The sequence below is a fragment of the Pelophylax lessonae genome (assembly GCF_965119305.1).
Source record: "Pelophylax lessonae genome assembly, chromosome: 7".
NCBI lineage: Eukaryota > Metazoa > Chordata > Amphibia > Anura > Ranidae > Pelophylax > Pelophylax lessonae.
In genome coordinates, this window is record NC_138774.1 from 268,995,513 (window position 1) to 269,449,301 (window position 453,789).

General features: G+C 44.4%; 5 protein-coding genes across 8 annotated transcripts; 3 read left to right on the forward strand and 2 right to left on the reverse strand.

Annotated features, from left to right (window-relative positions):
- The first annotated feature begins 1,007 nt into the window (after positions 1-1,007).
- Positions 1,008-237,001, forward strand: DPM2 (dolichyl-phosphate mannosyltransferase subunit 2, regulatory). Its single transcript, XM_082262790.1, has 4 exons — positions 1,008-1,011; positions 223,968-224,057; positions 228,092-228,194; positions 236,598-237,001. The coding sequence occupies exons 1-4, from the start codon at positions 1,009-1,011 to the stop codon at positions 236,651-236,653; spliced, it is 252 nt and encodes an 83-aa protein (XP_082118916.1). The 5' UTR covers position 1,008; the 3' UTR covers positions 236,654-237,001.
- EEIG1 (estrogen-induced osteoclastogenesis regulator 1) lies at positions 5,860-104,002 on the forward strand. The gene is made up of 11 exons (XM_082264712.1): positions 5,860-6,329; positions 68,059-68,179; positions 73,591-73,620; positions 75,856-75,972; positions 79,506-79,552; positions 81,218-81,357; positions 82,601-82,705; positions 84,875-85,061; positions 87,970-88,091; positions 95,115-95,184; positions 103,214-104,002. Exons 1-11 carry the CDS (start codon positions 6,184-6,186, stop codon positions 103,257-103,259), a joined length of 1,131 nt encoding a protein of 376 aa, XP_082120838.1. The 5' UTR covers positions 5,860-6,183; the 3' UTR covers positions 103,260-104,002.
- LOC309560395 (uncharacterized protein) lies at positions 130,059-151,639 on the reverse strand (the record flags this gene model as incomplete). Its single annotated transcript, XM_082264032.1, has 4 exons — positions 130,059-130,222; positions 138,734-138,940; positions 142,284-142,393; positions 151,350-151,639. The coding sequence occupies 4 exons, from the start codon at positions 151,637-151,639 to the stop codon at positions 130,059-130,061; spliced, it is 771 nt and encodes a 256-aa protein (XP_082120158.1).
- A 19,231-nt stretch (positions 237,002-256,232) lies between the features above and the next one.
- PIP5KL1 (phosphatidylinositol-4-phosphate 5-kinase like 1) lies at positions 256,233-306,298 on the forward strand. Of its 3 annotated transcripts, none has more exons than XM_082264510.1 (10): positions 256,233-256,350; positions 276,544-276,717; positions 279,242-279,292; positions 281,762-281,916; positions 284,007-284,131; positions 290,485-290,519; positions 296,273-296,328; positions 296,412-296,524; positions 302,022-302,184; positions 305,608-306,298. In XM_082264510.1, exons 1-10 carry the CDS (start codon positions 256,306-256,308, stop codon positions 306,038-306,040), a joined length of 1,350 nt encoding a protein of 449 aa, XP_082120636.1. In that variant the 5' UTR covers positions 256,233-256,305; the 3' UTR covers positions 306,041-306,298. The 3 variants fall into 3 exon arrangements, with proteins under 3 accessions (XP_082120636.1, XP_082120635.1, XP_082120637.1); XM_082264509.1 differs by lacking the exon at positions 256,233-256,350 and adding an exon at positions 266,899-267,501; XM_082264511.1 differs by lacking the exon at positions 256,233-256,350 and adding an exon at positions 276,309-276,413.
- A 10,243-nt stretch (positions 306,299-316,541) lies between these two features.
- On the reverse strand, positions 316,542-380,344 carry CIZ1 (CDKN1A interacting zinc finger protein 1). Of its 2 annotated transcripts, none has more exons than XM_082263679.1 (16): positions 380,218-380,344; positions 360,356-360,525; positions 360,164-360,285; positions 358,031-358,194; positions 357,573-357,705; positions 341,445-341,511; positions 339,651-339,691; positions 337,319-337,359; positions 337,061-337,231; positions 334,174-334,307; positions 331,091-331,178; positions 329,354-329,467; positions 327,863-328,018; positions 323,197-323,260; positions 322,699-322,820; positions 316,542-317,130 (listed from the first exon to the last, which is right to left on the reverse strand). In XM_082263679.1, exons 2-16 carry the CDS (start codon positions 360,514-360,516, stop codon positions 316,756-316,758), a joined length of 1,953 nt encoding a protein of 650 aa, XP_082119805.1. In that variant the 5' UTR covers positions 360,517-360,525; positions 380,218-380,344; the 3' UTR covers positions 316,542-316,755. The 2 variants fall into 2 exon arrangements, with proteins under 2 accessions (XP_082119805.1, XP_082119804.1); XM_082263678.1 differs by having other exon boundaries at positions 358,031-358,197.
- Between the last annotated feature and the right edge of the window lie 73,445 nt (positions 380,345-453,789).

Here is a 453,789-nt window from a genome sequence, read left to right on the forward strand (position 1 = left end):
GCAAGTTCGCACAGAATCGGATTGCACTAGTGTGAACCACCATGCGATCCGATTCTGCTGCGGATAAAAAAAAAGCCTCATGTGCGAGTGCAATTGTGGTGCGAATTCAGCCATACAAACTGTATGGCTGAAATTTGCACAGCACATGAGATCGCATGTAATTTAGGAGCAGTAATTTAGTGCGATCTCCAAGATCGCACTAATGTGAACTGGGGCTTTCTCACGAGTGGTGTGCCCGGCGGACTCCATTTTGCTCAGTGGGGATTGATCCACTGATCCCCCCCCCACTGAGCAGGCGTATGACAGCTCCGTCTCCGCTTACTTTGCATAGACAGATCTATCAGATCCCCGCTCTCCTCTATAGGAGATTGAATGAAAATGTACCGCCTGTCCATTTTCATCCGATCCGATCCTCCAGACGGATGGAAAATAGGGTCTCCATCCATCTGGATTTCACGGACAGGATCAGAGAGCAGTGGGTGTGAGCGGAGATGTCACCACTGATACCCACCGCTCCATAGGGCTACATGGAGCATCCGATCAGGTCCACCTGAAAAACTGACAAGCGGACGGGATTGGAAAGCCCGTGTGAAAGGGACCTTAAATTTGCCTACATTTTTGGTCTCAGGAGATAATAAAAGAAGACAAATAAAATAAAATTGTGTAAGTTAAAGTGAGTAAAGTGTAAATGTTCACTGTCCCCTTTTCTGTGGTAGAAAGTGAGTGACCATAAAGTAAAAAAAATGTTAACTTGCACTAAATGCTCAAAACATTATATAATTCAAGGATAAGATCACCTTTGGGAACACCACATGTTCCCAATGCTCCCCCCCCCCTTTCTGCAGCACAGGGAGAAGTTCCCCATACTAGCTGTCACTGTTTGAAAACGGCGTGGCTCCGCCCACACAGCCGTGTCATTCATACACACAGCTCTGTGTGTCTGAACTACAGGCCCTGTCATCCTTAGCGGTGGTTGGCTTGTAGTTCACAATGAACTACGACGGCGCTATGGTAGTTCATTGAGTCTTCCTGCCAGGGAGTATCGGCTTCCCCATATGGGATGTACGGGCACACAGATAATCTGACAGTGTGCAGGAGATCTGCATGGCATCAGCAATCTGCTGAACGCTGGTGCAGTGCTTTACAGGCTCCTTCTACAAAAAAACAATAAATTTTACATTTTTTTTTTTTTAGCTGCAAAAAAATATGCATCTATCTATCTATCTATCTATCTATCTATCTATCTATCTATCTATCTATCTATCTATCTATCTATCTATCTATCTATCTATCTATCTATCTATCTATCTATCTATCTATCTATCTATCTATCTATCTATCTATCTATCTATCTATCTATCTATCTATCTATCTATCTATCTATCTATCTATCTATCTATCTATCTATCTATCTATCTATCTATCTATCTACTGTATATATATTTTTTTAAGTGAACTTATTTTTTAAATGCAAACCAACAGCAGCACTCACCAATATTAAAACATCCCAAGAACTACTAAAAAATGTGTTTAGCAGCCCATAAAGTAGATCTGAATTCTAACTGGATGCTATTTAGTTTGTTTAATGCGGTAGTAAACTGCAGGTTTAAAAAAAAAAAAAAAAACCCTGAACAAAGCCCTCCAGCGGTGTGCTGTCACCACTGACAGGGCTTCTTTCCGCGTTCACAGGCTCTGACTGTATGAGTGGCTGTTGCTGTGATGACGTCACTCCCGTGAATATGCGCAGGAGCCCTCAGCTACGGCACGGAGCTCTAAAGGTCCGGCATACATCACGGGGGCATCCAGTGTAAATATCTCCCAAACACCGCAAGTTTAGGAGTTATTTTCTATACCTACAGGTAAGCCTCATTATAGGCTTACCTGTAGGTACAAGATTAAAAAAAAGTGAGTTTACTACCACTTTAAGTACTGCGAATTATACACAATCGCCATATTTGACTGTTTTTATGTTCCCTTATAACTTGGATATACCTGTGTAGCAGCTCAGTGCTGCTGATCTCTTGCAGTCTCTTTGCAGTCACACCCACACCAGTAGCAGCTGCATGTCACTGGTTCCAGACTGGCTTCCTGATGGTGGCTATAGAACATGTCTGCAATTGTGAGTTGGCATAGCCACTGATAGTCTCTACAAAGCAGCTTATATGACAGGATGACAACGCAGGAAGGAAATTTTGAGATGGCACACAGCGTTGTCACCCCATTAAAAATGGTGCCTTCATGGCAGAATCACCCCAGGTATTATTTTGATGAAAAATGTAGACTTAAAAATATTGAACTGACTTTTGAAATGACGTTACGTTGAAGTCTATATGTGATGTTAATGATTGGGTTAAGCTGGCAGTACAATTTTTAGATTTTTTTTTTTTCCTCAGTCTGCAGCCTGAGCAAAAAAAAGCTAACCGATTCTTCCATCCACACTATGCAGCATTGATAGACAGTGGTCAGAATACTTGAACAACAGCTGCATCTGATTGGATGCTTCTGCTGTTTGACTGAAAATTTTCCATCCAGCTTCTTTGATCTTTCATTTAAAGGATGACGGATGGGATGGTGGTGACAGGGCCACCTACAAAGCAAATGTGCGGTCAGTTCGTCAGAAGGCAGACAACATTCACATAGTGGATGGCCAGCTTTACATCTGACATAAGCCCGCCATACTTTCTAATTTTCAGGTTGTTTTAACAACTGTCAACAAACATAGGACCTGTAAAAACGATTGAACAGATCAAGGTAACCTACCCCCAAATTTGCCTGAAAATTGCTGTGTGTATGGCTGGCAGTCAGAGGTCTTGCTGCTAACAAAGACTTAGACCCACTGTGATGTCCTCCCCATTTGGCCAATAAATAAATGCTATGCATGAACAGTAAAAACTTCCTCCTCTTCTATTTGTAAACTTGGCCAATAAATAAATGCCATGCATTAACAGTAAGAGTCAGTTCACACTAATCCGACTCAAAGTCGCCTCGACTTCGGGCCACTAATGAAGTCGCCCGTGCAGCGCGACTTCAGCGCAGCTTGCAACTACTTCTCATAATAGAAGTCAATGCAGGTCGCTCCAACTTCGCCAAAAAATAGTGCAGGAAACTTTTTCTAAGTCGGAGCGACTTGAGTCGCTCTGATTAGAACGGTTCCATTGCACAGCATTGGAAGCTACTTGTCAGGCGACCAAGTCGCCTGACAAGTCGGATTAGTGTGAACCGGCTCTAAAAACCTCCTCCTCTTCTATTTGTGAACTTGGCCAATAAATTAAATGCTATGCATGAACAGTAAAAACCTCCTCCTGCATGAACAGTAAAAACCTCCTCCTCTTCTATTTGTAATTTTTGCTAATGTCATGCATGAACAGTAAAAACCACCTTCTCTTCTATTTGTATTTTTTGCTAATAAATGCCATGCATGAATAGTAAAAACCTCCATCTCTTCTATTTGTAAATTTGGCCAATAAATGCCATGTATGAACAGGAAAAACCTCCTCTTCTATTTTTTTAAACTTGGCCAAAAAATAAATGCCATGCATGAACAATTAAAACCTCCTCCTCTTCTATTTGTAAATTTGGCAACATATAAATAACATGCATGAACAGTGAAAACCTCCTCTGCTTCTATTTTAAATTTTTGCTAATAAATGCCATGCATGAACAGTAAAAACCTCCTCCTGTATTTGCAATTTTTGCCTATAAATGCCATGCATGAACAGTAAAAACCTCCTCCTCTTCTATTTTTTAAACTTGGCCAATAAATAAATGCCATGCATGAACAGTAAAAACCTCCTTCTCTTCTATTTTTTTAAACTTGGCCAATAAATAAATGCCATGCATGAACAGTAAAAACCTCCTCCTCTTTTATTTGTAATTTTTGCTAATAAATGTCATGCATGAACAGTAAAATCCCCCCTCCTCTTCTATTTGTAAACTTGGCCAATAAATAAATGCCATGCATGAACAGTAAGAGCCGGTTCACACTACTCCGAATTGTCAGGCGACTTGGTCCCCTGACAAGTAGCGCTCCACGCTGTGCAATGGGAACCGTTCTAATCAGAGCAACTCAAGTCGCTCCGACTTAGAAAAAGGTTCCTGCACTACTTTTTGGCGAAGTCGGGGCGACTTGCATTGACTTCTATTATAAGAAGTCGTTTGCAAGCCGCGATGAAGTCGTGTTGCACGGGCGACTTCAAAGTCGGGGCGACTTTTAGAGTCGCCGCGGTGTGAACTGACTCTTACAACCCTCCTCTTCTATTTTTTAAACTTGGCCAATAAATAAATGCCATGCATGAACAGTAAAAACCTCTTCATCTTCTATTTGTAAATTTGCATGCATGAACAGTAAAAACCTTCTCCTCTTCTATTTGTAATTTTTGCTAATAAATTCCATGCATGAACAGTAAAATCCCCCCCTCTTCTATTTGTAAACTTGGCCAATAAATAAATTCCATGCATGAACAGTAAAAACCTCCTCCTCTTCTATTTGTAAACTTGACCAATAAATAAATTCCATGCATGAACAAAATCCCCCTCCTCTTCTATTTGTAAACTTGACCAATAAATAAATGCCATGCATGAACAGTAAAAACCTCCTCCTCTTCTATTTGTAAACTTGGCCAATAAATAAATTCCATGCATGAACAAAATCCCCCTCCTCTTCTATTTGTAAACTTGACCAATAAATAAATGCCATGCATGAACAGTAAAAACCTCCTCCTCTTCTATTTGTAAACTTGACCAATAAATAAATTCCATGCATGAACAGTAAACACCTCCTCTTCTATTTGTAAAATAATAATGAGGATTTAATGAGGATCTCTTGGTATTGCCCCCTCGGGGGAATATAAACGCCACCTGATCCTCGCCCTGATTTTTTTTTTTCTTGTGAATTAAAGCTTATCCCTTTATACAGCCACCCATAGACATTGATGTGCCTGTGTCAGTCCTAAATAAAAGTCCCCATTATGGGGAACATTGTAAAGATAATTGAGGTTTTGCAGATACAGAGCTGGGTGCTGATTTTGGCTGTAGCTGGACTCGGCTCTGTACAGTGCACAGCGTCAGATGGATGTCAGAATAGGACTAATGCTTTCTCTTCCAGCAAATTGTTTTTCTTTCCCCAGCTCTTTCTCAGACAGTGATGTGTTTGTTTTGTTGCAGTGCTGGTGATGATCAGGGCGATGATGTGCCTATGAGAAGAGTGCTGGATACAGAGAGAGAAGAGTCGCTCCTCTCCTCCCCCTCCACCTCCCACAGAGCCGGTAGAGGAGGAGTCTTTAGCAGCCCAGTGCTGAGTTCAGATTCCTGCAATTCACTGGCTGAAACCTCCACAGCCTGAGGAGGAAGAAGCAGCAGAGCCGCTCTCCCAGCCTGAACGAGATCACAAGTCCTATCGGAGGTAAGAAAGCCACATACAGACTTTGTACCCTCAGGAGATCCCTATCCCTCCAAGAGAGGGACAACCCAGAAGAGAGAGAACCTTCAGGAGATACCTATCCCTCCAAGAGGGACAACCCAGAAGAGCCTTCAGGAGATACCTATCCCTCCAAGAGAGGGACAACACGGGAGAGCCTTCAGGAGATACCTATCCCTCCAAGAGAGGGACAACCCGGGAGAGCCTTCAGGAGATCCCTATCCCTCCAAGAGAGGGGACAACCCAGAAGAGAGGGAGAGCCTTCAGGAGATACCTATCCCTCCAATAGAGGGACAACCGAGAAGAGAGCCTTCAGGAGATACCTATCCCTCCAATAGAGGGCAACCGAGAAGAGAGCCTTCAGGAGATACCTATCCCTCCAAGAGAGGGACAACCGAGAAGAGAGCCTTCAGGAGATCCCTATCCATCCAAAAGAGGGGACAACCCAGAAGAGAGAGAGAGCCAGGGACCCGTCCTCTGCTGGTTTGGAGCTTGCGGGTCTTCTCCTCCTACCCCTGGAGATGCTCCAAAGACTATTCCTCTCTTTGGTAAATTCTTGGGGCATCCATTCCCAAAGGAGGGCCGGACACCCCAATCGCAGGTACATAGAAGTTGACGGGCGATAAAACCACTTGGAAGGTTGAGTTTTCTTCGAAAGAAGAGAGAGAATTCCTTCCTTCCCTCCTCCTCTGTAATCCTTAACATCCCATCTGCTTTCTGTTATCCCAAAAAACGCTTGGAGAAATTCCTGCCTTGTGGGATCACTCATGGCTTTCTTGACCAAGAAAAAGAAGTTTAAGTTCCAGACCACCTTTACCCTGGAGGAGCTGACAGCCGTCCCCTTTGTGAACGGGGTTCTGTTTTGTAAAGTCAGGCTGCTGGATGGAGGAGATTTTGTCAGCCAGTCTAGCAGGTAAGCGAGAGAATATGGAATGTATTGTAAAGCCTGTCTGTGAAACACTGGAGCGCTGCATAAATATGCCGCAAAAGCAGGACTGTTTCCCATAGCAACCAGTCTTCTTCTGTATTGCATTTAAAAGGCAAATGTGGTTGCCATGGCCAACCGCTCTGCATTTGCTGTCATTTTCTCGGTTACTGTTTTCTAGTCAGTGCCTTGGCAGCTCTGTCTGAATAGCTGGCCTGTTTGCTCACAGCACAATGCGAATAGTATCAATCGGGCCTTTTGTTGTGTACATATTTAGCATTTTTATTGCTCTATTTTCCATTGTAAGCTAAAAATAAATAGAGGCTTGGCAAACTAATTGAAGTGCAATTTAGGAGTGAACACGCTGTGCAGACTTTAATAACGTACCTGACAGCTCAGGGTCTCGTTGGCTTGATAATGTTTGTGCTCTGTGGGAGCCAACACTGTCATTTCAGTCTGAAGTTTGGGAAGATTTGTACCTTTTGCATGGGCGCCCACATGAGGGGGCAGGGGGGGGGGGGCAATTGCCCCCCCCCCCCCCGGAATCTCAACTTCCCCTTTTTAAAGTGGTTGTTAAGCCACTTTATACTATCCTGTCTGGTCTGTTTAATAATCCTGTGGGCCGTGCCCCTGTGTCTGTGTTTTAAAAAAATAAGCTGTTCTTTACCAGTTTTCAGAGCGCCGATCACCGCTCACGTGACCCACCAGCTCTCTCCTCTCCCTGTCTAAAGCGAGCGGGGCCGAGGATTCCCCGCTGGCGTCAGTCGGAAGGGGGGGAGGAGGAGAAAGGCGGCGGGTCACGTGAGCGGCGATCAGCGCTAGAGAGGCTTAATTTTCCCCTTTAAAAATAAATACTTGCGAGTCGCGGCTTGTGCAGTGACTGACTTCAGTAGCCCCGTGGACCACCGCCCTCAGCCCCATATCATTCCAGGAGCCTGGGGCAAAACCCAAAACAGAGAGGGTAAGCTCAGGTTTCTAAAACCTTTGAGCTTTACGTGATAATGACTAAGCCCCTCCCCTTCTTGACATTGTTGAAAAGAGGCGGAGCATGGCTGACCTTAAAATGATGCCCCCCCCCCCCCCCCCCCCCGGAGAAAGGTCTGTGGGCGCCCATGACCTTTTGAGAAGTGTAACTGTGGACAGAAGATAATGGTTACCTGAAATAGACCTTAACAATTGGAATGGAAAATCGCAATACGTGCGTCCACAATGCAACCTTTGCAGACACCTCTTACCTGACTAATTTATTTGGGGGGAGGAAAAAATTAATCTTCCTGGATGATTAATGTTTTACCAAAACTCATGCAACCTTTGCAGACACCCCTTACCGGACCAATTTATTTGGGGGGAGGAGGAGGAAAAAATTAATCTTCCTGGATGATTAATGTTTTACCAGAACTCATAAACATGCCGTGTTTGGCCTAAGTAGGAGGAAAGACTAGATTGCTCTGCAGAAAAATCTTTCAGCAGTCAGTCTATCTTCCGAATGCCATTTCATGCCTACAAAGGATTTGGCACTATAAAACCAGTATATGACATTAGAAGGCAGGTGGGTTTACAGCAGGGATCCTCAAACTACGGCCCTACAGCTGTTGTGGAACTACACATCCCATGAGGCATTGTAAAACTCTGACATTCACAGACATGACTAGGCATGATGGGAATTGTAGTTCCTGAACAACTGGAGGGCCATAGTTTGAAGACCTCCTGTGTACAGGAACATTCTGCCCACCATAACAATCTGATCATCCATAAACATACATGCTCGCATTGGGCAGGTCTGAATGTTTATGTTGTGAAGGCACTAGGTTACCTTGGGGTAAAATCATTCATTATTTCAGCATGAACTATCTCCATCTCCCCCTCATTACCGAGATGTGTTGGCCAGGAGCAAATGGCACTTCCCACAGGCATGACGTTGTGGCCCGATCCGGCTACATCGCCTAGTTTTGTGGGTAGCTGAAGAAAATCATTGTAGAGCTCTGTGGTTTTCTTAACTCCCATCTGTCACACTATGGACAACTTGATGTCTTAACCCATACCTCCAGAATACTAAGTGGCCTCACTTCACCCAGGCACACGCGCCTGAATACACATACATCAATGCGTCCTAATTATCTTGCTGCTTTGATAAGCCAGTAAGCATCCAAAGTATGTCTATTGCCCGAAACGCATTAGTGATCCTGCCAGCTCAAGCATCTTCACTGACAGGCAGTACAGGTTTGGGGAGCAGCAATTACAGGGAATGGAAATCTCCAGGAAGTTTAAATCTCGGTAAGGGCTCATTCACCCTTCTAGAAACACATGTCAAACACATGTTTTGAGGCATGTTGACATACAATGTAAAGCACTTTGTAATGAATTATTAAAAGTGCACGTCGGTACCGACTTTCTTGGGTTTTCATTTGTTTGAATGGAAAACATCTGGGTCTAAAAACAGAAAAGTGTGAATGCGGCCTTGAGAAGCATTAATGTTTTGATGTCAGACCTAATAAATAACTTAATACACAAAGAAAGCTGCGCTTGTTCAGTCCGAACAAACAGACCTATCAAGGTAAAAAATAATCCGTTTTGCAGTGCTAAAATCAAAGGTGTCAGTCCAAAACAGTCCATCTATGAGGTCCAGCTGATTGGGCCAAAAAAGCGCCACCACCACCACCACCAAATGTCGCCAACCACACTGCCTCTTACCGTCCGGCTGGCAACAATCGAGCATTATATCCAAGCGCACGCTCATCCAGGTCTCCGCAGCACCAACCGACACTCATGTGGACCAGGTGGATAAATCCAAATAGGTTGCCAAAAGAGGATAATCAAAGAAAGGCCCCAAGGATAAAAGAAAGGCTTATAGTGCAGTATATTAATTCCAAGATGAAATGTATTATAAGTAGGGTTGAGCGGACACCTAGATGTCCGTGTTCGACGGGTTCGGCCGAACTTTAAAAAAAAGTCCGGGTCCGTGTCCCGGACTTTTACCGAACTTTTCCCGGACACCGAACCCCATTGAAGTCAATGGGGACCCGAACTTTAAGGCACTAAAATGGCTCTAAAACACCAAAGGAAAGGGCTAGAGTGCTGCAAATGGCAGCAAAACGTAATTAAGAGCATGGCAAGTGCTCTGCAAACAAATGTGGATAGGGAAATAACTTAAAACAACAAAAAAAAACAGAAAAATAAAACTATGTTCTTCTTCATCTCTGAAGGACGAGGCCCATATGGAGTAGGAGGGAGGTTGAGGTGGTGGTGGATGTGGCGGTGACATAGGCGTGCGCACAGGGTGTGCTGGGTGTGCCTGGGCACACCCTAATCACCTAGGGCACATAGCATTGCCAGTGAGGAGATGGGAAAGATCTCCCTGGGACCTGCTCTGCTCTATTTCTCCTTGCCTACAGGTACATGGCCCCGATACATTACTCTCCCTGCTGGCAAACACATGCATGTGTATTTCAACTTTGGGGTGCACACCTTAATGCAATAGGCTGCGCACACCTATGGGCGGTGTAGGTGGAAGCGGCGGTGGAGGAGGACCAGGGCCGGATTAACAGCATCATGGGCTTGGTGCTGAGGATTTTGAAGGGCCTTAGGGCCGTGCCTTGCCATGCACCCAGAGGAGGAAGGGTGCAGCCATGCATGCCTAATTCAACATGGGATGCTGTCTCTGAAGCCCATAAACACATCCATGCATCGCCAACTGTCCCTCCTTGTCCGGCCTTCACGCTGTGTGGGGAGGTTCTGAGGGTGCTGCCTGGGGAAGCGAGCATAGAAGCCAGACTTCTGTGTTTACAAGTGACAGAAGAGCGGTAACAGTGAATATGGCCAACCCGGGGCCTATATAAAAGGTAGGGGCCTGGAGCTGCAGCTCCAATAGCCCCTACATTAATCTGGCCCTGAGGAGGAGGACGAGGTAGCCAACACTGCTTCTTTTCACAAATTTTAAATGAGGGTACACCCCAAAAGAGTGAGAAAGAGCAAAAATGGAACAATGGGTGGGTAAGGTCGGTATCCATTGCTATTCTGCATAAGGTACGGAAAAGTCCCGTGGGATCCATGCCTGGTTCATTTTAATGAACGTGAGCTTGTCCACATTGTCTCTGGACAGGCGGCTGCGCTTGTCTGTTATAACGCCCCCAGCCGTGCTAAATACCCGTTCAGATAATACACTGGCTGCAGGGCACGCCAGCACCTCCAAGGCGTAAAGGGCAAGCTCAGGCCATGTGCCCAATTTGGAGACCCAGAAGTTGAAGGGGGCAGACCCGTCATTCACTACATGTAGGCGTGTGCACACATACTGCTCCACCATGTTGGTAAAATGCTGCCTCCTGCTAAGACGTTCCATCTGAGCTGCTGGTGCTGCTGTTTGTTGTGGCGTGCTGACAAAGCTTTTCCACATTTCGGCCATGCTAACCCTGCCTTCTGAGGTGCTGGCGGTGCCCTGGTTGCGTTGGCGACCTCCTCCTCCTCCTCCTCTGCCTTGTGCTTCCACTGTGGCCCCGCTGTCAGATGGGAATGCCAGCAGCATGGCGTCTACCAGCGTGCGCTTGTACTCGCGCATCTTGCGATCGCGCTCCAGTGAGTGAATTAAGGACGGTACGTTGTCCTTGTAACGGGGATCCAGCAGCGTGGCCACCCAGTAATCAGCACAAGTTAGAATGTGGGCAACTCGGCGGTCGTTGTGGAGACACTGCAGCATGTAATCGCTCATGTGTGCCAGGCTGCCCAGAGGCAACGAAAGGCTGTCCTCTGTGGGAGGTGTATGGTCCGTGTCCTCTGTATCCCCCCAGCCACGCACCAGTGATGGCCATGAGCTGGCCTGGGTGCCACCCTGCTGTGAACATGGTTCCATCTCCTCCTCCAGCTCCTCCTCCTCCTCATCCTCCTCATCCTCCAGAACTGTGCCCCTGCTGGACAATTGCGTCCCTGGCGTTTGCGTGTGCAGGAACCCACCCTCGGAGCCCCTTGCGAATGACTGCCCTGAAAGCCTTGGAAATGTTACCTCTTCATCCTCCTCCTCCTCCTCATCCTGTGCCACATCCTCTTCCATCATCGCCCGAATTGTTTTTTCAAGGAGGCATAGAAGTGGGATAGTTAAGCTGAGAACGGCGTCATTGCCACTGGCCATGTTGGTGGAGTACTCAAAACAGCGCAACAAGGCACACAGGTCTCGCATGGAGGCCCAGTTAAATTAAATAGCGGAATAGAAAATATGATCCAAAAAAAGTGTATGTATATCACACGTACACAACCACACTGGGCCCCAATTACTATTGTTTGTACCCCTAAAAGGCTAGATGAGGAGTAGGGGGAGTATGGAACAGGCAGCACCCTCAAACCTTCAGAAGTATGAGATGAACCCCAACAACTTGGAAAGGTGGATCTCTCTCACACGTACCGACACAGACTATCCCGCAATTCAATTGATCCTCAAAGGTTTTTATTGAATAGCGGAATAGGAAATATGATCAAAAAAAGTGTATGTATCTCGCACGTACACAACCACACTGGGCCCCAATTACTATTGTTTGTACCCCTAAAAGGCTAGATGAGGAGTAGGGGGAGTATGGAACAGGCAGCACCCTCAAACCTTCAGAAGTATGAGATGAACCCCAACAACTTGGAAAGGTGGATCTCTCTCACACGTACCGACACAGACTATCCCGCAATTCAATTGATCCTCAAAGGTTTTTATTGAATAGCGGAATAGGAAATATGATCAAAAAAAGTGTATGTATCTCGCACGTACACAACCACACTAGGCCCCAATTACTATTGTTTGTACCCCTAAAAGGCTAGATGAGGAGTAGGGGGGGTATGGAACAGGCAGCACCCTCAAACCTTCAGAAGTATGAGATGAACCCCAACAACTTGGAAAGGTGGATCTCTCTCACACGTACCGACACAGACTATCCCGCAATTCAATTGATCCTCAAAGGTTTTTATTGAATAGCGGAATAGGAAATATGATCAAAAAAAGTGTATGTATCTCGCACGTACACAACCACACTAGGCCCCAATTACTATTGTTTGTACCCCTAAAAGGCTAGATGAGGAGTAGGGGGGGTATGGAACAGGCAGCACCCTCAAACCTTCAGAAGTATGAGATGAACCCCAACAACTTGGAAAGGTGGATCTCTCTCACACGTACCGACACAGACTATCCCGCAATTCAATTGATCCTCAAAGGTTTTTATTGAATAGCGGAATAGGAAATATGATCAAAAAAAGTGTATGTATCTCGCACGTACACAACCACACTAGGCCCCAATTACTATTGTTTGTACCCCTAAAAGGCTAGATGAGGAGTAGGGGGGGTATGGAACAGGCAGCACCCTCAAACCTTCAGAAGTATGAGATGAACCCCAACAACTTGGAAAGGTGGATCTCTCTCACACGTACCGACACAGACTATCCCGCAATTCAATTGATCCTCAAAGGTTTTTATTGAATAGCGGAATAGGAAATATGATCAAAAAAAGTGTATGTATCTCGCACGTACACAACCACACTAGGCCCCAATTACTATTGTTTGTACCCCTAAAAGGCTAGATGAGGAGTAGGGGGGGTATGGAACAGGCAGCACCCTCAAACCTTCAGAAGTATGAGATGAACCCCAACAACTTGGAAAGGTGGATCTCTCTCACACGTACCGACACAGACTATCCCGCAATTCAATTGATCCTCAAAGGTTTTTATTGAATAGCGGAATAGGAAATATGATCAAAAAAAGTGTATGTATCTCGCACGTACACAACCACACTAGGCCCCAATTACTATTGTTTGTACCCCTAAAAGGCTAGATGAGGAGTAGGGGGGGTATGGAACAGGCAGCACCCTCAAACCTTCAGAAGTATGAGATGAACCCCAACAACTTGGAAAGGTGGATCTCTCTCACACGTACCGACACAGACTATCCCGCAATTCAATTGATCCTCAAAGGTTTTTATTGAATAGCGGAATAGGAAATATGATCAAAAAAAGTGTATGTATCTCGCACGTACACAACCACACTAGGCCCCAATTACTATTGTTTGTACCCCTAAAAGGCTAGATGAGGAGTAGGGGGGGTATGGAACAGGCAGCACCCTCAAACCTTCAGAAGTATGAGATGAACCCCAACAACTTGGAAAGGTGGATCTCTCTCACACGTACCAACACAGACTATCCCCCAATTTAACTGATCCCCAAAGGTTTTTGATTAAATAGCGGAATAGAAAATATGATCCCAAAAAAGTGTATGTATATCACACGTACACAACCACACTAGGCCCCAATTACTATTGTTTGTACCCCTAAAAGGCTAGGAGTAGGGGGAGTATGGAACAGGCAGCACCCTCAAACCTTCAGAAGTATGAGATGAACCCCAACAACTTGGAAAGGTGGATCTCTCTCACACGTACCAACACAGACTATCCCCCAATTTAACTGATCCCCAAAGGTTTTTGATTAAATAGCGGAATAGAAAATATGATCCCAAAAAAGTGTATGTATATCACACGTACACAACCACACTAGGCCCCAATTACTATTGTTTGTACCCCTAAAAGGCTAGGAGTAGGGGGAGTATGGAACAGGCAGCACCCTCAAACCTTCAGAAGTATGAGATGAACCCCAACAACTTGGAAAGGTGGATCTCTCTCACACGTACCAACACAGACTATCCCCCAATTTAACTGATCCCCAAAGGTTTTTGATTAAATAGCGGAATAGAAAATATGATCCCAAAAAAGTGTATGTATATCACACGTACACAACCACACTAGGCCCCAATTACTATTGTTTGTACCCCTAAAAGGCTAGGAGTAGGGGGAGTATGGAACAGGCAGCACCCTCAAACCTTCAGAAGTATGAGATGAACCCCAACAACTTGGAAAGGTGGATCTCTCTCACACGTACCAACACAGACTATCCCCCAATTTAACTGATCCCCAAAGGTTTTTGATTAAATAGCGGAATAGAAAATATGATCCCAAAAAAGTGTATGTATATCACACGTACACAACCACACTAGGCCCCAATTACTATTGTTTGTACCCCTAAAAGGCTAGGAGTAGGGGGAGTATGGAACAGGCAGCACCCTCAAACCTTCAGAAGTATGAGATGAACCCCAACAACTTGGAAAGGTGGATCTCTCTCACACGTACCAACACAGACTATCCCCCAATTTAACTGATCCCCAAAGGTTTTTGATTAAATAGCGGAATAGAAAATATGATCCCAAAAAAGTGTATGTATATCACACGTACACAACCACACTAGGCCCCAATTACTATTGTTTGTACCCCTAAAAGGCTAGGAGTAGGGGGAGTATGGAACAGGCAGCACCCTCAAACCTTCAGAAGTATGAGATGAACCCCAACAACTTGGAAAGGTGGATCTCTCTCACACGTACCAACACAGACTATCCCCCAATTTAACTGATCCCCAAAGGTTTTTGATTAAATAGCGGAATAGAAAATATGATCCCAAAAAAGTGTATGTATATCACACGTACACAACCACACTAGGCCCCAATTACTATTGTTTGTACCCCTAAAAGGCTAGGAGTAGGGGGAGTATGGAACAGGCAGCACCCTCAAACCTTCAGAAGTATGAGATGAACCTCAACAACTTGGAAAGGTGGATCTCTCTCACACGTACCAACACAGACTATCCCCCAATTTAACTGATCCCCAAAGGTTTTTGATTAAATAGCGGAATAGAAAATATGATCCCAAAAAAGTGTATGTATATCACACGTACACAACCACACTAGGCCCCAATTACTATTGTTTGTACCCCTAAAAGGCTAGGAGTAGGGGGAGTATGGAACAGGCAGCACCCTCAAACCTTCAGAAGTATGAGATGAACCTCAACAACTTGGAAAGGTGGATCTCTCTCACACGTACCAACACAGACTATCCCCCAATTTAACTGATCCCCAAAGGTTTTTGATTAAATAGCGGAATAGAAAATATGATCCCAAAAAAGTGTATGTATATCACACGTACACAACCACACTAGGCCCCAATTACTATTGTTTGTACCCCTAAAAGGCTAGGAGTAGGGGGAGTATGGAACAGGCAGCACCCTCAAACCTTCAGAAGTATGAGATGAACCCCAACAACTTGGAAAGGTGGATCTCTCTCACACGTACCAACACAGACTATCCCCCAATTTAACTGATCCCCAAAGGTTTTTGATTAAATAGCGGAATAGAAAATATGATCCCAAAAAAGTGTATGTATATCACACGTACACAACCACACTAGGCCCCAATTACTATTGTTTGTACCCCTAAAAGGCTAGGAGTAGGGGGAGTATGGAACAGGCAGCACCCTCAAACCTTCAGAAGTATGAGATGAACCCCAACAACTTGGAAAGGTGGATCTCTCTCACACGTACCAACACAGACTATCCCCCAATTTAACTGATCCCCAAAGGTTTTTGATTAAATAGCGGAATAGAAAATATGATCCCAAAAAAGTGTATGTATATCACACGTACACAACCACACTAGGCCCCAATTACTATTGTTTGTACCCCTAAAAGGCTAGGAGTAGGGGGAGTATGGAACAGGCAGCACCCTCAAACCTTCAGAAGTATGAGATGAACCCCAACAACTTGGAAAGGTGGATCTCTCTCACACGTACCAACACAGACTATCCCCCAATTTAACTGATCCCCAAAGGTTTTTGATTAAATAGCGGAATAGAAAATATGATCCCAAAAAAGTGTATGTATATCACACGTACACAACCACACTAGGCCCCAATTACTATTGTTTGTACCCCTAAAAGGCTAGATGAGGAGTAGGGGGAGTATGGAACAGGCAGCACCCTCAAACCTTCAGTATGAGATTGTGTTCACTGTACCCCACAAAGATTGAGTTCACTGCACCCCACAATGATTGTGTTCACTGCACCCCACAAAGATTGTGTTCACTGCACCTCACAAAGATTGTGTTCACTGTACCCCCCAAAGATTGTGTTCACTGCACCCCACAAAGATTCTGTTCACTGTACCCCACAAAGATTGTGTTCACTGCACCCCAAAAAGATTGTGTTCACTGCACCCCAAAAAGGATGTTGTTCACTGCACCCCAAAAAGGATGTTGTTCACTCCACCCCAAAAAGGATGTTGTTCACTGCACCCCACAAAGATTGTGTTCACTGCACCCCAAAAAGATTGTGTTCACTGCACCCCAAAAATGATTTTGTTCACTGCACCCCAAAAAGGATTTTGTTCACTGCACCCCAAAAAGGATGTTGTTCACTCCACCCCAAAAAGATTGTGTTCACTGCACCCCAAAAAGATTGTGTTCACTGCACCCCACAAAGGATTTTGTTCACTGCACCCCAAAAAGATTGTGTTCACTGCACCCCAAAAAGGATGTTGTTCACTGCACCCCAAAAAGGATTTTGTTCACTGCACCCCAAAAAGATTGTGTTCACTGCACCCCACAAAGGATTTTGTTCACTGCACCCCACAAAGATTGTGTTCACTGCACACCAAAAAGGATTGTGTTCACTGCACACCAAAAAGATTTTGTTCACTGCACCCCAAAAAGATTGTGTTCACTGCAGCCCAAAAAGATTGTGTTCACTGCAGCCCAAAAAGATTGTGTTCACTGCAGCCCAAAAAGATTGTGTTCACTGCAGCCCAAAAAGATTGTGTTCACTGCAGCCCAAAAAGATTGTGTTCACTGCAGCTCACACACAGAAAAATGGATGTGGATCACTGACACCTGCCTATCTCCAATCCCACACCACACAGCAATATCGATTGTAGTTTGTAGAACACAGTTTCCCTAAAATTCAGCAGACTCTGTCCCTAACAGGATTGAGAAGAGATCGTAGATCAGGATTGAGTGCAGACCCCACCCCCCACACAGCAATATCGATTGTAGTTTGTAGAAGACACTGACCCTATATAATTCAGCAGACTCTATCCCTAAAATGCCTACAACTCGCCCTGCCTAAACACTCCGACCTGTCCCTCAATTCTATCCGGACACAAATGGTTTTTTCCTGCCTATCTTTCCCTAATCAGCAGCCAGCACGTTGATGTGTGCTCTGTCCCTGAATCTAAGCAGCATAATGACGCCGCTGCGGCTGCCTCGAACTTATAAAGACTTGGTCACATGCTTCAGACGGCCAATCACAGCTACTGAGACATTTGCAGGCATGGCTGGGATGGCTTAAGGCACACCAGTTAAACGATTGTTGATTGGCTGTTGAAAGCCCGCCATGAAAAGAGCGCCAAAGCATGCAAAACCCGGAAATAAAACGACCGAACACGGATTTTTACCCGAACATACAGTAAAGTGTCCGTGTCCGTGTTCGGGTACAAAAAATCCAATTATTCGGTACGAACACGAATAATACAGTCCGTGTTCGCTCAACACTAATTATAAGTAAAGCAAATACACTCACATAATGAGACAGCATCAGCATGTGTGTACAAACGGCTTGCAACCAGAAAGATGGCCGCTGCGTCCTTCAGTGCGATGATGTCACACATCCCAGTACCCGCCCAATGCGGCGTTTCGTCAGCAAATGACGTCAGGGGCGTCACACGCTGATGCTGTCTTATCATTATGTGAGTGTATTTGCTTTAATTATAATAAATTTCATCTTGGAATTAATTGACTATTTTAATTTATCCACCTGGTCCATATGAGTGTCGGTTGGTGCTGAGGAGACCTGGATGAGCCTGTGCTTGGATATATGAATGCTCTAATGTTGTCAGCCGGACGGTAAGAGGCAGTGTGGTTGGTGAAATTTGGTGGTGGTGGCACTTTTTGGACCTCATAGATGGACTGTTTTGGACTGACACACCTTTGATTTTAGCGCTGCGCTTCCCTTTTTAATAATAAATAACTTACTTTCCATTTATGCTGTACATGCTTCTAACAAGTAGCCTCAAATTTTAGATCCTTTTGTAATGATCAGGGAAATCCACTCACTGGAAGACATCCTAATGAACCCCAACGTTTTCCATTTATGATATTCACCACGGCATGAACGACAGTCTGCTGCTGCAGTTCCTAAAGGAAACCTTTCCATAGAGAAACATAGAGGCTGCCAGGATTACTGATGTTATGCTACGTCTTATTCTGCAAATGCTAGTTTCCTGGGCGTCATGTTTACCCTCTTTCTTCAGTACATTACATAGCTACATAGTTAGCGAGGTTGAAAAAAGACAACAGTCCATCCAGTTCAACTTATGATGAGTGTGTGTGTTTTCTGTCAATAGCACATTGTATACCCCTGTATGTTGTGGTCTTTAAGGTGCCCATCTAATAGTTTTTTTGAAATTATCGATGCTCCCTGCTGATACCACTGCTTGTGGAAGAGAATTCCACATCCTTACTGCTCTGACAGTAAAGAAAATTGTGTCCCTTACCCAGGGCTTTTTTTCTCAGAAAATGGGTGCGGGAACCCGAACCCCAACCATGACCCCGAATAGTGGGTGTGGTCAAATTTCACTAACAATGGAAGAGTCCTAAAGAGGTATTAAATACCAGGAACGCATTACCTACAGAGTGCAGTGCTTGGGGGGGGGGGGGGGGTGTTACACATAGAGTGCAGATTTCAGGGTGCTAGGTGCAAAGTTCGGGGGTATGCTACATACATAGTGAAGAGTTCGAAGGTGCGCTGCAAACAGAGTGCAGAATTCAAGAGTTTACTACTCATAATTCAGCCTTCTTCCACAGCTGCTTACCTTTGCATCCCCTAGCCTCATCTGACTTTCATCCCGCTTCAGCTCTGACCTCTACATGCAACCCCCCTCTCCACTGCACCCATCTTCTCCCTCCTTAAAAGCTCCACCATCTTCCACATGTCTTCCTTGTGTTACTGTGTTAAGCTGAAGCACCCAGCTGTCTCTAGTACCTTCCTTCACACTGTAGGTGGCTCTGCCTCTCTCATTGCAGGGGGATCATCTAGTGGGGGTGTCGGGTTCTGCACTGCACTGCAGTCACCTGCACCTCCCTTGTCCCCATCCTGCACTCAGAGCGGGGGCGTTCAGGAGATCAGATCTGTGGGAGCCGTTGGGAGGTGAGCTGTCACATGTAAACCTAGAAGCCAGACTTCTGTGTTTACAAGTGACAGTGGTTCCCCCATGGGCAAGCTGCTTGCTGTCAGGGCACTTAACCGGAGGGAGGGGTCTGGAGCTCCAGCCAGGGACCGGAGAAGAGGGGGATCTGGGCTGCTCTGTGCAACACCACTTCAGAGAGGAGGGAAGTATAAATGACTTTACAATTCCTTTAAAAGCTGGCCCATGGACTAAATGATAGTTACTGAATTCTCCTAACAATACTAAAAAGCACAGATGGACAAATTCCCTGCCAGCCATTGTATTTTGAAAGCCAGCCCCTGCGGCTGTCAGAATACCTAAACAGTGACTGCAGCTGATTGGATGTGACTGTTGTGCGGCTGAAAAGTTCCCACCAACCTACTTCAATTTTCAAATCCAAAGGATGCAGACAGGACCACCTACAGCAACGACAATTCATCAACAATGCTGTTGGTGTACAACAGGGTTATTAATTATGCACAAACTGAGAGTGCTTCTCTTTGCAGTGCTGTGTGATTGGGAAAATGCAGAAGCAACCAAATTTAATTGTACGTTGCCAGCATTGTTAAATTACCACCTGTCAGAAGGTAAAAGGTAATGCGATTTGTAGCCGGTTGTCAGTTGCCAAAGTTTGAGATGAGCACACAGAAGAGGAGCCGTGAGGCTCCTAGGTTAAAATTCTCAGCCTCCTCAGCAAGTAATTACTTCAACCCTGTGTCATAAATCTAAAATCTCTCTGCTTCTTCCTGGTAACTGCTGTAATGCTGTACATTTCCATGCAGGCGTGTGTAGGTTTCCGTGACAAAGCACTTTCCAGGTAAAAGTTACACTGTGGGCTGTCTGTGTTTGCACAGGCGAGGATGGTACCTGCTGGTCCCAACCTGCCCTTTGCACTGCTATTTCTTCATTCCCCGCCTGCATAAGTAAGTAGAAACACTGATATGTTCTACAACCTTCCATTGGTGTCTGCACATTGGTTTATCCCTCTCCCTTTGTTTAATTGCGTTAAAGTATCTCTAAACTTAAGAGCACAGTTGAAATACATGGCAGCTTTCCAGTCCTTGGATGTAAATTTGCTGTCCCCTCAAATGAACTCAACACACAGCCATTAATGTCTAAACAGCTGGCAACAAACATGAGTACACCCCTAAGTGAAAATGTCCAAATTGGACCCAATTAGCCATTTTCCCTCCCCGGTGTTATGCGACTCATTAGTGTTACACGGTCTCAGGTGTGTAAAATTTGGGGTTATCACTCTCACTCTCTTTCATACTGGTCACTGGAAGTTCAACATGGCACCTCATGGCAAAGAACTCTCTGAGGATCTGAAAAAAAGAAAAAAAGAGTTGTTCTACATAAAGATGGTCTAGGCTATAGGAAGATTGCCAAGACCCTGACACTAAGCTGCAGCGTGGTGGCCAAGACCATACAGCGTTTTAACAGGACAGGTTCCACTCAGAACAGGCCTCGGTCGACCAAAAGAGTTAAGTGCATGTGCTTCGCATCATATCCAGAGGTTTTCTTTGAAAAATAGACGTATGAGTGCTGGCAGCATTGCTGCAGAGGTTGAAGGGGTGGGGGGTCAGCCTGTCAGTGCTCAGACCATACGCCGCACACTGCATCAAATTGGCCTGCATAGCTGTTGTCCCAGAAGGAAGCCTCTTCTAAACATCATGAACAAGAAAACCTGCAAACAGTTTGCTGAAGACAAGTAGACTAAGGACATGGATTACTGGAACCATGTCTTGTAGTCTGATGAGACTAAGAAAGATAAACTTATTTGGTTCTGATGGTGTCAAGCTTGTGTGGCGGAAACCAGGTGAGGAGTACAAAGGCAAGTGTGTGTTGCCTACAGTCAAGCATGGTGTTGGGAGTGTTATGGTCTGGGGCTGCATGAGTGCTGCCGGCACTGGGGAGCTACAGTTCATTGAGGGAACCATGAATGCCAACATGTACTGTGACCTACTGAAGCAGAGCATGATCCCTTCCCTTTGGAGACTGGACCACAGGGCAGTTTTCCAACATAACGACCCCAAACACACCTCCAAGACAACCACTACCTTGGTAAAGGTGATGGACTGGCCAAGCATGTCTCCAGACCTAAACCCTATTGAGCATCTGTGGGGCATCCTCAAGCGGAAGGTGGAGAAACGCAAGGTCTCTAACATCCGCCATTTCTGTGATGTTGTCATGGAGGAGTTGAAGAGGACTTCAATGGCAACCTGTGAAGCTCTGGTGAACTTCATGCCAAGGAGGGTTAAGGCAGTGCTGGAAAATAATGGTGGTCACACAAAATATTGACACTTTTGGCCCAATTTGGACATTTTTCACTTAGAGGTGTACTCACTTTTGTTGCCAGTGGTTTAGACATTAATAGCTGTGTGTTGAGTTATTTTGAGGGGACAGCAAATTTACACTGTTATACAAGCTGTACACTCACTATTTTGGTATAACTCTCTCCCCTTCTCCCATTGTTGGGATAGCTCTCTCCCATTGTTGGGATAGCTCTCTCCCATTGTTGGGATAGCTCTCTCCCATTGTTGGGATAGCCCTCTCCCATTGTTGAGATAGCTCTCTCCCATTGTTGGGATAGCTCTCTCCCATTGTTGGGGATAGCTCTCTCCCATTGTTGGGGATAGCTCTCTCCCATTGTTGGGGATAGCTCTCTCCCATTGTTGGGGATAACTCTCTCCCATTGTTGGGGATAGCTCTCTCCCATTGTGGGGATAGCTCTTTCCCATTGTTGGGATAGCTCTCTCCCATTGTCGGGATAGCCCTCTCCCATTGTCGGGATAGCCCTCTCCCATTGTCGGGATAGCCCTCTCCCATTGTCGGGATAGCCCTCTCCCATTGTCGGGATAGCCCTCTCCCATTGTCGGGATAGCTCTCTCCCATTGTCGGGATAGCTCTCTCCCATTGTCGGGATAGCTCTCTCCCATTGTCGGGATAGCCCTCTCCCATTGTCGGGATAGCCCTCTCCCATTGTCGGGATAGCTCTCTCCCATTGTCGGGATAGCTCTCTCCCATTGTCGGGATAGCTCTCTCCCATTGTCGGGATAGCTCTCTCCCATTGTCGGGATAGCTCTCTCCCATTGTCGGGATAGCTCTCTCCCATTGTCGGGATAGCTCTCTTCCCCTCTCCCATTGTTCGTATTGCTCTCTACCCAATCTCCTTTTGTGTTTGTTTGGCTTTCTCTTTTTCTCTACCCTTGTGGTTGTGTGGTTCTCCCCCCCCTTTCTTTGTGTGTGTTTGGTTCTATCTCCCCCCTCCCTTTGTGGTTGGCTCTCCCGTTCTTCTTCTCCCATTGTGGTTGTGTGTCCCCCTTTGTGTTTATGTCCTTATCTTGCATATGATTGTGTGTCTCTCTCTCTCCCCTCCTGTACATGTGTGGCTCTGTCTCTCCTCCCTCTCATTTTGTGTAGCTGTCTCTCTTACTCTCTCTGTTTTGGATGACTTGTTCTCCTTTGTTGCCTTTCCCCAAGACACAGCAGCACATCAGTGTATATCTGGCACGGTGTCTGCTATAAGCACATTGATCCAGCGGTGTGCTGCTCTGTGGAGCCTGACCTGCCAGTTAGCAGCACACTGTGCCATGTTGTTGCAGCACATGACCTGGAATGCGACTTTCGTACTCTTGTGTTTCTTAAATGATTGATAGACCTGTCACTCTACATTCAAGATCATTTTTTATCTCCCCAAACACTTTATAATCCATTTACTGCATAAAGCCACTTCAGTCTAATTTTGCTCTATCTATAATTCATCACTTTGTGTGTTCCTACTAGGCAGGGCATTGTAACTGCATGCACCATTTAGTTAGTAAAATACACTAAAAGGTTACATAACTTGGGATCGCGCTTTCTGGTGGCACAAGCTGTGCCCAGCTCTATAATAAATATAATGCCTGTGTCGGTTAAAGGGCCAGTTTACGTATGATATCCCCAATACATTTCTTTTCCTTGCTTTTTTTAACGTAATTAACAAAGGGACTTGTAGGCAGGACAGGGTGGCTGAGCGTTGGCACATTGATGTTCTAGACCAAGGATTCTCAAACTACGGCCCTCCAGCTGTTGCAGAACTACACATCCCATGAGGCATTGTAAAACTCTGACATTCACGGACGTGACTAGGCATGATGGGAATTGTAGTTCCAGAACAATTGAAGGGCCATAGTTTGAAGACCCCTGTTCTAGACAGACATGATGTAATGTGACAGTTAGTAGTTTTCTTTATTTCGACTGCTGGACGAGAAGTCCGCTGTGTATTGGAAAATTATGCGTCCTACTTTACCAGCTTTATTTTAAATAAATGTGTTTTGTATACGTTCCTGAAATCTTAACAATTGTACTGTATCTATGCGCTTTTTTTACCTATGTATCTATTCCTAATATTGCTACTACCTAAATTTAAAGCGGAGTTCCACCCTAATTTGCATTAAATCTGCATGTGCTGCTGATCACTCCGCCATTCCCTTTTGGATAGTGTCTTTTTATATACAGTGGGTACGTAAAGTATTCAGACCCTCTTAAATTTTTCACTCTTTGTTATATTGCAGCCATTTGCTAAAATCATTTAGGTTCATTCTTCTTCCTCATGAATGTACACACAGCACCCCATACTGACAGAAAAACACAGAATTGTTGACATTGTTGCAGATTTATTAAAAAAGAAAAACTGAAATATCACATGGTCCTAAGTATTCAGACCCTTTGCTGTGACACTCATATATTTAACTCAGGTGCTTTCCATTTCTTCTGATCATCCTTGAGATGGTTCTACACCTTCATTTGAGTCCAGCTGTGTTTGATTATACTGATTGGAATTGATTAGGAAAGCCACACACCTGTCTATATAAGACCTTCCAGATCACAATGCATGTCAGAGCAAATGAGAATCATGAGGTCAAAGGAACTGCCTGAAGAGCTCAGAGACAGAATTGTGGCAAGGCACAGATCTGGCCAAGGTTACAAAAAGATTTCTGCTGCACTTAAGGTTCCTAAGAGCACAGTGGCCTCCATAATCCTCAAATGGAAGACGTTTGGGACGACCAGAACCCTTCCTAGAGCTGGCCGTACGGCCAAACTGAGCTATCGGGGGAGAAGAGCCTTGGTGAGAGAGGTAAAGAAGAACCCAAAGATCACTGTGGCTGAGCTCCAGAGATGCAGTCAGGAGATGGGAGAAAGTTGTAGAAAGTCAACCATCACTGCAGCCCTCCACCAGTCGGGGCTTTATGGCAGAGTGGCCCGACGGAAGCCTCTCCTCAGTGTAAGACACATGAAAGCCCGCATGGAGTTTGCTAAAAAAAAACACCTGAAGGACTCCAAGATGGTGAGAAATAAGATTCTCTGGTCTGATGAGACCAAAATAGAACTTTTTGGCCTTAATTCTAAGCGGTATGTGTGGAGAAAACCAGGCACTGCTCCTCACCTGTCCAATACAGTCCCAACAGTGAAGCATGGTGGTGGCAGCATCATGCTGTGGGGGTGTTTTTTTCCGCTGCAGGGACAGGACGACTGGCTGCAATCGAGGGAAAGATGAATGCGGCCAAGTACAGGGATATCCTGGACAAAAACCTTCTCCAGAGTGCTCTGGACCTCAGACTGGGCCGAAGGTTTACCTTCCAACAAGACAATGACCCTAAGCACACAGCTAAAATAACGAAGGAGTGGCTTCACAACAACTCCGTGACTGTTCTTGAATGGCCCAGCCAGAGCCCTGACTTAAACCCAATTGAGCATCTCTGGAGAGACCTAAAAATGGCTGTCCACCAACGTTTACCATCCAACCTGACAGAACTGGAGAGGATCTGCAAGGAGGAATGGCAGAGGATCCCCAAATCCAGGTGTGAAAGACTTGTTGCATCTTTCCCAAAAAGACTCCTGGCTGTATTAGATCAAAAGGGGGCTTCTACTAAATACTGAGCAAAGGGTCTGAATACTTAGGACCATGTGATATTTCAGTTTTTCTTTTTTAATAAATCTGCAACAATGTCAACAATTCTTTGTTTTTCTGTCAGTATGGGGTGCTATGTGTACATTCATGAGGAAGAAGAATGAACCTAAATGATTTTAGCAAATGGCTGCAATATAACAAAGAGTGAAAAATTTAAGAGGGTCTGAATACTTTCCGTACCCACTGTATATATATATATATATATATAATATATATTACCTTTTCTTCTAAAAAAGATCCACTTCTGTCCAAAGCAGGCTGCGGCAAAGTACGTCCTATCCTCTTTCGCAATGGCTCCTGGGATACCAGTGTAATCAATCCCAGGAGCCAATGGGCATTCTCCTTGGCTAGCATTGCGTTACACCTAAACCAGAAATGACGCGATGCTAGGCTCCATTGCTACGGCCATGATAGTCCCACTGCACATGCGCGAGGTCGGGAGGTGCTTGCTGGGTAGCCAGCAGCACCTTATCCCGGAAGAGACTCCTAGTGGGCTTCAGATGCCCACACTCAGGATGGACACTTGCTGGATCAGAAGGCTACAGTGAGTACTAACACTTTAATGACACAGAAAACATTGACATATGCAGCATATGCTGATTTCCAATACATATTTGGGGGTGATTTAAAAAAAAAAAAAAAAGTCCGCTTTCACATGAACTTTACATAAATAGATACTTGCCGTGAGCAGCGGCACAGCTGTAGTTTCGCCACGCGGTGCAATGTCTGCACTATGCATGATCTATGGGGGTGCTCATTTCACAGGGTGCTAGTTAGAGCTCTGACTGCGGAGATTGAAGTCATAAGTTTGTATAATGAGCACCCCTGTGGCACTTTGATAGATGAAAAAGATAGCACAGCCTCCTCATTGTTGTGTTTTTCATAGAGCGGGGAAAGCGTAGAACTTCCAAAGTGTTTTGACCCCACTAGAGAGATTTCCTCTCACTTCCTGTTCTGGCATGTGGACATAGGCCTGTAATGTATTGGGTGATATGTGTCTCCTGAAAACCTTTTCCACTGCCATAGAGAAATTAAAAAAATATCATAGACCTTGATTTCATGACTGGTATAGTGTTTGTGTTGGTGAGGAAAGCATTTTTCGTAACTCATTATAGGGGTAATACTTTTGGACTACTGGAATATATAGAACATTTTGCTGGTTGTTTAGAACATTGATTGTGTTGTGCAGTATAGATGTATTTATGATCTATTAAAAAAATATATATATTTCTCTTTCGTTCATTGACGGACACAGCTCCTGATCTTCTTAACCATTGGGTTATACTGCCCCCTATAGGAGTAGAACACTAGGCAGAAAAATAACTATTGGCAGTCCCAGGGGGTATACTCCTCCCCCTCCTGCTATAGGTACTCAGTTTTTCTGCCTAGTCAGGAGTAAGGACCTAGTTCCTTGCTGGGATCTCTGGTCCTGGCAATTTTTTCTTTTTTAGATAGATTTTTCTTTTTTTCTCCTGGTCTTTTCCTGCGTTATCTATAATCAACTGCCGGACTGGGCGATGGGTTGGATAATCTAGATCCAGTGGTCGACCCAGTCAGGCCAGCGAGCGCGCAGACCTCTGCAGCCCTGCGCTAGGTTGGTCGCGACATAGCATCACCAGATGGGGGCTGGCCTGTGAGTCGCGTACAAGGTTGCATACGACCAGGTCTCCGCCTGCATCACAGCGTTCCTCCTGGCCGACAGCCCCCCATTTCGATGGTGAGGAGGTTCTGTCTGAAGCAGTGCCTGCCTGGTTCCTGTTATGGTGCAGAGAGGGGGAGTATACCTCCTAGGACTGCCTATAGACGTAGTAAAGTTCTTTTTGTGCCCAGTGTACTACTCCTGTAGGGGGCAATATAACCCAATGGTTAAGAAGATCAGGAGCTGTGTCCTTCAAAAGGAAATCAGAGAAATGGATTTTACAGCAATTCAAAAATTCTATTATTTATATATTGTCAAAAGTATTGGGACACCTGCCATTACACACTTGAGTTCATGTGTGTGTAAAGGCAGACGTCCCAATACTGTTCTTAATATTTTGTGTATGTATGTGTGTATATATACAGTGCCTTGCGAAAGTATTCGGCCCCCTTGAACTTTGCGACCTTTTGCCACATTTCAGGCTTCAAACATAAAGATATAAAACTGTAATTTTTTGTGAAGAATCAACAACAAGTGGGACACAATCATGAAGTGGAACAAAATTTATTGGATATTTCAAACTTTTTTAACAAATAAAAAAACAGAAAAATTGGGTGAGCAAAATTATTCAGCCCCCTTAAGTTAATACTTTGTAGCGCCACCTTTTGCTGCGATTACAGCTGTAAGTCGCTTGGGGTATGTCTCTATCAGTTTTGCACATCCTCCTTGCAAAACAGCTCGAGCTCAGTGAGGTTGGATGGAGAGCGTTTGTGAACAGCAGTTTTCAGTTCTTTCCACAGATTCTCAATTGGATTCAGGTCTGGACTTTGACTTGGACATTCTAACACCTGGATATGTTTATTTGTGAACCATTCCATTGTAAATTTTGCTTTATGTTTTGGATCATTGTCTTGTTGGAAGACAAATCTCCGTCCCAGTCTCAGGTCTTTTGCAGACTCCCATCAGGTTTTCTTCCAGAATGGTCCTGTATTTGGCTCCATCCATCTTCCCATCAATTTTAACCATCTTCCCTGTCCCTGCTGAAGAAAAGTAGGCCCAAACCATGATGCTGCCACCACCATGTTTGACAGTGGGGATGGTGGGTTCAGGGTGATGAGCTGTGTTGCTTTTACGCCAAACATAATGTTTTGCATTGTTGCCAAAAAGTTTGATTTTGGTTTCATCTGACCAGAGCACCTTCTTCCACATGTTTGGTGTGTCTCCCAGGTGGCTTGTGGCAAACTTTAAACGACACTTTTTATGGATATCTTTAGGAAATGGCTTTCTTCTTGCCACTCTTCCATAAAGGCCAGATTTGTGCAGTATACGACTGATTGTTGTCCTATGGACAGAGTCTCCCACCTCATCTGTTGATCTCTGCAGTTCATCCAGAGTGATCATGGGCCTCTTGGCTGCATCTCTGATCAGTCTTCTCCTTGTATGAGCTGAAAGTTTAGAGGGACGGCCAGGTCTTCGTAGATTTGCAGTGGTCTGATACTCCTTCCATTTCAATATTATCACTTGCACGGTGCTCCTTGGGGTGGTTAAAGCTTGGGAAATCTTTTTGTATCCAAATCCGGCTTTAAACTTCTCCACAACAGTATCTCGGACCTGCCTGGTGTGTTCCTTGTTCTTCATGATGCTCTCTGCGCTTTAAACGGACCTCTGAGACAATCACAGTGCAGGTGCATTTATACGGAGACTTGATTACACACAGGTGGATTCTGTTTATAATCATTAGTCATTTAGGTCAACATTGGATCATTCAGAGATCCTCACTGAACTTCTGGAGAGAGTTTGCTGCACTGAAAGTAAAGGGGCTGAATAATTTTGCACGCCCAATTTTTCAGTTTTTTATTTGTTAGCAAAGTTTGAAATATCCAATAAATTTTGTTCCACTTCATGATTGTGTCCCACTTGTTGTTGATTCTTCACAAAAAATTACAGTTTTATATCTTTATGTTTGAAGCCTGAAATGTGGCAAAAGGTTGCAAAGTTCAAGGGGGCCGATTACTTTCGCAAGGCACTATATATATATATATATATATATATATATATATATATATATATATATATATATATACATGCCCCTTGTTTCATTCACAACCTGTTCCAAATTGTAAGAGAGCAGCCAATGAGCTCTAGGGTTACCACTGCTCAGAGCTTCAGCTTGCTGCTTTTCAGTGGCTTTCCAAGTCTGCGCTGACCCTAAGCCATTGCCCCTATTGGAAACTGGCAGATTTCCAAAGGCAAGTTGTGCTTCTCAAAAAATGCTTGTAAGCTGGAATTGCTCAGTTAAGACCAGTGTAGTAAATCCCTGCTGATAAGTAGCATGAGGGAACTGTAAAGGTTTTCCGTTTGCTCTGTGAGATCTAATAACGTAGATCTCAAGAAGACTGTATAGCATAGTTATGTTTAGTATCAGCAGAGACCTTCTCTCTTCCTTTGTGGTTACTTATACATACATACATGTCTGGGTAGTATAAATTACCCCGGGTCAACGCTTCTTTCGGTTAGAATTGCTCTTCCACCCTATTTGCATTTTGCCACTTAAGCATCAAGTATCTGCGTCACAAGGATGTTGGGTAGTAATTTGCAAACAGTGATACGGCTTTATGAGATAAAGTTCCATTTACACAGTTATCAGAGCAGGACTGGGGAAGGTCAGAAAATTCATGATGCAAGACATCTGTTAGAGCATGGGAAACAAGCTGGATATATGCAGTGCTTGAGCAATCCACGAGAAGATGCTTTATACAAACTGAAATAAAGGGGCAGTTTATGTATTCCCCATAGAAACCAACTTTAGCCTCTTTTTCTCTCTCTGCGGGGTCCCCCCCTAATGCTGCTCACAAACAATTGACAGATCCTTTGACAGTTTAAGCCAATCTTTCAATTAAAGTGATACTAAACACACACTGTTTATTTACATTGTCCCTTCTTTCTGTATGTGGGTGATGGCACTGTAATTACTTTAATAAAAAATAAATAAAAAAATGTAAGTAATTTTTCCTAATCAATATACAGCTGTCACATGACCCAGCTCTTTCCCAGCATGTCTGCAAGGAAACATAAGCAGGAAGAGCTTCTAGTCCTCTGCTGCTGGTCACATGTTCAAAATAAAATAAAATAAAAACAGCAAAACGGAATCTGCCGAGTGCACCGCTTGTGTGAAAGGGCCCAAAGAGAGGAATGGACACCTACCAAGAGTGAATGAATATACACATTTTGCACAGGCCTTTGCAGGGGTACTATTGGAGGGTGCAATGGGGGCAACATGTTTGGGTACCTGAGCATGCCTAATGTACAACAGCAGAGGAGATGTTTTACAAGCCAGTGGGATGATTCAGCCCATCATATTTCACATATTTTGTAGACTAATCCTTTACTGTATGTTATTTGCACTCTACAATCTAGCAGCATGAATGTATCATATAATCATGTGCTTGATTTTATCTTGCTGAGCTAGAGTTCAGATGAACTGCATATTTCAGATAAAGTGCATATTTTTCATACCATGATGTGTTGATTTGCCCCTTCCCAGGCACTCGGAGAGAGGTTATCTCCTCCCGTATACATTTAGGTAAATATTTTTGTCAGTCGGTTGCTAGGTCTTCTCTATGCACAGTTCACAAGGTGTATTGGCAACCGGACAAGACAGCACAATAGGCTATGTGCTATGCTCTCCATGGCTCAGATGCCAGCATTGAATACCTGACGTTCCTCCTGACGTTGTTTTGTCACTCACCTTGAAATAGTTTTGTTGTAAGGTACATCAGGTCCTTGGAAAAAAACGAAATCAGATATCTTTGTTTTTTAAACCTTAATGCTCCTAGCATTGCACTGAAGGGCGTAGAAGGAAGATTGTGTTCAGCTCTTTTATGTAATTCCACTGTATTCACAGCAACCATTGTGTTCTTCTGTGCGTTCTGTCACTGTGTCTGAATTCATTCAGCCGTGTGTCTGATTTTAGGTATGTAGGTAGAGTTGTCACGACTGTCTTTTGGAAAATATGACACTTAATAAAAGTATTATTATGCTGGTCATAAGTGTTTAGTACTGGAATAAGGGATGCACCGATCCGACTTTTTTGGACCCGATACCGATATCTGGCGTTGTGAAACCGCCAATACCGGAACCGATCCGGAGCTACACACAAAGCAAGCGGCTGCAGTACAGAGCAAAGCCGCTGCTTCCTGTGTACGGCTCCTCCATTCACAGGCGGAGTGCATCTGGTATCACTCCGCCTGTGAGCCGGACCTATACAGGAAGTAGCGGCTCCCATCCCATACTACTACTGCACCCAGTAAGGGTTGGCTGACCTGTTAACAAGCAAAAACCGGATCGACCAGTGGATCGGTCAATGTTACCAATCCCCCGATCCATCTAAAATGGCCATATCGGCGCCGATATCCGATCGGTGCATCCCTAACTGGAATAAGCACCATGATACAGGAGGTCCCCGGGTTGCAAACAAGATAGGGACTGTAGTAGAGATCGACCGATTATCGGCAAAGCCGATATATCGAGGGCCAATATGCACTTTCCCCCGATATATTCGGAATCTGCCCCTGAGGTTACTGAAATTTCGGAAAGTGCTTTTACCGGAGTGATGCCTGCAGCTAGAGGTATCACCCCCACCGATGTCCATAGCCGACGGTCGGCTGTCTTGTAATGATAACCAATGCGGCTGAGAAGCCGCTCGGCTGTCATTACAAGGAGTCCGAGGGGACGCCCCCCCCCCTCCCGCTGCCTTCTGCAGCTCGCCCGGGTCTCCTGTCCCACCGGGAGACCCGGGCAACCAGCCTGCACAGCCACCGAAGACCCAATCAAAGCCACATTCGGCTCTGGTCGGGTCTCCATACAAAAACACGGAAGTGATGTCATAACATCACTTCCGGGTACTGGCGCCAGAATCCAAAAAATGACGGCTTTCAAAAGAGCCAAACTTGGCGTTTTGAGTGCTTTTAAGTGCAGAGGAGTGGTTTGGGGTCCCCCAGATCCCTCCACAAGAGTATCAGTCAAATAAAAAAAAAAATTACCAAAATATCGGTATTGGCAATGAAAAAACTATATCGGTCCATCCCTAGATTGTAGGTTTATTCTTAAGTCAAATTTGTTTGTACGTCGGAACAGGTACATTTTTTAGGTGTAGCTCCAGGGAAAAGAAAAATGTTTACGTTTTGGATAGCATAGGGATGGGTTAACACCCCTGTACCATTTGGTTTGCTGTCTGTGCCCCTGTTCAGAACATTTCACCTCACTTTCTTTCCCTATGACAACTGGATTTTGAAAATGTTGGGTTGTTGTGGAAACAAGGATTGGTGATAAAGCTTCAGTGGAGACACCTTTTTACAGAAGCGAATTTCCCTTCCTAGGGGGAGATTTCTCCTCACTTCCTGTTGTCTCCCTCCGTCTGTAAGTAGGAGTCGTTTGTAACCCGGCACCGCCTCTAGTTGGAGAGTAGTCAGCACTCTTGGCTTGTAGCACAGGGGTCCTGTGTTTCCGAGATGCTGTGTATCTTCTGTTTATTTTTTCAAGGGTTCCCAGCGGATGCTCCATTTTGCTCCCACAATCCAAAAGATTCTTGTAGGTTTAGTGTCATCTGACTAAACTGACTTTGTATGGAGCTTCTTACCCTGACAGGGCCGGTTCCTTCTTGTCCTGGGTATCAAGCTAGTAAATTCAGCAACATAACAGGCATCTGCTACAGAAACGGCTAAAGCTGGCCAATGATGGTTTCTAATCTTGGCCGATTTCAGCAAGGACCAACTGTGATTCTAGCCATCTATGGGTAGGCTGAATGTACCCAAATTGATCCATCAATCAAGTTTGGTACAACCAGCATGCCGGATTTTAGCCACTAACAATAATCACTGTGTTCTCTTCAGGGATGGCTCCCCGTGGTTACAGGAAAGAAAATTGCATTTTCTATAGCATGTTTAAGACTTTATTCATAAGGTGAACTCTTGTAAAATAAGTAAAAGGAGCTGGAGCACCCCTGACCTGCTTTTCTGTCACTTTGATCCCTGCCACTGTTCTGTCGAATAGTGCATCTAGTCAGACAATGCCTCTGACGATCTGCACAAGCGCAGTACGTAACGTCACTCCAGCTGATCTGTTGATCAGCTGGCGTGATGTCAACACTGCGTATGCGCTGGTCGTCCAAGGCATTATCCGATGATCTGCAAGGCGCAGAGGGGGGAATCTAACTGTTAGATTCTGCCTCACACTCTCTGCACATGTGCGAGACTTGAGCGACGTCATAGGCAGAGTCACGGGCAACACACCCAAATCTGCCCAACAATAATAGTCTTCCATATGTGATTCCGCTTATGATGTCGCTCAAGTCTCGCGCATACGTAGAGAGCGCGAAGCAGAATCTGACAATTAGATTTTCCCTCCGTGCTTTGCAGATAATTACATAGTCAGGTAGAAAAAAAAAAAACACAAGTCCATCTGGCTCAACCAATAAACAAAAAACAGTAATGAAAACCAAACCATACAATCCCATATACACAATCCTATACCCACAGTTGAAGGCGAAAAACCCCAGCTTCCAACAATCTGCGCATGCGCAGTGTTGATGTCACGCCGGCAGATCAACTGTAATGACATTACCTACTGTGCATGAGCAGATCATCGGAGGCATTTTCCGACGATCTGCACTAATCAACAGAACACCACCACTCAATAAAATCCTGGTACTTCCGGATGTGGGGGAGCATGTGGGTAACCCCTTACCTCCCCATGATGCAGTATATGATTGGCTAATCTCCTAACCCCCATTACTGTCTTGAAGTGTTGGGATACTGAAATATATGTGGCCGAGGCTCTGATTGGAAGAAAAGCCTCCAGGAAAGTGGGGCTAGAACTATGAAATTTTAGCAAGAAGCATCTGACATGACATTCTGACAATGGAAGAACCACAACACCCATCTGTGAGCACCTGAGCTGGCTAAGTTAAAGATTGACAGGATGAGATGGAGCTGAAATAGTGTGTGATTATGGCAGATGGAAACATGGTTTCTGAAAGGTTGGAGAATTTGCAGCGTATATTTGTTGTGTATGTAACTGTGATTAGCTGATGGTGGCACTAGGAGGAAAGCAGACACACATTTATAAAGATGCCAGTGTCCTGGGACTCCTCATTTCCTTTTGTCTGGAACATTTCTGTAATGGTTTAATGCCATCTGGTAAATCGATACGCCATCCGTACAGCTAAAACTGCAGTTCCTGAAAGTGTATTGATGATGTTATACCTGTAATTCTCTCCTGTACAGTCCTGATCCTGGCTGGAGAATGAATTAGCTGTCCTCTTCTAATGCTCTTATCTCCCATCACAGATCCCCGCTGTAGCCTAGATGTACTTTTGTGCAGACGTCTAGTCGTCTATACTTACAGCATGTACTTCCAGCTAATACAATCCACCAAAAATCATTTCAGTGTTGGGTTAGTGCTAGAGGATGGAATTACTCACCTTCTACAGAGTTCTGTACTTTCCATCAGCAATCGGTTTGATATTGACTTTGGTTTTCTAATGTGCAGTGAAAAACCCTAAAATTGGAATTCCAATACAAAGAATTGACTGTTTTCTCCAAAAGTGATCATCTGCCATCAGAGACCTGCCAGTACACACCGATTTAATAGAAGCAGATGTAAGATTTGCTGCATTCTCCACCAAAAAGTGTAGCTAACCTTTACCTAAACTATGACTGTAATGTGATGGAAATTGGTGGGGTTTGGAACATAGAAATTGTCTTAGTGCACTGAAAACTTCACTGCGCTAAAAAGCTCACTTGTGGATAATAATACGCGCCAAGCGCCATTAATCCCGTGGTGTACTGAAAAGTACAATGTACAGCTCTTTTGTATAAAGAAATTCCAGCGTGCTCAGGGACAAAGAAGGAAACGGGCGCACGCTGTGTCAAATCGATGCCAACTGAAGAGTCTCTGCTTCAGAGCAGAGCCCTGGTTTATTATATAGTCAGAAAAAAGGGGTTTACAGTGGGAGGGGACAAATGTACCGCACAACCAATCACACACGTATACATTCAAAGTATCAATAGAAAGGGAAGTGTATGTTCATGCACTAGAGGAGCCGCGTGCCTGAGTTACCCGCCATTGGGTGCACGAGCGACCATGCACTATTACTAACAATGAAACCCACGTGTAGGAAAAATGCTCGCCAAACACTATACAATGGAACAAGCGTGTATCTCATGAACGTTGCCCCACTAACACGTGTGCATGCACTCCCATCATAACCTGTTAGAGTAAATCCTATATAATATAGTTCATAAAAACCATATTTGATAGTGTTCAAGTGAATGAGACGTTATCTGCATAGTACAATAGCAGCAGTATTTCAATCATGCGGATCAAGCATAACAGAAAGCTACCAGCCATTATTTCCGCAAAAGGCAGATATTATCAAAACGATAAGAATTCCACATCACAAACCTATCTCCATCAGTGAATACCGGGGCCCCGGCTGGCTGATATACATTTGCTCGGTGGAGTTCGCCTCGCAATGCCATAGACCTGGACCAGCACTTGCTTGTTTGCATAGCCACTCAGAGCACCCGCCGATAGGGATGATCAGGCTACAAGTAGTGTGCAGTCTCCATTTAATGGAAGGTTTCCACAACTACAGGTCTTTCCTCAATGCCAGTTAAAGCCATATTCGCTGTGCATAGCGATTACCGGGGGGGTCCCCCTGTCGGAACATAAAGGCACAGCATGGGAGATGGCTGTTGAATGAAAAAAACTGAGCGTGTGTACTAGGGATCGACCGATTATCGGCAACACCGATATTTTGGGGGCCGGTATGCACTTTGCCCGATATATCGGAATCAGCCCCTGAGTTTACCGATATTGCCGATATTTCGGGAAAGTGCTTGTACCGGAGTGATACCTTCAGCTAGAGGCATCACCCCGGTACCGGCGTCCATAGCCGACGGTCGGCTGTCTTGTAACGACAACCGATTCGGCTGAGAAGCCGCTCGGCTGTCATTACAAGGAGCGGGAGGGGACGTCCCTCCTGCCGCCTTCCGCGGCTCACCCGGGTCTACCATCCCACAGGGAGACCCGGGCATCCTACCTACACGGCCACTGAAGACCTGATCAAAGCGTCATTCGGCTCTGATCGGGTCTCCATGTAAAAAAACCTGACGCCAAATTAGAAAAATGACAGCATTCAAAAAAGCCAAACTTGGCGTTTTGAATGCTTTTAAGTGCAGAGGAGGGGGTTTGGGGTCTTTTAGACCCCCAGATCCCTCCACAACAGTACCTGTGAAAAAATATATATATATCGGTATCGGCAATAAAAAAACGATATCGGTCTATCACTAGTGTGTTCCCAACTTTACAGGATTGGACATGCAAACACGTTTGTATCAGGGAAGGTTTGTAAGTTGAATGTTGGTATCTAGGGGACTTACTGTATAAGATATCAGGATTATTCAGTAAAACGAAGAATAATAATTGTAAATAATAATCATTATGGTAAACCACCAAGAAACACATTTTCATGATCTACAGAAATCCAAACCAACTGCAGGTTTCATACCACCGCTGCCCTTTGCAGTGTCAAATGAATCCCAAAAATGTATATTTTGGTGGAGGCTGCTATAGAGAAGACTTGCACAGTTGGGATGTGTTTTTTTTTCTTGGACTAATCTAGCGACATTCTAGGATCCAGTCTATGGTGTACCGTTCATCCTGCATACAGTGAACAAGGTGTCATGACCCACTAGGAAATTGTCCATAACATTTATCTGTCCCTGTGGCCTTCCTCTCCGGATTCCTGTTGTTTAGGAAGTTGCTAGTTTATCATGAAAAATCCTTCCTTTTGCTCTGCCCTAGGGCCTGCTGCAGCTCATTTCAGGAATGCAGTGATCCTATCAGCTCAGTTCCCCTATTAACCCCTAACATTCCTTGAATCTGACAGCTTTTCCTATTAGCAGTTGTGTGATATCTGTGTCTGAAATAACAAACCTCGGCAGAGAGCAGTTGGAAAACTGAAGCTGGGTTTTTGCTACTGCATACCATTGCTGATTGAAAAGGAGCTAATGTATGGAAAGTGGAGGCAATGTGTACGATAGAAATCTGCATTGTTTCGCTCTGCTGCATGGACCTTTTTAGCATCTGTTTGAATTTAACATTGGATTGATTGACCCGCGAAAGATTGTGGCTTAGCTAGGGGGCTAATAAAGTCATCAGTTACCGTATTTCCACGAAAGTAAGACCTACCCAGAAAATAAGACCTATCTCCATTTTCTAGGATGGCTGCAATATAAGCCCTACCTCGAAAGTAAGTCCTAGTTTGAAATCCTAGTAAAATCATGTAATTTGCGCCTCTTAAAGTATTATATAATGTCCAGTGTGTGTCTGTATGTAACATGATTGTAGAAAATACCTTATTTACAGCGCCGCTGGGCGCTCATGTGACCCGTCGGAGCTCTCCTCCTCCTCCCGGCTGTATGTAACATAATACCTTATTTACAGCGCCGCTGGGCGCTCATGTGACCTGCCGGAGCTCTCCTCCTCCCGGCTGTATGTAACATAATACCTTTTACAGCGCCGCTGGGCGCTCATGTGACCCGCCGGAGCTCTCCTCCTGGCTGTATGTAACTTAATACCTTAGTTACAGCGCTCATGTGACCCGCCGGAGCTCTCCTCCTCTTCCCGGCTGTATGTAACATAATACCTTAGTTACAGCGCCGCTGGGCGCTCATGTGACCCGCCGGAGCTCTACTCCTCCTCCTGGCTGCTGTATGTAACATAATACCTTATTTACAGCGCTGCTGGGCGCTCATGTGACCCGCCGGAGTTCTCCTCCTCTTCACAGCTGTATGTAACATAATACCTTTACAGCGCCGCTGGGTGCTCATGTGACCTGCCGGAGCTCTCCTCCTCCTCCTCCCAGCTGATGTCAATGGCCCCCCCCCCCCTGCAGTGCTCGGAGCAGAGGCTGACGTCAGCGGGGATCCCGGCATCTCCCTCGGCAGTGCTCAGAGCGGGAAAGAAGAGCTCCGGTGGGTCATGTGAGCGCCCAGCAATGCTGTAAATAAGGTATTTTCTAGAACATTACATAAAGACACACACTGGACATTATATAATCCATTTATAGAGCGGATTAAATGATTTTACAAGGACTTTACCTAGAGTTTATTTTGGAGATTACAGGGATGTTGACTCCTGAGCTGAGAGAGGGAGAGAAGAAAGGGGACAAATAAGACATCCCCCGAAAATAAGCCCTAATGCATTTTTTGTACCTAAAATAATATAATAAGGGTTATTTTCAGGGAAACACAGTAGCATTTAGGAATGTACCTTTTTTTATATTTTTATTTTTTTGTGAGCGACTAGTAGGGTCACCTTAAAGGAAACATGTACTGAGGCAGCCAATCCTGAACACTCCTTCTACTAGTTCTCTGGCTGTCATGTTGATCCAATGACTTTGGTATATTTTAAAGAAGAAACTGAACACTGGAGGCTGTACCCAAGAAAGACAGGCACAGAGTAAATTTCTGATCACCATTATTGGCTGTGGTCTCCCTACATCTGATCATTTCCCCTCTACTGACTTACCATACCTTTTTTCTGCACTCTTTGTGTGGAGGCGGCCATCTTGGTAGAGGCAGGGCTTTGCTTCCTCCTATCAGAGCCAGCAGGGGGAAAAGTGAGCAGCGTGATAGTGACATCACCAAATTTTACACTAGAGTAGCAGTCAGAGGCCGTGGTGTCTTATATCTCACCCTGCAGATACACCGCTAGGAGGCTGAAGGTACAGGAGTTCCTAATAGAGTTGCCACCTCATCCCTTTAAACCTGAACATGTAATAATTACACAGGTTCTGTGGCTGATAAGGTTGCTAAATAAAGTGATTGTAAAGTCTTGTTTTTTTTTTAAATAACTAACATGTTATACTTACATGTTAGAGGAAAACAGATTTTGTCTCCAAATACGGAAAGGTTTCTTCACAGTAAGAGCTGTGAAAATGTGGAATAGACTCCCTCCAGAGGTGGTTCTGGCCAGCTCACGAGATTGCTTTAAAAAAAGGCCTGGATTCTTTCCTAGGTGTACATAATATAAGTGGGTACTAATATTTATAGGTAAAGTTGATCCAGGAAATATCCGATTGCCTCTCGGGGGATCAGGAAGGAATTTTTTTCCCTGCTGTAGTTAATTGGATCATGTTTTGCTGGGGTTTTTTTTGCCTTCCTCTGGATCAACTGCGGGTATAGGATTGTGTATATGGGATTGTATGGTTGGGTTTTCATTACTGTTTTTTTTTATTGGTTGAGCCAGATGGACTTGTCTTTAACTATGTAACTATGTAACTTACCTCCCGAGCTGTGCAGTTGGTTTTGCACAGGGAAGCCCAGATCCTCCTCTTCTCAGGTCCCTCTTCTGTGCTCCTGGCCCCTCCCTCCTGTTGAGTGCCCCCATAGTGAGCAGCTTGCTGTGGGGGCATCGAGCCCAGTCACAGCTCCCTGAATCCATTCAGACACGGAGCTGTAACCCGGCCTGCCCGCTCTCTCCTGATTGGCTGGTTGACAACAGCGGGAGCGTTGTCACGCTGCACTGCTGTCTCAGCCAATAAAGATAGGGGTCCTAGGAAGCTGAGAAACTCTTGCTACATTGCTCGATTAGGATGGGCTGAGGGGGGACTGCTGCACACAGGTTTTTTTTTTATCTTCATGCATGCATGAAGATAAAAAAACCTTCTGCCTTTACAATCCCTTTAAACTCACTTAGTGCTTATCTACATTAAATTAGCCTCAAAACCGGTGTAATAAATATGTGTTTGAGTTTAAATGGATGCGGTGACAACCCTAGTTCCTAAGCATACTTGCATGCCAGGAAATGCACTGTGATTTTTCAGGAGAAATTCCAGACAAATACTGCTTAGACGCAAATAACATTTCTGGGTGTTCCATAGAACAGTGTTTCCCAACTCCGGTCCTCAGGGCACACTAACAGGCCAGATTTGAAGTATTACCTTGGGGAGATGCAAACTAGAATACTGCAATCACTGAGCGGCAAATTATATCACTTGAGATGGATTTCAGTTTTCTTGCAAACCTGGCCTGTTAGGGTCCTTTCACATGAACGATCCGATCCGCCTGTCAGTTTTTTAGGTGGATCTGATCGGGTCCTCCATGCATCCCTATGGGGTAGCGGATGTCAGCAGAGACATCTCCGCTGACACCCACTGCTATCCGATTCTGATCCTGTCCATGAAATCCGGACAGATGGGATCGGATGAGAACGTACAGGCGGTCCGTTCTCATCTGATTCCCCCATAGAGAACAGCGGGGATCTGACAGCTCCGTCTCCGCACACAAAGCAGAGAGGGAGTTGTCATCCGCCTGCTCAGCTCTGACTTTCCTGGTGTGCATGATTGTTCCTGATCAGCGTCTCAAAACCGCATTGACAGTCCCTGGATCTTTTTCATAAAGGTTCTCATCAAATGCCTCCATTAGTCCCGGTTCACACATATGCGATGCGGGAACCCTGCAAATCCACTACGGGTTCCCGCATCGCATTCAACTCACAGGCAGTTCACACTGCCATATGCGAATCACTGGAGGTTTCAATACAAAGTTAATGACACCCCCAGATCAGTTCACATGTCACAGTGCGAACTGACAGTTCGGACATGGATCGGATCGCATAGGTGTGAACACCCATGCGATCCAATTCTGGTGCGGACCCGAAAAGGGTACTGTGCGAGTTGTGTCCGAATCTGATGCGAATTCAGCCACACAATCTGTATGGCTGAATTGGGATGGCACAGACATCACGTGTGATTTGCAGAGCAGTGCGCTCCGAATCGCATGCGATGTCTTTCATCGTATATATGTGAACCGGCACTTAGTCTTGCAAATCAGTCATCTGCAGGTACCTTGGTCACTGCAAAGACTTGTCTCAGCTGGTTGTGGTTTAGGTTGTCACAACATGCCCTCTGGCACCGCAAGGTGTCATTTGGCAGAGGTTTCTCAGCACATGGCCTCAGATAGCTCCTAGCATGAGGAATCCTTCCAGTGTCACCATTAACCCAAACACTTGTGGGCGTGGAAGCTAGCTTGCGGTTGATGTGAAAATTCCTAGCTCCAATAATGAACAACCTAAGTGTGTGAGCAAAGATAAATTCCTGATGGCCACAAGCCCGCTGGATGTGGTGGGGATTTATACTGTTCATTAAGTATGTGGCACATCAGAAAAAAAAATTGGGGAACTATTGTGTTGGCAGAGCTGGTCTCAAGCAACCACACGTGCATGTTCTGCATTTCAGTCACCTTTCATGTCAGTGTCTGGTGTGGTTACAATGTCTGGTCATTGTAATGCAGTCCTACAATGAATGTTTCGTAAATAGATTGCTTTTTTTATACTCTCTTAGTCCTATTTCACGCCTGCTTCAGCTTGTATAAAAGCAGTGTTCACTGCAAGCTTTGACAAAGCTATTAAAAGAGAAGTATGCCTTTTGGTGTTTTTCCACAATTCTACTTCTACTAAGTGGATGCAGCATCGGTCCCATACTGCATTTATCCCCCGGTGCCTCTGCACTGAGAACTGAGCGATCAAACCCCGCCCATCGCTCGGTTCTGACAGCTCCCCGAGCAGAGAGCTGCTGACTGTCAGTCCCTGCTCCCTCCTCACTCACTGGAACGCTGGGCTGTGGAGGAGGGGGAGAGGCCGGCTCAGGCTCTCAGTGGCTCGCGTGTCAGTCCAGGCACCTGGCGGATCCCGACTTCCATTGTCAAGTGACACGGTGCCTGGGCTGACTTCTGTGACGCCAGCAGAGAGCGGACTTCAGACTGCTCTCTGCTGAAAACGGGTCACAAGGGTGCAAAAAGAATTGCACTCCTGGTATCCATAGGAGAAGTACAGCCAAATGAGCTTTAGCTATACTTCTTTTCCTTTAATTTTAAAGCGGTAGTATCCTGCTTTTTGACACTTTTATCTACAGGTAAGCCTATAATAAGGCTTACCTGTAGGTACAATTAATATCTCCTAAACCGGCACTGTTTAGGAGATATTTGCAGTGCATGCAGCCGCTCACGCGAGCGGCGCATGCGCTCTGAAGGTCCGGGGGGACCTTCAGTTTTCCTTGCCGGGAGCTTGCCGGAAAATCCCTCCCGCGCGCATGCGCGGGATTGACGTCATCGCAGCTCCGGCCAATCACAGTGCCTGAGCCGCCTAACCCGGAAGAGACGCTGAGGGATCATGGCAGCGCCCGCAGCGGTGTCGGGGCTTCGTTCTAAGGTAAGTAATACATAATGAGCTAGTATGCGATGCATACTAGCTCATTATGCCTTTGTCTTGCAGGTTTTTTTTTTTTTCGGGTTTACAACCGCTTTAAATACCATACAGCTCAAGTTTGTAAATGTTGTGGAACACAGATCCTAATGGGGGTAGCTGATTGCCACTTTAAAGCGTAACTCCACTTTTGTTGAGATAAACCATTCCCCTCTGGGCGATCTCTGTACATTACAAGGATTGTAACAAACTTTGTTGCAGATCCCTACCTTTTGTTATTCTGAAGAAATCATTGTTCTCTGTGCGGAGTGGGTCAAATGGGAGTGGTTTCATAATTATCTGTCAGCTATGGAAGCTGCAGGGCTCTAGTGAGGAAAGCTGCTGAGCCTGCATCCCTTTAGATGTGTTCCTATTTCGGAGTATCTCACTAAACATGACGTTTTGGTTGCAGGGGATGCCAGAAATCTGACTTGTATCTTAGGCAGACTTCTGGGAAAATTGGTGAGCCAATCACACAAGCAGGAAGTGTTTCTGGGGTGTGGTCAGTATACATTCTGTGTACAGAACACCTGCAGGTAGCCATATTCTATTGCATTTTCAGAAAATTACGACAGCTGCAGATTGAAAAGGAAAAGTCATTTTTAATAACATTCAATTACAATATGATTTGTGTAACAATTGCATACGCTTTATTGTTTTTCTTTTTATTTGCTATTTTTTTTCCCCACGAAAGTGGAGTTACCCTTTAAATTGGCCCAAGCCTGACTAATAAAACTGTGCTATAACATTCATACCTTAAGTTCAGCTGTAAGGTTGGGATGGGCAGCCTTCAGTTGTTCAGTAACATCTGTATTTGTCAAAGGTTACCCATCCCATAGCAAGTATGCATACAGCTAATATAAATCCACCTGGAATTTACAATATCTCACTTAAATATAAAATAGACAAAGCCATGGAAACATTGGAAAGGCGAGTTGGCTGGGAGCACAGCAAAGTCATTATTGTATAAAAGGTTGGTCATCCACTGCGGGTAAATGGAAAATGAACTCAGAGTCTCCATTGTTGTCTCCATATTACACCCACATTGTACATTATTTCTACGCGGCATGGATTTGTGTGAAAGTACGTGGATATCTGTTCAGAATACAGCTTCCATTATAGGGGCGCATTGAATGTTTTTTAAGATGAAGCAGATTGTCAGAAATCCAGTAACCAGCGACTTCTCATTGTTTTTCATTGCCTTGCATCTTAAAGAAGAAATACAGCAAAAGCAAATTGGCCTAAAATGTAAAAAAAAAATTGATTTTTACTTTTTTTTTTTTTGAGAATTTCATATAAACAAATGTGAAAAATATTATTTTTTCAAAATTGTCGCTCTTTTTTTGTTTATATCGCAAAAAATAAAAATCGCACAGGTGATCAAATACCACCAAAAGAAAGCTCTGTTTGTGTGGGAAAAAAAGGACGTCAATTCCATTTGGGTACAGCATCGCACGGCCGCGCAATTGTCCGTTAAAGTCACGCAGTGCCGAATCGCAAAATTGGACCTGGTCTTTGAGCAGCCAAATCCTCCGGGGCTTAAGTGGTTAACAAAGAACCTGCATTCTATATTCTTACAGCTCCGCCTTATTTTCACTTTTCATAATTCCGACTGCCATGAAATGAAAACCCATTTCGGCATTGCTGTGAAAACAGGAACAATCCATAGACAGGTACTCAGGGAGACCTTTGTTACAAAAGGGGAACTTGAGCCTGTTTATAGAAAGAGCCCTTTGTCCGTACCGCGCACAGTGTGCAGGGAATCCAGGCCACCCTTTCACTTCTTCTACATGGGAAAGGTACGGCTTATGAATAGACAAACGTGATAACCATTCATGTCATGTCTGCAAGCAGAACAGCGAGAAAAGTGACTAAACAAACAGGCCTAGGCCTGGCCGGGAGCGTGGTGGGCGCTCACCCCCTCTCTGTCTGGGCAAAGGAGAGCAATAGCACTAAACGTTTGCTACATTCCTCTATTGTGTCCAAAATATCGGAGTGAAATTTGACGCCGGCGTTGGGGGGCTTGTAGGGGAAATTTGGGCAGGAGGCAAAGCAGAACATCTGAATGCAATTAAATCGAGCCAGCCCTGCACCTTGTAAGAGAGCGATCCCTGCCCAAACCTTTCCATATGAACATTATCGGACAACTCTCTGGTCTCATTTAAAAGCTGAATATTATTTTAAAGGAATGCCGCACTGAGACAAGGATGTAGGTTGCCATTGCTGACCTCCTGGTTCCGAAAATGTTAGTCGCTTGGCTGTCATACAGATAGAATCTCTTCTGTGTTTCCAGAGCCACTGAGCTAGAACAAGTATGCAGGTCAGGAGTTGAGGGCTCAGCAGCTGCATGCTTGTTCCTGGTCAGTGACTTAGGAAGTACTGAAGTCAATTTATTAGCATAATAGCTGAGATCCTTTTACAGTGGCTCTAATGTATAGATAATGTAGAATAATAATCATTTGCTATGGTAAACAAAACATTATGTAATGGTAAAGTGTTACTACACCCATAACACTAAAATTAGTCTGTAAATGCTGTAAAGCATGCTTGTTATACTCACTATGGAACCCAAGGGGTTAATCCTCTGCATTGTGTAAAAAGGCTGTTTGATCCTGTATGCACAGATCCTCCTCTTCTTCTGCTGTCTCCAGAACATGTCAGGATGGGACAGAATTACTGGAGTCAGGCTGCACATGCTCAGTTTGGTGTGTATTGCTAGAGAGTTTTTTTTTTCTTGGGAGAGTGCATGTGATGAGCACAGGGCCAATCAGCACTGTCCAGACAGAGGGTCAGGGGTCCTGGATCCCGATAGGACAGCTCAGTGCAGTATAAGAACTCCTCCTACAATCAGCACTGTCCAGACAGAGGGTCAGGGGTCCTGGCTCCTGATAGGACAGCTCAGTGCAGTATGAAAACTCCTCCTACAATCAGCACTGTCCAGACAGAGGGTCAGGGGTCCTGGATCCTGATAGGAGAGCTTAGTGCAGTATGAGAACTCCTCCTACAATCAGCACTGTCCAGACAGAGGGTCAGGGGTCCTGGATCCTGATAGGACAGCTCAGTGCAGTATGAGAACTCCTCCTACAATCAGCACTGTCCAGACAGAGGGTCAGTGGTCCTGGATCCTGATAGGACAGCTCAGTGCAGTATGATAACTCCTCCTACAATCAGCACTGTCCAGACAGAGGGTCAGGGGTCCTGGATCCTGATAGGAGAGCTCAGTACAGTGTGAGAGCTCCTCCTACAATCAGCACTGTCCAGACAGAGGGTCAGGGGTCCTGGATCCTGATAGGAGAGCTTAGTGCAGTATGAGAACTCCTCCTACAATCAGCACTGTCCAGACAGAGGGTCAGGGGTCCTGGATCCTGATAGGACAGCTCAGTGCAGTATGAGAACTCCTCCTACAATCAGCACTGTCCAGACAGAGGGTCAGTGGTCCTGGATCCTGATAGGACAGCTCAGTGCAGTATGATAACTCCTCCTACAATCAGCACTGTCCAGACAGAGGGTCAGGGGTCCTGGATCCTGATAGGAGAGCTCAGTACAGTGTGAGAGCTCCTCCTACAATCAGCACTGTCCAGACAGAGGGTCAGGGGTCCTGGATCCTGATAGGAGAGCTTAGTGCAGTATGAGAACTCCTCCTACAATCAGCACTGTCCAGACAGAGGGTCAGGGGTCCTGGATCCTGATAGGACAGCTCAGTGCAGTATGAGAACTCCTCCTACAATCAGCACTGTCCAGACAGAGGGTCAGGGGTTCTGGCTCCTGATAGGACAGCTCAGTGCAGTATGAAAACTCCTATAATCAGCACTTTCAAATTGATCGCACAATAATCTGATCGTTAGTACACAGCTTTCGACAGCCGATCACGTCGTTTCGTCCAACAAAGTCCGAAGGGACTAACACGAAAACTTTTGTTGTACGATAGCCTAGCGAACGACAATCGTTTAATCAGTACAGTATGCGTCCGCTAAAAATTGATAGACAAAGACCATGCATGATCAAAAACACGAAAATAACCCGGAAAAGGCCTGGCTGGTATTGTTTTAGTTTTGCACTATCCGATACGTAGCTACGCAACCAGGAAGCTTTTCCAGAATTGTACTGGAAAAAAAAAAAAATCATACTCTTAGTACGCATTGTTGAATTCGATATTAGTATCATGCCTCAAAATGCGAACGATAAGTCGTCCCATTATCTGATTGTGTGTATGAGGCATTGAGAAAGGTATTACAGGACCTTTTTTAATAAGACAATATAGGTATATATTAGGAAAACCTGGAGGCTGACATTTTGCTTTTTTTTTTTTTTTTTTTTTATTCTTCTAAAATGTCCCTTGGCTGTCTTCGCAATCTAATAGTTTAATTTTCGTTCTGAGTCACTGGCCTGGATGAAGTACACAAATCAGGTGTGTCAACTTCATTTGCTGCATGCTTATTCCAGCTCAGTGCTTCAGTGTACAAGTCTCCCCTGCACAGTTCTCCATTATATATAATGTATAGCCTTTCTATTCTGTGAAAGAAAAACACATTGCATAAGGCCCCTTTCACACGGGCAGCTTCTGTTCGATCAGCAGGGCATCTGTCTGCTGATCTCCTGCTTATCAGAGCAGAGCGGGCGGATGACAGGTCCATGTCAGCTCAGTTTATGCAGAACAGATACAGACACAGCCCACTCTGCTCTGTGGGCTGTCAGTTTTATACTCGACTACCTTCGATCTGATCTGCCTACAAGGAGGAGGATGGATCCCCTTCCATCCTGACAGGCAGACCTGTTTGGAACATAGTTACATAGTAGGTGAGGTTGAATAAAGACAATAGTCCATCCAGTTCAACCTGTGTAGGTGTGTGTGGCCGTAATCATCTCACATACCCCTGAATGTTCTGATCCTTGAGATGTACGTCTAAGAGTCTTTTGAAAGCCACCATACTTCCCGCAGACATCACCTCTACCCCTGGTAGAGAATTCCACAATCTTGTAGCCCTAACAGTAAAGAACCCCCCACGTTGCCTGAGGTTAAAACGCTTCTCCTCTAATCGCATTGTATGCCCTCGAGTCCTCATGCAATCCCTTCGACTGAATAGCTGTTTTTCTATGCCGAGATCACCATTGAGATATTTATAAATTGCTATCATGTCCCCTCTCAGGCGTCTCTTCTCCAGGGAGAATAAATCAAGCGATTGCAGACGCTCTTCAAAATTAAGGTCCTCCAATCCCCTAATTAGTTTAGTTGCCCTTCTCTGGACTCTCTCCAGCTCCAACACATCCGAAAACACATCCGGAACAGTTGTGTGAAAAGGGCCTGTGGTGTTTTAGGCCCCTTTCACATGGGCTTTCTGATCCGGTCTGCCTGTCAGTTTTTCAGGCAGACCTGATCAGCTGCTCTGTGCAGCCCTATGGAGCAGCGGATGTCAGCGGAGACATCTCTGCTGACACCCGCTGCTATCCGATTCGATCCTGTCTGTGAAATCCAGATGGATGTAAACCTTTTTTCCAGCCGTCTGGAGGAGCGGATTGGATGAAAACGGACAGTCGGTCCTTTCTCATCTTATCTCCCATAGAGGAGAGCGGGGATCTGACAGAGTGAGCGGAGACAGAGCTGTTACCCGGATCCCCGGATCGATCCCGCTGAGCAAAACGGAGTCCGTCGGGCGCACCGCCCGTGTGAAAGGGGCCTTAGGTTTTACCTTCTGAGCACCTGCGGAGAAAAGCACAATTGTTCCTGTGTATGGTCACTCCTGCCCAACATGACATCGCTTATCACACCGGTGCCAGGAAAGGAAAATCTGCTTCCCCTGATATGATGGAAACAATTGAGTACTGTCTGTGATACTTTTTATTATTTGCACGAACATACAATTTTTTTAGGACAGGCTTTCGGGGTACGTCCTCTTCATCAAGGTCCAAGCAGTTCTGATTGATCAGTACTGCTTGGACCTTGATGAAGGGGACATGCAATGTTTCAGGACAAGCTTTTAGTGTCCATTCACATTGATGCGACTTGTCAGCCTGACAAGTCACGGTCCTCACGCTCCCACTGTGTAGTACAGGAGCCATTCTAATAGGAGCGACACAAGTCGCTCCGACTTAGAAAAAGGGTCCTGTACTACTTTGGAGTGACCTGGAGGCGACTTGCCTTAGACATTCATGTTATGAAGTCCGTGCAAGTCGCGCCGAAGTCACGCTGCACGCGACTTCACAGGTCGCCCCCTAAGTCGGAGCGACCTAATGTGAACGGGGGCTTAGGGTATGTCCCCTTCATCAAGGTCCAAGCAGTACTGATCAATCAGAACTGCTTGGACCTTGATGAAGGGGGACATACCCAAAAAGCTTGTCCTGGAAAATTGTATGTTAGTGCAAATAAAAAAAGTATCACAGACAGTAATCAATTACTGTTATCCGTTTCTGTCACAAGTGCACTAATACAGCTACAATCACCTCAAGGATGATATGATGGGAACCATTTATCTGCTGTCCTGAGTTCCAGTAATTGCACGGAGTTTGTGACTGTATAAGGTACTGGACTGTAAAATAACTACCTCCCCTCTGCTAGTGAAGTAGGTAAAGCAATATAGTGATATAAAACAATTCCGAGGAAGAAATTGATAAATGGGGAACGGGACGTTGCGACACCAAGAAAAGTAATGGAAGGTATGGATGCAAATTCAATAAAACTTCTCTTTTATTAAATTCTGACTTTTTCTGTATTCAATTTGGGGATAGACACCACAGTTATAAGATATAGAGTAGAACTAACCATCATTTTACAATATAGTGATATATTCTGCTCCTTATTTTACATCTGCACATGTTTTAATTAGACCAGAGATCTTTAATTAAACAAGCCTGCATGTGAAAATCCATCAAACCCTCCCGTTGTATAGAGTGGGCCTTGTACATTGTTATTTACAGCTATTTTGGTTCCAGTCGCTCAAAAAAGGTTAAATCGCAGTGCAAGCCCAGCATCGTATCGCCATGGAAACCAGAAATCATTGGTGCTTTAACCCATTCGGAAGTCGTCACAGGGCATAGTAGCATAGCAATAGCCGATACTCGAGAAGCAGCATGCAGGAATAGGTTAAGCTGATCCAATCCTTTGCTTTTGCTATTGTATTACAGTTCGCTAATCCCTAGTTCTTGAAATGTAAGAACATTCAGCATTCCTCGGTGCCCATCTGTCACCTCTTAGTGATTACAGCCATGCCCCCTCAGGCTTGAGTCCTGGTAAGGAACGTGTCCTGCAGTGACAAGTTCTTGCTATGGTGACACACATGTTCTAACCACATTGCGATAGTGCAATAGACATGTCAAACGTTCGACTCACATTGTGCAAAAGACACGCCGGGCATTGAACTTAGATGGAGCTGGAAAGGCCCCAGGGTCTCAGGTAATCACAGCCAAACGCCAGATTTCAGGCAACAGGTTAAGTGACAATTCCGCCCGCTGTGTCAACATTAACTTGGCCTTCTGGCTTAGTAATCCCTGACCTGGTCCTTTTGGCGTGGCACAATCACCTGTCATTCTGTCCATGCCTTTGTCATTAGTCACCTGCTGCTGTATTCCCGTCACGTTGTCTCCTTCGGGCTGTGTGACAATGGAAAATTATGGTGTTTCTTCTTGACTTAATGCTTTTTTTTTTTTAGTCCTTTGATTATACTGCAGCCTTAGGCTGACCATCGTATAAGGATTAGAAAGGGAACATTGTATTGTGTTACTGCATGCAGAGCCTTTTATAAATTCTACAGAGTATCGAATATTCATTCGACGTCCGGATACTGAACATCCTGAATCGCACTCGGCTTCCAAGGAGATTTTTTTAACCATAGAATGCCTAGCTGGTTGCAAATGTATTCTATAAAGCAGACATTGTTCACGATCTTCGGAGATATTTGCAGATGATGCTGGCACTTTTTGTCACTTGAAAAATCTTGCTGCCTATTGTAAATACTATCTGATAACCAAGAACAACAACAACATCATATCGGGATTGATATTGGTCGATATACATAATTAGAACATGATAGAGGTTAAGTCTCTGCCGCCACTGGAGGCGGCCATTCCTGACTTCTGAAAGTGATAAAGGAGGTCGTCATGTACTGTGATCTGTTATCAAAACTAGTTAGAAGGACCAGTAGGATGGCAGTGTCTGGTGTTGGTTATGTTCCCCTAAGGCCCTGTTCACACCTGAGCGTTTTCCAGCTCGTAAAACGCTCATCTCTGAAGTCTCGAAACACCCAACAAGAAAAATCCTATTAATTTCAATGGCCCCTGTTCACATATGAGCATTTTGTCACCTGAAGCCCAAAAAAGTACATGAGCCTCTTTTTTGGCAGATTAGATTACAAGCTTTTTGTTAAATGCCTGCCTCCAAACACCTGCAAAAATGCCTGAAAAACACCCCAAAAAATGCCTGAAAACGATACATGGGAAGAATTTCGAAAGAATATTCTTTCAAAAATATGAAATTTCATGCATTTTGTGATTCGATGGTGCCATCATTGATTTCAAAATTGACCCAACCAAGCCTTCAATTTCACTTCATATTGCTACAGAAAAGAATTTTCGTGTCTGGGAATCTTCTTTTCTTTCCGGAAACTTTCTTTTCTTGCAGTCATGCGCATTTCTTTCTTGATTTTCTATTTCTCGCACGATTCTCCCATCATTGATAATAAAATTGTTCATTTTTCAAAAAATTTCCAACATGCCCCATCACTCAAATTCCATGATTGCACGAAAATCAGCCGTTGCTGCGGCCCACTAATGGTGCGAAATTCGAAAGAAAATTCTTTCGAAATTTGACCCATGTATGGCCAGCCTTAGTGTGTTTTTCTTTTCTCAAATTCTGATGAGTTTAGCCTGTGTGTCGTCAGTCTTACATTTTCAACATGCCAAATTATTACAGCTACATCAAGAGGGATCAGAGGATATGAAACTCTTGGTGGGAGATATGATCACAAATGCAGTCTATAGTATTGGGCCAATATGCATTATTTTTATGTCTCTCAGGAAAGAAAATAGCCATCATCCAAAAGAATACCCAAGCAATTGTTGGAGGTTGGGAGGTTCCTACTCTGTAAAAAAACAAAAAAGAGAGCTTTGGCTGGAGTTGGGCTTTAGCAATGCCTGCTAGTTCCTAGGATCAAATTGACGTCATCTAAACCTTTTCAACATAGTGGAACCCTTGAAATAAATTTCTGGTCTCCCCTGCTAAAAATACTATATATACAACTCATGACACATTAGTGTGACGGTCAGTAGGAAGAATGCTCCTTACACTGGGAACATTGGGAAGAATTACCCCCTTACAGATAGCTAAAAAGATCAATGGTGTCAGTGGAAATTTATGTAAGAGGCAAAAATTGCTCATTGCTCAAGGAACCCCTAGCAACCTCTGGAGGAACCCAAGGCTTCCATGGAACCCTGGTTAAGAAACCCTGATCTAAACTGTATGTTTATTTGTCCATCCCATCAAAGATGTCGAAGTACTTATTAGGTACCACCAGCTCGTTTTTGTAGGCGTTGGTGACAACATTGAGGAATGGAATGGCTGCCTTTGCTGTGCGTAGGCATTGTGTGTTGTGTAAATGATGTTTGTGTATGTGCCTGAATGTTTATAAACCTGTTTATGAGTCATCCCTATTTATTTATACTGTGGAATGTATGGAGCACAGTTACCAAGATGTAGATATTGAACCATTCTCATTGTTCTCTGCGGAGCTTACAGTTTGTAAAGGAACCTGATAGAAAATGCGTGATATGCCATTGCTGACTTGTGCAAGCTCTGGATCTGTCATACCCATCCTTTATTTTCTTGATTCCCCACTTAGTAAGTCATTGATGCTTCGCTTGCATACAGGCAGTCCGGTGTCAGGACACCTGACCTGCATATTCATTCCAATTCAGTGACAATCAAGGATAGGAATGGCATCCCAGAGGCTTTCACCTGTCAGGATAAAACCATGCCAATGATGGTGGCAGTGCTGCCATTCTCCATTCTTAACTGCTTGGTGAATAACCAGCCTTGGACAAGCAACGGCATATTGGATTTCAGGGCGTTTGGTATGTGCATGCTTGTTCTTGGTCTGTGATAGGGTAATTATTGAAGCCAAAGAGAGCTAGGCAATTGGCAGTTTAGTGCAGCAGTGATAGACCCCATATTTCACTAATGACAGCTTTATTTTAAAAAGAAGTCAATGTCCATATTTCTACAATGGGTGCCCTCCTTCTAGACTCGGTCGCGTGCCCCCAACCTCCTCATACTTGCCTTGTATGCTGCCAACCTTCTTATGTTTGCACTCCTCCACTGATCATTGCCTAGCAGTTTTTGTAACGGAACAACATGTTATCTCCTGTGACAGTACTGAGGCCACCAATTGCTTTGCCCATACATTCACATGACTGGGGGAGTGGCGTTACTGCTCCCTCCAATCATTGACTTTAGTGGTGGCTCCAGCAGAGGAAGGATTAGCAGGGGAAGGCCAGTTAAGGTCATTATGAGGGGTTGGGAATGGTCCTTTTCAGAGACACTGTCACTTTTCCCATCCGTCTCCCACTACAGCCATTTTACAACCAGTAGGGCCAGTTTGAGCAGAATACATTTAACTTATCGGTATGCTTTTGGATCGTGGGAGGTAACCTGAACTCCCTGAGGAAACTCAGGGTGTAGATCAGCCTTTCTCACCCTTTTCAACACAGAGGAACCCTTGAAATAAATTTCTGGTCTCGGAACCCTTGAAATAAATTTCTGGTCTCGGGAACCCTTGAAATAAATTTCTGGTCTCGGGGAACCCCTGCTAAAAATTTTAAATCTACAACTCCTGATACATTAGTGTGACAGTCAGTGGGAAAAATGCTCCTTACTCTTGTCATCATTGGGAAGAATTACTCCCTTACATATAGCTAAAAGGAACAATGGTGTCATTGGGAACTTATCTGAGAGGCAGAAATTTCCCATTGCTCAAGGAACCCCTAGCAACCTCAGGAGGAACCCTGGTGTATATAATGCAAGTAGACTTGGGACTTCACAGTTTGAAAGCAACAGTGCTAACCACCGGGCCAGCATGTCAGCAGATTAGATGTACGGTAACTGTAAAGTATACATAGGATCCATCCTATAAGCCTATTATCTGTGACAGAACGAAGACCTGCTGTGTGCTTTCCCATGGCCATCTGCCTTGTTCTATGTGCAGGTGTTCTGATCTCTCCCATAGGTCCAATCCCAGGCAGCTGCTACGCAGGTCCATTGCATTATACAGAAGGAACTGTGGCATCCTTGTTATTGTCCTTTTGTGTCCTCAGGCCCTAGGCCTGGGGAGGAGACTGCGGCCATTGTTATGGCAGAGTTTGGAGAAATTCCATCCCTGCCTCTCCATAATGTGTCTTTGTTTTCACAAACAAGCCGAGTGGTAACCCCTGTGTGGGCAGGGGAGGAGATGAAACCTCCAACATGGGCTGTTCAGTTGCAGAGATTTCTACTGAAAACTGCTATTGTTGTGGAAAGTGTCATTTCTAATCCCTTGTAGACCGTGGTTGCACATTTTCCATTAAATGGAATAACAAGTACTTGCAGCTCAGTTGTGAATAGACATCTAGGGAGTGCACAAGCAACTAGTGGCATCACTAAATTAAGAAAATAAACAGTAATTTTGGGTAAAAACACGTCAGCCGTAATACAACCGTAAGCGATTAATGCTTTTTCTGTTTCTGGATGCAGTGTTTGTAAGAATGTTCCATGAATTATGGCCTATCAGTAAGGATGCCTGATTGGAATACCCTATAGCTTTAGGTTCCAAGTAATTTACCATATGATTTTAGGCAGTAGGAAACCCTTTAGGCCTGTACACACGATCAGAATATTGTACGAAAAAAAACGCTAGTACACCGCCTTCGAGAGCCGATCATGACCGGTCATCTGATATTATTCGATGGGACAAGCATGAAAATTTTTCTCATACGATAACGGATCATGCGATTTTCATTTAAAGAGATTGTGAATCATCGTAAGCACCCTTGTCAGTGGTAAATGGTTTGTCTCAACCCTCTAACTGCTGCATATGCAGGACAGCTTGGTGGTAAAATAATAGACTTGCTGGCTGGATCACCAGGTGAAAAAAAGAGAGCCTAAAAAATAATGCAGCCATCACCTCTAATAATTGGAAAGGTACAGTATAATTGTTTGCTTTTGGGTTTAATTCCACTTTAAGATGTAGAGGTGTTCGCGTCCTTTCACAAGAGCGGTGCGACCGACGGACTCAGTTTTTGCTCAGCGGGGATCGATCCAACGATCCCTGCTGAGCAAAAACGGAGTCCGTCATTTTTGTCAGATCCCCACTCTCCTCTATTGGAGATTGGATGATAATGGACCGCCTATCCAGTTTCATCCGATCCTCCAGACCAGTTGTTCAGGAACTACAATTCCCATCATGCCTAGTCACGTCTGTGAATGTCAGAGTTTTACAATGCATCATGGGACGTGTAGTTCTGCAACAGCTGGAGGGCCGCAGTTTGAGGATCCCTGCTCCAGACGGATGGAAAATAGGGTTTCCATCCGTCCGGATTTCAACGAAAGGATCGGATCGGATAGCAGCGGGTGTCAGCGGACATGTCACCACTGACATCTGCTGCCCCATAGGGATGCATGGAACATCCAATTAGGTCCATCTGAAAAACTGACAGGCAGACCGGATCGGAAAGCCCGTGTAAAAGGGGCCTTAAAACATTTATTTGTATGAGTTTCATTTTCAGTTGAGAAATGGGAATGAAGCTTTCATTTCATGCTCCCTGTTATCCTTTAGCTGCTATGGGAAGAAGATAGCAGCGGGTCCCAGTAGCACGTGACCTGGCAGTTGTGGGGGATATCTGCTGGAGTATGCCCACCTTTGCTGTGAGAAGACTCTAGTCTAAGTGAGAGTAGTGACTTGTCCTAACATATCCATTCCTCTCCCTCTTTCCGAGCTTGGACTTTGACCTTCTCTGATCCCTGAAGAATTTTAGGAATGTGCTCATGGGAAACTTGTTGCTACCAGCAGGCCCAGGAATCTGGTTATTCCACCTTGAGGTTATATCCCAGGAGCTGCCTCTGTGTCTATTATCACTCCCCATAAGCAACCAATCTGGTTATCTGTCAGTAGAGGTGTACCCTTGTAAATCTCTTCTGTTGACAGTGTTCCTTATCTCGGGGGTTACCCACCCTTGATAAGTACGTGGACCTTGACTTAAGTCATTTGTCTATAAATTGGCACTGAAAAGGAAAGTAAGCAAGCCCAGAGGTAGAGTACAGTATCACACTATTTTTGTCCACAATTATTTCACTTCGACCTTCAAGCTTCATGAGACAAAATTGATTAAAGTCATTCATCTGTATGGGGGCTTTTATTAATAAAATGCTGAATTCAGCTGCTTAGAGAGATCTAAATGTAAGAGAAAAACAGATGCTAGAAACTGCTTAACTGGTTTTTACATTTTGCTGTCTGTGTAATCTCTCTATATATCTCATTGCCACCAGAGTTTCTACATGAGTGGTGAGGCTGCCAAAAGTTGTATGTGTCTGTACAAGTACTATGATCAATATTGGTATCATTTAGTTGCCAAGGTACAGTACCACTCCGGTCTGATGGGGCAGCGTAGCAATAATCTCTGCAAACAATTTGTTTTGTCCAAAGCCATCCACCAAGCCATCCACCAAGCCATCCACCAAGCCACCCACCAAGCCACCCTCCAAGCCACCCTCCAAGCCACCCTCCAAGCCACCCTCCAAGCCATCCACCAAGCCATCCACCAAGCCATCCTCCAAGCCACCCACCAAGCCATCCTCCAAGCCACCCACCAAGCCACCCACCAAGCCATCCTCCAAGCCACCCACCAAGCCACCCTCCAAGCCATCCACCAAGCCATCCACCAAGCCATCCTCCAAGCCACCCACCAAGCCATCCTCCAAGCCACCCACCAAGCCACCCACCAAGCCATCCTCCAAGCCATCCTCCAAGCCACCCACCAAGCCACCCTCCAAGCCACCCACCAAGCCATCCACAACATTCTAAGAGCAGCCTTCTGAACCTTACTTTGAGACATTTCTTCAGTTCCTGGTTTCCAGGCCTAGGCAAATGATGTCATACATCCCAGGGGTCTTCAGGAGGGGAGCAGGGGCTTTCTCTGCTAAGAACACCCTCCTGCCTGTTTTCTATCAGATTGCTGCTACCCATCAGATTGTGTAACAGAAGTGACGTTCCGACTAAAAAATACTTACTTCGAATGCACTATGTGTTCCTACATAGTTTCCACGGTGTTATGCGTTCCAAACACTTCATGATCTACACCCATGCGGACATCTTACTACACCCAGCTATGTCTTGAATTTCAGAGTAATTTTACAAGTAAAGTGAGCGTATATAAATATAGTATATTGATATCTGTGATGCTGTTTGGATGTTTTATTTTGAAAACCTAAGACCCTGTTCACACCTGAGCGTATTTCAGCTCATAAAACGCTCATCACTGAAGTCTCAAAACGCCCAACAAGCAAAATCCCATTAATTTTAATGGCCCCTGTTCACATATGAGCGTTTTGTCGCCTGAAGCTCAAAAAAGTACATGAGCTTCTTGGCAGATTATAAGCGTTTTTGTTAGATGTCAATGCCTGCCTCCAAATACCTGCAAAAAAAGCCAGAAAAAACGCCTGAAAAAAGCCAGAAAAAATGCCTGAAAACTATACGCTCAGGTGTGAATGGAGCCTTAAGGTTTAGCGCTGAGCAGTGTGGGGTGTACCAACATGGCCTCCGCCACCTTCCTACTGCTGGCATACTGCTTGTTACAAAATGTAACATTAAAACAGCATCACAGATGTCAATATAAAATATTTATTTATATACGCTCACTGTATTGCTAAAATTACCCATTCAAAACGTAGCTGAGTGTAGTAAGATGTCCTCATGGGTGTTCTATCAGATTACCGCTACACGGTAAGTGTTTTATGTCGCAACGTCACTTCCGCTACACAATCTGATGGGTAGCGGTGATCTGACAGAACACCTGCATGCCTGGGCTAGGGGCAGATAGATTCCAGGAAGTAAATGCTGCATGAATCATCTGCCCTTTCTCAAGATGGCCATGACCAGAGATGCTAGGGGTGTTTTTCTAAATTATTTCTCAGCAAAATAAAGCTTGGAGACATGGATGGATGTGTGAGTTTGCTTTGACTATTAAAATTGAATTAAATATTTTGTGTTTTGTGGTGCTCAGATGCAGTGTAGTTCTGCTTTAATAAGAACCTTACTCTAAGTATTTAGATCTGACTTTCTCAGGTCTGTATGTTGTTTGGCCACGTTTGGATTAAAGTAGAAAATCCATATTAATGTTTTATAGACTATTTTAAGATCATGTCAGTGGTGATATCTTGCATTCCCCTGCCTCCCGTACAAGCAAATGGATTTAATGGGTCCCCAGAGGCCTTTCTACCTTGCTGTGCCATGCCTTAATGCTGTGCCCTAGGCATCTATCCACCAGGCAGGGCACATTGGAATTGCTTTGCAGTAGAAGAGGTGCAGGATACTAGACAACCCCGGGTCCATATAAAAAATATACAGATTGCCTAAGTCAGAAACTTAATACAGCTGATGGACTGAGAAAGTCTGTAAAGAAATAATATTTCATCGTCACTGAATCTTAAGAGTAATTTGACGAGAATGTTGCTGCACTGTAGATGCCGGTCTAGTGAGTAGTAGCTCAGTGACATGGATGGTGGAAACTGGCTTTGCTTACAGAAATGGAAACATATTACTACTTGTCCTTTTTCTGTTATTTAGGTAATGTATGGGTGTTTTGTGCCATTATTTTTTTTTTTTACAGTGCTGTCATTTAAGGATGTAGTAAATGTGGCGGGGGCTTTGCAGTGTAAGGTGACAAGTACACTTGTGATGCAGTGGCCGTTGGTGCTCCATGGGCCGGGGGGGGGGGAGACAGACTACACCATACCCCCCGACCACACCTTCTACAGCCCGCACAACTGCTAACACCCCCCCCCCCCCAGTCTCCGGCTCACTCACCCTGGGCAGGCAGCGGCGGCGGAGGCTTAGCCTCTGGCTCTAATCACATGCTTCAAAAATAAAAAAAAAAACCCCATTGGAAACCAGGCGTCCGGAGCCCTGCATGTAGATTAGGGGGCCGGACGCATGGATGGATGGGGCCGTCACTGTTGTGATGTTTGGACAAACCCCTCAAGTGCCGGCACACATTGACAGTTCACAGTGAGTGACAGTGTAATGTTCTGGTACCTCTGGTACCCTTATTCCACTTTCCAATTCAGTGTATGCGTCCCACCATTCTCTTCTGGTGAGTGCGCATACACCTTTAAGACCGATGCTGTCATCACTGAGCGCCGCAGAGCGGCTATTTCAACCGCCGGCGTTCTCACTCACATGTTCGTTCAACCTGCCTTGAAGCTCATATGCTTACAAGCGTACCTCGCTGTCGGAACCTCGCTGCTGATCCCTGTATCCCGCTACCGGATCACTCGCTCATACCGAACCTCTCTACTACTGCTTGCTATTAGTGATAAGTACCCCGCAGGGGAATCCTCCATAACCTTCCTACTAAGCTTACACTATCTAGCTCTGCATATTAAGGACTGTAACTATCATCTGCACTGTTGTTTAGATTGCTATCTCTTGAGCCTACTAACATCTATCCTTGCACTGGGTTAGTCTCTCCTGTATGTCATCTGCTGTCCTACCACCTACTACCATACATGATTGCTAACCTATCTGCATCCTACCTGTTACCATCTATACTCTCATGAACATTTCTCTCAAGTGCTGTTCACCTATTGTCACTGTTCATACCTGTCTCTTCAGCTCATCACCACTATACTGCTATATACATCTATCACTCCAGGAACATCTTATTGAGTGTGTATATTTGTATGCTGAATCAGACAGACCACAGTGATGAGTCTTGGGAGTTGGAATTGGTATTTCAACGTATCTCTACATGACTGCTGAGTGGAGTTTTTCTGCAGCTGCAAATCCATCTTGTTTCAGAAAACGCAGGAGCGTTACAGACAGCCATGAAATACACCATAGTTGTGTAAAGCCTGATACAGGCGGTCCCCCGGGTTACAAACAAGATAGGGACTGTAGGTTTGTTCTTAAGTCAAATTTGTTTGTAGGTCGTAACAGGTATATTTTTTTAAGTGTAGCTCCAGCCAAAAGAATAATTTTTACGTTTTTTTTGGATAGCATAGGGAAGCGTTAACACCCCTGTACAATTTTTTTTTTTTGCTGTTTGTACCCCTGTTCAGAAGATTTTACCTACTTTCGGTCCCTATGACAACTGGATTTTGAAAATTTTGGGTTGTTGTGGAAACAATCATTGGTGATAAAGCTTCAGTGGAGACACCTTTTTCCCATGAGAACTCTTACAGGAGTGAATTTCCCTTCCTCGGGGGAGATTTCTCCTCACTTTCTGTTGTCTCCCTCCGTTTGTAAGTAGGGGTCGTTTGGGAAAATTGGGATCTTCGCTGGTTTACAGTGTAGACTTTAGGTGTGGGGAGCAGTTCTAGAAAAGGCAGGTAATGGTGGGGGTTGGGTTGCTACCTAGGTAAGGTTGTCATCTTCTTGGGGTGCTACCTAGGTAAGGTTGTCATCTTCTCTGGAAAAAGCAGTGGCCTGAAGATTTCTTTTTTTCTAGTGAGGTGGACAGACTAAATGTAGGTCAATGTAGGTGGTGGAGACAGAGTATTTTCTGTTTTTCTCGTGGTGTTTTGCTGTGGAGATGTAGTCAGTTACTCTATCACAGCCCGTTGACTTCCAGACAGTATTATGCAAAACCTTACTTCTCTGTCTGTTGTTGAGCTGTGGTCCACAGTACACATCTGTACTTCTCTTGTTGCCTATTATTGAGATATTCCCAGCCCTCAATCTTTTTGCTATTGTCAAGACTTGATTGGTGTTGCATCCTCCCTCCATCTCTGTTGCATGTCTTTGAACCTCAGTGTTAAACATCTTAATACCCCAGCTCCCCTGTTGTCTAGATATGCAATTAGTTTTACACCTCCCCACTATTCAGTATTCACTATCAGTATTAGTATTGCACTTCCCCACTAGTCAGTATTGTGCATCTCTACTCCTTCCCTGGTGCCTTTTGTTGGTCAATGGTCAGTGTTACGCATCTCTACTCCTTCCCTGTTGCCTCTTGTTGGTCAATGGTCAGTATTGCACATCTCTACTCTTTCCCTGGTGCCTTTTGTTGGTCAGTATTGCGCATCTCTACTGCTTCCCTGTGCCTCTTGTTTGTCATTGGTCAGTATTGCGCATCTCTACTCCTTCCCTGGTGCCTGTTGTTGGTCAATGGTCAGTATTGCGCATCTCTACTCCTTCCCTGGTGCCTGTTGTTGGTCAATGGTCAGTATTGTGCATCTCTACTCCTTCCCTGGTGCCTGTTGTTGGTCAATGGTCAGTATTGCACATCTCTACTCCTTCCCTGGTGGTTCTTGTTGGTCAATGGTCAGTATTGCACATCTCTACTCCTTCCCTGGTGCTTCTTGTTGGTCAATGGTCAGTATTGTGCATCTCTACATCTTCCCTGGTGCTTCTTGTTGGTCAATGGTCAGTATTGTGCATCTCTACTCCTTCCCTGTTGCCTCTTCTTGGTGATTGGTCAGTATTGCGCATCTCTACTCCTTCCCTGTTAACTCTTGTTGGTGATTGGTCAGTATTGCGCATCCCTACTCCTTCCCTGTTGCCTCCTGTTGGTCATTGGTCAGAATTGCGCATCTCTTCTTCCCTGTTGCCTCTTGTTGGTCATTGGTCAGCATTGTGCATCTCTACTCCTTCCTTGTTGCCTCTTGTTGGTCAGTGGTCAGTATTGTGCATCTCTACATCTTCCCTGGTGCTTCTTGTTGGTCAATGGTCAGTATTGCGCATCTCTATTCCTTCCCTGGTGCCTCTTGTTGGTCAGTATTGCACAGTTTCGCTGAATAGGAAGCTCATTACAGTATTTGAAGCTGATAATTGTGCTTGTGATTCCCCCGACTCGAGAAGGAGTCTGTGTGCCTAATGTAAACGCGTGTTTACAGTTCAGTGTGTCCCCAGCTGCCGCTTACATCAGTTTATCTTCTCTTATAATCTGGGCCAGATGCTTTCTCCCCAGTGTCTGATAAGGCAGTCAGAACGACAAGAGGAACCAGATTATTGCTAGTTATGTTTAGGCTGTTAGCAGTTTACGAGATATGGAAAGACCAATGGACAGTCCCCGTATTTCTATTGTTTGCATTGCTATTAATGAGCTGTGTTGTGTATAATACATTCTAGCCATGTCATACTATGGAAGAATCCGCCTTTCCACCTTTTATCTCTCTGGCTGTGGGGAAATGTCAGCGATGTAAAGGGAATCTGTTAAATCAGAGAAGTGGTGTTTGGTGATGGTGTATAGTAAAGGGTTACAGTTGAGTTTTTAGCACAGCCTTTCTTAACCTTTTCAACACAGAGGAACCCTTGAAATAATTTTCAGGTCTCAGGGAACCCCTGCTAAAAATGACTATATTTACAACTCATGATACATTAGTGTGATGGTCAGTGGGATGAATGCTCCTTAGGCCCCATGCACACAGGGTGTCAGAAAAAATGAGCTGCAAAGCTATTTCTGACGCCAGGAAAAAGCAGCATCAAAAAATGCACCTTTAGCAGCATTTAACATTGGCGTCAATGCGCGTTTAGCCGCGTCGGCGCTCAGCAGTGTTTTTAAATAAACATAACCCTCTTCTGTTTGTGGCCAATCACATTTTTCACATTATAAAAAACACCTGACGCTGCTAAAAAAACGATATACAGCGTTAAGCCGCGTTTAGGTGCGTTTAGCAGCGTTGGGCGTTTTTACAGCTTAATGCTGCTGCTCCTGAATGCACTGGCCCTGGGTTTTTTTTGCAGTTTTAAAATACCTATGCCACTTGGAGCTCCTAAAAGCCCTGTGTGTGCATGAGGCAATAGAATAACACGGAGGGGCATTTTTAAGCTGCAAAAAAAAAAATGTCTGATGCTCCTAACAGCAGCTGTGTGCATGGGGCCTTACACCTGTGGACATTGGCAAGAATTATCTTCTTCCAGATAGGTAAAAATATCAATGATGTCAGGAAAACTTATCTGAGAGGCAGAAATTGCCCATTGCTCAAGGAACATCTAGCAAACTCAGGAGGAACCCTAGGATTCCACGGAACCCTGGTTGAGAAACCCTGATTTAGAGGGTTGAGAATAGGTTTTAGGCCCCATGCGACACAGGGCGTTTTTGCAGCTGCTGTTAGGAGCATCAGACTTTTTTTTATTTTTTTTTGCAAGTAAACTTCAATAAAGGACTCAATTTAAATGATGGTAGTTGGGCTTAAAGTCTGGGTGGGGAGGTCTCCACCTGTCCTGCTCTACCCAGAAGATCCAGTCTCCTTTCTGAAGTCTATACTCCACACAGTCCTAGCCAATCATAATGACCTCTCTGTTTACAGTGCTGCCAATTACATAGCAGGCCTATATTTTACCTGAAATTGCAAGTCACCTGAGGATTTCAGTGAGGGTTACAGTTTCCTGATGGGGTAAAAGCAATTAATGTGGAACACGAAAGCACTGTGGTATACAGAGAGCTTCAGCATTTCGTCCCCCCTCCCTTCTCTGTCTGCTCTTAGCTTCTGGGCTCATTCAGATGGGATGCATTGGTTTTATCTCAGCTCTGTGCATTCATCTGTGAACCATAGGAAGTCCTGCCTACATGTGACAGTCCGGCTCCTGTCAGCTGCAATCACACTTCACTGACTTGCAGCACTGCCACCGGGTCCATCAGAATAATTGCTGCAAATGTTTTTTGGTCTCTATGCGTATGTCAGATTTCCTGCTAAGATCGCAGTCTGGAAACACTGCTAATTCATCAGATCCATATATGCAGCTACTTATACCAACTAACAGTAAATTAATTGACAGCTAGTAGAAAAGGGATGCTGTATCTCCTTAATTTTTTTGTTTTGGATGGACACCAGTGCGCAAATTTGCATTCCCAGCCGTGGCAAAATTTGCCTATTGTAGCTGCACTACTAAACTAGACATGCAGCATGTCTTTACGTATATAACAAAATATTTTTTCAAATCTTGAAGCGCTTTAGATAATCATGACCCCCCATTTGGCATGTCATTTTTTTGGGGGGGAGTGGGTACCTATTTTTGACATGTACCTGCTCCCACTTTGGCTCGGGCCACCTAGGTGGCTCGGGTGGAAGTTCTCCTCTTCCCCTCCCTCTCTGCAATCTTCTGGGACACGTCACAGGACCCAGATGATTGCCCATCCATTCAGGGCGCGCAACACGACTCGCGCATGCGCAGTGCGCACCCGGCTGTGAAGCCGCAAGCTGTAACAGCTGGGTGCCCATACTAGAGATGCCAGCGCCACGGGGAGAAGACTGAGAGAACCGAGGCTCCCGCCGGCCGCATCGCTGGATCATGGGACAGGGGATTGTGTTTATTAAAAGTCAGCAGCTACACTTTTTGTAGCTGCTGACTTTCAATAAACACAAAAAAACAGGTGGAACTCCGCTTTAATATAAATGTGAAATGGATAGATCAGATGTTGCATCTGTCCCCCACCAGATCTGCACTGAGAGATCAATGATTGCTGATCGCTCTGTTCTCTTCTCCACTCTGAGCAGAGAGCTTTGACTGTCACCGGCTCTCAGCTCTGCCCCTCCAGCGCTCACTGAGATGCTGAGCCAGCTGCCACTCTAGGCATCTGGATGGATCCCGACTGTGAAGTCGGGATCATTCCCCAGCTTGGACCGGCAGAGTGCCCACTGTCAGCTGAAAACAGATTACAGGAGTGTCTCTTCGCTGCTCCTAGCCCCTCCCTCTTGTTGAGTGCCCCCACAGCAGGCAGCTTACTATGGGGGAACCCGAGCCGAGCTGCAGCTCTGTGTGTCCATTCAGACATGGAGCTGCCGTTCGGCCCCGCCCCACTCTTTCCTGATTGGCTAACTGACTTTGACTGACCGCAGTGGGAGTCAATGGCGCCGCTGCTGTGTCTCAGCCAATCAGGAGGGAGGGTCCTGGACAGCCGAGGGACTCGTAGACATCGCTGGATAGAGACAGGGCTCAGGTAAGTATGAGGGGGTTCTGGGGCAGCTGCTACACACAGAAGGCTTTTTATCTTAATGCATAGAATGTATTAAAATAAAAAACCTTCTGTCTTTACAACTCCTTTTAAGGCCCCTTTCACACGATCAGACACCCATTCTCCTCTATGGGAAGGTGGATGTCAGCTGACACCCGTCTGGCATCATATCCGACAAGACCCACTGAAAACAGACGGGTGGTGATACGTTCGCCATCTGTCCAGCGGGTCGGATCGGATAAAAATGGACATGCTGTCCGTTTTCATTCGATCTCCCCATAGCGGAGAGCAGGACTCTGACAGGTCCGTCTCTGCCTTGTGAGCAGAGACAGACCTGTCATTCGTCTGCTCGGCGGGGATCAACCGAGCAATCCCTGCTAATCTAGCGGCGTTCACCAAGTGGATCCGCCCGTGAGAAAGCGGCCCTAGGCTCTGTTCACATATATGTGAATCGGGTGTTTTGAACCACATCCAATTTGCATAACATGTGAACAGGCAGCCTTCTCACCGCAGCTGGTTCACACATGTGCGGGGCGACCACAGTGTAGTTTTAAAAAGAGGCCTGTGCGTTTTTCAGTCCGGTTCAGGTGCATTTTCAGAAAAAAAATTTGCACCTGAGCGGGTGAACAGAACCGTACCGGACTCCCGCGCTAAAACCGCCATCGCATATAACTGAACGGAGCCTTAAAGTAAGCTCATACCAGCAGATTGTTCATAACCTCTTGCCTTGAATTGTAACCGTACTCTCTCTGTAATGTGATGCACAAACTTAGTTCTATACAAATCCTGTATAATAATAATCTAAACCCAAGAACAAACTGAAACACAGGTAAGGACTGGTCAGCTGCAATATATTATATTTGTTCTTGGGTTTACATATTCGTTAATATAATACGTCTCAAAAAATCTAACAAAAATAGTAGTTGCGTTTTCTGGAACATAGATCACAGTGCATGATTGGTAATTTTCTACAGAATAGTTTCTAAAAGGAAAACCACATCAGGTGTTGTGTAGGGCCCCCCCCCCCCCCCCCGGTAGATAGAGGAAGCCGTACCTCCCCAGGATATTGTCACAGATCTGTGGCTTCAGTCGTTTCCTTTCCAAATCAGCTGCACGCTACACCAAGCCGAAGCTACTGCAGGCTCCAGCATGCACTGTAGATCATATTTGCAACATACTTTCTGCCTTTTAATAATAGGATAGATCAGTATTTCTCAACCCTTTTGCAGTCGAGGCACCCTTTAAAAGTGTAGACACATCCTTGTGCGCTGTTATATCTTTTTCTTACAAAAAATCGAATAAAAAACATTGAAACATAAAAGTGTAGACACAATCAAGGCACCCTTTAAAAGTATAGACAATATCAAGGCACCCTTTACAAGTATAGACACACTCAAGGCACCCTTTAAAAGTATAGACAATCTCAAGGCACCCTGTAAAAGTATAGACAACCTCAAGGCACCCTTTAAAGGTATAGACAATTTCAAGGCACCCTTTAAAAGTATAGACAATCTCAAGGCACCCTTTAAAGGTATAGACACACTCAAGGCACCCTTTGAGCACTTGCCGACTGCCGCACGACTATTTACTGCGGCAGTCAACCTCTCCTGGGCAAAGTGACGTAGTACTACGTCGCTAGCCCACGAGCCTGTAGGGGGCGAGCGCGCGCCGGCGGAGGCGTGCTCCTGCCCCCGCTCGTTCCCTGCCTAGCCAGCGTGTGTGACCGGCGGCTCCGATGTCCACCGGCCACTCGCGATCTCCCACAAGAGTGGGAGAAAGACAGACGGCTGATGTACACACAGCCGTCTGTCATTCTCACTACAGTAATGAACGAGGCTATGCGATCCTGCTATGTAGGATCGTATGTCTCTGTGATTACTTCACTAGCCACGCCCCCTAGCAGTTAGAATCAAGGCACTCAGGGTGCCTTGAGATTGTCTATACTTTTAAAGGGTGCCTTGAAAACTTAACCCCTTGATCACCAATAAAGTTAACCCCTTCCCTGCCAGTGTCATTTTTACAGTAACAGTGCATATTTATAGCACTGATTACTGTAGTAATGTCACTGGTACCCCCAAAAGTGTCAAAAATGTCAGTCAGGGGTCCGATCTGTCCGCCGCAATGTCGCAGTCCCGCAAAAACAATCGCAGATTGCCGCCATTACTAGTTAAAAAAAAAACAATAAAAATGACCTAAATCTTTCCCGTAGTAATAACTTTTGCGCAAACCAATCAAAATACGCTTATTGCGATTTTTTTTTTTTTACCAAAAATATCTAGCAGAAAACAAATTGCCTTAAAATGTTAAAAAATTTTGATTTTTACTTTTTTTTTTGAGAATTTCATATAAAAAATGTGAATAATATTGTTATTTTTTAAAAATTGTCGCATTTTTTTGTTTATAGCGCAAAAAATAAAAATCGCACAGGTGATCAAATACCACCAAAAGAAAGCTCTGTTTGTGGGGAAAAAAAAGGACATAAATTTAACTTGGGTACAGCGTCGCACGACCGCGCAATTGTCTGTTAAAGTCATGCAGTGCCGAATCGCAAACTAGGGCCTGGTCTTTGAGCAGCCAAATCCTCCGGGGCTTAGGTGGTTAAAAGTATAGACAATCTCAAGGCACCCTTTAAACGTATAGACAATCTCAAGGCACCCTTTAAAATTATGGACAGTATTGAGGCACCCCATTCAAAAATGTAAAAAAACTTTTATAATAGTTTTTTACATAATGCAGCAACATCCACACATGTAGGACATCCGATGTTAGAGGTGATTTTTTTCTTCCAAAGCAAAAACACCCTTACACACTGGTACTGACTAGTATTCCAATGTTTCTCTTCCCCCCTCAATTTATCTCCATCAGTCAACTAATGTGACCCCAGGGCTGAGGGAGAGAGGCAAAGGAGGGTCAGACAAGCATGCTGTGGAGGCGACAGACATCCTCCTTATCAACTGATGACATCATTGGTTGTTAGGATGTCAGTGACTAGAAAGTCGTAATGGTGCACAATGAAATGTAATGTAACTAAAGACAGGCTTCATCCATCTGCTGGCCTGTATACAATTTTTGATCAATTTTAGGCATCTTGCCAAGGCGCCCCTGTACAATAGTTTTGCACATAGCGGCTCTGTTCCTTCTCTTCTCGGGTGGCTGGCGATCCATAGCTGCTTGCTATGAAGGAGTGCGTGCGACCTCGCTCCCAAGCCCTGCTTTCCTCCATTGATGCTTAGATCATGGCTTGGCCCTGCCCCCCCTCTTCCTCCTCTCTACTGGTGATTTCTTTGAGCCAATGAGGAAGGAGAGAGACACAGCTCTTGTGCATATCGCTGGATTGAGATTGGGTTCAGGTGTGTATAAGTGGGGACCTTAGGGGTGGAGGAGAGAACTGTATGCAGAGACTTCATTAAGGTAAAAAAAAAAAAAAACTTCTTTCTTTAAAAAAAAAACCCTTTAAAATTGCAGACTCCGCCCCTTTTTATGTATTGTCCTGCAGCAGGACTTCTTGTGAAATGAATGTGATGTATGTAAGAATGTTTATTCTCTGCAGTATTGACATTGTTGTATGATAAGTATAATCTGTTTTCGTGTTTGATGAGACTAAACTTGTCCCCTTGTTTCCCCGCAATCAGGGAGGAGGTTCAGGAAAACTGTGTTCGCTGGGCGAAGAAACTGAACTTTGTCTGTAAAATGAGTGCCAACCCTGCCACTGGCGTGCTGGACCCCTGCATCTGTAGAGTCTCCGTCCGGAAGGTGAGCAGATGACAACTGTGACACACGGGGGGGGGGGGGGGCGTCATGTGGTGCGTGCTTGAAGAGGCCATTATGTCTGCTAAGCTGTATAATCTCCGCGTATGGTCCAAGGATTTAGTATGATGCTGAGACCAAGTAATTGTTCACTGAGGGGTTATACAACTAAAATGACAAGATGACATCATGGGCAGGGAGGGAGCTGTGCCAGCAGGCCTGTGGGATCTCGCTTCAATTATATTATAGAGTGGCCGTGTTGTCACTTGTTCCTCGGGAACACGGACTGCAGAGTGCTGGATCAGCCCCTCTCTGCCTCTTAGTGGATTAATAGAAAGTGCCATTAATGTGAGCCTGTCTCCTGTGCTGAGGCCAGGCAAACATTTTGGGGGCACACCATTATTTAAAGGTGTCACCAAAAAAATGTAGCAGGTTAATTTCTCTCAGCTATACTGAATGTACTGTACAGTAGTATACTCCGCTTTTTAACTTTTACCTACAGGTAAGCCTATAATAAGGCCTATAATAAGGCTTACCTGTTGGTAAAATTAATATCTCCTAAACCTGCACGGTTTAGGAGATATTCACCCTGCATGCAGCGGCGCATGCGCTCTGAATGTCCCGGCGTATCTTGCTGGACCTTCAGAGCTCCTTGCCGGAAAGTGAACTCCCACGCGCATGTGCAGGAGTGGTGTCATCGCGGCTCCGGCCACTCACAGCGCCGGAGCCTCCGAACCCGGAAGAGACGCAGAGGGAACATGTCCGCTCCCTCAGCGGTGTCCGGGCGACTGTGTTGGGCTTCGTTCTAAGGGAAGTATTTCATAATGTGCTAGTATGCTACGCATACTAAAATGCAAATTTTTTCTATTTTGTTTTTACTGAAGAATGCACGGCACTTGTTTTACGGCACATTACAATGAATGGGCTGTATTTTAGCTCAGTAGAAAAAAAAAAAGCCGTACTGCGCTTTTTCAAGCTGCAGTGTGCAAGAGGCCTAATGCATTCTGTTCATTAAGGTAAAAAATGTTTTGCCATTTGCTGTGCCCCCCCCCCCCCCAAATATTTACCTGAATCCTGTATCGTTTCAGCACTGTGCCCGTCTGCTGATCTTCTCTCCTCTCTCCCGGCTCTCACAAGCTTTGCTCAGAGCTTCAGAAACCATTGGCTCCCACTGCTGTCAGTCAAATCCTGTGAGCAGAGAGTGAGGGGTGGGGCCCAGCTGCACCGTGTGTCCCAACAGACACACATAGTCCTGCTTAAGATCCAACCCACACATCTGTCCCTGTAGCAAGCCACTTGTTATTGGGACAGACACAGAAGAGGAAGGGTTGTCATTGGGGTAACCCAGAAAAAGAGGTTCTGGGCTGCTCTGTGCAATAGCATTGCACAGAGCAGGTGAGCACAACATGTTTATTTTAATTTAGAAAAAATGTCATTAACAATCCGCTCCTGATTGCAGTACATAGTGGTGGCAGCATGTTTTTTTTTTTTTAAAACAGATTTTCTTTTAACAAGATCCACTTAAACAAAAACACATTTCTTCCGAATGAGTTAGAAGCATCACATAATCATCAAATATCTACAATCTTTCAGTCTGCTTGGCAGATTATATTTACATCTCAACAAATACTTAATTTATACATATACTATAAATAACACTTACATGGCTTTGAAGTGTTTGTGCAGGCTTCCAGGTTACTCTTTCCCTCATTAAACCTGCACTAAGAAATCATAAAGGGTGTCATTGCTGACATCTGGCTGTCACACCGATCACTTCAATACTTCTCACTGACAGAACAAGTATGCAGATTAGGAGCTCAGACATCACTCTGACATTTCTGGGTTATACTTGTTTGTTCCAAGTAAATGACTCAGAAAGTATTGAAGCCATTGGATCAGCACAAACAGCAACTCACTAAAGAAAGTCCGCAATGGCTGCTACCTAACACCACTACAGGTTTTCTCTTAACCACTTCCATACCGGGCACTTTCACCCACTTCCTGCCCAGGCCAATTTTCAGCTTTTAGCGCTGTTGCATTTAGACCCCGTTCACACTGGGGCGACGCTACTTGCCGGGGCGACCTCACAGGTCACGGTGCGCAGCTCGCACCGCGACCTCGGAGCGGCTGGCACGGACTTCATATCATTGAAGTCAATGCAGGTCGCTCCGGGTCGCCCCAAAGAAGCTCCGGACCCTTTTTCTAAGTCGGAGCGACTTGTGTCGCTCCTATTAGAACGGGTCCACAGCTTCTCTATGGCAGGCGACCTATGGCGACCAGTGTGAACGGGGTCTAAGAATGACAATTGCGCGGTCATGCAATGCTGTACCTAAACCAAATTGATGTCATTTTTTCCCCATAAATAGAGCTTTCTTTTGGTGGTATTTTGATCACCGCAAGGTTTTTTCTTTTTCGCTAAACAAATAAAAAAAAGACCGAAATGTTTGAAAAAAAAAAAAAAGTTTTTTTGTTTGTTATAAAATTTTGTAAATAAATACGTTTTTTTTTCCTGCACTGATGAGCACTGATGAGACTGCACTGAGAGGCACTGATGAGGTGGCACTGATGATGAGGCACTGATATGCAGCACTGATTGGCACTGATAGGTAGCACTGATATGCAGCATTTTATGGGCACTGATAGATGGCACTGATTGGCAATGATGGGCACTGGTGGGTGGCACTGATGGCAATGATGGGCACTGGTGGGTGGCACTGATAGATGGCAATGACATGCTGGTAGGTTAATTGGATCCTGTATAAAATTGGCCCTACTGTATATGTATGAATGTGAGTTAGGGACCTTATATTGTAAGCTCCATGAGGGCAGGGACTGATGTGAATGTGAAATGTATATGTAAAGCGCTGCGTAAATTGACAGCGCTATATAAGTACCTGAAATAAATAATAATAATAAGGATGGGCAGCACTGATGAGGAGGGCACTGACAGGCTCCCTGAGCACTGATTGGCATCCTTGGTGGCACGGGTGGGCATCCCTGGTGGCCATGGGTGGGCAATCCCTGGTGGCTCCAGTGGCATTACCCAAGGGTTTGCACTGTTAATCAATGCTCTGATTACCAGCACAGACCCCCCCACTGTCAGGAGAGCCGCCGATCGGCTCTCCTCTACTTGCGCCTGTCAGGCGCGAACTGAGGAAAGACGATCAACAGCACTTCCTATTTACTATGTGACCAGCTGTGATTGGACACAGCTGATGACATGGTAAAGAGCCTACGTCATAGCCTCTTTACCGGGATCGGAGATGCAGTGTGTCAGAGTGACCCCTGGGGGTTCTGTCCTGCTGGATGTCATATGACGCCTAGCCAGGATACCATTCAGGCAACCATTTTGCGGCCATCAATTTGCTATATGACGGGCGGGAAGTGGTTAAAGTGAACCTTTTCTTTTCCTAAACATGTTGGAGAAAAGGATTTTACCTGTCTCCGTAGCAGGGCTGCTGATAATGCAGTACAACTAGTCCTGTTGTACTGGGCCCCGGCCTCATCAGCTAAATGGGGGGGGGGGCCTGGGGCATTTTTAATGTTCATTTCTGCCTAAATGAACACATTGATTTTACTAGACCACACCCTCCGCTTCTACTTGCTTACCAGGGCTTAAATTACATTTCAAAAATAGTATCTCTCCTGCGCTCAAGTGGTATGCGGAAAGGTAAATGTTCTAAATGGTCTCTGTAGCACAAAAATAGGTGGTCTTGCTGCCCCCTCAGGACCAAGGCTATCCGAAAAACACTGAAAGACAACAGGAGAAGGGCGCACTGACCTTGTGCATTACCACTAAAAAAGTTTATTAAAATCCAAATAGGTAGCATACATTATACTCACAAACATAAGATGTGTAAATGCATGTAGGAATTGGGAACAAGTCGCCTCCAGACCACTTCTATACTGCTGGATGGCGTGATGGCATCCACAATGACCTGGCTTACGCGTTTCGAGGGAGAACTCTCTTCCTCAGAGCCAAAATTATCACTGACGCCATCCAGCAGTATAGAAGTGGTCTGGAGGCGACTTGTTCCCAATTCCTACTGCATGTATACATCTTATGTATGTGAGTATAAAGTATGCTACCTATTTGGATTTTAATAAACTTTTTAGTGGAAATGCACAAGGTCGGTGCGCCCCTCTCTTGTTGTTGTCCTAAATTACATTTCACTGGGACCCATCATGTCAACAGAGGACCAGGTGGGAGCAGAGGAGCGACTTTTTCCTTAATTTGTGGGCCGTAGGCGGATAAAGTTACATAGGTATATAGTAGGTGAAGTTGAATAAAGACAATAGTCCATCCAGTTCAACCTGTGTAGGTGTGTGTAACGGTAATCATCTCTCATACCCCTGAATGTTCTGATCCTTGAGATGTAAGTCTAAGAGTCTTTTGAAAGCCACCATACTTCCCGCAGAAACCACCTCTTGTGGTAGAGAATTCCACAATCTTGTAGCCCTAACAGTAAAGAACCCCCTGCGTTGCCTGAGGTTAAAACGCTTCTCCTCTAATCGCATTGTATGCCTTCGAGTCCTCATGCAATCTTTTCGACTGAATAGCTTTTTTTCTATGCTGAGATCACCATTGAGGTATTTATAAATTGCTATCATGTCCCCTCTCAGGCGTCTCTTCTCCAGGGAGAATAAATCAAGCGATTGCAGATGCTCTTCATAATTAAGGTCCTCCAATCCCCTAAGTCAGTGGCGTTGTTCCGCTGCATCTTGGAGGGGTGGGGGCAGGGTTTGGGGGGCCCCGCCAGGAACGGTGTATAAATTCTAACAGCAGCCCTGCTCCATAGCACTGGGGGAGGTGTTCTGTAGTCTGCATAGAGAACTGGGAACAATGCCTAACAGTAGAGGTAGCGAACATAGGAATGATGTAGCTCACTGGCAAGTTTTTTAGTTTTGTTTGCCTTCATCAACATATCACATAAAAGGTATATTTTAGCAAATTGAAATAGAGGAAATAAGAGAAGTTCAGTACACTTTAATTTTTTCACAATCATATGACCATATTATTTTCCCTGGTGAGGTTACACCTGTTGTATGATAGAAGATGCGGCACGCTCTGATAATTGTGCGAGGGCTATTAATGAAGTATTGTGTCTGCAGACTATATGTGGGGCTTGCGGTGTGTTCAGTGATGTGGGATGAGATGAGTAGGAGGCATTGTAGAAGATGCTGTGCGTGTGAGATGTGGGTTGAGTCGGTGTGATGCAGGATGTGCAATGTGGGCCGCAGTGCGCACAGATAATACTAGTCTTAACCCTTTAATGGCCACAGTGATCTCTGATAATTGTTGGGGATGAAGAGATTAGGGGGGGAGCTGACTGCACAGATCTCTGTCACTAATTGTTGCTGTTTGTCTGCTCGATGGCGTCAGAATGGAAATAACAATCTATCTCTTCCTGTTGCAGGAACTGAAGGGTGGAAAAGCGTTTTCAAAGGTAAGATAGGGGAAATAAATCTTTCATCAAACTCTAGTGTTTTTTCCCCTCCATCCTGACTGTACGCAAACATATCCAGGTCAAGCCAACTGGTTCAATTTCATGCTCCCTTCCATAGCAGCCTATAGGCTGATGACACAAGGGTGACTCTGCTGCTACCGTGTTTCCTCAAAAATAAGCCCGGGTCTTATATTAATTTTAGGTACACAAAATGCTTTAGGGCTTATTTTCGGGGGATGTCTTATTTGCCCCCTGTCTTCTCTCCCCCTCTCCCTAAAGGTCCTTATAAAATCATTTAATCCGCTCTGTAAATGTATTATATAATGTCTAGTGTGTGTCTTTATGTAATGTTATAGAAAATACCATATTTACAGCGTTGCTGGGCGCTCACATGACCCGCCAGAGCTCTTCTTTCCTTCTCTGAGCACTGCCGAGGGAGATGCCGGGATCCCCGCTGACGTCAGCCTCTGCTCCGAGCACTGCCGAGGGAGATGCCGGGATCCCCGCTGACGTCAGCCTCTGCTCCAAGCACTGCAGGGGGAGATGCCGGGATCCCTGCTGACTTCAGCCTCTGCTCCAAGCACTGCAGGGGGAGATGCCGAGATCCCCGCTGACATCCGCCTCTGCTCCGAGCATTGCCGAGGGAGATGCCACGATCCCCGCTGACGTCAGCCTCTGCCCTGAGCACTGCAGGGGGAGATGCCGGGATCCCGCTGACATCAGCCTCTGCTCCGAGCACTGCATGGGGAGATGCCAGGATCCCCGCTGACGTCAGCCTCCGCTCCGAGCACTGCATGGGGAGATGCCGGGATCCCCGCTGACGTCAGCCTCTGCTCCGAGCACTGCCGAGGGAGATGCCGGGATCCCCGCTGACGTCAGCCGAGCACTGGAGGGGGAGGGGCCATTGACGTCAGCTGGGAGGAGGAGAGCTCCGGTGGGTCACATGAGCGCCCAGCGGTGCTGTAAATAAGGTATTTTCTACAATTATGTTACATACAGACACACGCTGGACATTATATAATACTTTTACAGCGCAGATTACATGATTTTACAAGGATTTCAACCAGGGCTTAAATTGCAGCCATCCTAGAAAACTGAGATCGGTCTTCTTTTCGGGGAAGCACGGTAGCCATCCTGCACTGATAGTTTGTCAGAAACAGCAATGGCAGGATTGCTAAGAGGTTGCCTGTTTGTCCCTATGTAATTGCTCCCATCAGATTCAGCAGCGTTTTATTCAGCGACAGAGCGACCTATAACGGGAGCAATTCCATGGGATACACAGGCGGCCATTTTTTAAGCTCTCTTTCAGCTGGTGATTTGTCACTAGCCCATGTGTCATCAGCCATGCTTGCTTTTCCTTAGCCCCACCACTTCTCCATTAATCCACCAGAACTGAGGAAGCCCTGTGTAAACTACTCCAGTGACATGAATGCACCCACAATGCCCCTGGTCAGCAGAGACCATGTGATCTCTTATACCTAGGCTTTAGGTCACAAGAGGGGACTTGGGGACATCAGGTTTTATATTTATGGGAAAACAGGGGTTTTCTTTGTTGTTTTTTTTATGTTTACACTCATAATAATGCAATTGGTAAATGTTCACAAATGCCCAGGCTAAATCCTGTGGAATGTTATGGGTCCAGTTCAGGAGATGCTTTACATATAAACACAGCAGCCTGACAACTCAGGAAGGTATTTGTTGATTCATACCCATGTATTAGGTTACAGATTTTCAGGTAGGCAGTCAGAGCTTCTTTGGAATCGTGACATGGCAGAAGAGCTGTAAAGAATCTACAATACATCACATGACGGACATCAGCCCAGTAGTATCACACGGTCATTGGTAGAGTGTGAGAATAGCCAGGTCAGCACACGGCAGAGGAAGCCGCCTTAAGGACACTGTGGGCTGAGCATCCTTCCATGTTAGGCCCCTTCCTCTCTGGGTTTCCTGACACTGTGATGGTATGTACGGACCCCCTGCCAACACCACCATGTGACGCAGGCAAACACTGCAATAAAAGTGCTTATTTGTTTCCTTTCTTTTAAGATGCAGAACTTGTGGCACTGGCAGGGAGCGAACAGTGGAAAATAGTTGTGGCGCTATCCTCTCCCTATCTATATAACAATACAAAGTGTGTGCATTGCAGTCATTTTCCCATCATTCCTTATTCTTAGCCTGTGTGCCTCCATCTTGGCTGTGTGTCTCTCTCTGAAATCATTATGGTTTCCTTTACAGCTGGGCTTTGCTGACCTGAACCTGGCTGAGTTTGCGGGTTCTGGATCCACAGTACGCTGCTGCCTTCTGGAAGGATATGACACACGGAATACCAGACAGGACAACTCTATCCTAAAGGTATCGTATGCTACTTTGAGTCATCACCATTCACTCTAGTCTTCTTCCTGTTTTACTTACCTAGTCATCTTTATTTTTATCCAGCTTCTGTCAAATTATATTAGAGACAACAATTTTCTTAAAAATAGAAGGGATAGTGCCACTGCCTAGGGCAGTGATGGCAAACCTTGGCACCCCAGATGTTTTGGAGCTACATTTCCCATGATGCTCATCTACACTGCAGAGTGCATGAGCATCATGGGAAATATAGTTCCAAAACATCTGGGGCGCCAAGGTTCCCCATCCCTGGCCTAGGGAGATATGAGCTAATAAATATATAGAAGGTGTTTAAATTGGGATAGAGCAAAAAAATGAAGGTGTCTATAGGCATAGCTAAATAATTGAAATGTTTGGATTATTTAGCTATGCCTATAGACACCTTAATTTTTTTGCTCTATCCCAATTTAAACACCTTCTATATATTTATTAGCGCATATCTCCCTAGGCAGCGCCACTATCCCTTCTATTTTTATCAATATTCCATATAACCTGTGGTTATATTTTTAGGGAGTCTGCAGCCGTTCTATCACCCTTAGCGTGGAAATTTGCTTTCTTCAACAATTTTCTTTAAGGCCCCTTTCACACACTCCGTCCGTCTTTCTCAGCGGGGGGATCGATCTGCCGATCCCCGCTGAGCAAAAGGATGACAGCTGTATCTCCGCGCTGTGTGCGGAGACACAGCTGTCAGTTCCCCATGCATCTCTATGGGGGAATCGGATGGGAACGGACCATCGATACGTTCTCATCCGATCCCAACTGATCCGCTGGACAGATGGAAAAATAGGGTTTCCATCCGTCTAGATTTGACGGATCAGATCGGATGTCAGCGGACATGTCTCCCCTGACATTCGATGCCCCATAGGGATGCATGGAGGGACCGTTCAGATCCGCCAAAAAAACGGACAGGCGGATCTGAACGGTCCGCCTGTGTGAAAGAGCCCTAAGGCTAAGTTAACTTTTAGAAACATGTTGCATGTTACACCCGTATCTAGGGTGTAACATGTTCCTAAGCACCCACTTCCCACCCCCACAGTCCTCTTTCTGTGACAGCGTGCAGGGGTCCTCTCCCCTGCGGCTGCTGTTCATTTTAAAATGGGCGCAGCTGTGTAGGGCTCTGCCTGCACAGCCACGTCATTCATTCACAGAGATCTGTGAATGAATAAACTACAAGTCCCTTCTTCCACTGCAGCAGACAGACATGTAGTTGAACTTAACCTTTAGGGACCAACCATTCACACTAGAATGCAGTTAGGTAAACCCGCATTCCCGTGCGGTTTCCTGCACAACATTCCAATTGCACTATCCTTGCGATCTGAAGCGGGTGTCAATGCATAGTTAGCAAAACCCCAAACGCAGGTCACAAACACAGTGCGATTGCCTGTACCAGATCGCATGGTACAAAAGTACTATTCGATCCGGTTGCAGTGTGTTTCACCAAATGTAGTGCAGGCCTGTGCCATTCCAATGCAGCTTCTGGGGTGAATTGGCCATTAAGCTTTTCGTATTTCTCTCTGTTTTTAGCTGATAAATGGCAGTGCCAGTTCTTGGACCTAATTATATGCCAATGAGTGTGTACTACGTATTGGCGGACACAGAGCTAGTTAGGCTGCAGTCGCATTATTAGCCCAGTCATGCCACCATAATTTGTTACTGATTAGCCAATAAAGTTGTTGATACCTTATTACATTTTTACCCTATTACATTTTTTTATTCAGCCTGCATGCTGTATAGAAAAAACAAACTCCTACAACCACACTATATAGTGCAGATGGACGAATCTCCCACTTTAGCCATTGTATTCTGACAGTCGGCACCAACGCCCGTCCGAATATCTGAATAACAACTGCATCTGATTGGATGCAGTCATGTTTTGGTGACAATTTGTCATCAATTTTTTAATCTAAGGATGTCAGGCAGGATGGGGGGAGGGGGGTGTTGGGTGATGACAGGGCCACCACCAGAGCAAATTCACATAGTTCATGACCAGCTTGATAATAGCAAATGGTCACTAAGCAGATGAAAATAATGACTCCCGAATGTTGTGAACTACTTGGGTAGCATGAAGTTACAATAATACTGGATGCTGGTTGCTCTGTGCTTCAATTGATCACTACTACATGATATGTGTGTAGCGTACTCCATGGGGAACCATTTGTCAACCTGTTTAGCAAGCAATTGCTGCTCTTAGTAATTAGGTAATATCAATTCTAGTAACCCAATTAAGCTTGCTCTTTTAGGGCTTGTTCAAGCCACAATTTTAGCATTCCATTTTTGCATATGTATTTACACATGTTTTTGATGTGACACTTTTTCAATGTGCTCCAGACTCCAGTGCATTGTGCATTCCAGTACGTTTTTTCCACTCATTTTGATGTGTTCAGGCAAAATAAATTCAGCAGTGCTATACAACTATTATAACTCCTCTATTCACACTGTCCCATGGGTACACTCCCTTATACTCTCAAGTTATTGTTCCAAAACGTATGATTTCACATATATGACCTTAATATATGTGATTGTTTAATACGTGCTTTGATTAACATACAATAAAGATATTTGAATCTGTATCAATGTTAACTGTCATTGATCTTGTTTTCGTTATCTGTAATCACACTGTTCAAAACTTCAATAAAAACATTTTGGAAAAAGAAAAAATAAATAAATGCAGCAGGTTACACTTTTGGTGAAAGCACTTGAACTGGCCGCACTGGTGTGAACTAGGGCTATTGGAATACATGGCAAACATTGTGCATGCATTCTGGATGCAGTTTAAAAACGCACTGGTCTGATCTGATGTGAACCAGCCCTTAGTTGTAGACTTTTGATCTTTTTATCTGTGCCTGCCTGTGCTACAGCTACACGTGTTAAATAATATCAGTGCATTTGACTTCTAGTATAGTAATGAGACCTTGTCAACTTAACAAATTGCAGGTAAAAGCCCAGAAGATTCAAATATTTTAAATAGTTACTTGCTTTGCACAGTATTTTTTTTACTTGCAATGTGCTTTTAAACTTGCTTGCTAAAAAGAAAAGTTAAGAATCCGTTCCCTAGCATGGCCTCTTCCCTCCTTGCATGTCATAGCCTTGTCTTTTTCTGTGTCTGTGCTGGCCCAGTTCCTCTGCCCCTCCTCCATCACCCTGCATAACCCTTTATGTAGCTGTCATGGGAAAATGAAGGGGAATACACTAGAATATTCTTGAGTGACAGCTCTGGGTCTGCTGGGACTTCTGACATCACAAACAAGATAGTGGCACCTAGCAGCAGTCTCAGGGCTTTTGGATGTCTACCAAAGGAAGGCTTTTACAGGTAAGCCTAAATACATTAAATTCACACATCTTATGGGAAATTTTTTGTTGAAGTAAATATTCTGAGAACAGGGTCTCTTTATTAATGGCTCATCCCTGGAATGTTTTGATTGCTGTCTGATTAGATTTGTCAACTATTGCTGTTAGTGTAATCAGTTGTGTAATTATTATTCCTTTATCCTTTACAGGTAGCCATTGGAATGTCTCTCTTGTCTGGAGACCCCTGCTTCAAAACGTAAGTTTGGTTACAGCTGCAGTAATAAATCAGTATTTATCTTTGGTTGCTAGAAATGTAATATAAGGCCCTTTACATATTGGACAAACTCCGCCAGGAGTCCACTTGCTCAGCGTGGGACCTGTCCTCTAATCCCCACCGAGCAGGCGGATGACTGGCCCATGTCCATTCCGCTTATGCAGAGCAGACACAGCCGTTCTCCTCTATGGACAGTCGGATGTAAACAAACTGCTGTCTGTTTTTATCAGATTGGATGTAAGCGGGTATAATTGGACACAAGTCCGCTTTCACCCGCCGCTCCATAGAGTAGAATGAGAAACGGTCAGACGGACCCGTTTGGATTGCTATGTGAAAGGGGCCTTAATCTCTTTGGATTGATTGTTTACTGAATCACTTCTGTTTCTCTTACGTCCTCCGACAGTCGCCGCCACCTCAAAGTCATCACTGTTGGGTATTGACTTCGGCTCCGCAGGAGTAGCTAGGCATATAGACTTAGTCAAAAACAAAAGGCATTTGCATATACACACCCATGGGGGCTGTCCCATCTGGTCAATACCCCCCTGCAGTGACCACTCCCAACTCAGTTTTAATCTGCCTAGCGTCAGGAGTGAGTTGGGAGTGGTCACTGCAGGGGGGTATTGACCAGATGGGACAGCCCCCATGGGTGTGTATATGCAAATGCCTTTTGTTTTTGACTAAGTCTATATGCCTAGCTACTCCTGCGTAGCAGAAGTCAATACCCAACAGTGATGACTTAAAGGTAGTGGCGACTGTCGGAGGACTCAGAGAAAGGAATTTTACAGGTAAGATTTTACAAAAATTCAGTTTTTTTAAAACCAGTCCTGTCACAAAGCTAAAATGTTACTGGTTCGAGTTAATATTAATAGAGGCGGCCATTTTGTTGGCTCTTCAGATGTTTTGGAGAGTGCAGTATGGTCCATGGGTGTCTCAGGGCTAAATTAAAATGCTATTTCGAATAGGCTGAGTATTAACTCAGTTTAAAAAGGGGCGGACTCAGTTGAGTATTAGGTTCCTTTCACACGGGCAGTGCGCCCGACGGACTCCGTTTTGCTCAGCGGGGATCAATTCACTGATCCCCACTGAGCAGGTGGATGACAGCTCCGTCTCCGCTTACTTTGCAGAGACAGAGCTGTCAGATCCCTTCTGTCCTCTATGAGGAGATCGGATGAGAACGGACTGCCTGTCCGTTTTAATCCAATTTTATCCGATCTGATCCTCCAGACAGATGGAAAATAGGGTTTCCATCCGTCCGGATTTCATGGACAGGATCGGATCTGATAGCAGCGGGTGTCAGCGGACATCTCACCGCTGACATCCGCTGCTCCATAGGGCTGCATGGAGCATCCGATCAGGTCCACCTGAAAAACTGACAGGCGGATCAGATTGGAAAGCCCATGTGAAAGGGGCTTTAGGGACAGGTGCTCGTTAAGGCTGAAGTGAACACATAGAAACCGTCTGGTGGCCTAGAAACCGACATCCAATTGTCAATCTCTCCTCTGCTAGCCCTGCTCAAAAAATGACCTGCACTAAATTCAGTTTTTATTTAGTGAGAAATGTTGCAGCATTTCAGAGAGATAATTGGAAAAACTGTTTCTGCAGTATATCATCCAGTCTACATAACGGTTTTGTCTTTTTTTATTGTAGACCTCTATCGACCGCCAAATCTGTCTCTACTCCTGGGCAGGATTCCTCACTTCAGATGACATGTAAGGGTGAGGGGACAGTGCGTTCTGCAAGCGGCACAATGCGTCAGAACAAGAGCCGGCAAGCTTTGCTCAGTTCAGGTACAATAGCACAGCAGCCATTTTGTCGAAACGGTTGGATTAGAGTAGGCATGTCAAGCTCACATTAAGCTTTAGGCCCCCTTGGGTAAAATATATCTTCAGGGGCCACATTTTGAAAACTGAGGGCCACCCCTGTACAGCCTAATCTAAGTTCACCTCAACTTGTGTTTGAACAATAGAGGAACTGCAGCACATTGATCAAGTCCTGCCTGTCCTGCCTGTGCTCTCTACTCCTATTAGTATGTTTTGAATAAACCCCATAGAAAGCACTTAGAGCCCTGATTGGCTCAGACTACTTCCCATTTCACTTCCAGCTGCTGCTACACAGAGGACCGTATGACAGGAGATTCATGTACTCATATTAGTTTACTACTGTAAAATATACAGAATTTATAAATGGAATAAATAGCGTTGTATTACCTAGCTAGGATTCTTATTTAGGATAAAGCTTACCTATACCCTTCAGAAAACATTTGCAAGCTGAAACCTCTTTTTGTTTTCTAAAATATTAGGAAATATTTTAATTTGGTTTCTTTTGCTGGCTTCAAGGGCCCAAGTGCCGGGACACTTTGTTTTATTGAGGTGAACAATCATTGACCTTAGTAATAAAAAAAAAAGACTTTAGACTTTAAGGGCTCTTTCAGACGGGCGTTCCGTATGTCCGTTTTTCATCCCATCCGTTTGCGGATGAAAAACGGACATAATGTATCTCTATGTAAATACGGATGTCAGCGGATAACCAAGTGTCATCCGTGTCCGTTTCAAAAAAAAAAAATAAAGGAACTGATCGGGCTTAAAAAACTGAACGCCCGTGTGAAAGAGCCCTGAGGTAGGGGAATAAAGTTAGAGCCCTCCAATCATCTGCTTGACCAGGATCACATGTTCCCCTGCTCAGGTGGTCACTTTATTGGCACTAAAGAAAAATAGAAGGACTAAAAGACTAAAGAAGTATTTCAGATCTACCCTTTTTGGTTTTATAGGTTAGTGCAGACAAAAAATCCAGGGGGGTATAAGGTGTGCTTTAACCGACATCTCTTAGGAACATGCACATGGTTACTATGAAGGAGCGCTATCATCAGGCAGAAGGTAGTTTTACTAGCAGCAGAGAATGTGGGGATCTGCATTGTTTCCCATGAGAACAGACAGCAATGGATGGAAGCCAAATCCAACAGTTGTGTTCTAACTACAAGGATAAACCATACCCAATCCTCCGCTAAGTCTCTCTTCTTTCTAAACATCATAGGGGTCTTTGAAGAAGCTGACCAGAATCTCTCAAGCCCGGAGGAGACGTCTCATTCAGGTCACTCGCGGAACTCCAGCCAGGCCAGCCAGCAGTCCAAAGTGTCCGGTAAACAATACTTTTATATTTGTTTCACAAAAAAAAAAAAAAAATGCTCTTAAGATTTCCTATACTTTTTCCTGAGCATACTATCTATGTGTATGTGTGTGTATGTGTGTATGTATATGTGTGTATATATATATATATATATATATATATATATATATATACTGTATATGTATATGTGTATATATATATAGATAGATAGATAGATAGATATAGGGCTTTTTTTCTCAGAAAATAGGTGCAGGAACCCAACCACGACCCCCCCCCAAAATCCCCTCTCCCTCGACACATACACTCTCCAAACTGCATCAAATAGTGGGTATGGTCAAATTTTCAATAACAGTCGGAGGGTCTTAAAGTGGCATTAAATACCAGCAGTGCATTATGTACAGAGTGCAGAGTTTGGTGGGGTTATACACAGAGTGCAGATTTGAAGGGTGCTCCATGTGCAGAATTCGGGAGTGCACTACACACAGAGTGCAGAGTTCAGGGGTGCGCTACACATAGAGTGCAGAGCTCAGCCTTCTTCCACAGCTGCTTACCTCTGCATCCCCATCCACATCTCACTTTCACCCCTCTTCTTCTCTAGTACCTCTCCGCACACAGTGTGGGTGGCTCTGCCTCTCTCGCTTGCAGGGAGATCTAGTAGGAGTGTCGGCATCCCCACTGCACCCCGGGCACCTGCATCTCTCTTGTCTTCATCCTGCACTCAGTGGGAGCCACTCAGGAGATCAGATCTATGGAAGCCATTGCGAGATAAGCTGTCACTTGTAAATACAGAAGCCAGATCTCTGTGTTTACAAGTGATAGTGGGGAGCAGGGAGCGAGGGCCTAAGTCAAAGGTGGTGGAATGGAGTTCCACCAAGTTCCTGCTGAAAAAAAGCTATATATATATATATAATATATATATATATATATATATATATATATATATATATATATATATATATATATATATATATATATATATATATATATATATATTTCACTAGAAAAGATAAATGGTGTTGGGTAAATGGAAGAGGCATTTTGTAGGGTTGCACTGATGCTGGTTTTTTATCGGCGAGTACGAGTACCGATACTTTCGGTCAAGTACTCGCCGATACTGAGTACCGATACTTTGCAGTGAGACTTGTGTCCATACAAAATGGATGGGTGCAAATCGCACTGAAAAGAATCACTTGCGATTTGAACAGGAATGCTGTGTGAGTCCTGTCCGAATTGCATGCGATTTCCCCCACTGCTCCTGTGTGTGTGTGAACCCAGTAAAGAAAGTGAAGCGCTATGTAGTGCAGCAATAGGCAGTTTATTAAAATGTTATAACCACTCACAAAGTAAATATCTAGTAAAATCCATATCTGTAGTGTCCCCGTCCCTCCAATGATAGCAAACCATGGCCGCTGGATGAGAAGTTCTGGGACTCCTGTGGGTATAGGGCGGAAGTAATGTCAGCCTGGGGGCGGACCACCGGACATCCCCTACAGCCTTATGAGCACCTCCAGCGGCCATGGTTTGCTATCATCGGAGGGACGGGGACACTGCAGATATGGATTTGACTAGATATTTACTTTGTGAGTTCTTATAACATTTTATTAAACTGTCTATTGCATCACGTCCATGTACTCGGGACAAGATTAAGAAAAAATGACAGCATTCAAAACAGCCAAACTTGGTGTTTTGAATGCTTTTAAGTGCAGAGGAGGGGTTTGGGGTCTTTCAGAACCCCAGATCCCTCCACAACAGTACCTGTCAAGTGCTAAAAAAAAGAAAATTTAAAATGTACGAAAATATCGGCCGATACCGATATTCAATGGCCAAAATATCGGTATCGGCAACGAAAAACCAATATCGGTCGATCACTAATTCATACACAGTGAAGGATGTTACATGCATGGATATTTGCAGACATAAAATGTTTGGGAATGTAGATATGGGAACACCAATGACTGCCCTGTAATCATCCCGGCACACAGATTCTCTGATGCAGCAGATATGCAGGATGGTGAGCTGCGTCTGCAAGGTGCAAATGTCTTATGAACAAATGCTTTAAAGACAAAGAGTCGAGCAACAAAGGCTTTATGCTTTTAGGCTCCAGCCTTGCGGGCTGTGCTACATACAGCACTGTGAATCAGCCAGTCTGCTCTCATATGACCAGTATTTTTACCTGTACAGGACACAGCTCTGAACACTCCCGCTGCTCCAGTATGTCAGACCTGACTCACCGACGCAACACATCCACCAGCAGCAGCGCCTCCGGGGGGATCTTCATTACGGCAGACTTACCTGAAGGAGACAAGGAAACCAAACCAGAGAAGCCTCCAAGACCAATCAGACCACCCCTCCTAGACAGACAGTCCAGGTAATGATCGTACAGTATAACGAGAAGCTGGTTTATGATCTGATGCATCTTAGTAGCTTTCTGTTGTTTTCCACATTAAGATAGTCTTAGTTCTCTACAGATGGTCTTATTCAATACAAGCAGAAACAAAAAGTTGTCTGTTTTGGAAATGTCAAGTTAGTGACGGGGCCATGAGAGTTGTCTGTAGTCTGAGCATGGAATATGTGATGTGACTCAGCTGGGACTTAGTCAGTGTGGAGTGTTGGCTCTGATATCTGTGCATTCTGTAGCCAGCGCCTGTGACACACTCAGCTCGTGATCTGCCCACTTGGCTTCTGCCATGGATTTTATTGTTAATCTACTCTTGTGCCGAGAATCCCCTTTTTCCTAATTGTTTTGACTGTACTGATCCCTGTTGAGGGGCCTTTTATTCCATTTGGCTCATCTGGTGAATGGAACAAAGTTCTCATAAAAGCTTTCTTATTTTAATTTTTTGTAATAAATTTAAGGAGAACACCAGCTGAGTAGTTACAGTGTATCTAAAATAAAACCTAATTTTAGAGATTGGTCTTTTATTTCCTGTTTGTGTCCCATTTCCTGTTCTAGAAGGACAACAGAAAGTGAGGGGAAATCCTATGTTGAGCTGACCATACACTGCTAGTTTTTTAGGTTTATTTTATTTTAATTTTTTTCAAAAATAAAAAAATAGATTCTTTCATCTACATAAACAAGGTGTTTAGAAAAATTCACCAACACACTGATCAGTAGCTGCAATAGCTGACCAACAAAAGTTTTCCAACTTTTCCCTTTGGCAGAAGTCTATTAAACAATGGAATTCTGCTAATCCGGGAAGCGCACACACTTCGGCCGGTCCCTGCTGAACCAGTTGCATTTCCATCAGCATATGACCAGCTTTAGGCAGTTGTTTGCAGAACAGGTGTCCCCATTGAAAGATTGGCCATCACTTGTACTGGTGACAGTTGTCACAAGGACAAATCAAGAGGGCGAAGCTTCCTATTAGAGACCTCAATAAAACCTGTCATAGGTTCTAATGGAATTCTGCTAATCGGGGAAGCGCACACACTTCGGCCGGTCCCTGCTGAACCGGTTGCATTTCCATCAGCATATGACCAGCTTTAGGCAGTTGTTTGCAGAACAGGTGTCCCCATTGAAAGATTGGCCATCACTTGTACTGGTGACAGTTGTCACAAGGACAAATCAAGAGGGCGAAGCTTCCTATTAGAGACCTCAATAAAACCTGTCATAGGTTCTAACTAGGGATCGACCGATTATCGGCAAAGCCGATATTTCGGGGGCCGATATGCACTTTTCCCGATATATATCGGAATCGCCCAACGGAGGTTACCAATATTGCCGATATTTATGTTGTACCGGAGTGATTCCTGCAGCTAGAGGCATCACCCTGGTACCAGCGTCCATAGCTGACGGTCGGTAGTCTTGTAATGACAACCTATGCGCCTGAGAAGTCATTACAAGGAGTGGGAGGGGACTTCCCACCCCCCTCCCGCCACCTTCCGCGGCTCGCCCGGGTCTCCCGTCCCAACGGGAGACCCGGGCAACCAGCCTGCATGGCCGCCGAAGACCCGATCAAAGCTGCATTCGGCTCTGATCGGATCTTCATGCAAAAACCCGGAATTGATGTCATGACATCACTTCCGGGTACTGGCGCCAAATTCAAAAAATTACAGCATTCAAAACAGCCAAACTTGGCGTTTTGAATGCTTTTAAGTGCAGAGGAGGGGTTTAGGGTCTTTTAGACCCCCAGATCCCTCCACAACAGTGTCTAAATAAAAAAAATTAAAAAAAAATACATTTTTTAAATGCACAAAAATACCGGCCGATACCAATATGCGATGACCAAAATATCAGTGTCGGCAATAAAAAAACGAGATTGGTCATCACTAGTTCTAACGCCCCACTACTCTATCCATATGGATAGAATTCAAAGCTGAAGCACATCAAGAACCCTTTTTACCTGCCAAAAAGATTTATAATGCACATATATGTGTTCCAGCCTTCTTTGCTCTATGCCATGTTGCTGCACAGTGTAATGTGGATTACACCACTTTCCAACTTCCTACATTCTCTTTGAACGTCTGGTGAACATACTATGTGATTACACCCACCAACACCCCTCCCCCTATGCATAAACCACACATGTAATATTCAGTGTACTCCGGCGTGCTGTGCCACACTGAAGGTGACTGTAACTTGGAACATAGTATGTAGGTTTCTGCAATGATCCAGAACCCCAACGTAACTATTTGTGGTGCAGGCACCATCACTTCCACTTCTTCATACCCACAGATGATCACAGACGTGACATTGATCCTGTAGGGTCATAATCTAGAATTTCTGTATAGTTCTTAGGGTGGCAGACAGGGAGATATGTAATGATTCTCACTGGAATCACTCTTCTAGGGCCAGCCACAGTTTTATCTGCAGTTTAGATGTAGGTACAGTGCAAATCATGATTGATTAAAAGATTTGTACTCCTCTGTTGTAGAAAAGGGAAGAAATTGGCAGTCCAAAACAGGCTCCAGCATGTTATGCAAATGTTTTTAGGGCTCTGTCGATAGGCAAATGAAGCTTGCTTATGGCACCAGTTTGAGACATGTCTAAGATCATTTGAAATAATTGGCAGGTGCATTTGACCCACATTTGATATGCTTCAAAATGCTTTCCAAGTGTTGCATCAGACTTTGTCTTTTAACATAAGAGAAGCAGTTCTAATGCAAAGAAATGTCCTTCAGCGTGTAAAGGCCCTTACTTTGGAGGTGAACCAACAAATGACCTAAGCAATTCAAATAATGGTCAGATTGCTGCATTCCTTGCTGTATGTGGCTGCTTGTACTGATGTCTGCTGAGTATAATTCCCATCCTTACTTGTAATATGTCCCCCACACAGGAGAAAGAAGGACTCTGTAGAGAGTCACCCCACGTGGGTGGATGACACCAGAATTGATGCTGATGCCATTGTGGAGAAGATCATGCAGAGTCAGGACTTCACAGACGTCAGTAACAATGAAGGTAAGTGTGAGGAATGTATATTAGGGAGTTGTACAAGTGTGCACTAGTCTGTGAACTCTAGGAATTCAGCTTATAAGACTCTCCTCTCGCCGCCATCCTCTGCTTTCACCTGCTTGTTCCCCCTTACTGGGAATGGCTGCATGCAATATAATCAGGAGATGTGTTTAGTTCTATCTTAGATTGTAAGCTCTAACGAGCAGGGCCCTCTGATTACCGTATTTTTCGGACCATAAGGCGCACTTAAAATCCTTAAATTTTCTCACATATCGACAGTGCGCCTTATAATGCGGTGCGCCTAATGTATGGCTGTGTTTTCCCCTTCTCATCCCAGTTACCTAGAACTGATTTATGTGGTACACGGCGCTCAAAAATCTGTCAATGTTTTAGCATGGCCTTGGTAAGCTACGAAGCTGCACTGCTTTGATTGAGCATTACGGCCATCGTAGTCAGGAGGTGTGTGCATACCCGCTGCCCCAAAAATGGCTCCTGTAAAGAGACATGCTTACGAAGCGGATTTCAAACTCAATGCTATCAGTCACGCAATACAACATGGAAATAGAGCAGCTGCGAGAGAATTCAACATTAATGAATCAATGGTACGGAAGTGGAGGAAGCAAGAAGACGCCCTGCGCCAAGTAAAGAAGACCAAACTGAGTTTCCGAGGAAACAAAGCAAGATGGCCACAGTTGGAGGACAAAATTGAACAGTGGGTTATTGAACAGAGAACCGCAGGTAGAAGCGTCTCCACTGTCTCTATTCGACTCAAAGCAACAGCTATAGCACGTGAAATGGAGATAAACGACTTTCGAGGAGGTCCCTCTTGGTGCTTCCGTTTTATGAAAAGGCGTAATCTCTCCATCCGCACAAGAACTACCATCTCGCAGCAACTGCCAAAGGATTACCAAGAAAAGCTGACCATTTTCCGCACCTACTGCAAGAACAAGATCAATGAACAGAAGATCCAGCCAGAACACATCACCAACATGGACGAGGTCCCCCTTACCTTTGATATCCCCGTAAACCGTACTGTCGAGAAAACAGGGACCAGTACGGTATCTATACGCACTACGGGAAACGAGAAGTCATCCTTCACTGTAGTTCTCGGTTGCCAGGCTAATGGCCAGAAACTACCACCCATGGTAATTTTTAAGCGGAAGACTTTGCCGAAAGAAAAGTTTCCGGTTGGCGTCATCATCAAGGTTAACCCGAAGGGCTGGATGGACGAGGAGACGATGAGTGAGTGGCTGAGAGAGGTTTACGTCAAGAGACCGGATGGCTTTTTCCACAAATCTCCGTCCCTATTGATCTGCGACTCCATGCGCGCCCATCTGACCGATACTGTCAAAACCCAAGTGAAGAAAACTAATTCAGTGCTTGCCATCATTCCGGGTGGATTAACCAAAGAACTCCAGCCGCTAGATATTGGTGTCAACAGATCATTTAAAGTTAAATTGCGAGCTGCGTGGGAGCATTGGATGACAGAAGGCGAACACACGTTCACCAAGACAGGGAGGCAACGCCGAACAAGTTACGCCACTATCTGCCAGTGGATCGTGGATGCCTGGGCGAAGGTATCAGTCTCCAGTGTCATCCGAGCTTTCAGGAAGGCCGGAATTATCACTGAACAGCTAAGTAACAGCAACGAGACTGACTCCGATAGTGATGATAATGATGAGAGGGATCCGGACGTGCTTGATGCCGAGATCGCCCAACTGTTAAACTCAGACACTGAAGATGAAGACTTTGATGGATTTGCGGTAGAGGAATAAGCTGAAACAGTGAGTGTATTGTTTTGTATTGTATTTCACTGAACAATGTTGAGAGTTATTGTTAAAAACCATTTTATGGTTATTGTGAAAGAGTTGAATAAAGTTTGACTTATCAGAGTTTTGTGTCATTTAATGCGCCTTATAACCCGGTGCGCCTTATGTATGGAAAAAAACACGTTAGCGGTCGATCAGTGATACTGCGCCTTATAATCCGGTGCGCCTTATAGTCGCGAAAATACGGTACTAAATTACATACTGTATTACCTACATACCTACTGTATTAAAGTGTATTGTATTTGTGCTGTCTACCCTCAAGTTGTAAAGCGCTGAGTAAACTGTCGGCGCTATATAAATCCTATATAATAATAATAATATTATAAAAATAATATGAACTTTACATAGTAGAGGTAATTTGACTGGCTTCTATACACAAAATGCTCAACAGCCTGTCATTAATGCTTGCATACCTAAGAGGAGACCAAGTGTATGTCTAGGACTTACCCAACTTCACCTCCAAAACTCCCTCTCGTCCTCTAGATCATGTCACTGCATTAAATTTTTTACCTTGTTCCTGTAGCAGGAAACTGCTTGTATTGCTCCCAATGACATAATCACCAACCTGGTCAAAGGTTTGGGGCTGCTGACAGTTTTTTTATATAAGCACCCCCCCCCCCAGAATTACACCCACCTCTCAGGAGCCCTTTTCCCACACCATGTATAGACAGGCTCTTGGGAGTCAGCACAGCAGTATTGTTTTACTAGGAAACAGTCCATGTATGTACATGGGGAGGGCCTGAGGCAGTAGGATAGATGGAGTTCTGTGGTCCAGCCGGCATTGCTGACTACGCTGGATGGGATTTCAATGCAGCAGAGGTACTGTGTTGTCAACGCAAAGATGAGGAGCACACGGGATTTCTTGCAAATCCACAGCTATTGTCCTGTTCTTGCAGCTTTCAAGTTTTACTGAAGGGATCTCTGGAGTTTGGCTTCTTATTGGATGCTTAAGTTTGCAGTGTGGTATAGCATACACACAAAGTATGTACAAACAAGCGCTTAGGATTGGCTGTAATTAGTTCAATGTCTCTCACGTATGGTAAACCTTATTAGGATGAAATGCAAGGTAAAAGCAGCTTGAGAGATGTTAAAGGATAAGTTCAACTTTTGTAACATATCACTTTACACTAGGCAACACCGATATATCGAGGGCCGGTATGAACTTTTCCCGATATATCGAAATCGGCCCCTGAGATTACCAATATTGCCGATATTTCGGGAAAGTGCTTGTACCGGGGTGATGTACCGGCTGTCATTACAAGGAGCGGAAGGGGACGTCTCCCCCCTCCCGCGGCTTGCCTGGGTCTCCCGTCCCACTGGGAGACCCGGGCATCCTACCTGCATGGCCGCCAAAGAGAAGACCCGATCAAAGCCGCATTCGGCTCTGATTGGGTCTCCATGTAAAAAACTTGGCGCCAAATTTAAAAAAATGCGAGCATTCAAAACAGCCAAACTTGGTGTTTTGAATGCTTTTAAGTGCAGAGGAGGGGTTTGGGGTCTTTTAGATGCCTCCACAAGAGTACCTGTGGAAAAAAAAAAAAATGTTTTTTTAAATGTCCAAAAATATCAGCCAATATCGATATCTGATGACCAAAATATCGGTATCGGCAATAAAAAAACGATATCGGTCGATCACTACTTTACACCCATATTCAGGGTGTTACATGTTACAGATGCACCAGCCCTCGTTCCCCTATTCTGACAGCTAGTGGGGGGTCTCCTCCCCCCCCCCCCCAGCTAGCTGTCACAATATACAAAAAGCGCAGCCACATGGAGCACCAGCTGTGTCATCCATTCACAGTGTTGTGTGAATGGGAAAACCACGAGCTCCGACAGCCTTTGCGGCTGTTAGCTTGTTGTTCCCAATGAACTACCATGGCGTTGTTGAGCACTGTGGTAGTTCATTCTATGACTTCTATCACAATGTCACAATGTAACTGCCTGGCCATATCAGAGGAATGTCCAGACAGTATGCAGGACCGTGGCATTACACCCTTGATCTGCGTGCAATGCTTTACAGGTCCATTAAAAAATAAATAAATAAATGCATTGTTTTTTACCTGCAAAAAAAGCAAATTTTTTTTTTATAAATGTGAACTTATCCTTGAGTGCCGGTTCACATTAGTGCGATCAAAGAGATTGCATGTAATTTGGCGCGCACTGCTCCTAAAATTACATGCGATCTCTGTGCAGTGCAAATTCAGCCATACAGTTTGGCTGAATTCGCACCGCAATCGCATCTAACACGTACAGGACCCTTTTTTTGGTCTGCAGCAGAATCGGATTGCATGGTGGTTCACACTAGTGCGATCCGATTCTGTGTGAACTTTCAGATCGCACTGCGGTATGCGATCTGATCTTGGGGTGTCGTTAACATTTAATTGACACCCCCAGCGTATCGCATATGGCAGTGTGAACCGCCAGGGGTGCGGATGCAATGCGGGAACACGCTGTATATTCGCAGCGTTCCCGCATCACAGAAATGTGAACCGGGACTTAAAGAATGGGAGAGTTTTTGTTATTAAACGCTTGTTTGGATATAGATAAAAGGATGTGAATAGCCTCAAAGTCAAAGACAAGGAAGTACCACATAAGCAGCGCTTAAATGAGTGCATACATAAACCATATGTGCAAAATACAGCAATCAAGTGAGATGGATGTCCTAGTAATAAATACAAAAGTCCATCTTGACCAATCGGAAAGGGGATGACCCGTCACCATGAAGTGAAAAGATAATGGATGGCAAACTTCCACCACACCGCGTGACCCCTTAGGCAGTCAACACTCACCGAATGCCTGAAACAACTGAGCCTTCAGAGTACCAATATAAATCCCGGATCACTCCTCAGGATAATCAACACTGGCAGGTGAATCTCTCTCAGGAAAGCTCACAGAAGACTGGAACACTCAGAACGGCATCACATGTGTATGAAAGGGAAAACTCATAGGGCAGTAGTTCTAAAACTTTATTGTAAAAAACCCAAGCCCCGTCCCCCTCACATAAAACTCACATGTAAATAGTAACAATCAGGCATATAAACGAGAGGAGATGGCCAGAAGGTTCAGCGACCGATGGCTCACCAGTATCATACCGTCCCCAGGGTACCGGATCAAGACACCGCCGCTGCTCCCCAGACAGTCCTGCTATCACGTTCGCCTATCTCCGCTCCGCCGTGTTCCCGACAATTGGTAGCACTCGTCAGCGTTCGGCGATTTCCGCCTACAGCTCGCCGACAGCACGTAGTGGTTGGGGTGGTAGCGTGCTCACGCCCTGACGCGTTTCGTCTGATTGGCTGACTTCAACTGACGCCCTCAGTTGAAGTCAGCCAATCAGACGAAACGCGTCAGGGCGTGAGCACGCTACCACCCCAACCACTACGTGCTGTCGGCGAGCTGTAGGCGGAAATCGCCGAACGCTGACGAGTGCTACCAATTGTCGGGAACACGGCGGAGCGGAGATAGGCGAACGTGATAGCAGGACTGTCTGGGGAGCAGCGGCGGTGTCTTGATCCGGTACCCTGGGGACGGTATGATACTGGTGAGCCATCGGTCGCTGAACCTTCTGGCCATCTCCTCTCGTTTATATGCCTGATTGTTACTATTTACATGTGAGTTTTATGTGAGGGGGACGGGGCTTGGGTTTTTTACAATAAAGTTTTAGAACTACTGCCCTATGAGTTTTCCCTTTCATACACATGTGATGCCGTTCTGAGTGTTCCAGTCTTCTGTGAGCTTTCCTGAGAGAGATTCACCTGCCAGTGTTGATTATCCTGAGGAGTGATCCGGGATTTATATTGGTACTCTGAAGGCTCAGTTGTTTCAGGCATTCGGTGAGTGTTGACTGCCTAAGGGGTCACGCGGTGTGGTGGAAGTTTGCCATCCATTATCTTTTCACTTCATGGTGACGGGTCATCCCCTTTCCGATTGGTCAAGATGGACTTTTGTATTTATTACTAGGACATCCATCTCACTTGATTGCTGTATTTTGCACATATGGTTTATGTATGCACTCATTTAAGCGCTGCTTATGTGGTACTTCCTTGTCTTTGACTTTGAGGCTATTCACATCCTTTTATCAGTTTTATTTATTAAAGCAGCTGCTAGACACTGCTATTTACTGTATTATACAGTTTAGCAAGTTCACATCCTCCTACCAGCGCAGGGTGATAGAGAAATTGGGCTTAGGTTTATATTCTCTGTCTTTATGTTTTGCTTGTTTGGATATACTTTGTATGATTTTTTTCTTGGTGATTATATCTGTAGCAGCTATGGCCATTTGACTTGTTAATATTGGAAGTCTGGAGCTGCGAACCCATACACAGAACTTAGCGCCAGATCCTTAATGAAGTGTGATATAGCATATGGAAGGCAGAGATTTCTAAAGTAGTTGTGACTTACTGCAATATGTTCCTCACTCCTTGCCATAGTTTAATAAACCAGGCTGTGCTACAGTGTCGATGTACTAGTGAATACGTCAAAGGCTTCTGTGCTGTTGTCTTGCAAAACATTCATTGGTTACACGTTACATAAAATAGGATCAGTAATAGAGCAGCCCATCTTTATTTAGCTACAGGAAAAAGCTTTACTGGAAGGGACTGTGGCTGCACAATAGTGCTTTTATTTAAAGGAGAACTCCATGCAATACACAAAAAGAATTCCTCTTTATAGTGAAAAGCAGTACTGTTTGGGTACTTGGGTACTGTTTGGGGGGGGGGGGGTCTCATTTTGTGCCTTGCTGTCCGTTCTGGACTGTTCAGCCGTAACACTGTTTGATTTAACACAGATTAATCCCCCAACCCCTTTATTATGATTTAACACGGATTAATCCCCCACCCCCTTTATTAAAGGACATTTTTTTTATTTGCTGTATACTACTATAGGACACAATGGGAAAAGAAGCACGTGCACACCACCTGAGATTGTAAATCTTCTGAGGATTTTTATCCTGATGTATGTTCTCCTTAAATACATGTAACATGTCACAACAGAAATTGTCAGAGCAAATATTGTAGATAATGTGTTTGCCTGAGGAGTAAAAAGAAGGCCTGCATTGCCATTTTCCACACCTAATTACCTGTATATTCCCCGGGCTGTTCAGAGACGCACGCACTGTGCATGTTTTCTCATTATGTGCTGTTAGCTATGACGATGGTGCATAGACGTCACCTCAGCTCACTCTCTCCCCTGTCTTTCTTTTCAGACAGTCACCTGAGGCTGTTTGTCAGCAGAGACGGATCAACCACACTCAGTGGAATCCAAATGGCTAACCGGTACGTGGAACTTTCCTTCTATTCTATAGATTGTATCTCCTACCTTGTAATTATTATACTGTTGTTGATTTTGAAGTTATGACTGGGACCTTGCAGAACTGACTTCCTGGTTTCAGTCCAACAGGGACACAGTCTGTGTATTGTTTGTAATACTTTTTTTTTTTTTTTTACACAAAATCCAAAGGCGTACTAGCAGATTATAGGGAATGTGTAGAGGTCATATATATTTTCTTTAATTCTGGTCAGGAATATATATACAGTATCTCACAAAAGTGAGTACACCCCTCCCATTTTTGTAAATATTTTATTATATCTTTTCACGTGACATCACTAAAATGACACTTTGCTACAATGTAAAGTAGTGAGTGTACAGCTTGTATAACAGTGTATATTTGCTGTCCCCTCAAAATAACTCAACACACAGCCATTAATGTCTAAACCGCTGGAAACAAAAGTGAGCACACCCCTAAGGGAAAATGTCCAAATTAGGCCCAAAGTGTCAATATTTTGTGTGGCCACCATTATTTTCCAGCACTGCCTTAACCCTCTTGGGCATGAAGTTCACCAGAGCTTCACAGGTTGCCATTGGAGTCCTCTTCCACTCCTCCATGGCGATATTATGGAGCTGGTGGATGTTAGAGACCTTGTGCTCCTCCACATTTTCCAGCACTGCCCTAACCTTCTTGGACATGGAGTTCACCAGACCTTCACAGGTTGCCACTGGAGTAATTTTGCACTTCTCCATGACGACATCATGAAGCTGGTGGATGTTAGAGACCTTGCGCTCCTCCACCTTCTATTTGAGGATGCCCCACAGATGCTCAATAGGTCTGGAGACATGCTTGGCCAGTCCATCATCTTTACCCTCAGCTTCTTTAGCAAGGCAGCGGTCATCTTGGAGATGTGTTTTTGGTCAGTATCATGTTGGAATTCTGCCCTGCAGCCCAGTCTCCGAAGGAAGGGGATCATGCTCTGCTTCAGTATGTCACAGTACATGTTGGCATTCAGGCTTCCCTCAATGAACTGTAGCTCCCCAGTGCCGGCAGCACTCATAAGGGGAGAGAACCACAAGGGCCAATCTAAGTGTAGCATAAAAACACTTTAATACAAGGTAAGAGCAATGTTACTCACAAGAGTAGCGTAAAAACAGGCATCAAACCTGAATAGGGAGGTCCTGGGCATCAGGCATCTGGGAGGTCACTCTGGTACTGGACGCAGCTTATGCAGAGGAGCGAAAGTCTCCTGTGTGCTTGCAGGAGCCTGTCCTGATCCGTGGGCTGCTGTAGCTCTGATCGTCCGCACGTCCGAGGGCCGTGACCTCACTTCCTGGATGCCGAGCTGCAGACAAACGGTGACGCGTTGCGGAGCATGCGCTCCTTCTTCAGACCTTTATTTTGGTCTCATCAGACCATATATATATATATATATATATATATATATATATATATATATATATATATATATATATATATATATATATATATATATATATAAAATGTGTGTGTGTTTTGGGGAATTTTTTGTAAAAAGGCATTTGCACTTAGCGAACACATGCGGCCAAGGAAAAATTTGACAGGGTCTCCTTTACTGGACTTTTATCATTTTTATCTTATAATGCCTTATTCATGTTATCGGTTTTCGGCAGCACCTATGTTTGTAAGAAACTATGTTCAAGGATGAAGCACACGAAGGGCAAAAATTAGAACCAAAATATCTGATGAGCACCTTGAGAATTCATTGAGAATTGCTACTCCATCCACCAGATTTTGATGTGTAAAGCTGGCCATACACTAGCTGAAAAATCGTTCGTACTAATTTCCGAAAAACAAAAAATCGGCTGTTAGAGCAGACGATCATGCCATCATGTAATGACCGAATTTCGAACGATAAATCGTTCAATGGACATAATCGTTCAATGGACATGAATCAGTTTTTCGTTCAGTTTGTCACATATGCCTAGTGCAAACAGTTTGGGCAAGATACACATTAACCTTTCAATTTATCGTTCACTAGGCAGAATTTTCCAAACTGTTCCTTCGATTTTTCGGCTATGAAAAGTTAAAACCGATTTTCTATTTGTGCCCATTAACTGGATCAAAAACGAACGAACGGACCAAATCAACCAAACCAACAATTTTTTTGCTAGTGTATGGCCAGCATTAGTTTATCAAAAACAGTATCAGATATTGCACTTGTTTTATGTTGCCCTCTTTTACTTTTATAATAAAAAATATTACAAGAAAAATTACGTTTTATTACTCAGATAGGTACATTATCTATATTGGTGATCATTGCCTTGTGATCTGCCTGACTTTTTCTGCTCATCAGTGATCCTCATTAGCGTATTTTATGTGTAGCCAGAAACAATACTTCTTCCAATGTGACCCAGGAAGGTCAAAAGGTTGGACACCCCTGGAGTATAGAGAATGTTAGCACTGTGTAAATGAGTTGAATAAATAAAGGATAAGCTTCCCCACACTCATTAGAGTGCACACATGTTCATTCAAAAACACAAGCTGCCATCTGGTTGGTTAAAAGGCCAGTAAAGTTATTGTAAACTATTATCCTGTAAAACAATCCATTTAGAGCCGGTTCACATAGGCGCGACCCGACTTGCTGGGGCGACCTGTGAAGTCGAGGTGCACAGCTCGCACCGCGACCTCGGAGCGGCATGCACGGACTTCATATCATTGAAGTCAATGCACGTCGCTCTAGGTCGCCCCAAAGAAGCTCAGGACCCTTTTTCTAAGTCGGAGCAAATTGTGTCACTCCTATTAGAACGGGTCCTGTGCTACTCTATGGCAGGCAACCCACGGCGACTTGTCAGGCGACCAAGGTCGCCTGACAAGTCGCCCCAGTGTGAACGGGGTCTTAGTTTACAACTGAAACGAAAGGCAAAACATTTGTGTAGAGATGTAAAACAAAATATATAAATACCTTTTTTTTTCTCTCTTTTTTATAAGTGATCACATTCCCTCTTTTCTCAGCTGCATAAAAACTAGGGGGAGAAGAGAGAGCAGGTCAGAAGGATGGTTACATTCTTACACTCACAATTATTACCCTCTCGCTCTGTGTTTAGTGGCATTGCACTTTTCAGTAAACCACATGCTTTTTAATTGCAGGAAAACACACCCTTATTGCATGTCCTTGCTCTTTGAACACCATAAACAATAACGGCTGTAGTAAGCTGGTGGTTAGATCTGAACACAAGGCTCTAAAATGAATGGGATATGTATAAGTACATAGTATACAAAGGCACAGCATCCCCCCGGTTTCTTGTAACCAAAACTAGCAGTGCGGGAATAGGATCCCCTGTGTAACCAGAGAAGCAAAGCGAAAAGGCTTCTGACATACCGTATTGTGAAAGTTTTTCTCTGAAACTCTTTGACCCCTTGTGGCCACAGCATACAATTCACTTCCACTCTTCCAGAGATCTGGATTGTATCACCTCTTGCATTCCTCTGGGCTCTGCATAACATGGGAACACTGCTTAGTGTTACTTCCCTCACATCTCAATACCGACCAGCTACACTTTTACTATGTTGAAGTATTATACACAAAATGAAGAGACAAATACGCATATACTACCTTTTGATGGAATGCAGAGTGTAGCTGCCTTTCCATCTGATCCTGTGGTGAACTTTTATCCTGTGTAGTAAATTCTGAAAGTTTAACCACTTAAAGCGGTGTTCCAGCCTCCCCCTCCAAAAATTACAAGTCAGCAGCTACACATACTGTACACATACTGTAGCTGCTGACTTTTAATATTAGGACACTTACCTGTCCTGGAGTCCAGCGATGTCGGCACTGCAGCCGATGTTTCCATCAGCTGTCGGGTGCTGCAGCCGCCATTGCCGGTGAGGGAACCCAGCAGTGAAGCCTTACGGCTTCACGGGCGGGTCCCTAATGCGCATGCACGAAGTGCACTGCGCATACGGATTGGTTCGGCGGCGAGGGGGAAGCAGGAGGGGGCCAAACATCATAGGGACAGCGCCGCGGCACCATCTCCCGGAAGTGGGGAACGGGTACCTGTCAAAAATAGATACCCGCCCCCCCCCCTCCCCCCTGAAAGGTGCCAAATGTGGCACCGGAGGGGGGGAGGAAGCAAATGAGCGGAAATTCCACTTTTGGGTGGAACTCCGCTTTAAGGACCAGGCCTTGTCTGGCACTAGTTGTTTACAAGTAAAAATCTGTATTTTTTTGCTAGAAAATTAGAGAACCCCCAAACACTATATATTTTTTTTTAGCAGAGGCCCTAGAGAATAAAATGGCATTAATTGCAATTTCTTGTCATGCGTTTTTTGCGCATCGGTTTTTCAAATGCAACTTTAAAAAATATACACTTTAATGAATTAAAAAAAAAAATAATAATATTTTTTTTTGTATAATGAGAAAGATGATGTTATGCTGAGTAAGTAGATACCTAAAGTCATGCTTTACCACCTAAGCACCAAGCCTATATCTATATCTATATCTGACACTTGTTGTTTACAAGTCAGTATCAGTATTTTTTGCTAGAAAATTACTTTGAAAACCCCAAACATTATACATATTTTTAGCAAAGACTCTGGAGAATAAAATGGCGGCCATTGCAATATTTTTTGTCACACAGTATTTGGGCAGCTGTCTTTCAAACGCAATTTGTTTTTGGAAAAAATACACTTCACGGAATTAAAAAAAAAATAAACCGTAAAATTAGCACAATCTTTTTGTATATTGTGAAAGATGATGTCACGCCCAGTAAATAGATACCTAACATGTTACGGTTTAAAATTGAGCACACTTGTGGAATGGCGCCAAACTACAGTACCTAAAAATCTCCATAGGCAACACTTTAAAAAAATGGAACGGTTACCAGTTTAGAGTTACAGAGGGAGTCCTGTGCTAAAGTTATTGCTCTCGATGAGAGAATTGCGGCGATACCTCACATGTGTGATTTGAAAACCGCTTACATTTGCAGGCGTGACTTACGTATGCGTTTTTATTTTTTCATAGTTACTTAATTACATAGTGAGTTTAAAAAAGACACCATTCCATCCAGTTCAACCTATGATGAGTGTGTGTGTATTTGGTGTGCGAGCACGCAGGGGAAAAAAAAAAAAAAAAATCCTGTTTTAATTTATTTTATTCTTTTTACTGTCCCTTTAAATAATCAACATCCCTTGTTAGTAATAGGCAGTTACAGGTACTCTTTATGGAGGGATCTGGGGTCTTAAAAAAAAAAAAAAGCAGATTTTTGGCATTTTGAATACTTTTAATGCTTTTTTTTTTTTTTTAAATCGGCGCTGTTTGCAGCCATTTAGATTTACAAAGGAAGTCTAATGTCAGAATGATTTTTCTCGCTGTAAATTTCACGGCGATACCCCACGTGACTGGTGTGAACACCATTTACATATATGACTGGTGTGAACACCATTTACATATATGGGCACCACCTACGTATGCACGCGGGGACGGAGATGCTTTAAAAAAAAAAAAATGTTTTTTATTTTATTACTGGTTTTTCGTTTTTACACTGTCCTGTTAAAACAAAATCCCTTGCGATAACAATACAGCATGGAAGGTCCTCTTTATGGAGAGATCTAAAAGACCCCAAATCTCTCCTCCTACGCTTAAAAGCAAAAGATCAAAAAACAAATGTTTTTGATCTTTTGTTTAAAAAAAAAAAAGAAAAAAGGCTTTGTTTACATTGACACCATGATGTCGCGCCAGTCCTCCTAGGGCATAGAGATGAGCAGAGGCCATCTTTCCTTTGCTCATCTCTGTGTCTAGCCACCGCCAGCACCAGATCGGTTTTTCGGCTTCCCAATCCGCCAGGTAAAGTCATGATGTATTTTCTCAGTTAGGGGGTTGATTAGTGCGAGCAAAGTTTTTTTTTTTTTTTTTACAGAGTTAGGGCTCTTTCACACGGGGGGTCCGATCAGATCCGCCTGTCAGTTTTTTAGGCGGATCTGATCGGATCCTCCATGCAGCTCTATGGGGCAGCGGATGTCAGCAGAGACACCTCCGCTGCCATCCGTATCCGATCCTGTCTGTGAAATCCAGACGGATGGAAACCCTATTTTTCCATCCGTTCAGGGATCGGATCGGATGAGAGCAGACAGGCGGTCCGCTCTCATCCGATCTCCCATAGAGTGCAGCGGGGGCTGTGACACCTCCCTCTCCGCACTGCAAGCGGAGACGGAGCTGTCATCCGTCGGCTCAGCGGGGATCGGCGAATCGATCCTCGCTGAGCAGCACGGATCCGCCTACGGAGGCGGACCGTGTGAAAGAGCCCTTAAGGAAGGTTAAACCCGTTATCAGTTTTTTTTTGCCATCTCTGTCCTATTGAGGATGTTTTCCTTCACTTCCCAACCTATAGACACAACAAGAAGTAAGAGGAAATCGTAATTCTGAGAACTATCCCCCAATGGAAAATTCCCCTCTATTTCTGTTCCGGTGACAACTCACATTTTGGGATTTTTTTTCTCTCATTTTCAAAGATTGTGGTCACCAGAACAACTAGAGAGGGTAAATCCAACTAATGGGGGTCACAGACAGCAATAAATACCTGACAAAAACAGAAAATGTGTATTTAGTAACATGGTTCCACATTCTCTGAAAACACAACCACTAAAAATCCAGTTTTTGAAGTCATTTTTCTCTGAGCAATATTATGCCAAATAGAAACCTTCCAGGAGTGCTACTAATTTATGTGATTCCAAAACGTTCAGTTTAAGCCCTGGTTCACACTGGTGCAGCTTTGAAATCTCGCTGAAGTAATAATACATCAGCACGATTACAAAGCTGCAAATCAGTGCGATTTGCACGCCCAATTTCGTTGCGGCTTGCAACAGATATCTATGCAAGTCGCAATGAAATCAGAAAAAAAGTAGTGCAGGAACCGTTTTCATAATCGCAGCGACATGAGTCTTGTCGGCAATGGGTTGCGATTTGGGCATGCAATTTGAAACTGTCAAATCGCACCAGTGTGAACCAGGGCTAAATCGGCTTAATAAGTTCCAGGTGCATCAAAACAAAAGGTCACAGCTTGAGGAGAAAAGTCTTTCCCCTGCCAGAAGCTATAGAGTAGAACCCTTGATCTGTGTGGAAGCAGTGGTCTCTCTGAAGAAGTTCGGAATGCTTTATACTGAGTCAGACTTGTAGCTCTGCAATCATGCTCCCCACTAATTGGAGAGTTCTGGCTCAACAAGGGGTGTGTTGGACCTCTGTAAAGATCTCTCTGCTTTTCTATACAAAGTAGGGGTCTTTCTCTCTAGCATGCTGGCAGAGGGCAGGACTTTCTGCACAGACTGCTGGCTACTTTAGAATGAAAGTGAACCGTAGGGGCCCTTTCACATGGGCGGTGCGCTCGGCGGACTCAATTTTTCTCAGCGGGGATCGATCCACTGATCTCCGCTGAGTAGGTGGATGGCAGCTCCGTCTCTGCTTACTTTGCAGAGACAGAGCTGTCAAATCCCCGCTCCCCTCTATGGGAGATTGGATGAAAACTGACCGCCTGTCCGTTTTCATCTGATCTTATCCGATCCTCCAGACGGATGGAAAATAGGGTTTCCATCCGTCCGGATTTGACGGAGAGGATCGGATCGGATCGGATAGGATAGCAGCGGGTGTCAGCGGAGATGTCTCCACTGCCCCATAGGGGTGCATGGATCATCCAATCAGGTCCGCCTAAAAAACTGACAGGCGGACCGGATCGGAAAGCCCGAGTGAAAGTGGCCTTAGTCTTTGCACTACTTCGTTTAGATACATTTGGAATAGAATTGGAATGTATTTAGCTCATTTAAACTGAAGGTTCAGTTGGGCTTTGTGCCAGCAGTTTTGGAACCGCAAGTCCCAGCAGGCAGTGTGTTGACCCGCAGGGCTTCTAGCTCAGCAGCAGCTGGTGAGACTCTAAATTGGTTGATGGATTTTAAGTAAAGCTTTAAATGAACTCCATTCTGGAAATACAAGTCTACAGTTTTCAAGCCTGTGCATGTTTTGACATTACATAATTCTCAGTAACGATTTTCCTTTTCTTTTTTTCCAGAGTCTCTGCTGGGGTGTTTGAGCCCGTTGTGATTGAGATTCATTAAATCCATGAGAGGCTGCATGTCCAAGTCAGATCTCCCAGGCTCCAAGCCAAGCTCTGCATTCCAAGTTGAAAAGCTGGGATCTTCCCCTTATGAGGGGTGGGTGAGACACTCGGGGCTGGAAGCCCTCATCGGACTCTCTTGATCTCCCCCCCTCTTCTATTCCTGTTCCATCCTGGCACTTGTCCAGTTGTCGTGTGCACATATCCAGCGTGTTTGAGCTCCTCAATGTGTGACCGTGTTTTCGTCTGCTTCTAATCAGAGAGGATCGGACAAGGCATCTGGCCAGAAGAGCCCAGACTCTCGGCAACTCCAGCTTCTGCTCACAGCTCTTTGGTAGAACAGACCAATTGTTCCAGCAGGACAAAGGCAGAGACAAAGCATTGCCTTACTGAGTGACAACTGCAGCCATTTTTTTTCTGTTCCCTCTTTAGCTATCTTTTCCAGCCTTTGCATGCTCAGTAGGCCATCTTGGCTCTGTTAAGCTCTCACCTTGAGCAGTATAAGGCTCTACATATGACGTTAGGTTGCAGTTCAGCAAAGTACAGTAAATGCCCAAATGTAACGTCACTATGACCACAAAACATTCTGTCATTTTCAGATCCCTCACATCTTAAACTTATGGAAGCTGTCTTATGGTTGGTTGCTACAGACTGTAACACGTGTGTACTAACTGATATTGATGCAGAAATGTAGAAATCAGAAATGATGCAAATATGTGAGGGAGGGGTACTGAGGACTTTATACGGATACTTTGTTTTCCATGTAAAGCCAACTGTTGCAACTTGCACAGGTCACCTATTGACACCCCTTTCCCAGTGCCGGGACAAGGTCATCCAGTGCCCAGGGCAAGGATGCCAAACTGCGCCCCCCCTTCCCTTAGGGTTAGGATCAAGGTGCCCCCCATCCCTGCAATAAACCATTGCACCCAGGGCAGCCGGCACTGCCCTTTCCACAATGCAGTCCACAGAACTATACTCTTGCTGTTTTATAATCGGTTCTCTCAGTTTTTAAGTGATTTAAAGGCCTCTTGCAAACGATACTCCAATTTGAGCATCTACTTTTTCATCTGGTTTTTTCTTTTTCTTTTATGTATTTGCGTGTATTTTTGCACATGTGCGTTTGCACAACTTCGCACACATTTTTGCGCAAATGCACGAAAACGTATTCTCATGTTTTTGTTTTGTGTATTATGTAAATGGCCATTTGCGCGCATTTGCGTGCATGAGGCGTAAATTACTGACCAAAAATGCAGATTTTTCTATTTTACTGAAGAATGCACGGCGCTCATTTACGCGCCTGTGCGCCTAGGCACATTACAATGATTGGACCAGGGGAGGGCTGGCAGCCTTAAGCCTGGGGGGCAAGTCCAGTCAAGTGGTCCGTTGAACCATCGAATCAGCTCGCCATCCATGCCCACCTGGTTTTTTAATGGATATTGATGTTATGAAGCAAGACAAACATGATGCAATGTGGTAACATAATTTAATGTTAATTGCAACAAAGGAGGTTTAACAGAAATACATGACATCAAGCCAGGCGGGGCCTAGGAAGCTCCTGTCGGGTGGAGATCACTCTGCCTGACAGGGAAGTGACTATGTTAGTATTGTGCCAGGTGGGTGCAGGAGCGACTCTGCACACTCATACAGCTCCGCTGCAGCTCTGCAAATATATACATTGTGTAGCAACAACCGGCAGCTGTATACAGCGTCTAGCCCCTACATTAATCCAGCCCCGAGGGTGGCCTTTTCACCCGGCATCAGAGCAGCCCGGGGGGCGATTGCCACCCTGCCCCCCTTCCCAGGCCTCCCCTGGATTGGACTGTATTTTAAATTACTGACCAAAAATGCAGATTTTTCTATTTTACTGAAGATTGCAAGGCGCTCACTTACACGCCTGTGCGCCTAGGAACATTACAATGATTGGGCTGTATTTTAGCTCTGTAAAATAAAAAAAAAATGCTGTTCTGAGCTTTTTTAAGCTGCAGTGTGCAAGAGGCCTAAAACATCTGATGTAACCAATCACAGCACTATATAAAAATACAAATTCGGCCACTGCAACCATGAACACATTTTTCACTGGATGACTTACACCTGAGTTACCTGAACAGGAAGGCAGATAAATCTGCAGCTGTTGACACCAATTATAATATGCTGAATTGCAGCCTGATGGCAGATGCAGTTTGCCTTGTATACTAATGGTTTGATTGCCTTTTTTACTCAATTTGTTCCTCCTCCTCATACGGTACCATTCTTGTTTCCTGTAACATGACTTTGGGTTATTCTCCAAGCTTCCATAAAGGAAGACGTCAGTGCAGAACAGAGGCTTGTCCCTATACAAGGTCATGAAAGCAGCTGGACTGTTACAATAGTGCCCCCTGGCTGGGGCCATAAGATGCAGCAGGACTGTAGACACCCGCTGGAAGGGGTCACGTGACACAGCAGGTCTGTATTGAACCCTTAAGGACTCCTCAGGTAGGAGTCACAAAGCACAGCTGAGCTGTGGAAATCCTTAAGGAAATACATGTTACACAGCAGGACTGTGACATAATGTTTTAGGGAAGCACCTCATGGGAGGCACAGCTGGACGGTGCATCCCAGAAGCGTGGCCTTCAGACGTCTGGTCAGATAGTGAAGGTCCACTTTTTTTCTGTACTGGAGTCTTTCTTTAAGACATTCCATGAAACGAGAAGCCCAAGAGACAGTTGTCACCAGGGGGGTTAGCTGTGCTGGCCACAACTCCTGTCTCTAAGCCTGGATCCAGCCCTGTCCAGTACCGGCTCCCAACGCACTCACTGTCGCACGCCAAAGTCTGCACAACAATTTCAAAAAGCCAGCAGGCTGGTGTTTTCATTTCATTCCTGTGTCTAATCTAGATTGTCAATGTGAATTTCTTTTTTTCTGTGGAGTCATCTGGTGCTCAGGGCTGTTTATGTTTTAGTTTTATACTTTTGTTCATGGAGAGCTGCAGGGAGTTTTCTGATTTGGGTTAAGGCCGTGTACACAACAGTTCTTTCTGTCATGGTGGTGTCCAACATCTAGCTGTACTCCGCTCATACTGTAACTTTCAGCCTGGGTTTACACTATTGCGAACACAGACATCGCATTTGAATCACACAGCATTGCTCTGCAGGTCATATGCAGTGTCTGTGCGGTGCAAATTCAGACATGCATTTTGGATTCGCATGAACCTTTTTTTTTCCTACACTGGAATCGGATTCACACCCAAGCGATCTGATTCCTGTTCAAATTTACAGTTCGCACTGTGATTCGCGAACCGATCTGGGGGTGTCATTACCTTTTTGTATTGACACCCGCAGCGGTTCGCAGAGGGCAGTGTGGACTGCCTGCGGGGGAGATGCGATGCGAGAATCCACACTAAAATCGCACTGGTTCCCGCATCGCAGTAGTGTGAACCCAGGCTAGGGGATGATAGATCCTATCATGGTGCACCTTTTCAGCAGCAGTTAAATTTTTCGTTACAAGATTATATTGCTGTATATTCATGCTTAAGGCCCAATTCCAGCCAAAGCTTTCTTGTTGTTTTGGATAGATTAGAAAGAACCATTGTCAAGTTTTTTTTTTTATTGCTGTCTGTGTCACCATATACAAGTTTCCCCTCAATTCAGTGTCCCCATGACAGGGTGTCACAGCTGCAGGGAGGGCTGGGAATTCTCCCACAGGTAAGAAGTAACAGAAACTTTTTTTTAAGTATTTGTTGCCTAGTTACACCCGTTTCCTGATTGGGTGTACCAGTGTCACAGGGACAGGAAATGAAGGAAATCATTATAATGGTGTCAGGCAGCAATGAAAAAAGCCCTTTCCTCACTATACAAAACTGAAACCAGGTTTTGGCAGGAGTTGGTCTTTAACTTGTAAGTATACAACAAGAGGTAAATCTTCCCTTTTGGATAATATGGTATGAGCTGAGTTCACTAAATGCTGTACAAACCTCATGCTTTAGCTGGCCATACACAGGACCCCATTTCTGGTTGATCCGTAGTAGATTTGATCATCTTTTAAAATAATCTTTATATGTTTAATTAGCAAGTGATTCCAACTGGAACCTAAAGTGTTACTAAACCCAGGAGCCTGCATTCACTATATCTGGTCTCCCCAGGAGCCTGCATTCACTATATCTGGTCTCCCCAGGAGCCTGTATTCACTATATATGGTCTCCCCAGGAGCATGCAGTCACTATATCTGGTCTCCCACAGTACAGATAACATGGAAATGCAATGGTTTTAGTAAATATAAACTGCTAAACACCTTTTTCTCATCAGCAGTATATAGCAGTCTTGTGACTTCTATCAGTGTCGAGCCAAGCACTGGTTAAAGCTTGTAGAAGGAGTTTTCATTCTCCTCTGACTGACTGTCCTATTAGGCTGCATGACCCCCGACCCTCTGTCTGGACAGTGCTGATTGGCCTTGTGCTGATCACATGCAGTGTTTCTCAACTCCGGTCCTCGGGACCCACTAACAGGCCAGGTTTGCAAGATAGCTAAATTACATCACAGGTGATCTCATTTGCTGCTCAGTGATTGCAGTATTCTAGTCTGCATCCCCCCAAGGTAATACTTAAAATCTGACCTGTTAGTGGGTCCCAAGAACCACTGCTCTAGAGAAAAAAAAAACTCTAGCATTACACACCAAAACTGAGCATGTGCAGAGTGCCCCCAAGGCTCTGTATTATTAGGAGATGGTTTGGGGACAGTAAAAAAAAGGGGGAGGATCAGAGAAGACAGAATCAAACAGCATTTTTACACAATGCAGAGGATTAACCCCTTAAGTTCCACAGCGAGTATAACAAACATGCTTTACTGCATATACAGACGGATTTTACTGTTGTGGGTTTAGTAACACTTTAAGCTGGCCATGCGCATTTTTCTTTCCATTGAGCCTGCGGGTTGGGCAGAGTCTTCCATCCATACTAGAGAGGAGTAACACCGCTCAGGTGAGTCTGTGTCTACAATCCAAGGAGGGTGCTGGACTTCGGCTCGCCACAGCAAACCACATATATGAAGAAATTGGTCGCACACCACCAGGAGATTGAGTAAAGAATAAAGGCCTGTACACACGCACCGATTGTTGGTAAATTTTCGGCCAACGTCCGATCGGCCGATTATCGGCTTGTTAGTATGATGCTTCCAACAACCAACTACGACTTTTCGGCCGAACAAAATCTGGTGTGCAGGCTATATAATTTTTGTTGGCCAACAACAGAACGGCCGATTGTTCGTCAGTCAGTACAGATTTCGGCCGACAAAAATCAGATGAGCAAGACTGGGCATGCTCAGAGAAGAAAAAACACACAAAAAGTAGACCAGAACATGACATCACTTCTGCAGTTGGTTGTTGTTGGCCGACAAAATTCGTGTGCAGTCTAGAGCACATTTCAACCAACACAACAACACTGGACAAAAGACGGCCGATCGGTCGGCCAACAATCGGTGCGTGTGTACGGGGCTTTAGATCTTTATTGTACATGCAAAGGTAGAAGGTACAGCAGGATGGATATGGTAGATCATCTTCACTCAGTCTTCTGGTGGTGTGCGACTAATTTCTTCATGTATTCCATCAATACTACACAGTGCGGATGGGTGGATATTGTTCGGCTCTCGTTATTGTCTGTGGTAGTCATTTCTGTGAAACCTCAAATGGAAAGAAAAGTGATAATCAAGGTCACTAGACTGAAGGCCTTACAGGGTTTAATCTCAAAGCTTAAACTGATCCTTCTTCCCGTGTATGGCCAGCATGGGTGTATCGAAAACTGCAAAAACTGTTCTACATAAAGCTTTATCAAACTCCGCAAGGAGGTGTTGCCTATCACCCCATTCGTCTTTGGAATATCCCTCCAAACCAGCCACCTATACCACTACCTGCTTACTTGTGAATGAGTTCTCTCTTCGTAATATAATAAAAAAGGAACTTTGTACAGCCGCTGTACTGCTGTTACAGTTCCAACTAAATGACCACTTTTCTTTGGGGCACTTTATTGATCGATGGAGTTGGTGCAGGGAATTTAAATGTTTGTATTGTTAAAGTTGTTTTTTTTTTTTTTTTTTTCTTCAGAGCATCGAAAAATTCTTCAAAATAACTTTACAAAATAATTCTATGTAAATGTAAGAAGCATGTAATATGTATCTTCTGTTTTCCTAACAATTGCAATACCTCTGTTTAATTGAATCCTAAGCACTTGAGGGGGTGAATCGACTAACCACCATTTTCCCATACTACTAAAGTCCTTTGCGTTTGACAAGAGATGAATGCTCAGATCTTCATCTTTGGATTATGTACTGAAGTACAAGAGTAATTAGTCAAACTCATTGGCATTAAAAATAGCATAATTACCTGGGTGCGGTAAAGGTTACTGCATTCTGGGAGTTTTCTTGGTGACGGAGAGGTTGCACGATAGCTAATCTTTGGGATAGCCAGTTTATGGCTTTACACGTAGATTATGCTGCTATTGGACTACATTTCCCAGCATTCTCTTTGGAGGGGGTGTTGTTTTTAGCTCTATCATTGACAGCACACTTTGGTTGGTGGAGATGTAGGTCAGCAGCAGCTGAGGTGCCAAAGGTTTTCTGTATTTATTTGTTGTGGGCGCTTCTTACAAGTGCCCCAGGTAGTGCAACTAAGGCCCCTTTCACACTTGTGCGATTTGTCATGCAACTTTCGAAATCAGAGTTGCAGGACATGTTGTTCGCCATGTTTTCCAATGATACCCATTCATATATGCACAACTTAAAGTTGCAGCAACTTCAAAGTAGTCCCTGCACTACTTTGGCCTGATTTTAATGCGTTTTGAGGTCCAAAGACATAGGCATTGATTCAAGCCCAGTCAAAATCGTGGTAAAATCGCGCAACTTTCAAGTCGCACAAGTATGAAAGGGGCCTAAACTGCTTTTCAGCATGAAAACATGAATGCATCACTGAGGTATGAAGGGAAAAGTGTTTTACGACCTCAGTGGTGTCAGTTTTTCTCAGCACATTTGTAGGCTGGGGAGGAATATTCATTCAGAACATAGTGACCACCTTTTTGAAGGTGACAGGCCCACGTTACAACCGATCAGATTAGCGCTGTTGCGGCTGTAATAGTCTCAGGACTTTCCAACCAGATCACAAGTCTTAAGCCAGAACCAAAATTTGCACAAAGTGGATGTTTCAGAATTCATACAGTAAAGAGGTGTACTGTACAACGTTCTAGAAGAATACATTCAGGGGTATAGAGCATTAAGTGTACAAGGATTTTTTTTTTTTTTTATTCCTTTCCTTGCTTTAAAAAAATGCTTTCTCTTCAAGAACCTGCCACTGTTTCCTTGTTTGAGCCCTCAAAAACATTATTAATCTTTTTTGTTACCTTGATTCTGACAGACTAAGCCTCGTTTTATGTACATTCAGCTTTTTGGCCTGTCCAAGGTTTAGAAAGTTGTATGCCTGAGGGTGGTGAGCAGTGCTGGCACAGTCTGACCACCCTCCAGCATCTGTTCTGGCCTCCATATCATGACAATTGTCATGGCCTGTGAAGCCGGACAGTAGAGGTGCACTCCTGATCAAGGGGAAAACAATAGCAATCAGAAAAGATGTTCTAATCCGTCCAAACGGTGTTACTCCTCAGCCAGTGGTGTCTGAAGATAACTTACAGATATGACATTGTTTTCTGGAACTAGCCAGATTAGGAAACCCATTTAACATCTATGAGAACCTTAAAAGAGAAGTTATGAATTTAAAAAAACAAATATTTGTTCTCACCTAGGTGGATACGGCATTGAAGTGATGCTGCATCTGTCCCCCACCGGCTCTGCAGTGAGAACTGAGCGATAAAACACCACTGATCACTCAGTTCTCCCCCTCTGCTCTGAGCAGAGAGCTGTGACTGTTAGTCACTGGCTTTCTGCTCTCCCCTCCAGTGCTCACTGGAGTGCTGGGCTGTAGAGGGGGCGGGAGGGGCTGGCTCAGGCTCTTGACAGAACGTTTGGAGGCTGAGCCAGGTGCTGGTCTAGGATAACATATTCAAGATCTTTTCCAAGCATTTACCGGCTGATTAATGTCAGCCGATAAGGTCTTTAGCCTGCTGTCGGCTGAAAATGGATCACAGGAGTGAAGAATGACTGTACTCCTGTTATCCATAGTAGAAATGTGGCCAAAAAAAGCTTTGTCTATACTTCTTCTTTAAGGCAGGACAAAGATATTTGAGGACAGATGGACATACAAACCTGACCACACAGGGCGCTAAACGTGTAAATCATTGGATCACTTGAGTGTGCATGGTAGGCACTGTTAGATATCTCTAGAGAAGGACTAGTCATTGTTTTTCCTTAGATCTAATGGCCAGGATAGGATGGCATTGCCTATAGACATGTCTGTGGGTAGCTAAAATGTACACTTGAAGATCTTCCTTCCACAACTGTACAACTCCTCCTTGGTATTGTCTGGTTTGCTCCCAAGAAAGACCATGACAACATAGAATAAGGAGAGGAGTCAACTGCAGCATAGAAAGGTTAGTCAACAAGGGATAAAATCCTCCTGCTACAGGAAGCACCTTAGTCAGAAATCAGCTAACTGAAGGATCCCTCTAAAAATATGTTCTATATACTGTAAAGAAACCAATCAGAAAAGCAAGATCTCTTCAGGTAAAGCTAAAAGCTATATTCAAGCAGGGAAAACAATGACCGTTTTATTCTGGGGTAGAATCTAGTAAAGGGGTTCTCATTCGTTTTAAAACCACTTTAAAATGTGTTATTGGCCATACCAACGTTATTTACCACCATGTGACTTACTTTCAGTTCTCATTGGCTATCATTGCTGAAAATAATATTTGGTTATTGCAGATAAATATTATAATTTAATGAAGTCTAATGTATTTCTAGAACGTTTCACTTACAGAACGTTTCACTCAGAAACAGAGCCTCTGCTGGAACTGTCCAAAAAGATATTCCCTTCAAAACTTAAGACGTATTTTGAGTCCCACAGATTTTATGCGCATTATTGCACAAAATACTAGATTATATTTTCTTAATGTGATAAACTTAATTTTTACACTTTGTTTACATATATGTATATAAATATATTTCCTATAAATGATATAACTGACATTTGAGCACTTCTGTAACTGCCCTCCTTTTTCCCCCAAGAAAAGTGTAAAAATTCTCTTGTGCAAATTTTGGCTTGGCTTAAACTGTGCCTGGGTGGTTCTTTAAAATTAGATTTAAATACCACTATTTTTGTGCTGCTTATTACTAAATTTAAATGAGTTCCCATAAAAAAAAAAAATCTGTTTTCTACTTTATAAAGTATATGGAGAGATATATTATACAACATATAAAAAGCTATTTTTGCAAGAGGATTGGTCCAAAGGTGCACATACTGCAGAAGCCATCAGCATTGTGAAGTGTATAGTTTTCATAAGTCAAAATGTTTAAATAAAAAAGGATTCTGCTTCTATATTTTAATTCTCTGGAGTTTAAGATAAGCTTGAGACATTTCATTGTTTCCTCCGTCTCGCCTGTTTCAATTCCTACATTGTAATGGCAATTCTGATTCCAATTGTTATCAGAGGTCTTCGGGAGAGATTTGGGCAAAATAAAGTTTTCTTTGGTTAACACAATTGTCGTTTGGTTGTCTTTCTTCCACAGTTCATTTGATATGGTCTTTGTTAAAGGGAACCTGTAACAATGGAAACATGGGACTTCCCATTGCGAAAATGCGCCAGGCCTGAGAAGTGGACTTTAAAGCGGAGTTCCAGTCCCTAAAACTTTTTTGTTTTTTTAAACACTCTGCCGTATTTGTTTGCGCATATAAAGTTACATTTAGATAATGTTAATTGTGTGTTCCTTGTAGTTTCTTTGAAAATAGTGGAATACTAACCAGATCTCGGAAGCAGGCAGGTTCCATGTCGGGTGTGGGCATCTGAAGCCCTCTACTCTTCATTTCTGGAATCCGGTGCAGCTGGCTACCCAGCATGCACCTCCCGATCTCACGAGTGCCCGCATGAGACTGTCAATGTCATGATGCCTGATTTAGATGGACAGTGCCCGTATTAATTGCTTTACGACTGCCCACCGCAGATGTACTGTGGCAGGCAGCCGCTCCCAGGCAAATCGCTGTACATGTACAGCGCTCGCTCTAGGGAGGCTAGAGGGGAGCTCCCGCCCGCTCGTCACTGGGGAAGCTGATGCAGCGGGCAGGCGACTCCGATTGCCGCCTGACACCCGTGATCGTTCCCTGCTGAGAGAGAAGAACAGTCGGCTGTTGTAAACACAGCTGACCGTTCTTCTCCCTGAAAGTATCATAGAGCCCATGTGATCCTTCTATATAGGATCCCATGTCTCTATGGTAATTTCAGAAGCCACGCCCCCCCCCCCACAGTTAGAATTACTCCCCTAGGCTCACATTTAACCCCTTGATCACCTATAATGTTAACCCCTTCCCTGCCCATGTCCTTATTACAGTAACAGTGCATATTGTTAGCACTGATTACTGTAGTAATGTCACTGGTCCCCCCAAAAGTGTCAAAAATGTCAGTCAGGGTTCCGATCTGTCCGCCGCAATGTCGCAGCCCTGCAAAAAATTGCAGATTGCCGCCATTACTAGTAAAACAATAAAAATGACATAAATCTTTCCCGTAGTTAGTAGACGCGATAACTTTTGCGCAAACCAATCTATATACGTTTATTGCGATTTTATTTTTTTTTATTTATTTTTTTACCAAAAATATGTAGCAGAAAACAAATTGGCCAAAATATTACATTTTGATTTTTAAATTTTTTGTTTTTTGAGAATGTGAAAAATATTGTTATTTTTTCAAAATTGTCGCTCTTTTTTTGTTTATAGTGCAAAAAAATAAAAATCGCACAGGTGATCAAATACCACCAAAAGAAAGCTCTGTTTGTGGGAAAAAAAGGATGTCAAATTTGTTTTGGTACAGCTTCGAACGACTGCACAATTGTCCATTAAATGAAGGCAGTGCTGAATCGCAAAATAGGGCCTGGTCTTTGAGCAGCCAAATCCTCCCGGGCTAAAGTGGTTAATAAAGGGCTTTCTAGACACCTATTAGTGGGTTGGACCACCTGTAAAGATGGGAAGCTTCCAGCTAAACCCACAAAAGAATACTAGAGCGCATCCTCAGCAAAACCAAACCTAAGTCCATAAAAAAATAAAAAGTGAACCCAACACTCCTCTTTGTACTATTACTAAAGTATACTTGTACAGGGTCAGCCAGTCACCAAGTAGTAAACTAGGGATGCAGCTGCATTTTTCAACAATCCAGGCGGCAATGCAGCTCGCATATTTCTGCCCCGATATGTTCTGGTTAAAATTGAGCTCCAGGTAAGCAGGGAACATATATGGACTTTCGAAGGCCTCCAAAACTTAACTGTTACAGCAAAATAAGGGGCTGACAGCTCTGTTGCAAGGGTAGTGTTGGAGTTTGTCTCTAGTCCTGCCACATACTTTCTTACTGAATTATGACTAGATTAGGCTGCCTCACTGGCCAGAAATGTACAGGGAGGGGGGAAAGGTGAAGAAAAGCGGGACCCTCACCCAAAAAGGAAGTGAAGCTCACACTCTTTCGCCCTCCAACCTCTTAACACATTTGCAGCTTTTTTTTTTTTTCTTCAGGGAGCAGGCCCTTTATTTCCCCCTCACAGAAAGCCACTTCCAATCTTGGCCTAGGTGACAATGACCTATGTTTGACTTGCCACCCACACCTTCTGAGATGCATGCCTCCTGCATGCGCAGTGTAGAGCCAGCTGTGAGACATCCAGAGGTCACAGCCAGCTCCGAAATCCATAATGGCAGCATCAGAGATCAGAAGAATAAGCTGCAGGGAAAACTGCAATGGACTGCATAGACTGGTGAAGATCTCGTTCTTAAAGTGATACAAAAGTCTCGTGTTTTTTTTTTGTGTCTTAAATAAAATATTAAGCATATCACCTGCTCTGTAGTGGTTTTGCACAGAAAAAAAAGGTTTTTTTTTTTTAAGCACGTGATTAGAGCCAAAGGGTGGGCTCGGGACGCAGAGCACTGCGCCCTGAACCCACCCAGTTGTGTGACAATAGCGAATGAATATTCGCTATTGTTACATGGATCCTCCTCCTGGCCAATCAGGAAGTGGGTCCTGAGACCCGTTTCCCGATTGGCCGAAAGGAGAAGCCATGCCATTGGCCAAGGAGGAGGAGGGAGGAAACGTAGGAGACCGAGGGGAAGCCACCGCCGCCTGCCCTCCACATGGTGAGTGAGCCGGCGACCCCCCGGCCCATGGAGCACCAGCCGCTACTGGAATCCCCTACACTCATCCTACTAAGGTAGATTTTAGGAAAACCCTAGTATGAGATCTCCATTCTGTAGTGTTTTAACATTCCTACATTATTCCAGTTATACACTGTAAAACTTTTTCAAGATAAAAAGATAAATGAAAGCGAAAGAGCCATTGGAAATCTGGAACCTGCAGATTCTGCCTGTGCACAATTCACTGCACATAAAATTTCCACTGTACCTGCTCAGTATTGTTTGTTGGGATAACGCTTGAACTGGCCTTTGTTTAATATCCTCAATTATGTGTAAATCACACTGAAGGAATCAGCAGAACAGTAAGCACAATATGAATGGCGTGCAGTGTTTATAAAGGCCAGTTTTCGCTTATACAAAAGTCACTTTTTCTTTTGCCTCACAATAGTATGCTTGTTATAATTATTATTTATCTTCTGTATAATCTATGCAAAATATGATGTAGGAAGAACAAGCTTTGGCCAATCAAATCAACCAAATGTTGACGGCATAACCATATCACTTGCGGGAGGTGTGCTGGGAAAGAAGCCTGAAAGCACTTATATGGACAGAAACCACAATACTCAATAAAGTACTTGTACCAAGCCAGCCTTTCTCAACCTTTTCAACATAAAGGAACCCTTAAAATAAATTTCTGGTCTCGGGGGAACCCCTGCTAAAAATTAAAAATCTACAACTCATGATACGTTAGTGTGACAGTCAGTGGGAAGAATGCTCCTTACTCGTATCATCATTGGGAAGAATTACCCCCTTACAGATAGCTAAAAGGAACAATGGTGGCATTGGGAACTTATCTGAGAGGTAAAAATTGCCCATTGCTCAAGGAACCCCTAGCAACCTCAGGAGGAACCCTGGTAGAGAAACCCTGTACCAAGCTATGAAAGGAAGAGCAAAGCCAGATTATGGACATTACAGAGTGATCTAGTGCTGTCTGTGATACCAATGAGACCCATTGAACAAATGGGTAATAACTGCGCCTTCCCTATTAATGTACCACTGTGCACTGGAGTAATTTCCCAAACTCACCAATGAGATCCAAGCTTTCAGGGTAGTTTGGGATGTTCCGATTGGAGATGGCAGTAATTCCAATTCTTGGTGGCGCAACATTGTTTCTTAGAAGCCTATAATTTGCCATTTAGATGTATAAAAGCCTTTCATCAGGGAAATAAGGAAGGGAACCATACCAGTAGCCCATACTTACAGCCTCTACCTGCTGCTCTATTCTGTGGAAGGGAGAGAAGAGCTTTGCCTCCCCCAGTGTAACAGTGCTGGGTGCATGAACAGACAATAATTACCAGCACTGAAGAAGTGAGTCACATGATCCCCCATACCCAGAAGGTAAGTACAGTGTGTTGAAAAAATATTCATACCCCTTGAAATTTTCCACATTGGTTATGTTGCAACCAAAACTGTAAATTTATTTTTATTGGGATTTTATGTGATAGACAACACAAGTGGCACATAATTGTGAAGTAGAAAGAAATCAATAAATTGTTTTCAAAATTTGAATGTCTCTACCAGCTTTGCACATCTAGAGAGTGAGATTTTTGCCAATTCTTCTTTGCAAAAAAGCTCAAGCTCTGTCAGATTAGATGGAGAGCGTCTGTGAACAGCAATTTTCAGGTTTTGCCACGGGTTCTCAATTGGATTTAGGTCTGGACTTTGACTGCGCCATTCTAACACATGAATATGCTTTGATCCAAGCCATTCCATTGTAGCTCTGGCTGTATGTTAGGGTTGTTGTCCTGCTGGAAGATGAACCTCTGCCCCAGTCTCAAGTCTTTTGCAGACAGGTTTTCTTCTGATTGAAAGGAGATTGAAGATTGCCCTGTTTTTGGCTCTATCCATATTCCCATCAACTCTGACCAGCTTCCCTGTCCCTGATGAAGAAAATCATCCCTACAACATGATGCTGCCACCACTATGTTTCACAGTGTGGATGGTGTGTTGAGGGTGATGTGCCGTGTTAGTTTTCCACCACACATAGCGTTTTGCTTTCAGGCCAAACAGGTACATTTTGGTCTCATCTGACCAGAGCACCTTCTTCCACGTGTGTGCGGTGTCCCCCACATGGCTTCTCTCAAACTGCAAACTGGACTTCTTATGGCTTTCTTTCAACAATGGCTTTCTTCTTGCCTCTCTTCCATAAAGGCCAGAATTGTGGAGTGCACGATTAATAGTTGTCCTGTGGACAGATTCTCCCACCTGAGCTGTGGATCTCTGCAGCTTCCCCAGAGTTACCATGGGCCTCTTGGCTGCTTCTCTAATTAATGCTCTCCTTGCCCGGCCTGTCAGTTTAGATGGACGGCCATGTCTTGGTAGGTTTGCAGTTGTGCCATACTCTTTCCATTTTCGGATGATGGATTGAACAGTGCTGCATGTGATGTTTGGGATACTTTTTTATAACCTAACCCTGCGTTAAACTTCTCCACAACTTTATCCCTGACCTGTCTGGTGTGTTTCTTGGCCTTCATGATGTTGTTTGTTCACTAAGATTCTCTAACAAACCTCTGAGGGCTTCACAGAACAGCTGTATTTATACTGAGATTAAATTACACACAGGTGGACTCTATTTACTAATTAGGTGACTTCTAAAAGGCTATTGGTTCCACTAGATTTTAGTTAGGGGTATCAGAGTAAAGGGGGCTGAATACAAATGCACGCCACACTTTTCAGATATTTATTTGGAAAACATTTTGAAAACCATTTTTCATCTTCCTTCCACTTCACAATTATGTGCCACTTTAAAATCCCAATAAAATACATTTATGTTTTTGGTTGTAACATGAAAAAATGTGGAAAGTGTCGAGGGGTATGAATACTTTTTCAAGGCACTATATAAGCAGATACTGGGACCAGCAAACAATGAACTTGTTTCTTTGCCCTGTGTGAGTTGTAAAGTTGGGTTAAAGTCTAGAGGGAAGATAACATGGTATTTTCAAGGAAACCATTTAAGGTAGGGTAAAGTTTAGGAGTGTCAGAGATCACTGTCTGTTTTACTATTTTTTTATGGGTGCCGAAAACCCCATCCTAGGTAATACCTTTCTTGGTTTTAAAGTGACATTGTATATTTTTTTCATAAAACAATAATTTAATTTATATGTGCTTCATTTGCTATTTTTCTAAAAAGTTCCTCCTCTGCGTTTACCCAGCTGTTCTATATATTCCCCCCGTACCACCGAGACCTATGGAGTCCTGAAGGGTCCCCTATATGTGTGCACTCCAATTGTGTACTACATATGTAATGCAGCGTTCCAAACGTCGCACACACAGGCACTGCAGAAGCTACACCTCTCCTCCTTCACAGTGGGACACTTTTAAAAGTAAATGTAGAAAAAAACAGCAAATATTGCACATGTAAGTTATATTACTATTATGTTTTGTTTTGTTTTTTTAATAGACTTTATTGTTACCTTAAGCCTCTGTACTCCTGTTTTATAGGTGTAATAGAGACCAAAGCTGATGGCATGTTTGTGTTTAGGGACCCACCAAAAAATGCCAATGTTTTATGGCGATCTGATTGTGCCTGTGGTCTGATGGCCCCTACTGTCTAAGGCACAAATTTTTAAATATTTTTCTCAGTATGTATTTGTGTACACCAAATGCTTTTGCAAACCCATTTATCTTAATTGCACAGTACAGGACACAGGTTAGATATTCATAGACCCTGGGTTAAAGGCTGCTACCTTCAGGTGATTGGAAAAGCCCCCATTGGGTGTACCCCAGTGGTGTACCTAGCATATATGGCACCCGGGGAAGATCATTTTTTTTCTGGTACAATGGTTTTTATTGTGGTAAGCATAACAACTGATCACCCATACAGGGGGTACACTACACAAATCATGGCATAAAGGCATGGGCAAAAAGCACATTCAACTAAATATTTTTTAAAAGTGAAAAATGTTCACTGAACGACCTAACGGTATGCGCTGGAGGTCCACATTAGCCCAAGGGCCTATAGGGGAGGAACCCATGTGTCAGGTGCACTAATATGCATTGAAAAATTTACATAAGCAGATCAACTGAACACCCACGCAGGGGGATCAGAGTGAGAAGGTAAAAATTTAGGATATTGATAAGTACATTTATGGTGTGTCAACTTTGTGGGGTAAATGCCAAAAATGATGATCTTGCGGCACTAGCCGCATGTTAGCAAAAGTGCCACAAGTCCGAGGACTTAGGGGCATACTGTGGGGAGGTAAGGGTGAGGGCGGACGTATGCCCAGTATGGCTGGGGTAATTATATAAAATCAATTAAGATAGGCCCAGGCTGTTTGGATGCAGGGTGGGGAGAGCATAAGACCACCAGAGTGACCAAACTTTGTGGAATTTGGAATGAGTCATGTAGGATACTAGACATTTTTTCATTGACCATGAGGTCAGTCAAAATGCTCTTCACCACAGAAAAACAAAACAGAGGGTTTCTTTCAGGCTCTTGCATGTTCAGCAGCAATAAACAAATAGGTCTCCAACTTTTGCTGGTATGAGAACAGGCCCTTGATCAGACAATGCAGAAAGGCCACTTTAGCATCCTTGCAAATTGGCATATGAAACAAGGAATAGAGGAACCCGAACACCCCAGACCAGAACCCATTCGACGGGGGATGACCACCAAGTATGAACTACATACCCTCGACCGCAGCCCCTGAAACACCTGTCACTATAGGATGGGTTTGAACTCGCTATCTGGACTGGGACCCAGGACCATCTTAGGAGGACCTTGTATGCAGCCTCTAAGGTTGCAGTGTTGAAGGAGCACTTTACAATGGAGGACCAGGCTTTGCTCCACTCCTCTGGGTCAATGGAGATCACCAGGCAAAGATCATTTTTTTTAACCAACCGCAAAAAAAAATTGCAGCATTTAGGGGAGCTGTGGTCATGGTGCAGTGCTACACAAAAAAATATATTTCAAGCAGCCAAAGTTGGCACCTAGTAAATACCACTCCCCCCCTCCCTTAATATGCCCATTACACAAGACCAAGTGTTTTGCTAGTGACCTATAGATGATGGACCTCTTCTACCTTATGAAGATGTTTCTATGCCTAACTAGTTCTTATTTACTTCAAATTCTTCAATCAGCTTTTTCACAGGGAAGCAGTACATCCGTTTCAGTACAACCCTAGGAACTGAACCTGGACTTTATGCTTTGGGGACAACCTGTAATTTTGTTTTGAGCACTGGATCCCGATTGTGTGCTCATCTCTGCACTTGCAACACATGTAGTTAGCTGCAGGGCGCTATATAGGGCCTGGACCCGAAGACCAATCTGGATGTATGTCCACCATGATGGGTGAAACTTGGACCTATAGAGGGACCAGTGAAGTGGAAAGGTAGGACAGGTTCAACCTCTTCTCTGAAAGTACCCTAGAGCATGTCATGATACAAAAAGCCCTCTATAAAATAAAGGGGTCCAAAGAGTGGGGGGGGGTGTCTTGTCTGTCACAGTTTGCATTCCTCTGGGTCACAGACATCCAGATCTAAATCAGTGGTTTCAAAAGGGAACAAAATAGAGTTCAAAACTCCCCTCATAATTTGTGCCTCTTAAACCAAAACCCAGCGGGTATATTCGTCCTATCCTGAACCTAAAATCCCTAAACAAGTACCCCCCCTTCTCCAGGAACACACAATCAGGGTGAAATTAGACAATGTCACATATGTGGCCTAAATCAATCATCAAGGGGGAACCAGGAGCCTGGAAACCTTGAAGTAAGGCTCGGTTCACACCAGTGCGAGCTGTGCGGCCCATGTTTGGTCGGGCACTGCAAAAACCAATATCAATACGATCAGGCGCCAGAAGAATATTGTGTATATCTTGTTACAGGAAGCTACCAGTAAAAGGCCAATAATCTGTAGCAGCTAGAGTGTATCCTTGGGAAGGAAAACCACAAAAAACTTGAGAGTTCTCTCAGAGACAGCGCTTTAGGACATATTATTATTATTATTATACAGGATTTATATAGCGCCAACAGTTTACCCAGCGCTTTACAATATACACATTGCTGCGCTTGTGGCTTAAAACATAAGAAGTCAGTCATGTCTTCGAGACCAGCTTGCTTAAAAAAAGAAGACAAAAAATTGATAAAAACTGAGCAATGTCCAAAACCTTATTACTTGTGGATAAAATGGCAAATTCCTAGAGTCACCTCTCTTTTAACAACAACAGCCACTGGACAGTCTACTTTCCTCTATATAAGATGTATCTGACAATCCTGAGGCTGATGAGCTGTAGCCTGCGGCCGTGCTACTCACTGCAGACTTGAACAGAGCCTTTGGATGGGGTAGCTCGAGGTGTCATAGGCAGCCCAACCCTAGGTGAGTGCCAGTGTCATACGGCTGAGAAGACGTCTCTGCTTCACGCCGGGCTGGCTGAGCGCAGAGAAGGATGGAGATCCAGGAAGCCGATTCGCTTGGCAGCCGTCACCAGGAGATGACATCACGGGCGGGGCTGCGGCTGCTGCTCAGAGCTGTGTGATGTGGAGGAGGGGGATTCCACACAGAAGCCTGTAAGGCAGTCAACAAGACGCGTTTCGCTCAATAAAGCCTTGTCAATTGTGTGACCCAGAGTTGAAGGAAAACTATTTAAAAAGAAATTCAAAGGACAAGGGAGGAGCCCAAAGGAAGAGGGAGGAGGCAGTGGGGAAATGTAAACCTGATAAACGCCTCAGGGTTGTCTACTCCCATCTCCATTCCTAATAATTACCTCTTTATGTTACCTCCTTATTACATCCTTATTGCTAAAACTAATCTCAGGCAATGTATTTTTACAATGAAAGTTCCCTAAGGCAATTTGCAATTTTTCCCCACTGCCTACCATTTTTTTCCCCACTATCTCTTCTCACGTTTATTCAAAGTGCGTCACATATCAGGCTGCCATTATTGCAATGCATGTTCCTTTGGGTTTGCAATCTGGTCCTCTCTGTGGGCTATCATGTCTATCGGATGTGATTCAGAGTCAGTGGCCCCCTCTTTTAAGGAGCCATTCTTAATCCTTCACAGGGACAAAGTAATCCTATGCCAAAAACCCTCCTTTCTCCTGAAAGCAATATCGGCCTTCCACTTTAATGAAGACATTGTCTTTCCTTTCTTGTGTCCTGCTCCCAAACATTCCAAGGAAATTGCCATCCATTGTTTGGATGTAGTCAAAATTGTCGGAGTCTATCTGAAAGCCCCAGCCTCTATACAAAAAAACAGACTCTTTTTGTCCTGCCATATCTCATAAACTTCAACCTGTCTCCATGCTCTGCCATGTTAGCTGAAAGAGAGCAATAGCCCACTATCAGCTGACTCTGGATCACAGGAGAGCAAAAGTTGGTTGAACTAGATGGACTGTCAATACGACAGCTCATTGTCAGAGCCTATACTGAAAAATGTAAAAAAAATGTATGGTAATTCCTGTACCTTTACATGCCCATTCCACCAGATCAGTGTGGTTTGTCTGAGCATTTTGCAATCAGCGTTGCTTTACTTTGTAAGGCCACCATCTGCTCTTCAATTCATACCTTCTCCAAGTTCTACCAGGTGGTTGTCCAGGCCTCTGTGGATTCAGCTTTTGGCCGCAAGTTTCTGAGTTTTTTAACCCTTTTCTGTTTTGTTGGGCCCGTTGACACAATTATGTTTGTGCCCACTCTTGGGTGTCCCAGGATTTGTGAATACTCAGCCTGCATCCTGTACCCTATGATTAAAATAAAAGGAATATTCACTTACCTGTAAAATCCATATCATGGAGTACAGTACAGGACACAACACAGGCCACCATTCCCTCTGTTTCTGTGCTTGCTAAAATACGATCTCTCAGAGTGGGGTAGGATTATCGGGTTAAGTCCAAGGGTGCATGTCCAAAAGTTTTCCAGTGTCCCAGGGTCTAGAAATATACAGCCTAGGTCCTGGATTGTATTTCAAAATATGGAATTTACAGGTAAGTCACAATTACTTTAATTACTTTGAAAAAGTAGCAGTGACATCATCACAGTGTTGTACATAGACTTTGCAGAGCTGTAGGAGGAACCCAGCAGGCTCCACCCACTACAGGCTGCCTGCAGAAAACCAGAGGGGGGGGGGGGGCAGATACAAGACCAGTCACCCCGCACAAGGAGGGAGCAGCAATTTCTCTTTTTTTATTACAAGGAGCTCTTCCACAAAGGCATGCCAGAGTATAACACAGATCTGGAGAAACGATACAAAGCACAACCAAGGTTCAAGTACAAATACACATGCCTCTTCTATTTAGATAATATTTGCTTATCCCACAGTTCAGCTTTTAAAGTGCACTTGAGCTTTTTGGAAGGCAAAGCCACTGGTTCACTAAAAAGATGGCACCGCCAAGCACCTTATACTCCCATTCCTTTCGCTTTCTACAACTCCCTTCAGTTACTGGAACTGAAAAAAAAAACGAATAATCCTGTCTATGGGGAAGAATATAACTCTCTCCCCTTTCTGAAGCACTGTCACCTGAATGGGGATACAGCTAGGAAAATTGGGTCTTATGGTGTGAATACACGATTAGAATATCGCCCGATCATTCGACCACCGACTTTTGAAAAAGTATTTGTCGGTCGAAAACGTTGCCAACATACACGGTCCAAATATCGCCCGACCGTTGCCCGCCGACCATCGAAACAGTGTTCGTGAGTGATGAGGTTATACAGATTTAAACTGAACGACCTCAACACCAACGTATAGAATATCGTTCTTTCGCAAACGAGACGATGAATTTTTCGTGTTTTTCAAACAGTATTTTTCGTTCTCAATATCGATATCGCTCATTGATGGCTGGACATTAACGAGTAGAATATCGGCCGATTCTTATCGTGTATTCCAGCCGTTAGGCTACGTTCACATCTTGGCGTTGCTATTTACAGGCTTTTTTAGGCGTTTTTTCAGGTGTTTTTAATGGCGTTTTTCAGGCGTTTTACAGGTGTTTTGCAGGCATTTTTACAGGCATTTTTGTGCAGGCGTTTTTAGGTTGACTAGTAACCAATGGAAAAAAAAAAAAACGCCTGTAATCTGCCCATTTTTTGAGCGTTGGGCATTTTGCTTAAAACGTCAAAACGCTCAGATGTGAACAGGGGCCATTGAAATGAATAGGATTTGTCTTGTTGGGCGTTTTTTGAGCCGATCCTAGATCAGAAAAACTTCCCAAAAGCGCCCCAAAACGCCTACATGTGAACTTAGCCTTAAATGTTGCTTTTTAAAAAAAATAAAATAAACAACCATATTTACCTAGATGGCTGCGGAACCAATCCCAGCTGCAGCTGTCCCCCGCTGCCACTAAGATTGAGAACTAAGCAATCAAACACCACTGATCACTCAGCTCTCGTGCTTCAGTCTGCAGAGAGTTATTACTATCAGTCACTGGTTCTCTGCTCTCCCCTCCAGTGCTCAGCTGCCGGTCAGGCATCTAAATGGATCCCAACTGTAAAGTCAGGAGCTTTCTGAGCCTAGACTGGCTAAGTGACATCAGCCGACAGCAGGCTTTAGCTCACTGTGAGGTGAAAATGGGTCACAGGAGTGCAGAAGGAACTCTACTCCCGTGATCCAGTGGGGAGGCATAACCAAAATAGCTTTGGCTATACTTCTCCTTTAAAGATTATTTGATGGATACATGCATTCTATCTTTTATCAACTGCTGTCTGGTGAGTAGAGTGGATCAGAGTACTAGGAGTGCGTGACCCTTCACCAATTCTCAGCTGTCTGTCCGTGTTCCAGAGTGGCGCCCTCAATGTAAACCTGTGCTGTTTGTTGTGCTAACACTAAAGGATAGGCGGCATTCACCTGTTTTTAGACTGACCTGCCTGTGTCATGTCTTCGTGTTGTTAGCAACTGAAAACAAGAGCCTTGATAGCATACTGATTACACACCCCACCCATGGGCGAACATGTACACAGTGAGCCGAAATAGCTTCCAGCATTGAGCAGCTTGCCTCCTTGCAACTCACGCTATGTGAACATACACACCGTTCCCTAGGGGCACCAGTGATGATGGTTCATCCCATTGCAGCAAGGACCCTGCAGCACATATTCTATTAATAATTATACAACCACTAGATTTGAAATGAAAGCAATTTGGTCAAATAGGTTAATTTAATAACTGCATAGATGATGTAAGAACTAAGTGCAGTAAACCATAGCAACTAAGTGTTTGTGTAGCTGTTTGGGAGATTTCTTGTCACTTCCTGTCTATCTGGAGGCAGATATTAGCGGTTGTATCCTCAAAAAAAAAACAAACCCTGCAGGACAAAGGCATAATGAGCTAGTATGCATCGCATTCTAGCACATTATGAAATACCTTAGAACGAAGCCCCGACACGGTCGCCCGGACACCACTGAGGTAGCCGACATCTTCGCTCGGTGTCTCTTCCGAGTTCGGCGGCTCTGGCGCTGTGACTGGCTGGAGCCGCGATGACGCAGGAGTTCACTTTCCGGCAATGTGCCGGCAAGAAGCTCTGAAGGTCCGCTGGACCTTGAGAGCGCATGCGCCGCTGGTGTCAGCGGCTACATGCAGGGCGAATATCTCCTAAACCGTGCAGGTTTAGGAGATATTAGTATTCAATAGTTTTTTATTGATTTTTAAACAATATATTGCAGTAGTACAACATAAAATAGAAAATGTAGAAAACATAGGCAAGAGAAAAGGGGGTGGCCTGCGAAAAGGCACTCTGTACCCGGACAATACATAACAAAACATGACTCCAAACAGTATTAGCATAAAAGTGATAAAAATAAACAGCAAAATACATTAAATCGCAACAGCTGTAGTCCCCTCCATAGGAGATACATCAAGAGTCCAGAGGACTCACCAAACTCCAATAAGATATCAGCCAGCAGAGGGCTCCCCCCACCCCCCAGATACCCCCAAAGGGCACAAACTGTGTCCACGAAAGGGTGAAGCCCCCCCCCCCCAGCCTCCCGCCCCAAAAGGGGAAACCAACCGGCTCCCACCAACGGTCAAATAGTAGAAAGCATCCTTGGCCCATAGCAGAAAACCCAAACCAGAGTTCCGGAGCCTGAGTCAAGAACGCCCTTCCAGCAGCCAGACCCCCAAGAGAGTAAATAAACGGAAAAGCAGAAGACCAGAAAGAAAAGGAAGAGAAGAACAGCCCACATCTCAATGGGTAGAGAAAGAAAAAACCATGCAAGAAAACAGAAAAGAGAAGGAAAGAGCCAGAAAAGAAAGGAAACCAAGAGAAGAATAGATAGAAGACAAAGGCAAACAGCCACCCATCCCATGTCCCCCCGCAACGGACTCCAATCCACCCAGCCGCAACTACGGAGCCTGTAAATACTCTACCCAGGGGCTCCACACTCGGTCAAATCTACGCTGCCTATCCATACGGATGCTGGCCAACTTTTCGTTAAGCATAATCCACGACATTTTGGTTTTTACATGCACTATATTCAGCACGGGTGTTTTCCAAGCCCGTGCCACAGTAATTTTTGCTGCCAGGAGAAAGGTTTAGGAGATATTAATTTTTCCTACAGGTAAGCCTTATTAAAGGCTTACCTGTAGGTAAAAGTTAAAAAGCAGAGTATACTACCGCTTTAAGGAGAAGAAGTGTGTTTTAAAAAAAGATAAACACTCATACCCACCTCTATGCTGCAGCATCATTGTGATACTCTAAGGCCTCTTTCACACGGAGCGGACCGTATTGCGATCCGCTCCGGCACTTTTTTTTTTTTTTACGGACACGGATGACACTTGTGTCATCCGGTCCGTATGTCCACATATCATCCCATCCGTTTGCGGATGATATACGGACATAATGTATGTCTATGGCATTGCGGATGTCAGCGGATGACACCGCTGACATCCGATTTTGTGTCCTTTCCTTTTTTTAAACGGAAGAAAAAATAGGGTTCTGTTCCGTTCTAAAAAACAGAACAGAACTGAAAGGACGCAAATCGGATGTCAGCGGATGGTCATCACCAAGAAGTACCCCGCACCTGGCCATGAAACAGCTTTTTATTCAATTGTCCATTTACTTTTGGTCCCTTGGAATAAAAAAGGGGGGGGGGGTTATTCTTAAGAGCTGGAATCTCTAAACCCTTCCTCAGATTTGGATGTACAGACCTTCAAATTAAACCAGAATGTATGCATTTTCAGCCCATGTCCATTATATAACTAAGCTTTTTTTAACAGAAGTGCATGTACAAACATACGATTCCAATACAATATATGAAATTGAATGCATGTATAAATCACATGTTGTCTCCACTCCACCCGATGCGTTACAGGAAAACCTTTATCAGGAGTGCAATGGGGGAGATGTATGTGTATAAGCGATTCTATGAATAAAAGACATTAAATAAAAAAAATATATTCAATAATACAATTGGTTAATTAAAAGGTTTTGCAATTATGATCTTTTTTCTTTAGCGTATGAAGAACACCTGCCACATCTATTAATTGTGGTGGGATAGATCGTATGTGACTAATGGGCCATACACACTATAAGATTTTCTGAAGACTTTTTCCTTTAGATTTACCAAAACCATATAATATGAGGTCAAACCTAAACACTTTCAATTTGTATGCAATCTGGCAGGCCCTTGTACTACAAAGAAAAGGTAAATCTGAAGGAAAAAGTCTTCAGAAAATCTTATAGTGTGTATGGCCGTTAAGTGTCCATTTTGTCTACAGTAATATGGCAGTGCCGCTATAAGTCGCCAGTCGTCACCATAGCTAGTCAAAATAAAAAGTCCATAAATATATCTCATAGTTTGTAGACAGTATACTTTTTGTGCAAACCAATCAATATACACTTATTGAATTTTTTTTTTTACCAAAAATATGTAGCAGAATACATATTGGCCTAAATTGAGGAAAACATTTAATTTTTTACATTTTTTATTGGATATGTTTTACAGCAAAAAGTAAAAATATTTTTTCAAATTTTTTTTTCAAAATTAAAGTTTTTTTTTTTTTCAAAATTGTTGGTCTTTTTTTGTTTATATCACAAAAAATAAAACCGTAGAGGTGATCAAATACCACCAAAAGAAAGCTCTATATGTGGGGAAAAAAGACATCAATTTTATTTGGGTACAGCTTCGCATGGCCACGCAATTGTCAGTTAAAGTAACCCAGTGCTGTTTTGCAAAAAATGGCCTGGTCATGAAGGGAGGTAAACCTTACAGTGGTGAAGTGGTTAAACAGTCAAACTTCGGTCGAGCAGGGGAGCCCACACACTGATCGAAAGTCATCTGGTCTCCGCTGGACCGGCCAAATTTCAATCAATGTATAGCCAGCATTCATTTCTCAATTTAAATTTGTTAATTCATGTGGTGTCAGCAAGAATAAACAGAAGACTGAGCCCTGTATGGCCAGCTTTGTCCTATTGTGACCTGTTATCTCAGTTGCTTGTCAGGCCAGATCTGACAAACAATGAAACTTGTTGCCCGGTAAAGACCTGGAATTTGTGTCAAGAGTCAATTTAACTGGGAAAAAAAGAATTAGCTGTGTTTAGAAAATATTTAATTGCATAAACAGTATATGTATATATTATATGTATATATACTGTTTATGCAAAAAAAAAAAAATATATATATATATATATATATACATACTGTTTATGCAAAATTAAATTATCTATGCTTTTTGGAAAAGTAGTGTGTGTACAGAAGAGTCACCCACTTCAATTCAATTTTATATAATAGTCCACAAGTAGGGTTGCAGCATACAGTACTTCAGTGATTTATTTCATCCATAAAGAAACAAGTAACAGAAGTAACAGAGCTCAGATTTTTGTTTCTTTATGTATGTTGCAACCCTACATACATATATATATATATATATATATATATATATATATATATATATATATATGTGATCGACCAATATCAGTTTTTCGTTGCCAATATCGATATTTTGGTCAATGCATATCGGTATGGGCTGATATTTTCGTACATTAAAAAAAAAATGTTTTCCTTTTTTTTCTTGACAGGTACTCTTGTGGAGGGATCTGGGGGTCTAAAAGACCCCAAACCCCTCCTCTGCACTTAAAAGCATTCAAAACGCCAAGTTTGGCTGTTTTGAATGCTGTCATTTTTTTAATCTGGCGCCGAGTACCCGTAAGTGATGTCATGACAACACTTCTGGGCTTTTGCATGAAGATCCGATCAGAGCCGAATGCGGCTTTGATCGGGTCTTCGGCGGCCATGCAGGCTGGTTGCCCGGGTCTCCCGGTGGGACGGGAGACCCAGACGAGCCGCGGAAGGCGGCGGGAGGGGGGGATGTCACCCCTCCCACTCCTTGTTATGACAGCCGAGCGGTTTCTTAGCCGCATCGGTTGTCATTACAAGACAGCCAACCGTCGGCTATGGACGCCGGTACCGGGGTGATGCCTCTAGCTGCAGGCATCACTCCGGTACAAGCACTTTCCCGAACTATCGGCAATATCGGTCACCTTGGTGGCTGATTCCGCTATATCGGGGAAAGTGCAGATTGGCCCTCGATATATCGGCTTTTCTGATAATCGGTTGATCCCTAGTATATATATAAATATAATCGCTGTCTTATCAAGCTACACCTTGAAGTAGTCTGTAGTGTCCAGGTCACTGTAACTGTCTGCCAAGTTGGCTTCTTCTGGCTTCTTCTTGATTGGGCAGCAAACAGAGAACCAGATTCTGGGTTCTGGGTTGACCTGACTTCCCTCCAGATTCTGCATGGAGTGCAGGGAGCGTGCTCCTAGAAAACAAAAAAGATACAATGTGGTCAGAACAAGCATATTATCATATGACATTGTGTTTGATTGAAGCTGCAATAGCGCTTAGCGAACCCAGACTCTCAGCAGTACCTAGTGCTCCCCCACTTGCCTGCTACGCAATCATACACTGCGCGACCTAAAATGCTATGTGTACCTATGTGGCTTGCCTGGTCCGGCTGCGGCCCGAGGACGCCATGTTACAGCTGTCACTATCCAAGAAGTGTACAAAGCCAGCCAACCAGTGGCTCTGCTTGAAGATACTGCATTGAAGGTAATAGCATTCACATGACCATCCAGCAGATGGGCCAAGTCTGATGTTAGGTAACTGCACGGAATTGTTTCATTGCAAAGTGTAATAAAGTTCAGTGGGGAGGGTGTAAAACACTGCACATTGCTAAGAGTTTTGTTCTGCTTTAAAGGATACTAAAGTGGATTTCAGGTATTTACATATAGAATTATAGTGCTTCACAGGTCACTTTGGCATGCCTTAAAGCCCGATTATAACCAAACTTTTTCTTTAGTTTTAGATAGAGTTGAAAGGGACAAGCTTTTGCCTCTAAATCCTGGTACACAACAATGAGATTATTGGAGGAATGATTGTCCTTTTTTTTTTTTTCATGCTAATTGTAACGCTGAGCGCTCCGGTCCCTGCTTCTGCACCGGAGCGCTCGCAGCGTTCGTTCCAGATCCACTCACCTGTGCCCGCTCCGGCTCCCTCCTCCGCTCCCCGCTCACATGGTTCCCGGAGCGCGCGCCCCAGCACCATAGGGCGCGCGCGCGCAGGTCGTTTGAAATTTAAGAGGCCTGCGCACCAGTAATTGGTGCCTGGTCCAAACCTCCCTTCCTGTTTCCTGTGACCTGTTTCCTGTTTCCTGTGACCTGTTTCCTGTGACCTGTTTCCTGTTTCCTGTTTCCTATATAAGTGACCTGCCCCTTCCAGCCATTGCCGGATCTTTGTTGCCTTGTTGCCTTAGTGAAAGCGTTATTTGTGTAATCCTTTGCCTGTTGCCGAACCCTTTGCTAACGACTATCGCCTCTGAACCTGTGCTGCCTGCCCTGACCTTTGCTACGTCTGACTACGCCTCTGCCTGTCCCTTTTGTACTACGCCTATATCAGCAGTCGGTGAGGTTGAGCCGCTACCAGAGGACACGACCTGGTAGTTACCGCCGCAGCAAGCCCATCCCGCCTTGCGGCGGGCTCTGGTGAAAACCAGTAACTACTTAGAACCGATCCTCCGGTACGGTCCACGCCAATCCCTCACTGACACAGCGGATCCACTCCCTGCACCGCTCCTGCTACCAGTCCGGACCCTGACAGTAAGATCCGGCCATGGATCCCGCTGATGTGCCTCTGCCTAGTATCGCGGACCTTACTACAGTTGTGGCCCAGCAGTCGCAGCAGATCGCTCAGCAAGGTCAACAGCTGGCACAGTTGACCGCCATGCTGCAGCAGCTTCTTCCAGCACAGCAGCAGCCGCCTCCACCGCCTGCATCTGCTTCACCACCGCAGCCTGTGGCCGCCGCCACTTCTAGAGTCCGTCTGTCCATGCCGGCCAAGTACGACGGTGATCCCAAGTTGTGCCGCGGATTCTTATCCCAATGCTCCCTTCACCTGGAGATGTCGGCTGACCAGTTCCCCTCGGAGCGAGCCAAGGTGGCATTTGTCGTTAGCCTGCTTTCGGGGAAGGCCCTGGCCTGGGCTACACCACTTTGGGACCGCAACGATCCTGCCACTGCCAGTGTCCAGAGTTTCTTTGAGAATTTCGGAGTGTTTTTGAGGAGCCAGCCCAGGCTGCCTCAGCAGAGACTGCGTTATTGAACTTGTCCCAGGGGAGTTCATCGGTCGGAGACTATGCTATCCGTTTCCGCACCCTGGCTTCGGAACTCTCCTGGAATAACGAGGCGCTCTGTGCTACCTTTAACAAAGGCTTGTCCAGCGCCATAAAGGACGTCCTGGCCGCACGAGAAGTCCCTACCAACCTGAGTGACCTCATCCATTTGGCCACCAGGATTGACCTGCGTTTTGCTGAGCGACGAGAGGAACTGCTACAGGAAAAGGGAAGTGCTCGTCCCAGGCGCTTTCCTCGTCTGGCGCCTATCTTCCAGCCTCCACCGCAACCCTCTTCTGGGCCTCCCGCCGAGGAAGCCATGCAGGTGGATCGGTCTCGCCTGACCACGCAAGAAAGGAACCGCCGTAGAGACGAGAACCTCTGTTTGTACTGTGCCAGTACTGAGCACTTTCTAAAGGACTGTCCTCTCCGTCCACCGCGTCAGGGAAACGCTCGCACCTAGTCAACGTGGGAGAGGCATTGCTAGGTGTGAATACCTCCTCTCCACGCATTACGGTACCCGTGCGGATTTCCGTGTCCGCCAAGATCTCCTTTGCTGCCTCTGCCTTTCTGGATTCCGGTTCAGCCGGTAACTTCATCGACGCCTCGCTGGTGAACAAGTTCCACATCCCTGTGGTTCGTTTACTGAAGCCCATCTTCATCTCCACAGTTAATGGAGAGAGACTCGACGGTATGGTGCAGTTCCGTACAGAACCCCTCCAGATGGACATTGGAGTCCTGCATTCTGAGCGATTGGAGTTTTTTGTGTTACCCCATTGCACCTCAGAACTCCTCTTGGGTCTGCCCTGGCTCCAGCGCCATTGTCCCGTTCTGGATTGGACCTCCGGAGAGGTTCGAAGCTGGGGTTCGGCTTGTTTCGGCAGATGTCTCAAGTCGGTACGAGTCAAGTCTGCACCTGTTATTTCTCCTCCTCCCGGTCTGCCTGAACCATATGCGGATTTTCCAGACATTTTTTGCAAGAAACAGGCGGAGGTGTTGCCTCCACATAGGCCATATGACTGCCCCATTGACTTGCAACCTGGCACTACGCCGCCTAGGGGAAGAATCTATCCTCTCTCCCCTCCAGAGACTCTAGCCATGTCAGAGTATATGCAGGAGAACCTGCAGAGAGGGTTTATCAGGAAATCCTCTTCTCCTGCCGGAGCAGGATTCTTCTTTGTTGCGAAGAAGGACGGTACCCTTAGGCCTTGCATAGACTTTCGGGGTCTCAACAGCATTACTGTAAAGAACCGTTACCCTCTTCCCCTGATTACGGAACTCTTTGACCGGTTACAAGGCGCCAAGTACTTCACCAAGTTGGATCTCAGAGGGGCCTATAACCTTATTCGCATCCGAGAGGGTGACGAGTGGAAGACGGCTTTTAACACCCGAGATGGGCATTTTGAGTACTAGTCATGCCTTTCGGGCTCTGTAATGCTCCAGCGGTCTTCCAGGAGTTCGTTAACGACATTTTCCGAGACCTGCTCTATACCTGTGTCGTGGTCTATTTGGATGACATCCTCATCTTCTCTACTAACTTGGATCAACACCGTGCTCATGTCCGCTTAGTACTCTCCCGTCTCAGAAAGAACCGTCTCTACGCTAAATTTGAAAAGTGTTTGTTCGACCGTACCAGCCTTCCCTTCCTGGGCTACATCATTTCTGCCAAGGGACTACAAATGGATCCTGCCAAACTGTCTGCCATCCTGGACTGGCCTCGTCCCTCTGGCCTTAAGGCCATCCAGCGATTCCTCGGATTCGCAAACTATTATAGACAGTTCATCCCGCATTACTCCACCCTTGTGGCACCAATTGTAGCCCTAACCAAGAAGGGGGCTAACCCGAAATCTTGGCCGCCCCAGGCCGAGAAGGCCTTCAGCGCTCTTAAGTCTGCCTTTGCCACCGCCCCAGTTCTGTCCAGACCGGATCCTACTAAGCCGTTCTACCTGGAAGTAGACGCTTCCTCTGTTGGTGCTGGTGCTTTGCTCATGCAAAAGACTACGAGAGGCAAGTCGGTTACTTGCCGGTTTTTCTCTAAGACTTTCTCTCCCGCTGAAAGAAATTATTCTATTGGGGATAGAGAATTACTCGCCATCAAGCTGGCCTTGGAAGAGTGGCGGCATTTACTGGAAGGATCGGTACATCCCGTGAACATCTACACGGATCATAAAAATTTATCTTACCTCCAGTCTGCTCAGAGACTAAATCCCCGCCAAGCTCGCTGGTCTCTATTTTTTGCCAGATTTAACTTCCGGATCCACTTTCGTCCAGCGAGCAAGAACCTCAGGGCCGATGCCCTCTCTCGTTCGTCTGATGTCACAGGAGAGGAAGTCAAGCCACAGCACATTGTGCCCCCGGAATGTCTGGTCACCGTGGCACCTATAGACTTGCATAACCTCCCTCCCGGAAAGACCTATGTTTCTCCCCGTCTTTGCCTAAAGGTTCTTAAGTGGGGACATTCTTCTCTTCTCGCAGGACATCCTGGCGTCCGAAAGACTCTACAACTTATCTCCAGGAGATAATTTGTACAGTCCTGCTCTGTATGTGCCAGAGACAAAACCCCTCGCCAAAGACCCGCCGGCTTTCTCCAGCCACTTCCCATACCAGAGACCCCTTGGTCCAATATCGCGATGGACTTTGTTACGGACCTACCACCATCTCACAGGAAAACGATAATTTGGGTCGTCGTAGATCGCTTCTCGAAGATGGCGCACTTCATCCCGTTGCCACCCTTACCATCCGCACCTCAGTTGGCCAAGCATTTCCTCCGACACATCTTCCGGTTACACGGCCTGCCTTCACATATTGTCTCCGATAGAGGAGTCCAGTTTGTGTCCAAGTTCTGGAGGGCTCTCTGTGGACGGCTTAAAATCAAGCTGGATTTCTCTTCTTCATACCACCCCCAAACCAACGGACAAGTAGAGCGGGTCAATCAAATCTTGGGCGACTACCTTCGCCACTTCGTTTCCTCCCGTCAAGACGATTGGGTCGACCTCCTCCCGTGGGCGGAGTTCTCCTATAACCACAAAGACTCTTCCGCCACCAACAAGTCTCCCTTCTTTGTGGTTTACGGTCGTCATCCTCTGCCTCCTCTGCCGTTATCCTCCTCCTCCGGTGTACCTGCAGTGGATGACCTGGTGCAAGACTTTTCTGCCATCTGGCGTGAGACGCGCCTGTCCCTCTTACAGGCCTCATCCCGCATGAAAATCCAAGCGGACAAGAAACGTCGGTCTCCTCCTGTCCTGGTTCCTGGGGACAGAGTTTGGCTCTCCTCCAAGTACGTCCGCTTCAGGGTTCCTAGTTACAAGCTTGGTCCTCGTTATTTGGGACCCTACAAGGTCAAGAAGAGGATCAATCCTGTGTGTTACCAACTCCATCTCCCTCCCTCCCTTAAAATTCCCAACTGTTTTCATGTCTCCCTCCTCAAGCCTGCGGTCTTTAATCGCTTTTCCCCCAAGAATCTTCCTCCCACGCCTGTATCCGGTACCTCGGATGTCTTCTCCGTTCAGGAGATATTGACCTCTAAATTGGTCAGGGGGAGAAGATATTTTTTGGTGGACTGGGAGGGCTGCGGTCCTGAAGAGAGATCCTGGGAGCCAGAGGAAAATATTTTGGACCGTAACCTCATCCTCAGGTTTCTGGGTACCAAAAAGAGGGGGAGACCAAAGGGGGGGGGGTACTGTAACGCTGAGCGCTCCGGTCCCTGCTTCTGGACCGGAGCGCTCGCAGCGTTCGTTCCAGATCCACTCACCTGTGCCCGCTCCGGCTCCCTCCTCCGCTCCCCGCTCACATGGTTCCCGGAGCGCGCGCCCCTGCACCATAGGGCGCGCGCGCGCAGGTCGTTTGAAATTTAAGGGGCCTGTGCACCAGTAATTGGTGCCTGGTCCAAACCTCCCTTCCTGTTTCCTGTGACCTGTTTCCTGTTTCCTGTGACCTGTTTCCTGTGACCTGTTTCCTGTTTCCTGTTTCCTATATAAGTGACCTGCCCCTTCCAGCCATTGCCGGATCTTTGTTGCCTTGTTGCCTTAGTGAAAGCGTTATTTGTGTAATCCTTTGCCTGTTGCCGAACCCTTTGCTAACGACTATCGCCTCTGAACCTGTGCTGCCTGCCCTGACCTTTGCTACGTCTGACTACGCCTCTGCCTGTCCCTTTTGTACTACGCCTATATCAGCAGTCGGTGAGGTTGAGCCGCTACCAGAGGACACAACCTGGTAGTTACCGCCGCATGGTGTTTCACCACAGGCCATATTACAAGATTCCCCAGCTTGAGAATCAATCTCCAGGATCTGCGCAGGGACTGGTAATGTGTGTTTTCTCACCGCCGCAGCAAGCCCATCCCGCCTTGTGGCGGGCTCTGGTGAAAACCAGTAACTACTTAGAACCGATCCTCCGGTACGGTCCACGCCAATCCCTCACTGACACAGCGGATCCACTCCCTGCACCGCTCCTGCTACCAGTCCGGACCCTGACACTAATCCTATATCACAAATGAAGAGGTTACTAAAGTTGCAAAAATTCTCGTACAACAACAAAAACTTGGAAGTGAGGTAATGTATTGTATTGCATTTGTATTATATTTTTAGACGAAAAATTCTACGATCTTGTATTGTACAAGAAACATTTTCATGCTTGTCCCATCAGTTAACATCAGATGAACTGTCGTGATCAGCTCCCGAAAGCTGTGTACTAACAATCAGACTATCCTACGATCGCTTCGAATTAGATATTTTTCGTACGATTTTCTGATTGTGTGTACAGGCAATTACTTTCTGCCAAGGAGGTTTGGACAGAACAGAAAGAGAAGAGAAGTTTGCGAGGGTTCATGTAGACTTGTGGTTGGAGAGCGGGGATGTAAAACCGGACAGTTTTGCCTCCTTTAACCTGCCCTCTCCTTTCTTAAAGTGTCTGTAAACCCTTAAATATATCCAGTGAAGTGACTAGCCTTGAGTGATATACAGAGATTAAACAAATCCTCATATATACGTTATACCTGTTTATCTGCAGCCCTCTCTCTTCTATAGTCTCCCAAAGCACATATTTTACACAGCATCTCTGAGTCCTAGAAGGCAGGGGGTAGGGAGCTGTGTGTAATCCGAGACCTGAGTGAAGGTAATGGACACACCTCCATCCCCCCAAGATTCGCAGGGTTGGCTTTGCCTGTCACAAGTGACCCATGCAGAAGATAGCAAAGGGAAGACACAGCAAATAGGTGCTTTGGATTGAGGCTGGTACACACTATAGTGGAGTAGATTGCTTTAGGCTGTCTTTGTTTCACAGGCTGCATGTTTGATTGTTTTCCCCTGTATTCTAGAGGATTCTGGAATCATAGTGAGCTGGAAAGTCAAATAAGCACTCTGCTTTAGCCAATCTGAACAGCACATGGTGACTGAACAGCACATAAATAGTCTAAGGCTTGGAACGATCATTGTCTAGTCCTGGGTCTAATCCTGTGGGGAGATTCCCCAGTTTGAGGGGCTCTGCTCCTCTGGGCAGACTGCATTTTTTTGCAGCATTTTCATCGAGGTCCCAGCTGTGGCATAGTTGGGGGGGGCCTACTTTCTAAAGATCCTTTTTCTGAAGCTACTTAAAGGGAACTCTTGCCGAAGGACCTGGTCTGGAGAGCTTACTGAAGAGTGCCCAGTGGAAGTTGAAAAGGGTCTGGCTGTCCTGTAACATTGTGAGCATTAACCTCTCCCTCACTGAAGAGTGTCCAGTGGAAGTTGGAAAGGGTCTGGCTTGGAACAATCATGGTCTAGTCCTGGGTCTAATCCTGTGGGGAGATTCCCCAGTTTGAGGGGCTCTGCTCCTCTGGGCAGACTGCATTTTTTTGATGCAGTTTCTTGGAGGTCCCAGCTGTGGCATACGTGGGGGGCCTACTTTCTAAAGATCCTTTTTCTGAAGCTACTCAAAGGGAACTCTTGCCTAAGGACCTGGTCTGGAAAGCTTACTATTGGAAGTTGGAAAGGGTCTGGCTGTCCTGTGACATTGTGAGCATTAACCTCTCCCTTACTGAAGAGTGTCCAGTGGATACTGGATGGAGTCATTTGATGATCCTGTGACATTGTGAGTTCACAGTCCTAGTGACTGTGTGCTGTTTTCCTTTACACGGAAGAGTCAGTGGCAGTTCTGACTGGGATAGCTTTTAAAAAGGACTCAGTTCTGCCATCAGTGATTGCTCCTGTATAAAGACTGTTCAGGCTTAGCAAAGTGTGTATCCCATATCACCCTACACCCCATCCAAATACTTCTGCGATAAAAATCATAAAAAGACATCCCCTAGACCAGTGACGACGAACCTTGGCACCCAAGATGTTTTGGAACTACATTTCCCATGATGTTCATGCACTCTGCAATGTATTTGAGCATCATGGGAAATGTAGTTCCAAAACATCTGGGGTGCCATGGTTCGCCATCACTGCCATAGACCTATTATATTGAATGGACTGTTGACGTGTGCCTGGCCACTGCTGCACTTGTCTTGTGGAAGAACTAGTTCAAGTATAACAGCTCCTATGGGGGTAGCACTACATTAAAATAGAATTTCTGTATTAAAATGTTAAACAGAACCAACCACACCATTGCCACTATTCTTTTTGTTAAGCCCCATCATACATGTACAGTCCTTTACAACCTACATGACCATCTTCATCACAATTACTCACCAAATACAAGGTAAGCCGTCAGGGACACAGCAAACATGAGAAGAATGATGTTCCCGGGGCCCACATCCTCAGCCTGGCAGCTGCTGGGGCAGACACAGGGGCTGTGCACAGTGATCTCCAGAACCTCACTACTGTCTGAAATGGCTGGAAAGGTAACCAATGTGGTTGAACTGCAATTAAAGTGGACAATGGTTCTGAAAGGGCTCCCTGATGGAGAAAGAAAGAAAGAGTCTATGACTGACATAGTTACTTAGTTGGCCACACACACATTGCAGTCGAATCTGTACAGTCTCCATTAGGTTTAACCACAAGTGTACAATACAAGGGCCTGCCTTTCTCTCCCTCATGCTGAAATCTTGTATATCAAAGTGTCAGAAGGTTCTCATATACACCACCTGAACTAAAAGCTGCACTGGGAGTCTGAAGACTAGCCATGCAACGAGCAGCGAGTAGAAGTTACACATCACAGATTCAGGAAGCACACCCATCCACAACACCTGTGATGAGCTCTGTAAAATCGGATTATGGGGGATCACATAGAATTTAGATTTGGGTAATCAGCGTGAAATGTGATTTTAGAACAGCTACATTGTTTGCTGAATAGAATTAGTAATGAAAATCTTTAAGCTGCACACACCAGTCTAATATACCAATGTGCTAATTAGGAGATGTGCGAGTTTACAAAAACACATATACTCACCTAGATGGCTGCAGCATTGATCCGATGCTGATAATGTATTTAAAAGCGCTGGCCCTTTAGTTGTGACTCATGTAAATGTGAAGCTACCCTCCTTAAAGTGAAAATTACACCTTCAATAATTATACAAAAAAAAAAAAACGAAAAAGCACCAACACAATCAAATGTACATGCAAATATTGATGTCCATAAATTAGGCACCTGGAACACCACCACATCAGACCAGCCAAGAAATATAATGGACCCGGAAGTGATGGGCATACGTGGAGCCTCGGCATATGACGTCCCTTCCAGCCCGAACTTATTGTGCGTTCCTCACATTCGGAGATAAGGTGGTGCTAGCTTCTTTCAAGGCTGTTTATATTGGTGCAGAGGTTGGGCACTTTTAAAAGTGAGTGGAATATCTTTTTTATGCTTTTATCTGTTTAATAAAATACTACGCTTCATTTCATATTTCTCTGGTGGTCTGATGGTGTGGTGTTCCCGGAAAAATTATAAGGATAGGATTGATAGGATAGGATGATGTCTAAGAAGATCTACTAAGGAATGGTGTGATCGATTTGGAGGTGTATTTGGCTTATCCCAGAGCACTTATTGACCTTTATTAATTTAGAGGTCACTGGATTGGCGGTGAGTGGGCATCCTTGGTTGTGGTGGTGGTGTTGTAAATTGATGCACTCATGGGCGTCCACAGAACTTCTTTCTGGGGGGGGGGGGGAATCATTTTAAGGTCACCCATGCTCTGCCCCTTTTCAACAATGTCATGAAGGCGACGTCAGTCACCATGCGAGCAACGAGTATTTATTTTTAAAGGGGAAACGGCACAATTTATTTTTAAAACCTTTGTTAAACTAAAAAAAATGTATCCTGTTCCCTTACAGCATGTTATACAGCACAGTGCTTGTGCTGTGTAATTTGGTCCCTTCTATCTCCTAAAATACCTGGCTGATCGTATCTGGCTATGTCCTCCCCTCTGTAAACTGACCACGGTATACCATGGCTGCTGAGCCCTGACACCGTGGTCAGTCTAGGTGCCCCTGTCATCCACAGCCCTCCTCTGTCCTCCTCTGTCCTCTCTCTCCCCTCCCTCCCTGTCTGTCTGCTTCGGTGTCAGTGCTCCTCCCCCTCCCCTCCTTGTGCTGAAGTTTCATTTAAAGTTTAATATCCTGTCTACAGTCTGTTTATCAATCCTGTGAGCCCCTGTGTCTGTGTTTTATAAAAAATAAGCCGTCCTTTACCAGTTTTCAGAGTGCTTATCGCCGCTCACGTGACCCACTGCCGGGGAGAGGAGAGAGGCGGCGGGTCACGTGAGAGGCGATCGGCGCTTTGAAAACTGGTAAAGAACGGTTTATTTTTTTTAAATACAGACACAAACACAGGGGCACGGGCAGACAGGATTATTAAACAGACCAGACAGAATGGTCTAAAGTGGCTTAACAACTATATTAAAAGGGAAGTTAAGATTCTGGGGGGGGCACATGCCCCCCCTTGCCCTGCCTTCCGGACACCCATGGATGCACTACTGGAAGAACATCAGTCACATATAGAAGATTTCTTCACTTGGTGTGGGGATTGTTAAGCATAATTTAGGGACAACAACATTTGCATGGACATTTGGTTGTGCTAGCTCTTTTTTCCTTTTTTCTGTATAATTATTAATCCGATGCTGCAGCTGTCCCCCACCAGCTCTACACCAAGAAGTGAGAGAGATACAGCCCCATGGGATTACCACAGACTGCTGTCTTGGCGCATTGTAGGGTGTAGTATTGAAAGCCAGGGGCACATGTGCTCAAGGTCTTTGGCTGGTGAGCAGAGTCCCGGAAGGAGGGTGGCGGCTGCCTCCTCTTCTGCAGCAGATGGTGTATGGTCACAGGCAGTCGGCCTGGTGAGCCAGAAGTCTGGAGCTGAACCCAGAAGTCCAGGAGAGCTTACTGGAGGAGTTGAGGCATTTTAGAACCTGGAAAGCAGTATCGTGAGTACAGCGGATCGTGTCTAAGGGCCTGACCAGGAAGGGGGCCACTCCGGAGTAGAGTAGTCAGTGGACGGGTGACAGCTGGTGGAGAGAAAGGGGGTACTAGGTGTGTGCCCCGAAGATAAGTACTAAAAGGAACATTTACCTCAGATTCATCTAGTGGCAGGATGAGGCCTCGGCCTTGCTGCATTCTCAGTCACAAGTCCTCAGCATTGTGAATAGTTCAGTTGTTGGGAGTATCCCACTCATCCCTTTTCCCATCCCAACATTAAATAAAACCACAAAAACAACAACCCCTAGACTGTTCATTGACTGAGCCAAGGAAGTAAAGTGCTAAGATCTTGCATGCAGTTGCTATGGGTAACCCAGGGGATTCCAAAAGTGTGAAAAACCAGCAGCCCTTAAGGGGACAGTGCTACATATATATATATATATATATACTGTGTATAAGTATATAAATATATATTTATTATGTTTAATATACATAAAATAGGATTCCAATTTTTGATCATCTAGCAAAGCACAGCAGCAAATGCTTGCCTTTTGGCTCACTTTGACTCTCGGACAGAGCAGCAGAGCCAATAGGGGTAAGAAATTGCTCTGACTCATTCACTTTTGTGTATAAATTTAGCTTCTGAGCTCTGTGAACGGCAGTCTTTTATAAATGAAGGCAATGCAAGAAACCATGAAAAGCAGCCTAAAACCCCACGTACTGGAATAAGAATACACAACAAAAATCTGCAATATTTTACACCTACCTGACTAGGAAAACTACTATATATATATATATATATATATATATATATATATATATATATATATATATATATACATATTTATCCCGATATAACTTGTTTATCCCTATATTAAGTTTTACTTACCTTTGTATGTAACTGTCAGAATTTTACTTTCATTGCTGTAACTGAATTCATTGCCCTCATGTTGTCCATAGCCTACATACTGGAGGAGACTCCCCTTTGTCTGTGACCCTCTGAAGGGAAAAAAAAACAATAAAGGTTTTATTCTGTTTGTTACCTATTTAAAGCAGTATTAAACCCAAAACCAAAAATGTTATTTATTATGTAATATACATTTGCAACAGAGCATGTTCTTTTGAAAAACCACAGACTTACTGGCCAGATCACCAGATAAACACCGCTTTAACAGATTTAATACTGCATTTCTCCTTTTTTTATAGTTCTCATGGCTGCAGCTGGCAACTGTTTACCTCTGGGTCCAACTCAGTTGACATCGGCCTCATGCACACTGGGTGTTTTTACAGCTACTGTTTTGGGCATCAGACATTTTATTTTAACTGCCTCTAAGCTCCCCAGCATGTTATCCTATGTAGGTTTTTAGCAGAGTTTTGTAACCGGAGAGTTTAGTGGCAGAAAAAAAAAAACCCCTCTACCAGCACATTCTGGAAAAGCAGCTTTTTGGTAGAAAAAAACGCTGACAGCTCCTAAACTCTGCTAAACACCGGTGCCCAGCGATTTTGGGTTTATTTTGTATGTGGAGGCCACTGGCATCCTTAACAACCAGTAAATAGCTGTTTGAAAAGGAGCGGGCCGGGAAGTCAGCCGCTGCGTCCTTAGCAATAGTTGAGTTATCAGCTGTCAGCGGGTTTTCTGAATGTAAAAAAATACACTTCTATCTATTCGGGAAACAGCACCATAGATACAATAAAGAGTCTTACTATTAATATAATGGACCCTTGCTGCCCTAAATAATTGAGACTAATTTAAAAAAAAAAACAATTGCTGGCAATTCGGGTCTGGTATGGATTTTAAGGGGAACAGGGTTCCCTGCTGACAGCTGAATGTAAACAGAACAATTGCCAGAAATTCGGGTCTGGTATGGATTTTAAGGGGAACGGGGTTCCCTGCTGACAGCTGAATGTAAACAGAACAATTGCCAGAAATTCGGGTCTGGTATGGATTTTAAGAGGATCAGATTTCCCTGCTGACAGCTGAATGTAAACAGAATAATTGCAGGAAGTTCAGGTAAGGTATGGTTTTTAAGGGGAACCCAATAGCAAAATGTAAAAAAAACGCTGTGAGTCCCTCCCAAAATCTACACCAGATCCTTATCTGCTCATGCAGCTTGGCAGGCTGAAGGGTTTATATAATCTCATATTTTCCATGCATTTTCCCTGTGGGCCCCAATTTTACCTAATAACCCCAAAAACATAGTGTTTTGCTGGCCATATACATGGCAAGTTTGGTGTTTTAATCAGCTTTCCACTGTAAGGATTATCAAGTGACCAATTGAGGGATCGATTTACCATTGGGATGTGATTGCCATCAGCCAGTCCTGATAATTTTCTATACAAAAATCTAGCTACTGGAAATAATTATTTTTGAAAGCTGCCTGAAAGCCATTACACTTTTACACAATTGCCACTGTATGGCCAGTATTAGCTGTTATAATACCTGTCATTTGAACAATCTGAGCACAATATACAATATGTGTGACTACAATAGGAACATTAGAGGGACTGATGTGCATGGTGCTATGTACTCTGTAAAGGAATGCGTAACCCGTTGGAGCTAAGTATATACATATTGGAAATACAATATGATTGGTTGTTATGATCAGCAGTTTTCCCTTCCTCCAGTTTTCTTTGAAAAATGTTATGATTCTGTAAGCAGTATATAAAAAAACAGCAATCATCATTTGATCCAAAAGAAGCTACTAAAGCAGACCGCAATAAAGGAAATGTTGCATTGGAGTAATAACTAGTGACCATGATGTTAGGATCTGATTGTTCAAACTCATTTACATTTACCAAAAACTACCGTAAGTAATGCAACAAGGGCTTTCCTGACTAGTTACAAATTAAAAACATTTGTAGGGATCTGCTGCCCTCTAGGGTCAGCTGCTAGTAACATACTGTAATGGAAAATTATGTATGTCACTTCCTGACTCTGGAGTTGTTGGGAAAAGATCCTGGAAGGAGGAAGAGAGAGAAAGTCTCAGCCAGATCAGAAGAGACCATTATGCAAGTATTTCTATGTTCTAATAGTTTAAATGCAGCTGCCCATAGCTTCTTGAGTCTGTTGCTGAATCTGCATGACAAACAGAGTATATCTGTTCTATTACTATCTCACATGCACAGTGCCAGATAACTAGGACTGTGTTCCAGACTGGTTAGGTAACTGCAGATCTTGTCTTGTGTTTTTTCTTTTTTTTTTTTGTGTTGATTGAACTGGATGAATGTGTCCTTTTTCAACCAGATTACCTAAGTATATCTCTGACAAAAGCATAGTGCTGCATCCTCAGTCAGTCCTGCAACAGGGCTTCCAGGACTGGAACAGGAATGCTGCATCATTCAACTGAATGTATCTCTATAACTAACTATATATACAGTGCCTTGAAAAAAAAAGTATTCAAACCCCTTGAAATTTTCCACATTTGATCATGTTACAAACAAAAACGTAAATATTTTTTAGTGGCACATAATTGTGAAATGTGAAGGGATAAATCGTTTTTAATTTTTTTTACAAATATCTGAAAAGTGTGGCATGCATTTGTATTCACCCCCCCCCCCCCCTCCTGAGTCAATACTTTGTAGAGCCACTTTTCCCTGCAATTACAGCTGAAAGTCTTTTGGGGATGTCTCTACCAGCTTTGCACATCTAGAGGGTGACATTTTTGCCAATTCTTCTTTGCAAAATAGCTCAAACTCTGTCAGATAAAATGGAGAGCGTCTGTGAGCAGAAATTTTCAAGTTTTGCCTCAATTGGATTTAGGTCTGGACTTTGACTGGGCCATTCCAACACATGAATATGCTTTGATCGAAACCATTCCATTGTAGCTCTGGCTGTATATTTAGGGTCTTTGTCCTGCTGGAAGGTGAACCACTGCCCCAGTCTCAAGTCTTTTGGAGACTCCAACAGGTTTTCCCTGTATTTGGCTCCATCCATCTTCATTTGGCTCCATCCATCTTCCCATCAACTCTGTCCAGTTTCCCTGTCCCTGCTGAAGAAAAGCATCCCCACAACATGATGCTGCCACCACTATGTTTCACAGTGGGGATGGTGTGTTCAGGGTGATGTGCAGTGTTAGTTTTCCGCCACACATAGTGTTTTGCTTTTAGGCCAAAAAGTTTATTTTGATCTCATCTAACCAGAGCACCTTCTTCCACATGTTTGCTGTGTCCCCCACATGGCTTCTCACAAACTGCAAATGGGACTGCTTATGACTTTCGTTCAATAATGGCTTTCTACTTGCCATTCTTCCATAAAGGTCAGATTTGTGGAGTGTGTGACTAATAGTTGTCCTCTGGACAGATTTTCCCACCTGAGCTGTGGATCTATGGAGCTCCTCCAGAGTTAACATGGGCCTCTTGGTTGCTTCTCTGATTTATGCTTTCCATGCCCGGCCTGTGAGTTTAGGTGGACGGCCATGTCTTGGTAGGTTTACAGTTGTGCCATACTCTTTCTCTTTTCGGATGATGGATTAAACAGGTCTTCGTGAGATGTTCAAAGCTTGGGATATTTTTTTATAACCTAACCCTGCTTTAAACTTTTCCACAAATGTATCCCTAAGCTGTCTGTTGTGTTCCTTGGTCTTCATAATGCTGTTTGTTTACTAAGGTTCTCTAACAAACCTCTGAGGGCTTCACAGAACAGCTGTATTTATACTGAGATTAAATTATATACAGGTGGACTCTATTTACTAATTAGGTGACTTCTGAAGGCATTTGGTTCCACTAGATTTTAGTTAGCGGTATCAGAGTTAAGGGGGCTGAATACAAATGCACACCACACTTTTCAGATATTTATTTGAAAAAGTTTTCCTTCCACTTCACAATTATGTGTCACTTTGTGTTGTTCTATTATATAAAATCTCAATAAAATACATTTACGTTTTGGTTGTAACATGACAAAATGTGGAACATTTCAAGGAGTATGAATACTTTTTTAAGGCACTGTACCTGGGTATATGTACAAAATTCCGCCAAGACTCTTGGCTGATAATATCTATTTTGATTCGATTCTTGGTTAATTTCCCAAGAAAAAATCCCTCTGTTCACAGAGGCTCTGTCCTGGGTGGAGGCACTGACAACTTTATTTATTATCAATCCAACCCTTCTACAAAGCGAAGGTTCTGGTTCTCTTATTTACCTATAGGTTTTGGCGCAATATCCTGTTTGGGGAGGGCCATTTCTCATAGCCCCGCGCAAAAAAGGCTACACTTTAATTATGGGAAAGCTACAGGAAGATGCTGATCTCTCTTTGGACCCATGATACTGCTGCTGAGTTCTGCCCTGGAATCATTGCAAACCTCTAGGGCTTGACAAGCCTTAACCTGATCGCCACCGACTAGGAACTGTTCTTTTTATGATGCTCATTCTCCTTGTCCCCACCTCAATGGAGAAGTGAGTTTTCGATTGATAGTTAAGATACGTAATTTCTGATCATAATCTCATAATCCAATCGATCGAAATACAGTCATAGTCATTAACAAAGCATCCCAGTGCTACTGACTGATCCAAAACGCTTAATATTATTTTGCTCTAGCTGATTGACTTAGTTTGATATAATCCGATCGAAATGGAATCTAAATCAATCAGAAGGGAAGTTATAGCTATTCATTTGTTTGCAGATTCTATTGTTTTGATCGAACCACATATTGATAGTAAAATATGAAGCGTGTATGGACACCAAAAAGAAAGGGTGTACAGAGATTGGCCAATCAGACTGTAATAAGTTTCTTCTGTACATATACTGTGTGTATATATATATATATATATATATATATATATACTGCTCAAAAAAATTAATTGAACACTTTGAAAACACATCAGGTCTCAATGGGGAAAAATCTCATGCTGGATATCTATACTGGTATGGACTGGGTAATGTGTTAGGAATGAAAGGATGCCACATTGTTTGATGGAAATGAAAATGATCACCCTACAGAGGGCTGAACTCAGACACCCCAAAAATCAAAGTGAAAAAATGATGCAGCAGGCTAGTCCATTTTCCTGAAATTTTATTGCAGAAACTCAAAATGGTACTCAGTAGTTTGTATGGCCCCCACGTGCTTGTATGCATGCCTGACAACATTGGGGCATGCTTCTAATGAGACGACGGATGGTGTCCTGGGTTTTTTCCTCCCAGATCTGGACCGGGGCATCACTGAGCTCCTGAACAGACTGTGCAACCTTGTAGCGTCGGATGGACCGAAACATAATGTCCCAGAGGTGTTCTATTATATTTAGCTCAGGCGAGCATGGGGGCAATTCAATGGTATCAATTCCTATATCCTCCAGGAACTGGCTGTATACTTTTGCCACATGAGGCCAGGCATTGTCATGCACCAGGAGGAACCCAAGACCCACTGCACCAGTGTAGGGTTTGACAATGGGTCCAAGGATTTCATCCCGATACCTAATGGCAGTCAGGGTGCCATTGTCTAGCCTGTAGAGGTCTGTGTGTCCCTCCATGGATATGCCTCCCCATCACTGACCCACCACCCAACTGGTCATGCTGAACAATGTTACAGGCAGCATAACATGCTACACGGCTTCTGCAGACCCTTTCACGTCTGTCACATGTGCTCAGGGTGAACCTGCTCTCATCTGTGAAATCACAGGGCGCCAGTGGTGGACCTTCCAATTCTGGTGTTCAATGGCAAATGCCAATCGAGCTCCACTTTGCTGGGCAGTGAGCACAGATCCCACTAAAGGATGTCGGGCCCTCACGCCACCCTCATAAAGTCTGTTTCTGATTGTTTGGTTGGAGACATTATCAGTGGTCTGCTGGAGGTAATTTTGTAGGGCTCTGGCAGTGCTCATCTTGTCCCTCTTTGCACAAAGGAGCAGATACCAGTCCTGCTGATGGGTTGAGGACCTTCTACGGCCCTGTCCAGCTCTCCTAGAGTAACTATCTGTCTCCTGGAATTTCCTCCATGTTCTTGAGACTGTGCTTGGAGGCACAGCAAACCTTCTGGATTGCCTGTGCATCCTCTATGGGGGCCAGGTATCGCTCCATGCTACCAGTAGTGACACTGACCCTAGCCAAATGCAAAACTAGTGAAAAACTGTCAGAAAAGATGAGTAGGGAAAAAAAATTAATTTGCCTCAATCTGTAAAAACATTCCTGTTTTGGAGGTTGCCTCATTGTTGCTCATCTAGTGCACCTTGTTAATGTCATTACCACCAAAGTAGCTGAAACTAAATAACAAACCCCTCTGATTCATAACTGACCAGATCAATATCCCAGGAGTTTAATTGACTTGATGCTATACTCTGATTAAAAACTGTTCTTTTACATTTTTTGAGCATACGTCCTCGGCCTGGAGAGTGGTGATATCACAATCATGGCTCCATGATGGTGGTATCATTTTTTTTAGAGCCGGCAATAAGATTTCATGTAAAAGTGATCTGAACAGCTATATAGGCAACTGATTACTTATACAGGCGGTGGAAGGGGTTGCCCCTGCCACCGTCCGCCACCTTTACTTGGCTCTTCCATCCCACAGGGGAGCCCGGTACTGATGGGACCTGTTGTTGCACTAGCAAGAGTATGAGAAACGTCTGTGGTTTCTCCCCTGATGTCAGAAACTGGAAGCAATGAGGATTTGGTCACTTCTAGTTTCGGTTTGTTTTTTTTACAAGCCACTACCGGCTTATAAAGCGCCTGACCAAACCTATCTTAGTTTGATTAGATGCTTTGAAGGGCAGATAGACTTCATGTAAAGGACTTGTCACAGTTCATGCTATCAAAAAGGATGTTGTTCATCCTTTGTGATAGCAATAACGTTCAATTAAGAAAAGAAAATTTAAAGTAGAGTATCAAACAAAAAAAAAAAAATAATAATAATAATAAAAAAAAAATGTTATTGTTCCCGTGCTCACACGCCCTTATGTCCCACGCGCATATGTAGACAATGATTGCAACACACATGTTAGGTATCACCACGAACATCAGAGGGAGAACAATAATTCTAGTGCCAGACCTCCTGTGAAACTCTAAACGGTTATCCTGTAAAGGCTTTTAAAGCGTTGCCTATGGAATTTGGTTTAGGTACAGTAGTTTGTTGGTGTTCCACAGGCATAGGCAATTTTAAAGCAATATAAAAGATGATGTTAGGCCAAGTAAATAGGTATGTTAGTTACCTATTTACTTGGCCTAACATCATCTTTTATATTTGTACCAAAAAATTGAGTATTATATTGTGTTTGTGTGCACTGAAACTTATTAAAGTGTATTTTTTCCTGAAAATTTGCATTTGATAAACTGCCACGCAAATATCGTGCAACATAAAAAATTGCAACAACAACCATATTATTCTCCAGGGCCTCTACTTAAAAAAATATATATATATATTGTTTGGGATTTTAAGTAATTTTCTAGCAAAAATGCACATTTTTACATGTATGAGTGAGAAAAGTCATAAGTGATCCGGACTGGAGTTGGTTAAGTTGGTCACACTCTATTCAATCTGTTTGAACAGGCTACATTAAAGCGGAGTTCCGGCCTCGGGGATCAAATTTAGATAAAAATACCCCTGGGACAGTCAGGGCTATTACATTCCACAATGGATAGCCTCTGAACTGTCCCGGGTCGCACTTACCTGTAAGAAGAAATACTTACCTTGAAAAGTTCCAGTGCTGCCATCTCAGGTGTGGGAAGCTGAAGCCAGCGCATCCTCTTCTGCAGCCTCTTCAGTGACGTCGGAGTCCCACAATGCACTGCACTGGCCCCGCTCGTCCAGAAGCTGTTTAGCAGGGAATGCCACACCTGCACCGGAAGTGACGAGCGGGGCCAGTGCAGACGCATTGATTCCTGGGAGCGATGACGTTCAGCTCCCAGGAGTCATCGCAAGCCGGAAGTGAGGGGAGCGGGCCGTGGCCGCAGAGGGAGGAAGTAGAAGGAAGGTGAGTATATTTTCTTCAATATCAAGGTAAGTGACCAAAAAAATTAAAAATTGGGAGCATCCATTTCTTTTTCAGGTGGCCCATAGGAAGCGGATGGCCCAAAATCGATTTTTTCGATTTTGAGGCCGGAACTCCGCTTTAAATCTGCCAACAACTGAAAAGTGAAAAGGCCTTAATAACCAGATATACTGTATATGTTAGTATATCTATCGGCAACCATACACAGTGCAATATAACTATAAGATCAATGTCCAATGTGACATAACAATTGAATCTGACATTGACAGAGTGAGACACATATGGCATGGCTGAGTGAAAAGTAACAGTTTTCATTGTTTCAAGTGGATCCATTATGGTGGGAAAAAAAATTGATCATATAGGGTCAATCGAAGGCATGTTTCCAATCGATCATCCCTTTTTTTAGCACCACGTATGGCCACCATAAAGGAGATTGTACAATCAGATTGAAATGTATCTACCCATTTCAAAGCTACACAAGGTCTTCCAATCACATAGTGACCAGACCTACAGTGATATACTGTATCTATACCTAGCAGAAATTTGCAATGGAACACCTGTAAAAAAAAAGGCTTGTTCTTTCATGTAGAAAAAAAAAAAAAACAATGGGGTTGATTTACTAAAGGGGAAAAGACTGTGCACCATGCAGTTGCACTCTGCAAGTGCAGTTGCACCAGAGCTTACTAAATGAGCAGAAGCTCTGCTGACCTCCATCATCCAATCATGTGCAAGTATAAAAATGCTGTTTTTTTTTTTTATTTTCCCTGCATGTGATTGGGTACTCTTTGCAAAGTGAAGCCTTACCTCATTTACTAAGCCCTGGAGCAACTGCACTTGCAGAGGGCAACTGCAATTTGCAAAGTGCACAGTCTATTTGCCTTAAGTAAATCAACCCAAATGTCTCACAAGTCATTGACATTTTCCAGCATGTTGAAATCTTCATGCAAGGAATAAAAATAGCTTTCTCAAGCTTGTGCTTGCCACCGATTAAACATTAAACTTAACACTTCCCAATGATTACACAAAGCCTTAAGGTTACCTGGTGACAACGCACACAGCAACCCGGGAACAGTTGACAAGAGCCATGGGTTCGCTGAAAGGAAGGCAAGGGCTGAAGGTGACAGTCTGGTCCACTCTGGTCCCGTCCACTTTACGCTCCACTTTCCTGTCCCTGATCAGGAAGCCTTCCATATCCCCCAAGGCTGACAAGTTAATGACACCAGATCCATCCTTCATTAGGCACTTGCAGGGGTTCACTTTCATACAGTCATTGAGGTCACCCATCACCAGTCTCATACAACAGAGCAGAAGAACGTGTCTTACCCCCATCACTGAACATCAATACTGCAGCATTTCCCAACTTGTAGCACCAGAGTGACAAATAGTACAAGGGAGCCCAGCCCAGAGTAGCAGTACACTGTCAGAGGGGACATCTGCTATATATACGGCCTCTGTGTTATAAACTCATTTAATAGGGATTCTGTAAAAAATAAAAAATACGCAAAGGCACCAACTGAAACTTTACAGGTCTCTTGAACTCCAACTTCACTTATCTGACCGGTCATTAAAGCTGAACTCAAAGCAACCAGCAAATACACAGATAAAATACATAGGGAAATGTTTTACTTGCCATTCTGTGCTAAGATTCACACAGCTCTGCCACACAGCACAAACCTGGCTTTTTCCTGCTCTGGTAAGTAATACAAACGGGTCTTGTCTCTTCCCCAGCCTGTGACTGGACAGTGAAAGGAGAAACAGCAGATTGATAAACTCATCTCTTTGTTACTCTGCTCTCTCCTCTCATCAGCATGCTAATTATTACACTGCTGCACAACTGATTGGCTGCTTGTGCTGCTTCTTCCTCTCCCAATCTGAGCTCTGTTGTACAGGGAATGCAGGAAGCTGGTACCGGGTTAAATTCAGGTACTTACACTGCTTACAATATATTAGATACAATGCAATATATTAGATATATACAATATATTATATAAATATATATATACAGGTCCCTCTCAAAAAATTAGCATATTGTGATAAAGTTCATTATTTTCTGTAATGTACTGATAAACATTAGACTTTCATATATTTTAGATTCATTACACACAACTGAAGTAGTATAAGCCTTTTATTGTTTTAATATTGATGATTTTGGCATACAGCTCATGAAAACCCAAAATTCCTATCTCAAAAAATTAGCATATTTCATCCGACCAATAAAAAAAAAAGTGTTTTTAATACAAAAAAAGTCAACCTTCAAAAAATGATGTTCAGTTATGCACTCAATACTTGGGCGGGAATCCTTTTGCAGAAATGACTGCTTCAATGCGGCGTGGCATGGAGGCAATCAGCCTGTGGCACTGCTGAGGTGTTATGGAGGCCCAGGATGCTTCGATAGCGGGTCTTGCGTCTCTCAACTTTCTCTTCACAACATCCCACAGATTCTTTATGGGGTTCAGGTCAGGAGAGTTGGCAGGCCAATTGATCACAGTAATGCCATGGTCAGTAAACCATTTACCAGTGGTTTTGGCACTGTGAGCAGGTGCCAGGTCGTGCTGAAAAATGAAATCTTCATCTCCATAAAGCTTTTCAGCAGATGGAAGCATGAAGTGCTCCAAAATCTCCTGATAGCTAGCTGCATTGACCCTGCCCTTGATAAAACACAGTGGACCAGCAGCTGACATGGCACCCCAGACCTTCACTGACTGTGGGTACTTGACACTGGACTTCAGGCATTTTGGCATTTCCCTCTCCCCAGTCTTCCTCAGGGTCCGGTCACCTCTTCTCGTTGTGCAGCGTTTTCTGCCACACTTTTTCCTTCCCACAGACTTCCTACTGAGGTGCCTTGATACAGCACTCTGGGAACAGCCTATTCGTTCAGAAATGACTTTCTGTGTCTTACCCTCTTGCTTGAGGGTGTCAATGATGGCCTTCTGGACAGCAGTCAGGTCGGCAGTCTTACCCATGATTGCGGTTTTGAGTAATGAACCAGGCTGGGAGTTTTTAAAAGCCTCAGTAATCTTTTGCAGGTGTTTAGAGTTAATTAGTTGATTCAGATGATTAGGTTAATAGCTTGTTTAGAGAACCTTTTCATGATATGCTAATTTTTTGAGATAGGAATTTTGGGTTTTCATGAGCTGTATGCCAAAATCATCAATATTAAAACAATAAAAGGCTTGCACTACTTCAGTTGTGTGTAATGAATCTAAAATATATGAAAGTCTAATGTTTATCAGTACATTACAGAAAATAATGAACTTTATCACAATATGCTAATTTTTTGAGAGGGACCTGTATATATATATATATATATATATACAGTATATACACAGTATCTCACCAAAGTAAGTACACACACTATTTTATTATATCTTTTCATGTGACAACACTGAAGAGGCTGAAAGGCTGAGTGAAGTTCCTCTTTAATAATGTACAGGCGGTCCCCGGGTTACGAACACGATAGGGGCTGTAGGTTTGTTCTTAAGTCGAATTTGTTTGTAAGTCGAAACAGTGCATTTTTAAGTGTAACTTAACACTTAAGGTAAGTAAAACCTTGGACAGAGGGGTGGCTGTGGACGTAATATACTTGGATTTTACAAAAGCGTTTGACACAGTTCCCCATACACGGCTAATGTGTAAGGTAAAGTCTACTGGCTTGGAAAGATCAGTTTGTAAACGGATAGAAAATTGGTTAAAAGATAGAATTCAGAGTAGTGGTTAATGGATCTTACTCTGAATGGACTAAGGTTATCAGTGGTGTACCCCAAGGTTCAGTATTGGGACCCTTACTTTTTAGGCCTCTTGCACACTGCAGCTTGAAAAAGCTTAGTACAGCTATTTTTTGAATGAGCTTAAATACTGCCCATTAAATGTAATGTGCCTATGCACACCGGCGCGTAAACAAACAAACTAGAAAAACAAAATAGAAAAATCTGCATTTTTGGTCAGTAATTTACGCCTCATGCACAGTGGTGTATTTTGGTTTTGTGCTGCCCTAGGCAAGACTAAAATTGGGCGCCCCCGCCCCCTCATGTAAAATGTAAATTTGCCCCACTCCTTATTTTTAAACAGATGTGGCTCCCTCCAAAATTGAAGGACCAATTGAACCCCTGAGATCTCATAAGGGGGGGGGGGTGAGGGGGGGTGAGAGAGAGCGGGGGGATGAGAGAGAGAGGAGGAATGAGAGAGAGAGAGTGAGAGGGGGGGGGGTGAGAGAGAAAGAGAGAGAGAGAGAAGGAGTGAGAGAGAGAGGAGGGGTAAGAGAGAGAGAGAGGGGGGGTGAGAGAGGGGGGATGAGAGCGAGAGAGGGGGGAATGAGAGAGGCGGCTCTAGCAACCAGTGGCCAATAGAGTCTCAGGTGGAGGGGGGCTTTTTTGCTGCCCCCCTGCAAAGTGCCGCCCTAGGCCTGGGCCTTGTTGGCCTAGGCCAAAATACAGCACTGCTCATGCATGCCAATGCGCGCAAATACGTGCGATTGCGCACAAATATGCGCAAATGCATTTACATATAGTACTGAACAAGAACGCGAGAAAAAGTTTTTACTCGAAAATGTGCGAATGCATTTGCGCTAAAATACGCGCAAATACATGAAAAAAAAAAAAGGCTGAAAAAGTAGATGTTCAAACAGGAGTATCGTGTGCAAGAGGCCAAAATATATTTTATAAATGATATAGGGTCTGGGATTAAAAGTACCATTTCAGTCTTAGTGTCTGCAGATGACACCAAGGGTGGATTAACTTCCTTAGGGTCCTTTCAAACGGGCTTTCTGCCCTGCGGACTCTGATCTGCCGATCCCCCACTGAGCCGATCCCCCACCGATGACAGCTCCGTCTCTGCTTACTTTGGAGAGACAGACCTGTCAGATCCCCACTCTCCTCTATGGGAGATCAGATGATAGCGGGCCGCCTCTCCATTTTCATCTGATCCTATCCGATCCTCCAGACGGATGTAAAATAGGGACGGATGTCACCGGACATGTCACATAGGGGTGCATGGAGCATCCGATCAGGTTTGCCTGAAAAACTGACAGGCGGAACTGTTTGGAAAGCTTGTGTGAAAGGGGCCTTACAGAATATCTAAAATCTAAAAGCTGACCTCAATGCACTGTTTCATTGGGCAACTATGTGGCAAATGAGGTTTAATGTTGATGAATGTAAAGTTATGCACTTGGGGGCTAAGAATATGCATGCATCATACATACTAGGGGGGAGTACAACTGGGGGAATCCATAGTGGAAAAGGATGTGGGTGTTCTGGTAGATCATAAGCTTAAAGGGTAACTCCACTTTTGTGGGGGAAAAAAATAGCAAATAAAGAAAAAACAATAGAGCGTATAAAATTGTGACACAAATCATATTGTAATTGAATGTTATTAAAAATTACTTTTCCTTTTCAATTTGCAGCTGTTGTAATTTTCTGCAAATGCAATGCAATGTGGCTACCTGGAGCTGTTCTGTATACAGAATGTGTACTGACCACACCCCCAGAAACATAATTTCCTGCTTGTGTGATTGGCTCACCAATTTTCCCAGAAGTCAGCCTAAGATATAAGTCAGATTTCTGGCATCACACCAATGCAGCTCTGTATTCATAAAAAAAAATAATAAAGTGGGCGCTACCTTCAACAAATAAAATAGATGCGTTAAAAATTCAAAAAAATAATAAGTGCACATGTGTTAATTATACACCTTTTGCTGCGATTACAGCTGTAAGTCGCTTGGGGAATGTCTCTATCAGTTTTGCACATCGAGAGACTGAAATTTTTGCCCATTCCTCCTTGCAAAACAGCTCGAGCTCAGTGAGGTTGGATGGAGAGCGTTTGTGAACAGCAGTTTTCAGTTCTTTCCACAGATTCTCGATTGGATTCAGGTCTGGACTTTGACTTGGCCATTCTAACACCTGGATATGTTTATTTGTGAACCATTCCATTGTAGATTTTGCTTTATGTTTTGGATCATTGTCTTGTTGGAAGACAAATCTCCGTCCCAGTCTCAGGTCTTTTGCAGACTCCATCAGGTTTTCTTCCAGAATGGTCCTGTATTTGGCTCCATCCATCTTCCCATCAATTTTAACCATCTTCCCTGTCCCTGCTGAAGAAAAGCAGGCCCAAACCATGATGCTGCCACCACCATGTTTGACAGTGGGGATGGTGTGTTCAGGGTGATGAGCTGTGTTGCTTTTACGCCAAAACATAACGCTTTGCATTGTTGCCAAAAAGTTTGATTTTGGTTTCATCTGACCAGAGCACCTTCTTCCACATGTTTGGTGTCTCCCAGGTGGCTTGTGGCAAACTTTAAACCACACTTTTTATGGATATCTTTAAGAAATGGCTTTCTTCTTGCCACTCTGTGAAAACGACTGATTGTTGTCCTATGGACAGAGTCTCCCACCTCATCTGTTGATCTCTGCAGTTCATCCAGAGTGATCATGGGCCTCTTGGCTGCATCTCTGATCAGTCTTCTCCTTGTATGAGCTGAAAGTTTAGAGGGACGGCCAGGTCTTCGTAGATTTGCAGTGGTCTGATACTCCTTCCATTTCAATATTATCGCTTGCACAGTGCTCCTTGGGATGTTTAAAGCTTGGGAAATCTTTTTGTATCCAAATCCGGCTTTAAACTTCTCCACAACAGTATCTCGGACCTGTCTGGTGTGTTACTTGTTCTTCTTGATGCTTTCTGCACTTTAAACGGACCTCTGAGACTATCACAGTGCAGGTGCATTTATACGGAGACTTGATTACACACAGGTGGATTCTATTTATCATCATTAGTCATTTAGGTGAACATTGGATCATTCAGAGATCCTCACTGAACTTCTGGAGAGAGTTTGCTGCACTGAAAGTAAAGGGGCTGAATAATTGTGCAAGCCCAATTTTTCAGTTTTTTATTTATTAACAAAGTTTGAAATATCCAATAAATTTCGTTCCACTTCATGATTGTGTTCCACTTGTTGTTGATTCTTCACAAAAAAATTACAGTTTTATATCTTTATTTTTGAAGCCTGAAATGTGGCAAAAGGTCGCAAAGTTCAAGGGGGCCGAATACTTTCGCAAGGCACTGTATATATAGCCTGTGTATAATACATTATATATACATCTTTGGAAGATGACACGAATGAGATATGCTTCTTGAGTAGGGAATACTTATCTATACTTCACTGGGATTGTTCACCCCATATACACGCGTGTGACGGAGGTGAAAATTCCATCATTAGGTTTTGAGAGGATATACAGTATATTATTTCTCTAGTATACCTCCTCTAGACCATGAATGCAGGTGAATTTAAAGGGACAGAGCAATTGATTTCAATTCTTTCTTTGATCTCCAGAAGCACTAAAATCATTGAACATTATTTTCCAAGGCATGATTATTATCCAAAAATAGGGAGCCTTCGCTCCAAATTTCCCCAGTATGTAAGAAGCCAATACATCAAACATCAATAAAACCCATGGGAGAACATGCACAAAGGAGATATCCTGAGAGCCACAGCGTCTAAGTTATGAACTTTTATATATTCTATAGGCCATTGGGTGATCACCTACCTGCTATATATGTTTAAAATCTAGTGTAGCATGCTAGATACTGTATATTGCATACAGGTGCACATGCAGATATAGGTAAACCAGTGAGGAGCAGTTTCTTTTTATGTGTCTTGTCGTTTGCATATATGTGGATTTTACAATTGATTTCAAATAAAGGTGACTATTTTTTAAATGCTGATGAGAGTAACCGCACATTATTTACCATCCACTCTCCTTTAATTTCAAGGTCAACTGGTTTGATGACGCACATAGACAAATAAGAACCCATATGTTTTTGATTATATAGGAGAAGGTAGAGCTTGGATCACAAGAAGCAGAGGCGAGACCAAAAGGTAATGCCACAAACTGATAATGCTCCTATGCTACGGCAAAGCGAAGGAAGCGCTGGAGACCAACACATATTGGAATGTGACGGTAAGTGTCCTTGAAGTCGATGGAGGCAAGAAAATCCCCCTGATGCAGGGAAGCCACCACCTTGTGAACGAACTCCATTCTGAACTTCTGCACCCGCACAAAGCAGTTTAGCACCTTGAGGTCCAGAATTGGACGCACCTTGCCTTCCTTCCGGGGGACTGTAAACAGGTTTGAGTAAAACCCCTGAAAACGTCCTGAAGTCAGAACTGGGACCATCACCCGTAAAGTAAAAGGTCTTGCATCGCCCCAAAAAGAGCCTGTAAGCAGACCGGGGACAGACACACGGTGGAATGGTCCACTTCTTAAGAAGGGACTCCTCATAGCAGTATCGCCTAGCAACTCGCTTAGGGACCCCAAGGGGACACTTTGGTTGTCCCCACTCTTCAGTGACAATTCTGTCTAAATAGGAGGGGAAAGGGAACTGCTTTGCCGCTCTGGATGGCTTGTGAGTGCCAAAGGGAACCTGCGCCTCTGTTGCAGCAGTAAGCTGTGTCCTCCAACTTTAAGTCTCAAGCACAGATAACAATCAGTGCGTCCACCAGCGCTTTTTCATGCGCGGTTGCAGAAGGAGAGGAATCATCCTCACTATCTGAGGACTCAGGGCGCGTGGTCGCAAACCCAGCAGGGTGACCCACGTCTGCGGCGGCAGAATCAGATTCAGGATCTGATCTGATGAGACAGATGAGGCAGGGGAAGATGGGGGCACTCTATGCCAGCCGTTGCCCAAAAGCCACACCCACCCAGGACACAAGGGACTCCAGGACTGCTGTCAGTGCATCGATTAATGGATGGGACCCGGGGGGTCCCGCAACCCCAGAGAGGGGATCAGGTGGGGAGATGTGCTTCAAAGACTCCATGAGTCACCAGGGGGACCCCACAAAAAAGTGTAAAACACTGCTAAGGGAAACCCCCCACTGCTCTGGCAGCACCACCCGGTTGCCAGTCACAGAGCACAAATCGAGGGAGAGGACCCCACCAGACTCACCACCCCGCAGAAACCAGGTACCGCAGCCACTAGGAGAATCTGCACTGCACAAGCAGCGATCAGGAAATAAAAGATCCAGGAGTCAGCACCAGGGGATGAGGAGGGGTTCCCACCGCCAAAATTATCACCCAGAGGGCTCCATTGTCATGGCTGCCACTATTTTCAAAGGCAAACCACCACAAAATGGCCGCCGGACTACACTAACATGGCCGCTGTACATTGAGTACACAGGCTACAATAAAATGACGGCCCTGTGCGGCACCACAATGCGCCTCAAGAACAGGCCCAGGCAGGACAGGGGGCCCTGGCAGGAGCCCTCACCAGGTACAACCGCCCCCCCCCCACACACACACACAGCCAATCGTCCGGTTACCAGCAGTGCACACCCACCCCCATCGTACGCATAGCGCCCTGCCCCCACCACAGGAGGTGGACCAGACCACTCACATAGCCCCAGCATAAGTGTGGGGGGGGGCTAGAATGGGGGCACAGGTGATGGGGGGTGCCTGACGGGAAGGAGAGGAACCTTTGGGTTCCGACTGTCCCAAGGAGGGGCTTCTGTCCACCCCAAAACCCTCCAGAGGGAGAGGGGGGACAGCTACTCACCATACCAGGAACCAGACGGGCACCGCTCCAGACAGAACCCATCGCCATCGAAATGGGGGGCTGTCAGCCAAGAGGAACGCTGCGACTCCGGCCCAGACCGGGGGGCCATGTCGCGGCCAACCAAGTGCAGAGCTGAGGACTGCGCTCGCGTGCTGGCCAGACTAGGGTGACCACTGGATCTAGATTATCCAGCCTAGTCGTCCAGTCCGGCAGTTAATTGTAGATCTCACAGGAAAAAAACAGGAGAAAAAATTCTACCAAAAAAATAAAAATTGCCAGGACCAGAGATCCTAGCAAGGAACTAGATCCTTACTCCTGGCTAGGCAGAAAAAAAAAGTACCTATAGCAGAGAGAGGGAGTATACCCCCTGGGACTGCCCATAGGCGTAGCCAGAGTTTTTCTGCCTAGTGTCCTACTCCTGTAGGGGGCAGTATAACCCAATGGTTAAGAAGATCAGAAGCTCTGTCTGTCAATGAACAAAAGAGAAAAGTATTTTCTGCACCTCTACAACTTGTAAAATATTTAGCTTTTGTTATGACTTTGACTCCCCGTGTATACTTAGCTTTGGAAAATAAAGCCAGCCATAGATGGATCAAAATTCAGCTGGTTCAGCAGGAACCAGCCGAATTTAGATCTATCTATGGGTTATATCCATCTATGGATTATAGCCACCAGCAGTGATCATTGTATTCTAAAGGTTGGGAAACGTTCTTCTGCCACAATACAATATGGCCTGCCTAAGTTCCAGGGGGTACTCAGAAAAACAAAGGCTGCTCTGTTAATGCTACTGACAGACTGAATCGTATACACTATATTACCAAAAGTATTGGGACACCTGCCTTTACACGCACATGAACTTGTCCATAGGGTTTAATATTGAGTTGGCCCACTGAATGATTGGAGTTATAAACAATTATCACATTTTGTAAGATCACTGCCACAACCCATAAGATCATGAAAGGAATTATTCCCTATGGAAAAATGATGCGCTTCACAAAAGAAGGTAAGACGTGATTTGTCTCAGGTATAAAAGATACTTACTGATCTGGTGGGACTGAGGAGGCCTCCATTTATTGAAAAAGGGGAAAGAGAAATTGGAGTTAGTTTGGAGGCCTCAGGGAGAGAAAAACCACGCTGAGAGCTGTCCACTGTACTGCTAGAGACCTAAATACCATAGAGACATAAATGCCTCGTGAGATGGTATATAACGCCAGTTATTGCGCATCAATATCAACCAGAGAAGTCAGAACTGTGTTGGAGGGGGTGTCAGGTTGAGGCTACAATGATACATATTTGGTGGGAATGCCCTAAGATACATACATACAAAGTTGGGGGCATGAAATCAACCATAATGTCTTGGTATGCTGACGCCTTAGAGGTCCCTTCACTGGAACTAAGGCGCCAAGCCCAACCCCTGAAAAACAACCCCACACCATAATCCCCCCTCCACCAAATGATCTGGACCAGTGCACAAAGCAAGGTCCATAAAGACATAGATGAGTGAGTTTAGGGCGAAGGAACTTGACTGGCCTGACCTCATCCTGATAGAACACCTTTGGGATGATTTAGAGTGCAGACTGCGAGCCAGGCCTTCTCTCCCCAACATCAGTGCCTGACCTCACAACTGTACTTCTGGAAGAATGGTCAAACATTTGCATAGACACACTCCTAAACCTTGTGGACAGCCTTCCCAGTTAAAGCTCTTATAGCTGCAAAGGGTTGACCAACTCAATATTGAACCCTACAGACTAAGACTGGGATGCCATTAAAGCTCATGTGTGCGTAAAGGCAGGCATCCCAATACTTTTGGTAATATAGTTTATGTCATTTTTTATTTTGCCTTCAGTACCACTACCATTAAATAATCGAAATACGAAACAGCAAATAAAATATAAACGCGATATAGAGAATTACTTCTAAACTAAATGGTGCAATAATAACTGAGTTTCCCTTTAATTTAAACGGTATGTATAAATGTGTGTCTATATACATATATATATATATATATATATGTAATGACTGTTGTAAGTAGTCTTTTCTGTGGAGACTCCTGGGCGGCTGGAGACAAATGTACACAGGGCTATTCTTTCATGTTTATTTTCCTCTGTACTCATAAAAGCAGGGACTTGTCAGAAATGTACAGAAATTACAGAGAATGAAATGAATAGGTGCCTGTGTGACAAGAACTATAGCCTATCCACGGCTCTGCTTTAAATAACAGGCAAAACCTAAAATAAACATAATTATCAGGTTGTGACTGTACAGCCCGTGTTGAAGCCTTCTGGAAGCTAGAAAAGTACTGAATCAACACAAGATTTTTCAAATTAATTTGCAAAGAGGGTTTTTGAACAGAAATATCTTCCTATTGCATGTGTTTTATATGTTATTTATGGTTTTGGAAGCAGTGTTATTATGGGAGACCGTTTATAGCTGTGTTTGAATCAGGAGAATGAAAAGAATGACAACCGAAACCTAAAAATGTAAAACAAAAGCCTAAATAAAACTGACTGAATGTCTACCAACTTGGCAAGTAGGACCGAGAGTCGTTTCTGAGAATGCAAATGAGTTTTTCCGTTTGATGTACCAATCTATGTGTTTGTGCACATATGCAAATATGTCCCACATTTCCTCGAATATTAAAATTTTGCAGATTTCAGGCAGGCTTGGATTCCTTCAATAAATGCCATTGTAGCATTGTGATTTTAGGTGGCAATGTCACAGCTCAGCAACATAGCTGACCCGTTAGGCTGGGTTCACACTATTGCGAATTGGATGTGGGTTTCTCTGCATCCAATTTGCATGTCAGGAGATAGTACAGCCCGCAGCAAAAGAATACAAGAATACAAGAAGTAGGCATAGGGCTAGCATGACTGGGCAGACAGGGGAAGCAGGGAGAGCTAGGGTTAACTAATTATTTGTGTTTTGGGTCTCATCTAATTGGTGGTTCCAGCAGGAAGGAGGGGCTGCAAGGGGGGTCATCGAAGAGTTTTTCCCATCTTCCCAGCAGTCGGCAGAACACGTGGGGGAAGATCGTTCCCGCCTATCCGCCCCTACATTGGATTTGTTCACTTGTACGTGTCTTCCCGTTGGCGGTTGGGGTCTTTGGAGGCGTTTGAAAAAATAACCTGCTGTGCTAATCTGTTTAGGGACCCATCTAAAGTATGGAGTCACCTGTGGAATGCCAGTTAATGGTGGGTTAACTGGTAGGTTAAAAATTGTGAGGTATCTGCAGAATGTGGAGGTCGTCCCCGAGCCGATGTGGTGCGGCTGGGGACCGTGTAAGCAGTTACGCAGATACTAAGTGGATAATTGATCCTTGGTGCCTCCAAAGATCGGCAACCTTATGTTTATTGTTATTGTATTATTATTTTGGTTCCTATTTTAAGGAAAGTTATATTTTGTTAATGTTTTTAATAAATGGTCATTACGGCCAATTTTACTCCACCAATTGAGTTTTTTTTGCAGGCAGTTGGGGTAAAAGGGGTGGGGGTTGGTTTTGAGGTTATATGAGGTTGAGGTTTACATCTGGGGTGCCTTAGTCATGTGACCAGCTCTCTATGGAGCCGGTGTAACGTTAGAATTCCATACCTGGTTAGACTTCCATACCCTCGTCACTTCCATGTCCGAAACAGCTGAGCAGCGTAACAGTGCGCATGCTCAGAGCCCCGAAAACACCATTGAACAGCTGTGAAGTTGAGGAGTGCGCATGCTCGGAGGGAATGAAATAATCACGGTATTGTGTGTAATGTTATACTTGCGGCGGTTACATAAAAACAGTTCGGCTGCAACATCAATCATCTCCTCTGCTATCCCTGTCACCTCCCTGATGTCGGCTAGTAAATATAAAAGCGGCGGCGGGTGTATGAATTCGAAATGACGGAGATCTCGGCTCCATGATGCGCTTTTATATTTATTAGCCGAGAGCAGGGAAGTGAGAGGGGAAGGAGCGGAGATGATTTATGTTGCAGAGGAGCTGTTTTAATGTAATCGCGGCAAGTGTAAGTACCGTGAGAAATCCATACCCTCCGTAGGTGCACCGGAAGTGACGAGGGTATGGTTTTCTCACGGGTATGGTTTTTTCACGGAACACCGGTTCACATATCTCCAGAGAACAGCTCTGGTGCAAATTGCACAGGAGTCCTGTGCGTCTTCTGGTCCATTTCAGGTTTGAATTCAGCCAAAAATTCAGATTTAAATCTGACCTAAAATGGTCAACGGGGTGCACCGAACCCCTGCTGTGAGCTGCTCTGTGCGGCAGTGTGAACCTAGCCTTACTTGTAGTTCCACAGATTGGTTACAAAGCTGACCTGTTACTTGTAGTTCTACAAACATGTGGTTTTCTCCTACCTTGCTGCTGCATTGGACTGGAAGCTATAGGAATCACCGGATTGCATCTGCTTATTGATATAGCTATCTATATGGCCAGTCCCTGTACAGCCTGTCAATCAGCTTTAATATTCTGCCATGCTCAGATAAACACTCCTGGCTGGAACTATAGGGTTTATTCCATAGACGTGTGCAGGGGGTGTGCTGGGTGAGCCTGGGCACACCCTAATTACCCCTGCTGTCCAGCTTTGGGGTGCACACCCTAATGCAATAGGCTGCACACACCTATGGTTTATGCCCTGTCTCAGGCTCTACTCTGTTAGTTCCCGAATCCCTACGCTCATTTGTTCCCATGTTCCAGAGTTACTGTGCCTGTTGTGGTCCCTGCACTCCTGTGCCTCCAGAGACTCCGTCACCAAGTGCACTCCTCCTGTGATCCCTGTGTCACCGAGGGTTCTCTTCTTGTTATCGATCTCAGCTTTGTATCTGACTTCACTCGTTTGCTGCCTGCCCTGACCTTTAGCCTTTCCCCATTTCTGGACCTGTCAATTTTTTACTACATTCTGGTTCATTTTCAGGTCATCTGCCATCTGCACAAATGTGTCTGAGGATCGCAACCTGGGAGCTGTTCATCACCCCTTGGAGACTGGGCTGGTGAATACCAAGCGGGTCCTTGGACCTTATGCTTTGGCCCTTCTTAGGCTTTACACCCCCACCAATTGTACAGACTGCAAACAACATCCACAATCACAGCCATAAACGACAGGAAGATTTTAACTACATCTGCATCCCCACCTCCCCACATGCCACATGGATTATTACTCCAAAGACATGCTGGTAGGTTAATTGGATCCTGTATAAAAAATTGGCCCTACTGTGTATGTATGTGAGTTAGGGACCTTAGATTGTAAGCTCCTTGAGGGCAGGGACTGATGTGAATGTGCAATGTATATGTAAAGCGCTGCGTAAAATTGACAGCGATATATAAGAACCTGAAATAAATAAATAAAAATTATTCAGCCAGTTATGACTTCAGATCATTGAGGGTTGCACAGTACACCTAAAATATTAGAAATAAATGCATTCTGCATTGGTGAATTATTAAAGCAGAGCTGCATTCAGTAATCGGCTAATCTGACTATTGAAAAAAGCATTGTGAAGGCCGGGAAAGGCTGTTGTTTGCACCGGAGGAATTGGAGTAATCCAGAGGAACTTTACCGCAGTTGTGATTGCCCTTAATAGAAGAGGAAGCTGCTTTCATCAGGGTCTCTCAAACATCCACAAACTTTGGGAAACCCAGAGCATGTTGCTCTAGAGAGAGAAGCTGTGTGGTGGCAGTTTTGAAAGTTGGACTTACGTTTTGAAAGTGGGACTTACGCTTTTGGTGGGGAAATTTAGACACAGGAGGCCATAAAACCAAGGAGACAGATAATGCAAGACTGCTTTCATTACATATTGTCATACAGGCATACCTACCCCATGAATCCACATTATATGCTCAAGCGATATAGAGTGCATATAGATTTTTTGTAGAAGATATACCTGAAATCAGTAGCCAAGTTCCAGATCTCTTAGGGTCCTTTCACATGGGCTTTCCGCCCGGCGGACTCAGTTTTGCTCAGCGGGGATCGATCCGCCGATCCCTGCTAAGCAGGCGGATGACGAGTCAATCTCCGCTTACTTTGCAGAGACAGACCTGTCAGAGCTCCGCTCTCCTCTATGGAAGATCGGATGAAAACGGACCTGTTTTTATCCGATCCGATCCTCCTGACGGATGTAAAATAGGATTTCAATTTATCTGGATTTCACAGACCGGATCGGATAGCAGTGGGTGTCAGTGGACATGTCCCCGCTGACATTCGCTGCCCCATAGGGGTGCACGGAGCATCTGATCAGCTCCGCCTGAAAAAACTGACAGGCGAACCGGATCGGAAAGCCCGTGTAAAAGGGGTCTTAAAGGTTTTTTTTTTTTTTTAAGAAGGCTTTTGTATTGCTAGAGACATGGATTCCACAGTCCACGAAGGGGATTATGGGCAGGGCAAAACCACCCTTCAGTACTAGCAGTTTTAGATACACTAACAAATTGAAACCAGACTCCAGCTAACACTTTGTAAGCAGTTACGACAACAGTTTATTTTTCCTTTCAAGATAAAGGTTTTACATAAATAAAAGTTATGTAAAAAGCTGACCATTGTACATCTTGTTCTGTTGAAAAACAGCAGACTTACTGTCAGGATCACCAGGTAAAATAAAGGAAAGAAAGCCTAAAAAAGAAAATGAATTCAGGTAAAACATCTAAAAACTGGTAGGCTGCAATGTAGCAAATGTTTGTTTTTGGGTTTACAGTCGCTTTAAGCTGTCCATAGATGATTCTTTTTTTTTCAATCAGTCAGCCCGCTGAATGAAAAAAAGTTGAACAGATTCTTCCATCCACACAAACAAAATTGGTGGAAGAATCCCCCCTGGGACATGGTATTCTGACAGTGGGACTCTCCGCTGTCTGAATTCACTGATCAGTGGCAGCTGCTGATCGACAAAATGTTTTCCAACATACTCATTCAACAGAAGTCGATCTAACGATCACCTTCTGTCAGACAGGGACAGCCACGCATAGATCAAAACTCAGCCAGGTTCATACTTAACCAGCCCAATTTCAAACTACCTATGGCTAGCCTGTGGGCAGAGAAATAGAGATATATTAAAAGGTAATTTTAATATACTGTATTGAAATAGACCTCATCTCCGAGTGGCAGGCTCTGGCTCATGAGGCAGGCCATACACGGTGCAAATTTCTTTCCTGCAACCTCAGACAGTGTTGACAGGGGACTCCCTTCTACTGAGCAGTTGTCTGCCCCCTGGCGGCAGGAGACAGTGATTATTGCTAGTGGCTGCCAGATTCTCGTACGAGAATCTGGCAGGCTGGTTGTACCCAAGTTGATCGATCAATCAACTTGGTACATTCAGCCTGCCCATTACCAGTTCAAAGAGATTAGAACTGTGTATGGCTGGCCTTGGGCTTCTAAATCTGTTATCAATAGCTTATGAATTCATTATAATTGAAGCCAACTATAAAGTTTTATTATGCTGGTATATGGTACCTATAATAACAGGTGCCTCCCCAAAATGTTTTAGATGATGCAGACATAAGGGTACGGACTACATATATATTGGTCATGCTCGAAGGTCAAGAGATTCTGGATCCGAGTTTATACCTTTACCTACTCTTTGACCCAGACAAATCCAAAAAATTCCACATGGCACGCCTTACTGGGCCACCCACCAGAGGAGGTACCAAAACATACTACCAATTTGATTTTATTCATATTCTTAGCAGCCAGGATAGCAATTTCTAGATCACGGTCCTCGACTATCCAGTTCTCACTGAAATCAAAGCTATCATGGATGATGATAAACAAAACATTGTCTGCTACATTACAAGGTAAATTACCTTTATTTGAAAAAACATGGCATCCGTCCATACATTATATTTTAGAGGACATAGTATAGAGTAGGAAAAAAAAGAAAAAAAAATGGGAATGCTAATAAATTAGGATGTAGTGAACACCCTCTAGTAACCTACCCACTCACTCTTAAATATACAGCAGATTAAAGAGTGGGGCTCAATGGCAAAAAAAAACAGCATACAAGAAAAATTAGGCAAAGAGAAATAGTAGCCTTATGCCCAGTACACACAATCCAAAAATCGGACGACTCTCCGTCCGTTTTTGTTTGGTTGCTAGGAACTCTCAATTATATTCGCAATTGGGAGAGGTTACTTACGATACGATTTTTCTCGGACGATGATTCAAAAGCTTCCGGTATGCGTAACCACGCTATAGCTTGTGAGGGGAAAATGATGTCTACTGCTCATGCGCTGTCTACTGCTCACCATTTTTTTCGGACGAACAACATACTGATAATACGATTATCGTACGATGTGTTATAATACGATCAAAATTTTTATGCTTGCACGATCGGATAATATCGGGCGAACTGTCGTGATCGCCTCTCGTAAGCTGTGTACTAACGATCCGATTATCGTCCGATCCTTTCACAAGCGTTAATTTCCGTCCGATTTTCGGATCGTGTGTACGGGCCATAAAGCACCATATCTGATGAGCCAACGGGAAATGGCTACATATCAACCTACAATAGGTGTAGCAAAAAGTATCAAATGTTATTGTAAATACAATCTAAGCAAATGCAACATGTAGAGAAATTGTGTAAAACAAAACACCTTCCCACCATCACCATTTAAAAAAAACAACATTGCCTTAAAAACAAAAGACCATACGGTGCACCAGACGCCACATACGTCACATACACAGGAAAGTTAAATCATAAATGTTGGTACAGCAATAAGCAATAATCCAATAAAAAGTGCATGGAATTCACCGAAAATGACTCCATGAATGGTGCAGCAAGTATAGATCAAATACAGATCAATGAGTATGGCCACCTAAAATATAGGTAATCAGTGTTCTAAAGATGCTGCGACATTGAATAGAGTCAGTGAATGCGCGCCAAACAATAGTATATCATAAGCCTGCTGAATATATATAGTGAAGCAGTAATTCAGGCATAGCCCAGAGAAGTGAAAGTCTACCAGGGGTCTTCAAACTATGGCCCTCCGGTTGTTCAGGAACTACAATTCCCATCATGCCTAGTCATGTCTGTGAATGTCAGAGTTTTACAATGCCTTATGGGATGTGTAGTTCCGCAACAGCTGGAGGGCCGTAGTTTGATGAATACTGGATGAACTGGGCTGCTAGACAACAGGTGTCCATCTGATAAGAGGTAATTGACAAGACAGATTGCTAAATACGGCAGCTGTAGCATGAAATAGCAGGTAAGCGGCAGTGGAAAATCAGCAGCGAATGACAATGCAGCAGCTTTAACCATAGACCGGGGCGTCATAAACTCATCATATGTAGTAACAGCATAAGTGGCCAATGAGCAGTATACGTATATCAGTCAGAGCAGCAGGGACAAAGAGAGCAGCAGATGGAGCAAAGGAGGATATGTGTCACAGCAATTGAATAGTTGCAGCAGGGTACGGCACTGATAGGCAAAATACGGAGAATTCAGCAGGATGACCACTTAGATTGATAGGCTAAAGCAGTGGTTCTTAACCTTGTTGGAGGTACTGAACCCCACCAGTTTCATATGCGCATTCACCGAACCCTTCTTAATTGGAAAAATAAAATATGATTTTTTCAAATTCAAAACATAGGTATATATTATTTTAGGTATATATTTATACATAGGTGCACAAAATGAACAAAACTATTAAAACATGATTTTCACACAAAAACAAAAACATAGTAATGAATATTTACTGCAAATTAGTGTGACTTCTGCTGTTGTCTTTCAGAGACCACTTCAGAAATGCGTGGCTTTATCTTGGCAAGTGCCACTCTCATGTCATTATCATGTCTCATGTCACCTCAACCTGGCCTGCTGTAAGGGGGGATCTATTTTGGGGACGGGACCTCACCTCACCCTGGCCTGCTGTAAGGGGGGAGATCTATATGGGGGATGGGACCTCACCCTCGCCTGCTGTAAGGGGGTATCTATATGGGGGACCCCCCCCCCCAACCACTCCACAGTGGGCGACGCCGGCTCCGGCTGGATCGGATTCGGCCGGGAGCCGAGCTGCACAGCCAGCAGTGAGAGTGAGCCAGGGGCAGAGAGAGCTGCGAGTGCGAGTGGAGCGGGAGCGGAAGTACATGCCCGAAACTTTAGAAATAGTTCCTGACAGCGAAGTGGTACTAGCGGAGGGTGTGCCGAACCCTCGAGACTGACCAACCGAACCCCTGGGGTTCGATCGAACCCAGGTTAAGAATCACTGGGCTAAAGCCTGTAGTGTATGGGTCTGGATTCAAAGTCTATATTCCATCATAAACCCAACAGTCCGAGTGTAAAGAGCCAATCCTATAGCTCAGTCTGAGTGGGAATAGTCACAGACAAATCAAACCTGGTTCCTGGTCCCTGGTATATCCGAGTCTCCTTCTTTCATATGCCTTCAGTATGTCACCGCCATCTCCATCAGAATATATCATGAATGCAAACCCACAATGCCTTAAACCTGATGTGTAGTCACTGCTCTACATTGCATCTCCTACTGATCCTATCGAGGCTGCTCCTGTAGCACGCTCCCAAATTGGTAAAAATAATGATCCGCGTGATCATTGGCATCTGGAGCAGTAGAACAAAGCGTCTACGTGTTTCGCTGATAGACCAGCTTTTTCAGGACATAGTATAGAGTGATGACTACAAACGGGACAGATGGAGAGATGGGATACATCTCTTCGCATTCCCCCTCTTGTCTTTTCCTTCTTCCCTCTTCCTCCCTGTTTCCACCCAGTTTATCCCCTTTATTCATGTTTATGATATCTGTTTATGTGTGTAGCAGCTTACATTAGCATTGTCATGGTAGTTGCAAACCCTTTTGATTTATGGGTTTCCATTTTCATGATTGTCATTCTTTTTCGCCATTTCATTTTGAGTACAGAAGAAATGATTACTTCTAATGATGCTGCTTGGGAATAAGTTCCAGGCAAACATTTAGGAAACTTTGTGTCACTTTAGCCTCGTTTCCACTGAGCGGTACCGTTCGGTACACTTCAGTATGGTTCAGAACAGTACACCTTGATCAGGCTTGCATTTCCACCGCCAACAGTACCCTTACATGATAGGCGTGGCGTAGCCGGAAAGTAGTGATCGACGTCACTTGATAGGCGTGGTGTATGCTGGAAAGTAGAGAATTCTCGTGCGAAAAAGAAAGCTACACAGCGAACAACAAAGGAGGAAGTAATGCAGATTTTGTTCTTGCTTCTTGGCATGTGGCGGAAGTGACGATTCTCTGTCAACCAATCAACGTTCTGCAGAGTGTAGCTCCACCCTGTTGGTACGGTACGATTGTGCTTGGTACGGGTCCCAAAAAAGTGGTACGGTGAGGTTCGGAATTAGGGTACCATTCACAACTTTTGACAATGGAAACGGCAAAAAGTGCGTACCGTACCGAACCGAACCATACCGCTCAGTGGAAACGAGGCATTTTTTTTTAAAATGAACTGGGTAAAAGCACATGACATGTTTTGTATGTTGTACACCCATTTTAAAACTAATAAAAAAAATTTCCAAAGCAATAGAGCTCCTCTGAGCATTTTTTTCTCTGTGTAGCTGCTGTACATACTCATACATTTATACTACAGATACTGTACAGAGATGAAGCTGAGTGCAGTGCTCAGTGAAGAGGAGTTTGTTTGGTATCATTGCATATGTAGTCATGTGTCCTCCACACGTCAGGCTCACTTTTTGAGTTTACACAGCTGGGAAAATTATGAATACAAGTATTCCCCAGTGGATTTGTCATCCTTAGGGATTTTGCATACAATGGAGTTTTTGATTAACACTGTAAACCCCCCTAATGAAAAGTTCACATTCTAATGGTAAAACCGAGGCAGTCTGTACAGTGAGTCAGGCTTTCTGTGAACAAGGGTCATGAGTAACTTGAAGACACCACTTCCCAAAAAAGCTCAGTTAACTTATCTTTATGAGAAGAAGAAAAGTAAACAAATATGAAAGCTCTGTTACATGGCCAACAGTAAATGGAAAATTAATTCCAGTGGAAGTTGAGCTATGATGCAGGAAATACCCAATTATATAAATGATCATGAAATAAAACATAAGGAGCATTGCACGCACAAGCTGATGTTTGTCTTCTTTACTAACATCTAATGTTCCACTTTTTCTTTGTTATCAGTAGCACAGTCTATGGTGGATCGCTTTTTGGAATGCATTTGACAGGCGGCTGGGAGGCAATACATCATCACCTGGTTTAGCCCTGTAGACCAGCACCACCATGTCACAACTGTGCACATTGCAAAGCAGTTGCAATGCGGCCCCTATTCACTTGACACGACGGGGGTATCATTCTTGTCGCAGCATGTGTATAACCTCTTCTGGCCTCTGTGTTGGGTGAAAGGGGTGGTCAGTGGGTGGCAAAACCATGGTTCAACCACCTACTTTACAGCCCCCCAGGCTGGAAGTGTAAACTAGCACTATACTGAATCTGTGCTGAGAGGAATGCAAAGGTTATCATTAGGGAGCGACTGATTATCTGCAAAGCCGATATATTGAGGGCCGATATGCACTTTCCCCGATATATCGGAATCGGCCACCAAGGTGGGCGATATTACCGATATTTCGGAAAGTGCTTGTACTGGAGTGATGCCTGTAGCTAGAGGCATCACCCCGGTACCGGCGTCCATAGCCGACGGTCGGCTGTCTTGTAGTGACAACCAATGCGGCTGAGAAGCCGCTCGGCTGCCATTACAAGGAGCGGAAGGGGGGGCGCCTTCCGCGGCTCGCCCAGGTCTCCCCTCCCACCGGGAGACACAGGCAACCAGCCTGCATGGCCACCTGATCGGGTCTCCATGCAAAAACCCAGAAGTGATGTCATGACATCACTTCCGGGTACTCGGCACCAGATTTAAAAAAATTACAGCTTTCAAAACAGACAAACTTGGCGTTTTGAGTGCTTTTAAGTGCAGAGGAGGGGTTTGGGGTCTTTTAGAATCCCAGATCCCTCCACAAGAGTACCTGTCAAGTAAAAAAAAAAAATGTTTTTAAATGTACAAAAATATCAGCCGATACCGATTTGCAATGGCCAAAATATCCGTATCGGTATCGGGAACGAAAAACCAATATTGGTCGATCACTAGTTATCATTCCTGACTTGCTTCTGAAAATGCTAGCTGCCCCGGTAGTCATGGTGGAGCAAAAGTTGTTTTGTTTTGTTTTAATCAAAGAAGTTGTTTAATGAACTAAAACACAAGGCATTACAATGTACAGATAATTAGGCACTTAGTCTTTGAGAGTAGGGAATTAACAAATCAATGCAACATAGTTCCTTAACAACTGTATAGCCATTCAGGTACATTATAATAAGTATATGCAATGTGTAAGGCAACCTTTCTAAACCCCTTCAACACAGAGGAACCATTGAAATAATTTTCAGGTCTCAGGGAACCCTTGCTAAAAATGACTATATTAACAACTCATAATACATTAGTGTGATGGTCAGTGGGATGAATGCTCCTTACACTTGTGGATATTGGGAAGAATCACCTTCTTCCAGATAACTAAAAAGATCAATGGTGTCAGGAGAACTTATCTGAGAGGCAGAAATTGCTCATTGCTCAAGGAACCCCCAGCAACCTCTGGAAGAACCCTAGGATTCCACGGAACCCTGGTTGAGAACCACTGGTGTAATGCCACATGATTGTAACTCCAGACAATAAAACAAAACAACAATAAAAAGCAAATAAATAAAACAAAACCAACTTGTACCAAACGTTCGAACAACCTGGAATAAGGTACTTCTGATATTTCTATTTTGTAGGTTGACAGCCCTTAACGGTTAACTTTTTGTCTTGTTTGTAATGGGTCTCATGAGATTGCAGAACTAAAGCCCCGTACACACGTACCGATCGTCGGCCGACAGAACGTCCTACAAATGTTCGCGGCTGGTGTGTTTGTTGTTTGTCTGTTGAAAAGTGCTCTAAACTTGCCCAGGACATTTGTCTTCCGACAGAAAATGACGTCACTACGTTCCACGCACGTTCGCCGCTACAAAAGCGGAAGTGAGTGTTTGGCCGTGACCCTTCTGGGCATCTCGCGCTGATTTCGGTAGCATTTGTTTGGTTGACGACATTTCGCTATTTTCCGAGACATCGTTCGAGAATTTATTATGGCGACCGTGAATTCGTCCGTTGCTGTCGTTAGTGTTGGAGTTTTGGCTCTGAGACGACGTACGAGCAATAGGAAGAAGAAGCGGACCTCCTGGACGAAAAATTGGTTGCTTAACCGTGATCAATTTTCTCATATGTCCTTGCTGAGGGAGCTCCAGGAAAATAATCCTGATGACTTCAGGAATTATTTGAGGATGACGGATCCCATCTTTTACCGTCTTCTTGCCCTGGTGTCCCCCTATATTCTGAAGCAGGATACTTGTATGCGGCTTGCAATTACTCCTGAGCAAAGGTTAATTGCGACGTTGAGGTATCTTGCAACAGGGAGAAGCCTGCAGGATCTGAAGTTCACCACAGGCATCTCCCCCCAAGCACTTGGTATCATCATCCCTGAGACCTGCTCTGCCATCATCAAGGTCTTGCAGAAGGACTATATCAAGGTATGTTTGATTTTTTACATTACATTACATGTATTACTAGTTTCACCCGAATTATGATGTTTTTGGATGTACAGCAATTGATACAGGCCATTATTTGTAAACTACCCTCTGTCCGCATGCACATAGTAGTAAAGATGTAGATTATCTTTAACCATTTGTAAAATTACCCACTAACCACCCCACCATTCTCTCCTATGTGTCCCTAAACGCATTGCCTGTTAACAGTATTTTGAATTTGGGTCATTTTATTGCTTTCCCTCAAACAATTATTCCTTGGCCAATGTTTTAGTACCTAGTTAATGATTTATCTAAAATACATCAGTCCATCCATTCCCACCTATGATTCTGTATGTTTATGTAATGATGTTAAAACCTTCACTGACCACAAGCCCTTATTGATGTATAAATGCCCAGTTTTACTTACCCATCCCCCACCCACATGCTAAATCTCAAAGTCAGCATATACCAAAGCTCAAGTTCAGAGGTCTTCAAACTATGGCCCACCAGTTGTTCACGAACTTCAATTTCCATCATGCCTAGTCATGTCTGTGAATGTCAGAGAATTACAAGGCCTCATGGGATGTGTAGTTCTGCAACAGCTGGAGGGCCGTAGTTTGTAAATCTCAGCTCTAGCTGGTGAGTATAATGGGCCATACACACTAGAAGATTGTCAGAACAATTTATCCTTCCGATTTACCAAAACCAAATAATATGAGGTCCAACAAACACTTTCAAATCCTATGCAATCTGGTAGGCCCTTGCACTACATAGAAAAGGTAAATCTGCACGAAAAAGTCTTCAGAGAATCTTCTAGTGTGTATGGCCCTTTACAATATAAGAACAATAGGAGGTTGAAAATAAATGTATGTAGATGTTACATCCCCATATCCAAACCTTTGCCTTCCTGTTGTATATTTTTTTAGCAAGTTGCATAAGCATTTAACAGACAACTGTGTGTGTAATTAATAATGTGATGTGCTCAAGCACTAATTTTATTTTTTTTATTTTTTTTTATTTTTTCCCCACAGTTTCCTTCAAACGCAGAGCAATGGCTGGAGATTTCTGATCAATTTCTGGAGAAGTGGAATTTTCCCAATTGTGGGGGTGCTATTGATGGGAAGCACGTCCGCATTGTCCCCCCTCCGAATTCCGGCACATTTTATTATAATTATAAAGGTTTTTTTAGTATAGTCATGCTAGCCATAGTTAATGCAAACTATGAGTTTATTTTTTTGGATATTGGCAAAAATGGCCGCAATTCGGATGGGGGAGTTATTGATCAGACGGAGTTCGCTCGTCGTCTAAAGAACGGCACTCTGAACCTGCCATCCAGGGAGCAAACTGTTGAGGGTATGAGCTTTGTGTTTATCGCAGATGAGGCTTTTGCGCTTGGGGAGCATCTCATGAAGCCCTACCCTCAGAGGAACCTCACCCCAGACCAAAGGATTTACAACTACCGGTTGTCCAGAGCTCGCAGAGTTGTGGAGAATGCCTTCGGGATAATGGCCAACCGGTTCCGGATATTCCTGACGTCCATAAACCTGGCACTGTACAAAGTGGATAATGTGGTCTTGTGTTGCTGCATTTTGCACAACTTCCTACGCAGGAATGCACAAAATTATGTATTGCAGCAACTGGATACTGACCCTGCTATGCCAGGTACAAGTGGAGAGGCCCAACCTTCTAACCAAGTGGAGTCCATGCCGTCAATGGAAGTTGGACGGTCAGCATTGGCATCACACAGGGCCCGTCAGATCCGCCAGGAATATCTGGACTATTTTGTGGGGAGAGGAGCTGTGTCCTGGCAGCAATCACTGTCACAAACACATTAATCTTGTTAAAGATTGGACACACAAGATAAATGTCAGAGATATATTATTTTTCAACACATTAAACAAAAATTGCAATGATTCTGTATTGTGGATTATAATCATTTGGGCACATATGCCAAACACAATTATTTGGGTTAATCATGTGTTATATATGTGTGACTTTGGAAGGGTTAATACATTCATCAGTGTGTTTCTTGACTGTAGTCTCTCACCAGCTGATCCAAAGTGATGATGGCCATGTGTTATTTTTTAGCCAGTGGTGTAAATACAAGGGCCTTCTGCACCCCACAAAATGTACACAAACCCTGTCACATTGAGAACTAGGTCACACCCAAGGTTCATCTAATGTCACCTTATATTGGTGTTCATTGTCCAGAAGTTGCCCATACTATATATTTCAGATAATACATTAGGGTATTAACAAAGTACCTACACCTGTTATGTTGTGTTCATTTATGACATCCTTCTCACTGCCCACCAATGTTAGGATATGTCAGTGTTATGTGAAACTTGATCATTGTTCATCTCAAAGTGTTATATATATATAGGTAATGGAAAGTGAACTAGAGCAACGAACAAGCAATACACTATAGATTACACTGATCTCCCTACACTGATTGCTACTGGCAATATCAATGCCATATTGAATCCTAGGACTGCTAGTACCTTGAGTGTTGAGTCACACTTATGCGATGCGGGAAGTCTGCGACTTTGCAGCCTTCCAGCATTGCATAAGGGTGACCCGCCACTTACTTTTTCCACAGGATTGTATTCCACAAGTGTTAAGCACTGTGCGATCCAATCCAGATACATCAGAAATAAAGGGTCATGTGCGACTTGTATGCGTGTTCAGTGCGAATGTAGCCATACAAAGTGTATGTCTCAATTCACACTGCACATCTGATGGCATGTAATATCGTAGCGCACTGCTCCTTTATTACATGCGATCAGATGTTCATGCGAAAATCAGCTATACAGTTTGTATGGCTCAATTTGCACTGCACTCGCACAAAAGTCGCACATGATGCATTTATTCAGCCGCATCAGGATAGGATCGCACAGTCGTTCAAACTTGTGTGATCCGATCCTGTGTGAAATGTCAGATCGCACTGTGATATGCGTTAAAACTGGGGGTATCTTTAACATTTCATTGACACCTCCAGCAACTTGCATATGGCAGTGTCCCAAATGCTTTCATTAACATGTAAATATGTGAATAGGACAGCCATCATACATTTAGTGCTTCTTTACACAGCTTTAGACCTCGACCCCCCAACGAAAGTCTAATAAAGAATTGAACACACATTGTTGAATGTAAAAATGTTTTAGTATCAAACATTCACAGGGTTAGGGTTAGGGTTAGGGTTAGGGTGTTGGAAAGTGCTTTTCCCAAACTTGGGTACACTCTTTAACATCTGAGTGTCATAAAACTGGCATAAAATATTATATAAAAATAGGAACATCCCAAAACAAACAGTAAAAAATTTTAAATTAATTTTTTTTAAAATTTGGCAAGCATGTCCACAAAATCACGCATCTTTCCTTGCAATGCCGTTGCAGTCTCTTTTATTTGCTCGAGGTCTGAGCAGCATTGAAGAGCCTCACGGGTCAATTTGGCCAATGTGCAACTATGTAATACATGATCTGGAAAATAAAATACAACGGAGTCAATGTGAATCACCTACATGAGGTCATAATATAGAAACATTTGGTGTGCAGGTAATCTTTAAATTCCTCTCGAGTTAATACCTACCCTGTTCTTATGCTCTTTTGCCCTAGGCTCTTCATCTTCCTCCTGACCTCCTCCAATGCTGTTGCTGATGATTCTGCCGGTCTCCTGAGCTTACTATATATTCATTAGGGGTGTGAACACATGATGACGTCATTGTGAGGGCATGGTTGTAATGTATATATATTAAGATGCAGAGACCAGAGACGGGCAGAATGCACGGCAACAGCATTGGAGGAGGACAGGAGGAAGAAGAAGAGCCTAGGGCAAAAGAGCAGACAACATAAGAGCAGAAGATTGGACAGCAGAAGATTGGAGAGGAGAAGATCCAAAGAGCAGAGTGGAGAAGACCGGACGAAGATCTTTAAGAACATTTCATAAACGTCTCCTGTCGTTATTCACATACACTTCCATTTATGTGGTTAATGTGTAGGGGTACTATGTACCCCATACCCATTCACATAGTGATTGGGGTCTGGGATCTGGGGGCCACCCTTTGTTAAAGGTTGCTTCCAAAGTCCTAGGAACCCCCTGGCCGCATGACCCCCCAAAACCACCAGACAGGGTTGTGGGGATGAGGCTCTTGTCCTCCTCTACATGGGAGTAAGGTGCTTTTGGGTGTGCGGTGCAGAGGCCCCCTGGCCCAAAGCAACAAAACCCCCCCATGTTGAGGGCATGTGTCCTGCTGTGGTCCAGGGGGTGTTTGGTCCGCTTGCTCGTTCTCTTTCCTGGCCTGACAAGCTGCATGCTTGTATAAGGGTCTGGTAGGGGTTTTGGGGGTAACCCACGCTGTCTTTTTGTTGTGGGCATACCCTCAAACTCAATACCACACACAAAAGGCCTGGTTGTGAACTTGGGGGGACACCCACGGTGGGTTCTTCAATTTTTTGGTGTAGTTCCCCCTCAAAAATCTTCACAACGCAAGTGGCCCCGCAAGTCAGAGCATCCTGATCCGACTTACGGTGCGACTTCCATTCAAATAAAGAGGCTCCCATAGGGAACTAGTGTTGTAAATTGGAGGCTAAAAATAACACTGATAAAAATCATTCTGAAAAAACCTACGTGGGCACACAATTGGCTCTTGGACACTTGGTCCTAGTTCCTCCACAGTTTCGGAAGTGGCTTCCATGCTGCTTGGCAAGTTGCCAGGAGATATTGGTTCAGACCTGGCTGGGGATGCCACATCCTGGCATGACGCAACATCTGCAATGTAAATTTGTAAGGGAATACAAGAATATAAGGTTAAACAATCATTGCAAATACACATATTTCTATGATCCCACTACACAAAAATCTGTGACTACCAACCTTCTTGTTGCTCTGGTGTCTGGTCACTTGTAGGCTCCACCAGAATCACCTCAGGCATAATGTCTTCATCTACATAATACAAAAAATTGGCCATATCATAAAAGTCACAAGAGGTACATTTGTTAGGACATGGTGCCCTGCTTGATAGCTCTTTTAGTAACAAATATGAAGACATGTACATGGTTATCTACGAAAAATATGGTACATTAATGTTTGACAGTGCATAGGAACCAATTACCTTTAGTGGAATCTGTGCCACCATCTGGGCCCATGTCCTCCTCTTCTTCCACAACTGCCGATGGAGCTGCCAAACCTCTCCTCCTCCTTTCCCATAGTTTGGCACGGAGTTTACGTTTTTCTCCTATTTAAAGGTTTGAATAATAATCTGTGATTAATAGGAATGTTTGCTGAGAAGATTCGTGCAGGAAAGAACGTTCGTTGCAACACAATACATATATTTTTAACTATGGCTTCCTGACTTTTAATGTCATATACTAAAACATCAACAATAGATCGATCAAATCACGACATGACAACTAAAATGAGTAATCTAACTTTTTACATAGACATTATAATCTAGACATGTTAATACAACATACACCAAATTATAAAAAACATATTGCATGATTAAAAAAAAAAAAAAAAAAAAAAACTTACTTTTTTTCAAAATCCGATGGATTTGGGAAAGCTGATCCTGCTCACGGTGTTTGAGGTCAGACCACCGTTTCCGAATCTGATCTTTCGATCGCTCGACACCGAATTTTTTGACCAAACAGGCCACCACCTTGTCCATGATGCCATCTTTCCTGGCATTGGGCCGATCGTAATTTGCCAACTTTCCATCGTAATCCATTTTTTCTAAAATGGAGACCATCTCCACCATTTCTGGCTTTGACATGGGTGTAGCCCTTGATTTTCGGGTGGCCCAATCACTTCGGCCCCCACTAATTGAGCTCCCAGATTGTTGAGACATGGTTCGTAATTAAACAATGATTATTCCACTGCCTCAGGTGTGAGTGCCGCATGTAGGCCTGATCTTCGGCACGTACACACCCCTGCACAAGCCCGCCACTGGAGGAGGAGTTGACGCCTGCGCTGTATTTAAAGGACGCCAGATCGTTCGGCCGACGATTCGCTAGCGGACATATCGAGAGTTGGAGCACGATCGAGCGGCGAATCACGACTTTTCCCCACAAACAAAGGTACGACTCTTTTAATAGAAAGTGTGTGTTTTGGGCCCTATACAGCTTTTATTAGGAATATCTTTATTATGTGCCAAAATACATGCTATTTTAATATGTTTTGTGTTGTTTTGTGTCTTGCAGGCATATACTGTCCTGCAATATGGTGGACAATTTCACCACCCACAACTTTCTCATCAGTTTCATTGATGAATTCAGGCAACTGCCGTGTTTGTGGCAAGTCAAGTCCGCAGATTATAAAAATAGAAAACTCAGAAAACAGGCCATGGAACATTTGGTGGCCTTCTACAAGCCCGTCTGTCCTGGGGCAAATTTTGAGTATATCCGCAAAAAAATAAACAGTATTCGCACTGCCTACAGGCGGGAGTTAAAAAAAATAGAGGAGTCCACCCAGTCTGGAGCAGGTGCACGGAATGTATATGTACCACGGCTGTGGTACTATGATAACATGCGATTCCTGGCAGACACCATGGAATCCAGGCCGTCAATTTCAACACTGCCTTCTACATCGGCAGAGGGCTCAGTGTCGGTTGATCCAAGCCAGGATGAGGATTTCCTGGAGGAGAGTTTTACTCAGGTATGGCATTTCACAATATATTGTCTGCTAAAATGTAATCATGTAACAAAATTATAAGCTAAACCATAATTGACCCTTTATGTAAACGGGCATAGCAAGGGGTTGGCATGACAGGCAACCGCCAGGGGCGCAGGCCAAGGGGGGTGGGTCACAAAAACATTGGCATTGTTTTATTGTTTATTTTAACAATCCACTCAGCCTGCACACCCCAGAACCCCCAGTTTGCAGGCGGATTCATGCAGGTGTAAAACATTGAGAGCTGCTTCATGCAGGTGTAAAACATTGAGAGCAGCTGAGCCAAAAGACCAGGAGACTGAGACTGCCTCTCACTGCATCCCCAGCACCCCTCCGGTCTTACAAACACTGCTGCATCCCCAGCACACCTCTGGTCCTAACAAACACTGCTGTAGCCTCAGCATTCCTCTGGCTCAACCTTTTTTAATACAAAACTAACAGCTCCTGCAAATGATACATCCATCCTTGCTTCCATGTCTCTGGTCTCTCACTCTGGGTCAGCAAGGCAGGTGGCTTCCTTATTCCTGTTTCCCTGCACTGCTTCACCCTCAATGCCCTACATCAAGCCCTCTGCAAGTTCAGGCCCCTCTCTCTCTCTGCAACCCCCTCCTCTCTCTCACACCCCCTCTTTCTCTCCCTCTCTCTATCTCTCAACCCTCTCTTTCTTTTTCACACCTGAGACAATGATTGCCCACTAGAGAGCTCTACACTGGGCAAACAAGGGGCAAATTAGAAACTTTTAATGCCCTTAAATTTTTTTTGGGGGGGGTGGGTTACAGTTTTACATTGATCTTGGGGGGGGGGGGGGGGTTGTTGCCAAATACAGCTCCTCAACAAGGGCACTGGAGACCCTAGATACGCCACTGTATGTAAAGTCTGCTATTTGTTCACAATAATATAACAAACATGCATTTTTATATACACTATAACATTCTAATCAATTGTTCATTTCATCAACAGGGAAGTGTCACTGAGGAGGAGCCAGGTTGCAGCCAGGAGCCTGGGGAGCCTGCGGAGCCTGAGGAGCCTGTGGAACTATTTCCACCACCACCTCCTCCTGCCAAACGGAGGCAAAAGAGGAAGCACGTGGATGACATCACCGACGAGTTTATCCAGGAGGCCACCATAGCCCTACGTCGGAAACCGGAGGCCAATGAGTCCTTCGGCAACATGACGGCAAAAATTTTGGATAAGGTGGACCTCAGGCAGTGTCAGTATGCCAGAAAAATCATCCTCGATGTGCTGCAAAAGGCTGAAAACGGCGTCCTTACTGAGCACAGCCATGCATGCCAGGAGCACCCGTGCCCTCCACCTCCACAACACCCACCACCTCGCCAAATGCCACATGGCCAGTGGCAATATGGCCAGCAGGATCCAAACCTGCCCTCATGGCAACCTGATTTCAGTTACCAGCAACTTTAATTTTTGCAACCCCCTATTATTTATTTTACCCCTGTTTGCCAGTTTCTAGTTTAATTTTGTCCAAATGGACCTTTTTTATGTTTAGTTTATTATACGGAAAGTATTGATGTTTGCTTTGTTTTTTTTTTGCTGAGATCCAAAAAATAAAGAAAATTAAAATAAAAAATGGCCTATCAGAATTTGTTAACATGTTTAATATTGTGCATAACCTGAAAAATATGTTTTAGACATTAATTCATACAAGAATAAAGGGTCATATCAATAGTTAGATCTTTGGTGTGAAAATACAAAAATAATGGTGAAGAGTTCAAATTATTTAATTCTAAAATTTGATAGAACAGATAGAATAGACAAACATTATCTTCATCATAACAGAACACATGCCTTTTTATTAGAAAAGTATGGCATTATGAGCAGCATCTTCCTTCTTCTCACATTTATCAAGATGAGCATGTGCTCCGCATTTCACCTATTTCTTGGACTTCCGCGAGCCGAAAGTTCTTTCTGAATAAAATGTTGAGTTTACTAGAGAAAATTCTTCCGGGAACTCATTTGGTTTGATCATGCGTGTTGGGATTTGTAGCTGTGTGTCGGCCGAATTGTGTACTGACAGGCGAACAATCGTCCGTTCTGGTGTCGGCATACAAAAATTTTCATGTTTGCAAGAAAGACTTTTGTCCGCGGATTGTGCGCAGACATCTGTCGGAGGCACCATACTAACACGCGTACAATCGGCAGATCCTTCGTCCACCGACGTTTGTATGCCGACGATCGGTACGTGTGTACGGGCCTTAAGTCTGAGGTATTTATCCAACTATCTCGGCAACAGTCTATTAAAACCAATCGTGGGGGTGCTACTCCTAGGGTATTTAACCAAACTTGCCAAATATTTACAAATTTATTTGGAGAATTCCTATGGTAATAGGTGTTTCTTTCTCAAACAAGTATGTTATTAACCACCTGGATCCACTGTGCAATCAGAGGTTGTGTGGAGAGCCAAAACCGAGCAATCAGCTTTCTGGCTAAGTACAAAATTTTGGAAGAGCCATATAAACAGGAGGAAGATATTGCTCCATGTTAACCACTTAAGCCCCGGAAGATTTTACCCCCATTCCGACCAGGGGGTATTTTGCGATTCGGCACTGCGTGACTTTAACGGACAATTGCGCGGTCGTGCGACGCTGTACCTAAACGAATTTGGCGTCCTTTTTTTCCCACAAACAGAGCTTTCTTTTGGTGGTATTTGATCACCTGTGCGATTTTTTGATCACGCGCTATAAACAAAAAAAGAGCGTCAATTTTGCAAAAATAGCAATATTTTTCACATTTTTTTATATGAAATTCCCCAAAAAAAAAATTTAAAAATCAAAATTTTTTTACTTTTTCGGCCAATTTGTTTTATGCTACCTATGTTTGGTAAAAAAAATCGCAAAAAGCGTATTTTGATTGGTTTGCGCAAAAGTTATCGCGTTTACTAACAAAGGGAAAGATTTCTGTCATTTTTGTTGTTTTTTTTTTTAACGTGTAATGGCGGTGATCTGCGATTTTTTTTGCGGTACTGCGACATTGGGGCGGACAGATCGGACCCTTGACTGACATTTTTGACACTTTTGGGGTTACCAGTGACATTTCTACAGTAATCAGTGCTATATATATGCACTGTTACTGTAAAAATACACTGGTAGTGAAGGGGTTAACTTTATTTGGGAGGGAGGGGCTGTGTGTATCCCTAGGGGCGTGCTTTCTACTGTGATTGGCTGGGGCTTGAGCTGTATGGACACTGATCAACGGATCTACATACTAGATCCGAGTGATCAGTATCCTAACAGCAAGGAGAATGACAGGTGGCTTGTTTACACAAGCTGCCTGACATTCTCCTTCTCCCCCGCCGATCGCCGAGTGACCGGCGGACATCGGGTCCGCCGGTCACACGCGCGGGGGAGTCCGTGACCACGCGGGAGCGCGCCTCCGGGGGCGCGCGCTCGCTCCCTAGACCCTCACAAGCTAGTGACGTAGCCCTACGTCACTTTGCCTGTGAGGGGCTGACTGCCGACGTAGATCGGCGTTAGGCAGTCGGCAAGTGGTTAAGGCTACCCAACAAGCACATCAGCGGACCCACAGCCAGTTGAACCTGATATGCACTGTTGAATATCGAAATAACATGATGCCAGTATTTCACAAGCTTGGGACATCGCCATAGCATCTGAATGAGGTCTTCAGCGTGGGCTTTGACATTTAGGGCAAATAGGGGACTCTCTCCTGCCCCATTCATTAAGCTGTACTGGTGTGCATTATACACAATGCAAAATAAACAGGTGTGACAACTTTTGTGTTGCCGTCACCGACACCAGAGGGTCCGCTTAAAGAACCTGTTTCCTTTTTTCTTATCAATAGGGCCAACATCTCTCTCCAAGTTTTCTCGGCAGGGCAAAAGATCAGGGGCCTTTATGTAAGACAAGAGATGTGCATAAATCCAAGAGATAATACCCTTCTTTTCACTGTCAGTGTATATTGATTCAAGGAAAAGGGATTCTACTAATCTCATGGTGGAGAATCTACCTTGCACCACCAGTTGTGCATATGATTTCAAACCAGAGTTATTTAATACTTAAGAAACATAGCTAACTCCAGATTTTAGCCCCGTACACACGCACAGATTGTTGGCCGTAAATTGTGGGCCAACATCCGATCTGCCGATTGTAGGCTTGTTAGTATGATGCTTCCGACAACCAACTGCGAATTTTCGGCCGAAAAAAATCTGGTGTGCATGCTATAAAATTTTTGTTGGCCGTCAACAGAACGGCCGATTGTTCCTCAGTCAGTACAGATTTCGGCAGACAAAAATCAGATGAGCAAGACTGGGCATGCTCAGAGAAGAAAAAACACACTGAAAGTCAACCAGAACATGACATCACTTCTGAAGTTGGTTTTTGTTGGCCAACAAAAGTCCAGTGCAAGTCTAGAGCACATTTCAACCAAAAAACAACACTGGACAAAAGTTGGCCGATCAGTTGGCCAACAATCTGTGCTTGTGTACGGGGCTTTAATCCTGAAACAGAGGTTTTAATGAGTGTGCAATCCAGGAGCTCTGAATTCACTGGCTGCATGCTTATTTCAGGTCAGTGACTCTGAGTATTAGAACCAGAGAAAGCAAGGTAACCCATATTTTCAGAAAGCTGTTAACAGTGGCAGCATCTGCATTTTCTCTGCACAGATTTCTTTTAAGCAAAGCTCTACTATCCCTACCCTAGATGATCCACAGCATATATTTTATACTTCCCTATTTTCAAACGTTTTCTCACCTTTATGTGCCAGAGTGGGTCCTTCTCCTCTCTTCTCTTCTTGTGATGAATGTTGTTCATAGCATCATTGCAGAGGCGTAACTAGAACCTTCAGGGCCCCGGTGCAAGAAACCATGAAGGGCCCCCCGGACCCCTGGCTGGGGCCCTTGCCTTCAAGCCTGGGGCTCTTCCCACTGATCCTGGGGCCCTTTACTGTCATTGCGGGGCCCTTTATTATGGTCCTGCAGTGGGACCCTTTCACAAATTCTGCAGTGGGCCCCCTTCCTGCCATCTTGGGGCCTCCCCACGGTGGTGAAATGCCAGGGCCCGGTTGCAAGTGTGACCTTTGCTCCTGGAAGTTCACCCACTGGTGTCAGTAGTTTTTATTTTTTGGTATTTTAATTGTATTATTTTTCATCATTTTATTTTATTTTTTCACAATGTCACTGACTATGACTCTGTCCATTCAGAAAAGGAAGGAGCTGGTAAATTACATATTTACCGACCCCCTTCCTGGTTCTCTATTGTGATACAACCCCTGCAGCAGCCGGCAGGAGAGGGAAGGGAGCACAGTGTGGGGGGGGGGGAGACGGGGGGGGGGGGAGACGACCAGGGTAGCACACAGGGGCCCAGAGACAGCAGAACACAAGTGAACTGGATAGGAGGAGTGGCGGGGGCAGCATACAGAGGAACCAATCTCCTCCATTTTCCTCTTGCAGCTACAGGAAGGAAAAGGAGGACAATGATTTCTCTACATGCTGCCCCCGCCGCCCCTCCTATCCAGGTGTACAGGGGAGCCACACAGGCCCCCTGGAGCATGGGGCGCGGTTGCAATTGCAACCCTGTAATTCCGCCTCTACATCATTGTGTAGTGAGTGTGGGGTGCTGTGATGACATTGGTCAAGTGACCTATGACTTATTGCACGTTTAAAGTATACGAAAATAGTGCATGTGGCCACTAAATGGCGCTAAGTATCATAAGAAATGTCTATGATACATATCACCCTCTAAAGGCAAAATGCAGTATTTTTTGTTTTAAATCATATTTTCTGAGATAATTTTTTTTTTTATACTAAAAACAGTAGTAACATACTGAACGATGAAAAACAATCCAAATTTAAAGACATAATGATACAATGATACATAATGATCTATGAATGACCTTTATATGCAAAAAGTGAGTTGAAAACTCATACTGAAGGATGAGAGGATAAGAAACGAATCAAGCTTTCCCCAGTAACTAATATTTATAATGAATGCAATCTGATATTAAAAGCCAACTTGGAGGTTCCATGGGAGGGAGGCATGTGCATTGCTAACCTGTAGAGGTCATCACACAATTTTCTTTCTGTCCCTCCACAGCAGCACACACACATTGATCCAATTTGTCCACCACCGTGTTTAGGAAGATCTATAACAGATGGGGCCACCTGCCGCTGAACAGGAGAGTCATACCTTTTGCCCAGCCTTTGTATTAATAGCTACGTATATACAGTATATGCACTAAATAGTGTTTTGTACGACTAGGCAGGAAGCGCAGAATGTATATGGAATAAGCCAACATGCACATATAAATTCAATGTACACATGATACAAAATTAGAGCAAGAATCAACACTTTTATAACAGTAAGAGGTTGTTTTTGATTATTTTAGTTTTGGGGCATGAACTGAGATTTTTGGGACATTATTGCAATGTGTTGATGTATACAAATATAGCTAAAATAATACATTTGTCTGATTTGGAGGCAAAAGGACAACATGCAAACTGCAATAGCTGATGAATTAGCATAAGCAGTAATACACAGGTTATCATTGCGACTCAGGTAGTACTTCTCTTCTATGCTGGTCTTCAGCATTTCTTATCCCCATCATCTTTCAATATGAGTTTTAAACTCACTTTTTGCATATAAAGATCATTATGTATCATTGTATCATTATGTCTTTAAATTTGGAGTTTTTCATCGTTCAGTATGTTACTACTGTTTTTAGTAAAAAAAAAAGCATCTAAAAAAATATGATTTAAAACAAAAAATACTACATTTTGCTTTTAGAGGGTGATGTGTATCATAGACATTTCCTATGATACTTAGCGCCATTTAATGGCCAAATGCACTGTTTTTTTTATACTTTAAACCTGCAATAAGTCATAGGTCTTTTAACCAATGTCATCACAGCACTTCACACTCACAACGCATTGAACAGCACTCATCACGAGAGGAGAGGAGAGGAGGAGGACCCACTCTGGCACTTAACCACTTAAGCCCCGGAAGATTTTACCCCCTTCCTGACCAGGGCTTTTTTTGCAATTCGGCACTGCGTGACTTTAACGGACAATTGCGCGGTCGTGCGACGCTGTACCTAAACGAATTTGACGTCCTTTTTTTCCCACAAACAGAGCTTTCTTTTGGTGGTATTTGATCACCTGTGCGATTTTTACTTTTTACGCTATGAAAAAAAAAAAGCGTAAATTTTGCAAAAATAACAATATTTTTCACATTTTTTTATATGAAATTCCCCCAAAAAAATGTAAAAATCAAAATTTTTTTACATTTTTAGCCAATTTGTTTTATGCTACCTATGTTTGGTAAAAAAAATCGCAAAAAGCGTATTTTGATTGGTTTGCGCAAAAGTTATTGCGTTTACTAAGGAAAAGATTTTTGTCATTTTTGTTGTTTTTTTTTTTAACGCGTAATGGCGGCGATCTGCGATTTTTTTTGCTGTACTGCGACATTGCGGCGGACAGATCAGACCCTTGACTGACATTTTTGACACTTTTGGGGTTACCAGTGACATTACTGCAGTAATCAGTGCTATACATATGCAATGTTACTGCAAAATGACACTGGCAGGGAAGGGGTTAACTTTATTGGGGAAGGAGGGGTTAAGTGCGTCCCTAGGGGCGTGATTCTAACTGTGATTGGACATGGCTACTGGTGTAGGAACAATGATCAACGGTTCTACATAGTAGAACCGTATGATCACCATTCCTATACAGGGGAGAATGACAGGCGGCTTGTTTACATCAGCCGCCTGCCTTTCTCCCTCTGCACCGACAATCACCGAGTGACCGGCGGACACCGGGTCCACCGGTCACACGCACGGACTTGCTAGGGAACGAGCCGGGGCGGGAGCACGCCTCCGCGGACGCGCGCTCGCCCGCTATTGGCTCACAAGCAAGTGACAGGCTAGTGACGTATATATATGTCACTTTGCCTGGCCGGGGTTGACCGCCGCCGTATATAGTCGTGCGGCGGTCGGCAACCGGTTAAAGGTCAGAAACTTTTGAAAATAGGGAAGTTAAAAAAAAAATATATGGAAAAAAAAAAAGAAAGAGAGACCCCTGCGCTATCCTGTTTAAAAGAATTTGCAGAGTATGGAGAGTTGTCCAATCTCAAAATAAACCTAGAGAAATCAGAGGCAATGGGGGTGGGTTTAGGACAAGAACTGCAACGACAGCTAAGTTTAAACTTTAAGTTAAGGTGGACAGGCAGAGCCCTGAAATATCTGGGCATCCAAATAACACCGAAATTCTCCCAGTTGTATGATGAAAATTTTCCTGCCCTGCTGAAATCTATTAGAACCCTCCTGCAAAAATGGGGTAAGGGATTGCTATCATGGTGGGCTAGATGTAACATTGTAAAAATGTCTATTTTACCAAAATTTTTATATTTCTTCCAAACCCTACCAATAGGTATACCTCAGAACTATTTTAAACAAATAGACAGTACATTAAAGGAATTTATATGGTCAGCTAAACATTCAAGACTGAGCAAGAGAGTAATGTCATTACGAAAAGAAGGAGGATTGTCCGTCCCAGACATGAGGAGGTACTACCAGACCATACATCTAAGCAGATTTGTGGACTGGTGCCGTCATAGAAAGACAAAATTATGGCCAAATATGGAACAGGCACAATTTGAAATCCCATTGGAAAGAGCACCGTTTTGTAGTAGATACCTACCAATCCACATGAGAACACATCTGCCTCACAATTAGGACATGTGCAAAAAATTTTCAGCAATATAAATTGACAAAAAAATATTCCGCCATATTTCCGGTTCTGGGTAACCCTAGATTCACTCCGGGTTTCCAAGATAAAAAATTTAGGGACCTAAAGGAAAAAGGAATATATCAGGTGGACCATTATATGAAATCGGAGGGATGGATAACAGAGAAGGAGATGATGGATCCCCTTGGGGAATTCCAACTGGATCGCTGGAGAGCGACCCAACTTGGCCATTTCCTGAGGACTCTGCCAAAACTTAGGGAGGGGGACTTACAATATACAAAATTCGAAGAGATCTGCGTACGAAAGGGGCCGTTATTACACCCCATATCCAAACTATATTCACTGTTAGGGGAAAATGGGGACAATAACCAATTAGTATATATAAAGGAATGGGAGAAAGAATTAAATCAGACTTTCTCGATAGAAGAGAAGAGACAGATATACCAGATGGCCCACACTACATCCATTAATACAAAAATACAAGAAATTAATTTTAAAATACTGTCGAGATGGTATCAAACTCCGGTAAAAATGCACAAAATATCATCAGTGAATACGGACAGATGTTGGAGATGTGGAGAAGGTGAGGGGACATTACTCCATATCTTTTGGTCGTGTCCCAAGATGGAAAAATTTTGGAAACAGATCTATGAAATAACACAAAATTTGACAGAACACCAATTGATAATGGATCCGGCCCTCTTCCTTCTCCACAAAACTAATATCCCAAGAAAACAATATAAAAATTCAATATTACCTCATTTATTGAATGCAGCCAAAATATGCATCCCCCTAAAGTGGAAAAAGGAGGAACCACCAGACTTAAATATGTGGATCAACAAGATAGAAGAGGTCAATAAATTAGAGAACCTAGTACTAAATGCCAATCACAAACTAGATAAATATAAATTAATTTGGAATAGATGGAACGAATTTATAACCTCAAGAAGGCAGAATTCTGTATGAGGGAATAGGAGATAGAGGAAACTCCCGATTCCCCCCCCAGGCCAACCAGACCTTTTGAGTTACCCCCCCCCTTTTTTTTTTTCTCTCATTCTTCTTTCTCCTTTTTTCTTTTTTAAAGTGGGTTGTTTTTCTTTAGGGGATGTAGTATGGCAGAGGTTAGATTATGAAAAGGGTATAAATGAAACTGACAACTAAGGAATATCAGTGTTATGACTGTAATACACTGGTGGTGTTATTCATCCCCTATGCGGGAAGGATATTGAAGCAAAAAAATCGTAACCTCTGCTACAATTGTAAATACTGTTTGATATTATAAATGTATGTAAAGGTATAATGGAAAAATTGATAAATAAATAAAATTTAGTAAAAAAAAAAAAAATATATATATGGAAAAAAAAAGAAAGAGAGACCCCTGCGCTATCCTGTGAAACAATATAAAGCAAGTGATAGCTGCAGCAGCCCAGTCAGCCTTGCCAAACCTGAGTGAAATGTAATAGAAATATAGATATGTAGCTGCGGTAAACAAATGAAAGTGATGTCTTCAAAAAATAACCAAAAATATACAAGGTGTGTCAATAATGTTATATAGCAGAATATTGTTTTTCTTTCAGAATTGTCGTTCCTTTTTTGTGTAAAGCACATAAAAAAAAAAATCGCACAGGTGATCAAATACCACCAAAAGAAAGCTCTATTTGTGGGAAAAAAGGACATCAATTTTATTTCAGTAAAGCGTCACATGACCGCGCAATTTTCCATTAAATAACACAGTGCCGAAAAAATGTCCTGGTCATTAAGGGGGCAAATCCTTCCCAGTCCAGAATTGGTTAACAAGGGCCAACTTGTAATGGCTAGAGGACTGGGTCAGAGCAAGTCCACAACTGCAGCTCTTGTGGGATGTTCCAGGTCTACAGTGGTCAGGACCTTCCAAAAGTGATCCAAGGAAGGAAAAGCGGTGAACTGGTGACAGGGTCATAGGCAGCCAATACTTTTTGATGCACGTCGGGAGCGAAGGCAGGCCTGTGTAGTCTGATCCAATAGAAGAGCTGCTGTAGCTCAAATTGCTGAAAAAGTTAACCACTTTCGAAAGCTACAGCACGAGTGGTGTGCTCTGTGGTCATCAAGTCCTTTGGACTGATCACAGAACAGGGTAAAAAGGCCAATCACAGCGGGCCTTTATCACGTGATCAGCTGTTAGCCAATGACAACTATTCACGGAAGTAAATAGAAGCAGGATATTGGCTTTTTGTCTCCTCACAATCAGCATGAGGAGAAAAGAAGAAAGACGGTAACCGGCTTCTGTTACAGGGGCATCAGTCCCAATCTGTGCCCTCCAGTGCTGCTAATCAGTGCCCACCAATACCACATATCAGTGCCGCCTATCAGTGCCGACCAATGCCTCCAATCAGTGCCCACCAGTGCCACATATCAGTGCCCCCTATCAGTGCTGACCAGTGCTGCCAATTAGTGCCCACCAGTGCCACCTCTTAGTGCCCATCAGTGCTGCCAATCACTGCCCATCAGTACCTCATCATCAGTGTCACCTATCAATGTTGCCTTTCAGTGCCAACAACCAGTGCCTATCAGTCCAGCCTATGAGTGCCCATCAGTGCCATCTATCAGTGCCACAGCTCAGTGTCCTTCAGTGCCGCCTATTAGAGCCCATCAGTGCCATCTATCTGTTCTCCTTAGAGCCACCTATCAGTGCCAATAAGCGCCACCTATCAGTGCAGCCTCCTCAGTGCCCATCAGTGAAGGAGAAATATTGCCTGTCTGCAAAACTTTATAACAAATTATGAAAAATTATTTTTTTTTTCAACATTTTTGGTATTGTTTTGTTTTTTAAGCAAAAAAAAAAAAAAAGAAAACTCAGTGGTGATTAAATACCACCAAAAGAAAGCTTTATTTGTGTATTCTTTTCATTTTTTCTGTAAAGGCAAAATAACACTTTAAAGCACAACACTTTGTACCTAGATTACCAAATTCTCCTATGTACTGTATATACACTCATTCACTTACATGTAATATTAAATATTGTTTCCTCGCCATCTTGTGGCGTTTTTTCCCTATTACACTTCTAGAGAGCAGAGTTTAGATCTTTAGGCTTACAATAAGGATTTATGGTTGGAGATTTACTGTATATTCTCTGCCCTTTTCCTATTAATTTAATCATTCTTGCCAAATTGAATACCCACAGAGTTTACATGCGAACATGATTCCCCCCAAACTTTACAAAAAAGGCAACAGCCCCAGCTGATAACTAGCTTTTAGAGTAAGGTGTAGATGGAAGGTTTTGGACAGAACAAACAAAACAAAGGTGTACCCGGCACACTTACCAGCTAGGTCTCCTGCAGAAGGGCGCTGGCACCCTGTGATTGAGCGTCTTGTTTATGCCTCTCTATTAGAGGGCTGCATTGGGTTTGGACTCCCACGGGACCCAACACAAATCTTGGACCGGGCGGTTTTGGAACGGGCGGTTTTAACTCTGCTGCGGGCGAGAGTGGGCGGTCAAAAACTTTTGCGGAGACCCGCGGGTATGGGGAACGATGCAATTTGGTGTAATGTAGCCAAGGCTCCATTCAGCCAAGGCTCGGCAGTTCCTAAATGTTTTGCAGGACAATTTCATGGGTCAGATGGTGAATGCACCGACAAGAAACAATGCGGTACTTGACCTACTGATTACCAACAATACAGACCTGCTCACGGATATAGAAATACGGGACAACTTAGGAAACAGTGACCATAGGTCAATTGGTTTCAGTATTAATTACAGTAATAGGAAACACAAGGGCAATATAAGGGATGTTTACATTGCTTGTGACAGCAATAAAAGTGATCATATTTTTTTTTTTTTTTTAAAAAAACCTGTAATAAAGTTGAAAAAAAATAAGAAATAAATAGGAAAAAAAAAATAAAAATGTAGCTGCCCCCGTCACCGTTAGCTCGCGCACACAAAAAAAACGTATATGCAAGTCGAGCCGCGAATGAAATCGCTATTCAAACCCCACATGTGAGGTATCGCCGCGATCGCCAGAGCGTGGGCAATAATTTAAAAAAAAGAGCTACACTCTACCTCTAAACTGGTAACCGTTAAATAAATAAAGCGTCGCAGATTGAGATCTCTATTGACCGTAGTTTGTCGCCATCCCACGGGGGGCGCAATTTTAAACCGTAACATGTTGGGTATCTATTTACTCGGCGTGACATCATCTTTCACAATATACAAAAAAAATGGGCTAACTTTACTGTTTAGTATTTTTTAAATGCAGTGAAATGTGATTTTTCAAATTTTTCCCCAAAAAATGGCGTTTTAAAGACCGCTGCGCAAATACCGCGTGACAAACAATTTTGCAATGACCGACATTTTATTCTCCAGAGTCTTTGCTAAAAAAATATATATATATATAATGTTTGGGGGTTCTAAGTAGTTTTCTAGGAAAAAATACTGGTTTTAACTTGTAAACAAAAAGTGTCCGAAATAGGGCTGGGGCTTAAGTGGTTAAAGAGCTCAGCCAGATGATTGCCAGACCATTATTCTTGATCTTTAAGGATAGTTTACAGACGGGTATGGTGCCAGCTGATTGGAAAAACGCCAACGTGGTACCAATATTTAAAAAGGGGCCGAGATATATCCCGGGTAACTATAGGCCGGTCAGCCTAACATCAGTAGTCTGCAAGATTTTGGAGGGGATGTTAAGGGACCACATACAAGACTTTAGTAATGAAAACGGTATTATAAGTAGTAATCAGCATGGATTCATGAAAAATCGTTCTTGCCAAACCAATCTATTAACCTTCTATGATGAAGTGAGCTGCCACCTAGATAAAGGTAAGCCTGTGGATGTGGTGTACCTGGACTTCGCAAAGGCCTTTGACACCGTTCCCCACAAACACTTACTGTTCAAACTAAGGAAGGTAGGTATGGACCATAAGGTGAGTACCTGGATAGAGAACTGGCTCCAAGGGAGGTTGCAAAGGGTGGTGATTAATGGGGACTCAGATTGGGCGGGTGTGGAATGCGGGGTCCCCCAGGGTTCTGTCCTAGGGCCAATCCTGTTTAATTTATTCATAAATGATCTAGAGGTGGGGATATCGTGTAAAATCTTAGTATTTGCGGATGATACTAAACTAAGCATGCCAATATCTTCTGGGCAGGATGTGGAAACCTTACAAGCGGACCTGAACAAAATTATGGGGTGGGCAACTACATTAAGGATGAGGTTTAATGTTGAAAAATGTAAAGTAATGCACTTGGGTGCCAGAAACCAGAAAGCAAGCTACTCACTAGGGGGGGGGGGGGGGACCTCTGGGTGAGTCTAGGATGGAAAAGGACCTGGGGGTACTGGTAGACAACAGGCTTGGCAGTGGCATGCAATACCAAGCCGCTGCAAGCAAAGCCAACAGAATACTGGGATGTATAAAAAAGAGATTATTCTCCCACTCTACAAAACTCTGGTCTGGCCACATCTGGAGTATGCTGTCCAGTTCTGGGCACCGGTCCTCAGGAAGGATGTGCTGGAACTGGAGAGAGTCCAGAGAAGGGAAACAAAAATAATTAGGGGAATGGAGGGCATCAGCTATGACTACAAGCACTGAACTTATTCTCTCTGGAGAAGAGACGATTGAGGGGAGATATGATATCAATGTACAAATATTGTACTGGCAACCCTAGCATAAGGAAAAACCTATTCAGAGAAAGGGAATACAATAAGACACGTGGCCACTCACTAAAACTAGAGGAAAGGCGGTTTAACCCTAAAATACGCAGGGGGTTCTTCACTGTGAGAGCGTTAAGGATGTGGAATTCTCTTCCGCAAACAGTGGTATCAACAGGGAGCATTGATAGCTTCAAAAAACTATTAGATGGGCACCGTAAAGACCACAACATGGAGGGGTATACAATGTACGGTTAACAGCAAACACACACACACATCATAGGTTGAACTGGATGGACTGGTGTCTTTTTTCAACCTCACTAACTATGTAACTATGTATTTTCCGGCGTATAAGACAAATTTTTTTTATAATAAAAAAGATACCCCAAAAATCGGGGGTCGTCTTATATGCCAGGTACCGTAGCTTCAGCTAGTTACAGAACATCCCTAATAAAAATGTTAGCCCGCTGGATGTGTATACAGTATCTTTGGCAACTTACAGAATGTCCCTGTGCTGTAATACTCTATGTACCATGCTGAGCCAATCACAGCAAGCGGTGTATTCTATTAATGCATACACAGCCTGCTCGGATTGGCTGAGTCAGAGTGACGGGCTTATACAACCTTTGCCAATCCGAGCAGGCTTTGTATGCAATAATAGAATACACAGCTTGCCGTGATTGGCTCAGCGCGGTACATAGAGTATTACAGCACAGGGACGTTCTGTAAGTAGCCAAAGCTTACTGTATACACATCCAGCGGGCTAAACTATTAATAATAGAGACGTTCTGTATGTAGCAGAAGCTACAGTACATATTAGGGCACATCCAGCGGGCTAAAATATTTAATAGGGACGTGATGGCTCCACTGATGTTATGAAATGGTGTTGCCTCAGAAGAGGGGATAGTCTTATACGGCGAGTATAGGGCAAAACCGCAGGAGTGGACACAAACATTGCGGGTGCGGGCGGGAGTGGACACAAACATTGCGGGTGCGGGCGGGAGTGGAACACAAACATTGCGGGTGTGGGCGGGAGTGGAACACAAACATTGCGGGTGCGGGCGGGAGTGGAACAGAAACATTGCGGGTGCGGGCGGGAGTGGAACACAAACATTGCGGGTGCGGGCGGGAATGGACACAAACATTGCGGGTGCGGGCGGGAGTGGAACACAAACATTGCGGGTGCGGGCGGCAGTGGACACAAACATTGCGGGTGTGGGCGAGAGTGAACACAAACGTTGCGGGTGCGGGCGGGAGTGAACACAAACATTGCGGGTGCGGGCGGGAATGGACACAAACATTGCGGGTGTGGGCGGGAGTGAACACAAACATTGCGGGTGCGGGCAGGAATGGACACAAACATTGCGGGTGCGGGCGGGAGTGGAACACAAACATTGCGGGTGCAGGCGGAAGTGGAACACAAACATTGCGGGTGTGGGCAGTTCTGGTCATACATTCAGTGGGTGCGGGCGGGTGCGGGTTTAATAAAACAGTCCCAGGCAGGGCTCTACTCTCTATGCACCAGATGCTGTCATAAATGTTTGACAGTCCTGACAATGCTATATAATATATAGTAAGTTTGTCAGCACAAGCTTGTATGCAACATTGTATTTATCTTCAAGCTGAAAACTTACATATTGTTACTTATGTAGCAATGAGCTGAACTTCAACAAAAATTGACATATTTAGGCAAAGCACATATAAAGCCTCGTACACGCGATCAGATTATCAGACACATTTTCTTTAGTTTTTTGTTGCATGCTAGTCTCATATGGAAAGTGAAGAGGTTACTTTAGAAAGATTTTTAGAATATCATGTATGAATAATTCTTAATATTGACAATCAAATAAATCCAATGAAATTTTAAAAGAAAAATTATCCAAGCAAACTTATTGTTACCGATAAAGTCCCACCCACCTTAGGGGTTTTTTTTTTTTTGCACAGTGAAGAGGTTACTTTCATACGAAAATTCTCGTACAACAGAATTTAACTTTAGAAGTGATGTCATGTGTTGAATTGTTTTGTATGGATTATTTCCTTTCTGAGCATGCCTAGTCTTCCTCTTACGCTTTTTTCAAACGAAAACTGTACTAATTAAACGAAAATCGGACGTTGTGTTCACATACGATAACAATTTTATAGCCTGCACATCCAGTTTTTTATCGTACGAAAAATCGTAATCGGCTGTTCGAAAGCACTATACTAACAATCCGAAAATCGGCAGAACGTTCGTCTGGCGAAATTTTCCTTCCGATTTTCTTATCGTGTGTACGGGCCTTAACAGATCCAAGATAATGATCTGATTATTTGTATTTCCCTGGCTGGAATATATAACTGTTGAAAAAATAGGTGCGCTAAACAATATAAACAAATGACCAAAGTGACACAAATGCACAATGTAAATAAATGAACATATACAATAATGAACATATATGAATAATAAATCAAGGTGCTGGTGATCCAGTGATACTGCAAAACTCAAATGAGTGCAACAACTGATATAAGTCCACAAAGTCCAAATATCTTCACCAAGTGATACATGAAATAGTGAAAGAACTTAAAGTGATATTTCCAGTGCTGTGAAATGAAGATCCCACCACCAACAGGCTTTCCTCCTTACCAGCAGGGGCAGACTGGCAACTTCTGGCCCAGGGGGAAAGTATAAACCAGAGGCCCATGGTGCAGCGACTCTGCCCCCCTGCCACCCTCCCTCTTCCCGGCCTCCTCCTGACCCCCATTCCAGGATGAAGCTCCACTCGAGGTACTCTCTACTCACCGGCCGAATCCGGGTTTTCCTGAACTGGTCAGCAGGGGGCAGTTGGGGGGAGCTGGGATAGCTCGGTCAGGGCTGCCAGGGGGAGAAGAGTCTCCAGTGGGGCATAGAAATGGCCTCTGTTCAGACACAGATGACACCATCCATGCTGGGGGGGGGGGGGGGGGCTGTGCTCTGTCCTTGTCTTCATCCCACATTCAGTATGGGGACTTTTTACTTCTCTTCACAAGGGAACCCTGTAGGCATGTTTGTGGCAGAAGAGGTGCAGCCTTATTAAGGAGCATCAGAGCGGCTCAGGGGGCAATTGCCCCCCTGCCCCCTGGCCCAGTCCTCCCCTGCTTACCAGATAGGATAAGGCTAGGCGCAGAGTAAAACTCTAATCAATCGGTTGGAAAGGAGGAAACTTCACTGCAATTCCACCCTGTGGTAGGATGCAAAATGGCCTCTTACCGAATGGCATATAAAACAAAGCACAGGAGATTCTCTTATACAGATGTCCTTTCAGTTGATCGGATACCAATGACTTTCTTCCGCTACCAATGTGCGTCCGTGTTCTTTTTAACTCCCCAAGGTATCATGTGAGGGACAAGGAATAAGCGGACAATAGTGTAATACCCCCGAGATAAGTTTATTAAATGAGGTTATGCACTTACATGGATTAGCGGGAATACAAGCGACAGTAACCGATGAGTCCGCCTATGCCCGGCTGCAGATCGGGCAGTGCGTGACGTCTGTGGCGGCGCGACACGCCTCCTCTCTAGGACTCTCTCGCACATTGGTAGCGGAAGAAAGTCATTGTCCACACCAATGCTGTCCCGCTAAAAATCGCAGACGCCGCCATTACTAGTAAAAAAAAATAATAAAATTACATAAATCTTTCCTGTAGTTAGTAAACACAATAACTTTTACGCAAACCAATCAAAATACGCTTATTGCAATTTTTTTTACCAAAAATATGCAGCAGAAAATAAATTGGCCTAAAATGTTAGTTTTTTTTGCAATTTTGATTTTTACATATTTTTTTTTTGGGGGGGGGGGGAATGTTATATAACAGAATGTGAAAAATATTGTGATTTTTTCAAAATTGTCGCTCTTTTTTGTTTATAGCGCGAAAAATAAAAGTCGCACAGGTGATCAAATACCACCAAAAGAAAGCTCAATTTTTGTGGGAAAACAGGACTTCAATTTTATTTGGGTACAGTGTCGCACGACCGCGCAATTGTCCGTTAAAGTAACGCAGTGCAGAATCGCAAAATAGGGCCTGGTCATTAATCAGATGCCGCCCGCCCGCTGTCATATTACGGCGGAGCGGTGCGACCATTGTTCTGGGCCGCCGTCATGTGACGGCGGCACTTTAAGCAGGGCAGGCGCGCGATCGCGTGCGCGCCGCCCTGCACTGCCGGTGTCGGGGTGTCCCCGGGACACCCCCCATCACCAGCAGGGGGGAAACAGCCAATGGGTGTGGCTGTTTCCCACGTGATCGGCTGTGTTCCAATGACACGGCCAATCACAATGGAGGCGCCCACAAGATGACCGCGCATGCGCGATCGGGAGCGCGCAGCGCGGTCATGTCGGTGGCACTGTGTTCCGTAGGAACACAGCTAGTCACCGGCGGTAGTAAACAGTCACTGACAGTGACTGTTTACTAAGTGATCGGCTGTGAATCCATTCACAGCCGATCACAAAATGTAAACAAAGAGCAGTAACTCTCTCTGTTACTAGCTCTTCTCTCCTCATACAGTTTCCAAAGTGAGGAGAGCAGAGCTAGAAATAGTGAGTTACTGCTCTGTGTACCTGTAAAATGTAAAATCACAAAAATAAAGGTCCCCACACAGTCCTCAGCCCCCCCCAATGTCACCTGTCACCCAACAGTCACCTCATCAGTGCCCAGAAATTGACACCCATAACGTTCACATGTGAGCGTAGCGATCGCAGGCAGAATCACAGCGATTCTGCCCACGATCTGGAAATCATTGCAAATCGCGGGACGCCTGTGCGTTGCCCGTGATTTGCAATAGCACCCCAAACGCTGTGCGATGTTGCCGCCATTTCCGCCTGCCGAATCGCGGTAACATCGCGCAAACATCGCATGACGCCCAAAAAAGGTACAAGAGTTTCTTTGGAGTGTCATGCGTTGTTTGCGCGATGTTACCGCGATTCGGCAGGCGGAAATGGCGGCAACATCGCACAGCGTTTGGGGTGCTATTGCAAATCACGGGCAACGCACAGGCGCCCCGCAATTTGCAATGATTTCTGGATCACGGGCAGAATCGCAGTGATTCTGCCCGCGATCGCTACGCTCACATGTGAACGTAGCCTAAAGTTCACCGGTCACCAGAGACTGCCATCAGTACCGCCGTGCACCATCGCCCGTCACCTGTCACCCATCAGTGACCATCGCCCGTCACCTGTCACCCCATCAATCACCGTCACCTGTCACCCCATCAGTCATCGTCACCTGTCACCCCATCAGTCATCGTCATCTGTCACCCTATCAATCATCGTCACTTGTCACCCCATCAGTGATTGTCATCTGTCACCCCATCAATCATCGTCACTTGTCACCTCATCAATCATCGTCATCTGTCACCTCATCAATCATCGTCACCTGTCACCCCATCAGTCATTGTCACCCCATCAGTCATTGTCACCTGTCACCCCATCAGTCATCGTCACCTGTCACCCCATCAGTCATCGTCACCTGTCACCCCATCAGTCACCTGTCACCCCATCAGTCATCGTTACCTGTTTGCCATGTACATGCAACCACTTACCGACCGCCTAACGACTATATGCGTCGGCCATTAAAAGCTAAAACTGGGGTTATGGCAGCAGATAGCTGCCATAACCCCGGTATTTTTTTAAACGGCGGGCGGTCGGCTTTCAGATAACGGTGGTCCCAGTGGCGGATTCGCCACGGAATTACCCTTACGGTGCAGGGGAAGAGGTGCCCCCCCCCCCTACCGCCGCGTCCAAGACGTTTTCCCAGCTTACCGTACCCGCCGGCAGCAGGGAAAACTATCCGGTCCCGGATCCGCAGAGACAGGAAGTCGAGTGAGGGCAAGATGGCCGACTCTATGGTCGACTCTATGGTCTTGGAGGACCGGAGCTACGTCAAAAGTCGTTGCCTAGCAACCGGTTTAAAGGGCCGTTTTTTTTTTTTCTTCTTTCCTTTTTCAACAATTTTTATTTTTTTTATTTTTTAGTGTAGTTGTGAGGTGTGAGGTCTTTTTGACCCCAGATCTCACAATAAAGAGGACCTGTCATGCCTATTTCTATTACAAGGGATGTTTACATTCCTTGTAATAGGAAAAAAAATGATCAAACATTTTTTTTTTTTTTAAACTGTGTAAAAATAAAAAAATAATAAATAAAATAAATAGGAAAAAAATAAAAAATTAAAGCGCCCTGTCCCCGTTAGCTCACGCGCAGAAGCAAACGCATACGCAAGTCCCGCCCACATATGTAAACGGTGTTCAAACCATACATGTGAGGTATCTCCGCGATCGTTAGAGCGAGAGCAATAATTTGAGCCCTAGACCTCCTCTGTAACTCTAAGCTAGTAACCTGCAGAAATTTTTAAAATGTTGCCTATGGGGATTTTTAAGTACCAATGTTTGGCGCCATTCTGTGAGCATGCGCAATTTTGAAGCATGACATGTTGGGTATCTAATTACTCGGCGTAACATTATCTTTCACATTATGGAAAAAAATTGGGCTAGGGTCTCTGCTAAAAAAATATATATAATGTTTGGGGGTTCTAAGTAGTTTTCTAGCAAGAAAAATGATTTTAGCTTGTAAACACCAAGTGTCAAAAATAGGCCCAGTCTTAAAGTGGATAAATGGACAACTTTGTGAAAAGGGCTACTTGGATGTTAGGCGTCTGTATGTGGCTAGGCTGTGCAAAAGTGTCACACATGTGGTATCACCATACTCAGGAGAAATAGCAGAATGTATTTTGGGGTGCAATTTTTGCTATGTACATGCTATGTGTTAGAAATATTGCATAAATGGACAGCTTTGTGTAAAAAAAATGTGTTTTCATTTTCTTTCCACAGTTTCCAAAAACTTGTGGAAAAAAATGACAAGTTCAAAAGACTCATTATGCCTCAAAAATTATACGTTGGGCTGTTTGCTTTCCAAAATGGGGTCATTTTATGGGGGTTTCCATTGTCCTGGTGCTCCAGGGCCTTCAAAATTTCGATAGGTTGTCAGGAAATGATATGTGTAATTTGTGCTCCTAGAATGCCGGACGGTACTACTTGGATGTTAGGCCTCTGTATGTGGCCAGGCTGTGAAAAAGTCTCACACATGTGGTATCGCCATACTCAGGAGGAGTAGTAGAATGTGTTTTGGGGTGTAGTTGCAAGTATACATATGCTGTGTGAGAGAAATAACCTGTTAATACGTCAATTTGTAAAAAAAAAGAAAAAAAAAAAACATCTTCATTTTGCAAAGAGTTATCGGAAAAAGTTACAACTTAAAAAAACTCACCATGCCCCTTATTAAATACCTTGGAATGTCTACTTTCCAAAAAGGGGTCATTTGGGGGGATTTGTACTTTCCTGACTTTTTAGTGTCTCAGGAAATGAGATAGGCCTTCAGTACATCAGGTGTGGTCAAGTGTGATCAATTTTCAATGATTCGCACCATAGCTTGTGGACTCTATAACTTTCACAAAGACCAAATAATATACACTTATTTGGGTTATTTTTACCAAAGATAAGTAGCAGTATAAATTTTGGCCAAAATTTGTGAAGAAAAATTACTCATTTGCTAAATTTTATGACAGAAACAAAGAAAAATGCGTTTTTTCACAATATTTTCAGTCTTTTTTTATTTATAGCACAAAAAATAAAAAACCCAGTAGTGATCAAATACCATCAAAAGAAAGCTCTGTTTGTGTGAAAAAAAGAACACTAATTTTTTTATGGGTACAGTGTTGCATGACTGAGTAATTGTCAAGAAGTACAAGAGCTTCTTTGGAGCGTATTGCGTCCCGCGATTTTGTTTGCGCGATGTTGCCGCAATTCGGCAGGCGGAAATCGCAGCAACATCGCTCGGCGTTTGGGGGGCTATTGCAAATCAACGGTCAACGCTAGGCGTCCCGCGATTTGCAATAAATCTCCGGATCGCGGGCAGAACCGCGGCGGTTCTGCCCGTGATCCATACGCTCACATGTGAACGGAGCCTAAAGTGGACAACTGACGAACAAAATCCCCCCAAAAACTTTACCTAGTAGTGGAACACCTCCAAAACTTTACCTGATAAACTAAATCCCCCCAAAAAAGTTTACCTGATTAACAGAATCCCTCCAAAATTTTACCTGATAAAAAGGGAATGTTTTTGGAGGGGTTCTATTATCAGGTAAGGTTTTTGGAGGGATTCTGTTTATCAGATAACGTTTTTGGGAATTCCCTTTATCAAGTAAAACTTTTGGGGGGATTCTGTTTATTAGGTAAATATTTTGGAGGAAATTTGTTTATCAGACAAAATTTATGTAGTGATTCTGTTTATCAGGTAAAGTTTTTTGGGGATTCCATTTATCAGGTTTTGTTTTTGGGGGGGATTCTGTTTATCACGTAAAGATTTTGGAGGGATTCTGTTTATTAGGTAAAGTTTTGGGGGGATTCCTTTTATCAGGTAAAGTTTTGGGGGGATTCCGTTTATCAGGTAACATTTTTGGAGAAATTCTGTTTATCAGGTAAAATTTTGGAGGTATTCTGTTTATCAGGTAAAGTTTTTAGAGGGGTTCCATTTATCAGGTTAAGTTTTGGGGGATTCTGTTAATCAGATAAAGATTTTGGAGGGATTCTTTTTATCAGGTAAATGTTTGGGGGGATTCCGTTTATCAGGTAATGTTTTTGGAGTTTAAATGGAATCCCTCTAAAAACTTTACCTGATAATTTGAATCCTTCCAAAAACTTTACCTGATAAACTGAATCCCCCCAAAAAAGTTTACCTGATAAACAGAATCCTTCCAAAATTTTACTTGATAAACAGGTAAAGTTTTTGGAGGGGTTCTATTTATCAGGTAAGGTTTTTGTAGTGACTTTGTTTATAAGCTAAAGGTTGGGGGGGGGGGTATTTCATTTATCAGGAAAAGTTTTTGGAAGGATTCTAATTATCAGGTAAAGTTTTTAGAGGGATTCCATTTAAACTCCAGAAACATTACCTGATAAACGGAATCCCCCCAAACCTTTACCTGATAAAAAGAATCACTCCAAAATTTTTATCTGATTAACAGAATCCCCCCAAAAACTTTACCTGATAAATGGAACCCCTCTAAAAACGTTACCTGATAAACAAAATCCTTCTAAAATATTACCTGATAAACAGAATCGATCCAAAATTTTACCTGATAAACAGAATTTCTCCAAAAATTTTACCTGATAAACGGAATCACCCCCAAAACTGTACCTGATAAACTGAACCCCCCCTAACCTTTACCTGATAAACAAAGTCACTACAAAAACTTTACCTGATAAACAGAATTCCCCCAAAAACTGATTAGGCCCCTTTCACACTTGTGCGACTTCAAAGTCGCACGATTTTACTACGACTGTGTTGCCGTGAATTTGATGCGATTTTGACTGGGCTTGAATGTCTTTGGCCTTAAAACGCTTCAAAATTGTGCCAAAGTAGTGCAGGGACTACTATGAAGTCGGTGCGACTTCAAGTCGCACAGATATGAATGGTACTCATTGGAAATAATGGAGAACGACTTGTCATGCGATTTTGCAGTCCCAAATCGCATGACAAGTCGCACAAGTGTGAAAGGGGCCTAAATGTAATGCCTCCAAAATTTTACCTGATAAACAAAATCCCTCCAAAAACATTACCTGATAAACAGAATCCCTCCAAAAACATTACCTGATAAACAGAATCCGCTCATAAACGTTCCCTGATAAATGGAATCCCCCCAAAACTTTACCTGATAAGTGGAATCCCCAAGAACTTTACCTGACAAACAGAATTACTCCAAACACTTTACCTATTGAATGGAATCCCCCAAAAACTTTTCCTGATAAATAGTCACTACATAAATTTTACCTGATAAACAAATTTCCTCCAAAGTATTTACCTGACGGAATCCCCCCAAAAACTTTACTTGATAAATAGAACCCCTTTTTATCAGGTGAAATTTTTGGGGGGATTCAGTTTATCAGGTAAAGATTTTGGAAGGATTCTTATTATCAGGTAAAGTTTTTAGAGGGATTCCATTTAAACTCCAAAAACATTACCTGATAAATAGAATCCCTCCAAAATCTTTATCTAAATAACAGAATCCCCCCAAAACTTTACCTGATAAATGGAATCCGTCTAAAAGCTTTACCTGATAAGCAAAATCCTTCTAAAACATTACCTGATAAACAGAATTTCTCCAAAAATTTTACCTGATAAACGGAACCCCCCCCCCCAAAAACTGTACCTGATAAACTGAACCCCCCCCCCCAACCTTTACATGATAAACAAAGTCACTACAAAAACTTTACCTGATAAACAGAATCCCCCCAAAAACTGATAAATGTAATGCCTCCAAAATTTTACCTGATAAACGGAATCTGCTCACAAACGTTCCCTGATAAATTGAATCCCCCCAAAAACTTTTCCTGATAAATAGAATCTCTCCAAAATCTTTACCTGATAAACAGAATTCCCCCCAAAAAAAAAACCTGATAAACGTAATCCCCAAAAAACTTTACCTGATAAACAGAATTCCGCCAAACACTTTACCTAATGAATTTGAATCCCTCTAAAAACTTTACCTGATAAACAGAATCCCCCCAAAAACAATCCATGATAAATGGAATCCCCCCCAAAACTTTACCTGATAAACAGAATCACTACATCAATTTTACCTGATAAATGGAATCTCTCCAGAATTTTACCTGATAAACAGATTCCCTCCAAAATATTTACCTGACAAACTGAATCCCCCTAAAAACGTTATATGATAAATAGAACCCCTCTAAAAACTGTATCTGTTCATCAGGTAAAATTTTGTAGCGATTCAGTTTCTCAGGTAAAGATTTGGAAGGATTCTATTTATCAGGTAAAGTTTTTAGAGGGATTCAATTTAAAATCCAAAAACATTACCTGATAAATAGAATCCCTCCAAAATATTTATCTGATTAACACAGGGCTTGACAAATGTTCCTGAAATCTAGGAGCCAGCTAAAAAAGTGTTTTAAGGCCAAAGACATTCAAGCCCAGTCAAACTCGCATCAAAATCGCATCAAAATCGCGGCAACACAGTCGCGGTAAAATCGCGTGACTTTGAAGTCGCACAAGTGTGAAAGGGGCCTAATCAGTTTTTAGGGGAATTCGGTTTATCAGGTAAAGTTTTTGTAGTGACTTTGTTTATCAGGTAAAGGTTAGGGGAGTCAGTTTATCAGGTAAAGTTTTTGGGGGGATTCTGTTTATCAGGTAAAAATTTTGGAGAAATTCTGTTTATCAGGTAAAATTTTGGATCGATTCTGTTTATCGGGTAATGTTCTAGAAGGATTTTGTTTATCAGGTAATGTTTTTAGAGGGGTTCCATTTATCAGGTAAAGTTTTTTGGGGGATTCTGTTAATCAGATAAAGATTTTGGAGGGATCCTTTTTATCAGGTAAAGGTTTGGGGGGATTCCATTTATCAGGTAAAGGTTTTGGGGGATTCTGTTTATCAGGTAATGTTGCTGGAGTTTAAATGGAATCCCTCTAAAAACTTTACCTGATAATTAGAATCCTTCCAAAAACTTTTCCTGATAAACTGATTCCCCCCAAAAAGTTTACCTGATAAACAGAATCCTTCCAAAATTTTACTTGATAAACAGGTAAAGTTTTTTGGAGGGGTTCTATTTATCAGGTAATTTTTTGTAGTGGCTTTGTTTATAAGCTAAAGGTTGGGGGGGGGGGGGGGGGTCAGTTTATCAGGTACAGTTGTTGGGGGTATTCCATTTATCAGGTAAATTTTTTGGAGAAATTCTGTTTATCAGGTAATGTTTTAGAAGGATTTTGTTTATCAGGTAATGTTTTCAGAGGGGTTCCATTTATTAGGTAAAGTTTTTAGTCGGATTCCAACTATCATGTAAAGTTTTTGGGGGGATTTTGTTAATCAGATAAAGATTTTGGAGGGATTCTATTTATCAGGTAAATGTTTGGGGGGATTCTGTTTATCGGGTAATGTTTTTGGATTTTAAATTGAATCCCTCTAAAAACCTTACCTGAAAATTAGAATCCTTCCAAAAACTTTGCCTGATAAACAGAATCACTACAAATCACTACGCATTACATTTATCAGTTTTTGGAGGGATTCTGTTTATCATGTAAAGGTTGGGGGGGAGGGGTTCAGTTTATCAGGTACAGTTTTGGGGGGGATTCCGTTTATCAGGTAACATTTTTGGAGAAATTCTGTTTATCAGGTAAAATTTTGGAGAAATTCTGTTTATCAGGTAATGTTTTAGAAGGATTTTGTTTATCAGGTATAGCTTTTAGACGGATTCCATTTATCAGGTAACATTTTGGGGGGGATTCTGTTAATCGGATAAGGATTTTAGAGGGATTCTTTTTATCAGGTAAATGTTTGGGGGGATTCCCTTTATAACGTAATGTTTTTGGAGTTTAAATGGAATGCTTCTAAAAAATTTACCTGATAATTAGAATCCTTCCAAAAACGTTACCTAATAAACTGAATCCCCCCAAAAATTTCACCTGATAAACAGAATCCTTTCAAAACATTACCTGATAAACAGAATCACTACAAAAACTATACCTGATAAACAGAATCCCTCCAAAATTTTACCTGATAAACAGGTAAGGTTCTTGGAGGGGTTCTATTTATCAGATATATATTTTTTGGGGGGATTCCATTTATCAGGTAAAGTTTTTTGGGGGTTTCTGTTTATCAGGTAAACTTTTTGAGGGGATTCAGTTTGTCAGGTAAATATTTTGGAGGGAATTTGTTTGTCAGGTAAAATTTTGAAAAGATTCCATTTAACAGGTAAAGTTTATGGAGTGATTCTGTTTATCAGGTAACATTTTTGGGGGATTCCAAGTATCAGGGATTGTTTTTTGGGGGATACTGTTTATCAGGTAAAGTTTTTAGAGAGATTCCATTCACTAAGTAAAGTGTTTGTAGGAATTCTGTCTATCAGGTAAAGTTTTTTGGGGATTACGTTTATCCGGTTTTGATTTTGGGGGGATTCTGTTTATCAGGTAAAGATTTTGGAGGGATTCTATTTATTAGGTAAAGTTTTGGGGGGAATTCTGTTTATCAGGTAAAGTTTTTAGAGGGATTCCATTCACTAGGTAAAGTGTTTGTAGGAATTCTGTTTATCAGGTAAAGTGTTTTTGGGATTATGTTCATCAGGTTTTGATTTTGGGGGGGATTCTGTTTATCAGGTAAAGTTTTTGGGGAGATTCCATTTATCAGGGAACGTTTATGAGCAGATTTGGTTTATCAGGTAAGGTTTTGAAGGCATAACATTTATCAGTTTTTGGGGGGATTCTGTTTATCAGGTAAAGTTTTTGTAGTGACTTTGTTTATCAGGTAAAGGTTAGGGGGGGTTCAGTTTACCAGGTCCAGTTTTGGGGGGGATTCAGTTTATCAGGTAAAGTTTTTGGAGAAATTCCGTTTATCAAGGTAAAGTTTTTTGGGGGGGTTCTGTTATTCAGATAAAGATTTTGGAGGGATTCTTTTTTTATCAGGTAAAGGTTTGGGGGGATTCTGTTTATCAGGTAATGTTTTTGGAGTTTAAATGGAATCCCTCTAAAAACTTTACCTGATAATTAGAATCCTTCCAAAAACTTTACCTGATAAACTGAATCCCCCCAAAAAAGTTTACCTGATAAAGAGAATCACTACAAAAACTATACCTGATAAACATAATCCCTCCATAAATTTACTTGATAAACAGGTAAAGTTTTTGGAGGGGTTTTATTTATCAGGTAAGGTTTTCGGAGGGATTCTGTTTATCAGATAAAGTTTTTGGGGATTCCATTTATCAGGTAAAGTTTTTGGGGGGATTCCGTTTATCAGGTACATTTTTTGAGGGGATTCAGATTGTCAGGCAAATATTTTTGAGGGGTTCTATTTATCAGGTAAGGTTTATGTAGTGATTCTGTTTATCAGGTAAAGTTTTTGGGGGATTCAATTTAGTAGGGATTGTTTTTCGGGGGGATTCTTTTTATCAGGTAAAGTTTTTAGAGGGATTTATTCATGAGGTAAAATGTTTGGAGGAATTCTGTTTATCGGGTGAAGTTTTTTGGGGATTACATTTATCAGGTAAAGATTTGTAGTGACTTTGTTTATAAGGTAAAGGTTGGGGGGGGGGGGGTATTCCGTTTATCAGGTAATGTTTTTGGAGTTTAAATGGAATCCCTCTAAAAACTTTACCTGATAATTTGAATCCTTCCAAAAACATTACCTGGTAAACAGAATCCCTCCAAAATTTTACCTGATAAACAGGTAAAGTTTTTGGAGGGGTTCTATTTATCATGTAAGGTTTTTGAGGGGATTCAGTTTGTCAGGTAAATATTTTGGCGGGAATCTGTTTATCAGGTAAAATTCTGGAGAGATTACATTTATCAGGTAAAGTTTATGTAGTGATTCTGTTTATCAGGTAAAGTTTTTATAGGGATTCCACTCATTAGGTAAAGTGTTTGGAGGAATTCTCTTTATCAGGTAAAGTCTTTTGGGGATTATGTTTATCAGATTTTGTTTTTGGGGGGAATTCTGTTTGTCAGGTAAAGATTTTGGAGAGAGTCTATTTATTAGGTAAAGTTTTGGGGGGATTCCATTTATCAGGGAACGTTTGTGAGCAGATTCCATTTATCAGGTAATGTTTTTGGAAGGATTATGTTTATGAGGTAAAATTTGGGAGGCATTACATTTATCAGTTTTTGGGGGAATTCTGTGTATCAGGTAAAGTTTTTGTAGTGACTTTGTTTATCACGTAAAGGTTGGGGGGTTCAGTGTGTCAGGTACAGTTTTGGGGGGGATTCTGTTTATCAGGTAAAATTTTGGAGGGATTCTGTTTATCAGGTAATGTTTTAGAAGGATTATGTATATCAGGTAATGTTTTTAGTGGGATTCCATTTATCAGGTAAAGTTTTTGGGGGGATTCTGTTGATCAGGTATTGCTTATGGAGTTTAAATGGAATCCCTCTAAAAACTTTACCTGATAATTAGAATCCTTCCAAAATTTTACCTGATAAAAAGGGAAAGTTTTTAGAGGGGTTCTATTAATCAGGTAAGGTTTTTGGAGGGATTCTGTTTATCAGATTACATTTTTGGGGATTCCCTTGATCAGGTAAAGTTTTTGGCGGGATTCCGTTTATCAGGTAATGTTTTTGTAGGGATTCTGTTTATCAGGTAAAATTTTGGAGGCATTACATTTATCAGTTTTTGGGGTGATTCTGTTTATCAGGTAACGTTTTTGTAGTGACTTTGTTTATCAGGTAAAGGTTGGGGTCAGGGGTTCAGTTTATCAGGTACAGTTTTTGGGGGGATTCCGTTTATCTGGTAACATTTTTGGAGAAATTCTGTTTATTAGGTAACATTTTGGAGGTATTCTGTTTATCAGGTAATGTTTTAGAAGGATTTTGTTTATCAGGTAAAGTTTTTAGAGGGGTTCCATTTATCAGGTAAAGGTTTGGGGGGATTCCGTTTATCAGGTAATGTTTTTGGAGTTTAAATGGAATCCCTCTAAAAACTTTACCTGATAATTAGAATCCTTCCAAAAACTTTACCTGATAAACAGAATATTTCCAAAACATTACCTGATAAACAGAATCTCTACTAAAACTATACCTGATAAACAGGTAAGGTTTTTGGAGGGTTCTATTTATCAGGTAAGGTTTTTGGAGGGATTCTGTTTATTAGATAAAGTTTTTGGGGATTCCATTTATCAGGTAAAGTTTTTTGGGGGATTCCATTTATCAGGTAAAATTTTTGAGGGGATTCAGTTTGTCAGGTAAATATTTTGGCGGGAATCTGTTTATCAGGTAAAATTCTGGAGAGATTCCATTTATCAGGTAAAGTATATGTAGCAATTCTGTTTATCAGGTAAAGTTTTGGGGGGATTCCTTTTATCAAGGATTGTGTTTGGGGGGGGGATTCTGTTTATCAGGTAAAGATTTTGGAGAGATTCTATTTATTAGGTAAAGTTTTGGGGGGATTCTGTTTATCAGGTAAGGTTTTTGGGGGGATTCCATTAATCAGGGAACGTTTATGAACGGATTCCGTTTATCAGGTAATGTTTTTGGAGTTTAAATGAAATCCCTCTAAAAACTTTACCTGATAATTAGAATCCTTCCAAACAGTTTACCTGATAAACAGAATCCCTCCAAAATGTTACCTGATAAAAAGGGAAAGTTTTTAGAGGGGTCCTATTTATCAGATAAGGTTTTTGGAGGGATTCTGTTTATCAGATAAAGTTTTTGGGGATTCCATTGATCAGGTAAACTTTTTGGGGGGATTCTGTTTCTCAGGTAATGTTTTTGGAAGGATTCTGTTTATGAGGTAAAATTTGGGGGCATAACATTTATCAGTTTTTGGGGGAATTCTGTTTATCAGGTAAAGTTTTTGTAGTGACTTTGTTTATCATGTAAAGGTTGGGGGGTTCAGTTTATTAGGTACAATTTTGGAGGGATTCTGCTTAGAAGGTAATGTTTTAGAAGGATTTTGTATATCAGGTAACGTTTTTAGTGGGATTCCATTTATCAGGCAAAGTTTTGGGGGGGGGGGGGGTTTGTTGATCAGATAAAGATTTTGGAGGGATTCCTTTTATCAGGTAAAGGTTTGGGGGGATCCTGTTTATCAGGTAATGTTTTTGGAGTTTAAAATGAATCCCTCTAAAAAGTTTACCTGATAAACAGAATCCTTCCAAAACATTACCTGATAAACACAATCACTACAAAAACTATACCTGATGTACAGAATCTCTCCAAAATGTTACCTGATAAAAAGGGAAAGTTTTTGGAGGGGTTCTATTTATCACATAACGTTTTTGGGGATTCCTTTGATCAGGTCAACTTTTTGGGGGGATTCCGTTTATCAGGTAAACTTTTTGAGGGGATTCAGTTTGTCAGGTAAATATTTTGGAGGGAATTTGTTTATCAGGAAAAATTGATGTAGTGATTCTGTTTATCAGGTAAAGTTTTTTGGGGATTCCATTTATCAGGGATTGTTTTTTGGGGGATTATGTTTATCAGATTTTGTTTTTGGAGGGATTCTATTTATCAGGGAACTCTTTATGAGCGAATTCTGTTTATCAGGTAAAGTTTTTGTAGTGACTTTGTTTATCAGGTAAAGGTTGTGGGGGGGGGGCAGTTTATCAGGTAACATTTTTGGAGACATTCTGTTTACCAGGTAACATTTTGGAGGTATTGTGTTTATCAGGTAATGTTTTAGAAGGATTTTGTTTATCAGGTAAAGTTTTTAGAGGGGTTCCATTTATCAGTTAATTTTTTTAGAGTTTAAATGGAATCCCTCTAAAACCTTTACCTGATAATTAGAATCCTTCCAAAAACTTTACCTGATAAACTGAATCCCCCAAAAAAGTTTACCTGATAAACAGAATCTCTACTAAAACTATATCTGATAAACAGGTAAGGTTTTTGGAGGGTTCTATTTATCAGGTAAGGTTTTTGGAGGGATTCTGTTTATCAGGTAAAGTTTTTGGGGGGATTCTGTTTATCAGGTAAACTTTTTGAGGGGATTCAGTTTGTCAGGTAAATATTTTGGCGGGAATCTGTTTATCAGGTAAAATTCTGGAGAGATTCCATTTATCAGGTAAAGTTTATGTAGTGATTCTGTTTATCAGGTAAAGTTTTGGAGGGATTCCTTTTTATCAAGGATTGTGTTTGGGGGGATTCTGTTTATCAGGTAAAGATTTTGGAGAGATTCTATTGAATAGGTAAAGATTTTGGAGGGATTCTATTTATTAGGTAAAGTTTTTGGGGGGATTCCATTTATCAGGGAACTCTTTATGAGCAGATTCTGTTTATCAGGTAATTTTTTTGGAGGGATTCTTTTCATCAGGTACAATTTTGGAGGCATTACATTTATCAGTTTTTGGGGGGATTCTGTTTATCAGGTAATGTTTTTGTAGTGACTTTGTTTATCAGGTAAAGGTTGAGGGGGGGGCAGTTTATCAGGTAACATTTTGGAGGGATTCTGTTTATCAGGTAATGTTTTAGAAGGATTTTGTTTATCAGGTAAAGTTTTTAGAGGGGTTCCATTTATCAGGTAATTGTTTTGGAGTTTAAATGGAATCCCTCTAAAACCTTTACCTGATAATTAGAATCCTTCCAAAAACTTTACCTGATAAACTGAATCCCCCCAAAAAGTTTACCTGATAAACAGAATCTCTACTAAAACTATACCTGATAAACAGGTAAGGTTTTTGGAGGGGTTCTATTTATCAGGTAAGGTTTTTGGAGGGATTCTGTTTATCAGATACATTTTTGGGGATTCCATTTATCAGGTAAAGTTTTTGGGGGGATTCCTTTTATCAGGTAAACTTTTTGATGGGATACAGTTTGTCAGGTAAATATTTTGGCGGGAATCTCTTTTTCAGGTAAAATTATGGAGAGATTCAATTTAACAGGTAAAGTTTATGTAGTGATTCTGTTTATCAGGTAAGGTTTTGGGGGGATTTCTTTTTATCAAGGATTGTGTTTGTGGGGATTCTGTTTATCAGGTAAGGATTTTGGAGAGATTATATTTATTAGGTAAAGTTTTGGGGGGATTCCATTTATCAGGGAATGTTTATGAACGGATTCTGTTTATCAGGTAATGTTTTTGGAGGGATTCTGTTTATCAGGTAAAGTTTTTGAGGCATTGCATTTATCAGTTTTTGGGGGGATTCTGTTTATAAGGTGACTTTGTTTATCAGGTAAAGGTTGGGTGGGGGGGGGGGGTTCAGTTTATCAGGTAACATTTTGGAGGTATTCTGTTTATCAGGTAATGTTTTAGAAGGATTTTGTTTATCAGGTAAAGTTTTTAGAGGGGTTCCATTTATTAGGTAAAGTTTTAGACGGATTCCAACTATCATGTAAAGTTTTTGGGGGGATTCTTTTAATCAGATAAAGATTTTGGAGGGATTCTATTTATCAGGTAAAGGTTTGGGGGGGATTCCATTTATCAGGTAATGTTTTTGGAGTTTCAATTGAATCCCTCTAAAAACTTTACCTGATAATTTGAATCCTTCTACAAACATTACCTGATAAACAGAATCGCTACAAAAACTATACCTGGTAAACAGAATCCCTCCAAAATTTTACCTGATAAACAGGTAAGGTTTTTGTAGGGATTCTGTTTATCAGATAAAGTTTTTGGGGATTCCCTTTCTCAGGTAAACATTTTGGGGGGATTCCATTTATCAGGTTAACTTTTTGAGGGGTTTAAGTTTGTCAGGTAAATATTTTGGAGGGAATCTGTTTATCAGGTAAAATTCTGGAGAGATTCCATTGATCAGGTAAAGTTTATGTAGTGATTCTGTTTATCAGGTAAAGTTTTTGGGGGAATCCATTTATCAGGGATTGTTTTTGGGGGGATTCTGTTTATAAGGTAAAGTTTTTAGAGGGATTCCATTCATTGGGTAAAGGGTTTGGATGAATTCTGTTTATCAGGTGATGTTTTTGGGGGATTACGTTTATCAGGTCTTATTTGGGGGGGGGGGGGTTGTGTTTATCAGGTAAAGATTTTGGAGGGATTCTATTTATTAGGTAAAGTTTGGGGGGGGGATTCCGTTTATCAGGTAAAGTTTTTGGGGGATTCCATTTATCAGGGAACGTTTATGAGCGGATTCTGTTTATCAGGTAAAATATTGGAGGCATTACATGTATCAGTTTTTGGGGGGATTCCTGTTTATCAGGTAAAGTTTTTGTAGTGACTTTGTTTTAATAAAGGTAAAGGTTAGGGGGGTTCAGTTTGTAAGGTCCAGTTGTTCGGGGGATTCCGTTTATCAGTTAAAAGTTTTGGAGGAATTCTGTTTATCAGGTAAAATTTTGGGGGGATTCTGTTTATCAGGTGAAAGTTTTGGAGGGATTCTGTTTATCAGGTAATGTTTTAGAAGGATTTTGTTTATCGGGCAAAGTTTTTAGAGAGGTTCCATTTATCAGGTAAAGGTTTTGGGGGGATTCTGTTAATCAGATAAAAACTTTGGAGTGATTCTATTTTTTAGGTAAAGGTTTGGGGGCATTCCGTTTATCAGGTAATGTTTTTGGAGTTTAAATGGAATCCCTCTAAAACATTTACCTGATAATTAGAATCCTTCCAAAAACTTTACCTGATAAACAGAATCACTACAAAAACTATACCTGGTAAACAGAATCCCTCCAAAATTTTACCTGATAAACAGGTAAAGTTTTTGGAGGGATTCTGTTTATCAGATAAAGTTTTTGGGGATTCCCTTGATCAGGTAAACTTTTTGGGGGGATTCCGTTTATCAGGTAAATATTTTGGAGGGAATTTGTTTATCAGGTAAAATTGATGTAGTGATTCTGTTTATCAGGTAAAGTTTTTGGGGGATTCCATTTATCAGGGATTGTTTTCGGGGGATTCTGCTTATCATGTAGATATTTTAGAGGGATTCCATTCATTAGGTAAAGTGTTTGGAGGAATTCTGTTTATCAGGTAAAGTTTATGAGGGATTAGGTTTATCAGATTTTGTTTTTGGGGGGGATTCTGTTTCTCAGGTAAAGATTTTGGAGGGATTCTATTTATTAGGTAAAGTTTTTTGGGGGGATTCCATTTATCAGGGAACTCTTTATGAGCGGATTCTGCTTATCAGGTAATGTTTTTGGGGTGATTCTGTTTATCAGGTAAAGTTTTTGTAGTGACTTTGTTTATCAGGTAAAGGTTGTGGGGGGGGGGGGCAGTTTATCAGGTAACATTTTGGAGCGATTCTGTTTATCAGGTAATGTTTTAGAAGAATTTTGTTTATCAGGTAAAGCTTTTAGAGCGGTTCCATTTATCAGGTAATTTTTTTGGAGTTTAAATGGAATCCCTCTAAAACCTTTACCTGATCATTAGAATCCCCCCCAAAACTTTACCTGATAAGCAGAATCTCTACTAAAACTATACCTGATAAACAGGTAAGGTTTTTGGAGGGGTTCTATTTATCAGGTAAGGTTTTTGGAGGGATTCTGTTTATCAGATACATTTATGGAGATTCCATTTATCAGGTAAAGTTTTTGGGGGGATTCCTTTTATCAGGTAAACTTTTTGCGGGGATTCAGTTTGTCAGGTAAATATTTTGGCGGGAATCTCTTTATCAGGTAAGATTATGGAGAGATTCCATTTAACAGGTAAAGCTTATGTAGTGATTCTGTTTATCAGGTAAGGTTTTGGGGGGGATTCCTTTTTATCAAGGATTGTGTTTGGGGGGATTCTGTTTATCAGGTAAAGATTTTGGAGAGATTATATTTATTAGGTAAAGTTTTGGGGGGATTCCATTTATCAGGGAATGTTTATGAACGGATTCCATTTATCAGGGAATGTTTTTGGAGGGATTCTGTTTATCAGGTGAAGTTTTTGAGGCATTACATTTATCAGTTTTTGAGTAGATTCTGTTTGTAAGGTGACTTTGTTTATCAGGTAAAGGTTGGGTGGGGGGTTCAGTTTATCAGGTAACATTTTGGAGGTATTCTGTTTATCAGGTAATGTTTTAGAAGGATTTTGTTTATCAGGTAAAGTTTTTAGAGGGGTTCCATTTATCAGGTAAAGGTTTGGTGTAATTCCGTTTATCAGGTAATGTTTTTGGAGTTTAAATGGAATCCCTCTAAAACCTTTACCTGATAATTAGAATCCTTCCAAAAACTTTACCTGATAAACTGAATCCCCCAAAAAGGTTTACCTGATAAACAGAATCTCTACTAAAACTATACCTGATAAACAGGTAAGGTTTTTGGAGGGGTTCTATTTATCAGGTAAGGTTTTTGGAGGGATTCTGTTTATCAGATAAAGTTTTTGGGGATTCTATTTCTCAGATAAAGTTTTTGGGGGGATTCTGTTTATCAGGTAAACTTTTTGAGGGGATTCAGTTTGTCAGGTAAATATTTTGGCGGGAATCTGTTTATCAGGTAAAATTATGGAGAGATTCCATTTAACAGGTAACGTTTATGTAGTGATTCTGTTTATCAGGTAAGGTTTTGGGGGTATTCCTTTTTATCAAGGATTGTGTTTGGGGGATTCTGTTTATCAGGTAAAGATTTTGGAGAGATTCTATTTAATAGGTAAAGATTTTGGAGGGATTCTATTTATTGGGTAAAGTTTTTGGGGGGATTCCATTTATCAGGGAACTCTTTATGAGCAGATTCTGTTTATCAGGTATTTTTTTTGGAGGGAGATTCTGTTTATCAGGTAAAGTTTTGGAGGCATTACATTTATCAGTTTTTGGGGGGATTCTGTTTGTCAGGTGACTTTGTTTATCAGGTAAAGGTGTGGGGGGGGTCAGTTTATCAGGTACAGTTTTTGGAGAAATTTTGTTTACCAGGTAACATTTTGGAGGGATTCTGTTTATCAGGTAATGTTTTAGAAGGATTTTGTTTATCAGGTAACGTTTTTAGATGGGTTCCATTTATCAGCTAAAGTTTTTTGGGGGATTCTGTTAATCAGATAAAGATTTTGGAGGGATTCTTTTTATCAGGTAAACGTTTGGGGGGATTCTGTTTATCAGGTAATGTTTTTGGGGTTTAAATGGAATCCTTCCAAAAACTTAACCTGATAAACTGAATCCCCCCAGAAAAGTTTACCTGATAAACAGAATCCTTCCAAAACTTTACCTCATAAACAGATTCACTACAAAAACTATGCCTGATAAACAGAATTCCTCCAAAATTGTAACTGATCAACAGGTAATGTTTTTGGAGGGATTCTGTTTATCGGATAAAGTTTTTTGGGGGATTCCATTTATCAGGTAAAGTTTTTGGGGGGATTCTGTTTATCAGGTAAACTTTTTGAGGGGATTCCGTTTGTCAGGTAAATATTTTGGCGGGAATCTGTTTATCAGGTAAAATTCTGGAGAGATTCCAGAATTGTGTTTGGGGGGGATTCTGTTTATCAGGTATAGATTTTGAAGAGATTCTATTTATCAGGTAAAGTTTTTGGGGGGATTCTATTTATCAGGGAACGTTTATGAACGGATTCCGTTTTTCAGGTAATGTTTTTGGAGGGATTCTGTTTATCATGTAAAGTTTTGGAGGAATTACATGTATCAGTTTTTGGGGGGATTCTGTTTGTCAGGTGACTTCGTTTATCAGGTAAAGGTTGGGGGGGTTCAGTTTATCAGGTACAGTTTTTGGAGAAATTCTGTTTATCAGGGAAAATTTTGGAGGGATTTTGTTTATCAGGTAAAGTTTTTAGACGGGTTCCATTGATCAGGTAAAGCTTTTGGGGGGGGATTCTGTTAATCAGATAAAAATGTTGGAGGGATTATTTTTATCAGGTAAAGGTTTGGGGGGATTCCGTTTATCAGGTAATGTTTTTTGAGTTTAAATGGAATCCCTCTAAAAACTTTACCTGGTAATTAGAATCCTTCCAAAAACTTTACCTGATAAACTGAATCCCCCCAAAAAAGTTTACCTGATAAACAGAATCCTTCTAAAACTTTATCTGATAAACAGAATCACTACAAAAACTATACCTGATAAACAGAATCCCTCCAAAATTTTACCTGATAAACAGGTAAGGTTCTTGGAGGGGTTCTATTTATCAGGTAAGGTTTTTGGAGGGATTCTGTTTATCAGATAAAGTTTTTGGGGGGATTCCGTTTATCGGGTAAATTTTTGAGGGGATTTAGTTTGTCAGGTAAATATTTTGGAGGGAATTTGTTTATCAGATAAAATTCAGGAGAAATTCCATTTATCAGGTAAAGTTTTATGGAGTGATTCTGTTTATCAGGTAAAGTTTTTGGGGGATTCCATGTATCAGGGATTGTATTTTGGGGGGATTATGTTTATCAGGTAAAGTTTTTAGAGAGATTCCATTCACTAGGTAAAGTGCTCGGAGGAATTCTGTCTATCAGGTAAAGTTTTTTGGGGATTACGTTTATCAGGTTTTGATTTTGGGGGGGGGGGATTCTGTTTATCAAGTAAAGATTTTGGAGGGATTCTATTTATTAGGTAAAGTTTTGGGGGGAATTCCGTTTATCAGGTAAAGGTTTTGGGGGGATTCCATTTATCAGGGAACGTTTATGAGCGGATTCTGTTTATCAGGTAATGTTTATGGAAGGATTCTTTTTTATCAGGTAATGTTTTTGGAGGGATTCTTTTTTATCAGGTAATGTTTTTGGAGGGATTCTTTTTATCAGGTAATGTTTTTGTAGTGACTTTGTTTATCAGGTAAAGGTTGGTGGCCGGCACTGATGGGTGACAAGTGATGATAACTGATAGGTGACAAGTGATGGTGACTGATGGGTGACAGGTGATGATAACTGATAGGTGACAAGTGATGGTGACTGATGGGTGACAGGTGATGATCACTGATAGGTGACAAGTGATGGTGACTGATGGGTGACAGGTGACGGTCACTGATTGGTGACTGATGGGTGACAAGTGATGGTGACTGATGGGTGACAGGTGATGATCGCTGATAGGTTACTGATGGGTGACAGCCTCAGGTGACGGTGAATGATGGGTTACAGGCGACAGTCACTAATGGGTGACAGGTGCAACACTGACTGTCACTGATGGCAGTCTGTAATAGTGACAGGTGCACTTTTTGGGCACTGATGGGTGACTGATAGGTACTGATGGGTGACAGGTGCACTGGGGGGGGGTGACAGTAACACTGCAGGGCACTGATAAGGACTGTTACACTGCTGATGGGGTGATGTGACAGGTTCTCTTTATTTCAGGTGTTTGGTGCAGTACAAAATATACACAGATCGGTAATTCATTAATCCTGGCTCTTCTCTCCTCACACTGGAAATGGTGTGTGAGGAGAGAAGAGTCGGTAACAGCCAGATGATCTTTGTTTTAATTTGTGATTGGCTGTGACATCATATGACGTCGGCCCAGAACGAGAGCCTCTGCACTATACGGTGAGCGGCCACACAGAATCCCCCATACATAAAAAGGAAAGGAGGTGACAACTGGCGATGTACAGCCAAATCTGTGTAACACAGCCAGCACTGGGATGCTCTAAGGTGCAGAAAACGATAATTCTTTAAGTCATTATTCGCTATTAAATCCCATTTTATCATTACCTCAAGGTAAATCCCTGCACTGTACCCACACTTGGCCACCAGGGGCCGCTGTCCTATGCTGAAGAAGATCGTCCTTCTCAGGCGCCTATCGCCTCTGCAACCCTGTGCAGACGTTCGACTTTAAGCCCCGCCTTCCCAACCCGGTCACACGACTTGCCTCATCCAATTGGGAATCTTTGCCTCGTTTAAACTACATCATCCAGAATGCATAGCGCGGAACGCGGGTTTCTAATTGGTCAGCAGTGTAAGCAGGAAGTGTGCTGGCGCTATGGTGAGTTGGATGTCAGGGGCTTGTGTATGAAGAGTGTGATAAACTGAATGTTTCCCCATTACGCAGAGTAACCAATCAGGTTCCAGCTGTCATTTCTGTAGTCCAAGGATGAGAATGACAGAATGACTCTGATTGGCTGTTCTGGGTAACAGGAGATGTTCTCATGATCCTAGCTTGTATGTATGTGTGATGGAGGGGAGGGGTGATCCTGTGTTCTCATATCCCATCATATGTCTTGTAGTTATCCCCATAGTCCATTATACACCGATCAGCCATATCTTTATGACCACCCAGCTAAGGATTGGACCCTCTATAGACCTCAGAAGTTATTCTGTGGTTTCTGGTCCCAAGCTATCAGTAGAGATCCTATAGGTCCTGTAAGTTGTAAGGTGGGGCCTCCATGGATAGGACTTGTTTTTCCAACACATCCCACAGATGCTCAATGGATTGAGATCTGGAGAATTTGGAGGCCAAGTCAACACTTCAAACACGTTGTGTCCCTCAAACCATTTTTGTAGTGTGCTGGACAGCACCCCCTTTCCTGCGCTCGGAACCTGGTCCTCAGGCTGTTTCAATCCTGGAACTCGTACTGGTATTAGGCATCCATGATGGCTAGGCTTTGCTGCCCCTTACGACCAGGGTGGTCGACCAGACACTGAAAATACAAAGCAAAAGAAGGGCGCACCAGCCTAGCGCATTATCCTCAGCAAGTTTATTTGGATAAAATTGTTTAAAATCAAATACTCACAAACAAACAAGAAGTTTCAGGCACATCAATTCCATACACCTGCCTCCTACCAGAGGATCAACGTCTTTACTGGAAGCAGAGGGCTGACGCGTTTTGAGGCCGTGCCTCTTCCTCAGAGCCTGGAGGCCATCCAGGCTCTGAGGAAGAGGCACGGCCTCGAAACGCGTCAGCCCTCTGCTTCCAGTAAAGACGTTGATCCTCTGGTAGGAGGCAGGTGTATGGAATTGATGTGCCTGAAACTTCTTGTTTGTTTGTGAGTATTTGATTTTAAACAATTTTATCCAAATAAACTTGCTGAGGATAATGCGCTAGGCTGGTGCGCCCTTCTTTTGCTTTGTATTTTCAATTTTTGGAGTGTGGCAGGGTGCGTTATCCTGCTGAATGAGGCCACTGCCATCAGGGAATACGGTTTCCATGAAGGGGTGCGCTTGGTCACCAACAATGTCAAAGTAAGTGGTACGTGTCACCTACATCAATGGCAGGATCCAAGGTTTCCCAGCAACACCTTGCCCAAAGCATCACACTGCCGCCTCCGGCTTGCCTTCTTCTCATACTGCATCCTGCTGCCATCTCTTCTCCCAGGTAAGCAATGCACCCGGCCATTCACATGATGTAAAAGAAAACGTGATTCATCAACCCAGGTCAGCTTCTGCCATTGCTCTGTGGTCCAGTTTTGATGCTAAGTGCCGGTTCACACTAGTACGACTTATCAGCCTGACAAGTCGGGGTCCATTGTGTGGTACGGGAACCGTTCTAACACACAAGTCGCTCCGACTTAGAAAAAGGGTCCTGTACTACTTCGGGGCGACCTGGAGCGACTTGCATAGACATTCATTATATGAGGTCCATGCAAGTCGCGCTGCACGCGACTTCACAAGTCGCCCCCGAAGTCGTGCCGCTTCAGTGTGAACCAGCACTTATGTGTCCACTGTTTGTGCTTTTGTCTGTGGTAACGCATGGGCACCCTTATTGAGCTGAGGTTACACCCCTCCATACATAGCAAACTGCGATGCCCATTCATTCTGCTTTCAACACATCAACTTCAGGGACAACGTGTTTACTTGTTGCTAATCATATCCCACCAAATGTCAGATGCTATTGGAACAAGATAATCACTGTTATCCTTTTTAACCTGTCAATGGCCATAAAGTTATGGCTGATCTGTGTATGTCTTGTAGTTGTCCTCACGGCCCATCATATATGTCTTGTAGTTGTCCTTATGACCCATCCTGTCTTGTAGGTATTCTCATATCCCGTCATATGTCTTGTAGTTGTCCTTATGGTCTGTCATGTCTTGTAGGATGTCCTCACGGCCCAGTCCTATGTCTTGTAGGATGTCCTCACGGCCCCCGTCCTATGTCTTGTAGGATGTCCTCACGGCCCCGACCTATGTCTTGTAGGATGTCCTCACGGCCCCGACCTATGTCTTGTAGGATTTCCTCACGGCCCCGTCCTATGTCTTGTAGGATTTCCTCACGGCCCGACCTATGTCTTGTAGGATGTCCTCACGGCCCCGTCCTATGTCTTGTAGGATGTCCTCACGGCCCCGTCCTATGTCTTGTAGGATGTCCTCACGGCCCCGTCCTATGTCTTGTAGGATGTCCTCACGGCCCCGTCCTATGTCTTGTAGGATGTCCTCCCGGCCCCGTCCTATGTCTTGTAGGATGTCCTCCCGGCCCCATCCTATGTCTTGTAGGATGTCCTCACGGCCCCCGTCCTATGTCTTGTAGGATGTCCTCACGGCCCCCGTCCTATGTCTTGTAGGATGTCCTCACGGCCCCCGTCCTATGTCTTGTAGGATGTCCTCACGGCCCCCGTCTTATGTCTTGTAGGATGTCCTCACGGCCCCCGTCCTATGTCTTGTAGGATGTCCTCACGGCCCCCGTCCTATGTCTTGTAGGATGTCCTCACGGCCCCCGTCCTATGTCTTGTAGGATGTCCTCACGGCCCCCGTCCTATGTCTTGTAGGATGTCCTCACGGCCCCCGTCCTATGTCTTGTAGGATGTCCTCACGGCCCCCGTCCTATGTCTTGTAGGATGTCCTCACGGCCCCCGTCCTATGTCTTGTAGGATGTCCTCACGGCCCCCGTCCTATGTCTTGTAGGATGTCCTCACGGCCCCCGTCCTATGTCTTGTAGGATGTCCTCACGGCCCCCGTCCTATGTCTTGTAGGATGTCCTCACGGCCCCCGTCCTATGTCTTGTAGGATGTCCTCACGGCCCTGTCCTATGTCTTGTAGGATGTCCTCACGGCCCAGTCCTATGTCTTGTAGGATGTCCTCACGGCCCCCGTCCTATGTCTTGTAGGTGTACCTCACTGTCCCTCATATGTCCTGTAGTTGACCTCACTGTCCCTCATATGTCTTGTAGTTGTACTCATGGCCCATACATATGTCTTGTAGTTGAGAGAAAAATTACAATGGAAAGAGGGAACCCCCCCCCCCCCCCAATATTAGGATGTGGATGTGGGATGTTGGTCAACTTTAACCTAATCTGATATGTCTTGTAGTTATCCTCATATCCCATCATATGCCTTGTAGTTGTCCTCCTTGCCCCTCATACGTCTTGTAGGTATCCTCACGGGCCATCATATGTCTTGTCTTGCAGGCTACAGGAAGTGATCAGCTGGCTGGAGCGGGTCTGGTTGCGTTCAGTACGGTTCTCTTCATCTATTACACAGTGTGGGTCATCTGCCTGGTAGGTGACACATCTCATTGGCATAGCTGAGACCTTTTATAACTCCATGAGCCTGAGATTTGGGGAGAAAGAAGGCGGGGGGAGGGGCTAAAGAGCAACTGTCCAGCGGCTTCTCCTCTGACCTGCAGTTGACTCACCGTCAGCCCCATTCACTTTAATGGGACGGCTGGTGATGTGGCAGTGACAACAAGGTGAGGGACGTGGCGGCAGCAGGTGAGTGAATGCCCGCTAACAGGCACTGCTATGATGGATCTGAAGTGACAGGGGCTCTTTAAATGTAAGGACTCATTCTTGCTGGTATTCTTATTATTATTATTATTCTTATTATACCTATTCTTTCTAAGATTTACTTAGATCCACAGCAGCTGCACTCAACAAATTGTTGTAACACAGATAGACAATTTTATTAGTAGCGCAGGTTTTAATTTAATTTATTACACATTCTTGCTGGTAGTTAGTGTGAAATTGTGTGAATACATCAATGCAGTGCATGTTATCTCAGCTTGCAGAGCTCGGATTCATTGAATGAGATTACCACAAATGTAAATATTGCAGAATATACAGCCTCATGCTACATAAGTAAGCTCCATTTCATGCTGAATAGACTCAATTATCAATGTCACAGAATGGTAGGGGTTAAGTTCCACGTAATGAAACGGGAATAATTAAGGAAAAGCTAAAATAAGTTGCTGCCTACCCAATTACTAATCCTGGGGGGGAATAGTAAGGTAAAGATGAAGATGAATGCTGGGTATGGCGCTGCTAAATATTGGACCTTAGCGAGACAAAATTCTAGTGCTAACTGGTTTGTAGTGGGATCACCATGTGTACACGAAAAAAAAATATGTGCGAGTATCTGGATAAAACAAAATAAAAGTTAAAAAAGTGTGAATATACAAATTAAAGCGGAGTTCCGGCCTCGGAAACTATTTTTCAATAAAAATACCCCCGGGACAGTCAGGGCTAGTACATTTCATAATATCCCATGTTGCACTTACCTTTTAGACGAAATACTTACCTTGAAAATGTCTTGTCCAGCGCTGCCATCTCAGCGCTGGACAAGACATTGGGCAGCTGAAGCCAGCGCGTCCTGTTCTGCGTCCTCTTTTGTGTCCTCTTCGGTCCCACAATGCCCTGCAGCGGCCCCGCTCATCACTTCCGGGGCAGGCGCGTCATCCCTGCACAGCTTCTGGGCATTCCCAGAAGCTGTTTAGCAGGGAATGATGTGCCTGCACCGGAACGGACGAGCGGGGCCAGTGCAGGCGCATTGATTCCTGGGAGCGATGACGTTCAGCTCCCAGGAATCAATGCAAGCAGGAAGTGACAGCGCGGGCCGCGGCCGCAGAGGGAGGAAGTGGAAGAAAGGTGAGTATATTTTCTTCAATATCAAGGTAAGTAATTGAAAAAAAAAATCGGGACTATCCATTTCTTTTTTAGGTGACACTGAGCAAGCGGATGGCCCAAAGAGCCGGAACTCCGGCTTTAATATATGTAACCCCCAAAGGAGGCCTACATTTGACCAAGCACAAAACACAATATCAGCAGTACCATATGTAAAACATATTAAGTGTCTTGTGCTATGATCAAGTGCTAAGTGCTCCACAACATTACTGTATATACAAATCCAAATAGGCGTGTCTGGGAATCCTTTGAATGACATAGGCTATGTAAAGTGACAAGTGCTATTAAGTGCTCCAAAGCACTTGTCACTTTACAGTCTATGAGGAAAGGGTATCAGATTAAGCCTGCAACCGCAACCTCAGCACCCAGCTGTCAAACCAGGAAGGAGATGTTGGAGGTGCGCAGGCAGCGAGAGCAGGCAAGGGTGAATGGATGGGGAGTGTGAGGGGGGACATGTACACAAATAATGATTATTAGTGCCTCCTCCTCAGTGCAGCCTCATCAGCGCCCCTCAGTGCAGCCTCATCAGCGCACATAAGTGAAGGAGAAAAATTACTTATTTTCAAAGTCTTATAACAGAAACTTTTTTTGAATTTTTGTTCTTTTTCGTTTGGCCCTAGGTATGAGCAATTCCTATAGCTCAACGACCTGGACATGCAGTTTTGGGTGACGGGCAGCTGATTTAAAAAACTGGCTCCCAACTTTTTTAGCTGGCTCCTAGATTCAAAGCAAATTTTTAAAGCGCTGTCTTAAAGTCTAAACATTTGTTACCTTAATGCATTCCTTGCATTAGGGTAAAAAATGTTTAGGTAGTAGTATCCTACCTACCCCCCCCCCTCCCCTCCTTATATTTACCTGAGCCGTTATTCGATCCAGCGCTGTGCCTGTCTGCAGCTCTCCTCTTCCGGGTCTCACAGATTTACCTGAGGCAGCAGAAGCCATTGGCTCTCACTGCTGTCAAATAAAGCCAGTGACGAATGGGTGGGCCCAAGCCTCGCTGTCATTGTCTATAGATGCAGGCAGCACATCTCGGGAACAAGCCTGCATGGGTGCCCCCACAAGAAGCCGCTTCCTATGGGGGCACTAGCTAGAGAGGAGTCAGAAGCCCTGGCGCGGGGACCAGAGAAGAGGAGGATCAGGGCCACTCTGTGCATTGCACAAAGCAGCATAAACCTATTTGTTGTTATTATTTATTTTTGTTTTTTGTCATTTTCACATTTGCAATCACTTCAACTTCCTGTTAGGTAAAAAGATTATCCATAGAACAGGAAATCTCTCTGACAGACCCCTGTATAGTAGTAAAACCTAAAAGGGGTTCTAACTTTTACCTATTCTACCCAAAACAAAAAATGGGTGTAAATACACTTTAATGCGGTTTACAGTGAGTGTTCATATGGTTTAGAAAATGTCTATGGACATCAAACTCGGACCAAGTAGTGCAGGGACTACTTTGAAGTTGTTGAGACTTGAAGTCACACAGCTATGAATGATACTCATTGGAAATCATGGAGTATGACTTTTAATGCGATTTTTTTTTTTTGCAGTCCCAAAGGGGCCTAAGGGTGGAGTTTAGCTTTAAATTTATTGTAGGCTGTAACCACTTCCCGCCTGTCATATAGCAAAATGACGGCCGCAAAGTGGTTGCTCTCTCCTGACTGGGCGTCATATGATGTCCAGCAGGATAGGTCGCTCTGCGTGCCCCACGGGGGGCACGCAAAGCGGCGATCGGTGGTGTGGCGTGTCACTCTGACACACCACATCTCCAATCCCGGTAAAGAGTCTATGACGTAGGCTCTTTACCATGTGACCAGTTGTGTCCAATCACAGCTGGTCACATAATAAATAGGAAGTGCCATTGATTGGCTTTCCTATGCTCGCGCCTGACATGCGCGAGTAGAGGAGAGCCGATCAACGGCTCTCCTGACAGGGGGGGGGTCTGTGCTAGTAATAAGAGCATTGATTAACACTGCAGACCCTTGGGGAATGCCACTGGACCCAGGGATGCCAATTAGTGCTCAGGGAGCCTGTCAGTGCCCTCCTCATCAGTGCTGCCCATCATTGCCATCTATCATTGCCCATCAGTGCCGCCTATCAGTGCCCAACAATGCTGCATATCAGTGCTACCTATCAGTGCTGCATATTAGTGCCTCATCATCAGTGCCACCCCATCAGTGCCTCCTCATCAGTGCCTGTCAGTGCGGCCTCATCAGTGCAGGAAAAAACTTTTTTAATTGCAAAACATAAACGAAAAAACTTTTTTTTTTTTTTTTCAAACTTTTTGGTCTTTTTTTATTTGTTTAGCAAAAAAGAAAAACCTTGCGGCGGTCAAATACTCCCAAAAGAAAGCTCTATTTGTGGGGAAAAAATGACATAGATTTGGTTTAGGTACAGTGTTGCATGACCGTGCAATTGTCATTCAAAATGCAACAGCGCTAAAAGCTGAAAATTGGCCTGGACAGGAAGGGGGTGAAAGTGCCCGGTATTGAAGTGGTTAATTTAACATGCACATGTATTATGGCCACTAAGCTGGACTACAATCGCTAAGTGTACCAATTGATATGTTTAGGCGATGGTATTATATATGTAATTATTTCAGGCTATGTTTGTAACACAATCCTGTTTGTTTCCTCCAGCCATTTATTGACAGTGATCATGTAATCCACTCCTATTTCCTGCCAAGAGAGTACGCCGTGCTGCTGCCCCTAGTGGCTGCTTTAATTCTGCTTCTGCTCATGGGTGAGTCACATTTTATTGGAAATGTTTCTGTTTAAATCACCAGTCTTCTTCTTTTTATAGTGGGAGTGCTGGATAAATCCCAAGATAAAGCCTGCCAACGTGCCTAAAATTGTAATTTTGAGGATTTTCTAGTGATGCTGATAGAATCTTACGTGCTTTAGTTACCTGAAGAAACCTTGTCTTCCTGCCCCTTGCACTGAATGTCATTGTAAAGTCTCATGTTTTTTTTTTTTTTTTTAACAACAATAACAAACATGTTATCCTTACCTGCTCTGTGCAATGGATTTGCACAGAGCAGCCCCGATCTCCTCTTCTCGGGTCCCTGGCTGGAGCTCCTGATCCCTCCCTCCTGTTGAGTGACCCCACAGCAAGCAGCTTGCTATGGGGGCACCTGAGCCGAGCTGCAGCTCTGTGTATCCAATCAGACGTGGAGTCGTGGTTCAGCCCTGCCCCTCTCTCCTCATTGGCTAATTGACAGTAGCGGGAGGCATCGGCACGGCTGCTGTGTCTCAGCCAATCAGGAGAGAGTCCCGGATGGCGGAGTCTCTCCTGCAACATCGCTGGATGGAGATGGGACTCTGAGGAAGGGGGGACGCCCCCAAAACACGTAAGCTACATTTGGAGGTACACATCCCACTACTGTTTGCATCAGCGGATTATGCTCAGTGGAGACTTCCAGTGGATTTACAATTTTTATTTCGCCTGTCATTTCATCTCCATTGTGAGTATGATGTATATGTTTTTATTTAGATAAATTGTTTCAAAGGTAATGCGCTAGGCTGGTGCTCCCTCTGTATGTTTTCATTTTAAAGTATTAGGGGGCTGATGCACACTGAAGGATTTATATCTTAAGGCATTAAATGCATTAAGATAAAAAAAAAAAACAAAAAAAACTTTCTGACCACTTTAACTTTATTGATGTTAAAGCGGAGTTCCACCCAAAAGTGGAACTTCCGCTTTAGGCAGTTCTAACCCCCTGACATGCCAGATTTGGCATGTCATTTTTTTGGGGGAGGAGCGGGTACCTAGTTTTGACAGGCACCCGCTCCCACTTCCGCTCGGAGCGCCGCGGTGCCCTGAGCGGAAGTTCTCCTCTCCCCCTCCCTCCCTGCAATCTTCTGGGACATGTCAGAGGTCCCAGAAGATTGCCGGCCAATCACGACGCGCAGCGCAACTCGCGCATGCGCAGTGCGTACCCGGCTGTGAAGCCGACAACTGTCACAGCCGGGTGCCCACAGCAGTGATGCCGGCGCCGCGGAGAAGAGCGAGGCTTCGGGCGGCCGCATCGCTGGACAGGTGAGTGTGTGAGGCTGGAACTCCGCTTTAAAGAAAGTGTTACCCCAACATTTCATATTCCTGATATGGGCCTGCTGTACCATGTACTTGTATGAGAAAGTATCCTCTTCTCTTTGTATTGTTTCCTTTGTGTGAAATGCCTGGTCTTCCTGCCAGGCTCTCTGCTTTCCTATTAAAAACTGACCAGGCAAATCAGGAGAGCACAGCTGCTGATCTTCTCTAGCTCTGCTGGGAACTCTGCCTGCTGTCCTCCAATTGTCAAACTTCTGCTGACATCTCTCCCCCCTGCACAGCCATTCACTGGGAAGAACAGTGTTTTGTGCTGAAATCCCCCCCCCCCCTGCACAGCCATTCACTGGGAAGAACAGTGTGCTGCTGTTTATCCTCCCCTAGCTTTCTGAGCTCCTTATGCAACTGAGAACAGATGGAATGTGATCATTTATAAAAAAGGAGCTTGTTTACAAGAAGAGGGTTCGAATATACTTTAAACAGGTACATTGGTAGAATAGTTCTCTTTTAAAGCTTGCCTTGCATGTCAATTCTTAGTATTTTCCTAGCAATTGCCCCTTCAATTTCTTTTCAATCTGACCACACTAAGCATGGAAGCAGATATGTGCTGGTTTGCTGCATGTAAGTAAGCGACACTGTTCTGACACGTGGCATGCCTATATCTCCAATAGTCAACTTTCTGGTCTCAGGCTGTGAAGAGTGGGGAATAGTAACAGACAGACAGCAGCTCCAGTTTGAGGGCCTCACTATAATCTGCCCCCAGGGAAATCAACAGCAGCCATTACAGTGGAGCCTTCTGGGTGGCGGTTTTAGCTGTGGGAGCCCCTTCTTATTCCCTGGTGCTGACTCCTTGGCCTCTTTCCTTACTGGACATTGCACGTGGAGTGCTTTGATCCTGGTGCTACCGGTGCATGCCTGGTGTGGTGGTGAGTCTGGTGGGGTCTCTCTCCCTCTCTCTATTGCAGGATGGGGGGGTGCTCTGTGGCTGGCAACCAGGTGGTGTTACCAGCGCGGTGGGGGTGTCCCTTAGTATTGTTTTTTTTTCCACATTTGTGGGGTACTCTTATTCCTCATGGAGTCTTTTGAGTATATTTCCCAACCTGACCCCCTTTCAGAGCCTGCTGGGCCCTCCAGGTCCCAACCATCCATTGATGCACTGACGGCGGTCCTGGAGTCCTTTGTGTCCCGGGTGGAGGTGGCGTTTAGGCGGTGGAGTAAAAAAAAGCAACTTCCACTGCCTTATCTGTCTCCTCTGATCCTGAATCTGATTTGGCCACCGCGGACAGTTCGTCCTGAGGGGTCTGAGGCCATGCACCCTGATTTCTAAGATAGTGAGGATGATTCCTCCACTCCTGTAGCCGCGCACAAAAAGGCGCTGGTGGACTGTCTGTGGTGTGGTGTCTGTGCGTGAAACTTTGAAAATGGAGGACGCAGCTGAAGCTGCGGAGGAGGCACTGGCTCCTTTTAGAACTGATTCCCTTTGGCACTCGTCTAGAGCGGCAAAGGTATTTCCATTTCCCTCCTATTTTGACAGATTTGTCGCAAAAGAGTGGGAACATCCAAAACGTCCCTTTGTGGTCCCTAAGCGATTTGCAATGAGGCACCCCTTTGAAGAATCCCTCCCTAAAAAGTGGACTGTTCTACCGGTGGTGGATCCCCCCTGGTTTCCGGGTTGAATAAGGCAACCATGATTCCGGTAGAAGAATCGCCATCATTTAAGGATCCGGCTGACAGGAAAGCAGAGGCTGTGGCCCGCAATATGTTCACTGTGTCTGGCTCGGCACTCAGGCCAGTTTTCACCATTGCCCTGGTGTCACAAACTCTGACCGAGTGGGCTAAGCTTTTACGCCGTGACCTGGAGGGTGAGCAGCTCCCCCCTGCCATTGCTGAGCTGGCGTACCAGTTGGTCCAGGGGCTACAGTTTATCTGTGATACCTCTTTGGGTGCGGTTCCCCTGATTTCTAGACTGTCTGTTTCGGCAGTGGACCTTAGGCGTGTTGACATCATTAAGTGTCTCACGGGGGGGAGAGAGTGTGGGGTGGGGGGATGTCTTCACTGGTTTCCAGGCCCGTGGAACTCCTTGGTGTAAGACAAGTGGGTACTGGAAGTGATCCGATCCGGCTAAAAGATTTGAGTTTCCTTCCAATGTGGGTATGTCCCTGTACCGATTGCAAGCTCTTGTTGGGGCGGTGCAAGACCTGTTGCTTCAAGGGGTGATTGTCCCGGTTCCAATCTCAGAACATTTTCAGGGGTTTTTATTCAAACCTGTTCACGGTCCTGAAGAAAGAATGCAAGGTGCGACCAATTCTGGACCTCAAGGCCCTGAACTGCTTTGTGCGGGTACAGAAGTTCAGAATGGAGTCTATTTGCATGGTGGTGGCATCCCTGCATCAAGGGGATTTCCTTGATTTTATCGAGATCAAGGATGCTTACTTAAACATTCCAATATGTGTCTGTAACCAACGCTTCCTCCGCTTTGCTGTGGGAGAGTTTGTGGCGTTACCCTTTGTTCTCACCTCGGCTCCTCGTTTCTTCACAAAGATGTTGGTCCCAGTGCTGGCGTTGTTTCGTCAGCGAGGGATTGCAGTGTTGGGCTACCTGGATGACCTTCTCCCCTAGAGAGTCCCTTACTGTTCGGATGGACAACTTGGAAATTACTATACGGACTCTGAGGGAGTTTGGCTGGCTTCGGAATTATCAGAAGTCTTCTCTGGTTCCTTCCACGAAGCTGGACTATCTGGGTCTGACTCTGGACTCGACTCTTGCCAGAGTGTTCCTTCCTCTGGACAAACTCCAGAAATTGCATGCTGCGTTTTTCATCTCCTGCTGTCCAGCAGGGGGTCGTCCCTCGGGACTTGCATGCGGGTGCTGGGCCTGATGGTTTCTACCTTTTTCAAGGCATTTCCGTTTGTACAGTTTCATACGAGGTCCCTGCAAAGGGAGAGCTTGGCCAAATGAGACAAGTGTCTGAAGTCTATGGACAATCATATCTGGCTGAGCCAGAAAACAAAAGGGTCTCTGGTCTGGTTACTTCGTTCTCCAGTTCTTCGTCAGGGCAAATCCTTTCTCCCCCTGTATTGGACAGTGGTTTTCAAGGATGCCAGTCTGTCTGTTGGGCCAAGGGGAGTGGTCTCTTCATCCAGAGGTGTTTCATCAGCTACGCCTTCAGTGGGGCACCCCCAAGGTGGATCCGTTGGCGTCTCAGCTCAACAGGAAGGTGCAAAGGTTTGTGGCACGGTCACGGGATCCACTAGCAGACGCCACAGATGCACTGGTGGCCCCCTGGGGCCAGTATCGTCTGATTTACGCCTTCTGCTGTCCCAAGGGTCAATCTTCCATCCTGCTTTACAGTCACTGGCTTTGACGGCTTGGCTGTTGATAGCCAGGTGCTGAAATATACAGGTTTGTCTGGGTCGGTGTTTCCTACACTATTAAAAGCTAGAAAGTCTACCTCCTAGGAAGATCTACCATCGTACGTGGAAAGCGTACATTTCATGGTGTGAGCTGCTTGGTGTTCACCCTCGCTCTTTCTCGGTGGCTCGGGTCTTGACCTTCAACTGGGGGTTGAACAGAAATTGGCTTTGAGTAACATTAAGCACCAGGTGTCGGTCTTTGCTGTCTTCTTTCAACGACCCTTGGCCACACACTCACTGGTGCGTACTTTTTATTTAGGGGGTTCGACATTTGACTCCCCACTACCGCTTTGGGATCTCAACTTGGTGTGTTCAGCTCTCCAGAAGCCTCCCTTTGAAATTTTTCGGGAGATTCCCCTGCTTACTCTGTCCCAGAAGGTGACCTTTTTGGTGGCTATCACCTCTGTGCACAGGGTGTCGGAATTGACGGCGTTGTCTTGTCGCATTCCTTACTTGGTGATCCACAAAAATTAGGTGGTTCTTCGCCCCTGTCCGTCTTTCCTTCCAAAAGTTGTCTCTGGTTTCCATCTGAATGAGGACATTGTTTTGCCTTCCCTGTGTCCCTGGCCAAACCATCCGAAGGAAATTGCGTTGCATTTCCTGGATGTGGTTCGGCTATTCGGGTGCACCTGGCAGCTACAGAGTCTTTTAGGAAGTCAGACTCACCATTGATGCTCACGGATGGGCCTTGAAATGGATTGTCCGCTTCGTCTGTAACCATTTTTAGATGGATCAAACAGACAGTGACTCAGGCCTATTCGATTAGGGGTCAGGTTCCTCCTTTCTCTGTGAAGGAACACTCAGTGCTTCTTGGGCCTTCCATCATCAGGCGTCAGTGACGCAGGTGTGCAAGGCAGCTGCTTGGTTGTCGGTGCACACTTTCAGAAAGTTTTTTAAAGCAGATGTGTTGGCATCTGTGGATGCCTCTTTTGGCCGCAAGGTTTTGCAGGCTGCTGTTTAGAGAGTTTGTTACCTCTTTGGAGGTGTAATGTTTTTAGTTGGGCTCCAGTTGTTTTTTGGTTACGCTCCTGTTACCTGGTTGGCTACGGTTTAGCCTTGGAATTTTTTTCTTGCTGTTCCAACCCCTCATGTTTGACACCGCTTTGGGTTGTCCCAATGGTCAAGAAGATCAGGAGCTGTGTCCGTCCATAAATGAAAGAGAAAATAGGGTTTTTGACTTGCTGTAAAATCCATTTCTCTAATGTTCATTGACGGACACAGCACCCACCCCTCTGTGGAGTTGTAATACTTCTGACACTGCTTATAACAAAATGGAGTACCTATAGCAGAGAGGGGGAATATACCTTCTGAGACTGCGCATAGGTGGTGTAGTCAGTATTTTTTTTTTTCTGCCTAGTGTCCTACTCCATGTAGGGGGCAGTATAACCCAATGGTCACGAAGATCAGGAGCTGTGTCCGTCAATGAACATCAGAGAAATGGATTTTACGGTAAGTTAAAAATCCCATTATTTTGGGACCTTCACTTTTACAGCAGTGTGGTGGTAAGTATTAGGGTCGCACCGATACTGTTTTTTTATTTGGTGAGTACAAGTACCGATACTTTCAGTCAAATACGTACCGATACTGAGTACCGATACTTTACGGTACAATTTGCGTCCATACATAATAATTGGCGCAAATCGCACTGTAAAGAACCTCATGTGATTTGAACAGGTCAGGGATGCACTGTTCGAATCGCATGCGATTTCCACCACTGTTCCTGTATGTGTGTTTGGAAAGGGAAAAGCGCCATCTAGTGGGCAGTTTAAAAAAAAAATGTTAGAACTCATAGTACTTTTCTGGTCAAATGAAAAATCTGCATAGGTGTCCCGGTCCCGCTGATGATAGAAAATCACGGCCGCTGGAGGTGCTCACAGGGCTGCAGGAGAAGTTCTGGAACCCCATGGGTATAGGGTGGAAATGATGTCAGTTTGAGGGTGGGCCCCCTATACATCTCCTCCAGCCCTGTGAGCACCTCCAGCAGCCGTGATTTTCTATCAGCGGGATCAGGACACTATGCAAATTTTGCATTTGAACTGTACTTAATGTGAGTTCTAACATTTCTAATAAACTGCCCACTAGATGGCGCTTTTCCCTTTTTATACATACACACAAAGGAGCGGTGGGGGAAATCGCATGCGATTCTTTGCAGTGCAATTTGTGGCCATTCATTTTGTATTGAAGCAAATCACACCGCAAAGTATCGGTATCGGGAGCATTTTCACGAGTACTCATTCTCGTAAAAATGCTCGGTCTCGGCACCAATACCAGTATCCATGCATCCCTAGTAGGTAACTCATTTTTTAGGAAAATAATACAGATTTTAAAGTGGTTCTAAAGCCTTAAAGTGGAGTTCCACCCAGTGAACGTTTTTTTTAAATAAAAATACCCCCGGGACAGTCAGGGCTAGTGCATTCCACAATGGCTAGCCTCTGATCTGTCCCGGGTTGCACTTACCTTTTAGAAGAAATACTTACCTTGAAAATGTATTCTCCAGCGCTGCCATCTCAGGTGTGGGCAGCTTGAAGCCAGCGCGATCCTCTTCTGTGTCCTCTTCCGTCTTCTTCGGTCCCACGATGCACTGCACTGGCCCCGCCGTCACTTCCGGTGCCGCAGCGTCAATCCTGCACAGCTTCTGGGCATGCCCAGAAGCTGTTTAGCAAGGTATGATGGCGCCTGCACCGGAAATGACGTCGGGGCCGGTGCAGGCGCATTGATTCCTGGGAGCGATGACGTTCAGCTCCCAGGAATCATTGCATGCCAGGAAGTGACGAATCGCCGTGGCCGTCGAGGGGAGGAAGAAGGAAGTATGGTAAGTATATTTTCTTCTAAACCAGGTAAGTAAAAAAAAAAAAATTGTCATTATCCATTTGTTTTTCAGGTGACCCCGGGCATGAAGATGGAGGTAAGTATAATTTTAGGGTGGAACTCCGCTTTAGGGCATTCTATTTAAAAAACCTGCTGTCCCCCCAGCCACCTGTATACTCACCTGAGCCTGATCTTGATCCAGCGATGTCCACAAAAGCTGCGGCTTTCTCTGCTCTTTCCCTTCTCACTAGGCAGATTGAACGCAGTAGGAGTCATTGGCTCCCGCTGCTGTCAATCAAATTCTGTGACGAGGGAATGGTGCATTTACTTTGCAGGGGAAAAAAAAACAGGAAGAGTTTACTTCCTCTTTAAGGTTCAGCCCCGGTTCACACTTATGCGATGCGGGAAGGCTGCGAATTCGCAGCCTGTTCCCGCATCGCAAACGCACCCCTGGCAGTTCACACTGCCATATGCGATATGCTGGGGGTGTCAATGTAATCTTAACAACACCCCCAGTTTGATCGCATATCGCAGTGCGATCTGACAGTTTGCACAGGATCGGATCGCACAAGTGTGAACCGCTGTGCGATCTGATCCTGATGCGGCTGCAAAAAAGGGTCCCTGTGCGTTTTTGCTGCGGTGCGAATTCAGCCATACAAAGTGTATGGCTAAACTCGCACCGCACAGCCGATCGCATGTAATGAAGGAGCAGTGCGCTCCGACATTACATGCGATCGCCGCAGCCGCATCAGTGTGAACCGGCACTTACATCTAATTTATTACAAATGATGTAGAGCACCATGGAATAGTAACATTGTTGAAATATGCAGTATACGTAGTATACCTCTATATAACGTGTGTCTTTCTTTTCCACTAGGTGTTTTTGTGACGTATGTAATGTGGAAAAGTCGGAGCCCAAAAAAGTCACAGTGACAATGTGAAGTTTCTGATCTCTCTAAGGACAGACGTTCAAAGACAAACTGTTATTCTCTTATTTCTTCCCTGTCTCTGGCTGTGACAACAATGCACAGGTTCATTTATTAGAAGAAACATCGACTTCCACCCATCACTTTTTGGTTCCAGATAAACTACTTTGGAAATGTTGCCATCTGGTGGTTAATTTGTTAAAATATTATACTGACATTCTCTATTCTTGACCTACAGCTAAGAGTGACCTAGCGATACAACCCATGCTCAATCTTCCATGGATTATTATATTAAGGTGCTTTTGAAAAAGGTTTAATAATGGAACAGATATAAGTTCTACATTCCTTTTCCACAGCTATGTGGAATATATATATATATATATATATCAAATGTGTCTAATGTAATACAGGTGATGGCTGAACTAACAGGTATTAAGAGTACAGCCTATAAGGTCACTGAGTGGTAGGGACATCTCTGAGGCACTTTTATTTTCTCATTTACATACATTTATACCATTCAGACATCAAGATGGTTCCCTGCACTGCTTGTTGTAAGGAGGAACTAAACCCAAACTCAAAAGAAACCTGTCATCAGACAAACACCAGATCAGGAGCTTTGGGTATCAGTGATCTCAGTGCCAGTATGTTTTGTACCAGTTGTCTTTTCACGCAGGACAAGAAGTCAATATTAAGTGCCCATTGACACTCATGCATTCCCTTTTACTACATGTATCATGGTGCATTGTGGTGCTATTCACTTTAAATGGTACCCCAATGCTCTAAAAGTGTAGCAGACATCGCACTTGCAATGCAGCCACATCACAGTGTACAAACTGTGTGGGTCGGACGATCATTCGCCCGATTTTCTTATAGTGTGTACCCCACTTTAGAGTAGTGATCAACCTATATTGTTTTTTTATTACCGATACTTTGGTCATCGCATATCGGTATCGGCCGATATTTTCGTACATTACATTTTTTTTTTTTTTTTTGACAGGTACTGCTGTGGAGGGATCTAGGGGTCTAAAAGACCTCAAACCCCTCCTCTGCACTTAAAAGCATTCAAAACGCCAAGTTTGGCTGTTTTGAATGCTTTAATTTTTTTTGAAACTGGCGCCAGTACCCGGAAGTGATGTCATGACATCCCTTCCGGGTTTTTACACGAAGAGACGATAAGAGCCGAATGTGGCTTTGATAGGGTCTTCTCCTCGGCGTCGGTGCAGGATGGTTGCCCCGGTCTCCCGGTGGGACGGGAGACCTGGGCGAGCCGCGGGAGGGGGGGGGGGACGTCCCATCCTGCTCCTTGTAATGACAGCTGAGCGGCTTCTCAGCCGCATCGGTTGTCATTATAAAACAGCCAACCGTCGGCTATGGACGCCGGTACCGGGGTGATGCCTCTAGCTGCAGGTATCACTCCGGTGCAAGCAGGTTCCAGAAATATCTGCAATATCGGTAACCTCAGGGGCCGATTGCGATATATTGGGTAAAGTGCATATCGACCCGATATATCATATCGATATATATATTGATATATCGGCTTTGCCAATAATCGGTCGATTCCTACTTTAGAGGTACTAGCAGATTTAGATACACTTACAAATTGAACCCAAAAGGCTAGCACACACTATAAGAAAATCGGACGAATATTTTCGTCCAAAGAATTTTCGCACGATTTTCGTATTTTACGTACACAACTTTCGACAACCGATTCAGAAATTTTGTATGGAAATTCTCGAAGGGACAAACTGCAAAATGTTTCTCGTACGGGAACAAAACAAACGATTTTCGTTTTTAATTCGTACCATTTTCGTAAGATTTTTGCACAAGAAAAGAAAGACTGCGCATGATCAGAAACAATAAACAAGAAAAAAAGCCTTTGTTGTATGAGAATTTTCCGTTCTAATTTTCGTAAGAAAATTTTCATCGGTTCCGATTTGCTGTGAAACAACGAGGAACATCGGACAGTCGTTTGCCCGATTTTCTTATAGTGTGTACTCCACTTAAGAACTGGTAAGCTACAATATAACAAATGTTTCCTTTTGGGTTTAATGCCACTTTAAGCTGTCTGATGCTCCAACTTTCCTTGAATATTCCCTAGGGCTTTGCATGTTTGGATCATGCAAGACAGATCAGTAAGCGATGTAGAGGAGGGGTCCTCCACAAGAGGTGCTCATTACATCAGATTTAGCTTCTCTGTAAGGTCATGCAACATCATAGGGAACACCGTACACCAGAAAGTTGGGTGATTACAGAAAAGTGTGTGCCCCTGGCTAGATGAGTCCCTTGGGTAAAAAGTATCCCTTCAATTTAAACAATGGAGTGTTAATATTACCCAAATAAGTAAATCTAAATCAGATGAGCAGCCTAACAGATTGAGAAAGCACAGTGGCTTAGTTGTTTGCACTTCTACCTTGCAGCACTTTGGTTTGAATCCCAACCAGGACACTACATGCATGAACTTTTTATGTTCTCCATGTGCCTGCTTGGGTTTCTTCTGGATACTCCAGTTTCCTCCCACACCCCCCAAAGCCATGCTGGTAGGTTATTTGGCTTCTACCTGAAAAGGGCCCTGGTATGTGTATTTGCATTGGAGATGGGGACCTTAGATTGTAAGCTCCTTGAGAGCAGGGACTAATGTGATTATACAGTATGTGAACGTTGTTGACTCTTTTTAAATATCTGTAATGTATAAATCCTTTGGCAGGTAAACAGGTCACATATACTGTATGAATACCAGCTATATAATTTTGGAAAGCACTTCAGCATAATCTTTAGGCCTAATTCACACTGGTTGTTTGGCCATCTCTCCTAGATGCCTTTCCTACTGGCAGCAGCATTTTGGCAGAAAAAAAAAAAAAAACACTTGCCGCGTGTAACTGCATGTAAATGCGTTTAGGCGCATCAATTGATTTGTTAATTTATTTCATTGGCCAGAATAAGAATTTGTTCTGACCATTGAAAAATTAATTAACGTTCAAGCGTTATATGCCTTCAGCGTGTTTTAGATGCGTTGGCATGCAGCAATCATTTTTTCTGCCAAATTGCTGCTGCTTCTGGACGTGTTGGCAGTGTTCTTTTTTTTTTTTCTTTTGCCTATAAACTCCCCTTCCCCTAAACGCCTGTGTGTGCATAGATCCTAGGCTAAAATGCAGGGGCATTTAGAGGCACACAAAAAAAAACAAAAAAAACCACCAGACGTCCCTAACGGCAGCGTTAAAAACGTCCAGTGTGCATGAGGCCTTAATCATACGGTGTTTCTTAAATTCCTCGAAATATTACTTTACAATGTATGCCATTTAAGCAGTGAGTAAGGGACATGTAAAAACCGAAACAATAAACTATTTTTTTTCTATCTTCATTTTTTTGTTTAATAAAAATCTGCCTGCTCGGGGCACAGGATCAATATGATTGGTAGAACTCAATATAGGCACAGCAAATTCACAAAGCTGTGACTGGTCCTTGTATTATCTTGTCCTATGCGCCGGTTCCTGCATTGATGTCTATGGAAATCACCCCCCAAAGTTGCCAAAAGTATTACAGAATTTACTTTTAGAAATGGGTGTGGTGTTGCACTGGTTTGGACAGTGCAATTGCCGGCAATTGGCTCCGTTTTGACAAGCGATTTGACATGTCAAATCGGACCAATGTGAACGTGGGCTAAAGACAGGGAAATCCAACTCATGGGGACATAGATTGCAATAAAATCCAGACAAGTTCTGAACTTTCCTTATCTGTTCGTTCACAGAACACAAATTTTGACTGGTTACCGACAAACTGGCACAAATTTTAGCCGTGGACAACCGATATCGGTTTTTCGTTACCGATATTTTGGCCAATGCATATCGGTATCAGCCGATATTTTTGTACATTTAAAAAAAAAATTTTTTTTATTTTCATTTTCTTGACAGGCACTCTTGTGAAGGGATCTGGGGGTCTAAAGACCCCAAACCCCTCCTCTGCACTTAAAAGCATTCAAAACGCCAAGTTTGGCTGTTTTGAATGCTGTCCTTTATTTTAATCTGGCGCAGAGAACCCGGAAGTGATGTCATGACATCACTTCCGGGTTTATGCATTGAGACCTGATCAGAGCCGAATGCGGCTTTGATCGGGTCTTCGGCGGCCGTGCAGGCTGGTCTCCCGGGCGAGCCGCGGAGGGCGGCGGCAGGGGAAGGGGGAGGGGGTCATCCCCTCCCGCTCCTTTTAATGACAGCCGATCGGCTTCTCAGCCGCATCAATTGTCATTACAAGACAGCCGACCGTCGGCTATGGATGCTGATACTGGGGTGATGCCTCTAGCTGCAGGCATCACTCCGGTACAAGCACTTTCCCGAAATATCGGTAACCTCCGGGGCCCATTCTGATATGTCGGGGGGAAAGTGCATATCGACCCTTGATATATTAGCTTTGCCAATAATCGGTCGATCCCTAGTTTGCACCACTCTGCCTGGTATCCTGAAAATCTAAGGAGCTGGACAGGAATGCCTGCAGCCACACTGCAGTATTCAGGCAGCTAGCAGGGGGCTTAGTGTATTTTTACTGAAAGTACACCTAAGCAGGCTATATGCTGTGTGAATGTCACGCGGAATTCGATCAGTGGGTGGCCCTGTCACCACTCTTGTTCAACATCCCTCAACGGAAAAATCGAAGGAGATGGACATAAAATTGTTGGACTGTGGCTGTATCTAATCTGCAGGAGATTTTTGTCAAATTGAATAGCGTAGATGGGGGATTCTGATAGATTTTTCATCCTTCTAACCCTCACACTCGCTTTCCCAGTCACCTAACACTCACCTTCCTTCTAACCCTCATTGTAAGATAATCCTAACACTACCACTAAAACCCTCACACTAACCTTCCCAGTCGGCCAACACTAACCCTCCTATAGTCACCTAACACTAACTGTTCTTCTAACCCTCACTGTAACCTAATCCCAATATTAACTCTCCCTATAACACTCACGCCAACCCTCCTATAGTCACCTAATATTAACTGTCCTAATCCTAACACTTACCCTTTCTATAAAACACACACCAAACCTCCTATAGTCACCTAATACTAACTGTCCTTCTAATCCTAACACTAACCCTTTTTATGGTCCTCACACTAACCTTCCTATAGCCACCTAACACTGTCTTTCTAACCCTCACTGTAACCTAATTCTAATACTAACCCTCCCTATAATGCTCCCACCAACCTTCCTATAGGCTTCTAACACTAACCATCCATCTTAAGCCTCGTACACATGTACCGATCGTCGGCCGAACGATCGGCCGTCTTTTTTCCGCGGGCTGTCTTGTCTGTTGAAAACTGCAAAAGACTGCACACGAATTTTGTCGGCCAACAACAGCCGACTGCAGAAGTGATGTCATGTGATGGTTAACTTTCCTTGTCTTTTTTCTTTTCTGAGCATGCCCAGTCTTGCTAATCTGCTGTCTGTCGGCCGAAATCTGTACTGACTGGCGAACAATCGGCCGTTCTGGTGTTGGCCAACAAAAATATTAATGCCTGCACGACAGATTCTGTTCGGCCGAAAATGCGCTGTCGGCTGTCGGAAGCATCATACTAACATGCCTACAATCGGCCGATCGGTCGTCGGCCGAATATTTACGGCCGACAATCGGTACGTGTGTACGGGGCTTTACACTCATTGTAACCTGATAACACAAAATCTTCCTATAACCCTCACACTACCCCCCCTCCCCCCAATAGTCACATAACACTATCCTTAAAACCCTCATATAGACCTTCTCTGGCAAGGCACCCCATTTTTTGTGGACCTAAAAAATGGGGCGCCTTTAACATTTTTTTTTTTTTGCTTCACTGACCTACAGCAAACATGCAGCTAGTGAAGTTGTTGGGAGCCTATAGGTATGTCATCATTCTGCAGCGATGAAGAGGTTTAGTCAAAGTTGCCAGTTTTAGCGCACACGCATGGTGGAATCATAGACATGTGACCCAATCAGCACTGGGAGCAGGTGAGAGTTACCTGCACATGTCAATAGCAGGCCTGCTCCCCATGGGCCTCTTTGTTACAAGGAAAGAATCCCGGCACCAATTTGTACGCTGATTGCTGTAAATAGAGATAGGATTATGCCGTCCTCTGGGAAATGGCACTCTTAATAAGGAGCTTTTGCTTTTACCATTGCAGACAGTCACTTTCTATTTTTTTTTTTATCTTGTACATACATCATGCAAGGTTGCCCTTTACAGAAACATTAGGGTTAAATTAATAAGGAATAGAGCATATTCACTCTGTCTTGAGTTTTGTGAATAATGAGGAGCTGTTTGCACTTTATTCATGCAATTATGTGCAAGCAAAAAATTATATTTCCCTTTGATTTTATCAGGTAATCAAAGTGAAAACCGCTTCATTCGATTTTTTGCAGTGAATGAGTAAGTTTACACTTTGCAAAGTGAAGACTACTCCTTTAGTTAATCATCCCTGTCATACAAATAAAATGTTTAATTACACCCGGCTGTTTAAAATGTATTTATAATACCTTTAACACATTCTGTATGTTACGTCCAGTCGTTGCTGAAATTTTCAACGTAAGGCTATTTTGCTGCGACTCCCTCCCATGAACCTACATCCAAAATGTGTCCCTGCAGTTTTAAAGGGACATACTAGTGATGTAGTAGCTGGCAGGGAGATGAAGAAGTCTGATACAAGCAGAAGTGTTGGATGCTAAACATTCTCTAAAGCTGACCACACATTTGATCGAAATTCAGTCGGTTCAGCTGATTTTTGATCCATCTATGGCCATTCCCGCTCTTTATAGGTTGATCTCATGATCAACTTGACCACTGAACAGGATGTTGGAAAATTTTAATTCAATCAGTGGCTGTAGCACTGAACAGCATATTACTCTGTATCTAAAGCCTCGTTACACACGATCAGATTATCGGTCAAATTTTCGTCCCTTTTTTGTTGCATGCTAGTCTCATCGAAAATGAAGAGGTTCCTTTCATGCAAAAATTCTTATACGACAGAATTCAACTTCAGAAGTGATGTACAGTTGTGTTCAAAATTATTCAACCCCCACTGAAATTGATTGTTTTGGCCAGTTTGACATTGATTTTGATCATTCAGTCATCCTGCTTACAATTAAATCAAAGAGGCACGTGTAGGTCAGACAAATATAACATAACATTTATAATGAAATAACCACAAATGTCTTTTCTGTGCTCACATCATTATCAGTTTTATTCAACCCCCAAGTGACATTCAATCTTAGTACAACATCCTTTTACAGTTATAACAGCTTTTAAACGTGAAGCATAGCTTGAAACAAGTGTCTTGCAGCGATCTACGGGTATCTTTGCCCATTCGTCATAGGCAAAAGCCTCCAGTTCAGTCACATTCTTAGGCTTGTGCACTGCAACTGCTTTCTTTAAGTCCCACCAGAGGTTCTCAATCGGATTTAAGTCTGGTGACTGTGATGGCCACTCCAAAATGTTCCAGCCTTTAATCTGCAACCATGCTCTAGTGGACTTGGAGGTATGCTTGGGATCATTGTCCTGTTGAAAGGTCCAATGTCTCCCAAGCCTCAGGTTTGTGACGGACTGCATCACATTGTCATCCAATATCTCCTGGTACTGAAGAGAATTCATGGTACCTTGCACACGTTGAAGCTTCCCTGTACCGGCAGAAGCAAAACAGCCCCAAAGCATGATTGACCCCCCGCCATGCTTCACAGTAGGCAAGGTGTTCTTTTCTTCATAGGCCTTGTTCTTCCTCCTCCAAACATAGCGTTGATCCATGGGCCCAAACAGTTCTAATTTTGTTTCATCAGTCCACAGAACACTATCCCAAAACTTCTGTGGTTTGTCCACATGACTTTTGGCATACTGCAGTCGACTCTTCTTATTCTTTGGCGACAGCAAGGGGGTGCGCCTGGGAGTTCTGGCATGGAGGCCTTCATTACGCAGTGTGCGCCGTATTGTCTGAGCAGAAACTTCAGTACCCACATCTGACAAATCTTTTCTCAGTTCCTCAGCAGTCACACGGGGGCTTTTCTCCACTCTACACTTCAGGTAGCGCACAGCAGTCGAAGTCAGCATCTTCTTTCTGCCACGACTAGGTAGCGTTTCAACAGTGCCCTTTGCCTTGAATTTGCGAATGATGCTTCCTATGGTGTCTCTTGGTATGTTTAACATCTTTGCAATCTTCTTATAGCCATTGCCCTTCCTGTGACGAGTAATCACCTCTTCTCTTGTCTTCCTGGACCATTCTCTTGACTTCACCATGTTTGTAACCACATCAGTAAATGTCTAGAAGGAGCTGAGTATCACAGTCATTTTAAAGCTGCCTAATTGGTGCTTATTAGGCTTTATTGCTGCTCCCTTACATCCACAGGTGTTTTCAATACCTGATTGAAAACACTTCAATGAACCTCTGTTCTTCAGAGTGGTAGTCTTTAAGGGGTTGAATAATTGTGTCAATGAAGAATTCCCAGAAGAAACATTTACTACTGTATTACAAAACCAATTGATGTCATTTTAGTTGCATATGGTTCTTTAAGAAGTCCTTGTAGGGTTTCATTCTGAATACAATTACAAATGTACACTAAATTCCTTTACAGCATTGGGGGTTGAATAATTTTGAACACAACTGTAGATGTGTTGAATTGTTTTGTATGTGTTCTTTCCTTACGTACGATAAAAATTATATATCCTGAAAATTCGTAATCGGCTGTCGAAAGCACCATACTAACGATCCGAAGATTGTTCATTGGATGAAATTTTACTTCTGATTTTCTTATCCTTTGTAAAATACATTAAGCAGGACATGAACCAAATGAACCGGCTACAATTCGAGTTGTGGGTGGCCCTATCAACATCATTGAGCCTGAGCTTTTGACCTGAAAAAAAAAGAATTTGGTCTGAAAATTGTAATTGAATAGTGACTGCAGCCAATCAGCTACAGCCACAGTTCAGGTATTCCAACAGTCGCAGGTGGCCGCTATTAGAATACAATAGTTGGTGTCAGGAATTTCTTCCATCCATGCTGTTTAGCATGAATGGGGAAACCCACACTAAACAGCTGCAGGCTGGATGAGAAAAATCTATGAATGTATGGCTAGCTCTACCATAAGCACCTCCATTTCTTTCAATCTGTGCACGGGCCTTTACTCTGAAAGAAAGAAAAGATTCTCTCCATAGCAGTCCTTGATGACGAAACGCATAAGAGCCTGAGAACGCGGTCACCGTGACGACAGGACAATGATCGGCTGGCAAGCGTCTTCCCGGGAACCTCCGAAGAGCCGGCGAGTACCGAGCAACGGAGGATGAGACGCTGACCCCATATCAGTGTGTTGGAGTCACTCTGCTTGATCTATGGATTGCAAATTATTTGTGCCTTGAATATTGGAAATTCTATGAGTGAAATGAGGGAAGGAAAAGGGTTTTTTTGTAATAAAATTGAAGCTGTTTTTACAATATTGCCCTATGAGTCCTCCCTCTCTTTTCATTACATCCATAATACTGGTGCACATTAGAGCAATTCGAGGAGTATTCTGACAGGAATTGAGGGGTGTCAGCTTTACCTCTGGAGATTGATGTGCGGTTATACCAGGGAATCGCTTAAAGGCACAGTACAAGAACTGAGTTGGTGAGTACTACCAAGGTAGGGGTGCACAAGGTGTGGTGAAGGTGCATCCCCTTATCATTAAACAACGTGGTGAATGGACATTAATTTGTGATCTTGCCAAGAGACTGTGCATCCGCCTGATCATTATTATTGCAAACCCTTTTTTGGGATTTAAAAAAAGATTATAATAAGCACTGCTAATGTGGTTCACTTTTCAGGAGGAATATGGTTTGAATCTGAGTAGTGTAACACATATGGTATATATTAATTTGTGCGCATTTATAGCTGTACAGAATTACTGATTAAGTCTCTGTATGTAATACTTAGTGTATTTATTCATCCTAAGCGCTGGGTGAGCGAGCAACGGTAATTTAATATCGCACCTTACTCTTTTTTGAGGATGTGTGTATTTAACCACTTGCCGACCACCCACAGTATATTTACTGCGGCAGTCAGCCCCTCCTGGACAAAGCGACGTAGTACTACGTCGCTCGCCCAGGAGCCTGTAGGGGGCGAGAACGCGCCACTGTAGGCACGCTCCCGCTCGTTCACGGCCATCCCCGCGCGTGTGACCGGCGGCTCCGATGTCTGCCGGCCACTCGCGATCTCCCGCTGGAGAGGGAGAAAGGCAGACGGCTGATGTAAACAAAGCTGCCTGTCATTCTCCCCGGTGTAACTGCAGAGACTATACGATCCTGCTATGTAGGATCGTATGTCTCTGTGGTTACATCACACGCCCCTTGACAGTTCGAATCACGCCCCTAGGGACACACTTAACCCCTTGATCACTAATAAAGTTAACCCCTTCCCTGCCAGTGTCATTTTTACAGTAACAGTGCATATGTATAGCACTGATTACTGTAGTAATGTCACTGGTACCCCCAAAAGTGTAAAAAATGTCAGTCAGGGGTCCGATCTGTCCTCCGCAATGTCGCAGTCCCGCAAAAGAAAAAAAATCGCAGATCGCCGCCATTACTAGTTAAAAAAAAAAACAATAAAAATGACATCAATCTTTCCCTTAGTTAGTAAACCCAATAACTTTTGTGCAAACCAATCAAAATACGCTTATTGCGATTATTTTTTACCAAAAATATGTAGCAGAAAACAAATTGGCCTAAAATGTTAAAAAATTTTAATTTTGTACATTTTTGGGGGGGGGGGGGAATTTCATATAAAAAAATTTGAAAAATATTGTTATTTTTTAAAATTGACGCTCTTTTTTTTTATAGCGCAAAAAATAAAAATCGCACAGGTGATCAGATAGCACCAAAAGAAAGCTCTGTTTGTGGAAAAAAAAAGTACGTCAATTTCATATGGGTACAGCGTCGCACAACCGCGCAATTGTCCGTTAAAATTACGCAGTGCCGAATCACAAAATAGGCCCTGGTCTTTGAGCAGCCAAATCCTCCAGGGCTTAAGTAGTTAAACATTTTATTTGTATGACAATGTCTTTTTAACATTTTTAGGGAATGCAGCTTATCAATTCCCAAGGAATTTGTGGCTTACAAATAGTCCACAGGAACCACAGTACACGTTCTCTACCACTGCTTATGAGTAATAGTCCTTTCACAAAGGCCATGTCCGGTCCATTCATCTGGGTGATCTGTGCACAGATAGATCCCCTGCTGAATTGGAGCAGAAAGGGGCAGATGTCACTTTTGTGACATCCGTGCACACTTCGTTTTTCTTTCTTCTGCATTTCGACAGCGAACCTTTCTGGACTCATGTTCGATCTACGGGCAGTGGGAAGAAAATGGACTTACGTTGGCTTACCTCAGGCTACTTTTAATTTTTGTCACGTTTAGGTCCATCATCCTGTCTACCCGTTCGCCATTTTTTTTTTTTTTTTTTCAAAAAGCTTGAAAACCTCTCACCTTAGATGGCCATCACGTGATCCTCTGCAGCACTTCTTCTCAGAGTAAAGACTACTTACCTGCCATTTGTTAAATAAAATACTTATATCAATGTAGGCTCAAAATTATAGATACCACATCTAGTTGTGAAAAGCATAAAACAAATGGACTTTTGAAGTACCCAAAAATTACATTTTACATTCATCAGCTGTGCATGGTGGCCAATCAGCTTCTAACTTCAGTTTGCTCATTTGCAGAGTTGCACCAGATTTTTCACTCTCCAGTTTTAGTAAATCAACCCCTATATGTCAGTTTAATATAATCAATATACAGTACAGCATTCAACTTTTCACCTATATACTGTTTATGATGACTAATGACGCAATGGACAGAGGGATCCTTATTCCTCTATGAATCTCGGATTCTATCTATCTATCTATCTATCTATCTATCTATCTATCTATCTATCTATCTATCTAATCTATCTAATCTATCTAATCTATCTAATCTATCTAATCTATCTAATCTATCTAATCTATCTAATCTATCTAATCTATCTAATCTATCTAATCTATCTAATCTATCTAATCTATCTAATCTATCTATCCTGGGGCCCTCCATTGATGCTCCTGGCTCCTCCACTCTTCTGAGTGTCCCCATTGCAAACCGATTGCTTGTGGTCTTGTTCCCATGCACACACACACACAGCATGACTCAGCCCTGCCCCCTACTCTTTGCTCACAGGCTGTGATTGACAGCAGCAGGAGCCAAAGGCTTTTGCTGCTTCCACTATGGCCAGTGAGGAGAGAGAGAGAGAGGAGACAGTTGCTGCTCTCAGGCACAGCACTGGATCAAGATTGGGCTCAGTTAAGTAATAGGAGGGGCGCTGCGGGGGAGCAGAACACAGAAGGTTTTTTTTTACCTTAATGCAGAGAATGCATTAAGTTAAAAAAACTTAATGTAGGTTCACACTTATGCAAGTTGTAGTTGATGAATATTCCCTGTGCGTTTTGCATTTTTTTTACATGTGTTTTTTGGGAGGTGTCTGTTGACATGCAGAAGAAACCAGCAAAAAACACATCAAAAGCACAAGCACTGCGTTTTTTTGTTTCTGCTACATTTCCAGTTGAAGTCTATGGAACCAAAAACACAACCAGCTGCATGCAAAAAAGTCTCTGACCCTTTCCAAAAACGCACCAGTTTAAAACACACAGATGTGAACATGACCCATAGGAAATCATGTTAAATGGACTGTAGTGTGTTTCTGCAAAACTGAAAATGCATAGGTGTGAACTAGGCCTTAATCTTTTAGGCCTGGTTCACACCTAAACATTTTTCGCCTTTGCAAAAACACACTACAGTCCATTTTACATGATTGCCTATGGGTCACGTACACATCTATGCATTTTATAGAAAGGTCAGGTACCAGCAGGTTGTGTTTTTGGTTCCATAGACTTCAATGGATCAAATACCCATAATGAAAAATGCTAAATGCACCTGGAACATGCAAATCGCAATCTGCATAGGTGAGAACCAAGCCTTATGCCTCGTACACACGCAACGATTATCGGCCGACCGATCGTCTGACTTTTGTCCAGAGTTGTGTTTTGTTGGTTGGAATTTTCTCGGCCAACAAAAATCTACTTCAGAATTGATGTCATGTGCTGGTTTACTTTCCGTGTGTTTTTTCTTCTCTGAGCATGCCCAGTCTTGCTCATCAGATTTTTGTCTGCTGAAATCTGTACTGACTGACGGAAAATGGGCTGTTGTGTTGATGGCCAACAAAAATTTTATAGCCTGCACACCAGATTTTATTCGGCCGAAAAGTCGCAGTCGGTTGTCGAAAGCATCATACTAACGAGCCGAAAATCAGCCGATCAGACGTTGGCCGAAAATTCCCGGCCAATAATCGATGCGTGTGTACGAGGCATTAGAACTTTGCCTAGAAATGCACAATTAAGCTGACACTTTACAGCTGTCAAAGACTATGCAGTGCAAGGTTCTGCCGGGTTGGGTCAAAATGAAATGGACTGTTTAGGCCGGCCCTTAAACAGATTAAGTACAGTATATCATAAAAATGTGGGATGTATCAGATTAAGTCTCCGTTTCCACTACCGCGGCTACGAAGTCATGCTACTTCTAGCGCGACTTCGAAGTGAAAGTAAACTGCGGCTTTCAGTGCGACTTGTCCCTCATTATAGAGGGAAGTCGCACTGAAGTCGGCTCAAAAGTAGTGCACGAACTACTTTTGAAGTCGCCGCAACTGAAGTCGCGGCAGTGAAAACGGGCCCGATTGAAACGAATGGCTTTTGACTTGCTGTGCGACTTGACATGTGTCAAGTCGCACAGCAAGTCGCACTAGTGGAAACCGGCTCTTATAGTCCATCAACTAGTTGGCTGGTTGTTCTGGTGCTTCTGATCTATGAACGGTGAGGTTGCCCAGGTCTGCTGTAGTTGAGATGCTCCAAGCTTGTCTTATGCAAGTCCTGAGGAGTCGTTGGAGCCTGTCAGAGAGACACAGGGGAACAGAAACAAAGCATAGCCATCACCTGGCAACCAAGCCCAGGCAGGAAACTCCACAATGATTTCAGCCTTTCACCTGGGTCTTCGTCTACCTGCAGCCCCACCTACAGCACTCCAGTCTTGTCTTCTCTCTGCCTGGTGCTCAGTGCATTGGGCTCGACCAATCTGCATGTCCTTGCCTACTTCTACAATGACCATCACCTTGTATCCTGACTACCTATACCTGCTGCATGGTTCTCCTCAGTGACATTGCTCAGCCAGGTTTCTTACCACCCCTAAGACTATCCACCATACCTGGCTGATATACAGCTCCTCGCTTTGCATGCATCGGTTGCAGTCTACTTACGTCTTTTCTGGCTTTCCTCTGGCTTTTATTGCAAGGGATTCATTGCAGGTGAACTGAAAGACATCGATCAATGAATTTCACTTGTTTTATAAAAAATATTCACTGCAGCAGCAGAAAGGATTGCCTACAATGATACGGTGGAATTGAAAGCCCATTGTAGTAAGAAATACTGTATTCTGATTACTATGTGTACTTAAAGCCTATTCTAGTTTTCTGGGTATGTACAGGCAGTTACCGGGTTACAAACAAGATCGGTTTTGTAGGTTTGTTCTTAAGTTGTATTTTATGTAAGTCGGTACATTTTTTTTTTTTGGATAGCATAGGGAAGGGTAACACCCTTGTAAAATTTGTTTTGCTGTCTGTACTCCTGTTCAGAAGATCTCACCTCACTTTCTTTCCCTGTGACAATTGGATTTTGAATATTTTGGCTTATCGTGAAAGCAAGGATTGGTGATCAAGCTTCAGTGGAGACACATTTTTCCCATGGTAACTCTTAAGCTGCATACACAATATACAACTTTTGTGTTTTAGATTTACCTTCAACTATGTAGTGCAAGGGCCTGCCTGATTGCATACAAACTAAAAGTGTTTAGATTTGATCTCATATTATATGGTTTTGGTAAATGTAAAGGAAAAAAATCTAAAGACAATTGTATAGTGTGTATGGCCCATTAAGCTGGATTCTTTAGATTTTTTCCTTCAGACTTACCAAAACCATATAATATGAGGTCAGACCTAAACACTTTCAATTTGTATGCAATCATGCAGGCCCTTGTACTACATAGTTGAAGGTAATGCATCGTACACACGCAACGATTGTTGGCTGACCGATCGGCCGTCTTTTGTCCAGTGTTGTTGTGTTGGTTGAAATGTGCTCTAGACTGCACACGAATTTTATCGGCCAACAAAAACCAACTTCAGAAGTGATGTCATGTTCTGGTTTACTTTTCGTGTGTTTTTTCTTCTCTGAGCATGCCCAGTCTTGCTCATCACATTTTTGTCTGCCGAAATCTGTACTGACTGAAGAACAATTGGCCGTTCTGTTGACGGCCAACAAAAATTTTATAGCATGCACACCAGATTTTGTTCGGCCGAAAAGTTGCAGTCGGTTGTCGGAAGCATCATGCTAACAAGCCGACAATCGACTGATCGGACGTTGGCCGAAAATTCACGGCCAACAATCGTTGCGTGTGTACGAGGCTTAAATCTAAAGGAAGTCTACCAACAAAAGTTGTATAGTGTGTATCCAGCTTTACTGGAGTGAATTTCCCTACCTAGAGTTAGATTTTCCTCTCACTTTCTGTTTGAGTTGTATGTAAGTTGGATGTATGTAACTCGGGGACTGCCTGTATTCATTTTCAATCCACATGTCTTTATATTTCCACATTATTCTGCAAACCAGTTTGCCCAGTAGGAAGAGACAAACCATACAATACTGGCAGCTTACGGCGCTCACCTTTTTTATTTATTTATTTTTTTTCTAAAAGAAAAAAACTTGCTGTAACTGCTTTTGCTGGCATTAGGGTTTCATTTGTTTGTCACTTACTTTAAGTCATATAGTTACAAATAGTTAGTAAAGTTGAAAAAAGACACCAGTCCATCCAGTTCAACCTATGAAGAGTGTGTGTGTTTGTATAAGTGTTTATGTCAATAGTACATTGTATACCCCTGTATGCTGTGGTCTCTAAGGTGCCCATCTAATAGTTTTTTGAAACTATCAATGCTCCCTGCTGATACCACTGCTTGTGGAAGAGAATTCCACATCCTTACCACTCTTACAGTACAGAACCCTTTACGCACTTTAAGGTTAAACTGCTTCTCTTCTAATTTTAGTGAATGGTTGCATGTATTTTTAAATTCTCTTTTGGTGAAAAGTTTGTTCCTTATGCAAGGGTCGCCAGTACAGTATTTGTACATTGATATCATATCCCCTCTCAATCGTCTCTTCTCCAAAGAAAGTAAGTTCAATGCTTGTAGTCTTTCCTCATAGCTGAAGTCCTCCAGTCCCTTTTATTAGCTTTGTTGCCCTTCTTTGGACTCTCTTCCGTTCCTTCCTGAGGACCGGTGCCCAGAACTGAACAGCATACTCAAGATGCGGCCGGACCAGAGTCTTGTAGAGTGGGAGAATTATAATTTTATCTCTGGAGTCAATCCCCTTTTTAATACATGCCAGTGTTCTGTTGGCTTTGCTTAAAGCAGCTTGGCATTCCATCCCATTGCTAAGCTTGTCATCTACCAGGACCCCCAGGTCCTTTTCCATCCTAGATTCCCCTAGAGGGGTCTTTAGCATTTTAATAAAATAGGATGAAAAATCAGTTAAGGGTTTGACAAACTTTGAGTTATTTGTCCCTTCATGAATGTAATCACCGCAGGCTGGCAAATTCTGGTCTGGCAGCCTACATACAATAGAACAGAAATAGAAAGGAAGACTTCCAATAGGGACCCTTTTTTCCAGTGACAACTGTTATCTGGGATTTTCTAAGTTTAGGGAGATTCCCTTGTACTTCCTTTTGTTTCTATGGGACAGGAAGTTTAGGCAAATCTCCTTATTGGGACATATAGGGCAAATAAGAAAAAATCTGACAGGGGCTTTTACCATTCCCTACTCTATCCAAAGAACAAAAAGGTTTTGGCTTTAGATATATACTTTGTGTCATTTTCTGTGGTGCTGATAAATGTTCTATTTAATTATTAAAGCAGAATTTCACCCAAAAGGGGAAGCCCCACTCTTCCTCCTCGTTACCCCCCCCCCCCCTTCAACTTTTGGGACTTTTAAATTTTTTTCCGGGGGGGCTACCTAGTTTGACAATTCTCCCCCCCCCCCTCCCTGCCTGACACTTCAAAGGTCCCAAAAAGCTACAGGGCCACCCACAGGGTGCAGCGCGGCTCACGCATGCACATTGGGCAGCTACAGTACCGGTGAAGCCGGCTGCCCACAGTTGATATGTCAGGGTCTGAAGACCGGTGAAAAAAACAGCTCTGGTGAGGACAGCGCTGGATCCCTGGACAGGTGAGTGTTTATTAAGTCAGCACCTATAGTTTTTGTAGCTGCTGATTTTTAATGTGAAAAACCTCTTTAACTGAGTTGACATACACGGTACAAACTGATTGTATAATTCATGTACAGTTTCCTTTAGATTTGCCATACACACCAATCAAGAATCAGCCATAACTTTATGACAATCCACCTAATATTAAGTAGGTCCCCCTTTTGCTGCTAAAGCAGTCCTGAATTTTCATGGCATGGATGCCTCTCTAGACCTCTGAAGGTATACTGTGGTATTTGGCACCAAGCCATCAGTAGCAAATCCTTTAAGTTCTGTAAATTGCGAGGGGGGCCTCCATGCATCAGACTTGTTTTTCCAGCACATCCCAGTGAGATGCTCAATGGTTTGAGATCTGGAAAATATGAAGACCAATTCAACACCTCAAACTCGTTGTTGTGTTCCAACTATTCTTGAAATTATTTTGCAGTGTGGCAGAGCACATTACCTGCTGAAAGAGGCCACTGTCATCAGGGAATACCGTTTTCTGGATGGGGTGTACTTAGTCAGCAACAATGTTTGTAGATGTTAACATGAATGGCAGGACCCAAGGTTTCCCAGCAGAAGGGGAAGGTTTCCCAGCAGAAGGTTTGCCTTTTTCCCATACTGCATCCTGGTGTCATCTCTTCACTAGGAAAGCATCACACATGCATCGGCCACCCAAATTATGTAAAAGAAAATGTCAATCAAAAGACCAGGCCACCTTCTTCATTGCTCTGTGGTCCAGTTCTGGTCTTCTTCATTGCTCTGTGGTCAGTTTTGATGCTCACATGCCCATTATAGGTGCTTTTGGCTGTGGACACAGGTCAGCATGGGCACTTTGACCAATCTGTGACCCACACAAAACACACTGCAATGTCCATTTTTTCTGCTTTCAGCACAGCAACTTCAGGGACAACATGTTTAACTGCTGCCTAAAAAATCCCACTGACTTTCAGATGGCATTGATTGTCACCTAACCTGTCAGAGGTCATAAACCTATGGCTGATCGGTGTATATCTATAATCTGGGGGCCTGTCTAACCACTTGCTGACTGCCTAACTACTATTTACGTCGGCAGTCAGCCCCTCACAGGCAAAGCGACGTAGTACTACGTCGCTTGCCTGTGAGGCTCTAGGGAGCGAGCGAGCGCGCGCTGCCGGATGCGCGCTCCCGATCCCTCACGCCCCCCCCACGCGTGTGAGCGGCGGACCCGATGTCCGCCGCTCACTCGCGATCGTCGGTTACACCGGAAGAAAGGCAGGCGGCTAATGTAAACACAGCCGCCTGTCATTCTCCCCTGTGTAAGAGCAGAGATCATACGGTCCTGCTATGTAGGACCGTAGATCTCTGCTGTTACATCACTAGCCACATCCAATCACAGTAAGAAGCACGCCCCTAGGGACACACTTAACCCCTCCTTCTCAAATACAGTAAACCCCTTCCCTGCCAGTGTCATTTTTACAGTAACAGTGCATATGTATAGCACTGATTACTATAGTAATGTCACTGGTACCCCCAAAAGTGTCAAAAATGTCAGTCAAGGGTCCGATCTGTCCGCCGCAATGTCACAGTCCCGCAAAAAAAAAATCGCAGATCTCCGCCATTACTCGTTAAAAAAAAAAGACAAAAATCTTTCCCTTAGTTAGTAAACGCAATAACTTTTGCGCAGACCAATCAAAATACGCTTTTTGTGATTTTTTTTTTTTTTTTTACCAAACATATGTAGCAGAAAACAAATTGGCCTAAAATGTTAAACAATTTTGATTTTTACATTTTTTTTTGGGGGGGAGAATTTCATATAAAAAAATGTGAAAAATATTGTTATTTTTGCAAAATTGAGGCTCTTTTTTTGTTTATAGCGCATGATCAAAAAATCGCACAGGTGATCAAATACCACCAAAAGAAAGCTCTGTTTGTGGGAAAAAAAGGACGTCAATCTCATTTGGGTACAGCGTCGCACGACCAAATCGCAAAATAGGCCCTCGTCAGGAAGGGGGTAAAATCTTCCGGGGCTTAAGTGGTTAATTAATATATTCAGGTTATATATACTGTAACTAAGCACTCTATAGTCGTTGCTGGATCAAAATGAGATTGTACAACCACATTTCACCATGTATGGTCAACCCTATACTGATGATATGGGTAACTGTATATTGTCTATCATTGTGCCGCCGTATTACATAATATCTATAGTTCCAACTTCTTGAGAAGCCAATTAATATTATACTGTTTGTTTCAGGTCATTAGATGGCATTAGGTCGGACAGATCTAGGCAAGCACCCCTTGCTTATGGAGTAATCATGTTGTCCCTGGTTTCTGAAAATGGAGATTAACAAGACCAGATCACAGATAGGAAGCAGAGTGTCTGTAAGTACAACGTTCAGATCGATGAAGTAGTCTGTGTTTCTGCATTATTTCTGCACTAGTTCTGCATCTTGGCCTCCTTGGGAATTAATTTGCAGCTATTTAAAAGCCACAAGCACTGCAGCCTCTGTCAGCAAAGCATTATAGGGCTGTTTAAGCTCTCTTGGAACCTTCCTCATAATTCATATTCTATTTCTGTAGGAAGTCACCAAATGTCCACATCAGAGTGCATCGTGGGTTCAATGGTGATATTTTAGAAATGATTGGATGTGGGTGAGGTTGTTTACCTGCTTACTTCCCTCTGGGAATCTAATGGTCAGCTCCTCCGCACCAGGCCTGTGTTTATAATATTCACACTCATGGTCCAGTGCTTACGGCAGTAGGGTAAGGGGGAGCAGCACAAAGCTTCACGTTTACCAATTGTGAAAAACTTTTCCTTATCTTCTTTCATTTTTCCCACCTTAGATAGTTAGTCAGGTTGAAAAAAGACACAAGTCCATCTGGCTCAACCAATAAAAAACAAAAACAGTAAAGAAAACCCAACCACACAATCCCATATACACAATCCTATACCATCAGTTGATCCAGAGGAAGGCGAAAAAACCCCAGCGAAGCATGATCTAGTTTGGTACAGCAGGGGAAAAAATTCCTTCCTCATCGACCGAGAGGAAATCTGATATTCCCTGGATCAACTTTACCTATAAATATTAGTACCCAGTTATATTATGTACACCTAGGAAAGAATCCAGGCCTTTTTTAAAAGCAATCTAGTGAGCTGGCCAGAACCACCTCTGGAGGGAGTCTATTCCACATTTTCACAGCTCTTTCTGTATTTGGAGACAAAATCTGTTTTCCTCCAGATGTAAAGAGTGCCCCCTTGTCCTCTGTGTTGACCTTAAAGTGAACAACTCAACTCCCAAGTTCACTGTATGGACCCCTTATGTATTTATACATGTTGATCATATCCCCCCTTAATCTCCTCTTCTCAAGAGAGAATAAATTCAGTTTCTATAATCTCCTCTTCTCATAGCTGAGCTCCTCCATGCCTTTTATCAGTTTGGTTGCCCTTCTCTGCACTTTCTCTGGATATTTGTAGATACATTTAGCAACAGAACTGGGGTGCTTAGAGGAGTCAGAAGACTCTTTACAGTTAAAGAAAAATAAAACCATCTTTCTTTGCAGTTTGGTTGTCTGTACATTTGAAAAGTAGCTTAAAATGGGAGGCAGACAGTAGTGTATTAAAAATGTCATTTTTAAAAAAAAAAAAATCACATGACCCAAGGGGCGGAGCATTAAAGTAAGGCATCAGTGTTCAGGTGTGCACAGGTAACATGATTTCTAGATATGGCCCTGCCCCCACTTGTGATCCAGATTCTGCTTCAATTGCCTGGGAGTCTTACTGCTCCTGCTGCATGATTGAAAATGTCAAGTGAATGAAAACTAACAGGGGCCAAGGGAAACATTCCCGAAACAGGTAGAAAAACTTGGGTAAAATAAAACCAAAAAAATTCCAAGCTTAACTTACCGACCAGCCTGCAACCAACCGAATTATCCTGTCTAACAGTATGTGTTAACAACAGGGGTTTAGTTTTTGCACACATTTGCAAATACATGCATAAGCTACAGAGCCACGTCAAGGCACCCCAATATTTTCTGTAGTCCTAAATCTAAATTATGAGAGCCTCCACAGTGGCAGGACATGCATTATATTGAATAGGCAGATGGCAGGAGAGCCTGGAGGGAGCCCACCCCTCCTTAAAGGTACAGGGGCACACTGGACATCCAGCATGTAGCAAAATGGCAGAAAAGTTGTCCAGTGCATCTCCTCACCAGTATTTCTACAGTACAAACAAATGGCCATTGCCCCACCAATAACTGGCCTTTGCAGCAAGGAAGCAAAAAGGACATTGCCCTTCAAGCAATGCATGCAAAACAAAACCAAAGAAATTCCAAGCTCAACTTACCAACCAGCCTACAACCAACCAAATGATCCTGTCTAACAGTATGTGTTAAAATCAGGGGTTTAGTTTTCACACATTTGCAAATACATGCATAAGCTACAGAGCCCCCTCAAGGCACCCCATATTTTCTGTAGTCCTAACTCTAAATTTTGAGAGCCTCCACAGTGGAAGCACATGTATTATAATGAATAGGCAGAGGTCAGGTGAGCCTGGAGGGAGCCCACCCCTCCTTAAGGGTACAGGGGCGCACTGGACACCGAGCGTAAAGCACTATGGCAGCAAAGGTGTTTAGTGCATCCCCTCACCAGTATTCCAACAGTACAAACAACAAAAATGGCCACTGTCCCCACCATAACTGGCCTTTGCAGCAAGGAGCACATGGAAGGGCAACTCATACAAAACCAAAGAGATTCCAAACTCAACTTATGTACCAGCCTGCAGCCAACCAAATTATCCTGTCTAACAGTATGCGTTAAAAACGGGTTTAGTTTGCACATATTTGCAAATACATGCATAAGCTACCGAGCCCCGTCAAGGCATCCCAGTATTTCCTGTAGTCCTAACTTTTGAGAGCCTCCACAGTGGAAGCACATGCATTATAATGGATAGGCAGAGGGCAGGTGAGCCTGGAGGGAGCCCACCCCTCCTTAGGGGTACAGGGGCGCACTGGACCACCAGCATATAGCACTATGGCAGCAAAGGTGTCCAGTGTATCCCCTCACCAGTATTCCAACAGTACAAACTACAAACATGGCCACTGCCCCCACCTTTACTGGTTTTTGCAACAAGGAGCACATGGAAGGGCAACTCAAATCTAAAGAAATTCCAAACTCCACTTACGGACCAGCCTGCAGCCAACCAAATTATCCTGTCTAACAGGGGAGAACTCGACATCCAGCATATAGCACTATGGCAGAAAAGGTGTCCAGTGCATCTCCTCACGAGTATTTCAACAGTACAAACAAATGGTCATTGCCCCACCTATAACTGGCAGCAAGGAAGGAAAAAGGACATTGAAGGGCAAGGCATGTAAAACAAAACCAAAGAAATTCCAAGCTCAACATACCGACCAGCCTGCAACCAACCGAATTATCCTGTCTAACAGTATGCGTTAAAAACAGGGGTTTCGTTTGCACACGATCTGTTGCTAACGCATCTGATCCAACTACAAATATCAGTTTTGGGTTTAAGGGGACCTCCTACCAAGTGACTACACATGCAATTGGTGATGCATATTTAGGAATCGTTTTGCATGCCAAAACAATGGGGAATAGTAATGCATGTATTTGTGAGTTATCCACCTTCTGCCATGCTATATGATTGCATAGAATAAGGGGGAGGGGGGGTCACATCACTTTTCAGAGCCGGCAGATTCCGTGCCACAGCCCCACCTCTTGTCTTTGGACCACCACAGTAATCGCTGTCACACTAATCTTATAGAGCTGGAACTGCAAGCCAGATTCCTGCTACCAGCTGGCATGTGGCCGCACAAAATGACGAGGTTTCAGAGAAATCACAAGTGCTGAATTGAAAAACTATTTATAACCTCTACAGAATTACATGATGATTTAATGTAATGGTCCAAAGGAACTAAACCCCAAGTATGCTAGCTGCAGATTCGGGTTTAACCACTTCAATACAGGGCACTTTCACTTCCGTGCTGCATATTAGTGCCCCATCATCAGTGCCACCCCATCAGTGCCTGTCAGTGCGGCCTCATCAATGCTCATCAGTGCTGCATATTAGTGCCCCATCATCAGTGCTACCCCATCAGTGCCTGTCAGTGCGGCCTCATCAATGCTCATCAGTGCTGCATATTAGTGCCCCATCATCAGTGCCACCCCATCAGTGCCTGTCAGTGCGGCCTCATCAATGCTCATCAGTGCTGGAGAAAAACTTATTTACAAAATTTTATAACATAAACAAACTTTAAAAAAAAAAAAATTCGGTCTTTCTTTTATTTGTTTAGCAAAAAAAGAAAAAAAAACCTTGCACCACTGATAGGCGACACTGATAGGTAGCACTGATATGCAGCATTGGTGGGCACTGATAGGTGGCACTGATGGGCACTGATGAGCACTAATAGGCGGCACTGATGGGCATAGGTGGGAGGCACTGATAGATGGCAATGATGGGCACTGGTGGACGGCACTGATAGATGGCAATGATGGGCAGCACTGATGAGGAGGGCACTGGCAGGCTCCCTGAGCACTGATTGGCATCCCTGGTGGCCATGGGTGGGCAATCCCTGGTGGCTCTAGTGGCATCCCCCAAGGGTCTGCACTGGTAATCAATGCTCTGATTACCAGCACAGACCCACCCCCCCCCACCCCCCCGTCAGGAGAGCTGCCGATCGGCTCTCCTCTACTGGAGCCTGTTAGGTGCGAGCTGAGGAAAGCTGATCAATGGCACGTCCTATTTACTATGTGACCAGCTTTTTTAATTTTCTTTTGGGAATGTTATATAGCAAAATGTGAACAATATTGTTTTTTTTTTTTCAGAATTGTCGCTCTTTTTTTGTTTATAGCGCAAAAAATAAAAATCGCACAGGTGTTCAAATACCACCAAAAGAAAACTCTATTTGTGGGAAAAAAAGGACATCAATTTTATTTAGGTACAGCGTTGCACGACCGCGCAATTTTCCGTTAAAGTAACGCAGTGCCAAATCGCAAAATATGGCCTGGTCATTAAGGGGGCAAATCCTTCCGGTCCAGAAGTGGTTAATATCTAAATCACATTGTGAATTGCATATTGTAATTGTAACCTAAATACTAAAATTTGCACATAAAACTGTAATTTTGTAACTTTTGGAAATGTCAGTTAAAACTTGGCTGTGCCAGTAAATTTTGGGTGTCGTGTCAGTAAATTTCAATCTATTAGGTTGGCAACACTGCCCACCATACCCCATTGAGACATGGATTTCAGTAAACACACTCCTAAACCTTGAGGACAGCCTTCCTAGAAGAGTTGAAGCTTTTATAGCTGCAAAGGGTGGGCCAACTCAGCATTGAACCCTACAGACTAAGGCCTCTTTCACACGGGCGGTCCGTATGTCCGTATATCACCCCATCCGTTTGCGGGTGATATACGGACATAATGCATGTCAATGGGATTGCGGATGTCAGCGGATGACCATCCCCTAAAATCCGATTTGCGTCCTTTCAGTTCTGTTCCATTTTTTGGAACGGAACAGAACCCTATTTTTTCTTCCATTTTAAAAAACGGAAAGGACGCAAAATCGGATGTCAGCGGTGTCATCCGCTGACATCCGCAATCCCATAGACATACAGTAAATTATGTCCGTATATCATCCGCAAACGGATGAGATGATATGCGGACATACGGACCGGATGACCAGTGTCATCCGTGTCCGTGAAAAAAAAAAAAAAAAGTGCCGGAGCGGATCGCAATACGGTCCGCTCCGTGTGAAAGGAGCCTTAGGCTGGAATGCCATTAAAGTTCATGTGCGTGTAAAGGCAGGCGTCCCAATACTTTTGGTAATATAATGTAAATTTTAGGAGTTTTTAGTACAGCAGCTAGTTTGTTGTTTTCACTGTTACAATAGAAGTGTTTGCGTCGGTTCACACTACGGTGATCCGACTTAGGGGGCGACCTGTGAAGTGGTGTGCATCGTTGACTTTAGCACGACTTGCACGGTCTTTATAAAATGAATGTCTATGCAAGTCGCTCCAGGTCGCCCCGAAGTAGTACAGGACCCTTTTTCTAAGTCGCTCCTATTGGAACCGGTCCTGTACTACACTATGGGACGCGACGGTGCGTGACTTGTCAGGCTGACCAAGTCGCCTGACAAGTCGGACTAGTGTGAATAGACACTTTATGTTTCACAGCAATTCTTTTTTACTAATATTTGCTATTTCACTGTAGTGTGGAAGGGTGATTATCATTATCAAAAATGTAATCTGTTGCAGTTTACCAGTCTTTAGGTATGGTGGTGGCTGCATTATTTTTCATTTTTCTGGCCTGTTTTCCTTTATTTTTACCTGGTAATGCCGCAGATAACACTTCCTGTTCTAAGGTAACAACATTCTCTCCTCCCACTCTATCTCTAGAGGGAGCTATGGTTGTCACCCTAATTTGCTGTCCTGATGAGGACTAACCCCCCCCTCCATCATCGCCTTTACACGGTGAGGTGGGAAACTTTGTAGCATACAGAAGATCGTTTGGAAAGAAGATAACATTTTTGTGCTTTCAGTTCAAGGAACTGAGAAGAACACAATGTTTCTGGCAAGTCTGCAGATATTTTCTGTACTTGCAGAAAACATTCTTATGCTGACCATACACTAGCCGAAAAATCGTTTGAAAATCTGTCATTTGGTCCATTCGTTTGTTTTTCGTCCAGTTAATGGGCACAAATAGAAAATCGTTTTGAACTTTTCAGAGCCGAAAAATCGAAGGAACAGTTTGGAAAATTCTGCCGAACGAACGATAAATTGAAAGGTTAAAGCGGAGTTCCACCCTTAAATTAGACTTACCTCCATCTTCTTGCTCCGGGTCACCTGAAAAACAAATGGATAATCGCAATTTTTTATTTTTTATTACTTACCTGGTTTAGAAGAAAATATACTCACCTTACTTCCTCTTCCTCCCCTCGGCGGCCACGGCGATTCGTCACTTCCTGGCATGCATTGATTCCTGGGAGCTGAACGTCATCGCTCCCAGGAATCAATGCGCAGGCGCCGTCATACCTTGCAACAGGGGCTGACTGGCAACTTTCGGCCCAGGGGGCAACTACAGTCCAGAGGCCCATGGTGCAGCGACTCAGCCCCCCCTCCCATTCTCCCTCTTCCCAGCCTCCTCCTGACTCCTATTCCAGGCTGAAGCTCTGCTCCAGGTACTCTCTACTCACCAGCTAAATCCAGGTTTCTGACCTGGCCAGCAAGGGGCATTTGGGATTTGCTGGGACAGCTCGGTTGGGACTGGCCGGGGGAGGGGATTCTCCAGTGGGGCATGGAACCTGGAACCGACTTCTGCTCAGACACAGTTTACACCATCCATGCTGGAGGGGGGGGGGGGGGACCTGCACTCTGTCCTTGTCTTCATCTCGCACTCAGTAGGTCAGTGGCAGGGACTTTTTACTTCTCTTCACCAGGAATCCTTTAGGCATGTCTGTGGCAGAAGCAGTGCAGCCTTTTTACAGGGCATCAGAGCGGCCCAGGGGGCAATTGCCCCCCTGCCCCCTGGCCCAGTCCTCCCCTGCCTTGCAAAACAGCTTCTGGGCATGCCCAGAAGCTGTGCAGGGATGACGCTGCGGCACCGGAAATGATGGCGGGGCCGGTGCAGTGCATCGTGGGACCGAAGAAGACGGAAGAGGACACAGAAGAGGATCGCGCTGGCTTCAAGCTGCCCACACCTGAGATGGCAGCACTGGACAATACATTTTCAAGGTAAGTATTTCTTCTAAAAGGTAAGTGCAACCAGGGACAGATCAGAGGCTATCCATTGTGGAATGTACTAGCCCTGACTGTCCCGGGGGTATTTTTATAAAAAAAAAAACGTTCCCAGGGTGGAACTCCGCTTTAATGTGTTTCTCGGCCAAACTGTTTGCACTAGGTATATGTGACAAACTGAATTCATTTATGTCCATTGAACGATTTATCATTCAAAATTCAGGCCTTACATGATGGCACAATTGTCTGCTCTCACGGCCGATTTTTCTTTTTTCGAACAATGACTTTGAATGATTTTTTGGCTAGTGTATGGCCAGCTTAAGCCTGAAAAATGGAAGCTAACTACCCACATCTAAGGACTTGTTAGCCCAAATGTAAGGCGCTTTTCCACTGCATGGTAAGGCTTGGTTTGCCGCTTTTCCACTGCATGGTACGTGTTGGAACGGTTCGGTACGGTTTGGTACAGCGGCGCTTTTCCACTACATGGTACGGCTCGGTATGGCTCGCTTAAACAGTACCACCTCAGTTGGGGTTCCAAGCGGGCTGTACCTATACCATATCCCACAATCCTTTGCATGCAGCCTTGATTGTTCTTCACTACTAGCCACTGATTGGTCAGAGAATCGTTGTAATCCCACCCACTTACTACTTTAGTAGAAAAGCAAACCGAGCCGAGTAGAGCCTATACAGTGCTAGTGTTAAAACTAGGTACTTGTCTCCCCCCAAAATGACATGCCAAATGTGGAATATTTTTTTGGGTGGAGCTCCACTTTTAAGTACATATAAACTGTAAAATGTGTATTGATTGCAGGTAAATGCATGTGTGTTGGCTTGCTGCTTTGCATTTCAACATGCAGTGTGCTGTAATACACTTTTTTTTTTTTGTCTTCAGCAACCTTTATTTTATGGCCACGTTCACATGGGTGGTGTTGCCCATACAGCATGAATGGGCTGTTTGTTTATGCAGTTGGTTTATGTGTCTGTATAGCCAATGCGTCCTCCTAGACCAGGGTTCCTCCTGAGGTTGCTAGGGGTTCCTTGAGAAATGGGCAATTTCTGCCTCTCCAATAAGTTCCCAATGACACCATTCTTCCTTTTAGCTGTCTGTAAGGGGGTAATTCTTCCCAATGATGACAAGAGTAAGGAGCATTCTTCCCACTGACTGTCACACTAATGTGTCATGAGTTGTAGATTTTTAATTTTTAGCAGGGGTTCCCCGAGACCAGAAATTTATTTCAAGGGTTCCTCTGTGTTGAAAAGGTTGAGAAAGGCTTTCCTAGAGTAACATAGGCTGTCTGCATGCAGCTCCGGGTGGCTTCAGCCACATATAAACAAACAGTCCATTTGAGTCGTATGAGCCACAGTGTGAACGAGGCCTTGACTAAAGCTTCGACTGACTGCTTTGACTTTGCATGTTGTGATGAGTTTATATGCGTTTACATGGGTTGTGCTGAAAAAAGTAGAATCTGTGGAACCCTTTTTTTTTTTTTTAATTTAGTACAGGGCAGCGCACATCAGGTGTGAGCTGCTCTTATTGAAATACGTTGCTTTTATAATGTATATAGGTTGGCATGCATTGATCAATGCATTCCAGGGCATCTGGTGTAGGTAGATTAGGGCTGTCCAAAAAAAGGTGCAGCACAATGAATGTTGTGCTGTGACACGCATCTGTTTGCAAGGTGTGTTGTGGTGCCATTCAGAATGAATAGCAATGCATAACGTGTGCATTACAATAGTGTAAATGGGCCAGGAAAGTGTAAGAGCCCATTTACACCAAAACACAATGTGGGCAAGGCACGTTGAATGCATGTTTCCTGCACCACACTTGAATTCGCTGCCCTTGCAAGATGGGCGCGACTGCCAATCAGGGGCTGACTGGCAACTTTCGGGCAACTTTCGGGCCAAGGGGGCAAGTACAAACCAGAGGCCCATCGTGCAGCCACCCTCCAGCTCTCCCTCCTCCCGCTCTCCTCCTGACCCCCATTCCAGGCTGAGGCTCAGAGGAGCTCTCTACTACCGGGCGAATCCAGGTTCCCGACCTGGTCATTAGAGGGTATTTGGGGGGGGGGGGGGGGTTGGGGAGGTGGTTCAGCTTGGTCGGGGCTGCCTGGGGGGAGGGGGAGGGGGAGGAGAGTCTCCAGTGGGGCAGAGAACTGGCCTCTGTTCAGACACAGTCTACACCATCCTTGCTGGGGGGGGGGGGAGGCCTGCACTCTGTCCTTGTCTTCATCCCGCACTCAGTAGGTCAGAAGTGGAGACTTTTTACTTCTCATCAAAGGTAATCCTTTAGGCAGTAGTGCAGCCTTTTAACGGGGCATCAGAGCAGCCCGGGGGGCAGTTGCCCCCCCTGCCCCCTGGCCCAGTCCTCGCCTGGTGCCAATTAATTGTTAATGGCACCCCAAACACATTTTGAAAATGTAGTGTGTTTGCAGCTACCAAAATGCATGTTACCGCAGCACCATATTGTTTGGTGTAGTGAAAGCACCATTTTTCCCCCCATCCAGTGCCTTTTGCAACCCATTCAAATGAATGGGCTTTCAAAAACGGACCGCAAGGGAATGCACAGTAATGCGTGCGTTCTAGTGTGAATTATCCCGAATGCCAGACATTTTTTTTCCTATTTAAATGTAGACAAATCATAGAAAGCTTGGATCTTTCTGTACAAATAAATGGTGACCAGACCAACCTATAACTATCCTTTGCCGAAATGAGTACATGGAAATGCGACGCACATCAAAAACAAATTCCCAGGTCACTTACTAGCTAGCCTGCAACAAAACCAAATTAACCCTAGCAAGTCACGTTAAAAACAAGGTGTATAGTCACGCACATTTGCAAATGTGCAAGCCGCAGTGGCCACGCCAAGGCACCCCAGTGTACTGCAGTCCTAACTCTATAATTTTGAGAGCCTCCCGAATTGGAGCACAGATTGATCTTTCACTAGGTTTTTTCTGTGGCCCCCCATTTGTGCCAGTGAGCGCTGTCCGCACACGTGACACTGAGCATTGAATGTCATAAGTTATTTCTGATCTGAAGGGCTGAACACTAATTTCCCTTTGCTACGCTCCATGAGGCTCATGATTTGCAATACAACTCCTCTTTCAGGAAAGAAAAAAGAGCCTACTTCTGTCTTTTCATGTCAGCTGGCTCCCTCTAATCAATGTGTGCTGACATTTCCACCCTCACTTCAAATTGTCAGCGGGCTAGTGTGCGTGCGCGTGTGTCATCCCCTGTACTGCAGTGATTTTAATGGAACAGTCTATTATACAACCCAGGGTGGGGAGTCTGCTGGAGATGAATGCAGAGCTACAGGAGCAGGTGTCTCAGTGAGCGTGCAGAACCCTGAGCCGATTTTATACAGGGATTATTTTTTATGATTGTAGAGAAGGGTGCAGTGCACGGACCCTTAGCTCAGTGTCCCCTGTCACTGGAGTGTGGATGAGGCCTGACAGCTATACTGTCCAGTTACTGTATCAGAATGTGCAGAGCAGGAGAGAAGGGAGGGTCAGGGAACAGAGAGAAGGACCGGGAGCAGAAGGGAGTCCATGTAGCTTGAATGCTGTTTGTGGCAATCAAAGGGCATTAGGGGAATTCAATCTTGAAGTGTGCAAAGAGGTGTAGAAAGGGGCACGAGTTTGTGACAGTTGGAAAAAGTAGATGCAGTAGTTGAAACTCTCTGTGACCAAGCGCAACATGAGGACACGTGGGTGCTGAGCATTGGGACACTTCTAAGAATGGAGGAGGAAGGAAGACGTGACTCAGTCCTGAGTGTGGTCACTCAGAAGGTAAGAAACCCCCCTACCCCATCCTGTGTCCAACCTTCATTCTCCATTGTATAAAAATAGCAGCGATGCTAATCTTTGAACACCGTTCATTTGGTCATTTGCACCTTGCTTGTTCTACATACACTATATTACCAAAAGTATTGGGGCGCCTGCCTTTACACACACATGAACTTTAATGGCATCCCAGTCTTAGTCCCTAGAGTTTAAAATTGAGTTGGTCCACCCTTTGCAGCTATAAAATCTTTAGCTCTTCTGGGAAGGCTGTCCACAAGGTTTAGGAGTATGTCTACGGGAATGTTTGACCATTTTTCCAAAAGTACATTTGTGAGGTCAGGCACTGATGTGGACTAGAAGGCCTGGCTCGCAGTCTGTGCTCCAAAGGTCATTCCAAAGGTGTTATATCGGGTTAAGGTAAGGACTCTGTGCAGGCCAGTCCAGTAAGATGGTGTTCCCAAATGTGCATATATATTTTTCTTGTATGTTTTTTTTTTTTTAATTGCACTGTTAAAAATGACTTTGCAAAGAGCCAGTGAGTAAAATTGGAGGGGCAAGTGTTACTTGTAAATTGCACTTCTCTTCCCCCTTATTTTGCTGTTTGGCTGGTTTATCATTCCTGACCAGCCTGCTTCCTTGATCTGTTGTCTTGCACCTCCCACTGGGTACTTTAGTTGTCAAACCTTTAAAAATGTCTCCAACTCTCATCCAGGTCAAGATGTAGGTTGAGGGTTCCTGGAGGTTACTGTGTGGGACAGGTAGTTGTACGGAGTCCTTCAGCAGATGTCTGGCTGTAATGCTGATCAACTGGCTTCAATTATGTGGGTCAATGACCAAGAACAACCGGTTGTTCTAGAGTAAAAGCAAGCCAAAATCAGCCAAGGAAATAGTATTTTCAGAGGGTCAGTAATGTATTTCTGTCAACAGGTTTTTTTTAAAGTGTATCTGTATTAGGATTACCACCCTAACTTTGAAGCTAAAAGAAATATTGATGTCTGTATTAGGGTTACCACCCTAACTTTGAAGCTAAAAGAAATATTGATGCCTGAACCCAGGGGAAGTGTTTCAAGGGCCTTCTGGTCATGTGATCAGTACATTTGAATGTCACAATAATCCTGTGATTGGCAGCCCATCGTCCTTTTGTGACCTGGAGCTATTGGTGACAACGTGGTCATGGTGATCAAGCACCACACAGTTACGTGTATATGTGGCAGCACAGAAAAAGAACCACACCCATGCTGCTATGTGTGTGTGTGTGTATGTATGTATATATACTATATATATACACAGCAGGACAGAAAGGGTTAGGCAACAAAAAGATAACAATTAAATCTGAGATTAAGACAAACATATCATCATATCATTTCAGTCTTTGCAGATGACACCAAGATTTGCAGTGGAAAAACTTCCTTACAGGATGTCTCCAATTTACAATCTGACCTCAATGCACTGTTTCATTGGGAAACTATGTGGCAAATGGGGTTTAATGTTGATGAATGTAAAGTTATGCACTTGGGAGCTAAGAATATGCATGCATCATACATACTAGGGGGAGTAGAACTGGGGGAATCCATAGTGGAGAAGGATCTGGGTGTTCTGGTAGATCATAAGCTTAATGATAGCATGCAATCCAAGCTGTGATTTCCAAAGCAAGCAAAGTCCTTTCTTGTATTAACAGAGACATGGACTCCAGAGAGAGAGATATCATTTTGCCCCTGTACAAATCATTAGTAAGACCTCATCTGGAATATGCAGTTCAGTTTTGGGCACCAGTTCTCAAAAAGGATATCAGGGAACTGGAGAAAGTGCAGAGAAGGGCAACCAAATTAATAAGAAAAAGTTAATTTCCTCTAATCTTTCCTCATAGCTGAGCTCCTCCATTCCTCTCTCTTGAGAAGAGGAGATTAAGGGAGGATATGATCAACATGTATAAATACATAAGGGGTCCAAATAGTGAACTTGGTGTTGAGTTATTCAATTTAAGGTCATCACAGAGGACAAGGGGGCACTCTTTGCATCTAGAGGAAAGGGGATTTCATCTCCAAATACGGAAAGGTTTCTTCACAGTAAGAGCTGTGAAAATGTGGAGTAGATTCCCTCCAGAGGTGATTCTGGCCAGCTCACTAGATTGCTTTAAAATTCTTTCCTAGGTGTTAATAATATAACTGGGTACTAATATTTATAGGTAAAGTTGATCCAGGGAATATCTGATTGCCTCTCAGGGGATCAGGAAGGAATTTTTTCCCCTGCTGTAGCAAATTGGATCATGCTTTGCTGCGGTTTTTTCGCCTTCCTCTGGATCAACTGCGGGTATAGGATTGTGTATATGGGATTGTATAGTTGTGCTTTCTTTACTGTTTTTTTGTTGTTTTATTGGTTGAGCCAGATGGACTTGTGTCTTTTTTTTCAACCAGATGAAGCGCATATATATGATGGGTGTTATACTCACCAAAAAAGGTGTAAGGCACATGTGTCAAACACAAGGCCCACGGGCCGAATCCGGCCCTCCAGGCCATTTCATGTGGCCCTCGCACCTCCCTGTAGCTGCAGTACCCCCCTTATGCAGCTTTGGAGAGGCTCATCTCTGCCCTCCCATCTCAGCAGTCGGCAGCAGAGAGAAGGATAGAACTCCTCCTACAGATCATGTCCCTTTCTGTGCAGCCACAGCACCCCTTTGTCTCTGCCTCCCCTGGTCTCAGCATTAAGCTGACTCCAGCCCCCCTGGTCCTCCTCCAGATCCTGCACTTTCTGCTTCCCAGCTTCTTCCCAGCAGCAGCACAATGTAAAGGGGGTGCACTCTGATGTAAGGGAGGGTCGGGACTCATCTTCTGATGGTAAGGGGGGGGGGGGGCTCTTGATATCTGATGATTACAGATACAACCGGCCCTTTGATGGCAACCATATTGCTAAAGTGGCCCACAATAGAATTAAGTTTGACACCCCTGGTGTAAGGGAAAACCCAGAACTTATGGGTTTCAGTAACATTTTGACTGTTAAAGCCAGATTGAAAATTATATTTGTTTAGACAAACATGTAGGTACATGTTTGGAGAGCAATTCTGTACATACATTCTGTTGCTTTGATAAACATTGCTCTAACTGGCTAAGGCCCCTAATACAATTTATACATTGTAAAGTGGGTGGAACCTAGCTATCTAGTTTCTTGAAAGTCACATCTGAGTCTTTGGTGACATTCTTTGATATGTGGATAGACATTTCACATAGACGTGTCACTTCCAAAGCTTGTTGGCTAAACAGGTCTTCAAAGGTTGAGATAGCAAGCTGGAGCTGTAAATGGCTTTTTGAATACAACAGCTGTTATACAATATGACTTCTCACAACACATACATCCAATATATCTGCTTAATCATAAATACATGTTTGATAATCATAAATAAATGTTTAATAAAGAAAATGGCTGCTTCCCTTTTCCTCATCAAAGGTATATTTCTGTCCATCCAGTTCTGAAATGTACACAGCCCATCACACAGTACAGACCTCTCTTTCAGGGCAGATGAACTGATCTTCTCTACAACAGTTAAGCAACTCTTAAAGGTCACGTCCTGCCCCAGTCTATGAATAGGCAGTGAAAGAGGAAGCAGGAGAGTGAGGAGTTCATCTCTCTCACTCTTCTTTCCCCTCCTATCAGCATGCCCAGGGGCGTAACTACAGGGGTTGCAATCGCTACCGGGCCCCATGCAAACCAGTGGGCGAACTTCCAGGATCGCAAGGGTCACACTTGCGACCGGACCCTGGCATTGCACCACTGTGGGGAGGCCCCAAGATTGCAGGAAGGGGGCCCACAAGATTGCAGGAAGGGGGCCCACTGCAGAACTTGTGAAAGAATCCTGCTGCGGGACCGTAATAAAAGGCCATGCAACGAGTGCAAAGAGCCCCAGGATTAGTGGGAAGAGCCCTGGGCTTGAAGGTAAGGGCCCTGGCCAGGGGTCTGAGGGGCCCTTCATGGTTTCTTGCATCAGGGCCCTGAAGGTTCTAGTTACACCTCTGAGCATGCCCCTTGTTAGCATATGAGCACTGCAGAAAAACTGATTGGCTCCTTGCTTTGCTTCCTATCCCAGTCTAATTAGCTCCTTGTGCTGCTTCTCTCTCCCTCAGTCTAAGTGCTGCTGTACAAGAACTGGTACAGGTTGATAAATTCAGGTACTTACACTTTTTATATTTAAACACAAACATTTAATGCTGTATAAATGAATACAGAGCTGCAGTAATTGGTGTCCTTTATATCTGCCTGGAGTTCATCTTGAAGCCCCTTTTACCTACAATAGTTGTGCCTGCACATTGCTTTATTCCTCTTACAGGTGCTCAGTATGTAAATGTAGACTCCAGGCTCCAAAGTTGGAGCACAGGCACATAAGGAAGGGGAGTAAAGGTACAAGCACCTCTTGGTGACTCTAATTTACATTTGTTTTCCATTACTGTTGTGTAATTACTTTAACCACTTGCCGACCGCCGCACGACTATTTACGTCGGCGGTCAGCCCCGTACAGGCAAAGTGACGTAGGGCTACGTCGCTAGCCTTTGAGGGTCTAGGGAGCGAGCGCGCGACGCCGGAGGCGCGCTCCCTCGTGGTCACAGACCCCCCCCACCCGCGTGTGCCCGGCCGACCCGATGTCCGCCGGTCACTCGCGATCGTCCGTTAGAGCGGGAGAAAGGCAGGCGGCTAACATAAACAAGCCGCCTGTCCTTCTCCCCTGTGTAGGAATGGTGATCATACGGTTCTACTATGTAGGACCGTTGATCACTGTTCCTACACCTCAAGCCACAGCCAATCACAGTTAGAATCACGCCCCTAGGGACACATATAACCCCTCCCTCTCAAAAAAAGTTAACCCCTTCACTGTCAGTGTCATTTTACAGTAACAGTGCATATGTATAGCACTGATTACTGTAGTAATGTCACTGGTAACCCCAAAAGTGTCAAAAATGTCAGTCAAGGTTCCGATCTGTCGGCCGAAATGTCGCAGTCCCGCAAAAAAAATCGCAGATCGCCGCCATTGCGCGTTAAAAAAAAAAACAACAAAAATGACAAAAATCTTTCCCTTTGTTAGTAAACGCAATAACTTTTGCGCAAACCAATCAAAATACGCTTTTTTGCAATTTTTTTTTACCAAACATATGGTAAAAAAAAAGTAGTGGCCCAAAATGTTAAAAAATTTTGATTTTTTTTTTTGGGGGAATTTCATATAAAAAAAATGTGAAAAAATATTGTTTTTTGCCAAATTGACGCTGTTTTTTTGTTTATAGCGCAAAAAGTAAAAATATCACAGGTGATCAAATACCACCAAAAGAAAGCTCTGTTTGTGGGAAAAAAAGGACATCAAATTAGTTTAGGTACAGCGTCGCACGACCGCGCAATTGTCCGTTAAAGTCACGCAGTGCCGAATCGCAAAATAGGCCCTGGTCAGGAAGGGGGTAAAATCTTCCAGGGCTTAAGTGGTTAAGGCAATTCATAGAGATGAGGTACAAAGGTAAAGCTGACCATAGACACAATGGTGGCCACATGGGCTTAGTTTTTTTTTTTTTATCTGAACGATGTGTGATTCGATCAGAACAATGGAATTTGCAAACAATTAAATAGATATAACTTCTTTTAATAGACTCAATTGCAATAAAACTAAATCAATTGGCCAGTGCGGAATATTATCAATCAATTGCATTAGTTGTTAGAGCTGAAATACTATGTTGCGATTAAGTCACACCGGTGTGACTTGTCATGCAATTTAACCAATTCCAATAGCATGACAAGTCGCACCCTATTGTCCGCATGGGAAGCGGTCAAATCGGTGCGACCCTGACTCTGTCGGAGTTGCACCGATTTTGAAAATAGTTCCTGAACTACTTTTTGCAAGTTCAGGCGTGACTTGAATAGACATCTGAGCATGAAGTCACACACGTCTTCCAAGTGGCACCTGAATCAGCACTGAAATTGTACTTTGAAATCGTGCTACTTCAAGTCAAGTAGCACAATTTAAATGTCGCGATCAGTGTGACCGGGAATGAAGTATTAATTGAAATTCACTTCACCAAGTGTAACATATCAATTGAATGTGTTATCAACCATAGATCGATTATTCGTATTGGAGGAAAGGAAGTTGAACATTTATGGAAACTTGTATTGCCACCATTGGAGAACAGCTAAAAATCCCTTCATGATCTCATGACGTATTCTTGGTCTCTTTTCCCTAAACTAATCACATTAATGCTTCTATTTTGGGGAACAGAGAAAAGACAGTTCAGATACATGGAACACCAATAACAATCTGGCAAAGTTTTATTATTGGCCTGATTGTTGTACCCAAAATGTCCAGCCCATTGTGGCCCGAAAAAAGACTTATGTCTCTTAATGATCTTCTAATGTCTAATAAACATACCATATATACACTATATTGCTAAAAGTATTGGGACACCTACCTTTACACGCACATTAACTTTAATGGCATCCCAGTCTTAGTTCGTAGGGTGCAATATTAAGTTGGTAGACTATATAACAGCTTCAACTCTTCTGTGAAGGCTGTCCGCAAGGTTAAGGAGCGTGTCTATGGGAATGTTTGACCATTCTTCCAGATGCGCGTTTGTGAGATCAGGCACTGATGTGATTGAGAATGGCTCAGTCTCTGCTCTAATTCATCCCAAATGTGTTCTATCGGGTTGAGTTCAGGGCAGTCAAGATCCTCCAAAGATGGGGGAAAAAACAAAGAAAAAAAATCTGATGGGTTTTAAAGATTTATTGCCATCTCCAAAAAGTGTTGGCTTTACTTACACTTTAGTTTAAATCAGGTAATTATATTCTATGTACCGTACATCAAAATGAAAGGGGCTCAGAGTCTTATAATATTCTTTTTAAAGCAGCCACAACCAAAAGAGAAAGCCTGTGCTCTGCCAACATACTGCAGACTAGGACCATTGCTCTCTGTAGGGAAGCAGTGGTCTCTTTGGATATGCCCAATGCACTCCGTGCTAAGACAGACCATTAGTTCTATAATCAGCAAAGCTCATGCTGTTTGCTGATTGGAGTAATCTGTCTTTGATTCAACAGGGTGTGTGCTGGCCTTTCTACTGGCTATAATAAACTGTTAGGCCCCTTTCACATGGGGTGGACTCTGGCAGTGGATCTGTGCCTGCTCAGCGGGGGATCTGTCCACTGATCCTCACTAAGCAGGAGGATGACAAGTCCATGTCCTCTCCACTGATGCAGAGCGGACAGGGACACAGCCACTGTTCCTGTCCATTTACATCTGACTGTTTTTAGCAGACAGGATCAGATGTCAGCGGGTGTCAACGGACACATGTCCACTAACATCCGCCGCTCCGTAGAGAGCAATGGATGGCCCAATCGGGTCCACCTGAAAAACTGAAAGGCGGGACCCGATTGGTCCTCCAGTATAAAGGGCCCTAAGACTGTAAGACTTGTTTTGGTGCTTCTGGAAAGTATTTAGCTACTTTAAACTGAAAGTTTAATATTGTCCTTTAAATACGTTTGTCCATCTCTCTCTTTCTCTTCCCCATTGCCTCTCTTCTTTTCCTCTTCACCACCTTCTCTTTTTTTTTTTCTCCCTTTTTCCTTTCTCTCTGTCCCTTTATCTATCTATCTATCTATCTATCTATCTATCTATCTATCTATCTATCTATCTATCTATCTATCTATCTATCTATCTATCTATCTATCTATCTATCTATCTATCTATCTATCTATCTATCTATCTATCTATCTATCTATCTATCTATCTATCTATCTATCTATCTATCTATCTATCTATCTATCTATCTATCTATCTATCTATCTATCTTTCTCTTCTTTCTCATTTTCTCTACTCCTTTTTCTCTCGTCTTTCTCGTCTCTTTTCTCTTCTCCTTCTCTCTTTTCTCTCTCTTGTTTCCTCTCTCCCCTCATCTCCTTCTTCTTCTCCTCTTTTTTCTCTCCTCTCTCTTCTCTTCTTTCCTCCTCTCCCCCTCTCTTCTCTTTGCACTCTCCCTCTCTTCCACTCCTTCTCATGCTCCCCCCGCTCTCTTCTCTCTTCCTCTTTGTCTCTCCACTCTTTCTCTCTTCTCTCTCCTCTTCTCTCTCGCTTTGCTCTTTCTTCTAATGCTCCCTCCACTCTCTCTTCTATCTTGCTCTCACCTCTGTTCTTTCTTCCTCTGCTCTCTCTTCCCAAGTTCTGTCTCTCCTCTCTCTCTTTATCCCTTTCTCTCCTCGTCTGTCTCTGTCTTCTCATGCTCTCTCCTTTCTCTCACTCTCTCCCCTTTCTCTCACTCTCTCCCCTCTCTTACTCCCCTTTTTGCCATGTTCCCCACACTTTTTGAATACTTTTTTTTTGGCATTTTAAATACTAGCTGCTGTATCCTGACCAGCCTGGTTCTTTGTTTCCAATGCTGTTATTGTCCTGTCCCCCATTGATGTTTTGCTGTGCTCGGGGTATATCAGATGGGATTAATGTGTGTGAAGGGCCGATGACACACCGCTCAGTGCGCTCACATGCTGAGCATCACACCCAGTTACAAATATTCTGACTGTGCAGGACTGTGCCTGGACCCATTGTATCTGCCTCCCTCCTTCATTCATTGTCTCTCTTTTATGGAGAACTCTAAGGTAGTAGCAGTATTCTGATCCACTCCTAATCATTATCCATCTGTCTCCTGCGTGCCTCTGATATTGTCTCTGCTATCCCTTTTTTATTTTTTTAATCTAGCTTTCCTGCTAGAACACCGCAGACAGTTTTAATCATGTTCATTCTGAATTGCTGTGTGTTAATCTACATTTTATAATCTGTAATTCACTACCTTCCCCCTGTCTGTAGCAGGCCCTTTCCCTGAAGATTTTGTATAAGAAGATTTTATATAAGCCCTTTGTATAATTTCCTGTTCACCGCTGGATTTCAAGCGCTAATGGGCAAGGCCTTTGTACGTTTATGTCCAATGTATGTTTTACAGTGCTTATTGTATTATTTGCTGTAAAGCTCTGCAGACCAAATTAGCACTATAAAGAAGTAATCATGAAAAAATTATAATAGTAATAATCTGTTTCTTTTAGGGGGAGTCCCGCGGAAGTTCCAGGAGGCGCCGGCTCTTTTGGAGACTTAGACAGCGATGGAAACTCCTCGGGCTTTTCGAAATTGATAAAGAGCATGAATTCTATGGTTTGACATGTGACCTTAAAGAAGGGCTCAGAGATGCCATTCAGGATGTCACCCAGAGTGATATACAAGTAAGACGTGTGTGTGTTTTATGTCACTATGGAGTGCCACTTATAAAGATAAGCTAATCCAAACCGGTCCACCTTCTCCGTTCACTCAGATTCACCTGAAATATTGGGTTACAAAAGTGAGGATATCTAGCACATCCCTAGCAAACCCTTACTAGTCATGTCTAGTCATATTTAATGACCGGTGTTTTTTGGGAAAAGTAAACAAGATTTAAATCAATCATTTGTGATTTGGTCTTCTAAAGCGGCACTGAAGGCAAAAAATTTAAGTATACAAACAGGTTAATTATTGCAGAAGAGACATGCCTTTTCTTTTCTGCAATAAAACAAACTCTCCTACTTGTTTGCAATGGCAATCCTCTGCAGAATGTACATGGAGCTGCGCATGCAGAAGAAGCCAAGGAGCAGATGCTAACGCCAGCGAGGGACCTTTCGGGCATCGGACCACTATAGCATAGATAAGTATTCCGGCCTTTTTGTTTTGCCCTCACCACTAGCAGAAAATTCCAGCCTAGTTGCTTTCATCTTTGCATTGATGCCCCAAAGATCTGTTGACATAGACTGAAATAGTAGTCCATAACAATAAGTAATTACTAGATTCAATAAGAACTTTGAGAGATTGTTTAATTGAGCATTTGAATTGGTTTCTGTGTTGCTAGTATTTGACAGTTAGGGTATTCTTAGCAAAGAATGTCAGAGGTTAAAGCCCAACTCCAGGTGAAATTAAAAATAAAAATGTTCCTCTACAGGTCCAAAAAAAAAAAATTCAGGCTACAATTTTCTTTTTTTTTTTTTTTTTTAATCAAAAGAAAGGTTTATTAAAAAAAACGCACAGAAGTATGTTATGTTACACACAGTCAAAATAACGTTGCAATACGTACAAATACGTAAAAAAATGTGTTCTAGTATACCTAAAAGGCACTGTCTGGGACAGGCTAAAATTTCACCCCAGCCCAGAAGTGTCCCCCACAGTCATCTTTTTCATCATAGTCTTTGGTCAGGAACCATGAATCAGACTGAGACAGAAAATGCAGTAACATCACACCTTTAATGTAATAGTAAAAAATGGTACAGAACAGTAAATGTAGTCAAAACATAAGCCAGGGGTCAGAAGCCAAATAGGGAAGTCAGATGAGCCAGAAATCAGCATAGTCAGAGGAACAGGATCAGGAACCAGAAGGGACATCAGCCGGGCAAAGTCTTTCACAGGAACACAACAGTGAAACTCCAGATATATTGACCAGGTGAAAGCAAAAAAGGAATGAAAAAGGCAGGTTAAATGGCCAGAAGGGGCTTGCTGTAGGACTAATGAGCAGATAATGATAACTAAGTAAGCCACTGAGGAAACAATGATTTCTGGAAATTAACCGACAGCAGAGCAGCCTGAGCACAGAGAATAGAGCTGCTGTGAGCGAAGCCCTGACATCTTTTGAGTTGAATGATGCCCAAAGTCATTCAATTCAGAAGACTGAGGACAGACTGTGAGTGTGGGACATCATAGGGACACTGCAGTCACTGAGTAATAGTGCAGAGAGTGTTAGCTACTCTCTGCAACGCGAGGACCAAAGAAAAAGGGGAACCTGTAACATCATGTAAAGCACTGGAGAGGCTAGAGAGGTGAACCCATATTTATAAACTTTGAGGGGTTAAAGTGCATGTATATCCAAAATATTTTCTAGTTTTAAATAGAGAAAGGAAGGGTTAAAACCTCTGTCAGGTGGTTGTTGTTTGTGTCACCGCTGGGGTTCTATGTTTCTCATGGCAACCATTGTCAACAGGACAGAAACAAATGTAAAATCCAAAATTTCAGAGTTGTTGTCAGAACAAGAAGTAAGAGTCAATGTTCCAGTGGGTTCATCTGTTCAGGAGACAACTGTCTAAAAAGGGGGTTGCTTTGAAGAGATATCCTACCACTTCCTGTTGTCGGCAGAACAGGAAGTGAAGGGGAATCGCCTTAACAGGTCACAGACAGCAGAAAAGAAACTAGTGGGGGGTTTAAACCTTCCCTGCTCTACCCAAAACTTTAAAAAAAAAACTACTTGATAAATTAAGTTTTGGGGTAAGGGTTCATTTTAATGGTTATTATTAAGTGCTAATATTAAAATGTGTGTAAATCCCTAACACAAAAATCCCCTTATCTGGTCCTGTTTGGTCTGTTTCAATCCACCAGTGAAAAGCATTTTTATTCAAGCATATCTATTTAATAAGAGTATAAATGAATGCTGATCCTGTCAGAAATACAGTGAGCTGATATCTTCTTATTTTCTCTGCCCTGGTTTTTTACTTTACATCTGGTACTACTGCTGGTAATTCATGAGATATATATATATATATATACTATACATAAAGTATGCCTGCACAGATTGATTAGTTTAGTACACTGCTTTGTACTGGATGGTACATACCATCAATATGACATTTTACAGAATGTAGCTGCCCTAAATTTGCATTGCAGTGGGACAATTTGCACCAAAGTGTAAAAGTATATTTTGAATTTGGTTTTTATTTTATTTTTATTTATTTTTAGCCCCAACTGACAGATGAAGATTACAGTGCTAAACTAACACAGGGACACAAGGTATGATTTGTTATAACCTCTATCTGGTGCCATTGTAACTGAGCTTTTTCCTTATTTGCATTAACAGCAGAGATGTGCTATGACCACAGTCAGTTATTACAGTTTTTAATATTGTCAGCCCAAAACTGGGCAGATGCTGGAGATCTGGGCTTTAAAGGAACACACGATCTGGCCTAAACATTTTTTGTTTTCAATAAATGTGTATTGAGATCAGGGCCATGAAACATTGGAACATTCATATTTGAAGTTTTAAGCAATAGACCAGGCTTTACCAGCCTTTTTAATCTGGCAGAACCCTTGAAATAATTTTCCAGTCTCAGGGCACCCCTATCAATAATTGCTTCAGTATATCTGCAGGTTATGTTACATTAGTCAGTCAGTGTGAAGATTGATACTTCCATTGGTGGCAAGTGAGAATTGGGCTCACCATACAGAGAGATGATTATTAGTGTCATTGGTAGCTTATCTTAGAGGCAGAAATTGCTTATTGCACATGGAACCCCTAGAAAAGACCTAAAGGAACTGTATGGTTTCCTGGAACCCTGGTTGAGAAAACCTGCAATAGACAGTATGTAAGCAGGGCCCTGATTTGTCACCAATAATGGTCATGCTGGCTGAGGGCACCTCCCATTATCTTCTGGCACCAGTAATGTGATGGTGTACAATTACCTGAAATATGGAGGAATTCCATAATTTTGGTTGCTCACACACACCCGGCCTGAGGCCCACTTCCAAGTACGTCAAACAAAGGCCAAGGAAAAGTCCAAGGAAAATTCCAAGCTCTACTTACCGACCAGCCTACGACCAACCAAATTGACCTGTCTAACAGTATGCGTTTAAAACAGGGGTTTAGTCTGCACATATTTGCAAATACATAGTTACATAGTAGTTGAGGTTGAATAAAGACAACAGCCCATCCAGTTCAACCCATGTAGGTGTGCGTGAACGTATTCATTTCCCATAACCCTCAGTGTTGTGATCTTTGAGATGCATGTCCAAGAGTCTTTTAAAAGTAGCTATACTCCCCACAGCTACCACCAATTGTGGAAGAGAGTTCCACAATCTTACCGCCCTTACAGTAAAAAACCCCTTAAGTAGCTTAAGGTTAAACCGCCTCTCCTCTGATCTCATTGCGTAGCCACTTGTCCTCTTACACTCCTTGAGACTAAATCGTTTTTTTTTTCTTATGAGAGATCACCATTGAGGTATTTGTAAATCGATATCATGTCCCCTCTCAGTCGTCTCTTCTCCAGGGAGAATAAATTAAGCGCTTGCAAATGCTCCTATAATTAGGGCCCTCCAATCCCCTAATTAGTTTAGTTGCCCTTCTTTGGACTCTCTCCAGTTCTAGCACATAAAAGTGTCAGTGCATTGCCTGACCAATATATCAACAGTACAAAACGTTAGCCACTGCCCCCATCTATGGCAGCAAGGAGCATTGGAGGGCAACGTATTTAAAAAAAAAAAAAGGCCAGGGAAAATTCCAGGCTCTACTTGCCAACCAGCCTGAAACCAACCAAATTGACCTAACAGTATGCATTAAAAACAGGTGTTTAATCTACAGGCCCTTGCTGCAAAGGCCAGTTATAGATGAGGCTGTTGCTAACTTTTTGTCAACTTCCCAGCACACTTTAGAGGTTTCTTAAAATGACTGTTCACACCTGTAATCTTTTCAGATGCTTTACTGAAATGTTAAAACTGGTTCAACAACATTGAATGATGCCAACTTCCTCTCCAGTTCTCTTTCTGCATTGTTGACCAATTTTTATGGTTAAAGGAGAAGTAGAGCCAAAGCTATTTTGGCTATACTTCTATGTATCACAGGAGTGCAGTTCGCTCTAGAGTGAAGAGTGCTGTCTGACATCACAGAGCCGGTCCAGTCTCTGAAAAGATTCCAACCATATGGTGGGGATCTGCCCAGAAGCCTGCACTGACAGCTGGAACAGCCTCTCAGCTACCCGCTTAGGAACCTTGTGGTGCAGGAACTTTGTGGTGCCTGGAGATAACCATTTTAATCTTCTAATCAAAGCATGTGTTCTGGGGGAGCCCCTTTGGATCCTGGGATATACTTGAGTCAGCCAACTTTTGACATATAGTGCCAACCATATCTCATTCTACTGTCAAATTCCAGAGCCCATTGACATTTTGGCATTTTAAGGACAGGCAGTATGTTGGGCAGATGGGGATACTCCATGTAGAGCTGAGCCTAGGAACTAAGGGGCTCCTCGGGGACCCAGGGATCCATCTGAAGACTAACCTAGTTCCATGTAGGTCTTGCACTTCGGCACTACTGTCATCTTAAAGTTGATATAGACCAGGCCAGGTTCACTTTAAAGCCCAACTCCAGACACACAGCCTTCTACAGACTGTAAGCTTTTTACACTCTGACCGAGTTTAAAAACCTTTTCGATAGAGTTGGCCTTTAAACCATTAATATTTGTCTAAAACCTCCAATTCTGCATACAACAGGGTTATACGATGAGGACGTACGCGAGCCCGGTGTTCCGGCATTTCCGTCAATCTCTTGGGATGTCTGAGGAAGGTTACCAGCGCTCTCTGTCAGCCTGCGGCCTCTACCTGCAGTTCATCAGTAACTCCAAGAGTAAAGCAGACTTCTTTCTGACGTGAGTTCAAAGGATTTCATAATAGAACCTTTTTCCTGATAACATGAAGTGAGCATGGCTTTCCTTTTAACTATATAAAAGAATATATTTAGAATATGCATTTTTTTTTTTTTTTTTTTTTTTTTAAGCTGAACTGTGTCCAATCTTTATTTTTGATAAAGAGAGGAAGAGTTAACTTTTTTGCTGGATGTTTATTTCTGTCAGTGACCCCATTTGAGAGATAATACCTCACTTCCTGTCCCAGTGACGTTAGGACAAGGTATGGGTGGAACAACTGTTTTTTAACCACAGGAAAATTATAGACAGCCATAAAATTGCTGTAAAAGGTTTTAACTAGGGATTGACTGATTATTGGCAAAGCCGATATATCGAGGGCCGATATGCACTTTCCCCCGATATATATCGTAATCGACCACCAAGGTTACCGATATTGCCAATATTTCGGGAAAGTGCTTGTACCGGAGTGATGCCTGCATTTAGAGGCATCAACCCGGTACCGGCGTCCATAGCTGACGGTCGGCTGTCTTGTAATAACCGATGCGGCTGAGATGCCGCTCGGCTGTCATTACAAGGAGTGGGAGGGGACACCCCCGCCGCCTTCCACGGCACGCCTGGGTCTCCCGACCCACCGGAAGACCAAGGCAACCAGCCAGCACAGCCGCAGAAGACCCGATCAAAGCCGCATTCGGCTCTGATTAGGTTTCCATGCAAAAACCCGGAAGTGATGTCATGAGTGACATCACTTCCGGGTACTGTCTGGCGCCAGATTTAAAAAAATGACAGCATTCAAAACAGCCAAACTTGGCGTTTTGAATGCTTTTAAGTGCAGAGGAGGGTTTGGGGTCTTTTAGACCCCCAGATCCCTCCACAAAAGTACCTGTCCAAAAAAAAACATTTTTTTTAAATGTACAAAAATATTGGCCGATACCGATATGCATTGGCCAAAATATCGGTATCGGCAACGAAAAACCGATATCGGTCAATCACTAGTTCTAACCCTTCCTGGGTCCCCATTGGTGAGATTTCCCATCACTTCTGATAGGAAGTGAGGGCAAATCTCCCCAGTGGAGACACAGATGACAATAAAAACCTGCCAGAGCCTTTAGCCATTCTCAGCTATAAGCAAAACTAAATAAAACGTTTTGGCTTAAAGCGGTAATAAACCGCATTTAAAAAAAAAAAAAAGTCCCCCTGCAGGGTAATGTCATAATGTGCTTGTTTGCACTGCATACTAGCACATCGTGACAGACTTACCTGTGAAACAGATCCCTTTAGCGGTGCCCTGTCAGCTCTGACAGGGAATTTATCTTCACCCAGTCTTCCTTCTGGATTTGCAAGCTCCGGCCTGTTTTAATAGCAGAGCCGCGATGATGTCACTCCTACGCATGTGAGTGGGAGTCACATTAGAGGCACAGGTCTCCTAATGATAGCATGCCATCTATTGATGCGCATGCGCCAGTGATGTCACCAACTGCTTCACATCTAAATATCTCCTAAATGGTGCATGTTTAGGAGATATTTACTCTACTCACTTACAGGTAAGCCTTATAGGTTTATCTGTAGGTACAAAAAAACAAAGGGAGTTTACTACCACTTTAAGTTGGACCTTAAATTACAAAAAAATATAAATTTAAACAATGAAGATTTCTAAAAAAAAAAGCTTTGAAGCCTGTTAAAATTCTCCCCGCTTTAGATAGAGCAGAAAAAAGTTAAAACCTCTGTTGGGCCATATTTTTTTGCTTCCGTACATCTTGGGAAAATTTTTCTGCATTTCCTGTCCTGGAGATCCAGGAAATGAGAAATAATCTGCTCAAATTGAGAGAAACTTCCATCCTAAACAGCTGTCACCAAAACATTTGCCTGCTTTAAGTGATTTCCCCCACACCTCTTGCTCTAGTGAGAACTTTACAATTTTGGATTTCCTCAGTGACAAGGGCCTGCAGGACAAAAAGAGAGGGTGAATCTCCACAGCGGGGACACAACAATAATATAGATCTTACAGAGGTTCTAACCCTTCCATATTATATCCAATTTGAAAAAAAATTTCCTTTATGTGCACTACTACTTATGTGTTTGTGTTCTGTTTTTAGAAATGACAAGCGATTCTTCCTTAAGACGCAGAGTAAGAGAGAGGTTCACTTTCTGCTCCAGATCCTGCCAAAGTACATGCAGCACTTCCAGGCCTATCCGCACTCTCTGCTGGTGAAGATTCTGGGTGAGCACACTGTGTACCGTCACCTGAGTAATGTAACATTTCCGCTGTTGTGTCTGTAATTTTTTGATGTGCACCCCTTTAATCACTTCAGCTTTGGAAGGTTTTACCCCCCTTAATGACCAGACTATTTATTTGCGATTCGGCACTGCGTTAATTTAAGGAAACATTGCGCGGTCGTGCGACACTGTACCCAAATGCAATTGATGTCCTTTTTTTCCCCACAAATAGAGCTTTCTTTCAGTGGTATCACCTCTACGGTTTTTAGATTTTGCGCTATAAACAAAAAAAGAGTAACAATTTGGGAGAAAAAAAAACGCCATATTTTTTACTTTCTACTATAAAACATTCCCAATAAATTTTTTTATTAGGCCAATTTGTATTCTGCTACATATTTTTGGTAAAAAAAAAATCCCAAAAAGCATATTTTAATTGGTTTGCGCAAAAGTTATATTGTTTCAATCTACGGGATAGATTTTTGGAATTTTTATTTATTTTTTGTTTTTATTAGTAATGGCAGGGATCAGATCGAGCCCCTAACTGACATTTTTGACACTTTTTTTGGGACCAGTGACATTACTACAGTAATCAGTGCTAAATATTATGCACTGTTACTGTATAAATGACACTGGCAGGGAAGGGGTTAACACTGGGGGTGATCAAAGGGGTTAATGTGTGCCTAAATATGCTTGCTGACTGTGTGGGGGGGATGGGTTCTGTGACAGGCACAGAGAGATCGGGGTTGTAGCTTAGCTGAAACTTGTAATCTCTCCTTGCCTATCTGACAGAAGACTCGCCTGCTTTGTTTACATAAGCAGGCAGATCTTCTGTCAGTTTATCTGATGGTCGCGGGAGGCCAGTGGCAACCACCGCCGCTCTTCCCGCGGCCCGCCTCCCGCTGTGTCTAAACACAGCGGGAGTGCGGCTCCGGCGGCACGCGTGCGCTGCCAAAGCCTCGTGCACGAAATCACATAGTACTACGTGATTTTGCGCAGCCGAGCCGCCCTGCCGCAGTAATACTATGGTGGGTGGTCGGCAAGGGGTTAAAGATGTATACGGGTCACTTGTCAATGTAAAGCTCACGATGCACACTACATCCAGAGTTCCGACTGTACCATCTTCTGCAGATCTATGTATGTAGTGAAAGGACCTGCCTGAATGGATAGAAAATGATTGGATGGTTAATGTAGGTCCTTATATTACCCAGCCTTGGTAAATCTGAAGGAGATTGTACAGTCAGTTGTAATGTGTATAGTATAGTGAACTTATAGTGGAACTTAATAATGACTTGACTCAGTCAGCAGCTCTCTGCACGGGAAGCTGTGACAACCGAGCGATCAACGGTGTTCGATCGCTCGGTTCTCAGTGTAGATGTGTCGGGGGACAGATGCAGCATCGGACTAATGCTGCATCCACCTAGGTAAGTATGAATACAAAATTAAAAAAAACACTCATCTCTTTTGAGAGTGTTAGGAAGTTTGAGAAGGCTACATTATTACTTTGTACATCAGTGGTGTCAAACTAAATTTCATCGAGGGCCGCATCAGCATTATGGTTGCCGGTTATATCTGTAAGATTAGATGTCCAGAACACCCCACGCCCCCTTACACCCTTACATGAGAGGTCAAGAGCCCCCCACCATCAGAAGTCAAGAGTCACCCACCCTTCCTTACATCACAATGCACCCCCTTACCTTGTGCTTCTGCCAGGAAGAAAATATTGGTGGATCTGGGAAGAAGTGCAGGGTCTGGAGGAGAACCAGAGGAGGGTTGGCGTCAGCTTTCAGAGTCTGCTGAATGCTGAGACCAGGGGAGGCAGAGGCAAGGTGGTGTTGCGGCTGCATAAAGAGGTGCCCTCCTCTCTGCTGTGGACTGCCTTTCTTCAGCTGCACAGAGAAGAATCTTGCAAAGAGAGTTCCGTCCTCAATGCTGCCAACTAGAGAGACAAGGAGGGCAGAGACAAGGGGGGTGCCGCAGCTGCAGGAGAGGTGCGAGGGCCACATGAAATGACCCGGGGGGGGGGGGGTGCATTCGGGCCTTGTGTTTGACACCTGTGTTGTACATCATCAACTGTTTCTTTTTAAATACAAGCAGTGTAAGTACCTGAATTTGACCAGACATCAGCCTCTTGCAGTTCCTGTACAGCAGGGCTGGAGTGTGAGATGATGAAGCAGCACAAGGAGCCAATTCGTTTTGTAGGCAGGTGCAGTTTGCTTCCTCCACTGTAGGTATCACCCGACAAGAGCAGCATTACTGTCTGGAGAGGAAGTCAGGGTAAATTTGTGTTCCTGGAGGCAGCGTTCTACTTGTGCTGCATCTAGGTGACCCTTGGCATCCATATTTTAGTCAGCAGAGTATTTTTAAGCCCTTGCCCCCAGGTTTTGGCATGCATTCGCGTGTGGGTAATATAGGGACGGGTCACCTGTCTGGGAAAGGTTCCAGACAAGGGAAAGCTAAGGGCTCACAATCTCCTTGGACATCTTCCCATTAAGGTATGAGGCGACCAGGCTGCATGCTGCCCCTCCAGACAGTTTGGCTGCTACCTGCTCTGCTACACACTGTTGGCATTCCCGCGTGAGTGTTCCCGCTTGGGCCTTCTCCCACAGGGTTTGTTGTGAACTGTTTAACCTTTACTACAATACAAGTTCTACTAATTGCACTTGGACTTTGTGTGTTATTGCCGCTGCACCCACCAATAGGTTTTTGTGCTGACAAGAAGAGTGCTGATTGGAGGAGAAAGTAGAGGGACAGAGAGATGAGCTCATCACTGTGCTGCTTCTCCTTTCACTGTCCAGTCAGTCTGGGGGTGGATCCAGGACAACTTTGGCTCAGAAGAAGTGGGTTGAATAATGCTGAACATCAAACGGAAGACTTTTAGCAGCAGAAAAAAAGGAGTACTGCAGGGGAATCACTGGATTGAAGCTGAATATTGCAGCAAAAGCTGATTTTGTTATTTTATTTTTAATGGGTTATTTATTTTTGTGTTATTTTGGGCTTGAGTTCTGCTTTTAAGTTGTTATAATAGTGTGGCTGTAGGCCTCAGCATAGGTTGGTGTGACTTTGAGGCCATCATGGTGGCTTTTCACTGCCTGAGCTCTGTGCTGCCAGCTGACGCTCTGTACTGGCTGCTGGAGGGGGGGGGGGGGATCTTTCAATTAACAAAGGCTTTAGTTCTGTTTCCAGTTATCCCTATGGCACCATTGTTACATGACCGTGTCAGGCAGGAGGCAGAGCAACACTACAGCCTGAATTCAAATAAATAAGTCAATTAATTTTTGAAAGGTACTGCTGCATGTACCAGCTACTTGCGCCCCCCCCCCAAAAAGGGAAGGGGTTAAAAACTCCTCTGTCATACCCAGTGACCCTGATCCGATGGTTCCTCCATGTTATGCTTTCATACCCAGTGACCCCCCCATATTCCTCCATGTCACACTCGGGGACCCTAATGTCCCTCCGTGTCACACCCAGCGACTTTGATGTTTTTCCATATCACACCCTTGGACCCCAATATTCCTCCATGTCATGCTGTCATACCCACTGACCCTGATGTTCCTCCATGTCACACCCAGGGACCTCCGTGTTCCTCCATGTCATGCTGTCATACTCAGTGACCCCAATGTTCCTCTATGTCAGACCCTGATGTTCCTCCATGTCACACCTGGGGACCCTGATGTTCCTCCATGTCACACCTGGGGACCCTGATGTTCCTCCATGTCACACCTGGGGACCCTGATGTTCCTCCATGTCACACCTGGGGACCCTGATGTTCCTCCATGTCACACTTGGGGACCCCAATCCCCCATGGCACACCCAGGGACCCCAATTCCTCATGGCACACCTGGTGACCCCGAACTCCTGTTACACCCAGTGACCCCTATCCTCCATGTCAAACCTGGTGACTCTGATTTCCCATGGCACACCTGGTGACCCCGATTCCCTTTCATACCAGGGATGCTCCATGTAACACCCAGGGACACCGATCCCCTGTTCTGGGGATACTAACTGGGCGGTATGAAGAGCGTGGCCCTAGTCTGCCCTCCTTCACAGTGATCCTGCTGATTCCTTCTCCCAGGACGCTCCTCTCCTGGACCACAGTGCTCACCACAGCTCCAACCGGCTCCTGGTGGAGGGAAATGCAGCAGTCAGAGAGCTCCGCATATCCTTCATCACCAACCTCCTCAGACTATTCTGGTGCCTCGTCGCTTCTGCCCCAATAAAGGTTCCGCCCTCCAGTGCCAAGCTCAGGTTCAGCTCTCCTCCGCTCCCTGCTTAATACCAACCCAGGGAAATGAACGGCTGCCTACCAGCTCAGTGCAGAGAGTCACTTCCTGCCCGGGGTTAAGGCTGTTCAGCTCCAGCTGAAGAGGATCACCATGCAGGCAGCACTCTGGTGGGCTCCATTCCTGCCTCTTGGGGCCCCTCCAACAGTGGTGGAAAGCCAGGGCCTGATAGTTCTGCTACTGCCCAAGACACCTGGCATCTTTCTCTGTCCCTTCTTCCTCCCCTACCGCCACCTCCCCCTCAGCTCACAATAATCATTCATGATGGAGAGAGAGTGCCGCCTCCTGGCTGCGCCCCTAGGTGGCAATGCGCCCTAGGCGGCTGCCTACTTTGCCTAGTGGAAGCACTGGCCCTGATTGTAAATGCCCATCACTTTCATATATCCCCTATGCATATATCCTTTAAAGCATATGCTGCTAGCATTAGTTAATAGATAGGAAGGTATATTATATTTACTCGTTTTAACCTTTTTTTTTTTTTTTTTTTACATTTCTTCTTTTGCTTCCTGGTTTCTGGCCTAGGCCAAATTGATGTCATACATCTCAGGAGTCTTCATGGGAGGAGGGCCTTTTTCAGCTAAGCAGACCCTCCTTGCCAGTGTTGACAACCGTCAGTATTTGTATAAAATGGGCATTTTTCTCCTGCCAGTAAATCCAGTGACAGGAAAAGGTTGCCAGTAAAAAAACAATATGGCTGTGTTGCTTGGCTCAGAACTGCGCATGCGCAGTTCCAGTCCAGAGCCTGGCGAGACCATTCGAGTGCCTGCTACAGTGTTTTGGAACAGTGCCGGTGCGGAGCAGGTCTGGTTTGAGGTGGTGTCTGAGCGTATCGTTTGATGCCATGGTGCAAGGGAACCGAGCGGTGCTTGCCCATTCTAATTTCTTGCCCTTCCGAGTCCTGTCCCTAAGGTGATTACTACATATCCAAAAATAAAATAAAAACTATGTTTTTTTGCTTTAATACCTACTTTAACTGACATTGGTAATTGCATATTGTACTTTTAAGTAGACTAAATACTGAAATTTGCTCTTAAAACTGTAAGTTTGTAACATTTGAAAATGCCAGTAAAAACTTGGCTGTGCCATTTTGGGAGTTGTCAGTAAATTTCAATCTGGTAGGTTGGCAACACTGCTCCTTGCTGCGTGCCTAGGTTAAGGGCAGATGGATTCCAGGAAGTAAATTCTGCATGAATCATCTGCCCTTACGCAAAATGGCTACAGCTAAAAATGCTAGGGGTGTGTTTTTCAAAGTGATTTCTCAATGAAATAAAGCATGGAGACGTGCGTGGATGGGTGAGTTTGCTGCGAATACTAAAAATGAATTAAATAGCATTTTCGGTTTGTGGTGCCCAGGTACAGTTTATTTCCACTTTATGGTTTTATCTTATTTGCAAGTGTTCCCGTTATACACCTATTTTTCTACCTTTTTCATTGAATAGCCTCTGTTTTCAAAACAGAGGCTATTGGTTTTTGTTTTTTTTGGTTGAGCCAGATGGACTTGTGTCTTTTTTCAACCTGACTATGTAACTATGTAAAAAGTGATATATTGTTTTTTTGCACTTGAGTAATGCAGTTATATCAGTCATACAGTATATCATGTTGGGTTTATTGAATACAGAATAGATTATACAGTAAGACCCATTTCACAGGCGATCTGGTCAGTTGAGTTTTCTAGGTGGACCTGATTGCTCCCACTAGTCTCTATGGGGCGACGGATGTCAGCGGACACATGTTCATTAATGCCCACCGCCATCCAATCTGATCCTGCATGCAAATAACAGACCGATGATGGACCCTTTTCCTCATCTTTCTGGTGGATGGAATCGGATGGCATTGGATGGAAACGGACAGGGGATTTGTTTACATCTGATTGCCCCATAGACGAGAGCAGGCTGTGTCCATGTCCACTCTGCATTAGCGAAGCGGACACGGACCTGTCATGTGCCTGCTCAGCAGGGATCAGCTAAGAGATCCCCCACACTGAGTGAGCGGATCCCGCTTCAGGGGAATCTTGTTTAAAAAAAAACATACAAAAAATAAAAAAAAACTGTTTTCTGATACATTTGTTGTTTTCCAGGAGTTCATAGTATCACAAGGGAACAAGAGAAGAAGGTGAGCATGTCTGCACTATATATACTCTCTATATCCTAAAATGTATGTAAGCTCTAACAATGAACTTCCCTTATTGGCTCAATTTTTTCTTGTAAATATACCAATAGAAGCTTATTGTTATATCTGTTTATTATGTTCAAAAAATACCCGTTGATCTTGCCAGAAATTCAGAAAGGTCCTCTGTACACTTCCTGTGTCACCTTAAACAGCCCTCCCAGGACCTATCTTGGATTACAGAATTAATATTCATTTGGTAGAGATCTGACGCTGTTAGCGGTTGTATAGATTAGCAAAAGTCATTTGGCAGGGCTGACACCATTCAGTACAACAGTATTTATGATATTATGTCTGATAGTGAATTGAAAAACACAGATCAATAACCCTTAGCCATCAATTGCATTTCAGCACTGATCAGTGCTGAACATTCATTATAATGAAAGCTGTTTTCTGATTGGATGCTGTGCATGTTACTCTTTAGTGTTGGTCATTTTGGATTGGCTTGTCACTAAAATTGTACTTTGCAATTTACATCCAAAAACCACATCCATCCACATGCCCTCATCTCAACCACTTGCTTGAAGGGAATGCAAAGCTTTTTCATCAATTGTCTGAGATTTGTCTGAGATATGCATAAAAGGGATCAGCTTAATAAATACAACAATCAGCCATAAAATTGTGACCGTTGACAGGTAAAGTGAATAATATTGAATATCTTGTAACAATGACCCCTGAAAGTGGGTGGGATATGTTAGGCAGCAAGTGAACTTTTTTGTCCCTGCAGTTGATCTGTTAAAAGCAGAAAAATGGGCAAGTGTAAGGATTCGATTGACTTTGACAAAGGCCAAATTATAATGGCTAGATGACTGGGTCAGAGCAACTCCAAAACTGCAGCTCTTGGAGGATGTTCCTGGTCTGCAGACCTATGAACAGTGGCGGCTGGTGCTCCATGGGCCGGGGGGGCGGACCACACCAGCCCACACACCATATCCCCTCCCCCGGGTTGCCAGCTCACTCACCAAGTGAAGGGCAGGCAGCAGCAGCGGCGACTTCTCCTTAGTCTCCTGCGTTTCCTCCCTCCCCCTCCTCCTTGGCCAATGGCATGGCTTCTCCTTTCGGCCAATCGGGAAACCGGTCTCAGGTTCCTGATTGGCCAGGAGGAGGATCCGTGTGACAATAGCAAATATTAATTCGCTATTGTCACACAACTGGGTGGGTTCAGGGCGCAGTGCTCTGCACCCCAAGCTCACCCTTTTTTGAAGCCTATTAGAGCCAACCCCATTGGAATCCATGCATCCGGCTTCCTGCATGTAGATTAGGGGGCCGGACGCATGGATGGGGGGGTGGCGCCCCTGCTCCCCCAATGGACGGGCCACCACTGCCTATGAAAGTGGTCCAGGAAAGGAAAACCAGTGAACCAATGACATGGTATTGAGTGACCAAGGCTCATTGATGCACATGGGAAGCAAAGGCATGCCGTGTGGTCAACTCAAATAGAAGATCTACTGTAGCTCAAATTGCTGAAAAAGTTAATGCGCGTTCCAATAGAAAGAGGTCAGAGAAAATCGTGCGTCGTAGTTTGTTGTGTAGGGGAACGCTTAGCCGTTGACGGTCAGGGTGCCCATCGAAGGCAGACCAGTAACTTTCGGCCTAGGGGGCAAGTACAAACCAGAGGCCCATGGTGCAGCAACTGGGCTCCCCTCCCACTCTCCCAATCCTCCTCCTGACCCCCATTCCAAGCTGAAGCCCTGCTCCAGATTCTTTTACCTACCGGCCGAATCCGGGTTCCCGGCCTGGCCAACAGGGGGAGGTTGGCGGGAGCTGGGACAGCTCAGTTTGGGCTGGCCGGGGCAGAAGAATTTTCAGTGGGGCATGGAACTGGCCTCTGCTCAGACACAATTTACACCATCCATGCTGGGAGGGGGGCGTGCGCTCTGTCCTTGTCTTTAACCCCCACTCAGTAGGTCAGCGGTGGGGACATTTTGCTTCTCTTCACCAGGAATCCTTTAGACGTGTCTGTGGCAGAAGCGGTGCAGCCTTTTAATGGGGCATCTGAGTGGCCCAGGGGGCAATTTCCCCCCCTGCCCCCTGGCCCAGTTCTTCCCTGGTGCCCATGCTGACTCATGTCCACAGCCAAAAGCACTTGCAATAGGTAAGTGAGCATCACAACTGGAGCAAGGAGCAATGGAAGGAGGAGGTCTGATGAATCATGATTATTCTTACATCATGTTGATGGCCGAGTGCATGAGTATCGCTTACCCTGGGGAAAAGATGCCACCAAGATGCAGTATGGAAAGAAGTCAAGCCAGCGGAGGCAATGTGATGCTTTAGGGAATATTCCACTGGGAAACCTTGGATCCTGCCATTCACGCGGGTGTTACTTTTGACACATACCACCTACCTAAACATTGTTTCTAACAAAGTACACCCCCAAAGTATTCCCTGATGGCAGTGGCCTCTTTTAGCAGAATAATAAGCCCTGCTACACTGCAAAAATGGCACAGGAATGGGATTAGGAACAATAAGTTTGAGGTGTGGACTTAGCCTCCAAATTTTCCAGATCTCAATCAAATCAAGCATTTGTATCAGGCATTTGTATTTTGTATTCTATCGTTTTACGTTTTTAAATAGGGGCACATACACAAGCCTTATTTTTAAATAAATAAAATAATGACAAATGATTCCTAGAGCACTGTAAGGTAGCTAAAGAGACAGCACAGCAGAAGCTCTCTACTTTCAGGCCTGTTGTCTGTCATTAAAAACTCTCACACTGCTTTTACTTCTACTTAAACTCTGTAAACAGCAGAAGATGGAGCGTTAAGCTCCATCTACTTGGCTGCATGTGTAACCATATTACAAAGCAAGGTAATAAATGTTTTAGTGCTGACTATAATAGAGTGTATAAAAGAAATTGTAGCAAACCACTACACATTCTCTATGGGCTGGTTCTCAACCAGATGCAGTCCAGTGCGTTTTTTTTTTTCTGCATCAAAAACACATGGACAGTAGGTTATATGGGTTCCAATGGGATCGTTTACACCAGTGTAGTGCGTTCCAGTGCAGTAAAAAAAAAAAAAAAAAATGAGCGCATGCTGCATTTTTTTTCTGAACCGTACTGAAATGCAGCAGAACGCACCGGAAAGCATCTAAAATTTACTGTAACCCATCTAAACACATTGGAATGCATTACAGCAATCGACAGGAAAACTTGGGGAAAATAAAAACGAGGGGATAAAATAAAATGCACTGGAACGCATGGAACCTACATGCAGAAACGCATCCAGAGTGAGTTTTTGCAGTGTGAACTGTGAGCAAAAATACATCCGGAACGTACCTAGAACGCATTTTTGTGGTGTGAACCGGTCTAACCCTAGGTTGACAATTGCACATGTGAGCAGGTGGGTATGGGAATTGCACCTATTCCTGCATCTGCAGCCAAATCACGCTGCTCTGCTGCTTTATTCTTCATGGCACCCCCATGCATTAGGTATCGACCGATATCGGTATCGTTGCCGATACCGATATTTTGGCCATTGCATATCGATATCCGCCGATATGAGCCGATATTTTGAACTTTTAAAGTTTTGCAAAATAAACACAATTTTCGACATAAATCTGTTACTGAACCCACCTTTGGTGGGTGGCTGGCTGGCTTGCACCCTTTGGTGGGTGGGTGGGTGGTTGGCTGGCTGGCTGGCACCCTGTGGTGGGTGGCTGGCTGGCACCCTGTGTGGTGGGTGGCTGGCTGGCACCCTGTGTGGTGGGTGGCTGGCTATTACAGGCCTGTGGGTGGCTGGCTGGCACCGGACAGCTGGGGGTGGGTGGGTGTATATATGTGGCGGCTGTGTTAACCGCTTGCCGACCGCCGCACGACTATATACTGCGGCGGTCAGCCCCTCACAGGCAGAGTGACGTAGCGGTACGTCACTAGCCTGGGAGGGTCTGGGGAGCGAGCGCTAGTATGTAGATCCGTTGATCAGTGTCCTTACAGCTCAAGCCACAGCCAATCACAGTAGAAAGCACGCCCCTAGGGATACACACAGCCCCTCCCTCCCAAATAAAGTTAACCCCTTCACTACCAGTGTATTTTTACAGTGCATATGTATAGCACTGATTACTGTAGAAATGTCACTGGTACCCCCAAAAGTGTCAAAAATGTCAGTCAAGGGTCCGATCTGTCCGCCCCAATGTCGCAGTACCGCAAAAAAATCGCAGATCGCCGCCATTACGCGTTAAAAAAAAAAACAACAAAAATGACAGAAATCTTTCCCTTTGTTAGTAAACGCGATAACTTTTGCGCAAACCAATAAAAATACGCTTTTTGCGATTTTTTTTTTTTTACCAAACATAGGTAGCATAAAACAAATTGGCCGAAAATGTTAAAAAATTTTGATTTTTACATTTTTTTTTTGGGGAATTTCATATAAAAAAATGTGAAAAATATTGTTATTTTTGCAAAATTGACGCTCTTTTTTTGTTTATAGCGCGTGATCAAAAAATCGCACAGGTGATCAAATACCACCAAAAGAAAGCTCTGTTTGTGGGAAAAAAAGGACGCCAAATTCGTTTAGGTACAGCGTCGCACGACCGTGCAATTGTCCGTTAAAGTCACGCAGTGCCGAATCGCAAAATACCCCCTGGTCGTTTAGCAGCCAAATCCTCCGGGGCTTAAGTGGTTAAACACACTGTGTGCACTATACATTCACTGTCCTGAGACTCCAGACGAGGCTGAGTGAGGCAGCCTAAGAAGGCAGAAGCTGTCTCGGTGCGCGGAGACGCATGACGCAACATACACAATGACGTCACTGCAATATCGGTAACCTCCGGGGCGGATTCCGATATATCGGGGAAAGTGCATATTGGCCCTCAATATATCGGCCTTGCCGTTAATCGGTTGATTCCTACCATGCATCTGAACCCACAGTGTGCTTGTGGGTGCGGGAACTGCAGGGAAATCCCATGGTCAAAAGCACCATATGATTTTTCTGCGACCGTGTTTTCAAAAAGGTGAGAGCACCTTTTTTCTTTTTTTTGTTTGGTGGAAAACACAGGCATGGCAGCCCATTCAAATGACCAGGCTGCCGTGTCTGTGAAAAGGGGTCCGAGCAGCCAGCATACGTGTGAACCAGGGCTATGTAATTGCAAGCTGAGTGTTCCCCCAAGGTGGTTTCATCTTTATATTTAATACAGTAACAAAAATATGGAACAGCAAGCATGTGATCGTGACAAAGTTGCATGGAAATTTCAAATTTTTTTCGTTTTGGAGTGGCATTATTAAGAGAAAATCGCACCAAAGCTTCAATTCTAGTATATGTCCTGCTGAAGCGAGGACAAAAATCTCACCAAAGTTAGGGGAAATCCTCTCTGACATACTGTAAACTAGGTGTTTCTATTGGATTTCCCATCACTTCCTGACTCCTTGACAATGCTCACCGGTCAAGCAAAAGGAATCACCCCAATAAAAATGATATTGGGCCACTTTGTAAGATATGGTCGCCAGCACTCGTAGTCATGCCCCAGCAAGATTTCAATTTACAAGACCAGCGCTCTTACTCTTAGGCTATGGAGTCTTTTTTGACCCATAAAAACCTGACAGAGAGTATAATCTTTTCCTTTTCTATCCAAATAAAGAAAAAGTTTTACCTACACTTTAACAATAATCACAAAATATTTGCTCAGTGAAAATACACTTTATTTGCCCTGTAAGTTGATATTGTCTCACACTGTTAATGGTGAGTTGTTGTCCTGTGTTACAGAAATACTTTATCATCATGCAGAGCGTCTTCTTCCCAGATGAGAGGATCATTGGCCGGTAGGGTTTTTTTTTTTAGTTTTTTTCTCATTTTTAAATTCAAGGGTGGTGTTAGTAACTGGCCTTGTCTCCAATCTGTTTAGCTATGATATAAAAGGCTGTCACGTAAGTCGCTGGACTGAGCCAGAACCAGAGGGAAGCCGAGTCCTGCAGGTCTTCAAGGATGTGAACTTTGAAGGAAATGTCATCTGTTTAGGTGAGTAGAGCTTTGGCAATCAGATATGAAGAACGTAGATTGTGTGTATTCTATATCTCATAGTTCTGTTAGTACTACATGCTGCTGTTACATGGCATTAGGAATGGATCACTAGTTTTCAGTGAAGCCAATGCTTTCAGTATAGGGTAACCATCACTAAAAGTTCAGGTGATGAGTTCGTTTTTGGGATAAGATATCCTTAGTTAAATTTGGGGGCCAATTTACAATGCTATCCACTCCCTATTATACTCTGCTAGGTTACGCACACCGTGGCCCACATTTTATGGCCTGTTTAAAATGCAGGCTTAGTGCAGCAGGGAAAACTCCATGATTGGAGGAGAAAAGCTCACGTGACAGGATCTCCTCCCAGGTTTTTTAATTCTGAATTCATTAATGTTTATTTTGCTACCCTGGCTTCAAACTCCTAAAGCCATTGGAGCACAATGAATATTTGTAAAGCACACCCCTGTACCTTGTAAATGTGCAGTGTTTAAAACAGTGGCATGGATTAGTTGATCAGTGTGTAGCTACTCTATCTTGTCTAATCCCCAGGTTCTGGTGGCCCTCCAGCTGTTGCAGAACTACAATTCTCATGAGGCATTGCAAGGCTGACAGTTACAAGCATGACTTCCATAGGCAGAGGCAAGATGGGACTTGTAGCATACTTGCCAACTGTCCCTTTTTTCCAGGGACAGTCCCTGCAAATAGGAGCCTGTCCCAGGTAATTTATATTGTCCCTGGAAGCTCCTGGTAATCGGGCTGCCCGTAAATGTTACGCAGAAGTAGCGCAGCTGAATGGGAGACTTATTCCAAATCTGCTACTGTGGCCTTAAGTTTGAAATTCCCTTTTTTAATCTCCTGTAATTCTTTCTATGTTGAGTAGACTCTATAATCTGATAAGTAGGCAAGATTAATTATGCAGAGTGGGCGGAGCTTCAGGGAAGTGGGTGTGGTAATTGATAGCTCTGCTGCAAATGTTGGCAACTATGTTGTAGTTCCTGCAACAGCTGGAGGGCTGCTAGTTTGGGACCCCTGTTTTAGACTGATGTATAGGCCATCTTCAGGTGACAGGGCCATATTGTGAGTGTCTCCCTGTGCCAGCAGAGGGTTTTTTTTGTCTTTCCTTCAAAGAACAAAGTGAATGCTAGTGCTGTCTCCTACAGTATGCAGGTGTTGATTGAGAATTCTGATTTTGTGATTGACAATTGCAGCTTTTTATACTTATTTAAAGAGCTTTGTCTGCTCAAATTAGTAGTTCCTGGTTAAAAACTTTGGCTGTGTTATCTGTTTTTGGCTGTCGAGTCCTTTGTAACACATGCCCACACCGCTACCAGGAAGTGCGGCTGGGAGTCACAACCAAGCAGCCCTAATGCTTACCGCCCACGTAACAGATGGCACCATCTGTCAAACTTGCCTACTGAAGTAAAATAGATCATGCCACAAATGCTTGGCTCACCGTTGTGGCACAGTATTGTTTTTATAAAAAATACCTCTTTTTGGTTGTAAAAAAAAAAAACAATCCCTTCCTGAATGCCTTTAAACCTCTTCACAGCCGCCTCTGAGAAGTGATCTATTGCAAATCAGTTTTCAGGGAGTGGTTAACACTGCTAACATTGGTGTTACCCCATGGTTGATAAAAACTGTAGAGCTCCCTCTGTAGTAAGACTGCGAAGGTTCCCTTTGGACTACAAGGTTGTGTACTTCCTGATTCCTGGATGCCATCAGAGCGGTCTTTTCATTTACTCACTGAGTAAATGCATTTTTCCAAACTCTTCCTAGCGCCAGCAGTTTGTCTCAATTCCCTGCCACACTCTGTTACTTTTGGATTGATTTATGCTCCTCAAGTTTTTTCAGGCAGTCAGGACATAGTCACATTACTAGCTGTTGTGTCACCAAAAACACAGGCAGACCTGCATTGTAGTTTGCTCTAGACAGCCTTGCATCTGTCACAAAATTGGTCCCCATGCAAAAGGTATTGGAAGGTCATCTGTGAACAGTAATAGGGTGGCTGGTCCTTCTCCACTGGAAAATGTTTAGGTCTTCTGGTGTCCCAGCCGTTACCAGACCCCTAATTTTGTGGGAATGACCTGTAATGTTGCTTGGGCCACTGGTTCTTGCTTGGGTGCTCATCTTGGCACTGACTGCAATGAATGCAGTTGGTCATAGGGTGCTATACAGTTCCAGGGCAATAGTCCATCCCGATGGTTCCTGACCAATGATGACTTCTCTGGAGGTATGCCAACCATGATGGGCAAAGTCTGGACCCATATTAGGAACGGCATCAAGGAACAATAAGACAGGTTCGTCCTGTTAGCTTTACAGCAAGTATCAGTATCTATATCTCCATTACTTGCAGTACATTAAATTATCCCCCGAATAGTGTTTGTTTCTATGTAAATCTGTCAGAATATGTTTGAGGTTTTTTGCTTATCGGATTTTTAAACATTCAAACTGATGGTAAATATTCCAGCATTCAGGGCTTGGTCTCAGGTGGATGATTAGGTGTTAAATCACACCACAGGTCACACTTCTATCACCCACCCTCTGCCCAGAGCCCTTATTAGATACTCAGGCATTTCCTCCTACCCTTTTGTGATGAGGACTTTGATACAGGATGGTTGACACCTGGGGCACTGAGTATCCTTCTGTGGGGACACACCATTTCTGCACCCTACTTCTTCTTCTGTACCCTAGAGGGGAAAAAGCGTTTCCTACCAATGATGGAACATTTAGACTGCTCAGAGTGAGGATTTTTCTCTTGTACCGAAGCAGGGCCATTTTTACCACTAATGTCTGCATCCAATTGTAGCTCCATCTCAGGCATGCAACAAGTAACCTATCTGACCAAGGAAGATGTCTTGGCAACTATTTTAGAATTTATTGGATGACTGACAGCCTTTATACAGCCATCACTGTCCAGAGCTCAAAAGTGTCAGATGTCTTCTCGATTCTAACCTTTTCCACCTAAGTTGGGATCTTCCTGCTTTAGAAGCAGTAGAAACAAAGCAGAATGAAGAGGACCCAGAGAGGGTCTTAGAGGAGGCCGTTGAAGATTTCTTATCTCCAGACTCCTATTCACCTGACACAATGGCTTCATGCAAAATGCTTGCCGATGTAGACATGCTCACATGTGCTGAACACAAAAGCATTGGCATAGTTAAAATTGATTCTCTTCCATCTCACTATGGGCTCTCTAGGTGCTAAGACACCTGCAATGTCTAAAAAGCGATTTCCTATTAATGAACATATAGAATGTGCAGTTTATGACGATTGGGGTACTACTGAAAAGGTTTTTTACTCCTCCAAGGATCATTGCTGAGGTATATCCATTGAAAAAAGAATTCACAAAAAGTGGACTTTTCCGGTGGTAGATCCTGTCATCTCAGTCTTAAACAATTTACTGTCCCTATATATGTTCCTTAAATTTAAGTAAACATAAGTATTAAGACACTCCTAAAGGCTCTTGTTACTTTTGCAGGTTCAGCCCTGCAGCCGGCTGCTGCTGCAATTTCTGTTTGTCAAACTGCAGCAAATTGGACTAAGGAAATTAACAATCAACAGGATCCTGTTTTCCAGGACCAACTTTTTGGAGGAATGCTTATAACCATTGCCTTCCTCTCTATTATGTATTGATGCCCTAGAACAAGTCGTGAAACAAATGTCCAGAATGACTCTCATTGCTGTCAATATGTGCAGAATCTTATGGCTTAAAGCCTGGACACCTGAACCTGCTTTAAAAGACACTTCACTCATTTTGCTCTTTAAAGGAGACCATCTCTTTGGAGAGGCATTTGGCAAGTTCATTAAAAAAAATGCTCAGTTGGATATTGTTTTCTTTCATAACAGAAGGATACAAAACCCCCTTCCTCAGGGCCTTGTACATCCTCTATAGGAAGAGTGCCCCAATGCTCTCCCCAGGGTTCTTCAAAGCCAGAATTTAGCCCCTCCTTTCAGCACAAGACTTGGAACACAAAAGTTTACCAAGTCTACCCCAAAGCCTTTTTGACAATGAAGGGTCACCATCACTTTTAGGAGTGGGGGGTTGTCTGTTGCAGTTTGCATTTCTTCTCATCACAGACATCCAAAACATTTGGGCTAAATAGGTGGTTTCAAATAAGTGCAAAATAGAGGTCCTATTCTGTACCTAAAATCCCTTTTGTGTTTTGCATGGAATTGGTAAGGCCAGTAATTGGTTGTCAAAGACAAGGGGAATATCTGGCATACATTCAAGATACTACTTACATGTTCCCATTTACCCACCTCATCAGCGCTTTCTGCATTTTGCAGTGGGACACAAACACCTCCAATTTGTCACACTGTTACTCAGCCTATCTTGTGTGCCCCGAGTATTCACAAAGGTGCTTGCACTCCTACTTGCCCTCCTAAGAACTCATGGCATTTAGGTCACAGGATATCTCTATGACCTTCTTTCTAAAGGATTTATCTTCCCCAAAAGTACCTGCAAACATCAAAAGGACTATCCAGGCTCTCCAAGCCTTCAGTCAGGTATTCACCTTCAAAAGTTTGCCCTCTTGCCTTCCCTTTGTCAAGACTTAGGCCTCATTCTAGACCATGGGTGTCCAACCTTCTGGCTTCTCAGGGCCACATTGAGTGTAGAGAAATTTTCTCGGGCCGCATATAAAATATATACTATAGTTAAGGTATATAAGTAATAAAACGGTGCTGCGCCCTTCCTGAGCTGCCGCGCCCCCCCAGCACTAATTTAACACAACTAGTGGATGATCCCCTCCAAGGCAGCCTCTGCCTACACTTAGTTGGAAGCTGCCGTGGCCGTGCCCCTGACTAAACTTACTTCCTCCCCAGCAAAAAAAAAAAAATTGTCTGGGGGCAGTGGGCCGCATTGCCTGCGGTTCCAGGCCGCAGGTTGGACATGCCTGTTCTAGACTCTGACATTTTTTCTTCCAGCAACAAACTTGCTTACCTAAGATCACATGCTCGGACCTTAAGATCAAAAGACATCCCTCAGTGAGATTCTCCATGTGAGCCCTGGGCCTTATGGTACCTTATTCTTCATTTAGTTGCATTCAATGCCTCTTAAACACAACATTCTGTTGGCCTGGAACACACACTCCTTTTCTCAGATATTTCCTATGCCTCTCTCCAGTCAAGCACGGAACTCCCTAGCTTGGTGGATTTCCAAGTCCGGCTTAGAAATATGAAAGTCATTACTTCCACCCTTGCCTCTGTTTCTGTGTTACTCTGCGTTGAGAACTTACTGAGTGGGGTTATAAGAGTACACCTAGGGATGTGCCCTGCAAAGCTTTTTCCAGTGTCAAATCACTTGAAGGTAGAAGCCTATTATACAGGGTCTATGAATATCCAGCCTTTGTCCTTTTCCATACTCAAAGATATGAAATTTGCAGGTAAGGTAAAACACCTATTTTTATCTTTCAGTTTTCCAACACCCAGGATGTTACAAAGAAACCCTGTTGCTGTAGGGCCATAAAATTCTTATGTTTATTATCTCTTCCCACAGATCAACAGCGGTCTTGGTTGCTTCGTCAAACAGAGGTAGACTCCCGCTTCTTGCGTGAGCTGAATGTTCTGGACTACAGCCTGCTAGTAGGATTTCAGCCTCTACATGCCGATGAGAAGAGCCAAAACTGGTCCTTAGCTAACCTCATTGTCCGCACTAAAAGGTGACCAAAGACAACAAATGTGTTGGAAAGGAATAGTCAGTTAAATAGTGTCGTTTCAGTGAGAACATACCTTGGATTATTAGTGTTTGTTAACATAATTTTTATTGTGATTTTCGTAGTTTTACAAGCTAGATGGCCTATATTTTTGTGAATGTATTAAAGCAGAGTTCCAGCTTTTTTTTTTTTTTTCAAAAACACCCACGTAATCGTCGCAACTAATCCTATACAAATTGGTATTGGTAATAAATGTATTTTTTATCATCCTTTTTTCTTTTTAGAAAAGCTCGCTCAGCTGTCCTCAGCGAACGCAGTTCCATCTTCAGTGTGGACATCTGAAGTCCACTTGTTCCTCCTTCTGGGATATGACGCTGCTGGGTATCCAGCATGCACCTCCCTATCTCACGCATTGCAATCCAAGCGCAGCAATGGAAATACTGCATTGCTAGAAGCAAAGGCCGCCCATTGACTCCTAGGATTGATAACACTCCTATCCCAGGAGCCAATGCGCGGGCAGAAAAGGCGTATCTCGCCGCGGTACAGCAGAAGCGGAGCTTTTGCCTTCAAAATAAGGTACATAGATTACAGGGGGGGGGGGGGGGAGTGTCCAATGAGAAATGATACAGTGATCACAAACGTGGGGATGCAAAATTTAAAATGTGGTTGGAACCCTGCTTTAAGTATAAGGAGTTGTAGTTTAGCCACTAGACGCAGGGGTGTCAAACTCAATTTAATCGAGGGCCGCATCAGCAATATGATTGCCTTCAAAAGGGACGGTTGTATCCATGAACCTAGATGTCCAGAGCATTGCTTACCCGTACATAAGACTTCGGGAGCCTCTCCACCATCAGAAGTTGAGTCCCCCACCCTCCCTTACATTACAGTGCACCACCCTTACCTTGTGCTCCTCCTGGGAAGAAGCTAGAGGCATTGCTGGAAAGCAGAAAGCACAGGGTCTGGAGGAGGTCTGGAGCTCTCCTGCAGGTGCAGGAGAGGTGTGAGGGCCACATGAAATGGCCCGCGGGCCTTGTGTTTGACACATGTGCACTAGAGGGAGCTTTGGGTGGCTGCTTGATAACTGTACAGATAAGAAAACAGACATGCAATGCATGGACTTCAGTGAGTCAGGCCAGCTCATAGACCTTGTACTTAGCCATACTGTAAAGCAAAAACATTGTATAGCACTGCAAGCAGAGCCTGTATAATACATCTATTAAAAAAAAATATATATTCACAGGAATCAGTAATTTATAGCAATAAGAGTGTTTTGTTACATCAAACTGATTTAATAGGCATGTTTATTTAAAAAAACTTGAAGACTTTAGTATACTTTCCAATAAAAAGTGAACCTATTCTATGCTTGTTCAGGAAGCAATAGCATGTTCAAAGGAGAGATGCTCCCACCACTCCTTCCCTCCCGTAGTTTTTTTATTATCCCTGTGCCACAAAGTTTTCCTACTTGAGCATCCAAACATCCAGCACTTTCAGGTATGGGGAGCATACTGTATTTTTCCCCTTCTCCTACTTTGCAGTGCCAAAACTGTGAGGTGTCAATCGCCTGAACAAATCTGTCACATATAAGTGTACAGAGGGTTCAGCTTGGTGCTTACACTGGGATTTTTCATTTGCTCCAGCAGGTAAACATGGATATAGAGGGAGGCAGTGGATATTTAGGCAACAACCTACTTTGCCCCTATTAGCAAAAATACACTGAACAAAATTATAAACGCACGCACCACTTTTGTTTTTGCCCCCCATTTTTCATGAGCTGAACTGAAAGATCTAAGACTTTTTCTATGTACACAAAAGGCCTATTTCTTTCAAATATTGTTCACAAATCTTTCTACATCTGTGTTAGTGAGCACTTCTCCTTTGCTGAAATAATCCATCCACCTCACAGGTGTGGCATATCAAGATGCTGATTAGACAACATGATTATTGCACAGGTAATGCCTTATGCTGGCCACAATAAAAGGCCACTCTAAAATGTGCAGTTTTATCACACAGCGCAATACCACAGATGTCGCAGGTTTTGAGGGAGCGTGCAATTGGCTTGCTGACTGCAGGAATGTCCACCAGAGCTGTTGCCTGTGAATTGAATGTTCATTTTTCTACCATAAGCCATTTCCAAAGGCGCTTAAGAGAATTTGGCAGTACATCCAACCAGCCTCACAACCGCAGACCACGTGTAACCACACCAGCCCAGGAACTCCACATCCAGCATCCTCACCTCCAAGATCGTCTGAGACCAGCCACCCGGACAGCTGCTGCAACAATCAGTTTTCATAACCAAAGAATTTCTGCACACACTGTCGGAAACCGTCTCAGGGAAGCTCATCTGCATGCTCGCTGTCCTCATCGGGGTCTCGACCGGACTGCAGTTCATCATCGTAACCGACTTGAGTGGGAAAATGCTCACATTCAATGGCGTCTGGCACTTTGGCACACTTGTTTTCACTGTACAGGGCAGATGGCAGACAGCGTGTATGGCGTGTGGGTGAGCGGTTTGCTGATGTCAACATTGTGGATCGAGTGGCCCATGGTGGCGGTGGGGTTATGGTATGGGTAGGCGTATGTTATGGACTACGAACACAGGTGCATTTTATTGATGGCATTTGGAATGCACAGAGATACCGTGAAGAGATCCTGAGCCCCATTGAGCATCCATGACCATCACCTCATGTTGCAGCATGATAATGCACAGCCCCATGTTGCAAGTATCTGTGTACAATTCCTGGAAGCTGAAAACATCCCAGTTCTTGCATGGCCAGCATACTCACAGGACATGTCACCCATTGAGAATGTTTGGCATGCTCTGGATCGGCATATATGACATCATGTTCCAGGTCCTGCCAATATCCAGCAACTTCGCACAACCATTGACAAGGAGTGGACCAACATTCCATAGGCCACAATCCACAACCTGACCAACTCTATGAGAAGGAGATGTGTTGCACTGCATGAGGGAAATGGTGGTCACACCAGATACTGACTGGTTTTAGGACCCCCCCCCCCCAATACAGTAAAACTACATTTCATTGCGGCTAGCCTAAGGCACAGCTGTGAAATAATCATGCTGTCTAATCAGCATCTTGATATGCCGCACCTGTGAGGTGGATGGATTATCTAGGCCAGGGATCCTCAAACTACGGCCCTCCAGCTGTTGAGGAACTACATATCCCATGAGGCATTGTAAAACTCTGACATTTGCAGACATGACTAGGCATGATGGGAATTGTAGTTCCTGAACAACTGGAGGGTCATAGTTTGATGACCCCCTGATTAGTTCCAGTGAAGGGAACTCTTAATGTGTGTGTAAAGGCAGGCATCACAATATAGTGTATATCCTTTTTAGTTGCATGGGAGCGCATCTAGTTGAACCTGATTGTTATAAGTAGAAAATATAATAAAATATATTATTTTCAGATCTGTAAATGGGACAGGCAGTCCTACCACATCTCACTGTGCCTCTGTCCCTGGCACCGTAGAAGAGGAAGGCGATTCTGTGGATAAAGAGGATAACAGCACAGATTGTAGCGGCACCCCAGAAATGACCTCTGCCAGACGTCAGACCTTGAAGAAGATTGGGCAGCAAATCAGCACGGTATCTGACATATCCGATGTTATGGCACAAAACCGTCGCTTGCTGCCAAACTACAGGAACCCTTTACATGTGATGGATGGGCCAGAGCAAAGATACTTTATTGGCATCATCGACATATTCACGGTGTATGGCTTGAGGAAAAAGCTGGAGTATCTTTGGAAGAGCATGCGTTACCGTGGACAAGAGTTCTCCACCGTCAGCCCTTACCGTTATTCACAGAGGCTGTGTCGTTGGGTGGAAACCCATACAGTGTAATGGTTGGCCACTTTGATTTGGAGGACAGTCAGGGTTAACCAGCAGCACTAGGTCTATTATCTGCAATATAACCCTCTTTTATAGGGACTTTGTTCATTTGGCTCATGTTATTTATTACTGCGTACATTTAAAGCTGCGTGGGCCATTGAAGGGAGTAGAGCTTTTACCACAATCAGAAGACTGCAGAGAGATAATGGCTGTGTGTTACCAGAACTGCAGAGAATCTTGCAATTCCTCTCTGTACCAGGTGCTACCAAACTGTACATTTTAAGTTATTTGTACTGCGTACCCCCCAATGCCTAGTCAGTGCCTGCTGGTACATTAAATACAGCCATGTCTGTGACTTCCAACAGATACTTACCTGCTAAATAATATGTCCAGGCACTGTTGTATTATGTGCAGCACTGAGGGCAATACGTATTTGTAAAAACAGTGCTCTTCTGGGTTACTGCCTTCTTACTAGGGATCGACCGATTATCGGCAAAGCTGATAAGGGCTGATATGCACTTTCCCTGATATATATGAATCGGCCCTGAAGGTTACCGAAATTGCCGATATTTCGGAAAGTGCTTGTACCGAAGTGATGCCTGCAGATAGAGGCATCCCCCTGGTGCCGGCGTCCATAGACGACGGTCGGCTGTCTTTTAATGACAACCTATGCGGCTGATAAGCCGCTCAGCTGTCATTACAAGGAGCAGGAGGGGATGCCCCCCCTCCCGTGGCTCGCCCGGGTCTCCCGTCTTACCGGGAGACCCAGGCAACCAGCCTGCACGGCCGCCAAAGACCAGATCAAAGCCGCATTCGTCTCTGATTGGGTCTCCATGCAAAAACCCGGAAGTGATGTCATGACATCACTTCCGGGTACTGGCGCCAGATTAAAAAAAATGACAGCATTCAACAACAGCCAAACTTGGCGTTTTGAATGCTTTAAGTGCAGAGGAGGGGTTTGGGGTCTTTTAGACCCCCAGATCCCTCCACAAGAGTACCTGTGAAGGGGGAAAAAAAATGTTTTTTTAAATGTACGAAAATATCAGCCCATATCGCCCGATATGCGATGACCAAAATATCGATATTGGTAATGAAAAAACAATATCGTTGACCACTACTTCTTACCCCCCGACAGCATTTCCCTGCTCCGTGCCTTTAACAAATTCGGTGTAACTGCATGCAGTTGCTATATTTCAGATGCCTTTTTAAAATAAAAAATGAAACCCCAAAATAAATGTGTGTGTATAGAGGTTGAAAATGCATGACTGTAGACTGCATGAGTGAAGTCCTGATGAATGCATCCCCTGATTATCAAACTTCTTTTATGGCTGGTAGAAATTATTTACTTCCATCACAAGAACATTAAATTTTCTTGCAATGGTATATAACCTGATAACATTTTATTATTATCCAGATTTTTCTGCACATAGAATTTCTGCATTTTAAAATGTGCAACTGGGATTTTTTTTTATGCTGTGCCTGTATGCATGTACAATAGCAGAAATTATTTAATCCCAACTGAACTTTGTCTAAATACATTCCAGATGCATTAAAATAAAGATTTGCAAAGTCTTACGGTCTTTTTTTCTCTAGAATGTGGCCAGAAAGTGAGTAGGAAATCCTGCAGGCTGTAGCGCAGCGTTTCTCAACCTTTTTTCAGTCAAGGCAACCTTTAAAAATTATGGACAGTCTCGAGGCACCCCATTCTGAAATGTAAAAACGATTCAATAGTTTTGCATAATGCAGCAACAGCCACACACTCAGAGGCGTAACTTGAACCTTCAGGGCCCCGTTGCAAGAAACCAGGCCCTTTCCATTCAAGCCTGGGGCTCTTCCCACTGATCCTGGGGACCCTATACTCGCGTTACGGGGGCCCTTTATTACGGTCCTGCAGCGGGACCCTTTCACAAGTTCTAAAGTGGGCCCCTTCCTGCCATCTTGGGGCCTCCCCATCCCCAATGCCAGGGCCCAGTTGCAAATGTGACCTTTGCGATCCTGGAAGTTCACCCACTGGTGTCAGTAGTTTTTATTTTTCGGTATTTTAATTGTATTATTTTTTTTTTTTTTATCATTTTCTTTTATTTTTTTTACAATGTCACTGACTAGGAGTCTGTCTAAAAATTACAAATTTACCGACCCCCTTCCTGGTTCTCTATTGCGGCACATCCCCTGCAGCAGCCGGCAGGAGAGGGGAGGGAGCACAGTGGGGGGGGGGGGGGGTTACCGACGAACCAGGGGAGCACACAGGGGCCCAGAGACAGCAGAACACAAGTGAACTGGATAGGAGGAGTGGTGGGGGCAGCATACAGATTTACACCAATCTCCTCCATTTTCCTCCTGCAGCTACAGAAAAAAGGACAGTGATTTCTCTACATTCTGCCCCCGCCGCCCCTCCTATCCAGGTGTACAGGGGAGCTGCACAGGCTCGCAGGAGCATGGGGCCCAGTTGCAATTGCAACCCCTTTAGTTACGCCCCTGCACAGATTCATAACACCCCAACGTTAGAGATGATTTATTCTTCCAAAGCAAATACACTTTTGCAAACTGGTACTTAGTATACCAATGTTTCTCTTCTCCCTCCAGTTTTTCTTCAGCCCTCAGCCAATGTGAACCCAATTCTGATAGAGAGGGGCAGGTCAAAGTAGGATGCTATGCAGGCGACTGAAATCTTTTCATATCAACTGATGATGCCATTGGTCGTTAGGATGCTGGCAGCTAGAAGGCTGTAATGGTGTACAAAGAAATCCTGTGGCTTTGTGTAACTAAAAGGCAGGCTTCATCCACATGCCAGCTTGTATTTTTAGGGATTTTGCCAAGGCACCCTGTTTGAAAAAGGCTGCTATAGCAAAGGGCCATTGCTCTCTGTGTGGAGGCAGTGGTCTCTGCAGAACTCTGAAATAAAAAGATTTTTGCTAGCCCACGATTGCCTATTTGAAATGAATGTAACTTTACCCTCTTTTCTAGGCTCAGTTGACACCCTCTACTCCTTTAATAAACCAATCATATTGCAAACTTTTATACAGTCCTTGAAAAGGTATTCATACATCTTGAAATTTTTTCACATTTTTTTCATGTTACAACCAAAAACAAAAGTATTTTATGTGATAGATCAACAAACTGGCAATCATTTATCATCCACTTCACAATTCTGTGCCACTTTGTGTTGGTCTATTGCATAAAATCCCCAAAAATACATTCACATTTTTGGTTGCAAAAATGGCAAAATGTGGAAAATGTAAAGGGGTATAAATACTTTTTCAAGGCACTGTAAATATCTGCTTCCAATCAGATGAATCTGTTTCAGCAGTTTAAATCTACTTGGTAGCTTTAAGCAACATGGACTTCATTTAAATGTACACTGCTCAAAAAAATTAAAGGAACACTTTTTAATCAGAGTATAGCATCAATTCAATTTAACTCCTGGAATATTGATCTGGTCAGTTAAGTAGCAGAGGTGGTTGTTAATCAGTTTCAGCTGCCTTGGGTGTTAATGAAATTAACAGGGGCACTAGTTGGAGTTCCAAAACAGGAACGATTTTACAGGTGAAGCTCACTGACTTTTCCCCTACTCATCTTTTCTGACTGCTTTTTACTAGTTTTGCATTTGGCTAGGGTCAGTGTCACTATTGGTAGCATGAGGCCATACCTGGACCCTATAGAGGTTGCACAGGCAGTCCAATTCCTCCGGGATGGCACATCAATACGTGCCATTGCAAGAAGAGCTCAAGATCATGGAGAAGATTCCAGGAGGCAGACAGGCAGTTACTCTAGGAGAGCTGGACAGGGCTGTAGAAGGTCCTTAACCCAGCAGCAGGACCAGTATCCGCTCCTTTGTGCAAGAAGGAACAAGATGAGAACTGCCAGCCTGACAAAATTACCTCTGGCAGGCCACTGGTGTGAATTTCTCTGACCAAACAATCAGAAACAGACTTCATGAGGGTGGCCTGAGGGCCCCACATCCTCTAGTGGGCCGTGTGCTCACTGCCTGGCATCATGGAGCGTAATTGGTATTTGCCATTGAACACCAAAATTGGTAGGTCCACCACTGGCACCCTGTGCTTTTCACAGATGAGGGCAGGTTCACCATGAGCACATGTGAAAAACATGAAAGAGTCTGGAGAAGCTGTGGACAACGTTATGCTGCCTGTAACATCATTCAGCATGAGTGGGTATGGTGGTTGGTCTGTCAATATTGGCATATCAATGGAGGGATGCACAGACCTCTACAGGCTAAACAATGGCACCCTGACTGCCATTATGTTTTGGGATGAAACCCTTGAACCCATTGTCAGACCCTACAATGGTGCAGTGGGTCCTGGGTTACACCTGGTGCATGACAATGCCCTGCCTCATGTGGTGAGAGTATACAGCTAGTTCCCAAAGGATGAAGGAATTGGTACCATTGAATGCCCCCCACGCTCTCCTGACCTAAATCCAATAGAACACCTCTGGGACCTTATTTCAGTCCATCAGACACCACCAGGTTGCACCTCAGTAAAGCCCTGGTCCAGATCTGGGAGGAAATACTCCAGGACACCATCCGTTATCGCATTAGGCTCATGCCCGGATGTTGTCAGGCATGCATGCAAGCACATGGAGGCCATACAAGCTTATGAGTACCATTTTGAGTTGCTAAAATAAAATTTCAGCAAAATGGGACTAACCTGCTGCATCATTTTATTCACTTTGATTCTCAAGGTCTCTTTGAATTTAGCCCTCTGTAGATTAATGATTTTCTTTTCCATCAAACGATGTGGCATCCTTTTGTTCCCAACACATTACCCAAACCATAGCAGTATAGATATCCAGCCTGATAATTTTTTTTCCCCATTGAGATCTGATGTGTTTTCAAAGTGTTCCTTTTATTTTTTTTTTTGAGCTATGTATATTCCAGCCATTATTGGACATTAGGTACTCAGTACCCATTGGCTCAGTACAGTTTTTTCATTCAGGTATCATCAGGCCACACCACTCCATTTTATTTGGGAACCCCTTGTGCAATCCAGAAGAAACTTAAACACCACGCTGGAGGCTCCTTTCTGGATCTTGCTCGCTTGCTCTAGCTTGCATACAGAAAGCCTCAGCCGTCAAAGTTTAGAGAAGTTTCTGGATTACCTTACCTTGGAAGTGTAATGCATAGGAATCTAGAGAAAAATGTCTAGGGTCAATGAGATTGTGTGCATCAGAACTGCTTCTTTTTGCCATACTATTCAATAGGAATGCAAAGGCAGGTTGATACAGCTTAAAAGGTCAAATGCAGGTCATTAGGTGGTCAAATACACCTGCCAATGAATTTTGAATGATCTTAAACAGATCCTAAATCAGATTGAATGCACCTGGAAGCAAGCTACATTTGCCTAATCTACAAAAGCCCAACGTCTAACAACACAGAATTACAAAGCACTCAGTTCAGGAAGCTGACTTTAGACACCATTCACTTGGAAGTTTTGCCATGCTGTAAATCCCAGCGGCAGGAATTTACAGATTCCTGCTGTTGGGATTGATAGTTGTGTACAGACAGCACTTTTTGCATCCAGCTGCGGTAACCTCATTTTACCCCTAGCTTTGCAAAAGTAGCTGCAGCAGCCAATAGCTATCCGCACGCAGCTGTCAATCCCAGCAGTCAGAATTAGCAGATTTCTACCACTGGATATGCAGTGTGGCAAAATGCCTATGCGAATGGTGCCTAATCTACCACTTTCTGTAGAGTCTGGCTCCAGAAGACTAGGGTTGGTGTGCATTTTTAAGAAGTCTTCTAAATACTTTGATTAGGCTGCACAGAGTATAACTGGAGGCTTTCAACAGCACAGACAGGGGATCCTAACCCTTCCCCCCTACAAAAAGCTTTGGCTAAATTTTCTTTTTGAAGTTGGCAGCTGCATTCATTACATAGAGGAAATTCAAACCAATACACAGAACACACCGGTTTTGTTTCACTACAATTTTTATTATACTAAAAATGTTTAAAAATGACAAGTTTTGTTTCCTAAAAAAGTTGTAAATGGACCAAAAGTGAAGAGTTCTCATAATTTATCCAGAAGAACTGCAAGTGAAACATGCATTGCCTGCAAGTAGGAGACTTTCAAGAGGTAATGTAACACAGTGTGCTCGTTGATAAAACAATGGTACTAAGTTTAGTGGCAGGGTCAAAGTCCATGTCCTCAAGAGGACTGTATGGTCCCATAGCAGCCAAATTCTCCCTTCCATTCTGTCATTTGCTAGTGTTGACTTTGGGCCAGTGGATCTCAACTCCAGTCCTCAGGACCCACTAACAGGCCAGATTACAAGTATCACCTTGGGGAGATGCAGACTAGAATACTGCAATCACTGAGCAGCAAAATATATCACCTGTGATGCATTTCAGTGATCTTGCAAAACCTGGCCTCTTAGTGTGTCTCGAGGCCCGGAGTAGAGAACCATTGCTTTGGGCTAATCAAGATGATTGCCAAGGGCAAGAATCAGTTCTCATCTTAAGCATGATGAGCTGGCCAAAATTCAAGTGGCCCTGTTGGCCCCCCCTCCTGCTTCATGTCGTTCAACTGAAAAATCAAAGCAGTTGAGCGGAAAATAGTCAGAGGGAAAGCAACAACATCCAATCCGGAGTGGTGGGCACAGGAATCCCTCACCAGTGTGGAAATATCCATCCAGAGTTCCATGAGCAACTGAAGGCAAGTTGCTGAAGGTATTCACACACCTACAGGTTGTGAATAGCAGTGTCACTTCCTTTTAGCATTATTTAGTATGGCAGGGATATTTCAATTACAAAAAGACTGATTATTGGCAGAATCAATTCCCATATACAACGGTTTGGCTTAAAGTGGAAGCTCTGCACCCGCAACTACCACCATTTGGCACTTTTCGTTTTGGGTGGGGTAAGAGTGGGTACCTGGTTTTGACAGGTTACCACTTCCTGGTAAGATTGCCACACAGCAATCTGTCATTTCTGGCCCCTCCCTTGCTGCCTTCTGGGACACACAGGTCCAAGAAGACAGCAGGATCATTCAGAAAGCACAACGCAACTCGTGCATTCGCAGTAGGAAATAGGCTGTGAAGCCACAAGGCTTCACTTCCTGTTTCCCTTACTACAGCTGCCAGGGCCTACACCCAAAGATTGACGAATTGGCTTGAGGTGCCCACATCGCAGGATCCCTGGACAAGTAAGTGTTCTTATAATAAAAGTCAGCAGTTACAGTCTTTGTAGCTGCTGCCTTACTTTTTTTTTTTTTACAGACCGAAACTTCTCTTTAGGGTAAACTTTAAGCAAGGTTCTCAAAATCGTCACAAAACCCAACTTAGAACCATTTTAGGTCATAAGCTGACCTCTGCCACTTGTGTAACCCAACATTTAAATTTCAAATTCCACCTTACAATTTTTTTTTTTTTTTTTTAGCGATGAGTGGGGCTGGCTGGGATAACATTACTTTTCCATAGATAATGCAAATAGCAAATTTCCCTCATCATCCTCACTGAAACTATGCCCTTACAGAGTCCTCTTGTGCCAAACGCTGTGTCCTGCCTTATTCACTTCTGTGAAGCAACTTTTCCATTATATTATGGCGGTGAGCTGTGCACACAAAAAAAAATAAAATGTGTGTAATTGTATACAATTATATATACATACTGCATATTATTTAGCAATGATTACTGTAGTAATGTGACTGGTTCTTCCCCCCCCAGTGTCAAAAATGTCAGTTAGGGGTCCGATCTGTCCACCGCAATGTCGCATTCCCACTAAAAATTAGTAAAAATAAATAAAAATGAGAAATCTTTCCCGTAGTTTGTAGGTGCGGTAACTATTGCGTTTTTTTTTTTTTTTTACCAAAAATATGTAGCAGAATACAAATTTAACTAAAATTATGAAAAAAATTAGATTTTTTTTTCTTATTGGTAATGTCAAAGCAGAAAGTAAAAAATAGTTTTTAATTTCCAGAATTGTCACTTTGTTTATAGCGCAATAAATAAAAATCGCAGAGGTAATCAAATACCACCAAAAGAAAGCTATTTGTGGGGGAAAAAAAAAAAAACACAAGACATGAATTGTATTTGGGTACAGCGTTGTACAGTGAAGGAAGAATGCCCGGGTCTCCCGGGGGGATGGGAGACCCGGGCGAGCCACGGAAGGCGGTGAGAGGGACGTCCCCTCACGCTCTTTGGAATGACAGCCGAGTGGCTTCTCAGCCGCTTCGGTTGTAATTAACAGATAGCCGGCCGTCGGTTATGGACACCGGTACCGGGGTGATGTCTCTAGCTGCAGGCATCACCCTTCTACATGCACTTTCCCAAAATATCAATAAATCAAAAGGCCAATTCCGATATACCGGGGGAAAGTGTATATCGACCCTCGATATATCAGCTTTGCTGATAATCGGTCGATCCCCAATTATAAACAGCCCTATCCAACATAATATGTCCAAGCCTGAAAACCTTGGGTCCCCACTAAGAACACCAGACATTTTTCATGGCACCCTACCAATCCCATTATACATATTATGTTATGTATACATATTATTACACTTTCTTCCTCCAAGGCAATGCATGTAGCACTACAAACCCTACAGTAGACACTGTAGAGCACATACAGTCCTTTATGGGTGGTTCAGGAATAGCTTGATTGGAATATAAATACAGTATCAATTCAAAAACAGACATAGCTGGTAAAATTTAACAAAGCAATAAGCTTTATCATGAACTAACTCTACAAGTGACCCCTGTCGCCATTGATATGGAATGCATTTATATTAGCAAGAATCCACTTTTAAAGGCCACAGCCAGCTGGCTATGGATGTAGGTGCAGACCGCTGTAAAACAGCTTAATCTTCCAGATCCATGGTATGAGTTTCATCATTAACAATCTGCCAAATCTTCAAGCATGTACCATAGTTACAGCCAAATCTTCAAGCATGTACCATAGTTACATCAAGTACAAGATTGGAGCTTCATGTTAAAAAACACAGCCAGATTTGTGTGTCTCACAGTACCATCTACAGGCACAAATGGGGTACTGCAGCCAGTAACCAAAAGCACTAAAATTGACAGTCTCTTGCTAACTGCCTAATGTAAACACTGAGAGACCGACCTATAAAAATTGTAGGTTTGCCATTTTAAATTATTGATTCACGCAGTTTTGCGTACTAAACCACTCTGGGCAATTTCCTTCACTAATTTTTGTTTTCTAAATCTATGTGATTTCAACCATTGATCAAAATTTCACACTTTTTTTTTTAGCAGCTGCATGAGGAAAACTAAGGGCAATTATTTTTTTATTTCTAAACAAGCACCTAAAACGGTCAATATAAATAATATACATTAACAGCTCAAGACAGCTTTGCTCATATTTCAAAAGCTGGACAGCTACAGTCTGATTCGGGAAAAAATTATACATTAAGAGTTATGTTGTATAAGAACATAACTTTCAATTAATGTCTAAGGCAACCTCGTCCTAGATGGTAAAATCTGCTGAGCATAATCTGACTGGTTGGAAAAGCTTAAAACTGTCATAATTCTTTCATCTTCTACTGCAACCTGTCAGCTATATCAGGTATGATATAGGGTTTGGGATCTGATGTATTATCAGAAGCAAATATAAGACAGCAAGGGGAGAGGGGTGACCATAGCCAGGAAGAGATGACAAGATAACCCTATATACATATAATGAAAAAAAAAAAATGTTTACCCAAATTACAAGAAAGTAAGCCAGTGGCCACTTGTTCTTTACAATCTGTTCCAAATTACCAACTGTCCTTAACTATATATACACATCATTGTCATGCAGACTGTTCTATCTCCTTGCTGAAAACAGCAGTAGCTCTCTTGCTTGGGAATGTGGTGCTTCTTTATCTAGCATCACTCTCAGGCCAGCGCCTAGGCCTTAATACACTTATTACACCATACAGACCGCACACATATCCTTAGGTGGGCATGCGTAGACACTACAATTTAGGGGCCTTTCACACAGGCTGTCCGATCAGATCTGCCTGTCAGTTTTTCAGGCAGACCTGATCAGACCCCCCAGTCTCCCCAATGGAGCGGCGGATGTCGCTATCCGAACCTGTCCGCAAAATCCAGACCAGGGATTCCCAAACTACAAATCCCATGAGGCATTGTAAAACTCTTGACATTCTCATCCATGACTAGGCATGTTGGGAATTGTAGTTCCTGAACAACTGGTGGGCCTTAGTTTGGGAATCCCTGATCCAGACAGATAGTGGTCCTATTTTTCATCCGTCAGGCGGTCCGTTTCCATCAGATTTCCCCATAGAGGAGAGCGGGACTGTGTGCTCTGCACAGCAGAGCTGACAGGACCTGTCATCTGCCTGCTCAGCACATTGATCCCCCGCTGAGCAGGCTAAATTCGTTCCACAGAGGCACCCGTGTGAAAGGGACCTTAGTTTAAAGAAAGAAAGAAAGAAAAAAAAAAAAAAAAAAAACGGGTGCTAGGCTAAGTTTACATTTTTATCCTACATCAGCAACCCTAAAGGCTCCCTTTCTAGGAACTGCCTTCCACATAACAGGAAAGAAAATACTATTGCATTTACCCTTTTAACAAAGCAGAAAGCCACAGTTAGACTGTGAATGCTTCCTTCATGTATGGAATTGTCATTTGTAGGATATACCATCTTTAAATAACCTAACATCTGTGTTTTGTCATCACTCACTGGGACTAAGCAGAAGGCCTCTCTAACACTTCTCCCCATAGAAATTACTAAAACACTGTCAGGTGTGTAAACCTATAGAAGGTTGTGGTGGACAGGGCTCAGTGTGCTATCACTATAGGCAGTTTCCTGGTCAACTGCCACTTCTCCTCCCTCTTCACTTTTGCAACGCTGCAGCTCTGGCTCCATAAGGTAGCCAGAATCCTCCTCACTTGTACCCACAGCAGTATCCAAGCCTGCATTAGAATCCTCATTGCCACTTCCAATGTGTACTCTTGCTCGTTTCTCGGTGGCCAGCTTTGTAGGTACAGAGCTGCTCTTCTCTGCCAGATTAGCAAAGTCTTCGTCTCTGTGACTGGTAGTGCTAGTCGTTTTCTCTTTTTCATCCTCCATTTTTAAAGATGAAACTCCACCTTGGGTAGCCATGCGATTCTTTGCAGCTTTGTATCTCTGTAAATGTAAATTTAAAGATTAATATGAAAACGATTGTGGTTGCTCTAGAGGGTATCCAGTGCTAACATTCCTTCTGTCTGGGGCTTGAAGTAACCTGGCTCCTAAATGGTTCTATGTATAAAGCCTTTAGAGGTTTTCACGAACAGTTGTGTCTTGCGCAAGTCAGTGATTTGAAAGTGGAAAATGTATATTCCAATCAGTAATGCATGTCGAAGAACAACTTTGTCTTGGTTTGCCAAGTAGCCAGTAAACCTGACTCTGTACTTTAAAATTTTAAAAGGTTCTTTAGTTGGGAGTGTATATTTAAAAAGTCCCTCCTTTAGCTTCATAAGCGAAGATCTTCTTAATATGTGTTGGTGGCTATATCATGGTCATAGTGCTGGGAGCTACCCTACGATTTGGACATTTGGCTGTAATTTAAAATCTCCTAATCCTACACAGCTATACATGGCACGGGGGAGCTCTAGGTACAGATTGCTAACTGCAAGCTGGTTGATTTCAAACCAAACCATTGTTATGCATTCCTTTATTTGTTAGGGTGAACCTATCCTCAAATATATCTTCTCTAGCCTTTAGAGCAGGGATCCTCAAACTACGGCCCTCCAGCTGTTGCGGAACTACAAATCCCATGAGGCATTGTAAAACTGACATGCACAGACATGATGGGAATTGTAGTCCCTGAACAACTGAAGAGCCATAGTTTGAAGACCCCTGCTTTAGAGGGACACAGGATTTCAAAGACTGTTGAGGTATACTGCTGCCTACAGGCCACCGGCAAACAAAATCCAATCTATATACAAGGGGAATGCCACACTCCCCACCTGACCAGAGAGCAAGTATAGATGGTAAAAGTAGCCTCAACCAGAACTGCTTCGCAAACCACAGCCCCTGATGTGTTTGCCCCACCCGCTGGGTTTTAGTCATGGAGGACCTCAAAAGGATGTCTTTTCTCTACTTAAAGTTGCCTGAGCTGGTCTCTAAAACACAACAAACCAGATCAGCGTTTCCTAAAAAATAGCTTCAGGTGCTGTACCTAGACCTGCTAGATTGGATGGCATCTGTGGCAATATCTGGAATATGAACTTTGGGCCCTGGGGTCTGCATTGTGGCGCTTTACAGACTTAGTTAGCTATGGAGCACTTTCAGGATCCAGAGCCATGGCACAGAACTAGGTTTAACCCAGTTAGCTTTAACTCACTTAATGAGTAGGCTCCATGAGCATAGTGCTAGGAGCTACCCTACTATTTGGACCTTTGGGTGCAATTTGAATTTACCACTTTTCATCAAAAGGAGGAACTGTGCGGGGACATCAGCTAGGCTTTCTTTCCTGCGAAATCCAGCATTGAAGCACCATCACACAGCTCTGACTTCAAGAGACAGATTCATCCTCTGTTCCCTGCCTACACCCTCCTGCTACCCACAGTCCATTAATTCGTATTCAAGGCCTTGCCGTACAACATATTGGATCCTAGACACATTGGAAACAGTTCAACTGTAGTGGGTGCCCCCACTGCAGCAGATGCTGACTGATTGCAGAGGTAATAAACATGCTTCCATACATTCCCCTACCAAACCCTTAGGAGATTGGCCTGTAGAATTAGTGGCCCCTGAGCCTTCAACCACCACATCTCGGTCTGATGCAGAGGACCCTAAACGAATGTTACACGCATGGTCTCAAGGATCATCAGGTCAACTCGATCATTATCTCGATATGAAAGTGCTTCTCATGATTCTGGTGGAGGTTCAGGTCTCTTCTGATGCCAGCTTTGGACATAAGGTTCATCAGGCAGCCCCCAGTTAGGTTGTTTTGTTCTGGGCCCGTTAGTGTTTGTTGCCTACCCTTTAGTTGGATGTGTTTAGACAGCAGTCTATGGCTTTCTGTGGCCCTCACTAAACTCTAAAGACATTTGGATTATTTTACTTGTAATAACCATTGCTTGTAGTTATAAAAGTATAAGTTAATCTTTAAATATTAAAAAAAAAAAAGAGCACTTTTTTTGCAGGTATATAAAGAAAAGTGCCTTTATTACTTTTCAACACAGAAGCCAGTAAAGAATTGCACCCAAGATCAGCAGAGCACAGGTGCAATGCCAGGGTCCTGCAGACTCAATACACTGTCTGCCCATACCGTAGATACAGGAAGGCAGTTACTGAATTGCAATAAGAAGCAATTAACTACGAGGATGCTCACCAGCGCCCTTGTAGTTTCATTGAGAACTACAAGCCCTTAGCCGCAGAGACCAGCAATACGTGTAGTTGATTCTTTTACAGAACTCTGAATAAATGCAGCAGCCATGTGGGCAGAGCCCCGCAGTCTTTAAACTCTGACAGCAGGTACAAATCTCCCACCTGCTGGCACCGAGGGGGGGGAGGGGGTCTTTAACATGTTTCACCCTGAACAACATGTTCCAAAGGTGAACTTTGCCATTAATCGAGGGACAAAAGCCTCACCCATATGTGTCTATGGTCATGCTCTTGGTACTGCTTTTTCGTAAAAGTGAGGAATGCTGGGAGTAGGATAGGTTTACTGTGCTGGCACTGTTTTCTGCCAGTGTCAAAATCCTCCTGTATGCAGCAGTATATCCCAACAATAAGGATTTCTGTGTCACTCAAACTATAAGAAAATCCCTTTTTTATGCTAAATTCATGGCAAGTAAGGTAGAAGCCTAACACTTACAGTATGTACTTCTCAAACAGATCACACAAAATTGGCATGCTGCCACCATCTTTGTTAAATCATTATCCACAGACACACAATCATGTAAATATAAAAATACCAATTCAAAATGTTTTATGTGCTTGTTCTTGTTTTTTTTTTTTATGGAGAGAGACTGAGGAAATGCAACCCTTTGCCTGCAGCAAACTGATGACACTCTCCCAGGAGGCTCCTCTTAAGGCTAGGCACAGTTATTTGACTAGAGCTAGAGGAATGTCCTTATGATAAAAAACACTTAAATTGTACTGTCGCTATATACAGCAATATTCCCAGGTAGTTTTCACTTTAACTATCGAATCACTTGTTAGAACTCTGGCTCCTTTCACACCTGCAGCAGTGCTCATCATGCCCCTGTGATGAGTCGGTTTTCAGCAAATCATGAGAGGAGATCTGCAGACAGTCAGGAGGCACTACTGCCTCCTTATTCTTTTTCTTCTACTGGCAAACAGGGATTTTGCTCTTCAGTGTGGTCTCCTTCACTGCCATTAGGGAGGGGAGGGAAGTCTCACAGGTGGTACAGCCTGACAAATTTGGCATGTTGAGCTAGAATAACTACACAATTGAAGCAAAGTGGATGGTCAAACTGAATCAACCACCCGTTTTTGCTGGCCTTTGACTCATGGTATTATTGGGCAGATGGCTGCTTACAATATATATGTTGTATTCAATTTTATTTAGTGGCAAATAATTTTTATCTCCTTTCAAATAATGCATTTTTAGCGTTCCCATTTAAAGCTTAGTTTTAGTGTAGCCAAATTTAAAAACCTAACAATCAGCACAAATTACAGTCAGTAGGAGGTGTCCCCTGTGTGGATTCCTCTTTCCCCTGCCGCTGTAAATCGCCCAATGCAGTGAGGATTAATAAAAGTAAGGAGTTGTCGCAGGCTCTCATCAAGAGAGCCAGACTATGCTCACCTTTTCCACCTAGCTCTGCCATACATAGAAACCCTTGTACAGCTTCTATAAATGAAAAAAGGATCTCTGAACGCAGAATAGGTAGACGACTGATTGGACTTAGTGGGCCTATCAGTCATCCACCGATACTCTGTTTAGAGATTAGGTTTCATTCAATGAATCATGCAGCAAAGCGGATAGGGCAGGCATAGATGGGCTCTCTTGTAAGCCAGTAACAGCCCTTTAGCTGTATAAACTAGAGAGATCGACCGATTAACGGCAAAGCCGATATATCGAGGGCCGTTATGCACTTTCCCCGATATATTGGAATCGGCCCCTGAGGTTACCGCAAATTGCCTGTAACGGATTGATGCCTGCAGCTAGAGGCATTACCCCGGTACCGGCGTCCATAGCTGAAGGTCGGCTGTCTTGTAATGACAACTGATGCGGCTGAGAAGCCGCTCGGCTGTCATTAAAAGGAGCGGGAGGGGACGTCCATCCCCCTCCACTCCCGCGGCTCGCCTGGGTCTCCCATCCCACCGGGAGAACCCGGGCAACCAGCCTGAACGGCCGCCTAAGACCCGATCAAAGACGCGCAGGCTCTGATCGGGTCTCCATGTAAAAACCCAGAAGTGATGTCATGACATCACTTCCGAAATTTCCGGGTACTCTGCGCCAGATTTAAAAAAAATTACAGCATTCAAAACAGCCAAACTTGGCTTTTTGAATGCTTTTAAGTGCAGAGGAGGGGTTTTGGGTCTTTTAAGCCCACAGATCCCTCCACAAGAGTACCTGTCAAGTAAAAAAAATAAAAAACATTTTTTAAATGTATGAAGATATTGACCCATATCGGCCGATACCGATATGCAATGGCCAAAATATCGGTATAGGCAACGAATAACCGATATCGGTCGATCCCTAGTATAAACCCCCACATTAGAAGATGATGAGCTACACACTTAAGCTTTTAAGTTTGGAGACGATGCCAATGATATGGCAATTGTAACCAGGAAGCTAAAATGGCACTATTCCCTTTGCTGAAATTTCTGAAGGCAAGGGAGAGTTACCTACCCCCTCTAAAAAAAAAGTCACATATTAGGACCTGAATAATCAAGGTCATTACTATGCAATTTCCTTTTTCAATGTACGATGGATTACAGCTCATTTATATAAAAGGGAGTGAATAGGCTTATGGGTTTGCCCATATTTATCAGATCTCCAACTTTTGCTCACTGCCCTAAAAGTCACAGCTGATTGCTAATTATGAATCCACTCCTATTAGACTCACTCAGCACAGGGGCACAGAAACAAACAGGGATATTATAAAATGTATATATTTTACTTATATTTTCCTAATGTTATTAAACCATTCTTGATGTTCTCACTAAATACTATCTATCCATGTATGATGACCCATAGTATTTTATTCCAGTAAGGTTCATTATGGACTGGGCAGGTGGGCAATCCAGATAACTTGCATCACAATAGTAGTTTTAAGTTATATTATCCAGGACCATCTGGTCAAAAGCCTATGATATGTACTTTAAGGATTATTTTTTTTTTTTTTCTTACATTTTCCTTTAAGCTGTACTAGCATTGGCAGTGCCAAATACAACTAACTGCTCTAGGCTTTTAATGACAGTCAGATTTGTGCTGCATTTGATTCTACTTGCCAGGATCAAGAGATGTGGGGGGGAAGACTCTTATTCTTGATAACATCTGGCTTCACAATTTGCAACAAAAAGCTATTAAATTCAGGGAGCAGATGCTGCAGGATGTTGGGGAGATAAGCCAGAAGACAGATGACCAGGAAAATAAGGATGGATGAAACAGTGATCTAGAGTCATAGCTAAGGACACCAGGTAGGGTGATTATGTGACAGTGAAAAACGCAGAGAGAGTGAGCGTGTCAAAACAAAACAGAAGCCAGGCCATGCAATAGGAGAAGGGTCTAACCTGGATGTTCTGAAAATGCACCAAGGACTTGCAGTGTGTGAGCCGGGCAGCAGAGTCACTAGGATAGAATTTGTGACACAGCCTGCAGAGAGAACCCTCGACGGGGACCATATAATCCAGGCCTGTGAAACGGGAGGGCAAATCACAGAATGGATATCAAAAGGGGAAACATAAAAGAAAGAACAGAGAAGAAAGAATGTTACAGGAACCAGATAGGAGGGGGTAGGAGAAGATGAGGGAATGGATGGATGTTTCACAGACAACACAGAATACATAGAACTAAGAGCAGACTTTCCTACAGGTGTAGTGATCAGAGAAAAGATCCAGAGGGAAACAGACAATCATGGACAAACTCAATGCAACTTAAAAGCAGAAGGAAGAAAGCAATGCTGATGGCGTTTAGCGTCTCCTGACTACGGCACTTGGTGTGGACCTTCAATCCCGCCACGGCGGCACCCAAAATACTAACGACGCGTGGTGAGCAGTCCTAGGACTTACCATAGGTGGTGTCTGGATTGTATTCCTCTTCCTTGCAGTCAGCACCCCGGTCCTCTCCCTGTACCTGCACAACAACAGTACATTAAAATTTGTCTGTTTTTTACTTCTATACAGAGAACAGCTTATGACAAATCGTATTTAGGAAATTTGTAAGAAATAGAAATGTGCATTTAATTGCTTGCACTTTGCAAATAAATAAAATAGGATTACAAAAAAAAAAAAAAAAAAAGTACATCATAAGCAGGGTAGTAGATCTAATGATCAGATCAAAAATGTCCACCTAAACGTAATCACTTAATACAGTCAACCAGAGGCCATATACTGCAAATCCTTCTGCCAGATACCAAAAAAAAAAAAAGTGTGGCACTGGCTCCCATGGTGAAACGGAGGGAGGCTGCAGAGAAATTGCTGCCACAGAGGTTGTCCCAGGAAATGCATTTTTATGTCCTATGCAGGTATGGGTCATGGTGCACTTCTAAATAGAACATCCAAGAAACAAACTGAAGAGGTCTACAAGCGCTCTTGGCATAACACTATTAGCAGCAAACAAAAGGCTATCCAGTAAGAAGTATTTGTTTTTAGCCTTTGCATTGCTGCTAAAAAAAAGTATTAGTCTGGGCAACCTTTTTTTGATGGCTGATAAAAATTTCTACATCCACAACAGTGAGCTGGATGGAGAAATCTTTCCTGTTGTGCCATTGCATTCTGACAATGGGGACTCCTCCACTGTCAAAATACACTGATCAGTGCTGCAGCATCTAGTTTGACGAAAGTAGATATTTTAAACTGTGGGAACCACCATAGATGGATCAAAATTCAGGCTTAATTGATTCAGCTGTTATTTGGGTATAAGGGTCCTTTCACACGGGCGATCCGATCTGCCTGTCAGTTTTTCAGGCGGACCTGATCGGATGCTCCATGCATCCCTATGGGGCAGCGGGTGTCAGTGGAAACATCTCTGCTGACACCCGCTGCTATCTGCTTCCGATCCTGTCCGTGAAATACAGACAGATGGAAACCCTATTTTCAATCCGTCTGGCGGATCGGATGAGAACAGACAGGCGGTCCACTCTCATCCGATCTCCCCATAGAGGACAGCAGGGATCTGACAGCTCTGTCTCTGCACAGAGCGGAGAAGGCGCTGTCATCCGCCTGCTCAGCGGGGATCGGCTGATCCATCCCCGCTGAGCAGAGAACGGACCTCGGATGGCGCACCGTGTGAAAGGACCCTAAGAGCCAACTACACATGTGCTTTGAGGGTTATGATTAAGCAAGTTGGTTCATGAAACATGTTAACCTAGCTGCCTTTGTCCTTCTGTATTATGGATATTTGAGGTCATACATGGGATTTGATCAAATAAAGCATTGAATTTTCTGAAAACCAGAGTGCAATCATCTCTCTTGCTCATATCTTCAGGTCGGTTTATTGAGCTTAACACCTGCAGTGGTGTTGCAGTTTCTTTCACTACTTACAAAATTCAGCTGGTCCCTGCTGAACCTGTCGAATTTCAAGTCCTCTATGGGCAGGTGGTTTATGCGGAAGGTGCTGTGGGACCTTCTCTTCACCGCAATGCTCAATGGCCCCTGTAGTGCTTAGGTATAAACTTCTATCACAGTTTACTGCTTCAGATACAAATACAAACCAGCAGAGCTGAACTTAAATCAAGGTAAAGGCTCACCTATTGTGTCTATCGGTTTTTACCTTTTTCACTTTCTGCCTGAGCAGTGGCCATGGGTCTTCGAATACAAACCCTGATTTTTCAGGAAATGCTTCACTTCCTGGCCAGCATAGACCTAATGAGTCTTGTGACCGATGTTTGCAAAAAACGTTTGCAAATACAGCATCTCTCCAGACAAAACAAAAAAAAAAAAAAAACTGCTAAACCACCAACCACATGATCCTAGCTTCAAAAGTATAGTTCGGCAGGTTGACAAAAAAGTCCATCCAGTTTAAGCAATATATAGAAAAATAAATAAAGCCACCATTCCAGAAAGGGAAGAAAAAAAAAAAAAAAAAAGACCCCAGATCTCTTTTCCCCTTACATGCAAAAAAAAAAATAAGTGTCTTTAAGCCTGAGAACCGGAAGTGATGTCAGCGGTCGCTCTGGTCCTCCAAGGGCATAGAGCAGAGTGGGGGATTATCTTGCCCTCACTCGACTTCCTGCCTAGCCATCAGCCGCATCAGATTGATTCCAGGCTTACCGATGGCTCCGTTAAGCTTGGAAGCGGCCAGGGGCTCTACTCCCGCTGCCTATAAAAGTGATCTTGTGTTGAATCCACCGCTGGGATCAATTATCTGAAAGCTGGGAAAAACCGATACCAGGGTTATGGCAACGGTTAGGTCAAAACCATGACGTACATTCCCAGCAAGGCATTCGGAAACTGGTTAAAACCCCCACCCCCGGCATTACTGTATGCTTTTTTTTTTCCCCCCAACTTCTATTTTCACAGTTCTTCTGGCCAGTCACATGACTTACTGGGTCCTCTTCTGATGGTAGCAATCTCGGATTATGCAGAGAGCAGGTTGACGGGATGACATCAATGCCGCTCTCTGCATCAATACAGAGGGCAGGATTCTGAGCTATGAACTTCTCTACTTAGTTTAACCCCTGAAATGAGTGATGGGTATCAAAATCTAAAAGACTTGAGGAATCTTGTGGGAAAGAAGAGGTACTGCAAGCGACAGTACCAGATTGAAGCAGCAAACATTTTGTCTGGAGTGGAGTTTTACACACTTTTCTTCAGAAGAGAATACTTTTGGTTCATATTACCACATATCTGAAAGCAGAGGCATTTGGTCATATGATCATTATAAAAAGGGGAGTGAAACTGACCCTACTGCAAAGGGAGCAAATATACAAACTCTTACGTTTCTCTTCAGCAGAGACCACAAAACCCAGTATGTAGGCCTTCAGACATTGGCCAATACACCTGGAGCAGCATTTTCTCCAGGAAGGGTATTTCAGCTGTCCTGCTACACTTTACTTATTCAAATAAACACAGCTCTGTGTATTTACCAGAATAAAAAGGTGGAGATTTACCAAAAATGTTAGAGTAACTCCACTTTTGTTTTTTTTTTGGTTCTTAATGAAAAACAACCTCTGGGTGATCTCTGTACATTGCAGGGATTTTGACAAACTTTACAGATTTCTACCCTTTGTTATTCTGAAGAGATCCCTCTGTGTTTGTGTCCATGTGAGGGAGTCTAATGGGAATGGTTTCCCCAATAATCAGCTGCTGCCCTTGCTGGTCTCCAATAAGGAAAATTGCAGGGTCTGCATCCCTTTTTAAAGTGATTTCCTATTTGGAGTATCTCACCAAAAATAAAATTTTTGTTACAGGAGATGCCTGAAATCTGACTTATCGTAGTGTAGACTTCTGGGGGGAAAAAAAAAAAAAAAAAAAATCAGCCAATCGCACAAGCAGAAAAGGTGTCGGGGGTGGAGGAGTAGTACACATTCGGTGTACAGAACGCCTCCAGGTAGCCAAATGCATTGCATTTTACAGAACATTACAGTGGCTACAGATTGAAAAGGAAAGGTAATTAAGTTGGCTTGGAACAGCCAACTTACTGATATTGTATTTAAACTTATTATTCTTCTTCTTCTTCTTCTTCTTCTTCTTATTTTTCTGAGCGGAAAATTTTTGGACACTAACTCCTCCTAGACCGTTCAAGCTACATACTCCAAACTCGGCACAGACCTTCATACTGTTCTGACTCGGTGTGCTATATCTTTTCAGACTGGTTTGAGTTACGGTTTTCCTAAAAATTAAAAACCCAAAAAATGCCCATAGACTTTCATTGACAGGATGTTCAGATGACCCAAGCTCCAAATCCCATTAGACTCAATGAAGCTTTGATGCTAATCAATGTAAACTCATTCAAACTCATCTAATCTATCTATCTATCTACTGATCGATCTTCAAACCTTTTCAATCGATCGATCTTCAAACCTTTTCTATCTATCGATCGATCTTCAAACCTTTTCTTTCTATCGATCGATCTTCAAACTTTTTCTATCGATCGATCTAAACTTTTCAAACTTTCTGGTCAAGCTTTCTCAAGCCAACTTAAAGTTTGTCTCGACGAACTTTTTTTTCTAGTTTTTAATAACATTCAATTTGACTTGTGTCGTAATTGTATACGCTATATTTTTTTTTTTATTTGCTATTTTTCCCACGAAAGTGAAGTTACCCTTTAAGGCATCTGGTGGCAAAAAAAAGAGGTTTCACCATTTGTTACTATAAATGAATTCTACGCAAACCTGATTTTCATTACTCACAAAAGGACACAGTAGTCACCGGCAATTTGGACTATTCCATTGGCAAGATCTGCTTGCTGGACTTGTGGCTTGCCAACATGGCATGGCCATTACCGTCACTTGTGAACATATCAGCTGAATCCTCCACTGGCATGAATAGAAAACTGTGGGGACTACCCTGCCAGACAATAGGCCTAACACAGAAATGGCTGCAGTATGGGAATTATAGCTATTGAAGCCATTGAGAAATACATGCAGCCTGTGTGCTATTATACTGGCCCCAGTGTTGCAGATATCAGGTTGTGGCTGCACTTGGTTAATAACATTCTAAAATAATCTGTGCTCTAGATCAGTGAAATATGAACATTCAAATTGTATCCAAAATATTTTTTTTCTTCTTTTACCATAAAGCTCTCTGGATCCTCAGCAGTATCATCTGCACTAATCCCCTCTTCCTCCTCGTCATCATCATCCTCTTCCTCAAAACAGCCCACTGCATCCACCGTGATCAACTCCTCTGACTCTTCCATGTTCCATGGCTCCTTTTCACCAAGCTTCATCTGGAAAAGATTACGCAAGACAATGAATGTGACCTGGAAATAATTCCTGCTGAGAAGGAAACCCCAAGGAACCAGCATTATGAAACCATAAGCTGTTAACCACTAAAAGTTGTCAAAATGCTAAAAAGTCAAAGTTCACTCTATGCCTTTTGGTTTTGTATTTGTACTGCAGACAGAAAAAGTTGATCTCAGAGAAAACAATTTCCACGTGATGGCAAAACTTACAATTCCACACAATGGCTGGCTTACACTGTACTTTCTGCCCGGGCTAGCACGGCCCTCACTCTTCGTACAAATTTATCCTTCTTCTGTCCAGCAGTCAGATACTAATGGCATATAGGAAAAAAAGGACTGGCTTCTTTGGCATATGACAGTTATAGGTGCAAAGGTCAAGGTATTCTTTAGGAAAACTGCTTTAGGTAGTTTAGTGTGTTGTGATTTGCAAAGCCTGCATATATATATATATTATATATATATATATATTTTACGTACTGTAGAGAGAAAAAAAAAAAGTGTATTTTTTAATCTTAAAAACGTGCTAACAAAGCTCAATTCTAGGTTGCCCTGCACACTTTAGTTAATTTTTCGTACACACACGTTTCATGGGTCTTCAGTACGGTTGCATGATGTTGAGTGTCATCTTCTGGCGGTGGGTGTGAAAATGTGGTGTGAGCCCAGGGAGTTGGTCCTTGAAGCCCTGGGCCTACAGTAATGCCTGGTACACACTAGTTGTGCTTTTTTTTTTACGCTCACCCAACCAGACAATGCAAAAAAAAAAAAAAAAAAACGGAGGCCCTCCTTGTACTAACTAAGATGTTAGTACAGCGATCTCCCCGCTGAGTTACTGTGTTCTGACCGGGGGGGGGGGGGGGTTAGGTATCCGGGCTGCCCCCGCCAGAACACACTGGTTCGTGCTCACAGCCACTGGTTTTCCAGCATGACAGAAGGCGAGCATTAAGCAGGTTTCTGCAGGACAGGCTGATGTACACACTGGCTGAATGTTGTCCGGTTTCTGTTAAGCCAGCCGATACCCAGCCTGTGTGCATCAGCCTTAAGTGGATGGAATTCAACCTGTTAAGAGGATCAGTGCTGTATTGCAGATGTGGGACAACATCTTTATTTTAACCAGTGTAGGACACTACATTTTTAATATAATTCCTCAGGCAGGCACTTTAAATGAGCTAATCCAAAAGCCACCCTACTCAAACTGTATTTGCTCTACCCGGCTCTCCATATTCCTCCACCCGCTTTATCTTTGTATACTTGCAATCCTGCTCAATTAAAAGTTTGTGGCAGCATAAGTGAGCTTTCCTAACTCATCATCGTCCTCTTTACCTCCTGTGACTTCTGTTTGTGCTCCGGTGATTTCATGTGCTCTACAAACTTGCGTGGAGTCTTGAAGTGGCGGCTGCACACTGTGCAGAAAGGCCTTAGGGAGCGTTTTGCCATCTGAAAAGGAAGGGCAGCGCGTCAGCACAGGTCAGTAATATCTTGTATGGCAATCTCAGAGTCCTTCAAATAGCAGTACAGATGAACCCCTTCAAATAGCAGTACAGATGAGCCCCTCTACCAGGCTAATGTGGGTTTACATTTTTCACAAAAAAAAACACACACACACACACACACACACGACCAGTGTTTTTCAATATTTTTTCAGTTAAGGCACCCTTTAGAACTGTGCACAATCCCGAGGCACACCACTGAGGGTTCATTCACACCAGGTGGTGCATCCTAAGATGGGCTTTTTTTGTGTGTTCACCCAAGTTGCATTTTATAATGGGGGGGGGAACTTGCACACATTTGCTAGATGCGTGGGGCGTCATTAAGAAATAATGGCACCCACGTGCAACTGAAAAAAGGCAGCATGTTTTTGTATGGTACAGGAAAACATGTGATTTTGCACGTGTTGCCTCACTGCACCTGGTGTGAACAAGCCCTAAAATGTAGGCAGAGTTTAGTGATCTTAAGTTGTAACTCTTCTCTCGTCCTAATTCTCCCTCCTAGCACAAACCCCCCTGCTCCCAAATCGACGATCCTAGCACAAACCCCATTCAACTCCCCCCCCCCCCCAAATCCTCCTCCTAGCACAAACCCCCATACCCAAATCCCCACTCCAACCCCCCTCAATCCCCCCCTCCTAGCACAAGACCCCATTCCCAAATCCTCACTTCTAGCACGAATCCTGCTCCAACCCTCTAAAGCTCCCCACTAGCACAAAACCCCATTCCCAAATCCTCACTCCTAGCACAAACCCCACACCCCCCTAGGTCTCTTGCATTGTTAAAATCAGGTGATTGCTTTTCTTTGGGCTTTACACATTCTGGAAGGTAAGGAAGACTAGTTTTGGAAATTCAAATTCAAAATGTTTTAGTTTGCTTTAAAAACCATATTACTGAGGTTATACCAAGCAATACATAAGCAAGTTTCAGGAAACAAAATCCATCGAAGTCCTGGTTTTGAACGCTATTAAAAATCAACAGGCATTTAAAATTTCTGCTAGCATTACAAATAGCTGCAAAATAGCTCAATAACCGGTACAATACCACATAGGGATGCACTGTTACCAGTTTTTAAAGGACCAAGTAGGAGTACCGATACTTTCTCAAGTATTTGCTGATACAAAATTACTGAGACCCATTTTTCCAACTCGCATGACATGTGAAATAACTTTGGTTTCTATTGTAGCTGTTAACATATATGCGGTGAATCCGCAGTGCAAAATTTAAAGAGAGTCCTGTGGGTTTTCTGAACACTGCAGTGCAGTTCTGGTGCGAATTACAAGCTCACTGTATGGGAACGCGTCTGAATCAGACACACACACACACAATCGTTTTGAACACGATTATGTATTTTTTTTTTTATTACCCTCCACCCTCGCCCGTGTTATAGCTGGCTGTGAACAGGCCACCACGTCCTTAACCGACGACTCATCAGCTGACAGCTGGAAGTAAACAAAAGAACTGCCTGCAATTAAAATGGCGAAAAAATAAATTGGCAACTACTTGAGAAAAAGTATCGGTTCTTGGTCTTGGTATCTGGTATCAGTGCATCCTAACAGTGAGAATTACAAACCTTGTGTTCCTGAGTCCGACGGTGTTTGATGAGGTCACAGCTAAAGTGGACTTGGCAGACATTGCACCATCTGAGCTGCTTCTTTTTACTGCAAGTGAATAATATGAAAGATTATTCTGAAGAAGAAATCTACCAATTTTCATTTTTCGGTGGCATGTGACAGGGTTTGATTCCACCACCAAGTTCTTTTGCATTGACCAAACTGGAAACCTCCACCCCCATCCCTGGCACAGCTGTGAGAGGCCAAGCCAAGCTCCTAGTCTCTCCTCGATTTATATACATGGAACATCTTCCAAAGAGTGTTCTAATCAGTTATTTACAGAGTACCTGCTAGTGAATTAATTCCTCTCTGAAGTATATTTAGAAAAGATTTTCTGTAAATGTCACGTGAAGTTTAGTTGAACAGTCGAGATTCGCCTTCTACAACTGTGCTGAGGGTATGGTCCCAGAGATCCAACACAGAAATAACCCATTCCCCCGCTATCTCAGAAATCCATTTTGGGCATGTATAATGTGAACAGGTCATCTTAAAGTAAACCTATAGGAGCATCATTGGAGACCCAAGCTAAAAGGTGTTTAAAATGCAAGTATCATAATTCAGCTACGTCGTCAGTTTTCCTTTCAGCAATGTATGTCCAGGGTTGTAGGTGGTGTTAACAGTGGGGGGAGGGGTCATTCAGTTCTAAACCTGTGGGTAGATATAAACAGGATGTATTCTCAGAATTCACCTTCCTAAAAATGTAAATGCCACGTACTCAAGCTGTATCTTGAACAGGCGATGAGCTTAGGGGTAGTTGGATACGAGTCCAAACCTGCCGGAGCCATTCCACGAGGAAGAAGTCACTGGGGACAGCCATTTACAAGTGGTGCAGGCTTCCCTGCCCTGCAGCCGCACATATACATGCCTCTTGTATACATGCAGCTTGGGGAAAAAATCCTCTGCTGCTTATGACTGGTTGTCTGCAGTGACAGCTTTCTGGTGGGATAGCTCAGGTAGATATGGATTTGTATCTGAACACACCTGAGCTTATCCTGCAACATGCAAATACCTACCTTCCTGTGATTTTGAGTGATTGTTTTAAAAAGAGCTGCTTTGGGCATGAATACATTTTATGTAGGCATTTGAAAATCACAGAAACGGTAGAACACATGGTGCGCTACAGCCATATTTTATGATCCCAGCAGTGCCTACCAACACCTGGCAGAATCCATTCTCCTCTGTAAATCGAACTTACAAGCCATAAATTGAACCCAACCTGGCCCAATGTGTTACTAAATTAACAGTTTTGTTGAAGTCCGTGCTCCACCGTCAATGAGAGTCTTCAAGCTGATCCATGTATTCTGTGGAGCCCTCTGGATACAAGGCTGCAACTTTTTGGTAAATGAAAAAAGTAATCTCAATGGTGATCTCAGCATAGAAAAAAAGCTATTCAGTCGAAAGGATTGCAGGAGGACTCGAGGGCATACAATGCAATTAGAGGAGAAGTGTTTTAACCTCAGGCAACGCAGAGGGTTCTTTACTGTTAGGGCTACAAGATTGTGGAATTCTCTACCACAAGAGGTGGTTTCTGCGGGAAGTATGGCTACTTTCAAAAGACTCTTAGACTTACATCTCAAGGATCAGAACATTCAGGGGTATGAGAGATGATTACGGCCACACACACCTACACAAGTTGAACTGGATAGACTATTGTCTTCATTTAACCTCAACAACTATAATCTGCCAGGATGGAAATACTGTACGCGAGATGGTATTGCTGACCTCTACTTTCAGAGGTGCTAGTTGCCTAGCTGTAACGTTTATGCTTCAATGCTTTCACAGTAACTGACTTGGAACAAACCCGAGAAAAAAATTTTGATTCTGCTTTTCTGATACTTGTTCACAGCACGCACGTTCTGAGTCGGTGACCCCAAAAAAGGTATTGAAGCCGAACAACCAGCATTTTCAGGAGTCCAACAATGGCAGCCCGCATAATTCTCTCATGACAGTTTCTCCTTAAGCCCAACGCCTCTTGGCACCTAGCTTCAGTTCAGTCATTCAACTGTCACATGCCAGAACTTCAGTGGGCAGCACACATCCTGGCATTGCACAGTTGACTGACAGAAGCTGGAGCCTAGCACCAGGAGGAAGCAGGGTCTAATTTTAAAGTGGTAGTAAAGGCTGATGGAATGTAAAACAAAAAATAAATAAATCTGGTCCCTGCAAGACAAGGTCATGATATGCTAGCATGAATTGCATACTAGCACATTATGAAAGACTAGCATAAAAACAAAGCCCTCCATCGGCACACTGTCACAGCCGACAGGGCTTGCATTCTTCACTCTGTCTTCCTTCTGCTTTGTGGGCTCTGGCAGCTTGAATGACCAACCACGATACCGTCATTCCCGTACTTGCGCATGGGAGTCACGCCCCTGGCACAGAGATCTGACGGGACGGCATGGGTATGCCATCCCTTTTAAAGTGCATGCGCCAATGAGGTTACCAGCTGCAGAAACAATGATTATCTCCTAAACAGTGCACATTTAGGAGGAGATATTCCTTGTACCTACCGGTAAGCTTTATTATAAGCTTATCTGTAGGTACAAGTGTCCAAGCTGTGATTTACTACCACTTTAGGGTGCATTTACAAAGGCAGTTTTATCAGAGTCCAGGCATTATTCACCCCCGGGGTGCTGGTCATGTGTGGTGTAACTGCTTTGAACAGTGCCCAGGAATGGGCTTAGTATACTGTGCCCGGGACCATATGGAAGAGGTGGTACCGGGCACAGTACACTAAGCCCTTCCTGGTTCACTTGTCTGGTACGATTCGCTTCAGTGTGAGAGCAGGCTGTGCCTGGGCACTGAACTGTACATGGATGACCAAGCACAGAAGGGATCACTGTGGTCTGGTTGGCAGCAGTAATTTAGGTGTGCCTTGGTACGCTTGCTTACAGGCCTGGCCAGTGTGAGTGCAGACCAGTGGAGGAGTGGGAAAAGGGTGTGCGTGCACGCGTCTCCAGTTCACACCCATCGATCCAGATGATCACTGTACTTAAAATATCTGAAAAATGCTAACCGAATTACAGTGCTATTTGTCACTCACCCATCTCTGTTGCCAATGCTGCCTTGATTCTCCCTGGCAGTGGGTAGAAGGGTTACCAGACAGGCATTACTGAGATGTTCAATCGCCTGGATCTTATGCTGATGCTGTGCTGTCACCAGGTGAGACTGGAAATTCTGAAAACACATTCCAAAACTAAATGAAACTGAAGCAGGTTTAAAAGTCCTTCAAACAAAAATAGTAGGAGGGCACAACCCTAGAACACTTTTATAAAAGCACATTGGAATTTACAATTAATTCGCATTTTTTATTCTCCAAAGATTACTTAAAAGGCAGCTCCACTCACGGCAAAAAAAATAATACAATTGCTACACAACCGTAATGTAATTTGTCATAGCTTTCCTTGTCACATCTTTCCTTTTTCAATCTACAGTGCTGCAGTTTTCTGTAAAATTCAATGTGATATGGCAACATGGGAGGCCTTCTGCACACAGTTGGTATACAGAAGAAATATTTTCTGCCTGTGTGTTTGGCTCACCGAATTTCCCAAAAGTCTGCACCAAGTTAGATTTTAGGCTTACTCAGCAACAAAAATTTAATTTAGGGTGAGATACTCCCCAAGGGTTAAATTTACTTTAAAGGGATGCAGACCCAGCTCAGGTAGAAGTAGATGGACTGGGGTCTTATTTAAAGGGATGCAGACCCAGCTCAGGTAGAAGTAGATGGACTGGGGTCTTATTTAAAGGGATGCAGACCCAGCTCAGGTAGAAGTAGATGGACTGGTGTCTTATTTAAAGGGATGCAGACCCAGCTCAGGTAGAAGTAGATGGACTGGTGTCTTATTTAAAGGGATGCAGACCCAGCTCAGGTAGAAGTAGATGGACTGGGGTCTTATTTAAAGGGATGCAGACCTAGCTCAGGTAGAAGTAGATGGACTGGGGTCTTAAAGGGATGCAGACCCAGCTCAGGTAGAAGTAGATGGACTGGGGTCTTATTTAAAGGGATGCAGACCCAGCTCAGGTAGAAGTAGATGGACTGGGGTCTTAAAGGGATGCAGACCCAGCTCAGGTAGAAGTAGATGGACTGGGGTCTTATTTAAAGGGATGCAGACCCAGCTCAGGTAGAACTGGGGTCTTATTTAAAAGGGATGCAGATCCAGCTCAGGTAGAAGTAGATGGACTGGGGTCTTATTTAAAGGGATGCAGACCCAGCTCAGGTAGAAGTAGATGGACTGGGGTCTTATTTAAAGGGATGCAGACCCAGCTCAGGTAGAACTGGGGTCTTATTTAAAAGGGATGCAGATCCAGCTCAGGTAGAAGTAGATGGACTGGGGTCTTAAAGGGATGCAGACCCAGCTCAGGTAGAAGTAGATGGACTGGGGTCTTATTTAAAGGGATGCAGACCCAGCTCAGGTAGAAGTAGATGGACTGGGGTCTTAAAGGGATGCAGACCCAGCTCAGGTAGAACTGGGGTCTTATTTAAAAGGGATGCAGATCCAGCTCAGGTAGAAGTAGATGGACTGGGGTCTTAAAGGGATGCAGACCCAGCTCAGGTAGAAGTAGATGGACTGGGGTCTTATTTAAAGGGATGCAGACCCAGCTCAGGTAGAAGTAGATGGACTGGGGTCTTATTTAAAGGGATGCAGACCCAGCTCAGGTAGAAGTAGATGGACTGGTGTCTTATTTAAAGGGATGCAGATCCAGCTCAGGTAGAAGTAGATGGACTGGGGTCTTATTTAAAGGGATGCAGACCCAGCTCAGGTAGAAGTAGATGGGACTGGTGTCTTTATTCAAATTTACTAACTACGCATGGCCCTGCAACTTTCCTCATTAGAACACTGCAAGTGCACCAAATAAATGAAAAAGTAACTTCCATTCAGATTCACTCTGCATTCAACAAGCCATTATTTATTCAGAGCAGAATCAGGCAGGAATCTGCAGCAAAGTTATAAAAATCCATACAATGTATACCACCTAGAGGGAATTTTTTTTCCCCCCTGCACAAAAAAAATGGAGTAAGGGTCCTTTCACACGGGGCGGACCGGTTTTTGATTCGCTCCAGCATTTTTTTTTTTACGGACACGGACGACACTTGTGTCATCTGGTCCGTATGTCCGTTTATCATCCCATTTTTTTGCGGATGATAAACGGAGATAATGCATGTCAATGGGATTGCAGATGTCAGCGGATGACACCACTGACAGCAGTTTTTTTTAAACAGAAGAAAAATAGGGTTCTCTTCCGTTCCAAAAAACGGAACTGATAGGAAAGGACGCAAATCGGATGGTCATCCGCAATCCCATTGACATGTATTATGTCCGTATTTCATCCGCAAAAAAATGGGATGAAATACGGACTGCCCGTGTGAAAGTACCCTTATATACATATACAACAATGCTATACCCACAGTTGAGCCAGAGGAAGGCAAAAAAAAAATCCCCAGTAAGGCATTACCATTTTCATGGTTGTGGTTTACAAATCTTAGCAGCTTAAACTGAAATTAAAACAAAAAACATATGCGTTACAATGGCAACTACTCCCCCTCCCTTCATACAGTTCCATAGGAGGTTTTAATGAGAGATCATATCTGATCTAAAAATCCCATAATTTTATTAAATGTAAATCAAAAGATGGTGTATGTGTACACATATAGATTGTGAAAAAAAATATATAAAAATCAGTATAAAAACAGAAATTTTCAGACCAAATGGTTCACTTTGTTTACCTCCTAGGTAGGAAGAATGATAAAGTGTGACCAGGTCTGCTATTGAGTGGAAAATGAAGGCTGCTAGTACAAAGTCTATCTGATAGCATATCTAATTTCTGTAAGGTCATTTGGGCTTAATCTGCTCTAGAAAAATGTTAGTCATTCAGTCATTGTAGGACAAGCCACTTTCCAGCAGCATTCAGAAGGTACAATATACTAGTACCTGTAGATTGTGGTAGCTGGTTTTGCACACATAGCAGCAGAATCTGGCTTGACTTTGCACAGAGCTCCCGGCTGTGCTGTTCTTCTCAGGACAGGCGGGCTGTAGAGCTGTAGTACGACTTTCACTTCGAAGCTGGATGGTCACTTTCAGAGCACGTCCTCCGCTCACCCCCTGCCAGGAAGAAAACAAGCTCCGTAATCGCAGCCATAGAAAAATAGTAATACAGATTTTGAGATGATCTATGGAAACTTGTACTACCTCAGAAGACTGAGATTCCACACTTCGCTCTTCACCAAGAGCTCCCTTTTCGGCTGTCCCTGGAATAAGAGACCATGACATGAGCAAAACAAATATTCAGAGCGCTACTACTACTAAAAATTAAGAACAAGGTTATAAAAAGATAATTAGGCTTGAAATCAATGGTTCGAGCAACATATGTCTCAGGTGGAATCCATCTCAGGACAGAATCAGAATCGCTCGATATGAAGCAAAGACATTTATTCTAGGCACCAATTTTTTCGTTTAGGTTTGCTTTACAATGTGGCACTGGACTTTTGCTTCAAAATTATGCCCCATGTAACTTTCTTGGTGCTTAAAGCCTTCATAGATGTCTAATATAATGCTCGCTTAGGGCACCTAAAGGTTTAGAGGGTCTTTTATTCAGTGTTCACTTTGCTTGGTTTTGGAGGTATTGCAGGCAGATATGAGATATCTCAGGACGCCCTGGGAAATCAAGCAGCATATCAGCACTTTCGTTTCATATGTATATATTGTGGAATTGTCTGGTGTAGACTTCCCAGGTTTTGTGTAGCAGGAACGCGGGGGGGGGCAAACTAGCATACAGCACATGGTGTGCAACATGGGAATGCAATAGCAGAAGATGAGCAGGGAACAGAAAGAGGAGGAGAAACCAGCAGAGGTCACGTGGTGAGCAGCATAGGAGCAATATAGCAGGAGGTGAGCAGGGACTGGAGAGAGAGAGGATCAGAAAACCAGAGAATTAGCAGAGCTGGGGCTATTACTGAGCAGGGGGATCTGATTGAGTGTACTAATGAGCTGGGGATCTGTTAAGTGGGTGTACTACTGAGCCAGAGTTCTACTGGGCCTCTTTAAAACAAATAGAAAATCTACACATACAGGGCATTTGCCAAGCTTCATTAAAGCTTCAAAAAAGCATCATGGAAGAATCAAACAAAGCATGTTGAATCGGTAAGCGTTTTAATGTGTGTTAAAGTCCAAGTAAGTGTAAATGAACCCTTAAAAGAAACCCATCATTCAGACTTTATAAGATCCATTGGTATGTAATAGCAAGCGCTTCCCAATATTCGTATTCTTACTGAGCATGCCTAGGCTCCCAGATTTTTGATCATCTCCCATGTTTAAGATGCCAACCCTCCCCCATCTTAGGTCTATTTATTCTCCAATGAGACCATGCATCACTGTGCTGAAAAGCAGAAAGTGATATGCAAATTTTAGGATTAAAAGTTGGCCCTATCAGCATGCCCTGGGCTTTGTGGGTATTAGGCATTGTATACTTTCAATATGTTCTTGTTTTAACTGGGTATTCGTGTAGTTCTATCCCCTGTGCTGTTTGTTTGCCTTACCTTGTAATGATGGGCTCACATGTTGTGGCAGCAGTTTGTAGTATGACTGCGCAATTCCACTAGGTCCATGTATTTCTACAGCTAGCCTGCTCCTATTCACCAAAGAAGACAACTTCCTGTTCTGGGACAGTGTCCAATGCATGCATTGCCATCCAATCTATGTTGCATTACATATGTGGGAGTGCTAATGTAATAAAACATTTTCCTACTGCATTGTGAATGTTCTGTGTCTGAATGCTCTGCCTGCTTGTGGCTGTGTCAGATCTAACTGTTTAACTCTCACCTGCACATGACAGGAGACCCAGGGATTGTGGGATATAGGATTCTTCCCAGGGATTGTGGAATATACGATTCTTCACAGGAAATGTTGGTTCTCAAACCATAAACAGTGGTCATGCATTAACCTGTGCAGTGCCATGCCTCATATGCGTACACAAACTGCTGATGTAGGAGTGTGAGGATGATGCCATGGTAAAGGATACCATGATCAATATTTTATGCAGGTAGGAAGGTTTATGTCTTTAAGCCTGAGTACCTGAGAGGTGCCGGCCTTTTTATATCAATGGTGCTTTACAAATGTTGAATTGCACTTCACCCACGTTTCAATGTAATGCTGTAATGAGAGATCATGGAGGCTGCTGTTGTCAACACTCCCCTCTGAAGATGGCTATTGGAACATTCACACAGCTCAAATAACTTCAGTACTTTGAAGGACTGACTGGCACAAGTAAGCATATTTAGGAGATCTGACTTCACTTTATTTTGCATGCTTTTTCCAGCTGACTGACCCAAGTACTGAAACAAGAGGCAGGCAACTAATGCTCAGAAGAGAATATTGCTTGCATCTCCTACTTTTTTGCTACAAGTTACCTTTCCATTAAACAGAATTTTAGATTAAAGCACACTTTGATGAGAGCATTCCAATAGACAGAAGCAAACAAGGGAAGCAAATCAACATAGTGTCTTGCCAAAATGATTAAGTTTACCTTCTACAGTGAAGCTGGCCTCATCCGCACCACTCTGGGAGCTGCCAAACAAACACACACTGGTTAGCCAAGGCAGCTATGAACACATTTATTCTTCCAAAGCTGGCAGATGGGTGACATTACAAATATTTACTTCTAACACCTAGAGGTTTGCTAATGAGAGGACAAACTGATACAGCATTTAGGAGTCATTATTAAAATCCAGGGGTGACCTGGCAGCTTACACTCGTCATTGACAACAGAGGAGCTCCCAAAAAGTCTGCCTGTCTCCAGGAATTTGTATCTCCTGAGGCTGACAGCTATGGAAAGCTGGCTTTTTATTGCACATTTGTCTGAGAATTACTGCGTGCCAATTCATGCTAAACATCTCATTAAATAGGACATGGATTCTCGCCACAGGTATTCGCTCCCATTGGCCGGCTGTGGATGTTATCTGCGGTTCCTTCGGTTTGGTTTCTCTGAGCTTCTCAAGGCTGCTACACATCTGATGCAACGTCATCTATTTTGTCTGGCCCTGATTTAGAATTGTTGGGGATTTACTGAGGATATTTAGATACTTTCTTCTATCCCCCTGATAAAGATTGTGTAGATCAATTGAAACATATGGGACTTCCCCGGCAGGGCACACGCTTTGAAGATATTCTGTTGAATAGATTACTACATGCATTACCCAGCCAAAAGTGATAGTATCCGTTTACTGTATATCCATTACATTGTAGTGTACATCTATCATCCTGTGGTTACACAAGAGCATCTATATTTGAGAAGGTTTTTTACTTTATGATTTTGTTAAAATAAAACCTGCTTTCTTTTACATAAATTTCACTTTTTCTATTGCTGCATTAAAGTCCCAGGGGAGTAATGTGGGGTATGGGTACAAAGATGCTAATCCCAGAAGACCAGGTGAAGAGGTTGGCGTTTGGAAGGAAGCTTCCTGACTGATTTGCAAAGCATGGGTTCCCTTTAAAACGAAAAAGCATTTTTGGCCATCTTATGGGTCACAGAAGTGCACCTACCTTTGCTATTGCCCCACTGTCAGCATACAATAGAACAGCAGGAGAGATCCCCGCATGAACATCACTTGTTGACAATGGGGATTGTTCAGTTTTTTGTATTTCAACCCACTGAGACAACATTAAAAAACACCCTTTTAATACTGAAAATATTATTCCTTTTCCTGGTGGAGATACATCAGCAGGGGTTGTTAAAAATAATTACTGTAAAGATTTTGTGTTACTTTTGCCCCTACCCGATCTATGGAATGTATTTTATTGGTGTTGCGGTTAATCCCTGCTGGGCCCCCAATACCCAGCTAGGGTAAGCAGGAAGGGATCAGTATTAAGGTTAACAAAGGGTCAATTAATGAAGTTAACAGTAAAATTATTTGCACTTAAAGCGTATGTATAGGCCAAACTTTTTACACACATATATATATATATATATATATATATATATATATATATATATATATATATATATATATATATATATGAAAAACTGTCCATAAGGGTACCGCCCCTTACTTTCTAGACATTTCCTCTCTTCTTGTTGGGACAGGCAAATCTCTCAAAATGTAATGCACACAAAATAAAAGCACAGAGCAGGGGCTTACAAATTAAGAGGCTGAACCGTAAACATGGAATTGCATGCTCTTTTCATATTTATTCCATTAGGTACAAAGATGAAAGGAATAGAAAGCGGAGTTATGCTGCTTCAGACAACTGAAAATGAGAACATGAGACAATGGAAGGGGGGGGGGGGGGTTAGTACATTTTGGTGAGCATTTTTAGTTACCTCCTTGCTCTCTTGGTCGAAGGTTCAAGGGGGTCGGTAATGCTGCATTCAGTTAGATTTTCGGCCTCTGCAATGACAAGTTTGTGAAAGTCCACAGGACGCAAGAGACAGGAGAAAATTAGTCACAAAAAAAAAAAAAAAAAAAAGAAGACAGTGGGCAAGGAAACAATGCAAATAAGAGATCTCCTTAAAAGAGCAGTAACCACCAAAAAAAACAAAAGAATTATCGGTTATAACATTCACAGCATCTTAATGTGAACTTTCATAATTCGCTAGGGTCCTCCCCTTTGATTCCAAGGCAAGGAAAATGTCCTGGCTGCCTAGTCTTCCTACTGCGCACTTTGGCTGTGGCTATGTTGATTTTTTTAGATGGGCAACACTCATTTCGGCCTCCAGCCGATCACAGTGCATCTATGGGAATGACTGGTGAAACTGAGCGTGCACAGAAAAAAAAAAAAAAAGGGAGTAGCCAGCTGGGGCATTACCCATGCAAAAGCTTTATTGCACTGCGCAGAACCACACAGTGAAATCCCTGGAACGGGCAGGAAAGTATTTTACCAGGCAGGCTGCAACTGAGGGGAGCAAGGACTATTAAAAACTACTGTACTAAAAGTACAGTTTACCTTCAAACAGAACTTGCATTTGACATGAATCGGTCTTAGGCTAGCCATGCACAGATTTCTCCCGTTTAGCATGCTCAGTGCTTCTCTATGCAATTTAGCCATATAAAGGGGGTGGGAGGTGTCAGCAGGGTGCTGTACATAGCTTCCTGAAAACATCAGAGCCCCCTGCCACAATGCTCCTCAAGAACTCTGACTTGATACAAGCTGTTGGCTGGCTCTTAGGAAGAGTTATGCAAATTTCTGGTGCAGGACCCTTTTTTGATCTGCACTGGAATCGGATCAAATGGATGTTTATATGCGATCCGATTCCTGCACTACATGATAGTTTGCTCTGCGATCTGATCAGGGGATTTTTTTAACTTTACATTGATACCCCCAGCGGTTTGCAGATTTCAGTGTGAACCAGGGTGCGATTCAGGTGTGATGCAGGAACCAGCACTGAATCGCACAGTTTCCCGCATCGCCCCAGTGTGAACCTGGACTAATGGTTGAATATTTTAGGTTGTTCGTTATGACAGGTGATGGGGAAGAATATAATGGATTTTACGGTAAGTAAATTATCCCATTTCTCTGATGTTCATTGATGGACACAGCTCCTGATCGTCTTAACCATTGGGTTATAATGCCCCCTAAAGTAGTAGGACACTAGGCAGAAAAAAGAAAGTCTAACTACTCCTGTGGGCAGTCCCAGGGGGTATAACTCCCTCTCTGCTATAGGTACTATAGTTTTTTCTGCCTAGTCAGGAGGAAAGACCTAGTTCCTTGCTGGGATCTTTGGTCCCGGCAATTTTGCTCTTTTTAGATAAGATTTTTTGCCTGTGAGACAAGCAGTGTCAGAAGAATTACAAATTCACAGAGGGTGGGTGCTGTGTGTTGTCAATGAACATCAGAGAAATGGATTTTACGCAAGTCAAAAATCACATTTTCTCTTTCGTTCATTGACGGACACAGCTCCTGATCATCTTAAACCATTGGGACGTCCAAAAGCAGTGTTAAACATTGGAGGGAACAGCAAAAAATTCCCAAGGCTAAACTGCAGCCAACCAGGCAACAGGAGCTCAATCAAAACAACTGGAGCCCATCTGGAAAAAAAAAATACACCCTCAAAGAGGACCAAGTCCTCTAAACAGCAGCCTGCAAAATCTTGCAGCCATAAGAAGCATCCCCAAATGGCAACACATCGACTTTACAGAACATTGTGAAGTATTTACTTGCAAAAGTGCATCACTGACACCTGATTACGGAAGGCCCAGGAGGCAGTGAGCGCCTGATTAGAGTGCACCTTGACAGGAAAAGGAGGAACCTGACCCCTGATGGAATAGGCCTGAATCACTGTCTGCCTGATCCATCTGCAAATGGTCACAGAGGAAGCGGACAACCCTATGAGGCCCATCTGCAAGCACAAATAGGGAGTTTGACTTCCTAAAAGACTCCATAGCTGCCAGAACCACATCCAAGGCATGCAAGGCAGTTTCCTTCGGATGTTTTGGTCTGGGACACAGGGAGGGCAACAATATCTTCATTCAAAAAGAAAATCAGAGACAACCTTTGGAAGGAACAACAGACAGGGGCGAGGAACCACCTTATCAGTGAGTCACCAAGTATGGTGAATGACAGGATAACACCGCTAGTTAAGACACCCTTGCGTGCAGAGCTAATAACCACCAAAAAAGCCACATTCTGGAGACAGCGAAAGCAAGGGAATCTCCCAAAGATTCTCAAAGGGAGACTTCTGGAGGACCGAAAACACCAAATTGAGGTCCCAAGGCGGCAACAGAGTGCACTGGAGGAACCAAAATGTTGAACACCCTGAAGAAAAGGTACGCACCAGGGAGTGCGTGGCCAAGGGTCTTTGAAAGAAGACTGCCAAAGCAGACACCTGGCCCTTGATAATACTCAAGGTTAATTTCTGTTCAATCCCCTGTTGAAGGAAGCTCAAGATCCGAGCCACCGAGAAGGAACGAGAACGAACCCCAAGAGACTCACACCACGCGATGCAATTCTTCAACGTAAGATGGTAGATCTTCCTAGAAGTAGATTTCCTAGCTTTTAACAGCATTGGAATCACCGATTCAGACAAACCCCTATCCTTCAGCACCTGGATTTCAAACAGCCAAGCCATCAAAGCCAGCGACTAAAGCAGGATGGAAGATTGGCCCTTGGGACAGCAGATCCTCCCTGAGATGAAGCTTCCAAGGAACGTCAGCGACCAGCCGCACCAGATCAGCAAAACAGGCCTGGCGAGGGCAGTCTGGGGCAACTAAGATGACTGGAAACACTTCGGCCTCGATCCTGCGTAGAAGTCTTGGCAGAAAGCTTGAGGAGGAAAGGCGTAAAATCAGACGATACTGACCCCCATGGAGTCACCAGCACGTCTGTGGTGTCCGCCAGAGGATCCTGTAACCGTGACACGAACCTCTGCACCTTTCTGTTGAGCTGAGATGCCAACAGATCCACCTCAGAGGTGCCCCACCGGAGACAACTGATGAAACCCCTCCGAATGAAGAGACCATTCTCCCTGGTCCAACGCCTGCAGATTAAGGTAATCCGCTTGCCAGTTTTTCACTCCGGGAATGTATACAGCAAATGGCTGGAACGAAGCGGTCTGCCCACCTGAGAATGCCGGCTACCTACAGAGCCCGCCAGGACACTTGTGCCCTCTTGGTGATTGACATAAGCCATGGCATTGTCTGATTGAATGCGCACTGGACATCCTTGGAGACGATCCGTCCAATGTTCCCGCCACAGTCCAATCACTCTGAGCTCCAGGACATGGATCGGTAGTCTGGACTTTTCCAGGGTCCAGACCCCGAGCATAAATTTGTCAAGAACGCCTCCCCCACCCACACAGGCTGGCACCCGTGATGACCAACTTCCAATACAAGGAGAGGAAGGATTTGCCCTGTCGGAGGGCCGGAGAATGAAGCCGGAGAAGATCAGGGACCCTTTTGGTTGTCCCGAAACTGCCCTGTACTGTTTTGGTTGTCCAGAGACTGCGGATTCTTGTCCCATTTGATCAGAATCTCCCTTTGCAGGGAACTTGCATGGAACTGTGCAAACTGGACCACCTCGAAGGTCGACACCATCGGGCCCAGCACCCGCATGCAAGTCCAAAGGGATAACCATCTGCTGGACAGCAGGAAGCAAGTTGCAGCCTGCAGTTTCTGGAATTTGTCCAGAGGAAGGAGTACTCTGGCTAAAGCCGAGTCCAGAGTCAGACCCAGATAGTCTAGCTTCGTGGAAGGAACCAAAGCAGACTTCTGAAGATTCAGAATCCAGCCAAACTCCTTCAGAGTCCGTATGGTGATCTCCAGGTTTTCCACCAGCGCAGTAAGAAACTCTGCTCACAGAAGAAGATAGTCCCAGTAGCCCAAGACCGGGATCCCCTGCTGACGCAACAATGCTAGCACTGGGGCCAACACTTGTGCAGACCCGTGAGCGGAGGCAAGACCAAAGGGTAATGCCACAAACTGATAATGCTCCTCTCCCACGGCAAAGAGGAGGAAGCGCTGGTGACCGACACATATCGGGATGTAAAGGTAAGAGTCCTTGATGTCGATGGAGGCAAGATAATCCCCCTGATGCAGGGAAGCCACCACCATGCGAATGGACTCCCATTTTGAACTTCTGCACCCGCACAAATTTCAGCACCTTGAGGTCCAGAATTGGACACACCTTGCCTTCCTTCCTGGGCACTGTAAACAGGTTTGAGTAAAACCCCTGAAAACGTTCTGAAGTCAGAACTGGGACAATCACCCTTTGACGTAAAAGGTCTTGCACTGCCCCAAAGAGAGCCTGTAAGTGGGATCGGGGACAGTCGCACGTTGGAAGGAAAGAACTTTTCCGGAGGGTAAGAACGAAACTCGATCTTGTAGCCGAACCGTGTGACCTCATGGACCCACTTGTCTTGTACCAGGAAGTCCACGGGTTCGGGAACCAGAAAACTCATCTCCACACCCCAGATACGGGTGAGGGCGCATCTTCATGCTGAAGGGTGCCTTGTCCCCGGGTCTGGAGAAGCCCGCTCTTGACTTGCCAGATCAAGTTCGCTTTGCTCCTCCAGAGGCAGCCCTGAAGGGCTTTGATCCCTTGTCAGTTGACCCTAAAGGACGAAAAAACTTCTTATGAGCCGAAAAGGAGGGCCAATATCTACGATGAGGGTCCTTGTCCTTAGTAGCCTGTGGAAGAAAGGTACCTTTAATGAGGTCATCCATGGTAGCACCAAACAGGCAATCTCCTTGAAAGGGAAGATCAGTCAAGGCCTTTTAGAAGTCAGGTCTGGCATTTGAGCCAAAAGACACGCCGAAGGACCACTGCCGAAACAGAGCCGAGCCTTTAGGGGAGCCGCATCCAAAGAGGCATCACAGAAACTACAGCCCCTGGACTAGCTGGTCTGCCAGCTCAGCAAAGGCAGGGGGGAGCTGCTCCCCCCTCCAGGTTACGGCGCAAAAGCTTAGACCATTTGGTCAGAGTCTGCAGCACCAGGGCAATAGCGAATATCAGCCTCAGTGCCGAACCAGCCAGGGTGTACATATTGTGGGCCACAGCCTCCGCGCCATACTGTCAGCCAGGTCCTTAAAAGCCGGGGACTATTCAACCAGAATCATGGTGTCCTTGCTTAATCTGGAAACTGGAGGGTCCACCACTGATGGAACAGTCCACTTCTTAAGGAGTGACTCCTCATAGGTGTATCGCCTAGCAAATCGCTTAGGGACCCTAAGGGGACGCTTTGGTCGTCCCACTCTTTAGTGACAATTCTGTCAAAATAGGAGGGGAAAGGGAACACCTTTTCCACTCTGGATGGCTTGTGAATGCCAAAGGGAACCTTCGCCTCTGTCACAGCTGCGTCCTCCATCTTTACGGTCTCACGCACAGATACAAATCAGTGCATCCACCAGCACCTTTTCATGTGTGGTTGCAGAAGTGGATGAATCCTCTTCACTGAGGATCCAGGGCGCATGGTTGCAGACCCAGCAGGGTGACCCACATCCATGGTGGCCAAATCAGATTCAGGATCTGATGAGACAGATGAGGCACGGGAGCTTTTTGCCAGCCTGTCGCCCAAAAGCCACCTCCACCCCAGACACAGAGGACTCCATGACCGCCGTCAGTGCATCGATGGATGGTGGGGACCGGGAGGCCCCGGCAGCCTCAGAGGAGATCAGGTGGGAAGATGTGCTCCAAAGACTCCATGAGTCACCAGGGGGACCCCACAAAAAAAAAAAAAAGGTGTAAAACACTGCTAAGGGACAACCCTCACTGCTCTGGCAGCACCAACCGGTTGCCAGTCACAGAGCACCAATTGATCCTCGGCAAAGAGGGAGAGAACCCCACCAGACTTACCAACCCGCAAAAACTGGGCATCGCAGCCACCAAGAGAATCTGCACTGCACGAGCGGCAATCAGGAAATGAAAAAATCCAGGAGTCAGCACCAGGGGATGAGGAGAGGCTCCCACCGCCAAAAACACCGCCCAGAAAGCTCCACAGACATGGCCGCCACTGTTTTCTATGGCAAACCACCGCAAAATGGCCGCCGGATTAAACAAACATGACTGCCATGCATTGCACCACAAGGCTACAACAAAATGGCAGTGCCACTAGGCTCCCAGGGACCCAGGAGGGATCCCTAGGCCTCAGGGACAGGCCTAGGCAGGTAGGAGCCCCCGCCCGGTACAGTCGATCTAAAAATAAAAAAAATGCCAGGACCAGTGATCCCAGCAAGGAACGAGGTCCTTACTCCTGACTAGGCAGAAAAAAAAAAAAAAAAACCTGAGTACCTATAGCAGAGAGAGGGAGTATACCCCATGGGACTGCCAATAAGCATAGCCAAACTTTTTTTCTGCATAGTGTCCTACTCCTGTAGAGGGCAGTATAAGCATATGGTTAAGATCAGGATCTGTGTCCTTCAATGAACGAAAGAGAAAAACAGGTTTCCTTGGAGTTACTTTTCATTTAAGAATCAACACAAACATTTGTGAATGTACTGAAATGGATTAATACAACTTGACATGCAAACATATTGTATGCTCTCCATTTCACACTGCTTACCCTAATGGAATGGATTAGAAGGCAAGAAGAGCCCTTCACAAAACAGCAAATATCTATAAGTAATAAACTCTGAAGAGGAATGGAAAGGAAGGTCTGTTTTTAGAGCCGGTTCACACTACCACAACTCAAAGTCGTCCCGACTTTGAAGTCGCCCGTGCAGCACAACTTCATCACGGCTTGCAAACAACTTCTCATAATAGAAGTCAATGAAAGTCGCTCCGACTTCGCCCAAAAATAGTGCAGGAACCCTTTTCGAAGTCAGTCGCTCTGATTAGAACGGTTCCATTGCACAGCATGGAGCACTATTTGTCAGGCGACCAAGTCCCCTGACAAGTCAGAGTAGTGTGAACCAGCTTTTAGACTTCCTGTAGATGCAAAGTTTAACAAGCTTCGTGTAGCGCATTTAAAATGGTTATAAAGCGCCAACATATACCCAGTTGTGTGACTGGCCTCAAGTGATACGCAGAATAAACAAATCCTCCTATATAAGTTGTACCTGTTTATTTGCACTCTTCTCTACAGCGGTTCAAAGCCAGTTCATACCACAATTTCTGTGTTCCAGATGAGCTTCTGCATGAGCGTTGCGTTTGTTGATGTATTTTGCCACATTTCACACAGAAAGAAGGCAACATGTTCTACTTTCTCGACTGCACTGGTGTGAGCTAGGGCCATTAAAGTTTGGAAAACCCTGTGCATACTTTTAAAAAACACACTGGACTGCATCTGGTGTGAAACAGCCAACAATGCAAAATGTATGCAGCATGTCTGGGCTTTCAGAAAGCAAGGGGCAGGAAGCTCAAGTTACACTAGGCAGAGCTTAGTGAGAGCTGATGGAAGGGAAGCACACTGGTATAGAGCTGAGGCTGTCATATCAGACTGTGCTGGAGCTTCCTCCCTGGTCACTTTTTTACCTCTGAGGAAAACTGTCAGAAGTGACTTGTTCTGAAAAAACACAGTAACAGCATCTTGGCCAGTGGGTAGATGCTGGGACAGCGGCGACTCTAGAAATATATGGGGGGGGGGCACATAAGATATCACAGTCAAAACTGGGGGCTGGTTACTAATAATCACCACTAAAACATACAACAAAAAAATAAAATAAATTACTGTATATATATATATATATAAATAAGATTTAAAAATACGTGTAATGGAGTATGCAAGGATACCATTTAACTAACACCTAAAAGACAAGCTTTCAAGAGTTTTCCTTTCTTCCTCCGGTATGGTTTCAGTACAGCATTAGGGAGTGGAAGACTGGCATTTTAAACTGGCTGGGGATTTGGAATTTACTGCCCTAACATGGTTGCCAAAGCAGCCTTATGCTGGTACCAGCCCTGAGGTGTAAAGGGGGCATGGGCCAAAGATTCCAGCAGCAGGTTTAGCTCTGCAGAAGAGTCACCAAAACTAGTATTAAAGAGGAAGTAAACCCTCCTCTGCAACTTGTACCCATAGGTAAGCCTATGATAAGGCTTACCTATAGGTAATGTAAATATCTCCTAAACATGTACTGTTTAGGAGAGATTTACCTTACATGCATCCAGTGACGTCACTGGCGCATGCGCTCTGAAGGAATGGCCGCTCGTGCCGTTCCTTCAGAGCTCCGTGCCGTGACCGTTGGCTCCCGCGATCCCGGAAGACGGGCGACTGGACATGTCGCCCGTCATGCAGGTAAGCGGACGGCATGGCGGGGGCTCGTTCTAAGGTATTTCATAATGAGCTAGTATGCGATGCATACTAGCTCATTATGTGTTTCTCTTGCAGGTTGCAAAAAGAAAAAGCTGGGTTATACTTACTGATAACTCCTTTTCTAATAGTCTTCCAGGACAGCCCATGAGACGTTAGGCTCCTCCCCCAGGGACAGGAAACACATTCCAAAATTAAAATAAAAGGCGGTCCCTTAGTCCTCACCTTCAGTATTTCATGAGAACCACAGGACACCCTGTAAAACATATACATAGATATATAGACACATATCATACATTATACATAATACCAGATAGTTCGGGTGGGAATCCGGCTGTCCTGGAAGACTATTAGAAAAGGAGTTATCAGTAAGTATAACCCAGCTTTTCTCAAAGTCGTCTTCCAGGACAGCCCATGAGACGATGAGCAAGCACTTACCAGTCTAGGGAGGGACAACTGCCTGGAGCACCTTTCGACCAAACGCCTGTTCCTGAGAAGAGAGGAGGTCCAGGCGATAATGTCTAACAAAGGTCGAAAAGTTAGACCAGGTAGCTGCCTTACAGATTTGGTCTGGTGAGGCACCGGCCCTTTCAGCCCAAGACGTGGACAATGCTCTAGTAGAGTGTGCAGTAATGAAAGGTGGAGCCACCTTTTTCACTATATAGGCTTCTGTGATAGCCTGTTTGATCCATCTAGCTAAGGTTGCCTTAGAAGCTTTTTCCCCTTTATGGGAGCCGGAAAATTGTAAAAACAAAGTATCAGTCTTCCTGAAGGTTTTAGTCACCTCCAGGTATCTCAAGAGGGATCTTCTGACATCCAAACAGCTAAATTCTTTCTCTTTATTGTTGTTTGGGAAATTGCAAAAGGAAGGAAGGACTATGTCCTGAGTCCTATGAAAAGAAGAGACCCTTTTTGGCAAAAATCCTGGATCTGTTTTTAGCACAATCCTGTCATCAAAAATCATAAGAAAAGGTTCTCTGATTGAGAGAGCCTGTAATTCGCTAACTCTTCTAGCTGAAGTTATAGCTACTAAAAATAAGGTTTTTAGGGTGAGCATTTTTACTGATAGGTCTACCAAGGGTTCAAACGGACTGGTAACCAAGGCCTGGAGTACCAGGGATAGATTCCAAGCTGGACACGTTTTAAGCACGGTTGGCTTTGTCCGGGCAATTGCTCTGAAAAAGGCATTCACATTTGGGTCTTCTCTAAGGGAAAACTGAAGAAAGACACTAAGGGCGGCAGCCTGTACCTTTAAAGTCCCTAAGGAGAGACCTTTGTCTATGCCTTCCTGAAAAAAATCCAAGATAGTTGGTATATCTGGGGAATGTCTCTGATTCTCCAACATCCAAAAATGAAATTTCTTCCAGATTTTAGCATACATTTTTCTAGTGACCGGCTTTCGACAGCTGGTCAATGTTTTGATGACTCTGTCTGAGAACCCCTGAGAGCCTAGTATTTGTTCCTCAGATACCAGGCCGTCAGGTTTAGGGTCCTGAGAAATGGATGGACCACCGGACCTTGTGTTAAGAGATCTGGTCTCCAAGGTAAGGTCATTGGAGGTTGCGCTGCCAACGCCTGAAGGCGTGCAAACCATGGCCTTTTGGGCCAGTATGGGGTTATCAGTATCATCTCTGTGTCTTCTAGGATGAATTTCTGAAGAACCTGTGGGATCAATCTGATCGGAGGAAATGCGTAACAGAGTCTGACTTTCCAGGGGTGGGCGAAAGCGTCTATGCCTAACGCCTGATCCCCTTGAGTTATGGAAAAGAATTTTTCTGTTTTCCTGTTTGCCTGGGAGGCAAATAGATCCACTACCGGTAGGCCCCATGAGGTTGTGATTTTGAGAAACACCTCTGGGTTGAGGGACCAATTGTCCTGGTTCATCTGGTGGCGGCTGAGATGGTCTGCCAGATAATTCTGCGTCCCTTTTAGGTGAATGGCCGAAATGGATGTTAGGTTCCGCTCGGCCCAGACAAAGATTTTCTGTGCAATGGTTTGTAGGCCCAGACTTCGAGTACCTCCCTGCTTGTTCAGGTACGCTACCGTTGCTATATTGTCTGACCTGATCTGTAGATGGCTCCCTTCTACCTCTACCTGAAAAAACTCCAAGGCCTTTTGGACCGCCATAAGTTCTTTTTGGTTTGATGAAGACTTCCTTTGTGCTGGGGACCATGTACCCTGCGCCCATCTGTCCTGCAGATATGCTCCCCATCCGGAAGCGCTTGCATCCGTGGTAATCCTCTGTGATACCTGGATGGTCCAGTTTAGCCCTCTTGATAGGTGAAGAGAGGATCTCCACCACCAAAGAGTCCTTTTTATCTTGGTGGGAATCCTTACTTTTTGTTGCAAGGAACTTGACTGCCCATCCCAATTCTGTAGAAAGAATTTTTGGAGTGGACGTTGTTGGAACCTTGCCCAGGGGACTGCTGGGAAACAGGAGGTCATCAAGCCTATCACTCTTGTGACATCCCTCAGAGAGACCCATAAGTTGGTCTGTAAAGAGGCAACCATCAGGTTCATTTTCTCCATCTTGCACTGAGGGAGGAAGATCATCTGATCCCGTGAGGAGATTTCGTAACCCAGGTAGGTCACTCTTTGTGAGGGTACCAGGCAAGACTTTTGTCTGTTGATTATCCAGCCTAGGGAAGTTAAGAATTCCTGAACTATGAGGAGGTCGGCTTCCAGTTTCTGGTATGATTCTGCCACTACCAAGATGTCGTCCAGGTAGGGGGTGATCATGATAGCTTTTAGCCTTAGAGGGGCTAGTGCTTCCCCTAGGACTTTGGTAAAAATCCGTGGGGCTGAGGACAGCCCGAAGGGCAGTGCCCTGAACTGGAAGTGCTTGACTTCCGGTCCTATCTTTACTGCTAGCCTCAGGAATTTCTGATAGGATGTGTGTATGGGGATGTGAAAATACGCATCTTTCAAATCTAGGGTTGCCATGAAACACCCTGGGAACAGTAGGTTCCCTATGGAGTATATTGATTCCATGCGAAAGCGTTTGTATGCTATTGAAAGGTTCAGATTGCGTAAGTTCAGGATCAGTCGATGACTTCCTGAGGGTTTTTGAATCACAAAGATGTGAGAATAAAACCCTGTTCCTTGTTCTTCTCTGGGGACTGGGATAATTACTTTTTGATCTAATAGGTCCCCTAACTGAAGACTCAAGGCGGAGGCCTTGACTGGATCCCTGGGAAGATTTGTGATCAGGATCCTTTCTGGAGGTTGAAGACAGAACTCCAGCCTGTGTCCTTGGCCTACTAGGTCCAGAATAAAAGGGCTGGAAGTAATCTTCTTCCACAGTGGGAAGGCGGCCCCTAATCTTCCTCCCACTCTGAGAAGGGAGTCATTGGGGCTGGTTGGGGCGTTTAGGAGGGTTAAACAGGATGTTACCCCTCCCCTTTCCTTTATGCCCCGTCCAATGTTTTTTGAAATTTTGCTGAGTTTCAAAAGACTTCTGCTGTTTGCCCCTGCCACGAAAATTCCTCTGAGCATAGGGGAATTTTTTCTTATCTGGGAATCCCTTCTTTTTATCCGCTGTACGCTCCAGGGCTTCTGTTAGGCCTGGGCCAAAAAGGTGGTCGCCTGTGAAGGGAAGACCACAAAGGCGAGATTTAGAAGTAATATCTCCCGACCATGTCTTGAGCCATAGGCTTCTTCTGGCCGTATTAGCTAAAGCTGAGGTCCTTGCTGCCATTCTTACAGCTTCAGCTGAAGAATCCGCCAGGAATCCTATTGCCTGGAATAAGAGTGGAAAGGATTTATTAATCTGTTCCCTCGATGTTCCTGCAGTCAAGTGTGTTTGGATTTGAGATAGCCACAGCTCCAGGTGTCTGGCTATGCAGGTGGATGCCAGGGCTGGCTTTAAGCTCATAATGGAGGCTTCCCAGACCCTACGTAAAGAGATATCTGTTCTCTTATCCATAGGGTCTTTTAGTGCTCCTGAATCCTCAAATGCCAAGTCAGTTCCTTTGGAGATTCTGGCAAGAGAGGCATCCAGCTTAGGGATTTTGTTCCAGGGCTGTTCCACACTTTCGTCAAATGGATACCTTCTGTTTAAGTTTCTTGGAAAAAAAGGCTTTTTATCGGGAGAATTCCATTCCTGTTTAATCACATCCAATAGTGAGCTATGCACAGGGAACACTCTAGCATGCTTTTTATGACTAGCGTACATTAAGTCATGCTTAGAGAGATGCACTTCTTCCTCCTCAATCTCTAGAGTGGTATAAACCGCTTTGAGTAGATCATCTACATCCTCCAGGCTCAGTTTAAAGTTGGAGCTATCATGGGAAACATTGCTTTTTGGTTCCTCTCCTGATCCTGATCCCTCTGCAGAAGAGTGGGAAGAAGAAACTTCCTCCTCCAAAACCAATGGGTCAATTAGGGATGGTGGAGCCTGAGCTGGGGTGGAAGGCTGGGCTGGTGCCTGCATCTTTTCAATGAGAGTCCTGAATGAACTAAATGTACTTTTTAGCTCATCTCTCACTGAGGACAGCATTTTCTGGGTAGAGACTGCAGAATCGTCTCTGACCAGTTTAGCTATGCATGCCCGGCACACTGCTTTGTTCCAAGAGGAACTCAATTTTTCTCCGCATACAGCACATTTCTTTTTGGGGGGCTGAGGTGGGTTATTGTCCTGAGCCTTGGCCTGGAAGATAAAAAAGACAAGGGAATTTAATTAGAGATACTTGTCCTCCTCCCACCTCCCATTTTTCCCCCTCCACCTTGTGGATAGAAAAGAGGGAGCGGTGCTGCTTAACCCCTGCCCCTAACGATAGAAAAGAGAGGGGGGAAGGGGAACGGAGTTCCTAACAGGTACCTGCAAATAGGGTGTCGTTCCCCCTTGCTTACCTGAGAGGTGCCGATGCCAGAGCCGACTTCCGCCGCCTGTGCGGTTGCTGCCGTGGTGTCCATCGCTCTGTATGGTGGTCCCAGCAACTGCTGTTTCCCCTAACATCGGTCGCCCATTTGAACTCTCTGTTCGCGCCTTCGGAAACTGGAACGAGGGTTTCCGGCGCCCGCGGATGCCGTCACTGCGCCGGAAGTGACACTGTCACTTCCCGTGAGGCCAGAGTGGATACGCTGAGTTCCGCCCCCTCCGTCTTTGGCGCCAACTTCAAAATTTCTTCCGAAGTTAGCGGTTCACGGGTACACAGCACTGCTGCTCCAAGGAACCGGCCGACCAACGGAGTGAACTCCCCAACGCTCCACCAGACAGCATCCGTAGTCCTGCCGAGAGGCTAGGAGAACAGGAGACAGCGGTCAGCCCCTATTGCGGCACTAAGGGGTACCGCTATGGGCCGAGGAGATGCATCTTTCCAAGTCTTTCCATGGACAGTCCAGGAGACCGGGAGCTTCAGTTCCAGGAACATGTTACCCCCTGTCCGGAGGAAACAAAAATACTGAAGGTGAGGACTAAGGGACCGCCTTTTATTTTAATTTTGGAATGTGTTTCCTGTCCCTGGGGGAGGAGCCTAACGTCTCATGGGCTGTCCTGGAAGACGACTTTGAGAAAAAACATTTTTTTGGGGGGTTTACAACCTCTTTAATGCTTTTACAGGCTGGCTTTGGTTAAGCCTTCCTCTTTCCTTGGTGACAGAGTAGCTTTAGTATTCTAAAAATTCTATGTATGTAAAATGGGGCAGTTCAGTTTCCTCATATTCAGGTTCTGCTTTGCAATACTACACAATGGTTGAGGTTTACAGCTTCTTATCACAATGTAAAGTTTATTAGTCAGCCAAGACAAAAACTAACAGATATTCAGCCAGATATAAAGATAGCTATCAAAAAGGGGATGTATATATGTAATCTGGTACTACATATATGGCACATCCGGCATGTAAAAATGTGGATCCTACATAAAGACTTGCTCACCAGTAAATGTTATAACAACTTAAAAAACATGCTAGATGCACATGCTCGCTAGAGCCTTCAGTTCCTCCCCCTGTATATGTCTAAATGTCCCTCACTGCCCAGGAGTGTGCAGAAAAAAAAAAAAAAACCCACCACAACACTTTTCACCCAGTTACCACAGAAGAGGTTGCTAAACATTGTTCTGCGTATCTAGCCACCTGCCCTCGTTTCCTCACAACTACTATGGTCACCCTCTTGCATCTCACATTTTCAAACTCTCCTCTACTGGCATCTTCCTCACCCCTCTAAAACATGCATTGGTCACCACAATACTTAAAATGCCTTCTCTGGAACCTACCACCACAACTTAAGAACCATCTCATTGCTCCCGTTTACCTACAACTTCTTGAACGCTGAATCTACAACTGTCCAAGCTTCTATCTCACTGATGAGAACCTTCAAAACCCCTACATTCTGTCTTCTGCCTCCAACAATCACTGAAACTGCCCTCCCAAAACTCACTCATAACTTTATACTCCTACTTCTAGTATTAATGTTCTTCTGTACAGGCTGGCTTTGGTTAAGCCCCCCCCCCCCCCTTTCCTTGGTGACAGAGTAGCTCTAATCTTCTAAAAATTCTATGTATGTAAAATGGGGCAGTTCAATTTCCTCATATTCAGGTTCCGCTTTGCAATACTACACAAGGGTTGAATAGTAGAACACCCACCCCTCGTCAAAACAACTGTTCTTTTGGCCTTCAAGACTGCTTTTACCTGGTTCTCCTCCTACCCATCTCAGAGCACCTTCAGTATAATCTACAATTCTTTATCTCCCATCTCTTCTTCTGATTTCTGCAGGGGTACCTCATACCCATTTTATTTTCCATTTACACCTCCTCCCTAAGTCAGCTGATGACCTTCTCGTAGCCTCTACACTGGATGACAAATCTCTAAACCTCAGCTCACCCACGGAGTTTCCACATGCATCACAAACTCACACCACTTCCTCAAACTCAATCCTTCAAAATACTGAACTTCTACCCCCACACCCTCAACAGGGCCATCTTTAATGATTGGACCCCAGGCAAACATTTTCTTGGGCCCGCTCAAATCCACTTAACTATTTGCAGGGCAGTGCGGGCTTAAGGGGCAGCTGTTTTGGGCCCCACAACAATGACTGGGCCGGGGCAGCTGCCCTTTTTGCCCTGTGTTAAAGACAGCCCTGACCCTCAAACTCCTTTCTCGTGGGCCTACTTTTACACAGGCACCCCTTTAGTCTGTTAAAAATGCTACCTGCCTTACCAACCATAACTGCATGTCACTCCCCACCCCCCCCCCCCTCTGTCAATCATTCCACTGGGTTCTGCTAGCCCAAAATGTATAAAAGTCAAAATTCTGTATCATACAAAACCATGCACAATTCTACCCCCAGCTAAATTACCAACATCATTTCAAAATATCACCAAAGTCATCTACTCTCCTCCCAGGACCTCCTGCTCTCGAGTTCCCTCATCACCTCCTCTCATGCTTGCCTCCAGGACTTCTTTAGAACCTCTCCAATTAACTGGAACCCATTTCCCCAATCTGTCTAGCAATCTCCTACTCTGTCCGGCTTTAGGCGATTTTTGAAAACTCATCTTTGTAGGAAAGACTAACCTGTCGCCACCTAAAAACACTTCTACTTCCTCCCATCAGCTCATCCATTGCAGTGGTCTCTTGCACCACTTGCCACTCCCTTTTAGATTGTAAGCTCTCATGGGCAGGGGGCCTTCTAATCCGCTTGTATTGACTTGACTTAAGGTTTGTTTTTACTACCAAGATGAAAATTGGAGACCCCATGATGGAATCCTGCACTCTGAAAGCTGTGGACAATGAAGGCCAAAAAGGTGAAGGCCCAATGTCAAAGAGAATTACTCACCTTCTGAAGTGATATTTTCATCCGCCTCAGACGCAGTAGGGGGCAGTTCTGCATTGGTTTTCTCCAAGTTGGTTTCAGGAAGGGAAGAACGCTGTTCTCCATTTCTCTTTGTGTCATAGCCTTTGTAGTGGTCCTACAGGAAGAACAGAGTTTGAGGTTATATACACAATAGGTCTCCTAACTAAAATTAAAAAAACTTAGTGGAAACCTGTTAAAGAAAAATGCATATGCACACAACCACACAATTTACCCATTACTAGGATGGGCAATCAGGAGGCTTTGAAGAAAAAAGGGCATTGGGTCAGGTACTCAACCTATTGACCCAAGCTGTGTATGCATACAAGAGCAATTGGGTATTGTGGTCCCCGGGATCTTTGAGGTTGTTGCTATGTTCTTACAGTGCAGGAAGTAGGAAGTGTTCATTTTTGAATGTAGAGTACCTGGATTTCTTATCTCACCTTGTGATAATGCCGAGGTTGTGTGAATGGCAGTGGTGGGAAAGACATATTTGGAGCCTTCACAGTGACACCTATCGGAGGAATGCCCAGAATGGAGTGTCTTGCAGCTGTGGGAAAGAAGGGCGGCATTGGAGGGGCAACCATGTTGAGACCTCTGAGATTACCTGCTAAAAGAAGAATATGTACTTGTCTTTTCAATAGTTTTTTATTAAAGTTTTTCAACATACAAGTATTTTCCGTCGGCATGTACAAAGATCAAGACAATAAAACATGATAAACCATAGCATATACCGTAAATTGTACAGAGTACCTCAAGGCTCTAGCGAAGCTTTGGGGGGGCTCCAAGATTACGTCAAGATGCTATAGCCAGGGCGCCACTTAAGGCCGAGGCGGGACGCCCTCGAGGCCCGACACCCCAAATATGTACTTGTCTAAGAGCTCAGATTTTTTTTTATTTTTTAAGCAATACTGTGACATCTACGAGAACATGAACAGGCTAAGATGCGAGTGGATACAAGATCAGATACAGCTTCAGGCTATATGCATAGCAACTGGAAAAGAAAGTAGATATGCTGCTCCTTCCTTAACCATCTTCCCTTCTCTATGGACACCACAAACCCCCCCCCCCCCCAAAAAAAAACAAAAAAAACACAAACAGCAGGATCATTTTAACTATGTTACAGTAGGCACGAAGTAAGATTGTACTAGAAGGAAATAAAGAACTAGACAATGTGGTGATCCTAAAGAAGTACAGCCAAAAGCTTGTTTGGCTGTACTTCTCCTGTGGATCTGCACTCCTGTGATCCGTTTTAAGCAGACAATGGGCTGAAGTCACAGAGCTGGTCCAGCAGGACCTACTTGGGAGGGATCACAACCATATGGTCGGGATCTGCCCACAAGCCAGAACGGGAACCCAGCGAGCCGCTGAGAGCCTGATTGGACCACTCCCGCCCCGCGCTCCAGTGAGACTGGTAGAGGGGGGGAAACAGAGCTGCTGATTGACCATCACCAGCTCTCAACCTAGGGAGCTCTGAGAAACGAGCGAACGGCTGTGTTTGATAGCTCGGTTCTCAGTGTTAGAGCCAGTGGGGGGACAGATGCACCGGAACAATGCTGCATCCAGCTAGGCAAGTACTAATTTGAGAAAAAACCCAAACCCGATACTTCTCTTAACAGTTAGTTTTAACATGTGAGGACAGAAATATGAGAGCTGTCATTGCAGAATTTGTTTACCCATGTGCAATCTCCAAAGCTGCCACCCTGATCCTACACTACTGTGAGAATAACAGAACTGGAGGATATAGGACAGGAGCTTAGATCTTTCTGACTTTCATGGCTGCTTTCTTGTTCCAGATTCGAGATACAGCAAGTTAAGAAAGCAGAAAGATGACAGCACCAAAGCCCGCACATTTAAAAATAGGTCAGCTGGACTTGCAAAGGGGTACGCATTGATCTGCCCCGTGTGAACGAGGCCTAACCGTTTTATTAATTTCCTTAGGCCCCTTTCACACTGTCCGTCCGTCCAACGGACTCCGTTTATCTCAGCGGGGGATCGATCCGCCGATCCCCCGCTGAGCAGGAGGATGACAGCTGTTCTACGCGCTGTGTGCGGAGACACAGTTATCAGTTCCCCATACATCTCTATGGGGGAATCCGATGGGAACGGACCGTCGGTCCGTTCTCATCCGATCCGCTGGACGGATGGAAAATAGGGTTTCCATGCGTCCAGATTTGACGGATCGGATGCGAGCGGACATTTCTCCGCTGACATCCGATGCCTCATAGGGATGTATAGGGGGGGGGGGGGTGGGGGATCGTTTAGATCCGCCAAAAAAAAAAAAACGAACAGCTTCATCAATTGAGCCTGTAAACTCAACAATGAACTTCTCTCATTAGCTCCATTTTGGGCTGTTAATATAACATTGGAAAAGTTTTGTTGTGTTCGTTTGACACATTTAAAAAAAAAACAAAAAAAAAAAAAACACGACTATCTTGTAAAATAAAAAATTTAGAGTAGTCCTATTTTTTCCTTGACAAATGCTGTAATAGAGAAAGGTTTCTCATAGCCAAGCAGATTAAGCCAAGTTTATGTGCAAGACAAACTCCCACAATTCCCAATGTGTGTAAGCTCACCTTGCATTTGCTGCATTAGTAGAGCCCGCTGTATCATTGGATGAGCGTTGAGAAGCCTGGCAGGGCTGGCTTGTCGCAAGTTCAACATTTGCTGCGACTGCTGGACCTGATTTGACATAGACCTGTAAAAAGAAGCAGTTAGCGAAAGGCCGGTGGGAAACCGACAGATCACAGGATGCAGAATATCCTCACCTGGAGGCAGCATGCTGGGCAGGAAGAGGGTGCTGGTTAGTAGGTGGGTGGTGTGCTGCTGGCTGTACAGTGTGCTGCTGGTGCTGCTGCTGCTGTTGTTGCTGCAGAAGATGCTGAAGTTGGATCAGCTGATGGAACTGTTGTTGCTGCTGGTTGAACATGTTGGCTAACTGCCTAAGAAAAAAAAGAAAAGGAGTAGTTTCAACCTTTGTGTGTCTATAGAACCCCTAAAATCCATTTTTCAGTATGTTTGACATCATGCCTCATGGTACAGTTTACAGCAAATATATTTTTGAGTTTAAAATTTCCCTGGAGATCCTACCAGTAATGGTGCATCTTGTTGTGAGCTCACCACCCTAAGCCCTTTTACCCATTACCTTGCAGTCAGCAGCCATTTCAGCCTGCAGTGCAAATTCCTTCAGTTTTCTTAAAGATTTACTAAACCCAGGAGCCTGCATTCACTATATCTGGTCTCCCACAGTACACAGAACATGGAAATGCAATTATTTTAGTAAACAAACTGCTAAATTCCTTTCCTTGTCAGCAGTATATAGCAGTCTTAGGACCACTATCAGTGTCTGGTTAAAACTTTTCATTCTCCTCCGACTGTCCTATGAGGCTGCAGTACCCCTGGCCCTCTGGACGGTGCTGATTGGCCCTTTGCTGATCACATGCACCCTCCCAAGAGGGAAAAAAAACCTTAGGCAACACACCGAACTGAGCATGTGCAGAGTGACTCCAAAGGCTCGGACCCTCTGTCTGGACAGTGTTGATTGGCCCTGTGCTGATCACATGCACCCTCCCAAGAAAAAAAAAAAAAAAAAAACTAGCAGTACACACCAAACTGAGCATGTGCAGAGTGCCCCCAAGGCTCTGTTCTATCAGGAGATGGATTGGGGACAGAGGAAGGAGGAGGATCAGATAAGACAGGATCAAACAGCTTTTTTAAACAATGCACAGGATTAACCCCTTAGGTTCGTCAGTGAATATAACAAGCATTCTTTACTGCATATGCAGACTGATTTTGCTGTTGTGAGTTTAGTACCCGTTTCTTACCTGGAGATTATAGCTGCACAATTCTGGATAAATCATTACTTTTGCTTAGAATAAAGAGCACGATTCTCTCCCCATTCTCAGCATAACATATTTCACATCATACAATAAAATTGGTATATTATATATATATATATATATATATATATATATATATATATTATATATATAATTTTTTTTTTTTTTTTAATTAAAGTTTCCCCCCCCCCCCCAAATTGCATTTGAAAGACCACTGCACAAATAATGTGACATAAAATATTCAAACGACCGCCATGTTATGCTCGCAGTGATGGCGAACCTTGGCACCCCAGATGTTTTGGAACTACATTTCCCATGATGCTCATGCACTCTGCAGTGTAGTTGAGCATCATGGGAAACGTAGTTCCAAAACATCTGGGGTGCCAAGGCTCGCCATCACTGCGTCTAGTGTCTCTGCTAAAAAAATATTTCTTATGTTTAGGGGTTCCAAGTAATTTTCCAGCAAAAAAGTACTGATTTTAGCTTGCAAGCAACAAGTGTCAGAAAAAGGCTTAGTCTTTCACTGGTTAAACGGACCTCATTGACAGACCGAAGTTAATCCCTATGATCTAAAAGAACAAAATGGTACAATGTTTATAGTGCTCTCTCAGCACTGAGCAATGTTAAACATTTGCTGAAGGTTTTTTTTTTGTTAAAGCTGGGAGTGAGCAGAGAATGGCTCTGCTCTGGATGAATCGCGAAAATTTTGAATTAAGATCGTGAAGGGGATTGAACTGAGATTTTTTTTTTTTTTTTTTTTTTTAAGGAATAAATCGTGCAGCTCTCCTGGAGATCCTGCCAGACTTCCCAGTGCAGGCTGTCACCAGGAAGTCTGCAGGACCTCTGGGGAAGAAACTGCAAAAGATTCACAAAAAATAAAAAAAAACAGTAAACCATGATACCAGACAGAAAAATGTTAGGTTTGCATAAAATCCTAAGGAACTCCACTTCAAATTATAAAGAGGATTACATAAACGTCCGACAAGATGCTAGAAAGAGTGCCTGTAAACGAAAAAGCCAAAAAACTCTGAAATCCGTCTGGAGAAAATGGATTTGTTAATCCTTTACTCCCACCTTGCAAGGGAACTAAATCATCTCCCACTCATAACTACTGCAGTGGATGACGACATCACCACTTCTCAGTAACATTAACCACTTCAGACCCGGAAGGTTTTACCCCATTCCTAACCAGGGCATTTTTTGCAATATGGCACTGCATTGCTTTAATAAATTGCACGGTCTTGCGGCGTTGTACCCAAAATAAAATGGCTGTCATTTTTTCCACAAATAGAGCTTTCTTTTGGTGGTATTTGATCACCTCGGCGGTTTTTAGTTTTTTGCACTATAAACCAAAAAAATGATAGAAAAAAAAAAAAGAAAATTATAATGTATGTATGTATATATATATATATATATATATATATATATATATATATATATATATATATATATATATATATATATACATATATATACATATACACACACACATATACACACACACACACACATTTTCTGCTATAAAACATATCCAATAAATAAAATAAGTAAAAAATGTCTTCATCAGTTTAGGCCAATTTGCATTCTGCTACATATTTTTGGTAAAAAAAAAAAAAAATCCCAAAAAGGGTTTGTTTACACAAAAGTTATAGGGTCTACAAACTATGGGGTAGTTTTTTTTGGAAAAGTTGATGGCTGCGCTGGACTGACCGGCTCGATAGAGGGTCTGTGGGTGGGAGGTAGGTGAGAGAGGGCCACTTGGGGAGATAAACTCCCAATCAATCTGGCCCGACTGGATGAAAAAAGGCAGTGGACCCTTGTTAAGGGGCCTGGGCTGCTTCCTCAAGATACGGCCTAGTGGTTGTTTCCAAAGTTTCTAGTGGTAGTCGGTTAAAGGAGCGCCCAAATCAGCAATAAGAATCCCACTTAGATCAAAAGATTGTCGTTTTACTGGTAGCAGAACATGGTAAAGCCAACACGTTTCGGGGGAACAGAGACTCCCCCCTTCTTCAGAGCATAAATGTTGCGATTTGTATCTGCAACTGACAGCATAAGGTTATGCATGTGTATGAGGAGGGTACATGTATAATAGATGACAGGTAGTGGGCGGAGGGTATGTACTATGGTGTATGAGGAGGGTATATGTATAATAGATGACAGGTAGTGGGTGGAGGGTATGTACTATGGTGTATGAGGAGGGTACATGTATAATAGATGACAGGTAGTGGGCGGAGGGTATGTACTATGGTGTATGAGGAGGGTACATGTATAATAGATGACAGGTAGGGGGAGGAGGGTATGTACTATGGGGTATGAGGAGGGTACATGTATAATAGATGACAGGTAGTGGGCGGAAGGTATGTACTATGGTGTATGAGGAGGGTACATGTATAATAGATGACAGGTAGTGGGCGGAAGGTATGTACTATGGTGTATGAGGAGGGTACATGTATAATAGATGACAGGTAGGGGGAGGAAGGTATGTACTATGGGGTATGAGGAGGGTACATGTATAATAGATGACAGGTAGTGGGCGGAAGGTATGTACTATGGTGTATGAGGAGGGTACATGTATAATAGATGACAGGTAGTGGGCGGAGGGTATGTACTATGGTGTATGAGGAGGATACATGTATAATAGATGACAGGTAGTGGGCGGAAGGTATGTACTATGGTGTATGAGGAGGGTACATGTATAATAGATGACAGGTAGTGGGCGGAGGGTATGTACTATGGTGTATGAGGAGGGTACATGTATAATAGATGACAGGTAGTGGGCGAAGGGTATGTACTATGGGGTATGAGGAGGATACATGTATAATAGATGACAGGTAGTGGGCGGAGGGTATGTACTATGGGGTATGAGGAGGGTACATGTATAATAGATGACAGGTAGTGGGCGGAGGGTATGTACTATGGTGTATGAGGAGGGTACATGTATAATAGATGACAGGTAGTGGGCGGAGGGTATGTACTATGGTGTATGAGGAGGGTACATGTATAATAGATGACAGGTAGTGGGCAAAGGGTATGTACTATGGGGTATGAGGAGGATACATGTATAATAGATGACAGGTAGTGGGTGGAGGGTATGTACTATGGGGTATGAGGAGGGTACATGTATAATAGATGACAGGTAGTGGGCGGAGGGTATGTACTATGGTGTATGAGGAGGGTACATGTATAATAGATGACAGGTAGTGGGCGGAGGGTATGTACTATGGTGTATGAGGAGGGTATATGTATAATAGATGACAGGTAGTGGGTGGAGGGTATGTACTATGGTGTATGAGGAGGGTACATGTATAATAGATGACAGGTAGGGGGAGGAAGGTATGTACTATGGTGTATGAGGAGGGTACATGTATAATAGATGACAGGTAGTGGGCGGAGGGTATGTACTATGGTGTATGAGGAGGGTACATGTATAATAGATGACAGGTAGGGGGAGGAAGGTATGTACTATGGTGTATGAGGAGGGTACATGTATAATAGATGACAGGTAGTGGGCGGAGGGTATGTACTATGGTGTATGAGGAGGGTACATGTATAATAGATGACAGGTAGTGGGCGGAGGGTATGTACTATGGTGTATGAGGAGGGTACATGTATAATAGATGACAGGTAGTGGGCGGAGGGTATGTACTATGGTGTATGAGGAGGGTACATGTATAATAGATGACAGGTAGTGGGCGGAGGGTATGTACTATGGGGTATGAGGAGGGTACATGTATAATAGATGACAGGTAGTGGGCGGAGGGTATGTACTATGGTGTATTAGGAGGGTACATGTATAATAGATGACAGGTAGGGGGAGGAAGGTATGTACTATGGTGTATGAGGAGGGTACATGTATAATAGATGACAGGTAGTGGGTGGAGGGTATGTACTATGGTGTATGAGGAGGGTACATGTATAATAGATGACAGGTAGTGGGAGGAGGGTATGTACTATGGTGTATGAGGAGGGTACATGTATAATAGATGACAGGTAGGGGGAGGAAGGTATGTACTATGGGGTATGAGGAGGGTACATGTATAATAGATGACAGGTAGGGGGGAGGAAGGTATGTACTATGGGGTATGAGGAGGGTACATGTATAATAGATGACAGGTAGTGGGTGGAGGGTATGTACTATGGTGTATGAGGAGGGTACATGCATAATAGATGACAGGTAGGGGGAGGAAGGTATGTACTATGGTGTATGAGGAGGGTACATGTATAATAGATGACAGGTAGTGGGCGGAGGGTATGTACTATGGTGTATGAGGAGGGTATATGTATAATAGATGACAGGTAGTGGGTGGAGGGTATGTACTATGGTGTATGAGGAGGGTACATGTATAATAGATGACAGGTAGGGGGAGGAGGGTATGTACTATGGGGTATGAGGAGGGTACATGTATAATAGATGACAGGTAGTGGGCGGAAGGTATGTACTATGGTGTATGAGGAGGGTACATGTATAATAGATGACAGGTAGTGGGCGGAAGGTATGTACTATGGTGTATGAGGAGGGTACATGTATAATAGATGACAGGTAGGGGGAGGAAGGTATGTACTATGGGGTATGAGGAGGGTACATGTATAATAGATGACAGGTAGTGGGCGGAAGGTATGTACTATGGTGTATGAGGAGGGTACATGTATAATAGATGACAGGTAGTGGGCGGAGGGTATGTACTATGGTGTATGAGGAGGATACATGTATAATAGATGACAGGTAGTGGGCGGAAGGTATGTACTATGGTGTATGAGGAGGGTACATGTATAATAGATGACAGGTAGTGGGCGGAGGGTATGTACTATGGTGTATGAGGAGGGTACATGTATAATAGATGACAGGTAGTGGGCGAAGGGTATGTACTATGGGGTATGAGGAGGATACATGTATAATAGATGACAGGTAGTGGGCGGAGGGTATGTACTATGGGGTATGAGGAGGGTACATGTATAATAGATGACAGGTAGTGGGCGGAGGGTATGTACTATGGTGTATGAGGAGGGTACATGTATAATAGATGACAGGTAGTGGGCGGAGGGTATGTACTATGGTGTATGAGGAGGGTACATGTATAATAGATGACAGGTAGTGGGCGAAGGGTATGTACTATGGGGTATGAGGAGGATACATGTATAATAGATGACAGGTAGTGGGCGGAGGGTATGTACTATGGTGTATGAGGAGGGTACATGTATAATAGATGACAGGTAGGGGGAGGAAGGTATGTACTATGGTGTATGAGGAGGATACATGTATAATAGATGACAGGTAGTGGGTGGAGGGTATGTACTATGGTGTATGAGGAGGGTACATGTATAATAGATGACAGGTAGTGGGCGAAGGGTATGTACTATGGTGTATGAGGAGGGTACATGTATAATAGATGACAGGTAGTGGGCGAAGGGTATGTACTATGGGGTATGAGGAGGGTACATGTATAATAGATGACAGGTAGGGGGAGGAAGGTATGTACTATGGTGTATGAGGAGGGTACATGTATAATAGATGACAGGTAGGGGGAGGAAGGTATGTACTATGGTGTATTAGGAGGGTACATGTATAATAGATGACAGGTAGTGGGCGGAGGGTATGTACTATGGTGTATGAGGAGGGTACATGTATAATAGATGACAGGTAGTGGGCGGAGGGTATGTACTATGGTGTATGAGGAGGGTACATGTATAATAGATGACAGGTAGTGGGCGGAGGGTATGTACTATGGGGTATGAGGAGGGTACATGTATAATAGATGACAGGTAGTGGGCGGAGGGTATGTACTATGGTGTATTAGGAGGGTACATGTATAATAGATGACAGGTAGTGGGCGGAGGGTATGTACTATGGTGTATTAGGAGGGTACATGTATAATAGATGACAGGTAGGGGGAGGAAGGTATGTACTATGGTGTATGAGGAGGGTACATGTATAATAGATGACAGGTAGTGGGTGGAGGGTATGTACTATGGTGTATGAGGAGGGTACATGTATAATAGATGACAGGTAGTGGGCGGAGGGTATGTACTATGGTGTATGAGGAGGGTACATGTATAATAGATGACAGGTAGTGGGCGGAGGGTATGTACTATGGTGTATGAGGAGGGTACATGTATAATAGATGACAGGTAGTGGGCAAAGGGTATGTACTATGGGGTATGAGGAGGATACATGTATAATAGATGACAGGTAGTGGGTGGAGGGTATGTACTATGGGGTATGAGGAGGGTACATGTATAATAGATGACAGGTAGTGGGCGGAGGGTATGTACTATGGTGTATGAGGCGGGTACATGTATAATAGATGACAGGTAGTGGGCGGAGGGTATGTACTATGGTGTATGAGGAGGGTATATGTATAATAGATGACAGGTAGTGGGTGGAGGGTATGTACTATGGTGTATGAGGAGGGTACATGTATAATAGATGACAGGTAGGGGGAGGAAGGTATGTACTATGGGGTATGAGGAGGGTACATGTATAATAGATGACAGGTAGTGGGCAGAAGGTATGTACTATGGTGTATGAGGAGGGTACATGTATAATAGATGACAGGTAGTGGGCGGAGGGTATGTACTATGGTGTATGAGGAGGGTACATGTATAATAGATGACAGGTAGGGGGAGGAAGGTATGTACTATGGTGTATGAGGAGGGTACATGTATAATAGATGACAGGTAGTGGGCGGAGGGTATGTACTATGGTGTATGAGGAGGGTACATGTATAATAGATGACAGGTAGTGGGCGGAGGGTATGTACTATGGTGTATGAGGAGGGTACATGTATAATAGATGACAGGTAGTGGGCGGAGGGTATGTACTATGGTGTATGAGGAGGGTACATGTATAATAGATGACAGGTAGTGGGCGGAGGGTATGTACTATGGGGTATGAGGAGGGTACATGTATAATAGATGACAGGTAGTGGGCGGAGGGTATGTACTATGGTGTATTAGGAGGGTACATGTATAATAGATGACAGGTAGGGGGAGGAAGGTATGTACTATGGTGTATGAGGAGGGTACATGTATAATAGATGACAGGTAGTGGGTGGAGGGTATGTACTATGGTGTATGAGGAGGGTACATGTATAATAGATGACAGGTAGTGGGAGGAGGGTATGTACTATGGTGTATGAGGAGGGTACATGTATAATAGATGACAGGTAGGGGGAGGAAGGTATGTACTATGGGGTATGAGGAGGGTACATGTATAATAGATGACAGGTAGGGGGGAGGAAGGTATGTACTATGGGGTATGAGGAGGGTACATGTATAATAGATGACAGGTAGTGGGTGGAGGGTATGTACTATGGTGTATGAGGAGGGTACATGCATAATAGATGACAGGTAGGGGGAGGAAGGTATGTACTATGGTGTATGAGGAGGGTACATGTATAATAGATGACAGGTAGTGGGCGGAGGGTATGTACTATGGTGTATGAGGAGGGTACATGTATAATAGATGACAGGTAGTGGGCGAAGGGTATGTACTATGGGGTATGAGGAGGATACATGTATAATAGATGACAGGTAGTGGGTGGAGGGTATGTACTATGGGGTATGAGGAGGGTACATGTATAATAGATGACAGGTAGTGGGCGGAGGGTATGTACTATGGGGTATGAGGAGGGTACATGTATAATAGATGACAGGTAGTGGGCGGAGGGTATGTACTATGGTGTATGAGGAGGGTATATGTATAATAGATGACAGGTAGTGGGTGGAGGGTATGTACTATGGTGTATGAGGAGGGTACATGTATAATAGATGACAGGTAGTGGGTGGAGGGTATGTACTATGGGGTATGAGGAGGATACATGTATAATAGATGACAGGTAGTGGGCGGAGGGTATGTACTATGGTGTATGAGGAGGGTACATGTATAATAGATGACAGGTAGTGGGCGGAGGGTATGTACTATGGGGTATGAGGAGGGTACATGTATAATAGATGACAGGTAGTGGGTGGAGGGTATGTACTATGGTGTATGAGGAGGGTACATGTATAATAGATGACAGGTAGTGGGCGGAGGGTATGTACTATGGTGTATGAGGAGGGTATATGTATAATAGATGACAGGTAGTGGGTGGAGGGTATGTACTATGGTGTATGAGGAGGGTACATGTATAATAGATGACAGGTAGTGGGTGGAGGGTATGTACTATGGTGTATGAGGAGGGTACATGTATAATAGATGACAGGTAGGGGGAGGAAGGTATGTACTATGGGGTATGAGGAGGGTACATGTATAATAGATGACAGGTAGTGGGCGGAAGGTATGTACTATGGTGTATGAGGAGGGTACATGTATAATAGATGACAGGTAGTGGGCGGAGGGTATGTACTATGGTGTATGAGGAGGGTACATGTATAATAGATGACAGGTAGTGGGCGAAGGGTATGTACTATGGGGTATGAGGAGGATACATGTATAATAGATGACAGGTAGGAGGAGGAGGAGGGTATGTACTATGGTGTATGAGGAGGGTATATGTATAATAGATGACAGGTAGTGGGCGGAGGGTATGTACTATGGTGTATGAGGAGGGTATATGTATAATAGATGACAGGTAGTGGGTGGTGGGTATGTACTATGGTGTATGAGGAGGGTATATGTATAATAGATGACAGGTAGTGGGCGGAGGGTATGTACTATGGTGTATGAGGAGGGTATATGTATAATAGATGACAGGTAGTGGGTGGAGGGTATGTACTATGGTGTATGAGGAGGGTACATGTATAATAGATGACAGGTAGTGGGCAGAAGGTATGTACTATGGTGTATGAGGAGGGTACATGTATAATAGATGACAGGTAGGAGGAGGAGGAGGGTATGTACTATGGTGTATGAGGAGGGTATATGTATAATAGATGACAGGTAGTGGGCGGAGGGTATGTACTATGGTGTATGAGGAGGGTATATGTATAATAGATGACAGGTAGTGGGTGGAGGGTATGTACTATGGTGTATGAGGAGGGTACATGTATAATAGATGACAGGTAGTGGGCAGAAGGTATGTACTATGGTGTATGAGGAGGGTACATGTATAATAGATGACAGGTAGTGGGCGGAGGGTATGTACTATGGTGTATGAGGAGGGTACATGTATAATAGATGACAGGTAGTGGGCGAAGGGTATGTACTATGGGGTATGAGGAGGGTACATGTATAATAGATGACAGGTAGGGGGAGGAAGGTATGTACTATGGGGTATGAGGAGGGTACATGTATAATAGATGACAGGTAGTGGGCGGAGGGTATGTACTATGGGGTATGAGGAGGGTACATGTATAATAGATGACAGGTAGGGGGAGGAAGGTATGTACTATGGTGTATGAGGAGGGTACATGTATAATAGATGACAGGTAGTGGGCGGAGGGTATGTACTATGGTGTATGAGGAGGGTACATGTATAATAGATGACAGGTAGGGGGAGGAAGGTATGTACTATGGTGTATGAGGAGGGTACATGTATAATAGATGACAGGTAGTGGGCGGAGGGTATGTACTATGGTGTATGAGGAGGGTACATGTATAATAGATGACAGGTAGTGGGTGGAGGGTATGTACTATGGTGTATGAGGAGGGTACATGTATAATAGATGACAGGTAGTGGGTGGAGGGTATGTACTATGGTGTATGAGGAGGGTACATGTATAATAGATGACAGGTAGTGGGCGGAGGGTATGTACTATGGTGTATGAGGAGGGTACATGTATAATAGATGACAGGTAGGGGGAGGAGGGTATGTACTATGGGGTATGAGGAGGGTACATGTATAATAGATGACAGGTAGTGGGCGGAAGGTATGTACTATGGTGTATGAGGAGGGTACATGTATAATAGATGACAGGTAGTGGGCGGAAGGTATGTACTATGGTGTATGAGGAGGGTACATGTATAATAGATGACAGGTAGGGGGAGGAAGGTATGTACTATGGGGTATGAGGAGGGTACATGTATAATAGATGACAGGTAGTGGGCGGAAGGTATGTACTATGGTGTATGAGGAGGGTACATGTATAATAGATGACAGGTAGTGGGCGGAGGGTATGTACTATGGTGTATGAGGAGGATACATGTATAATAGATGACAGGTAGTGGGCGGAAGGTATGTACTATGGTGTATGAGGAGGGTACATGTATAATAGATGACAGGTAGTGGGCGGAGGGTATGTACTATGGTGTATGAGGAGGGTACATGTATAATAGATGACAGGTAGTGGGCGAAGGGTATGTACTATGGGGTATGAGGAGGATACATGTATAATAGATGACAGGTAGTGGGCGGAGGCTATGTACTATGGGGTATGAGGAGGGTACATGTATAATAGATGACAGGTAGTGGGCGGAGGGTATGTACTATGGTGTATGAGGAGGGTACATGTATAATAGATGACAGGTAGTGGGCGGAGGGTATGTACTATGGTGTATGAGGAGGGTACATGTATAATAGATGACAGGTAGTGGGCGAAGGGTATGTACTATGGGGTATGAGGAGGATACATGTATAATAGATGACAGGTAGGGGGAGGAAGGTATGTACTATGGTGTATGAGGAGGATACATGTATAATAGATGACAGGTAGTGGGTGGAGGGTATGTACTATGGTGTATGAGGAGGGTACATGTATAATAGATGACAGGTAGTGGGCGAAGGGTATGTACTATGGTGTATGAGGAGGGTACATGTATAATAGATGACAGGTAGGGGGAGGAAGGTATGTACTATGGTGTATGAGGAGGGTACATGTATAATAGATGACAGGTAGTGGGCGGAGGGTATGTACTATGGTGTATGAGGAGGGTACATGTATAATAGATGACAGGTAGTGGGCGGAGGGTATGTACTATGGGGTATGAGGAGGGTACATGTATAATAGATGACAGGTAGTGGGCGGAGGGTATGTACTATGGTGTATTAGGAGGGTACATGTATAATAGATGACAGGTAGGGGGAGGAAGGTATGTACTATGGTGTATGAGGAGGGTACATGTATAATAGATGACAGGTAGTGGGCGGAGGGTATGTACTATGGTGTATGAGGAGGGTACATGTATAATAGATGACAGGTAGTGGGCGGAGGGTATGTACTATGGTGTATGAGGAGGGTACATGTATAATAGATGACAGGTAGTGGGCGGAGGGTATGTACTATGGTGTATGAGGAGGGTACATGTATAATAGATGACAGGTAGTGGGCGGAGGGTATGTACTATGGGGTATGAGGAGGGTACATGTATAATAGATGACAGGTAGTGGGCGGAGGGTATGTACTATGGTGTATTAGGAGGGTACATGTATAATAGATGACAGGTAGGGGGAGGAAGGTATGTACTATGGGGTATGAGGAGGGTACATGTATAATAGATGACAGGTAGTGGGCGGAGGGTATGTACTATGGTGTATGAGGAGGGTACATGTATAATAGATGACAGGTAGTGGGTGGAGGGTATGTACTATGGTGTATGAGGAGGGTACATGTATAATAGATGACAGGTAGGGGGAGGAAGGTATGTACTATGGGGTATGAGGAGGGTACATGTATAATAGATGACAGGTAGTGGGCGGAGGGTATGTACTATGGGGTATGAGGAGGGTACATGTATAATAGATGACAGGTAGTGGGCGGAGGGTATGTACTATGGTGTATTAGGAGGGTACATGTATAATAGATGACAGGTAGGGGGAGGAAGGTATGTACTATGGGGTATGAGGAGGGTACATGTATAATAGATGACAGGTAGTGGGCGGAGGGTATGTACTATGGGGTATGAGGAGGGTACATGTATAATAGATGACAGGTAGTGGGCGGAGGGTATGTACTATGGTGTATTAGGAGGGTACATGTATAATAGATGACAGGTAGGGGGAGGAAGGTATGTACTATGGGGTATGAGGAGGGTACATGTATAATAGATGACAGGTAGTGGGCGGAGGGTATGTACTATGGTGTATGAGGAGGGTACATGTATAATAGATGACAGGTAGTGGGTGGAGGGTATGTACTATGGTGTATGAGGAGGGTACATGTATAATAGATGACAGGTAGGGGGAGGAAGGTATGTACTATGGGGTATGAGGAGGGTACATGTATAATAGATGACAGGTAGTGGGCGGAAGGTATGTACTATGGTGTATGAGGAGGGTACATGTATAATAGATGACAGGTAGGGGGAGGAAGGTATGTACTATGGGGTATGAGGAGGGTACATGTATAATAGATGACAGGTAGTGGGCAGAAGGTATGTACTATGGTGTATGAGGAGGGTACATGTATAATAGATGACAGGTAGGGGGAGGAAGGTATGTACTATGGTGTATGAGGAGGGTACATGTATAATAGATGACAGGTAGTGGGCGGAGGGTATGTACTATGGTGTATGAGGAGGGTACATGTATAATAGATGACAGGTAGTGGGCGGAGGGTATGTACTATGGTGTATGAGGAGGGTACATGTATAATAGATGACAGGTAGTGGGCGGAGGGTATGTACTATGGTGTATGAGGAGGGTACATGTATAATAGATGACAGGTAGTGGGCGGAGGGTATGTACTATGGGGTATGAGGAGGGTACATGTATAATAGATGACAGGTAGTGGGCGGAGGGTATGTACTATGGTGTATTAGGAGGGTACATGTATAATAGATGACAGGTAGGGGGAGGAAGGTATGTACTATGGTGTATGAGGAGGGTACATGTATAATAGATGACAGGTAGTGGGTGGAGGGTATGTACTATGGTGTATGAGGAGGGTACATGTATAATAGATGACAGGTAGGGGGAGGAAGGTATGTACTATGGGGTATGAGGAGGGTACATGTATAATAGATGACAGGTAGGGGGGAGGAAGGTATGTACTATGGGGTATGAGGAGGGTACATGTATAATAGATGACAGGTAGTGGGTGGAGGGTATGTACTATGGTGTATGAGGAGGGTACATGCATAATAGATGACAGGTAGTGGGAGGAGGGTATGTACTATGGTGTATGAGGAGGGTACATGCATAATAGATGACAGGTAGGGGGAGGAAGGTATGTACTATGGGGTATGAGGAGGGTACATGTATAATAGATGACAGGTAGTGGGCGGAAGGTATGTACTATGGTGTATGAGGAGGGTACATGTATAATAGATGACAGGTAGTGGGCGGAGGGTATGTACTATGGTGTATGAGGAGGGTACATGTATAATAGATGACAGGTAGTGGGCGGAGGGTATGTACTATGGTGTATGAGGAGGGTACATGTATAATAGATGACAGGTAGTGGGCGAAGGGTATGTACTATGGGGTATGAGGAGGATACATGTATAATAGATGACAGGTAGTGGGTGGAGGGTATGTACTATGGGGTATGAGGAGGGTACATGTATAATAGATGACAGGTAGTGGGCGGAGGGTATGTACTATGGTGTATGAGGAGGGTATATGTATAATAGATGACAGGTAGTGGGTGGAGGGTATGTACTATGGTGTATGAGGAGGGTACATGTATAATAGATGACAGGTAGTGGGTGGAGGGTATGTACTATGGGGTATGAGGAGGATACATGTATAATAGATGACAGGTAGTGGGCGGAGGGTATGTACTATGGTGTATGAGGAGGGTACATGTATAATAGATGACAGGTAGTGGGCGGAGGGTATGTACTATGGTGTATGAGGAGGGTATATGTATAATAGATGACAGGTAGTGGGTGGAGGGTATGTACTATGGGGTATGAGGAGGGTACATGTATAATAGATGACAGGTAGTGGGCGGAGGGTATGTACTATGGTGTATGAGGAGGGTACATGTATAATAGATGACAGGTAGTGGGTGGAGGGTATGTACTATGGTGTATGAGGAGGGTACATGTATAATAGATGACAGGTAGGGGGAGGAAGGTATGTACTATGGGGTATGAGGAGGGTACATGTATAATAGATGACAGGTAGTGGGCGGAAGGTATGTACTATGGTGTATGAGGAGGGTACATGTATAATAGATGACAGGTAGTGGGCGGAGGGTATGTACTATGGTGTATGAGGAGGATACATGTATAATAGATGACAGGTAGGAGGAGGAGGAGGGTATGTACTATGGTGTATGAGGAGGGTACATGTATAATAGATGACAGGTAGTGGGTGGAGGGTATGTACTATGGTGTATGAGGAGGGTATATGTATAATAGATGACAGGTAGTGGGCGGAGGGTATGTACTATGGTGTATGAGGAGGGTATATGTATAATAGATGACAGGTAGTGGGTGGAGGGTATGTACTATGGTGTATGAGGAGGGTACATGTATAATAGATGACAGGTAGTGGGCAGAAGGTATGTACTATGGTGTATGAGGAGGGTACATGTATAATAGATGACAGGTAGGAGGAGGAGGAGGGTATGTACTATGGTGTATGAGGAGGGTATATGTATAATAGATGACAGGTAGTGGGCGGAGGGTGTGTACTATGGTGTATGAGGAGGGTATATGTATAATAGATGACAGGTAGTGGGTGGAGGGTATGTACTATGGTGTATGAGGAGGGTACATGTATAATAGATGACAGGTAGTGGGCAGAAGGTATGTACTATGGTGTATGAGGAGGGTACATGTATAATAGATGACAGGTAGTGGGCGAAGGGTATGTACTATGGGGTATGAGGAGGGTACATGTATAATAGATGACAGGTAGTGGGCGGAGGGTATGTACTATGGGGTATGAGGAGGGTACATGTATAATAGATGACAGGTAGGGGGAGGAAGGTATGTACTATGGTGTATGAGGAGGGTACATGTATAATAGATGACAGGTAGTGGGCGGAGGGTATGTACTATGGTGTATGAGGAGGGTACATGTATAATAGATGACAGGTAGGGGGAGGAAGGTATGTACTATGGTGTATGAGGAGGGTACATGTATAATAGATGACAGGTAGTGGGCGGAGGGTATGTACTATGGTGTATGAGGAGGGTACATGTATAATAGATGACAGGTAGTGGGCGGAGGGTATGTACTATGGGGTATGAGGAGGGTACATGTATAATAGATGACAGGTAGGGGGAGGAAGGTATGTACTATGGTGTATGAGGAGGATACATGTATAATAGATGACAGGTAGGGGGAGGAAGGTATGTACTATGGTGTATGAGGAGGGTACATGTATAATAGATGACAGGTAGGGGGAGGAAGGTATGTACTATGGTGTATGAGGAGGGTACATGTATAATGGATGACAGGTAGTGGGTGGAGGGTATGTACTATGGTGTATGAGGAGGGTACATGTATAATAGATGACAGGTAGGGGGAGGAAGGTATGTACTATGGTGTATGAGGAGGATACATGTATAATAGATGACAGGTAGGAGGAGGAGGAGGGTATGTACTATGGTGTATGAGGAGGGTATATGTATAATAGATGACAGGTAGGAGGAGGGTATGTACTATGGTGTATGGGGAGGGTACACGTATAATAGATGACAGGTAGGGGGAGGAAGGTATGTACTATGGTGTATGGGGAGGGTACATGTATAATAGATGACAGGTAGTGGGCGGAGGGTATGTACTATGGTGTATGAGGAGGGTACATGTATAATAGATGACAGGTAGGAGGAGGAGGAGGGTATGTACTATGGTGTATGAGGAGGGTACATGTATAATAGATGACAGGTAGGAGGAGGAGGAGGGTATGTACTATGGTGTATGAGGAGGGTATATGTATAATAGATGACAGGTAGGAGGAGGGTATGTACTATGGTGTATGGGGAGGGTACACGTATAATAGATGACAGGTAGGGGGAGGAAGGTATGTATTATGGTGTATGAGGAGGATACATGTATAATAGATGACAGGTAGGGGGAGGAAGGTATGTACTATGGTGTATGAGGAGGGTACATGTATAATAGATGACAGGTAGGGGGAGGAGGGTATGTACTATGGTGTATGAGGAGGGTACATGTATAATGGATGACAGGTAGTGGGCAGAAGGTATGTACTATGGTGTATGAGGAGGGTACATGTATAATAGATGACAGGTAGGAGGAGGAGGAGGGTATGTACTATGGTGTATGGGGAGGGTACACGTATAATAGATGACAGGTAGGGGGAGGAAGGTATGTACTATGGGGTATGAGGAGGATACATGTATAATAGAAAACACCCATTACATCCCAGAGTAATCCGGATATCCACCGACTGCATACAAAGTCACAGTATGTTCCACTCTCCGTGTGTGTGGTCACATGTGTCATACATGTATCTCTACCTTTCCTGGTCTCCTACCACTAATTACAAATGGTCATGTGACATACAGGAGGGGAGCACCAAACCGACACATGAAACATCATCTGCAACATCCCCTTATCTTATATTACAGCTGCACGAATCAAATCGCAATCTTGAGTCACCCCCCCCCCCCCCCTCACAATATTAAAATGGCATTTCCTCCATTCATACAGATCTGTTCTCGGTTTACTCACAGCTGTCAAAAAAAGAAAGCCTCCAGGAAATGTTTATCAACATTGTTAAGGCTGCTAGATAACTATAAACAATGTTACAATGAATCTTTTCCTTCTTTTACATCAAAGGAAGGAATGTAGTCTAAGTGAGGGCAGTTTAACCTTTTAAAGACCAGGCCTTTTTTCTGACACTTGTTGCTTACAAGTTAAAATCTGCTTTTTTTTTTTGCTAGAAAATTACTTGGAACCCCCAAAAATTTTTTTAGCAGAGACCCTAGAGAATAAAATGGTGATCCTTGCAATCTTTTATATCATGCTGTATTTGTGCAGATGTCTTTTAAATGCAGTTTTTTGGGCAAAAAAAAAATACACTTTAATGAATTTAAAAAAAACGAAAACTGTAAATTTAGCCCGATTTTTTTGTATAATGTAAAAGAGGTTACACCGAGAATCGTCATCTTTATTCTAAGCAAAAATAACGTGATTCTCATTTCTCCAGAATCGTGCGGCTCTAGCTTATGTATGATCTATATCACCCCCTCCCCCCCCAAACAATGTGTGATATGTACTGACACATGACATCTACTCCCACCAATCAGAACACACACGGAACAGTCATGTCCAGTCTATACAATGATATCAGTGCAGTCATGTCTATACAATGATATCAGTGCAGCCCAGTCTATACAATGATATCAGTGCAGCCCAGTCTATACAATGATATCAGTGCAGCCCAGTCTATACAATGATATCAGTGCAGTCCAGTCTATACAATGATATCAGTGCAGTCATGTCTATAGAATGATATCAGTGCAGTCATGTCTATAGAATGATATCAGTGCAGTCATGTCTATAGAATGATATCAGTGCAGTCATGTCCATAGAATGATATCAGTGCAGTCATGTCCATAGAATGATATCAGTGCAGTCATGTCCATAGAATGATATCAGTGCAGTCATGTCCATAGAATGATATCAGTGCAGTCATGTCTATAGAATGATATCAGTGCAGTCATGTCCATAGAATGATATCAGTGCAGTCATGTCCATAGAATGATATCAGTGCAGTCATGTCTATAGAATGATATCAGTGCAGTCATGTCTATAGAATGATATCAGTGCGGTCATGTCCAGTCTATAGACTGATATCAGTGCAGTCTATATACAGATATCAGTGCAGTCACACAGGTCCAGTCTATATAATGAGATCAGTGCGGCCATGTCCAGTCTATAGAATGATATCAGTGCGGCCATGTCCAGTCTATAGAATGATAGTGCAGTCTATATACAGATATCAGTGCAGTCACACATGTCCAGTCTATATAATGATATCAGTGCAGCCATGTCCAGTCTATAGAATGATATCAGTGCAGCCATGTCCAGTCTATAGAATGATATCAGTGCAGTCTATATATAGATATCAGTGCGGTCACACATGTCCAGTCTATATAATGATATCAGTGCAGTCATGTCCAGTCTATAGAATGATATCAGTGCGGTCACACAGGTCCAGTCTATATACAGATATCAGTGCAGTCATGTCCAGTCTATATACAGATATCAGTGCAGTCATGTCCAGTCTATATACAGATATCAGTGCAGTCATGTCCAGTCTATATACAGATATCAGTGCAGTCATGTCCAGTCTATATACAGATATCAGTGCAGTCATGTCCAGTCTATATACAGATATCAGTGCAGTCATGTCCAGTCTATATACTGATATCAGTGCAGTCATGTCCAGTCTATATACAGATATCAGTGCGGTCACACAGGTCCAGTCTATACAATGATATCAGTGCAGTCATGTCCAGTCTATAGAATGATATCAGTGCGGCCATGTCCAGTCTATAGAATGATATCAGTGCGGCCATGTTCAGTCTATAGAATGATATCAGTGCGGTCATGTCCAGTCTATAGAATATCAGTGCAGTCTATATACAGATATCAGTGCAGTCACACATGTCCAGTCTATATACTGATATCAGTGCAGTCATGTCCAGTCTATAGAATGATATCAGTGCAGCCATGTCCAGTCTATAGAATGATATCAGTGCAGTCTATATATAGATATCAGTGTGGTCACACATGTCCAGTCTATACAATGATATCAGTGCAGTCATGTCCAGTCTATACAATGATATCAGTGCAGTCATGTCCAGTCTATACAATGATATCAGTGCAGTCATGTCCAGTCTATACAATGATATCAGTGCAGTCGCACATGTCCAGTCTATATATAATGATATCAGTGCGGTCACACAGGTCCAGACTATAGAATATCAGTGCAGTCACACAGGTCCAGTCTCTATAATAATAATAGTTCGGTAGATATCAGTGCACACCCTCTGCAGCCGTCCTCTCTCCGGCACTGTCCGGTGATTTGTCCGTCCCGGCTCCGCTCTGCTCCCGCTCCGGCCTTATATAACGGGCTGTGTGCGCCGAGTCCTCCCCCGCTCTCTCTATCTCTCTCTCTCTCTGAGAACAACACAGACAATGGGCCAGACCAGCTCCGCTGTGCTGCGCGCCCTCTGTCGGCCGGGAGGACGATGTGCGGGCTGCGGGTCACGTGACTCGGAGGAGCAGTTCGCGTTACCTGTACGGCTGCTCTGAGGTAATTTACCGGGCAGTGGCGTCCATTGGACCGGCGATGGTGGCCTTGTAAGGAACGTTTGTGATAAAATTGACAAATCTCCCCTCATACACTTCTCATCACCTCACACTGAGTGTGCGACACTTCCGGGTGTGTCACCTCCCTGAGTGTCCCCAGACATGAGGTGAGGGGAATATATAACGGGGGACACACAGGACAGAAATCCTTGTATAGGTTGTAGTGTGTGTGGGAATAGGTTCCTGTACTTTTCTGTTCCCATTAAATGTGTTTCTAAAGTCAAAATGTTGGACGTTTTACCCCCCCCCCCCTCCTTCCTGATCAGGCCCTTTTTTTTGCACTGCATTTCTTTAACCACTTCAGGACCGGGCCTACTTCTGACGCTTGGTGTTTACAAGCTAAAATCTGTTTTTTTATGCTAGAAAACTACTCAGAACCGCCAAACATGACATACTTATATACTAGAGACCCTAGAGAATAAAATGGAGATCGTTGCAATATTTTTTATCCCAGCGCAGCAGTCTTCCAAACGCAATTTTTTTGGAAAAACATTTTTTTTTCATTAAAAAAATTCGAAAACAGAAATGTTAGCACAATTTTTTTCTATATTGTGAAAGATAATGTTACGCCGAGTAAATAGATACCTAACATGTCACGCTTTAAAATTGCCCACGCTTGCGGAATGGCGACAAACATTGGTACTTAAAAATCCCCATAGGCGACAGTTTAAAAATTTCTACAGGTTACCAGCTTAGATTTACAGAGGAGGTCTAGGGCTCAAATTATTGATCTCGCTCTAACGATCGCGGCAATACCTCACATGTGTGGTTTGAACACCGTTTACATATGCGTTCGCTTCTGCGTTCACGCTAACGGGGACAGGCGCTTTAATTTTTTTCTTTTCCTATTTATTTTATTTATTTTTTAGTTTTAGTTTTTAAAAAAAAAAAAAAATGTGATCATTTTTATTTCTATTACAAGGAATGTAAACATCCCTTGTAATAGAAATAAGCATGACAGGACCTCTTTATTGTGAGATCCGGGGTCAAAAAGACCTCACACCTCACATCTACACTAAAAAAGAAAAAAAATGAAACAAAAAATTAGTAAAAAAAATAAAAAAAAAACCTAAAAAAAAAAAAATTGGCTCTAAACCGGTTGCTAGGCAACGAGGTTTGACGTCGCTCTGGTCCTCCAAGACCATAGAGTCGAGTGGGGGCCAATCTTGCCCTCACTCGACTTCTTGTCTGTGAGGAGAGGCGACCGGATCGTTCTCCCTGCTGCCGGCAGGTCCGGTAAGCGGGGAAAACATCCGGGACGCGGCGGGAGGGGGGGGGCACCTCTTCCGCCACACCGTAAAGGTGAATCCGCCGCTGGGACCACCCTTATCTTAACCACTTAAGCCCCGGAAGATTTTACCCCCTTCCTGACCAGGCCCTATTTTGCGATTCGGCACTGCGTGACTTTAAAGGACAATTGCGCGGTCGTGCGACGCTGTACCTAAACGAATTTGATGTCCTTTTTTTCCCACAAATAGAGCTTTTTTTGGTGGTATTGGATCACCTGTGCAATTTTATTTATTTATTTTTTTGATCATTCGCTATAAACAAAAAAAGAGCGACAATTTTGAAAAAAATAACAATATTTTTCACATTTTTTATATGAAATTCCCCCCCCAAAAAAAATGGAAAAATCTAATTTTTTTTAACCTTTTCGGCCAATTTGTTTTCTGCTACATATGTTTGGTAAAAAAAAATCACAATAAGCATATTTTGATTGGTTTGTGCAAAAGTTATTGCGTTTACTAACTAAGGGAAAGATTTTTGTCATTTTTGTTGTTTTTTTTTAACGAGTAATGGCGGCGATCTGCGATTTTTTTTTTTTTGCGGGACTGCGACATTGCGGCGGACAGATCGGACCCTTGACTGACATTTTTGACACTTTTGCGGCTACCAGTGACATTACTGCAGTAATCAGTGCTATACATATGCACTGTTACTGTAAAAATGACACTGGCAGGGAAGGGGTTAACTTTATTGGGGAAGGAGGGGTTAAGTGTGTTCCTAGGGGTGTGTTTCTAACTGTGCAGGGATGTGGCTTTACATGTAACAGCAGAGATCAACGGTGCTACATAGCAGGACCGTATGATCTCTGCTGTTACACAGGGGAGAATGATAGGCGGCTTTGTTTACATCAGTTGCCTGCCTTTCTCCCTTCACAGCGGAAGATCGCGAGTGACCGGCGGACATCTGGTCCGCTGGTCACATGCACGGAGCCGTCCGTGAACGAGCCGGGGCGGGAGCGCGCCTCCGGGGGCATGTGCTCGCCCCCTATTGGCTTACAGGCTAGTGATGTACCCATACGTCACTTTGCCTGGCTGGGGCTGACCACCGCAGTATATGTACTTGCGGCGGTCGGCAACCGGTTAAAGAGGACCGCCCGCCGTTTCGAAAAATACCAGGGTTATGGCAGCTATCTGCTGTCATTGGACAATCTGATCCCGTTGAGTCTGGGTTCGATGGAGTCTCTTCTATGTTGGCTCCACTTCCCGGCCCTGCTTCTGGGAAAATCCTTTCTTCTCCTATATTGGACTGTAATCACCACGTATGCCAGTCTGCCTGGATGGGGAGGTGTCTTGGGAGTGTGTTCGGCCCAAAAGGTGTCTGGACTCGGGAGGAGTCTAGGCTGTCTATCAACATCCTGGAAATTTGGGCGATCAGATTTTGTCTGTCCGGATCGTCTGCAGGAGTGCCCTGTGCAGATTCAATCTTCTGTCGAGACTGCTACGCAGAATCAAGGTAGAAGGCATTCCAGTCATTCTGGCTGCACCAGACTGGCCTCGCCTGTCTTGGTAAGGCTGGTAGCAGACGTCCCTTGGAAACTTCCTCTCAGGGAGAGTCTTCTGTCTCAGGAACCAGTCTTTCATCCTGCTTTACGGTCGCTCACTTTAACAGCCTGGCTATTGAAAGTCAGGTGCTGAAGGACAGGGGGCTGTCGCAGTCGGTGATTCCTACATTGATAAAAGCTAGGAAATCTACTTCTAGGAAGGTTTATCATAAAGTTTGGAAGGTGTACATTACTTGGTGTGAGTCTCAAGGGGTTTCTCCCTGCTCCTTTGCTGTGTCTCGCCTGTTGGAGTTTCTACAATTAAAGAGGTTGTAAACTCGTTAAAAAATTTTTTTTTTCTTTTACAACCTGCAAGAGAAAGACATAATGAGCTAGTATGCATCGCATACTAGCTCATTATGAAATACTTACCTTAGAACGAGCCCCCGCCGTGCCGCTCTCTTACCTGTATGACGAGCGACATGTTTAGTCGCCCGTCTTCCGGGATCGCGGCATCCGGCCATCTGATTGGCCGGAGCCGCGGTGACGTCACTCCTGCGCACGCGCGCGGGAGCCGACGGTCACGGCACGGGGCTCTGAAGGAACGGCACGATCAGCCGTTCCTTCAGAGCGCATGCGCCAGTGACGTCACTGGCTGCATTAAAGGTAAATATCTCCTAAACCGTACATGTTTAGGAGATATTTACAGTACCTATAGGTAAGCCTTATCATAGGCTTACCTATAGGTACAACTTCCTGAGGAGGGTTTACTTCCTCTTTAAGTGTAGATCAAAGTTTGGCTTTGGGCACCATCAAGAGCCAGATTTCTGCCTTGGCTATATTTTTCCAAAGGCGACGAAGTTCTTGGTTCACACTTTTGCGCCATCTGGCTCCTCCAGTGCGATCCTTTGTGCCACAGTGGGATCTCCATTTGGTACTGTCGGTTCTTCAAAAGCCTTAATGTCTAAACTGCTGGCAAAAAAAGTGAGTACACCCCTAAGTGAAAATGTCCAAATTGCGCCCAAAGTGTCAATATTTTCTGTGGCCACCATTATTTTCCAGCACTACCTTAACCCTCTTGGGCATGGAGTTCAGCAGAGCTTCACAGGTTGCCACTGGCATCACGGAGCTGGTGGATGTTGGAGACTTTGCACTCCTCCACCTTCCATTTGAGGGTGCCCCACAGATGCTCTATATGGTTTAGGTCTGGCGACATGCTTGGCCAGTCCCTCACCTTTACCCTCAGCTTCTTTAGCAAGGCAGTGGTCATCTTGGAGGTGTGTTTGGGGTCGTTATGTTGGAATACTGCCCTGTGGCTCAGTCTCCGAAGGGAGGGGATCATGCTCTGCTTCAGTATGTCACAGTACATGTTGGCATTCATGGTTACCTCAATGAACTGTAGCTCCCCAGTGCCGGCAGCACTCATGCAGCCCCAGACCATGACACTCCCACCACCATGCTTGACTGTAGGCAAGACACACTTGTCTTTGTACTCCTCACCTGGTTGTCGTCACACACGCATGACACCATCTGAACCAAATAAGTTTATCTTGGTCTCATCAGACCACAGGAGATGGTTCCAGTAATCCATGTCCTTAGTCTGCTTGTCTTCAGCAAACAGTTTTCTTTCTCTTGCTTTCTTGTGCATCATCTTTAGAAGAGGCTTCCTTCTGTGACAACAGCCATGCAGACCAATTTGATGCAGTGTGTGGCATATGGTCTGAGCAGTGACAGACTGACCCCCTACCCCTTCAACCTCTGCAGCAATGCTGGCAGCACTCATACGTCTATTTTCCAAAGACAACCTCTGGATATGATGCTGAGCATGTGCACTCAACCTTTTTGGTCGACCATGGCGAGGCCTGTTCTGAGTGGAACCTGTCCTGTTAAACGGCTGTATGGTCTTGGCCTCCATGCTGCAGCTCAGTTTCAGGGTCTTGGCAATCTTCTTATAGCCTAGGCCAGTGTTTCTCAACTCCGGTCCTCAGGGCACACTAACAGGCCAGATTTGCAAGAAAACTGAAATACATTGCACGTGATATAATTTGCTGCTTAGTGATTGCAGTATTCTTATCTGCATCTCCCCAAGGTAATACTTAAAATCTGGCCTGTTAGTGTGCCTTGAGGACCTGAGTGGAGAAACACTGGCCTAGGCCATCTTTATATAGAGCAACAATTCTTTTTTTTTCAGATCCTCAGAGTTCTTTGCCATGAGGTGCCATGTTGAACTCCCAGTGACCAGTATGAGAGAGTGAGAGCGATAACACCAAATCTAACACACCTGCTCCCCATTAACACCTTAGACCTTGTAACACCACATGACACCGGGGAGGGAAAATGGCTAATTGGGCCCAATTTGTACATTTTCACTTAGGGGTGTACTCTACTTTTGTTGTCAGTTGTGAGGGGACAGCAAATTTACACTGTTATACAAGCTGTACACTCACTACTTTACATTGTAGCAAAGTGTAATCCAGCGATGTCGGCACCGCAGCCTATGTTTCCATCGGCTGTCAGGTGCTGCCGCCGCCATTGCCGGTACGGGAATCCGGCAGTGAAGCTTTTTGGCTTAACGGCCGGGTCCCCACTCCTTATGCGTGCTACGCTGAGTAATTGGCCTGAAAGCAGAGGGAGGAGGAGGGGGCCTAACCTCTGACATTCCTCGCCGCGGCGAGGTCTGACGGAAGTGGGGACAAGGGTACCTGCAACAGGTACCCGCTCCCCCTCCCCCCAAATGTGCCACCGGAGGGGGGGGAGGAAACAGATAAGTGGAAGTTCCACTTTTAAGTTTTGTCACATGAAAAGATATCAAATATTTACAAAAATATGAGGGGTGTACTCACTTTTGTGAGATACTGTGTAAATATACACTGTTAAAAAAAATCAAGGGAACACTTTGAAAACACATCAGATCTCAAAGGAGGAAAATCTCATGCCGGATATCTATACTGGTCTATTTGGACTGGGTAATGTGTTGGGATCAAAAGGAATCGTTTGATGGAAATGGAAATTCTCAACCTACAGAGGGCTGAATTCAGACACCCCGAAAATCAAAGTGAAAAATGATGCAGCAGGCTATTCCATTTTGCTGAAATGTCATTGCAGCAGCTAAAAATTGTACTCAGTAGTTTGCATGACCACAATGTGCTTGTATGCATGCCTGACAACATCTGGGCATACTCCTAATGAGACGACGGATGGTGTCCTGGGTTATTTCCTCCCAGATCAGGACCAGGGCATCACTGAGCTCCTGAACAGACTGAGGTGTAGCCTGGCGGCATCGGCGGGGACCAAAACATAAAGTCCCAGAGGTGTTCAATTGTATTTAGGTCAGGCGAGCATGGTGGCCATTCAATGGCTTTAATTCCTTCATCCTCCAGGAACTGGCTGCATACTCGCACCACATGAGGCTGGGAATTGTCATGCACCAGGAGGAACCCAGGACCCACTACACCAGCGTAGGGTTTAACAATGGGTCCAAGGAATTCATCCCGATACCTAATAGCAGTCGGGGTGCCATTGTCTAGCCTGTAGAGGTCTGTGTGTCCCTCCATGGCTATGCCACCCCAGATCATCACTGACCCTCTGCCAAACGGGTCATGCTGAACGATGTTACAGGCAGCATAATGTTCTCCATGGCTTCTCCAGACCTTTTCACGTCAGTCACATGTGCTCAGGGTGAACCTGCTCTCATCTGTGAAAAGCGCAGGGCGCCAGTGGCCGACCTGCCAATTCTGGTGTTTAATGGAAAATGCCAATTGAGCTCCACAGTGCCGGGCAGTGAGCACAGGGCCCACTAGAAGACGTCTGGCTCTCAGGCCACCCTCATGAAGTCTGTTTCTGATTGTTTGGTCAGAGACATTCACACCTATGGCCTGCTAGAGGTCATTTTGTAGGGCTCTAGGAGTGCTCATCCTGTTCCTCCTTGCACAAAGGAGATACTAGTCCTGCTGATGGGTTAACCGAGTAACTGTCTGTCTCTTGGAATCTCCTCCATGCTCTTGAGACTGTGCTGGAGACACAGCAAACCTTTTGGCAATGGCACATATTGATGGGCCATCCTAGAGGAGTTGGACTACCTGTGCAACCTCTATAGGGTCCAGGTATCACCTCATGCTACCCAGTAGTGACATTGACACTAGCCAAATATAAAACTAGAAAGAAAGAGGCAGAAAAGATGAATAGGGAAAAAAATATTATGGGCCTTGACCTGTAAAACCATTCCTTTTTTGGAGGTTGTCGCATTGTTGCCCATCTAGTACACCTGTTGTTAATTTCATTAACACCAAAGCAGCTGAAACTGATTAACAACCCCCTCTGCTACTTAACTGACCTGATTAATATCCCAGGAGTTAAATTGACTTCATGCTATACTGATTAAAAAGTGTTCCTTTATTTTTTTGAGCAGTATGTATATGTGTGTGTGTGTATGTATATATGTGTGTGTGTGTGTATATATATATATATATATATATCACAAAAGTGAGTACACCCCTCACATTTTTGTAAATGTTTTATTATATCTTTTTATGTGACCACAATGAAGAAATGACACTTTTCTACAATGTAAAGTAGTGAGTGTGCAGCTTGTATAACAGTGTAAATTAACTGTTGGCTCAAAATAACTCACACACAGCCATTAATGTCTAAACCGCTGGCAACAAAAGTGAGTACACCCCTAAGTGAAAATGTCCACAGTGTCAAAATTTTGTGTGGCCACCATTATTTTCCAGCACTGCCTTAACCCTCGTGGGCATGGAGTTCACCAGAGCTTCACAGGTTGGTACTGGAGTCCTCTTCCACTCCTCCATGATGAAATCACAAAGCTGGTGGATGTTAGAGACCTTGCGCTCCTCCACCTTCCTTTTGAGGATGCCCCACAGATGCTCAATAGGGTTTAGGTCTGAAGACATGCTTGGCCAGTCCATCACCTTTACCCTCAGTTTCCTTAGCAAGGCAGGGATCGTCTTGGAGGTGTGTTTGGGGTCGTTATCATGTTGGACTACTGCCCTGTGACCCAGTCTATGAAGGGAGGGGATCATGCTCTGCTTCAGTATGTCACAGTACATGTTGGCATCCATGGTTCCCTTAATGAACTGTAGCTCCCCAGTGCCGGCAGCACTCATGAAGTCCCAGACCTTGACACTCTCACCACCATGCTTGACTGTAGGAAAGACACACTTGTGTGTGTACTCCTCACCTGGTTGCCCTCCCACATGCTTGACACCATCTGAACCAAATAAGTTCATCTTGGTTTCATCAGACCACAGTACATGGTTCCAGTAATCCATATCCTTTGTCTTCTTGTCTTCAGCAAACTGTTTGTGGGCTTTCTCGTTCATCATCTTTAGAAGAGGCTTCCTTCTGGGACCACAGCCATGCAGACCAATTTTATGCAGTGTGCGGCGTATGGTCTGAGCACCGACAGGCTGACCCCCCCCCACCCCTTCAACCTCTGCAACAATGCTGGCAGCACTCACTTATGTATGTATTTCCCAAAGATAACCTCTGGATATGATGCTGAGCACCTGCACTCAACTTCTTTGGTCGACCATGTCGAGGCCTGTTCTGAGTGGAACCTGTCCTGGTAAACTTCTGTATGGTCTCGGCCACCATGCTGCAGCTCAGTTTCAGGGCCTTGGCAACCTTCTTACAGCCTATGCCATCTTTGTGTAGATCAACAATTTATTTTTCAGATCCTCAGAGAGTTCTTTGCCATGAGGTGCCATGTTGAACTTTCAGTGACCAGCATAAGAGAGTGAGAGTGGTAACACCAAATTTAACACACCTGTTCCTTATTCACACCTGAGACCTTTAACACTATCAAGGCCACATGACCCCGGCAGCTTCACTCTGGCCCTAGTCCTCAGGCCGTCGCCTGTCTCTTGCACACACAAGTGTTCTGGCTGCCTCCTGCAGCCTCTGACTCCTAGAGACCTCCTGTCTCTCTTTGGTGGAGCCGTCTCCAACTGGAAGCCCTGAGGTCTTCCTAGACCTTCATTATAAGGTGCCTGAGCACACACCCTGCTGTTCATCCACAAAACATGGACACAGGTTTGGAGATTCTGTCCCTCCCAAGAGACTAAGGAATCTCCAAACTACAGAGCCCCATCCAGGTATACCAAAATCTGCAAAAGCAGTTTTCTCCACTGCAAATCTATGCTCTGTAGTCCTGCACAGAGCCGATGTGCACACTCTGTGTCCTTTAAATTACCACTTTCACCTTGACAGAGTCTTGACCTGTCACTATATATATATATATATATATATATATATATATATATATATATATATATATATATATATGTGTGTATGTATGTGTGTATATGTATGTATGTATGTATATATATATATATATATATATATAATATATGTGTGTGTATACAGTCCAGTCAAGTTTCTCCACCCCAAACTCACTCATCCATATCTTTATGGACCTTGCTTTGTGCACTGGTGCGCAGTCACGTTGGAACAGGAAGGGGCCATCCCCAAACTGTTCCCACAAAGTTGGGATCATGAAATTGTCCAAATATTTCTTGGTATGCTGACGCCTTAAGAGTTCCCTTCACTGGAACTAAGGGGCCAAGCTCAACCCCTGAAAAACAACCCCCCACCATAATCCCCCTCCACCAAATGATTTGGACCAGTGCACAAAGCAGGGTCCATTAACACATGGATGCTCTTATTAGGGAAAATGATAGTTACATAGTCTGGTTGAAAAAAGACACAAAGTCCATCTAATTCAACCAATAAATGGGAAACAAAAATCCAAAAAAACCTATACAATCCTATATACATAATACTATACCCACAGTTCCGCCAAGAGGCAATCGGATATTCCCTGGATTAACTCTACCTAAAAATTTTAGTATCGAGTTATATTATGTACATGTAGCACTGCCCCCTAGGATTCCCCTGGGTTACCCGTAGCAACTGTTTGCAGAAACTTTAAGTTCTTGGCTCAGTCAATGATCAGTCTAGGGCAGTGGTTCTTAACCTGGGTTCGATCGAACCCCAGGGGTTCGGTGAGTCAGTCTCCGGGGTTCGGCGGGGGGGGACAAAGGGGCAATTGCTCCCCCCGAGAAAATATTACTGATTGTGAGGCTGAGCACACCCCGGGAAATCAGAGCTGCGGTCGGGACGACTCACAGCCATTACACATAGACACTTGACACTCCGCCCCCTGTACCTCCCCCAGCAGGTTTCCAGCCTATCTCCTGCAGGTGCTTGCTGCGTGAGTGGGCGGGATGGGGATGTACCTGACCACGGAGATCGCGCCCGCCTGGAAGAGGGAAGTGTGAGCAGCTGAGCAGAGGGAGCCAAGTGAATGTTCCTGGAGGTAGGCTCAGCTAGCTGTACATGGTGGATTCGTTTACAAGCACCTCTATGCTACGTCTGCTGAGTCACCCCATGGTATGCCCTCCCAACCCCCCCACCCCAGTGTGTGCCCTCCTGACACCCCATGTTTTAATGGTTTTGTTCTTTGTTCTTAATGGCTTTGTTTTTTGAGATACAGTCGCCAACACTTGCAGGGAGGCCCCAGCGAGATTTGAACTCGCGACCCCTGGTTTACAAGACCAGTGCTCTAACCCCTGAGCTATGGAGCCTTTTTTTTTTTTTTTTTTTTTTATGGTTTTGTTCATTTTGTGCACCTATGTATAAATATATATCTAAATATATACCTATGTTTTGAATTTGAAAAAATCATATTTTATTTTTTCAATTAAGAAGGGTTCGGTGAATGCGCATATGAAACTGCCGGGGTTCAGTACCTCCAACAAGGTTAAGAACCACTGGTCTAGGGGTTGTTGTTTTTGTGGTTTTATTTAAATTGGGATGAGAGAAGGAATGAGTGGGATACTCCAACTGTTAACTACTCACAATGCTGAGGACATCTAACTTTAGACTGTGGCAAGGCCGTTGCTTCATCCTGCCACTTGAATGAAGATGAGGTAAGTGTTCCTATTGTATTTCTCTTCAGGGTACTCCCCTTGTACCCCCTTTCTCTCTCTGGGCTAGCTGACAAACCATCCACTGACTCTACACTCCGGAGTGGTCCCCTTCCTGGGCAGACCCCTGGGCAAGTTTCTCTGTACTCCCGGACCCTGTTTTTACAGATTCAGCTGTGCCCCAACTCCTGTAGTAAGCTTCTCCTGGACCTCTGGGTTCAGACTCACGTCCCTGATACACCAGGCCGACCGCCTTTGACCACCATCGACTGTTGCAGAAGAGGAGGTAGCCACCACAATCTGGGACCTGGCTTCCCGCCCAAAGTCCTCTGCCTCATGTGCCCGTGGCTTTTTATACCCTGTCCCATAATGCACCACTGTCTGTGCAAACCCCTGGGACAGTACCAAAAGCCTTTGTATCATTGGCCAGGTTTCCTCCAGCATCCAACTTGCCTCCCCATTGGATCTGCTGAGGACACTCCCTGAGACCAAATGAGTTACACACTGGGCACACTGAGCAGACCTAACTACCAATCCTGCTCCATGATAAGCAGAGTGCACATAGGTTTTGCCTGCTGCATTTCTTATAAGCAGACAGAGCCAAAACGACTCTTTCTACCTAGAACCTGACTAGGAGGGTGCTGCATACATTTAGGAAATAATCCAGGCCTTTCTTAAAACAATCTACTGAGCTGGACAGCACCAGTCCTTTAGGGAGTCTATTCCACATTTTCACAGATCTTACTGTGAAGAAACCTTTCCGTATTTGGAGATGAACCCCTTGACTCCGACGTAACACAAATATGCAGCCCCACTAGATTGGACTTTTTTCAGTGGGGGCCGCATATTTACATATCAGCACACTCCCAGCACAGAGATCGGGGTCTCACCGTGAGCCCTGGTCCCGAACGAATGATCGGGATTGGCTTTCACAGTAATCAGTCACTGTGAAGGCCGCTCCCTGTGTTTTCTTTCTCTGTGAGTGGAAGAGCGAGATACATCACATTGCAGAGAAGAAAAAAATGTGTGTAAAGAAAAAAAAAATATATAATTAACCACTTCAGCCCCGGTAGGTTTTACCCCACTAATGACCAGGACATTTTTTGCGATTCGGCCATGGGTTGCTTTAACTGACAGTTGCGCAGTCGTGCGACGCTGTACCCAAATATACTTGATGTCCTTTTTTTTCCCACAAATAGTTTTCTTTTGGTGGCATTTACTCACCTGTGTGATTTTTCGTTTTTGCGCTATAAACCAAAAAAGAGCGTCAATTTTGAAAAAAACACCAATATTTTCTACTTCTGCTATAAAACATTCCTAATAAAAAAAAATTAAAAACAATTTTTTTTTTTTTTTATCAGTTTAGGCCAGTTTGTACTCTGCTACATATTTTTGGTAAAAAAAAATCTCAAAAGCGTATAATTGTTTTGCGCTAAAGTTATAGTGTTTACAAATTACGGGATAGATTTATGGACTTTTTTTATTAGTAATGGCGGCAATCGGCGGCAATCAGCAATTTGTATCGGTACTGCGACATTGCGGTGGACAAATCTGACACTAAGTGACACTTTTTGGGGACCAGTGACATTAATACAGTGATCAGTGGCAAATAATATGCACTGTTACTGTATAAATGACACTGGCAGGGAAGGGATTAACACTGTGGGGGATCAAGGGGTTAAATGTGTTACCTAGATGTGCTTTCTTACTGGGGTGGGGGGGTGGATTGAACAGAGGCAGAGAGAGATCTGTGATTCAGCTTTGCTGAATCACACGATCTTTCTCTGCCTCTCTGACAGGAGAGCCGTCTTACATTGTTTACATACCAGGCGGCTCTCCTGTCAGTTTTTCAGAAGATCGCAGGAGGCCGGCGGCGATCGACACCGATCCTCCCGCCGTCTGCCTCCAGCTGTGTCTAATCACAGCTGACGCGTGTGCCGGCAAAACCGCGCGCACATAATCACGTGATTATGCGCAGCCGAGACGCCCTGTAAATCTGCGTAGGGCGGTCGGCAAGTGGGTAAATAATAATAAAAAATACCTAGATCAAGGTTTGATTTAGGTCAGTGCCACGTTTAGTATTTGTGTTAAGTGCCGGTTAGTGTCAGATTGTCTGTCTTCCGTCCCGCTATAAGTCACTGATCACCACCATTACTCAGTACATATCTCATAGTTTTTAGATGCCTTAACTTTCATGCAAAACCAATCAATATACACTTATTGGGATTTTTTGTGTAGCAGAAAACATTTTGGCCTAAATTTATGAAGAAATGTGATTACATTTTTTTTATTGGGTATGTTTTATAACAAAGTAAAAATATATATGTATATTTTTTTAATTTGTGCTTTTGTTTTCGTTGATAGCATAAAAAAATAAAAAAAGTTGTGATCAAAACCAACAAAAGAAAGCCCTGGTCGTGGGGGAACAAATTATATCAATTTGGTTTGCATACAGCATTGTATGGCTGCGCAATCGCTAGTTCGAGTGGAGTTCCACCCAAAAGTGGAGTTTCCGCTTTAAGTGCTCCTGACCCCCTGACATGCCAGATTTTGGCATGTCATTTTTTTTTTTTGGTAGGGGGGGAAGCGGGTACCTAGATCTGACATGTACCCGCTCCCACATCGCTCAGGCCGCCTAGGCAGCTCGAGCAGAAGTTCTCCTCTCCCACTCCCTCCCTGTAATCTTCTGGGAGATGTCAGAGGTCCCAGAAGATTGCCCGGCCATTCACGACGCACAGTGCAACTCGCACATACAGCCGGGTGCCCACACAGGTGATGCCAGTGCCACCGAGAGGAGAGAGGCTTCGGGCGGCCGCATCGCTGGATTGTGGGACAGATGAGTGTGTGTTTGTTAAGTCAGCAGCTACGCTTTTTGTAGTTGCTGACTTTTAAAAAAACACCAAAACAACTGGAACGCCGCTTTAAAACAGCACAGTGCCGAATAGCAAAAATTGGCCTGGTGATGAAGTGGTTAAAGTGATACTAAACCCATACTGTTTACCCACTTGCCCACTGTTGGCTGTCATATGATGTCCTGGGCTTTAAGTGGTGATATCTGAATGATGCCATCTTTTAGATGTCGCTTATCTTCCAGCCTTTCTCTGGTCTCCCTTGTTCAGTCGGGGAGCCAGAGAATAAAACCGCCGGTTTACTATAGAGCTGACCAAGGACCAGATGGTCCTCGGCCATCTCTTTAACCCTTGAGGGCAAGAAGCGATGTCAAGATGCACAGATGCGCACGCAGATGTAAACACTGCCTTTTTTTGGGTTGGAAATGCTGAGATCGTTTTTTTTTATCTTAGGCTTTCCAGCTTAAAGGCATTCCTTGTAATAGGAATGAAAGTGCATGCGCAGTAGGAAACCGATATGAAGCCGCATGGCTTCACTTCCTGTTTCTCTTACTTGAGACGCCGGCGCTTGAACCCTTAACCAATTGAAGAATCGGCTCGGGTTAGCACATCGCTGGATCCCTGGACAGGTAAGTGTCTTTATATTAAAACTTTTACTTTTTTTGGGGGAGCTTGGAGCTCTTCTTTAACCTAACACCCCAAATGTAGGTTGCAATACAGTGCATTTGTCTGCACCAGATCGCATGGTACAGTAATACGGCAAGCGGTTTTTATAACTGCTTGCCGACCATATAACATACTGTAAATATACGGCCGCTCGGCTGCGCCAAATCACGTACCTAGTATGTGATCTAACACTTCCGGGTAGGGGGCGTGTGTGCCGCCAGTGACCCGGCCATGCTGTGATTAAACACAGCAGAGGTCAATCAACAGGTGCAGGCAAATGGACCCCCGCAAACACGTCATGAATTTACACAGAACAGAGCCCTGGCCTATGTAAACAAAAGCAGAGCCCTGTCCTGTCAGCAAGGGAGTAATAGATTTTCTTTCCCTGCAAAGCAGGGAATAAAATCCATTACTTCCCCTAGTAAAAGCACCTAACATAGTACACAAAAACACTGGCTAGGCACACATTTAACCCCTTGATTGCCCTAGATGTTTAACCCCTTCCCAGCCAGTGTCAGTACAGTTTTTTTTTTTTTTTTTTTTTTTTTTTTTTTTTTTAGCACTGATCACTGTATTAGTGTCATTGGTTCCCAAAAATTGCCAGTGTCCGAATGTCCGCTGCAATATTGCATTCCCGCTATAAGTCGCTGATTTCTGCTATTACTAGTAAATAAATAGATAAATACAAATTCCAGTATATTTCCCATAGTTTGTAGATGTTCTAACTTTTTCACAAACCAATCATTTTACGCTTAATGGGATTTTTTGTTTACCAAAAATATGTAGCGGAATACATATTGAACTAAATTTATGAAGAAATTTGATTCTTTATATTTTTTTATTGGATATGTTTTATAGCATAAAGTAAAAAATATTGTTTTTTTTTTTTTTTCTTCAAAATTGTCGGCCTTTTTTTGTTTATAGCACAAAAAAAAAAAAAAAAAACGCAGTGGTGATCAAATATTACCAAAAGAAATCTCTATTTGTGGGGGGGGGGGACATTATTTGGGTACAGCGTCGCATGACTGCGCAATTGTCAGTTAAAGTAACGTAGTGTCATAATGCAAAAAATGGCCTGGTCATAAAGGGGGGTAAATCTTCCGGAGGGCAAGTGATTGCATGCACTACTTTTGGTGCCATCTGGTGCAATTTCAGCTCATTCAATGGGCTGAAATTGCACCGCAGCCGGGTTGCATGTGAATCGCACAAGAACGCACAATGCTTGTTGCGCGATTCATGGTGTGAACCAGCCCTGAGTTCTGGAGCCCAGTGCCGAAACAAGTACTGGCACTTGGCTGCTCTAACTTGCCTGGCAGGGGTGCACTAGCTTGGGAATCTGGGGCAATTGCCCCACATCTCTTTTGGGGTGCCTGGGGGCCCAGGCGCCACGATAGTTCCCTCTGCCAGCATCTCTTTGATTTGGGGCGGGGGGTGGATTTCATATTCAATTCCTCCCCTCATTTAGTGCCCCCTAGCACATATCCATATAGCCCTAATGTACAGAAACCTACAGAACTGTGCAAAAGTCTTAGGCAGGTGTTAAAAAAATGCTGTGAACGAAGAATGCTTTCAGAAATAGAAATGTTAATAGTTTATTTTTATCAACACTATGGAAATGAACAGAAGAGAAATCTAAATCAAATCAGTATTTGGTATGATCACCCTTTGCCTTCAAAACAGCATCAATTCTTCTAGGTACATTGCACACAGTTTTTGGAGGAACTCAGCAAGCAGGTTGTTGTTCCAAACATCTTGGAGACGAAAGCACAGATCTTCTGTGGATGTAGGCTGCCTCAAATCCTTCTGTCTCTTCATGCAATCCCAGACAGACTCCATGATGATGAGATCAGGGCTCTGTGGGGGCCAAACCATCACTTCCAGGACTCCTTGTTCTTCTTTACACTGAAGATAGTTGTTAATGACATTGGCTGTATGTTTGGGGTCAATGTCCTGCTGCAGAATATATTTGATGTCAATAACACTGATAGTATGGCATGATGGATAATTATCTGCCTGTATTTCTCAGCATTGAGACCACCATTGATCCTAACCAATTCCGCAACTCTATTTGCAGAAATTCAGTCCAAACTTGCAAGTAACCTCCACCATGCTCCATTGTTGCCTGCAGACACTCATTATTGTACCGTTCTCCAGTGCCTGCTGCTATACAGCCAGATATCTCAAATTTTGATTCATCAGTCTAGAGAGCATCTGCTGCCATTTTTCTGCACCCCAGCTCCTTTGTTTCTGTTCATATTTGAGTCCCTTAACCTTCTTTCAACCTCCTATGAACTGAAACCTAGGAACTGGGGTGCAGAAAAATGGCAGCAGATGGAGTGCTGAAACTTTTGTTTCTTAAGAGTCTTCAGGAGGCGATTCCTCTTCATTACACCATTACTGGTATTGGGCGAGGTAAGTATTTACTAATTTACTAGGAGATGTTTTATTTCCTGTTTGATTTTAACAAATGGTGTACCTTTTTACTGGGAAACTCCCAGTTAGCAACCCCTATATCCTTTCTTGTTGCTAGCATGTGGAAATCATTGGATGCCCACTAGCAGCATTATAGGAGTGAAGACCAACGGTTTTCGCAACCTAAAAACAAGACAGGACGTGGCGATAGCTAACTGGAAGTTTTTCAGCCAGGGTTCTGGGGGACAGGCCCAAATGGCCTTCAGGTATAACCATTAAATAAAAACATTTTCTTCTCCCATCCCACTATATCCTCGGCCACCTCCCCTCTGTTTCCGATTCTGGGCAACCCGGCCTTCCCTCCGGGTGACTCGGACCGGTCATTTCAACTTTTGCTGTGCCGCGATCGGGGACTAGTATCCCAATTTCTTTGTACAGCGGGATGGCCCTCAATCGAGGCCTTGATGGACCCTAACGGTCGCTATGCTCTAAACCTCTGGTAAGCGGCCCAGCTCCACCAATTTCTTCAATCCCTTCCCTCACCGGACCAATTTAATTGGGAGCTCACTCCTTATGAGGTTCTGTGCACTGGGGAAGGAGACTTGCCCTTCACGTTGTCGCAGACTTACCGCCTCTTGGGGCTTCCTGAGGAGGTATTTACCCCCCCCCCCCCTCCTTAGCAAATGGGAACGAGACCTCCAACTGACGTTCACACCGACCCAGAAATTGAACTTGTGCACCATTGCACTGAAAACCCCGACCTGTACAAAACTGCAGGAATCCAACTATAAAGTTCTCACCAGATGTTACAGGGTTCCGTCCCTTCTTAGCAAGATGTTCCCCCGGGACGTCTGACACTTGCTGGAGGTGCCTGGAAGATAGGGGTACCCTCTTACATGTCTTCTGGTCCTGCCCTAGGCTTTGTGACTTCTGGACCACAGTCAGCTCCCTACTAAGTGATCTCACTGATCATACGATTCCGGACACCCTGGCCTTCTTTCTTTTACAACTGTCCAGCGTACCGATGAAAAAGTACAAGTAATCAATTGTCCCACAGGTTTTGTGTGCGGCAAAGTCCTGTATTCCGCTCTACTGGAAAACTTCAGTCGCCCACCATTAGGGACTGCATGCGCAGGCTGGAGGAGATTAATAAGATGGAAGATCTGACCCTTACAGCGCTACACAAACGTGACAGATATGAGAAGGTGTGGAGCTACTGGAATGTGTTCATCCTCTCTGACAGGGGGAAATCCCTGATATGCTCCTGAGCCCAGGCGCTTTGGGTGCTCTGGGGGGCAGTCCTGTCCGGCGCGGAAAAGTATCTCTCTCCCCCTACCCCTTTCTGCCTTCCCTACCTTGCTTTCCCTTCTTCCTTCCTTTTAGTTTTTCTCTTGATCCCTTTATAGCCGCAGGTACCGGTGACCGGTGGGATATCTAGTGAGGTAGTTTATCTGGCCATAATGTATTGCCAATATTCTGACGTCTGTACGAGAACTTCCCAGTGACCTGGGCAAGACTCGCTCACTCAGGGACTCATGATACAATTATCACTTTCTAAATGAAGTATCTGATACTGGTGCTGTTAATTGACACCCTGTGTTGGCATTATATTTCCACGTGGATTGTGTCTTTATTTTGATCTCTGTGGATGCCTTTGTACATTGACTGTTTTGTTTACCGCACATTGTTACTATACTTTGTTCTATTCTAAAATAAAATATTTGAAAAAAAATAAAAACATTTTTACAAAGCTGCAGTTTTTAATAACAAACTGGGGCCACTTCACTGCATTGGATGTTTTCTGGAAAATATGAAGTTAGCTTTTAAATAGGAGCATCTGAAAAAATACACATAAACACACATTTTTAAGGTGCTTACATTAGTTCTATTTGTCCAAAAATAGAAAACGTTGCCACAAAGAAGCTCATGTACATTTTAGACCATCATGTGACCATCAGGTGTGCGCAGGGCCCATTTTAACCACTTCAATACAGGGCACTTATACCCCCTTCCTGCCCAGACCAATTTTCAGCTTTTAGTGCTCTCACATTTTGATTGTCTTGATACACTGTACCCAAACAAAATTTCTACTATTTTTTTCACACAAATAGAGCTTTCTTTTAGTGGTATTTAATCACCGCTGGGTTTTTTATTTTTTTGCGATATAGGCAAAAAAAAAAACCAAACATTTTGAAAACAAAACCACTTTTTTTTAGTTCATATTATACAATTTTGCCAATAAGTAATTTTTCTTCATAAATTTGGGCCAAACTTTATACTGCTACATATCTTTTGTAAAATTAGCCCAAATTAGTGTATATTATTACTGATGGCGGTACTATGTGACTGATCACTGATGGCGGGCTTGTGTGACAGATCCAGATGTGGTCACTGATGGGCCTGTGTGACAGATCCAGACGTGGTCACTGATGGGCCTGTGTGACAGATCCAGACGTGGTCACTGATGGTGGGCCTGTGTGACAGATCCAGATGTGGTCACTGATGGCGGGCCTGTGTGACAGATCCAGATGTGGTCACTGATGGTGGGCCTGTGTGACAGATCCAGATGTGGGCCTGTGTGACGGATCCAGATGTGGTCACTGATGGCGGGCCTGTGTGACGGATCCAGATGTGGTCACTGATGGTGGGCCTGTGTGACAGATCCAGATGTGGTCACTGATGGCGGGCCTGTGTGACAGATTTTGACAGATCCAGATGTGTTGTGAGAGATCCAGATGTGCAGTGACAGATCTAGATGGTGACAGGTTCTCTTTATTGGAGGGGGCCGCGTGGTGCACAGTATTGTGTAACAATACAACCAAAAAGGGCTCACTACCTGATCCTAGCTCTCCTCCTCACATGATCGGTGTGTGAGGAGAAGAAGCCGGATCAGTACTAACGGCTGTCTATGTTTTAAATTGTGACCGGCTGTGATTGGACACAGCCAATCACGTGGTAAACAGCCAATTTCATTGGCTGTTTACCCTGATCGGGGATGAGCTGTGTAACGGAACCGTGACCCACACTGTGCTTGTGGACTTACGTCAGTATACGGCTTCCTCCCAGTCGTGAACATAGATATCAGATTTTCCAGCCGGCCCCATACAAAGCTAGCCAACAACTTAGCTTGTATATGTTTTGGAACCTTCTCCTTTATTGAACAAGGCACACAGTTTATATACAGCATGGACATCCCCCTCCTGATCAGATTACCACACGAATGTTAGGGGTTGCCTGATTACATTATCATATGCGGATGAAATTGTATACAGAAATAGAATTAACCTGAACGAATTATTTAGCCATCTGGACAGAAACAATATGTGAGTGCATTAACAATTACCAATGGGACAGACAGGCTTAACAGAATCCACATCCCACCTCAATACACAAACAATAGGGAGAGCCTGTCTCTGACATTGAAATTCAAAACACATTATCAGAAGTGTAAACACTGAACCTATTTGAAGCAATCCAAACCATTTCTCAATGTCCATTAAGTATCTGTCTTTCACTCCCAGTGAAGGTGAGTACCGTCACAGGCTGTGTCCGAGGGACACGTGTCATTCCCAATCGCTGCAATGCACGCCCCCGGTGGCACGCATTAGCTGCTCTTCCTGCTGGACATCATTAGACGGCCAGTCAGGATAGTTTAACCACTTTGCGGCCGTCATTCTGTTATATGGCAGGCGGGAAGTAGTTGAATGGGATTCTTCATATTGATCACTGTTGTGGTTTGGGAATCGCACAACAAAATGTTCAGGTGTGAATGGGAGTCTAAGGTAATGAAAGTAGCTGAGAGGGGGAGTTAGTGTATGGTTTAGCTTAGGAGGGATGCTGGTGGGTTACTGAAAGTTTTGATGTATAAAACGCCTTGTTAGCAATGATAACTCTTTTATGTCTGTCCTCACAGGTACCCTTTAAATCAAGAGATTTCCTCTGCTCCAGGCTCACAAGGACACAAGTTCAGTCCCATAAACACCTAAAGAGGATATCCCTGCACAGCATCAGGTAAGCCAATACAATAACAGCCACACAAGAATTGTTATGGTTCCTTAGGGTCTTCAGAATTACAAGCAGTGCTGTATCTTGGCCTAGGCCAACAAGGCCCAGGCCTAGGGCGGCACTTTGCAGGGGGGCAGCAAAAAAGCTGCACAAAAAAAAAACAGCTTCCTCCCTGGTCCCGCACGAAAGGGGTCTCTGCCGGCTTGCGCTACACTTTTAATATAGTGCCAGACTTATGGGGTGAATTGGGCCAGAGGGCAGAGTCCAGGAGGCAAATCGGTCTAGCACCCCCATAAAGCGGTCAGTGATGAGGCTGCACTGATGGGCAGTAATGAGGCTGAACGTATGGGAACTGATAGACTTGTGGTCTGTGGTTCACAGATGACAGGGCGGGTCGTAAACAGTAAAGGGTGTGGCCTTTACATGAAGGGGTGGGTCATATGTAAATTAGGGGGTGCACAAGTTTAGCCAGGCCTAGGGCAGCACAAAACCTAAATACACCACTGATTACAAGTTAACCTGTACATGTTACACCTGTATATAGAGTATATCATGTTACTAGGCAGCATCCCCATAACAGCTTCACCCACAGAGCCACATTATTCATTCACAAAGTTGTGTGATTGAAGAAATTACAAGTCCTGGATAGTTCATAGTTCTCAGTGAACTACGAGGGTGTTGAGTACCCTCGTAGTTCATTGAAACTTTCTCCAGCTTTCTAACAGAAAGCCCATACAGAGGTACATGCAAGAAAGCTGGAGCAAGAGTGTGCAGGAGCCAGACTGCACCAGCAATCCACTGATCACAGATGCAATGCTCTGCAGGCTTTTGTGAAAAAATAAATGTACATTTTTTTTTACCTATAAAAATGTGCATTTATTTAAGGCGAACTTATCCATTATTAACTTTCTCTTCCATTCCTTGATTTCAAAGTGAGGGCTCTCCAGAAACTTTTCTAAACAATTGGGTCTTGTTCACACTATATCCATTGACCTAAGTCTGAATGGATGATCGATCCCAGGCTCAGCACAATGGCACATAGAAAGCAGTTGTGTGCTCTGTGTCCTGTTCTCACGCATTGAAGTGTGGTGTAATGCGCTGCATAAAAATGCAGCTTATTGCATTTTTTTATTCAGTGTAGTGCATGGCTCTACATGTCACCTCAAAGCAGCACACTAGAATGCATTGTGGTGCATAAACCTAAATTAAGTGTCATTTTGTGATGCCTAAATAACTAAATATTTCTTTTTTTTTTTTTTTTAAACCGTGTGATGTGTTGTAACAGTCCTAACTGCCCCTACACAATGTACACCAGTGTGCATGTATTTTGTGTGGGTTGGTGCATTTCAGCAGATGTTTACCATTAAAGTTTTTTTTTTTTTTTTTTAGTTTGCAATAAGGCATCACATGTGAGGAGAGCAGCGTAGCAATAAGGCATCACATGTGAGGAGAGCAGCGTATTTCTGCACTAGAACTATTGTGTGCTCCAGAAGGGCACACAAAGAAAACAGTTGTTTCTCTTACGTCCTCCGACAGTCGCCGCCCCTTCATATTCGTCACTATTGGGGTTATTGACCTTTTCTCCGTAGGAGTAGCTAGGCAACAGAATATGTTAATATCAAAAGCTTTTAGCATATCCCACCCCTAGGGGGTGGTCCCCTCAGTCAATACCCTCCTGCTTCCTGCATTCCTACCTCAGTTTCAATTGTCTAGCTCAGGAGTTAGCAGGCTTATTCTGTGCTGGGATTTCAGTCTCAGCCTTTATTCTCTCTTTGATTTTATTTCAAGTGTTTTTCTCTTTCTTTACTTAGCTATTATTTTTCAGCTCTAGTTTAGTTTCTTCGGATAAAGATGATCGTGCGGAGCTGGGTCTCGGGCTGGCCTCCCTGGTTATCCGGGGTTCAGGGCCAGTGGCTTCCCAGCCTGCCATCGAGCGTTCAGCTCAGGTTTCCCTGGCATGTATGAACAACCCATCCCTGTTCGATGCAGGGATGCTGCGGTGAGGTGGCTACCTCACCGGACGCCATTTGCGGTTTCGCACCGCAGTTCCTCTGCGTCCTGCCTGCGACTCTCCCTGTCCTTAGTGCAGCGGTTTGATCGCTTGTGCGGGCTCCCCACGCCATCCGGATGGTAAGTGTATTCTGTGTGGGGAACCTGTCTGTTTTTGGGTGTCAGTCTGGGACTGTGGGACCCTGCATGTCTGTGTAAAAATGTTGAGCTCCCTGTCAGGAATAGCTGCCTTTCTGTGGGCTAAAAAGGGGGGGGGGGCTCTCCTGCTCTGCTCTGTGTAACAGGCTGAGTTTTCTGTGAGACATGCTGTATGCTGTGTGGGACATGCTTGTGCGACATGTTTGGGCATACTGTGCGGCGACCGCTGCTGCGGCCCGCCATTTTTTTACAGCAAGCTATGGTGGCCGGTCCTGTGTGGAAAGAGCGGCGTTTTGGCGCCAAACGCCGCCATTTTGGCGGCGATCGCTCAGGCCACATGTCAGCGCTGTTCTATATCTGCCTATGGAGCCTCAGCCAGCGGCCATGTTTGTTTAGCCTTACATAGACTTCATAGGGGCGGTCAGTCTTGCATCACTTCCTTTTCTTCTGGGACAGCGATCGGTGCAGCAGCCTGTGTGATCTCTCCTGAAGAGCTTGCACTCCAGGTTTTTACCTTTCCATATTCCTGTATTCCTTGCCTAGTGTTCTTGTCCCTGTGGGGGTCAGTGTATTCAGTGAGTGCGGTGGGCTACGCTCGCCGCGATCTTAAAGGGGCAGTACTCCTTTTTTTCTTAAGTCTACTGGGGCATGGATTCTCAGGAAAGCAAGTTTCCCCCCACTTTGGTAGGGGGCCAAGGGGCTGCTGCTTCCCCCGAGGGGGCTGATCTGGCTGCTATTGTGGCTAACTTAGCTGCTCAGGTGCAGATGCTGGTGGATGATCGATCCACTAAACGGCCCAGAGTGTCAATTTCCTCTGATTCAGAGGGCGATGGGGATGCTATGGCTGAAGCGCCCTTCTCAGGGTCTCGCTCATCTCTAGACCTTGTGGGGTCTGAAGGGGAGGCTGAGGTGGAAGGGGTTGATGTTTCCCCCCCTGGCTCGTCTGAAGAGCTTGCACTCATGGATGAGTTGGTTGCTTCTATCAAGCAAACACTGCATTTGGAGGATGAACCATGTCCTCCTGTTTTGTTGTCCTCTTACGGGACGCAAAGAAAGCGCAAAACTACGGAATTTCAGCGCGCTGTTGATGAGCAATGGCGCAATTTGAAGAAGCCTTTTGCTGTGCCGAGTAGGTTTAAGCTGCGTTATCCATTTACTCCCGCCACTGATGAGCATTGGTGTGTGCCACCTCAGGTGGATCACGCGGTGGCGATTCTGAATAAATCCACTGCTATTCCTGCTGAGGATACCCCGGCTTTCCGGGACCCTACGGACAGGAGATTGGAGTCTCTGGCCCGTCATTCTTATACGGTTGCGGGTTCTATGCTGAAGCCGATTTTTGCTTCCATTATGGCAGCCCAGGCTATTGCGGATTGGACGCAGGTGCTCAGGCGCACTCTGGTGGCTGACTCTGCCCCGCCGACGACATTGGCTATGGTGGATCAGATTCATCAGGGTGTCATGTATTTGTGTGATGCGGACTTAGATTTGGTCCCTTTGGCTGCGCGTCTCCAAAGTGTGGCGGTGTTGAACCGTCGCCTGATATGGCTGAAATGTTGGTCTGTTGACCAATCTTCTCGCAAGACTTTGGCTAATTTGCCCTATGCGGGCTCTCGCCTTTTTGGCGAATCTTTGGATACTCTGATAAAGGGTATTTCTGGGGGTAAGAGCACTCTCTTGCCCCAGACTCACAAGCCTAAGTTTGTCCGCTGTAAGAAGAATACCTCGTTTAGACCCTCTCAGGGGTCCTTTCGTGCCTTTCGGTCGCACTATAAGGGCAAGCCCTTCAAGGGCCAAGGTTCCCAGAAAAAGCCGTGGACAGGTAAGCAGAAGTCCGGCCAGTCCGGATCCACTGCCCATAACAATACGGCCTGAAGGGGTGCCCTCACCCAGTTCTGGGGTGGGGGGGACGTTTGCGCGGTTTTCTTCAACCCTGGCTGGCCCGCATTCGGGACAGGTGGGTTCAGGAAATCGTTCGATCTGGATACAAGATCGAGTTTCTCTCTCGATCCGACGAGCAAATTTTTTCCCTCAAATCTTCAGCTGACTCCAGAGCGCTTGCGGGATCTGCACCTGGCGGTGCGGGACCTGCGGCCCAGGGGGTGGTGGTTCCGGTGCCTCATCGGGACAGATTTCGGGGGTTCTATTCCAATCTGTTCACTGTGCCCAGAAAGGAGGGCAAGGTACGTCCGATTCTGGACTTGAAAGCTCTGAACTGCTTTGTGCGGGTTCGCAAGTTCCGCATGGAATCCCTGCGATCAGTGGTGGCTGCCCTGGTTCTGGGGGAATTCATGGCCTCCATCGACTTGAAGGATGCGTATCTTCACATCCCCATTTTCGAGGGTCACCAGAGGTACCTTCGATTCGCCATTGCGGAGGATCATTACCAATTCGTGGCGTTACCCTTTGGTCTCGCTTCGGCTCCGCGGGTTTTCACCAAGGTGCTTGTGCCGGTTCTGGCTTTATTGAGAGCCCAGGGCATTTCTGTCCTGGGGTATCTGGACGATATCCTGATTCGGTCTGCGTCCAGTCAGGGCCTGGTGAACGACCTGTCCATCACGATGCAGACTCTGCAGGAGTTTGGTTGGACGATAAATTTTCCAAAGTCAACAATGTGTCCGTCGGTTCGTCTTCCCTACCTGGGGATGATCCTGGACTCTGTTCAAGCGAAGGTCTTCCTGCCGGAAGACAAGCTCCGGAAGCTTCAGGACAAAGTCAGGTCCCTCAGGGACAATCAGTGCTCGTCTCTCCAAACGTGTATGAGGTGTCTGGGATTAATGGTCTCGGCTTTAGAGGCGATTCCCTTCGCCCAGTTTCACACGCGGGGTCTCCAGGCGGAGATTCTGGCGAAGTGGGACGGGCGTCCGCAGTCCCTGGATCTGAGGATCTCATTGAGCCGCCGCACCAGAAGGGATCTTCTGTGGTGGCTCCAGTCCCCGGCGGTGTCGGGGGGCAAGTCTTTTCGTCCCTTCTCGTGGACGGTGATCACCACGGATGCCAGCCTCTCGGGCTGGGGTGGTGTTCTGGGCGTTCTGTCCGCCCAGGGAACTTGGTCGGAGGAGGAATCCTCCCTTCCGATCAACATTCTGGAATTGCGAGCGATACATCTATGCCTTCTGCGCTGGACGGACAGGCTACAGGGCCGTCCAGTTCGGGTGCAGACGGACAATGCCACAGCGGTGGCCTACATCAACCACCAAGGGGGCACCAGGAGTGCCCAAGCGGCTCGGGAAGTAGCCGACATTCTGTCTTGGGCCAAGTCGCACGTCCCGGCGATAATGGCAGTTCACATTCCGGGGGTGGAGAACTGGCAGGCGGATTATCTAAGTCGCCAGACCCTGGACCAGGGAGAATGGTCCCTTCACCCGGATGTATTCCAGATGTTGTGCGCGAAGTGGGGTCTTCCAGATGTGGACCTGTTCGCGTCTCGTCTGAACAACAAGGTGGAAAGGTTCGTGGCAAGGACGCGCGATCCTCGGGCAGACGCCTCAGACGCGTAAGTGGCGCCCTGGCATCAGTATTGTCTGATGTATGCCTTTCCACCGATTCAGCTGCTGTCCAGGCTCCTTCGCAGGTTAGCCTCGGAACCGCACACGGTGATTCTGGTGGCTCCGGACTGGCCTCGCCAGTCTTGGTACGCAGACCTCGTAAATCTGGCGGTCGACGCTCCGTGGCGTCTGCCGCTTCGGGACGACCTTCTGTCTCAGGGACCGATATACCATCCTGCTTTACAGTCGCTGGCTTTAACGGCCTGGCTGTTGAAAGCCAGGTCCTGAAGGATAGGGGTCTCTCTCCTGAGGTCATTCCCACTTTGATCAAGGCTAGAAAGGCCTCTTCGGGGAAGATTTACTACCGTACTTGGAAAGCGTATTTTGCCTGGTGTGAGTCCAGGGGGTTCTCCCCTCGCTCATACTCGGTGTCGAGGGTGTTGGCTTTCCTTCAAACGGGCGTGGACCAGCGTTTGGCGTTGGCCACGATTAAAGGTCAGATCTCGGCGCTGGCCGTTCTTTTTCAACGCCCTGTGGCCTCTAATTCTTTGGTTAGCACCTTTGTTCAAGGGGTGCGACATCTGGTCCCTCCTGGGAGGGAGCCTTTGCCTCCATGGGACTTGAACCTTGTTCTGTCGGTGTTACAACAGGCTCCTTTTGAAAAGATCAGGGAGATCTCGTTGGCTATGTTGTCCAAGAAGGTCGCCTTTTTGGTGGCGATCACTTCGGCTCGCAGAGTGTCGGAGCTGGCTGCCTTGTCCTGCAGATCTCCGTATTTGGTGCTTCACTTGGATAAGGTGGTCTTGCGTCCTAACCCGTCTTTTCTTCCGAAAAGGATCTCGGAATTTCACCTCAATGAGGACATTGTCTTGCCTTCGCTTTGCGCGAGGCCTAAGCATCCGAAGGAGGTGGCTTTGCATTCTTTGGATGTTGTTCGGGCGATCAGGGTTTACCTGGAGTCGACTAAGTCTTATCGCAAGTCGGATTCCTTATTCGTCCTTCCGGAGGGACCTCGGAAGGGCATGGCGGCGTCGGCTTTTACCATCGCCAAATGGATCAGACAGACCATTGAGCAGGCCTATGCTTTGAAGGGAAAAGTTCCTCCCTTACCTGTGAAGGCGCACTCTACCAGATCTCTGAGTACGTCTTGGGCCTGTCATAATCGGGCTTCTGTGGCCCAGGTGTGTAAGGCGGCGACTTGGTCGTCCGTTCACACCTTCTCAAAATTCTACAAGGTGGATGTTCAGGCATCGGCAGATGCTTCCTTTGGCCGCAAAGTTCTTAGTGCGGCAGTGCCTTAGGGCCCCTTGTTTTGGGTCTTTGGCTGTTGGGATGTTTTTATCCCTAGGTTACTTGTTTTCCTGGGTTGTTGCTCTTGTTGAGCAAGTTGTTTTATCCTTGTTGCTCAGTTGGTTTCCTTACTTGGTAAGCTTCCTTTCTCTGATGTGGATTCTGCGTTGCCTTGGGCGCGGTTGCGTTTCCCACCCCTCATGTCTACACTGCTATGGGACGTCCCCAATAGTGACGAATATGAAGGGGCGGCGACTGTCGGAGGACGAAAGAGAAAACTGAATTTTTGTAAAATCTTACCTGTAAAATTCCTTTCTCTGAGTCCTCCGACAGTCGCCGCCCCCGCCCCTCTTTTGGGGTTTGCTTATGTACTCTACTGCTATACTACTGAAACTGAGGTAGGAATGCAGGAAGCAGGAGGGTATTGACTGAGGGGACCACCCCCTAGGGGTGGGATATGCTAAACGCTTTTGATATTAACATATTCTGTTGCCTAGCTACTCCTACGGAGCAAAGGTCAATAACCCCAATAGTGACGAATATGAAGGGGCGGCGACTGTCGGAGGACTCAGAGAAAGGAATTTTACAGGTAAGATTTTACAAAAATTCCATTTTTCTAGGTGCCCTGTACACACTGAGAGCAGGCAGCAGATGTGGAACATTGTGGTGTAGAAATCTGAAACATGTCTGCATTTTTCTGGACCAGCCCACTCTCACATCTAGCGTTATTATGCAGTTCAGCATAGGAGTAAATGAAATGTCACTTTGTGACATTTCAATAAAGTTAGAGGAAGAAAAACAGCGCTTTGCATTGTAAAATCGCAGGGTGGCATCCCTCACCGAAGCACATTCAGCATGGATACCAGCCTGCATAGGAAAATGCTTTCCCGTATGGCTAGTGTGAACAAGCCCTGAATAGGTTAGAACATCTGTCAAGTTTTATATTGCTTTCTGATTCATCTTTAGGGACATTTTGCCTAATTTCCTGTCCAGGTGACAATGTTGATATCCAGATAGGAAGTGATGAAAAATAATCAATATGACAACAGACGGAAAAATGAAAACTTCAGGTGCTCTAAACTTCTATTCCAGTAAAAAAGGCTTTTTCTTGCTGTCTGTGTCTTCATCTGGTCAAATCCAGAGATCCTGTCACTAACCTAAAATATTGCAGTTAAAGCGGAGTTCCACCCTGGTTTTAATGAAAATACCCCCCGGGACAGTCAGGGCTAGTACATTCCACAATGGCTAGCCTCTGATCTGTCCCGGGTTGCACTTACCTTTTAGGACAAATACTTACCTTGAAAAAGTATTGTCCAGCGCTGCCATCTCAGGTGTGGGCAGCTTGAAGCCAGCGCGATCCTCTTCTGCGTCCTCTTCCGTCTTCTTCGGTCCCACGATGCACTGCACCGGCCCCGTCGTCACTTCCGGTGCGCGCGTGTCATCCCTCCACAGCTTCTGGGCATGCCCAAAAGCTGTTTAGAAGGGAATGACGCGCGCGCACCGGAACTGACGTCGGGGCCGGTGCAGGCGCAATGATTCCTGGGAGCGATGACGTTCAGCTCCCAGGAATCATTGCAAAGCCAGGAAGTGATGATGGGCCGTGGCCGCCGAGGGGAGGAAGAAGGAATTAAGGTAAGTATATTTTCTTCTCTACGAGGTAAGTAAAAAAAAAAAAAAAAAAAAATGCGATTATCCATTTGTTTTTCAGGTGACCCGGAGCGAGAAGATGGAGGTAAGTATCATTTTAGGGTGGAACTCCACTTTAAGCCCCGTTCACACTGGGGCGACGCTACTTCCCGGGGCGACCTCACAGGTCGCGGCGCGCTGCTCGCACCGCTACCTCGGAGCGGCCAGCACGGACTTCATAACATTGAAGTCTATGCAGGTCGCTCCGGGTCGCCCCAAAGAAGCTCCGGACCCTTTTTCTAAGTCGGAGCAACTTGTGTCGCTCCTATTAGAACGGGTCTACAGCTTCTCTATGCGAGGCGACCTGTCAGGCGACCAGGTCGCCTGACAGGTCGCCCCAGTGTGAACGGGGACTTAAAGTAATAGTAAAGTCTTATTTTAAAAAAAAACAAAAAAAAAAACAAACAAACAAACAAGCAGTGGTTTTGCACAGAGTGACCCAGATCCTCCTCTTCTCATGTCCCTCCTCTGTGCTCCTGGCTCCCATCTATTGTTGAGTGCCAGCAGCTTGCTATGGGGGCACCTGGGCCGAGTCACAGCTCCCTGTGTCCATTCAGACATAGAGCTGCGACACGTCCCCGCCCACTCTCTCTCCTGATTTGCTGACTGACTTTGATTGACAGCAGCGGGAACCCATTGCGCCGCTCCGCTGTCTTAGCCAATGAGGAGGGGAGTCCCCGGCAGCTGAGACACTCCTGTAACATCGCTGGATAGAGATGGGCTCAGGTAAGTATTAGGGGGCTATGGTGGGCTGCTGCACACAAACGTTTTTTTTTTTTTTTATCCTAATGCATAGAATGCATTAAGATAAAAAAAAAAACTTCTGCCTTTAAAAGCACAGAAAATCGATTATTTTATTTATTTTTTTTTTTTAATCAAGAAATCCACATTAGACATGTGTTATCATAGGAATGTTCTGATACAGTACTGTGCATAAAGGCATCATACGAACAGCAAATATAGGACTCCATAATCGCATACATGTTAGAACACATGACTAGGGTATTAAAGATGATTTGTCTACATACTGCTCTGACCATCACTCCCTTTACCCCTTATAAATAACCACATGACCACAAGCTGGAGTTAAATGGCCAAAGCAGCCTCCTTTTATTAACAAACTGTATACATAACAGATAAATAACATTAAAACCAGTTTAACTGGGGCCTCAAGGTCCTAGTAGGCATCAAAGAAGAAAGTACCTGCGTCCAACTTAATTAGGCCTCCAGCCGCCACAGCACCGACTCGGAGACAACCAGTCCCAGATACCAACATACTAATTACTGGGAGCCGTACCTCAGACAGGTCCCTACCAAGTTTGTTTGCCCCATACTAGCCTACCAGGAGCTTGTTTCCCGCCAGCTGCCATGACAACGAGCCACATAAAACAAAAAGCTTCCTTAAAGCGGAGTTCCACCCTGGAATTTTTTTTTTTTTTTTAAAAATACCCCCGGTACAGTCAGGGCTAGTGCATTCCACAATGGCTAGCCCCTGATCTGTCCCGGGTTGCACTTACCTGTTAGGACAAATACTTACCTTGAAAACGTCTTGTCCAGCACTGCCATCTCAGATGTGGGCAGCTTGAAGCCAGCGAGATCCTCTTCGGGGTCCTCTTCCGCCTTCTTCGATCCCACGATGCCCTGCGCCGGCCCCGACGTCACTTCCGGGTCGCGCGCGTCATCCCTCCACAGCTTCTGGGCATGCCCAGAAGCTGTTTAGAAGGGGATGACGCGCGCGCCCCGGAACTGACGTCGGGGCTGGTGCAGGCGCAATGATTCCTGGGAGCTATGACGTTCAGCTCCCAGGAATCATTGCAGAGCCAGGAAGTGACGACGGGCCGCGGCCGAGGAAGAAGGAAGTAAGGTAAGTATATTTTCTTCGCTACGAGGTAAGGAAAAAAAAAATAAAAATGCGATTATCCATTTTTTTTTCAGGTGACCCGGAGCGAGAAGATGGAGGTAAGTATAAAATTAGGGTGGAACTCCACTTTAAAAACAAAAAAGGAGGAGGGGGGGACCCCAGAAGCAAAGCCAGAAACAAGAAAAAAGGGGAGGGAGAGTGGGAAGTTTTCCCTTACGTAGCTTCCCTCTGACTGAAGACCTTTTCAGACCCCTAGTTCTGACCACTCCCTGCGGCTCCACCCGTTCCTGGCCTAGCCACCAATCAAGTGAGTCCCACAATCCATTATTTCTTATGAGACTGAGCTGACACCCCCTGCTAGCCCAAACCCCTTTAAACCCTGTCGTGCTGGCCCTCCGTCCATCATGTCTTTTCTCTCCTTTACTCCGGGCCTCTCTATATCAGAACTGTATTAATGTTTCTTTAGTGGAGAGAACACATAGAGAATTTCTAAACTACTATTTATCATAAACCAATTTCTGAGATTTGTGGTCTTGGATACTGAATTGTTTGCAGAATAAAATAAGGTTCTTTACCCCCAATACTCATCCTATTCACTGATTGCCATGCAAATTTAGCCTCGTAGAAGTCTTTTCCTAATCAGCTGCTATAGTGCGAGACCTGGTAAATATAGCTACGACAGATTACCAAATATATGAGGCACATTTCTATGCTGATAAGTGAATTTTTCCCTTATCAGCATATTATTCACTTGTTCTTTCCATTGTCTCTTAGTGGGGACCCAAAGTGACATCCAACAGAAAGTCTATTTAACTGTTTTTTTGCAGTCTTTTTCCTTTTCATAATTTTTTTAATACATGCAGAATTTTGACTTCTCCAGGTAGAGTCAAATCCCTAGCACAGCCCCCTACCTATTTGTACATCATAACCCTCTCCTCTTCTGGGAGTGTTTGATTACTGTATGTGCTGCTAGACCACTGAGGCTTTTACAGGTAAATATTGATTGAAAGAGTGTTGTTGAAATGAATGCTCTGGTGATAGGCTCTATTTCAAAGGCTAAGTTCACCTTTTACAAAAAAGATACATGCACGTATTTCTGCCGGGGAAAAAAAAAAAATGTGCGTTTTATTATTGTTTTTCACAGGCGTCTGCAGGGCATTGCACCTGCGGTCATTGGATTGCAGGTGCGATGTCAGGCTCCTGCAGACACTGCCTACAGCTCTGTGCCACTACCTCTGTACAGGCTGTCCGTTGCAGAACTGTAGAAAATGTCAATGAACTACGAGAGCGCCGATCAGCACTTTCGTAGTCTATTGAGAACTACAAGCCATCTGCCGTCGTGGCAGAAGGGACTTGTAGTTTATTCATTCACAGATCACTTTTAATGAATGATGCTGCATCCGCACAGCTGTGCTTTTTTTTAAAATGGAACAGCGGGTGCTGGGGAGAGGAACTCCTGCCCTCTGTCACACGGAGGAGGCTCTGGCAGTGGGAGGCAAGTGAATAAAGAGTATGTTACATGTAAATACAGGGGTAACATGTTCCAAAAGGTTTTTATCTTATAAAAAGTATATAAGTATATTAGATATGCATCAGGAGCATTGCTAGGTCCTGGCATCTAGAACACATGCCACAAGTCTTGTAGTGAGTGCACTGCACGGGTATCCTTTGTAGCAATTGTTTCCATGATTCCAGGTTTAATACACCTTTAATAATGTTTCACAGCTTCACCTTACTGCAGCTGTACTGCTGCTTTAAGGGCTAGTTCACACCACATGCGTTCCAGGGCTTTTTTTTCTGCATCCGTAACGCATTGAGTAAGTTACATGGTTTTCTATGGCATAGTTCACACCAGTGCTTGCAGGTACAGTGCCAGTTACAGAAAAAAAAGTAGAACATATTGCATTTTTCCCCGAACTGTACTGGAACACGGTACAAACGCACCAGAACGAACATGCACGCATCAAAAACGCAATGGACCCCAGTACAGTAAAAAAAAAAAAGAATCTGGAACACATCTGGAAACGCGTCAAAAACATGCAGGCAGAAACTCATCCGGAACGGATGTGGAGGACGTTTTTGTGGTGTGAACTAGCCCTAAAAAATAAATTGCCCAGTTGCAAAGCACACCAACATGTTTAGTGCTGTTCTGTTGCCATCACTTTACAGCAGGGGTGGGGAACCTGCGGCTCGGGGGCCGGCCCTCAAAGTCATTTGGTCCGGCCCCCCGTGCAGCTGAGTCTCTCAGCTGATCTGTCAGAATGGAGCCGATGCTTCCTGTATAGTTCCGGCTCTGTTCCGACAGTCTGAGTGAGTCACCGGCGGAGTGATATCAAATGCACTTGCCTGTGACCAATACAGGAAAACATAGTCTCTTCCTCCAGCGTGGCGCCGCTGCTAACCAGCATTTCGCACCAGCAGCACACACAGCAGTACCAGCTAGAACCAGCAGTACCAGCCAGAGCCAGCAGTACCAGCCAGAGCCAGCAGTACCAGCCAGAGCCAGCAGTACCAGCCAGAGCCAGCAGTACCAGCCAGAACCAGCAGTACCAGTCAGAGCCAGCAGTACCAGCCTGAGCCAGCAGTACCCACAGCAGTACCAGCCAGCAGTACCCCCAGTACAGTACAAGCCAGCAGTACCAGCCTGAGCCGGCAGTACCCACAGCAGTACCAGCCAGCTGTACCCACCAGCAGTACCAGCCTGAGCCAGCAGTACCCACAGCAGTACCAGCCAGCTGTACCCACCAGCACTACCCGCCAGCAGTTCTTTTCAAAACTTACCACCACAAAGAGTCGACTGCGCTCCAGACTGACTGACGCAAACCTGGAAAACCAGTTGCGAGTAGCAACATCATCAATACCAGCTAACATCACACACCTCACCAAAGAGAAGCAGTTGCAGCTATCACATTAGGGGTGAGTTAATTAAATGTTTAAACCAAATATAACAGGCACATTTTTAAGTTGATAATTTTGTACGGCCCCCGAATGATTTTATAAATACCCAAATGGCCCTTGGCAGAAAAAAGGTTCCCTACCCCTGCTTTACAGTCATCCTGATGATAATAAAACCAAAAAAATAAGTGTCTAGACTGTTTAAAATCCAGTAATACACGGTCTCACCCTGCTCTGCACATGCTCAGTTGCTGTCCATTTTTAGACACTGCCGAGTTTGTAGAGGTTGATCTACTGACAGCCTTAAAGTGAAATTAAACCCTTACATTAAAGAGTATCCTGATAGTCAGGGAGGTGGGGGATCAATCCTGACCACAGCATCTTTAGCAATATGGGTAAATATAATGAAGCTTGATTGGGGTCATATACCATTTCATCTAAACTTTGTGAATATTCTCCTTTGAGTACGGACGGAAAATAGAAGATAATTCCTTTTCCAAAACTCCATGTATAGATGACAAAGGGAGTAATGGAGTTTGACAGTGCAATCAGATTTGTATACATCAGTGCAATCAAACACTTTTGTATAGAGCCTCGTAAACCTAGATTTTCAAAAAAAGAAAAGTCTTGGAAAGGTCAAGGCTGTGATGAGTGACAAAAGATAGTAATGAATTTGTAAGTTTGAGAAAGTCCATTCATTCTTGGCTTTGAAAGAGTCAAAGCCTAAAAAATAATTGTAGTAATGATGGTGTACATCTTTCATAATGTATACGTCCTTCGACTTCCAGCATAAACGCTGAATAGACAGAAAAGCCGGGTTTCCCACTACCAGGGTGCAAAAAGAAGGGGTGGAAAAAAGATTCCACTTTGTTATCTGTTAGCACCTTTGTACCACATACAGTATCTCACAAAAGTGAATACACCCCTCACATTTTTATGTGACAACACTGAAGAAATGACACTTTGCTACAATGTAAAGTAGTGAGTGCACAGCTTGTATAACAGTGTAAATGTGCTGTCCCCTCAAAATAACTCAACACACAGCCATTGATGTCTAAACTGCTGGCAACAAAAGTGAGTACGCCCCCAAGTGAAAATGTCCAAATTGGGCCCAAGTAGCCATTTTCCCTCCCCGGTGTCATGTGACTCGTTAGTGTTATGGCCCATACACACTATAAGATTTTCTAAAGACTTTTTCCTTTAGACTTACCAAAACCATATAATATTAGGTCAAACCTAAACACTTTCAATTTGTATGCAATCTGGCAGGCCCTTGCACTACATAAAAAAGGTAAATCTGAAGGAAATCTAACCACAAAAGTTGGATAGTGTGTATCCAGCTTTACAAGGTCTCATGTGTGAATGGGGAGCAGGTGTGTTAAATTTGGTGTTATCGCTCTCATTCTCTCATACTGGTCACTGAAAGTTCAACATGGCACCTCATGGCAAATAACTCTCTGAGGATCTGAAAAAAAAGAATTGTTGCTCTACATAAAGATGGCCTAGGCTATAAGAAGATTGCCAAGACCCTGAAACTGAGCTGCAGCACAGTGGCCAAGACCATACAGCTGTTTAACAGGATAGGTTTCACTCAGAACAGGCCTCACCATGGTCAATCAAAGAGGTTGAGTGCACATGCTCAAATTCCTATCCAAAGGCTGTCTTTGAGAAATAGACGTTTGAGTGCTGCCAACATTGCTGCAGAGGTTGAAGGGATGGGGGGGGGGTCAGCCTGTCAGTGCTCAGACCATACGCCGGACACTGCATCAAATTGATCTGCATGGATGTCGCCCCAGAAGGAAGACTCTTTTAAAGATGATGCACAAGAAAGCCCACAAACAGTTTGCTGAAGACAAGCAGACTAATGACATGGATTACTGGAACCATGTCCTGTGGTCTGATGAGACCAAGGTAAACTTATTTAGTTCAGATGGTGTCAAGCGTGTGTGGCTCTAAGGTCTCTAACATCCACCAGCTCTGTGATGTCATCATGGAGGAGTGGAAGAGGACTCCAGTGGCAACCTGTGAAGCTCTGGTGAACTCCATGCCAAAGAGGGTTAAGGCAGTGCTGGAAAATGATGGTGGCCACACAAAATATTGACACTTTGGGCCCAATTCAAAATTTTCCTTTAGGGGTGTACTCACTTTTGTTGCCAACGGTTTAGACATTAATGGCTGTGTTGTTATTTTGAGGGAACAGGAAATTTACACTTTTATACAAGCTGTACACTCACTACTTTACATTGTAGCAAAGTGTCATTTCTTCAGTGTTGTCACATGAAAAGTGATAATAAAATATTTACAAAATGTGAGGGGTGTACTCACTTTTGTGAGATACTGTATGTGGTACAAAGGTGCTAACCGATCACAAAGTTGAATCTTTTTTCCACCCCTTCTTTTTGCACCCTGGTAGTGGGAAACCCAGGTTTTTCTGATATAATAAAAAATATACAAAAATGTGAGCGGTGTACTCACTTTTGTGAGATACTGTACAGTATGTGGGTCAGTAAAAGGGTGGGCCTTAATGCCTGCATGCCCAGTGGCGGCCTGTCTATAGGGGGCGCATGGGCGCCACCCCCCCCAAAAAAAAAGAAAAAAAAAAAAAGATTAAAAAAGAAAAAAAAAGATAAAAAAAAAAAAAAATTAAATTTTTAGCCCACTAGGGGCGCCGGACTTAGTGGTGGCTATGGGGGGGGTTTCCACCCCATGTGCGGCGGGCAGAGGAACCGATTGGCGGCCTTCTGGGGGTCACGGGGCGCAGAGCAATGCGCCCCGACACTCCCCACTTTTGTGATGTCCTGGCTGTGATTGGTCCAGACTCCAGCCTGGACCAATCATCATTCAGGACATCCTGACGTCGTTGGGGGCGGTGCCGTGTGCGTGCGTCAGTCACTCACCATCACCGCCCGATCTCAGTCATCTCCACAACCCCCCCCCCCCCTTTGTGGTGTTTTATCTTCCCCCATCTCCTGGAAGCGACCGCTGTTGTGGTGTGTGCTACGTCCCTGTGAGGCTGCCTTCACCCTCTGCATTGCAGCCAGGAACGGATTCTCGGGACGGGAGCCAATCGTCATCCGCCGATGACGTCATCCGCTGGCGCCGCTCAGGACAGCTGAAGCGAGGAGATGCCGGCTTGCTGCCGACCTGCGGCCGGTTCGGTCTACGGGGGGTTGTGCCTTTCCCCCACTACCTTCAGGCGGATCCCCCTCTCCGCTACTCCTCTTGTGCGGCTGCCCCTCGGGCTCCTTCACCATCTGGGAGGCTGGAGAGACGTTTCCATCCACCCCCCTGGCTCCTACAACAGGTACTGCCTCACTGTTTGGATGTATCCTGCTCATGCCCTTACCATGTGCCATGCCCTTACCATGACCTGTGACAGGCCCTTACCATGACCTGTGCCATGCCCTTACCATGACCTGTGACATGCCCTTACCATGACCTGTGACATGCCCTTACCATGACCTGTGACATGCCCTTACCATGACCTGTGCCATGCCCTTACCATGACCTGTGCCATGCCCTTACCATGACCTGTGCCATGCCCTTACCATGACCTGTGACATGCCTGTACCATGACCTGTGACATGCCTGTACCATGACCTGTGCCATGCCTGTACCATGACATGTGACATGCTTGTGCCATGCCCTTACCATGACCTGTGACATGCCCTTACCATGACCTGTGACATGCCCTTACCATGACCTGTGACATGCCCTTACCATGACCTGTGCCATGCCCTTACCATGACCTGTGCCATGCCTGTACCATCACCTGTGCCATGCCTTTATCATGACCTGGGACATGCCTATACCATCACCTGTGACATGCCTGTACCATCGTCTGTGCCATGCCTGTACCATGACCTGTGCCATGCCTGTACCATCGTCTGTGCCATGCCTGTACCATGACCTGTGCCATGACCTGTGCCATCTCCTGTACCATGCCTGTACCATCACCTGTGCCATGCCTGTACCATCACCTGTGCCATGACTGTACCATCACCTGTGCCATGCCTGTACTATCATCTGTGTCATGCCTGTGCCATGCCTGTACCATCACCTGTGTCATGCATGTACCATGACCTCAAAGTCACGCAATTTTTTACCGCCAATCCTTGCTGTCCCCAGGTGTTCCGAACGTTTTAAAGGTACACTGGCATGGGCGGGAAGGGGTTACCACCATAGGATGAAACATTATACAAGAATTGCATCGTGTTCAGTGCAAGCAGAGGAGAAAAAGGAGACAGGAGATCGCAACAAATTTCTTAGGTGGGCTGGATAGAGGAGTGCAAATTCAATTTGTACCAAATAAGTTACAGGAGTGCAGAACGAACTGCATACCTGTGATTCAAAGGAGAATTCTAGCCAAAAAAGCTTTGGTCATACTTCTCCTTTAAAGTATAATTCAAGGCAAAATTTTTTTCTTCGTTTTGGATGGAGTGGAGAGGAATAAGAATTCTTGTCAGTTTTTATTGCAGTCTGTGCCCACGCTAAGGAGATTCACCCTCTCTATTTGTCCTGTTCACAATTATATTTTCTCAAATTTTGAGTTGTCCCCATAAAAGTAATAAAGCATAAATCTTTCAGTGGGGACACTAGTTCTGGTGACTTGGGTGTCCCCAAACACACCTACCTTAATTTGCAGAGATTTCCTCTCACTTCCTATTTGGCTATGAGACAGGAAGTGAAGAGAAATCTCTGCAATGGGACACAAATTGTGAAAAAAATAATCTCACGGGTTATAACCCTTCCTTTGTCTATCCAAAATGGAAAGAAATGTTTTCTCTATAGTTCTACTTTAAGGGCCTGACGAATTTGTGAGTAAATGTGGGGGGATAAGGAAGACTTGTACTGGCTTTCTAGTACTGATAGCCATTACAGGAGGGTAGAGATATCTTAGTTTACATTTATATGTTTGTTTATTATATGTGTTCATTGTCTCAGCAGTTGTTTGCCATTGGTCCCCTGATATCAACTTTTTAAATAAAATGCCTGCTGTCCAGGCAATTTTGTATTTTTTATATGTATGTTAAAATCAGCAGTTTTTGCTAGAAAATTACTTTGCATTATATATTTCTGAGAGCAAAAGCCCCGGAAAATATAATGTCACGCCGTTTATCAAACCCAAATTTTCAGGAAAAAATTCACTTAAATGAATTTTAGTGCACACAAACATAATACCCATTTTTTTTGTAAAATATAAAAGATAATGTTGCATCAAGTAACTATATACCAAACTTGTCAAGATTTAAGATTGCGCAAGCCTTTGAAATGGCATCAAACTACGGTACCTTATTGCGAATTAGGGCCCTAGAAATATTGCGTTCACTCTGACTTTAGCAGCAATACCTCACGTGTGGTGCAATCACCTTTACCATATGCATGCCGGACTTGGACGTGCATTTTCGTGTATAGACAGGGCTGCTCTAAAGTGTTTCTTATTCTTAGCCAAGAAATGACCGCTCTGAAGTGACAAAATCATGGTCTCTTCCGGGTGCATTTGTCACATTTAGGGTTGGATAATGGATGTTTCTCCATCTCCTCTGTCGAAAGCCCTCCCGAATCTGTACTGTGGTCCCTTTGCTCCATGGAGGAATGGGAGAGCCCAGCAACCGCAGCGGGAGGACGGGGGCCTTCCCAGTGCTGAAAAAATGTCAGTTGCCTGGATCACTTTTACGTGACAACCGATCACCTGGCTAATATAAATGATACCAGGATTCCATGATCCTGGTATAACCACTTGCTGACTGGACATTTTATTAGATACAGTACATTGGTCAGCAAGTGGTCAATTTTAAATGTATACATTAGGGATGCACTGTTCCCTTTTTTTTATCGGCAAGTAGGAGTACTAATACCTTAGTTCAAGTACTCCCCAATACTGTGTACTGATACTTTTCAGCGCAATTTGAATCCATAAAAAATGAATAGGCGCAAATCGCACTGCAAAAAGGGCATGCGATTTAAACAGAAATGTGGTTCGATTCCTGTCCGAATCACATTTGGTTTCTCTGTCGCTCCTGTGTGAACCCAGGCTTGTCTTAGTGATTTCAGCCTGGATTCATACAGGAGCGGTGTGAGAAACTTGTGTACAAGTGGTCGTGAAAATACTCGGTATTTGCACCCCTATCATATATAGATTGCATTTAACAAAATCTGGGGAGGGGAGGGGAACATTTCTGACGTCATTGATTTGCAGGAGGAAAAGTAGCTTGACACAGTTGGTCAGTTTGGGGGAAAAAATGCGTGGCATCAGTGGTCCGTAGGAGGAGAAAAAATGCCCAGTGTTGATGGTCAGTGGAAGGAAAACATTGACGGCGGTTAGAATACGGTGAAAAACAGGGGTATTGGTATTCAGTGAGGAAAGTGGGCAAGCACTGGTTGTCAATTGGGGGGGGGGGGGGATAATGAGGAGCTATAGTGAGTGCTTAGTGAGGTGGGAGAGGGGACACAGGTGCTTGGTGTCCATGGGGGATATCAAAGTTTACTTCATTGCTTACTGTGCTGCTATATGTTGTGCACTTTCTGCAAGAGTTATACGTTCCATTTAGGCAGGAGATCACCCCGCCTGACAGAGCAGCAAAAGGGCTGAAGCTGGGTGCTGGAACAAGCTTCCAGCTAGCGCATGCTGCCTCTGATCCCTGAATACGAGTACGACTGTAGTTATGTGGTCAGGGCAGCTATGAATAACCCCACTCTGTAAACTGGAGATCAGCACAAAGCTCAGCTGCTTGGATCCTCTGCCACCATCTGCTGCTCCCTGGATGACCAGATGGCCTCAGATTTTACGTGAGCATCACACAAAGCTGAAACATTCCACAAAACAGCCAGGGGTTAAGAGAATTTGCCCTTAATTAGTGCATAAGTTGCTGCATGTGCATAGAAAGCTATACTCTAGGCTCTTTAAAAAGATGAAATCCAATGATTGCACTGTGTCCCCTAGACATGTGCAGAATGAAAAAATGTATATGTTTTGGATAGATTTGTAATGTTACTAATTTTGTTTAGTCGATTTGTTTCAGAATTTGTTTAGTTTAGTTTCATTTAATTTGATTTAGTTTATTCATTTTCTAACAAATTCCAAATTTTTGGAACGATTCGAATTCAGATCAGTCGAAAAAATTATCGACCAATTTGAATTGTGTGTGAAGAATAGCTGGTTGTTAAAAGGTTTGTTACCCTAAAAAAAAAAAAAAAGATACTGTTTCCTTAAAGCATGTTATACAGCACAGTGCTTGTGCTGTGCAATTTGGCATCCCGTAGTGCCTAAAAAACCTGGCTGATCCTACCAGTTTCTACCCTCCCCTCTGTAAACTGACCACGGTGTATCATGGCTGCTGAGCCCTAATACCGTGGTCAGTGTACGTGCCTCCGTCATCTGCAGCCCTGCTCTCTCTCTGTCTCCCGTGTCCTCCTCCCCTCCCTGCCTGTCTGCTGTGTCAGCGCCTGCCCCTCCACTCCTGCTGCTCTCATATTTATTATAAAATAATCCCATCCATTCTGTAATGTAACACAAAGTGCCCCTGTGCCTGTCTTATAGAAAAAAATATGCTGATCTGTACCTATATCAGAGCGGCTCCCAGCGATCAGGTGACCGCTTGTCTCTCTCTCTCTCTCTCTCTCTCTCTCTCTCTCTCCTCTCCTCCCCGGCTGACGTCATCTGCAGTGCTCAGCCCCACCTACTGGATCTGTCACCCGGGCAGAGATTAATTAGAGCTGAGGGATCAGCTGATCCCTGGGTGCCGCTCTGATATAGGTAAAGATCAACATATTTTTTCTATAAAAAAAGCACAGGGGCACTCGGTGTTATATTACAGAGTGGATTTGATTATTTTATAGTAGTGGCTTAACACCCAATTTAACCACTTGCCAACCGCCCACCGCAGATTTACTGCGGCAGGCTGGCTCAGCTGCGCGAAACGACGTAGCCCTACGTCGGTCACACGCGTGGTGCTGGCTGGCGGGCGAGCCCCCACCAGGCAGCGGGGATGCCGATCCAAGGGACCAGCGGCCACGATTGACGCCGGGCACCCGCGTTTGCTCCCCGCTGAGAGAGGATGGTCAGCTGTTGTAAAAACAGCTGACTGTTCTTCTCTCTGAGTTGATCACAGAGCGCCTGTGATCCTTCTTTATAGGATCACAGGTCTCAGTGGTCATTTCACAAGCTCATCCCCCCAACAGTTAGAAAACACTCCCTTAGGCTCACATTTAACCCTTTGATCACCCCTTCCCTGCCAATGTCATTATTACAGTAACAGTGCATATTTTTAGCACTGATTAGTGTAGTAATGTCACTGGTTCCCCCAAAAGTGTCAAAAATGTCAGTCAGGGGTCCGATCTGTCCGCCGCAATGTCGCAGTCCCGCTACAAATCGCAGATCGCCACCATTACTTGTAAAAAAAAAAAATTGACATGAATCTTTCCCCTAGTTTGTAGACATGATACACAAACCAATCAAAATACGCTTCTTGCGTTTTTTTTTTACCAAAAATTTGTAGCAGAATACAAATTGGCCTAAGAGGATGAAAAATTATTATTTTTTTTTTCTGGGAAGGTTATATAGCAGAATGTGGAAAATATTGTTTTTTTTCCAGAATTGTCACTCTTTTTTGTTTATAGCGCAAAAAAAATAAAATCGCAGAGGTGATCAAACACACCAAAAGAAAGCTCTATTTGTGGAAAAAAAGGACATCAATTTTATTTCGGTACAGTGTCGCAGGACCACGCAATTTTCCGTTAAAGTAACGCAGTGCGGAATCACAAAAAATGGGCTTGTCATTAAGGGGGCATATCCTTCTTGGTCCAGAACTGGTTAAGTAGCGTGCCGGGATACTGGCTGCCATGTCCTTAACAACCGATGACTGATCAGCTGTCAGCAGGCTTCCCCACTAACAGCTGAACTGTAAACAAAAGAATGCCGGCAGTAGAGAATTCAGGGGAAAAAAAAGCGTGGCCCATCCCAAAGCCCCCGCCAACAAAAAAATTACATGGGGTCCCTGCTGCTATGTGAGCCACTGAGGAGAGAGAGAGAGAGAGGGAGAGACCTGGGAAAGCCACTGCTTTCATGCACATCGCTGGATCAAGATGGGACTCGGGTAAGCATAAGTGGGGGCTGGAGGGCAGCTGCACCCAGAAGGTTTTTACAAGAATACATGGAAAATAAAAAACCCTGAGCCTTTAGAACCACTTTAAACCAACATTTCACTGTACCGATTGAAAATGTTCCTTTATTCAAAGATTCTGCAGAAGTTTGAGATAGTCTTCAGGGCTGTCTTTACACTTGCAGGCCCAGCTCTGCAACCAGCTATTGCTGCAATTTCTCACTCTCAATTTGCACCTAACTGGACTAGGGCAATGAAGTCCACCTTGAATGAATGTTAACCTTCTTTTGTGTGGACACCCTAAAATGAGTAATAAAACACATTTCCAGAATGGCTCTAATCTCCATTCACTTATGCAGAATCTTGTGGCTTAAGGCCTGGACAGCCAAAGCTGTCTATAAAAGATGCCTCACATGTCTGCCCTTTGAAGGAGGACATCTTTTCGGTAAGGCACTTGACAAATTCAATATAGATGTCACAGGAAGGAAGGTTCTACTGTCACAGAGGAATATTCTAAAACCCCCATATCTACCTCTTCAAGGCTTCAGCTATACAACCTAACTTCAGCCCTTCCTTTCGGCATAAAACTTAGCCACAAAGCCCACTAAGTCTTCCCAAAGCCCTCTTCCCAATGAAAGAGAACCCTCACTGCTGAGTGAGGAGGATGCCTGTTACATTTGCATCTGTCTGGGTAACAGACCTCCTATGGGTTTAACTGAGGGTTTCAAAGGGGTACAAAATCAGGGGAGGAGTTAGAGCTGGAATTTTTAGCACTAATGGGTAAAGTGGCAAGATTGGGATCAGTCATCATATTGAGGGACTTCAATTATCCCGACATTGACTGGGAAGAGGGGACTGCACACTCACAGAAGGCCCGTCTATTCAGGGAAACCTTACAGGACAACTACATGTCACAGTTGGTGGATTCCCCTACCAGAGAAAACGCAGTCCTGGATCTATTGATCACTAATGACCCAGACATAATCTCGGAGGTAGGAGTCCAGGACAACCTGGGCTCTAGCGATCACAGGATGATCACATTTAGTATAAATAACAACAGAACAAGGCAAGTGGGGAACATAAAAACCCTAAATTTCAGAAGGGCAAACTTTCCAAAATTGTACTCATTGATGGAAAGGGTAAACTGGGACCAAACCTTGGGATCACTGACCACAGAGGAAAAATGGGAATGCTTTAGGAACATATTAAGCAAATGCATCTTGCAGTGCATTCCTATGGGAAATACATTTAGAAGAGAGAAAGCCAAACCTGGCTGGCTAAACCGTAGCGTTAAGCTTATTAGGGGTAAAAAATTGGCCTTCAAGAAATATAAATCAGAGGGCACAGTATCGGCTTTCCAGCAATGCAAGGAGGCAAATAAGAAAAGTAAACAAGAAATCAAGATGGCTAAAATCAACGTTGAGAGACAAATAGCGGAGGATAGTAAAAAAAAACCCAAAGAAATTCTTTAAATATATCAACAGCAAAAAAACTAGGGCAGAGCATATTGCACACATAATTAACAATGATGGGAGGGGGGGCGTGGCCTGGCGCAGCATGTGAGAGGACGTGTGTGAGAGGAGCTCCGCCGGACCGATATCCTTCACCGCTAATCCTGCAGCCCTTCGGGCACGATAATCCTTCCTTCACCTCCCGCACACCCGCGGCACCGACCTCCGCATGTCTCCGCCGAAGAAAGGCTCGGAAGCTGCGGCAAAACTGGCTGCATTCCGGAGGCTGGAGAAGGAGGCCCCGGTCCAAGATGGCGCCGGCCCGTCGCTCGTGGTGGAGGAGCCTGAGAGCCCTGCTACATCCAAGGTTTTGGAAGCGATTGCTACTTGCCAGACCATGCTGACAACTAAAATCGAGGAGGTGAAGGTAGATATATCTTTGATGCGTCAGGATATGCAGAAGCTGAGGGACAGAGTTGGTGAGGCTGAACACAGAATTAGTGAGGTGGAAGACTCCCTCCCCCCATTGCAAAGCTCCTCAGACAGGCTGCAGCAACAAGTACACCTTATCCTCCAAAAACAAGATGACATGGAGAATAGGCTGCGCCGCTGTAACCTGCGGTTCATTGGCCTCCCGGAGGGCTCTGAAGGTGCTGACCCCTCATCATATTTGGAACAATTGCTCACTCAGACTTATGGCAGAGAATCCTTTTCACCCACTTTTGTTGTGGAACGTGCACATCGCCTCTCAGGGCGCCCCCCCCCTCAGGGTGCACCCCCCCGCACGTTCATCGCTAAATTCCTGAACTATCGGGACCGAGATGCCATATTGCGCCTGGCCAGGGTTAAGGGGAACATTCCATTTGGAAATCACAAAATAGCGATTTTCCCCGACTTCTCTGCTGAGGTCCAGAGGCGCCGCAAGAGCTTTTTGGAGGTCAAACGCAGACTGCGTATCAAGAATATCAAATACTCCATGTTGTATCCGGCCCGTCTTAGAGTGGAGGGCGAGGACCGAGCCCACTTCTTTGAGGATCCGGAAGCCGCCATCTCCTGGCTAGAAGGACTGGAAACTAGAGCCTGACCACCTTGCCCTGGCGACTTCATGATACTTTCTCCCTGATGGCCTATACCTTAAGCTGCTGCAAGGGTGGAGGAGGGGTTTTGTAGATCCTGTGGAACTCAAGACTTTGCATCCCCCTTCCCCCCCCCCCCTCCCCCCTCATTTTCCTGCACTATTGCTCCTGTGTTTGACCGGCGGAGCGCCCTAGCTCCACAGATGGAACTGATTTCTCTGTTCTCTTCCTATGGACTTCCACCTGCCCATAGGCTTTGCTACCCAGCGATGCACCTGTTGGTTTTCGCCCCCTACACCCGCTAAGGCGTGTGTTTGTGCCCAACTCCCCTGTTGCCCCCTGCGACTTCTGCTGGACCTGGGCCCCCGGGCCCCCTTGTTTATTCTATTTGTATTTTGCTGTATTTTTGCTGCATACCTTGGGGGTCCCTGGCCTCCTGATCTTGCTCTTTCCCAGTCGCATGTGGGCCTGTTCTGGTTGAGGCACTTGTTTGGGAACATGCCCGCACAAGTTGGGGTTGGTGCAGGGCAGGGAGGGGGGATTGGGGTGTTACCATTGTTTATGGTTTATATTTGGTACAATCTCTATACTGTTTCTGTTTTATGCACATTGACCTCAAGTAATAATTATTTGCTCTTTTGCTGCCGTTTATCGCCGCTGGTGGGTGACCGTGGACTTGTTGGTTCCGTGGCCTTACTGCCTGAGATCCTGGGAGCCTCCGCTCCGCGCTCTGTACTACCCCTGCCATGGCCGCATTGAAATTGTTGACGTGGAATGTCAGGGGTATGCGTGATAAGATTAAACGAACGGCTGTCTTTAATGTCCTACGCCGTGTACGGGCTGATATTATAGTTCTGGTGGAGACACATTTGGAGGGCCGTGTACAACAGTCCCTCAAACGTCCCTGGGTTGGTTGGGTGCAGCACTCTGCTTATAGCTCACACTCCAGGGGTGTGGCGCTACTGGTGGCCAAATCGGTACATTTCCAGCTCCTAGGATCTCAGGTCGACCCAATGGGTAGATATGTTTTTCTCAAAACGTCAGTCTATGGGGAATTGATGCTACTGATGGCTTTCTATGTGCCCCCCCCTTACTCTGCTGTGATTATTATGGAGGGACTGGCGTTTATGGCACAGAGCCCAGGGGCCCCGGTGATCTGGCTGGGTGACTTTAACAATGTGATGGACTCGGGTCTGGATAGGTCCGGTGGCGCCTCCCAGGTGCCGCCGGGGTCGTCCCCGACCAGGTTCTCCCGATTGTTGGAGAGCTTTGGTTTGGCCGACTCTTGGCGCAGCAAATACCCCGCGCAGCGCGCGTACTCCTGTTTTTCGGCTGCACACCACTCTATGTCACGCATTGATCTGATATTGCTGTCTCGAACCCTGCTCCCCAGGTTACTGACGGCAGGCTTCGCCCCACGGACTCTGTCTGATCACTGCCCTTATTGGATACTGTTGTCCTTGCCCTGCAATAGACCTCCCCCGGCCTGGCGCCTGAATCCCGCCTGGCTCCCCTTGGTGTCGGATGGGAACGACATTGAGGGGACCTGGACACAATTCTTTTCTGACAATGAGGGCACTGCCTCCCCGGCTGCGGTGTGGGAGGCGTTTAAACTGTTCGCCAGATCCACTATGATTTCCAAAATCAAGGCTGTTAGAGCGCGGGCTGCCGAGGAGATCTCCAGGGCAACGACAAATCTAATTGAAGCTGAACAGGCCTTTATGGGGGACCCGACTCCGGCACATGAATCTCAGTATAAATTGACCTCTAAAGTCCTTTCCCAACTTGACTACGAGAGGGCAAAATCTAAGATGTTTTTTCAGAAGCAGAATCTGTTTGCACATGGTGAGCGGGCGGGGAAACTCCTCGCATACTTAGTTCATTGTGAGGATAGGCCCCCGGTAGTTATTACTTTGAAGGATGACCTGGGTAATGAGATCGCTGATCCTGCTGCGGTGACACAGTGCTTCCGCTCATTTTTTAGTACTCTTTACACCTCTAGGGCTCCCGCTGACTGCACTGACATGCATGACTTTTTGGACTCTATTGACTTTCCCACTTTGACACCCGACCAGTTGGCGACCCTCGAGGCACCCATCTCTGTGGAAGAGATTGCAGCAGCCGTGTCCAAGTTCCCTAGGTCTAAGGCCCCCGGCCTGGACGGCCTCCCGATTGAATTTTTCTCCCAATATTCGGAACTCCTTTCTCCTAAATTATTGGCTTTGTTTCAATCTCTATTCAAAGATGCAACCCTACCCCCTTCTATGCGGGAGGCGCTAATTGTGCTCATTCCCAAGCCGGGCAAGGATGTACACGCCCCAGAGTCTTACCGTCCCATCTCTTTGCTCCCAGTAGACACTAAAATCCTTGCGAAAATTTTATCCCTCCGCCTTAACAAGGTGATCCTTTCACTCGTACACTCGGACCAGGCCGGGTTCATGCCTGGGAGGAACACCTCATTTAACCTTCGCCGGTTATTTATGAATCTCCAGGCACGGCACGACGGAATGGGTGGCAGGGTGGTGGTCTCATTGGACACGGCTAAAGCATTTGACTCGGTAGAGTGGCCGTTTCTGTGGACCTGTCTGGACCGGTACGGCTTTGGACCTAATTTTATTAAGTGGGTCAAACTTCTATATAGCGCCCCGGTAGCTAGGGTCCTGGCAAATGGCTGGCAGTCGACCGCCTTCCCTTTATCCCGTGGCACTCGACAGGGGTGCCCCCTCTCCCCCCTGCTGTATGCCCTGGCCGCGGAACCTCTGGCGATGGCCATTAGAGCACATCCCGGGATTCGAGGCCTACGTAAGGGACCGTTGGAGGAGAAGATCAGCATGTATGCAGATGACACTGTTATATTTGGAAGACTCTCGGGAATCCCTACTCACGGCCCTTTCTTTAATTGAACGGTATGGACGATTCTCCGGTTTTCAGATAAACTGGGATAAGTCACAAATTCTCCCGCTTGACGAGAGCCCACAGGCAATCACCCCCGCAAGCCCAGCCCTACAATGTGTATCCCGCATTAAATACTTAGGGATTCAAGTGACAGCTAACTCAGCAGATTATGTCCCGGATAACGTTCAACCCCTGTTCCCTCTGCTTAAGGCTAAAATTCAAGTATGGTCCAAATTACCTCTGGGAGTGATGGGTAGAGTCAATTTAATTAAAATGGTTCTCCTTCCCAAAATACTTAATGTTGTATGGCACTCTCCTATTTACCTGCCACTCAAGCTGTTTAAGCAGATGGAATCACTCCTCAAGACCTTTGTTTGGGGTGCTGACCGGCACAAGATCTCCTGGCGCAAACTCAAGAATCCTACAAACCTAGGGGGATTGGCCCTGCCGGATTTTAATCTGTACTATCTGGCAGCTCAGTTGTCCCAGTTCTTTCACATAGATAAAACAGATAGAGAACGTTTTTTGACCCTGCTCTGCCCTGGGTGGGCTCATCCCCTCGGGGACCCCCTCCTAGTTATCCTTAGGGGTGTCAGGGGCTCGCCGGAGCCCTTGTGCCCCAGATCTCTTCTATACCACTATTGTCGGATCTGGGAGGTGGTAGCGTCCAGGCTTCGGTGCCCTCCATTTCACACATTCACCCCTCTGTGGCATAACAGCGCATTACGCGAGTTCCTTTCCATCCCTGACCTGTCGATATGGAGCGGGAGGGGTATTCTTCTCCTTAGCCATATCTCCACGACCACTGGTCTGCGGTCTTACGAGGCCTTGCAGGATCAGTTTGCGATCCAGGGCCCCATGCACTACAGATACTTACAGCTCTCCCATGCCTATAGATCTCAATTCCCTGATGGCCCTCCTGAGCTAGAATCGGTTACCACCCTTGAGATTGTTAAAAGTACAGCACCCAGTCACCTTATTTCCATGTTCTACTCTGAACTTCACACACCTTCCTCGACCACCTTGGCTTTTGCACTTAAGACCCGCTGGGAGCGCAGTGTGGGGGCCATGGAGGATGAGGAATGGGAGGATGCCCTGGAGACGTGCCGCAGAGTGTCGCCAAAACTGTCGGATCGCCTAACTCAGACCTTTATAATACACCAGGCTTATCTCACCCCACTTAGACTGTCCAAATATCACCCTGACTTGGTCCCTTCTTGTCCTATGTGTGGAGACCCTGACGCCTCCTTCTTTCATCTCTTGTGGAGCTGTCCCCAATTACAGACTCTATGGCAACAAGTAGTCACATTCCTCCATGACAAGATGGGGTCTCCTCTGCAACTCTCCCCTAAGGAGTGTCTCCTGGGGGTTTACCCAGATGGAGAGATGCCCAAATCCACTGTCATATTTCTTCAGGAAACTTTGTTTATAGTACGTAAACTGATAGCCAGAAGGTGGATGAGACCTACTCCTCCTACTCTAGGTTTGTGGATTAAGGAGGTTAATAGTGTCATCCCATTTCATAAACTTTTATATAAACATAGGGGGTGCCCTCAGAAGTTCAACAAGATTTGGGACAAATGGGTGCAGTGCCCTGATACGGCTCGGTAATGCAGTGGGTAACTATTTTATGTTGACCGCCCCTGGTAAATCAATATTTTCTGTTCGAGGGTTGGATCGACGGAGAGCCACTGACTACTGTTTTGTTTTTTACTATGTCTGTTCTGTCTCTCGGTGCTGATCATTTTGTATATTTGTATTTTTTGTACCCCAATGTGTTATGAACCTGATTGCAGTTTCAATGCACGGTTTATTTTTGTATTGTACCAAAATTTCAATAAACCTCACTGTTTTGAAAAAAAAAAACAATGATGGGAGGATGGTTACAGAGGACACTGAAAAAGCAACCGTGCTGAATGCTTTTTTCTCGTCAGTATTTACACAGGAAACTGAGGGGTACACTGACCATGACTGTATGGTTAGTAGTAATACACAGGACTTGCCACTGTGGCTAACAGAGGGTGAAATCAGGGAAAGGCTGGATAAACTTAACACAAACAAATCACCAGGCCCGGATGGCGTACATCCGAGAGTACTCAAGGAACTCCGTAAGGTTATATCTAGACCACTGTTCCTGATCTTTGCTGACAGTATTAGGACAGGAAATGTACCAGGGGATTGGAGGAAGGCTAACGTGATTCCGATATTCAAAAAGGGGCAGAGACATATCCCGGGAAATTATAGGCCTGTCAGTTTGAAATCAATAATATGTAAACATTTGGAGGGGATGATAAGGGACTATATCGTAGAGTATGCTAAAGACAACAACAACATCAGCAGTAACCAGCACGGGTTTACAAATGGGCGTTCTTGTCAAACCAATCTCTTAGCATTCTACGAGGAGGTGAGCTGTGAGCTAGATAGGGGCAGACCAGTGGATGTGGTGTACTTGGATTTCGCTAAGGCGTTTGATACAGTTCCCCACAAGCGCTTAATTTATAAAATAAGGTCTGCAGGTATCGACAGCAGGGTTTGCTCTTGGATACGAAACTGGCTAAAAGGCCGTGTCCAAAGGGTGGTAATACTCAGACTGGTCTGAGGTAGTAAGCGGGGTGCCCCAGGGCTCAGTCCTGGGACCAACCTTGTTCAATTTATTCATAAACTGCATTGAGGACGGGATCAGTAGTTCGTTATCAGTTTTTGCAGATGACACAAAATTGGCCAGGGCAATAACTGCACAGCATGAAGCAGATATCCTACAGAATGACCTGGACAAAATTACGGAGTGGGCAACGACATGGCAAATGAGGTTTAACGTGGAGAAGTGTAAGGTTTTGCACTTAGGGACTAAAAACATAAAAACACAATACACGTTAGGAGGGGAACCCTTGGGGGAATCAAAAATGGAGAAAGATCCGGGAGTCTTGGTTGATGATAGATTAGGCAACAGCATGCAAAGTCAAGCGGCAGCTGCCAAAGGCAGCAGATTATTAGCATGCATAAAGAAAGGGATGTATTCCAGAGATAAGAATATAATCCTTCCACTTTATAAAACTCTGGTCCGACCGCATCTGGAGTATTCTGTCCAGTTCTGGTCGCCAGTCCTCAGGAGGGATGTGTTGGAGCTGGAGAGAGTCCAGAGAAGGGCAACTAAACTGATTAGGGGGTTGGAGGACCTTAACTATAAAGAGCGGCTGCAATCGCTCGATTTATTCTCCCTGGAGAAGAGACGTCTGAGGGGGGACATGATAGCAATTTATAAATATTTTAATGGGAATCTCAGCTTAGAAAAAAAGCTGTTCATTCGAAGGAATTGCATGAGGACTCGAGGACATACAATGCGATTAGAGGGGAAGCGTTTTAACCTCAGGCAACGAGGAGGGTTCTTTACTGTTAGGGCTACAAGATTGTGGAATTGTCTACCACAAGAGGTGGTTTCTGCGGGTAGTATGGTGGCTTTCAAAAGACTCTTAGACTTACATCTCAAGGATCAGGACATTAAGGGCTATGTTAGATGATTACGGCCACACACACCTACACAGGTTGAACTGGATGGACTATTGTCTTTATTCAACCTCACCTACTATGTAACTATGTAAAAATCAAGTTTAAATCTCCCCCCTTACCAATTTTTTCTCTCAAATCAGCCAAAATCTGCCCAAGGACAGTCAGACCTGCAGAATGCCCTGAACTGAACTTGTTTCAAGATGTAACCAAGCAAGTATCCCCACAAGACTGGTACAAAAGATTCTATTCAAACCTGTTCTGTTATGCGTGGCATGGTATGTTCTGTATTCATCCTGTGCCTCAAATACCATAACGATCAAGCTCCAAACTAAAGTTATTGCCTCTTGAGACAGGGGAAATATCTGGTATCCTTAGACATTTAGGATGCCCAATATTCCTATTTATCCACTTAATCAGTGTTTTATGCACAGTGCAGAGCAAGACAATCATAGTTTGTTGTACAGCCTTTTGGCCTATCCTCCTTGAAAATCCAGAGGTCCTGGCCCCTCTTACGCTATCACTCTTGTATTGCTTGTTATTCACTTGAGTGATATACCAGAAATTCGAGCAGCGATATGGGGTGATTAGACTCTGACAGACCAAACTGGGAGAGAGGCTTTTGGAGGGGAATAGGGGCAAGCCTCCTACCCACTGACTATGGGTCCTGGATTTTAAGGGTACACTACTCTCTGGGAGGTGTGTGCCTAGGGGACCCTTGGAGTGGTCTTGCTTCAGATTCAAGTCTGTTTCCCCTAAACACACAGACTCTGGGAGCTGGAGGATCCATATACATATTTGGGGTCTCTAGGCCAAAACCAGCAATGACTGCTTCAGACTATGAGAGCAGATGTTAATATATTCAACTCAAGCAACCTGGTGCTGGGGGTCTCCTGCTCTAGTGTTTTTACTAAGGTATTGTGTGTTTTTTAAGTGTGCCTTCTAATTGTTAATTGGGTCACCTATTATTTCTGTCTGTTATTATATTGATATGTTATAATTAAACAGAAAGTTAATCAACAAACATATATTACTGGTTAATTAAGATCAATGTTAATTGGATTGGTATTTGAAGTTTGCATTGTCATGCTAATATCCTCAAGAGGGGAATGTCCTCCTGTGGGGTCTAAAGTATGTGTCTGAGTTTCAATAAAGAGTCTTTCCTTTGGTTCTATCCCAACATCTTGTCTGTGTATGATGCATGGGGGAAAAAGGGCTGGTGTTTGCTCTCGATCTGCGCAGAATAGGTTGGAGGGCAGGAGGCACTGTTTGGTGGAAGGAAGCATCCAAGGGGGGGGGGGGGGTGGCAAGCAGTGGGATGCTTCCTGCAGTCTGGGACATCAAAACCACCACCAGGATCCGAGGTACAGATACCAGCTGCCATGGAAGAGGAATTCAGAAGGGGGCTGTGAGAGATGCGGGTGCAGCACAGTGGACCAGTGTCAGTGCAGATCCTGCTGGGATGGTATGAGTCTCTCCGCCGGCAACTTTGGAAGGAAGTGCTAGCCTGTGAGCAGCACTACCAGGTAAAGGTACTGGTCGCAGTACGTAGTGCAAATGCAGTTATTGGGGAAACAACCGCATAAGAGTGGACAGCTGAGTTAGGCAGGCCTGTCCAAGCAGACATGCAGCTGGACGAGAGCTACAGAGCCCTCTGCTGATATGTAGCCCAAGTGTGCCCGTGGACAGCGGATGACAGCCAAATGGAAGGCTTTGGCTATGGCAGCCTGGGGCTGTTATACTGGAGGCTGCCCAAGGACCCAGACTTTGGGAGAGATCTGGAGTGGCGTTTGGTGGAAATCAGAAATACAGAGACTAGATGCTGAACCTCTCGGAAGTGCTCTGGGCACAGGAAGATTTAGAGTTTCTAGCCGTTCAGGAATGGGAGCTGTTGACTGCCTACAGATGGCTGATAGACTCTGCTCAGCAGCAGGGCATGGCTCCTTTTGCCTTGGACTATCAGGAAGTACCAGCTGACTGCTCTGAAATCCTGGCTGAAGTATCGGCAATGGGGCAGAGTAACAGTGTGCTTTTCCCACCTCCAGCTATAGAAGCGGAGCTCTTATGGGGGAAACCTGTTTCTGCACAGGATGAGCTTAGCTGGAGGAATATGTCTGTCAAGCAGCCGGATAAGGGTACGGTAGATGAAGCAGCCGGCTCATCTCCCCAATGGCAGGCCAAAGACCAGGGAGCAGAGGAAGCAGTCTTCCCTCCCAAACAGTCAGTCAGCGTGGAGGAAACTCTTTCTTCCCCAGCAAGGATCTGTGCACCTGGTAGACAGTACCAGAGATTTGTCGTCCCAGCACCCAGATGAGGGTACGGGAGATGAAGCAGCCGGCTCATCTCTTTAGTGCCAGATACACAGTTCTGGAGAGAAGGTAGTCCTTCTTCCTCCCCAGAAGCAGATCCTCTGTTCAGGAGTTGAGGAAGCCAGCCTCCCTCTGCAACAATTAGCTGGAACAGATGATGTGGGGTCCCCAGCAGAACTGCTGGCATCAGAGCAGAGTGCTACCCACCTTTGCTCAGCACCAACAACAACTCCAGAGTTTCAGGGAGCCGGGGCAGGTGGCCCCTCTCCCCAGGGACAAGCTGTCAGTGAAGCTCATACTCCCAGCAGAAGCGCTGGAAACAGGGCAGAGCACTGCTGGCCTCTGTCTAGCACCTAGTTTCTCCATGGCTTCAGGGACCTGGGGCAGTTGGCCCCTCTCCCCAGCATCAGACCAAGCCCCAGAAAGGTAAAGACCACCCAGCTGAAGCGCTGGCAGGGTTTGTGATCTCTGTCCCACACCTACTGACAACCATTCCCTGTGGCCAAGAATGGAAATCAGGTTGACCACCTATGTGGGTTCACTTTGCCCAACTAACGCAGGTCTGGACTAGGTGGAGGTCTGGGACCTTGTTAGTCTACTTTTGATGGGAGTGGAATGTGACAGACCAAACTGGGACAGAGGCTTTTGGAGGGGAATAGGGGCAAGCCTCCTACCCACTGACTATGGACCCTGAATTTTAAGAGAACATTACTCTTTGGGAGGTGTGTGCCTGGGAGACCCTTGGAGTTGTCTCACTTCAGGATAAAGTCCATGTTTCCCCAAAACACATGGACTCTGGGAACTGGAAGACCCATATACATATTTGGGGTCTCTAGGCCCAAACTAGCAATGACTGCTTCAGACTGTGAGACTCAGAGCAGATGTTAATATAATCAGCTCCAGCAACCTGGTGCTGGGGATCTCCTGCTATAGTCTGTTTATTAAGTGTGCCTCTCCTATTGTGTGCCCTCCCATTGGTAATTGGCTCACCTATTGTTTGTCTGGCTGCTAGTATTGTGTTCACTTCACCTTGTAACCAAGTTATTGTGGTATGTCTTATATGTTTGTTGATTAACTTACTGTTTAGATTAATGGTTAATTAAGATCATTGTTAGTTGTTAGCTGTTAAATGGATTGGTGTTTGAAGTTTGCATTGTCATGCTTTTATCCTCAAGAGTGGATAGTCTTCCTGTGGGGTCTAAAGTATGTCTGAGTTTCAATAACGAGTCATTCCTTTGGTTCTATCCCACCTTCTTGTCTGTGTACGATGCTTGGGGTAAAAAGGGCTGGTGTTCTCTCTCGGTCGCCTCGGAATGGGTTGTAGGGCAGGAGGCACTGTTTGGTGGAAGGAAGCACCCAAGCGGGGTGCCAAAGCGGTTCCCTCACAGACTCCATGTAATGAGTGTTTTTAAATTGGTCCAATTCAGTCCGAATATGCAGTTTGGGGGCTCAGCAGCCCACTTTTATAACAAAAAAAAAAAAGAATACTTATTCACACAGAGGTTTTGGTTTCACACAGCAGAACAAGTAACAGAAAATACCGAACCACCTGGCTCTCACTTCAGCAGTACTTCTGCTCTTTACATTCATTGGTCACCAAGACCACAGTTTCTTCAGGCTCATTTAGCCTTTACTCACAGCACCTCACTTTACTGGCCAACTCCTGGCCTAGGAATAGGTTCTCTCAGCACCCCAGGCTCCCCCACTCCAGACTTACAGATCCCCCTCCTGGATTATCTGTTTGCCTCAACTCTCTGTCCTCTGCGGACCCGCTTAGCTGTCCCAATTTTTCCGGTCCTGCGGGTAACGGAATCTTTCCCACATGGAGATTTGTCTCCCCAGTAAATCACCTCTCCTGGCTTGCCCACACCTCTATCCTCACACACTGGCTGTGTTTCTGAAGGGCAGCAACTGCAGTAGCTCTGAAATGGCTTTTATCGACTCAGCACACCTTTTTACTCACCCAGGCTGCAGGTGTCTAGCAAGGCCCAAACAAAAGGATTGAAGGTTCTGTCCTGCCCAAGACCCTATGGAACCTTCAAGCTCCAGGCCCAGACTGCCAAACCTGCAGAAAACCTAAAACAGAGCTTTGTCTGATTACAGTATACATACTGAAGCTTATCAAACTGAACCTTTGAGAATCCTGAGTCATCTCTATACCAATTTACTTAACCCTGTGGCAGGACCTGTCATACATGGACAGATCAATGGACAGCTGTGATCGTTTACTGGCATTCTTCCACTTTTCTACCTCCAAATGTAAGTTGTATTTAATCTCATTCTGTTTTATTCATTTGTAAAAGTTTTCCAAGTGTCTGGTGTTTCTTTTAAAATTAAGCTGCTGGAACAGCTCATACCATTTAGGCCCCTTTCATACTTGTGCGACTTGTCATGCGATTTGGGACTTTAAAATCGCATGACAAGTCGTTCTCCATTATTTCCAATGAGTACCATTCATATCTGTTCGACTTGAAGTCGCACCGACTTCAAAGTAGTCCCTGCACTACTTTGGCCCGATTTTGAAGCGTTTTAAGGCCAAAGACATTCAAGCCCAGTCAAACTCGAATCAAAATCGCGGCAGCAAAGTCGCGGAAAAATCGCAGTAAAATTGCGTGACTTTGAAGGCACACAAGTGTGAAAGGGACCTTAAACTCTATTTTTGCCCCTCTCCTGAGTAGCACCAGTACTATAAACTTTACCTATTGCTAAGCGTGAATTTGGTTTTTGTTTGGGGAAAAATCATACATATTGTAGGTAGGCATGTGACGATATCAGATTTCCATGCTGCGATTAATTGATTAGGGTTTTGTCACGGTATACGGTATTATCACGGTATTCAATTATTAAACTTAAATTATTAAATTTCTACCTCACTTCAATTTCATTGCTGAATTTAGGGACTTTGGTTCACTTTTGCACATAATTATATAGTCAGTCAGTACAGACTCTGTGAACCAGGCCTAAAATAAGCCATCAAGCAGTGTCTGGCCTGCCTGGTGATGACTGGTCCTGGCGTTCTGATCCGATGGCCTGGTCATTAGGGGCTAAATCCTTGCGGCCCAGAAGTGGTTAAACCTGCAGGAGGACTGGTGTTTTATTTGTAAATTACTTTTCACATGCTTTAGGCCTAGTTCACATGTATGCGGGTTGGCGGCCCACATTTGCACAGGCATAGCAGCCCATTGATTTGAATGGGCTGCTATGCCCTCATTTTACGCAGAAAAAAGGTGCATGCAGCATTTTAAAAAAATGCAGTGGCCTTTAAATCCATCCTACTTCTGCACCATGCGACTTACCTGCAGTTCCTGCTCTGGCAAGCTTTCTGCGTTTTTAAATAAATGGGCCCAGCATTTAAAAACACAGTTTGCGTGTGCAGGAACTGCAAGTAAGTCGCATGGTGCAAAAGCAGGATGGGGTTCACGGCCACTGCATTTTTTAAAATTATGCATGCGGCTTTTTTAAGCTGAAAACGCAGGCATAGCAGCCCAACCCCATTCAAATCAATGGGCTGCTATCCCTATCCCTGTGCAAATGTGGGCCGCCAACCCGCATACATGTGAACCGGTAACCCGCATACATGTGAACCAGGCCTAAAGCAATAGTAAAATAATTTACAAATAAAAACACTGCTCCTCCTGCAGTTTTAACCACTTCTGGGCCGCAAGGATTTAGCCCCCTTAATGACCAGGCCATCGGATCGGAGCGCCAGGACCAGTCATCACCAGGTAGGCCAGACACTGCTTGATGGCTATATACTAATGTAATGTGGGCTGCTATGCCTGTGCATCTATATATATATATATATATATATATATATATATATATATATATATATATATATATATATAATATGCTGCTATGCCCGTGTATGTATTTCTATCTATCTATATCTCCATCTATATCTTTATCTCCATCTATATCTCTATCTATCTATCTGTATATCTATCTCTCCATCTATCTGTATATCTATCTGTATATCTAGTGTGTGTTAAATTGATCGAAGATGAGGGCAAGTCAGGAATGTTACTAAAATTGAAAATTCTTATGAGTAAAGTTAAGCTGTTTGCATACCAGGGTGTTAGAGTAAAAACCTCTTACCATGTAGGAGTTAGTCTTCAGGTCTGGATACAATCTTAAGGGCTTGCAAACAAAATTAGTTGACTTGATGGTTGCAAGATCAAATGCTCAGTGATTTTTCAGAATTTCTCAACATTTAAATGAAATTCTTCTGGTGAGTCCACACCTGCCATTTTGGGTCTGGAAGCTGTTTGTTTATGTTCTAAATATTGTGTACCCATTTTTGGATGTACTACTGTATTTTTTTTCTATAGACCAAATCGGTGGTGATCTTGTTCCGGTTTGTATCTTCCGATGTCTAGTAACAATAAAATTTTCGTTAAAATTCTTCTGGTTTCTAGCCAGCTTAAACCAGAACGCTACCGAAACCGGGAAGATCTGCTCATCCAAACCCCCCCCCCCCCCCACTCTCTCATCATTCCAACTTTTTTTTCACGCAACATGTTTTTTTTTTTTTTATATCCGTGTTTGTCACACGACAGCATGGGGGTAGTCCATTCACTTGAATTTCTGAAAGTTTAAATGAAATTCTTCTGGTGTCTGGCCTACTTAAAGCAGAACTTCAGCTAAAAACAGGAAGTACCGCTCATCCTCCTTCCCCCCCCCCTTTTCTTTTTTTATTGCTTTTTTTTTTTTTTCTGGGAGCGGGTACCTATTTCTGACGGGTATCTGCTCTCGCTTCCACTCTTCTTACCCAGGAAACAATAGCGGAACCCACCCCCCCCCCCCCCCCCACAACCTCCTGAAACACATCACAAGTCACTAGTCCCACGAGGCTATAGAATCAGTCTGAAAGTGCAGTGTGGCTCGCACATGCAAATAATTCACTTGGATGGACTACCTGACACACAACAAATGCCCCCAGTAGCTCCTGCACCTTTTGATGGCAGTGAACTTTGTGCTTTCATTGCAATGCATGTCTTGCCACGCAACTGCTACCTGAGTTTGGTGTGCCTTTAAGAAATAATGGCACCGCAAGTGTGATACTTGTTTTGGTGTGTTTCTTGTGCAATCCTGGACCATGAAGATGTGAATGCAGCCTTAGTTGTATTCATACTTTTCTTTCCTGCACAATAATGTAAGCATTAGACCCTGAATCTTTCATTAAGTGCTGCCGCTGTAGTCTTTTTTTAAAATGTATTTGTCTTTTGTTCATTGATGGACACCGCTTCATATCTTCTTTGACCGATGAGTTATGCTGCTCTCCTTAGGAGTAGGATACTAGGGGGAAAAGGGTTAACAAAGCTTGACTACGGGTATAGGGCAGTATCAGGGGTATACTCCCACTTCCTGCTATAGGATCTCAGTTTTTTTTCTGCCTAGTCAGGAGTAAGGACCTAACTCCTTGCTGGGATCTCTGGTCCTGGCATTTTTACTTTTTTTTTTTTTAAACTAAACTGTTTTCCTTTTGTTATTTTTTTTCTTCTACAATCAAGTCTGTTCCTGTGAGAACTACAATCAACTGCTGGACTGGGTGATGTACTGGATATCCTAGATCCTTACGGTCTCCCCAGTCTGGCCAGTGAGCGCGTGCAGACCGCAGCTCCACGTTAGGTCGGCCGCGACATAGCCCCACTGGACGGGGGCTGGCCTGCAAGTGAAACAGCTTGCGAGGACGCACATGAACTGGTCGCGGCCCGAGTCGCAGTGTACTTCTGGCCCGCAGCACCCCCCTTTCCAAGATGGGGAGGTGATCTGCCCGGAGTGGTGCCTGCCCAGTTCCAAAGGTGTGATGAGTAGTGCCCCCTCTTCCTCTGGAAAATTTGGGGTGGACACCGGTCGGTAGGCCCCCCATAGGTCCTTCCTACCCAGATGCAGCCCCCCCCCCTCACTAGCAGGTTACACCTTTTCTAGCCTTCACCCCCTGCTCCCTCCTAGGGATAAAGAGAAATGTGACTTTTATTTTATTGAAAATTTCTCTGTGGTGTGAGTGAGCTGTGGCTGGAGGGGGGGGGGGGGGGGAGCGTGCTGCTGGCGGCTCCTCTTGCTGTTTGTGGGTTTTGTGTTCTGGATGGGGTGGATCCCCCCTTGTTGCTGTCTGAATGTATTAGGGGTCCCTGCGTAGCCAGGAATCGCGCGCCTTGCCACATGGCGCCGCCATTTTGCTGGTGACTGCATGCAGAGGATCGGCAGCCATGTTTTCGGTGGCTCCTATACTGTATAATGGTGGCCATTTTCTTGTAGCCTGAAGGAGCGGTGCTCGGCGGGTGGCCACTAGTGACAACTCAAGCGTTTCCTCTTCCTCTAGATCGGTGCGCTGCTGGCGGTTGGCATTTTTCCCTCTCTCTCCCCCCTTCTGAGTAATTTGGTGGTGAGTCCTGGGGCTGTATATCTCCCTGTTTTCTGCTATTGCAGAACTGCTGGGACCTGTAGTGCCACTGGAGACAGCGGTGGGGGGTGTTTCATAGCGTGCTTTATATTTCCACATTATTTTTTCTGAGGGTCCCCAGGGCGTCATGGAGCCCCTTGAACACGTGTCACCACCTGACCCGCTCTCAGAAGCTGCGGGACCCTCTGGGTCTCAGTCTGCCTTGGCGGCCATGACGGTGGTCATGCAGTCATTGGTGTCAAAAGTGGACATGGTTCTCCAAAAGAGACCTAGTAAAAAGCACCCTCCGCCTTCACCTGCCTCCTCTGCTTCCTCAGATTCTTAAGCTGATGCGGCCGCCGCAGACGTGAGTCACCCCACGGGGTCGGTGCCTGTGCTCTGACAGTGAGGATGATTCCTCTTCCACTACATCTGCGCAAGAATAGGCACTTGTGGAGGCACTGATTGTATCAGTGCGGGAAAATTTTAAAATGGAGGACACAGCTAATGCTATGTCAGCTGCGCCGGTGCAATTTGGCGCCCGCAGACCATCCAAGGTGACTAAGGTGTTCACCTTTCCTGCCTATTTCGACAAGATTGTCTCTAGTCAGTGGGGGTTCCCGAAACTCATTGTTGGGATACCTAGGCATTTTGCTAGAAGGTGGTATCCTTTTGAGGAGTTCCTCTTAAAGAAACTGACAGTGCCACCGGTGGTGGACTCTCAGGTTTCTAGGTTAAATAAAGTCTTGTTACTACCAGTGGAGGACGCTCTGTACTTTAAAGACCCTGTAGATAGGATGGCTAAATCTCTGGTCTGCCATCTTTTTACTGTGGCAGGTTTAATTTTGAGGCTGGTGTTTGCCATAACCTTGGTCTCCCAGATCTTGACGGAATGGGCAAAGCTTTTACGCCAGGATTTGGAAGGAGGTCAGCATCCTCATGAACTGGCGGAGCTGGCGGACCAGTTGATATAGGGGTTGCAGTATATTTGTGAAGCCCCTTTAGCCTGCAGGGTGTCAGTGACAGCGGTGACTCTGTGCCGCATGATTTTCGGACCAGGCCTCCATAAAGGTGCTGGCGAATCTCCCCTTTGTGGGGGACCACTTGTTCGGAGCTTCCATGGAAGAGATCATAAAAGGTCTCGCAGGAGGCAAGAGCACCCTGCTTCCGCAGGTTACAAAAAACTGAGTCTCGCAGCAAACGTGGTCCTGTCTTCTTGGCCCACAAGCGGCCCTTTCATCCCACAGGGTTGCAGGACAAGGGTTCTGAATCCTCCTGTTCCTTCTCGATAGGTTCCAAGATATCCTGGGTTGGTAAGTCTAAGGTGGGCTCCGCTGGCCTCGTAGACAAGCCCTCTTCTGCCTGAAGGGACGCCCTCACCCGTACTTGGGGTGGGGGGGATGTCTTTCCGGACCCGTGGATTCTTTCATTCACGACAAATAGTTCTACGAGTTGATCCAGTCCAGTTACAATATTGAGTTCTGGTCCTTGCCCCCGGCAAGGTTCTTCCCTTCCAACCAGCGCCTGTCCCTGGATCGGCTTCAGGGCCTTCTCGGGGCGGTTCAGGATCTACTGTCACAAGGAGTCGTACCAGTTCCAGAGTCTGAACTTTTTCAGGGGTTTTATTCAAATCTATTTATGGTTCCCAGGGCAAGGTTCATCCAATCTTGAACCTCAAGGCCCTGAACCAATTTGTGCGGGTTCAGAAATTCCAAATGGAGTCTATTCACACAGTAGTGGCTTTCCTTCATCAAGGGGATTTTCTGGCCTCCATCGATATCAAGGACGCTTACCTTCATATTCCAATATATGTCGGGCATCAGCATTTTTTTCTCTTTGCTGTAGGCGAGGCACACTATAGATTCGTGGCATTACCCTTTGGTCTCGCCTCAGCTCCTCGGGTGTTCACAAAAGTGTTGGTGCCGGTGTTGGCCTTATTCAGGCAGCGGGGGATCTGGGCGCTGGGGTACCTGGACGATCTTCTTCTGAGAGCAGAGTCTTTGTCTGTTCTGAGGGAAGATCTGGACACCAGAATGCGAACTCTGCAGGAGTTCGGCTGGACTCTGAATTTTCAAAAGTCCGCCTTGACCACCGTCCAACAAGCTGGACTACCTGGGTCTGACTCTGGATTCGGCCTCAGCCCGGGTGTTTCTTCCAGAAACACAATTGGGGAAATTGCAGCATGCAATTCATCTCCTGTTATCCAATCGCCAGTCATCTCTAAGGACTTGCATGCAGGTGCTTGGCCTGATGGTCTTCACCTTCAAGGCGGTTACATTTGCTCAGTTCCATACCAGACCTCTGCAAAAATAGATTCTAGCCAAATGGGACAAGAATTCACGGTCCCTGGACAATCTGATCCTGTTGAACCGGGGTACGAGGGGATCCCTAATATGGTGGTTTCATTCCCCTGCGCTTCGGCAGGTAAAGTTTTTTCTTCCCCAGTACTGACAGTGGTTTCCACAGAGGCCAGCCTGTCTGGGTGGGGAGGTGTCTTGGGCACAGAATCAGCCCAGGGGTTCTGGTCTCGGGAGGAGTCCAGTCTGCTGATCAACATTCTGGAAATTCAGTCGATCAGGCTTTGCCTGTCCCAGTAAACGGGTCGTCTGCAGGGGTATCCGGTAAGGATTCAGTCAGACAACGCCACGGCTGTGGCATATATCAATCACCAAGGGGGCACCAAAAGTTCCCTGATGGCCAAAGAAGTGGCCAGCATTCTAATGTGGGCAGAACGCACTGTTCCAGCCCTCTCTGCTGTGCACATTCCATGGGTGGAAAATTGGCAGGCGGATTATCTCAGTCGACATTGTGTCCGGGCGAATAGTCCCTTCACCCGGAAGTGTTTCAACAGCTGTGCCTCCGGTGGGGGACCTCTGATGTGGACCTGTTGGTCTCGTCTCAACAGGAAGGTTTTCGAGATTTGTTGCAAGGTCTCAGGATCCTGTAGCAGACTCCATGGACGCTCTGGTGGCCCCTTGGGGCTGGTATCGTCTGATTTATGCCTTTCCTCCACTGCAACTTCTGCGCAGAATTGAGACAGAAGGGATTCCAGTGATCCTGGTGGCCCCAGACTAGCTCGTCGGGACTGGTACGCGGGCCTATTAAGACTGGTAGCCAATGCCCCTTGGCAGCTTCCTCTCAGAGAAGATCTTCTGTCTCAAGGACCGGTCTTCCATCCTGCTTTACTGTCGCTGGCTTTAACAGCCTGGCTATTGAAAGCCAGGTATTGAAGGATAGGGGGTTGAGGGATTCGGGGATTCCTACTCTGTTAAAAGCTAGGAAATCTACTTCTCGGAAAATTTACCATCGAGTTTGGAAATCGTATAATACTTGGTGTGAGTCTGGGGGGGGGTTTTCAATAGTTCTTTTTCGGTGTCACATCTGCTGGAGTTTCTACAAAGGGGTGTAGATCAGCGTTTGGCCCTGGGCACCATTGAGGGCCAGATTTCAGCTTTGGCAATTTTCTTCCAAAGAACGTTGGTCGCAAATTTCTTGATTCACACCTTCGTGCAGGGAGTTTGGCATCTGCCCCCTCCGGTACGGTCCCTGGTGCCTCTGTGGGATCTTTATCTGGTACTGTCAGGTCTTCAAAGACCGCCTTTTGAGAATATTTGTGAAATTCCTCTGCTTACCTCGTCACAGCAAGTGGCTTTCTTGGTAGCCATTACTTCTGCACGCAGGATCTCTGAGCTGGCTGCATTGTCCTGTCTGTCGCCTTACCTGGTGGTTCACAGGGACAAAGTGGTGCTATGTCCCTGTCAGTCGTTCCTTCCTAAGGTTGTTTTGGGGCTCCACTTAAATCAAGACATTGTGTTGCTTTCGTTGTGTCCTAAGCCAAAACATCCAAAAAAAATTGCCTTGCAGTCCTTGGATGTGGTCCACGCCATCAGGGTGTACTTGACGGCTGCATTTGCTGCAACCATTTCCAGATGGATCAGGCAGATGGTGGTGCAGGCCTATTCAATTAAGGGTCAGGTTCCTCTTTTCCCTGTTAAGGCGCATTCTACGAGGGCACTTAGTGCCTCACGGGCCTTCCATCATCAGACGTCAGTGGTCTAGGTTTGCAAAGCGGCAACCTGGTAGTCTGTATACACATTCACCAAGTGTTACAAGGCGGATGTTTTCGCATCAGCAGATGCTGCGTTTGGCTGCAAAGTTTTGGAGGCTGCAGTGGCAGAAACTTCTGCCTCCTGAGGGTGTTTTTTTTTTTTTTTTTTTTTTCCCTTGTAGGTGAGCTCCAGTTGTTCCTGGTTGAGCTCCTGGTTTACCTGGTTGGCTAAGTTTAGCCCTTTTGGGGAAATATGTTTATTGTGTTTTTTCCCACCTCTCATGCTGACACTGTTTTGGGACGTCCCATCAGTCAAAGAAGATATGAAGCTGCGTCTGTCAATGAACGAAAGAAAACTGGATTTTTGTCCTACTGTAAAATCCTTTTCTCTAATGTTCATTGATGGACACAGCACCCACCCCTCTGTGGAGTTGGGTTATGTATTCTTCTGACACTGCTTGTTACAAAACTGAGATCCTATAGCAGGAAGTAGGAGTATACCCCCTGGGACTGCCCCATAGGGGTAGTCAAGCTTTGTTAACCCTTTCCCGCCTAGTGTCCTACTCCTAAGGAGAGCAGCATAACCAATCGGTCAAAGAAGATAAGAACCTGTGTCTGTCAATGAACAGCAGAGAGAAGATTTTTTCAGTAAGACAAAAATCCAGTTATTTCTGTATCACTTTTCTCGCTTAACCCCCCCCCCCCCCAAAAAAAAAAGAACAAAACTAAAAATAAAATGTCGTCATTTTTCAGAAACTGGAAAAAAATAAAATATTCCATGGGCTCAACATGCCTCTCAGCAAATACCTTAGGGTGTCCACTTTCATTTGGGTGTGTTTGAACTGTCCTGGCATTTTATGCCCAATGTTGGAATCTGATACCACACATCACCCACTCTTCTGACCACTTGAAGACCTACACTTTTTGTGTACATGAATTGTTTTCCATCCCCATATACCTGTGATGATATTCCCTGGAATAGAGCATATTGTAAGAATGCGGTCTAGCTGTTGTCTGTAGCCCCTGTTAGAGCTTTCTATCTTCTGCCCCCCTATGATCTGGCATGTAGAGGAGAAGAGGAAACATACAGTTTTCTGATTGGTGCCTATGACCCCTGCAGGGGTTCCATATCCTGGTGAGTGCAGACCTGGAGAGGGGGGGGAGCACGATTGTATCCACCTTCATGGCTGATCACCAGAGGTTGCAATTTACTTGCACTGGTTTCTGCACTTTGACACCTTTTTATGGACCCATATATGAATTTATTAGTTTGAAGAACAATTTATTGTGGTTTTTCACGTTTTTACAACAGACTATTTTTTTTCACCCATTTGACACTAATCGCTTTATATTGATATACTTTTTGAGTTTACTGTATGCTACGGTGACCAGATTTTCAAAATGAAATCTGGGGAACATCATTTTTTTTTTTTTTTTATTGGCAAAAGGTAAACTATTTTATAAGCATATTTAAATTATATGTCTATTTCAAAAGGTGGATATAGGGAAAAATGGGGAGGATGGGGGAAAAAGACAAGTCGGGGAAGAAGAGGAAATTGGGACTTTAATTGAGACCTGTGCAATAGGGTCTCCATCCCTAATGTATACATATAAAATATGGGGGAACACATAGTGTTCAAAACTAAAAACGTGGGACTTTATATGAGGTGTGGCCAGTGCGTACATGATGATAAATTGGTAATACATATACAACTGCTGGTAAGCAAAAGGGAGCATATGATAAATCATCACGTGTTTATTGACATGTTCCATAGCACTTAAACATTTGTACATTGAGTATTAATAAAATCAAACGGGGGATGTAAACAATATACACAAGGATACCATGATACAATCATAATGAATGATACATAGATTGACAAAAAATATCAATAAATAAACTATATAAAAGGTGATTGGATGCCTGCTGTACATTGGCTGTCAGTTGAAAAGGCCTCTTAAGCTCTACGCGTTTCGTGAAACATAGTTCACTTCCTCAGGAGCAGGCACATTTCGATCTCTAGAAAATATAACATGTTTGGTATAGCATCCAAAAGAAGGGTTAAGGATTGGAAAAAATGTAAAATTAAACTTACAATAGGGTAAAACACTGCCAAAAAGGGCTGGAGGCCAACCGAAAATACGTCCATAAAGGGAACTGAGGGAGCAAGGATTCCGCACACGACCCAGGCGCAAGGTCCACATATGATAGGTGAATATCCTCTGGAGGTCATAGCGGCTGTATTGAGCTATGTTTGAGAAAATAGTTAATGGCAGGGCAATCCATGTAAAAATATACAGGTATAATATTAAGCCCAAAACCAGAAATAGTCTGGCATAAGATGGGCTATATGGGGAAATAAGTTCAAGGATATAATGGGTAATGGGGTAAACTGTAATAATAATGAAAAATATAATATAAAGTAAAATGCTAAACCCAAGACCAAAGGTAATAGAAAGTGGAATGAACCCAACACCAGAAGTGTGAGAAAGAAAAGAAGCCAAGACCAATGTGTGTGACAGTGTGTCAAAGTGATGAGATAAAGGGGGGGATGGAACGTGTCCCATCCAAAATAAGTAAGTGAAGTGACCAATAAGCATGCTGAGGAATCCAGCAAAAGACAAGTGTAAGGAAAGGGAGAATCCCAAAATACAGTGGAATATAAAAAGTATCCCAAAAAAAGAGAGAACAAAATGAAAGGCATCTCAAGCCTACATGGAAAGGGTAACCGTGTGCTATGGAGTTGTGAGGGTAAAATTGGAGAGGGTGAATGCAGACCTGCACCGAGGAAGAGGCAGAGATCACTCCCAGCGTCACTAGCCGTTCAAACTACGGGACATCACCAGGCAGACAGCAGCTGCTGAAGATGGCGTCCCTATAAGAACGCTGGTGGAAATCACGTGCAAGGACGCCAATGCCGTAATGACTTCACGTTCTGCACGGAAATTAGTGGCACCGATGCGCTGCGGGCGCAACCACGCCCCCCACCCCCTTCCCAGCCAATGGGTCGGGGCGGGGGAGAGGGGAGCGGAAACGGAAGGAGCGCATCGCAGTTCCCGGTCTGTGACGGATCAGAGTGGACATCCCAGACCCATAGCAATGCAATAGGATAGACTGGTATCGGTGATAGCCGTAGGTGGGTTGAAGACCCCCCATTGCAAATACTAACAAAATAGAATGGGGAGAGTATGAAGGAGTGTACTTGTTACTGCTAGGTAAAAATAGATGGATAAACAAGTTAAAAAACTGGTGACACACCTCCATCCCTGATGAATATTTCAAAAGGCGTATATAGGGAAAAATGGGGAGGATGGGGGAAAAAGACAAGTCGGGGGAAGAAGAGGAAATTGGGACTTTAATTGAGACCTGTGCAATAGGGTCTCCATCCCTAATGTATACATATAAAATATGGGGGAACACATAGTGTTCAAAACTAAAAACGTGGTACTTTATATGAGGTGTGGCCAGTGCGTACATGATGATAAATTGGTAATACATATACAACTGCTGGTAAGCAAAAGGGAGCATATGATAAATCATCACGTGTTTATTGACATGTTCCATAGCACTTAAACATTTGTACATTGAGTATTAATAAAATCAAACGGGGGATGTAAACAATATACACAAGGATACCATGATACAATCATAATGAATGATACATAGATTGACAAAAAATATCAATAAATAAACTATATAAAAGGTGATTGGATGCCTGCTGTACATTGGCTGTCAGTTGAAAAGGCCTCTTAAGCTCTACGCGTTTCGTGAAACATAGTTCACTTCCTCAGGAGCAAGCACATTTAGATCTCTAGAAAATATAACATGTTTGGTATAGCATCCAAAAGAAGGGCTAAGGATTGGAAAAAATGTAAAATTAAACTTACAATAGGGTAAAACACTGCCAAAAAGGGCTGGAGGCCACCCGAAAATACGTCCATAAAGGGAACTGAGGGAGCAAGGATTCCGCACACGACCCAGGCGCAAGGTCCACATATGATAGGTGACTCTCCCCATTCTATTTTGTTAGTATTTGCCATGGGGGGTCTTCAACCCACCTACGGCTATCACCGATACCAGTCTATCCTATTGCATTGCTATGGGGCTGGGATGTCCACTCTGATCCGTCACAGACCGGGAACTGCGATGCGCTCCTTCCGTTTCCGCTCCCCTCTCCCCCGCCCCGACCCATTGGCTGGGAAGGGGGCGGGGGGGCGTGGTTGCGGACGCAGCGCATCGGCGCCACTACTTTCCGTGCAGAACGTGACGTCATTACGGCGTCGGCGTCCTTGCACGTGATTTCCACCAGCGTTCTTATAGGGACGCCATTTTCAGCAGCTGCTGTCTGCCTGGTGATGTCCCGTAGTTTGAACGGCTAGTGACGCTGGGAGTGATCTCTGCCTCTTCCTCGGTGCAGGTCTGCATTCACCCTCTCCAATTTTACCCTCACAACTCCATAGCACACGGTTACCCTTTCCATGTAGGCTTGAGATGCCTTTCACTTTGTTCTCTCTTTTTTTGGGATACTTTTTATATTCCACTGTATTTTGGGATTCTCCCTTTCCTTTTACTTGTCTTTTGCTGGATTCCTCAGCATGCTTATTGGTCACTTCACTTACTTATTTTGAATGGGACACGTTCCATCCCCCCCTTTATCTCATCACTTTGACACACTGTCACACACATTGGTCTTGGCTTCTTTTCTTTCTCACACTTCTGGTGTTGGGTTCATTCCACTTTCTATTACCTTTGGCCTTGGGTTTAGCATTTTACTTTATATTATATTTTTCATTATTATTACAGTTTACCCCATTACCCATTTTATCCTTGAACTTATTTCCCCATATAGCCCATCTTATGCCAGACTATTTCTGGTTTTGGGCTTAATATTATACCTGTATATTTTTACATGGATTGCCCTGCCATTAACTATTTTCTCAAACATAGCTCAATACAGCCGCTATGACCTCCAGAGGATATTCACCTATCATATGTGGACCTTGCGCCTGGGTCGTGTGCGGAATCCTTGCTCCCTCAGTTCCCTTTATGGACGTATTTTCGGTTGGCCTCCAGCCCTTTTTGGCAGTGTTTTACCCTATTGTAAGTTCAATTTTACATTTTTTCCAATCCTTAACCCTTCTTTTGGATGCTATACCAAACTAGTTATATTTTCTAGAGATCGAAATGTGCCTGCTCCTGAGGAAGTGAACTATGTTTCACGAAACGCGTAGAGCTTAAGAGGCCTTTTCAACTGACAGCCAATGTACAGCAGGCATCCAATCACCTTTTATATAGTTTATTTATTGATATTTTTTTGTCAATCTATGTATCATTCATTATGATTGTATCATGGTATCCTTGTGTATATTGTTTACATCCCCCGTTTGATTTTATTAATACTCAATGTACAAATGTTTAAGTGCTATGGAATATGTCAATAAACACGTGATGATTTATCATATGCTCCCTTTTGCTTACCAGCAGTTGTATATGTATTACCAATTTATCATCATGTACGCACTGGCCACACCTCATATAAAGTCCCACGTTTTTAGTTTCGAACACTATGTGTTCCCCCATATTTTATATGTAAATTATATGTCTATCGGAGACTCCTCATCAGTGCCCATTAGTTCCACCTATCAGTTTCTTTCTGTGCCGCCTATCAGTACGGCCTCATTAGTGCCCATCACTGCCACCTTATGAGAGCCTATCAGTGCCCATCAGTGCAACCCCATCAGTGCAGCCCATCAGTGCCCATCAGTGGAGAAAAATTACCTTTTTGCAAAATTTTAAATCGGAAACTCACCTCCTCCTGGCATGTGGCCATTACACTCAGTCTGTAGCTCAATTCATTAAAGACAATCCCGCTCCTCTGGACTACATTGCCCATAATTCCCTGCTGTACATCAGGAGGGAGGGGGAGGGAGGAACACTGTGCTCTGTTCTCTCCCCTATGTACTGCCGCTGTGCTGAGAGAGATGGGAGGAGGAAGCAGAAGAAGGAGGAGCGGGGCGGGATGCTAGGAGAAGAGGGAGGTCATGTCACTATCCCCAGGGTGGGATCGCGCTGACAAATGTGGAGGAGGAGTGGCGGCTGCGGCGCTACACTCCTCAAGCAGCACACCACTGTTAATTTTGGCAGCAAATTTCAATTTAGTTTTAGTCTTAGTCTTAGGACTAAAATGGCATTTTAGTTTTAGTCCCATTTTAGTCTTCTGCAAGTGTTTTAATTTTAGTCGTATTTAGTCAACTAAAACTCCAGTACATTTTAGTCGACTAAAACATCTTACATTTTAGTAGACTAAAACGTCCTACATTTTAGTCGACTAAAACTAATTTTTAAATGGTCATGGTCAGGTCATAGAGGAGGCATGTAATGCTGCTGCCTGCAGTCAGTGCAGTGAGTGCACACAGTGCTGCTCAGAATACTGGATGGGGGTCTCAGGTTTAAGGGTGGTCTCTGGTCTGACTCTGAACTGAAGTTGTTGAACAGGATGGGCCGGGCGGACCTCAGCGTACTATATGCATGCACACAGTCCTGGATGGATGGCGGAATCTGATGCCAGTGGTGACTGGTGAGTGGTCTGAGGGGACTCAGGGAGGCAGTAATAGCTGGCCTGGCTGTTAACTCACAGTGGGTGCTCTGCTCTGGATGTGGTGGTGGCCGGGTGCCATGTGATGAGTCGGGCCTGGCGCGTCTGGCTGTAGTGCTGCAGCTGCAGTGCTCTGGTGAGGTCAGGTGACTGGTCTCGAGTCGACTCTCTTGTAGTAGTCAACTCCTCAAGTCGGAATTCACGGGGCACGCCACGCCAGACACCACACAGCCCGAGCTCCCTGAAAGCCAGAAGTTGGGTAAACGTCCCTGACTCATATTCTCCTTTAGTTTTCGTTCGTTAACGAAAACTGATTTGATTTTCATCATAGTTGTCGTCATTTGACGAAAATGTGCTATACTTTGCGTCTCGTTTTCGTCAGTTGAAAGATGCCGGTGACGAAAGCGGTGACTAAAACAATTTCGTTGACGAAATTAACACTGCCGTAAACTCCATTGGCTGTAATGTCATTGCACATATTACCTGAATATATTACCAACATTAAATATTAGGGAAAAATATAAGAAAAGCCTTTTTCTTAATTGTTTAGTCGGTTTTGGTCGGTTTTAGTCGACGAAATTAACACTGCAGCACACAGTCAGTAAACAGAGCTGGAACCGACTCCTCTGACACAGTGAGACTGACAGCCAATGTGGCCCCGGCCCACCAGGAAACTGCCTGCCCAAGTCAGGATAGGCCCTGCAAAGCGTGGTCAATTCCGGGGACAGACGTGGTCAGGGGACAGTGTCCTCAGTCCGGGGAATGTCCCCAGAATCCAGGGACATCTGGTCACCTGACTGTATGCGCTTTGCATTTAGAGCACTTTATATATTACACCATGGTCTAGTATAGATTTATGAGATTGTTTATTGATTCTTTGTATATTATTTGTCACGCTGAGCACTTTAATTTATGAATGTATTACAGACACATATAGGATTTCTTATAGGCTATTTTATTTTGATATATACATTTTTTTACATTTTCAATCCAGAATATACAAAACAAATCAAAGACATTAATAAATACTTCTCAATTTTCTAATGTCCCCTCCTCCCTCCCAAAAAATGGCCTGTTCATTAAGGGGGCAAATCTTTCCAGTCCAGAAATGTTTGATTGTGTTTTATTTAGTGTATTTTCAATCATTACCCATCTTTTATCTGTATTTATTCTTGTCCACTCTAAATACATGAAATTATAACTGTGGTATAAATATCTTTTAATACCTGGAACCGCCAAACCCCGTATCTGTACTAAGAACCGTGTACTGTATTCTAGGTTTTTTCCCTTGCCAGATACATTTTAGAACATTGTTTTTATTGTTTTAAAATGCGTTGATGGAATAGAGATTGGTAACATTTGAAATCTGTATAGAATTTTGGGCAGTATACAGTAATCATCACCCCCTCTCTCTGTCACCACCCTCTCTCTGTCCTCCCCCTCTCTCTCCCTGTCCTCCCCCTCTCTCTCCCTGTCACCCCTCCCTCTCTCTCCCTGTCACCCCTCCCTCTCTCTCCCTGTCACCCCTCCCTCTCTCTCCCTGTCACCCCTTCCCTCTCTCCCTGTCACCCCTTCCCTCTCTCCCTGTCACCCCTTCCCTCTATCCCTGTCACCCCCTCCCTCTCTCCCTGTCACCCCCTCTCTCTCTCTCCCTGTCATCCCCTCTCTCTCCCTGTCACCCCCCCTCTCTCTCTCTCCCTGTCACCCCTTCTCTCTATCTCCCTGTCACCCCTTCTCTCTCTCTCCCTGTCACCCCTTCTCTCTCTCTCCCTGTCACCCCCTCTCTCTCTCTCTCCCTGTCACCCCCTCCCTCTCTCCCCCTGTCACCCCTCCCTCTCTCTCCCTGTCACCCCTTCCCTCTCTC

Bases quoted from the DNA above. Each gene is read 5' to 3' on its own strand.
- DPM2 (XM_082262790.1), top strand. The intron at 224,058-228,091 runs GTAGGTGACACA...TGTTTCCTCCAG, and splicing joins CAGTGTGGGTCATCTGCCTG to CCATTTATTGACAGTGATCA. The intron at 228,195-236,597 runs GTGAGTCACATT...CTTTTCCACTAG, and splicing joins AATTCTGCTTCTGCTCATGG to GTGTTTTTGTGACGTATGTA.
- EEIG1 (XM_082264712.1), top strand. From the start codon at position 6,184: ATGGCTTTCTTGACCAAGAAAAAGAAGTTTAAGTTCCAGACCACCTTT. The intron at 81,358-82,600 runs GTACAATAGCAC...TAAACATCATAG, and splicing joins GCAAGCTTTGCTCAGTTCAG to GGGTCTTTGAAGAAGCTGAC. The intron at 88,092-95,114 runs GTAAGTGTGAGG...CTTTCTTTTCAG, and splicing joins AGACGTCAGTAACAATGAAG to ACAGTCACCTGAGGCTGTTT.
- PIP5KL1 (XM_082264509.1), top strand. From the start codon at position 267,451: ATGGAGGAGGAAGGAAGACGTGACTCAGTCCTGAGTGTGGTCACTCAG. The intron at 279,293-281,761 runs GTATGATTTGTT...TGCATACAACAG, and splicing joins AACTAACACAGGGACACAAG to GGTTATACGATGAGGACGTA. The intron at 302,185-305,607 runs GTGACCAAAGAC...TATTATTTTCAG, and splicing joins CTCATTGTCCGCACTAAAAG to ATCTGTAAATGGGACAGGCA.
- CIZ1 (XM_082263678.1), bottom strand. From the start codon at position 360,516: ATGTTCAACCAGCAGCAACAACAGTTCCATCAGCTGATCCAACTTCAG. The intron at 357,706-358,030 runs GTGAGATAAGAA...TTCTTCCTGTAG, and splicing joins AACCTCGGCATTATCACAAG to GACCACTACAAAGGCTATGA. The intron at 322,821-323,196 runs GTAAGTCCTAGG...CCCGTTTCACAG, and splicing joins CAATCCAGACACCACCTATG to GCCTGGATTATATGGTCCCC.